The sequence below is a fragment of the Schistocerca gregaria genome, chromosome 3 (assembly GCF_023897955.1).
Source record: "Schistocerca gregaria isolate iqSchGreg1 chromosome 3, iqSchGreg1.2, whole genome shotgun sequence".
Classification (NCBI taxonomy): Eukaryota; Metazoa; Arthropoda; class Insecta; order Orthoptera; family Acrididae; genus Schistocerca; species Schistocerca gregaria.
In genome coordinates this window covers 809,496,991-810,073,706 of record NC_064922.1, presented here as the reverse complement: position 1 = coordinate 810,073,706, position 576,716 = coordinate 809,496,991, and the positions used below count along the sequence as shown (strand labels likewise).

The 576,716-nt window shown below is 42.7% G+C and overlaps 1 protein-coding gene across 1 annotated transcript; it reads left to right on the top strand.

Moving 5' to 3' along the window:
* Window positions 1-331,866: 331,866 nt before the first annotated feature.
* On the top strand, window positions 331,867-573,061 carry LOC126355816 (prolactin-releasing peptide receptor-like). Its single transcript, XM_050006259.1, has 2 exons — window positions 331,867-333,356; window positions 572,555-573,061. The coding sequence occupies exon 1, from the start codon at window positions 332,076-332,078 to the stop codon at window positions 333,354-333,356; it is 1,281 nt and encodes a 426-aa protein (XP_049862216.1). The 5' UTR covers window positions 331,867-332,075; the 3' UTR covers window positions 572,555-573,061.
* The last annotated feature ends 3,655 nt before the right edge of the window (window positions 573,062-576,716 follow it).

Genomic DNA, 576,716 nt, shown 5'->3' with positions numbered 1-576,716 from the left:
CACGCCAACATCCAGCTTCTGCAACAGCGACGGCCGACAATGAGTGACTGTCGCACACCTTCAAACCTTCAATCAACCAACAAGGAAGACTGGAAGCACGTAAAGTTTTACAACTGTGTGGCAGACCTCAGCTTTTCAAACTGTTCCATTTTCGTAACTATAATTACAGCAACTTAGCATGAACATTCGTTGCTCATTGTCCCAACTAAATTACAAAGCAGGGTCCCTTATTTTCCGGAATGAACCCGACTGTCGTTGAAATTCAAACGCCAGCATTAAAGTAATATCATTCGATTTCACTGATTTAATTTCAAAGTTCAGTTAAGGTCTTCATAGCTGGCTACAATATTTAGATTACACAAGCACAAATTAAGAGTGCGAGTTTTGTTACCATATTTTAGCTTACCTGTGACTGCAGCTCAGCTTGGTACGTACTAAATTTTACTATTGACAATTGTTCAGAATCATTTAATTCAAGTTTAAAGTTAAATCACTTATTCCCAAATTGCGTTGATTCAAGTAGCGTTTGAAATGATAGTTGAGGTGGCCCAAGACTAACCTTATTTTATTGAATTTCGTAGTGCTTCAGGAACAGAGTTCACTATTAATTTCAATCACTAAATTAACTTCCAATTTTCCGGTTTTATTAATTCTTTTGCTAAATTAAGTCAGAGTGTGGCGAAATTTATTACTTCTAAAAAACATTCAGTTTTCACACAACACGTGACCACCTTCAGTTGCCACGCTTTTAGTGCTAATTATATGTGTAATAACCTTTTTTTCACTTATTATAGTAACTGTCGATAGGACTTGCGACCGTGATTTCCACCAAATCTCAAATATCAAATTACCGCTGATTGATTGTTAACGTAAAGGCCGCACATTTACATTCTTTATTAACTTCACCCCTTTTCAAAATTAATTTCCCCCACTTTCATTTGCATTTTTCCTTTCATTTAGATGTAACCCTTTTCTCCGTCTTTACCGACAGATTAACTTCGGTGACGATTGCTTTTCCCAAACTTCCATTAGTTACACGCGGTTTAATTTTTCACAGTCATTAAGGTCGATAAGTAAGGGGGAGGCTACACAGTCACTATCTCGTGATTATAAAGATCGTCGGTTGTAGTTTCTTCCTAACGTGCGATTTTCTGTGGCCACTTTCCCACTGCTGTACAACTGCAGGTATCGATTGCTACTCCTCAGGCTCAGCCATAGATTCTGTGAATTTATCACGATTACTACTAAGTAACCTGTGAGTAGTTCGTTGCTGCAATTTTCATCGACGTTACCAAGTGTATCGTAGTCTCATTCGATTGTTTTCTGACTTCCTCCGTGATTATACTTTTTCCTTTCCCCACATCCGTCTCACTCCTCACCCATCGCATAATGTATCCCTCAAATTCTTCTTCATGCCGGCCTGGGTGGTCGCAGGTTCGTACCCTGCCTCGGGCATGGATGTGAGTGATGTCCTTAGATTAGTTAGGTTTAAGTAGTTCTAAGGTCTAGGGTACTGATGACCTCAGATGTTAAGTCCCGTAGTGCTCAGAGCCATTTCAAACATTTGTAACCATCATTCTTCACAGTCATATACATGAGTTGCCCATATCATTTCCCATCTGTTCCGTCTTTTCATGCTGTTTCCCCAATTATCCTGTTCTCCTCTTCTAAGCAATCGCAGTAGCAATAGAGTGTTTTTTAAACCTTGTCAAGGAAGGAGAGTGGGAGGATGTTTATAATGCCTAAAACATAGATGATAAATATAATGATTTCCTTAATATATTTTTCATCCTCTTGGAAAGTTGCTTTCTATTATAACGTTCTAAACTGGGAAATATCAGTAATACGAAGCGTGGGTGGCTGACTAGTGGCATAATGAGATAATGTAGAACAAAGTGGGAACTACATCAAAATGTTACAAGTAGCCCAAATCAAGCTGAAGTAACGCATTACAAACAGTAATGTAGGGTACTTAAAAATGTTATTAGGAAGGCAAAGAGTACGTAGTATGCCAATAGAATAGCTAATTTACAGGATAAAATGGAAACAATGTGATCAGTTGTGAAGAAAGTGTCTGGTGAGCAGCACATGGTTGACGATATAAAAACAGTTTGTATTAAAAATATTTCTGTTACTGATAAATCAGATATATGTACAGTATTTAACCATTCTTTTTCTGAGCATTGTGGTGAATTAAACAAAAATTTTGTTTCTCCAGGGAATCACTTAACTTTCTTGGCAAATGCCTTTCCGAGATTAGTACTTTATTTTACTTTCAGCCCATTGTCGGGCCAAGTCCAATGTTTCTATCTTCTCAAGCCCTAGTTCGTCAAGGGTACACCTTGTGGGGCAGATGGAACACTGTAGAAGGTGTTCCATATCCTGAACTTCACCACAGTCGCATTTGTTGTCTCCTTCGTCCTTGAAGCCCCAATTGACTAGGTTTGCTTTAAATGGTGCTACGCCTGTTCTGATGCGGTTCAGTGTTCTCCAAATCTTCCAGCTTGATGTACTGCCGCTGGGTATTTCTCGTGAGGCAGGGTGGTCCTTCGGAGGTTCGTTCAATTCTCTAGTGAGAAATCTCTTGCGGTGTTTAAGTCTGCTACGTCCACATGAAGAACCATGCAGCGGGTGGCGCTCCTCGAAAATCTGTTTAAGTTTTTCTGTATGTTCATGCGCAATTCTTCGGGATTCAGGAGATGAGAATCCAGCTGCTTTGTATATTTTCCCAAGTGGAGAGGGTTTCATGCATCCTGTTGTTAGCCTGCATGTTTCATTAATCTCTGTAGTGACTGTTTTGGCATGTGTAGATCGAGATCATACAGGGCATGCATATTCTGCCGTGGAGAAGCAAAGTGCTTGAGCAGTTGTTCGTAATACCGTCGGAGTAGCTTCCCATTTACTATTCGTCAATTTTCTTAAAATATTGTTCCTGTCTGCAACTTTTGGGAAAGATTTTTCACAGTGATATCTGTACGTCAGTGATCTATCCAGCTTGACACAAAGGTATTTTGGTTTGTCCGTATGGTCCAGTTTGTTGCCATTCCAGGTGACGTTCAGCTTCCTGTTTGCCTGTATTGTGCGGAGGCGGAAAGCGCTAACCTGTGTCTTAGATGGATTTGGCTTCAGGGAGTTCTCTTTATAGTATTCAGACATTACTTGTAGCTAGCTTTCTAATTTCCCTTCTACTTTCTCGCAGCTATTTCCTTGCGCTGTAATGGCCGGATCATCGGCATAAAAGAAATGGGTCGTACGTTCCGGTGTTGGTTGATCATTGGTGTATAGGTTTAATAGTAAGAGGCCAGCACACTACCCTGGGCGACACCGTTCTTTTGTCGACGCCATCGGCTTTGTTTCCGTCCAGCATTACATAGAACTGTCTGTTTGCAGCAGAGATTCAATGATTTTTGTGAACTGATGATCCTTAAACTTTCAGTACAGTTTTTCCACGAGCTTTCTGTGGCTGACGGTGTCGTATGAAGAACTTAAGTCCACCAATGCTACACCTGTTATTTGTTTGTTTTCAAACCCTTCCTCTATGTGTTGTCTGAGTGCTAGGATTTGACTAATGCATGATTTCCCGGGTCTGAATCCAGCCTGTTGAGGAATGAGCTTTTGGTCTGCGATATCTGCTTTGCGCTTTAGGATTATTCGTACCTAAAGTTTGTACAGATGGCACAGGAGAGCTATTGGGCGGTAGTTCTTCGGTTGACCTGCGTCTTTCCCAGGTTTTAGTAGCGCCACTACCTTTGATTTCCTCCATATCTTTGGGATCTTATACGTTTCTAAGCAATGATTAAAGAGCTACAGGATCCATTGCTTGGCACTAGGTCTGAGCTGTTTGATCTGTTCCACGCATATATCATCGACTCCCGCTGCTTTCCGGTGTTTCATTGAGCACATTCCATGATTAAGATCTTTCCTTGTAAATGGTATTTCGAACATGCTTGACTCTTGACTCTGAATTCTGCTAATTTTTATTTTCTGACATGTCTTGTTGGTTTTTCCATTTAGCAGGAGCTGATGGGCAATTTGATTGGGTGTTGCTGAAGAGCATTGTTTAGCTGTGCCGAAGTCACTATTAAGTTTTTTAATTAAGTTCCAAGCGAATATGCTACGGTGGGTCATATCCATTCCTTCCAGAGTTTCGACCCATTTCCTTTGTCTTGATTCACTAATCATTTCCATTCTTGTTTCTCCACATTGGACTACTTCTTCACTAAAGTGGTCCTGTTCGAAAGCATCTCGTACTCCCTCAGGATGTTCTTTGATTCGTCAGAGAGACCTGGGATGAAATGCTCTCTGCAGCCTCGGGGTATGTGTCTTCGAAAAATCTTTTGGAGGGTCTCTACGAAAGTTTGATAATTTTCTGGAATTGGGTGCAGATTTTTTATTTCTGCATCCAGTTCCACAGCATATTCTGTCCATTTAGCTTTTTTAAAGTTGAAGCGTCTGCGGAATGGTATTTTCGTTGTTCTCAAAGCAGCATATATTTGGATTCCGATAGGTCGATGTTGTGTTTTAGGAAGAGGTGAGCATGCAGTTTTTAAGCATGGGTCTTCAACGTTTGCGCTTACAAACAAATATCAAGGTTGTATTCGCGCTTCCAGATTTTGCTGCTGATCGAGCATGGTAGCTTGGGATCATGGATCAGGGATAAGTTATTTATTCCCGCCGACTGTTCTAATTTATGAACGTTGTCTGTATGTTTGTAGCCCCATGATGTGCTGTGGCAGTTGAAGTCTCCTAAGATGAACTGTGTTCTCTGATTGTTGAAGTTTGGCGGCAAAGTCAAGCCGAACTTCTCTCCGGGCGGCTTGTATACTTACGTTACGGTGAAAGTGCTACACTCGACAGTCAGTAATTCTATGTTATTGTACGTAGTTCCGTTAGTTGATATTATGGCCATCTCAGTTTTTGTGAAGACAGCGCTGCATTACTTAGGATGTGGATTTTCTATGGCTAATTTCATTCCTTCTATTTCTGGTCTTATTGCCCCTTCTTTCTTCTGTGTTTCTTGTATACACAGTATGTTCCATTTGTGCGTGCGGCAAAGATGTGATATGATTTGTTGTTTGTTTATGGTGTTACCCTTTAGGTTTAGGCTTGCAATCGTCGGAGTGGGCTCTGAGAAGGGCCCATTCTTTTTACTTTTCCGGTGTTGGAAGGATTGGCCGTTGTCTTTTATTGCAACGTTTCAGGGGGACGCTGGCATTATCTGAGAGATGATTCTCGGTGTCTTATCTCAGATAGTGCACGCGTGGAGGCTCCTTCCTTGTCCCCCCTCCGAGATTGGTGTCTGAAATACTCCTCTGTAATACAGACTAGGGGGAGACTCAGTCAATAATTAAGTCAGTGAAGACTAAGGACTCTCTTGGATTTGATGGAGTGCCAAGCAGAATATTAAAGTACTGTGCTGCACAGGTTGGCCCGTATTTAGCCATATTTGTAATTTATTCTTTAGGAATGGTCAGTTTCCGGAGCGATTAAAGTAGTCACTAGGAAAGCCGCTTTATAAAAACGGAGAAAGGGATAATGTAGACTATTTTAGACATATTTCTATGCCGTCAGTGTTTGCTAAAGTTATTGGAGTGTATGTAAGGATATTTGATCATTTTGTGTCGCACTATATGCTATCATATGTAGACCTTAGACGTCGTTTAACAACTGAAAAAGCTTTTCTCTTTTCTCTGTGAGGTACTGGATGGATTAAACAAAAGGTTTCAAACGGTGGGCATATTTTTTGATTTAACTAAGGCGTTCAATTGTGTTGTTCACAAAATATTGCAACAGAAGTTGGACTATTATGGAGTACGGCGAGTTGCTCACAATAGGTTCACCTCTTACTTTAGCAAGAGACAGCAAAAGATCATTATTCACGATGCTGAGGATGGCTGTGATGTGGCGTGTGAGTGGGCTACTGTCAAGTTGAATGGGAGGGGGGAGGTGCCTCAGGGATCAGTGTGGGGGCCACTCCTGTCCCATTCTTATATAAATGATATGCTCTCTATCATTACGGGTAACTCTAAAATATTTCTGTTTGCTGATCACACTACCTTAGTAGTAAAGGATGTTGTGTGCAACATTGGCCCGGTTTCAAATTGTGTAGTTCATGACCTAAGCTAATGGCTTGTAGAAAATAAACTAACGCTAAATCACAGTAAGATTCAGTTTTTACAGTTTATAACACAGAATTCAACAAAACCTGACGTTTTAATTTCACAGAATGAACATATGATTAGTGAAACCGAACACTTCAAATTTCTAGGCGTTCAGATAGATAGTTAACTGTCGTCGAAAGCCCACTTTCAGGATCTTGTTCACAGACTTAATGCTTCCATTTCTACTTCTCGAACGGTATCTGAACTGAGTGATCTTTGCTTATTTTCATTAGCTTATGTTGTATGCTATTATATTTAGGGGCAACTCTTCCCATTCTAAAAGGATATTTTTGGCTCAGAAACGGGCAGTTCGGGCAGTAAGTGGTGTAAGCTCCCGAACCTCTTGCCGACACCTGTTCACGAGTCTGCGTATTTTGACTTTGGTCACTCAATATATATTTTTTCCGTACTGTCATTTCTTGTTAACAAAATTACCTTATTCGCAAGAATATGCGGCATTAACTCAGATAATACTCGGCAGAAATCAAACATGCATTTGGATCGGTCTTCCGTAACTCTTGTGCGGAAAGGTGTGCAGTATATTGCTGCATCCATTTTCAGTAAGCTACCAATCGAATTCAAAAATCTTAGAAGTAATCCACGCGCTTTCAAATCGAAACTGGAGAGTTTCCTCGTGGGTCACTCCTTGAAGGAGTTCCTTGAAAAATTATGCTGATTCTTGTTGTATTGTTGACTGCGTTTAGTTAAACTGATGGATAGACTTTTTTCGGGTTCATAAACAAATTATTTTTACCTGTTATTACCTTTATGTTGTAATTTCATGTTGTTACATTTTCCACGACCTTGGAGATTTCCCCCTCAATTTGGTCCCACGGAACTTCACTTGTAAATAAAAATGAATAAACGTCTACTACCGAGTCTGACATCCTCACAGATGGGTTACCTATGTCCTTCTGCATATACATTTACATCTTCACTGGTGTCCAGAATAAAAGCAACAAACCGATTTTTCCCTGTCCTGCGTCTATTTCACGATATAATCATACAGTCTGTGTATGTCGGCACGATCGTATTGTGCACTGAAGATGGAATTCTGGTCAATGGACAAAGTCGCCACCGATGCCTTCAGGGCACCTATCAAAAGGGGCAGTGTTTGCCAGATAGTCCCACATCCACAATCGTTGTGTAGAGAGCCACAGGCGGTGCAGTATAGTATGGAGAAAACGCCTACCGGACACTCTGCAGCGGAAGGCAACAGAAAGATGGAAGCGGGACAGTCGCAACCTGATGTGGCCCGATGGCTTAATTTGAATCGTTCTGCTATTTATCGAATGTGGCGACAGGTTATAGTGATCGAAACTGTATAGGGCCGACCACATGTGAATTCAGCAAGAGAGGACCATTTGGCTGTAAGTGCACGACGGTACCGTCTTAAAACTGTACGACAACTAGCATCTGACCTCATTGCATCTATTACACGTACTGTATCGAGGCTACAGGTGTACAGAAGGCTACCGCAGAGTGGTCTTTATGGTATGTATGTGTACCACTGATGCGTTTTCACAGAAGTGAAAGTCGAGTGGAGTTATCAATATTCCACCTGAACGGTCGAACAGTGGGCCAATCGTCTTTTCACATACGACTCTCGATTTGATATGGAAAATGATCCTCAACGTTTTCGGAGCTGGAGGGAATGTGGAATACTATTTCTGGACCCAAACGTTGTGGAAAGAGAGCAATATCAAGGCGGATCCCTAACATTGTGAGCGGGTATTATGTTGGTCAAAAGAACGCCTCTTCATGACATTGTTTGGTTAAATGGTCAAGGTTAAACTGCTACCAGGTACTTCATGGGCGTTCCTGTAACGTGCTGTGGTCCCAGACTTCGTATTGATGGACGATAGTGCTCGATCTCATACAGCACGGGTGGTTGATGATGTCTTGCAAACGAAAGATATTGCACGCATGGCATGGCCTCCTCGCTATCCTGTTTTGAAATGCATACGTAATCTCTGGAATTCACTGGTGAGACGGATTGCATCGCATTAGCATCCATCAATCACTCTCCAGCTCTTGCGAGCAGCTCAGCATGCAGAATGGTAGTTATTGTTTCATCATGAGATTGATAACATCATTGAGGCCTGTACTGCTGCTAGCAATGCTTACGCTACATAGTGAACACATTAACAAACTCTCCGAAATGGTGTGCAGATCCGTTAATTTGGAAAAAACGAAGAGCAGTTTTGTCTACCTTTAAGCATGTTGCAGTTTTTTACGCCCTGTGTTTTTTACATTGTTTCTTCTTTACTATCACCAGTTTATAATTCTTTATGGTAAAATAAAATTTCCGTTTTTGCATTAACTTTGGACAGCAGTGTACATATACTACTCGAGTCTCCATTCGGTGCGTGGAGGAGGACGCCTTGTACCGCTGCCAGTCATTTACTTTCCCGTTCCACTTGTAAGTAGGCTGTTTAGGTTTTCGTATTGTTAGCGCCACGTAGCGCTCTGTATGAAAATCACTGGCTGTGCTGTGTGCAGTCTGTGGCTAGTTTGCATTGTTGTCTGCCATTGTAGTGCTGGGCAGCTGGATGTTAACAGCGCGTAGCGTTGCGCAGTTGGAGGTGAGCCGGCAGCAGTGGTGGATGTGGGGAAGTGAGATGGCGGATTTTTGAGAGCGGATGATCTGGACGTACATTTGTAATATTGGACATCATGGACTGGTATATATAATGTGACTTTTGAACAATATTAAGGTAAATACATTGTTTGTTCTCTATCAAAATCTTTCTTTTACTAACTGTGCCTATCAGTAGTTAGTGCCTTCAGAAGTTTGAATCTTTTATTTAGCTGGTAGTAGTGGCGCTCGCTGTATTGCAGTAGTTCGAGTAACGAAGATTTTTGTGAGATAAGTGATTTGTGAAACGTATAGGTTAATGTTAGTCAGGGCTATTCTTTTGTAGGGATGTTTGAAAGTCAGATTGCGTTGGGCTAAAAATCTTGTGTGTCAGTTTAAGCACAGTCATGTATAATAGTTCAAAAGGAACGTTTCACACTTACCAGTAGAGTGAAGGCGAAACGACTATCTACATGCCTCCTAATTAGAACTGAATTCTCGTATCTTGTCTTCGCCGTTCGTATGCCAAAAGCATGTTGATGGCAGCAGAATAGTTCTGCGGGCAGCATTTATTGCCATTTAATAAGACATTTACAACCAAAGCGGCACATAGCCGAACCTTTACTAAAAGCAACTCTTTCACGGCTGAAGGCCGCCAAACAAGATATCTTAACAAATCAACAAGATAACAAACCAATTAAAATAGCAATAAAATAATTTAAAAAATCTATCACAGCTAAGTGGAAAGCCTCAAGGCAAAGCAGATAGAACAATCATATGCAAGATGCAACACGAATTGGTGAAGGCCACAGTTACGTTTCAAATTTTTAAAATATATCACCATAATCTTTTAAAGGCAGAAGGCCGCTATGTTTAAGCTTGAAAGATGATTTTAAGAATACGGTTGCCAGACTGAAATCCCACAATTAATTTTGTAAAATTTTTAAGAAAAAAGAGAAAAAATAACCATAAACATTAAATTTTAAGTAGCTGAAAACAGATAATTAAACACCGGAGGGAAAGACAATAAAGACAACGGCACTCAGAAGCCCCCAGGGAGGTCGGTCTGTCCTCGTTCACTTAGGCAAGAAAGGTGGTTAGCCCAACTACACTTGATCCATCGGAACCCAACCAGGGGACAGTCACGGACCGCCCGACACAACTACTTGCTTCCCATCAATCAGTACATGAGAACTCAAACAGAAAAGGTTACAAACGTGATAATCCACAATGTAGTATGTATTAGCTGTCAACATTACACACCATGGACAGCGACAAAAGGTGAGGAAAGGACGGTGCCTCAAATTACATTAGTGGCCAGGGCAGGTAATTGGAACACTAGCGGCCACTAGGCAGAAAATTCCACAGGTGCACTCGAATTGTAGTCAACCAAAATAGTAACTGCACAGCATGGCGGATAATTTCAGTAGTAGAAACACTCGGTGTTGCTCACAGGAAAACCTCGACAACAGCAAACCACAGAAACGAAACACAACAACATGAATGGACGTGGCTTGGGTAGTTGAAGCCACTACACGAGTTTTACGTCCTGGGTCGGTGAACCACTGAAGCTCGTAACGATCCGACAGCTCCACGCACGCTCTGATACTGTGCAGGGACTGGCAGCGGACCCAGCCGACTACACCGCGCGGAGATAACTTCCCTCGTCAGCAATTACCGACCGACTCACTTCAAAATGCCGACATCTAAAATCGTCGTCAGTGGAGATAACGCCACTACTCACACAACCTGACAAACACTTGCACGAAGATCTGAACGATACACAAGAGTAACTAAGCAAACACGGAAACAAATCGGGAGTCGATGAACTCACACACACAGCCGACTCATGAACGATCGACGCGCCAAAACACATTGTGTGGTAGGACGACCGACCGACGGTTCACCAAGACCGTGGCCCGGCTCAAATGATGCATGGATGCAACTTTCGTGCAAGTCATGTCGGTGCAGACCTGACTGCTCCAACCAGAATGTTCTAGTGCCGCATGCACTCCACAACTGGCAGATACGGACTGCACTCCAGACACGTTCCAACTGACTGGCAGACCCGAACTAGCGACCCGGAATCGCTTACGACAGACATCCGCAGAGAAGTAATAGCAGTCGAGCAAAGATACTACGAGAGGGGATATATCGATAGGAGCTGCCAACGCTGCTCACAGCCAGGCAAAGCAGTAACTCAGTGACAGTAGTAATTAAAATTAACGTAGTGAGGTGGAAGTACGTTAAAACAGGGTGTAAAATACATGACGGTGGGAACGAGAGCCACGTGCGGCACACGCTGCCTACACGGAGCCATTCACAAGGCACAGTCATGGGCTCTAACCCACGGGCTTCAGTTTTCAGACGCGAAGTCGTGTGAGATGCATTACTGTCGGCGACGCACCGTTCATCCAGAACCAGAACTGTACGTTAATGACAAACCACTCACTGTAGTGGAGACATACCGATTCTTAGGACTGGTTTTCGACACCCGATTGACTGGGCTCCATCACCTTCGTCAGCTTACGCAGAAGGGCTGGTAGCACCTCAGCTCCCTCCGCTGCCAGGGCAACACCAACTGGGGTGCAGATCGCACTACACTGCTGCAGTTCTACGGAGCATTTGTTCAATCGCGCCTTGAATCTGAGAGTTTGGTTTACGGTTCGGTGACACTATCAGCGGTGTGTTTACTCGACCCAACACACTCCTGTGGCTCTCGACTAGTGACAAGAGCTTTGAGGACGAGTCCGTTGCCCAGCGTCCTGTTGTAGTCTCGGGTCCCTCCATTGAATGTTAGGTGTGGAGAACTGCTCGCCAATTACTTTGCACACTTCGTAGTTCTCCTACGCTTCCACATTATCGTCTCCTTTTCCCACCCACGGCGATTCATCTCCCGCAACAGCAGCTCAGGTCACGGCAGTTCGTGTCTGATCCCTTGTATCCAAACTTGAGACCGTACCTTTACCACCTATATTTGAGGTCCATTCACATACACCGCCATTGTGTACACGAAGGCCACGGGTTAGCCTGGACCTATCACTTGGCCCTAAGGATTCAATTAACCCCGTAGCTCTGTGCTGCCACTTCCTGTCGATTCTTGATATGTACCAAGGCTGTCAAGTGGTTTCCACTGACAGCTTGATGGCTAATGGTCATGTCGGCTTCACGTTCGTCCATGGAGGACATATTGAACAGCATTCCTTGACCAGTGGCTGCAGTGTTTTCACTGCAGTGTTGGCGGCCATATCTCGAGATCTTGAGCACATCCGTTCATGCCCTGACGAGTCATTTCTCATGTGTACTGACTCCTTGAGCAGCCTACAAGCTATCGACCAGTGCTACCCTAGACATCCTTTGGTAGCGTCCATTCAGAAATCCATCTGTGCCCTGTAACGGTCCCGTCTTATTGGTGTTAGTCTGGACCCCAGGACACGTCAGAATCCAAGGCAACGAACTTGCTTACAGGGTTTCGCGGCTTTAGGAGATGGAATGACACAACAGTACGCACAACAAACTGCATGTCGTTAACGAGACTAGGAATATGTGGAAGTCTTCTATGTGGTCCTCTTGCAGGGAATCAGTTGTCCTCTGCCGGCTCCACATTGGCCATACATGGATAAAACATGGTTACCTCCTGCGTCGCGAGGATCTACCTCGGTGTCGCTGTGGCTCACAAATGACGGTCGCCCACCTCTGGCGGGATTGCCCACTTTAAGCCGCTCTGTGATGGACTTTCCATACACCTTATCTTCGGTGTTGGGCGACAAGGCCTCGCCAACAGATTTAGTTTTATGTTTTATTTGTGAGGGTGGGTCTCATCATTTGATCTAAGTTTTAGACCATGTCCTTTGTCCCTCTGTGTCCTCCACGCTATTGCTTTTTGGGTGGAGGTTTTATTGTGTTGCAGATTGGCTGCCTTCTTCTTTTTTTATTCTCAAGGTCAGCCAGCCTTGGTAATCTACTCTCTTGTTTTGATCTCTTCTACATGTTTCTTGAGTCTCTCTGTGGTTTTCTTGTCCGATTTTGTCCATTTTAGTGTCTGTTGCTATTCTGTCATTCTTGTAGCTTTCCCCTTTGTTCCAGTTGTGTTTTGTATGTCTCGATTATTTTACTCGCACCCTTGTGGAATTATTTTAATCAAAAAGAAGGACCGATGACCTTGCAGTTTGGTCCTCTCTCCCCCCCCCCTACTCCCCTTTAAATTAACCAACCAACTAAGGAGAGGTATCGACGTCGGTCGGGGAGGCCTAAACGAAGTCGGCGGTTCCAAAACATTCCAAAGATGTTCTATAGGATTCAGGTCAGGACTTTCTGCAGGCCAGTCCATTGTTATTGTCGTGAAACCACTCCGCTACAAGCCGTGCTTTATGAACCAGTAGTCAATCGTGTAGAAAGATGCAATTGACATCCCCCAGTTCCTCTTGAACAGTGGGAAGCAAGAAGCTTAAAACATATTTGTAGGCCTGTGCCACGATATTGCCATACAAAACAACAAGGAGTGCTAGCCCCCTACAGGAAAAACACGACCACATCATAACGCTGCGCTCTCCGAATTTTACTGTTGCCACTACACACGCTGGCAGATGGCGATCACCGGGCATTCGCCATACCCACACCCTGCCATCGGATCGCTACGTTGCGTACAGGGATTCGTCACTCCACACAACGATTTTCCACTGTTCGAACGTCCAATGTTTATTCCCCTTACAGCAAGCGGGGCATTTGCTGGGGTGATGTGTGACTTATGAGCAGCCGCTCGGCCATGAAATCCAAGTATTCTCATCTCCTGCCCTACTGTCATAGTACTTGCAGTCGATCATGACGCAGTTTTGAATTCCTGTGTGATGGTCTGGATAGGTGTCTGCCTATTACACATTACGACCCTCTTGAACTGTCGACGGTATCTGTCAGTCAACAGACCATGTCGGCCTGTACGCTTTTGTGCTGTACGTTTGTGCTTCACGTTTCCACGTCACTATCACGTCAGAAACAATGGACCTAGGGATGTTAGGAGTGTGGAAATCTCGCGTACAGAGGTATGACACAAATGACACCCAGTCACTTGACCACATTGGAAGTCCGTGAGTTCCGCGGAGCTCCCGTTTCTGCTCCCTCACGATGTCTAATGACTACTGAGGTCGCTGATACCTGGCAGCACAATGCACCTATTATGAATAACGTATGTTTTTGTGGGTGTCCGGATACTTTTGATCATATAGTGTACTACAAAGGAAACAGAATAGAAAAAGTCGTATATTCTGTTGCTACATCCAAAAATATTTCAAGCCAGATGAATATAGAATGTTTAAAGTGGTGAACGTAAGCCGGACAGAAGAAATTTCCTTCATTTAAACGGCATGTGACCACCAGTGAAATGTGTGATATTCGTTGTCTGCCGTATATTAAACAGCATAAATGGGAAAACATGCAGGTTTTATTGTATAATGTACATTGCAACAGGATATCACTTTTTCTCAACTCACTGCTTATTTCAGAGGAACAGAGCGTTATGCTGAATTGTGCTTTTCGTATCTACATCATTACAGCTTTGGGTAGGGAGCAGATATGGAAGACATGAGTGAGCAGTTTTGCAGGCATTGAGTAACAAGGGAAGCTGCAGTCGAAGAGATCGAAGGAGAAGAAAACTGCTCGGGTGGAATAAGGGCCTTTCGCAGGAAGAGTTACGACGAGTTTCCGACAGCGCAGTCAGACAGTCAGGCAGAAAGTCGCAACTCCAGACTGGAAGATATATCACTTGGACATTGTAGCAGGTGCAAGACAATTTCTAATGTCTGACTGAATCTCAAACGAAATTTTTCTGTGGTCAGTTATGCTTTCTCGATGCAGGACGCTTTATATCATACGCTCTGGTTGTCTGCCGATATTGCGAATTTAAAGAGCTGTAGAAAGAGTCTACTAAATCAAGTTATTAATATCAAATAATGTAATAATAAAAGGTATACGTCATAAAATTATGTCTGACAACGCTGTTAAATTTCTCTTTATTTTTTTTTCAGTGGATTCTAATTTCTTTAGTTGTAACAATGAATCTTGAACGTAGCTATTAAAGTTTAACACTTTCAAGGCAGGAAACACAGATATTAAGAACACGTGGTCTCAGACTATGTTTCATGTCTGTACTAATCTTGAGGCGCCGGAATTGGATAGGAGCATACTTTGGATTGTATGTGTGTGAGAGTGGACTTTTATTCACACTTTGGTGTATTAAACAATGATTTGAAATATCAGAGCACACCTACAAATAAACACAGCAAACACTCGCGCTGAACGTCTTTTAGATAAGAAATGGAATAAGAAATCAAAACAATTTCTCACCTCACAATAATAAGGTAATACGATCTCCAGAAGAACATAGTAAACAGTTATCCAAAGATACATGTTAAGTAGTACATATGAAAATAATATTACTTCTGCAGACGAATGACTCTACAGTTGGGCACCAAAAGAAAATAGCAAAACCAGACTAGCTCGCTGGAATAATCTACAGCCAGCTAACACCAAAACCTTAACCATATTCTGGAGAGACATCAGATAGGACAACATAGTCTACACAGATATACTACTAGCTGCACAAACAAACAGTAAGGTTAAAAGAAAGAATAGAAACTTTTGAAATGTTATTTAGTTAGGATGTAGAACGAGCCATTTTACGTTCACATCGCAAACTAATTGGTACCTATTGTTAAATTTTGGACATTTCTAAGATTTTTCTTTTTTTACAAGGAGAAAAAAGATACAGATGTGAGTTAGTAAGTTTCACGCATTACAGTTACAGAAACTTTACAGACTATGAGCTGTTGCAAAGAGAAATTTTCTCTGTTTGTTATCAAAATTTACTTTGCGGTCTGTAAGACATTTCATATTACTGGGCAACTGATCAAGAATTATTGTTGCAACACTGTGCACCCATTTTTGTGATAAATACTACTTTAATGTGGAGTAATGTATGTAATTTTTCCTTTTTTTATTGATATTATGTACCTCATTGTTCCTTTTGGACTGTACTGGATTATTTACAACAAACTTGCTAAGGGAATAAATATACTGTGAAGCAGTAGTCAGAATGTCTAACTCCTTAAACACATATCTACAAGATTATCATGGATGACTACCACATTTTGTTTTTACAGCGCGTTTTTGTGAAATGAAGACTTGCTATCGTAAAGATGAGCTATTCCAGAACATTACTCCACAAAACATTATAGTATGGAAATGTGCAAAATATGTCAACTTACTAATTCGTCTCTCACCAAGATTTGCAACTATTCTAAGTGCGAACGTGGCTGAACTAAGTTGTTTTAGAAGTTCCAAAATGTGTTTTCTTTTTCATTTATATTCTCATTACTATATACCCCTAAAATCTCAAGTTTCCATCCTGTTTATTTCCTAGCCATGTGTAACACTTAGTATTAGTGTACTACGTATAGATATGCAGAACTCAATATGTTGTGTCTTTTTTTAAAAAAAGAGGGCCAGACCATTCGCAGAAAAACAGTAAATGATACTTTTCGGACCTTTGGTTATATTTCTTCTGTATCCGTCTAGATGGATACCCTGCAAATCACTCTTAAATACCTAGCAGAGTGTTCATCGAACTGATTCTCTATTAATCCACTCTCGAACAGCACGAGAAAAAAACGGACACCTACATCTTTCTGTGCGAGCTCTGACTTCCTTATTTTATTACGATGATCGTCTCCCTATGTAGCCAGACCATTCGCAGAAAAACAGTAAATGATACTTTTCGGACCTTTGGTTATATTTCTTCTGTATCCGTCTAGATGGATACTCTGCAAATCACTCTTAAATACCTAGCAGAGTGTTCATCGAACTGATTCTCTATTAATCCACTCTCGAACAGCACGAGAAAAAAACGGACACCTACATCTTTCTGTGCGAGCTCTGACTTCCTTATTTTATTACGATGATCGTCTCCCTATGTAGCTCGGCGTCAACAAAATACTTTCGCATTCGGTGGAGAAAAATATTAATTAAAATTTCGTGAAAAGATTCCACCACAGTGAAAAACACCTTTGTTTTACTTACGTCCACCCCAAATCCTGTAACAAGTCAGTGGCAATCTCTCCCCTAATTCTCGATAATACAAAACATGCTTCTTTTATTTGAACTTCCTCAATGTCCGCCATTAAACCTATCTGTTAAGCATCCCACACGGCGCAGCAGTACTCCAAAAGAGGACGACAGGCGTAGTGTAGGCAGTCTCTTTAGTAGATCTGTTACATTTTCTGGAAGTGTTATAGCAACAAAAGGCAGTCTTTGGTTCGCCTTCCAGCAACATGTTCAAAGTCCTCATTGCAATTCAAGTTGCTCTTATTTGTGATTCACAGGTATTTGGTTGAATATACGACCCTTAGATTTGATTTATTTATCGTGTAACCGAGGTTTAACAGATTCGTTTTGGCACACGTGCGGATGACCTCACACTTTCCATTACTGCCAGTTTTCGTATCTTACAGATATCTTCTCTAAACTGGTTTTGATCTTCTCATAAACGACAGTATCACCTGCCAACGACATAAGATGGCTGCTAATATTGTCTCCTAAATAGTTTACGTAGATAAGGAACAGCAGAGAGCGTATAACACTACTATGGGGAATGCCAGAAAAACACCTCTGCTTTTCTCGATGACTTTCCGTCTGTTACTAGTAATATCGACTATGGCCTATCTGAGAGAACATCGCGAATGCAGTCACATAACTGAGACGATTTCCCATAAGCACGCAATCTGACCACAAGCCGCTTCCGTGTTACAGTGTCAAAAGCTTTCTGGAAATCTAGAAATACGGAATCATTTTGAAATCCCTTGTCAATAGCACTCGACACTTCGTGTGTGTAAGGAGCAAGTTGTGCTTCACAAGAGCGAAGTTTTCTAAATCCGTGTTCACTGTGTGTCGATAGACCGTTCTCTTCGAGGTAATTCATAATATGCGAACACAATTTATGATCCAAAATCCCGCTGCATATCAACGTTATGGGCATGGGTCTATAATCTAGTGGATTCTTCCTACTACCTTTCTTGAATATTGATGTGACCCGTGCAATTTTCCAGTCTTTTGGTATGTCTCTTTCGTCGAACGAGCGATTGTATATGATTATCAAGTATGGAGGTATTGCATGAGCTTACTGTGAAAGGAATCTTACCGGTGTAAAACCCAGACCGGAAGACTTGCCTTTATTAAGTGATTTGGGTTGATGCACTACTCTGAGGATATCTACTTCTAAGCTACTCATGTTGCCAGCTCTTCTTAGTTCAACCTCTGGAATTTTTACTTCTTCTTCTTTGGTGACGGAATATTGGAAGCCTTGTTTAGTAACTCTGCCTTAGCAGTACTGTCATCTACAATAGTACTCTCGCGTAGAGAAGGCATTGATTGTATCTTGTCGTTAGCGTACTTCACATACGACCAGAATCTCGTTCAATTCACTTCCAGGTTTCGAGGTGAAGTATCACGGTGGACACTATTATAAGCACCTCGCATTGAAGTCCGCCCTAATTTTCGATCGCCAATTTGGGAGATTTTCCATTTGCTGAAATTCTCGTGCTTGTTTCGTTATTTCTGCAACAAAATTCTGGCTCGTTTTCGGTACCAAACGTACGTCGATTGGTGTTTTACTTAGTATAAATCTCTCTATTGCTGTCCATACTACGTCTTTGAATTCAGACCACAACTGGTCTACACTTACAGGTACATTGTTAATTTCGAAGGAGTAGAAATTGTCCCTCTGGAAAGCATGAAATAAAAAACAAGGTTCAAATGGCTCTTAGCACTATGGGAATCATCTGCGGAGGTCATAAGTCCCCTAGAACGTAGAACTACTTAAACCTAACTAACCTAAGGACATCACACACATCCATGCACGAGGCAGGATTCGAACCTGCGACCGTAGCAGTCGCGCGGCTCCGGACTAAGCGCCTAGAACCGCTAGACCACCGCGGCTGGCGTGAAATGAATTTTTATCCTCTTTTTTAAATAGGTATACTTTCAGTTTATTTTAGAGGAATTTGGGAATTACAGTATTCAGTTTCGCTATGACAATCATGTGTTCACTGACCCGTGTCTCCGTTATGATGCTTGTTATTAGCTCGGATTATATGTTGCCAAGAGCTGAAGTGCGTTTTGACCACAGGGCTCATGAACTAACTGCCCCTAATAATTTTCAGAGATGGCATTTAGCACAGTTTCGGACGATCTTTTGTGCGTATTACCTGATTAAACATGTGTTTTCGCCAAATACTCGTACCTATGATAAACTGAAGTCACCACCAACTATAAATGTATGTGTCAGGTACGTGTTTGAAATTAGAAATTTTTTAACCTTTTCGCTATTGTGTCATCTGAGTTGGGAGGGCGGTAAAAGGATCCAATTAGTATTTTATTTCGGTTACAAAGAATAACCTCTATCCATACTAATTCACAGGACTATCTAATTCGATTTCTCTATAAGATAAAGAACTTCTAACAGCAACAAATACCCCACCGACAACCGTTTCTGAACACCGTTAGGTCGTTCACAAAAACTTCGACTAAACTGGTCTCCGGATTTATCCGATTTTCAGTCCCTATAGCAATTTGATCATCAGTGCTTTCTATTAGCGCCTGGAGCTCTATTAGTTTCCCAACACAGCTACGACAATTTAAAACTATTATACCGATAGTTCCTGAATCTACGTTCTTCCTACGTTCCAACTTCGAGACTGAAGTCATTTTTGTGTTCCTCTAATATCCTCTAACCTAAAAAACCGCCCAGTCCACGCCACACAACCACTGTTACACGTGTAGACGCCTTCTGCGTGTATGCTCGAATTGATTGCAGTACTAGTGTCATCTGCAAAAGAAATTATATGTGCATGTAGTATACTAGATGGAAGAACGTTTACATATATCATTAACTGTAATGAACATAAGACAGAAATCTTGGTGAACCCCATATGTGATTTCTTCCCAGTCAGAACAATGTCCCTGTACTAAGTTCTCTTCGATAGATATAACATTATCGACTGGTTTACTGCGCCATCAATCGCATAAAAGTAAATTTATGTGGGAGAGTATTGTGAGTCATACAGTCAAATGCCTTAGAGAGGTTGCAGAAAATGCCAACAGCCGCTATTTTATGATATAATGCTTGTAAAATCTACTGAGTAAATATGTAAATGACTTTCTCAGCCGAGCAACCCTTCTAAAACCCAAACTGTGATTTTCTAACGATACTATTGTTGCTAATGTGAGATACTATTCTAGAATACATCACCTTCTCAAAAATTTTGGAAACTGATGTCAGCAACGAAACAGGTTGGTAACTATTTATATTCTCTTATTACGTTTCTTAAAGACGAGTTTAACAAGGACATATTTCAGTCTCTCTGAAAAAATACCTTGAGCTAGTAATGCATTACATATTTCAGCTAAGAGTGGGTTTATTACATGTAACATTTTTAGTACTGTATTGGAAACAACATCAATACCAGATCAGCTTTTGTTTTTGAGGCACTGTATAATTTTCTTAATTTCAGAGAGAAGTTGGTGATATTTATGACTGAATTTTGTGAAAGTTACATTTGCTACATTTTGCTGTGATTTCACTCTTGAACTGTTTGTTCCTATCCTATCTACTGAATTTATGAATCATTTATAGCCCTTCCATTCAGTTCAACACTGATGTTCTGTTGTTCTATGGCTGGTTGTCCTGTCTCTCATTTCACTACATTCCATATTGCCTTAAATCTGTTGTCGGAAGTATTCATTTCTATCATTATGTGCATGTTCCCTGATTTTTTTTATAATCTTTCCTAGTAATTTTAAGTAGTTTTTGTAGTGAGAAACTCCTGCAGGATCACTAATTGTTCTTGACAAAAGACACATTTCTCTTTGCTTCTCACAAGATACTTTAAACCTTCTTGTGACCCATAGCTTTTTATTGGCTGCTTGGAGTTCTTTCTGATTATCATGGAATAGATTAAATTCTATATTAGCATTTGGCTTTTCATAAATTGCATTCCATGTCATCCCCTGTAAACTATTCTGAAAAACAATTGTCCTGGAGTCATTAATTATTCTAAGATATTGCCACTGAGTACTGTACATTCTGTAAGGCGCTGTGTTATTTATCCTAACTAACTATGCATTATGATCAGAAAGAGCATTTGTTACTGGCTAAACAGCTGTTTTCTTGCTTTGAGTTTCGTCAAAGAAAACATTATGAGTTAGGGTCCGTATTCACCCAGGGTCCGTATCCACCAGTGCCGGAGACTTACTTACTGAGATCAAATTGTAGGATCCAAATAAGATTTACAGATCATTTTTCCTGCCAGAATCCCTTACGAAATCTACACGGAGGTCACTGCAGACTATTAATTGTTTGCTACCATCTGACAGATGACACAGTAAGGAACCCAGATTTCTCATAAATTCTTGAAAATTTCCCAGTTGGTATCTATCTAGTGTTACAATTAAATGTTCACTACTTTTCAGCATTACTTCAGAAACACACATTTCTGTGCACTAATCACCAAAACCTTTACTTGTCCCCATGTTTTGAACTTGCGTTCAGTCTTAATTTATGTAATAACTTCTAATTTCCCGTAATATTTATGCGCAAGTAAGCTGCAACAGTGTAATCTTTCATGTGTAACTTTTGTAACTTTATAGATATGTGGTGCTCAGACTGGTACAGAATGCCTGTCATTTCACAGCTCTCTACATTTTCCAAACAGTCAAGACACTCTTCTAGCTTACCACTCAGTCTTCTAATACTCTTATGAAATAAGTTAACCTCACATTTCTGTACATTATTAAGCATTTTGTGGGGATCATCTGCTATTTTCACTTCTTTCAAAACAGGGTACCTGAATCCTGATTCCAATCTAAAAAAGAGGCCCCTCAGACACCAGAAACCACATGGGTCTTGCTGTAATTGTGCCCTCCCCCCCCCCCCCCCCCCCCGAATATTACCTGTAAGAGATTTAGTCAACTTACCTTTCCCTCTCTTTTTCAGGTGTAGGCCATGCCTAGTATATTCCCATCTCCTAATTGTAGCAACTGACACTGCACTCACATGAGATTTAGTTGCAGTCGGCAGAAGCCTGCTCATCTCAGTGTCCACACGGTTCACAGCAGTGTTTACCCAGGGCTGGTCATGGCGGTACAGGACCTCAACAAAACTCAGATTTGTATGTGCAGATGCTTATTCAATCTCATCCAGGTCATCCCTAATGCTGTAATTAGTCTTCTTAGCCAGGCTATTCTCAGCTCCACTACCTATAAGTAACTGATCCATCATTCAAAAACCATTGCACGAATTACCTATGTTCTCTGTCACCTGGCTGAGGCTAGCACATGGCGTTATAACAGATGGGTCCGGGTACCTTGTCACTACGCTGTCGTGTACTAACTGGCCTACATACCTCCCATGACTACTTCCTAGCTCTAAGAGTCTTTGGTTCGTACTTTCTTTTGGTATCGCCCTACCCTGAGTTTCTTTGCTGGAATCGGCTGCACCCTATTGTGACCGACAGCTGGATCAGGCTCTTGCCCTCTTCCTTCAGGTAACAAGTAAAATTTATTGGATACCGTCAGATGAAATGAAGATGAAGTTGAAGCTCTGTTCTGCTTTTGGCCATTGCTTGTTACATTCACCCATTTCCCGAGATCGTTTTTCCCGTCTAACCTACCTATTTCAAATTTCGCGTCGTCTAATTCAGCATGAAGGGCACAAATCTTCTCGTGCTCAGCGAATCTTCTGTCTTTTTTGCAAAGCCTACAGTTCTGTGGGAGAGCTTCGCTGAGCTCCCCATTCAGCTCCCCACTAAAGTGACCCGAGTGAAATTTCAACACACAGTCTACGAGTACACATACTCTGTGACTATCCTATGGCAACATCCTAACTTACCATGCACTGCAACAAAGATTACGTTCTTACAAACAGAATGAAATCACTTAACACACTTTACACTACACTTGTTACTTAAGAGCAGCCACAAGTAGGCCTACAGGTTAGCACTTCAATGTATGACATAACATAAAAGTTATTTATTTCCACTTATAACAAGAACTTAGTGTTCGCTAACTTGCAGTATCCGTTACATTATATTAGACACCATAGAATCTAACTTTGTTGTACCCAAACTGCAAGTAAGCAACCGACTAGTGCGAGAGATTCTAAATCAAACAAATTAAGAATTACGCTATTTTACGGAAATATGACTCAACAGCGAATGGACTAGCTGATATTAAATTATTGGAAAAAAAAAACAGAACAATTAAGTGCGATTCTCTAACCTGATTGTGGCAAAAATTTACGATTGTAACCCGAGCTTAGGATCTTTTCGCGTTTTCTGGATTAATACGTAAACGAAATTTTTACTTTCAATAACGTCCTCAAAAAACGCACTGATTCAAATACTTAATGAGTAATTTGTATTAAAATAACTGTTATTACAATCTTAATAACGGATATTTGCTAGACAGCAAAATTTCGATATCTCGACTGTCGCTAGGCTAAGTGAATAAATATTGGACGAACTGCAAGATCCCAGAACTTGGTATGAAGCAAAAATGATCTCACTTTTCAGAAGAGGGAAACGTAATGACTGCAAAGGCTACTACAGAAGTGTTGACGATTACATTGGTAGATCACGTAACTAACTGAGAAGTACTGAATAGAAGTGTGGAAAATTGGAATCTGTGGTGCATCTTGAGCAAAAGAGGGTATTAGTTGATAAGACACGTTCTGAGACAACAAGGGATCTCCAGTTCAGTACTGGAGAGAATGTGGGTAGTAACAACTATAGAGGAAGATCTAGGAAAGAAAACAGAAAGCAGATTCAGAAGGATGTGGGTTGAACTTTAACAAAAAAGCAAGGGTAATGGGATGTAGTCACATTAAATAGGGTGATGTTAAGGGAATGAAAGATAATAACGAGCCTTATAGCTTGTAGGAAGTTGTAAAGACAGCAGAAATAATAACTGGGAAACGCAGAGGTGATAAAACTGTCACCTTCAGTACCAAATCATTCAAACCGGTTGAGCGGCTGCCATTTTGAACCAAAGTGACAAGTGGTAATGATATATCCTGACAGGTAAAATATTTCACTCACTGACTATATTTTTAGGGTGTCATCAGTGTTGTGGAATCCGGTACCTCTGCCTGGGCACCCATCGTCAAGCCTTTCATCTCCAAACTAGCTAAGTGCCGCTGCAGAGGCAGTGAGAGATAAATCGATACACGCCCTACATGGACTTTGCGGAGGTTCCAGTCCTGCCTAAGGCCTGGTTGTGTCTGTTTGTCCTTAGGATAATTTAGGCTAAGTAGTGGGCGAGATTAGGGACTGATGACCTTAGCAGATAACTCCCATAAGATTTCACACACACATGAACATTTGAATGCCCTTCATTCATATGAACTGAACAGCACACTTACGACTCTTGTACAGTTTGAGGTCACTGCAGCGGCGCTTACCATTTCACTCGCATACTACAACTCGAAATCACCCTAATGTCATTCGAATGCCAGAAGATCGCGGACAGTGTGAAGTATCTCACTTTTGGAGGATAGAATAAATTAACTATCTGTCTGTTCGCACAGTCCAATTCCGGAGTGCGGAAAAATTATTTAACTCTGACTCAGGTGAAACTTTCAGTAAATTAGACCTAATATTCAATTACAAGTTGTACAGAAACCAGACAGGATTTATAAGAATCGAGATGTATGAATGAGAGGCAGTGGTTGAAAATGTAGTGAGACAGTGTTGTAGCCTATCCCAGATGTTTTTCAATATGTACATTGAACGAGCAGTAAAGGAAATCCAAGAAAAATTTATAATAAAAATTAAAGTTCAGGGGAAAGAAATAAAAAAATTTGGGTTTGCCGATGACATAGTAGTTCCCTCAGAGACAGCAAAGCACCTGGAAGATCAGTTCACGGAATGGATAGTGTCTTGATAGGAGGATATAACATGAACATCAGCAAAAGCAAAACGAGGATAATGGAATGTAGTCGAATTAAATCGGGTAATGCTGAGGGAATTAGTTTAGGACATGAGATAGTTAAAGTAGTAGATGAATTTAGCTATTTGTGGAGCAAAATAACTGATGATACTCGAAGTGAAGAGGATATAAAATGTAGACTGGCAATGCCAAGGAAAGCGTTTCTGAGGAAGAGAAATTTGTTAACATCGAGTAAAGATTTGAGTATTACTGTCGTTTCTGAATGTATTTGTATGGAGTGTAGCCATGTATAAAAGTGAAAAATGAACGATAAACAGTTTAGATAAGAAGAGAGTAGAAGCTTTCGAAATGTGATGCTACAGAAGAACACTGAAGATTAGATGGGTAGATCACAAAAATAATAAAGAGGTACTGAATAGAATTGGGGAGAAGAGAAATTCGTGGCACAACTTGACTAGAAGAAGGGATCGGTTGGTAGGACATGTTCTGAGGCATCAAGGGATCGCCATTTTAGTATTGGAGAACAACGGGAGAGTAAAAATCTAAGGAGACCAAGAGATGAATACAATAAGCAGATTGAGAAGGATGTGGGTTGCAGTAGGTACTGGGAGATGAAGAAGCTTGCGCAGGATAGAGCAGCATGGAGAGCTGCATCAAACCAGTCTCTGGACTGAAGACCGCAACAACGACAACAACAACAAATGCGATGTCAGATTATTTACCTACGAATACGTGACATGTTAAATGATGACTTCTAGACAAATTACTACAGCTCAGCACAGAAGAACTTAACTGAACAATGATATTTTGTAACATATTCCAAAGATATGACTGAACAAATTCTCGTCTGTAATAGATCCTAAACCACAAACAGCTAAGACATAATAGTGATATCAACCATGTGAGTCAAGCCGCCGTGATTATGGAAAACAATTTTTCTTAACACAACGTGAGAAATTATAGCAACTCAAATTAAGGAAATGGGGTATGTGAGAACGAGGGGTAATTTACAACTTGTCCTAGATGGGATTATGAGGAGTACCTACAGTTAGAAGTGGTGAGTAAGGGAATCTTGTCATTCAGTTCTAAGCTTGGACTCGCGGCGTAACAGTCGAAAACCGATTCGTGTAATAAATAATAAATGTAGAAGAGTATTGCCCCAGCGTTGTGTGTGTTTCATTCTTACACTCATTTACTGCGAAAGCAGAGTCGGCGCATAGTAATTTTAAAGCTGATGTAAAACTGAATCTGCTAAACGTAGAGGAACATTGATATCGTAAAGCAGTCAAACTAGAGAGGTTGTAAAAACTGAAACTAGTTTACCGACAAAAATATTCAATAATCTAGACAACAGATGGTAATGGAGTGTCAGGTAAACTATAAGAATACAGAACTTGCCACTATTTTGCAGGAAGAGTCGTATAAGCCCCTGCAAAAACCATATATATCCTTTACTTATCCACTTAGATGACTGGAAATTGATTTTCACTCTAACGGGTTTTCTATACCGTATTAGGAGTGGTAATGTGTTGTGACATTGGTGTTTCCATAATTTTGTTCGCCCCCTGTACTTTGTATAGTAGAAGCCATTGGTTTCCGGACCAGAGCTTATCAGGATAATTTGCTACTTTTATTGTCTTGTATTCGCATGTCATAAACCCTGTATTTAGGAGGTAAGTGCTGGATAAATTCTGTAACGTAGGAGTTTGTTGCCAGTCAATACTTTTAACGCGTTAAAGCTGTAAATAGTGTTCGCATGCAGGCAAGACTTACGTGTTGTGGTCTGTGTAATTTCCTTCAAATTAATAAATTCTGCAAACAACAGCACTAATTTTACAGTAATAATATAAGTTTCCGATGAGGTGGAGAATGATTATGTTTGGTTAGCAATTTGTTGAATTTAGGCATCCCTTAAGGACAAATTCTATAGCACTAATTTTACAGTAATAATATAAATTTCCGATGAGGTGGAGAATGATTATGTTTGGTTAGCAATTTGTTGAATTTAGGCATCCCTTAAGGACAAATTCTATAGTTTTCGGGACATGTTTAATTTGAATTACTGGGTGGCAATATCACAGTACCGCCGCAGCAAACGTTTTAGTACTACAGACGCAGCGATACGACAAAGCGCAGTAATAAATAAATAAATATCAAGTATCAACGTCTGACCAGTGATTCGTATCTCAAAAATGCAAAATGTACTTGCATTTTTGTCTGAAGTGCTGTATGACAAGTCAGCTGCATTCGAGGTACCGGTATGGTAATTATTAGTATGCCCATGACATCTGCGTGCAAAATACATGTTACATTTCAGTGTTGTCTGTCTGTACTAGGGATACCGTTGCATTCAAAATCTACGGGGAGCCTTCGGGCAAACCTTGCCCCGCACCATAATCTCTTGACTCTTAGACACACACACACAAAAATACATATCTTCTCACTGAAACAGGTGAATGTGTATATTCGTTTCCAGCGGAAGTTCTTGAACGGAATTGTGTCACAGGAATAACAAAAAACAGTGAGACGGAGCGTGGGGAATATGGAACAGCACAATTCAATCAGTGATCTTCTGTTATCGTAGTATACACAGACGGAAAAACAAATCGGAATATCAGTAACTTATTAATGTAGAACAATGAAATTTCGAGAATACATTTGTCTATGTAACATGTGTAAGCGTATAACACTACAAGATAACAGGTTAAAGAAAACGCGAGAACAGATGAAACCTTCCCGTCTAATATTCGATGAACGTTTGCTTGCTGACTGAACGCTGCGTCTCTTACAATCTTTTAACTGCTGCTCTGTCAAGACTACCTGCTGATTATTACGACGAAACATAAAATGTGTTGTCGCCGTGGCCCTCAGTCGTTACCTGAAATTATTAAGACTGATTCTTACCTTTAATTATTTATACCGGATCGCCATCTGACTGCTACAGCAAACTGTGGAATGAATATACTTACTTCTCTTTAACGTAATTATAAGCTGCTGGTGGAGTTTCATAATACTTTGTGACTGGGATTCTTTAAGTTGAAGTTAATTTAGATTTGATAAAAGCTGAAGCTCAGTTTAGACTTTTCTTTTAAGATAACAATAAATTCCGTAAAGCATTTACGTGAATGATTTTGGGATAGAAAATTCTTAATGCATTTAATCTGGTAGAAGTTAACTATATTCTGAGAACGATCTTGACAAACAATTACAAGGGGTATAGTTCTTTACAAAAATTCTTAAAAAGTAGCGTTGCGCTACATACCTAATTTTCCATCAAAATTACATAACTATATTCTGAGAACGATCTTGACAAACAATTACAAGGGGCATAGTTCTTTACAAAAATTCTTAAAAACTAGCATTGCGCTACATATAGCGAGTGGCTGGCGAGCACACCGCTTCTTTCAAAGTGTTAATTCATACCTCGCTTACAGCGACCTCCTCTCATGTCTCGCTAGCTACGACTGCCTCGTCTCACATCTTACTCGCAACTGCTCGCTTCCAACGCTCAATGCTACAAAAGTGCGGTCTCGCCGCCAACAATGGTTTTTGGTGCAGACAATCCCTGCTACCATTACAGATGTATTACTGCGCGCTGTTTCCCGCTCTTTCTCAAAATGTATCTATGCGCGGTTTCCCGCTCTTTCTCAATAATACACAATGCAATTTAATTAACAAAACAATTTAAATAAGAAACAGTTCAGATAATTACATGCTAAAACAGTTTAAATACGCCTATTACATAATTACACAGAAACTGCAAATGTGAAATGCTGATACATTAATAACTGGCTTAACCGCAAGTGTGTTTGTTGCAAGCATGCAAACGTACAGCCGGCCAGCGTGGCCGAGCGATTCTCGGCGCTTCAGTCTGGAACCGCACGACCGCTACTGCCGCAGGTTCGATTCCTGCCTCGGGCAAGGATGTGTGTGCTGTCCTTACGTTAGCTAGGTTTGCTTCTAAGTTCTAGGGGACTGATGACCTCAGATGTTAAGCCCCACAGTGCTGAGAGCCACAGCCTTGAAAGCACTGTGGTGCACAGGTTCCGGATGTCAGTATGTTGGATGGACTTCCATGGGTGTTACACTACGTCGGTCAGTAGGGGGACGGTTAATACTGGGTGTGGATGACGTGGGAGTTGCCGTCCAATGATGTGGAGACAATTCTGGTGATCGAGCATACCAAGGCCGCATGTCGACATTCTGTAGAGCATGTTGGGCTACATCAGTGATTTGTGGCCGAGCTCCAACCTGTTGGAAAGTAGCCACGGAATGCTTCTCATGAATGGTAGCAGCGACGGATAACTACGAGAGTACTCCCGTCATTCAAAATCCTTCCGCAGATCATAACTCCAGGTGCAGGCCTTATATGTCTAGTATGCAGACGAGTTGATTGCAGTCCATCAACTGGCCCTCTTCTAACCAACACACGGCCATCACTGGCAGCGAGACAGAACCAACTTTCATCAGAAAACACAAACACGTACACGCTGCCGTCCAATGAGCTCCCGCTCATGGCGGTGGTCTGAGGTCAGTGGAACGCTCGCTGCCGGGCGCCTGGCTCAGAGTTACCCGTGAAGTAACCGATTTGTAATAGTTCGTTGTGTCAGTATTATATTAACTGCTGCTCAAATCGTTGTTGCAGATGCAGTATAATGCGCCAGAGTTATATACCAAACACGACGGTCTTCCCTCTCGGTCGAGCCGCTTGGCCATCCGGAGTCCGATCTTCTTGCCACTGTCCATTTCTGTGCCCACCGCTGCGTTCAATCATGTACAGCGACTACATTCCGGCCAAATCTTTCTGCAGCGACCCAGAAGGAACACTCAGCTCCTCGTAGCCCTATTGCACGACCTCGTTCAAACTCAGTGGCATCTTTGTCGCCTTAAAGGCATTCTTGACTAAAGTCGGGTCTCCACGCCCACTGTCGAAGCTAACAACGCACACGGCGGTTTGGGCGTGTACACTACTGGCCATTAAAATTGCTACACCACGAAGATGTGCTGCAGACGCGAAATTTAACCAACAGGAATAAGATGCTGTGATATGCAAATGATTAGCTTTTCAGAGCATTCACACAAGGTTGGTTCCGGCGGCGATCCCTAAAACGAGCTGACATGAGGAAAGTTTCCAACCGATTTCTCATACACAAACAGAAGTTGACCAGCGTTGCCTGGTGACACGTAGTTGTGATGCCTCGTGTAAGGAGGAGAAATGCGTACCATCACGTTTCCGACTTTGATAAAGTTCGGATTGTAGCCTATCGCGATTGCCGTTTATGGTATCGCGGCATTTCTGCTCGCCTTGGTCGAGATCCAATGACTGTTATTAGAATCGGTGGAATCAGTGGGTTCAGGATGGTAATACGGAACGCCGTGCCGGATCCCAAGGGCCTCGTATAACTAGCAGTCGAGATGACAGGCATCTTATCCGCATGACTGTAACGAATTGTGCAGCCGCGTCTCGATCCCTGAGTCAACAGATGGGGACGTTTACAAGACAACAACCATCTGCGCGAACAGTTCGACGACGTTTGCAGCAGCATAAACTATGGGGTCGGAGACCATGGCTGCGGTTACCATTGACGCTGCATCACAGACAGGAGCGCCTGCGATGGTGTACTCAACGACGAACCTGGGTGCACGAATGGCAAAACGTCATATTTTATGATGAATTCTTTGGTTCTGTTTACAGCATCATGATGGTCGCATCCGTGTTTGGCTACATCGCGGTTAACGCACATTGGAAGCGTGTATTCGTCATCGCCATACTGGTGTATCATCCGGCGTGATGGCATGGGGTGCCATTGGTTACACGTCTCGGTCACCTCTTGTTCGCATTGGCGGCACTTTGAACGGTGGACGTTACAGTTCAGATGTGGTTCTACCATTCATTCGAGCCATGTGAAACCGTACATTTCAGCAAGATAAAGCACGACCGCATGTTGCAGGTCCTGTACGGGCCTTTCTGGATACAGAAAATGTTCGACAGGTGCCCTAGCCAGCAAATTCTCCAGAACTCTCATCAATTGAAAATGTCAGGTCAACGGTGGCGAGGAAATGACTGGTCACAATACCCAAGTCACTACTGTTGATGAACTGTGGTATCGCGTTGAAGCTGCATGGCCAGCTGTACCTATACATGCCATCCAAGCTCTATTTTACTCAATGCCGAGGTGTATCAAGGCCGTTATTACGGCCAGAGGTGGTTGTTCTCTGCACTGATTTCTTAGGCTCTATGCACACAAATTGCGTGAAATTGTAATGACATGTCAGTTCCAGCATAATATATGTGTCCAATGGATACCCGTTTATCATTTAAAGCAAACTTGATTTGTATCCTTATAGGGGCGCTACTAGCGCCAATCTTATGTGACTGGGGCAAAATTTTAATAGACGTCATCATTCTGATGTTAAAACAGGCCTACCAACTTTTTATTTCACAACTTCTTGGCGCTGCGATTATCTTGTCCCTAAGTATAATTAAGTTTATATTTATCAGAGAAATCCTACTCCCTGATATGTGCTTCGTGAACTGCCTGAATGGGAATTTATTGAGGCGTAGTAATCAGCCTGAATTATTTAGGTTACATTTTAGATACAGGTATCGTCTTTGTTCCTGGAACTACAAGGGACAGAGAAAGGACGTCCGCGCAACCAGAGCCGAGCCGCCTTTGTTAGACGCTAACCTCTCGTGTCGACGGGCCGTACACACACCTTGTTTCGTAGATAGCCTTTCGGCCACCAGAGGCTCACACGATCCCTGTTCACCAGCCGAATCTCCCGGAGCAACACCACGGGCAAAATGAGAGCGCGTGCTTTGCTTTGAAGTAACCAAAGAGCGGAACAGTGAACTGAATACAATTTGCATTTATCAACCAGGATGCTTTCCGGAGCATTATCCACATCTTCAGGAGAATTGATTTTGCCACATCAGCAGGTATTCAGGAAAGTAATTCTGTTAAAAGCTCAAAAATAATTGAATTTCTCGTTGAATGATAAAGAATAGCTTGTAATATAACAGAAAAGCGCTTCGTTTGAAGAGCAGCTAAATCAATGAGTGGATTCTTCTCAGAGTTCAGCTGCGTGGGTTCTGCATCTCAGTCCTATACATCTGCATTGATAACAATTCATAAGGAATCGTTACTATATTTTTCATATAAATGTAAGGTGTTAGGGGCCTTTTTGGGGATTAGTAAGGTTTTGGGTTAACAAAACTATATTGATTTAAACATTAGTTAAATGTCGAAAAGCAATTGAACCCTTTAAAATTAGTAAAATGCACAATTTAATAGTGTGATCACTGATGAATATTAGTAGGGCAGTTAATACGCGAGGTCCACCACACCAGTAAATACAGTTCTTAAAATGCGTGGGTGCGAGGTGCTAATAATAATGAAAAAAATGTCCCCCGTCCGTTGGTAGAGACGAAATAAAATCTCGTTCTCTTCCTGATGAGAATAATTTAAAGTACGAAGTAGTTTCAGCCAGAATTATTAATTTGCCGTGCGTCGAGAACCTCTATTCAGCAAACAAATAACTGCACTTAGCAACTGCACAAACAATTAAGGGACAATTATAATTGTCTACCGCGACGAATCCCTTTCTAGTAATTGAATTTAACACAAGAATTTCATTAAAGAGCAAAATATATCGCCCCCAAAAATCAGTTTGAGGCAACACTGACCAATCTTACAGGGACTGGCTTGTGAAAACAAGTGCAACACATGAAAAAGTGAAAGTTTTCTAAATAGTGAATAAGATTTGTAACTCCATGTAATGCTTAACACCTGTTAACAGATCTTTTGAGAAAAATTTGATGTATTAACAGCAGCTTTTGGTTTCATTTTTTTCCTAAATTTTCTTTGCTATTGGAAGTGAAATAAAGCCTGATAATCATTTATTCTTCCCCATGCACCATGGACCTTGCTGTTGGTGGGCAAGCTTGCATGCCTCAGCGATAGGTGCAACCACAACGGAGGGGTATCTGTTCAGTGGCCAGGCAAACGTGCGGTTCCTGAAGAGTGGCAGCAGCCTTTTCAGTAGTTGCAGGGGCAACAGTCTGGATGATTGACTGATCTGGCTTTGTAACAATAACCAAAACGGCCTTGCTGTGGTGGTACTGCGAACGGCTGAAAACAAGGGGAAACTACGGCCGTAATTTTTCCCGAGGACATGCAGATTTACTGTATCGATAAATGACGGCGTCCTGTTGAGTAAAATATTCCGGAGGTAAACTAGTCCCCCATTCGGATCTCCGGGCGGGGACTACTCAAGAGGACGTCGTTATCAGGAAAATGAAAACTGGCGTTCTACGGATCGGAGCAAGGAATGTCAGATCCCGTAATCGGGCACGTAGATTAGAAAATTTGAAAAGGGAAATGGATAGGTTAAAGTTAGATATAGTGGGAATTAGTGAAGTTAGGTGGCAGGAGGAACAAGACTTCTGGTCAGGTGACTACAGGATTATAAACACAAATTCAAATAGGGGTAATAAAGAAGTAGGTTTAAAAATGAATAGGAAAATATTGCGGGTAAGCTACTACCAACAGCATAGTGAACGCATTATTGTAGCCAAGATAGACACGAAGCCCACGCCTACTACAGCAGTACAAGTTTATATGCCAACTAGCTTTGCAGATGGTGAAGAAATTGAAGAAATGTATAATCAGATAAAAGAAATTATTCAGGTAGTGAAGAGAGAAGAAAATTTAATAGTCATGGGTGACTGGAATACAGTAGTAGCAAAAGGGAGAGAAGAAAACATAGTAGGTGAATATCGGTTGGGGCTAAGAAATGAAAGAGGAAGCCGCATGGTAGAATTTTGCACAGAGCATAGCTTAATCATTGCTAACACGTGGTTCAAGAATACTAAAAGAAGGCTGTATATATGGCAGAATCCTGGAGGTACTAGAAGGTATCAGATAGATTATATAATGGTAAGACAGAGATTTAGGAACCAGGTTTTAAATTGTAAGACATTTCCAGGGTCACATGTAGACTCTGACCACAATCTATTGGTTATGAGCTGTAGATTAAAACTGAAGAAACTGCTAAAAGGTGGGAATTTAAGGAGATGGGACCTGGATAAACTGAAAGAACCAGAGGTTGTACAGAATATCAGGGAGAGCATCAGGGAACAATTGACAGAAATGGGGGATGGAAGTACAGTAGAAGAAGAATGGGTAGCTCTGAGGGATGAAGTAGTGAAGGCATCAGGTGATCAAGTAGGTAAAGAGACAAGGGCTAGTAGAACTCCTTGGGTAACAGAAGAAATATTGAACTTAATTGATGAAAGGAGAAAATATAAAAATGCAGTAAATAATGAAGGCAAACAGGAGTACAGACGTCTCAAAAATGAGATCGACAGAAAGTGCAAAATGGCTAAGCAGGGATGGCTAGAGGACAAATGTAAGGATGTAGAGGCTAATCTCACTAGGGGTTAGATAGATACAGCCTACAGGAAAATTAAAGATACCTTTGCAGAAAAGAGAACCACTTGTATGAATATCAAGAGCTCAGATGGAAACCAAGTTCTAAGGAAAGAATGGAAAGCAAAGAGGTGCAAGGAGTATATAGAGGGTTTATACAAGGGCGATGTACTTGAGGACAATATTACGGAAATGGAAGAGGCTGTAGATGAAGATGAAATGGGAGATACGATACTGTGTGAAGAGTTTGATACAGCACTGAACGACCTGAGTCGAAACAAGGCCCCTGGAGTAGACAACATTCCACTAGAACTACTGATGGCCTTGGGAGAGCCAGTCCTGACAAAACTCTACCATCTGGTGAGCAAGATGTATGAGACAGGCGAAATGCCCTCAGACTTCAAGAAGAATGTAATAATTCCAATCCCAAAGAAAGCAGGTGTTGACATATGTGAAAATTACCGAACCATCAGTTTAATTAGTCACAGCTGCACAATACTAACGCGAATTCTTTACAGACGAATGGATAAACTGGTAGAAGCTGACCTCGGGGAAGATCAGTCTGGATTCCGTAGAAATATTGGAACACGTGAGGCAATATTGACCTCACGACTTATCTTAGAAGTAAGTTTAAGGAAAGGCAAACCTACGTTTCTAGCATTTGTAGACATAGAGAAAACTTTTAACAATGTTGACTGGAATACTCTCTTTCAAATTCTAAAGGTGGCAGGTGCAAAATATAGGGAGCGGAAGGCTATTTACAATTAGTACAGAAACCAGATGCCAGTTGTAAGAGTAGAGGGGCATGAATGGGAAGCAGTGGTTGGGAAGGGAGTGAGACAGGTTTTTAGCCTCTCCCCGATGTTATTCAATCTGTATATTGAGCAAGCAGTGAAGGAAACAAAAGAAATATCCGGAGTAGGCATTAAAATCCATGGAGAAGAAATAAATACTTTGAGGTTCGCCGATGACATTGTAATTCTGCAGAGACAGCAAAGGACTTGGAAGGGCAGTTTAACGGCATGGACAGTGTCTTGAAGGGAGGATATAAGATGAACATGAACAAAAGCGTTTCTGAAGAAGAGAAATTTATTAACATCGAGTATAGATCTAAGTGTCAGGAAGTCGTTTCTGAAAGTATTTGTATGGAGTGTAGCCATGTATGGAAGTGAAACATGGACGATAAATAGTTGGGAAAAGAAGAGAATAGAAGCTTTCGAAAAGTGGTGCTACAGAAGAATGCTGAAGATTAGATGGGTAGATCACATAACTAATGATGAAGTATTGAATAGAATTGGGGTTAAAAGGAGTATGTGGCACATGTTGACAAAAAGAAGGGACCGGTTAGTAGGACATGTTCTGAGGCATCAAGGAATCACAAATTTAGCATTGGAGGGCAGCGTGGAGGGTAAAAATCGCAGAGGGAGACCAAGAGATGAATACACTAAGCACATTCAGAAGCATGTAGGTTGCAGTAAGTACTGGGAGATGAAGAAGCTTGCACAGGATAGAGTAGCATGGAGAGCTGCATCAACCAGTCTCAGGACTGAAGACCGCAACAACAACAATCAGCCCACTCTCTCTAATAATTTTTAACCAGTGAGTACCAGAACATGATAAATGTTAACTTCCAGGAAATTCAATTTATAGTTAAAATCCTTTTCCCTACCTTCCCAGCATAATACTAACATATCCCAGGTCTATACTCATCTTGTTTCTGGTGTAGTTCTCCCCACTGTTATCTTTCCTACTTCTTCTTCTTATAGTTGCTTCTTTGGTGGCTTCCAACACCGATTTCTCTGCTTCGAAGAGTGTCCTCCGGCCAATGGCAATTAAAGTTCTAAGCATATTTAGTCCACCAAGCACTCCCATCAGTTCCAAAACCTTAAACGTTGGCAGTGCACCATCACTGAAACATAGCAGAGCGTCTAGCACACATATTTTAAAAGTATTTAGTTCTTCCAGAAAAGCTTAGATTTCCATTCCCATATACAGTTAATAAAACTCTCACTTGGGTTTTGACTCCAACAATGTCGTTACGGCTCTAGCAGTCTTCTGTTACTAACACAATAGAATCCAAAAAGTCATAAAAATCTAACAAATTATAACAAAATGTGGTCACGTGTGAATACACTTTTAAATTACTCTAATTTTGGTGCTTTCTTTGGTACAATTTCCTCGAAGTAAATTTTTTCTTGTCTTTTGTGTATAAAAATTAAAAAATCGATTTTTGACCCTTTTTCATGTACTAGTCCCGTTGAATGAAGAAAATTTCGCTACTCTAACAAATGCTAGTAACAATTGTAATTGTTCGGGTCACGCCTTGCTGGCTTGGCGCTCGAAGTGTCTCGGGCAGTCCGGCTCTCCAGGTGTGACAATTCCAGTAGACAGACATGTTGCCTATTACAGCAGTATTAGTTTCATGCAATGTTATTTACTACAGGTCCGACCCGTACTAGGTACAGACATGTTGTCTGTAATAGTAGAATTTCATTCATGTAATTTTATTCTCCTGTTCTGACGGTTCCAGTAGACAGACATGTTGTCTGTGGTAGGATGTATTTCATGTTATTTTATCCAGATATAATGACTGTGGAAAGATATGTTCAATACGTTGTGATCAAGAATAGTTTGTCGTGTCTATATCAATAAAAACGCGAGTGGCATCGCATATGAGTTATAGTTTATTTGTAGCACCAGTACCTTGCGAAGTTAATTTCAGCCTCAAGGAAAAAACTCCATGACCTGCGTGCGGTTTTCTGCGCTGGGGACATCATCGTCATTAAGACAGCAGGTTAGTGAAGGGTAGAAGAACTTATGTATTCCACACAGGGCAGTGGAAACAACTACGCACCTCACGTGTACTGCATGCACAGTATAAATGTGCTCAGTGACACGTTATCTGCAGTAATGCATAGGAGGTAAAGAAGGATGAAAGTATTAACACCATCTCACTTTTATTCCTTTTCCTTGCCGTACAATTAAGACAGCGCTCATGAAAACAAGTTTTTCAGTAGACGAGGTGCTTTATGCATTACGCGAAATTTGGTTAGGAATACAAGATGCCCATTAGCAATTATTCTAACGACCTTTAGCTTACGACCAAACACACGTTCGTGCGCAGGTAGGCTATCAAACGTATAAACCTAATGACGCATTCAGCGCAGTGGCTAATCAAAAACACTAGGTATAAGGCTTGAAGTTCTAGAGATCTTCACGGCAAATTTCCTAGGATATACAGGGTGCTGAAAAAAGCCGAAACAAACTTAAGTTAAAAGCCGCCTTTAGATGGTATTAGTTAGATTTACTTCAGTGGGTTTAGAAGGAATGAGCTGTGTTAAATCGCGAGGGAAATTAATTACATCTATAAATGCCCACTCTCTGATATCATGTACAATTGAAATATATAACACCAAAGTAAGGCAAACTCTTAATCTATGGGGGTTTCAGGCAAGCAAACAGCGACAATAGTCGATAGAATACTCATAAGGAATTATTTAAGCATGGTGGACAGAAACGGCATACAAACAAATCACAGTGTAATCATTAAACAGGTGGATGCTTCGGAAAACCCCTAATAACATGTAATATGGAGTTACTAGAACCAGCTGGCTAGCTGCCATACAAAATGTATACGTTTTCCACAAATGTACTTGGAATTCAGATTACCGAATACCATCCAATTAAACTCATAAGACCAACTAAACCATATAGTATTCTATTTCCTTTTGAGTGGGCCCCACAGCCTCAAAAGAACCATAGAGTGAAACCCCTCTCAAGGGCCTCTCTTGAATTCAATAAACACGGTATTAAAAACACTAACTTGTGTAGACAATCAACCAAGCCACGCTACACAGTATCACAGCAAGTAGGAATCCAATTCGGAATTGTAATCAACTTCGCCAAAAACTCCCCATATATGTCCAAAAAATCGACTGAACGCAGACTAGGAGAAAAATACCAGCGAGTACCTTTGCTCACAGCAAAATTTGAGAAGAACGATAACAAATACCTTCTATATCCTAAAGTAACTAGGGTGCAGTCGATTAAACGTCTGTTAAGGGAAAGTTGCAGCCCATTGCAGAAAAGGGCCCAACATTAAGTCCACAGTACAATTACGCAACGGTTTCCCTAGCAGGGTCGCTTCCTCCAACGGTCGAGAACCTGTCAGCTAAACTCCAACCGGCATGATGGCAGCAAAGGCTACGCCACCACATTCCAGCCATATTCGGCCCAACGGAGCACTCACATGTCTTACATACGACTGGACCTCGAACGCTCCAGACTGATATCAGTAAGTCACCTCCTTTCTGCTTGCGGTTCACTCTCACATAATACCAACGGCCATTGCTCACGCTCCCTCTTGTGGACGGCGTCCTCCAGTTTCCCAGCAACGGGGCAGAGACATACACAGGGCAGATACTGTCGACAATTTAGCTTCAAGGATGTCATGCGCACACAGCACAATTCTCTTCCCCCCCCCCCCCCCCCTGTCACCCTCAACCTAAACCTTGAGGGAGAAGGGGGGAGTGGCAAGTATGAGAGGATTCTCCGACATCCTTGTTCTCTATATCGACCTTCGGCTGGCTAGTATGAACCCTGATTAATTTACTGATGCAAAGGTCCTGGATCAGGAAACCCACTGGGTAAGTTATATAGACCGCTTTTGGGGCAACATCTTCTAATCATCCTTCTGTCCACCTTGGCTTTGCGCCGAAATGTTCTTGAAGGAGACTCGTTTTCCCGGATGTAGTGGGGTAGGACACCTATAGGAGGTTCGTGCAGTAGAGTAATGAGTAATGAGAACAGATTTCACTTTATGATGTGACAGGGATTCTACATAGCATAATTAGTAATTTTCTAAGAATACACTATTTTCCACGCTGTAATTATACCCATTTCCACAAAGATTTTAAGTAAATTGTTAAAAACTATGCCAAAAAAGGCTCCTGTTTATTTATGTACAACATAAACTTATGTTATTTACATATTTCATATACTTAAAATGATGGAGGAGTAAATAAAACATTCTTCTGAAAACTTCTTTTATATCGTGACTTAGCAGGGAAATGGTTTAATGTGGCCATTAAACTGCATGGAACGTTTTATGATTGTAGAGTGCTGTGATACTACGTTAAAGAACTACCGAACTCGACATGATAGCTTGTGCAGTGCAGAAGCATTTCATGCAAACTAAACAAACTGCCTGTTGGCTTCTGTCTTGGGTTCTTCGGACAACGGTGGTCTGATGATTTTTCTGACGTTTCGCCAGCACGAGTGGCTGGCATTAACCAACTTTCACCCTCCATTACTGATGGTGCACGGGAGCCGAGCTCACGGCCGCAGACTACATGTACCTAGAGCGCCATCGTCCTGGGGTTTCTGCACACTCATTTGCGGTGCCGTTCGCCTCTTGCTACGTGCAGCGGTCGTTCGCTGCAGCACAGGAGGCTAGGGTCCGTTTACCTTGAGGACTTCCTCTTTCTTGTTGATGCTGTTCTCGTGCTTGTGTATTTCTACAGCTTCTCTGGAGAAGCATCTCTACAGCCAGAACTTCCGTGTCGGCGAATTTCACTTTAAAAAAATTATTGATATGGCTCTAAGCGCTTTGGGACTTATCGTCTGAGGTTATTAGTTCCCTACACTTAGGACTACTTAAACCTCACTAACCTAAGGACATCACACACATCAATGCCCGAGGCGGGATTCAAACCTGCGACTGTAGCAGCAACGCGATTCCGGACTGAAGCGCGTAGAACTGCTCGGCCACAGAGGCAGGCGCTAATTTTATTACGTGGTCGGTCTCACACAGCGCGTGCTCTGCCACATCCGATTTCTCCACCTGCCCCAACCTGCTCTCTACTTTATGATCTACAGTCCTGGTGTTGATTCATCGTCCAGTCATTCCAACATAAACTTTTCCGCAAGTGCATGGTATGCTCTACATTCCTGACATTAGAAGTGGGTCCCTTATCTCGTTTGCAGATCTGAGACGCTCTATGATTTTCTTGTCGTTTTGTAAATAGTCTTTACGCCGTTTTTGCGAAAGGGACGGCCCGTCACTCTGGGAATGTATGGCAGGAAGGCCGTACTCGACATTTCTGTTTCTGATTTCTCACTTCGCCGACTGTTTGGCTGTGTTATACTTTTGATATTACTTGTGGAGTACCCGTTGGTCCTCAGAACAGCCTCCAAATGTTGTATTTCGCGTCTGAGGTGCTGTGGCTCACTTATTCGTCTCGCCCGCGTTACGAACATCTTAATCATGCCACTTTTCTGGCTCGGGTGGTGATTTTATAGTTTGTGCACGTAACGGTCCGTGTGTGTCGGTTTTCGATACTCGCTGTGTCCCAGGTTTTCACCATCCCCTGCGACCAGCACATCCAGAAATGATAATTTTTTATCGTTCTCTATTTCCACAGTAAATTTTATGTGGACGTGGAGACTGTTCAAGTGCCTTAGGAAGTGACCGGGCTGTTCTTCGGCGTTGGTTCCACACAACGAACGTATCATCGACGTATCTGTACCAAACTTTAGGTATACAAGGTGCCAAGTCCAGTGCCTGTGCTTCGAAGTGTTCCATGAAGCAGTTGGCCGCCACTGGACTGGGAGGACTACTCGTAGCTACGCTTTCTAGCTGTTCTTAGGAGTTGCCATTCCATATGAAATAGGTCCTGGTGAGACATGCCTGATAGAGTTTTGTGATGTCTTGCAGAAAGATGGAACCAATGTGTAACAGAGAGTCCCTGATTGGCAGTTCTGTAAAAAAAGTGGAGACATCGGCTGTAACAGAGCACACGCTGAGTGTGACCGACCACGTATTAAAATTCGCCGATACGGAAGTTCTGGCTGTAGAGATGAATTGTCACGCCCGCTTCTTCAGCGAAGCTGTACATACTTAAAGATGAAGCACCATTATTATACACTGATGGAAATGGAAAAAAGAACACATTGACACCGGTGTGTCAGACCAACCATACTTGCTCCGGACACTGCGAGAGGCCTGTACAATCAATGATCACACGCACGGCACTGCGGACACACCAGGAACCGCGGTGTTGGCCGTCGAATGGCGCTAGCTGCGCAGCATTTGTGCACTGCCGCCGTCAGTGTCAGCCAGTTTGCCGTGGCATACGGAGTTCCATCGCAGTCTTTAACACTGGTAGCATGCCGCGACAGCGTGGACGTGAACCCTATGTGCAGTTGGCTTATAGTGGGCATGCGGGAGGCCGGGTGGACGTACAGCCGAATTGCTCAACACGTGGGGCGTGAGGTCCCCACAGTACATCGATATTGTCGCCAGTGGTCGGCGGAAGGTGCACGTGGCCGTCGACCTGGGACCGGACCGCAGCGACGCACGGATGCACGCCAAGACCGTAGGATCCTACGCAGTGCCGTAGGGGACCGCACCGCCATTTCCCATCAAATTAGGGACACTGTTGCTCCTGGGGTATCGGTGAGGACCATTCGCAACCGTTTCCATGAAGCTGAGCTACGGTCCCGCACACCGTTAGGCCGTGTTCCGCTCACGCCCCAACATCGTGCAGCCCGCCTCCAGTGGTGTCGCGACAGGCGTGAATGGAGGGACGAATGGAGACGTGTCGGCTTCAGCGATGAGAGGCGCTTCTGCCTTGGTGCCAATAATGGTCGTATGCGTGTTTGGCGCCGTGCAGGTGAGCGCCACAATCAGGACTGCATACGACCGAGACACACAGGGCCAACACCCGGCATCATGGTGTGGGGAGCGATCTCCTACACTGGCCGTACACTTCTGGTGATGGTCGAGGGGACACTGAATAGTGCACAGTACATCCAAACTATCATCGAACCCATCGTTCTACCGTTCCTAGACCGGCAAGGGAACTTGCTGTTCCAACAGGACAATGCACGTCCGCATGTCTCCCGTGCCACCCAACGTGCTCTAGAAGGTGTAAGTCAACTACCCTGGCCAGCAAGATCTCCGGATCTGTCCCCCACTGAGCATGTTTGGGACTGGATGAAGCGTCGTCTCACGCGGTCTGCACGTCCAGCACGAACGCTGGTCCAACTGAGGCGCCAGGTGGAAGAGGGATGGCAAGCCATTCCACAGGACTACATCCAGTATCTCTACGATCGTCTCCATGAGAGAATAGCAGCCTGCATTGCTGCGAAATGTGGATATACACTGTACTAGTGCCGACATTGTGCATGCTCTGTTGCCTGTGTCTATGTGCCTGTGGTTCTGTCAGTGTGATCATGTGATGTATCTGACCCCAGGAAAGTGTCAATAAAGTTTCCCCTTCCTGGGACAATGAATTCACGGTGTTCTTATTTCAATTTCCAGGAGTGTAGTTAAGCTTTAGTGAGAGTTTTGCCACTTAGTTATACACTTTTTATCATTTTCACGTCCATATTTCAGGGTTTTTTTAACAAATTTGTAATAGCTCACAAAATGTCATGTGTGTAACGTTATTGTACTTCCTAGATCTAAGTTCTTTGACAGCAGTGTGATTAAAAACAGCTCTGGCTGTCACTTTAATTTTTAGTAGCTTTTAGTAATTTCATATATATAACATCATTGTACTTCCTAGATCTAAGTTCTCCGACAAATATGTGAATCAAATAATTTCATAATGTGTATCAAAAAACTTCGCATTCTGTAATAGCTTTTTAAGTTTCTATATGTGAAACTCCCTTGCACTTAGTGCGACTAAGTTCTTTGGCCATAACCTATATGTTTCTGTATGAACAACATCTTTACATCTGCTACGTCTAAGTTTTTCAACCACATGTTTGTATGTAAACATAGTGTATTTCACGAGTGCACATCGTAACAGTGAAATATGCAGCTAAACCTGGTAAAATGAAATATGGACGTGAAAATGATAAAAAGTGTGGAACTAAGTGGCAGAGCTGTCACCACACCGTAACTGTAATAATGGTGCTTCATCTTTATGTAAGTGAAGTGTGGTAATGGTAATGACACACAAAAATCACGATAGTAATCTGTTGTAGTAGCTACATATTTTATTACAAACAAAAGGAATATAAAATCACAATCACAGTAATACAGGAGACTACCTTACAAGGCCAGGTCACTTAGACATATATCAAATAAATTTCTTTAACCGTAACAAGACCCATTAAACTTGAAATTTGAATATGACCAGGTAAATGTACTCACGTAAAGCTTTACTTAAATAGTACAAGTGTCCATACAATTCCGATCAGAACTCTCATTAATTCCAATCAGCTGAGGAGCTAATTAAGGGTTAGAACACAGATCTTTTAAGATTTGGCTAGCCAAGTTTCCTAAATAAAATTATATACAGATTACTAAAACATATAAGGAGTTGCTTTAAGTTTGACCAAGCCAAACTTCAAATTTATTTAGTTGCTTAATCAACAATATTCTTAGAATGATTGCAACTACAACATGACCATGTGACAATATCCCTAAAGTTAGGTCACTTCAATATTGCATGTGAATTAGCGATAGACGCGAGCAGACCAAGGCTTTAAATCAATGCGAGAGATCCACAAGACAGGAAATGACATAGAAATGTGCTCAACTTTTCACAGCAAATTAACTTCGGGTGCTATAATTCCCCACCGGAAAGATGGAATCACGCAACAGTGATAACACAACCCAAGATGTAAAGGAGAGGACTGGGCATTAAATATCTCTCTGTCCCCGTGGTGCTCTGCTCCCAGTATGCTCGCGTCGACCGCTGCCAGTTATCTGTAACACAACACACATCAACGTCAGACATTATTCTGAGATATAAACTACACAACATTATCTAGAGAACGGGTGATTAATACAACTAAATACAAACAAATTAGCCTCCGTGACCAGTGCAAGCCCTTAAACTTCGATTAATAATTTCGCCAAAAATCATGCTCTAAAGTTAAGATTACAAGCATTATTTCGGTGCACATTTACAAGCCAAACTACCAAATGAACTACAAGGTAGAACGGAGGACGTATCTCGACGTGTCTTGAAACGCCAGAGCCGGACTTACTCACTACTCGTTGCACTTGTAGCTACGTTTTCAATCTCACTTCATGTCGGTTTGTTGTGCGTAGCCACACTTCCTCAACTGCCGTCAACATAGTCACGACACCGAGGTATGTGATAAACAACTAAAATAATATCAAAGGATTTTTAGTACACTGGAACATTAAATTAAGCTGCACGCAACCCACTGAAGCAATTCGGCGACTCCAATTCAATCGGCCAGCGTAGATTATAACAGACTCAAAGGAGCTTGTCCTTTAGGAAAACCAGATCACCATGGGCGGTGGGTCTGCCCTCACGACTCAACACGCCGTACCCGCTGGCCCCGCTCCTCCGTTGTCCTACTCGTCCTCTTGCCGTCCTGCCTACGGACACAGTCCCACGTGACTCTCGCTCACCGCCGATCCCGACACACATCCCCAGCCGAGAGCACGCTCTGCCGTTAAATCCGCGCCGCCAAAGATGAGCAGAAGACAAATAAGCGTCGATGTCGACCCAAAGATCAAAATGACGATCGATGGAAACTAGATCCAGAAAACGCACCAGCTCAGTAAGTACAGATATATTTTCGTCAAATGCTGCCTTGCCACTTACAGTGGTCCCACTTGTATCGGTTTAGTTACCAACAAATAACTTTTTGTATTTATACAGTGATCTTCAACAGTATAAACATGTACATGAATGTATAAACACCTGAGGATGGGCGCAAGCCCGAAACCGTTCGTGTGACAAACAAATAACCTTTCTTTTGTGACTGGTAGCGGATATTTTTCTAGACCCTATTTATTACTTTTCCGTCTATTTACCACTGCCACTATCTTCTTCTTCCTCAGAATAAAAAGAGTGCAAATATTTTTGCATTCCAAAGTTTCTAGGAAAATTTTTAAACCTTGCTGAAGGATACAGAATGATGCAGTTCGTACAACACTTTTCAGTCAGAGTGCTCCAATGGAAGCATTTTTCCGTTGATTTCCTCCTGGGCGTGTCATTTATATGAAGAGAATATTATAGGTCAATAAAATCTTGATAGTTTACGTATGGGGAACTGAAATAGCGCAAAAATAGTTTTACACCTCAGGCCGAATATTATGTGCATAAAAATATTGCATGTGCCTCAATACCCTAACATGGTATTCCCAAAAACCTTCTGATCGTGACGGAGACACTTTACAGCATATTTTTCCGTGCTACGTCGCTTTATAAACTACGTTTTCTACATCTACATCCATACTCCGCAAGCCACCTGACAGTGTGTTTTCACCTCACACCGGATTTTACGTGCAATTACACGTCAGTTCGCAGTTCTGTCGTCTCAGGGCATAATTTTGATAATGATTTCTACCCGTAAAATTTTCGCAAATTCGTCATGCGCTTGTCTGTCAATTAAATTTTTTCAGCCTCGTGGCACAAATTTGATGAACGTATGCATAATATTTAGGCTAATATATCATTCATTCGTGCATTATTTATTTAATAAGTATATCTTTCACTTTATTTAAATCATGGGTATCATGGGTAGTATACCCTTCATCCTCAATCAGTTTATTTAACAAGTAGTGTAAATTTCAGACTACGTGTCTTAGATACGGATAAAGATATCAAGAAAATTTTCGAGGTAGTTCGAGAGCGGGACCTTAGGTGTACCCAAAAATTTCAGCCATTTGTCTAGCATAGCTGTCTTCGAAAGCGCGGCTGGGGTTTGATCCGCTGTTGACGGGGAAAACATGGTGGAAAACGCTTTGGGGGGTGTCCTCAGGAAAGGCCCAAGAATTTATGCAAATCCATCCTGGATTCATTCATTCACTGGCGTGCCAGCCGGTTTCATTAAAATATGGGATCTATCACGGGTGTACCCGTCATCAATTATTCTATTTAATTTTTACGTGCACAATTTACGTTTACGAGTAAGGTAAGTGAACCTCTGTATCTAGGAAAGCAATAAAAATATCAAAAGATATTTTCAAGATTGTCGAAGATAGGGATCTTAAGAATGTATTCCAAAATTTCAGCGAATTGCTGTGCATTGCTATCTTGGAATCCTCTGCTTGGTTTTATTTTATTATTAAATAACAGTTGTTAGTTCTAAGTTATCTGATGGAATGAAGAATCAAAGGCACTGTTCTGGAAGGGGTCTGGAGAACAGGTACAGATATACTTGCCCCTGACCAAATTCCATCCATAAGTAACTCAAACAAACAAGTAACAACTTCGATAAATTGAGAGACTGAAACGTGTCTTTATGGCATTGTATTATGCCCGTCTACAGACATGTGATACATCATAGAAAGGCTTCACGATGTTTGAGGATCAGATGTACGTAGTGCCATAAAGCAGTCGGATCAGAGAATTTCGTAGTTACAAAGACTGTGTCGAAGACCTAGCAACTTGCAGACATCACTAGAAAGAAGCTGCGCATTAGACAGAAAATGAAGCGAAAATTTCATTTTGGATGTCGCGACTTAATGTTAATCGGACTCCGCTCGAGAGCTGTGTTTGTAAATGGTTGTATCATCACACGTATGTTAGCTGGTTACGTTGTAAGAGATTAAGTTCAGGTATGAATGAAAAATTGCTCATGAAGGTTAAGATATAGTCTCACTAAGTATCTTTATAGATATTTAGGCAATTGTTTATTGATCATTACACAATTTTTTGTGACTATTTACTGATGGAAGTCGAAGTGAGCTCTCGTGAAGCCTATATGTTATAGGTATATGTTATAGAGAGTATATGTTGTAACAATAAATTCTTGATGTGGTTGGCCATATTGTCCGTAGTTACTTTAAAATTCCTAAGGGTATTTTCGTTCTGTCGTCGCAACGACAAATCGAAAAAACTCTCAAGAATATATTGTCTTAGTGTATTTTACGTGAATCACGTGATGAATAGCAGTTTCTACACAAGACAGAATCACGAGACTATCATTATTTAAAACAGTGCAGTCGGGGCTGCGTGCTTAATCTTAAAATCGATCCTGTGATTCTAAGACTGTTAAACTGTGTGCTGACATTCATACTGGGAATGTTCCTGTAGCAAAGACATATAAAGCTAACAGGTTTCTTGTGGTGACCATTTTCAGAAGCAGCAATGTATAAACTGTAGTAGCTTAAAAGAAAAATGCCTTTTGCATACTGCACATTAAGTTCTGTATTGAACCTCTACACCCAGTCGTACTTCGCCGTATTTACAAGGCAACCTCAGAAGATATCAGATCAGCGTCTAATTAATTATTGTAAGCCAAATAGCTCTATCTTTTGTGAAAAACCGGTTGAAAGCTTGCAGTTTTTATTGTGGATGTCTCTTTTGCGAGTATATGACGTCTCTATTACGCTGGTGTGCAGAACATAACGACAAAGTAATTTTTGCGGGATTTTCACTTCTAAGTTACGAAGCTCGATGAAACTTGTACCATTTGTATAAGGTACTGCTACAGTAGAGTACAGAATCTAACTGAAAGAAATACGCAATGAGATGAATAGTAATGGCACTTTCATTCAGAGACATTAATTTTTCTGATATCACCGTGATTCAAGATGGTCCATTGGACATTACAGACGGAAGGACTTCGTATATAATAATGTATGAGATCACCTCACTGAGCAGTGCATGTTCGGAAACGGGCTTCATTGCTGACCACAAGGTTCGTAAGGAGTGTTTGTGGTAGGCCGTCCCATTCATCCACCAGCGCCAACGAAAACTGCTACCTGATCATTGTTTTGCGTGCAAGGGAGAATCCTACACGTCGGGGGAACGAGCAGGTAATCCCATTCGCCAAATATCGTTTCGTTCCAAGTCCTCTTCCATCAGCGCTGTTCATTGCAGTTGTGCGTTGTCATCCATAAAACCTGTGCCAGGATAAATGCAGCACTTGTAACACCCACATGAGGATGGAGTACAGTGTCACAATAACGCTGATCTGTGGGGGTACCATGATAAGTTATTTGTAAGTTAGTCTCTCCATATTATAGCACCTGGACCATCGAAAATATCATGTTCGACAATTCTGGACTTAACCTCATATGGTGAGGGATGGGAACATCTAATATACGCAGAACTATTGCCGAACATGATATTTTGGTCGTCCAGATCTTAATATGTGGGAAGACACTGTTTTCCATATACCTGCTGACCTCCAGTCTTTGAACGTGATACACTCACTAGTCGACGTTAGTATGACCCTATGGTCTTTCCCATTGTGTGTCAGCGATGCATTGGGCGCTGACTTCATTCTTGTCAATGAGAATGCGCGACCGCATCGAATAACTTACGCGGAGGAGCTTTTGGCACGAGATAATAATCGGCGTATGGACTGGCCTTTCCCTTTCCACGACTTAAATCTCATCGAGTCAACATGGGATATATTGGGGAAACGTACTGCAGCACGTCCAAATCCTCCATCGACAATCCAGCAGTTGTTAGTAGCACTTGGTGGAGGAATGCAACGCCCTGCCTCAAGAATCCCTTAGCTACCTTTCGGCCAGCGTGGGAACACATTACAGAGCATGCAATGCGACTGTGGTATCACAACCCTATTACGAATCATTTTCTGGGGTTTATAATTTTCAGGAATCATCATAAATCGAGGTGACGATGGTGTAATTGTTGCCTTTGTGTAAAAGTGTCACATCTATTCGTCTTATTGCGTATTTCTTTCAATATCTTTTTGTACTAAACTATAGCAGTTCTTCCTATGTATGACCCAGATTTCACCGAGCTATGTTACTTGGCAATGACAGATCATGCCAAATTTTTTTGACCTTTAACACTGCACACGCCTCTAGTCAACCAACCTATATGGTATTACTTATAGCGTCTCTAGTGAGAGTGACTTCGTCAGTAAACGACATTAATGCCATTACTGGCCTATTTGCAATGAGGCAGCGACAAAATTGCTATCGCTTAACTTCGTCCCTTTCTCGCTGGTGCTGAGTTCGCTGTAAATGATGAGGACACAACCCGTACAGACATAAGTTCTTCGTATTCTTTTACGTTGAACGCCATTATGTATTGATATTCTCTAAGTGCTCCTTGAAGGACCACGTTCTACCTAACTGCATAAAAACTTCTATTTCGTCATTTGCATCTTCTTATGAAACAGAACTTCTGTGCACAGCGTCAGTCTCCAGTAGTTTAGTGAAACCACGAGTAAATACTACTGAAAGTGGTAGAGTGCGGTAGAGGTAGCGTTTATCATACTGTCTACAAGCAGCAACCGAGTTTCCATTCAACAACCCTTGCACGAACAGACTATCGGAATACTCTGCATTTGTAAACGCGGGATGCTTAAACGATACAGTAGGATTCGCCAACAACTCACAATAACTGTCACAGCAGAAAAATCCAATTACGTGAACTCGAGCACAACGTCACAATTTTAACTTCGGAAAAAAAACGACGACCGAGAAATAAAACGCCAACAATTGGAGTAATAGCAGATGAAATGAACAATTAAGTCCGTAACAAGTTGTAACTCTGTAACAAACACTGGACACACATTGTATGGAATGCTCGAGCTGGTCTTTTCTACTGCCCTTCAAATATTTACTGTTCCTCCTGCAATACTCTGTATAACTATATTGACAGTCTCCCATTCCATCTAAAAATACATATTTCCACAAACCTCTGGCATTATAGGATTCGAGTCCTCCATGAATATCAAATACAATCCACTTACATAAACTCCCTCTTCCTGTGTGCCATAGCCGTAACAAAATTTCATTTTTCTAAGTGCACTCATTGAGAGTAATGGGATTTCGAGAGTCGCACAGCCACAGCCGTCGGCTATGTGCAGCCTATGGCTCCTCCCGTTGTTAATGTTTGCGGCTGAGAGCTGCAGCGCTGGCGGCTCACTGTTGGCGACAGTTATCGCAGAGGCGACTGGCGGCTGGCCAATCTGGGAGGTCGCCGCCACCGCCAGCCGGCCTCTCTCTTTATGAGCTACTTTTATTTTACTGCCCCGACCGACCACCGTAAGGACCTCCCAGCTCAGATTCCGCTATGTTCACCCCTTACAGTCGCCTTCGGCTCGTCGTGCGCCTACCCTATTGTGGAGCCCCTTCCAACACCTTCATTGCGTTCTTCTTCCTTTATTGTGTTATTACATGCCATTACAAGCAACCATTGTGTAATAACGGGCGATGACCACAGCTATTTTTCTTTTCACGTTATAACTGCCGTACGTAGTTCCCTAGGATTCTGTTGACTCTTAAAAATTCACATTAGAAACAATATCGAATGAAGTCTACCAGGGGCATTCAGTTAACAATGCAATACTTTTTTCTCGGCCAGTTTCGGTTGAAATGCAGAATTTGTTCAGGGGCCTCGTTGAATATTCCCACTACAGACCCTACAGCCTCATTAAGTTTTGATAAGTGGTATCACTGCATACACTTCTGGAAATTGAAATAAGAACACCGTGAATTCATTGTCCCAGGAAGGGGAAACTTTATTGACACATTCCTGGGATCAGATACATCACATGATCACACTGACAGAACCACAGGCACATAGACACAGGCAACAGAGCATGCACAATGTCGGCACTAGTACAGTGTATATCCACCTTTCGCAGCAATGCAGGCTGCTATTCTCCCATGGAGACGATCGTAGAGATGCTGGATGTAGTCCTGTGGAACGGCTTGCCATGCCATTTCCACCTGGCGCCTCAGTTGGACCAGCGTTCGTGCTGGACGTGCAGACCGCGTGAGACGACGCTTCATCCAGTCCCAAACATGCTCAGTGGGGGACAGATCCGGAGATCTTGCTGGCCAGGGTAGTTGACTTACACCTTCTAGAGCACGTTGGGTGGCACGGGAGACATGCGGACGTGCATTGTCCTGTTGGAACAGCAAGTTCCCTTGCCGGTCTAGGAACGGTAGAACGATGGGTTCGATGACAGTTTGGATGTACTGTGCACTATTCAGTGTCCCCTCGACCATCACCAGAAGTGTACGGCCAGTGTAGGAGATCGCTCCCCACACCATGATGCCGGGTGTTGGCCCTGTGTGTCTCGGTCGTATGCAGTCCTGATTGTGGCGCTCACCTGCACGGCGCCAAACACGCATACGACCATTATTGGCACCAAGGCAGAAGCGCCTCTCATCGCTGAAGCCGACACGTCTCCATTCGTCCCTCCATTCACGCCTGTCGCGACACCACTGGAGGCGGGCTACACGTTGTTGGGGCGTGAGCGGAAGACGGCCTAATGGTGTTCGGGACCGTAGCCCAGCTTCATGGAGACGGTTGCGAATGGTCCTCGTCGATACCCCACGAGCAACAGTGTCCCTAATTTGCTGGGAAGTGGCGGTGCGGTCCCCTACGGCACTGCGTAGGATCCTACGGTCTTGGCGTGCATCCGTGCGTCGCTGCGGTCCGGTCCCAGGTCGACGGCCACGTGCACCTTCCGCCGACCACTGGCGACAATATCGATGTACTGTGGGGACCTCACGCCCCACGTGTTGAGCAATTCGGCTGTACGTCCACCCGGCCTCCCGCATGCCCACTATACGCCCGCGCTCAAAGTCAGTCAACTGCACATACGGTTCACGTCCACGCTGTCGCGGCATGCTACCAGTGTTAAAGACTGCGATGGAGCTCCGTATGCCTCGGCAAACTGGCTGACACTGACGGCGGCAGTGCACAAATGCTGCGCAGCTAGCGCCATTCGACGGCCAACACCGCGGTTCCTGGTGTGTCCGCTGTGCAGTGCGTGTGATCATTGCTTGTACAGCCCTCTCGCAGTGTCCGGAGCAAGTATGGTGGGTCTGACACACCGGTGTCAATGTGTTCTTTTTTCCATTTCCAGGAGTGTATAATCTTAAAAATGGCGTCTTTAACGGAGGAGAGTTCCAAGCAGACGGCTGTCATTGAGTTTTCTTCGGCGGAAAATTAGATCATCGCAGTTATTCTTAGCCGCTTGCAGAATCTGTATGGAGACCCGACAGTGAACAAAAGCGTGGTGAGTCGTTGGTCGAGGCGTCTGTCATCGTCGCGACAAGGTCGCCCAAACCTGTCCCATCTCCCGTGTGGCGAGTGGCCGCACTAAGCTGTGACTCTTACAATGCTGCAAAGTGCGGATACTCTCATTCGAGGTGATGGACGCATCGCAGACACCTCGATGCTCAACTGGACGTATCCCGTGGTAGTGCTGGCACTATCGTTCACCATTTAGGATACTGACAGGTCTGTCACCATTGGGTTCCTCGCCGCATAGCAGAAGACCACGAAGAGCAACAAAGGATCATTTTTGCGGAACTGCTTGCGCGTAACGAGGCCGATCGTGAAAATTTTGTGTCGAACATTTTCACACGTGATGAAACAGGGGTTCATCACTTCGAACCGGAAGCAACACTGCAATCCGTGTGAAACATGCACGTTTCAAATACTATTGTAATTACGTAACTGACATTAGCGTGAAACGCAACTTTTGGAACAGGAATGACATGTGCACTTGTATTTTAGCTCGTCGTTCATGCGCTATCCCTATACTCAACTTTTATGCTTGCGAGAATGTAAATTTAGGTTAACTGTGAGTATGTAAACTCTCAATAACTTTAAGCCAAACCAAACTGCATAAATTTACGGAACACAAAAACTGAATTTGATGCAGCACTATTGATTTGAAATTTGCCCTGGTAATAAAACAAAACTTGATCAATTTCAAAATAATGGTCCCTTTGCGTAATGAATACTATCCCTGAAATAGCATTTATATGCTCAATGCTAACGCTCTTTGCACTGCTCTCTGCCAGTACTTTGAATTGTATAGTTAGCAAACAGTTATTGTGCAAGGCTGTTGCTTAGCAAACATTTTTAACCAAATTGAATATGACTGAGACAATAGCTTCTTGAGTACAATAGTTAATCAAATAATGAAATGAATCTGTGAACTAATATTGACCCGCGTATGTAACAATATGGCACTAACTTTGGAACTTGTATATAGATTCTTTGAAAATTAATAATGCTCACAGTTAACACACCCAATAAACTCAAGACACATCAACAATTAGCTTTAGAAAATCACTGGATGTGAGTGCTATACGTTGTCTTAATCATGACTTATGAATAGGCGCATGCATTAGTATCAAAAAACTTTCTTTACCTTCATTATTGTCAGCTTCTGTTGAGATTCATTTTAGAGTTAGCAAACATAATAGTATTTTGAAAATAAAAGATCATTACTGGCTGTAGCGAGTAAGTATATATCCAGCACACATCAGACAAAAGATGTCTTTACAGCTGAGAGTCCTCCATACATCTCTCGATGTAAAGTTCATTTAACACATTACCCACAACACCTTGAATCAGTGATCGATGATGAGCAGCGTCGGTGCTACGCAATCGATACTACATTTGATCATCTCTGATTCAAAATAATATTTCCTTACAGTACTTGAAATGATTGAGCTTTTCATAAGACTGCTACCTCCTTCTGTAGAATCTGGCAGGTTGTTATTGAATTAATTTTGCCTTTCATAACACGCTGACTTCTTCTGAAGAATCTGGCAGGTTGTTATGACAATTGGCGATAATAACACAACAGATTATTAACATTAGATAAGTATAGGCCCATAAAAGCTCGAGAATGTAGCACAAAAGAGAAAATTAGTAAACAAATATAGATCTTCGCCTGCACCTGGCACTTTGAATAACATAAAAGTATTATGGTTAATTTGTGAAGCATTTTCTTTAATCATCTAACATCTGAGGTTAGGAGTGATAAATGTACAAATAGTCAGGTATGTTACTGGTCATGTGCACTGTGAAACTTTAAAATGTAGCTTAATGTCTAAGAAAAACACAGTAGTATGAACAACTCACTCTTAACAAAGTGCGTTGGACTTTAAACAACCTGAGTTATACAGAGTTATAGAAAAACATTACTAAGTATTTAGAAACATGTTAAGAAATATAGTGCTTACGTGCACTAGTAGGTGAGATGAAGTGTCCAGTTATATAGCTCATTCCCATAGTTATGACTAATCACAGGCATGGTTAGACAAAGCATAGTGTAGCTGTGTCATGAGTGTAAAGTTTAAAGTAAACAACTGTGTATTTCATGACCACCTCAGTGGATAAGGTAGGGAAGTACAATAGCATAAAGAGAAAATGGGACTACAAGATGCATTAAATGCTTTTAAGAGAGCGAGGTATGATATTAGTGGATATTAATTTAAAATCCTGAACTTGTGTCGGTACGAACTGCATTGTTTATCGCAGAAACATCAATAGAGAAGTGAGAAATCGTGTTCATAATTCATTATCTGACAATAAGGTCGATTAAATATGCTTTAGACTCGTAGTTGAGTTATTCTAGTAGTAAGCGAGTGATACATACATTTACTGATATTGACTGTCCACAAAACAGTCATGGTTACATATAGAAAACAGTGGTTGCACCATTAAGTACACCTGAATACATAATGTATACAGGCAATAATTCTAGAAAACAGTACATGAAGACTGACAGTAATAAATGACAAAACACATAGTTCATAATAAATCAGTCTATGTGTTGTCAGAGCTCATGAGAAAGGTCAGTTTATTAGAATATCTCTATAGTGCATGAGACTGGAAAATGGTATATGTAGCAAGCGCCAAAGGAACTGGCACAGGCATGCGTATCCAAATAAAGAAAAATGTGAACAGGCTGAATACGGCACTCAGTCGGAAACGTCTATATAAGACAACACTTGTCTGTCACAGTTGTTAGATCGGTTACTGCTGCTACAATGGAAGGTAATAAAGTATCAGTGTGGTGCTACAGTCGGGCATGAGCGTTGCGACACAGCATCTCCGAGGTAGCGATGAAATTGGGATCTTCCCATACGACCCTTTCACGAGTGCACCATGTATATCAGAAACATGAAATCTCCCACATCGCTGCGGCCGGAAAAAGATCCTGCCATAACGGGACCAACTACGACAGAAGAGAATCGTTGAACGTGACGGAAGTGCAACCCTACTGCAAACTGCTGCAGATTTCACTGCTGGACCATCCGAAAGCGTCAACGAAACATCATCGATATGGACTGTCGGAGCTGAGGGCCCGCTCGTGTACCCTTCATGTTTGGACGATACAAAGCTTACGCCTCGCATCGGATTGTTGATGACTCGAAACATATTGCCTGGTCGGACTAGTCTTGTTTCAAATTGTATTGAGATGATGGACGTTTACGGGTATGGAGAAAACCTCATGAATCCATGGACCCTACATGTCAGCATGGGTTTTTTTTATGCTGATGGAGGATCTGTAATGGTGTGGGGCGGGTGCAATTGAAGTAATATGTTACCTCTGCTACGTCTAGATACGATTCTGACAGGTGACACGTACATAAGCATCCTGTGTTTGATCACCTTCATTCATTCATGTCCATTGTGCATTCCGATAGACTTCGGCAATTCCAGCAGGACAATGCGACACAGCACACGTCCAGAATTTCTACAGAGTGTCTCCAGGAACGCCCGTCTGAGTTCAAACATTTCCGCTGGCCGCAAAACTCCCCAAACATGAACATTATTGAGCATGTCTGGGATGCCTAGCAACGTGCAGTTCAGAAGAGGTCTCCACCCCTCGTACTATTACGGATCTATGGACAGCCGTACAGGATTCCCGGATTCCCTCGAGCACTACTTCAGACATTAGTCAAGTCCATGCCACGTCGTGTTGCGGCACTTCTACATGTTCGAGAGAGTCTTACACGATATTAGGCAGGTGTACCAGTTTTCTGGGCCCTTCAGTGTTTAAGTAATAAATCTCGTAAAAAGAAGTGAAAATAAAATAATAGTAATGGCACATATAAGGAATGCACGTAAATACTGGGAAAAGAGGGACTAAGGCAAAAAAATGCACTTTTGCACCAAAAGAAAATCGTTATCGTCCATAGTCTTCATATCGGGCCTTCAAAATAAAGCAAGATAAAAATTTGTGGTCCCAAGACTATTCTAAGCAGAAAAATGAAACTGTTAAAGAACCTGAATGACTTAACAACTAGAAGCATATATTAAAAGCATATATTTCAAAGCATACAAAGGAAAAAATTGGCTGATGGGAAATGGCTCGTTGTACCTGTAAAGCACGAGGAAATTATTATGCTGAAAGTATTAATGGCATAGTTAATGCAAACAAAAGATCAGTAGGTGCTAAATAGTAGAGTACATACATGTAAAAGCAACATTAGTTCAGAAAAACACAGTGTATCAAGCAGAACATGCAGGACTACTCTACCATTCAAAAGTAAGTCCTCTCTTTGTAATACAAGGAGTAACATACGTGGGCACTAAGTAACGTCAAGTTCTTCTGCTACAGTTAAAAAAGTAGTATCTGTACATCCATTAATCCATTATTGTGTTTTCATTAACTTCAAATTATCATAAAACTTTTCTAATTACAACAATGTGCCCACTTTGTCATCACTTTTCTTTACCTTATCATTCACAAATAATCATTATTATCATTAGAAGAACATAATTGTGTCTTCATTATTTTCGCTTCATAAAATATTACCATAATCAAATTGAAACTTACATGTAGTATATATAGAAAAATCGTTAGTAAATAACATTCTTGGTATTACTATAATACTTATGTAACACACTAAAAAGAACTGATTAGTGACAGCACATAAATGAACTTGTAGTATATGGATGATATACTTCATTTTATACTTTGTTGTTTCTTGTAAAACCTGCAAAAAAGTAAAATAAAATTAGTTGGTAAATGACGAAGGATGACCTTTGCTGCACTTGTTTCTTTCATTTTCCATTAACGTATTGCGTATCCTAGAGGCTTCAAACTTTATATGTGTTTACTTCTTTTTATTTTACATTATATGGTAACAATTTTTTCCGAAACAGTGAATGAGCATGATGAGTGAATAGTAATGATAGTATACAGTAAACATGTGAAATCGAGTCTCTACTCAAAAGGTGGCTATCTGTAAAAACATAATATTTCCTAAAATGGTAACAAGACAAATAACAAAAACATAGTACACAGTGGAAATAAAAGTGCTAAAACTATAGAAAAATGCAAACGGAATTATTATCTCACGTTGTGACAGTGTAATATCAAATATTGTCTCAATCAGAAAAATGGTTTCATTCAATAAAATGTTTCACACTAATGATATGATGGTTTCCTCGTGACTTTTCCGTACGAAGTGTTTCCAAATGAACAACATTGGGATGCCGAATAAATTTGCTCTATACAGGCTGCTTCACAGCAACTTGAACTTGTTGCATAAATTTTTGGCTTTGTTAGAAAAATAAATACTGTTCCTGTTGTTTCTATCTTCGTTCAGCTGCAACCTTAATATTGTTGATTTTAATGTCGATTGTATCATTGTGACGCAGTCGTCGTGAAGTAGGAAATGCTACTAATTGCTTAATTTTGTTCAGTGGTTCAACATTCTTTAATACCATGTGTGGAGACAACAATGTAGAATCATTTGAAATGGAGTTAACAACTGTTTGAAATGTGTAAATGTATTTATCCTAACCAGTGTGTTTCTCATGATAGTGTAAACAACAAAACTTACCAATTTCTGTCATATGCGTTGAGATGGGTTTCATGAAGCATGGTAATTGGACGTGCATATACAGTATGTATAATCTTCCCATCCTTCAGAGTACGTGTCCATATAGCTGATCTGAATTGTGATCCATTAGCACAAATAACTTTTTGTACGTGACCAACAATAGGAAAGAAATGTTTTGTAGAAGGTGCCGAAACAGTTTTGCTGTAGCTTTACGTAACGGTGTTAATGTTACAAATTTAGAAGTTAATTCTACTGCTAGAGAAAATCTTCTTTTTATTCTGGGAATTGGTTCATAGATGTCCACAGCGCCTATGTGACGCAATATCATTGGTACAATGGGATGAAAAGTCGTCGAAGATTTCATTTGCTGACAAAGTTTGCATATTGCTAATGCACGTCATACACGTTTTTCCATATTTGCAAAACTAACAATTCTGTCTGAGAAGGAGGAAACACATAGCTTAAGTGCATTACCAAATTAATTTGTTGACCAAATCTTCGGCTGACCATAACACGCAGTTGTCGCTGTGCCGAAGTGTACGTCGAAAGAGAATGTTGTTACTTGGGAAGTAGTAATGTCCAATTGTTGAATTAGTCTTGTCATGTCAGAGTTACTTAATATTTTCCCAGATACTGTCCTTATCCTGTTCTTTGGAAAGATCTTTAATAGATGAAGAAATAAAGTTTTCAAACGCTACTTCCTGTATGCACAAAATACTGTAATTCCTCATGCAAATACGTGTGGCAATGTCTTGTTGCAAGGTAGTAAGACAATGAGATGAGGCATCAGCTACCACGTTTTAAGAACCCGGAATATTGACTACAGTAAAGTCAAGTTCTTGTAAAGATCACTTCTATTGTCCAAGACGGTCGCGAGAGAAATTTGCGGAAAGCAGAAATTGAAGTTTTGGAGATTTGTGGAACGTTCTATGGGACCAAAGCAGAAATTTTGTAGCACGGTGGTCAGTATAAACAGTGATGTATAGTATCGCTGAATTCAGGGGAAAAAAAAACGTTCAAATGACTCTGAGCACTATGGGACTTAACATCTGAGGTCATCAGTACACTACTCAGTAGAACTACTTAAACCTAACTAACCGAAGGACAGCACATGCATCCATGCCCGAGGCAGGATTCGAACCTGCGACCGTAGCGGTCACGCGGTTCCAGACTGTAGCGTCTAGAACCGCTCGGCTACTCCGGCCGGCCTGAATGCAAGAGTGCGTACGTAAGGAAAGAGCTTTTCCATCCACTGACCAGACAGTGTTTTTGTCTGTTCATTAACATAATCTTTGATTATTCAGTAAAGAATAATGAATGAGGCGACGAAAAAAGTTGATCAGTCCTAGGAAGCTACGAAGTGGCTGTTTTGAAGTAGGAATCATAATATCTCGAATCGCTTGTAGTTTTTCTGAATTGGGCGCCATGCCGTCGGCAGGAATGACATGACCTAGAAATTTTCCCAAAGTTGGATTAACTCAGGTTAGCTGCGAGGCCTTGCTGAAGAAGTGCCTTAAGTAAAGCTTGAAGAGTGTTGTTATGGTCAGACCACGAGGGTTCCGCATTAAAATGTCAGCAACAAACATGTTTATTCTGTCTTTCATTTCAGCCGGTATTACTGTGTTATTACCTCATATGAATAAAGCCGAAGATATTGTCACAACCAAAAGTAGTTTACAAAACTGGTAGCAATTGCCAAAACAGGGAAATACAGTGTATTTTCTACCATTGGGGTGAAGTTCAGTCTGCCCAAAAACTGATTTTAAGTGCAGTGTTGAGTAAACACATGTAGCATGACATTTCTGAACCGAGAACATGAAGTAATTAGCCATCCTTTTTAATAACAATATGTAGTGGACTTATATACTGACCAACAGCTGGTTCCATAATTCCTTGGTCGGGCATAGCATGAAGTCGATCTTTGACCAGTTCTCTATAAATAATCGGTATGGAATAAAGTTTCGATTTGAAAGAAATTCATCTTGTTGGTACTTCATATGCTGGTTAAGACTTCCCCGACGTAGTAACTGCTTCAATAGTTCACGGGCGTCGTGTCGGATAATGTTGTGGAAGCTGCACACCACTTCGACGGGACAGCTGCTCCTCATCTTCATGTGACTACTGACATGCTACTGCAGTGGTTCGCCAATATATAACGCTGACTCGATCTAAGAGCGCGGGCGCCGAGGGTTAAGGCTATAACGTCATCGTAGACGAATCATAGAGCACGGCGATATCGAATGCTCCCTGCCCTACAAACAGGCCACGGGCTTCTCATTCGCGACGCGGGTAGTGTTTTGGCTCTCAGCTTAATTGGCGGACTTTCATTCTCCGTCTGAGTTGATTCAGATTCGTTCGACTGATGCCGACTATGCCTTAGTGCCGGCATTGTTGGTTCCAATGCCTTGCTCTACATCTACATCTACATCTACATCTACATCTACATCCATACTCCGCAAGCCACCTGACAGTGTGTGGCGGAGGGTACCCTCAGTACGTCTATCGGTTCTCCCTTCTATTCCAGTCTCGTATTGTACGTAGAAAGAAGGATTGTCGGTATGCTTCTCTGTGGGCTCTAATCTCTCTGATTTTATCCTCATGGTCTCTTCGCGAGATATACGTAGGAAGGAGCAATATACTGCTTGAGTCTTCGGTGAGGGTATGTTCTTGGAGCTTTAACAAAAGCCCGTACCGAGCTACTGAGCGTCTCTCCTGCAGAGTCTTCCACTGGAGTTTATCTATCATCTCCGTAACGCTTCCGCGATTACTAAATGATCCTGTAACGAAGCGCGCTGCTCTCCGTTGGATCTTCTCTATCTCTTCTATGAACCCTATCTGGTGCGGATCCCACACTGCTGCGGAGTATTCAAGCAGCGGGCGAACAAGCGTAGTGTAACCTACTTCCTTTGTTGTCGGATTGCATTTCCTTAGGATTCTTCCAATGAATCTCAGTCTGGCATCTGCTTTACCGACGATCAACTTTATATGATCATTCCATTTTAAATCACTGCTAATGCGTACTCCCAGATAATTTATGGAATTAAATGCTACCAGTTGCTGACCTGCTATTTTGTAGCTAAATGATAAGGGACCTATCTTTCTCTGTATTCGCATCACATTACACTTGTCTACGTTAAGATTCAATTCCCATTCCGTGCACCATGCGTCAATTCGCTGCAGATCCTCCTGCATTTCAGTACAATTTTCCATTGTTGCAACCTCTCGATACACCACAGCATCATCTGCAAAAAGCCTCAGTGAACTTCCGATGTCATCCACCAGGTCATTTATGTATACTGTGAATAGCAACGGTCCTATGACACTCCCCTGCGGCACACCTGATATCACTCTTACTTCGGAAGACTTCTCTCCATTGAGAATAACATGCTGTGTTCTGTTATCTAGGAACTCCTCAATCCAATCACACAATTGATCTGATAGTCCGTATGCTCTTACTTTGTTCATTAAACGACTGTGGGGAACTGTGTCAAACGCCTTGCGGAAGTCAAGAAACACGGCATCTACCTTTTTCGAAACCCATGCTGATTCCTCAGTTGAAATCCCGTGTCTCTATCGATCAGGTCGTTATTTATACGAATTTTGGTTGCTTCTTTAATGATGGAGCCGCAGTACGTTGAAGCGGACGGAAGGATCTTTGTCTTTCGCCTTTGTTCAGCACACCTATTCTTAACAGTGCGACACGTCTGGCCAGTGTATGATTTCCCACAATGGCACAGGATTTTATGTATCCCTGGCCTCCTTAAGCCTTGGTCGTCTTTAACAGAACCTAGAATAGTCTGTACACGAGCTGCACTTCTGAAAACACATTTTATTTGATGTTTTTTGAACATCCTGCCAATCTTAAAGGACACGCCACCAACGTAAGGGTAGCAGAACCATCGTCTTGGAGTTCTTTGTTTCTTCTGGCTGTTGTTGAGCTTCAGTGCTTGCAGGTTTAAATGCACTACGAATATGTTTTCCCAAGGAAGCGTCCTGGGACCTCTACTGTTCCTGATCTATATAAATGACCTGGGTGACAATCTGAGCAGTTCTCTTACAGTGTTCGCAGATGATGCTGTAATTTACCGTCTAGTAAGGTCATCTGAAGACCAGTATCAGTTGCAAAGCGATTTAGAAAAGATTGCTGTATGGTGTGTCAGGTGGCAGTTGACGCTAAATAACGAAAAGTGTAAGATGATCCACATGAGTTCCAAAAGAAATCCGTTGGAATTCGATTACTCGATAAATAGTACAATTCTCAAGGCTGTCAATTCAACTAAGTACCTGGGTGTTAAAATTACGAACAACTTCAGTTGGAAGGACCACATAGATAATATTGTCGGGAAGGCGAGCCAAAGGTTGCGTTTCATTGGCAGGACACTTAGAAGATGCAACAAGTCCACTAAAGAGACAGCTTACACTACACTCGTTCGTCCTCTGTTAGAATATTGCTGCGCGGTGTGGGACCCTTACCAGGTGGCAGTGACGGAGGACATCGAAAGGGTGCAAAAAAGGGCAGCTCGTTTTGTATTATCACGTTATAGGGGAGAGAGTGTGGCAGATATGATACAAGAGTTGGGATGGAAGTCATTACAGCATAGACGTTTTTCGTCGCGGCGAGACCTTTTTACGAAATTTCAGTCACCAACTTTCTCTTCCGAATGCGAAAATATTTTGTTGAGCCCAACCTACATAGGTAGGAATGATCATCAAAATAAAATAAGAGAAATCAGAGCTCGAACAGAAAGGTTTAGGTGTTCGTTTTTCCCGCTCGCTGTTCGGGAGTGGAATAGTAGAGAGATAGTATGATTGTGGTTCGATGAACCCTCTGCCAAGCACTTAAATGTGAATTGCAGAGTAGTCATGTAGAAAAAAGAAAGTCCCCGTTTTGTTCAAGTACAGAGCGCAGATGGCTTAGCTCTGCTGATAAGCTCCTTGCAAGAGAGATAATTCTAGCACAATGAACGAGAGTGCGCAATACGCCACTGTGTCGAGATGGGTGATGACAGCCCGTAGCTCATAGGTATAGGAGAGTGTGAGTCGGTTTGTGGAATAGACTGTGACCCAGGGAATCATCTTCTTTTCTGCAGACCAAAAAAGTCAAGAAACGGGAGATCTCCATTTTTCTCTACTTCCATAGTGGAGGAAAGCCGAAGCAATAGCGAAAGTAGTCGTATTTACTGTTACTGTTACACTCGAACGCATATCCATTTGACAGTTCGATCATTTACAGTCTCACAGCTAAATGCAAGTTCGGAACTCCACAACGTTAACTATGCGAAAAGTTAGAGTTCACACAAGCCGCGCAGCTGCTCACCGCTCACACACTAAGCCCGCGATACCAAAAAAGGCGAAATTTTCTAAGTCGTTTCACTTCCTAGATGCCTAAAGACCGACTGTCCGCTTTCGCGTCTCAACTCGAACTGTACCCTTTGGAGTCTCCAGCCGAACTGTACTCTTTGGTGCCTGGAGCAGAACTGCCCCGTGCCCGTCTCCGACCACGTTTACGGCGCGCCGAACATCTTTGCTCAACTGACTAGCACAGTTTCCTTTCCTGAAGCCGTCCATTCTACATTACTTTACATTTAAACATATTTAAATAATGAAAGCTTGACCCCGTCCACGACTTTAAACAAAGTAACAATAACATCCATTACATAATAAACAAATTCTTTTACATAAAACCAATACAATTACCTTCTTAGCTTTGAATGCCACTGCCAGTAACCTTGCACCAATGTGCTTTCTGATAAATAAATAAATAAATAACAAAAGTAACTATTAAGCACTAAACTTTATAAGAAATATTCTATTAGATAATGATTTAACAAGGTGTCATGCTGACATCGTTCAATGTGTTTTGTGTGGAGGAAATGATGATCTGATGCTTAACTGAAAATACTGACAATTTAAATTTACTGTACCTTTTGAACAAATGAGGTTACAGAGTTTATATCTCCAAAATTTGTTATTCTAATTATGCGCTTCCATATGAAATGTCTATCGATAAGAACGACTAAAGCGTTCAGATATTAGCAGTCAGGTCTTTGTTACAAAATTTGTTAATTTCACTTTAACAGTAATCCCTAAATTATTATAGATATGATCAATATTCAAGTTTTATTGGGATCACCAAGAAGATTTATAGAGGACGGCAGATTAAAATTACTGTGGCTTGATTCCCTGCACTATTACACAATTAAATAGTTTTCATAAATATTTCCTTTTATGATTGATCTTAGGTCCACAATATTTAACACTGTTGGTCTCCTTGGCCACAAACGCCTTCTACAGGGTCTCCCTACTATGTAGGTTCTCGTCTGTCTCACTCGCACACTACAGCGCTTAGGCCTCAATAGACGCCTGTGTGTTTCCCCATCTCGTGGTGAATATGCACCTTTTGTGGCACCCGGTCCTGGACAAGAGGGCCCGATTCACAATTCCTGACGGTTGACTCTTTCGGCCATATACTTAAATGAGAGCGAAATGCTCGTTATGTCCCAATGACACCTATACTTTGGCCACACGACGCAGCAACGTTTCCGGCATTTCTGGAACACCTTAATTCCCTCAATCCTAGCACTTGCTTCACTATGGAAGTGGAGAAAAATTAAGATCTCCCGTTTCTTTATGCTTTGGTCTGCAGAAAAGAAGATAGTTCCCTGGGTCGCCGTGTATTCCGCAAACCGACTCACACTGACCTATATCTATGAGGTACGGGGTGTCATCACCTATCTGAACACAGTGGCGTGTTGCGTACTCTCGTTCATAGTGCTAGAATTATCTCTGTTGTATGGAGCTTATATCCCCCCCATGAACCATGGACCTTGCCGTTGGTGGGGAGGCTTGCGTGCCGCAGCGACACAGATGGCCGTACCGTAGGTGCAACCACAACGGAGGGGTATCTGTTGAGAGGCCAGACAAACGTGTGGTTCCTGAAGAGGGGCAGCAGCCTTTTCAGTAGTTGCAGGGCAACAGTCTGGATGATTGACTGATCTGGCCTTGCAACATTAACCAAAACGGCCTTGCTGTGCTGGTACTGCGAACGGCTGAAAGCAAGGGGAAACTACAGCCGTAATTTTTCCCGAGGTCATGCAGCTTTACTGTATGATTTGATGATGATGGCATCCTCTTGGGTAAAATATTCCGGAGGTAAAATAGTCCCCCATTCGGATCTCTGGGCGGGGACTACTCAGGAGGATGTCGTTATCAGGAGAAAGAAAACTGGCGTTCTACGGATCAGAGCGTGGAATGTCAGATCCCTTAATCGGGCAGGTAGGTTAGAAAATTTAAAAAGGGAAATGGATAGGGTAAAGTTAGATATAGTGGGAATTAGTGAAGTTCGGTGGCAGGAGGAACAAGACTTCTGGTCAGGTGACTACAGGGTTATAAACACAAAATCAAATAGGGGTAATGCAGGAGTAGGTTGAATAATGAATAGGAAAATAGGAATGCGGGTAAGCTACTACAAACAGCATAATGAACGCATTATTGTGGCCAAGATAGATACGAAGCCCACACCTACTACAGTAGTACAAGTTTATATGCCAACTAGCTCTGCAGATGATGAAGAAATTGAAGAAATGTACGATGAATTAAAAGAAATTATTCAGATAGTGAAGGGAGACGAAAATTTAATAGTAATGGGTGACTGGAATTCGAGTGTAGGAAAAGGGAGAGAAGGAAACATAATAGGTGAATATGGATTGGGGCTAAGAAATGAAAGAGGAAGCCGCCTAGTAGAATTTTGCACAGAGCACAACTTAATCATAGCTAACACTTGGTTTAAGAATCATGAAAGAAGGTTGTATACGTGGAAGAACCCTGGAGATACTAAAAGGTATCAGATAGATTATATAATGGTAAGACAGAGATTTAGGAACCAGGTTTTAAGTTGTAAGACATTTCCAGGGGCAGATGTGGACTCTGACCACAATCTATTGGTTATGACCTGTAGATTAAAACTGAAGAAACTGCAAAAATGTGGGAAATTAAGGAGATGGGACCTGGATAAACTGAAAGAACCAGAGGTTGTACAGAGTTTTAGGGAGAGCATAAGGGAACAATTGACAGGAATAGGGGAAAGAAATACAGTAGAAGAAGAATGGGTAGCTCTGAGGGATGTAGTAGTGAAGGCAACAGAGGATAAAGTAGGTACAAAGACGAGGGCTGCTAGAAATCCTTGGGTAACAGAAGAAATATTGAATTTAATTGATGAAAGGAGAAAATATAAAAATGCAGTAAATGAAGCAGGCAAAAAGGAATACAAACGTCTCAAAAATGAGATCGACAGGAAGTGCAAAATGGCTAAACAGGGATGGCTAGAGGATAAATGTAAGGATGTAGAAGCTTATCTCACTAGGGGTAACATAGATACTGCCTACAGGAAAATTAAAGAGACCTTTGGAGAAAGGAGAACCACGTGTATGAATATCAAGAGCTCAGATGGCAGCCCAGTTCTAAGCAAAGAAGGGAAGGCAGAAAGGTGGAAGGAGTATATAGAAGGTTTAAACAAGGGCGATGTACTTGAGGACAATATTATGGAAATGGAAGAGGATGTAGATGAAGACGAAGTGGGAGATACGATACTGCGTGAAGAGTTTGACAGAGCACTGAAAGACCTGAGTCGAAACAAGGCCCCCGGAGTAGACAACATTCCATTAGAACTACTGACGGCCTTGGGACAACCAGTCCTGACAAAACTCTACTAGCTGGTGAGCAAGATGTATGAGACAGGCGAAATACCCTCAGACTTCAAGAAGAATATAATAATTCCAATCCCAAAGAAAGCAGGTGCTGACAGATGTGAAAATTACCGAACTATCAGTTTAATAAGCCACGGCTGCAAAATACTAACGCGAATTCTTTACAGACGAATGGAAAAACTGGTAGATGCAGACCTCGGGGAGGATCAGTTTGGATTCCGTCGAAATGTTGGAACACGTGAGGCAATACTGACCTTACGACTTATCTTAGAAGAAAGATTAAGAAAAGGCAAACCTACGTTTCTAGCATTTGTAGACTTAGAGAAAGCTTTTGACAATGTTGACTGGAATACTCTTTTTCAAATTCTAAAGGTGGCAGGGGTAAAATACAGGGAGCGAAAGGCTATTTATAATTTGTACAGAAACCAGATGGCAGTCATAAGAGTCGAGGGACATGAAAGGGAAGCAGTGGTTGGGAAAGGAGTGAGACAGGGTTGTAGCCTCTCCCCGATGTTATTCAATCTGTATATTGAGCGAGCAGTAAAGGAAACAAAAGAAAAATTTGGAGTAGGTATTAAAATTCATGCAGACGAAGTAAAAACTTTGAGGTTCGCCGATGACATTGTAATTCTGTCAGAGACGGCAAAGGACTTGGAAGAGCAGTTGAACGGAATGGACAGTGTCTTGAAAGGAGGATATAAGATGAACATTAACAAAAGCAAAACGAGGATAATGGAATGTAGTCAAATTAAATCGGGTGATGCTGAGGGAATTAGACTAGGAAATGAGACACTTAAAGTAGTAAAGGAGTTTTGCTATTTAGGAAGTAAAATAACTGATGATGGTCGAAGTTGAGAGGATATAAAATGTAGACTGGCAATGGCAAGGAAAGCGTATCTGAAGAAGAGAAATTTGTTAACATCGAATATAGATTTATGTATCAGGAAGTCGTTTCTGAAAGTATTTGTTTGGAGTGTAGCCATGTATGGAAGTGAAACATGGACGATAACTAGTTTGGACAAGAAGAGAATAGAAGCTTTCGAAATGTGGAGCTACAGAAGAATACTGAACATAAGGTGGATAGAGCACGTAACTAATGAGGAGGTATTGAATAGGATTGGGGAGAAGAGAAGTTTGTGGCACAACTTGACTAGAAGAAGGGATCGGTTGGTAGGACATGTTTTGAGGCATCAAGGGATCACAAATTTAGCATTGTAGGGCAGCGTGGAGGGTAAAAATCGTAGAGGGAGACCGAGAGATGAGTACAGTAAGCAGATTCAGAAGGATGTAGGTTGCAGTAGGTACTGGGAGATGAAGCAGCTTGCACAGGATAGAGTAGCATGGAGAGCTGCATCAAACCAGTCTCAGGACTGAAGACAACAGCAACATGGAGCTTATCAGCATAGCTAATCCATCTGCGCTCTGTATTTGAACAAAACGGGTAGTTTGGCAAACATATTCGTACTGCATTTGAACCTGCACGCACTAGAGCTCAACAACAGCCAGATGAAACAGAGAACTCAAAGAGGATAGTTCTTCTACCCTATGTTGGTGGCGTGTACTTTAAGTTTGGCAGGCTGTTCAGAAAACATCAAATAAAATGTGTCTTCTGCCCTCCACCGCGGATGCAGACTATGCTAGGTTCTGTTAAAGACGACCAAGGCTTAAGGAGGTCAGGGATACGTAAAATCCCGTGCCAGTGTGGGAAATCATACATTGGCAAGACGTGTCCCACTGTTAAGAATAGATGTGCTGAACACAGATGTCACACTACACTGGACCAGCCAGAAAAGTCTGCTGTGGTGAACACTGTCTTGACTCTGGACACAGCATGAACTACGGAGAGACAAAGATCCTTCTGCCCGCTTCCACGTACTGGATCTCCATCATTAAAGAAGTAGTCGAAAACCGTGTAAGTAACGACTTGATCAACAGAGACACGGGATTTCAACTCAGCAAGGCATGGGAATCAACACTGGCGGCACTAAGGCATCTGAGTCAACACGGACGGAGAATCAAAGTCCGCAGATTTAAACTGGGCGCCAACACTGCCTGCATGCTCGCTGGACCACTGTTTGCGGCTGCTCTTTTCCCTCGTCGCGAATGAGCAGCTCGTGGCCCGTTTATACGGCAGGGGGCACTGGATGTTGCCGTGCTCTATGATTCGTCTACGATAACGTTATAGTCTTAACCCTTGGCGTCTGGGATCTTAGGTCGAGTCAGTATATTTATTGCCAAGCCACTGCAGCAACACATCAGTAATCTCGTCGAAATATATTGCAGCTTCCACGACATTATCTTAAACGTCTCCCGTGTACCGTTGAAGTTGTTTTTTCAACGTCGTATTCCATATCGTCTGGTTCATTACTGCAATGAAAACAAGAGTCATTGTAAAAAGGTGTATTCAAATGCGTATATTTGGTAACATAAATAAGTTAAATTCCATTGACGTTTTGTTCCTCAGATGATAAAGTTTGGTGAAATTCCAAAGTAACCTCGTTATCATTTTCATTTAATATGAGGCACCAGTTTTCGAAGTCCAGAATAGCTTAATGCTCGATCAGAAAGTCCATACCTAACATTACGTCGATGATGAGTAAGGGTACAATCCAAAAATTGGAATAAAATGTTTGACGATGTGCAGAGAAAGGTCAATGTGTTTCAAGTTTTATGTGGACACCTTTGCTAGAAACTGCGCCACGCACTTTTGTTTTGTTCAGTGGAAAAGTCGGACAGGAATTATCCTCCTTACACTTATTAAATGCAGCATCAGCATTAGCAAGGGCGAACCTGAATCTATTACAGCAGTAAATTTATGTGTGCCTATTTGCATTTCAATGATGACGTGTGAATCTGTCTTATTAGTACCGTTCTTTACTTGTTAAATCATTTCTCTAATGTCGGTTAAAGTAATTACATTTTCAGTTACTGTTTCGTGAGGTTCCAATTGCTGATCGTCTTTGCAGGCTAAAGCAACGGGGTTGTTCTCTAGTCATGTAGAATTCGGAATTTGATTACTTGTCTAAGTTTGTTGTGGCATCTCAATACTCTGTATATTTCTGCTATCATATTCATTAGGGCTTTGAGGTGGGTGTAAACGTTTGTCAGATTCATTCGCAATAAGTGGAGGTTGTTGTAGAAATTGCCCTTGATTCTAGAAAAAATGGTTATTGCCATAATTAAGGTGAAAATTCTGATTATGACCGCTTCGTTTGTTGCTGTAATTAGTCTGATACGGAACATTTCGCTTGAAATGTGATGTATGGTTCCTATTCATGAAATTATTTATTGCCTTGTGGTGTAGTATTATTACTATGCTGTTGCGTGTTCACGAAAGTTTGCGGCGAACCATTGAGGCTGGGTTGACTTTGCGGAGAATAGTGTTGTTCGGAATTTCCAAATTGCTGGTTTCGTTGGTGAAACTGTAGGTAGCTAATTGTTGGTACTGTTGTTGGTTTTGTGAATACTAATTATTAAAATGTTGACGTTTTCGGAAGTTATTCTGAAAGTTGTTGCCATTCCTAAACCTCTTATTACGTCCGTCACTAAAATTTCGCGATGAATTTTGATGTCCATACGTGCTGTTACTGTTGTTGTTTTGGAAGAAATTTTTATTAACAAAGCAATAATCAGATCGTTGTATTTCCAGAAGTTGTAAAAGATCGCGAAATGTAGGAAAGCTTTAGTTTTGTTGCCCCGTTAACATGGAGAATCGTAAATAACGCGGTAATATAGAGATACAAAGCTGTATTAATGCTGATTATGCCTCGGTAAGGTGCTGATTTTGTTGAACCATGTGTTCAAAGAATTGCGTAATGATTGGGAAGTTACAATTTTCAAAGGATTAACTGATCTCTACTTCCTCGTTATGTAATTTCCAACTATTAAGCTAAGAAAAAGGCATTTTGAAATTCTTCAGCAGTGTCCAGCAACGGGGACCATCCTGTTGGCGGGCTCGCCCTCCAGTAGACTGCAAATGAATTCCAATTAATGGGTAATCGGCCAATTAGGCGGTAAGGAGACCGAAAACTGTTTTACCCAGTGTAAGGGAGGGAGATCTATATTGTTATTGCGGAATACTTTGAACTTACGTAATGACGAGAAATGCTTGTAATCGAAATCATCGTGTCGGAAATTTTGTGTCGGTTTACAACTGTTAAAAAATGTGTTTCACGGACGTAGTTTCGTGTCTAATTCTCTCAGACGTCGTTATCTGCCAAGACTGTGCAGTACCGGTGTAGTGTCAAATTGATCTGCCTGATTATATTAGAGATTACTATGTACTTGATTGAATGATGTCTGAACTTTTAACGTGGCTATTTCATGGTGCAAACTCTTAACTTTATGGTTCAGTGCATTGCTATGTTAGTTCAGCTCATTAATGACACGGTTCATAGATCGAAATTGTTCTGACGGAATGAAAGAAGAAGGCAATGTGTCTTCAGGTTTACTATCGGTATTACTTTCTATCTAAAATTTCTACTCTGTTCGAAAAGTAATGAAGTTTTTCTGTAAGTGATGAAATTTTGAGCAGTATTGTTGGTGTCATGTCCGTCGATCTGTTCCAGCAGTTTCTTGGTACACTTGTGAAGTTTGTGTATTTCAGATTTGACTATCGCAGAATCAGTACGTGTGACATTTTGTATGTCTTCTTTGTGTTTCTCGTGTTGTTGATTGAAACGAGATTCTACTTCTTTTACGCTCTGTAAAACCGCTTTGAAGCTGTGTGTTCGTGTCTTTTACGGTTTTAAGATTACCGAAAACTTTACTGTAGCAGTTGTCTGTGCATTTTTGTACTTAACCTCCTATATGTTTGCTGGTTTCATGTTGATCGTGAACGAGAGTTTCGCATATCTGTTCGATCTTTTTCTTTTGTTGGTGAATAGTCTCATTTTGCCGATGGATTGCAAGTCTAACTTGCTCTTGAAATTGATTACATGCCTATACAGGGTGTTACAAAAAGGTACGGCCAAACTTTCAGGAAACATTCCTCACACACATAAAGAAAAGATGTTATGTGAACATGTGTCCGGAAACGCTTAATTTCCATGTTAGAGCTCATTTTAATTTCGTCAGCATGTACTGTACTTCCTCGATTCACCGCCATGTTATCATACAGGGTACTCTACCTGTGCTGCTAGAACATGTGCCTATACAAGTACGACACAACATGTGGTTCGTGCACGATGGAGCTCCTGCACATTTCAGTCGAAGTGTTCGTACGCTTCTCAACAACAGATTCGGTGACCGATGGATTGGTAGAGGCGGACCAATTCCATGGCCTGCACGCTCTCCTGACCTCAACCCTCTTGACTTTCATTTATGGGGACATTTGAAAGCTCTTGTCTACGCAACCCCGGTACCAAATGTAGAGACTCTCCGTGCTCCTATCGTGGACGGCTCTGATACCGTACGCCATTCTCCAGGGCTGCATCAGCGCATCAGGGATTCCATGCGACGGAGGGTGGATGCAATTATCTTCGCTAACGGAGGACATTTTGAATATTTCCTGTAACAAAGTGTTTGACGTCACGCTAATACGTTCTGTTGCTGTGTGTTTCCATTCCATGATGAATGGGATTTGAAGAGAAGAAATAAAATGAGCTCTAACATGGAAAGTAAGCGTTTCCGGACACATGCCCACATAACATATTTTCTTTCTTTGTGTGTGAGGAATGTTTCCTGAAAATTTGGCCGCACCTTTTTGTAACACCCTGTATGTGCTGATTTAGGTGGTTATTATTTCGAGTTTCTTGTTGTTCAAAACATTGGTTACATTATTGTTCTATACTGTGTCAGTTCCTCTAGTTTTTGTGAGACTTTATTAACTTCATCACTGATTTGAGTGAAACGTTCTTCTTGTTTGTGTTGTGACTTTTTGTTGCCATCTATGATTTGTTTTAACATCATAATAATGGTATTATTCTATAATTGACCATGAGTGTTTGAAGTATTTTGCGTAAACTGTTCTACAGTGCCAGCATTTCACACATCTGTTGAGGTTCAGATACCGTCATTTTGACTGTATTCTAAGGGTGAATAATATGAGTGCAGATTTTGTACATGGGAAGTAAGTGCATCAGCGACTTCTGCTTTTGCGAAATGTGCCGTCTGATAAATTGCGACACAGGTAGGTGAAGCTAGTTTCTCTGTTTGGCATTTATGATGCATTCCCATTGACTGTCGTGTGATGCACTGTTATCAATGCAGTATTCTCAAAATTGGTATTCATTGCAACAGAGTTATTTTGCAAATGGGTGTTTCCAGCATTGTTTATCACTGACGTCCGCATAGTACCATTAAACATTTTAAGCGGCATGATGCACAAATGAAATCAAAGAATAAGCAAACACACAAGAAATAGAAAGAAAATGGCCGTTAACCTGTTAGAATAATTAATGGGAAACTACACTTACTAAGTATCAAAGAGCGTCTCGTTGACAGCCGCCATGTGACCCTGGCGTATCATGTGTCATGTGTCATGAAAACCCAAGGTCAGGCCGGGGTCCCTAGGGTCACATGGCGGCTGTCAGTGTGACGCTGAGATAATGGTCCGGTTAGGGCCTTATCTGGGCAAGCAAGGTTGGCCGTGGCAGCACGTGTACGTATCTTTTGTAGCACCATATTTGCATAATCGGAAAGCAGTATATCCGGGACGGGTTTGAGAGTTGATGTACCATGTCGTCTACAAACATATCATCAACGTCGTCTGCATCACCTGTGCCAGAAACCACACCAGTAAGTACATAACCGAATAATGGTGTGTTCATTAGAAGATTTGTGTCGACATGTAGTTCTAGGGAACTTGCGTAATGCATTGGATGCATTGACTTTGCCTTTACCAGTAATATTGAAGACAGATATAATTATGAATTACCGACATAACAAATTTAATAATGTGTTAGGACAGTTTCGGTTGGATAGCTCATATGTATGTTCAATCGGGTAATGTGCCTAACATAGATGAAATTCTACGAACCGCGGCGGACTGTGGGAAAAAATTTCGTACAGAGACGTATAAACCATGGCATGAAATGCGTCTTTTAAGAATGTGCAAATTAAACAATAATATGTTTCCTCATAATGAGTTTAACATTATTTTTCGTTTCTTTGAATTATATATGATGTTCATACTACCTTTTGGTAACATTGCTTGTATGTTCAAAATGTGAGAAATATGTTTAGATAAATGTATTCATGTACAACATGATGAACGTTTTCCTAGAGATCTAAATATTACTGGTCACAAAGTGTTATTTGTATCAAGTATACGCCAATTAGGATACTTCGAACCCCCTTGTGGCCAGCATCTGACAAATTTGTGTAGATTTTTTGCCAACACACCGTTATTCCATAGCGTACTGTGTGGTGGGTGTAGCGACACTGCTAGTGACTTAGAAGATGATGATGACCTTGTTTTAAATTTGTTTGCAGATTGGTAACAATGGAAATAATGCTGGAAATAATGACCTTAATGTGCACACTGCTGGAGGCGCATACGAAGAGTCCATCTTTGAAGGCTGTCCTGTTTCTGATGATCAGTATACAATCCACGCTGGAGGATGTCGATGGAGTCTTATGGACATTATTATCGCAGGTCCTGAGTTGTTTAATTCAATACGAACACGTTTCGCCAACCTCTTTGTATGGTTTGAGTTTCATCTGCGAATATGTGAAATTACTCAAGGGTGGTACTTCACAGATATCATTGTCCCCCGATCACAGGAAGAAGTTGACACATTGTGCAGAAGACTTGATTTCGTTGCATAGAGACACCCTGGTGAAATTATCATGTATCGACAACATGGAGAGCACATCCACATCATCCAAAACTGCATATACTCATCCCGACGATGTCGATGCCGCCTCAGATTTGATCCAATGATTTTCGCCAGCCTCAAGAAATCACAGAGAGGAAGAAGGGCCATCGCAGTGTTGTCTGACATCGACTGGCTCAATGTTTTGTTTCACATTTTTGTGTCGAAAGGGTTAGTCCGCGGAAAAGTATAGCTTAGAGGAACCGATCGGCGACTTGCTGGTGTCTCTGAAATTATACAATGGCAAAACAGCGTTGCAGGATCCCTCGCAGTATTGGTAGGGGAAGGAGGTGGACATGCCTTTGAATGTGAACAAGAACACAAAGATAATACAGGTAGTAAACACCGTCATTCGCGAAGGCTACAGGGAAAGTGTGCAACCCTTCGATCGCAGCGAGAAAGATACTTTCCCTATTAATGTCATACAGCTGTATTCCTCCGGAAAACATAAGTATTGTTATTCCAACATCTCATCCATATTACATGAATCTAATTGACCATAAATTTTAATGCTATTTTGAAATGGGATTACATTTATATTAAAAAAACTGTAAATGATTTAGATCTGAAAGGGTTAGAAAAGATTTTATGTACCAGATCAGAGGGTAATGTCTTTTATGCCAACTGTGTTAACATATGGGACTATTATTAAACATTAGGTGATTGTGTAGCATGGCTCAATACGTTACTACTGTTTCAGTCAGGAGGTGATACGGACAAGGCTTCTGAGCTTCTTACGAATATTGTTTCTCGGTTTAACAGAAAGGGGCCATATAAATGGACTCAGACTGATAATAAAGATGTTTATATTCCAAGTAAAAAACTGAATACCTTATGTGTAGTGGGCCCTGCCGTTGTTGTTGTGGTCTTCAGTCCTGAGACTGGTTTGATGCAGCTCTCCATGCTACTCTATCCTCTGCAAGCTTCTTCATCTCCCAGTACCCACTAAAACCAACATCCTTCTGAATCTGCTTAGTGTATTCATCTCTTGGTCTCCCTCTACGATTTTTACCCTCCACGCTGCCGTCCATTACTAAGTTGGTGATCCCTTGATGCCTCAGAACATGTCCTACCAACCGATCCCTTCTTCTGCTGAAGTTGTGCCACAAACTTCTCTTCTCCCCAATCCTTTTTAATACCTCCTCATTAGTTATGTGATCTACCAATCTAATCTTCAGCATTCTTCTGTAGCACCACTTTTCGAAAGCTTCTATTCTCCTCTTGTCCAAACTATTTACCGTCCATGTTTCACTTCCATACATGGCTACAATCCATACAAATACTTTCAGAAATGACTTCCAGAAACATAAATCTATACTCGATGTTAACAAATTTCTCTTCTTCAGAAATGCTTTCCTTTCCATTGCCAGTCAACATTTTATATCCTCTCTACTTTGACCTTTATCAGTTATTTAGCCCCCCAAATAGAAAAACTTCTTTACTACTTTAATTGTCTTATTTGTAATATAATTCCCTCAGCATCACCCGACTTAATTCGACTACATTCCATAATCATCGTTTTGCTTTTGTTGATGTTCATCTTATTTCCTCCTTTCAAGGCACTATCCGTTCCGTTCGACTGCTCCTCCAAGTACTTTGCTGTCTCTGATAGAGTTACGATGTCATCGGCGAACCTCAAAGTTTTTGTTCCTTCTCCATGGATTTTAATACCTACTCCAAATTTTTCTTTTGTTTCCTTTACTGCTTGGTCAGTATACAGATTGAATGACATCGGGGAGAGACTATAACCCTGTCTCACTCCCTTCCCAACCACTGCTTTCCTTTCATGTCCCTCGACTCTTATAACTGCCATCTGGTTTCTGTACAAATTGTAAATATCCTTTCGCCCCCTGTATTTTACTCCTGCCACCTTCAGAATTCGAAAGAGAATATTCCAGTCAACATTGTCAAAAGCTTTCTCTAAGTCTACAAATGATAGAAACATAGGTTTGCCCTTCCTTAATCTAGGTTCTAAGATAAGTCGTAGGGTCAGTATTGCCTCACGTGTTCCAACATTTCAACGGAATCCAAACTGATTTTCCCCGAGGTGGGCTTCTATTAGTTTTTCCTAATTCAGGTAAAAATTGTTTCTTTGACTCTGTAGTATCATTAGCATTGAATGTAGGCCATATTGGCCGACGTAACAACAAAACTAATCAGTTCGTTATGTAATGTGCAGTAGATCGGAGAATCATTGTTGGTAAAGATTTCAAAAAGAATTTCTATCTGCACAAAGTTGTCGCCAAGTAAAACACGAACGTTTGACATAAGTGAAACATGTATGTTTGAACTATACGTGTAATTACGTAATTAACAGTAGTCTGAAACACAACTGTTAGAATGAGAATGGCATTTGAACGTGTGTTTTATCTCGTTGCTTATGCGCTTCCCCTGTACTGAACTTTTCTGACTGCGATAATGTAAATTTAATTTAGCTGCGAGAATGTAAACTGTCAATAACTCTAAACCAAACCAAAACTGCATACTTTTACGTAACACAACAACTGAATCTGATGCATCGCTATTGGCTTGAAGTTGGCCACGGAACTAAAACGAAATTGGATCAATTTGAAATTAATGGTCCCTGTGCTTAATGAATGCTATCTCTGAAATAAAAATTATTTAGTTGCACAATGATAACGCTCTTTGCACTGATCTCTGTTAGTCCTTTAAAGTGTATTGTTAGTAAACAGATATTGCGCTAGGCTCTTGCTTAGCATACATTTTAATTAAATGGAATATCACTGAGAAAATAACTATTATAGTTAATCAAAGAATGACATGGATATGGGAATTAGTATTGACTTGGGTAAATAACAATGTGGCACTAAGTATGAAATTTGTGCTTAGATTATTTGAAAGTTAATAATTCTCACAATTAACGCACTCAATATACTGATTATATTGTAACAATTTGCTTTACTAAATCATTTAATGTGTGTACTACCATTGTCTCAATCATTACTTATGAATATACGCATTGAATAAGTATCCAAACAACTTTCTTTACCTTACTTGTTTCCAAACTCCGCTTAGGTTCCTTTAGAGTTAGCATACATCATAGCATCTTGCAATCAAAAAAATCACTACTGCCCATTGCAAGTAAATATACATCCATCACACGTCAGATACAAAACTGCTTTACACTGGAGGGTACTCCATACATCTCTCGACCTATAATTACACAAACGAATTACCCACAACACCTTGAATCAGCGATGGCTGTTGAACAGTCACGCTACTGCAGTATCTATACTCCATTTGACCATCTCAGGATCGATACAATTTCTTACAACACTTGAATTAATTTAGTCTTAGTATATATCTCGCCATACCACCTTGAAATGCGTTCGTGATTAATTTGACAGACGTACATAAACATTTGTGGCCAATTCTGTACTTTCTGACTGCGAGTTTTAAAATAATTCCCAAAAATCTCCGAACGACAGTTATGCAGTTATAATGTTACAATTAGTCGTAGATCCCAGAGTTCATATATACATAGTAGTTACATGTCATTTATATTATCGTACAATAGAAAAATAGCATTCCTCGAAGATACACTTTCATACAAGGTAAACATTACAAGTAAATAGACAATATGAAGTTCATTTAATATACGTTCTGTGATAGATATTTAAGAAAAAATATATGTGAGTTTAGAGTGTACACGCAACTCCTTTTTATAAAATATAAGTGACTTGAGCTACAGTCAGCAAAAGTTATTAAAGAATGTTATTTCTTATGATTGTATGTTTGGTTTAGTTCTCATAACTTATCAATTATTCAGTATTTCCTTATTATTAAAAGATAATTATTTCATTTCTCAAGAATCCTACTAATGTTTACATTATTATAATCGAACAGAAAATAGCAGGTAACAACACAAGGTCAATTTTGATAGAAGTCAAATGTCAAATATTCTGTGTGTGGAATCACAATTGTATGGTCATATGTAGTTACAATTGCCAAATAAATATGACATTTTGAAGATGTATCTAGCAAAGCAACTAATAACGACATACTTTATAAAAAAAAAAAAAAAGGATTTTTCCTCGAACTGTTCAGTAGTAATGGTTTATTAACCGAAATGAAGCAATAACTTTTCATGAGCTTCAGTTTTGCTTAATTACAAGAGAAACAAATCATCATCTTACAATCATTAACATAACGTGATAGAATCGGCCTGCATCACTGTTGTAGCAGAATCATGAGAGAAAGTCTAAAATTATTTTTTTTAAATAGAAGGAGAATTGAAGAAACTTATTTTTGCAATAATTTACTATATCCATAAAATGTAGCTGATCATCTTGCATCACGGGTAAAAAATGCGGTATGCTGAAAAGAAAGACTCGTCGAAATGTATAACATACTTATACACCCGTCATGGGTCAATGTTTTTAGCACGGCTGGCACTTCTCCATAACAGACCACTGCAACATACGTATTGTTAGGATGTAACTAGCTCGTTACCTAAGTTATACTCCGATCTGAAAAATATTTAGTTCATACAAATGAATAGAGTTCTGTGTTCTTTTCCCTCTTATTACTTCTGCAAAAGAGAAAAATTGACACACACAAAAAGCGAAGTATTGTAAGTGTAAACAGTAATAAGCAGAAAAAAAATTTCTTGAGAAAATTTCATTCCACAACTTCACTAACCTAGAAAGTTCATTTCACTCAAACCTCACATAATTGAGCAGTAGGGAAAGAGATATTTGTAAAGTTATCAATGCTCATTACTCGACAGATACATTCACGTATGCACTTTTATCTCCAAATAGGGGAAAAGGAAAGTGTCATCGGCAAAGGCTTGTGTTTCATACAGGCTAAAGTTTAGCGTTTTCTAGAGTTTCGCTTGGTGTCCTCCCCCACCTTTCTACATTAGATCTAAGGAGGTGTTACCATCAGTTGGATGTACTGCCAGATGAACGATCAGAAACTGGATTTTCCGTCCCTCGTGGTCGTTACAAGTATCAGAGAATGTCGTTTAGTTTTAAAAACTGTACTTCATACGTTTCAGAGGTTGCTGGATAGTGCACTAAGGGGTTTAGAGACGCATCAATGCATGGTGTGCCGTGACGATACCATCATGTTTTGAAAGTGCTTGGATGAGCATGTGCTTTTGTTAAGGGAAGTGTTTAGAGACTGTGATTTATTGATGTACAGAATGGGACTTAATGTCTAACTGGATCTGGCTCTAGACCTGCTAAATCTTTGTTGTCTTTGACATGTGTGAGTGGTAAATGACGCATAGAACTCGAGATCTCAAACGTGTTTCCAGTTATCTGCTCCCTGCAATTTGTGATGTAACCTCCGCTCGGTTTTCAGCTGTGGTCATCCGTACATTCATGAGCTCCGGTTCAACAATCCTATAGATTTTCGTGGCTTAGCCCTTCTTGTAACGAGTTGCGCCTACACTTGTTGCCACACTCTTGCTCTTAGCTTATCTCATCACCATTCGTTGTGCAAACATTGTGCTGGAGGCAGTTGTATGCGCGACGTGTCTGTATGATGCTTAATGTCAATCATTCAAGAAGTTTGAAAGATAGCTACTAGTATGTCTACTTCCTCTCTTGGCGTATTACGCTGCAGTGTTTACCCAAGAAGTTCCAGCTACACATTCCCATTAGGTACCATATACAGCCTCCTTCCTCCGTCTGCATAAATTGTTCTTTCCTCTACCGATAACAGTCGGCCGTTGTGGCCGAGAGGTTCTAGGCGATTCAAATGGTTCAAATGGCTCTAAGCACTATGGGACTTAACTTCTGAGGTCATCAGTCCTCTAGAACTTTGAAGTACTTAAACCTAATTAACCTAAGGACATCACACACATCCACTCCCGAGGCAGGATTCGAACGTGCGACTGTAGCGGTCACGCGGTCGCAGACTGTAGCGCTTAGAACCGCTCGGCCACTCCGGCCGGCTACGCACTTCAGTTGAACATAGTGGCTACTACCGTAGCACGCCTTCGTAACAATCCAAATTCCCGTTTAAGCTTAAGACCGTTGGTATTCTCCTGCAGTCAAAAGTTATTGCAGAGTCTCTGCAAGTGTATTGGAATACCATCTCATCATAGATCGAAATGGTGGAACTGGCCTGAAACTCATGCATAGATGCTTTTAATCAAATGAAACTATACGGTTCCAGAGACCTATTTAAGTCTCAACATGTATCATGTATGAAAACAGACTGGAAGAATGAATGTCAGATGCGCTTGGGTAGTCCAGGCAGTTGTGCGAGAGTCGCCTAGTGGTTAGTTCATCTGCTTATTGAGCAGGCGGTCGTGTACGAATCCTGGCCTTCGTACAAGTTTTCATTCAGCGCTTCAGTCTGCATGTATGCATCACACATCTATGAGACTTCAGAAGACCTCTGGGACCGCATAGTTTCATTTTATTAAAAGCACCAAGCCTGGGTTTCAGACGGGATCGCCCTTTTCATTTTACGCTGATATGTTATTCTAATATAGATGGAGAGCTTCTATAATGCTGTTTGAGTTTAGGAGGAATAATAAGTGGGCTGTGGCGTGAATGGTAATTTGGGCTGAGGAGGTAGGCGTGCTAGCTACTGGGCTTCAGTGGCGTAGTGGTTAGTGCATCTGCCTACTGAGCGGGAGACACAGGTTCGAACGCAGGCCTTGGTATAAATTACTCATTCATCGCTTCATATGCATATATATACACCTAGTATAATGTTGAAATTTTAATCAACAAATATCAGTAGCATGGGAATACTTACGTGTTAGAGTGGTACCGATCAGTGAAGGCGTTCGTGTTATAACACCTTTCATTACCGGCACTGTTTAAAGTCCATTGTACAGTCAGAAGGACTGTAAAAACGAGATGAAAACTGAACAACAGGGAGTAAGCTTAACATTTGACTGGCTAGGGCTCCCAGCGCAGTCTCTTGTTACGGTGGCAGAGTGTTTATTCGGCGTAACCAGGAGGCACAATCTGTGAAGTATTACGCGACGGGGGTGGCTCTCCGCTCCTCTAAGCCAAGATCAGCCGGCGTGACGGCGACATTCGCCACGCAGGGAGCAAATCTCGCAGCGGCCGTAAAGCTACACTAGCGCGCCCTACTGCTGCGCCTTGCGAGTGAGGTCGCGGGGCAACTTGCGACGCGAAACAGTTTTTACGAGTTTCCCGTTAATTTTCATCTTGTGCGCCTCGCAGGCGAGGAACTATCCGCTCGTTCCCCCATTCCTCCACACTTTCCGCGTATTATGACAGACGTTATTGCTTTCATTTCTTTTCTCGTTAAAGAAGTAAATCAACAAACTCCTCTCCAACACCTACAGTGACATCATACTACTGTAAATATTGGTAATCATCGCTATTGTTTTCTTTTCGATGTACTTTATTTACTTTTAATTGCTATAATATATTTTCCCCAACAGATTCTGTTCCAATACGCAATAGATACGATAGAGACATAATTTTGATTAATCATCTGCAGCTTTTCAGTCAAACGCTACATACTTTTAAAAGACCTCTAGGATCTTATCTGTGCACGGAAGATCGAACAGGCATTGCCACAAGAAGTACCTACAGACTGTTCTACGAGCTTGTATCAACTCTCTGACTCGGTAGTTTTTAAATCAGTGGCTACGCAGTTGGTAGACATGTCTGTGAGGGGGAGACGGAATGTTTATTTTTCACTAAGTGCCTCAAAATTCTACAGATACAGTAACTAGTAACAACTACATTTCCCCATTGATGTGCATTAAAGCTATAAAGAAAACAGAACTTAGTAAATACTACTTTAAATCACTTTAAGTGCTATAGTGAGTACAGTTTTTAAATGATTTCTTTCGGAAAATTATTACGAGCTATTTTCAGACAGCAAATGTGCTGGGACCATAGTCCGCTGTGGTTTCTTCTTTTTTGAGCGTTGGCAGCACTGAGTGGCAGAGGGGGATCCACTGGCCAACGTGAGCATCGCAGGAATACGGTAGCCCGTAGACTCACGTTATAGCGTCCAGCAGCGTAAAAGACGTCGTTCAGAAATCCCAGCAAGTGCGAGCCGCTGTGATCTCATTCCTACTCGCGGATGTACTAACACCTACCGAAATTTTTTCACGGTTTACGGCTAAGGTGCTATCAACAGAACGAGTGTGTTTAAGTGGTGCAGATAGTTTAGCAGAGGCAGAACGATTGTCCGTGACGAGCAGTGGTTTGGAAGATCTTCCATTTTGACTCGTAAGCTGGTGAAAAATGGCTCTGAGCACTGTGGGACTTAACTGCTGTGGTCATCAGTCCCCTAGAACTTAGAACTACTTAAACCTAACTAACCTAAGGACATCACACACATCCATGCCCGAGGCAGGATTCGAACCTGGGACCGTAGCAGTCGCACGGCTCCGGACTGCGCGCCTAGAACCGCGAGACCACCGCGGCCGGCGCTGGTGAAAGAAATCAAGAATACTGTTCGTATAGACCATCAATTGAAACTTGATGAGATTTCTGCGATGTTTCCAGAATTCTAATACACGAGAAACTCGCAGAAATGTTGAGATACCGAAAACTGGTTGTAAGATCGGTCCCAAAACAGCTGACAGGGAAGCTAACAACAAATAACGGCCTTAACGCTGGTGAGTTTCTTGAGCGACTTGAACTGGAAGGTCAGGATTTTCTGAGCTCTGTTATGACTGGGGATGAAACCTGGGTGGCTTACTACACACCCAACACAAAAAAGCAATCGTCACAGTGGCGTCACACGTATTACCCATCTGCCAAAAACCAAACACAATTTCGACAAAAAAAAATTTTGGCTTCAAGGTATCTGGAGCAAAAGCGCATCATTTTGGTCGACGTTCTGCCCCAGAGAGAGACAATCAATACACAACGATATTGTCAGACTCCAAAAAAATTCAAAACAGCAGTCAAAACAAAAGGAAGGGTTCCACGACAACAATCGTCCTCAAACAGCCTGTGCGATCAGGACTCGTTTTGTTGGGCTATTATGAACCGTCCCCGTAATTCCCTGACTTGCGGCTTCAGATTATCGTATTTTAACTTCTCTTAAGGCACTCATGAGCCGAATTAAATTCTTCACCGAGTAGCAGGTGCTGAAAGAGGTTCTGAACTGGGGAAAGGAGCCTTCGAGGAAGGCGCAAAGAAGCTTGTGCCGCAGCACAACAGGTGCATTGAATGGGATGGCGATTACGTGGAAGAATAGTCAACAAGTGTACAAATAATATCGTGTTCCAAGTACACTTTTTCTGAGAAATATATAAAATATCTAGTACATTTTCTTTTTCAACATGCCCCCTCGTGTCACGTGGTAACATGTTTTGGTTATATGAAGGTTTAGCTTAAATTTATTTGCAACTACAAAGGAAAGATCAATAGTCTTCAACTGCTAGCGACCTATTTATCCCTGCACCGTCGTTGTGCTTTCAGTGCTAACGACGTACATATGCGACATGAGCTGGGCGAGTCAGAAGTGTTAACGTCGGATACATTGCGGAGTTCTACAGAAATAAGAAATATAGAAAACCGCGAGGAATTCATGCCTGAGCACCAATGGAGATGCTAGCCAAGCCTGGAGGTGGCGTTGTTGTGATTTGACAACGGAGGACGCCAGTGCAATGTCCTCAGCGCGCTGCAAGCATAGTCAGAAGTGTATTCTATCTATCTACCTATCTACATGATTACTCTGCAATTCACATTTAAGTGCTTGGCAGAGGGTTCATCGAACCAGAATCATACAGTCTCTCTACCATTCCACTCCCGAACAGCGAGCGGGAAAAACGTACACCTAAACCTTTCTGTTCGAGCTCTGATTTCTTTTATTTTATTTTGATGATTCTTCCTACCTACGTAGGATGGGCTCAACGAAATATTTTCGCATTCGGAAGAGAAAGCTGGTGACTGAAATTTCGTAAATAGATCTCGACGCGACGAAAACGTCTTTGCTTCAATGACTTCCATCCCACCTCGCGTATCATATCTGCCACACTCTCTCCCCTATTACGTGATAATACAAAACGAAGTGCCCTTTTTTGCACCCTTTCGATGTCCTCCGTCAATGCCACCTGGTAAGGATCCCACACCGAGCAGCAATATTCTAACAGAGGACGAACGAGTGTAGTGTAAGCTCTCTCTTTGGTGGACTTATTGCATCTTTTAAGTGTCCTGCCAATGAAACGCAACCTTTGGCTCGCCTTCCCCACAATATTATCTATGTGGTCTTTCCAACTGAAGTTGTTCGTAATTTTAATACCCAGGTACTTAGTAGAATTGACAGCCTTGAGAATTGTACTATTCATCGAGTAATCGAATACCAACGGAGTTCTTTTGGAACTCATGTGGATCACCTCACGCTTTTCGTTATTTAGCGTCACTTGCCACCTGCCACACCATACAGCAATCTTTTCTAAATCGCTTTGCAACTGATACTGGTCTTCGGATGAGCTTACTAGACGGTAAATTACAGCATCATCTGCGAACAAACTTAGAGAACTGCTCAGATTGTCACTCAGGTCATTTATATAGATCAGGAACAGTAGAGGTCCCAGGACGCTTCCCTGGGGAACACCTGATATCACTTCAGTTTTAATCGAAGATCTGCCGTCTATTACTACGAACTGCGACCTTCCTGACAGGAAATCACGAATCCAGTCTCACAACTGAGACGATACCCCATAGGCCCGCAGCTTCATTAGAAGTCGCTTGTGTATTTGTAGTGCATTCTGACAGAGTAAGTACATTTGAACATTGGAAAATTGTTCATAACCGTGTGGTGGCTGGTTTCTTGACCAAGGCAACTCAAGTATTTATTTCAAGAGGAGTAGTAACCGCATACAGGGATCACGGGTAAAACATCTTCCCCTTAGTCACAATGTGGATGAAAGGGTCTATTAAAGTAATTGTGACATACAATCACTGAAAAAGTTTGTTACGGAAAGTAAGAGGATATCAATTAAAAAAGTCACTGCAGAACTGAATGTTGCACTTCCGAAGCATGTCAGCAACAAAACAACACGAAGGGAGTTCCGTAAGGTGGGAATTGTGGGACGATCTGGAATTAAAAGACCACACATCAGTGATGAAAATGCCCGTAACATGGAAACGTGGTGCCGAAGATATAAAACCTCGACTATGGGCAGTAGAAGTAAGTGGTGTGGTCGGATGAGTCTTGCTTCACACTGTTTCCAACTTTCAGCAGAGTTTAAGTCCGGCATACGCCGAGCCAAACCTAGGATGCTGACTGCTTGCTGTCAAGAGTGAAACTGGCAGTAGTTCGACGATTATTTGGGCAGCAATGTCTGGGTATTCCGTGAACCCCATGGTTACTCGATCTCCCCTGTGGCTGATCAAGTTCATTCCATGGCACAATATTCATAGGCGCTTCCAGAATGTCTACGGAGACCTGGCAGTGAGCAAATGCACGGTGAGTCGTTAAGCGACGACTGTCTCATCATCGCAACAAAGTCGTGCAAACTGTCTTATTTTCGGCGTGCCGGCCGGCCGTACACAGCGATGACACCTGCATTGTTGGAATGTGTGGAAACTCTAATTCGAGTTGATCCACGGATCAACACCTCACTGCTCCACTGGAAATAGCTGTTGGTAGTGCTGACCCGCTCGTCCACCAGTTGGAGTACTCAAAGGTGTATGAATCCTCGCCACTCTACAGAAGACAATAAACATCAAACTAATTTCTCCTTCTCCATGCCAACACAAGGCCTCAAGTCTCTGAGCACGAGAGAATTTCACAAAACTTCATTGGGCTCTTCATCCTCATACCCCTATAGCCTGAATCTCGCACCTTCCGACGTCCGTGAATCTGGCCCAATGAAGTACACAATCCACGGGAAGCACTACGTGGATGATGGGGTTATTGATGCAGTAAGACGTTGGCTCCGATTCGCCAGAAGAGTGGAACCATGAGGGAATACAGGCCCTCCCAGAAACGCAGCGTAAGGCTGTTGCACTGAATGGAGATCACGTTTAAAAATTGACTTTTTAAGAGAAACAGTGGTTCATAATATGTTGTATTCGAATCCTGAATAAAACCAACCGGCTTCCGGGACCCAAATGTGTTGCAGTACGTCTTGAACGCCCTAGTACATTGCTTCAACCCTGTGACATGTGTCTTCAACTGTATGTGCAATCCAAAATAAAATTTGGCAATTTATTATTGTTCCTTTGTTCATATGAACAGCTGTAAGGCAAAAATTCATTTAACCACGTGTTTTTAGCATGTAATAACAACATTCAGAAGGAAAATAAATAAAAAATGCCTTGACGATAGCCCTTAAGGTACATAAATATTTTTTTGCAGAAGAAAACAAGTCAAACGATGTTTTGCTTCGGGCGGCATTTCTCTGCAATTTTTCTTCGAAAGCAGGGAAAAAATTAAAAATTAAGAGCTACAACACTCACAAGATAATTTTAATAGCTTGTACTACCCACACAATCAGAATTGTTAGACAGGAAGCAGATTCTGTGTGTTCCTCCAGGGCAAGTGTTACTTTCTTTCGGAAAAGCCGCCTCTATGCTCGCACTTCAGTTCACAGGCAGACTCTGGCACACATAACGAGAATCTTGTACTGTTATGTTCTGTGGTGTATACACAATATGTTAAAACATGAGCGAAAATCATAATGAAATTTCACTGACTCGACTGAGTTAGCACTACAATTTTTAGGCAACAGTGTCGTAGTGTTCAGAATAGAAAAGCACTATGTTTACTCAGTGGTGACGTAGTGAAAAGGGCCAGCGTTACTTTAATAGACATGCAAGTAAATTCGTGAAACATCATACTAGCTTATACTAACTGCAATGTTAGGACCAGTTTGCCCAAAATGCTAGTCTTAAGGCAGAAAACATGGTACTCGGACCAGAATTCGCTACACGTGTACTGAAACGCGAATTTAATAATTCACTGCGCTCGTCAGTACAGTTCCTTTATTCACTTTTGGTTTGGTAGTAGGTCTCAACTTACAAATACACTCCTGGAAATTGAAATAAGAACACCGTGAATTCATTGTCCCAGGAAGGGGAAACTTTATTGACACATTCCTGGGATCAGATACATCACATGATCACACTGACAGAACCACAGGCACATAGACACAGGCAACAGAGCATGCACAATGTCGGCACTAGTACAGTGTATATCCACCTTTCGCAGCAATGCAGGCTGCTATTCTCCCATGGAGACGATCGTAGAGATGCTGGATGTAGTCCTGTGGAACGGCTTGCCATGCCATTTCCACCTGGCGCCTCAGTTGGACCAGCGTTCGTGCTGGACGTGCAGACCGCGTGAGACCACGCTTCATCCAGTCCCAAACATGCTCAATGGGGGACAGATCCGGAGATCTGACTGGCCAGGGTAGTTGACTTACACCTTCTAGAGCACGTTGGGTGGCACGGGATACATGCGGACGTGCATTGTCCTGTTGGAACATCAAGTTCTCTTGCCGGTCTAGGAATGGTAGAACGATGGGTTCGATGACGGTTTGGATGTACCATGCACTATTCAGTGTCCCCTCGACGATCACCAGAGGTGTACGGCCAGTGTAGGAGATCGCTCCCCACACCATGATGCCGGGTGTTGGCCCTGTGTGCCTCGGTCGTATGCAGTCCTGATTGTGGCGCTCACCTGCACGGCGCCAAACAGGCATACGACCATCATTGGCACCAAGGCAGAAGCGACTCTCATCGCTGAAGACGACACGTCTCCATTCTTCCCTCCATTCACGCCTGTCACGACACCACTGGAGGCGGGCTGCACGATGTTGGGGCGTGAGCGGAAGACGGCCTAGCCGTGTGCGGGACCGTAGCCCAGCTTCATGGAGACGGTTGCGAATGGTCCCCGCCGATACCCCAGGAGCAACAGTGTCCCTAATTTGCTGGGAAGTGGCGGTGCGGTCCCCTACGGCACTGCGTAGGATCCTACGGTCTTGGCGTGCATCCGTGTGTCGCTGCGGTCCGGTCCCAGGTCGACGGGCACGTGCACCTTCCGCCGACCACTGGCGACAACATCGATGTACTGTGGAGGCCTCACGCCCCACGTGTTGAGCAATTCGGCGGTATGTCCACCCGGCCTCCCGCATGCCCACTATACGCCCTCGCTCAAAGTCCGTCAATTGCACATACGGTTCACTTCCACGCTGTCGCGGCATGCTACCAGTGTTAAAGACTGCGATGGAGCTCCGTATGACCCGGCAAACTGGCTGACACTGACGGCGGCGGTGCACAAATGCTGCGCAGCTAGAGCCATTCGACGGCCAACACCGCGGTTCCTGGTGCGTCCGCTGTGCCGTGCGTGTGATCATTGCTTGTACAGCCCTCTCGCAGTGTCCGGAGCTAGTATGGTGGGTCTGACACACCGGTGTCAATGTGTTCTTTTTTCGATTTCCAGGAGTCTATTTATTTTCTGACCAGGTACTCCACTACCAGACTAGAAGAGATTCGAACGAGTCTCTATGATGGTAAAGAGGTATTGTCACATAGAAGCTGTAGAGTACCAAGGCATGCCAGTTTACAACTATATAGCTCATACGGTGAACGGATATCTTTTCTGTTCGAAATATATTTCGCACCACTGTTTTAATATATTGGAGTTTTCTAGCCTTATGAATTCAAATACTTCGCAACGTTCTCGTTTTTAAGGAATTTAAATGTGTAGTTTTCTGTATAGTTTTCTTTTCGTTTCCATATTACCGTATTGTGCAACGCATATATGTAAAAAAGTTGGGGTTAGGTGCGGGTTGAAACAAAAACTTTGAGGAAAGTATTTATGACAGGAGGCTGCAGAATACTAAATTAGTGGAAGCCTAACACCTTGCATATGAATATTCAAATACGGTGTGAAATTATTGTTAATGAGCGCCATGCCACTGCAGTAATCAAACTTTCGTATCTGGAAAGATCTTGCAGTGGGAAACAGCTAGCGATTTCGTCTTACTTTTTGTCAAAATTTGATAAATGGAAAATATTCTCTAATAGTTCGTTAATTCCTACTACACACATCAATAATCGTTTTGCATCACCTCGGTTCCGAGAGTTCCGGAACAAGTACAAACAATTGGAAAAGAGATGAACGTAAACATCATTTCCGCCCTTTTTATTGCTCATGAACACCATGCAATGCATGTTTTACCACCATACAGCGACACTTTCACAGGTGGCGGTCCAGGTTGCTGTACACACCTGTACCTCTAACACCCAGTAGCACGTCCTCTTGCGTTGATAAGCACCTGTATTCGTCGTGGCATACTATCCAAAAGTTCATCAAGGCACTGTTGGTCCAGATTGTCCCACTCCTCAACGGCGACTCGGCGTAGATCCCTCAGGGTGGTTGTTGGGTCACGTCGTCCACAAACAGCCCTTTTCAATCTTTCCCAGGCATTTTCTATAGGGTTCATGACTGGAGAACATGCTGGCCACTCTTGTTGAGCATGTCGTTATGCTGAAAGAAGTCATTCACAATATGTGCACGATCGGGGCGCGAATTGTCGTCCATGAACCTTACGCTTCTCCTTGAATATTAATACAGCCTGCTGCACTTTGGACATGCCACATTTGCGTGAAATGAGATACGAACACGGCTGTCGGAAAACTTGATGATTCTTAACATTACAAAGTATACGTTCTACACTCCTGGAAATTGAAATAAGAACACCGTGAATTCATTGTCCCAGGAAGGGGAAACTTTATTGACACATTCCTGGGATCAGATACATCACATGATCACACTGACAGAACCACAGGCACATAGACACAGGCAACAGAGCATGCACAATGTCGGCACTAGTACAGTGTATATCCACCTTTCGCAGCAATGCAGGCTGCTATTCTCCCATGGAGACGATCGTAGAGATGCTGGATGTAGTCCTGTGGAACGGCTTGCCATGCCATTTCCACCTGGCGCCTCAGTTGGACCAGCGTTCGTGCTGGACGTACTGACCGCATGAGACCACGCTTCATCCAGTCCCTAACATGCTCAATGGGGGACAGATCAGGAGATCTTGCTGGCCAGGGTAGTTGACTTACACCTTCTAGAGCACGTTGGGTGGCACGGGATACATGCGGACGTGCATTGTCCTGTTGGAACAGCAAGTTCCATTGCCGGTCTAGGAATGGTAGAAGGATGGGTTCGATGACGGTTTGGATGTACCGTGCACTATTCAGTGTCCCCTCGACGATCACCAGAGGCGTACGGCCAGTGTAGGAGATCGCTCCCCACACCATGATGCCGGGTGTTGGCCCTGTGTGACTCGGTCGTATGCAGTCCTGATTGAGGCGCTCTTCTGCACGGCGCCAAATACGCATACGACCATCATTGGCAACAAGGCAGAAGCGACTCTCATCGCTGAAGACGACACGTCCCCATTCGTCCCTCCATTCACGCCTGTCGCGACACCACTGGAGGCGGGCTGCACGATGTTGGGGCGTGAGCGGAAGCCGGCCTAACGGTGTGCGGGACCGTAGCCCAGCTTCATGGAGACGGTTGCGAATGGTCCTCTCCGATACCCAGGAGCAACAGTGTCCCTAATTTGCTGGGAAGTGGCGGTGCGGTCCCCTGCGGCACTGCGTAGCATCCTACGGTCTTGGCATGCATCCGTGCGTCGCTGCGGTCCGGTCCCAGGTCGACGGGCACGTGCACCTTCCGCCGACCACTGGCGACAACATCGATGTACTGTGGAGACCTCATGCCCCACGTGTTGAGAAATTCGGCGGTATGTCCACCGGGCCTCCCGCATGCCCACTATACGCCCTCGCTCAAAGTCCGTCAACTGCACATACGGTTCACGTCCACGCTGTCGCGGCATGCTACCAGTGTTAAAGACTGCGATGGAGCTCCGTATGCCACGGCCAACTGGCTGACACTGACGGCGGCGGTGCACAAATGCTGCGCAGCTAGCGCCATTCGACGGCCAACACCACGGTTCCTAGTGTGTCCGCTGTGCCGTGCGTGTGATCATTGCTTGTAAAGCCCTCTGGCAGTGTCCGGAGCATGTATGGTGGGTCTGACACACCGGTGTCAATGTGTTCTTTTTTCCATTTCCAGGAGTGTATATTTGTTGACGGGAGGGAAATACAGTGTATGCCCTGCTTCCATAGGATTTTTTCGATATTTCCAAGAAGATGTAAGGGACATCAGCGACGCACCTGAGCAAAACAGCCAAACAAATCAATAGTCGCCAAGCACTCCTACAAGTATAATCGTGAAATAAAATATGACGAGACCTTACAGTGGTGGGAAAGCTTAGGTTCTCGGAAAACGTAATAAAGGAGTCTATCGACACTAAGATTCTCCAGTGCCTTACACACTGTGACCAAGTTTTCAATTCAAACAAGCCACTGTGTTCGGCAACTACCCCGTCAACCAGAGCCGGAAAACGCTAAGTAAATGTGTGTTTCGCGAAAAACCAGTGCTGCCTCTAGGGCAAAAATGAATATCTTAGGATGTAGCGTAGCGGGTGCCTGGAGTCGAATTCGGCTATGAATATCAGTGCGACACTAACAGTACCTCATAGTGTGGTCGGGGTTCAGCCAGCGAATATACAGAACAATACAACCTGCATCACCTGAAGGAGACCTGTGTGACCGTCATCAGAACATTGTGTATCACGTGTCCACAACGTACAAAAGTACCCTGTCAATCTATCTTGTCGAGGAAATCAGAGAGATAAAATCGCGAAGAATGGAGCTCCCGATCCGTCGTAACAGTGAAGCCGCTGATTGAGAGCTGGCGAGCGAGGATAAGGACAGCTGCTCACAAAGAACACCTTGAGTGCGAGGTTTTTAGTAAGGCTCATTTGCAAGTGTTTTGTCGACAGGAAAAATACTACCTGGTAAAGACTCACCATGTGGATCAGGAGGGAGACAGAAAATGAATGTCCTGGAGGTGTGGAGAACGACGTTCTGTGGTCTGTATGAACTGCGCTTCACTAAACGGAAATCGTAAACATTTAAGAAGTGTTCAGAACAAGCCATTAATTTGCACCATGAACATCGAATGAAAAATGGCGAACCACCGTGATCACGAAGTTTCACACCATCCTTGAGGGTCAAAAACAGTGCACGTGGTTCAGCCAGGTATCCACTCCTAAACAATGCACGCAGAATCATGCTGGTGTAACGGGGTGATGAGAATTGATGGAATGTGATAGAATGAAAACGAATGGGAAACAGTTTGTCGTGGAGATTATCGTGAAACTGGCTATCCTTTAAGGCGTAGCTGAAGATAGTGCGGTAAAATGTTTTACAGGCTCGAAACAAACAGACATCCAGAGGCTCACTTTGTCCAGTGGTTCCAGGTACTATGTGCTGCGACGTCGCACACTTCTCAGGAGGAATAGTTTGCTCTACAGAAGTATGGTATTTACATGCGGACCAGAAATCAAGCGAAAGCAAATTATTTTGTCCAGCTATTGACCAAAAGCAGCGTAGTTGTACTTCTCTTGCGCCCAGGTTCCCTCTCTTCCTTTCTGTGACTTAAGCATTCCCCACTGCCCTAGGAAGATCACGCACACGAGAAACAATAGTTAGGGAGAAAGCATCTCCATCTTCTCACAGCGCAATAATTAGCTTTACAGTTAATTTATCACCGAGATTTTCAATCGGCCTAATTTTACTCTTATATGAATCCGTTAAGGCAGTGATGTTAGTTAAACTTGATACATCTCTCTTGGTACCTCTAATTTCCAGGGTTCCTTCAGTATGCATTTCCTCTTCAAATCCCGATTGGTTGTCGTTGAAAACAAATTCCATACTGAACGATGAGATGAGTTATACAGGGTGAGTCACCTAACATTACCGCTGGATATATTTCGTAAACCACATCAAATACTGACGAATCGATTCCCCAGACCGAACGTGAGGAGATGGGCTAGTGTAAGTTGTTAATACAAACCATAAAAAATGCACAGAAGTCTGTTTTTTAACACAAACCTACGTTTTTTTTAAATGGCACCCCGTTCGTTTTGTTAGCACATCTGAACATATAAACAAATACGTAATCAGCGCCGTTTGTTGCATTGTAAAATGTTAATTACATTTGGAGATATTGTAACCTAAAGTTGACGCTTGAGTACCACTCCTCCGCTGTTCGATCGTGAGTATCGGAGAGCACCAAATTACATAGGGATCCAAAGGGAACGATGATGGACGTTAGGTATAGAAGAGACTGGAACAGCACATTACGTCCACATGCTAACACCTTTTCATTCAGTGGAAAAGACCAATAAAGAGGTGTTAACATGTGGACGTAATGTGCTGTTCCAGTCTCCTCTATACCTAAGGTCCATCACCGTTCCCTTTGGATCCCTACGTAATTCGGTGCTCTCCGATACACCCGATCGAACAGCGGAGGAGTGGTACTCAAGCGTCGACTTTAGGTTACAATATCTCCAGATGTAATTAACATTTTACAATGCAACAAACAGCACTGATTACGTATTTGTTTATATGTTCAGATGTGCTAACAAAACTAACGGTGTTCCATTTTAAAAAACGTAGGTTTGTGTTAAAAAACATTCTTCCGTGCATTTTTGTTTGGTTTGTATTAACCACTTACACTAGCCCCTCTCGTCACTTTCGGCCTGTGGAATCGATTCGTCAGTATATGATGTAGTTTACGAAATACATCCAGTGGTAACGTTAGCTCAATCACCCTGTATATATCAACCAATTTTCCATACGATTCCGTACTTTGTTGTGCACCGTCTAGTTGATGTTTAGTTTGAACATTAGTTATTTTACGTCTTCCAGTTCTGTAGCACTGTTTGGAGTTTGCGACCATCCATTGCTTCGCTTCGAATCACTGTAATGTATGACGCACGCAATCTGATGTTCATAATGTAGTACGTCTCCATCATGCACATCCTGCAAATTCTATCGAGTGTAGCAAATTTTGTCAGTGTTGCGGCAGCCGCCGAGCCGAGAGGACGCGCATAAGAGCAGCAGCAGCAGCACTTCTCTCATAAACTGTAAATTAATTTAGTCTTTGTTCCTTTATATGAAGCTGGTATCTGTAGGGATACCACTGATGATCTTGCAGTTCTGTAAGTATTAAATTGTAATGAAATACAGACATTTAGCCGCTCACAGGCGTTGATAAACATCAACGGGGACCGTTGAAAAATGTGTACCGATATCGGGACACGAACCTGGGAACTGCTGCTTACATCGCAGACGCTCTATCTTTTTATTATTCATTTTTTTGGTATTTCTCGTTGCATTTGGTCTGGGCGGACGTCACATGATACCCGTTCATGTTGATTGTTGATTCCTTTACTCGTTTTTTTTATTATTTTTTTTATTATAGAGTGGCAGCGCCTCTCTGGCCGAATACGCTGAGCTACCGTGCTGGCATCCGACTGAGCCACTGTGGACACAGCCGATAGTGCGACTACAGGGACTGATCTCTGGAAAGCTCTCCGTGAGACCCACAGTTCCAGCTTAACGTCCACACAGTGCATTTGTAGTGCCCCTGACCACTATACCTATTACTTTCAGCAGTCAATCTACCGATTCCCATAACAGTTTGAGCAGTGTAAGTGCTCGCCGCACTGAAGAAGATCATTGGACGTTAAGCCTCATCTCTAAGAAGATGATATCTGTTCTTTCGAACATGTCCGAAGAAACAGATTCTTCATATTCATACACTCATCTCAGGGTCCTCGTCATGAGATATCTGAAACTGAGAACCTTATTGACAAGCTTCCGAAATCATGACCTTGGGCGTAGGCACCACACTTTCAATACGAGAACTATGGAATTCAGTACTCATGAATGGACACTCAAAGTCGCAGATGCTTCTATTAATACGATAGTCAGATTGTAACAAAATAATGATGTTGCACAACAAAGGGTTTAAATAACAGTTTCATGGCCATGAACAACCAAAAAAAAAAAAATATTCTGTGTACCATGCTGTCGGATCAAGAATCGTAAGGCACTCCTGAATAGCGATCTGCTGTGACCGAGCGGTTCTAGGCGCTTCAGTCTGGTACCGCGCTGCTGCTGAGGTAGCAGACGCGATTCCTGCCTCTGGCATGATGTGTGTGATATCCTTTGATTAGTTAGGTTTAAGCAGTTCTTAGTGTAGGGAATGATGACCTCAGATGTTAAGTCCCATAGTGCTTAGAGCTAAGTTATAAAAAATAAAAAAAATAAAATAAATAAGCACCCCTGAATATGTCAAGCGTACACTACACACGACAAACAGATACGGAATACATGTGTTGTTTTATTGGTTATTTATATGTTTCTTAGGACATAGAAACCTCTCCTCCCTTCACTGCTCTTGCATTCACTGATGAGTTGCCTGTAGAAATCGAAGACTGATCAATCATCATATTCTCAGTGTATGTTCATCCTCGCACATCAGAAACAGGAACGTTTAATATATTTGTAAACTGCAGGAGCACCCATGATCAGGTCACAGAATTAGTATCGCTTATTAAAATGAATGGTGACGGGAATCGGTAGATTGACTGCCACAAGTAATGAGTATGGTGGACAGGGACACTACAAATGTAGTGAGTGAACAAAAAGTTGGAAAGTGTGGGTCTCAGGGGGAGCATGCCAGAGACAAGACCCTGCAGTCGCACTATCATCTGTGTCCTCGGTGGCTCAATCGGATAGAGCGTCTGCCATATAAGCTGGAGGTCCCGGATTCGACTCCCGGCTTGACACATGTTTTCCAAATGTCCCAGTTGGCATTTATCAACGCCTGTAAGCTGCTAAAGGTTTTGATTTCATTATAATTTAATTTCTTTTTGTTTTTTTGTTCACGTACATCTACAAAGAAGTGAACTGCACGTATGAATTTTACTGTGTAGACTATTGGTTAGAATATTAATCATAGTTTTTGTTCTTGCATAGCCGGCCGGTGTGGCAGAGCGGTTCTAGGCGCTTCAGTCTGGAACCGCGCGACCGCTACGTTCGCAGGTTCGAATCCTGCCTCGGGCATGGATGTGGTGATGTCCTTAGTTTAGTTAGATTTAAGTAGTTCTAAGTTCTAGGGGACTGAGGAGTTGAGATGTTAAGATACATAGTGCTCAGAGCCATTTTGTTCTTTGATAAGTCTCGTGAATATTCATGTGTAGGGCTGCTTCGTAGTGTAAATTCTCTCGTCACCAGACACTTCGTCACGCCACTAAGTTCTAATTTCGTGCTAGTAGACAGCATAAAGTTTATATTAGTGCATTCTAGTTTGTATATGTATATATATGCAGTAACTTTTCGGCAAACAGGGTTTCTACTAACAAGTATCTGTAAAAACATCAACTTCACTAGATAAATTTATTTTTGTTTAATAGCTAGCGGTCTCAGAGTGCAGCGAGCAATCTGCACAGGAACCTCTAGTGTTACTTTATTCTCCTTTGGTATATTTTCAAATTCATTAAAGCCATTTGAGATTTTATATCTATTTCATGCACATTATGAAATGACTAGGGACTGTGCTTGTTGTGAGCGGACACAAGGAGAGTTGGCTGATGTCCGCAAACAGCTGGAATCTGCGTTGGCTACCGTCGACAAGCTTCCAGCTAATGTTCAAAGTCGCGGTGACGTCCGGGTGCCAGTGACGAGACCTTGCGACACCTTTGGTGAAACTAGAATCCCCTTGTAACCCTGACGTCACTGAGGCTTCCGATACGCAACATCTGACAGGTCCGTCCTCACTTCAGCGTGGTTGGCAGTCACTAGTGGGTTCGCATCAGACTGGGAGGAAAGCGAAAGAGGGAACAGGCCGTGCAGGCTGGCTCCCTACGTCTTTGCAACAGGTAGGAGGTGCTACCCAGTGTTAATGATGACTCTGAGCCAGCATGGGATGCCTTTCCTGTTGGGCCAGTGGTCGATTTTCCTGCCCAGTTCGGACAAGTACAGAGGGAGGGTATGCTAGTCATTTGAAGCTTCAATGTTAGTCGGGTAATGGATTCACTCAGGCAAGGAGGGAAAGAATTCCAGTGTGCATTAGATCTGTTTGACGGAAGGTCTCATCCGTGATGTGGAGGACGCCCTGCCGGCGGCTATCGAGCGCACTGGATGCAACCGGTGCATGTAGTAGCACATGTCGGCACGAATGACACACAGCGCTTGGGTTATGAGGCCATCCTCGGCTTCTTTTGGCTGCTAGCTGATTTGGTGACGGCAACTAGCAACGCATGCGGGGTGCAGGATAAGCAGTCTACTTGTAGCAACGTACCCAGCGTTGATCGCAGTCCTTTGGTTTGGAGCAAAGTGGATGGTCTAAACCAAAGGCTCAGACGGCTCTGAGACGGTTTCGGATGCGAATTTCTCGACCTCCGCTATCGGTTGCAGAATTATAGGGTTCCCCTTAATAGGTCAGGCGTGCACTAAACGCAGGAACAGGCTACTAGGTTAGCGGAATACGCGTGGCGTGGACATGGGACTTGTTTATGTAGAGAACCCCTCCCTTGGGAGCAAAGACGATTTTCCTGTAAAATTAGACACAGCCACCTCAATAAAATTGGTCTTCGTGGATGAGAGACATAAAAGTTTAATATGATGTTTGTAAACTGCAGGAGCATCTAAGGAAAGGTCCCAGAATTAGTATCGCTTATACTGCACAGATAGTAATGCACATATAGTAATGCGCTTCTGCTGCACAGGTTATAATGCACAGACAGTAATGGGAACAGAAAGCTGATTGAAACTAGACCGTCAATGACAATGAAATCCTAAGTTAAGATTGGAATGTTTATGGTAAGGGTAGGTAAGATGCCAATGTTGTCAGCGTGTGCATAGCAGAACAAAATTCGATAAAATCTAGCCAGTTTGTCATGGATTCCGAATGTGAATTAATCTGAGTGAAAATGAGTGTCAAAGAACGGTCAAATATGGTGAGCGGATGATTTTATAGACCACCTGAGTCAGGATCTGTAGTTGTAGAGGGCTTCAGACAGGACTTGCAGAATATCATTAGTAATTTTCCTGATCATGCTGTTGTAATAGCAGGTGACGTCAAGTTGCCAGGTATACACAGAGAGTGCTATGTCATCATAACTGGTGCCAGAGACAGGAAATTGTGTGGCATTGTTCTGGATGTCTTTAGATAACTGTTCGCCGAGTAGAAAAACAACTACAATCTCTTAGAAGTGGAAATGCTTCAAGACCAAATGAGATACCTACAACATTCTATAAAGATTATGCGAAATAACTTGTTCCCTTCTACCAGTAATTTATCGTAGATAGCTTGAGCAACGAAAGGTACCTAATAATTGGAAAAAGCGCCGGACATTCCCGTTCTTAAGAAACGCCATAATACAGATCAACACAATTGTAGAGCTATATCTGAAGTTAATTGTAGGTGAATGCCATAAAAATTACGCTGTAGCCGCGCAATTGTATGCGGATCGTTTCGCAAACAGACGATATCCATGTGAAAACATTATTCGAAATTGAACTCAACGAGCTCGAAATGGATACATGCACCGTCCACCTCGTCATCGCGAATACAATGAAAATGATGCTCATACCCTTACCGTCCTCCCCTGTCTTCAACTGGATCCCGAAATTAGTAGTTGTGCGATTCATAGACAAACTGTAATACCGAAATCAACTGTTTTGATAATTTTGAAGGTACATTAATATCATGCGTATCATATCACACTGACACAGTCGTTAAGACCGAAAGATATGCAAATACTCGTGCATTTCTGCCAATGGGCCTTGGAAATTATGAAAGGTCACAATGATTTTTTTAGGTACGTTATGTTCAGCGATGATGACACATTCAAAAATAATGGCGAATTAAATCGTCATGATTGTCATTATTGGTGCCCTGTCAATCCATACTGGCACAGACCCGTTAACAGTAAAAAAAATGGTCGTTAATAGTCTGGTGTGGAATTTTAAACGGTTACTTGATAGGACCATTTTTCTTTGACCGAAATGGTACGGGGGAATCTTATTTACAACTTCTCCACGATGATTTGTTGGAGCTATAGGAAGATGTTGATTTAGAAAATAGGCAACGAATGTGGTTCCAACAGGACGGAGCAGCTCCCCATTATGCTAAACATGTGCGGAACGTTTTAAATGTAGGGTATCCCAATCGGTGGATAGCACGTGGCGGACCAATTCAGTGGCCTCCACGTTCACTAGACCTAACATCTCCTGATTTTTTCTTGTGGTGTTATTTAGAAAATATTTTTTATGAAAGACAGCCCACAACCCGAAACGATATAGGGCAACGCATTTGAAGAGCGTTGCAGCCATACCACGAGATGTGGTGCACAAAACTGTGGAAAATTTTCGCAGACTATTGACTTTATGCATTGAAGCAAATGGGGATAATTTTGAACAATTTCTTCGTGGCTAATTTCATTAATCAAGCACTCCAAATTTTGAGAGGCAAGGGGACTCACGCTAATGAAGTACCCCAACATGTGAGGTGCAAGGGATCTTACACTAATGAAGCACCCCATTGGAACATCATTCTACTACGTCCATGTCGTTATTCCTGGGTAACGTTTAAAGTAAGATACGGTACATTTTGTACAAAAATAGCTAAATTTGGCGTAACGAAAGAATTGGTGCACAGTTTGTATCGATTTGATGCGTCTTTCACGGATAATTCTCAATAAATCAGGCTTCTTCCCCAATTTTACATTTTCTCGATTTCAGCGCCATCTGTCAATAGCTTAAAAAATGTTTCAGACAATTCTTGATTACGTTTTCATTGTGAATCCGAATCTGCAATATATAATGGATGTTTCCATTTAAGATTGAAAAGTTGCCCCCGCACCACCCAAGGGGGCGGAGGCTGGAGGTCAGGTGTAGTATCATTTGATGTTCCCCTTTCAGCTTACGAACTTGTCTTGCCCACTATTTTTACCCTATGTACAATTTTCGAGATAATCTCATCCGAAACTACAGATGGACCGCACTGTATACACGTGACCTAGTGGAAAGTGCCGGATGCTCTTTAAGGCCATTGGCAGATGATGCAGTTGTCTATACCAATGTAGCAACACCAGAAGATACTACTAATTTTCAGAACGACCTACAGAGGATTGATGAATGGTGCAGACTCTGGAAGTTGACTGTGAACGTATATAAATGTAATGTGTTGCGCATACGTAGGAAAAGGAGTCCACTACTGTACAGCTACACCACTGATGACGAACAGCTGGAGACAGCGTCTGTTGTAAAATATGTGGACTTAACTATCCAAAGCGACCTTAACTGGAATCCCCATATAAAACAGATTGCTGGAAAAGCAGACATCAGATTCAGAATCATCGGAAGAATCTTAAGGAAATGTAACTCATCCACGAAAGAAGTGGCTAAGAAGGCGCTTCCTCGCCAGGTTCTTGAGTGTTGTTCATCTATCTCGGATCCCTGTCTGGTAGGACTAATAAAGGAGATAGAGAAGATCCAATGAAGAGCGGGGCGTTTCGTGACGGCATCGTTTAGCTGGCAAGGGAGCGTTACGGAGATTGTAAACAAACTCCACTGGCAACTTTACAAGAGAGGTGTTGTGCAGCACTGAGAAATTTACTATTGAAAGTCCGCGACATCACTTTTCGGAAGGAGTCAGACAACATATTACTTCCTCCCACATACAGTACATCTCGCCTATTGACCACGAGCAGAATATTCCAGAAATTAGAGCCAAGAGAGAGGCTTAACGATAATCATTTGTCCAACGTACTATTCGCGAGGGGAACAGTGTTGAAGGGATCAGATAGTTTTGCAGAAAGTACCCTCCGCTTGCGGAGCATGATGTAGATGTAGATCCTTGAAAGGCGCAAACACCAGTTTTGAAACAAATGCACCTCGTCCTCCCTTGAATATTCGAAGTTTCTCTTATGTAGTACACGGTCATATTGCTGCAGACTTATTAGAAATCTGTTCATTACTGTTCTTGCACTATGCTCGGATGACCTTCCATGTATGTAGTTATGTTTAGTACCCGCTCCTCGGACAACGATTGTTCGTTGCTACCTTTCACAGGAGACAGGATATGTGGCTCCCAATCCGACAAGGATATAAACTACACTTCCACTTGTGGAGCACGTATCCTCATCACTATACCCCTCATGTACGTTGTCCACACAGTCAAGCGTACACGACACCACACATTCCACTGACTCAACTTATAGAGATGCTAATGTTCCATCTGGCAATTCTGTCTCACTCTGCGAAGTTCTTAGGGTTACTTTCTATCGAAATGTCAACTTTGGTAACTATTATTGACGATATAATACAATGTTTGGTTAGTTTATCGTTGTACTTGGGCTGCTTTGTATCGACACCAGTAGCACTGCAACACTATTGCAAGTTGCTCGTCGGATAAACCGAGAGAGGTGGCGCAGTGGTTAGCACACTGGACTCACATTCCGGAGGACGACGGTTCAATCACGTCTCCTGCCATCCTGATTTAGGTTTTCCCTGATTTCCCTAAATTGTTTCAGGCAAATGCCGGGATGTTTCCTTTGAAAGGGCACGGCCGATTTCCTTCCCAATCCTTCTCTAACCTGAGCTTGCGCTCCGTCTCTAATGACCTCGTTGTCGACGGGACGTTAAACACTAACAACCACCACCATCGTCGGCTAAACAATTTAAGAACCCTCCGTAGCCTCATGCTGCGCTCACTATTGGATGCCTACAGTCCCCTCTCCTGATGCCCTTAGCAGCGAATATTGTGGTTGCATGGTAGATAATGTGTGGGGCGTCGAATGTCGTAAACATCATTGGCCTTTTGCGACCTTGAACTCAGGGGCTTCCTTTCAGTGTAACAGCCTGCTATACCTCTGAAGTAAATCACCAGCGTGCTACCGCTTTGTGACAGTGTGTCCTTGGCGACGCTGTGTGATCGTCACAATATTGCGACCAGGATCGTCTCATTGAAATGGTTCGAAATTCGCAGCGCTGAGTTGTCAGTCGTAGTGGAGATGGAGATGCAGCCAACAAAAGGAGTCAGGTACCAGAGTAGCCCGAGCTCTATTTATACCATAATTTTTCACTATCTCATTTGAGGATGATTGGTTTGGTGGTGGTTGCGAAATAACAGTTCCTCGGCAGTCGCAGAATCATCAACTCCTTAGTATCAACAACACAATTTATACAACCACCACAATCGGCTTCGGGGTGGCGTGCAGTGACGGTTACGGAGTGTGCCCCAGCAAACATGCCGTAGCCTGGGGCGACGGCCGTAATTGCTTCGCTAAGCTAAGCACACAGGTGCGGCGGCCTTGTGCTCTAACCAAGTCCCAGAGGCGCTGTGTCAGGTACCGATGCCGCATAGGTAACCCGGTTCTGGGTGCATTGGCCGGCAGTTACAGAAGCTGGCAGGCAAGATCCTTAGCGCCAGGCAGCAGCGTAGAAGCGAGGCACTCTCAGAGCCAAACCCAGGAGCTCGGCGAAGATTGCAGCATCATGTACTCAGCAGTAGGTCAGGTGCTGGAGGCATACAGGTGAGGACTGCGAACCAATGGCCCCTCGGCGACGCTCAGGAGTTAGATGATTGGAGCATGCAAGAGGCCCCATCTCGATGGCGCCATTACAAACGCCGGCAGCGTGATTTCTAGCTAGGTAAACATACGACTGGTTTGCAGAGACTGTGGCCAACTGGAGGTGAGACTGTGCGGCCCACATTGGTTCGAGAGCTGGCGTGGAGGCGTTCTCGGTGGAAGTAATATCGACGACAGACAATGTTAGGCAGGATTGGCAACCATTGTACTGCCTCGTCCCCCTCGTATTTTGACAAGGCGCCGCTTCCATTCACATAGAAGGGCACAGACAGAAAGGTTTGAGGTAACCCAGCAGTCCACTGCGCTGGGCTGTCACTTTAGCAGTTTTCTAGCGCACAGATAACAATTTTGTAGGTCGGCGCATCTGCCCATGGGCTCTGAAGTCCCCAATAAAGGTGACTGCCCAACAGAAGATTATTTGCATGTAGAGAATTTCTAAGATGCGCATGGTCGAATACATTTTAATATGAACGGTACCTTTAGTTTATCAATTCTAGCAGCCTGTTACAGAATTTTACATTGCCTTAGAGGTACTAACAGATGCTTGTTTGGGATGGCACATTCCTGGAATTATTTTGGGCGATTTTTTCTCTCTCTTTTCTGGGCTAAACCGTGCTATATCCCCTTATCAAGTGCGTGATCATGAGTGGCTTGCGTACGCATTTTTCAATTATAACAAGCAGGAATTTTACTAGAAATCTGTATTTTGAAACTGACAGACGATATTTTATTCAAATTAATCTCCATTGCTGTTTATACATATCTCCCACCTCTCCAGCAGGCTGTGAATACCACGCCAAAAATAAATAAATAAATAAAATAAAGCAGTTCTTCTTTTGAAGCGAACCAGTCAGCGAGCCGTTTTATACGATTTCATATGAATTGAAGCGTTGTTCAGCGAAAGCGTGTCCCAGTCATCTAAATTGATGGAAAATCGGACGGAGCCAAGTCTGGAGAATAAGCCGCACACCCTAGAATTTCCCAACTGAACGCCTCTATCGGTTCCCTGATCCGTTTTTCTGGGTGTCATCCGACGTTATCATGGAGAAAAAATGACTTTTCGATGTCGTTTTTCCTCACGTAATCCTCGATTTAAATCAAACATTTTCTTTTGGTATCCAGAAGTGGCAACGGCTTTGCCAGGTTTTAGCAGCTTACAATAGACGGAACCCTTCTGATCATTTTGATCACACCAAACACAGTGCATTGTCTTCTTTCCAAAGCTATTTGGTTTTGCAGTGGATACCTATGGTTTGCCTGGATTCAACCAATATTTACCACTCTTAGACGCCTCAAAATGTATCCATTTTTCGTCACAAGTCACTATTCGATGGAAGAACGACTTTCGTTCGTATCTGGAGACCAGCATTTCACAAGTGGTCTTTCGATTTGCTGACTGTCTTTCATCCAGTTCACGTGGAACCCAGTTTCCTACTTTGTGCACCTTTCCCATAGGTTTCAACCGAAGAGAAACGGTTTCTGCGTCAAATTCAGTTGTCCCGCGAGTTCCTCTTGAGTTTGAGTATCATCTTCATCCAGTAAGCCTTGCAATTCGTTTTCGATGATCTCCCGCGCTCGTTGCTTCTCACTTCAAAATCACCACTTTTGAATTTTTTAAGCCACTCGAAATACTGTTTTTTCTCAAGAGCATGGTTCAAATGACTCTGAGCACTATGGACTTAACATCTGACGTCATCAGTCGCCTAGAACCTAGAACTACTTAAACACAACTAACCTGAGGAATTCACACACACCCATGCCCGAGGCAGGATTCGAACCTGCTGTAGTAGTGATCGCGCGGTTCCAGTCTGTAGCGCCTAGAACCGCTCAGCCACACCGACCGACCCAAGAGCATGTTCGTCGAAAGCTTCGTCAAACATTCGATGCGATTATACAGCCGTTTTCTAAAAATGATAGTAGAAAATCCATGCTGGCCGCAAATCGTAGTTCTTAGGCACAAAATTCGACATGTTTACGTGTTGGAAACTGATACCGATATCGAAAACTGCAATTACTGTGTGTGGACATTTATCGTCAGCCGTTACAGGAAGCAGTTGGCGCTCCAGATGCGGTCTGACGGGCCCTATACTGGCGGCTAGCATCATCTATAGTGAAATTCAGGTTTCATACTTCTACACCTGGTGTCAGGTAAGGTAAATTTCGGTTTGGAGGAACTTTATTTGCCCGATTATCTGGGCACAGCAAGAGGGTCGTTAAGGGCTTTCCTTAATCGGCCCAATCGCTCCACAGCGCATATTGCTGTTATTTCCATGAAACCGTCCATGTTTACACTAGCGTTTGAAAGCTACAACACCCAACGCATTTTCGTTTCCGAGCACCAACTGTGCTGCATGCGATAAAAATTGCAGAGGTATGCTTGACTGAGCTCTCTCTAATATGTCAGAGATGACCGTTTTAAGCAAGACTCAGCGAGTTACTAGCAGCAGAACGAAGTGGAAACTTGAAATGGAATCCTGATATGGTCAGGCATAATAATCGATCTCTGAGAGATACATGTCTCCTGCAACGTTATTCCGATAATCGTTGGCACGACATCCATATGTACGCGGAATCTGTTGTTAGAGTAGCACCAACAATGAAAGTGTGCTAGGACATTAATTTATATAAAAGCACCGGATGACCACCATTTGTCCTTAATATACAGTGGCACACAAAAATCAAAAGGACAGAAGGTAGTAGATCAGGTGCTACTGCTTGATTCATGTGACAATGGGACGCGTAACTGGGTAAATAATATCACTTTACTTCTTGTAAGCTGCTCTGAATATTTACACGCTCCGTCTGAAACATTCTCTGAGAATGATAATTTTCGTATTATTTCCTAATGATAGTTTTTTCTTTTTATTATCAACGTGAGTGTGGAGGACTATTGCACAATTCGGGCCATTATGTAAGTTGGTTTTCATTACCCATATCCCATGTAGTAGGATGTGAGATGCAAAAATACTAAAACTGTGAATATTAGACAGGACTTTTCCAGTTTGGCAGTTGTAAAATATTAAAAAAACATCTACCAGAACTTTGCTTGGAAATGAGGTTTGAAGTAATTTTAATTTAGACTGCGCAAAATAGTGTCTCTATCCGAAATTATAAGCCTTGTGTATCTTAGAGCAGCCGGATTTTCAGTGAGTTTGGACTAATCATTGCGTCCGCTAATTTTAAAGCACAAGTAGCATACCAAAGGAAGGGATCTAATTAGTGTCTGGGATAGAGTGCTACAGTATAGTATAAAATTGGTAGTAGTCATCAAGAAATTTATTAAGTAATTAATCAACTCCGATGCTCCAATACTTTATCTCTGGTTAAAAAGTATCACCTGAAAAACTGCAAAATATATTATACACATTTACGGAAAAAATAGATTTCGTAATAAAATAATTTCATTCACTTTCACAATAGTTAGGAGAATTATGCACACAAATGATCATTGAAAGGAACTCTACGGTTAGATCTCTTTTGACCTTTTCCTTTTTTCATTTTCTGGTGTCAGTGAAGGTCTCTTACAGATTTTGCTATTATATTGATAACTAACAATGCAGTGCAATCACGTAATCATTTGACGACTTGTTACGAATTATGCACAAGATTGCAACTCTGCAACACTGCAACACGTAGAAAATCCGAGTCATGAAAATTGTTGGTAATTAATTTTCTTTTAGTCCGCTAGTGTCAAGGAATATTCTAGACGAGGCGCTTCTAGAGTACAATAACTATTAAATAAATTTCTGCTTCGAATCAACTTCGGCATTGTGCTTTACCAACGTCTTTAATGTTTTCTCCATTATTCAATATGTGGTGCTATACACAACACTGGTTCTCACTTGCTTGCGTTACGTATTTCCCCTTACAGTCATAAACGTCATTTGTACACACCGCGTAAGCAGTATCTGCCATCTCAGTGCTGTTAGCTCTATTATTTTCTGTTGTAGAACGTGGGCACGCTAGATATCCTGCTGTGTGTTTTTCTGTCTAACATTGGGACAGGCATTGCCGTCATAAAAGTCTCTTTCCCTCAGAACAGCGTCTCGTAGCTCGGATCCGAGAAATTACTTGCGCGCAGATACTGATGTGAGTGTCAGTGGTTTATATTCACGAAATGCTGGCTTGTTTATTCGCTTTGTCTACCAATAATTCGTACATCTTAACGTACTCGTGTCATACGAATTTAACCGGAATTATATCAGGAATTCAGTGGAAGGTGTATTTCTTCTTTGACACCTTACATACACTCCTGGAAATTGAAATAAGAACACCGTGAATTCATTGTCCCAGGAAGGGGAAACTTTACTGACACATTCCTGGGGTCAGATACATCACATGATCACACTGACAGAGCCACAGGCACATAGACACAGGCAACAGAGCATGCACAATGTCGGCACTAGTACAGTGTATATCCACCTTTCGCAGCTATGCAGGGTGCTATTCTCCCATGGAGACGATCGTAGAGATTTTGGATGAAGTCCTGTGGAACGGCTTGCCATGCCATTTCCACCTGGCGCCTCAGTTGGGCCAGCGTTCGTGCTGGACGTGCAGACCGCGTGAGACGACGCTTCATCCAGTCCCAAACATGCTCAATGGGGGACAGATCCGGAGATCTTGCTGGCAAGGGTAGTTGACTTACACCTTGTAGAGCACGTTGGGTGGCACGGGATACATGCGGACGTGCATTTGCCTGTTGGAACAGCAAGTTCCGTTGCCGGTCTAGGAATGGTAGAACGATAGGTTGGATGATGGTTTGGATGTACCGTGCACTATTCAGTGTCCCCTCGAAGATCACCAGAGGTGTACGGCCAGTGTAGGAGATCGCTCCCCACACCATGATGCCGGATGTTGGCCCTGTGTGCCTCGGTCGTATGCAGTCCTGATTGTGGCGCTCACCTGCAAGGTGCCAAACACGCATACGACCATCATTGGCACCAAGGCAGAAGCGACTCTCATCGCTGAAGACGACAGGTCTCCAATCGTCCCTCCATTCACGCCTGTCGCGACACCACTGGAGGCGGGCTACACGATGTTGGGGCGTGAGCGGAAGACGGTCTAACGGTGTACGGGACCGTAGCCCAGCTTGATGGAGACGGTTGCGTATGGTCCTCGCCGATACCCCAGGAGCAACAGTGACCGTAATTTGCTGGGAAGTGGCGGTGCGGTCCCCTAAGGCACTGTGTAGCATCCTACGGTCTTGGCGTGCATCCGTGCGACGCTGCGGTCCGGTCCCATGTCGACGGGCACGTGCACCTTCCGCCGAGCACTAGCGACAACATCGATGTACTGTGGAGACCTCACGCCCCACGTGTTGAGCAATTCGGCGGGACGTCCACCCGGCCTCCCGCATACCCACTATACGCCCTCGCTCAAAGTACGTCAACTGGACATACGGTTCACGTCCACGCTGTCGCGGCATGCTACCAGTGTTAAAGACTGCGATGGAGCTCCGTATGCGACGGCAAACTGGCTGACACTGACGGCGGCGGTGCACAAATGCTGCGCAGCTAGCGCCATTCGAGGCCAACACCGCGGTTCCTGGTGTGTCCGCTGTGCCGTGCGTGTGATCATTGCTTGTACAGCCATCTCGCAGTGTCCGGAGCAAGTATGGTGGGTCTGACACACCGGTGTCAATGTTTTCTTTTTTCCATTTCCAGGAGTGTAGTTAGTAGCTTTAGTATTTTATAATGGCGCGACCGAATGCCCAAAATATTTTATTCCGAAGGACGCTGGCCATGGAATATTATTGTTATATCAGATGGCCACTTGTTACGACTTCTGCAGTACTTGTTATGGCCGTTTGCTACTTGTTACGACTTCGCCAGTACTTGTTAGCAGCAGACACAGTGGCTGCGCCAAAGACTGAGACGGCGTGTAGTTTTACAATTATTTATTGAGCTTTATTTACAATTTCTCCCTCTTCATCGCTGCCCAGCCCTGCGGATCCTTCCGCCTGCCTGCTGCTGTGTAAATTGTCCGACAATGCGCCCAACGCAGGCCACCAGTGCTCCGCTGAAGTCAGGATGCTCCGTGGTTGAGGTGAACTCGTCGCCGCTCGGCTGCCCAGTATGGCAGCCCCACGGAGCCGCGTCGCCGTGAGGTCAGCTGCCGACACCTGCTGCACCGGCGGCTGGGAAGCCGTCAGTCGCGATGTCCGCGAGGTCCCGTCATGGACGGACGACGCGCTGTGGGGCCGGGTTGCCGTGGAGTCCGGGCGTCAGTCCCCGGCAGCGCCTGTGGCCAAGACCGCGCTGCGGCCGGTCCTGCAGGAGGTTCTCGCTGTACTTTAGTCAGCCATGGTGCCGACCGGACTCGGGCCGACCCCCAGAGCTGAAGTAGACATCTGGCGGCGAAAGGATGACTCCTGCGAGCTGGAACAGACTTCCGGAATCGTCATCTACGAAGTTTGAACATTCGGACACGGACCACGTCCGTCCTCAGATCCGAACTGCTTCCTAATGGCTTCTGTCTGTTACTGCCTGCGCTCCACTATTTATATCCGGCAGGAGGACGTTTTTTACCCTCGGTGACAGCTTCTAATTATTACTCCCGCAGTATATTGCAGCGTAACGTAGCTTGCTGGCCTCTCTTCCCTCACTCAGCACTCTCCAGACGTCGTTCGGCGCTCGGTCTGCGTGCGTCCTTGCGTCAGCCGGTTGGTAGACTGCAACTGTCAGCAAAGCTACCTGTGCCGGCCTACTTCGCAATGCCGCGATCGCCGGCTGCCTTTGTTTTAGCATTCACCACTGCGTGAAGCAACGCTTACTACATGTGGCCGCAACAATATGAACTTGTATCGGTTCCAGCTCCTTTGTTCCATCGTCAGTAGCTTATCTTTACCGATATCTCTTAAATGTGAAGGTGCTGTAAGTGATAATTGTTCTACCAAAAATATCCCTATAATAGTCATTGTTTCTTTTTCGCATTACCATAGTTTTTCACATGATACGGTTATGCATCAGCTTCTGCACATTATCGGATACTGCTATCTTGCTGTCTGCTACTAAATGATTTAATGTGAATTAGGATGGCGAGTTAACACATCACATTAAATCTAGACGTGATTCTGTTTCCAATGACTTAATTTTAGTTTTATAAAAACTTTTTCATCTCCATTCCCGTTAATTGTCTAGAAGCAAACACGAACACAACATATTTTATGGAACTTCGTTTTATAAATACCTTTACTAAAACAGATTGTTATCTTACTGTTTTGCGTCCAGTCCTAGTAGACACTCCCCAGAATGCTGTATGGTAAATGTAGGAGTACCTCAGTGAAACTTGAAACGAAATCCTCAATATGCGATTTAATAAAAGTTGTCTAGTTCATGATGTAATCCTTTACTATATAAAAATTATCACTGCTACATAAAAACTTGGACGGATTTTACATACATAAAGCTCAAGCAAAAAACTAAATTAAAATTTCAAAAATTGATTCATGAAGTCGTCACCATACTCACCGACGATGACCAGCCGGGGTAGAAGGCCCCTGCAACGAACGTGTGACATCACACTAGTAGACTTGCCCTCCACACTTCGTGAACTCCCAGCTCCACTCAGGGCCCACAGGAAACCAGAACTTAACCGAAAATGTATCCACTAAAGATCTTAATTTTGTCGTATGGTTTCGAGAACTTGCATGCATTTAATAACGCAGACAACAATTATTAAATTCGACTGAAACAGTTACTCGCTTCCCGCCGGAGACAGCTGCTGGCACTCGTAAGGCCTGCTGTGATGTATGTTCCAAGGCCGGTTTTTCTTATGGGCCTTGTGCAGAACAGTGGTTCTTCATTGAACAGTCACTCCGACCAGTGATGGGGAATGACACAGAATGTTACAGGCAGTCCGTTACTTGCTCTCGGATGGCAGGCGTAGATGTGAATAGGCTACTGTGTGCTAGGTGCACAACACGGCGATCCTCCTCTGTGGCGGTCACAAGTATTCGGCTGCAACCATGATGACGGTTATGCCTACGGTTACGCAGTCCAACATGGAGCCACTGTCATCCGAAAGCCTCACAAATCTGGATACTGCACGAATCGACCAGCTGGCCAAATGGAGACCCACAATGGTGCCCCTTTCCAACTCTACCACGTGCTGACAAAGCTGTCATTCGAGTACCAAGCATGTCCGTTCACATCACAGTGATCATTCAACATCTGACGCTGTCCACTCCACTTATTTACTCTATAACGGCTGGAAACAGAGCTAAACATGAACTCTAGGGATGGACTCTAGTGGCCATTCACAAGAAATTACTATTTTAATCATTTATAGAGTCGCCGATGGTATGTACTGTATATGTACATTGACATCCGGTCACGGCTCCTAGGCACTTCCGTTTCTTTGTCAGGCAGTGTATAAAGTGACAGTATCATCTTTCATTGCCAAGCTGCACATTCAGTTACTGGCACGAATCGGCGTTTGCGATAAGATCGCTGGAGCCAAAGATTCAAAAATGTATAACTACAACAATATCCTCAAGCACTTTGGCCAGCGTAACAACCCGGCAGTGCACTTAACTTAGACGGTCACGTTTCGGTAGTACCAGCAATCATTACATAACTCCTGTGCAGTATAGGTCCATCCTTCATACGGCTTGTTACAAGTAGATTATGGCTATAAAGTTGTGGCACAACATTAAAAATTTTATTACATTTGTATGTGTTGCCCCACGTTAAGTACTTTTAAGTGTCTAGAATAAGCATTCTACATATATAGATGTCAGTCCCCTAAAGCTACAACTTCTGCTTATAGTCTGCTTTATTTTCAAATTTTTAGGTAGAAATAAAATTCAGTGAATAATTTTATAGGTATCGATATGCTCCGGAGGCGCAAGGAGATTTATTTAAATATACATCTACACAGACCCTCCACAAGCCATTGCACAGAAGCTACCATGATATTTCCTTTCCTGTTCCACTCGCAAATAGAGCCATGGAAAAGTAACCGTCTATATGTTTCTGTATAAGCCTAATTTCTCTAATCTGATCTTCTCGGCCCTTACGCGCAATGTGTATTGGCGGCACTAGTATCGTTTGGAAGTCAGCTTCAAACGCCATTCCCTAAAGCTTCTCAATAGTGTTGCCAGAGAGGATCGTCGCCTTCCCTCTACAAATTCCCATTTGAATTCACGAAGCATTTCCGTGACCATGTCAGTTCCTGGCATCAATTGCTACCGGTGATAGGGGCTCTTTCCACATACAGATTCCTTTGAGCAGACCTCTTGATTGTGCTAGCAGTACGCGCACAATCGACGTCCACTTTGCAAGCCAGTCTTTTTCAAGCACTGAGAGATCTGAGTCGAAACAAGGCCCCGGCAGTAGACAACATTCGATTACAACTACTGACGGCCTTGCGAGAGCCAGTCGTGACAAAACTCTACCATCTGGTAGCACGATGTATGAGACAGGCGAAATTCCCTCAGACTTAAAGAAAAATATAATAATTCCAATCCCAAAGAAAGCAAGTGCTGACAGATGTGAAAATTACCGAACTATCCGTTTAATAAGTCACAGATGCAACACACTAACACGGATTCTTTACACACTCTTGGAAAAACTTGTAGAAGCCAACCACGGGGAAGATCAGTTTCGATTCCGTAGAAATATTGGAACACGTGAGGCAATACTGACCTTGCGACTCTCCTTAGAAGAAAGATTAAGGAAAGGCAAATCAAAACTCCTAGCATTTGTAGACTTAGAGGAAGCTTTTGACAATGTTGACTGGAATACCCTCTTTCAAATTCTGAAGGTGGCGAGAGTCAAATACAGGGAGCGAAAGACTATTTACAATTTGTACGGAAACCAGATGGCAGTTATAAGAGTCGAGGGGCCTGAAAGGGAAGCAGTGGTATAGAAAGGCAGTGATACAGGGTTGTAGCCTCCCGCTGATGTTATTCAGTCTGTATCTTGAGCAAGCAGTAAAGGAAACAAAAGGGAAATTCGGAGTAGATATTATAATCCATGGAGAAGAAACAAAAACTTTTAGGTTCACCGATGATATTCTAATTCTGCCAGGGACAGCAAAGGACGTGGAAGAGCAGTTGAACGGAATGCACAGTGTCTTGAAAGGAACATCAACAAAAGAAAAACGAGGATAGTGGTGTGTAGTCGAATTAAGTCGGGTGATGCTGAGGGAATTAGATTAGGAAATGAGACACATAAAGTAGAAAAGGAGTTTTGCTATTGGGGGAGCAAGATAACTGATGATGGTCGAAGTAGAGAAGATATAAAATGTGGACTGGCAATGGCTATGGAAGCATTTCTGAAGAAGAGAAACTTGTTAACATCGAGTATGCATTTAACTGTCAGGAAGTCGTTTCTGAAAGTATTTCTATGGAGTGTAGCCACGTATGGCTGTGAAATATGGACGATAAATAGTTTGGACAAGAGGATAATAGAAACTTTCGAAATGTGGTGCTACAGAAGAATGCTGAAGATTAGATGAGTAGATCACATAACCAACGAGAAGGTATTGAACAGAATTAGGGAGAAAATGAGTTTGTGGCACAACTTGACAAGAAGAAGGGACCGGTTGGTAGGACATGTTCTGAGGCATCAAGGGATCACTAATTTAGAGTTGGAGGGCAGCGTGGAGGGTAAAAATCGTAGAGGGATACCAAGAGATGAATGCACTAAACAGAGTCAAAAGCATGTAGTTTGCACTAAGTACTGGGAGATGAAGAAGCTTGCACAGGATAGTGTCGCGTGGAGAGCTGCATCAAACCAGTCTCAGGACTGAAGACCAAAACAACAGCAACTTTATCAAGAAGGTTCTTTTTGGTCAGAGGGTCTCGGGAAAATCAAGAAGGGCTTCAGTCACAAAGGGTGCAGGCCGAACACAGGGAGAACGTAGATACAGTAACCATTGGTATAATAGTTGTACATTGTTATAGCTGTGTTGGGAAAGTTCAAGAGCTCGAAGCACTAATACAAATCACTGATGCTCAATCGTTATCGGCACTAAAACCTGGCTAAAACCGGATATAAGCTCAGCCTAAATTTTTGCGAAGAACCTAATGGTGTTCCAAAAGGATAGGCTAAACACGGTTGGTGGTTGCCTGTTTGTTGCTGTTAGATGTAGTTTAACTCGTCGCGAAATTGAAGTACATACTTCCCGTGCGTTAGTACGGGCAGAGGTCATTGTTGGCAACAGGAATAAAGTAATAATTGCGTCCTTTTATCGATCTCCCAGTTCAGATATAGTGGCTGAAAGGTGCAAAGTAAAACCGAATTTGATTTCAAACACGTACCCGACTCTTGTGATTATAGATGGTGATGACTTTAATTTACCCTTGATATGTTGGCGAAAATACATGACTAATTCCGGAGGTACGCGTAAAATATCATTTGAAATGGTGCTAAAAGCATTCTCTGACAATTATTTCGAGCAGTTAGTTCATGAGCCCACAAGAATAGTAAACGGTTGTGAAAACACACTTGACCTATTAGAAACAAGTAATCCTAAGTTAATAACGAGCATCAAAACCGATTCAGGGATTAGTGCACACAGGATTGCTGTAGTGAGATTGAATATTGTAATCCCCAAATCCTCCAAAAATAAACAAATAATACACCTAATGAGAAAAGCAGATAAAAGTTCACTTTACGCTTTCCTGAGAAACAATCTTTAATCTTTCCATATTAATAATGTGAGTGTAGAACAGATGTGACTTGAATTCAGAGAAATAGTATCGGCATTAATTGAGAGATTTACACCAAATAAATTAACAAACGACGGAGCTGATCTTCCTTGGTACACAAAACGGGTTGGAACACTGTTGCAGAATCAACGAAATAAACATGCCAAATTTAAACAGACGCAAAATCCCCAAGACTGGTGATCTTTTACAGAAGGTCGAAATTCAGCGTGGACTTCAATGCGAGAAGCTTATAACAGTTTCCACCATGAAAACTGGCAGAACATCCAAAGAGATTCTCGTCCTATGTGAAGTATGTTAGCGGCAATAAACAGTCAATGCTTTCTCTGCGCGATGGCAACGGAGATACTATCGAAGACAGTGCTGCCAGATCAGAGTTACTAAACACAGCCTTTCGAAATGCCTCCACAAAAGAAGACGAACTAAATATTCCAGAATTCGAATCGAGAACAGCTGCAAACATGAGTAACGTAGAAGTAATTATCCTCGGAGTAGTGAAGCAACTTATATCACTTAATAATAACAAGTCTTGTGGTCCAGACTGTATACCAATTAGGTTCCTTTCGGAGTATTCTGATGTATTAGCTCCATACTTAGCAATCATATACAACCGTTCGCTCAACGATAGATCCGTACCCAAAGATTGGAAAGTTGCACAGGTCACACCGACATTCAAGAAACGTAGTAAGAGTCATACACTTAATTACATGCCCAAATCTTTAACGTCGATATGCAGCAGGATTTTGGAACATATTTTTTGTACGAACATTATGAATTACCTTGAAGAAAACTGTCTATTGACTCAAAGTCAACATGGGTTTAGAAAACATCGTTCTTGTGAAACACAAGTAGCTCTTTATTGACATGAAGTGTTGAGTGGTTTTGGCAAGGGATTTCAGATGGATTGCGTATTTCTGGATTTCCGGAAGGCTTTTGACACTGTACCACAGAAGCGGCTTGTAGTGAAATTGTGTGCTTATGGAATATGGTATCAGTTATGTGACTGGATTGGTGAGTTCCTATCGGAGAGGTCACAGTTCGTAGTAACTGACGGAAAGTCTTTGAGTAAAACGGACCTTATTTCCGGCGTTCCCCAAGGTGGAATTATAGACCCTTTGCTGTTCCTTAACGGACGTTACTTCTGGCGTTCCCCAAGGTGGAATTATAGGCCCTTTGCTGTTCCTTATCTTTATAAACGATTTGGAAGACAATCTGAGCAGCCGTCTTAGGTTGTTTGCGGATGACGATGTCGTTTATCGAGTACTAAAGTTATCAGAAGATCAAAACAAATTGCAAAACTATTTATAAAAGATATCCGAATGGTGCGAAAATTGGTAGTTGAACCTAAATAACTAAAAGTATGAGGTCATCTACATGAGTGGTTACACGATGAATCAGTCTAATCTAAAAGCCGTAAATTCAACTAAATACCTAGGTATTACAGTTACTAACAACTTAAACTGGGAGGAACAAACACAAAATGTAGTGGGGAAGGCTAACCAAATACTGCCTTATATTGCCAGGACACTTAGAAAATGTAAAATATCTACTAAGGAGACTGCCTACACTACGCTTGTCCGTCCTGTTTCGGATAATGCTGCACCGCGTGGGATCTTTACCAAATAGGACTAACAGAGTACATCGGAAAAGTTCAAAGAAAGGCGGCACGTTTTGTATTATCGTGAAATATGGGAGAGAGTGTCACGGAAATGATAATGGATTTGCTATACACATCATTAAAAGAAAGGCGTTATTCTTTCGACGGAATCTTGTCACGAACTTCCAATCACCAACTTTCTCCTCCGAATGGGAAAATATTTTGTTAGCACCGAACTACATAGGAAGAAACGATCACCACGATAATATAAGGGAGATCAGAGCCCGTACGGCAAGAGATAGGTGTTCATTCTTCCCGCGTGCTATACTAGATTGAAATAATAGAGAATTGTGAAGCTATTTCGGTGAACCCTCTGTCAGGCACTTAAATATTGATTTGCATAGTATCATTGTAGATGCAGATGTAGAGAGGTAGCGTCTGTGGTATGCGACAGAGTTTGATATGATCTGAAAATACCGCATAGGTTAAACGAGGTAGATCTCAAAACTCTTGCTCTTCCAAGAGGTTACATTTAATCGATATTTGTCACTGAAGTTCGCAAATGACTGTGAACGTCAGTCACCTCGGCCGTGATGATACACATCATTCTCAATGAATATCTGCTGACACTGAAAAGGATAACATAACCACCACCACCACCACCATCATCATCACCACCATCATCATCATCTATGTTCACCGATTAGGTTGGAGGACCCTGTTCCAGTTTCAGCTTCAGCAACAACCAATACCGCTTCATTCTGCAAAGGCAACGGTGTGGTGCAGGTTGATGGCATCGTTTACAGTACGGCACTATTTTTTTTTTTTTAGAAAATAGGTCCTCAGCATTTCTCTACAGCCACTGATAAACGCTATGAGACTCTTTACCGCCCCAACGCCATTCCAACTCTTGTAACAGTTAGATGTGTGGGTTTTACGCAACATGGCGACCCTCCACATATTCCACAGCTAGTGAAACAGTTGCTGGAGACTCATTTTCGAAACAGTAGAATTATCAACCATCGCTAATATTCTTGACTGGTCGTCCAGATCATCTGGTCTTAATGCGTGTGACTTATGGCTGCGAAGTTATCTGAAAGATGCTGTGTTCAATACTCCGATTGAAGGCACGCATTGCCCAAGGCCTTCTGAACGTGAGTACTGAGACATTCGAATCTGTTGTGGAACATACTGCTTCACGATTTCATCTTGAGGCAGAAAACGATGGACACCATGATGAACATGTCTTGCGCCAGTCTGACAGTTAGAAAGCAATTTCATTGTTCCGTTTTATGCGGTTTTTGGATTCAGACAAAAATACCATTTCATTGTTGCTGTTTATGCCGCTAGTAGCCTCAGGACAATTAAAAACCATTTTTCCCATCCTATGTGGTACGACCTTGCCGTGGTGATTGCCATAACTGCTTAATCTTAAACTTGTGTGGTGTAATGTGCAATTCAAACGATAGCCGTCGAATTGCGATTCAGCTGTCATTTTTACCCGAATTCGTTTACGTTTAGACTCTTACAGCGGCATGTACTGGTACGTTTCCACTTTTATTGATAATATTTCGTTCGAATTTGACCTTTTTTAGAGCGTTTTGCAAAGTGAACATATTTACAATCATCCTGTATATAGCGACAGGCACTTAATGGGATATTTATTCACAATGTCTCCTGGGATTCGTATCGTATCAGCTGTTGATGCATGGAAGTCTGTTTATCTCAGTAACTCAGTTACCTGTAACAAGAAAAGCTGCAATAAGGTACTTCCTTAGGTTAGGAACAGACATAAAGTAATTTAAGGGAGTTCTCTCTTTTCTGTTTCATTCACACGTGCAGAAATATGAATAGATAGGCTTAGAGGAGTATGTACGAACTGGCTGCACGTGGTTTCCGGAATGTAACCCGCAGCTTTACTCCCAGAATCTATAGCCAGCGACCTATTTTCTGTGTGGTTTTGTTTGAAATGCTGCTAGCTGCGAGACCATAGCTCCTCATTGCACTTCGGCCTCGAAATGGCTACAAGGAGCGTGACTGGAAGTCTGAGTTGCCTCTAGATCCTCTTTCGCATCTCCTGCCGTAAGTCAAAACAAACTTTCTGCGGTTATCTGGCAGCATATGAGTTACCTCCGTTCATTTTGGTTCGTGAGGTGGAGTCAGAATAGCTGACGGAGACGGAGGGGGTACTTAATGATTGGGAAATACAGTTCTCCAGTCATTATTGGTGTGTATCATACCCAAAGAAAATATTTTGTAGAAATACACACTAACAGACATCCACGTCATCGTGTGTGTCTTAAGATTGACACTGCTCCTCACTATTCATAATCTCCTACCTGTCTTGATAGTCCCTTTCGTGTCCTCTCGTCATGGAATCACGAACCTCATCATAGAAATTTCTAGGTACACGTTCTCTGTGAGAAGAGTTTGTCTCTTTTTGGCCACTTGCTTTCATTCCCCCTTCCCTGTCACAAAGAAGACGCTGGGTTTCGGTTATCTCTTATTTCGTCTTCCCCACTGTCTTATACGATTTGTTTCAAAACGTTTCCCCATATTTTGCAGAGTTATATCTTTCAATGTAATGAAGATAGCGACTTCAGGTCCATTAAAATTACACGACGAAGCAAAACTTTAAAAATTGAGGCCAGTTTTATGTTTCCGTTCCTTGTGGTAGCCGATAGCTGTCTTCATAGTGCAGCTACGTCATTCGCTCGTTCATTAGACAATCACGAAAATTCCATTTTTCAACAAAAGGGCCGGCGACATGGCACGTCCATGTAAGATAATTTATTAACAATGAATTGCCTCGAAGACATATTGGCCGTAAGAGAAGTACGAATCTAGCATTGCACTAAGATCCCTTGATCTCGCATTACGTGACTATTTTAACGGTGGGGGTGAATAACTGTCTATTTGCCTCCTCTTCCACCACCTTCATGAGTACTATGACGCACATGAGGTCATAATAACGAAAAAAGTGACCATAAATTCAAAAAGCATATTTGGCGTTGAGAAGTTTCGTTTAATAGGTTAGCTTGAGTAATCCTGGATCTATTGGGACTACTAAATCCCAGTCTTACGAGCGGGTAGCTGTGTCTTCCAAATGTTGAATTTCGATGGAATGAAATATATATGTTCAACAAAATCAGAGAGGTTTCTTTTTAGCTGAAGCTATTCCAGAAGGTATTTACTTAATTACGAACCCTTATTCTGTTAATTAATCATTAACTAACAGTTGGGTTTCATTAATTAACTTATTACTGGAATGCGATCAAAAAACACGAGCGAAAATAAGTTTTATATTTCACGACATTCCGAATTCTTCTTCATTCCTTCCTTAAGTGTGTAATATTATCTTTCACCAACGGTTTTAAAATCTAGCTACTAGCCGCATCTCCGACTTTGAACCCATCATTTGAGCTACAGTTGCAAAATACCGTTATTGACACTGAGAAAGCAAAATTGAAAATATTAGTAAAAGACGAATAAAACATATTTGCACTGATAATTATACAACTGTTATATCTATAACTTCTCTAATAAGTTGTTGGAAAATAAAAATGTAATTACTACATACATAAATTTTTTTAAAAGTATGTTACGAATATAATAATTGCTCTTAATGGAATCATTTTATTGTTTCATTTCCATAAGCTTTTTCATGATAAATTTAGTTTTGTAAAACTATATTTCATTACTACATGCTTCTGCTTTGCGAAAACCACCTCCGAGGAAAGAGGAAATTTTGTTGTCAGTTGCTGTTGCCGTCTTGTTACCTACTGCAGAGGACTACGAGGAATCGGGTACTGCGGATGATGAAGAGATTACAAATGTCAGTGAGGAAGAAGATGAAGGAGAAAATGAAGATGAAGAACAAGAATTACAATGGGAACAAATTTAAGCATACGTACGAAACCTTTCAGTTCTTATTACTAATATTTTCTGTACTACAGGCAGTAACAGAGGCAATTTTATAATTAAGTTTACCATTAAAATCATAAATGTTTACAGAAAACATTTTTGTCCACTTCATTAATTATTTCCATGTTGCTTCCACGATATTGCATACACCATATTTTTTTCTATTTTTTCAATCTCGATATAAATATCATTATCGGAAGCATCAGAAAAACCATTATACTCATTTCTTGTCATTCCAGAGCAGATTTGGCAATTTTGGCGAGGTTTTCAGGATACTGACCTAATGTATGACTTAGAATACCAATATCATTCGGTGCATTAACTCCAGACATGCGCACAAGAGATCAGGATGGCTTTGACTGTCGTGTGTGTATCTGACGTGTGCTCGATCGAAAGCCCATTAACATTCGTGAAAAGTAATGTTGTATGTAAAAGAGATCCACTGTAACATCGGATGGGGCTCTCGAAATTAAAAAAAATTATCAGTAGTAGGGAGTTCCCGTTTGTAGCACACTTTTGATATGAAATTCAGTAAATTAGATTGATATGCAAGTTAATTAAACTGGCTAATTAATCCCCCCCGAACCCCCACCCCCGACCATACCCACCACGGGAGGCTGATGACGTCCCATGTTTTTTCATCTGCAAGTGTGCCCTAGGCCCTCCTCACCCTATCCCCTCACCCCCAGTCACCAGCCTACCCTATTGGCGGGAATTTCGAATTTTGGTTGGAATTTCTTTATTCCAGACTTGTGCTAATATCCCACCCCACCCACCACCCGGGTATTGATGGGAGATTGAAAATGGCGTTGCCCTTTCCTTCACTCGAACCCTGGTCCTCCTGAGTGGAAATCCCAAGTGTACTCCCTAACAGAATTAAACAACCAGAGGCGCTTGGAATTGACGGGAAATTAAAAATGGCGGTGCTACTTCTAGGACTCGAACCCTGGTGCTCCTGGACAGAAAGCCGAAGAGAACTCCCAACACGTAGAAACTGTCCAGATGCGGGAGAGGAAGGTTAGTTTACTGTGCTTTACTTATTTTTGTCAGGAAACTGATGCAAAGATCGATCCTAATTACGTAATTAATGACAATAATCGGGCCTAACTACACAACCATATGCATAGTGCTACACAAGGATGGCATAAAATCGTAATAAAACTCAAGAACTGACGATACGATACAACTGATGTTATCCTGCTGGGGAAAAAAATCTCAGTACCACTCGAAACTAGCGACAGACACACTGTAACTCTACTATAGACCTATATGCTGTTGGGAAGAAGAATGGGGTGGAACGTACTATCTTTATTCATTTTGGCGTTCAACTGACGAGATGCTGGTGTTGGACAGAGAGGAGTTCAAAAAGTGTATTACCTGTAAGCATAAAGTATCTATTATTGTTCGATGTCAGAGTTCGCTAGAGATGTCTGCCTTAAAAGCACCCTGTAGCCAAGGTAATCGAAGCCAATACATGGTACCACACGTGATGAAAAAAATGTATTAATGTTCTAATTACACTTCGAAATTATCGTAAAAGGGGCGATAGAGTGAGATCGAGGTAGGATTTTATGGTAGACTGATGATGCAGTCTAGAGAGAGAGGGATATGGTGGTGCAGGTCATTTGATCTCTTTTTCCGTTGCTCTGTCGGGATGCATCAGTTGTACGACATGACCTGCATTCGACTTGCATACAACTGCGTGTTCTGTCTACTTGCGATCGTTAAGAGCAAACTTCTCAGTCATCAGAGGACTTCCATCCTGTTTCGACACATTCCTCTAGACGAACGAAGATTTATGCGATGTACTCCATTCCCCTGCCGCATCTTGATCATAAATTGCGATGTACTCGATTCCCCTGCCGCATCTTGATCATAAATTGAAGTCTCCAGTTTCATAACTATGGTGATTCTAAGATAGCGACTGGTCTCTGTGTGATACTACGATCTCCGTGTATACATCTACTTGACAGATTTCTGTTTACGGATTAGTGGTGGAATGAAGTGTAATTTCACATGTCAAACATCGCTGCTATGCGTTTGTAAGAGGCATTCCCCATTACTAACGATCATTTTATATAGGACTGATGTGAGCTTAGTAAAATTTCTGAACTATGATCAGATGTGATTAGGTGGGGCTATACACCTCAGGAAAGCTAAATTGTACGTGTATCACAAGGAATCGGTGTTTTCAGGAAGTAGTTTTTCATTTTACAGTTATTACCATACTTTACTGTAGAACAAACTGCAATATTTCATACATTGTGATAGTAACAGCGTTGCATTCCATACAAATAATAGGTTACAAACCGCAATGATCTAACCATATAGAGTATTTTACGTGCAGAACTGTGTAGCCTTAGGAGTGCATATTTTTAAGTTCTCTCTTACCAATACCTTCTTGGTAATGACCCCAGACACTAGAACAATACTTTAGAATTGCTATCACAGTTGATTTATGTGAATCGTAGCAAATTCTGTCTGTCTGGAGCTCCATCATGCACAAAATCCACCCATTTCTTTTTCTTAATCATCTTTTGTATCATAATAGCAGATTCATATTTACTTTACACCGGTAAGGGGTGTTAACCTCCTCGACATTTGCGCATCTGGAGAAACCTTGTGTCCTTTGATGGGTGGGGGGACAGTAGTTGCAGCCTCAGTTCACACTGTTCCTACATGAAATTTGGAATGTAACGGCCTACCTCTGGTCAGCTGCAGGGAGCGTTGTTCAAAGACAATGCCACTTCACCCTAAGAATGCAAGAATTCCCTGTGACTCGCATCCACACAAAGAAAGATTGCAAGTTACGCACTATGATCGAAGTGCTAGAGGAATGTAGGTCAATGTCTTGTATACTTTGGTGTATATGTTCGAGAATTAACAATGAATGAACATATTTCACAGTCATCTTCTTACATTCGTGATGGTACTCGCAAAGTAGTGGAGCGGCTGTTTAGCGATGATGGAGAAATTGGTGAGCATGCTGCCACTTCATTGGTCGGTATTGAAATTACGCTAAAATTGCTAAAACTGATCGGACCATCAACTATGATGCTTTTTATTGCCGTACTTCGACGGTGTCTTTTCCAATCCAACAGTTCATGTACTGTGTTGATTACCAGATAATGTGATTTACACTGTGCGATGCCTAGTTTTCTGGTGGAGTCAGTGGACCGGAAGTCTTAATGTCAGATTAGAATCTGACACAGACATCGAAGTCATGGGGGAAAAAATTGTATGGCAGTGTATAAAGCATGTTAAAGCCAAAAAAGCAGTGTATCAAACAACAAAACAGCGTCCCTCTCCTGTGACTGATAAAATGTGGGACAAGGTTCTTGTACAGTATAGGCGATGAAACTATACACCGGTCTGTGCAAGCACTGTCAATCCCTGGCCACCTCCTTCAATGGATAAGAACCTGTATATTTAACAGGATCGCCACATATGCTCGATACCGGCAAGTAGACGGTATTCGTTTTCGTAGAGAGAGATGCAGTAAAAATCTATCGGATTAAATTAACTGATCTTTTGTAGTTCGTAATTTTGTTGTTGTTGGATGGTACAGAATAACGACGAAAGAATGTTTGGGTGATAGACGTGAATGGGCCCTGAGGGACACGGATCTGCTTCGATGTTGAGTCTTCCTAATTTTCCCAGCAAGAAACACCACAACCACTGTTCGTATTGTCGTCTTCTTGCAGGATCAGGCTTCATTTGACATTGATCTTACACATCGTACATGCCAGAGCTACGACAAAATGTCCCCACTTCCACCAAATAGTCAAAACACGCTCCTATAGCATTAACTCAACTCACATTGTTTCTACACAGGTTGCAGAATGTGTTGGATATTGCTCTCTCTGACATCTGGGTAAAATTTGCTAAAATTGATCTCGCTATCAACTGTCGTGTGTATTACCGTACATCGCTCCATATCAATGGTGTCATTCCAATCCTGACCGTCCACTGGGTACGCTGTTGATTACCGCATAATGATTGACTAACACCACTCCATTGAGGTGGAGAGAACCTTGGTGGAACACTGGATATCTGCTTCTTGTTGCTGCTAGAGGTCAACAACTCAATACAGTTGTTTGTAGGTGTTCCTAAATCCAACCGACTCGTCCTATTTCCATATGCTGCGATACCCTACATATATTTTAATTTTTTTCACCAATAAGATAACAGTACCTTTTTTTTATTTGTGCTACCTCATACATGTTGTGGACAGCACCTTCTGGTGATGGTCAACACTGGATCAGTAATCATGTAATGACTGCAAAATGAACAATACTTTTCGAAATGGAGCACCGAGGCATCCATTACACTTTCGCTGAAAAGATCAGATTAAATGTACAGGTAATCGCCCTCGAGTAGGTGCTGGAAGCGCTCTACAATGCTGCACATGTATTCCGTAATTTCACTGCAAGCTTGAAGAATAAGTCTTCTGAGCTCCATTAAATCACGTGGATGTTTTGGGAAAAATTTTTCCTTTAGGTACCCCCAAAGAAAAAAGTCACATATTTCCATATGTTGAGATGTCTTCCACATTTTTGTCAGTGAGAAAAATGGCGTCTGTGTTTTATTTCTACACTGCCTGTGGTGTGGTAGCTGTATAGTTTATGCCATGACATGTTCAGTTTTCTGTGAGAGCCAGAGGACCGAAACGTGTTAATGATAGCAGCGGCTGATACGCGTCTCTAAGTCATGGTAGAAGAAACAAAGTGTATGGCTGTGTACTCTAATTGGGTCTGCTATAACTGAAAAAAAACAAGGTATTAAACCGCTTATGAAGGAGCAATACAGGAACCCTCTCATATGATTGATGGTCTGTTGGATATGGTCATCCCACATTACAAGTGATGAAACTTTACACCATTCTGTGGAAGTGACTTTGATCATAAACCACCTGCTCCAATTAACCAAAAACTGTATATTTAATAGGGCCGCCACATATTTTTGGGTGACAGATATGAATGCCCGCAGAGAGACACAGATCTCCTTTGGACTACCGGTATTTACTTTGGAGATGTGTCACAAAATATTTATGTAGCTTGGAGGTGTGTTGAAAAACCTTCATCCTTCCTCCATGCCATGTATGATGTCTAGTCTTCCTAATTTTCTCAAGAATAAACACCACTGTAACTGCTTGTACTACACTCCTGGAAATGGAAAAAAGAACACATTGACACTGGTGTGTCAGACCCACCATACTTGCTCCGGACACTGCGAGAGGGCTGTACAAGCAATGATCACACGCACGGCACAGCGGACACACCAGGAACCGCGGTGTTGGCCATCGAATGGCGCTAGCTGAGCAGCATTTGTGCACCGCAGCCGTCAGTGTCAGCCAGTTTGCCGTCGCATACGGAGCTCCATCGCAGTCTTTAACACTGGTAGCATGCCGCGACAGCGTGGACGTGAACCGTATGTGCAGTTGACGGACTTTGAGCGAGGGCGTATAGTGGGCATGCGGGAGGCCGGGTGGACGTTCCGCCGAATTGCTCGACACGTGGGGCGTGAGGTCTCCACAGTACATCGATGTTGTCGCCAGTGGTCGGCGGAAGGTGCACGTGCCCGTCGACCTGGGACCGGACCGCAGCGACGCACGGATGCACGCCAAGACCGTAGGATCCTACGCAGTGCCGTAGGGGACCGCACCGCCACTTACCAGCAAATTAGGGACACTGTTGCTCCTGGGGTATCGGCGAGGACCATTCGCAACCGTCTCCATGAAGCTGGGCTACGGTCCCACACGCCGTTAGGCCGTCTTCCGCTCACGCCCCAACATCGTGCAGCCCGCCTCCAGTGGCGTCGCGACAGGCGTGAATGGAGGGACGATTGGAGACGTGTCGTCTTCAGCGATGAGAGTCGCTTCTGCCTTGGTGCCAATGATGGTCGTATGCGTGTTTGGCGCCGTGCAGGTGAGCGCCACAATCAGGACTGCATACGACCGAGGCACACAGGGCCAACATCCGGCATCATTGTGTGGGGAGCGATCTCCTACACTGGCCGTACACCTGTGGTGATGGTCGAGGGGACACTGAATAGTGCACGGTACATCCAAACCGTCATCGAACCCATCGTTCTACCATTCCTAGACCGGCAAGGGAACTTGCTGTTCCAACAGGACAATGCACGTCCGCATGTATCCCGTGCCACCCAACGTGCTCTAGAAGGTGTAAGTCAACTACCCTGGCCAGCAAAATCTCCGGATCTGTCCCCCATTGAGCATGTTTGGGACTGGATGAAGCGTCGTCTCACGCGGTCTGCACGTTAAGCATGAACGCTGGTCCAACTGAGGCGCCAGGTGGAAATGGCGTGGCAAGCCGTTCCACAGAACTACATCCAGCATCTCTACGATCGTCTCCATGGGATAATAGCATCCTGCATTGCTGCGAAAGGTGGATATACACTGTACTAGTGCCGACATTGTGCATGCTCTGTTGCCTGTGTCTATGTACCTGTGGTTCTGTCAGTGTGATCATGTGATGTATCTGACCCCAGGAATGTGTCAATAAAGTTTCCCCTTCCTGGGACAATGAATTCACGGTGTCCTTATTTCAATTGCCAAGAGTGTATTTCTTCTACCACCTCGTGTTGCAGGGGAAAGATTCGTTTGACGCTGACCTTGCACACTGTATAGGGTGGGCTGAGCTATGACACCATGTTCCCATTTCTACCGAGTGATCAAAACACGATCCAGTCGCATTAACTCAGCTCGTCCTGTTTCCCCACAGGATGCAGAAGATCTTGGATATAGAGATCTCCGCTTCCGTACAGGTCAGACTTAAATTAGGACTAGGCTGCAGGGTGGGCCGGGATGAGACTTAGGAGCAGTTACAAGATGCAGATGGACTGTCTAAAAGCAGGGCAGGAGTTCTTGGTGTATGGGATCCTCAGCAGATAGGTTCCGAAAGAAAGTATGACGCGAATATAATTCAGCAGTTTCTGTAACCATTAATAGACATCTCTACAAGATACAACTTGCGAACGTGGTACAACGGATAGACATGACTCAAAATCGCAGACAGCATTTCTGCCTGAAAGCATGACACTATCAGCGACTAGTGTGTGTGCCTATAGGCTCAAGACCGCATTTTATGCAGGGTGACAGTAACACAGGCCTTGTGATCGTGTTTTAATAGCGCAGTTCTTATGCGAAATGTATGTTGTGGGCTGTAGAATCCCTCTGTGGTCAGAGTCAATCAAATATCATTTGCTAATAACGTTCCTTGAAAGGAACATCATGTTCCCTCGATGGATGATGGATTCCGCCTTGTTCTAGCTGGTGAGTAACTCTCATGATCAGTTTAATTAATTAGCCCATCAAACTGATATCAATGACGTGCTGCTTGGTGGGTGGAAGAGATGGATAGTGTACTGCACAATGATTATTGACAAGCATTTTTTTTAGTTTTGGCGATATCTTTTAACAAAATACACACGTGCAGCTGAAAAAACACGTGGCATTATGTGGGGGCGCGGATGGGCGTGGGCGGAGGCTGCGGTGGGCAGGAGCTAGGGGTATTAATTGATCAATTTAATCAATTTTGTATCAAAAGTGTGCTACAAATGCCAACTCTATTCTACTTTTATGAACAATATAAAATTCTATCAAATTATCTGTCTTCATTCACGTTGAAAATGTAGTCTTGTAAATTTGTGTTACGTTACGGTGTCGCTTCGCTCGTAATTCATCCTAGATTTTCTAATGCCTCTCTTCCGGATAGTTCCTACTGATGAGAATATTTCTTGACGAAATATCGGAAGAACTAGTAACACTATCCCGGATGCACGCACAAAAGCTGTTTTTCAGCCCATAAGTCTCTGCTCCGACTTGTAGATAATACATTTACTGTTCCTCATAACGTCTACGCAACACAACACAGAGTTCACAGAATGTATTCTATATTTATCAGATTGATCTTCTTGTTTACGTATCCCTAATCTTTAGTGTTTATTAACAACGTATGTACGAAACACGTAATGCTTCGTGGCCCTTAATCCTCTCTGATCATCCAAGTCTAGTTGTCGTACCTACCGTTTTATTTACATTCATAATTAATAACGTAAAATTACTGATTGCTGTTATCCCATAAGACATTATGTCCCTTTTTGCAAAATTCATAATTAAGCTTCTTTTATTATTCTCTACTTTTAGTTTTCAAGGTGTATAACTCCTCCATATCTCGGGCCTCAGACACCTACTACTAAGTGAAAAGCCATTCACCTCTTCTCCATTGTTGCCATATTTCCTTCTCCAGGGCCGGCCGGAGTGGCCAGGCGGTTCTAGGCGCTACAGTCTGGAGCCGCGCGACCGCTGCGGTAGCAAGTTCGAGTCCTGCCTCGGGTATGGATGTGTGTGATGTCCTTAGGTTAGTTAGGTTTAAGTAGTTCTAAGTTCTAAGGGACTGATGGCCTCAGCAGTTAAGACCCATAGTGCTCAGAATCATTTAACGCTTCTCCAGGTTTTAAGAAGATGATCCACGTTTACCATGAAGAGAGTTAGTGCTACTGTACAGACTTGTCACAGTCCGTTAAGTAACAAAACTTCTGGAGAGATATTGATCACTACGTTCTCATCGCAAGGCCTCCTGTATTAAACCTTACAAGAGCTGTTACATCACTTTTAAAAATGCATTATATTTCATATTTATTCATAGATTAGTGAACATGGGAATACCTCGTAATTGCTAAATATGTATGGGAAGTGGATATATATCCTACTCTCACTCCCCCACCTCTCTGACCATTTCCCTGCTCCCCCATATTATTGTCCATCTTTTCTTCTACCCCTCCCTATCTCTGTGCATCATCTCCTCCTCATACTCTTTGCATCTCCTCCTGCCGTCTCACAATGTCCATGTCCTTCCCTCTTTCTGCCCTCTGGTCCCTCTTTCTTACCTTTACTCTTGTTTATTGTTATTGCGAACGATACCTTCCTTGGGATATGATTGGGTAAATGGGTTGGAATTATTGGTGTACATTATAAGAATGAGAGAGAGAGAGACCACTCCAGGTGCTCGATCTGTAAGGACAGTGGCTTCTATTAAAGCATTTCGAATAGTTTTAATTTGCGAACGGGTAGTGTTGGATGTTTCAGATTCCGTCGCAGTGTTCTAATCATAAATCATAAATGTACCTTTCCGGTTTGAGTAAAATAGACATAAAGGTAGTAAACAATACAACCTATTATTGTGTATACGTTTTTGTTTGAAATTACATAGGGAGACTAAGAACGTGTTTTGGCACACGAATTGCCTCATATTTACATGCTTTGATATCGCAGCTGAAACTGACAGCAAGAAAAGAAAAAAAAACGAAACTTGTCATTTTTACAGAACAGCGTTTTCTTCCTCGTAGTCCGTTTTAACACAAAACCTGCACTTTGTTGTGCCAAAGAATGTTCAGCCTACGTCGGTTGGAATTTTTATTAATAAATCTTTATTAATAAATCATGCCGAAATCTAAAGTAAACTGCTTCAGAACTTTTCGAGACTTGTGGTAACAATGTTTCCATTTTGTGTATTACATATATATTTATATACAATGTATGTACTGAAAATATTTAGCCTCAGTCCAGTCGAATCTTCAGTAGGGTGTCGTGTAAAACTTTGAAATAAATCGGTCAACTTGTCGAGAGTTTTGGTAACATTTCCCGTTTATGTATTTACATATTATATACATCTAAAAATATTCAATATGTAGCCATCGTAATGTTCATTGTGTATCGTGTAATATCTGAGGTAAATCGGTAAGGAGCCCTTTGATATTTATGCCAACAACGCCTTGTCTTTATACAGGGTGTTTCATAATTTATGTTACATTCTTCTAGAGTTGGTACAGGGGACTTTCTAAGTTCAGGTTTTACATAGGAACCCATGCCCAGGGATGTCATCCAGCAGCGCTACAGAGCGTCAAAGCTATAGGCGCCGGGGGCTGTAAAGTTTTCGTTGTTGACACTATGAGACCAGAGATATTTAGGTACAAATGATGATACATAAACCAGAGTTAATGCTGTATGGATGCTATGTGAAGTCGCAAGAGCTCTATATAAACCTTCCTAGCAGATTAAAATTGCTCGACAGAAACTGCAATACGGAACAATTTACCGCCCCCTCCATCTTGCATTTTTAAATATTCCCCGCCATTGCTGTCTTAGATTTCGGCAATTGCAGCGCCAAAGTAGCTATGAATCTTTTAGTTTCCGACCACCACCACCTTGAAGTTTTGAATTCCTCACCACCGATACCATGGACTGATTTTTGCGATGACTACAGCTCCGATTAGCGGTAGCCACCTGAACTATATGCTGGATAATATATCAACATACTATTCAAATGGTTAAAATGGCTCTGAGCACCATGGAACCTAACTTCTGAGGTCATCAGTCCCCTATAACTTAGAGCTATTTAACCCTAAGTAACGTAAGGACATCACACACATCCATCCCCGAGGCAGGATTCGAACCTGGGACCGTAGCGGTCGCGCGGTTCCAGACTGTAGCGCCTAGAACCGCTTGGCCACTCCGGCCGGCAACGTACTATTCCCTTCAGTCTTTACACCATTCGTGAGCAGCACACAGCATGTTCCAGGACTTCCAGAACGTTTTTCTCTTCCTTCCAAGACTGCTGGGTATTAGGAAACGTGGACCTTAAGTGAAACGAAAGGGCTGATTCAGCAACTAAAGAGGACTTAGCGACAGTCAGAGTGCCGTCACCCTATATACTAGCACATCTCTGTTGAGGTAGACCGCCATGCATGACAGGGAAGAAGAGTGGCTATAGGTGAAAGAAAATACGCTGTGTCTAGAAAAGTCAACAGATCAGTACTGTTTGATTTCTTTCCATCCATATAGACGGGTGCTAACCTCTCAATCATCTTCCCACAGGACACATACCGAAGACCCATGGCGTCTTGCTCCAACGAGAGAACTCTATGAACGTAAACTGTAGATTATCGTAGTTTGTACCACAGTTGTCATTGTTTATGAACGTCCAGCTACACAGCTCAATAAGACCTCAGCCCCCGTTGTAGACACACTTGACAAGTAGCACGTTTCGTATATAGCTTTCTTTGTGTGCTGTCGTAGTTTATTCTTAAGTTAGTAATAGAGTAGAGAGTATGTGTGCATGCCATGTACTGACGCAGGAGTAACTGCCTGCAGTTCGCGAACAGCTGGAGGTGCTTTCGGCCGCCGTCACCCGTCTTCAGGTTGCGGCCTCGCGGTGTAGCGGTGGTAGAGAATTCGGTATATCGCATCTCTCACTGTGGCCGAGGCGGTAGATCTGCTCTCACTCTAGGGTGCGTGACCAGTGGCTACTCGCAAGTGTCTTTCGAGGAAGAGGGTCATCGTGAATGCTGGCCGTCTGCCCTCGCCCATTCATCCTGTGAGTGGGCAGGTGTCATCTCGTTCCGCAGGCACATGAGGGCAGGGGTTTAGTCGTTATTGTGAGCTCTATTTTAATGTGCGTTGCGGAATAAACCTTACAAGGCTGGAGGATATCTAGTGTGCCACAGTATGTCCGGGAAAGTGGGGAGGAGGCGTCATCCGATATTGGAATAAGACGTGCTTGCGGCTATCGAGCTTGCAGGAAGCACTCGCCAGCAAGTTGTGGCTCATTGTGGCACCAATGACGTCTGTTAGGTGGATTCTGAGGCCATACTCAGTTCATACAGGACTGTAATGGAAGTGGTGAAGACTGCTGGCCTTGTTCGCAGGATTCAAGCAGAGTCCGAAATTTGCAGCTTCATTCCCAGAGTTGACTATGTCCCTTTGGAGCCGAATGGAAGGCCTCAACCAAAGCCTCCGTCGATTCTGTGATGGTCTTGGCTGCAGGTATCTGGACCTGCTTCATGGTGTTGAAGCCAACGGCCTTGCCGCAGTGGTAACACCGGTTGCCGTTAGCTCATCGAAGTTGAGCGCTGTCGGGCTGGGCTAGCACTTGGATGGGTGACCATCCGGTCTTCCGAGCACTGTTGGCAAGCGGGGTGCACTCAGCCCTTGTGAGGCAAGACCGAGAAGCTTCTTGAATGAGAAGTAGCGGCTCCGCTCTCGGAAACTGAAATATGGCCGGTAGACCCGAGCTGTGACTACATGACCCTCCACAGCCGCATCCAGTGACGCCTATCAGCTGAGGATGACACGGCGGCCCCTCAGTATCGTTGGGTCTTCGTGGCCTTTTCAGTAATAGTTTCTTTCGTGGTGTGGAGAACTGCAAGTTTCCTCTTGGTAGATAAGGCGTGTTACAGAAGAATGTTGAAAATCAGGTGGACCTGAAAGGTAAAGAATAACAAGGTACTCCGCAGAATCGGAGAGGAAAAGAATATCTGGAAAACACTGACAAGAAAAAGGGAGAGGATGGTAGTACACGGAATAAATCCAATGGAACAAGAGACAGTTTCAGTGGTTGAAAACTGTAACGGAAGACAGAGTTTGGAACACGTCCAGCAAATAATTCAGGACATAGGTTGCGAAAGCTACTCTGAGACGAAAAAATTTGGTATTGGAGACGACTTCTTGGCGGACAACATCAAACAAGCCAGAAGACTGATTAGGCAAAAATAAAAGGTCAAGGCTGCACTACACAAAGAAATAGCTCCTCGGGTAACAGTGTGTACGTGGAGTTCAGGTAGAGGTTTTCTAGACTCGGTGTGATGCACGCTCACCAGTCGATAGCAGAGAGCGAAATCAGACATTATACAAATTAAAGTCACTACGGATGTCAAAATCCAACATTAAATAGTCGAACTATTCTTTGCAAAGTTCATTAAATTTGCTGCCCTCCACGAAAGTTGCCGCCCTCAAATTATGCTCCGAACCGAGAGGTGGCTGAAACCGATGTAGAAAGCTGTGAAATAGCGAGGCATAGAAAATATATCGTAAAGACAGTTTAGACGCCATAAGAGGGGAACATCTTTTCTACTAACAGCACATAAGCTGTTGTTAACATCTCACTTAGATACGGATGAGCACCATTTACTCACAATATGACAGACTTAGAGGAATTATTGGCAGTCTATTGTGGAAATAGAACATAAGAAAACGTATGTAGAAGTTTTAAATTTTGCGATGAAGAAATTACTGATTCTAGAGAATCGTATAAACATACCGTCGTTTTGCCGTCGCAGAGACTCCCCTGTGAAGGACATGGTAATAGGCATCTCTGGCGTAGAGAGGCAAGTGAAAAAGTAGAATATTTGTATTCAGGAATACCAGTTCAGTTTTTACAGAGAATACTCTACGGAATTAGCTGGCATTCATCACGAATCTCTAGCCGAGCGTAAAGTCCAAAGCGATGGGCAAAAGCGCACGTGACTCCTGTATATAAGAATGGTAAAATAACATAACCGCAGAAGTAGACACCGATATGTTTTGCGTCGATTTGTTGTATTTATACATATCCTGAGTTCGAATACAATAAATTTCCTTCAGATGGAAAAGCTTCAGCCTACAGGTCAGCACTGATTTAGAAGCTAACTCTTTTCTCGCTTCATACACTGTGAACCATGGATATGCAGATTGCGTAGTCCTAGGTTTCCAGAAAGAGTTTGACAAAGTGCTGCACTTCAGACCGTTAACGAAGCTCCGAGCATACAGATCAGGTTCCGAGATATGTGGGTGACTCGAAAACTTCTTAAGTAATACGAGGGCCATTCGGAAAGTAAGGAACGATCGGTCGCGAAATGGAAACCACATTGACAGTAAAAACTGTTTTCTTTGCACATTTAACTGCTCCTCAACAGATATTTCTCTACATAGTCGCGTCCCCGACTTTTTGCAGAGCTTTATACCAAATGTCCAACACCGTCATAGAAGGTGCTGTGCTTTCCAACAAATCTCTGCACTGGTCTACAGCTCGTACCCTGCACCCAAGTGTTGTCTTCGTATCCAACGCTTGATGTGAACAGAGATGATACTCAGGAAGGGTCAGTTAGGACTGTGTTGTGGGTGATCGAACACTACCCATCGAAAACTCTGCAGGAGCATCTTCACTGCCCCTGCAGAGCGAGGCTGAGAATTGCCACGAAGAAGGAAGTGCTTGGCAGTTGTGTTAGGTGGGCTGCATTCATTAAGGCGAAGCCTCTCAACGGGACTTCCTACTTAGTCGGGAGAAATAGTTTTTCTGCACACCTGTACTCGCTCACAGTGTGCTCACAACTGAAAAGAGCGTCTTGATGCGATCGACGGCCATACTAAAGATACAGCCCAAGACGTCTGTGACAAACCTCGTCCGAGTTACACAGTGGTTTCTATTTCGCGACCGATCGTTCCTCACTTTCCGAATAGCCCTCGTAGAACACAGTTCGTTCTCCTCTACGGCGAGTGTTCATCATATTCATGGTTACCTTCAGGACTGCCGCAGGCAAGTGCGCTAGGGTAGCTCTTATTCTCTATACACACAAATGATTCGACGGACAGGGTGGACAGCAATCTGCGATTATTTGGTGATAACGCTTTGGTGTACGTGAAGGTACCGTAGCTGAATGATTGCAGGAGGACAAAAAATGACTTAGAGACAAGATATAGATCGGTGCTATGTACGGCAGTTAGCTTCAAACGTAGAAATACGTAACTTAATGAAGATGAGTAGAAGAAACAACTCCATAGTGTTCCAACGGGGTATTGGTGGTGTCCTGCTTGGCACAGTCACATCGATAAAATGTCTACGTGTAATGTTACGAAAACGATATGAGATGGAACGAGTACTCAAGGGTGGTAGTACCGAAGGAGAATGGTCGACGTCGATTTCAGGAAAGTGTAGTGTAGTTCATCTGTAGTGATCACAAGGTCGTTGTAGCTAGGCTCAATACCATTGCTTCCAAATCCATCAGAAACAAACGCAAAAGAATTTTATTTAAAAATGCGGACAAAGTGTCACTAGAAGCCTTCTACATCTACATCTACATCTACATGACTACTCTGCAATTCACATTTAAGTGCTTGGCAGAGGGTTCATAGAACCACAACCATACTATCTCTCTACTATTCCACTCCCGAACAGCGAGCGGGAAAAACGAACACCTAAACCTTTCTGTTCGAGCTCTGATTTCTCTTATTTTATTTTGATGATCATTCCTACCTATGTAGGTTGGGCTCAACAAAATATTTTCGCATTCGGAAGAGAAAGTTGGTGACTGAAATTTCGTAAAAAGCTCTCGCCGCGACGAAAAACGTCTATGCTGTAATGACTTCCATCCCAACTCGTGTATCATATCTGCCACACTCTCTCCTCTATAACGCGATAATACAAAACGAGCTGCCCTTCTTTGCACCCTCTCGATATCCTCCGTCAATCCCACCTGGTAAGGATCCCACACTGCGCAGCAATATTCTAACAGAGGACGAACGACTGTAGTGTAAGCTGTCTCTTTTGTGGACTTGTTGCATCTTCTACGTGTCCTGCCAATGAAACGCAACCTTTGGCTCGCCTTCCCGACAATATTATCTATGTGGTCCTTCCACCTGAAGTTGTTCGTAATTTTAACACCCAGGTACTTAGTTGAATTGACAGCCTTGAGAATTGTACTATTTATCGAGTAATCGAATTCCAACGGATTTCTTTTGGAACTCATGTGGATCATCTCACACTTTTCGTTATTTAGCGTCAACTGCCACCTGCCACACCATACATCAATCTTTTCTAAATCGCTTTGCAGCTGATACTGGTCTTCGGATGACCTTACTAGACGGTAAATTACAGCATCATCTGCGAACAACCTAAGAGAACTGCTCAGATTGTCACCCAGGTCATCGATATAGATCAGGAACAGTAGAGGTCCCAGCACGCTTCCCTGGGGAACACCTGATATCACTTCAGTTTTACTCGATGATTTGCCGTCTATTACTACGAACTGCGACCTTCCTGACAGGAAATCACGAATCCAGTCGCACAACTGAGACGATACCCCATAGCTCCGCTGCTTGATTAGAAGTCGCTTGTGAGGAACGGTGTCAAAAGCTTTCCGGAAATCTAGAAATACGGAATCAACTTGAGATCCCCTGTCGATAGCGGCCATTACTTCGTGCGAATAAAGAGCTAGCTGCGTTGCACAAGAGCGATGTTTTCTGAAGCCATGCTGATTACGTGTCAATAGATCGTTCCCTTCGAGGTGATTCATAATGTTTGAATACAGTATATGCTCCAAAACCCTACTGCAAACCGACGTCAATGATATAGGTCTGTAGTTAAATGGATTACTCCTACTACCCTTCTTGAACACTGGTGCGACCTGCGCAATTTTCCAATCTGTAGGTACAGATCTATCGGTGAGCGAGCGGTTGTATACGAGTGCTAAGTAGGGAGCTATAGTATCAGCGTAATCTGAAAGGAACCTAATCGGTATACAATCTGGACCTGAAGACTTGCCCGTATCAAGCGATTTGAGTTGCTTCGCAACCCCTAAGGTATCTACTTCTAAGAAACTCATGCTAGCAGATGTTCGTGTTTGAAATTCTGGAATATTCCATTCGTCTTCCCTGATGAAGGAATTTCGGAAAACTGCGTTCAATAACTCCGCTTTAGCGGCACAGTCGTCGATAACAGTACCATCGGCACTGCGCAGCGAAGGTATTGACTGCGTCTTGCCGCTTGTGTACTTTACATACGACCAGAATTTCTTCGGATTTTCTACCAAATTTCGAGACAATGTTTCGTTGTGGAACCTATTAAAGGCATCTCGCATCGAAGTACGTGCCAAATTTCGCGCGTCTGTAAATTTTAGCCCATCTTCAGGATTTCGCGTTCTTCTGAACTTCACATGCTTTTTCCGTTGCCTCTGCAACAGCGTTCGGACCTTTTTTGTGTACCACGGGGGATCCGTTCCATCTCTTACCAATTTATGAGGTATGAATATCTCTATTGCTGTTGCTACTATATCTTTGAATTTGAGCCACATCTCGTCTACATTCGCATAGTCAGTTCGGAAGGAATGGAAATTGTCTTTTAGGAAGGCTTCTAGTGGCACTTTATCCGCTTTTTTAAATAAAATTATTTTGCGTTTGTTTCTGATGGATTTGGAAGAAATGGTATTGAGCCTAACTACAATGACCTTGTGATCACTAATCCCTGTATCAGTCATGATGCTCTCTATCAGCTCTGGATTGTTTGTGGCCAAGAGGTCAAGTGTGTTTTCGCAACCATTTACTATTCGCGTGGGTTCGTGGACTAACTGCTCTAAATAATTTTCGGAGAATGCATTTAGGACAATCTCGGAAGACGTTTTCTGCCTACCACCGGTTTTGAACAAGTATTTTTGCCAACATACCGAGGGTAGGTTGAAGTCCCCACCAACTATAACCGTATGAGTGGGGTATTTATTTGTTACGAGACTCAAACTTTCTCTGAACTGTTCCGCAACTGTATCATCGGAGTCTGGGGGTCGGTAGAAGGAGCCAATTGTTAACTTAATTCGGCTGTTAAGTATAACCTCCACCCACACCAATTCGCACGGAGTATCTACTTCGACTTCACTACAAGATAAACCACTACTGACAGACACCAACACTCCACCACCAATTCTGCCTAATCTATCTTTCCTGAACACCGTCTGAGACTTCGTAAAAATTTCTGCAGAACTTATTTCAGGCTTCAGCCAGCTTTCTGTACCTATAACGATATCAGCTTCTGTGCTTTCTATTAGCGATTGAAGCTCAGGGACTTTTCCAGCGCAACTACAACAGTTTACAACTATAATTCCGACTGTTCCTTGATCCAAGCACGTCCTGTAATTGCCAAGCACCCTTTGACATTGCAGCCCATCCCGCACTTTCCCGAGGCCTTCTAACCTAAAAAACCGCCCAGTCCATGCCACACAGCCTCCGCTACCCGTGTAGCCGCCATCTGAGTGTAGTGAACTCCTGACCTATTCAGCGGAACCCGAAACCCCACCACCCTATGGCGCAAGTCAAGGAATCTGCAGCCAATACGGTCGCAAAACCGTCTGAGCCTCTGATTCAGACCCTCCACCCGGCTCTGCACCAAAGGTCCACAGTTAGTTCTGTCAACGATGCTGCAGATGGTGAGCTCTGCCTTCATCTCGTAAGCAAGACCGGCAGCCTTCACCAAATCAGATAGCCGCTGGAATCCAGAGAGAATTTCCTCAGATCCAAAGCGACACACGTCATTAGTGCCGATATGTGCCACCACCTGCAGCTGGCTGCACCCTGTGCTGTTCATGGCATCCGGAAGGACCCTTTCCACATCAGGAATGACTCCTCCCGGAATGCACACGGAGTGCACACTGGATTTCTTCCCCTCCTTAGCCGCCATATCCCTAAGGGGCCCCATTACGCGCCTAACATTGGAGCTCCCAACTACCAGTAAGCCCACCCTCTGCGATTGCCCGGACCTTGAAGGCTGAGAATGATCCTCTGAAACAGGGCAGGCGGCTGCATCTGGCTCAGCCAGAGATAGTGCCTGAAACCGGTTTGTCAGACGCACCGGGGAGGCTTTCTGATCAGCCTCCGGGGACGCCTTTCGCTGCCTGCCACGCCTTGGAACGACCTCCCAATCAACCACAGGCGAGGGCTCAGCCCCACTGCGGGCAGCAACCGGGGCAACCACAGCGGCAGACCGATCTGGGGACAGACGGGATGAGGTTGACATCCCTGTGATACCCGAGTCCGGCTCCCCACAGTGGTGCCCATTGGCAACAGCCTCAAACTGCGCGACCGCAGTCAGCGCCGATTGCAGCTGTGAGCGAAGGGATGCCAAGTCAGCCCTCATCCAAACACAGCAATCGCAGTCCCTGTCCATTCTAATTGATGTTTAACAACAGTTACTGAAACACGAGTCCGTGCCTAGATAACGCAAGCGGAACACACAAAGAATGTATCAACTAACCTGTACAAATGCCTAACGACTGCGCTACAATCTGCTGAATTTACGATTACAGTAACTAAAACTCGAAATTGCACCTCCTATACGAAACTCACACGCAATTTAAATAAGAATCTACGAAGTAAACACTAAAGCGCGATGCTACAACTGTCAAATACTATAATACGCCCGAAATATATGAATTAAACAATGCAAGTACCCAAAAACACGCAAAGAAATTAATTAAACTATCTAACAAATAAGTAAGCTAGGGTTATACGACTTGCTGCAGCAGCTGCTTATCCAACGGCGGCAGGGAGCACACTGACGGACCAACCGACACTGGCCGTTCACAACAAAAACAGAAGACAGACGACTACGCGAATTTGCACTATTCAGGTACTAAGGCGCGATGCTACAACCCTCAAATACTATAATACGCCCGAAATATATGAATTAAACAATGCAAGTACCCAAAAACACGCAAAGAAATTAATTAAACTATCTAACAAATAAGTAAGCTAGGGTTATACGACTTGCTGCAGCAGCTGCTTATCCAACGGCGGCAGGGAGCACACTGACTTCCTAAAAGACAATTTCCGTTCCTTCCGAACTGACTATGCGAATGTAGACGAGATGTGGCTCAAATTCAAATATATAGTAGCAGCAGCAATTGAGATATTCATACCTCATAAATTGCTAAGAGATGGAACGGATCCCCCGTGGTACACAAAAAAGGTCCGAACGCTGTTGCAGAGGCAACGGAAAAAGCATGCGAAGTTCAGAAGAACGTGAAATCCCAAAGATGGGCTAAAATTTACAGACGCGCGAAATTTGGCACGTACTTCGATGCGAGATGCCTTTAATAGGTTCCACTACGAAACATTGTCTCGAAATTTGGTAGAAAATCCGAAGAAATTCTGGTCGTATCTAAAGTACACAAGCGGCAAGACGCAGTCAATACCTTCGCTCCGCAGTGCCGATGGTACTGTTATCGACGACTGTGCCGCTAAAGCGGAGTTATTGAACGCAGTTTTCCGAATTTCCTTCGACAGGGAAGACGAATGGAATATTCCAGAATTTGAAACACAAACATCTGCTAGCATGAGTCTCTTAGAAGTAGATACCTTAGGGGTTGCGAAGCAACTCAAATCGCTTGATACGGGCAAGTCTTCAGGTGCAGATTGTATACCGATTAGGTTCCTTTCAGATTACGCTGATACTATAGCTCCCTACTTAGCACTCATATACAACCGCTCGCTCACCGACAGATCTGTACCTACAGATTGGAAAATTGCGCAGGTCGCACCAGTGTTCAAGAAGGGTAGTAGGAGTAATCCATTTAACTGCAGACCTATATCATTGACGTCGGTTTGCAGTAGGGTTTTGGAGCATATACTGTATTCAAACATTATCAATCACATCGAAGGGAACGATCTATTGACACGTAATCAGCATGGCTTCAGAAAACATCGCTCTTGTGCAACGCAGCTAGCTCTTTATTCGCACGAAGTAATGGCCGCTATCGACAGGGGATCTCAAGTTGATTCCGTATTTATAGATTTCCGGAAAGATTTTGACACCGTTCCTCACAAGCGACTTCTAATCAAGCTGCGGACCTATCGGGTATCGTCTCAGTTGTGCGACTGGATTCGTGATTTCCTGTCAGGAAGGTCGCAGTTCGTAGTAATAGACGGCAAATCATCGAGTAAAACTGAAGTGATATCAGGTGTTCCCCAGGGAAGCGTCCTGGGACCTCTGCTGTTCCTGATCTATATAAATGACCTGGGTGACAATCTGAGCAGTTCTCTTAGATTGTTCGCAGATGATGCTGTAATTTACCGTCTAGTAAGGTCATCCGAAGACCAGTATCAGTTGCAAAGCGATTTAGAAAACATTGCTGTATGGTGTGGCAGGTGGCAGTTGACGCTAAATAACGAAAAGTGTGAGATGATCCACATGAGTTCCAAAAGAAATCCGTTGGAATTCGATTACTCGATAAATAGTACAATTCTCAAGGCTGTCAATTCAACTAAGTACCTGGGTGTTAAAATTACGAACAACTTCAGTTGGAAGGACCACATAGATAATATTGTCGGGAAGGCGAGCCAAAGGTTGCGTTTCATTGGCAGGACACTTAGAAGAAGCAACAAGTCCACCAAAGAGACAGCTTACACCACACTCGTTCGTCCTCTGTTAGAATATTGCTGCGCAGTGTGGGATCCTTACCAGGTGGGATTGACGGAGGACATCGAAAGGGTGCAAAAAAGGGCAGCTCGTTTTGTATTAACACGTTATAGGGGAGAGAGTGTGGCAGATATGATACAAGAGTTGGGATGGAAGTCATTACAGCATAGACGTTTTTCGTCGCGGCGAGACCTTTTTACGAAATTTCAGTCACCAACTTTCTCTTCCGAATGCGAAAATATTTTGTTGAGCCCAACCTACATAGGTAGGAATGATCATCAAAATAAAATAAGAGAAATCAGAGCTCGAACAGAAAGGTTTAGGTGTTCGTTTTTCCCGCTCGCTGTTCGGGAGTGGAATAGTAGAGAGATAGTACGATAGTGGTTCGATGAACCCTCTGCCAAGCACTTAAATGTGAATTGCAGAGTAGTCATGTAGATGTAGATGTAGAGGAGAGCGCGTACAGAACTTTAGTCCGATGTATTCTTGAGTACAGCACGAGTGTTTGGAATCTTCAACAGGACAGAATAAAGGCAGTCATCGAAGCGATTCAAAAGCGACACGCAAGATTTCTGACCGATAGGTTCGATAAATTTGCAAGTGTTAGGGTGAGGCCTCGTGAACTCGAATGGGAATTCGTTAATTTCGAGGAACGCTAATGTGAAATTTTAGAGAACCTTCATTTGAACATGACTGTATAACAATTCTAGTGTTGACAACGTACATCTAGTGTATGCACCACGAAGATAAGAGAAATAGGGGCAATACGGAGACTCATATACAGTCGCCTTTCCGTCACTCTATCTGGGAATTTAATTGGAAAGGAAATGATAAGTTCAAATGGTTCAATGGCTGTGAGCACTATGGGACTTAACTTCTGAGGTCATCAGTCCCCTAGAACTACTTAAACCTAATTAACCTAAGGACATCACACATATCCATGCCCGAGGCAGGATTCGAACCGTAGGAAATGATAAGTAGTGGTTGTAGCTACACTCTGCCATGCACCATCCAATGGCATGCAGAGTATGTAAGTAGGCAAAGATGTAGATGTACAGTGCATTATGCGTGTGGCGTCCAGGTCTCTGTGCACCACATGTTAGTAGATTGAGCTTTATGTTCAAACAATAGGGAAGCAGCTGATTCACCTACAGATTTGCCCCCTGCTTTAACTGACAATGACACGAACATGGTATACGATATTTAAGATTCTCTGGAAGTCCGACTTGTTTCATAAAATTTTAGAGGAAAAAGTTAAAAGCTTTGTCAGGGTGGCTGGCTCATCCATCAGTTTGTAAGTGATAGAGTGGGTGGTTGTTAATGAGACTGGAAGTGAGTTCCATTTCATGTAAGACTGGGTCTTACTTGTTTTATAATGTTTCCTACTTTGTAGCCACAATCGCTTCAACTAATTTTTGTAAGGAGCTGATACACTCATTACTGAATGCTCGTAAACCACAAATGCTCTCTCTCTCTCTCTCTCTCTCTCTCACACACACACACACACACCTGACATGTCGCAGTGAATTGATGTCATTCGCGAGGACAGACGCATCAGGACTCAGCAGTTGGCGCTGCATGTGTCAATCAGCATAGGTGGTTCACACAGTGAAGAACTCGCTCTGCCACCAGGACAAGGATTGGTACCGACAGGGCAAACTTGCACTTATTGCGAGTGCTGAAAGCACATAGAACAGGATGGAATTTACGTGGGAAAATAGGGTGTGTAGGTAAATCACCATTCCTTCGGTTGCGTAATTCTCATTATGTTCGATAAAGAAATGTTGAAGAAAAAAGTGCGGTGTATTACTTTCTGGGCAACTCTCATATCAATAATTCCGTAAGGGCAGATTCTTGTACTGATCGTCACCTTGTAGGCATTGACTCTGCAGCAATCATATCTCGATAAATTGACCTAGTTTTGATTATCCTTGTTAGGGTACTGTACATCAGTCGCTAAATACGGAACGCTGAATTACTTTAAAATTTATATCACAGACGAAGGTGTACGTCCGCCCCTTAGCATAAATAATTCAAGCTTCTAAGTCATTGCACTCAAAAGATACATCAGTTTATGTCAAATATTTTGATAATCAAAAAGGCACACATCAAAACTTCCAGGGTACTTCCAGTTGACCCAGATTAACGAAGTTTGGCAAGAAGTAAGGTATCGCAAAACACGAAAAGGAAATGATTCGAAAATAAGTTTATCCGTCTATCTGTCTGTCCGTCTCTTTAGACGGCTTTCTCTCAGAGACGGCTGGCGCACAAAGTTCAAATTTGTGTCAGATACACGTGCTTACGTCGTTCGTCCAAACCTCACACCTCATTAGTGTATTTACATTTCGCGGAGTGCAGTTGCAGCTGTAGCGGTTATAAAGCTAAGTACTGACAAAGTTATTTGTGCACTGTTGTAGAGTTATTATATTTAATAGTTTTCAGCTGTGTTTTGTGCCGTTTGTGGTGAAATTTCGATCTGATAAACTTTTGGAAACGTTCATTCGCTGTGTTTTTTAAAGTTTCCTGAGCGCTGAAGTCGTTTAGTAAACTTCGTGCTTTAGTTTTCAGCTGATATTTGTTGTTGTTTCTAGTGAAATATTTCAGTAAAATTTTCATTCAATATTTTAACTTCGTTGTGTGTTAAAGTGACCTCTTGAATTTTTGGTTTTAGCTAGTATTTTTTTGTGAATTGCCTATGGTGCAGTAATATTAATACAAGTAGTCGCTTTCTTAGTAGACAGAGAATTTACAGGCCGCTATTACTAGTTCTATAAATAGTTATACAGGTGTAACTGAACTTAGGCAATGTAGACCTAGTTTTTTCAGTAACTGTAAAGTTTTACTGTGAGTGAGAAGTGTAGGTTTGTGAATAGTGGGTTACTGTGTTGTAGCCAGATCCCCTCATGGGAATGCAGAATCTGTAGTAGAAATAAGTTGATAGAGGAGCAGGAGCGTAAGATCTGTGACCTTCAGGTGCAGTTACAAAGCGCAAAGGAGGAACTAGATAGGTTGAGGAGGGTGAATGGTGGTGGGGAATGGTAAATGGCAGTTGGCAGGAAGGCAGCTAGGAGGAGGACGTATTCGGACAGTTATATTTTACTTATATGTAACAGATTTGACCATCAGAGTTGAGTGGAGAGGAGCGTCTTGTAGCTGTAGATGTAGGGAACATGCAGCAGTCCTTAGCAGTTAGGAGGCCTATGTCAGTTGCAAAGTTTGACAGAAAGAAGAAGGTTCTGCTGCTATGTAGTTCGCACGTTAGAGGCGTGGGCCATCAGTTGTAGGAAGTGTTGGGGAGTGAGTACCAGGTCACCAGCACTGTGAAGCCTAGTGCAGGTTTGGCTCTGGTGACTAACAGCATAGGGGAGTTATGTAGGAATTATACGAAGGAGGATCAGGTAGCGATAGTGGGTGGAGCAGGGAACAGTCTTGATAGGGACGGAGAATGTTATGTAGGTGGTGATCTGGTAAAGATAGCTACTCAAACTGGTGGCACTAATGTGCATTTCGTGCAACTGTTTCAGCGTCATGATCGGCCTCATCTTAATGCGGCTGTTAGGCGCGTTAACATGGGGCTGGCGAGGGTGCGGATGGTAGAGGGCATGGGTCATATTTCAGTGGTAATAGTTGTGTCTATCAGTAGATCGTGTTTCAATACGCATGGCCTGCATCTCAATAAGTATGGGAAGCGGAGTTTGACAATGTTTATAGGTGACAGTGTAAAGGGTGGTGGTGGGATCACACATAGTAAAATTCTAGTAGTAGTTGGTGTTAGAGCCGCGCCTTTTTTAGATTGAAGTCAGCTGATAGGTATACCTGTTTAAAGGAAGTCCCTCTAAATAGGAGTTCACCTTCAGAAGACGTCATGTATCCAAGTAGAGAAGGAATTAGCATATTTCATCAAAATGTAAGAGGTATTAGGGATAAAGTTAGTGAACTGTATATAGATGTTGACTCTGAAATTATTGGCATGTCGGAGCGCCATTTAAATAATTTAGCAATCCAAAGGCTTCCTTTACCTGAATACGGATTAGCTGCCTGTTTTTCAAGGTGTTCCTTGCAGTGAGGGGGAGTGGCAACGTACGTAAGAAGCAGTATTCCATTTGAGTCCATAGACTTATCACCCCAAACACTGAAGATAACTGAATTTTGTGCAGGGCAGCTGACTTTAGTGAGACTAAGTAGTAATTTTTGTTGTTTATAGGTCCCCTAACGCTGACTTCAGAGCATTTCTCCTCAAGCTAGAGAGGGTTCTTGATTCACTTTGTAGGAAGTACTAAAAATTAGTTATATGTGGGGACTTCAAACATAAATTTTGTATGTGATGGTGCTAGAAAAAGGATGTTGATAGATGTTCTAAATTCATATTCTCTGATGCAGACTGTTTTTCCTCCAATTAGGGTGCTGGGGAACAGTAGCACAGCCATAGACAACAGCCAATATGCCCGCATCTCGTGGTCGTGCGGTAGCGTTCTCGCTTCTCACGCCCGGGTTCCCGGGTTCGATTCCCGGCGGGGTCAGGGATTTTCTCGGCCTCGTGATGGCTGGGTGTTATATGCTGTCCTTAGGTTAGTTAGGTTTAAGTAGTTCTAAGTTCTAGAGGACTGATGACCATAGATGTTAAGTCCCATAGTGCTCAGAGCCATTTGAAGAGCCAATATTTTTATTCATTCTCTTGGTAAAAGGGTGAATGACCTTGCAGACCACGACGTACCAAATTTTAACACTGAATGGCTTTTGTACTCAAACAAATGTCACATATAATTACAAACGACGTAGGGAAGTTAATCCAACAGCAATACAGAGGTTTTTAAACCTTGTCAAGGAACAAGAGTGGCAGGATAGTCGTGGTAGCATAGATGACATATATAATGCTTTCTTCAACACATTTCTCTTATTGTTTGAGAGTTTCTTTCCATTAGAACGTTCTAAACGGCTTACTAGCTGTAATAGTCAGCCCAGAAGGCGGACTAGTGGGATAAGGATATGATGTAGATCAAAGTGGGAATTGTGTCTAAATGTTAGAACCTGTCACAATCAAGCTACAGTAGCTCATTACAAACAGTATTGTAAGGTGCTTAAAAGTGTTATTAGGAAGGCGACGAGAATGTGGTATGCAAATAGAATCGCTAATTCAGAGGATAAAATTAAAACCATATGGTCAGTTGTGCAGCTATATGTACAGTATTAAACAATCATTTTTTGGACATTACTGGAGCATTAAATACAAATTTAGTTTCTACGGGGAATCATATAACTTTCTTGGTAAATGGCTTTCCGAGATTGCTCTCTGAAATACTCCTCTGTGATACAGACCAGGGGGAGATTGAGTCAATAACACAGGTCTGCAAAAAAATATTTTTTTGAATTTGTTTGAAGTTTGATGACTGACTTTTATGTACTTTTCAGGCCTGATTTCAAAAATGCAATCCACTTTATTCTATCACGTCAGGTTTTCTCACAAAAAGGGAGTATTTCTAGGTATAATAACAAAATTAAGCCATTTATCACATTATTTCCGACGTTATAAAATTTTATTTTATTTAATCATGTTCTAAACTACGTTTCCAGTACACTTCCATTTCTCTTTAAGCTCATAAGTCCTTATAATAACGCTTTCCTTTCTATCTAAGTTTCTTTTATCGCTTTTCCGGCTGTGGACTAGTTAAGGATCATCTCTTTTCATTATCCAGCAGTAGTCTGCTATCATGTTGACGTTCCATCTTCTTTGATATCTTCTTTCCATTTCTTTGATGTCTTGATGGAATCTTTTGCCCTGCTCTTCACTTACATCAATAAGGTTTGCAGGGAAGTAGTCAAGATGTGAGTGGAGAAAATGAACTTTAATGCTCATATTTCAGCCCAGCTTCTTAAAGTTGTCTGCGACGATTGTCTTTTAGTTTGGATCTCTTTTGTTTCCTAGGAAACGGGTAAAAACTGATTTAAAAGTTGTCCAATCTGCCTTTTCTTTTGTTTCCATTTTGTCCCCAAAGTTGCGATCTGTCATTAGTATTGTAATGTCTGGTCCAACGAAGTTACCTTCCTTTATCTTCACGACGGATAAACCAGGAAACTGTCCACAAAGACATCTGAAACACTCATCTTCTTTTGGCAATGCCTTAAGAAATTGTTTCATCAACCCCAACTTAATCTGAAGTTGTGGAAGTAACACCGTTTTGGGATTCACAAGGATTTTCCTCTCGGTATTTTTAAACCCTACCTGTACGGCTTTTCTCAAGAGCCATGCTTCTTTATGTAGTGCTCCAGGATATATTGTGTTCGAACATTATCAAAACAAACTGCAAAATGATTTAGAAAAGATAACTAAATGAAGCGAAAAGTGGCAGTTGACAATAAATAACTAAAAGTGTGAGGTCATCTACATGAGTACTAAAAGGAACTCGTTAAATTTTGGTTACACCATAAATTAGTCTAATATAAAAGCCGTAAATTCAACTAAATACATATGTATTACAATTACGAACAACATAAATTGGATGGAACATATAGATAATGTTGTGGGGAAGACTAACCAAAGACTGCCTTTTATTGGCAGCTCGCTTAGAAAACGTAACAGATATACTAAGAAGACTGTCTACACCACACTTGTCCGTCCTGTTTCGAATACTGCTGCGTGGTGTGGGATCCTTACCGGATACAACTGACGGAGTATATCAGAAAAGTTCAAGGTAAGGCAGCACATTTTGTGTTATTGCGAACTATGGGAGAGAGTGTCATAGAAATGATACAGGATTTCGGCTGGATATCATTAAAAGAAAGGCGTTTTTCGTTGCGACGAAATATTCTCACGAACTTCCAGTCACCAACTTTCTCCTCCAAATGCTAAAGTATTTTGTTGACACCGACCTACATAGGGAGGAACGATCACCACGTTAAAATAAGGGAAATCAGAGCTCGTACGGAAAGGTAGGTGTTCATTGTTTCCGCGCCCTATACGAGATTGGAATAATAGAGAATTATAAAGGTGGTTTAATGAACCCTCTGCCAGGCACTCAAATGTGATTTGCAGAGTATCCAAGTAGATGCAGATGGAGATGTAGGTGTAGTGTTGCTTTCTTTCTCTCCTGTCCCATTCGTAGAGAAAGCAAGGGAACTTTGTCGAGCCACTTTGTTGACCAAGCAGCACTGAAATCACTTTTAAATCAACACATAGTGTCCATTTTTGGTCTGAACAGCAGAGTTTGCTTAAAACCAGTTCAAGGTTTTCGTAACATTCTGTTAAGTGGACCGAGTGTGTAACTGGTATAGAACCATACTTATTGTGAAGAAGTATGGCTTATATTCTTCTTCTTGAAGAATCAATAAAAAGTATCCACTCATCATGAACATATTCTATTTTGAAACGTGCCATAAGCCTAGGAACTTCACAGCGGAAGACCAGGTCATCTACTTGAGAGAAGAAAGATACAAACTCCTTTTACCTCGATGGATACCAAGGAAAGGATGTACCCAGAGCCAATATATGTTTATCTTTCAATCTAGATCCTAAAACCTCTAGAAGTTCTTTTGAAGCGCCTAGGTCCTAACAATATCGTTCAGTTCGGATTGTGAGAAAGGAACGGGATCAGTTGTGCCAGGGTCGTAGCAATCCTTGTCTTCTTCACTAACATGTTGCTGAACCAATGGCTCGAGATCATCTATATCTTCCAAAGAATCTGGAGGAGAGGGTATTGGTAGTTCAGGTCCATCAGGAACAGGGCGAATGGCTGATTGAATGTTAGGGTAAGAAGTATCTTTGTTTATCAAATTGAAAGCTAGTACGTTGCAAGAATAAAATAGCAGTCATCACTATGATTTTTGGACTCCCTCCAAACCATTGGTCTCCAAAACGTAAGGACTGATTTTTACGTTGTAACTATTGACTTAGTTCTTCACTGAACTAACTTTGTGTGGGGCCCAAGGGTTATCTTGTTCGCCTAACTTCATACCAAAATAGGCGAAAAATACTTATTCAACGAAATTGGAAATCTTTCTTTGTTGCTTTTAACGGTATAGGTACCACAAATGTAGCACAAGCAATCTGATGAGTTTATACATCCTCTGGTAGCCACTGTCCATTGTCACAGCACAAGAAAACAGTCACTACTTTAGAGCACTAGTAACAAGAACAGGTGAACACCACAGAGCGAAGAGGTACTGTGAACTGAAGGACAATTGCAGAAGCTCACTGCTTGGTTATGGCGTGGGAAGGGGCAGCGCGACAGACAGACACTGACATGGAAACACTGCTGGTTTCTCCTAATTGCTCTTTAATGGAGATCCTAAAAACCCAAATTCTAACTCACTAGAGTGCTGAAATATCGAGAAAAGCTAAAACCAGACAAGCAGTTAGTGAAATAACAGCATATGATGGAATTTGTTCACTATTTTTCCCCAAATCAGCGTTGGAAACACTATATAAATCACTTAATAAATTTAAAACAATTTTTATGTCGCAGACCTGTGCAATTAAATCATTGAAGACTAAGGACTCTCAAGGATATGATCCAGTACCTAGCAGAACATTAATGTACTGTGTTGTGTATGTTCGCCTTGTATTTAGCCATACTTGTAATTTTTCCTCTAGGAATGGTCAGTTTCCTGAAAACTTAGAGTACTCAGTAGTGAAGCCGCTTTATAAAAAGGGAGAAAGGGATAGTTTTAGATGTATTTCTATACCATCATTGTTTGCTAAAGTTATTGGAAGGTTATGTGTGTAAGGATAATTGATCATTTTATATCACACGATTTTCTATCAAATGTAGAGTTCGGCTTTAGAAGTCGTTTAACAACTGAAAATGATATATTCTCTTTTCTTGTGACATACTGGATGGGTTAAACAAAAGTTTTCTAACAGTAGGTATATTTTTATATTTAACTACGGCGTTTGATTGTGTTGATCACAATATATTGCTCCAGAAGTTTGACCATGACGGAATATAGGGATATACTTGTTGTAGCTGGGACTCAGAGTCATACAAAACTTTTTGAAGGACATTATCTTTACGCCAGTGACTGTTATAGGTTTTTTATTACACTACTGCAATTTTGCCCTTAGTGCTGATATTATGGTTTAAGCCATGTCAACGTAATGTAAGCTGGCACATTTGTATGTCGTTGTCAATCCTGTTAAATACATTCGCGTCGTTGTCACATAGTGCGAGCACACGTATTCAAACATGATAAAAGAACATAATCTGAAACAGCATATGTTCGTTAATACATTAGTAGCGAAACATGCATTAGACAACAGCTGCAGAATACTGTTTGCAGGCTACTAATAATCTTTTTTTTTTTATATCAGCACTTGATAATGGCGTAAGGCCGAAATTGCAGTAGTCTAATGAAAAACCTATAACAGTCACTCGCGTAAAGATAAAGTCCTCCAAAAAGGAATGTAGGGAGTATCTCCCAATTGGTTCACCTCTTACTTTAACTACAGACGGGAAAAGGTCATTATTCACAATGTTGAGAATGGCTGTGATGTGGGGTCTGATTGGGGTTCAGCCAAGATCAGTGTGGGGCCACTCCAGTTCCTTTTTATATAAATGATATGCCCTCTAATATTAAGATTAAATCTAAAATATTTCTGTTTGCTGATGACACGAGTTTGGTAGTAAAGGATGTTGCGTGGAAGATTGGCTCGGTTTCAAATAGTGCAGATCATAACCTACGTTCATGACTTGTAGAAAATAAACTTACGCTGAATCACAGTAAGACTCAATTTCTGACACACAGTTCAACCAAACCTTACTTTTAATTTCAAGGAATGGGCATATGACTAGGCAGTCAGATAGACAGTAAACTGTAGTGGAACGCCCACGTTTAGGATCTTGTTCAAACTGCCATATCTACTACTCGAACTATATCTCAAGTGAATGATCGTTCGACACCCAAATTAGTGTACTTTGCTTATTTTCATTCACTTATGTAGTATGGTGTTATGTTTTGGGGTAACTCTTCCCATTCTAAAAGTATGTTTCTGGCTCCAAAACGGGCGGTTCGGGCAATAAGTGGTGTAAGTTCACGAACCTCATGTCGACCCCCGTTCAGGAGTCTGGGTATTTTGACATTGATCTCTAAATATATAAATTCCTCACTGTCATTTCTTGTTGAATATATTAGCTTATTTCCAAGAAGCAGCTTTCACTCAGTTAATGCTCAGCAGAAATCAAACCTGCGTTTGGATCGGACTTCCTTCACTCGTGTGCAGAAAGATGTGCAGTATACTGCTGCATTCATTTTCAATAGAATCCCGCTCGATTGAAAAATCTTACAAGTAATCCACGCGCTTTCAAATCGAAACTGACGAGTTTCTTCATAGGTCACTCCTTCTATTCTGTTGAGGAGTTCCTTCAAAAATTAAGAAGATTCTTGTCGTATTGTTGATTGCGTTTACTAAAACTTATTCATTATCCGCCATATGCGCAAGAGAAAATTTTTACTACATGCAAACAGAGCATTTAAGTTGTATTCATGTTTTTGTAAATAAATTAGAAATGTTTTAAGAAATTTTCTATCTGTACATACATAAATTGCGGTCCCCTAACTTTTTTTTTAATGTCCACGTTAGTACTAGGAATTGCTGTAGAAGATTTGATACGATCTTCAAATTCCTGCGACCTATATCTTGCCAGTATCACAACATGCGAAAATCGTCGAGATCCTTCATTCCCAGGATGCATGTACCGCCTGTGTACAAAATGAAGTTTGTGCAGAATCCTCAGTGATCGATTCCTACTAGTATTTGCAGTTTCTTTTGGATTATCAACATTGCTGCAGCGATATAGTTCACATCACCTGAGAAGGTAACTTGGCGTCAGACACATAGTGTCTGTAAGATGAGGCTTGAATAATGGTTTTCACGCAAGATATTCGCCTCTAGCTACTGTATTATCTAACTTACGGCTTTTTTTTGGTTATTGCTGTTTGTGTTATTTTTCTTTAACTAGTGAAGAACTGAGTACATAGACTTGGTACAATGCCAGCTGCTTTCTGATGGAGGCTAACAGTGGCATGTATATTCTGCGAGACAATCAGCCTCTAACTGCGGATGAGATTAGCTAGGCCCGCCTACCACACAAAGAGTCTAGACGACGAAAATCTCAGGAAGCTGTGAGAACGCACGCAAGCCCACGTCTCCCTGCAGCTAATTCAGCAATTTGTATGCAGGACTGGAAAGCCAAGGAAAACGAATCGGACCTGTTTGCTGAGATAACCCAGTTAAACGAGCAAAGAAGCGATCTCTCATCCCAAGCGCGGCATTGTCCCGACCTTCTGCGAGGCTTTCGAGCGTGACTCTGTGTGGGTGCTCGCCGTCCGTTGTGTGTGCCGTCTCACGGGTGCGTCCCAACAAGTTGGGAGACTAGGCAGCGCAGTACAGTCACATCCTAGCACCACGAATGGCCACTTTGCCCCTTCTTTTGATGTTGAGAACAACAAATTTTAATGCAGCAGCGTTTATTTTACAGATGGGCACCAACTACAATCGCAGAATGAATGTTGCACTCTGCAGCAAAATGTGCGCTCTTTCGATCCTTCTAGGCACACAAAAATAATGTAGGACCACATATAACCGTAGGCTTCCGCGGCCATTGTCACAGAAGGTCACTTGCAACAACATTTCAAATGGCTCTGAGCATTATGGGACTTAACTTATAAGGTCATCAGTCCCCTACAACTTAGAACTACTTAAACCTAACTAACCTATGGACATCACAAACATCCATGCCCGAGGAGGATTCGAACCTGCGACCGTAGCGGTGGCGCGGTTCCAGACTGTGGCGCCTAGAACCGCTCGGCCACCCCGGCCAGCCACTTGAAACAGTGGCCTAAACATGTTGACAATACGGTCACAAACCTGGGAAACTTTTATTGACAATGTGGGGCAAAGATTTTTATTTTTTATTTATTTATTTCATCGGTCCCTGTTTTTACACTTTACTTAATCTAACTTAAACATCTTACGCTAACAACACACACACCCATGGCCAAGAGACGACTCCACCCTCTCGACGGGGGGAGCCGCGCGAATCTTGCCAAGACGCCTGAGACCGAGCGGCTACCAATATTAGAAGCCGTAGTCTTGTCGTTTGAGGAGTATGCTCTGAGCTACTTAGCTGTCCAAGTACGGCTCACAGTCGATCCTACCGGATCAACAATATAGGGACACCTCTGCATACTCCGGAGTTGACCACTAGATGTCAGCCGGCCGGTGTGGCCGAGCGATTCTAGGCGCTTCAGTATGGAACCACGTGACCTCTCCGGTCGCAGGTTCGAATCCTGCCTCGGGCATGGATGTCTGTGGTGTCCTTAGGTTAGTTAGGTTTAAGTAGTTCTAAGTTCCCATAGTGCTCATAGCCATTGGAGCCAACTAGATGTCACGTGGAACGGAGTCACCAGTATATAAGATTGTGGTAAAGTTTTGTGTTGTCAGTAGATTAGTAGTAACACCAGGACTGGTCGCTTAATATACAATGTGTAAGCTCCCCACTATATGTTTCCCTATGAAATTTAGCCCTAATTTACCTCCCACTCCACGAAATGTTTACTCCTAAAAAAGCTAAATAGCGACAGACTGTTATCCATCTTAAACTTGTGAGCTAACTTTTGACAGAACAGGATCTAATCTGGACTGTAGTGTATCTGTTCTGAATACAGCTCGTCTTTACATTAAATGCGCAACTAAACTAAAACAGTTATCTGAATCTGATCAAAATTTCCACTTACCTGGTGTCTTGACAACTTTGCTACAGATTTCACCAAAGCACAGCACCAAACAGCAGCAGACAGCAGCTAAGCCAGATTTCTGTAAACATGTAAAAAATGTCTAAACAATATTCAAACTGTTGCATACCATATGGTACAATGTAGTAACGTGTAATGATTAAAAAAACAGAGGAATGGGGTGAGCAATCATTCCTATGAAATGTTATTCCAAGGCAACGATTTTAGAATTACGCGTATATCCCGAAAGACAGAGTATAATCTAGAATGATTCTCACACACAAAATTTGTCTGAACAATCGGATGGTTAATATAGTGAACAATGATTTGAAAATGGTACAATTTCATCAGAAAATTTCTACAAAAACCAAACAGCTTAATCATTTCATATCTTAATTCGTGACTCATGGACATGAGGTGGTCTTTCTCTCAGTTCACAGCAAGCTAACTAGATGAAAATAATCATTCCGAAAAACTAACTCCGCAGTGCTGTAGACTTATCTCAAACTCCTTCTCTTTCCAAATAATAACAAATTAAAAACTTACATTCTTTTCGCCTTGCAATTTATACATCGTATTCATCCTTGCTGTTTTTTTACAGTAAAGCCTTCTTCATCTAGCAGATGCAATCATAAGTCAACACAGCACTACTGAATACGTGCATAACCTACCATACTTCGACTGCGCAGGGGGAAAGACGTGCCACAACAAGACCAAAGATTGTTTAATAGTAACGTAACTTGCTCTCTCTCTCTCCAACGTGCACATCGATATCTTACAAAAATCAAAATAACATGCCCACCTTACAGATGTACCTATACTCAACGGTGTTTGTAAGGTTCTATGTGGAACATGTACTTAGCGAGGCATCGAATCCGAACATAAGTACTTACCGGTAGAATATAGATGCTCACAACTTGACCGCTATCGAACGAGTGATTGTTATTACGTACAAGAATGATCTAAATGTAAAACACGGTAATAAATTTAAGTTCACTATAGTTACCCTAACTTTGAATGTCAAAATTTGGTATGAATAAATTTAGATAGCAGTATGAGACGGTCGCCTGATCCAAACTAGCAAAAGTTATATTATCTAAATGATTGCAATGGCTTTGAAATTATGCAAATATTGTGTTGGAGACCAAAGAAATACGCACTAACTTACATGTAAAAGATACGGGTGACGTCAACTCAAAAGAAGTCAATTTCGAATGCGTTGAAGTTAGTTACCATGATGATCATCAGGGCTAATGTATGACTAGGAACATTTTATGGAAACAATGTTCTGTTACGTAACTCAAGATAATGCTGTCTGCTAGAAAATAAGCTTAATAGTGATGACAACTGTTGATTATTCTTTATTTATTTCTTTGCAGATGACTACGTCTCAGATTCATACCGTAATAATTTTCATTCACGACAACATCTGTTTTTCGGTTCTAGCTTACGCAGATGTAAGCACATAATATCTTTTACAAAATACAACACAAAATTTTAAAATTACTTTGTCTACAAGAAAACCAGGAGCCATTTGTTGTAGTAAATATATTTCAATTAAATTATTTTTAATTTGAGCGCATTTTCTCTACTTGTGATCCAATACGGTCTGAACTACTGTACTCGCTACTGCATTTGAAGACAATAAGTACTTGACTGAAAACCGACTTTAAATTTAACTAGATGTGGCTCCTTTTGATTATTTCTTTCGGTTGTCACTTTCACGGACTTTATAGTGAAAGAGTAGGACCCTGCTGAATGCTAACGACTCGATTCAACGAAGTTCCACTAGACAAGTTTTTTCTTTGACGAATCACACTACAATTTACAAAACGTTGCTAAGACGCTGGCATGTAATCGCGCATCTACAAGGACACTGGCTGTTTCGCTGTTTCTTAGTTCGTGATGCATCATCACCTGTGGTGCAGTGAAGTGCTCATTATGTAGCCCATTACTGGCAACAGCCCATTCTTCATTAGCGGGCAGTTTAGATAAATATGGGCAACACAGAATTCTTCATTAATTCCAAACTCATTTGCGACCATATACTGTGACCACATACTTCCTCATCCGCTTGTAATTAATGTTGCCACATATTACAATATTTTCGAGACAAACACGTCAACATTTGTGCATCAACACCTACCTGTACGTCTATAGCACACTAAAAATGCATCGCAACTACTTGTCTGCCTTCACCTCTACGACTCCGTGACTCGCGCCAACGATGTTATTTCTACACAAAATGTATTCTCTGTGCTGTGTCCCATAAAAACTTACTTGTTATGGTCAGTTTGTAAACCACAATAGTTTGACACAAATAATTCTTATTAATTCTGTCAACAAGTATGACGTTTGCGTAAACGCTAATTGCTGACAAAATTCATTAATACAAATATTTACGAAAAATTGTTATAAACTCGAGAAACCAACTAGCTGAAATACATGTGAGGCACTGCGTTGTAGTGTTACAAACAGAGATCAGTGACTTCAAACACAAATTTGCCCTGGGTGTTAACTGAGTGACATGTCATTGAGAGACATTTCAACTTCTCTAAAGCTGCCTGGGGTGTCAGGCGGTGGTGTGGTTCTGAAGTCGAAACGTGAGGTAACAACCACGGATAAACTAATGAAAGACCAGGCAGATATCATGTTTTGGCGGACAGACATCATACAGGCTGGCGAAGGATCCATGTAAGAAACTGAATTAAATCAGTAGGCGGAATCACTCGTGAGATCCAAAGTCCTACAGGCAGTCCAGTTAGCACAATCACTGTGCAAAGAGAGTTAAAAAGTATGGGCTCCAGTGGATGGAGAGTTGATCATAACCCACCCCTTTCTGTATTCAACGCTAACCGATATTTGAGGTGGAGTAAAGAGCAACGCCAATAGAGGATGGCTGAGTGGAAACTGGTGATTACATCCTGTGGCAATTGAGTGGAAAGATTAGAGTTTTGCTAATACTAGGAGGACTTACCTACCATCACGTGTAGTGCCAACAATGAAGTACGGAGAAGGTGGCAATACCACAGGGATGACCAAGAATTCTGCATGCTTGCAGATCCCCGTCACCACGGTGCACACTTCCCCATTCACCTGCTGCTCCAAGCTGTCTGGGTGCAAAGAGGAGAAGGAGGAAACTGGAACGCTCCTCATGCCAGTGTCATCGTGTAAGGAACTTGAACCGACTTTATGTGACGCATTTTCATATTTTGTGTTTCTCAACAACAGTGATCGCCAGATATACATAACTTCACTATTATTTAGCTACATTTGTAGCGCTAAAGACATAGGAAAACATTTATATCAGGTACCGTCTGTCAGGACATAGGAAATTTCTCGTATTTTCATCATTCAGGTTCCTACGTACTCCTGATTATTTAATTTCAAAATTTAAACTATCGTTCAGGCACATATTTCATAATACCTTACTTTCCGAGAACATCTGTCTTGGAGAAAAAAAAATTTCTTAAGAATGAACATCTACAGTCACAACCCCAGTACTGTTCATATTCATTCTTATAAAACGTTCCATCACGTATTCAACCTAATTACTGACTCTTGGAAAATCTCCCCATCGAGAAATACTTTGAACTCTTGGACAGTTTTTCCACAGAAGAATTTGTCTTTTAAATTGGAATTACAATGCCTATACGCCAGTTACATCTCCACATGCACAGGAACGCTTTCAGCTGAAATAGCAAACGATCTCGAAAACAGACCTATAATTAGGATTGTTGACTCAAATTGTTTAGACAACTATTCTAGCAATTCGTTCAACGCCAAAATGAATTCTTCGAAATTCATGTTGTCCTTAAAGCCAGTGAGCTTATGAAGTGGACTAGTTTTTGTCAAACGTTGTCCGTTCCGCAATGCGATTTTCTTTCTAATTGGAACCCCGTGAAATGAAAAACAATTTCTTTTTAAACTTACAATTGTAAGGTGTCTGGCAAATCCAACACCTTCCATGAAAACCCTGACATAATAAGCAAATCTAGTAGTATGTCACATAGCTCCGAATAAATCGTGACATTAAGTTAACCACAGTAATACGAGTAACGAGTGAGCAAATGGAATACCACAGACTAACCCAAGAATGTGTCTAAACACATGGGGTACCTTCCCACCATGAGACAGACGCAGTTCCAAGGGGAGAAACGAGAACAGAAGCCGAGAGCAAAACCGTGTTAAGCTAGAAGGCCCTACGATAAGGGACGGACTAGACACCCACACCGCCAGCCCACCTGTAAGACTACCACCCGTACGTTTTAGCGTGAGACTTTTTCGCGTCTCTTTTACGTCAAGGACCACCCCCCAGCCCCTGTTAAAAGCTAGAGCCCTCCAGAAAAACAGTATAGATCTTACGATAACACAAAAAGGCCCACTACCACCCGCAAGTTTTTGCGTGAGACTTTTTCGCGTGTCTGTTATATTAGGACCATCCTCCAGCCCATGTTAAAAGATAGAGCCCTCCAGAAGAACACTATAGAGCTTCCGATAACGCTAAAAGGACCACAACAGCTGCAGGTTTTAGTGTGAGACTTTTTAGCGTCTCTGTTACGTTGCAAACTTTAAAAAAAACATTGTCCCCACACGAAAAGTATAACGTTTCTCATTTGATAGAACTTTTGTAGGCGGAGCTTAAGGTTAACATTGGGACCCTGATTGGTCACATGACAACACAGCCAGATAGTTTTTTTAACCAACTTCGGTAAACTATAGTAAGTAGAAATTAGGAAGGAGTTGCTTCCAAGACAGCGAGGTGAGCGGAGCTGTGCTGCCCGCCGACCCCTGACGCTGCCAAATCACCCACAAGGTAATGAACGCACGCGATGCCGCATTTTTGAGCGCATAAGGCTTCACTCAGAACTGCAGAAGTCTCATCTGTTACACCCCCTTTTTGTGTAATACTAGTGTCGATCGTTAATTAAAACTCATGGTTTTCACATTTGCCACTTGAAGTAAAAATCTGAAACGCGATAAATTCTCTTTTATATAGTTATTGAGAAGCCACATCAGCCACTGTAATTACGACAAGTTAGATAAGTAATTAAAGATAATTGAGGGTCACTGTAGACCATTTTGATAGTTATCTCTTTTGTGAAACTTAATTTAACCTTGATTATAGATGTGATATGGCATAGGTCACCCTTAGATCCATTGTAGAACTTGGAAACCCATTCAGGGAATATTCGTTCACATTTTTGTTGAACACAGTTGGTTTTTCCCATCCTGTATTAAAACATTTCCTTTTATCAACAGTGCAATTTATAAACGATGTTTTGTGAGTAGAATAAAATTTCCAATGGTAAACGTAACTGCTTTTTCTAAATTATTTTACCAGCTAATTAAAAATAGGAAAGCCTTGAACCCCTTCCACTAAATTTAGTTAGTATTAAGATTCTTTTACAGGGAGTGCAGTGGAGCTGACGCTGAGATCATTTAGTATTTGGTTTCATCATCGCTTGTCTCACTGAACTCTTCTGAATTGTACATGTCATGTGTGGTCTGGCGTCTACCTTACCAGGAACAGGTCCCAGGCTCAAACAAGTCAAATCCCCAAAAAGCTCGCTCAGAGCGTCGTTGCGCGAAAGTGGTAGGGAGACACGATATAGAACAAACAGACACCTCCATGAATGTTTAGACAATATCTTACTGTGGGCAGCGTGCACAGAAGTCCACTTAAAAAGCGAGGTTTGAAATCATTTTAGACGTTCTGAATTTCGTTTCTACGTTAATTTTTCCCTCTAAAATTTAATAATTGCGACTCTTAATTCAAAACATTATTCCAGAAGTGCCTCTTAACCCAGGTACTCGTATTTAGTAGTAATCGGTAAAGGCTTCGATATAATAATAAGGGCAACTTATGAAAATTTACTATTCATACAACCGATCATATCACGTGCTCCCTGACTATAAATTAGGTACAAAGTGCATTTGCTGTACAGAAGAATGAATACTGTATTGGTACATATCGCCTGTCGATCGTTATATTTTTTTATTCTTTCATTGTAGACTAAATCTTTAACTTTTTCCCCATGTGATGTAATGTCGTTACATACAAATTTACGATACCAATCGATTATGCAAGGGGTACATGAACTTCCTTTATACTGCGATCAAATAATTAAGAATAATCTGTTCCGACAGAACGATTCTGCCGAACTGAAGAAGGTCGTGCCAACCGAAAAGTGCCGCACCAAACGGTAGAAGAAAAAAATGTTCAAATGTGTGGGAAGTATTATGCCACTTACCTGCTAAGGTCATCAGTCCCTAAGCTTTCACACTACTTAACCTAAATTATTGTAAGGACAAACACACACACCCATGTCCGGGGGAGGACTCGAACCTCCTCCGGGACCAGCCGCACAGTCCATGACGTAGCACCTGAGACCGCGCGGCTAATCCCGCGTGGCTTGCAGAAAAAATATCGGAGCATAGAAATGTTATGGTTTTAAGCATTAGCGGAATATACCTTCTGAGATATTGCAGAGGGACTTGGCAGTAACGTAGCGAATGTACATGATTGCTGGCAGCGGTGGTCACGAGAGTGTACGGTCGCGAGGAGACCACGTGGCACTATAGAAAGGGAAGACCACCGTGTTTCGACTACGCCTCTGGCGCATCATGATGCATATGCAGCAGCAATTTCAGCAGCAGTAGGAATCACTGTGACATAACGAACTATTACAAACACTTTACTTCACAGACAGCTCCGAGACAAACGCCCTGCAGCGTGCAAAGTAAGCGGTCTAAAGCGAGACCTCATTGGAGGACATGTTGGAGCTCATTTGTGTTTTTCAATGAACTAGTTTCTGCCATGGTGCCAATGATGGTCGTGTGTTGGTTAAAAGAAGGCCAGTTGAGAGCCTGCAACCACCCGGTCTGATATTAGATACACTGGACCTACTCATGGAGTTACCGTCTGGGGTACGATTTCGTACTACATGTTGTGTTCCCAACAGGATAATTCTCTCTTACACACCGCCGTTGCATCCCAGCAAGGTGTACAGTGTGTCGACAGGCACAGTCGTGTACTCTCGATGACTGTACGAATACGGGTACGGAGACAGCCTGATGAATCTATGGACCCTGTATGTCAGTAGGTGGCTGTTCAAGCTGGCGGAGGCTATTGATATGGGAACCCTGATACGTTCAGATACGACTCTGACACGGGACACGTACGTAAGCATCCTGTATGATCACTTGCATCCATTCATGTCCACTGTGCATTCCGACGGACTCGGGCAATTCCAGCAAGTCCATGCGACATCCCACACGTCCAAACTTTTTCCACAGTTGCTCCAGGAACACTCTTCTGAGTTTAAACTCTTCCTCTGGCCACCAAACTCCACAGACATGAACATTATTGAGCATATCTGAGGTGTCTTGCAACGTGCTCTTCAGAAGAAATATGCACCCCCTCGTACTCTTACGGATTTATGGACAGCCCTGCAGGATTCATGATGTCATTTCCTTTTGGCACTAATTCAGACATTAGTCGAGTCTGTACGACGTCGTGTTGGGGCACTTCTGCGTGCTCGCGACAGCCCTACACGATATTAGTTAGGTGTACCAGATTCTTTGCCTCGTCAGTGTCTGTGGCCATCGTAGACATCAAGCTTCTGCACAGGTGTGGCCTCGTGATAGTGCACGGATGCAACACGAAACGAGAGCTATGACGGAAAAACAGAAGCCATATGAAAATACTGCAGCAACGTTGCCCTGGTATCACGACTGCGCCAGCATGTGAACAACTGTCACGTTTTCACGCACTCTATTAAACACTTGTTTTCTTAACAACATACGACCCAAAAACAAAAACAAAAACAAAAAAAGAGACTGATACAGCCGGAAATAGAAGTCTAAAGGCGTAGTGTTGAGCCCACGCCTCCGCCGGTGCACTTTATGGTCTGCGCAGTTATCTAAATTAACTGATGTACCGTCCATCGGCGACATTATCGTCCGTCAATACATCTACAAGTGTTAGAGATGAAGAAGTTGGCGAAAGTATTGCGAGAGCGCTGCATGCAACGGGAATGGCGGTTTCACGGTCGCTATTAAAAACTGGCGAAATAGCTTTGAAAAGATAGGACGTAATTATGAGGAGGGGACGTTCTAGGCGATGAATACCGAAGTGTGCCGGCAGCTTTTTCCCGAAGATCCAGAAGTCACATTCGCTTACAACGGACGGCTGGACGGATGGTGTTGGCCACAGTGTAGTTAATTTTGTAATAACTGCTCGTCCTGGAAGGCAAAAGGAAACAGCCTCATTCTGTGCGTATATTACAACGGACGTTATGTATTTAGACAGGAAATAACAAGTTCGTTGTTGTTGTAACAGACAGGGCTCGAAAATACTTTGGCCACAGCCAACATCCTACATCTGTCATATCCGGATATCGCGGCTGCGCAGTGCACGGTCTCAACTTACTGATAAAAGGCGTTAGGGCTCTTGAGGTACTGGGTACTTATAATCAAATTGCAGCTGCTAAAAAAAATTGTTCAAATGGCTGTGAGCACTATGGGAATTAACTTCTGAGGTCATCAGTCCCATAGAACTTAGAACTACTTGAGCCTAACTAACCTAAGGACATCACACACATACATGCCTGAGGCAGGATTCGAACCTGCGACCGCAGCGGTCGCACGGTTCCAGACTGTAGCACCTACAACTGCTCGGCCACTTCGGCCGACTGCAGCTATTTACAGAGGTCCAGTTTGTGCTGTGATTATCGTATGGCAGCAAACCTTGCTACATACGTTATTGCGTTAAAACGGAACCAATTTCAGCTGGAGAAAAGTAAATCCAGCTATGGCCACCAGATGAAATTCTTGCGCCGTATACTGTTTGTACGACGGTACGATATCCACGATGTCATTTGACTAGCCATAACGTGAATGGACAGTACGGCTATGGAGAAGTAGATCGTGCGCTGTTGGTCAAATTATCATATATGAATGGCAGCTGAAAGTATCGGTGACTGAAATTACCGAGGAGAGGACCGGTGCCACTGTATGATTTAGAGGAGATGAAAATAAAATTCGAAAACATGCAGCACGTGTCCCGTGTGGTATTAGTCCTCGCGCAGTGTCACGACAATTGTCCGTCTCATGGCGAGTAGTAAGAAAAGTGTTGGAGTGTATTTCACACTGTTACCAATATCAGACCCAGACATTGCAGCAACTGAAAGCACATGATGCTCAGCAACGTTCTGAAATTGATCTTCGATTTCTGATACTGATCGCAGTTGACGACATGCAGCTGGGTAATAGTCTGTGGAGTAACGATGCACATTTTACGCTACAGAGTGTAATGAATTCACAAAACTGCTGAATTCGTGGTACTGTTAGACCGTGTGTTGTAAACGAAGAGCCATTGCATTCGCCGTATGTGACTGTGTGGTGTGGATTCACAAGCAGCTTTTCTTCCCTCGGTCTGCTCCCCCTAGAAGATAGCACACGCTGTGGGATGTGATCTGTCCCGTGACGTCTAGCATGTTATCGAGAACTCCTTGTAGCGTATGAAACTCCTGCTTTCGAAGAGCGCAACTGTGTGGGAACCGCTGCTTTCATGCAAGATGGGGCAACACGTCACGTCGCTCGCTCAGTGAAAGATCTGCTTACGGCAACCTTCCACGGATGTATTATCTCAAGGAGTTTGCCAGGTGCATTGCCTGCAACATCATCTGACCTACATCCATGAGACTTTTGGTTCTGGTAGTATCTACAGAAACTCGTTTGCTAGGGACACGTTCGGTCTATGCCTCAGCTGAAGGCCAGTATACAGGAACACGTTGCTGATATTCCACCGAAAAGTAAGTTGCGTCGCAGCAGCCGTATGTGGAGGTGCATTGTCCTGCTGAAAACCCCCATCACATTCCCGTCAAAAATATGGGGGTAGCACCATGAAGACTGGGATAGGTAGGACATGTGTGTTGTGGGCGAATGCACTCTGGAACAGGCAGCTCACCAGGTCTCTGCCATACACAGGTACGTCCATTATTCCGATACAGACAGAACCTGCTGTCATCACAGAATAGAATAGAGCGCCACTCCACTCTCCAATGAATTCTTTCACGACACCAACGTAACCATGCTTGATAGTGTAGGGGTGTCAGTGGTAACCTGATCAGATGCAAGCATGTCGTTAATCCTGATGCAAGCAGGTGGTTCCCAATTGTCCCCGATGTCATGGCAGGTGTAGAAGGTCCCCGGATTTCGTTCTTGGATCACGTTCGGTCAGCGCTGCTCTCTCACTGGGTCGATCTTGATGTGAATCAGTATACATGGTCGTGAGGAACCTGGACTGCTGGTGTGGAAATATTCAACAGACCACTGCTGAAAGCAGCGACACACAACGGATATATTGTGTCCAACATATGATGCAATACATCGATGTATCCATCCAGCCTCCGGAATACCCACAATGCGATCCTGATCAAACGGTTGAAATATTCAGCAGAGTACGTGCTCGCCGGTGGGGTCTGGTTGTGCCCTAGAATGACTGTTGCAAACATTGCCCACCTCTAAACTCGGTACGGTTACTGCCTGCACAGTCAAACAAAGGATGCACAGACATGACTCCTGACCGCCATCTGATTGCCGACGATCGTGACAAATGAATCACTGACCCTGCAACCCCTCGGTAACCACATATTATATCATGGTGTTAGTGAACACGGTAACTGAGAGTGTTGCATTTCTTCCACCAGTGTATTAGCGGACCTTACAGTAGGACTGGCATGAAGCGATCGAAATAGGGACGTTAATGAGCTACAATAGTAGCTGCTTTCGACGAGCCCAAATACAGCAGGAGCCGACGGAGGAATGTTAACGAGGCTAAGTGAATTATGCACGTATCAAGAAAATGTAACAGTTGTATTTTGACATTAACGGGCCTGCTGCTACAACTTTGCTACCACAACCACAGCCTAGCTACTGGCGACACGAGGCGCCATCATCTACCGCACGCACAGAAAACAAATCCTATTCTTCCGCATCGAGTCAGAGCACACTCTTCGAAAAGACTTTTAAGGTACTTCAAATCATTTCTAAAGTAATTTTAGTTTCATCTACTTCATCATACAATTGCTTTTCAATAAATGTATTTCCGTAGTAACTAAATTAAAGAAGCTATGTTCACATTCTAAGCCGTATTATTCCCCACCACTCCGCTTTGCCGAATTTTCCTTTCTTGTGACTTCTTTTGCCATTAGATGAGTATTTAATCATCATTTAGGAGACGTGCTCCAGTATATGTCTCTTCATTGACGCTGTTCAGAAATTTTTCGTGTTTATATGTTATAATTTTTGATGTGGGTGCCAACTCTGCCGTCTGCCTTTACAGTTCTGTCTCTGACCAATTGGAGTTAAGCAGGTTTATTTCGCATTGCTGAAACATCTAAATAAAGGGGGACTTTTTAAAACTTTAATTGTACCATGCTTATGTTCTCAAACTCGTGTTATTGCAACTTATTTATTCTTTCAGTTACTTTTTTGCTTCTTTCACAAAGATACTTAAGGATTATCCTAATTTATGGTTCACATGGTTCAAATGGCTAAGAGCACTGTGGGACTTAACATCTGAGGTCATCAGTGCCCTAGAACTTAGAACTACTTAAACCTAGCTAACATAAGGACATCACACACATCCATGCCCGAGGCAGGATTCAAATCTGCGACCGTAGCCGGCCCTAATTTATGGTTCAGGTGATTTATTTATTATTTGTGAATGTGGTGTTTATAGTAACAAGGTATCGAATCAGGTTTATATAGCTCTCAGGTGGTTAAATGTTACTTCAGTAAGATTCAGAATCAACTATTTAACGAAGTTTTAGTTGAATATTCGATAGTTTACTTAGTATAACACCTGCATTAGTATACTAATTTCGAAAAATATAATTCCGCCGAGAAGTTTGTTTTGTAATTCTTTGATAGTGTGCCATTTTCATAGGCTAACGTTACAATTCCTGTACCTAATATCATAAAATAATTAATATTATTGAGTCAGGAATGTATTTTCAACTAATATTCCCAATATGTTTCTAAATAACGATTTTGAAACCATCAATATACTACTCTCTTTGTGATGAAAGTACATTTCTAAGGGATGGACTACCAAAAACGACTTGCAGACTTACACGCGTGTGTGCACACATTAGAATGAACTCACATATAACAGAGAAAACCTGTTATGAAACGTAGCGTCGTTTCCGAAGGAATTCAACAGCAATTTAATAATTTATATAATTAATTATATAAATATAAATACAATTTCATAAAAATAATTGTGTTGTTTTTACATTTGTTTGATCAAGTTTCATATCAACAATCAAGTAAAATACGTCGCAATTGTGGATTAGGAATAAAGTAGCACCAACACCTTTTATGGCAAGATAATTAAAAGCTTTTGTGTCAGTTTTAATCTCATCGCTCAAAATGAAAGGATGAAGACACATAGTTGTTCTTGCTAAAAGTCCACCCTTGTATTTCACTTGAACTCTGTAGATATTACTCACAATCTAATTCGAACGAATTAGAAGTAATAGCTGTTGCTTGTTATTTCCTATCAATATATTCTGGAAAAGCTGAAATAATGCTGTTAAATCACGTCAGAGAACTGAGAATTTAGTCAAGCACCAAAATTACTTCGCATTCATGTCATAATTAATTGAAATGATATGTGGGATGGAAAGTTCCATTTAAAGAAACAATTGTGCTTCATAGTATTTTCTGAGTATCTCAATAGAATATTTGACTCTTTTCTGAAAATCTTTTTAAAATAGTAAATTATGCTATTCTATGCTCATAACGTGCTCCTACTCTCGTAAAGTTCATTCTCACTGAGATCTTGTTTCGGAATTAACGTTTCGGAAAATGAGTTACAAAAGGTGAGTAAATCCACATTGTACAATACATCTATAGAAACTACTGAGAATTTTTTTTTATAAATACATTCCTGGAAATGGAAAAAAGAACACATTGACACCGGTGTGTCAGACCCAACATACTTGCTCCGGACACTGCGAGAGGGCTGTACAAGCAATGATCACACGCACGGCACAGCGGACACACCAGGAACCGCGGTGTTGGCCGTCGAATGGCGCTAGCTGCGCAGCATTTGTGCACCGCCGCCGTCAGTGTCAGCCAATTTGCCGTGGCATACGGAGCTCCATCGCAGTCTTTAACACTGGTAGCATGCCGCGACAGCGTGGACGTGAACCGTATGTGCAGTTGACGGACTTTGAGCGAGGGCGTATAGTGGGCATGCGGGAGGCGGGGTGGACGTACCACCGAATTGCTCAACACGTGGGGCGTGAGGTCTCCACAGTACATCGATGTTGTCGCCAGTGGTCGGCGGAAGGTGCACGTGCCAATCCACCTGGGACCGGACCGCAGCGACGCACGGATGCACGCCAAGACCGTAGGATCCTACGCAGTGCCGTAGGGGACCGCACCGCCACTTCCCAGCAAATTAGGGACACTGTTGCTCCTGGGGTATCGGCGAGGACCATTCGCAACCGTCTCCATGAAGCTGGGCTACGGTCCCGCACACCGTTAGGCCGTCTTCCGCACACGCCCCAACATCGTGCAGCCCGCCCGAATAGTGCACGGTACATCCAAACCGTCATCGAACCCATCGTTCTACCATTCCTAGACCGGCAACGGAACTTGCTGTTCCAACTGGACAATGCACGTCCGCATGTATCCCGTGCCACCCAACGTGCTCTAGAAGGTGTAAGTCAACTACCATGGCCAGCAAGATCTCCGGGTCTGTCCCCTACTGAGCATATTTGGGACTGGATGAAGCGTCGTCTCACGCGGTCTGCACCTCCAGCACGAACGCTGGTCCAACTGAGGCGCCAGGTGGAAATGGCATGGCACGCCGTTCCACAGGACTACATCCAGCATCTCTACGATCGTCTCCATGGGAGAATAGCAGCCTGCATTGCTGCGAAAGGTGGATATACACTGTACTAGTGCCGACATTGCGTATGCTCTGTTGCCTGTGTCTATGTGCCTGTGGTTCTGTCTGTGTGATCATGTGATGTATCTGACCCCAGGAATGTGTCAATAAAGTTTCCCCTTCCTGGGACAATGAATTCACGGAGTTCTTATTTCAATTTCCAGGAGTGTATGTGTAAAAGAATAGCATGCTTAGAACACGCTCGACGAGCTCCAATTCCAATTAAGATAGTGGTCACAACATAAATTAATTTTTTGGAATGTTTGCTGTTGTGTTCTGCCCACTTGTCTAATACAGAGTGTCTGGGAAGCCTGCTTTCTAGGATCGCTAGACAACAATTCAAGCAAGTGGTATTAATAGATTTTTATTACAATATGGTAAATGGCAACACTTAACTTTACGCATCCACAAATGTGAGTCACAATGAAATGGCGACATTCAAATAATCAATGTCCTTCAGTATATACAATTCCTATTCAAGCAAAACAATACGGTTCATAAGACACTGCTGTAGCGTTGATAGGACAGCACGTGTTCAACGAGGACGGCGGCCAGGCGGAGCGGTGCTTATATTCTCTTTGTGTAGAAGCCGCTCATGTCTCGGTGTCGTCCTAGAGAGGGCTCTGTCAGCGTATTATTGGCTGACGTCATCTCATAGCCTCCTCTGCTCTTCCGTACTTGATCGTTGTGCAGGCGCTTGACGATACACCAGAACATTTGCAAATCTCCAAGAGCAATCCTCCTTTGAGGCAAGCTTTTTCCAATACTACTGTCTTATAGCCTCGGAGAAGATCACTTTGGATTCCGTAGAAATATTGGAACACGTGACGCAATACTGACCCTACTACTTTTATTAGAAAATAGATTAAGGAAAGACAAACCTACGTTTCTACCATTGGAAAATTTGTGAAAGCTTTTTATAATGTTGACTGGAATATTCTCTTTCAAATTCTGAAGGTGGCAGGGGTAAAATACAGAGAGCGACAGGCTATTTACAATTTGTACAGAAATCAGATGGCACCCTTAAGAGTCGAGGGACATGAAAGGGAAGCAGTGGATGGGAGGGGAGTGAGACAGGGTTGTAGCCTATCCCCGATGTTATTTGATCTGTATATTGAGCAAGCAGTAAAGGAAACCGAACAAAAATTCGGAGTAGGAATTAAAATCCATGGAGAAGTAATAAAAACTTTGAGGTTCGCCGATGACATTGTAATTCTGTCAGAGACAGCAAAGGACTTGGAAGAGCAGTTGAACGGAATAGATAGGGTCTTGAAAGGAGGATATAGGATGAACATCAACGAAGTCAAAGCGAGAATATTGGAATGTAGTCGAATTAAATCGGGTGATACTGCAGGAATTAGATTAGGAAATGAGACGCTTAAAATAGTAAATGAGTTTTGCTGTTTGGGGAGAAAAATAACTGATGATGGTCGAAGTAGAGAGGATATAACATGTAGACTGGAAATGACAAGGAAAGAGATTCTGAAGAAGACCAGGGCATGAAATGTAGAAGCGTTTCTGAAGAAAAGAAATTTGTTAACATCGAGTATACATCTAAGTGTCAGGAAGCCGTTTCTGAAAGTATTTGTATGGAGTGTTACCATGTATGGAAGTGAAACATGGACGATAAATAGCTTAGACAAGAAGGGAATAGAAGCTTTAGAAATTTGGCGCTACAGAAGAATGCTGAAAATTAGATGGGTAGATCACGTAACTAATGAGGAGGTATTGAATAGAACTGGAGAGAGGAGCAATTTGTGGCACAATTTGACTAGAAAAAGCGATCGGTTGTTAGGGTGTATTCTGAGGCATCAAGGGATCAGCAATTTAGTATTGGTGGGAAGCGTGGAGGGTAAAAATCGTAGAGGGAGACAGTGAGATGAAAACACTAAACAGATTCAGAAGGGTGAAGGTTGCAGTAAGTACTGGGAAATGAAAAAGCTTGCACAGGATAGAGTAGCATGGAGAGCTGCATCAAACCAGTCTCTGGACTGAAGACCGCTACAACAACAACTGTCTTATAAGTTTACTCTATTCTTCCACACGACACTACATTTTAGCTTGTATTTTCATTTACTGCCGTCATTTCACACCTGACTAGCTTGACATTAATGAGATGTATGGAACTGAGGAATTGTATTTCTTGCTCACTCTAGCCCTCATTCTGAAGAATCTGAGAACTCATTTAACAATTTCCAGCCACACTATTCTTCTCAAATAATCTTCTGAAGACAATAATTTTCCACTGCCAAATGTCTCCATTGAACCTGTTGCAAGGCTATACGATTTTGGTAAAGAGAAAATTTGATCACTGCTAGGAACCTACGAGAAAACATAACAAGACCAGGGCATTAAAATAAAACGCTAGTTGTTTCTCTTGAGCTATTTTAAATCATAGTGTTTCAGCAGAAGTTAATCCTGCAGTAGAACAAGACATACTTTAAGATCCTATCGCTTCAACCGCATATTTTACAGACACGATTTTTCCGGTGGATTATATTAATAACCTTAAAGAAAAGAAAAACTCCAATGTGTAAAGCAGTTGAAAGCAAACACGACGACGATCTGCAGTTTCCCACAAGAGTTAGTACAGTGTCTGAAAATCTGAAAATTTAGAAAAGAGATACCTGGAAAATAGTAGTAGTTGAAACTGGTAACATCCGCAGCAATCAACAATCGTAATTATGTTCTATGTGAAAAAGTTACCACTCTGCCTTATTGTGCGGCCTTTCACAAGATGTCCTGAAAAGACCTTGCTGCATGACCCAAATAAGTAATACAGTTCCAGATTCCCTTAGTTTTATAACAACTCTGTGACCTACATTACTTTCGCCCAGTCGCCACGTAATGCAGTTTTGACATTTCTTATTTCCGGAATATAAGAATCTGGGTCCTCTTATAACAACGAAGAGATCATAAACACACGAACTTTCGAATGATATCCACTATCAGCCTTCAAAAAATTCCTTTCCATAGTTACTTCAAAGTTGTAAATGCGTTTTCCATCGGTAAATAAGTAAACTGTTTATTGTAAGTACGGGAAAGCAAGAGAACTACGGCTAATGCTCCAATAACAAACGTATAACTTCGTCTTATTCCTAGCCTGTTGTTTCACTAGAGCGTCAGCAGAAAGCAGAGCGTTCCGATCACGTGACTAAAATTCATTACATAGAAATAATAGATATTTTATGAAAACATTGGCCGAAAATATTATTTGAATATTATATTTTTAACATAGGCAGATAACCTGTTACATTTGGTACTCTCCCAATACATACATACAGGGAATAGGCAAATTAATATCAGCACCTGTACTTGCTTGGGAATGGTTTATTAATAAGAGGTTGGAGCCCATTTGCCCGTAATATAGCTGCGATTCTTCATGGAATTTTGGCATATAATGATGGTACAGTCTCCAGTGGAATGTTATGCGACTTTTCGATCAGAACCTCTTCTAACTCCAGCAGTGACGAGGGAGGCGGAAATCTGCTCCGGTGTTTGCGCTTCAATACCACCCACAGTGGTTCAATAATGTTTAAGTCCGGGGACTGTGCTGGCTAGGGATAAACTGCAGTTCAGTTGCATACTCATCATACGACGGTTGTACTGTCCTGGCTGTGAGAAGGGGTGCATTATCGTCCTAAAATATGACATTATTTTTCGGGAACAACATTTGATTCATGGGATGCAGCTGGTTACCTAAAATGTTCACATAACAGTTGGCTGTAACACGGCGTTTGAGAGCTGTGATGAGATAATATGGTGTGGCTGCCCACACCACTACATTCCCACCCTCATGCTTAACCGTTGGAATCATGCAATCACGATTGTACGCTTCTTTTGACGTTCTCCAGACGTACACCCGGAAATAACGAAAATGTTGACTCGTCGATCCATATGACGAGCTTTCACTGATCAGTCATCCACGATTTATGCTCCCGACACCATGTTTACTCATCTTTGCATTGATTGTCATCACAAATATATTCGCTTCATGCAGTTCTCGGCAGACAGTGTCGATAGATACTGAGTCTCGAAGATGTCTATTGAGCTCTGCAGTCACATCAGCCACCCTAATTTTGTGTTTCTTGACACAATTCGTGTCACCTTAAGACGTTTTCTGTCATTCAGGTTTAATTTCCGCCAACAATTACGTTTTTGCGGTGATGACTTCTCATGTTTTATGCAGGCTGTCATGATTGTTGAAACTGTTGCTCTTGAAATATTCAGTAAGTTGGCTGTCTTGGTTACTGATGTTCCAGCTAATCAGGCCCCCAAAATTTGTTCTCTTTGGAATTCAGTTACGTCTTTCATTGAACGTCGACCTCGGCCTCTGAATGCAAATACGAAGTGTGCACTACTCGTAAACAACCTGCTCTGATGCTTAGTCTGTACTGAACTTGCAGAATCCAGCACGACGCATGCCTTACGTGCTTTGTTGACCGTTATACACTGGTCCCAGCGGAGGTTCGAGTCCTCCCTCGGGCATGGGTGTTATGTTTGTCCTTAGGATAATTTAGGTTAAGTAGTGTGTAAGCTTAGGGACTGATGACCTTAGCAGTTAAGTCCCAATCGATGTCACACACATTTGGACATTTGGACCGTTAGACACAACCATCCCATTCTTATCAGTGTTCGATTGGTTTCGCCTATCCCCTGTAGACACATACATACATATCGGCGATCAACGATCCTGAATATCATGTGCCGAGCTTGCAATGTTCCCCTATAGATGCATTCTTGTACACTTTGAATCCAGTGCTCATGAACACAGTCCATCCTCCCATGGATTTCTCGGTCTTCGAATTGGAAACGTTCTATCAGGTTTCCCCATAAGCACAGACTTATCCAAGCACGTTTCTGGCCTCCCGGCAATATGTATTCCGAGTCTTATTTTCCGTCCTTTCATTTCTGCACGATGTTTCAAAAAATCAAATGGCTCTGAGCACTATGGGACTCAACTGCTGTGGTCATTAGTCCCCTAGAACTTAGAACTACTTAAACCTAACTAACCTAAGGACATCACACACATCCATGCCCGAGGCAGGATTCGAACCTGCGACCGTAGCAGTCGCACGGTTCCGGACTGCGCGCCTAGAACCGCGAGACCACCGCGGCCGGCGCACGATGTTTCTTTAGGTAGTACAGTTCCTGGTTCTTTCTACACTGAATTTCCAAAGAAACTAGTATAGGCATGCCTACTCAAGTACAAGAGATACATAAACAGCCAGAAGGTGGCGCTGCTTTCGGCGACGCCTGTATATGACAACAAGTGTCTCACGCACTTGTTAGATCAGTTACTGCTACTGCAATAGCAGAGTATCAATATTTACAGATTCTGAACATGATGTTATAGTCAGCGCACGAGCGAAGGGACACAGCATCTACGAGGTAGTGGTGATTTTCCCATACGATTGTTTCATGTCATTGAATGTCAGGAATCCCCTAAAACCTAAAATCTCCAACGTCGTTGCGGCCGGGGAAATATCCTGCAAGAACGGGACCAATGACAACTGAAGAGAATAATTCAAAGTGACAGAAGTGCAATCATTCCGCAAATTGCTGCATATTTCAATGGCGAGACATCAAAGATTGTCAGCGTGCGAACCACTCAACGAAGCATCATCGACATGTAAACAATGGTACTATCCAATTGTTAAGAAAATCAAAGTTACAATCTCACCCCAGTTATTTAAAGAAAATAGGAAGCCCAGGGTCACTGTTGATGGACAAGCTTGTGATTGTTTACAATTTTAATTTGACTCAAAACAGACTCTATTATAAACTTCAATTCCGACATTTGGCCTCCTACTGATGCAATATACAAATCTTTACTTTGATTGAATTACATAAACACGAATAAGAATCATATTATTTTGCGTCCGTAACCAAAATCATTGATAGTTGGCACGGTGAATTATCAGTCACTAAGAATCGTCCTTGCTTAACCATGTCTCAATAGAGTAATAACACTATACACTTCAAACCAAAGTAACACAGCCACATAGTACCACAACTGCATAAAGAAAAAAGACACCCTAAAGCTTAATAAAACTTAATTGCCGACATGAAGGTCCACAGTGTAACATGCTTGTACTGAAAATACAAAGTGGGCCAACCAAGGTCGCAAAACTTGCAGACAGGAATAGTAACAAGTAGCACGTTCATTTAAGATACACAGATGATCAATATAAGTGTTAAATAAGAAGGGCTAGTAATAACTTACAGAAACGCCGATATTAACAAGGTGGCCTCAGTTAACTAACGGACATAATAACACAGAACGACTCCCAAGTTGCACTTAACATTAAAGAACAGCGTTAAGGCCCATAACAGTGTTTGGAAGCAATAACGCTACGGCCGACAGCCAATACGAGTGTTCACTCACCACGGCTTGTGCACAGGGTCACATAGCAGGTGGTATATGTTTATGTATAATCCGACCAGCCCCACAATGAGCGGTCCTGACAAGAATCCACAACCGCCCCTACGCCAGGGAACGAGTAGTCTTAACAAATGGCCTGCAGCACAAATAGAATGCAATGAAAGCAAGGTCAAATCACAGCCACACTGGAATACATAATACGCACACCCCAAAATTTTTAAGGAGCAATACTCTAACGTTACCCGTCTCCCCGTACATTTCACTTCCAGTAGCCATAAGGGACAATCAACATTAAATAAACATACCAAATGCTGCGGTAACAAAAGATTAGACCATTAACTTTATGGCTACCAGTCGCAAAGCGGACAATATATCCTAAAACAAGTTAAAATTTGCATGAAAACCACTTCAAACACACACTCCACGGATAGTGAAAAACGGAATGAGGGACATCAGTCTCCTTAAAATAGCCACTGTGGAGCCAAGTTCAGAATTATCTCCGGCAGCTACCCATGCCACAAGAAGTTTCCACAATCTTCTTAGTTAAACACAGAATAACTTGGAGCTTGCAAACTACGAGTTGGGAAGCTGTTCAGCGTGAGACGACGAATCCACCTCAATTTTGCACGTCAAGGCGCCCAGTGATCGGCACGGTACATCCGGCGCGCGCCAAATAACATAAGCGGCGAGCACGGTGAGGCCCATGCACCACGGTTAGGGACGCGGGCTTGTTTTCAACACAAGTTGGCTCGTTGAACGTCGATCGGAGACTCACTCGTCACACATTCACCCCGGAAAACCCGCCGGCGGAGAATTCTAAGATAGCGGGACAGCGTAATGTCGATATCAGCGATGCAAGTCTAACATCTTAGTGCCTGCCGCCACGGCTCAACATGAGCTTTCTGAGCCAAAGGCCCACTCGTGTACCCTTGATGACTGCATGACACAAAGCTTTAAGCCTCGCCTGGGCCTGTCAACACCGACATTGGACTGTTTATGACTGGAAACATTTGCCTGGTCGGACGAAGCTTGTTTCAAGTTATATTAAGTGGATGTACTTGTACCGGAACAGAGACAACATCGGAATCCATGGACCCTGCGTGTTCAAGCTGGTGGACGCTGTGTAGTGGTGTGGAGCGTGAGCAGTTGGAGTGATATGGGACCACTAATAAGTCTGTATACGACTCTGACATGCGAAACGTACGTAAGCATCCTGTCTGATCACCTTCATCCATTCATGTCCATTGTGTATTCCGACGCACTTCGGCAGTTCCAGCAGGACAATGCGACATGTACAGATTTGTTACCGAGTGGCTCCAGGAACACTCATATCAGTTTAAACACTTCCGCTGGCCACCGAACACCAGAGAAACGAACGTTTGGAGCATATGTGGGATGCCTTGCAACGTACTCTTCAGAAGTGATCTAAACCCCCTCGTACTCTTACAGATTTATGGACAGACCTGCAGGATTCATGGTGTCACATTGCTCCAGCACTACTTCAGGCTTAATTCGAATTCATGACACGTCTTGTTATGGCACTACCGCGTGTTCGCCGGTGCCATAAACAATATTAGACAGGTGTACCAGTTTTTGGCCCTTCATTGTAAGTCTCCCATGTGTTCTCTTCGCGGATTGGTCCAAAAATCTTTCCCGTGATTTTCCGTTCGAAGATCAGCAGCTTCACTGTATAAAAAATAAACTTCTTAAAGTCAAGAGCACAAGTACTTTCATTTCACGTAACTATTCACTAACGATTCGTGTCGAAGAGTCACTTCATATTATCGTAGATTCGCGTAATCACTATCACGAAAATTAGGTTGTTGTTGTTGTTGTTGTTGTGGTCTTCAGTCCAGAGACTGGTTTGATGCAGCTGTCCATGCTACTCTATCCTGTGCAAGCGGCTCCATCTCCCAGTGCGGATTGCAGCCTATATCCTTCTGAATCTTCTCTCTACTTCAACCACCATCAGTTGTTTGGCTCCCCAAATAGCAAAACTCATTGACTACTTTAAGTGTCTCATTCCCTAATCTAATTTCCTCAGCATCACCCGAGTTAACGCGACTACATTCCATTATCCTCGTTCTGCTTTTGCTGATGTTCATCTCATATCATCCGTTCAACTGCTCTTTCAAGTCCTTTGCTGTCTCTGATAGAATTACGATGGCACCGGCAAACATTACAGATTTTATTTCTTCACCATGAATTTTAATACCTACTCCGAATATTTCTTTGGTTTCCTTTCTTGCTTGCTCAATATACAGATTGAGTAACATTGGGCAGAGGCTACAACCATGTCTCACTCCCTTCCCAACCACTGCTTCCCTTTCATGTCGTTCAACTCTTATAACTTCCATCTGCTTTCTGTACAAATTGTAGATAGCCTTTCGCTCTCTGTATTTTACCCCTGCCACCATCAGAATTTGAATGAGAGTATTCCAGTCAACATTGTAAAAACCTTTCGCTAAGTCTACAAATGCTAGAAACGTAGGATTGCCTTTTCTTAATCTAGCTTCTAAGATAAGTCTTAGGTTCAGTATTTCCTTACATGTTCCAATATTTCTACGGAATCCAAACCGATCTTCCCCGAGGACGGCTTCTACCCGCTTTTCCATTTGTCTGTATAGAGTTCGCGTTAGTATATTGCAGCCGTGACTTATTAAACGGATAGTTCGGTACTTTTCAAATCTGTCAACACCTGCTCTCTTTGGGATTGGAATTATTACATTCTTCTTGAAGTCTGAGGGTATTTCGCCTGTCTCATACATTCACCAGATGTTAGAGTTTTGTCAGTCTGGCTCCCCCATGTCTGTCAGTAGTTCTAACGGACTGTTGTATACTCCCGGGGCCTTGTTTCGGCTTAGGTGTTTCAGTGCTCTGTCAATCTCTTCACGCAGTATTATACCTCCAATTCATCTTGATCTACATCCCCTTCCATTTCCATAATATTGCCCTCAAGTACCTCGCCCTTGTATAGACACTCTACATACTCCTTCCACCTTTATGCTTTCCCTTCTTTGCTTAGAACTGGGTTCCCTTCTGAGCTCTTGATACTCATACAAGTGGTTCTAATTTCTCTAAAGGTCTCTTTAATTTTCCTGTAGGTTGTATCTGTCCTACCCCTAGTGAGATGAGCCTCTACATCCTTACATTTATCCTGTAGCCATGCCTGCTTAGCCATTTTGCACTTCCTGTCGATCGCATTTTTGAGACGTTTGTGTCCCTTTTTTCCTGCCTCGCTTACTGTATTTATTTTCTCCTTTCATCAATTAAATTCAATATTTCTTCTATCACCCAAGGATTTCTATTAGCCCTCGTCTTTTTACCTACTTGATCCTCTGCTACCTTCACTATTTCATCCCTCAAAGCTACCCCTTCTTCATCCACTGTATTTCTTTCCCCCTTTCTTGTCAATCGTTCCCTTATGCTCTCCCTGAAACTCTGTACAACCTCTGGTCATTTCAGTTTATCCATGTCCCATCTCCTTAGAATTCCCACCTTGTTGCAGATTCTTCAATTTTAATCTGCAGTTCATAACCAATAGATTGTGGTCAGAGTCCACATCTGCCCCTGGAAATGTCTTACAATTTAAAACCTGGTTCCTAGATCTCTGTGTTAGCATTATTTAATCTATCTGATACCTGTCAGTATTTCCAGGTTTCGCCCATGTATACAACCTTCTTTTATGATTCTTGAACCAAGTGTTACCTATGATTAAGTTGTGCTCTGTGCAAAATTCTACCCGGCGGCGTCCTCTTTCATTTCTTTGCCCCAATCCATATTCACCTACTACGATTCCTTCTCTCCGTTTTCCTACTACCGAATTCCAGTCACCCATAGCTATTAAATTTTCGTCACCCTTCACTATCTGAATAATTTCTTTTATTTGATCATACATTTCTTCAATTTCTTCTTCATCTGCAGAGCTAGTTGACATATAAACTTGTACTACTGTAGTAGGTGTGGGCTTCATGGCCACAGTAATGCGTTCACTGTGCTGTTTGTACTAGCTTACCCGCACTCCTATTTCGCTATTCATTATGAAACCTACTCCTGCATTACCCCTACTTCATTTTGTATTTATAACCCTGTATTCACCTGACCAAAAGTCTTGTTCATTCGCTAATTCCCACTGTATCTAATTTTAACCTATCCATTTCCCTTTTAAAATTTTCTAACCTACCTGCCCGATTAAGGTATCTAACATTCCACGCTCCGATCCGTAGAACGCCAGTTCTCTTTCTCCTGATAACGACATCCCCTTGAGTAATCCCCGCCTGGAGATCTGAATGGGGGAATATTTTACCTCCGGATATTTTACCCAAGGGGACACCATCATCATTTAATCATAAAGTAAAGCTGTATGCCCTCGGGAAAAATATGTCTGTAGTTTCCCCTAGCTTTCAGCTGTTCGCAGTACCAGCACAGCAAGGCCGTTTTTGTTAGTGTTAGAAGGCCAGATCAGTAAATCATCCAGACTGTGGCCCCTGCAATTACTGAAGCGGCTGCTGCCCCTCTTCAGAAACCACACGTTTGCCTGGCCTCTCAACAGATACCCCTGCGTTGTCGTTGCACCTACGGTACGGCTATCTGCATAGCTGAGGCACGCAAGCCTCCCCACCAGCAGCATGGTCTGTGGTTCATGGAAGGGGGGGGGGGGGAGAGAGAAGAAAATTATATATTGTTAATGCTGACCCAGTTACCGATTCCTCAAATGAACCATTAGTACTACCACTGTTCTAATCAAGCTTGTAAATTCACCGGTATGTGGCGGGTTTTAAACTCGCTGGTATTGTCGTACTCCACTTGAAAACATTTTTACTCTAATGTTTCTTGCTGTTTCGAGTTCATACACGTTTTATGTAGATCATAAACACAGTATCAGTCACGGAGTCCAGAAGCACTTTCTGAAAAAATGGTCTCACTGATTCTCGATTGGGTTCCAATTGAAGGAGTTTCGGGGCCGGCAGAGTACACTAGATTCTTCCCGGTGCTCTTCGAACCACGCACTTACACTCCGAGCGGTGAGAAACTTTGCATTGTCCTGCTGGAAGGTGCCATCATTTGAAAAGGCCACCTGCCGCCACCCAGAGAACTTCGAGCTGAGGTATTGGTGTGCTAACTCCGGCGTTCGTCGACGTTGAACAGCGGTCAGAATGGGTGCAGTAACGAGGCACCTGCAGCAGAGGCCCATATGCAGCAACATTCGCTAATCGATTATTGAGGAGACAGTGTTGGTGTCCACTTGGTTCATCTGGTCAGTCAGTTGCTCAACAGTTGCAAGTCTGTTCACACTTACACATGGCTGCAGCCGTCGCTCACCTCTGTCGCCTGTAGCACAGATGCCTCGTCGCCCGTCTTGGAGCCGGCCGCTGTGGTCGAGCAGTTCTGGGCGCTTAACTCCGGAACCGCGCTACCACTACTGTCGCAGGTTCGAATCCTGCCTCGAGACTGGATGTGTGTGAAGTTTTGACATTCTGCGTGGTGTCTGTTCCACATCGTGTCTTGCTACCACTTTCGCGCAACGACGCTCTGAGCGTGTTTTTTAGGGATTTGACATGTTTCAACCTGGGACCTGTTGCTGGTAAGGAGACGCCAGACCACACACGACATGTAGAATTCAGAAGAGTTCAGTGAGACTTGCGATGATATAACCAAATATTTAATGACTTCAGCGTCAGCTCCACTGCACTCCCTCTAAAGGAATCTTAATACAAACTAAATTTAGTGGAAGGGGTTCAAGGCTTTCCTATTTTTAGTTAGCTGGTAAAATAACGTCGAAAAAGCAGTTAAGTTTACCAATGGATATTATATTCTACTCACAAGACATTGTTTATAAATTGCACTATCGATAAAAGGAAATGTTTTAATACAGGATGGTAGAAAGCAACTGCGTTCAACAAAAATGTGAACGAATATTCCCTGTGTGGGTTTCTAAGTTCTACAATGGATCGAAGGATGACATATGCCATATCACATCTATAACCTAGGTTTAAATTAAGTTTCACAAAAGAGAAAACTATAGAAATGGTCTACAGTGACCCTCAATTGTCTTTAACTACTTATCTAACTTGTTCTAAATTACAGTGGCTCATGTGACTTCTCAATAACTATATAACAGAAAAATCATCGCTTTTCAGATTTGCACTTAAAGTGGCAAATGTGAACACCATGAGCTTTAATTGACGTTCGACACTAGTATTACGCAAAACAGGGGTGTAACAGATGACACTTCTGCAGTTTTGAGTGAAGCCTTATGCGCTCAAAATGCGGCATCGCGTGCGTTCATTACCTTGTCGATGTTGGTGAGGAGGCGGCGGGCAACACAGCTCCGCTCACCTCGCTGTCTCGGAAGCAACTCCTTCCTAACTTCTTCTTACTACAATTTACCGAAGTTGGGTAAAAAAAATCTATCTGGCTGTGTTTTCATCTGACCAATAAGGGTCTCAATGTTAACCTTAAGCTCCGCCTACAAAAATTCTGTCTATCCAATGAGAAACTTTATACTTTTCGTGGTGGGGCAATGTTTTTAAAGTTTGCAACGTAATAGAGACGCGAAAAAGTTTCACGCTAAAACTTGCAGCTGGTGTTGTCCTTTCAGCGTTATCGGAAGCTCTATAGTGTTCTTCTGGAGGGCTCTATCTTTTAACATGGGCTGGGGGGTGGTCCTGACGTAACAAAGACGCAAAAAAGTCTCATGCAAATAATTGCGTGTGGTGTGGCCCTTTTTGTGTTATGGTAAGATCTATACCGTTTTTTAACATGGGCTGGGGGGTGGACCTAGGGGTTAGCTGGAACATGGGTGTCTGTCCCTTATCGTAGGGCCTTCTAACTTAACACGGTTCTGCTCTCGGCTTCTGTTCTCGTTTGTCCCCTCGGAACTGCGTCTGTCTCACGGTGGGATGGGATGACATGCATTTAGTGATTCTTGTTTTAGTCTGTGGTATTCCAGTTGCTCTCTCGTTACTCGTATTACTTTGGTTAATTTAATGTCACGATTTATTCGGAGCTATGTGACATACTACTGGATTTGCTTATCATGTCAGGGTTTTCATGGAAGGTGTAGGATTGGCGTGACACCTTACAATGTCCTTAGGTTAGTTAGGTTTAAGTAGGTCTAACTCTAGGGAACTGATGACCTCAGATGTTAAGTCCCATAGTGCTCAGAGGCATTTGAACCATTTTGAACCCGTGTTGAATAGGGCCATTTTGCCATGCACGGTATATTTTAACGAAAGCGTCACGCTAACTGCTTACAAAATTAGCCGTTTCGTGTCTCCGTCATTGGCTGAGAACCAATGCTTGTTCCCTTTTGAACATCAGCTTAATCTCTCTGTTCCCACATTACTACGGCAACTACACTGTCTTCAGTGGCACCAACACACGAGTAATGTATCCTCAGGTGCTAGTGCTGGCACCTGCCGACTGTGTGTGGTCACCGCTCGTTGACGTCACACACAGAGGATGATCACATTAACGTCACTGGATTTTGTATAAAAACAAGTACAGAAACCTATTAATATTATGATAAAAGTTATTCTGGCAGCCAACAGATGGCAGGTAAGTGCTCGTACGATGTTTGGGGTACTCAGCTTGCTCTGGTGACCGGCGTACAGCGTACGAATGCACTTTTGCTCTCACAGCTAGATGCCAATTACACTCAACTTTATAACTTTGGAAAATGTGAAAAAGAACAGTAAAAAGAAAAACAATATGGGTGAGGCTCTACTGTGCGCTATGGTTCAAATGGCTCTGAGCACTGTGGGACTTAACTTCTGAGGTCATCAGTCCCCTAGATCTAAGAACTACTTAAACCTAACTAACCTAAGGACATCACACACATCCATGCCCGAGGCAGGATTCGAACCTGTGACCGTAGCGATCGTGCGGTTCCAGACTGTAGCGCCTAGAACCGCTCGGCCACCTGGCCGGCTGTGCGTTATGCTTTGTTGTTAAATTAGCATACAGTTTTCTAGTGACAGAATCGTACCATGAGAGCTATTTTCCTTACAAATGATACATATAATTATAAAACACCTTGTGTTTGTTGCTACCCGGCTACTTCATACGAACTATGATGAGGAAATAAATAACACGAGATGAGTTGAATTTTACAGAGGATATCTACACATGTTCATAATGTGGGTGTTTCTTGTGGTTACTTTCCTAGCAGCAGTAATGTACTGATCGTAGAGCCCTTAGGCAGTAGCGTTGTACCTTGTGAAAGAACCGTCCACTTACAAAAACGGATCCTGTTTTTAAGGTCTTTGGAGTCTACCCTTTGCTTAGTAGTTGGAATATAGGAAAGAATGGCACACCTTTACTAACCGTAGCACATAAGGAAACTTACTTGTGTCAGGCTGTGATGATATCTGCACCAGCACGCAAAATACCTATTTTTCATGTGAAATACCTACAGGCGAGAAAACAAGACAGAGTTTATCATTTGTATGAGAAGCTACGTCAAGTTCTAAATGAAGTATAGTTTATTACATCTTTCGAACCTGTGGATTAATTTTGTCACATAATTTTGAATTTCTTTTGAAGCTTATCTGGACCTCATTCTCTACCAACGGTTGGTTGCTGCTTAAGACGCTTCGATCCATTAGGAGCAGTTTTTACCGTAGTGTATGCCAACCGCATTCTGTCCATATTGGCACGTGCAGGCCACTGTACGTATCTACAAGAACGGCGTTAAGTCAGTTGGTTCAAGTAATGTCCGATGTTTGTCGGCAGCGCACACAGTTCAGTGATGAATACTGTAAGAGAATAGGCGGAGTGGTACAGTGCAGGATTGTAACGCTTTCATCAGTAATTTCATTAGCGGGAACATGTTTCACTTCTCAGCCTCGTTGTTGCGGGAGGCAGTATTCCCCATCAGCGGGCAGCCCATAAATTGCCGTTCAGTGGTACGGCTTATCGGAATACCTCTTGAGCCGCCTCGACTCTTCATTAGCCCTCGAACTTCCATCTCAGTTAGCCAAACATGGGTGAGAGAATCGATGTGCCTCTCGCTGTCTGCAAATTCGCAAGCAATTTTTTATTCTCAGAAAGTAAACACAGAAATAAAACTGGGCCATTCTAAATATGGATCTCTCCGAGAAGAAATAACAGCCAAACGAACGAAAGAGTAGATTTTCCTAAGTATGGCCAGTGAATGTGCACCTGAGTTCTTCGTTTTTGCACAGTACGTATCATTGTGTTTCTTTCTTTCACGATCTCGATTGCCGTTGACAGTGTATAGTTTGGAGCACGTAGAATAGTATTACAGACACACGAATGAATTATGTCTACCTAAAGTGGTTACTTTTCCGCTCCATGACTGATTTAAACAGTGTATCTCAAAGTTAAACATAGCACCCTAAAATAAATGAATTTTGTCCGGTATTTTGCTAAAATTACGCAATGTCTACATCAGGGAAATGTAAAATTTAAGTTAAAATGCATGCAGAGAAAAGGTTTGTGAGTGCCCTGGTTAAAGACAGAATAATTGTTCATTCGTCTAAGAGTGTGTCTGGTAGCAGTGAATCCTTTCTTCCTCATAGCTATAATTTAACAAACATCGACTCTTTATGCTGTCACGATTTGTAGTTAGTCTCGCCGTCAAAAGCATAACTTTTTAGCCGAAACCAAATAACTATAGTCCATGTATTCGTCGTCAGAGAATTTACGAAGTACGATGATATTTAAAACTCTTCTGATGTGTAGTCCCGATAGTGACTCCACCGGTTGTTGATACAACTACACAGATTTCAAGATGATTCAGGGAGATGGAAACAAGTCATGCTTTAAACAACGCAACGGTACATACTTTTTTTTTAATCGACCAAAATACGTTATACACAAGAAACGTAAGTATGGTGCATACAGTGTACCTCCATGCGGGATTCGAGGGTAATGGAATGCTTTTTCACCAGCGACTGAACGTCGGACCTCGTGTTTAACTGCAGTACCTATATCACGACTACAACAAGGCGGCCTAACTCTGCGTCGAGAGAGTATAAATCAGTCGATTGTTTTATCCTTTCAGAATAGTGGAAAATAGAATCCTTTTCAGTCGTATTGTGTATTTACTTATCGATCAAGCTGCAGTCGATTAGCTGAAGAGATGTGAACAGATTTAAAGAAATTAAAAGCCGAGACCCACAACCTATTGCCATTGCGAAGACTGTAACATGTACCATTCAAAAATTGAGATAGCAACGAACATCCTAATAGTTGCAGATAGTGAACTTTGGAAACTACTACTGATTCTATTCGAACAACTACCAATTCGCCGAGAAATAAATGATCAAATGAAGATTCAAAGGAATACCATTGGCTGCGAGTGGGCATTGATAGAAACCAATGGCGAGAACTGATGTTTAGTGACGGATCGGGGTATGAACCCAGGTCTCCCGTTTAGTGGGCAGAGGCTGTAACCACTGAGCCAGCCAGTCACAGTACTCATTCTAACTGCACCAACCGCCCTAGCACGCCTGCTATCAGTTCCAAATACACAAGTTATCCACACACTACTAATCTAGTGTCCCTTGCCCACTATCCTCAGTTCCCGCATTGGCTATCTTGCCTTAATTATATACGTTGTGTGTGTTCTTTCAGATACGTCCGAAAGAAAATACACTATAGAGCGAAAGAAAGTGGCGCACCTACCTAATATCGTGCAGGACCCCACGAGCAGGCAGAACCGCCGCAACACGACGTGGCATGGACTCGACAAATATCTGAAGCACTCGCGAACGGAGTTGACACCATGAATCCTCCAGGGCTGATCATAGCTCCGTATTACTGCGAGCGGGTGGAAATCTCTCCTGAACGGCACGTCGCAGGACAACCCAGATATGCTCAATAATGTTCATGTCTGGGATGTTGGTGTTCAGCGGAAGTGTTTAAATTCGGAAGAGTGTTGCTGGAACCAGTCTGTACCAACTCGGTGCGTGTGGAGTGTCGCATTGTCGTGCTGGAATTGCCCAAGTCCGTTGAAGTGCACAGTGGACATTAATGGATGCAGGTGACCAGGCAGGGTGCTTACATACGTGGCAGCTGTCAGAGTCGTATCTAGACATATCAGGGGTCCCATGTCACTCTAACTGCACCCGCCACACACCAATACAGAGCCTCCACCAGCTTGAACAATCCCCTACTGACATGCAGGGTCAATGGATTCATTAGGTTGGCTCCATGCCCGTACACGTCTATCCGCTCGATACAATTTGAAAAGGGGCTCGTACGACCAGGCAAAATTTTCCAGTCATCAACAGTCCAATGTCGGTGTCGACGCGCGCAGTCGAGGCATAAATATTTGTGTCGTGCAGTCATCAACGGTACACGAGTGGGCCTTCGCTCCGAAAGCCCATATTGATGATAAAACTTCCTGGCAGAATAAAACTGTGTGCCGGACCGAGACTCGAACTCGGGACCTTTGCCTTTCGCGGGCAAGTGCTCTACCATCTGAGGTACCCAAGCACGACTCACGCCCCGTCCTCACAGCTTTACTTCTGCCAATATCTAGTCTCCTACCTTCCTAACTCCTACCTTCCAAACTCTCATTCTGTATATCGATTATGTTTCTTTGAATGTTCCCTCGCTGATACTTATTGATGGCCCAGCATTCAAATCTGCAGCATTTGCGGAATGGTTGCACTTCTGCCACGTTGATCGATTCTCTTCTGTCGTCATTGATACCGTTCTTGCAGGATCTTTTCCCTGCCGCAGAGATGTCGGATATTTGATGTTTTATCGAATTCCTGATACTCATGATACACATTTGAAACAGTTTTACGGGAAAATCCACATTTTATCGCTACCTGGTAGATGTTGTGTCACATCGCTCGTGCGCCGACTATAACAGCATGTTCAACAGCACTTAACTTTTGATAATGTGCTAATGTAGCAGAAGTAACCCAACAACTGCGTCAGACACTTGATGACTTATATAGGCGTTAAAGACCGCAGCGCCGTATTCTGCCCGTTTACGTATCTGTGAATTGAAATACGCATTTCTATAACAGTCCCTTTGGCGCTTAAGGCATAATTTAGGCGAGACGGCGTATGATCTTCAGTGCAGATGCAACATCATTGCGTCTGAGGGAGACGTAGTAGGGCAGTCCGTGCAGTTACAATGACCACTGTGATCGTATAGCTCAATTGACAGGGAATCTGCCTAGTATGATGGAGACCCGGGTACGGCAATACATTCCAACTTGCTCCATTGATTTCAGTCAATGCCCTCTCGAAGACAATGTCTGTAATTTCTTTGTGTTTTGATTCATAATAGGTATTGGCTCAAAATGGCGTGTGTTCTTTCGAACGTGTCCGAAAGAACAGATATCACATATATAAAATAAATGTTGGGCTGAAAAAAGCACAACTTAGAGGAATTTCGAAAAAAAATCATTTGTGGGAGTTATAATTCGACGACTTTCCTGGACATTTTGCTTTGAATGTAGACAGGTAAGGAAAAGAATTACGCTTTCCTGGCGACTGTCAGCAGAGACTACTGATGCAGAGCAGACCAGTGCTAGACAGAACACAGACTAAATAGAGACAGCCTTGGCAGACACTGCCACCGCCAAGTAAATAACATTTCAAAACCCTCATCTTTCATATGATTGTTTACACGAAAAAAGTTGAAAATGTAGTGTCAGATTCTGTATATGTAGAATTTATACACAAAAGATTTTACTTAAAAATTATACAACTACATTTCGTATACAATTACTATAGAAAAAAGTTAATTTACATACTAATTAGGCACTGTTTTTCTTTGCTCAAAATTGTCTCTCATTCTCTGACAGAATAGTTTCCAGTTTATACCGTCCAACGTTTCGTAGAAACTCTGTATTGTTTAAGCTAATTTTGTGTAGTCACAATGCATTCTACAACTTCCAAAATTAGTTTTTGTATAAAATGACGGTTTTGACTTCTGATGGCATAGTGTTTGGTATAATTACATTTTCATCTTGGTAAGGCAGGCAAATTATGAATCTCAGAAAGAGAACGGCATCTGCAAATATCGACATTCCCGTGACATATATATCAGTTGTGTGTTAAAGTTAAGGGATCAGATCGTTACTAGTCTGTACCATTGACCACTTCCTTTACAAGACATTGTAGTAATAGACGGAAAATCATCGAGTAAAACTGAAGTGATATCAGGTGTTCCCCAGGGAAGCGTCCTGGGACCTCTACTGTTCCTGATCTATATAAATGACCTGGGTGACAATCTGAGCAGTTCTCTTAGACTGTTCGCAGATGATGCTGTAATTTACCGTCTAGTAAGGTCATCCGAAGACCAGTATCAGCTGCAAAGCGATTTAGAAAAGATTGCTGTATGGTGTGTCAGGTGGCAGTTGACGCTAAATAACGAAAAGTGTGAGATGATCCACATGAGTTCCAAAAGAAATCCATTGGAATTCGATTACTCGATATATAGTACAATTCTCAAGGCTGTCAATTCAACTAAGTACCTGGGTGCTAAAATTACGAACAACTTCAGTTGGAAGGACCACATAGATAATATTGTCGGGAAGACGAGCCAAAGGTTGCGTTTCATTGGCAGGACACTTAGAAGATGCAACAAGTTCACTGAAGAGACAGCTTACACTACACTCGTTCGTCCTCTGTTAGAATATTGCTGCGCGGTGTGGGATCCTTACCAGGTGGGATTGACGGAGGACATCGAAAGGGTGCAAAAATGGGCAGCTCGTTTTGTATTATCACGTTATAGGGGAGAGAGTGTGGCAGATATGATACACGAGTTGGGATGGAAGTCATTACAGCATAGACGTTTTTCGTCGCAGCGAGACCTATTTACGAAATTTCAGTCACCAACTTTCTCTTCCGAATGCGAAAATATTTTGTTGAGCCCAACCTACATAGGTAGGAATGATCATCAAAATAAAATAAGAGAAATCAGAGCTCCAACAGAAAAGTTTAGGTGTTCGTTTTTCCCGCTCGCTGTTCGGGAGTCGAATAGTAGAGAGATAGTACGATTGTGGTTCGATGAACCCTCTGCCAAGCACTTAAATGTGAATTGCAGAGTAGTCATGTAGATGTAGATGTAGATGCAGAGCCTCTAACGTTGCCTCCTACAACACAATTCGACATCATTTAATAGTGCACGAGAAGATTCGCTTTGAATGTTTTTTTTTTTTAATTTTCCAGCAACCGTGTACTTAGCTACATAGCTACATAGCAATAACACGAGCGACCGCCATCAAAACGGCACGTCAGAAGCTGGGTGCCACCTCCTCTCCGAGCACCAGCCACCAGATGGCACCTGACGACCGTGATCATCATCTGCTTCCGCAACGCATACATCAGAGTGTCATATCAAACCGCTGATGCATATACCAGTTGCCACAGATAGTGCTGCAAACCACGAACTACTTTGCTTCGGCAAAATATGATTGCAGATGGAGATAATTTGCCGACCGCTGTGCCCGAGCGGTTCTATGCGCTTCAGTCCGGAACCGCGGGATTCCTAAGGTCGCAGGTTCGAATTGTGCCCCGGGCATGGGTGTGTGTGATTTCCTTAGGTTAGTTAGATTTAAGTGGTTCTAAGTTCTAGGGGACTGATGACCTCAGATGTTAAGCCCCATAGTGCTCAGGGCCAGTTGAACCATATTGAGATGTTTGTGGTTGTTGTCCTCTTCAGTCCTTAGACTGCTTTCATGCAGCTCTCCATGCTACTCTATCCTGTGCTAGCTTCTTCATCTCCCAGTACCTACTGCAACCTACATCATTCTGAAGCTGCTTAGTGTATTCATCTCTTGGTCTCCCTCTACGATTTTTACCCTCCACGCTACCCTCCAATGCTAAGTTTGTGATGCCTCAGAACATGTCCTACCAACCGGTCCCTTCTTCTAGTCAAGTTGTGCCACAAACTACTCTTCTCTCCAATTCTATTCAATACCTCCTCATTAGTTATGTGATCTGCCCATCTAATCTTCAGCACTCTTCTTCAGCACCACATTTTCTCCAATGGACATTCATCTCAGACAATAATGAAAAATGTTGTTTGGGTTGGTGACATACTTTTGAATAACTATTGTAAAATAAATTAATGAGAACAGAATTTAAAAGAACACCCAAAGAAAACTGTGAATGCTTTGTAATTAATTTTTCGAATTAACATAAATAGAACTTTATATGTTAAACTGTTCTTTTGTTTAGCTTTAGTGGTATACACGTAGCGATGAAACACTATTTCAGACATGTATTGTTATGTCATTGGTGTAGATTGATAAATAAAGAACTTCGAATTGTAATGTCTTCTGTCTTTAACTTTGCATTGGTCCATACAGTACAAGATGATGATTAAGAATTAAAATTCTTAGCTAACATATTTACACTTCTTTATCTATGTTTTACTGGAATATTACATATTTGATTATGTGTTCAATAACAGATGCACCTCTGTAAAAGATCTGTCAGATAGGTCTCTGAAAACTGGCTTTATAATGTCCATACCAGCTTACAACCAATAATGCAATTTGTGAACTGCCTTGAAATTGATTCAATTTTTGCACAGGCTGCTCTGTTATTTTGATGGTACATTTGTCTTAACAAATCTGCAGGAAAAATTCCGTGCCTGTATGCCTATCCATTTCCAAAAGAAACTTCTTAAGCTTATCCATTATCATATATTTCAACAGACTACACTCTTTCAGGCATGAACACTGCCAGCAATCACAATTTGCATTTGATTTTAAAAATAAAATTGCATTTAAATGCTCTCACGCTTCTCTCCAGTTGCACATGTTGTATTTTTGGTCAGTGCAGTTGAAATGAAGGGCTGAATGGGGGTAAGTATTCCTTTTTTTCCATCATTATTTCATTAACCCTTTGTTTCTGTAATGAGATTGCACACACCCTAATTGAAGCATTTTGCAGAAATGCCATGGGATGGCACATAATTTGTTCTTGAACATTTGAGCAGCTTAATTTTGTAAGCTGTTGAAAGTACTATAGTAGTAAATATTAGGCACCTTTGTGGAGGAAGACAGAGGTGCTTTTGGTTTGTCCATTATGTAAAAAATCTTTCCTGGAACTGCTTTTTTTGTGGAATGAGCATAAAGTGTGTTTAATTACAGTGGCAACGTAAATACTAGGTTATTCCATAACTTAATCTGTAACCACAACCTTTATTGGGCTTGCATGTTGGTTGACTTCGACAGCTCTCCGTTGAATTCTCTCTCTGCATAAACTAAACGTTGGACTACACTACATAACTTCGATTTGGGTAAGAGAGAACGGGGTGTGTTAAAATCTACCACACATCATTCACTACCCAAACATGTCAGTGCTGCTGCCAGGTAAAACATCAACTATGATAGAAAACTAACTTCTGCTTTCATTTTTCAACCATAGGAAGTTCATGCATTCATAGCACGAGATGAAGTTCTTAGTTCAAACTATGAACGTTAGTCAAGAGACGACACAAGACAATGAACAATATAACGCTTAAATGCAACTTTTAGTTGTTACTTGTGATCCATCTTGACTGAAATCACAGTGAGATGCTATAAACTTGTGATTGAGAAAACTGTGATTTCTCACACATTGTTATTTCTAAAGGATACGTGATTTCTTGCCCATCTCTAGTGGGAAAGGTGATCCAATAATGAAGAAGACAATTTATGAACACTGTTTGCAGCAAATAGTACATGTAAGCTAACTGTACCACTACAATGAGAAAAATATAATTTTATTCATTATAGCTCTTTTGTCAATGCGAGAACCCAGGAAATGAAACCATTCTCTCTTCACAACAATTAAGACTAGGAGAGTGAAATTTTTATTGAATATCGGTGATTTGACGCTATCTTCAACGTAATTTGAAAATTTGTACTGAAATACAGCTAGCCTACGGAAAAAAGCGAATTCGCTAAAATTTATGAAGTCGGCCTGTAATAACTTTCTGGTACGAATAAACATACTCGTCTTGAACAAGTGGGACATTTCAATGGAGACGGCTTTTGTAGTGGTGGATATACGAACTGTAAAGAACAATAACTTCAACATATGCAGTTCTTCTTCTTTTTGCTGCCTTAAGATTACCGGGATTTAATAGAAGTTTCTCTGTAAATTTGTTTTGCTTGGATTTAAAAAGCATCGTTCGTGTTCACTGCTGTTTCCTCTTGTTTACATGTTTCAAAGTCCACTGCTTTTTCCTACGTTGTTAGCGGAAGATAGAAAAAAATCGTGGTTGCACATTTATCTTTAGCGATTTCTCGGCTTTCACGAACTTGCTTTTTGTTTAGTGGTGATTTTTTGCATTTTCGTAAATCCCACAAAAGAAATACATTTGTAAATTCACTTGTTCCACGCTCAGTGCTTGTGCAACTACAGTTTTTAACAAATTACAACTTCCACTACGAACGAATGAAAGAACAGTGCATTTAAAAACATGTAGGCCAGAGGACGAGGCACTAACGACTACAAGAAAATGCTTTATTGATATATGCCAAACTCTAATGCCAAAACACTTCTTTTGAACTACAGTAAACTTATGATGGGGAACTGTGCAAATAAAAGCAAAACGAGTGTGATGAAAACCTTCACTTAAATCGCAATAAGTTTAAGACAAGGAAAAATTAGTAATTTGTACATAATGTCTGCTGCAGAAGTTCCCATGCAAAGAAACATACTACACCTTTTGAATCCATGCAGATGAACTGAGTAATCAGTCACATTCGCTAGCCGGCCACGGAGCTCGGACTACGTGGGTAACGCCAAGGATGGGTGCACATGGTTTCTTCCTTCAGGAGGTCTGGTTCATGCCTTGTCGTGTTCTGCTACTTCGGCCTGCTCGCGCAGCCCTATACGATATTAGGCAGGTGTACCAGTTTCCTTGGCTCTTCAGTGTTTGCTTTATCTTAATGCAGTCAACACTGCAACATAATAACGCAGAAGTTTCCTCGTAAGCAACCAAAAACAAATCCATTTTTACCTTAGAGTCTTGCTCATGTTTTCATTTTCAGTTAGTACACTGTTTCTCACATCGCTTTTAGGTGTAGGGCATGATCCTCCAAGTAACTTCAGGAGAGTACGTATGTCGGAATTGGTCGAAAAGTGATATTTTCAGATTATTATCTCTTATTAATATTTGATCTCTCCTGAATAATTTGATGCATTATTTGTCGCAAAATTCCAATTGGAAGTGTAGTTTTTATCATTTCAAAGTTAATTGTACGCGTGTAAAATTATCCGGTCGTTCTGCACCGACTTGCCTAAGTATCTCTATCTCTTGAACTATTCAACCAAGAACGCTGTGTTTTTCAGCTACTTATTCCTCGAAATCATGTTAATGTGCGTGTTAAGAGGTTGGATGCAGTGTGTAAACAGAAATGGCGGTATACCACTTGCATTTTGTTTATTTACTTTATGGTAATCGTTTTCATAAGTTTTGATCTGAAAACATAGTGGTTTGGTGTGTTATAATACGCTCTTATACCTCTCTTCAACATGACGAAAAGAAAGGGTTGTTTTAAGAAGCGACGTTTCCATGGATATCGGAATATCACAAAATCTGAATCCCGTGTTGATCCTGTAATTGGTTTTTCATAGACCCGTGATAAGGACACGCCTACTAGTACTTCGAAAAGGAAACTTGGAGACCACGAGGATTTTATTTATTCCCAAAGATCCAAATAGTTTAGGTTATGTTCTTTTAGATTTGACTGTCTTAGGACAAGTTTTCCAAGATGCTCTGTCATGTAAGGTTTGTGGTGGGCAGATCAGCATCTCTGAGGACTCATCTGCAAGGACTGGAGTGGCTAACAAACTTGATAGTCAGTGTGAAGTTTGCCAGGATCTCATCGACATCATTTTGGACATCTGAAAAGTGCAACAATGACTTATTTGAGAGCAATGTTAGATTCCTGTATGGAATGAGGTGCATTGGGAAAGGATTGACTGCAGCTGAAGTATGATGTGCAACGCTGATCTTGCCGAAACCACCAACCAGATCAAGTAAGTACACAGAAGTAATTGGTGAATGTGTCAAATCTGTTGCTGTTGCTTCTAAATTAGATTAGATTAGTGTTTCGTTCCATAGATCCGTGTTGAGGAGATCCTCGTGGATGTGGAACAAGTCACCTTTTTTTAAGCTGAAATAACAATACTAATAGTATAAATATATACAACACATCATTTGTTTCTATTAAGAAATTCGTTAATGGAGTAGGAGTTGGCCACTAGTAAGTCTTTCAGGCTCCTTTTAAACTGATCTCTATTTGTAACTAAATTTTTTATGTTTGCTGGCAAATTATTGATGATGAGTGTTCCTGAGTAGTGGACCCCTCTTTGAACTAAAGCTTCTGCTAAAGAAGCAGTAGAATTAAATAACACAACAAACTTATCTGTGGCAGTTCATGGCACATGGCAGAAGAGAGGTCACACATAAAAAAGTGCAGTTGCAACTGCTACTAGTGTTGACACAGGTAAAATTTTAGACATTGAAGTGCTAACAAAATTCTGTCATCAGTGTAAATCAGTCGACGAAACAAGTGATAGCCATAAAACAAATTGCGCTAAGAATTATGAGGGAACTAGTGGGGATATGGAGGCAACTGCTGTTGTTTCTATGTTCAGACGTTCACAACAGGAAAGAGAGGTGTGTGTTACACTGAGTACTTGGGGGATGGTGATTCTTAAAGCTTACAAATCAGTATTGGAAAGCCAACCTTACGGTAATAAGCAGATAGTTAATATTGAATGTGTATGCCACATTCAAAAACTGATGGGAACACGTGTCCGAAAATTAAAGCAGACAAAAGGAAAAGAGAAGTTATGAGATGAAAATGCTCTAAATGGTAAAGAAAGACTTGCAGACTGAAACACTGATGAACTGCAGCATTATTATGGAATGGCAGTAAGAAATACACTCCTGGAAATTGAAATAAGAACACCGTGAATTCATTGTCCCAGGAAGGGGAAACTTTATTGACACGTTCCTGGGGTCAGATACATCACATGATCACACAGACAGAACCACAGGCACATAGACACAGGCAACAGAGCATGCACAATGTCGGCACTAGTACAGTGTATATCCACCTTTCGCAGCAATGCAGGCTGCTATTCTCCCATGGAGACGATCGTAGAGATGCTGGATGTAGTCCTGTGGAACGGCTTGCCATGCCATTTCCACCTGGCGCCTCAGTTGGACCAGCGTTCGTGCTGGACGTGCAGACCGCGTGAGACGACGCTTCATCCAGTCCCAAACATGCTCAATGGGGGACAGATCCGGAGATCTTGCTGGCCAGGGTAGTTGACTTACACCTTCTAGAGCACGTTGGGTGGCACGGGATACATGCGGACGTGCATTGTCCGGTTGGAACAGCAAGTTCCCTTGCCGGTCTAGGAATGGTAGAACGATGGGTTCGATGACGGTGTGAATGTACTGTGCACTATTCAGTGTCCCCTCGACGATCACCAGAGGTATACGGCCAGTGTAGGAGATCGCTCCCCACACCATGATGCCGGGTGTTGGCAATGTGTGCCTCAGTCGTATGCAGTCCTGATTGTGGCGCTCACCTGCACGGCGCCAAACACGCATACGACCATCATTGGCACCAAGGCAGAAGCGACTCTCATCGCTGAAGACGACACGTCTCCATTCGCCCCTCCATTCACGACTGTCGCGACACCACTGAAGGCGGGCTGCACGATGTTGGGGCTTGAGCGGAAGACGGCCTAACGGTGTGCGGGACCGTAGCCCAGCTTCATGGAGACGGTTGCGAATGGTCCTCGCCGATACCCCAGGAGCAACAGTGTCCCTAATTTGCTGGGAAGTGGCGGTGCGGTCCCTTACGGCACTGCGTAGAATCCTACGGTCTTGGCGTGCATCCGTGCGTCGCTGCAGTCCAGTCCCAGGTCGACGGGCACGTGCACCTTCCGCCGACCACTGGCGACAACATCGATGTACTGTGGAGACCTCACGCCCCACGTGTTGAGCAATTCGGCGGTACGTCCACCCGGCCTCCCGCATGCCCACTATATGCCCTCGCTCAAAGTCCATCAACTGCACATACGGTTCACGTCCACGCTGTCGCGGCATGCTACCAGTGTTAAAGACTGCGATGGAGCTCCGTATGCCACGGCAAACTGGCTGACACTGACGGCGGCGGTGCACAAATGCTGCGCAGCTAGCGCCATTCGACGGCCAACACCGCGGTTCCTGGTGTGTCCGCTGTGCCGTGCGTGTGATCATTGCTTGTACAGCCCTCTCACAGTGTCCAGAGCAAGTATGGTGGGTCTGACACACCGGTATCAATGTGTACTTTTTTCCATTTCCAGGAGTGTAACACACAAGACCTACAAGGGATGAAACGAGCAGTGTTCCACAAATCTTCCACTGATGACAAACCTATACATGGTCTTTGTCCACCTGGTGCTCATTCAAGGTCAAGTACCGCAAAACTCAGGCAGCGGGTAGCGAGCAACAATTTAGGCTCAAAAATAGCATACCGTCTGCATTGATGGAAGCTATTAAACCAATATATAGAGAATTAGCTCATCCTGACCTTCTTTCAAATGTCTCCATGGTTGAACACAAAATCCGGATGATTGTTTTAGTAATGTAAGTGGGACCCGCTTACCAAAAACTGTCTTTCTAGGGAGGAGAACTCTATGCCTGGGTGTTTGTGATGCTGTGATAAGGTTTAAAGGTGGTATAAAGGGAAGAACTGAGGTACTAGAGGAACTTGTTATCACTCCAGGTGCCAACACACTGCAAGCCTTTCAGCGAATGGTTCGACTTAGGATCATAAAAGCCCAGCGTGCAGCAGAGGAAATGACTAAAGAAGAAAGAGTCAGGAAAAGAAGGAAGCTTCTAGGTTTGCAGGATAGCCAGGAACAGGATCCAGATAATATTGATTATCGGCCTGGTTGTGTCTAGAAGCTGGCATGCCTCCTCGTCTAAGTTAATATCAAGAAAAATGTCTGAACTTGATTTGGCGGAAATGACATTTTTAAAATTATTTGACCCATTATCTCAGGAACTATTACAGATATATATATCTAATTTTACACTATGTTAGCACTTGGTATACTGCAGCTACTGAACCTCCCAAAACATCTCTACCTCTAACGGTTTTTTACTTACGCAAGAAAAAGTGGACTTTTAAAAGAAAATATTGAACAACAGTTTTAAAAAATCATAACTAGCTAATTATTTCTCTGTACATTTTGATTATGGTTCAGTAATCAGAAAATGAGTGATACTAGATATCCCAAAAATTTCTGATGTCTATCTGTCACAGGTTCTGAGATAATGGGTCGTCAATATTGCAAACTTAACACTGTGGGTATAGGATGTACGTACTCCCCTTCATACACAAGAGGGGAAAAGCAGCAGACAACTAACGTAAACAACAACAAATTTAATCTAAGCGTCAAAAACCGTTTTATGTTGAATATGTCGGTTCGAAACCGGTAACGTAAATAAACAGCGGTGACTGATAGCTCTTTTCTTATTTACAGAAATCAACTTGTTTTAAGCCCCTTATTTTGGCATGTGGCGGAGAAACGAGATGTTATTCGTCATTGTCAATGCGAGGCAATGCATGCAAACGAAGTTTTAATGAGTACAGAATGTGGCGTACGCTAAGCGACGCGCATTTCGTTTGAGTCACCCGAAGAACAGTTTACGTTTGTATTCATGCTTTGTCTACAATGAAGCAGCATGTTGCTACTGCATGGTTTTACGCTGGCCAACTTGCGTTGCAACGTTCTGCCATTGACAGCCCAACGTGGAAAGCTAGTCATTTGCCTACTGTGTGGGTACCAACAGGATTATCGGAAGAATTACGGCACGTCTGTTACGCAGAATTAATCAGTGAACAGCAGTATCCAAGTACTCCGCAGGGCCGTAACAAACAATGCGAGTAACTGGAAGAGCTATTTCAATATCCCATTTGCACCAAATATCCAGATTGCTCTTCAATGTTAACATCTACATCTATACCCTGTAATCCAATGTGAAGTTCATGGAAAAGGGTACATACCATTGCACCAGCTATTAGGACATTGTCCCGTTCCATTCACATACGGTCCGCAAGAATAATGAGCGCATAAACAATTCTGTCCTTGATATAATGTGTGTAGCTTCATCTTCGCGATTCCTATGGGAACGATACGTAGCAGTAGTAATATACACTCCTGGAAATTGAAATAAGAACACCGTGAATTCATTGTCCCAGGAAGGGGAAACTTTATTGACACATTCCTGGGGTCAGAGACATCACATGATCACACTGACAGAACCACAGGCACATAGACACAGGCAACAGAGCATGCACAATGTCGGCACTAGTACAGTGTATATCCACCTTTCGCAGCAATGCAGGCTGCTATTCTCCCATGGAGACGATCGTAGAGATGCTGGATGTAGTCCTGTGGAACGGCTTGCCATGCCATTTCCACCTGGCGCCTCAGTTGGACCAGCGTTCGTGCTGGATGTGCAGACCGCGTGAGACGACGCTTCATCCAGTCCCAAACATGCTCAATGGGGGACAGATCCGGAGATCTTGCTGGCCAAGGTAGTTGACTTACACCATCTAGAGGACGTTAGGTGGCACGGGATATATGCGGACGTGCATGGTCCTGTTGGAACAGCAAGCTCCCTTGCCGGTCTATGAATGGTAGAACGATGGGTTAGATGACGGTTTGGATGTACCGTGCACTATTCCGTGTCCCCTCGACGATCACCAGAGGTGCACGGCCAGTGTAGGAGATCGCTCCCCGCACCATGATGTCAGGTGTTGGCCGTGTGGCCTCGGTCGTATGCAAACCTCATTGTGGCGCTCACCTGCACGGCGCCAAACACGCATATGCCCATCATTGGCACCAAGGCAGAAGCGACTCTCATCGCTGAAGACGACACGTCTCCATTCGTCCCTCTATTCACGCCTGTCGCGACACCACTGGAGGCGGGCTGCGCGATGTTGGGGTGTGAGCGGAAGACGGCCTAACGGTGTGCCGGACCGTAGCCCAGCTTCATGGAGACGGTTGCGAATGGTCCTCGCCGATACCCCAGGAGCAACAGTGTCCCTAATTTGCTGGGAAGTGGCGGTGCGGTCCCCTACGGCACTGCGTAGGATCCTACGGTCTTGGCGTGCATCCGTGCGTTGCTGCGGTCCGGTCCCAGGTCGACGGGCACGTGCACCTTCCGCCGACCACTGGCGACAACATCGATGTACTGTGGAGACCTCACGCCCCACGTGTTGAAGAATTCGGCGGTACGTCCACCCGGCCTCCCGCATGCCCACTATATGCCCTCGCTCAAAGTCCGTCAACTGCACATACGGTTCACGTCCACGCTGTCGCGGCATACTACCAGTGTTAAAGACTGCGATGGAGCTCCGTATGCCACGGCAAACTGGCTGACACTGACGGCGGCGGTGCACAAATGCTGCGCAGCTAGGGCCATTCGACGGCCAACACCGCGGTTCCTGGTGTGTCCGCTGTGCCATGCGTGTGATAATTGCTTGTATAGCCCTCTCGCAGTGTCCGGAGCGAGTATGGTGGGTCTGACACACCGTTGTCAATGTGTTCTTTTTTCCATTTCCAGGAGTGTATATATGAAGACACGTGGGCTTAACTCATCGCCAGGTTCGGCGGTTCTTGGAGGAATTAGGAGCGGAGTACGGCGACATACCTTACTATACCAAAGTACGCTGGCTCAGTCGAGGTAAAACGCTGAAATATTATTTTAATTTACGTTTGGTCATAGTAAAATTCTTACATGAGAAGGGTAAAAGTGAACCTATGTTGGAAACCCTTGTTGGATATCAGACCTTGCTTTTGTCGTGGACATTACGTCTCACATGAACAGCCTGAACGTCAGATTGCAAGGTGAAAATAATTTCATTTCTGACATGTTGGAGAAAGTAAATGCCATGAAAGGAAGCTTGCGCTTTGGGAGATCCAGATATTAACAGAAAACACTGCACATTTCCCGACTCTTGGAGTGGTGCATGAAAGTGCTAGATTTCAAGAATACGTGTCAATAATTGTAAAAATTAAGGAACAATTTCGAGCACGATTTTCAGATGTTACGAGTTTGTCTCATGGCATTCGCCTCTTGGCTCGAACGTTCTCGTCATCAGTTGAAGATGCTGCGAATGATCTACAGATGGAACTAATCGACCTACAGTACCTTACGAGACTGAAGGACAAATTCTTTGCAGTGAGAAGTACAAAAGAATTCTACGAAAATTTTTCAAAACAAGAATATCCATGCCTGCACCGAGAAGCCGCGAGAGTTATGTCCATGTTCGGTTCGACGTATGTTTGTGAAAGATTTTTCTCGGTGATGAAAATGAATAAATCAAGGTTTCGATCAAGCATAAGTGATGAAAATCTTCGCAACTGTTTCCTTTTGTCAATGAGCCGTGCCTTTGTGGCCGGTATGAACAATATATTATTTCTCATGACCGGTAATAAACGTGTTTTGATTTATTTCTTTCACAATTAAAAATTATTGTTTACTAACTGTGTATTATTGCCTCATTCTGCTCCATGTTAAATTATTATCACGAAAATTGTTCATTAAACCGATTGTTCCAATGTGTACTTTCATTTAGTTTCTTTTTTCATTTTAATTTGAGAAGAGCTACGCTCAGCTGTAGTCGATAAAACATAACATTAATCTAATTGTTGGTTATTATGCAGAGTTCAGACGGAACCGATGAAAGATATAGCAATAATGGAGTTGAAATAACAGGTGATCATCGAGAGGTCTGTGGTTATCATACTGTTCAGAGGTCAGTGAGACAGAAATTATGTGGGTGTAACTGATGGCACCGAGAACTAGTTATAGGAAACCTTGCATTAGTTTAATGTTATTTGAAATCATGAATAAGGTACATTGGAAGTCACTTAGTGCTCTCTTTCTGAAATCCTAGATCAAAAACATTAGGCGTATTTACGTGCCGTCAGTCAAGCTGCCTTTATAAAAACCCAAGGTTGTTAACTATATTACTTGTCTTACTGGGTTAAACTGTTAACATAAAAGTAGACATCTCAATGAGTAGACTATGACAGTATTTTAAATGTTTAATACGTGAAATACCTTCCCATGGTTGGCTTGCAAGCTGTGGAAACAGCACTAGAATGCGCCGGTACAGAGTATCCCAGCGTAGAAACATGCACTACATGAACGCTGGCGGCTGCGGCGTGCACGATGTGACCTGGAACTTGCACATGTGCAGGAGCACCGCACGCGTGCAGAATTTCTGGCCGGGCCTGCTCTACAATTTTATATAAACTGGAAATTTTTTGTTTATATCCCTGCAGTAAAGTTAGACTAGCATTTCAAAAAGCTGTCGTCCACCGATGAACAATGAGGTACACGGAAATTAGTAAAAGGTGAACCAGCCCTGACGACTGACTTAAAATATACTTCTTAGCAAGTTTGTAGAACGTACTTAATTCTGAAAGGAAATTAGTTCAAAAGTTTTCCTACAAAATGTAAGAAATGGGTGAGGGGCGGTGGGTTTACAATAATAAGTCATACGTAAATGGGAATTTTACAATATTTTTCGCCATCTTTTACGAGAGCCTGGTAACTATTTTTGTGGTCAGCCAGAAAGCGATGGAGAAAGTTCTGACCATAGCTTCCAGTCCACTGAAAGATTACTTCCATTCTCTATTTACTCAGCGAGATCCGGACTCTGATTATAATTGAAGATTTCGTGTTCTAATGGTTACATATATTTGGTAAATTTTCAATTGAAGATTTCGTGTTCTAATGGGTACATATATTTGGTATATTTTCACACACACAACATTATTCATTATGTTAATACCAATAATAAATCACCATGAACAGTTCAGAAGTGGCTTCTACGGTAAGTTGCCATTAAATTCTCTTTGGCCCTGACTTCTGATAATCAAAATATTTGCTCACCGCAGAAGTGGATAATAATTTCACCACTTTCCACGCAGAGTTGTTAACATTACTGGCGGCACACTAACAGTTACCTCCGCGAAATCTAAACGATCCAGGACAGTGTATAGTTCTCGCGATTTCCCTTCCTATTTGTACCGAAAACATGACTTAAGTCGCGGTATAGCTGTGACGTCATGCGAGAGTGAAGTCTCACCTCTCAAGCCGTATTTACACAGGGTGGTCTATTGATCGTGACCAGCAAATAAATCACGAAATAAGCGGCAAACCAAAAAGCTGCAAAGAACGAAACTTGTCTAGCTTGAAAAGGGAAACCAGATGGCGCTATGGTTGGCCCGCTAGATGGCGCTGCAAAAGGTCAAACGGATATCAACTGCGTTTTTTAAATAGGAAGCCCAGTTTTTTATTACATATTCGCGAGGTGCGTAATGTACCACTTTGTTCGCTTTGTGAAAGATAGCGGTGTAATAGTCACAAATATATCGCTCAAAACTTTAGACGAACAGCTGGTAACAAGTAGGAATTTTAAATTAAAATACAGAACGTAGATACGCTTGAACATTTTATTTCGGTTCTTCCAATTTGACACATGTACCTTTGTGAACTTACAATTTCTGAGAACGCATGCTGTTACAGCGTGATTACCTGTAAATACCACATTAATGCAATAAATGCTCAAAATTAACCTCTCAACAGCGAGTAGTTCGCCTTCCGTAATATTCGCACATGCATTGACAATGTGCTGATGCATGTTGACAGGCGTTGTCGGTGGATCACGATAGCAAATGTCCTTCAACTTTTCACACAGAAAGAAATCCGGGGATGTCAGATCCGGTGAACATTTGTGGGCCATGGTATGGTGCTTCGACGACCAATCCACCTGTCATGAAATATGCTATTCAATACCGCTTCAACAGAACGCGAGCTAGGTGCCAGACATCCATAATGTTGGAAGTACATTCAGTCATGCAGTTAAACATATTGTAGTAACATCGGTAGAACATTACGTAGGAAATCATCATACATTGCACCATTTAGATTGCCATCGATAAAATAGGGGCCAATTACCCTTCCTCCCATAATGCCGCATCATTCATTAACCCGCCAGGGTCGCTGATGTTCCACTTGTCGCCTTCAACCTGGATTATCCGTTGCCTCATAGTTCATATTATGTCGGTTTACGTTACCACTGTTGGCAAATGACGCTTCGTCGCTAAATAAGACGCGTGCGAAGACTCTGTCCTCGTCCCATAAATTCTATTGTGCCCAGTGGCAGAACTGTACACGACGTTCAGAGTCGTCGCCATGCAATTCCCGATGCAAAGAAATATGGTATGGGTGCAATCGATGTTGATGTAGCATTCTTAACACTGACGTTTTTGAGATTCCCGATTCTTGCGCAGTTTGTCTGCTACTGATGTGCGGATTAGCCGCGACAGCAGCTAAAACACCTACTTGGACATCATCATTTGTCGCAGGTCATGGTTGACGTTTTACATGTGGCTGAACACTTCCTGTTTCGTTAAATAACGTAACTATCCGGCAAACGGTTGGTCCAGGATACCGAGCAGCATACATTGCACACACCCATAGGGTATTTTGATCACAATAGCCATACATGAACACGAATTCGACTTTTTCCGCAATTGGTAAACGGTCCATTTTAACACTGGTAATGTATCACGAAGCAAATACCGCCCGCACTGCAGGAATGTTACGTGATACCACGTACTTCTACGTTTGTCACTATTACAGCACCCTCTATCACAAAGCGAAAAAAGTGGTCCAACTATAACATTCATATTTCTTTACGTACTACACGAATATGTAATAAAAATGGGGATTCCTATATTGTAAAAAAATGCAGTTGGTATCCGTTTGACCTATATTGTAAAAAAATGCAGTTGGTATCCGTTTGACCTATGGCCGCGCCATCTAGCGGGCCAACCATAGTGCCATCTGGTTTCCCACTTCAAGCAAGACGAGTTTCGTTCTTTGTAGTTTTTTCGTTTGATGCTTATTTCGTGAGATATTTGGCCCGGTCACTATCACTGGACCACCCTGTATACGTTAGCAGCCGAAGGCCGAGGGAACACCGACTGATATCCGCTCCATTCCCCTGGTAGTAGCCTCTAAACGTCGCTTGTTCGGACGCACAATATTTTATAACAATGTCATGATTCAATTTAAAATCTTAGTAATTTTTTGTGAATGCAAATTAAGATGGCTAAAATCACAGAAAAGATCTTAGCTCTCCTGCATTTAAACTGTCCCGTCTAAAATTTTTAAAATGGAACTGCCAGTAGAACATGACCTCAGAACAACAATTTAAATAGACATTTTATTGGTTTTTATTAACGTCAATGTCTTGAAACTTGTTATAGCTCTAGTATTTAATAGGTTTCATCATGTGCTGTGGTCACATCTTTCTAGCATTAATATAATCTACTGCAAGTAAGGACCTTTTTGTTCCTAATTTAGTTTTCGGTATATTACTCGAAAACTACTAGTCTTTTATGTTGAAATGAAGTTTCACACAAATTTTCATACTTCCAAGTCTAATTTCTAGTGCCTTCAATCTTTCTTAAAAACCTAAATTTCGTGTAAAATATGACTTCAATCAAGTTGAAACTTGTACCACTTAATTTCGCATACATCTGTACATTTTGATTACTTTTTTGATTCCTAGCTTTATCATTTAGCGCCATATTTTTTTTTCTTAAAAAAGATTTAGGGAAAGATGTTCACGTGATCACATTGAGATTAGACAGTTTAAACATAAATACACTGAAGCACATGTTGACAAAGTTTGGAAAACCAACCTTAATTTTTACTTTTATTCCTAAATTGTGGTGCAATACTTCCGAACTACGCACAGACACGCGGTTTTGACGTGGCGCTACTAGCAGTGAGCTGGGGTAAGCCCCTGCACACTCGCCATCTTCTGTATATCAAATGATACAGCGCTTGTTTCGCCACATGGGAAATAAACGGATTTAAATGCGACTACATGTACTTATGGTTGAAAATTTGTTGAGACTGTGAGTTAAATATTTCTGTTAACGATAAGCGAAATAGATATTACAGTCACTGGGATTAAGAGATAGGTGAATTCCTTAAAATTGAACAAAGCACTTGGGACCGATTGACTCCCTATCAGATTCTATACTGTTTTTTCTTCTCAGTTAGACCCTCTTTTAACTATAATTTATCGTAAACATCTTGAACAAAAAAGCCGTACCCAGTAGTCGGAAGTAAGCACACGTCTACAAGAAAGGTAACCGTAGTGATCGACGAAATAACCGTCCGGTATCCTTGACAGCTATTTGTTGTACAACCTTAGAATGTATTTTGAGATCAAACGCAATGAGGTAGGCCTATAGTATCTCGAAAAGATTGCCATGCCAACCCGCATGGGTTCTGAAAACATACATCATGTGGACGCCACTTCGTACTTTCTTCAAGTGACGTACTGAATCCAGGCATCAAAGCAGTCAGGTAGACACTGTATTCCTCAATTTCCAAAAAGCACTTGACTCAGTACTACATCTAGACCTTTTATCCAAATCACATTTTTTTTTTGTTTTCTCGCAAGGAATTTGTGACGGAACTGGATTATTTATTTATTTATTATTTATTTTTTTAAGGGAGGGCGCAGCAAGTAACTAGGATGGAGTGTCATTGACGGTTGAAGAAGGAACTGTTGTGTTCCTCAGGCAACCGTGTTGGAACCCTCGCTATTCGTATTGTACATTAGTAATCTTGCAGACAACGTTAACAGTAACCTCCATCATTTCTTGGATACTGCATTTACATATACTGAAGAAATGTCCCATAGAGCACGTGTAAATAGTAAGTCAGATCTACTAGGTAGATATATAAATTATTTGGTATTGTCCGCTCCCAGTAGCTGAGCCGTCAGCACGCAGAATGTCAGTCCTACGGACCCTGGTTCGATTCCCGGCTGGGTCGGAGATTTTCGCCGCTGAGGGACTGGGTGTAGTGTCGTCCTAACCACCATCACTTCACCCTCCTCGACGCGCAAGTCACCGAATTGGCGTCAAATCGAAATACTTGCTCCTGGCGAACGGTCTACCTGACGGGAGGCCCTAGTCACACAACATCTACGTTTTGTTGGTATTCCTATTTTCGAAACCGGTTATATGCATGAGGTCCAATCTCCCATGATACATCATGCATACAGAGCTGCTGTTGCGAAAGTCATGTTTACCTTCACTGGCAGTCCAGGATCTTGACGGTAGATGTATTCTTCAGTCTTTAATATAAGCCATCATTGTCTTCCAATTTTGGTGTTGACATACGTCGCACTCAATATGAGATGCCGTTCTACCTTCTCCAATGCAAACAGTCATTCAGTGCGCATTGCGCTTCCTGCCTTTCACCAAATATTTCAAGTTCTGTAACTATCCTTGCTTTTTTGAGTTATACTAGATAACTGATACGTAAAATGTTAATTTTATCAGATGAAATAGTGTAGTGCATGACAGACTTTTAATTTTGTCCAAAAAGAAAAAGACAAGATATGAATAGTGAGGCTGACTACAACAGTGACAGTATCTTTGATGGTGCAGTAACAACGAAAGACTAGTTGTTGCATGTGTCTGCTTTTACAACGTGCCACCATGCTGAGTCAACAAGTTTAAATCACTTCTAAGAAGCAAACCATGCTGTTTGCTGGTATTAAAGTCCTAAGTCGATTACACAAGTATCATATTTCATTTTCGATATTTCAAGGAACATTATCTCGACGCTATGCGTGCTTCAAAATACGCACAATAAAGGACACGCAGTACCAATATACTGTGTTGTATCTGCACACTGCAAGCAATAGGAAACATATATGCTTATTTAAAGAACTCAAATCTAGGTGTTGTTTCTCTAAACCTCTCTGCTGCATAGAATATAATGCCTGGCAGTGATAAATATTTTATGGTAAACAAATAAATACCACTGTTCATCTTGTGTGTGATAAACCAAAGCCATGACTTAACACATCAAAAGATTTGCCAGCAGTTGCTGCTCAAGCTACTCCGGGAGAGTGGATTATGACAGACGCTTGGCTGAGTGGTGCATTACATAGACACTATGTTAAATATCAAGTGGGTTTGCCATACTGGCTCCTTAATTTGTCCTTTTTCGTTTTTATTCAGTTCTCCTCTAAAGTCCAACACAATCAGGTGCCATCAGTTCCTAAAATCCCATGGACGCTGTGTTATATATGAAATCCTACACAATAATTATGTGAACAGCTTCCAAACCATAAAAGTGCTCTTTCTGTGCATGCTTTTATACTGATTCAAGCTTCTCATTTGCAACTGTCCAACCTGTGGCTGAGTGTTTCACTTTCTTAACACGCAGTTCATTCTTTCAGTTTCTTAGCATGTGAATTCCTGCTTACCACTTTCAACTGTCTCATGTAACAAGATAACTATAAGAAACTGCCCCTCAGAAAACTGTAACATCAGACATTTATGTAAGGTTTCCTCACCATTCACTTTTATGGTAGCTCAAAAACTGCTGGAGCTGCTTTGAATGAGATAGCTGAATGCGTGTGGAGGACTCACAGCGCACTGTTCGTCAGAACATGGAACTAGAGAAGTGTGAGATGTTGGACAATGCGATCTAGAAGGAAGTCTGAGGTCTAGCTAATTCCAGTGATGTTACATTGGTTCAGGTCGGGACTCTGCATGGCCACTCCATTTCAGGAATGATTTTGTACACAAAGCATTGTCTTACAGATGCTACTTGATGATAGGCTGCATTTTTATACCGCTACGAACAGTCTTAGACTCCGAACAGTTTCTCCACTGTACACAGTACACAGGGCATCCCCAAAAAGTGCCTCAAACTGTTGCAGCGCTGCCTCCTATGCACTTCACTATGGCAGATAACATTCCCCACCGGATTTTCATAGGCTATAGCGATTGAAAAGTTCAAATGCCCCTACTGTATACCTCTGAGACTGGATTCCATATGGAAATTTGTGCACCATGACCAGACAAGTATTGCAAACATTCAGCATCTCTTAATGCTGGCTGGCGCACTTTGGAATTTCATTCATACAAACGGTTTAAAAAAATGAAATGTCAAAAAAAGTTCCCCACGCCACAAAACAATAATTTGTACAACACATGTCAACTACACATGTATCAAGGTTTCTCAGGAAGACAGTTTTACATTGTTAGTGACACATTCTTGCTTCACTAATGTTGTAGTAAAGGATTTAAATTTTCGTAACACATGTCGGCTCTGTTCTTTATATGAAGTAGGCTTTCTGTCTGTGTTCTGAAATCTTTGGACATCATCTTCTGTTTTTACAACATGTCTTCTAATTACATTGTGTAGCACACCTAAAGGATAACTTTTGCGAAACCTCGTAATTCCCACCCAACGCAACGCTTATGTCTGAAATTAGACTGAAAGGTGTGTACAACCTTCCTCTGAAAAGGCCCAAAAGCGTGTGTCCCTGCGACGTTTCCCTTGGGCTCGACGACGTGTGAAGCTGCGAAGTGTCGACACATGCGAAAAAAAGGCCATAGCTCAGAACTCTGTCTTGCGTGTGTAGTGGGTTATTGATTTAATGATCATATTGGCACCAAATTTCACCACAATTACTCCCAGCAACGTCGTCACACGATCTGAAGGTCTTCAGACCCCCTGTTGTGTACATAGTTCCACATAGGCAGTGCGTACACAACGTTCCCACTACAGCGCGCCGCGCTAAGCACAACAACGCAGGCGCAGCAAACGTCCATCTCTGCACTATGAGATGGCGCTGCCTTAGAGACGGACCAAATTCTGCTTCCACCAATCCGCATATTAGTATGTAACACAGCCAATGCTGCTAACGTAGAACCTTTTCTTCTCGCAGATCACACCCTCACAGTCATACATGAACGCACAAGTTATTATAATGCGTGTACAGATCTCTGATTAGTCAGTCTGCATTTGTCTACACCAGTCTGTACCAGTCTGTACGAGTTCTACATTTGTCTGTACCTGTCTATAGTCAAGTCTCAGTCTGCACCTAACATGATTGCCATATTAATGTACATAGCCATGAAGATAAACGTATAGACACTTTTGTCAAGTATCAGAAATATATGTGAGAATAAGATTAATAGACCAATACCAAAGGAACTTCAGATTGTCAATTGTAAATCGCATCCAGAATGCAGAATTCCTCAGTGACGTAGTCGAAAAATGAGTTTCGAGCTTTCATCTGCAATAGATTATTTGATACAGACATAAGGGACAGTAAGGCACACTAATTTGTCCTTGCCCATTCCTAATGAAGGTCTTTAATAATTTCAGTGCGGGAACTGATCATTCCACTGTTGGCCGTATAACTGGTACGGTTCAAATCTGTTCAGAGTTAATAAAGTTCTGGACGACCAGTGTGAAGTTCATTTTGATACAGGGAACTCTGTTTTTTTGAGAGGCTTGGCTTCAAGACGATGTTATGTAAACATACCAATAACCTTTAGACTTTATGAACAACTTTCCACGTACAGTCATTAATTTTGCAAAGGCCGGAAACATTTCTGCAGAGCTTGAAAACTCCCTGGAGTGATATATTTCAATGAACTTTAAGTCAGGTAAAGAGTCAAATGTGAAGTTTAACTATGTTATTGTTAGACCCAATACCTCAAGGACATCCTCGTGTAGTCATCCTTTACAGATGTTACTATGCATGTTTCCTGTCTTTCTTTTATAGAGCTTCACATATCCCTTCAACGTTCTCTCAAAACCGTTGTATCACTTAGTTCGCAGCTTCTCTTTCTTCGACTCCCTTGTTGCAAAATGCACTGTCTAAGGATTTTGACTGCACAATGTTAATTTAACGTCTGTCAGTGAAAACAGTTCTTCAAACAGACAAAAAGGGAATTTAAAACTCAAATCTCATAACACTATGAGAAATTCAAGTGCTTCATTAATAAAAGTTACGTTCTAGTTTTTTGGGTTTTCCACATTGTATTCGTATAAAGTATTCTATTCGTATAAGTTCGAACTTACGAACTGCCACAGCTTGTACCAAGCATCTTGATAATTCCTTGTTACTTACGCAAATTGTCGAAAATTTCTTGATCACTGTTAGATGTTTATCAGATTGTTGTTTTCGAGGAATGTACAAAAAATTGGCAAAAGTCACTCTATATGCACTCCTATACGCATTCGTAACCCATACTGTCTTTGACAAAACCAAATTGAGCTTGTGGGCGTAACTATGCTCACATATTGCACGTGTAATTACGTCTTTAACTTCTGTTAGTATACCGTTTCATTGTCCCGCCATGACGGCCACCCATAATAGGCCTGAGTGACCAACTTATTCTTCTATTCAAATTCTTCATGGCGTTCTATTGCAACCATCGCTAGGCCTCTGCCGATCTATCGCAGCTAACACTAGTAAAGCTATAAATCTTTGACAAATCTGTTCCTTGTATATACATCTCAGTACAATTGATAATTCCGAAAGACTTGTTATATCTGATGTTTCGTCCACTGAAATTCCAACAACTGTCGCCCCTTGTGTCAGAGTTTTTATCTGAAAGAGCATAACACGTCGCACACTTTGAATTAAATCCTCTTAATGAGATAATATAATCTGGTGAACACAGAGTCTGCAGTACGAGGGTTCTCAGTTTGTCGACAAATCGTGCCAAGAAAGTAATTCACTCCGCATAATGGGAGTTGCAGCTTTCCCTGTGTCCTCTAAATGAACATTCTAGTTGTCCCAAAAAGCAGGTGGCTGCTGTTGATATTGCAAGTACTTCCAAGTTCTGTTGCACTGCTTCATTGTGTTATGGGGTACTTACACGTTTCCGTTCATATAACTGCAAATCAATCATACTTTTTTAAAATGTCCCAAGGGTTAGCCATGCATGGATATGAGATTCTCATTTGCCTTGAAATTACAGTGGGCTGAGTATTAAAGCTCGAGTAAGCGTGGTATTTATTATTTCATGGATGTTCGTCCTTTCTGAACAACAAATGTGGCTAACAGAAGAGTTTACAAATTGTTTCACTGTCGCATAAGCATATTGTTTTGTTGTAAATATCAGGATTAAATAGTAACATTAAATTTCTGGATTTGTTCTCTGTCTTTAAATTACTAAGGCAGGGGATAGGTAGACGACTTTTAACAAGCCCTAAATTACCATTGGATGGCTCAGAGCGGAAACCTTCATTTAAAACATATACCATAACTTAACTCTTACAATCACTCATTTTGCAGAACTGTTCACTAAAATCATTCGTTTTTACTGGAAGATCTCTTATGCTCAATAGAAAATGATAGAAGTCAAGTATGAAAGAGCTTGAAAAGTGCGGAATGGACCAAGAGTAAAGTATTTGGAGACTGTAGAGATCTGTACTACTGATGTGTTCGAAAAATCTGGTGGTCTGTATCTAAAAATAATTATATGAACTGAACCCTGCATATGATTTTACTTCACTGAGCTTGGAATGGGACTCTCTGTTCAAAACTAAATTGCTAATTTTTCCAATTTAGAACTACTCCAGAATGTTGAAAAATGGATTAGAGGCAATGTTATCCATTGTTGCCGCAAATATGCTGTTGCCAACAAAAGATTTACCACCAATTATGATGACAAAATTGACGAATCACAAATTTTGTATCTTTGATATGAATAGCCTTTACAGCTGGCAATGTTGCTGTACCTTCCGCTGTCCAGTTTCGTCTGGCTGCCTACAGAGACTGTTGACAGTTTTTACATGGAAAAAGTATCAGATGATTCCAGTATAGGTTACAGTTTAGTAGTGACTCCTCAATAACCCTGAGATTATTCACGGTTTTCACTTTGAGCTACACTTATGCCCAGACCAAAGTCACACCAACATGACAGTGAAAAACCAAAGATTTCAATTGAGACATTTTATGATAAGATGATGACCCTCCAGGTTAGCTGAGAGCGCTTACGCGCTGCTTTGTGGACTCGGGTAGGCGCGCCGGCCCCGGATCGAATCCGCCCGGCGGATTAACGACGGAGGCCGGTGTGCCGGCCAGCCTGAATGTGGTTTTTAGGCGGGTTTCCACATCCCATTAGGTGAATACCAGGCTGGTCCCCACGTCCCGCCTCATTTACACGGCTAGCAGGCATCTGAACACATTCGCACTATTCCATAGATTACACTAGTCACGGACAGTTGGGGCACACTGATTCTGTCCCAGGCTATATGGGATGGCGGCAGGAAGAGCATCCGCCCAGACTTTAAATTAAACTTGTCAAATCCAATTAACCATGCCGACCCTGCGTCATTGTGGAAAAAAGCACAAGCAAAAGATGAAAAAAGAAAAAGATAAGAAGTTCTATGTTACTCGCTACTGATATCTGAGAGAATGTTTGCAATATGCACTGAGTTAAAAAAAAAAAAAAAAGATTCGAAGCATCTTATCGTTTACACAAGCCCCAAGGATGAATACATACATTGAGAATAATGCACAAAAGCGCATTAGAATATGCAATTACTTCCAGAAAACGATTTCACAATGGTGAGGAATTGTGTGTGTCGGAAAAGTATTCGTAATGCACGAAAATGCGATAAAAATGTGGGACATAACGACACCGAGGTTCTTTTAATACAGTTATGAAATCCCCCATACCAGTTTTTAGTTTTCTGAATTCCCTCATATCAACTTTTCATTCAGATCTGAATTCCACCGTTTGGCTAATTAACGATCTAAACGTAGCTACTACCCTAGCTTTTGCTTCTTATCCCTTTCCGTATGGGCTCAGAGGCTCGCTCCCACTCCCTCTAGACGCAAAACCACTTGGTGGCTTCTTTATCACCATCTCGCTAAATTCGTATTCCATAGCTAAACTGGCTGTAATATAGAGAACTGAGGAATGAAAGCACCCCCTGCCAACACTTACCTTTGTTGCGATCGCTGCTGCGTGACGACTGCTGACTGATGCTGTAGGCTGCCGTGCGCTGAGGTGCAGTGGTGCGGTGTGGCGTGGAACGGCTTGCAAATTGGCAGCGGAAGCGGCACCAGGTCAGGAGTACGGCGGCAAAGTCGGCGCGTCGGTGTTTGGCGGCCAGTGACGCTTCAACTCCCGCTTTGGTGGTCGACGTCGGACTCAGCGTACTGCTCGAAGATCGGCAATTCGTTTCTCCCAATCTGCTTCACTTTCAAACTCAATACTGCACTGCCTACCGAGCCTGTTCAGTTACGACTATCCCGGACAAACCCATACATTACGAAGGTACTGGGCACTGTGCACTGTAGATTGAATAGTTTTGCTCGAGTCTCCACGTGCTATGGTACGAAAATGTACACTATTGGCCATTAACATTGCTACACCACGAAGATGAATACTACAGACGCAAAATTTAAACGATAGGAAGAAGATTCTGTGATATGCAAATGATCAGCTTTCAGGGCATTCACACAAGATTGACGCCGGTGGCGACACCTATAACGTGCTGTCATGAGGCAAGTTTCTAACCGATTTCTCTCACACAAACAGCAGTTGACCGGCGTTGCCTGGTGAAACGTTGTTGTGATGCCTCCTGTAAGGAGGAGAAATACGTACCGTCACGTTGTCGGTTTTGATAAAGGTCGGATTGTAGCCTATCACGATTGCGGTTTATCGAATCGCGACATTGCTGCTCTCGTTGGTCGAGATCCAATGCTTGTTAGCAGAGTAGGGAGTCGGTGGGTTCAGGAGGGTAATACAAACGCCGTGCTGGATCCCAACGGCCTCGTATCACTAGCATCGAAATGACAGGCATCTTATCCGCATGACTGTGACGGGTCGCGCAGCCACGTGTCGATCTATGAGTCAACAGATGGGGACTTTTGCAAGACAACAACCATCTGCACGAACAGTTCGACGACGTTTGCAGCAGCATGGACTGTCAGCCCGGAGACCAAGGCTGTGGTTACCCTTGACGGTGCATCACAGACAGGAGCGCCTGAGATGGAGTACTCAACATTTTTTCGGATGAATCTAGGTTCTGTTTACAGCATCATGATGGTCTCATCCGTGTTTGGCAACATCGCGGTGAACGTAGATTGGAAGCGTGTATTCGTCAACGCCATACTGAGTTATCACCCGGCGTGATGGTATGGGGTGCCATTGGTTACACGTCTCGGTCACCTCTTGTTCGCATTGACGGTACTTTGAACAGTAGAGGTTACATTTCAGATGTGTTACGACCCGTGGCTCTACCCTTCTTTCGATTCCTGAAAAACCCTATGTTTCGGCAAGATAATGCACGACCGCATGTTGCAGGTCCTGTACCGGCTTTTCTGGATACAGGAAATATTCTACTGCTGCCCTGGCCAGCACATTCTCCAGATCTCTTACCACCTGAAAAAGTCTGGCCAATGGTGGCCGAGCAGCTGGCTCGTCACAGTACGCCAGTCACCACGCTTGGTGAAATGTAGTAAGCGTTGAGGCTACATGGACAGCTTTACCTCTGCGCGCCATCCAAGCTCTGTCTGACTCAATGCCCAGGCGTATCAAGGCTGTTATTAAGGCCAGAGGTGGTTGTTCTGGGTACTGATTTCTCGGGATCTATGCACCCAAATTGCGTGAAAATGTGACCACATGTCAGTTCTAGTATAATATATTTGTCCAATGAATACCCGTTTATCATCTGCATTTCTTTTTGGTGTAGCAATTTTAATGGCCAGTAGTGAATGTACATTTGTTACACTCAACACTCAGCTTAATTAGCGGTCCACAGATTTGGCTGGTGTCGTTTCTTGGTTACGCTTTTCTAGACAGGGTGCCAGCTCACACCTGTCGTAAACATAAATTTCAAGCGGAAATAAAACATAAAAACCAATGCAGGCAGCTTTTGAAATTTAAAACTATTCAATCACTCACTTTATTATTTGAACAGGTAGTTTATTTCTATTGTTTCACGAATAGTCTTCAATGTATTGACTGAAGTGCGTCCACGGTAGTAGAGTGGTCTGCGTGACGGAATGTCATACCTAACGGCCCGGGTTCGATTCCCAGCTGGGTCTGGGATTTTCTCTGCTCAGAGACTGGGTGCTGTGTTGACCTTGTCCTCATCATGTCATCCCTATCGAAAAGCAAGAAGCCAAAGTGGCATCAACTCTGAAGACTTGCACCAGGCGAACGGTTTACCCGACGGGAGGCCCTAACCACACGGAATTATTCTATGTATTGATTAAACACTTAAAATGCAGTATGAGGGGCTTATACGTAAGGACGGCCGTTAGTAACTATCCTCTATCCTCAGCGATGGCCGCCCTATGCACCCTCGAAACCACTGCCTAACTCAAAACAATGTTTGACAAAAGAATTATGACTATTCTTAAACTAAGCACAAAACCAAATATGATACATTTCAAGATATGGAAATTTTCCGAGCAATAACAATTTGAAAACCAATTTTTCGAATCTGCCACCGTTTTTTCTCAAATAATGTTCTTGTGGCATGATTTAGCATTTGCCGGATTTTTGATACTAAACACAAATAAACAAATAAAAATACGTACTTAACTACTCACCTACGGCTTTGAACTTTAGAATGCTGCATCTAGTTTCGTGTCTTTAAATTTATTTATAACCAGAAACATAGTTCTCTCAGTCAAATCCCATATTCCGACATCTCTTTCAAAAATACTAAATCGGCTATGACTGCTCGATGCAGCTCTACTAGCCACATCCGTAGACACTTGGTTCATATTTATCGGCCAAAGCATTGCCGCGATATTAGCCTTTGAACTTTCATAAATTTACAATGTTTAAGACAACAGTGACTTCTAATCTATTATATATTTTTGTGGCACGTTTAAATAATTTAGCTTTACACGTTTTTCTGTCCATTAGTGCCAACTCGCACCTCCTTGTCACTCTTAGTTTTGTTTTTATCACTTTTTTTCTCTCGCATAGAAATTCCTCCAAGCACGAAAACACGGCCCCTGCCAAGCTCCCGCTTGGGTTTTTGCAAGGCCGCGTAAACGCTAGTAGCTCGTCACGGCCCCGTGGCAACAGTCAGCCACGTGCTCTGCGGCGGGAAACTGCTGCTCCAATACCCTGCCACAGCTTGTGCGCTCGCACCGCTTATGGTCGTCTTGCCATTCGGCTATCCGTGCACTAGGCACAGCCAGGCCGGAACTTCGATGTGTCCTGAAGCAAGCGTGTACAGCCTGTATTCGTACATCCATTATGTACTTTCCTGTACAGGTGTGACATTTTACTTGGAAGTCGCTTCCACGGTGTCGGCAGATAACTACGGTATAACAGAGCTTGTGCTATTCTCAAATACGATGCTAAGTTCCCTTGTACATGCACGTACGAAACTTTCAAGAAAACTGTCTTACCCTTACTAGAACATACATAATGCCTTATACTGTGCGAACTCAAGCAATACCAGGTCCTACTCGAAGATTCTCTTCAGGAGATATTATTTCATTATCATTTGACTAATATTATGCAGTTAATAATATCAATTTTACTTTCTACAGTAGAATATGATGCATTGTCATCGTTCCCAAGAAATTATTCTTCTTGAGGCGAAAAATCACTGAAAAACGTGCAAAAATGCTCTATGAACCACTATCTCCAATCATATATTTAAGTGTGGAGATACCTTTGTAACAGCTGAGAAGGATCATAGAACAGACTTGGAAATATTTATTTTGAATGTCCATTGCATCTTACAGCTAGCGTAGAACGAAAAAATTGTGTCAATTGCATACTTCCACTACTTATGTTGGCCAGCTTACTGAGCTATTTCAGCCAACATGTATTGTCTGCAGATATAAACTTGCTCATGTTAATTTTACAACAACATTACAATTAAGCTAAAAATGGTAGTTTCCAGATTGTTTATCATGTTATTTTTTATCTACGCGTTCTTAGGCATAAAAATAGCAACAGGGCACTTAAAAAGTTAAAAAATCATGTTTTCGCTACCGTCTTGATGGGTGAGTATGTGAAAAATAGCATTCTGACAATTGACGGAATCAGTGTGTTTTGTATTGTTGACATTGGAGATTTGTATGTTGTATTAAAAATTGTAACCAATGGCAAGAATTATTGTGCCTTACAGTTCGTATGATACAGAAATCGAACTTTGCATAACCGCTAACGCTGTTTATCCCGTACGCTCATGGTGTAATCGTATAATGTGTTGTGCCTGTGGGTGCTTGCATGCGCCAGCATTTGTGTGTGTGTGTGTGTGTGTGTGTGTGTGTGTGTGTGTGTGTGTGTGTGTGTGCGTGTGTGTCTGTGTGTGTGTGTGTGTGTGTTCACAAGGCAAAACAAATGAAATAAAGCTATCCACTAACAATTATTGGAGAGAGACAACATGTGCAGTAAGTACACAATGTTTCGTATGATGTACAGACAGAGGTGTTGAAGCGAAACTAGCGCTGCGTCATTGTAAGAGACACAGAGGTGAGCGAGTATGCCGGGGCTTACCCCAGTTCACTACTACCAGCGCCACGTCACATAACGTGCCTGCGCTTAACATGAAAAAGATTGTACCATGATGTAAGGGTTAAACTAAAATAACTTTTCCAATATTCGTCATTGTATGCTTCAGTATAATAATAGTAACACTGTAAAGTCTCAGAATGATCAACTCAACATGTTAGACAAAATACACAACATTAAGAAAAAATAGCTGAGGCTGAATAATTAAACAGGAAGTCTCAGACTGATCAGAGCAATATATTCCTTAAAATCGGCATTTAGCAAGAAAAAAGTGAAACAGCTGCACATTAGACTTAGAAAGCTAAAAATTCACTTGTAGCCTCAGTTTCAAGTATAAAAATTAATTATTTGACATTTACAAGCTACATCCTCTTGGTTTTCAAGTTATTTGTTACAAACCATATTTGGAATGAAATATCCATATTCACAGTAAATTAAGTATCATTTGTATTTGTAATGGAAAGTTCTAATTACATCATTCGATTACATTCAGGCAGTAATACAGCTATATCAAGTTTCAAGAGTGGATTGTAAACGACAATGGTTATAAGGAATCTTAAAGAGGTAGTTCAGAGGTTATATTTTACTGTCAGATCCATTCTAAAAAATTTTGCTTTCGATGTCTAAGCACAGTCGAGGTGAAACTTCCAGAACCAAAATTAACTTTAACTTCATGACATAAAAAATCAAGAAAATTGTAAATTGTTAAATGAAAGACATGTTAATTATACATGTCTGAAAGGGGACATTTCGATACTGTTACCTATGTCTTGAGCGGTTGATACAAGACGTTCCGTTTGGTTTGTGCTGCACTCCTACATAAATCTAACCAGAGAGGTAGTAGAAAGAGACATTCCACACCTAGACATTAAAACTAGCAGCATCAGTCAAACGTCTACGTGTGATGTGTCTCGGATGACATGAGAGCTGGGCGGACTTCAATGTGTTTTCGGTGAAAGTAGGAAGTCAGCGCGCGAGTTCTCTGCACCGTCCTGGATCGCTTGGATTTCACGCAAGCGGGTGTTAGTGTGCCGACCGTAGCGCTGACAAAACCGCGTGGCAAGTGGCGAGATTATTTCCCATTTATGAGGCGCGCAGTTAACGTTTGGTGATTAGAAGTCTCGGCTGACGGAACATTTTACTGACAACTTCCCTTAGCGGTCGCCTCCACATTGTTAATAGTGCTGTTTCCCTCTGAGACATCATTTTTATCATTAGTAACATCATTATATTTTGTGCATGTAAACTTTTACAGAATATATCAATCAGTTAAAACTGAAAACTTATATATGTAGTCATAGTTCCTGATCCCACTGAGTAGATAGAAAGTAGGAACATTTTATTTCATTGAGCACAAAGAGGAATGTGGACTTGCAGACTGAAAATTATGTTCAGTATTTTCCCCGTCGCGTTCTGGATACAGCACAAATAGTTTTCAGGTGCTTGTAAATGGTGAAGTTGGGTGTAAGGCACGCTCAGACAAATTAAGTTTCTTTTGATAACGGCATAATGAAGTATCAACCACCTGATTATTACGCGCCGCCCCACATTGTGTGTGTGTGTGTGTGTGTGTGTGTGTGTGTGTGTGTATGTGTGTGTACCCAAATCAGAGATTAATATGTTACGTAAATATCTTTGACTTTGGGGCCAGTAAAGGTCAAGTAATATTTTCTTGCACAACTTTGCACCTGATAATATCGTTTTCACACTACACTGTGACTGGCTGGAGAGGAGGCGAATAGGACTTGGTTTACAAAGCGGAACCAGACTATTTGGATTTTTAATTTTATTCATCTACTGGACCTAATTTATGAGCTTGTACGTATTGTATTGAATGTTAACCGGTGGCGTAGAATCGACGGAGAGGCTCCGTCCCCGCCGCAGCCGCAGTGGTCCACAACCCCACGACGACTACCGCAGTCCACCCCTCCGCCACCCCACACTGAACCACTCTTTCAGGGTTACTGGGCGGTTCGGTCGCCGATTTGTTGTGAAACAAATGTCGTCAAAACCTTGTATTCAAAACGTCAAGAAAACAAGGAGAGAAAAATTTAAGAGATAAGGTAATGCGAAGAAAAATGTTTACGACCAAATTTTTAATAATCTGATAATTCCAAAGAAGCAATGAAAAAAGAACCGGCACAAAGTGGTCTGCAGAAAGGATAAAAAGTATAGTGAAACAATGGTCAATTTTTTGAATAAAAGGAAGATGAATAACTGAAATAGGGACGTTATCGGCAGAAGGACCTATCGTACGAAGTAGAAGAACAAGAACTGTCTCGTAGAGGTCACCCGCTCCCAAAAAGGCATCTGTTGACCGTCGCCTACAAATTGTGCCTTAAAGGTACCCCGAGGAGAATCTACAAAAACTGTCCGCTGTCTGTCAGGAGGCAATTCGGAAATCTGATTCCACCGAGAAAGTGAGCATATGTCTCCACACAATCAATTTGGCCTCCATCCCGAACATATCGCACCTCTAGCACCGAAATGGTTGAAAAATGTTTGCAAAAGAACACTTGGAATGGACTTGTGCCAACTGTATTGGGTCCTGTTCATCGATGAGTACAGGATTTCACTGACCATCTACGTAAATGAATGTGAAGATTTCCAGGAATCAGAGCACGTCCCTAGATTTAGTCGCAAGGGCACAGGAATCTCGAGGTTCGTCAGTAATATTTTGGGCCGGTAAACTAGATGGCAGTTATAACGGTTGAATGGCATCAAAGGGAAACAGAAGTTGAGAAAAGAGTGAGACAGAATTGTTGTCTATATACGGTTTTTTTCCAACTTGTACAGTGGAAAAGCAGTAATGGAAACCAAAGGAAAATTGGGAGAAGGAATCAAAGTTGAAGGAGAAGAAATACGAAGTTTTCCGATGGCATTGTAATTCCGTCAGAGACGACGAGGGAGATGGACGAACAGTTACGCAAACTGTAAATTTCCTTTAACGGAGAATATAATATGACAGTTAGCAAAAGGAAAACAAGAGTAATGGAATGTAGTCGACCAAAATCAGAAAATGACGAACGAACTTCATTTGGAAATCAGGCAGTAGAATGAGAGTATAAGTCTTGCTGTTTAGGTAGCAAAATTACTGAGGGTGTTCAAAGTACAGAAGATATAAAATGTAGACTGGAATAGCCAAAAGAGCATTTATCAAGAAGAGAAATATGTTAACGACAAATACAATAAATGTTAGCACGCCTTTCCGGAAAGTATTTGTGTATAGTATAGACATTTACGGAAATAAAACGAAGACGATAAGCAGTTTTGACAAGAAGAGAGTAGAAGCTTCAGAAATGTTGTGACAGGAAATAATGCCAAAGATGTGATGAGTAGGTCACGCAACTATTGAGGAACGGGGAATAAATTATTTGTCCCAAACTGGCTAAAAGACTACATCGTTTGATATGAGACATTCTGAGACGTTAAGGAATCATAAATTTAGAATTGGAACTAAGCATGGTGGGTGAAAATTGTAGAGGATGTAAAAAAATGAATACAATAAGCAAGTTCAGATGGACATAGGTGGTACTAGCCGTTTGGCATATAATGAAATTTTAACAGGATAAAGTAGTGTGGAGAACTGCATCTCCTCACTATTGGGACTGAAGATGACGAAGACGATAGCAACCACAAAAACAACAACAACAACATAAATGTCCAATTATGTATGTAGACCGCTTATACTTATTTTTAAAGAACCGTTTTTGGGGCAGCTACCCATATTTAGGTCATTTGTCACATTTACAATGTAACCAGTCGATACAGAACTGTCATAACACTGTTAAGACAGCGAACTTGCAGTTCGGCGTCGGCAGGTTGCTTTTTAACTGCAACAAAAGAGCTGAAAGTGGGTAGCTGGCCGTAAACTGGTTATTATTCCATTTGCGGAATGAAATGGGAGATTTGATGAAAATAGGGATCGCAGATACTTCCTAACGACGACATGTCTAGTTCCGATAAACAACATCACCTACTGTCGCCTCTCCTCGGTGTCAAATTAAACTTACTGAGAAAAACCTGCCATAGAAGTCTTATAATAACTCAGTTGTCGAGGGTTTTCTACATTTGATGGTAAATCAGTCTTTCTCTTGCTTACTATATGGATTCGACGACATGTTGATTACGTCTATAGCTTTGCAGTATGGAGACGCGTGCCAGCTTCCTTCAAATCTTCACTCTCAGTCTCATCCATTCCGCTTTGCTGTACATTGTTTGTAGTCATTTGAGTTCTCGCAGCTATCTCACAGACTTTAACATATGTTGTTTTGTTTCTGACTATATAGAAACACAATACATATACTTGCCATGTATCTACACTCCTGGAAATGGAAAAAAGAACACATTGACACCGGTGTGTCAGACCCACCATACTTGCTCCGGACACTGCGAGAGGGCTGTACAAGCAATGATCACACGCACGGCACAGCGGACACACCAGGAACCGCGGTGTTGGCCGTCGATTGCCGCTAGCTGCGCAGCATTTCTGCACCGCCGCCGTCAGTGTCAGCCAGTTTGCCGTGGCATACGGAGCTCCATCGCAGTCTTTAACACTGGTAGCATGCCGCGACAGCGTGGACGTGAACCGTATGTGCAGTTGACGGACTTTGAGCGAGGGCGTATAGTGGGCATGCGGGAGGCCGGGTGGACGTACCGCCGAATTCCTCAACACGTGGGCGTGAGGTCTCCACAGTACATCGATGTTGTCGCCAGTGGTCGGCGGAAGGTGCACGTGCCTGTAGACCTGGGACCGGACTGCAGCGACGCACGGATGCACGCCAAGACCGTAGGATCCTACGCAGTGCCGTAGGGGACCGCACCGCCACTTCCCAGCAAATTAGGGACACTGTTGCTCCTGGGGTATCGGCGAGGACCATTCGCAAACGTCTCCATGAAGCTGGGCTACGGTCCCGCACACCGTTAGGCCGTCTTCCGCTCACGCCCCAACATCGTGCAGCCCGCCTCCAGTGGTGTCGCGACAGGCGTGAATGGAGAGACGTGTCGTCTTCAGCGATGAGAATCGCTTCTGCCTTGGTGCCAGTGATGGTCGTATGCGTGTTTGGCGCCGTGCAGGTGAGCGCCACAATCAGGACTGCATACGACCGAGGCACACAGGGCCAACACCCGGCATCATGGTGTGGGGAGCGATCTCCTACACTGGCCGTACACCTCTGGTGATCGTCGAGGGGACACTGAATAGTGCACGGTACATCCAAACCGTCATCGAACCCATCGTTCTACCATTCCTAACCGGCAAGGGAACTTGCTGTTCCAACAGGACAATGCACGTCCGCATGTATCCCGTGCCACCCAACGTGCTCTAGAAGGTGTAAGTCAACTACTCTGACCAGCAAGATCTCCGGATCTGTCCCCCATTGAGCATGTTTGGGACTGGATGAAGCGTCGTCTCACGCGGTCTGCACGTCCAGCACGAACGCTGGTCCAACTTAGGCGCCAGTTGGAAATGGCATGGCAAGCCGTCCCACAGGACTACATCCAGCATCTCTACGATCGTCTCCATGGGAGAATAGCAGCCTGCATTGCTGCGAAAGGTGGATATACACTGTACTAGTGCCAACATTGTGCATGCTCTGTTGCCTATGTCTATGCGCCTGTGGTTCTGTCAGTGTGATCATGTGATGTATCTGACCCCAGGAATATGTCAATTAAGTTTCCCCTTCCTGGGACAATGAATTCACGGTGTTCTTATTTCAATTTCCAGGAGTCTAGTTTGCACTACATACTCGGCAGTAAGATGTGCTGTATCGTAATTAATTTTTAAAGACGAAACTTTCGACGCATCATTGTTTTCGTTTGGGTGCTATTATTCCTTCCGGGGTAACGTGTGCAAATAGCTGTGTCCATCACAGCGGTCGGAACATCAGCGGTTGTACTTAATATTAATGGAGAACGGATCCAAGTATTACTATGGGTGTGTAAGAACGATTATTAGAGCAATTTTAATTCCTCAGGACGAGCATCAGAGCTGCTTTGTTATAACCACGTAGTACCCATCACCGACTCCAGTCGATACAGTTGTAATAATTTAGATCAATACTTCAAGCAACTTGAAATTTCTATTTATCTTTAGAGCTAGCGTAGCTTGAAAACTCTCTGATCCCAGTATCTTGCACAGAGTATGCTCTTCCACGTGCCACAATTAGATTGTACGAAGTTAGAAAGTTTTTGGGCGCATGCAATCTTAGATGAAACGTTCTTGTATACTATTCAATATATATAAACAATGAGAAGGATTTTGATCTCTTTCCCTACAATTGTTGTTGTTGTTGTTGTTGTCTTCAGTCCTGAGACTGGTTTGATGCAGCTCTCCATGCTACTCTATCCTGTGCAAGCTGCTTCATCTCCCAGTACCTACTGCAACCTACATCCTTCTGAATCTGCTTGGTGTACTCATCTCTCGGTCTCCCTCTACGATTTTTACCCTCCACGCACCCTCCAATGCTAAATTTGTGATCCCTTGATGCCTCAAAACATGTCCTACCAACCGATCCCTTCTTCTAGTCAAGTTGTGCCACAAACTTCTCTTCTCCCCAATCCTATTCAATACCTCCTCATTAGTTACGTGATCTATCCACCTTATCTTCAGTATTCTTCTGTAGCACCACATTTCGAAAGCTTCTATTCTCTTCTTGTCCAAACTAGTTATCGTCCATGTTTCACTTCCATACATGGCTACACTCCAAACAAATACTTTCAGAAAGGACTTCCTGATACATAAATCTATATTCGATGTTAACAAATTTCTCTTCTTCAGAAACGCTTTCCTTGCCATTGCCAGTCTACATTTTATATCCTCTCAACTTCGACCATCATCAGTTATTTTACTTCCTAAATAGCAAAACTCCTTTACTACTTTAAGTGTCTCATTTCCTAATCTAATTCCCTCAGCATCACCCGATTTAATTTGACTACATTCCATTATCCTCGTTTTGCTTTTGTTAATGTTCATCTTATATCCTCCTTTCAAGACACTGTCCATTCCGTTCAACTGCTCTTCCAAGTCCTTTGCCGTCTCTGACAGAATTACAATGTCATCGGCGAACCTCAAAGTTTTTACTTCGTCTCCATGAATTTTAATACCTACTCCAAATTTTTCTTTTGTTTCCTTTACTGCTTGCTCAATATACAGATTGAATAACATCGGGGAGAGGCTACAACCCTGTCTCACTCCTTTCCCAACCACTGCTTCCCTTTCATGCCCCTCGACTCTTATTACTGCCATCTGGTTTCTGTACAAATTATAAATAGCCTTTCGCTCCCTGTATTTTACCCCTGCCACCTTTAGAATTTGAAAAAGAGTATTCCAGTCAACATTGTCAAAAGCTTTCTCTAAGTCTACAAATGCTAGAAACGTAGGTTTGCCTTTTCTTAATCTTTCTTCTAAGATAAGTCGTAAGGTCAGTATTGCCTCACGTGTTCCAACATTTCGACGGAATCCAAACTGATCTTCCCCGAGGTCTGCATCTATCAGTTTTTCCATTCGTCTGTAAAGAATTCGCGTTAGTATTTTGCAGCCGTGGCTTATTAAACTGATAGTTCGGTAATTTTCACATCTGTCAGCACCTGCTTTCTTTGGGATTGGAATTATTATATTCTTCTTGAAGTCTGAGGGTATTTCGCCTGTCTCATACATCTTGCTCACCAGCTGGTAGAGTTTTGTCATTACTGGCTCTCCCAAGGCCGTCAGTAGTTCTAATGGAATGTTGTCTACTCCGGGGGCCTTGTTTCGACTCAGGTCTTTCAGTGCTCTGTCAAACTCTTCACGCAGTATCGTATCTCCCATTTCGTCTTCATCTACATCCTCTTCTATTTCCATAATATTGTCCTCAAGTACATCGCTCTTGTATAAACCTTCTATATACTCCTTCCACCTTTCTGCCTTCCCTTCTTTGCTTAGAACTGGGCTGCCATCTGAGCTCTTGATATTCATACACGTGGTTCTCTTCTCTCCAAAGGTCTCTTTAATTTTCCTGTAGGCAATATCTATCTTACCCCTAGTGAGATAAGCTTCTACATCCTTACATTTGTCCTCTAGCCATCCCTGTTTAGCCATTTTGCACTTCCTGTCGATCTCATTTTTGAGACGTTTGTATTCCTTTTTGCCTGCTTCATTTACTGCATTTTTATATTTTCTCCTTTCATCAATTAAATTCAATATTTCTTCTGTTACCCAAGGATTTCTAGCAGCCCTCGTCTTTGTACCTACTTTATCCTCTGCTGCCTTCACTACTACATCCCTCAGAGCTACCCATTCTTCTTCTACTGTACTTCTCTCCCCTATTCCTGTCAATTGTTCCCTTATGCTCTCTCTGAAACTCTGTACAACCTCTGGTTCTTTCAGTTTATCCAGGTCCCATCTCCTTAATTTCCCACATTTTTGCAGTTTCTTCAGTTTTAATCTACAGGTCATAACCAATAGATTGTGGTCAGAGTCCACATCTGCCCCTGGAAATGTCTTACAACTTAAAACCTGGTTCCTAAATCTCTGTCTTACCATTATATAATCTATCTGATACCTTTTAGTATCTCCAGGGTTCTTCCACGTATACAACCTTCTTTCGTGATTCTTAAACCAAGTGTTAGCTATGATTAAGTTGTGCTCTGTGCAAAATTCTACTAGGCGGCTTCCTCTTTCATTTCTTAGCCCCAATCCATATTCACCTACTATGTTTCCTTCTCTCCCTTTTCCTACACTCGAATTCCAGTCACCCATTACTATTAAATTTTCGTCTCCCTTCACTATCTGAATAATTTCTTTTATTTCATCGTACATTTCTTCAATTTCTTCATCATCTGCAGAGCTAGTTGGCATATAAACTTGTACTACTGTAGTAGGTGTGGGCTTCGTATCTATCTTGGCCACAATAATGCGTTCACTATGCTGTTTGTAGTAGCTTACCCGCATTCCTATTTTCCTATTCATTATTAAACCTACTCCTGCATTACCCCTATTTGATTTTGTGTTTATAACCCTGTAGTCACCTGACCAGAAGTCTTGTTCCTCCTGCCACCGAACTTCACTAATTCCCACTATATCTAACTTTAACCTATCCATTTCCCTTTTTAAATTTTCTAACCTACCTGCCCGATTAAGGGATCTGACATTCCACGCTCCGATCCGTAGAACGCCAGTTTTCTTTCTCCTGATAACGACATCCTCCTGAGTAGTCCCCGCCCGGAGATCCGAATGGGGGACTATTTTACCTCCGGAATATTTTACCCAAGAGGATGCCATCATCATTTAATCATACAGTAAAGCTGCATGTCCTCGGGAAAAATTACGGCTGTAGTTTCCCCTTGCTTTCAGCCGTTCGCAGTACCAGCACAGCAAAGCCGTTTTGGTTAATGTTGCAAGGCCAGATCAGTCAATCATTCAGACTGTTGCCCCTGCAACTACTGAAAAGGCTGCTGCCCCTCTTCAGGAACCACACGTTTGTCTGGCCTCTCAACAGATACCCCTCCGTTGTGGTTGCACCTACGGTACGGCCATCTGTATCGCTGAGGCACGCAAGCCTCCCCACCAACGGCAAGGTCCATGGTTCATGGGGGGAGGTTCCCTACAATCCGCTTCCAAATTTCGTAATAGTCGAAAATCGTCTGATCTAAGCCACTAGACTAATGATTTGTGTTAGAAAGCAAATGTTCGTAGTAATTCCTGGGAAGCAATGCTACGAAACCAAAGTCTGTCTCGTGTTTCCAAAAGTAGCACAATATGTCGTCTGTTATACTCTGAAGAGCCAAAGCAACTGGTGCAGGCGTGCTTATTCAAATACAGAGATATGTAGACAGGCACAAGAGGGCGCTGCTGTCAGCAACATCTCTATAAGACACAAGTGTCTGCCGCAGTTGTTAGATCGGTTACTGCTCTGCTGCAGGTTATCAAGATTTAAGTGAGTTTCAACGTAGTGTTATAGTCTGCACACGAGTGATGGATTGACACACACACACACACACACACACACACACACACACACACACACACACACATGCCCTAGGGTGGACTAGAACCTCCGACAGGGGGAACCGCGCGAACAGTGGCGAGGCGCGTCGATCGCGCGGCTATCCCGCCCAGAGAATATCAGAAATATGGTAAAACATCAAACCTCCGACATCGCTGAGGCCGGAAAAATGATCCTACAAGAACGGGACCAACGACGACTGAAGAGACTTGACAGAATCCTTCAGCAGATTGCTGCAGATTTCAATGGTGGGCCATCGACAAGTGTCAGCGTGTGAACTATTCAAGGAAACATCATCGATATGTGCTTTCGGAGCGGAGTTCCAACTCCTGTACCCTCGATGAATGCACTACACAAAGCTTTACTCCTCGCCTGGGCCCGTCAACACCGACATTGGACTGATGATGATGGAAATACAGGTATGTTGCCTGGGCCGACGAGTCTCGTTTAGAATTGCAGCGAACGGATGGACGTGTAAGGGTATGGAGACAACCTGATGAATCCACAGAGCCTGCATGTCAGCAGGGGACTGTTCAAGCTTGCGGAGGCTCTGTAATGGTGTGGGGAGTGTTCAGTTGGAGTTATGTGGGATCCCCAATCGCCGGCCACGGTAGCCGAGCAGTTCTGGGCGCTTCAGTCCGGAACCGCGCTACTGCTACGGTCGCTGAATCGAATCCTGCCTCGGGCATGGATGTGTGTCATGTCCTTAGGTTAGTTAGGTTTAAGTAGTTCTCCGTTCTAGTGGTCTGATGACCTCAGATGTTAAGTCCCATAGTGCTCTGAGTCATTTGGATCCCCAATAGGTCTGACAGGTGTCATGTACGTAAGCATCCTGTGTTTGATCACTTGCATCCATTAATGTCCATTACTCATTCTAGGACTCGACCAATTCCAGCAGGACAATGAGACGCCCTACACATCCATAATTGCTACAGAGTGTCTCCAGGAACATTCTTCTGGGAGTAAACACTTCCTCTTACTACCAAACTCTGCCGACATGAACATTTTTGAGTATATCTGGCAGCCTTGCAACGTGCTGTTCGCAGGAGTTGTCCGCCCGCTCATATTCTTACGGATTTATGGAAAGCGCTGAAGGATTCATGTTGTCAGTTCCCTCCAGCTTTACTTCAGACATTAGTCAAGTCAATGCCATGTTGTGTTGCCTAACTTCTACGTGTTCGCGTTGGCCCTATACGATATTAGGCACGTGTAACAGTTTCTTTGTGTACCTATCCATATTATAAGATATAGTACTCTGCTGTGGTTTCTCTCTATATGTGACGGTTGAAATTAGAAATTACTGTAGGGATTTAGATGCGGCTTACACTAATTGATAGACTGATCCTGGGGTAAGTTTTGTGTTTATCATTATACATTATGAACAAATTGTTCCGCTGTAGGTATTTAGTATTATCTGTGCACAGCCATGGCGCATCGCTGGTTAATCTTTATAGGAGGTAACCTCAGCATTGCTGATAGAGTGTTTACAAATGATACTACCCTTTACCGTATAGTTAAGTCATCAGAAAAACAAAACGAAGCACACATGATCTAGATAAACTATCTGCATGGAGCAAAAGATGGAAATTTTCACTAAACAATGTAACTGACAGATGACCCACAGGCGAACTAAAACAATTCCTTTACATTTAGTTAAACAACTTATAACACATATTTAATGGTCGCCAATCCAAGTTACAATGTTGTAATTACAGTTAAGAATAACTTAATTTGGAAATAGAAAATGTTGTGGGAAGGGAGAACAAAATCACCATTTTGTTCTCCGAATGCAGAAACATTCCGTACACCCCAACTTACAAAAAAGAGAAATGACCATAGTGATAAAACAGATCAGATCTCGCGAAGTAAGATTTAGGTGTTCATTTATTCCATGTGCTATTCGACCATTGAACAGAAGAGAGTCCGAAAGTGGTTCTTTGTACACCCTAATAAAAATCTGACTGTGGATTACAGAATAATTCTGTCGAAAGTAAAAGTGATTTCATACGTACACGTTTGTTCATTAATTTGTGTATCACCTGCAAATTTGCATTTTTCCGCTAAAATGACCTATGTATTCTCTAAGCACTAGCGCTTATATAAGACTCACACATTATTTTATTGCATTGTTTTGTACTGTGACTACCTCATTATCCTAACATTGATTTAGTCCATTCCTCAGTGACTCCGCTGACGCTTACGAAGTCCCACAAATTGTTGAATTACACAGCTTGTAGCTATCAGTGACTTCAATGAGTCTTACAAAACACTCAAATCAATACATTACACATTCTCATAGATTTGGTATACCTGTCAGTGAGTTCGCTGACTGTTACGAAATCCTCACATCATCAACTTACACTGCCCCGTATGTAGCTACTGTATGTGTACACTGATTTAGGAAGCAGATCAGTGGCTTCGCTGAGTCATACGAAACCCTTGCATCATTACGGCACACTTAATTATAGCCCGTTATGTAAAAACTGAATTATGCCACCCTCAACAGTAAGTCTTACAAAACCCACGCATCGTTACATCACGCTATCTCATATCTAGTTAACATTCTTTTAGGCTCTCACTTACTCTTAACAAATACTCTCACTATTACGTTAAACTTTCTCATTGATTTACGCTACACGTCGGTGACTTCACTAACTGTTCAAAAATATGTATCATTGCATTTAACTTGTTACTTTGAGACTGATTTAGGCCACCTGTCAGCGACCATCCACTCATGATTACATAGCTGTATTTCACAAGAGTTATGATCAAAAAGTAACGGGAGTTTTTATTTCTCTTAAAGAGTCTTTCATTATTCATCAGTTTCCACTTCCTCCTCTTCAAAGTAATCACCCTCATATATTATACAACTAATCCAACGCTTTTCCCAATATTGGAAGCACTTCTGGAACTTACTTTTAGTTATGGTGATCAGCTCCTCCAGCTTCATATGTCATGGAAGTTGTCCCAATTTTTTCCAGTCTTGGCTCTTCATGACTTCCTTTCGTGATTGTCTTCAGCCTCGGGAATAGAAATAAGTCGCAAGAGGCCTGTCCGGCGACAGCATAACGAACCTGTTTCGTGCCAAAAAATCACGAGCAACTATTGAGGTGTGAGCGAGTGCATTCTAGTCATGAAATTTATTAGAGTGGTTTTGTAGTAATTCTGGTCGTTTCCTTCAACTTGCTTCACGTAAATGGTGCATAAATTCAAGGTAGTATTCCCTTTTTAATGTAAGACCACATGGCAGGAACTCATGATGCACTCTCTCATTGAAATGGAAGAAAACAGTGAGAATAACCTTCACATGTGATGGATGTATTATCAATTTTTTTCAGTCTTGGACGCAGTTTACATTGGCACGGATGGGCGCTGGTTTCGACATCATACCCATATACCTATATTTAGTTATAAATGTCTTTAGACGTTGTGGATCGTTCTCAACTACATGCAGCAATTGCTGAGCGATGTCTACGCGATGTCGTTTGTGGTCGAAATTCGACCAGATCGGAACAAACCTTGTTGCTACACATTTCCTTGACAAAAAATCGGAAGACATTGCTTGGCATGAAGCAAAGAGTATTCCGATATTATCACCAATCTCTCGATTGGTAATTCGGCGATTGTCTTCAAACATTTTCTTTATTTCTTTCACGTTGCCGTCTGTAATTTACGTTCTAGGGCATACAGGACGGTCGTCGTCTTCAGTGTCTTCTCGACTCTGTTTGAAACGCTCGAAGCACTCTTCAATTTTTGCCTTACGCAACGGAGAATACCCAAAAGAGACAGTCTAGATTTCGAATGCTTTACGGAACTTTATTCCATTTCTCAAGCAAGATTTAATGCATTTTCGTAGATCCATCGTTTCGGAACCAAAGATTAGACTAGCACTCAGAAATACGAATAAGCACAGCCTAAGGTACCAGTCGGGAAATTCCGTCTCGTTGTTGTTACCCACAACGCCAGCAGCTCCCAAAGCAAGCCAGCAAGCGACACTTCTTAACACAATATCGGACGATTGCGAATACTGCCGTTTTTATTGATTCGTAACATAATTTTTACAATAGGTAGTATAAAAATATACAATAACTAAAAATGATATCACATTTGTTATTATTTAGTTTCCTAAGGACGCTGGGCGTTAACTTCAGGACAGTTTATTTAAGATTCTCTTGTAACACACGGACATTTACTCAATAATGTTTCTTTCGTTAATAACAAAAAACTGCTGGTAAGCGGCCTTCTGCAGAAAGGCGTCACATATCTACCCAGCAAAGCAGAGTTTTTTTCGAACACTTTCAGCCAAATCAGTGAATGTGGAACGCAATAAACGTATATGGAATGTAATACCTACATCATTTAAAGTACCAAACAGATCACCTCAACTTGAGCTTAAGAAAACCTCACAGATGTTACAGTAAATCGCCTAAAAACAATAAAACTGTTTCCCAAATCAGAAAAAACTAATTCCCAAATGGTTGCTCAATTTCAGCAACAAACGGCAATAATGACCACTTCTGAAGCAAAAGTAATTGCATTTACAAAAATATTCGTGTATTAGAAACTGAAGCGAGGTGTAAGATTGTGGGAATTTTTAAGTGTCAAGTAATGTGTCTATGATAATAACAACAGACAATAACAGGAATGTATACTTCTCATGCATAAAAGATGTGTTTATATTCTCTTTCTTTCAGCGGAATAAGCTGCCAATATACACAAATTCGAAAGTATGTCTTCAGTAATAATTTGTGATTCTGTCATTTAATCTGTGTGATGCGGCAGTTTTTATATGTATTTGTGATGAATCAATTCTCTTTGTTATTCATAACGCCTGGAACACCAAAATATAACAACTATTTCGTTAATTAAGTGGAAAATAATCCAAAAAGAATATTATCCTTACAACGTGGGTGACTGACAGCTTTCAGACCGCTTGGAGCGCTATTGTCGCTCCAACTGAAAGTGTCGTGACTGTATTTTCTATACAATGCCTGTAACCTTTTCGACTGTCAACAATAAAATTAATATTCAAAACAGCAGAAAATTTAACATGACAAAAAAGATTGAAAATCAGATTTATAATGCTGTCATAATTAAAAATTCCCGTAACTTTTTGATCCCGCCTCGTGTAGTATATTTACGTCAACACTGATGAAGGCGGCCTGTTAAGTGACACATAGTAGCCGTATAGATCGCTCTAACGGCCAGCCTTTTGTAAAAGGGGGCTTCACGCAGCACAGCACAGCATGGCGGCCGGCTGGGTTGCGGCGATTGCAGGCGCCGCTGCGTTGTGTCCCGTTGCGGCGGGGGCGGCTGTGGTCGGCCATTAATGGCGCCGACGGATAAGAATACAAAGCCGGCCGATACGATGGGAGAGTAGCGCTGACTAGCACACCAGTCCAGTCCAGCAATGAGCGGCCGCTTGTCAGCGCATGCTGCTTCCTAGCAGGTAGCCAACACCTCGAAATGTACGCGACGCTATGGTACTCTGGTACCTGTTACTACAGATAAGGGTTACTCCTTACTAAGGTCACCAGACAGTCTCCCCGTTGGTCTGTCTTTGTTGTGTAAAGAATCGGGGAAGAAAGGAGGTCATTAGAGACGGCGAACAGTGTAAGCTCCGCGTAGTTGCTTTGTGCGATTTGTTTTACTAATTTTTATGGCTCTCAGACGAATGTAAATGGGGCTTTTTATATCACTTATGCAGGTGCTTATTGTTTGAACCGTGTGCCTCGACCAGCTTGCACATTGCCTCTTCTGTACAAGGTATAACAGAAATGTACAGACACGTTTCTCGCACGGAGATTGAGCGATTATACGAGGGTCACTCCAAAAGGAATACACACTATTTAAAAAAAAAAAAAATACAGTCTCCATTTTGCATGAGTGAAAGTTTTACAGTGTGTAGACACATCCTTCCCGCTTGTTTTCAAACTTATTTCGACCTGTTCCCGTGAGCGGCGCGGTCACAGCATGTCGTCAAGATGGCTGCTACACCTGACGTTGGTCAGAAGCAACGTGCTGTCATAGAATTCCTGTGCTGTGAAAACGAAACAGTGGGAAACATCCACAAGAGGTTGAAAAAGGTGTATGGAATGCGGCTGTCGATCGCAGTACAGTTAGTCGGTGGGCAAGCAGGTTACGTGATGAAAGCGGGCACGGCAATGTTGAGGATTGTCCTCGTAGCGGCAGGCAGACTCCAGACAATGTGCGGAGAGTTAACGAATTGGTGACTGCTGACAGATGCATCACAGTGAACGAATTGTCACGGTACGTTGGGATATGGGAAGAAAGTGTTTGCAGAATAGTGAAAGTGTTAGCGTTAAAAAAGGTTTGTGCCAGGTGGGTTCCCAGGATGTTGACAGTGGATCACAAAGAAACAAGAAGAACGGTACACAGCGAACGTTTGGTAAAGAAAGAGAATGTTGGTGATGAATTTCTTGTGACAGGTGATGAAACATGGCTCCATCATTTTTCACCAGAGACGAAGAGGCAGTCAATGGAGTGGCATCATGCAAATTCACCCAAGCTAAAAAAAAATCTCAAAACCACACCTTCTGCTGGAAAAGTTATGGCTACAGTGTTTTTAGATTCCGAAGGACTCTTTCTTGTGGACATCATGCCAGGCGGAACCACCATAAATTCTGATGTCTATGTGACGATACTGAAGAAACGTCAAGCTCGGCTGAGTCGTGTTCGACCACATCGGTAAAAGCAGGAAGTTTTGCTGTTGCAAGACAATTCACGGCCACATGTCAGTCAAAAAACCACGGAAGCGATCACAAAACACTGATGGACAACACTGAAACACACGCCTTAGAGTCCTGACCTGGCTCCTTGTGACTATCATCTCTTTGTGAAACTGAAAGATTTTCTTCGTGGAACAAGGTTTGAAGATGATGACTCCCTTGTGCACATGCCAAACAGTGGCAGCAACAAGTTGGTCCAGAATTTTACAGTGCGGGTGTACAGACGCTGGTTCCAAGATGTCGTAATGTAGTTGAGAGGGATGGAAATTATGTGGAGAAATGAAAATATTGTTCCTAAAGGATGTATCTACACGCTGTAAAACATTCAAACATATAGAATAAATGATGAATTTGAAAAAGAATAGTGTGCATTTCTTTTGGAGTGACCCTCGTAGTATATGAACATCGGTATGGAAACGCTTTGTTTCCGTGTTACAACAAATTTTCTCCACCTCATTACTCGTAGAAAACACAGACGAACAAAATTCTTCAGCATACCACACACAAATCTCACTCACAGGAGATGTTCTATATGCCCTCCGTGGGCCCTGATACATGCATCAACCCGCCCTCGCAGTGAATCTCGAATGCGCTGACGTATCCTTACAGTATGGTGTATGGTTTCGCAGGCATCCATAATATTGGCACTGAGATTCTGAATATCTCTTACTGGGGTTCTGTACACAAGAGCTTTAAAATGCCCCACATGTAAGAGTCCAGTGCGTTTGTCTCCAGGCAGCGTTGAGGCCAGGCAATTAGTCCATCTCTACCTATCCATCTGTCACCGAATCTGTTATTTAGAAGCCAACGGACAGTAAAAATAAATGAGGAGATGCTTCATCGTGCATTTTTTGTTGCACAGTTAAAGGCATATCTGCTTACAGATGAGGTAAATATTCTCTACGGAATTATGATCATTCTGTCCGTTGAGCCTCTGTGGAAGAATGAGCAGCTCTACCAAGTATTCATCGACAATAGCTGCTACCAAGTATTCATCGACAATAGCTGCGCATCCATTGGCAGAAATTTTTTCCTGATGATTTACTTCAACAGTTACATGAGGGATGACGCCTGTTCACGCAAGCCGATTGTGAAAATTTACACTCTTACCTCACCAGTTGCACTAAAATTAGGGTTGACACTTTGCTGAAAAACCATTCGCAGAGTAGTACCTGTGAAGGAAAATCTGTTGCTGATAATGCATGGACACGATGTAAATGGTACGAACGCAGCTGGTCCTCGTGTAACACTCTCCAGATAGATATGTGGTAACACTCACAAGGGAACCTCCCCATCACACCCCCCTCAGATTTAGTTACAAGTTGGCACAGTGGATAGGCCTTGAAAAACTGAATACAGATCAATCGAGAAAACAGGAAGAAGTTGTGTGGAACTATGAAGAAAATAAGCAAAACATAGTAACCGAGTAGTCCATGTGCAAGATATGCAACATCAAGGACAGTGTAAGCTCAGCAGCGCCGTGCTCCCGTGGTTGGCGTGAGCAGCTGCTGAACGAAAGGTCCTGCGTTCAAGTTTTCCCTCCAGTGAAAAGTTTACTTCCTTTATTTTCGCAAAGTTATAATGTGTCCGTTCGTTCATTGACGTCTCTGTTCACTGTAATAAGTTTAGTGTCTGTGTTTTGCGACAGCACCGCAAAACCGTGCGATTAGTAGACGAAAGGACGTGCCTCTCCAATGGGAACCGAAAACATTTGATCGCAAGGTCATAGGTCAACCGATTCCTCCACATGACACTGGTGACAGCATATGCGTCACATGACAGGAATATGTTGTCAACCCATCTAACTTGTACACTTGGCGAATTGGTAAAAAAATGATTCTACCTTGACCGATTTAGGTTTTCTTGTGGACGTGAAAGTCACTCCCAAAAAAAGTGATGAAAACATAAGAGTTTGTCACATAAGGTACAACAAATGAATGTAACAGTTTCACAGTCGCACAGTTTTCCCTGTGCTCTGTTTTTAACTTTTTCAAATTTTTCAGTGTGTATATCGTCAAATAGTGCATATGTCCAAGCAAATCTGAACATGTCCTGGAATTTTGGAGAGCGAAGTTGATTATGCGTGAGTGCCTGAACTTTGATAATTGTCTGAAAATCACAAAAAATAAACTTTTCACTTGAGGGAAGAATTGACCCAAGGGCCCCTCGATCCGCAGCTGCTGACGCTAACCACGGGACCACGACGCCCCTGAGCTCACTCTTCCCTTGATGCTGCCTATCTTTCGCATGAACTACTGAGTTTGTATATTTTGCTTATTTTTTTCATAGTTCCACACAACTTCTTCCCGTTTTTTCAATTGATCTGTGCTCAGTGTTTCAAGGCCTATCCACTGTGCCAACTTATTTCTAAACCTGAGGGGGGTGCGATGGGGAGGTTCCCTTGTCAGTGTTGTAGATGCATGTCTTTTACTGATTCTTTACTGACGTTAGGGCCGCAGTCAATTGAATGAAGAACTGCCACTTCCCGTAGCGGTCCTACTGAGCCTCTCCCCGCCGCGAGTATCGGTCTTAAAAGTCCCGTGTTCCATAAGACGACGATCAATGTCTTACAACACTTCTTTTTCAGGGCACCTTCGTCCTGGAAATCTCGCTCCGTACAAAAAATGAGCTCGAGCGCCATTGCCCTAAGCTAATCCATCCCTCTCTGCATTTGTATATAACGCCGTTGCACGAGGCAAGTCCGTGATAAATTCTACATAGTAACTCACGCGCTTACAGCGGTCGCGATGATATCTGGAACCGTTGTTGTTACCTGCAAACAAGCAATTATGCACGTCGCATGGCAACAGGGTCATGCAAAACAAATCACTGGCCGTGCACAACGTAACCAAAGGTCACCAATAGCGCATTTTCCTCATGATTCTAACGTTCTGTTTTTATGTGTTTCCTAATATTAATTTGTTGGAGAAAATGATCTGTAACACGGAAACAAAGCGTTTCCAGACCCATGTCCATATATCATAATTTCTCCATCTAAGTGCGAGGAATGTGTATAGCAATTTGTGCCGTACATTTTTGTTACACCTTCTACAGAAGAAGCAATGTCCAAGCTGATCCTCCGGCCGCTGTGACCGAGCGATTCTAGGCGCTTCAGTTCGGAACCGCGCTGCTGTTACGGTAGGAAATTCTAGGAAGTTCTGGTCTTACGTTAAATCAGGAAGTGGCTCGAAACAGCATATCCAGACACTCAGGGATGATAATGGCATTGAAACAGAGGATGACACGCGTAAAGCTGAAATACTTAACACCTTTTTTCCAAAGCTGTTTCACAGAAAAAGACGGCACTGCAGTTCCTTCTCTAAATCCTCGCACAAACGGAAAAATGTCTGACATCGAAATAAGTGTCCAAGGATAGAAAAGCAACTGGAATCACTCAACACAGGAAAGCCCTCTGGACCTGACGGGATACCAATTCGATTCTACACAGAGTACGCGAAAGAACTTGCCCCCCTTCTAACAGCCGTGTGCCGCAAGTCTCTAGAGGAACGGAAGGTTCCAAATAATTGGAAAAGAGCACAGGTAGTCCTAGTCTTCAAGGAGGGTCGTCGAGCAGATGCGCAAAACTATAGACCTATATCTCTGACGTTGATCTGATGTAGAATTTTAGAACACGTTTTTTGCTCGAGTATCATTGGAAACCTAGAATCTACTCTGTAGGAATCCACATGGATTCCGGAAACAGCGATCGTGTGAGACCCAAATCGCTTTATTTGTTCATGAGACCCAGAAAATATTAGATACAGGCTCCCACGTAGATGCAATTTTTCTTGACTTCCGGAAGGCGTTCGATACAGTTCCGCACTGTCGCCTGATAAAGTAAGAGCCTACGGAATAACAGACCAGCTGTGTGGCTGGATTGAAGAGTTTTTAGTAAACAGAACAGAGCATGTTGTTATCAATGGAGGGACGTCTACAGACGTCAAAGTAACGTCTGTCGTGCCACCGGGGAGTGTTATGGGACCATTGCTTTTCACAATATTTATAAATGACCTAGTAGATAGTGTCCGAAGTTACATGCGGCTTTTCGCGGATGATGCTGCAGTATACAGAGAAGTTGCAGCATTAGGAAATTGTAGCGAAATGCACGAAGATCTGCAGCAGATAGGCAATTGGTGCAGGGAGTAGCAACTGACCCTTAATATAGACAAATGTAATGTATTGCAAATACATAGAAAGAAGGATCCTTTATTGTATGATTATATGATAGCGGAACAAACACTGATAGCAGTTACTTCTGTAAAATATCTGGGAGTATGCGTGCGGAACGATTTGAAGTGGAATGATCATATAAAATTAATTGTTAGTAAAGAGGGTACCAGGTTGAGATTCTTTTGAAGAGTCCTTAGAAAATGTAGTCCATCAACAAAGGAGGTGTCTTACAAAACACTCGTTCGACCTATACTTGAGTATTGCTCATCAGTGTGGGATCCGTACCAGATCGGGTTGACGGAGGGGATGGAGAAGATCCAAAGAAGAGCGGCGCGTTTGGTCACAGGGTTATCTGGTAACCGTGATAGCGTTACGGAGATGTTTAAGAAACTCAAGTGGCAGACTCTGCAAGAGAGGCGCTCTGCATCGCGGTGTGGCTTGCTCGACAGGTTTCGAGAGGGTGCGTTTCTGGATGAGGTATCGAACATATTGCTTCCCCCTACTTATACCTCCCGAGGAGATCACGAATGTAAAATTAGAGAGATTAGGGCGCGCAAGGAGGCTTTCAGACAGTCGTTCTTCCCGCAAGCCCTACGCGACTATAACAGAAAAGGGAGGTAATGACAGTGGCACGTAAAGTGCCCTCCGCCACACACCGTTGGGTGGTTTGCGGAGTATAGATGTAGATGTAGATGTAGATGTAGTAGGTTCGAATCCTGAATCGGGCATGGATGTGTGTGATGTCCTTAGGTTGGTTAGGTTTAAGTAGTTCTAAGTTTGGGAGACTAATGACCTGAGATGTTAAGTTCCATAGTGCTTGGAGCCATTTGAATTTAGGAAGCTGGTCCAGGCACACGGTTCAAACATTAACTCCTTCGTCCACATGTGAAGAATTTGTCCCGCAGTTTGTGCCATTCATCTTTGTTACCCCCTGTTAGTAGGGAACTTGCGGAGTATCTGGCTATTACCGGGTATGTATGCATCCTATTCTCTAGTCTTCTATTAGTCCATCTCGTCTTTTCCCATCTCTCTGTCCATCTTCTCCTACCATTTCTCTCTGACCTCTTTCCCTTTCTCCTCCTCTCTTTCTCTGACCATTTGCTCTTCCCCCTATCTCTGTCGTCTCACATTCCCAACTCTATCTATCCATCTCCTCCTCTGACCTCTAAGTGTCAACCTCCTCCACCTCCCTACGCTCTGTCTATACCTGCCATTCTCCATGTCCTTGTTCTCCTCCCTCTCACTCTTTCCACCTGCTTCCCTCATCTGTATATCTCCCCCTCGCTTTTTCTCGGCCAGTCTTCTTCCTCCTCCTCTTTATGTCCAATTTCTTCCCCTCTCTGTCTGCAAATATCTTCCTGCCCACCTCCTCTACCCCAATATGAGGTTGGGAGTTCTTACCCCCACATTATCTGTCAAATCTGGTTGAAATCGATCCGGCAGTTTTGGAGGATCTTCCTGGACGCGGCTTGAGCCATATACGCACATGTCACATACATTTTACATAACGTATTTACGCGAATAAAGTGAGCACTCTTTTTTACCATAGGAAGAGCTCGAAAGTGGGTTGCTCATAAGATTCGATGGCGCGTTAGATTCGTGTACAAACTTGAATCGTCCACCGGTATTTCTTACCCTGTGTGATCTGAAGTAGCAAAACATTTATTTAACTCTAGCAAGAAAATACAGGGACAGTATCTGTTAATTTAAGAAAGGAAGACGTAAATCGGGTAAAAGGTTATGGAGTTAAAGGAAGCTGGTATACATTTCGAGTCCTGAATTCTGTTCGCAGCCGTCAGAACATAATTCATTACTGTCACGAGAGGGAATATTCTTTAGTCGTCGCTTGAAATAGAACATTTTTTTTATTTTTTTATTTTATTTTTTTTTCTGTTGAGATTTAGGTACTGTCCTGTAAATTATAACGCATTGTTGTACTTCTCAACTTCGTTTTGTTATTGCTGGCTTATTACAGTACTTCGCATTGTGTTTGCCTTAGGTACTCACGGAATGGAAGGCAGCCACAGAAGAATATCATATGAAGCTGCTTTCAAGGGTAACGTAATTATTTATGATGAAAAATATGGTAACAGAAGGGCTAGAAGAGAGTTCAGTGTAGCTGAGAGTAACGTTCGCTTATGGAGGAAACAGAAACTGGGATTCATTGCATCTACCGTTGCTAGAAAGAAATTCACTGGACCTCGTAAAGACATCCTAAAGTTGAATTAAATATTTTCGAATTGTCTGAAAAAGGAAGAAGAATGGGCAACCTGTGGCCAGTGACGCTATAATAAAAGAAAAGCAAACTAGGTGGCCGCAGCTCTTAATATACCGAAACAAGAGTTGAAGGCTAGCGGGAAATGGGTTGATCGCTTTATGGAACGAGTAGGCTTATTTCTGCGATGCCGTACAATAATATGCCAAAAGCTTTTACAAGACTTTCAGAAGATACTTCAAGAGTTTCAGCAGTATGTCATCACACTTCGGAAAGAGCAGAATTTCTCGAAGGACCAAATAAGCGACGTGATGAGACTCCAGTTTGGTTTGATACGCTACGTAATTACACGATTGACGAGAAGGGTGCAAAAGAAGTTACCATCAAAACACCTGTGTGTGAAAAACAGCGCGTAACAGTAATGCTGCCAATAATGATGATGGGAACAAACTTCCCCCTTTTCTAATCTTCAAGAGAAAAATAATCCACAATACTCAAAAAAAGAAAAAGTTATTCCCTGATGACGTCATTGTTCGCAATCAAGAGAAGGGATGAATGAATTTGATGATTGACTGGCTCCGAAACGGGTGGGAACTCCGTCCTGGTGCACCTCCCAAGCAACCATAAATGATTTGCCTTGATGAATTTGGTGGTCATCTCACTGATGTAAAATAGAAGATCCACAGCCTACCCAGTGACCTAGTTATTATTCCTCGGGGAATGACTTCTGTTTTACAAGCATTGGACGTTAGTATAAATAAATCACCCAAAGGTGACGTTCTGGAACAGTATGAATATAGATCTGCGAAGCAAACCGTGAAATGATTCAGACAGGAAAAATTAAACGTGCTGCACCCTACATAATTGGGGACTGGGTTTAGGCTGCCTGGAAACGGATCGAAGCAAAACCGATCGTAAAATCATTCAAAGAAATCCTGTATTTCAAATATGAAATACTTTGGATGGCAGTGAAGAGCGACACCGAGGCGACGAAAGAATGAATCTATTTCTGATGAAGAATCTTCCCAGGATTTCAGTAATGATTACATTAGTGAAAAACGATGAGAAACGCCTGTAATTTTCAGTACGTTTCTTTGTATATCATGTTAGACGCTCTTTTCTAATAATGAAAATGTCATTTATTACCGTAATGAGTAACTTAAAAATGTTGTTTTTTATGGTTCATGACTAAATTCTCTATTGTTTGAAATTAATTCAGCATTGTAAAATAAATTTGAACAATACAAAAACACACTACTAGCGATGTGTAAAAATTCCTTTTTTATTAATTTAATTTTTAAAATTGTTGTGCGCATTACATTCGATGGCGCAGTAGCCTCGTGTAAATACGGTATGCTTAAAATATTTCACACATATTTGTGTACATATTTTGATTGTATCTCTAGCGGATTCCTCCCTGTACTCGCGCAGCTCAATATTGATGACGTTGTATATCCTGAATTAAGGGCCGTACAGTGATGTAATATTGTAGCTCTATTCAGTGGTATGTGTGAACACCGCCTGCAAGGTGTGTCGTGAATAGACGTATTAGCAAATTTGTGTAAATCTAGTTGCAAGTGACTAAGCATTCTTATTCCCAAATACTGGATGAGTAAACTCCTAGCATTTCCGCATCATTGCCTACACTTCCCTTCCACTTACACCCCCTTAATAGGTAGATACATGGTTGTTGCTGCCACAGAGCTTCTTTCCAGGAAGTAAGTGAAATATGTAACAATTCTGTTGAAATTGATTTGATAGTCTGGGAGGAGATAGCAAACATAAATGCATACACATATACATTGTTGTTGTGGTCTTCAGTTCAGAAACACATTTGATGCATTTCTCCATGCTACTGTATCCTGTGAACGCTTCTTCATCTCCCAGTACCTACTGCAACCTACCTCCTTCTAAATCGGTTTAGTGTACTCATCTCTTGGTCTCCCTCTACGATTTTTACCGTCCACGCTGCCCTCCAATACTAAGTGGGTGGTCTCTTGATGCCTCAGAATATGTCCTACCAAGCGATTCCTTCTTCTAGTCAAGTTGTGCCACAAATATCTCTTCTCAATTCTATTCAATACTTCCTCATTAGTTATGTGATCTACCCATCTAATCTTCAGCATTTAACTGTAGCACCACATTTCGAAAGCTTCTGTTCTCTTCTTGTCTAATCTACAGATCCTCCACTTTCACTTCCATACATGGCTACACTCCATACAAACACTCTCAGACACGACTTCGGGACACTTAAATCTATACTCGATGTTAGAAAATTTCGCTTCTTCAGAAACGCTTTCCTTGCCATTGCCAGTCTACATTTTATATCATCCTTACTTCGACCATCATGAGTTATTTTGTTCCCCAAATAGCAAAACTCATTTGCTACTTTAAGCATCTCATTTCGTAATCTAATTCCCTCAACATCACCCGATTTGATTTGACTACATTCCATTATCCCCGTTTTGCTTTCGTTGCATTCATCTTGTATCCTCCTTTCAAGACACTGTCCATTCCGTTCAACTGCTCTCCCAGGTCCTATTCGGTCTCTGACAGAATTAGCCGGCCGGTGTGGTCGAGCGGTTCCAGGTGCTTCAGTCTGGAACCGCGCAACCGCTTCGGTAGCAGGTTCGAATCCTGCTTCGGGCATGGATGTTTGTGATGTTTTTAGGTTAGTTAGGTTTAAATATTTGTAAGTTCTAGAGGACTGATGACCTCAGATGTTAAGTCCCATAGTACTCACAGCCATTTGAATCCCTTTTTGACAGAATTACAATGCCATCGGCGAACGTCAAAGTGTTTACATCTTCTCCATGTATTTTAATTTCTACTCCGAATTTTTTTATTGTTTCCTTCACTGCTTCTTGAATATAGAAGTTGTATAAAATCGGGGGAAGGCTACAACCATGTCTCACTCCATTGCGAACCACTGCTTCCCTTACGTGCCCCTCGACTCTTATAACTGCCATCTGGTTTCTGTACAAATTATAAATAGCCTTTCGCTCCCTGTATTTTACCCCAGCCACCTTCAGAATTCTAAAGAGAGTATTCCAGTCAAAATTGTCAATAGCTATCTCTAAGTCTACAAATACTCGAAACGTAGGTTTGCCTTTCCTTAATCTATTTTCTAAGATACGTCGTAGGCTCAGTATTGCCTCCAGTGTTGCAACATTTCTACAGAATCCAAACCGAACTTCTCCAAGGTCGGCTTCTATCAGTTTTTCCATTCGTCTGTAAAGAATTCGTGTTAGTAATTTGCAGCCCTGGCTTATTAAATTCATTGTTCGGTAATTTTCATATCTGTTAACACCTACTTTCTTTGGGGTTGGAATTAATATATTCTGTTTGAAGTCTGAGGGTATTTCTCCCGTCTCATACATGTTGCTCGCGAGATGTTTGAGTTTTGTCAGATCTGGCTCGCCCAAGGCTACCAGTAGTTCTAATGGAATGTTGTCTACTCCCGGAGCCTTGTTTCCACGTAGGTCTATCAGTGCTCTGTCAAACTCTTCACGCAGTATCATGTCTCCCAGTTCTTCTTCATCTGCATCCTCTTCCATTTTCATAACAGTGTCCGCAAGAACATCGCCCTTGTATAGACCCTCTATATACTCCTTCCACCTTTCTGCTTTCCGTTGTTTGCTTAGAACTGGGTTTCCATCTAAGATCTTGATGTTCATACAAGTGGTTCTGTTATCTCCAAAGGTCTCTTTAATTTTCCTTTAGGCAGTAGCTATCTTACCCCTAGTGATATATGCCTCTACATCCTTACATTTGTCCTCTAGCCATCCCTGCTTAGCCATTATTCACTTCCTGTCGATCTCCTTTTTGAGACGTTTGCATTCCTTTTTGCCCGCTTCATTCACTGAATTTTTGTATTTTCTCCTTTCATCAATTAAATTCAATATATCTTCTGTTAACCAAGAATTTCTGTTAGCCCTCGTCATTTTACCTACTTGATCCGCTGCTGCCTTCACCATTTCATCTCTCAAAGCTACCCATTCTTCTTCTACTGTATTTCTTTCCCCCATTCTAGTCAATCGTTCCCTAATGCTCTTTCCAAAACTCTCTACAGCCTCTGGTTCTGTCAGTTTATCCAGGTCCCATCTCCTCAAATTCCCACCTTTTTGCAGTTTCTTCAGGTTTAATCTACAGTTCGTAACCAACAGATCATGGTCAGCATCCACATCTGCCCTCGAAATGTCATACAGTCTAGAACCTAGTTCCTAAATCGCTGTCTTACCATTATGTATTATATCTGAAACCTTCCAGTTTCTCCAGGCTTCTTCCACGTATACAACCTTCTTTCATGATTTTTTAACCAAGTGTCAGCTATGATTAAGTTATGCTCTGTGCAACATTCTACCAGGCGGCTTCCTCTTTCATTCCTTATTTCGATTAGCACACTGGACTCGCATTCGTGAGGACGACGGTTCAATCCCGTCTCCAGCCATCCCGATTTAGGTTTTCCGTGATTTTCCTAAATAGTTTCAGGCAAATGCCGGGACGGTTCCTTTGAAAGGGCACGGCCCATTTCCTTCTCCATCCTTCCCTAACCCGAGTTTGCGCTCCGTCTCTAATGACCACGTTGTCGACGGGACGTTAAACAACACTAACCTAAGCTAACTTAACCTTACTTCGATTCCCTATTCACCTGCTACATTTCCTTCTCTTCTTTTTCCTTCTATTGATTTCTTTTCTGAATAATTTCTTTAATTTCATCATACATTTGATCAATCTCTTCGTCATCTGAGGAGCTAGTTGGCGTATAATATTGTACTACTGTGGTAGGCCTGGGGATTCGTGTCTATCTTGGCCATTATAATGCGTTCACTATGCTGTTTGTAGTGGCTTACCCGCACTTCTATTTTTTGTTCATTATTAAACCTACTCTTGCATTACCCCTATTTCATTTTGTATTTATAACCCTGTTTTCACCTGACCAGAAGTCTTGCTCCTCCTGCCACCGAACGTCACTAATTCCCACTATCTCTAACTTTAACCTATCCATTTCCCTTTTTAAATTTTCTAACTTACCTACCCGATTAAGGGATCTGACGGTCCAAGCTCCGACTCGTTGAATGCCAGTTTTCTTTCTCCTGATAACGACGTTCTCCTGAGTAGTCCCCGCCCGTAGAGCAGAATGGGGGACTATTTTACCTCCGGAATATTTTACCCAATAGTACGCCATCATCATTTAACCATACAGTAAAGCTGCATGCCGTTAGGAAGAATTACGGCTTGCTTTCAGCCATTCGCAGTACCAACACAGCAAAGCCGTTTTGGTTAGTGTTACAAGGCCAGATCAGTCAGTCATGCAGACTGTTGCCCCAGAAACTACTGAAAAGGTTGCTGCCCCTCTTCAGGAACCACACGTTTGACTCGCCTCTCAGCAGATACTCCTCCGTTGTGGTTGCACCTATATATATATATATATATATATATATATATATATATATATATATATATATATATTGACTGATAGACTCTGTACACCAGTACTCTTACAGTTAAAGCTTTATTCGCGCCTATGAACGCTTTGGACACTATCCACTCACTCACTATCCCAGTGCAGTAGTCCGCGCAGTTTCCCAGGGTTTTCAACTGCCATTGGTATGCTCTAGTTACCACCTCATCGTCTGGACACCAACAATGTTTCAGGAAATTAGCTGCAAACAACAAAATTTTCTTAGAGTATTGATAAAGGCACTCTTACAACAAGCTCAGACTGCGGAAAGATGGAACAGGAACTACGCCGTTTTCTTCTCAAGCAAATTATCCTCATATTTGACGTAAGTGGTTTCGGGCAACCACAGAAAACCTAAATCGGGTTGTGTGCATCAGAACTGGAACTATCGATTGAAAACCCAAGTTCTGTTCTAAATCAATGTACCACTTTCCTCGCTTGTAAGGTATGAAAAAAGGTATAGGGAAAGAACAGAGGGCGGCATGGGGGAGGATATGGAGAGAGGAGAGGGAGCTAATAAAATGCGTAATGTTGATGCGTATTTTATTATCTGGGAGAGAGAGAGAGAGAGAGAGAGAGAGAGAGAGAGAGAGAGAGAGAGAGTGGGAGTCAGTTTAAGTTGCACCCGGAAATGGTACAGTTTTACAGTTATTACGATGAGGCAATGTGGTCATGACAATATACGACCTTTATAAATAAATGGGAAAAAATAGGTTGATGAACTCTAGTGTCCTGATTAGTACGCTTCCTGATAAAGATTCGTCAAACACCCAGAAGACATGGAGAGATGTCAGTGTGACTTCGCTCAGAGCTCTGTGAGTGAATATTTAGAATATAAAAATCATAACTTTGGAAAGATATTAATTTTTAAAGTTAATTTTTAAAAAAATCTGATATGTAATAACATAAATATTATTTGTGTAATTCAGGCAGCGTTTTCATTCACACAGTCTTATGTTCCTGTTTTTAAAGTTTTTATTGGTTTCTCTGTGACTTTCCTGGATCAAATTTCTTTAAATTATGCCCATTAGTGGTCAGTATGAACATTCAGTTCCGCCGTGGCAGATAGTCCTTCCACGCTCCTTGTCAAAGCCTAAGCACACCGTGTTTTTCCAGTTTTTGAGCCAAGGATGATTTGCCTGCTGCTCTTCTGCAACTGTGGGATTACTCATATTCTGAGTGTCCGTCAGTCACCGAGTCTGAAAATTGTAACAACCTGCTGGGCCGCCTGCCGAACGCTAAAACCTTGTCACGGCTTACCACTGACATAAAGCTAGTGCAGCCGAAACGCTCCCTCGGCTTTAAAATGCACGTGCTCGCAGCCGCGCCTTCCTCTCCTGTCACAATAAAAGAGGCGCGCTCAGCCGCCTCAGCTTTACAAAGTTTTGGCGTTCACCCTCACATACTTAACATATCACACACACATTGGAGAGAAATACTACTGTGCAATTACAGAATTGACGATAAATTGCAGGAAACACTAACTACAGTAAAACATCTAGGAATTACTATGTGGAGCGACAGTAAGTGGGATGAAAAATAAACATATATCAGGAGACGCATATGCAAGGGTGAGATTTTTGATTTCTTGGAGGAATCGTAAGGAAATATAACTCATCCACTAAATGAAGTCGATTCCAAAACTCTTGTTCAACCGAATCGTAAATGTTGCTTATCGTTCTGGGACCCTTTTCACGTAGGATTAACAGAAGACATAGACAAAATCCTGTCGCTTCTTCCAATCAACGTTTTCTATGTGTTCCTCTCCTCACCGATTCTGCGAGAACTACTGATTATCAGTTATGTTCATTAGACTAAATGCACCACGATCACCTAGGGATTTCCTTAAGAAAGGAGAAACCTGCAATTGCGAAGAGTCCTACTCGTACACGTTGCTTTATGCCCACACTCATGTGACGACCGCAACATGCTGTATGCAAAATACACTGATGAGCCAAAACATAATGAGAACGTGCTTCACAGCTTGTCTGACTGTTTTCGACAGAAATACATCACAAATTCTGAATATCACGGATTCGGCAGTTTGATAGTGGGTTTATGGAGGTATGTGGCATTAGATGTCTACCTTTATTTACGTACCGAGCGAGGTGGCTCAATGGTTAGCACACTGGACTCGCATTCGGAGGGACGACGGTTCAATCCCGCGTCCGGCCATACTGATTTAGGTTTTCCGATATTTTGTGGAGTTGGCCTTTGGCTGTGCTGCGGTGAGGACGCGCTGTTTGTGTTCCTGCCGAGGAGCAAGCGCTCGTGTTTGTTTACATCGTACTCGGCCGTTTCACGCGTGCCGTACTCAGCATATAGATCACTATGGCGCACCAATACAGAAAATCGACTCTGAAATATACGTTGCGCAACGAATTTGCACTGCCCAAAGCACTCGAAGTCGAACGATTTCTACGAGAAGAAGTTAAAATCCCGGCTACCGACATTCTAGGCATTTACTTGTCCATTGTGACCAGTATCGTATATGTCAAAATCATCAACGATGCAACATGTGAACGGATCGTTCGGGACACGAAACAAGGCCTCCGTTTCTGCCATGCTGATGGCAATGTGGGGACTGTGCAGGTCGATTATTCTGGCATGGGACTTCGCACGATCAGAATTTTCGAACTTCCTTTCGAACTACCGGCGGAGGACGTCGTGAAAGAGCTGCGCCTCTACGGCACGGTCCATGATCATGTTGCGGAAAAATGGACGCAATTCCAAACATATCCTGTGCTGAACGGAGTCCGCCAGGTCCGAATAGAACTTAAAAGACATGTACCTTCATATCTGAATATCGGTGGCTGTCGTGCCATCGTCATCTACGATGGGCAACCGAGGACCTGCTCTGGTTGTGGGAAGGAGGGACACCTCAGATCAGAATGTATCCAACGCCGAATCACTCAACTGCCACCGGCTGACGCGGACCCGCCATCGCAGCCGACGCTGCTTCCCGTGACCTATGCAGCAGCCCTCACGACAGCTACCACTTCACCACGACAGCCGACATCCACTGTTGGGTCGCGGCTCCATGCTCCAGTACAGGGCGATGATGACACACCCGTTCCACAAGCTACGGATTCAACTCCAATGCCGTCTCCCCCGTCGACGGATAACAACATACATGACGATAGCATGTCCGTCGACTCGCTTCTTGTGCCTACGGCAGCCTTTGTGCCCGAACGTCGTGAATCTTTGCCATCGTCTGACACAGAAGGACACACCAGGAAGCAACGCTCTCCGAAGCGACGGAAGCGGAGGCGTAGAGCAACTACCGAACGGGATGCGACACAGCCTCCAGAGGACGACGACTCCACCTTCAATGACGACGCTACCACAGAGGCAGCCGCCATTTGCTGCAGTGTGACACCACCGAACGGAACTGAGGACAAACCACATGTATCTACAGTGGCAAAATCGGATGCCGATATTTAGGACAGGTGCTGCCCACCACCTTCTGGAGTGCAAGCACCCATGCCGTGTCCTGAGGAAGCTAGGGAGGCCGATCTTGCTTTGAGTTCCCCGACGTGGGCGGATGACCACGACAACGACGGCACCATGAAAGTCACGCCATCGGGGTCCACGCCATTGGCGCCGGCTCTCTAGAAACGACTGCAGGTGAGGTTTGAGGGGATGTGTCATAGCTAATTCCAGTCTTAATGGATAACTTAACACCTGCGGTTCGGCCACAAACTTGTCGTATCGCCACGCTTAACCTCAACACGATACGAACGGCAGTGAAGATCCAGTTGCTGCGTGAGATGCTTCGTTCTTCGGATGTTGACATTGCCCTGTTGCAAGAAGTGTATATAGCGGCCCTCCCCGTTTCCTACGGTTATGTGACATATGTGTCACCGGCGGATCGGAATGGCAGAGTCACGGCAATACTAGTTCGCGACGGAATTGCCATCGAAGAAGTGACTTACCTTCCGTCAGGAAGGGGGCTGACGATCACAGCACTGGGCACGCGCATCATTAACATTTACGCGCCATCAGGAACTGACCAACGCCGCGAACGATCGCGGTTCTACTCGGAGGATATCGCTCCCCTTTTTATCAGCCGCTTCGATCAATATATCTTCGGCGGCGACTTTAACTGTGTGCTCCACCCCAAAGACCAAGTCCCACATTTCTCGACTTGTCAAGAACTTCGGCTCCTGGTTCGAGATCTGCTTCTCACCGACACGTGGGAGACAGTGCACGGTGACCGTCGCGGGCCGACATACCTTACTAGTCACTCAGCCAGTCGCCTAGACCGCATTTATGTCTCACGAGCTCTAGCGCCGGGAGTACTGGACGCCGAACGTTGGCCGCTTGCCTTCTCCGATCATAGCGCTTTCATATGCACACTCACTCTACAACAGCAGTGGATATGACGCATCCGAGGACCCTGGAAGATGAATGAGGCACATCTTCAAGCCCCGGAATGCCGTCAGATTATCGCCAACACATGGCTGGATTGCGAACGTCGTCTTCCCCGATACCCATCGACTCTACCATGGTGGGTGGACTGTGCAAAACCAGCGTTTCGGCGTGTGCTAACACAATTCGGAAAACATACCGCAACTTGATATCGTCACACATTGGACTTTTATTACACGATGCTTCGCGGACTCGACAGCTAACCACCATCTCCAAACCGACAAATGGAAAGCCGCCCAATCAAAGATAAAATATTGTCTCTTACGAGGAAACGTTTGGAGGGGGTCGTAGTGCGAACGCTACGTCAAGACTGAGCGGAAGGAGAAAACCCGTCTATGCATCACATCGTGCTCGAAAGCCGCCGAAGCTGACAGCAGCTGATCACAGACCTCGTATTGCCAGGCGGTAGGGTTGTAATGACTCAGGCGGCGGTTACAGAAGCCTTCGCAGATCACTATCGCCGGTTTTACGACGAGGTCAAAACAGAGGACGAGGAAGCGGTCGATCACGACATACTGCCGCACGTGTCGCACACCCTCGACAATGCAGCAGCGGCGACGCTGTTAGGTGGAATTACACGGGACGACATCGAGGACGCGCTTAACAAGGGAGCACTCAACAAATCTCCTGGGCCAGACGGATTGCACCTCGAGTTTTATCGGACTTTCCGCGATTTAATGATGCCCCGATGGATCATCATGTACCAAGAACTGATGACCCCTGGGTCCCATGTGCCACCTGCATTCGTGGAAGGTCTCCTTATACCGATACACAAGCCTTCCAGAGGTCGGACGGTCGAGGACTACAGGCCCATTACAATGCTCAACTCGGACTATAAAATCTTCTCCGCATAAAGAAGGTTCTGCACCTACTCCTCTCAATGGAGCAAACGACACAGGGCGGAGTGACCAACATGCAAACGGCAACCAGTGAATGCAGGGATTTAATAGCCATCGCCACATTCTGTCGTCTTCGAGCTGCTCTGATCTCCATTGATTTAGACCACTCCTTCAACAGAGTTCACCACTAGTTCCTTCTGTCCGTTATGGCACGTACGGGCTTCCCGCCTGACTTTCTCGTCATCTTTCAGCGTCTTTTCCGTGGAGCTGCGTCCCGTGTACTGGTAAATGGACGGATTGCGGGTCCCTTTCCGATCCGACGGTCAGTTCGCCAAGGATGCCCACTCTCCATGATCCTTTACGCGATCGCACTCGAACCACTTGTCGGAGGGTTGAAAAACCGGCTCTCGGACATGTCATTGAGGGAGCACACCTGTCACTGCAGGATCTATGCTGATGACCTATTACTTGTCCAATCTGGTGACGAGGTACGCTCGGTGATACAATGGATCAATCGCTATGGATTGGCAGCGGGCAGCCTCATGAATGTGACTAAGTAGGCAGCGATGCCCATTGGGAGAGGTCTACAGGAGGACGCTTTAGCCCCACTCCCACTAGTTAACAAGATCCGGTTCTTGGGCATAACATCTACACAGGATGTTCGCCACACGGCTGCCATGAACTATGCACGATTACTACAGGCAATACGCACAGAAGTTCGCCGGAACTTGCTTCGACAGATGGACCTCCTACAGCGTGTGGAATACCGCAACCTTCACGTGGCGACTAAGATGATCCACATGGCTCAGGTCCTACCGATATCGACAGCGATGGCACACAGATTGGAAGCAGCGTTTGGATATTACCTTACCGCCGGACACCTATTCAAAGTCCGCTACGAAACACTCACCCTCCCTCCGCTTGATGGCGGACTGGGACTTACAAATGTTCGAGCGAGGGCTAAAGCATTATACTTGTGCACAATGGTGAAATTGTGGACCCACACAGATGCTTCCCTTACGGGATGTCTGTTAGAGGAATTGCTGCCGGCGTCTCTTCTGCCACCTGTCACGGTTGCGCACACTACACCCTCACTCTCGCACCACTCGGCATTTATTCTTGGGTACAGTTACGTGCACCCAGACCTTCCCAACACTCGCACTCCCAAGGCGAGAGATGTTTACAGACTGCTGCTAAGGTCCATCCCTCGCAACGTGATTGAGAGGAGGAGCCCTAAGATCCTATGGCCTGCAGTGTGGAGAGCGGTCCAGAAGCCGTTACTCCCCACGCGGGTACGAGCTGCGTGGTATCAGGTGGTGAACGGGAAGGTTGTAACACGACAATGGCTGCACGCTATTGGGATGACGAATTCCCCCCTTTGCCCACGTTGCCACCTCGTGGATACTGACGAACACCGTTTAACATGTGGATCGGCGTTAGAGGTATGGCTGATAGTGCAGAAGATCATCGCCTGCTACCTACGTGTCGCGCCTCGCACAATTGAGCCACGGCTCCTCCTTTGTCCAGAGGATACTTATTTCCCACCTGCGAAGACTCACGCTCTGACATGGTTTAAAGGCATGTCCATATACTTCCTCTTTCCAGATGACGAGAAGATGGTGCTTGATTACAGGCAATTTCTCCAGAACAGTCATAGCACACTTGAGTGTACACCCCGATACCGACAACTATTTGTGAACTAGTTGCGCAGTGTCTTCGATGACCCCCCTCACAGTTGGGGAGTACCGGGCAGAGGATGACCGCCTTCATGGGGCTCCACACGCTGCGATATGTTGTACCAATTTGGAACATGGTTCTGCACGCCGAAGGGCCATGCACATGGAATGGCGTGCGGGATTTGGTTACATTTTTCTTTCTTTACTATCTATCATCACACTATTAAAAAAAATTGTTAGCACACTGGACTCGCATTCGGAAGGACGACGGTTCAGTCCTGCGGCCGGCCATACCAATTTAGGTTTTCCGATATTTTCCCTAAATCGCTCCCGGAAAATGCTGGGATGATTCCTCCAAAGGGCACGGCCGACTTCCTTCCCTATCCTTCCCTAATCCGATGAGACTGATGACCTCGCTGTTTGCTATCTTCCCCCAAATAACCCAACAACTAACCCTCTACCTTTATGTTATGTAATTCAAGTAAATAACAGGCTGAATATATGCTGACGCGATGATTGCGCCCAATAGGGACCCAGACTGATTCCATAGGATTTACATCAGGTGAATTTGGTCGTCGAGACATCAACGTGAGTTAACTATATTGATCCTCAAACCACTCTAGTACTGTTCTAACACCGAGACACGGATAATTATATTGCTGAAAGACGACATCGCCGTCGGGGGAGGCATCTAGCAAGAAACGACGCGCGTGGTCCGCATCTGTGAACGTGTCTTCGATTACTACCACAGCAAGCGCAAGAGAATGTCTTCCACAGCATAATACTGCTACCACCATTCTGCGTCCTTGGCGCGCTGCACGTTTCGAGCTGCCGTTCACCTCAGTGTTTGTGTAGACGACTATGGACCAAGTGAAGACATGAGTGATTCGCCCGAAGAGCCTACACGTTTTGATTGATCGACTGTCGAATCCCGATGGCTCCGTGCCCACTACAATCTTAACTGACGATGTCGTTGGGTCAACATGTGAACACGTAGTGGTGGTATGCTGCAGAGCTCCATCTTCGACAATGTACGATGAACGATGTGTTCCCAAACACTTGTGGTTGCACTAGCATTGTGCTCTTTCGGTCCCGATGGCACAGATCACCATCTGTCCTATTTTGCAGACCAGGCAAGCTGACGAACCCCACGTGCTGTTAAGAGTCATGGATGTCCAACCATTTAGCCGCTAGTGGTAGTTTCACTGTCCTTTTACCTCTTTTTGTGGATGTTCACGACAGCAGCACGTGAACATTCGAACAGCTTCGCCGTTTTCGAGATACTCTTTCACTGACTCTGCCTAATAACAATCTTCTCCTTGTCAAAGTCACTTACTTCACTGGATTTTCCCATTTCTAGCCCATATATTCGGTATGGTGATCCTCCGTCTGTGTCTGCTCTGCTTACGTACTTGTATTACGGTGTTACGTACGAGCAACACCACCAAGCAGCATGCAACATCGCGGTGGGCGGTAGTTATAGTTCTGGCTTAACAGAGTAATTTTTACTGTGGTGTATCTTGATAATGCCCATGGAGAAGAAACTGACTAATTGTTAGAGTGAAGTAAAGCACTTGTTTCAAAATAAAGAAACAGACCATATAAGAAAATTACTTCCTTCAAACATTTTGCAGTAACTGTGGACTTGGCATAGGTAAGACTATGGAGGATACCTACTGAAGTCCTACTGTAGTTATTCGCCCACAAAAGGAGTTGAGCACAAAATCATCATTCCAGCAGTTATTGATAACTGTTGATGGCTCTTTGTTCGTCTCCTCTTTCCTTACTTCTTAACCGGCATTTGTTAATTATATGTTTCAGAATTTTCTTCTTGAGAGAGAGACTGGCTGACCTTCATTAAACTCCAGTAGGATACGAAACCTGAAGACAGTGGGCATCATGGAGTACTTTGCCCACAAAATTTACAGTGTCCGTATACCAAATCAGCTCTTACTTTCTTGTACAGACACCTCGCGCAATGATCAGGACGGTAGAGTTACGGAAATATTTGCATGTTTAAGTATCGCCACTCACCAAGATTGTTCAAAATGCTTATTTGTACACAGAAGTTTAAAAGTGTCCTTAGGAGACACTAAATATTAAGACTCTTTGCATAAGTTCCTCAGCCAGCTGCTTCGTGTAAACAGAATGAAGAACGTTTTCAAGAAAATTTAGTTACATCTAAAAGTTAAAGTAACCAGTGTAACCAATTATTAATGATAATTTCAGACATCGGCTACTGATATATTTCCGAAATGTTGCAGGAGAAAGAACCTTTAAACTTTTCCATGCCATAGAAGAAGGAATTTATCTCTACAGTTCACCAAAATTCATAAAATATCACACTCACCTCTTTGCAAACAAAAAGTCTCTAAATGTTTTACTAAGAAAGACAGTTGCCATAGTGTCACTGTAAGGTGACCATATCAGCAGAAACCTACGATTTCACCTTCCATTTCATTCACTGACTGACAAATAACAGGTGTTTATGTAAAGTATTACATAAACGAATTCTGAACGCAAAACGCAGGAGTATGTCATTGCGTGATTAGAAGAATGTCCAACCCAGAAACTGGAATTAATTGAAATAATATTGCATTCATAATGAAGTCGTGTGAACTTATATGTTGTAAAAGGTGGAAATCATCGCACATGGCCTAGGGACGCTAACCACTTTCATCAGCGGAGAAGATACCCCTAGAGAGTGACGCCAAGGAGATTGTTGAGGTTTGTGCACGAACAGAGTTGGGAAAAGCTGGGGACAAGAGGAAGTTTTAATTGAACGAAAGTGAATGATGATGAATTAGTTCGAATTTATGTGCAGAAATTTAGACAATTAACAATTTTGAGACAGAACACTTAGAGCGGAAAATAATACTTAATATTAAATATAAACTACAAACGAACAAGTTTATTTTTGACAAAGTGTAACGTAGAGGAAACATGTAGTCATATAGATAATAACTGTGCATGGTAACAGTCCGTGTAACTTAACAGTGGAAATACAAAGTAATAATGCAAAATTGAAGAAATGTACGATGAAATAAAAGAAATTATTCAGATAGTGAAGGGAGACGAAAATTTAATAGTAATGGGTGACTGGAATTCGAGTGTAGGAAAAGGAAGAGAAGGAAACATAGTTGGTGAATATGGATTGGGGCTAAGAAATGAAAGAGGAAGCCGCCTAGTAGAATTTTGCACAGAGCACAACTTAATCATAGCTAACACTTGGTTTAAGAATCATGAAAGAAGGTTGTATACGTGGAAGAATCCTGGAGATACTAAAAGGTATCAGATAGATTATATAATGGTAAGACAGAGATTTAGGAACCAGGTTTTAAGTTGTAAGACATTTCCAGGGGCAGATGTGGACTCTGACCACAATCTATTGGTTATGACCTGTAGATTAAAACTGAAGAAAATGCAAAAATGTGGGAAATTAAGGAGATGGGACCTGGATAAACTGAAAGAACCAGAGGTTGTACAGAGTTTCAGGGAGAGCATAAGGGAACAATTGACAGGAATAAGGGAAAGAAATACAGTAGAAGAAGAATGGGTAGCTCTGAGGGATGTAGTAGTGAAGGCAGCAGAGGATAAAGTAGGTACAAAGACAAGGGCTGCTAGAAATCCTTGGGTAACAGAAGAAATATTGAATTTAATTGATGAAAGGAGAAAATATAAAAATGCAGTAAATGAAGCAGGTAAAAAGGAATACAAACGTCTCAAAAATGAGATCGACAGGAAGTGCAAAATGGCTAAACAGGGATGGCTAGAGGACAAATGTAAGGATGTAGAAGCTTATCTCACTAGGGGTAAGATAGATACTGCCTACAGGAAAATTAAAGAGACCTTTGGAGAGAAGAGAACCAAGTGTATGAATATCAAGAGCTCAGATGGCAGCCCAGTTCTAAGCAAAGAAGGGAAGGCAGAAAGGTGGAAGGAGTATATAGAAGGTTTATACAAGGGCAATCTACTTGACGACAATATTATGGAAATGGAAGAGGATGTAGATGAAGACGAAATGGGAGATACGATACTGCGTAAAGAGTTTGACAGAGCACTGAAAGACCTGAGTCGAAACAAGGCCCCCGGAGTAGACAACATTCCATTAGAACTACGGCCTTGGGACAACCAGTCCTGAGAAAACTCTACCAGCTGGTGAGCAAGATGTATGAGACAGGCGAAATACCCTCAGACTTCAAGAAGAATATAATAATTCCAATCCCAAAGAAAGCAGGTGCTGACAGATGTGAAAATTACCGAACTATCAGTTTAATAAGCAACGGCTGCAAAATACTAACGCGAATTCTTTACAGACGAATGGAAAAACTGGTAGATGCAGACCTCGGGGAGGATCAGTTTGGATTCCGTCGAAATGTTGGAACACGTGAGGCAATACTGACCTTACGACTTATCTTAGAAGAAAGATTAAGAAAAGGCAAACCTACGTTTCTAGCATTTGTAGACTTAGAGAAAGCTTTTGACAATGTTGACTGGAATACTCTTTTTCAAATTCTAAAGGTGGCAGGGGTAAAATACAGGGAGCGAAAGGCTATTTATAATTTGTACAGAAACCAGATGGCAGTCATAAGAGTCGAGGGGCATGAAAGGGAAGCAGTGGTTGGGAAAGGAGTGAGACAGGGTTGTAGCCTCTCCCCGATGTTATTCAATCTGTATATTGAGCAAGCAGTAAAGGAAACAAAACAAAAATTTGGAGTTGGTATTAAAATTCATGGAGACGAAGTAAAAACTTTGAGGTTCGCCGATGACATTGTAATTCTGTCAGAGACGGCAAAGGACTTGGAAGAGCAGTTGAACGGAATGGACAGTGTCTTGAAAGGAGGATATAAGATGAACATTAACAAAAGCAAAACGAGGATAATGGAATGTAGTCAAATTAAATCGGGTGATGCTGAGGGAATTAGATTAGGAAATGAGACACTTAAAGTAGTAAAGGAGTTTTGCTATTTAGGAAGTAAAATAACTGATGATGGTCGAAGTAGAGAGGATATAAAATGTAGACTGGCAATGGCAAGGAAAGCGTTTCTGAAGAAGAGAAATTTGTTAACATCGAATATAGATTTATGTATCAGGAAGTCGTTTCTGAAAGTATTTGTTTGGAGTGTAGCGATGTATGGAAGTGAAACATGGACGATAACTAGTTTGGACAAGAAGAGAATAGAAGCTTTCGAAATGTGGTGCTACAGAAGAATACTGAAGATAAGGTGGATAGATCACGTAACTAATGAGGAGGTATTGAATAGGATTGGGGAGAAGAGAAGTTTGTGGCACAACTTGACTAGAAGAAGGGATCGGTTGGTAGGACATGTTTTGAGGCATCAAGGGATCACAAATTTAGCATTGGAGGGCAGCGTCGAGGGTAAAAATCGTAGAGGGAGACCGAGAGATGAGTACACTAAGCAGATTCAGAAGGATGTAGGTTGCAGTAGGTACTGGGAGATGAAGCAGCTTGCACAGGATAGAGTAGCATGGAGAGCTGCATCAAACCAGTCTCAGGACTGAAGACAACAACAACAACAACAACAATGCAAAAGGATTGAGTGGAAGTATATCTTATTCCAGCATATCATAAGCTCAGAAATTTACACTAAGAAATGATCGACCCACTCCATTGAAGTTCTGACTCATATTAAGATAACAAATAGCTGATTTTTATTGCACGATCTGTAGCATAGTTCGCCAAACGAAGAAGATTCGGGGATGGCATGTAATTTGCTCGTCGCAGAACGTCTAAAAATCTTTCTTTACAGTGAGATTCCGATCACAATCGAAGTCAGACATCTACACCCTATTTTTTAAAAAAAAATTAAGAACGACGTACTACGAAGGAATTATCCGAACCGTACGTAAATCGGTAGATGTGGTGTACATGTACAGACAAACAAATGGGTGTAATTTCAGAAAAAAACTGCATAATTTATGCAAGAAAAAGAGCATTACATTTTGAGCAAGTCAATAATGCATTGGTGTACCTCTGGCCCTTATGAAAGCAGTTATTTGGCTTGGCACCAATTGACAGAGTGGTTGGATATCCTGCTGATGGAAATTGTGCTGATTAGGGGGCCCCTGCCCCTAATGCCCCAAAGGACCTCATTTGGGGAGAGGTCCGACGACATTGTTGCCCGATTTATAGTGTATGACAGGCACGAAGTCAAGTAGATGAAACTCTCGCGGTGTGCGGACCAGCACTATCTTGCTGAAATTTAAGTCCTTCGCCCTTGCTCCTGAGCAACAAAAGGAGACGTAGAATATTGTCGATATAGTACTGTGCTGTAAGGGTGCCGCAGATGACAACGAAATGGATCCTGCTGCTTGTTGGGCCGCACGTCGAGCGAAAGTCAGATTTTTATCCCCCAGGTATCTCAGCAGTCTCCCGACACATCTTCGGCATGCAGTCTCATCAACTAGAGTAGAACTGAGTTCAGTGATGAGTCTGTTTCCATCTGAGCCCCGATGACCGGCGAAGACCTACGAGACACGGTGAGAGTTTCTACTGTTTGCCTTCATGCTTGCAAAACCCTACCTTGGCCATCAAGTTCGCCGGATGTCTGCCCTACTGAGAATGTTTGGGACACTATTGGCAGGGCCCTCCAAGAGTCACGGGATCGTGACGATCTAACGAGCCAATTGGGCAGAATTTGGCACGATATTCCTCAGAACGACATCAGTGCGTAGCCAAATACCTGCTTGCGTAAGGGCCAGAGATGTACCAGTGCACTACTGACTTGCTGAATTTGTCATTTCTCTTGAATGAATCGTGCAATTTTTTTCTGAAATTGCAATCAGTGGTTTGTCTGTTCCTGTACTTCATATCTACCAATTCCTGTGCCATCCGGATAACCCTCGTGGTGTGTCGTTGTTTACGTCTTGTAAATTTCTTTGCGAATAAACATTATCGCTTAACAGCTACATGATATTAGGCATATTATATCCTTACTAAACGAGTGTCACACTTCATCATGAAGCAATGGGTAGCCTCTTCTAGAAGAATGAAGTTATAATGAAATCTAGACTTTTCGCTGCTTACCGGCGTTGATAAGTATCTACGAGGACAGTTGAAAAATGTGTGCACCGACCGAGACTCGAACCCGGGATCTCCTACTTACACGGAAGGCGCTGTAACCGACTTTCTTTTTAAATTTTGTTCGGTTTCGTTCGTTGCATCTGTTCGGGGCGGACGTCGTAAGACATCCGTTTAAGTTCGGTATTGATCGATTAACTCAGTTTTTTTTTTTTTTTTTTTATTACAGAGGGTAGCTAATCCTCTGACCGAACACGCTGAGCTACCGTGCCGGTGACTGAGCCAACAACGACACAGACGATATTGCGACTGCAGGGACTCACCTCTGCACGCTTTCCGTGAGACCCACACTTTCCAACTTTCTGTCCACTCCCCACATTTGTAGTGCCCCTGCCGACCATACTTATTACTCGCGCCATTCAATCTACCAATTCCGGTTAGAGTTCTGGCAATTTGAGTGCATCCGCACCGAAGAAGATCATTCACCGGTAAGCCTGATCTATATGAAGCCGGTACATGTTCAGATATTGTTGGTGATATTGAAGCTGGCTCTGAGCACTATGGGACTCAACTGCTGTGGTCGTCAGTCCCCTAGGACTTAGAACTACTTAAACCTAACCAACCTAAGGACATCACTCACATCCATGCCCGAGGCAGGATTGGAACCTGCGACCGTAGCAGTCGCACGGTTCCGGACTGCGTGCCTAGAACCGCGAGACCACCGCGGCCGGCTGATATTGAAGCTCTCGAAGTATGAAGTTATAATGAATTCTAGACCTTTCGCTGCTTACAGGAAATTGTCAACGGCGACAGGTGAAAAATGAGCGCTACGACACAAGGGTGAGGTGGTGGAGCTACTGTGAGAGCAAATTTTCCCTAACACACCCCAGGGGGACGCTGAGCCACTATCCCTGTGAAGAGGAACAGGAAGGAAGGGTAAACATATCACCAAATTTTAATCAAACAAATTTACTGCATCTTTGACGAACCCGAACTTGCAGCGTGGGCATAGAGCGGAAAGTATCGACGCGCTCGGCGGTACCGAACGAGGAGGGCGGAATTCCCCCTCTCTCCACCCTCTCCCCCTACCCGTCCGTAGCCCCACAACACTCTCTAGGGACTGAGCTGTCTGCAGACGGCAAAGCCGGCTCGTAGCGAACGCCGGAGGAAAAGCTGTGTGGCAAACCGGAAAACCTATACTTCGCTCCAGAATTGAGATCCTGTCGCAGAATGGGAGACGCGGCGCAGCGATGCCTCGAGCTGTCCGGAATCTGATACCGGTTATACACTGGCGACGGCGGAGAAGTAGCGATATTCCGGAATAATTACGCATTTTTAAACTGGAATAAAACAGTTAAGAAGTAAAGCAAACCGTCTAGGGCGCGGTAATACAGTTAGCCTTCCTCCAACAGAAATACTCTCTCTGCAAGATTTTCAACAATTTGGGGGACTTTAAATGCAAATACCAGAATAGATTATCGTTAACCTCGTGAGAAGGAAAACAGATCAAAATTAAAAGGACAGCAAGATGAAGAAGAATTTGATATTTCCTGACAGATTAAAACTGTGTGCCGGACCAAGACTCGAACTTGGGACCCTTATCTTTCGTCGGCGAGTAAAGGTTTGAGGAAGAGTCGTGAGTCATGGTAGGGTAGCTCAGTCGGTAGATCAGGAACTATAGCGCACACTCAGTTCCAGAGTGAAAATTTCCTTCTACATGAATAACTTATTTACGGGGTACTTACACGTATACCCACGCCAAGACCACTGCGCAAGATGAGTGATGCATTGTCAGAAGTGGGTACACGTTCTGGGTCTCCCGCAGACACAGTTCTACTTCGTTCTCGATGACGGGGCATGACGTGTGGGAATCAGACGGTGCGGCAACTGAAAATGTACTCCACAGTTGAAGTAGACGGTATAGTACGAGTTTTCAGGGAAAAATACGTAAATCACATACAGAATTGCTGTGAAATTCGGGTGGTACAAACAGTATGCGATCAAAAGTATCCGAACACACCCAGAAATATACGTTTTTCCTATTAGGTCCATTCGGCTGTCACCTACTGCCAGGTACTCCATGCCAGCGTCCACAGTAGTCATTAGACATCGTGAGATAGCAGATTGGGGTGTTCTGCGGAACGCACGGACTACGAACGTGGTTAGGTGACTGGGTGTCACTTGTGTCATATGTCTGCACGCGAGATTTCCACACTCCTAAACATCCCTAGGTCCACTGTTTCCGATGTGAAAGTGAAGTGGGACACGCACACCACAAAAGCATACAGACCGACCTCGTCTGTTGACTGAAAGAGACCGCCGACAGTTGAAGAGTGTCGCATGTGTAATAGGCAGACATCTATCCAGACCATCACACAAGAATTCCAAGCTGCATCAGGGTACACTGCAAGTGCTATGACAATTAGGCTGGAAGTGATAAAACTTGGATTTCGTGGTCAAGCGGCTGATCATAAGCTACACATCACGCCGGTAAATGCCAAACGTCGCCTGACTTGGTGTACAAAGCGTAAACATTGGAACAGTGGAAAAACGTTGTGTTGAGTGACGAATCACGGTACACATTGTGGCGATCCGAAGGCAGAGTGTGGGGATGGCGAATGGCCGGTGAACATCTTCTGCCAGCGTGTGTAGTGGCAACAGTAAAATTCGGAGGCGTTGGTGTTATGGTGTTGTGTTTTCACGGAGGGAGCTTGTACCCCTTGTTTTCCGTGGCACTATCACAACACAGGCCTACATTGATGTTTTAAGCACCTTTTTGCTTCCCACTGTTGAAGATCAATTCCGGGATGGCGTTTGGGGCTTTCAACACGACCGATCACCTGTTCATAATGCAAGGCCTGTGGCTGAGTGGTTACACAAAAATAACATTCCTGTAATGGACTGGCCTGCACAGAGTCCTGACCTGAATCCTATAGAACACTTTTTTGATGTTTTGGAACGCCGACTTCGTGCCAGGCCTCACCGAAAGAAATTGATGCTTCTCCTCAGTGAAGCACCCCGTGAAGAGTGGGCTGCCAATCCCCAAGAATACTTCCAGCACCTGATTGAACGTATGCGTGCGAGAGTGGAGGCTGTCATGAAGGCTACGGGTGTTCCATCACCACATTGAATTCCAGCATTACCGATCAAATCTGGCACTAACTTGTAAGTCATTTACAACCAGGTGTCCAGATACTTTTGATCACATAGCGTATGTTAAATGCAATGTCACGAGTAGCCGTAGTGAAATGATGATGGGCGGGAACGAATGTCAGCGACCGCAAAAGACAATGTCTATGCAACGAACTGATTCCCAGCAGTCTCAGATTATATAATGCTGAGGAAGTATGCCTACATACTGCCATTCTCGAATGGCTCCGTGACCAGGGTATGCATTTCTAATGTCCAGGAGCTGAACGATTTGTCCCGATCATTGTTTACAAAGGCTTGGTTAATATTCTGATAAGTAATTTCACATATCTGTAATACTGGGTGGTTATATTTAAACTTTGCCAGTTCATCACGTTAGAATACGGAAACTAATAACCGTACGAGTACCAAACTTGGTAGCATGAATGTCGCGAGTAAGGGGTGCATGATTTCCATGCGTCACAGCACCACCGTCTAGTTCCAACTGTGGCCAGCAGATGCCATGATCAGTCATCATGTTTGACACTCTCACAAGCCTGACCAGTCCCTATGCACTTGTTGACGTGTCAGCATGAGCCTGGACTAAAGGAACAGAGCATTATTGGCGAAGCAATATTATCAAAACAACAGTAATTCTGCAGCTGTACGTCGAGAATATCGCAGGCTGAAAGCATTACGGAAGGGTCCGCTTTCTCCATCTGCTGCGCGGAGCATGATGAAGAGGTTCGGAGCAACTGGAGGACTGGGCGTCGCTCCGGGAAGAGGCCGACTACCGGTTGCACCACAGGTGGCTGATGAAATCGCTGTTGCTGTGGCAGACAACTCTGCGCGCAATTCCCGGTCGTCAGGCAGGCCGAGTGCTGTGTCACGACAGTTAAACATCCCGTGGTCCACTGTACAAGAAGGTGCTTCGAAACATTCTCGAATGGCATCCGTACAAGATTCCTATCGTACAGCAGCTTGTACCACAAGATGCACAACCGCGAGTTGACTTCTCTCAAGGTTTTACGTATACGAAGACTGGCCCAGGACCATCCTATGGACATACGGATCTCGTTTTTCTCTGACGGGTGAGGTGAACACACAGAATTGCCGAGTGTGGGTATCTTCACCTCCAATCACTGTCCATGAAGTTCCTCTGTATGGTGAACGTGTCACCGTATAGTGTGGCTTCGCGGCTACGTTCGTCATTGGCCCATTCTTTTCTGAAGAGGTTAGCGCTCAAGGACCACAGACGTGAGTGTGACAAGAGAGTTTCAGCGATACGCTTCCATAGCATGTCATAGCCACCCTACAGGAGAGAGATGCATTGAACACAATTGTTCTCATGGAAGATGGGGCCCCACAGTACATCGCTCGTGTACTTCACCTCCTTTTCCGAAACAACGATCATCTGGTCTCACTTCCCGTGATTTCTGGTTATGGGCATATCAAGAGAGGTAGCCAGCATATCTACGTATATCCTACGTTCTGCTGCACTGGTTGCAATCCTGCGCTTTCAGACTCTTCTGGACACTGACGGGCGCCATACTGTGTCCGTTTAGTAGCAGCAATGGTGCCGGTATGTAATGGTATGACGTACCGTAGCAGCACATTACCATTGTTTCAATCGAATTAATTTTGCATTCATTCTATTCCCATGTCCTTCACATTAACGCTACCGCATTTGGTCCTCCTAGTTTCTGTGTTGGACTTAGGTGGTAAATAGGGAAAGATTAGTTATAACTGCCGAATACTTTGTTGTTAGTGAACTATCGAATAAAAGTTATTTGGCCTGCCTCATTAACATTAACCTTACGTTTCGAAGTCCTCTTGTAATTGTGAATCTCATATTCCTTTTAGTCTCTTTTCACTTCGACACTTTGCAGATTCAGCTACAGGTTGTTTGTAAATTACAAATACAAATGTGAACATTCATAACTTACAGAAATGTTTAGTACAGCAGTGAATGGAGTATAGTTTCAGGTTTTATTCCCGCCTAACACTCTTAGTTCCTGGCCCACCGCTAGGCGGCATGGGAGAATGAGTTGTTCCAACACTCATTAAGGAGTGATATAACGGTGAACATCGTGCGCAGTGAACCGATTATACCAGTTGATTACAGTCTGTCTATCCGGTGGTAGCTTCCTATACTCCTGAACTGTCACTGGACTTTACTAGATGATTTGGATTCATGAAACCGTAAACAACACACTTTGCACTATTATACAACTCCATGACGACTCTTTTATTAATGAATAAACATTCCTGAACTTTAAAGGAACTGGTTCACCCTGTTATTGTATCCTAATCATACAACTATATAGGGTTCCTTCCTGGTGTTTGATTAATCTGAGTATCCTGCTTTACAGGATTACGATGTGGCAAGTAAATACACTCATGCTAATAAATTAAGGATAATTGCAGAATGTGGTGCCACACAACGTGGGACTACACAAAACTGGCACTAATATCATAGGCACACAAGGAACACCCACGACACAGATCTGTAAGTCCATAGTATTGGTGACAAGTTGAGAAAACCGTCCTGAAACACATGTGACAAAAAACGTCACTGTGTCCTGCCCATGTACCCCGACATCAATATGGGATATGATCACCTTGCACACGTACGCAGGCCGCCCAACGGGTTGGCATACTCTGGATCAGGTGGTCCAGCAGCTGCTGGGATATAGCCTCCGATTCCTGCACCAGTGCCTGTCGGAGTTCCTGAAGTGTCGTAGGGGTTTTTAGACGTGCAGCGGTACATCGACTGAGAGCATTCCGGACTTGCTCCATGGGGATTAGGTCTGGAGGACAGGCAGGCCACTCCATTCGCATGATATCTTCTGTTTTAAGGTACTCCTCCACGATGGCAGCTCGGTGGGGCCGTGCATTGTCATCCATCAGGAGGAAGGTGGGACTCACTGCACCCCTTAAAAGGCAGACATACTGGTGCAAAACGACGTCCCGATACACCTGACCTGTTACAGTACCCGTGTAAAAGACATGCAGGGGTGTACGTGCACCAATCATAATCCCACCCCACATCATCAAACCAAGACCTCCATACAGGTTCCTTTCAGGGACATTAAGAGGTTTTTATTTGGTTCTTGGTTTACATCAGATAAAAACCCGGTGAGATTCCCTTTGACTATACCTGGACTTGTACGTGAACATAACCTGGGACTACTGTTCCAATGACCATGTACAGTGTTCTTGACACCAGGCTTATGTGTGTTCAATCGCCTGTAGACTGTGTGTCTGGAGACAACTGTTCCAGTGGCTCCGGTAGGGTCCCGAGCATGGCTACCTGCGCCGGCCGAGCGGCTCTAGGCGCTACAGTCTGGGACCATGCGACCGCTACAGTCACAGGTTCGAATCCTGCGTCGGGCATGGATGTGTGTGATCTCCTTAGGTTAGTTAGGTTTAAGTAGTTCTAAGTTCTAGTGGACTGATGACCTCAGACGTTAAGTCCCATAGTGCTTAGACCCATTTGAACCATTTTTTAAGGCCGTCTGCGGACCGTCTGCGAGCACTGATGGTGAGATATTGGTCTTCTTTTGGTGTTTTACCCTCTGGACCTCCTGTACTGAAGCGCTTTGACACGTTTCCTGTCTTCTGGAATCGTTGCCATAGTCTTGAGCTCACACTTTGTGGTACATGAAGGGCCCGTGCTACGACTTGCTGTGTTTGACCAGCCATCATTCGCCCTAGTATTATACCCCCTCATGACGTAATCAATATGTGTTCTTTGAGCCATTTTCAACACACAGTCACCATTAGCACGTCTGAAAACGTCTGCACACTTATTCGCCGCACCGTACTCTGACATGCACCAACACACCTCTGCGTATGTGGACCGCTGCCAGCGCCACCGTGCGACGACCACAGGTCACCGCATGGTCATACCCTGAGGTGATTTAAACCCTCAAACCGCCCACCAGAGCAGTGTTTAATTATTATTTTATGAGCATGAGTGTATAAAGAGGCATAATTTAAACTGTTTTTGTGTGAATAATGAGAGTAATAGCTTTTGAAAGTAAATTACAGTAAGAAGGAGGTTTTTTTGAAGTGAAACTTTCAGTATGAAATGTGTGTGCTTTGGTATCTAAACATTTTAGTGTTTAGGTTTACTTGTTATGGAAAGTGTTTTTCTGAAGGTCCCCACTGGCCAAATTTTTTTAGCTTCCTTGGAGTTACCTAATGTGTTTTTTTTCTTTTAAAGACGTAATGTATTAGGGTGTAGTAGTCAAATAATTCCACTGTCTGCACCAACATAGTTTACGTGGAGCAATATTAATTTGAAACAAGAAAGTAGGCAAAATTCATACATCTGCTTTTCCAATACTTCACTGTTTCATTGCCTGGATAAGCTGGCGACCGTAAATACATATTTCAAACCACTAAATAACATTACAACTGAGTTGTCCTAGCTTCAATATAATACTATTCATACTGCTTTTATTTCTAATCGCTTGGTAAGATCTTAGGAAAAAAATTCAATACTCTGATTTAATTGTGTATTAGACACAACACACAGTCAAATCCTGTAAAAAGGATGACTCTCTTCATTATCGTTTACTATTAAGAAGACTATCCTGTCATAGTGTAATTTATTTGGAAATTAAACTTCATTTTGTAAAAGGGTTATACTTGTCTACATAGAGACTGGATTTTCTGTTATTTAGGTAAAAGGAAACTAAATTACACTGGAAGTGGTAGGGCTATACATGGGCCCTCAATATGGGTAGGTATAGTGAAACGCTTCAGTCTCTTCCAACTCTGTATTTAGGATCAGTCCTTCTGCATTCCTGGTCATGGTCGGCGAAGGATCGACCCTAAGCCCTGACATCCACAATATTAAAACCTTTCATTTAACATTGACGAACATAGGGTGAATGTACTCCACCCTGACCAAACTGTTTGTCTGTGGAGTATAAGTTCCCATGAAGCCTAAATCTTCCACCTACCCTGACGCCTACTGCTTAGCTTGGCTTGTAACATAGGAACTAAGTTACGTAGTTATGTATAAATGTATCGTCCTCTTTTTACTTACATTTGATAACAACAGAACCAAAAACTTTACCGAAATTTACAGAAAAGTACTGCATCCCACACATTAGACCATTTATTTTTATTCTCATCTATATAATAGATGACAATATCTAATGGGTCATATATCTCTGTTTCACTTTATTTATTTTGAAAAGCAGTTACTACTACTGTGACTCACGAGCATGGGAAAGTAGGTTCAGTGGAGGGGCCACTAGCAAAGAGGTTGGCGCGTTTGAAAGCGTAAGTCGTTAGCGATCTGAGAGGCGCGTGACGTGGACAAAGTGTCGGCAAAAATGATCATTTCTGATGCAATGCAGTACTTTCGGAATACTATCGGTTTTCGGAAATTGCTTCGAGTGGCCTAAATTGCATCTGAGTAGTGACAGAATATTCCGCAAATACAGTAACGTGTCCGAGTCGGAGTGACATAGAAAATGTCTACAAGTAGCTGTGACGATTATTTGAGTGACTTTGGGACCGCGGTCAGAAGTCAGTATGCTGACTCAACATGATGGGTAAGTGATTTCGGTGCACGACATAGCGCTAGCAAGATGTCTGATGCCTGTGCCTTCAGACATTAACCGTACAGATAGCCGTTAATGTAAAACGGGCTTGAAATAGGTTTCTGGAGTCCTAGAAATGGCTATCGTGAGTGAAGTTCACTTTGGAAGGATTTTTTCTTTAAAAACGTAAGAATCAGTCCCTCACTGTTATTACTGCTGTTTATCAGGGGTCAGTAAATGTCTCTATTAAATCTCAAGCCTTATTGCATTTCCATTTTATTTATTCGTGACTAACAAATCCTCCTTCACAGGCCACCAAAACTTACAGCGTGTACCTGCGAGAAAGGATTAGTAGGGTTTTCCTTGAGCGACTTTTTCCATGAGATAGTGAAATATCAGAGTTCGTGGCACTCGCGGCATTTCACAAAAGTAAGATGGCCGCCTCCCCCGCCCTCTTGTATTAAATATATAAATAAATAATTAGTTAATTATGTACATACTACATGGGTGCTTCTACACAGATTTTGCAGTTTAAAATCTTATTTCTCAATCTCATTCTGACAGTTATAAAACTTATAATGAACCTTCCAATCTCCTGCATTCATACGGCTTTCTTCTGGGTTAGTAATGATTAAGTGGTCCTCGGTGCAAACTTCCTTGCTTTCCACTTTCCTTGCTTTGCCCCAGCTCACGTCGTCCTAAGTTTCCTTCTCTTCCTTTCCCTTCTACAAAATGCAAGTCCCTCATCTGAATTAAATTTTCGGCTATCTTAACGTACTGAATAATAGAGCGATTGGACGAAAGTATGGTAACGCCGAAAAACACCACACCTTACGATGTATAACACGGTTTAGAAAATTCGTTGGCATTCAAAACAGCTTCCATTCGTCTCGGAATAGGTAAATCCACTCCTGTATGGTTTTCAAGGGAATTTTATATCATCCTTCCTGCAAAGTAGTGGCAAGTTGACGTGACGATGATGGAAGTGGACAGGAATCACTCTTCCACAATGTGGGCTACGATGGCTCGATAACACCGAGATCTCGTGACTGGAGACAGGGGAGATGCACATAGCCAGTCCTAAGTAATGTGAATTTCGTTGAACAGGGGCTCTGTCGTTTTAGAACGCAGGGAACCATTGAGGAAATATCACTGAACCATAGGGTGGAGCTGATCAGCTAAAACGGTCACATAATCATGTGGAGTGAAGCGACCTTGCAGTGTAGCAAAGGATCCCATGGAATATCATGATCCTGCTGCCCAGTCAACGTCGAACCCCCATCATATTTCAGACTTACGATATAATTTCGACCAGAAGTTGGAAACAGCATAAAACAAGACTCATCCAGCCAAAATAATTTTTTTTCCTTTGCTCCGCAGTCTATTTATTCATGGTTTCGGCACCACGCTTACCTGTTGCTGGCATCACTTTTGGAATTCCAGATCGTCCTGGAATTTCCTGCTTCTGGCGTTCCCTTCATGTTGTTTTGGTGCTCGCAGGATCACGAGCGCAACATGCAGTTCTGCAGTGACTTCTGTCGCATTTGGCCTCTTAGTTTATGTGAAAGACCTCTTCAGTCACCGGCAGTCATGATCGCTCATCACACAACCTTACCTCTGCGTTGTGACTTAATGGATCACGTTTTACATCTTGCATTGTATGCGGTATGGATCTTCGATGCAGTGTCTCTTCAAACAACAGACACTTCAGCTACCTTGATTGCGGAAGCACCCACCACACGAGCACCAACAAGTTGCTACTCTCTAATTCACATAGAGCCGATATGACGCACTCAATACTACACAGGACACGGTTCTCACCGCAACTGACACTTGCAACGTACTGAAGGCACTGCACAGGGTTGACTTGTATCTGCGTTGGTGTTCAAGTATGAATTTCTCGCCATATTCCCATATTTTCGTCCAACTACTGTGCCTTTGATGTCATCATATCTGCTCTCAATCTCAGATTCACTCCTTATCTTCCCTCAATGCCTAGATGTGGGACCGAGTGAGGTGGCGCAGTGACTAGCACACTGGACTCGCATTTGGGAGGACGACTGTTCAATCACGTGTCCGGCCATCCTGATTTAAGTTTTCCGTGATTTCCCTAAATCGCTCCAGGCAAATGGCCGGATGGTTCCTTTGAAATAGCACGGCCAACTTCCTTCCCCGTCCTTCCATAATTCGATGAGACTAATGACCTCGATGTCTGGTCTCCTCCCCCAAACAACTAAACCCAACCCTAAAAGTGGAATAATACTTCCCCATAAACACGCCGAAATAGCTAATACTCTTGCACGAAATCTGTACGAACAAGTTGATACACAATTGAGACATCGCTATTCCTAAGGCACATCCTTTAACTTGCCTCACCTGTCGACTCCTTGCGTAAGAATGTGATAAAAAATGTACGTAAACATGTTTTAAATTGGCTATCTTTTTACAAAGATTCATTAGGAAACATCTCTGATGACCGCATGACTGCTCCATTCACTAGAAGGCATGAGGTTCTTTCACATCATCTGTGGTTTCAAATGGCTCTACATTTTTGTCCACTTACCTTTTTTCTTTGCTGTTGTCTTTGTGAATTGCCTACTGTGTCACAATAACATCTTTGTGACGGTCATTTCTTGCAGCAGCAGGCCCGACCGCAGTGGACGAGCGGTTACAGGCGCTTCAGTCTGGAACCGGGCGACCCCTACGATCGCAGGTTCGAATTCTGCCTAGGGCATGGATGTGGGTTATGTCCTTAGGTTAGTCAGGTTGAAGTAGTTCTGAATTCTAGGGGACTGTTAAGTCCCATAATGCTCAGAGCCATTAGAACCATTTGCAGCAGCAGACCTTATTATGCTTGACACATTTTATTCAAGTTTTAGCGCGAAATATATTACATTATTTATCATATGGTACCACATAACTACAGAAATTGTATTTCATGTATCTCGTAACAACACCACCTAGATGGAATGCCGAACAACTGCGTGAATTCGACGGTGTGACGTTAGCGAGAATCGTCGAAAGTCAACATCCTTCTTGTGTCATATCAACAATGTGTTGGACACAAAAACTCGTTCCGCTGTGTTATTGTTAACTGACTATTATTTAAGTACACAGAAATCATACTTGATGTGCATCTTCATGTTTTCGCGGGTCTAAGACTGTTTCATAAAATTTCGGGCTTGCAGCTGCATAAATTCAGCTTCTTCTTCTTCTTATATTTCGGCTTTATACTGTCCAGCCACCTTCAGAGTGAGCCGAGGTGACTAACGCTCCAGCACTTGCTCTGTCCTTTTAAACCTGAAAACCGAACTGCTGCGGCCAGTAGTATAGTGAGTACATTTTAGAAAGAATTGTATACAACAGCATCCGGGAACTGAAAGATGAACTTAATATCTGTATAGAAAAACTGGGGTGGGGGGATGTTGAAAGAAGAGTATATTGTTTCTATGTGTATCGATCTATCTATTCTGTCCAATTACTGAGTCTAAATTATGACTGGTAATCAGCTGAAATTGGAGGTTTATTCAAAAGGAGAATAATTAAATAAACTTCTAGTTACTTAACTTGTCCTTAAAGTTTTACTGGTAGCGGAAAACTGTGTGTATACAACCGTACAACCGGCTATGATGTTCATGCTCCAGTGTAGTTATTCGAAATTATTAGGAAACGTGTGAATGTTTTAGTAAACAATTTCTGTAGGCTACATTCAAAAATTTACAGATATTCCTAACAGTTAGTTTTTCAAAGATGTCAGCAGCTTTGATTACAAACGTGCTAGTCATGTTGTAAATAATAAGCACGATATTAATCGCTGTTACGCGTTCTTATTGGTTTTGTTCCTATTTCCACGTATTTTCTCTGTTACCTAAGATTATTCAAGTATCAACTCAAAAATCGCTAATTTTACGAGGCACAGATTCTTTTGGTGTTGGCTGCTTTATACTACGATCGCCACTTGGCAATGACGTCACTATACGGTCGCTTGGTCTCGTCTCTAGGTGGTGCTGTAACTGATGCCAACTGGGTTAATGTGTTACATCGTCTAAGACATGCCGCGGTGTCGAATGTCTGGTCATAAGACGTTCATTCACAGCAACGATCATTTACTATCCATGTTTTTTGAATGAGAATTTTTATCATAACTTTTGTTGACTTCATGTTAATTGAATCGAATTCAGTTATGAGAGTGATGTTGTTGTGACTTGATATAGCGGAAGAGACTGTCTATGTTATGACTAGTTACGAATACAAACTGTAAATATATGCTCACAATTCATTACGAAGTGTTTAGTTTGTTCACTCAGTGAGCCGTTGAGATTGGGGAGGGTATGGCTGTACGTGTACTGGTCTCGCTGTGTATTGATTAGCCCGCCACAGCAAGTGTTGCGTTTTTCCTTGTTCATCGACGTGTATACTGAGGGGTTGTCGTCTTGAGCATGTGTCGTCGGTGGCCACAAAACTGTCTTCCGTCGTCAGGATAGCGAAGTTGGTAAGGTCCACTGTATGGCCTGTGGCGATTGATGGTATAAATTCTGACTGCTGCATCTGGGTCGGGAGTGGTGGTGGAGGGGGAATCCCTGAAAAGAATATAGGGTCTTAGTAACGTTTAAGGTGAGTGTATTTGGTTTAAATATTTGGAGGTCATTACGTCCATGCAGCATTGTGACTGCTTGCACTAAACATGTGGACCAACTAAAGGATCATTTTCAACAACGTTCCTGAGTGCATTACATGTTATCACCTCTCACCATATGAGGGTACGTCCAGAAGCACTACTGCGTTCTCACCCGAGAAGAGCATGGAGCCCCAGTTCTCGTTGGTCCATTCCCTGTTCTCTTGGCACCATCGCCAAAGTGGCCGCTGAGCAAAAAAGAATCATATTATAATAACTGTAATAAATGTCGAACACTGTAGTAGGTTAATTTACTGTCTGTCCATGTTTCTTGCCCCAACTGTAAAGAAAATGTCGCTGTGTTTGGAATTATCTTTGACAAAAACTCTTTCTTCATGTCTACGATCATCAGTGGCAGCTTTCATCCTCCCGTGTCTTCCACAGTTATCTCATACAGTAAGAGCTTACTGCATTAATCTGTATCTTCATCACTTCTCCAGCATTTCGTAAATAACATTTTTCGGAAAAGAAATACTACTAGGTCATAACTTATAGCAAATTACTTGTCAAGGGTCCATAATTATAGAATTAACACTGCAAACATGTCGCAAGAGTCGTTTATGTAATATTTTCGAAAATCACTATGCTCGAAGCGAGTACAAAGATGCCCTGGACAATTTCGTAACCTACTTTTCTTTCAATTCCCTTCGTCATCATTGTTGGGAAACGGTAAATGAAAAGTGCTATGTAAGACACTGGTTCTCCCGCTGTTTCTGCAGACATAATACATGAGCATAAAAATGTTTGTGATACTGGTGAGTGATCCCGTGGCTGTGTATTAAATTATTAAAGAAAATAGAACAACCAGCTGGTTGCTATATTTCTACAATTGCTTCTTACCTCATAAAAACCTGTGATAATAATCACTATGCCCTGTATAACTACGAATGAGACGGTGGAAGAGGAAATACTGCCGCAAGAATTTACTGCTGGCAGTAATTAAGACTTTGGACTAGTACTCAGAAGTATAGAGTTTGAATCCCCATCTCCCTAGCTTTAGATTGCCTATGATTGTTCTGTCTCAATTAAGGTGAATGTAGAACTAGTTTGTTGATCACAGTCAATTCTCTTATTCATCTTATGTCTTGGTGGAGATGAACTTTGCTTTTGACATCTGGGTTTTAATTCCGGAAAGTAAGAAGTATCGCACTGTAAATAATAGGAAAATTTCTGGACCTATTTTATTTCATCTATCCTAGCAAGAATAGTACAGATTGTATAAAAACATTGTTGAGATGAGAAAGAATTACGTTCCAGCTATGACATTGAAGGGTCACTCAGAGCAGACTCTCGGATACGAGCAGCACTCACTGAGATGTGCTCCCTGCGTTTTCAGCCGGCTAGGTTTGAAATGTCCTGCCTAGTTTATTGAAGGACTCACAGTCCATTCAGCAGAGCTCCTGTCGTTAAATCTCCTAAATGCTCTAAGAATACCGGTACCTCCTACGGAGCATGAAGTTAATGAACGCCCAGGGAGCACCGAGCGTAAAAACATTATCGATCCCGCGACCCCCGTTCCGTGAAGGGGCAGCCCGTTGCTGAGGAATGTCGAACCACTGCGGTACCACGGGGACTGATTCCTATCAGTGCTGATGATCAGCCCACACAGTTTTCGATGGTACGAAAAGTACAATTCCACAGAATCGATTCGATACCTTCTGTTGAAAAGACTTCAAAGGGTTGTCATCAAACTCCACATTTTTCGGGATAGCGAATCACTCATTGATTTAGATTAACGACCTTCAGTATCGTAAAATAAAACAATGTCCGTTGTAGTCTCGTTTAATGAATTCCGCTACTGGCCAGTTTAGACTAAGACGTCGTTATGAAGTACCTATATAAAAACATGAAATACAGAAAACTGATATACATAATTCGTATCACGGTGTAAAGATCTTAAATTCCGAATAAATGATAATGTCGTAAATTCAGCATAAGGCACCGAACAATACTTAAACATGTAGCAACATTACGGATCATTTTGCATGAGAAGTGACACGTAAATAAATGAGCTAGTTCGTATGTGGAGCACTCATTACTATCAACATATTCTGTATCGAAAATGATCAAAAAACAGCAAAATAAATGGAATACCTAGGGAAAAGCCAATATCTGTTCCCTACAGAACCACATTAAATCATGTACGAACTCCAAATAACACTTTGGCTATATCTACACACAGACTGAAGACATGAAGCCATAGTTAGCTATTTTCACTTACGTCAAACATATACTCAAAGATAAAATATCGTATATATGGAAATTATAAAGATAAGTGATCTCATACACTATGTGATCAGAAGTATCCGGACACACTCAAAAACATACGTTTTCGATATTAGGTGCATTGCGCTGCCGCCTACTGCCAGGCACTCCACATCAGCGACCTCAGTAGTCATCAGACTTCGTGAGAGAGCAGAATGGGGCGCTCTACGGAACTCAGGCACTTCCAACGTGGTCAGGTGAATGGGTGCCACTTGTGCCACATGTCTGTAGGCGAGATTTCCACTCTCCTAAGCATCCCTAAGTCCACTGTTTCCGATTTGAAAGTGATGTGGGTCACGTACAGTACAAAAGTGTACAGGCCCATCTCGTCTGTTGACTGACAGAGACCGCCTACAGTTGAAGAGGGCCGTAATGTGTAATAGTCATACATCTATCCAGACCATCACATAGGAATTTCAAACTGCGTCAGGGTCCAGTGCAAGTACTATGACAGTTAGGAGGGAGGTGAGAAAACTTGGATTTCAGGGTCTAGCGACTGCTTAGAAACCACACAACACGCCGGTAAATGCAAACGACGCCTCGCGTGTTGTTGTTGTTATCTTCAGTCCTGAGACTGGTTTGATGCAGCTCTCCATGCTACTCTATCCTGTGCAAGCTTCTTCGTCTCCCAGTACCTACTGCAACCTACATCCTTCTGAATCTGCTTAGTGTAGTCATCTCTTGGTCTCCCTCTAAGATTTTTACCCTCAAAGCTGCTCTCCAATACTAAATTGGTGATCCCTTGAAGCCTCAGAACATGTCCTACCAACCGATCCCTTCTTCTGGTCAAGTTGTGCCACAAACCTCTCATCTCCCCAATCCTATTCAATACTTCCTCATTAGTTATGTTATCTACCCATCTAATCTTCAGCATTCTTCTGTAGCACTACATTTCGAAAGCTTGTATTCTCTTCTTGTCCAAACTATTTGTCGTCCATGTTTCACTTCCATACATGGCTACACTTCATACAAATACTTTCAGAAATGACTTCCTGACACGTAAATCTATACTCGATGTCGCTTTGTGTAAGGAGCGTAAACTATGGACGATTGAAAAGTGGAAAAACGTTGTGTGGAGCGGAGATACGATGGTAGGGTGTGGGTATGGGTATGGCGAATGCCCGGTAGACGTCATCTGCCAGCGTGTGCCGTGCCAGCAGTAACATTCGGAGGCGGTGGTGTTATGGTGTGGTAGTATTTTTCATGCAGGGAACTTGCACCCTCTGTTGTTTTGCGTGGCACTATCACAGCACAGGCCTACATTGGTGTTTTGAACACCTTCTTGCTTCCCACTGTTGAAGAACAATTAGGGGATAGCGATTGCATCTTTAAACATGATCTAACACCAGTTCATAATGCATGGCCTGTGGCAGAGTTGTTTCACGACAACATCTCTGTAATGGACTGGTCTGCACACAGTCCTGACCTGAATGCTACAGAACACCACTAGGATGTTTTGGAACACCGACTTCATGCCAGGCTTCACCGACTGACATCGATACCCTTCCTCATTGCAGTACTCCGTGAAGAATGGGCTGTCATTCCCCAAGAAATCTACCAGCACCTGACTGAACGTATGCCTGGGAGGATGATTAAGCTGTCATCACGTCTAGGGGTGGGCCAACACCGTACTTAATTTCAGCATTACAGATGAAAGGCCCCACGAACTTATAAGTCATTTTCAGCCGGTTGTCTGGATACTTCTGATCACATAGTGTATGTTACAATGTGATTGTGTAGCGAAGGGATGTTACTTTCGTCTTCAAGTTAACTGTACGTGGGTGTACCACACATTTTACTGTTTTTTTCTCAATTGGATTCGATACAGAGCATTCTAATATTAATGTGAGGTTCGACTTACGAACTGAGAAATTGATTTGCACGTTACGTTTCATGCAAGTGGTTCACTTCATACACCGATTAGCCAAAGCATTATGACCGCACACCTAATAGACGGTACGCCGACCTGTGGCACGGATACCAGCGGCGATGTTTTGTGGTATGGAAGCAATGAGGCTATGGTAAGTCGCCGGCGGGAGTTGGTACCACATCTGCAAACGCAAATCAATTAATTCCCGTTAATTCCAAGAAGGGGGGGGGGCATGAGGTCTGACTCCTCATTCAATAACAGCCCAATCTGTTCGATTGGGTTCAGATCCGGTGAGTTGAGGGCTATTCCATCAATTGAACTCGCCACTGTGTTCCTCGAGCCACTGCATCTCACTGCTGGCCTTGTGAGATGGAGCAATATCTATTTGAAAAAATCCCACTTCCGTCGGAAAACATGGTCGTCATGAAAGGGTGTACGTGATCTGAAACCAGTGTACAACACTCTTCGGCCGTCATGGTTCCTTGCACTCATTCCGTGAATGTCCACATGAACAATCCGCAGGGCGTAATGGAGCCGTTGCCAGCTTTTCACTATCCACATTGTTAAGAAATTGTTCCTCAGAATTTCGATAGGTTCGCGCCTTCCCATCGGCATGCTGAAGAAGGTATCGGTATTCATCAGGCCATGAAATGCTCTGCCACCGTCCCGACGTCCAGTGCCGATGTTCACGTGCTCATTTCAGTCGTAGGGTCGATGTCGTGATGTTCACATTGGCACATGCATGGATCGTCGGCTGAGGCTCATCGTTAGGAGCGTTCGGTGTGTAAGTAGGCTGTTTAGGTTTTTTTATTGGTAACGCCGCCTCCACGTAGCGCTCTGTATAAAAATCACTGGCTGTGCCGTGTGCAGTCTGTGGCTGGTTTGCATTGTTGTCTGCCATTGTAGTTTTGGGCAGCGGCAGCTGGATGCTTACAGCGCGTAGCGTTGCGCAGTTGGAGGTGAGCCGCCAGCAGTAGTGGACGTGGGGAGAGAGATGGCGGAGTTTTGAAACTTGTAAGAATTGGTGTCATGAACTGCTATATATATTATGACTAGTGAGGTAAATACATTGTTTGTTCTCTATTAAAATCTTTCATTTGCTAACTATGCCTATCAGTAGTTAGTGCCTTCAGTAGTTTGAATCTTTTATTTAGCTGGCAGTAGTGGCGCTCGCTGTATTGCAGTAGCTTGAGCAACGAAGATTTTTGTGAGGTAAGTGATTTGTGAAACGTATAGGTTAATGATAGTCAGGGCCATTCTTTCGTAGGGATTTTTGGAAGTCAGATTGCGTTGCGCTAAAGATATTGTGTGTCAGTTTAAGCACATTCGTGTATAATTGTTCAAAGAGGACGTTTCACATAGACTAGTCGTGTACAATTTTTCAAAGGGGACGTTTCAGGTGCTTTGTGTATTTGTGCACGCTTGTACTCTGTCCAGCATTAATGCCTGATGTTAGTTCCGCCACAGTTCGCCGCCTGTGCTGGTTTAGCAGTCCGCCCAGTCTACTATATCCGACATCCATAATGAGGGGTGGCCGCCCAATCCCACGACGCCTAGACGTGGTTTCACCTTGGTTTCGTCACGTGATGAAGGCACCCACCATGTTACTCCTCGAAGAACTGATAAGTCGTGCAGTTTCCCAAATGCTCGTTCCGACTCTCTGCGGCATCACAATATGCCCTCAGTCAAATTCAGATAGATCGCACGCCTTCCTCATTCTACATACGGACAGCAGTTTCACTAATATCACATGCACTGTGCGTGAGTCTGTTTGGCAGTCATTCCTAGCCAGACGACGCTGCTATCGCCTTGACGATTTTATATCGATAGTAGATCGCTGGTCATAACGTTCTGGCTGATCAGTATATGAACGTCATGGATGGTTGGGGGGGGGGGGGGGGGGGAGGGAGTGGCGTAATTGCGAACACTTAAGGGAGCACTGAAGAAAAGAAAACTACAGAAAGTTACGAATACTGCTTACTATCGAAATTATACTTAAACGAATCAATGCTGATTTCACATAATCAAAGCAGATAAATTTTGAATACAAAATCAAATATTAACAAACAAACAAAAAACATGGTGTCCGAGATTACCCCACAGAGTGTGGGGTAATTCCGTGTTCTGTGTGGGATAATCACGGACATAGTCTAATCATCAATGTCACGGATAAATCTTCTTGAAGTACTTTCACCAGTCATGTGAGCACAAAAATTACATTTGTAGCATTTTATACAGTCTTCAGGTAGATCTTCATTCATTTATTCACAAATAATACTAATTCTACTTCAGTGACCTTTTCCTTCTTGTGTAGCACGTTCGTTTCTTCAGTCTTCATCTTCATGTTATCATCTGCAAATGCTTGAATATTCTCAAACCTTTCCTTCCTTTATTGGAACGTGCAGTCTTTTCACATTCTTTCATCTGCTCTTTATTGATTTTTCGCCCTTCTTTTTTTCTAAATTATCTTCAATAGGTGAGCTGGTTGTTATAGCTCAATGTCGTTTTCTGATATTTTCTTTACGCTTAGGACGAGACAATTTTGAATCGTTAGGCCCAACAATATCTTAAAGTGGAATTTGTTTGTCCAAAACCGGTACAGGGCTTACTGGCCTGTGCTGGACATTTAATGTCGATACCAGGGCGACACGCGAATCAAGTGTTACTGTTTTTAGTACGAAAGATGTAAATAATACTTGTGCGTCATATGGCACTGATGTCTCATCTACGAAATTTTCATCAAATTTAGTTGTATCTTCCTGCCAAATATCAGCTGCCCAGAAACAGTTTGCTACTTCCCCTATACTGATGATGTGATTAAAGGCTTTTGTGAAACGTGCGACAACTTCGCACTGTGTAATTCGTCAGCCTGCATTTGAATCTACGTACAAGTCGCTTTATCTGTTACCTGCAACTTTGAGAGGACCAAAATGTGTCAGGTCCAGAAGTTGCATACGTTGTGATGTTTGCGGTGGAGGGGATAAGAATATTATTCCCTTCTGGCTACAAAGTAGGTAACAGGCAGGACTAACGTGGCGTTAATGATTGTCTGAAGCAAACAGAATTTGTTCTCCAACATTTGGTTCAGCATAGAAGAAGTGGTGAAGCCAGTATAAGAATACGTTCTCGTTGATCCAACCCAAATCGCTAACTGTTGCTGTGATATCATCATTGCCCCGTACAATAACTGAACATTCATTCGCGTCCTCTTAAATACAACAAAAAGGAGGAACATCCGCAAACAAACGTTGTTGTAGTGCCTATTTCAACACTTGTAGTCATGGCCATTTGTTCCTGGCTCTTTGATGCTAACATCCTTGAATTTCATTGGGCACTATAGAGGCCCGTCTCAACAACATCGTAAATACGATAAAAGTCAAAGTGGTATTTTGTTTGCAAAACTTGCAAGGTGTTGAACATATTCACTTACGTTTCGTTTAAAGCTGTTGTTAGAAGTGAACTCAGGTTCCCGTAGCGAAATATTACGATGCCTTTCTTAAAATCCGTAGAATCAGTCTATTCTTACCATTTGGGATGTTGGGTCAAAAAAGTGCTTCGGATCATTTACTTCAGCAAATTTAAAAGCTATTTTCCGTATGATCTCTATGGTTAACCCGTAAATCACTTTACTGTATTTTAAGATACTTTCTTCTAATTCCCTTTCTTGTTTTTCGGTTAATGTACCCTTACGTCCGAGTTTTGGTTGCTGTGTAACTTCTTTCTTGAGATGGCCATCGTGTATAGTACTTTCTGGATTGGGGTAAGTAGCAGTTGCTTCTCCTAGTAAACGTGTTTTTTCTTTACGACCTTAATGGTTTTCCAAAAATCGTTTAATTTGTATTTGGTCTCCACCTTCGTGTGGTAATTTCTCGGCATCTGAAACATATCATTTTGTAACAGTAGAACAGATGGTCGAGATTACTCCCCTTAACACTTACAGTGACACAAAACAATGGTTTTGTTCGAGGTTAGAATCGAATGGTGCACACGGCGAATACGTAAAAACGTTGTTTAATTAGACGCTAATTCACAAAAGCAATACCGCGTTTCTATGCTATGTCTAAAGTATTACGCACTTATCCAAGTTTACCCCTACGTAACATGAAATTGCGGAATAAATATGAAAGAAACATACCTCGTACACCGAGCATGGCGTCAGTTCACAACAGTTTCTTCGGCATTGCGGTCAGGCTCAACTCACGATAGCGATATCTTCCATCCTTCTCCAACCAAGCCAGACATTCGCGTCCGCCATTACCACGTTCGTGACTCCGCCACTTTCCTCTACGTTAGGCCTAATTTACGAGTTTGTTGTTAATTATGTTTTCAAGATCTCTAGACTGCTATATTCAGTTTCATTCTTTTGTAGTTGATACTTCTTTATAGATGCTTGATAGTGACCCTCAGTCGCAATTGGGTAATGACACAACACGTAAACGATAAATTTACAGTCTACAACTGACAATGTTTTGTTTTATTAAATATATGGAGGCTGTGGACTCACATAGAGACAAACTGTCAAGTCCTATAGTTTTCCTTACGTCGCTTGAAGCCTATCAGTTTATCTGTCACAGTATAATACGGTCTATATTCTTTGCTGCTCAATGTACGTAAAACTAACACGGATTGCGCCTAAATTTGATCGTATATTTTCTGCACGTGGTTGGTCACAGCCTGTAAATATTTATACCGGGTGGTTACAATTAAACTTTCCCTATTTAACACGTCATAACATGGAAACTAATTAACGTAGCAGTACCAAACGTGGTAGCATTAATGACCAGAGTATGAAGTGCATGATTTTCATGCGTCACAGAGCCACTATCCAGTTCCAATGATGACCAGCATGTACCGCGATCAGTCATAGTGATTTATAGTCTCACACACCTGACCAATTGCAGTGCACTGGTCGATGTGTCAACATGAGCTTGGACAAAAGGAACAGGGCATTATTGGTGAAGTAGTATTATCAAATCGGCAGTAATGCTGCAGCTGCACTTCAAAAATAATGCAGGCTGAAAGCATTACGGAAGGGTCCTCTTTCTTCACCTGCTGTGTGGAGCAGAGTGATGAAGTTCGAATCAACTGGAGGACTGGGTATCGTTCTGGGAAGAGGCCGACAACCGGTTGCACCACGGTTGGCTGATGAAATCGCTGTCGCTATGGCAGACAACGCTCAGCACAATTTCCGTTGTTCAGGCAGTGCGGGTGTTGTGTCACGACATTTCAACACCCTGTGGTCCACTATACGGAACGTGCTTCGAACCATTCTCAAACAGTATCCGTACAAGATCCGTATCTTACGGCAGCTTTCACCACAGGACGCACAACGATGTGTGTACTTCGCTCTCCACTTTCTCGCAGGGACTGAAGTTTACGAGGGCGGGTCCTGAATCAATTTACTCTGACGTATGAGGTGAACATACAGAATTTCTCAATGTGGGGATCTTCACCTCCAGTCACTGTGCATGAAGTTCCTCTGTATGGTCAACGTGTCACCGTATCGTGTGGCATCGCGGCTACGTTCGTCATTGGCCCATTCTTTTCCGAACAGGTTGGCGCTCAAGGACTAAAGACGAGAGTGACCAGCCAGAGCTACTATGATACGCTTCGCCAGTATGTCATTCCCGCCCTACAGGAGGGAGAAGCATTTAACACACCGGTTTTCATGCAACCTGGGGCACCATCGCACACGGCTCGTGAAGTTCACCTGTTTCTCCGAAACGACGATCATCTTATCTCACTCCCTGCGATTTCTGTTTGTGGCTCTACCTGAAGGACAGGGTTTACCTGAGGAACGGTCACACATAGGCTGAACTGAAGGACAGCATATCAAGAGAGGTAGCTAACATACCTAAGGACATGCTTCGTTCTGCAGTGAAGAATGCAGTTCTGTGCTTTCAGACTCTTCTGGACACTGATGGGCGCCATACTGAGTCCCTTTTGTAGCAGTAATGGTTCCTGTATGTAATAGTATGACGTACCGTAGCAGCACATTAAAATTTTTTCCGTTGAATTAATCCCGAATTATATTATTTCTCTTCCCCAAGTCTTTGACGTTAATGCTGCCATGTTTGATCCTTGTACGGTAATTAGTTTCTGTGTTATAACATGTTAAATGGGGAAACTTAAATTATAACCACCGCGTAGATATTTATTTTTGTTGTGCCCGTAAATGGTGAACAAAAATTAATAGCACCAGTGAGTAGACAAGTTTATTCTACAACATGGTAAAGCCAAAAGCAGAAAAATACGGCACTACAATGGCTGGTCTACAGCAACAAAATGGCGAATAGCGGAATCAATGGATCAAACCGCTGCTGGCCGGCCGTAAAGCAGAATCCCTGTATCGTATAGTCCCAGAGAAGGGTTGAAATCCTCAAGATAGAAATGGAAATGCGTGTGGCTAGGGCCTCCCAGTGATCGAGAGGGTCTAGGCGCTACAGTCTGGAACCGCGAGACCGCTACGGTCGCAGGTTCGAATCCTGCCTCGGGCATGGTTGTGTGTGATGTCCTTAGGTTACTTACGTTTAAGCAGTTCTAAGTTCTAGGGGACTGATGACCTCAGTAGTTAAGTGCCATAGTGCTCAGAGACATTTGAAACATTTTTAGGGCCTGCCGTCGGGTAGACCGTTCGTCTGGTGCAAGTCTTTCACGTTCACGCCACTTCGGCGACTTGTGTGTCGATGGAGATGAAATGATGATAAGGACAACACAATAGCCAGCCCCTGACAGTAGAAAATCTCCGTCCTAACCGGGAATCGAACCCTACCGTTAGGTATGACATTTCGTCACACTGACCACTCAGCTGCCAAGGGCGGACATCCTCATGATGAGGAACTGAAAAGGGTCGCGTCATGTTATCAGTGGTAGTGAAGTCGAACATGGGGATGCTCCGCATGTGCTTATAAAGAACTGGGCGTTGTAAAAATATGCTTGTTGTCGATGAATCTACTCCAGCCTGACGCATCGTTATTGGTGCAGTAATCTCGTGCAACTGTTTGACATGAGTATGCCATTTCGACATTGATATGATACCTAAAGGCAGCTATATGCGTAGGTCGCAGCTGCACTATTCATCTGCCTCTCGATGAGAGTGTTATAAGAATGGCAGGTCGTGGCCTGTATGACATTCACCCTCCAGCCATATGGTGGCCAGCACCAGAGTGTAGGCACTAATGATTCCACACTACTCTTGACTAAAATACCGCACCATGATACGACGATGGGGATGTCTGGGCCAGAGGCAGGGAGATTAGTTTGGGCCAGGAACTGGTTCTGGATATGGGCGACCTGCATTCCAGCATCTGTTGCATGGGCCTCCAGAAAACTGGAGATAGAATGCACCTCTTTCTGTCTGGGTGTGAACACTCTCATATGACATAGGCATGTCCAGGTTCATGGGCCTCTCAGCAGACGGTTCCAAAGAGGAAGGCGGCAGCAGCTGGGACAGTAGGAGACACGGAACCTGTTACCGTGACCGCAGCGACAGGGGGTGCAGAATGGGCACAGATTGTGACAACAGTTGTTGCAACACCAGATTCTGCGACGCCTGGGGCTGTGGCGGCAAAGGGAGTAGTGCCCACGTCTGAGGTGACCGAGGCTCCAAAGGCTGCAGCCGTGGCAGCAGCTACTGTGTCACGAATGGAAATCCTGCAGGTGGAGCTGGGCAGCTGGTACAAAATACGCCAAGGATAAGTGTTGTGGGAGACACGATCTACTGGAGTGTTCTGGAACAGAAACATCTACAGCTGGAATTAGCGAAGAGTGCAGCTGTCACTGGTGTCTGTGATGATGTCTGACCCATCACAAATAACATAGGCTACTATGTCTGCAGGTGGGAATACAGTCACAGGTTCCCATGAATGACCGCTGTTAAAATCTATTAAGTACACCTGGTTAGTGGCTTGGAATGACGGAATAGCATGTATGGAATGTAGAGGCTAGAGGAGATGCAGCGTAGTCCAGCAAGACCTGCCTTGCCGCAGCTCAGACAGTTTAAATAACAGATCTATGGGACTCCACATCTGAGGTCATCAGTTCCCTAACTAACCTGAGGACATCACACACATCCATGCCCGAGACAGGATTCGAACCTGCGATCGTAGCGATCGCGCGGTTCCAGACTGAAGCGCTCGGCCACACTGACCGGTCTCAGCCAGTTACTTACCTCCCTGAGGTGTCATTTGGTACGTCGATAAGGAGTATAGGATTCTCCTTGGAGTGGGTCTGCCTTAATTTCGACATTTGCATCTTGAAGGTATGCAAGATTCACTCGGCTTCACATTAGATTGTGGGGAGAAAGGTTCGATGTGGACGTGAATGATTCCATTGGCCTTACAGAAAGTTGCAAATTCTGTTGGAGTCAATTGTGGGGCATTATCAGATACAATAGTAGTTGGCAATCCATCTTGGCCGGACGTATTTTCTAAAGTTCTAATTATGTTTGTCAACGTCTTGGAATTCAGAGGAGCCACAAAAGTAAATTTGGAGCAAGCGTCTCCTACATTAAGTCACTGGCACCCCAAAACGGCCTTGAAAAGCAGATGTGAATTCGTTGCCACGGGCGTCTGCTCGAGCAGTGAAAAAATTGTTGGTGAGGAGCAGGCAGGTTCTCAGCGCATTTCTTGCAATGCGAGGTCATCTGTTCAATGCTCTTGTCCATCCCCCGAAATGTGCAGTGCTGCCTAGCTAGTTACTTCGTATGGACAATGCCTCATTATCTTTTACGAAGTAAATCCAACAGCTGCTGCTGTAAAGATGCCGAGATCAGCACCCACGTGTGTTTGTTTGATGTGTGTAAAAACACAAATCCATTTCAGACCTAGACTACGTTCCACTGTGAAACTCAACGCCGCAGAGACTCACTGTGAAGTGACTTACTATCTGAGGGCCAGCAGGATTGATTAAACTGGCGGAGGAACCGAAAGGTACCATCTCGCCCGGTGGCTATGGCGGCTTGAAGGTGGTCAGTCGGAAACATGACCAATGTGGCTTTCTCGATCTGCACAACGCCAGAGCAAGCTTTCTCGGAAGAATGAAATTCAGCATCCTATCCGACAGGTAGATAAGATAATGTACTTCTGTTGATGTGACATGGCATGATGTAATAGGAATCTCGCGATTGTAACTGGTCAGGGTAAGCGCCCATCACTAGATTTTTTGTGCTCTCCAGACTGGCACTGGTTTGGCTGGAAGGAATAATATGGTGAGCGGCTTCTTGTCCTTGAGCAGAAAAATATTTACACCTCTGAAGATATTGATGAAACTTGGGAAAGCTGTATCTGGTTACCAATCCTTCCTTCTCCACTTGCCTGTAATTCACTTGAGCCTTGCAAAGCAGTGTTGATGCGAAACTGGTCGGGTGGTCCAAGACACCAATCCTGTGGATAGCTCCACTCCATTACTGTACGAGGAGGCATCCATTGCGAGGACCACAGGTTTCGCAGCATAAAAGTAGTCCAGACATCTGTCACTAGCCTTTCTTCTTTTAAGTGGAAAACTGTTTGTTGGTCATGCGACCAGGTGAAAGAAAAATTATTCCATCACAGACACTGTAAGGGAGCCACAATCAGAACTGCGATAACTGAAGTGGAGATATTTTATCAAAACAGCCTGAATTTCTATGAGATTTTTCGGAGAAGTAAGCTTCTCAATAGTCTCCTAATGCATGGCAGAGGGGCGAACACAGTGGGAGTCGATGAGGAGACCGAGGTATTCGTTTTGGGTACAGGAATATTTGCATATTTCCCGATTGCTTCTGCGTCCCGCGTCAACTGGAAGAGGTGTTCCAGGTTCTAGAGGTACTCCTGTCGCCGATGACGATATCGTGCAGACAACTGGAGCAAAACGGCATCTTCGACGTCAACTGCTTCAAAAACGTTTTCTTAAGATGACCGGGACAGAAGCTCTGTCACAGTGAGACACTGATATTCGAACAGTCCAATGAGAGTGTTCATGAGAAGACTCTGCAAAAATGAACCATAAGGAAACTTCAGATACAAGTTCTTCCAAAGTTCGTCACAAATTGTACTGTTATATTGGGTGTTTAAGAACAGACCATTAGGAAACTACGAATAGCTCCTTAAGTTAATCCAACGGGAGCTGCAAATACGTATCCCAGAAATCGATTATACAGAATATATAACAATCGGTAACCAACTAAAAATTGTCCGTTTTTTCATGATGCAGTAAAGCTAACAAAACGAAGCAGAACCTCAGCATCGGAAACATTACGTAAAAATTCCATAGTACGAAGAGAAAAAACGCTTAAAATGGAAAGCACTTCCTGAAATGCGTCGTGAAAAACACCATTAAAAGAAAATCCCAATTGTCCACAGAAAATATATTTATAAAGAAACTCATATATACAGCTGTATCTAGAATTTTGTACGACGTGACACATATTGATTACACTGTTATATCGGATGTTGCAGAACACACCACCAGGAAAATTCGAATGGCTCCTTAAGTCAATACAAGTACCTACGTTCAAATACTCGTGTTTGGAAATGGTTCATTTACCAGATATACGCCTATTTGGCTTTGGAACGTCCATAGTTATCAAAATGAAACTGGTGTAAGTTTATTTCATAGTAATTGATACTACGTCAAATATTAAATAGAATAAACGTACACGATGCTAGAGATATTAGTCTCACAAACAGTCTGTCTTTCAAACTAATGGGTTAACGCAAAGTAGCACATAGGCGAGCAACTTTGGGTTCAATTATAAAAAGTATTTCATTCTTCTACATCATTGTCAATTTCGTAAAATGTCGAGAGTGTTGTGTGTTTTCTATCGAAAGCTATACAATGAAATTCTTGCCCAACACGAACGAGGTCGCTTACGTTTCTTCTTTGCCGTTAAAAGTTTTAAAAGTGCTCCTGCAGCTCAGCGAATTCCCGTCGCAACCTCTTCCTTCGCGCACAAAACTGCGACAGAAAAATCTCGCAGACACACTCACGTTGCAGTGTGTAAACGCTTCCGACATCCGCTCTCGCAAGGCTCCCAGACATTTAGAGAAAAGTACTCGGAAGGAACTATCAGACGGCAACTACCAGCACAAGTTCAGCCCTAGTGGAAACAGTTCTTTGAGTACTATCTGAGAGTAGTAAACTGTCATGTGTATTCCAACCCCAGCATCGGAAGAGCTTGGAGGTTATGTAGGACAATAACAGTGACTGTAGCATTCATTTAAAGTCGTTAAAACAAATTAAATATGATAAAAATCCTGTTGAAGATCATAAATAGATGAAAGCAGATTTCTAGATTCCGCTTTCTTGCCGACGGATTGCTACACAGCTGCTAAACTTTACTTCAGTTGTATAATGAGTGACCCTATACAGCACAAATCAGCAAATAAAAAATAAAGTTAGACAATCTTCAACATAGTTGGCGTTAAGAAGCCTTATTTAAGTTTTAATGAAGGACAAAAACAGGGCACTGGTTGCACAAAATATATAGCACTGATCTGATTTCGATACCGAGTAAGTGTATCTTCATGACAATAAGTTGTTGTTACTTATAAACGTTTTTAATAAACGCAGAATAACAGATGTTTCAAAAACCTTCAGTAGTATAAACCTTATTAAAAAGGTACTACTAACAGAGATTAACATTGCATTGAGAGATAATAAAACCATGTGAACTGAAGTGCTCAAATCAAGTAAGTAAAAGATATCTCGTAAAGTCAACATTATAACCACAAGCATAGCCAGCTGCTATGGCTGTTATTAAACTGAAATATTTGTGAACTGATTACGCCGCTAAGTGCAAACATCGCAATGTGTACGTCCTATTCTGATAGCCTCAGTCGTTATCGAAACCAGGTCAGTGCAATAAAATTTGTGCTATTTGTATATTTAGTAAAAAAATGAAGAAAATTATGATAAAGAACAAAATACACAAAGAACGTTTCTTTCAACTCCTAATTATGGACATTTCTTTTACTTCTTAGGAATTAATTTATGTATTATTAAAATACAAGAAGCAAAAACATCTGACCTTTATTTGACATAATTCTATAATCTATGTACTGTATTTGCCGTAAATAATAAGACGTAGATTTCATTTTACTTTCCATTTTTTAGAAAAGTTTATACCATTCTTTTTATAATGTCAATAGGGCATTGTCATTTATTGAATACTTTCCACCAATATAGTTGATGTAAATAATATTTTTCAGTCATCCTAAATATTTATTAAGCTTTGTTACATAAGTCCCTACATCTGTGCAGAGAAAAAGTGAAGGAAGGTAGTTTTACTGAGCAGATAGACAGATGCAGTTTCGGAAGATCTTCCTGGGGCTTAGGATCACCTCGGTATAGTTCCAATTCTTAATGTTGTGTCTTTACGCGATATCTGCCCAAATTATGTTTGTGATCAGAAATTTATTTCATCATTAATCGATTTTTATCTGTTGATGAAATGTTCAATAGACACTCATCATTTCCTGTTTTGTGCTTGTACTATTTTACTTACAATACTTTACTATAGTATTTACTTAGCAGCTGAGTGGTCAACGATGACCCAGGTTCGATTCCAGATAATTCCAGGGATTGTTCCTTGTTTAAAAGACTGGAACGGTGTGTACTCATCGCCATGATGCCAATTTAGAAGCTACCTGAAAAAATAATTTCCGTTCCATGCCACGTAAACTGATAATGTGAGAGAGAGCGTTATGATGACAGGACAACCCTCCGTAACGCATTCAATGGCCCCAACTGGAGAGGGATGACATGGCAGTCTGTAGGTACCGCATGGGCCTGTCATTGTTTCTGGAGGAAGTCTGCGTTTTACTGTATTTACTTAGCATCCTGGTGTATTGTTTGCTGTATGGACGCTGACGCGCCCCAGTTCTGCACTCCATTGTCAATGACAACAGAAGGGGAAGGCAAGAGCCCTCCGCCACACACCGTTGGGTGGCTTGCGGAGTATGAATATAGATGTAGATGTATAGCTGTATATGATGTCACATTTGCGTAATATAATAAAGAGAGAAGGGAGAGAGTGAAAACTAGTGCCGACTCATAGCACACTTCTCTCGAATAGCATGAAGGAGGCCGCCGAGTCTAACGTTCCCATCTGACCTACGAATCGCAGTCAGTAGTTTCACATGTTCTCACTCGATGAGACGTTGCGAAGAGGCTTCGAATATAAACCGATTCACGAAGTCTGTTAAAAAAATTCTGGAACTTTGTCCAGAAATTTTTTCTAAACTTACCTTATACTTATTGTACATGGTTTCCTTCGAAATGCTCTCCTCCGTAATCGATACACCGCTCTCAACGCCGTTTTCACTTCCGGATGTAGTCTTGGTACGCCTTTTGCTAGATCGCGCGAAGCGCCATCTCCATATTTTCTGTCACGTCGCCTATCGTTGCTAATCTTCTAATCTTCTTCCTTTCAACAGGATTTTCAACACTGGAAACAGAAAAAAAGTTCGCAGGGGCCTGCTCGTTCTCATTTGCGCTATTCCAATGCTCTTCACATATTGGGAGGCGAAGGCATTTCTGCTCTTGATTCATGAGCCGCGGGGCGGCAACACGATGCATTCTAAGATCCTGTGTCAGTATTTCGTGACATTATCCAATTGAAATCTTATAATCTTCTACAATCTCTAGTACTCCCCGTCTTCGATTGGCAGGCACAATTTCGTTGATTATTCCAGAGATGAGTGTCGTCGGCAGACGTCGAAAATCGTCCTGAACGAGTGTCATCTTTCACTTTCGCCCGGCCATCTTTAAACTATGTGAAGCATTTGTAATACCGAGTACAGATTAAGCTCTCATCACCGTACTCTTCCTGCATCATTCGGTTTGTTTCTAAGCGTTTTCTTGAGTTAAACGCAAAATTTAACACAGATGCATTGCTCCTATAATTCGGCCATCTCGAAATTTGCAAACAGTGCAACAGAACTCTCTACTCAATATAGCACTGAACAATAACTGACGTACAACAATGGAATTTCCGGTAGTTACGTATTAACCACAAGAGTATGCAAGGATGCCAACCTTGTTTCGCTCCAACAGACCACTGGTGCGCAATTACGAATGTTCCGCAATATTTTGAACAGACCTCGTATTACAGCTAAGCCTGTTGAGCAGGGGCTTTCTCTCTTCTCCCTGCCAGCCGAGTATTGACGCCGTGGATGTCGCAATAGTCAGATTTTTATGATTCAGGGAATATAGAGTAAATGTGGCCTACGAGTTGTCGAGGATTTAAAAAAGTGTTTTAACATCAATGATGAGTTGGAATAAAACATGTGTTCTGGATCAGTGGTTTGAATTGTCTGAGACCTGGGGACAAAGAGCAAACAATAACACCAACGGGACACCGGCTATGAAACAGAGGGACAGAAACCGATAAAAATTTTTTTTAACTGGTGCTGTAATTTTCAGTTCTTTTATTATTGTAAGTCGCTTTATACTAAAATTAGAGACCGTCTTTGTTTCAAAGTACAGGTTTCGGAGTTTTGTAATGTATTATCTGGTTGAGGTAGTGTAAATTAGTGTTTTGTGGACATGGCTGGGAGATTATTAATGTGAAATCAGTGGCTTCAGTGACGGCATGTTTGGGCTGCAGATTTTTGTGTTCTAAGATAGGTAGGTACGTACGTCGATGCTGTATCTTTAATCAATACTTTGATAGTGATTGTGACTATGCTGCAGAAATGGTTGATTGTGGACCTTGCTGTGGCTATATTTTAGGCGGCATTGATGGACCTGATGGCTGTGCCCACGCAAAGAGTAATGTATAACGGAATTCCGAGAAAAATATGAACAGCATTATGGGAAGCAGAGCATGTGTGTGAACTGGACAAGGAATATATCAACACACCGTTCACTGGCATCATAATGTAATTTTCCTGCGGGTCCATACGATTGAATACTTTCAGCAGGATTGGGTAGGAATGAAATTCGTTTAGCTACAAAGCGATATGTGAGTAGTACAGGGAAGCACGTGGCAATAGAATTCATGTGATGTTTTGGAATCAAATCACTGCGACTCGTTGGAGGATGTAGGGGTCACGCAAATTAGTGGATAAGAGTAGGTTGCCACAAGACAGATTATGTACCTTAAGCAGTTGGAACATGAAATTTCAATGCATATATGTGCAGTTGTCTGCAGTAACGTATCTGTGGGGACAGTTTAAACAGGCTTTTGTGCATTACAGATTTCCCTTACATTTATAGGGATAGATGCGATAGGATAGGTTACAGGTGTTACGTAGGAGCGAGCATTATACGTTAGCCCACAGTTTCAGCTTTACCATAGGCCAAGTTGGAGAATAATTGCTATACTGATGAGATGGTCGTCGTTGGTTAGATGTTTCAGAGAGCAGTTTGATTGGGCTTAGAATTGGCAGGAATTATGGACATGCCCCAACTAGAAATGTTCCGAAATGAAATAAAACTACATAATAAAAATTCTAAGCGAAAACAGAAAGATACATTCCTACTCGTTATATGGTTAAATTACAGTTACCAATTAGTTTGAATCATAGTGCATACTATTTGAGGTGTATTCGGTAACGTTCATGCGAGAACTGGCATCCTTCAAAGATTTCGGACAGCTAATGTTTTTGGAAAACGTTAACATACTGACAGAGCAAAGTGAATCCTTGTCAGCCAGAGTTCATACAGTATGACGTTAGCAGTGTATAGCTTATATGTTATTTTTCTTTATTTTGAAAAATAAATTAGTTTGTTATTTAAAGGCACACGGTATTATTTACTGTTTATTGTGGCTAAGCCAATACGCTTAGCTTATAATCACCGTGATAATATTGCAGTACAACATAGATCCAATATTTCGTATTGGTTCAAATGGCTCGGAGCACTATGGGACTAAACTTCTGAGGTCATCAGTCCCCTTGAACTTAGAACTACTTAAACCTAACTAACCTAAGGACATCACACACACCCACGCCCGAGGCAGTATTTGAACCTGCGACCGTAACGGTCGCGTGGTTCCAGACGTCAGCGCCTAGAAGTGCTCGTCCACCCCGGCCGGCAATAATTCGTATTATCATGTATCGTAGGCAACTATATAACAAGTTGAATGACACAGTGAAGTCAACTGGTTGCGTATAACAGGTGTAGATGAAACTAAGTTAATTGTTGGATGTATTTACCGACCACCCGATTCAACTGTGACAGTTCTAAGGTCATTGAGAGGAAGCCTACGGTCAATAGCACGTAAATATCCAGATCATTAAATGCTAGTTGGAGGCGTCTTTAACCTGCCGAGTAGAGACTGGATTGTCCATGAATTCATTGCGCGGGCTACAAACAGACATGCGAAATACAGGCAGTATCAAAAAGAATCATCCGATTTGGCACCTCAAAATATCTGAAACTAGTAGACATATACAATGAATTTAGTTTTTTGATGAACGGGAAACTCTAAAAGTTGTTTTGCGTACCTTCTCATAGGTGTTCAATATGCTCCCCCTTGAGATGAACGGCATTTGGAAATGCCGTATTGGAAATCTGTGGTAAGTTCTTATTGGACCGAACTACTGAAGTCCATCGGTCCCTAGGCTTACACACTACCTAATCTAACAAACTATTTTACGCCGAAAACAACACACACAGCCATGCCCTAGCGACGACTCGAACCTCCGACGGGGAGGGAAGCCTCGCGAACCGTGGCAAAGTACCTACACCACACGGTTACCCCACGTGACTATGAGGTATTCAAATTGTTTCTACACCACAGCTTCCATAACTGCACTTATGCAACGTCTCAGTCCATTCATTGTTGTTGGTAACCTAGGAACATAAACAGTGTTTTATTAACCACCACAAAAATAATCACAAGCAGTCAGGTTCGGTGACCTCGGAGTCCGGTATTGTAAGGCTGAGTCATTTGATCCAGTGTGACCGAGAGATGTTTCAATACTCCTCTGATTCAAATTTTCATGCCCTTCCAGATGCCAGTGTGAAGGTGCCCCATCCTGTTGGTAAATGAAATCGTTTAAATCTGTCTCCAACTGTGGAAAAAGAACAAATTTGTGCGGACTCCTTGTGAAACTATGGCGGATGCGTTCAATGTCTGTGTCAGGTACTGGGGGACGACCCGGCGATTTGCCTTTACGCAAACAACTTGTTCCTCGGAATTGATCGTGTCATCGTCTAATGCTCTGTGGTGTAGCAGGATCCACACCACACCTAGTACGAAAGTCACTGAACAATTATTACTGACTCGCACTGCGCAAAACGAAGAACACAGAACTCTTTCAGTTGTCTTGCACCAGTTCTACTAGAACTGAAGTGGGCACACAGTGCAGTTACTCAGCGGGGGTCATGTAAAACTGGACAGTTTCCAACAGTACGTTGTTTACTCATATATCTCAAATAACACTGTAGTTACGACTTTTTAAACATCTGATGATTCTTTTTGATGCACCTTGTACTTTTGAAGACGTTTTCTGAAAACTGTCCTGAGAGCTACCTCGGCAGCCCGAACGCAATAGTAATACCTTATTTTTAATGGCTAGTAGTGTATGTAGATGTCTTGCATTGCATGTGAACGAGTGTTGTTATTTTGCCAAACTGTACAAAGAGCAAAGAGGTTGCTTCGAGAGAGATTGAACATAATAAGGCGTGCAAATAAAACATCTAAGAACACACATTTCTCCGAATTATTGAATGATGAAACGTGAGTTCGTCTTTGATAGATCACAGCATAACACCACGACACTCAGATCTGAAAGTCACTTCACTGTTTATTTTTGCCACTTTTATTATTGTAGTAACGATCAACGTAAGTCAATCGTTTGAGATTTTCGAACAAATGGTTTTATTTTCTGAATAGTGATGGGTGTGCTAAAAATACTCCATTCCAATAAAATGGTGGGCGCTAAGTAAACACCAAGAGTAAAAAGAGTGCAAAGATGAGATATTCTTGTTGGGTAGCGGGATATTAACAGTAAAACGGAAAGAGTGAGTATGGTATCAAACCAGAAATAAATATCTTTAATTAATCGATGAATGATTGAGTATATTAGTTAGTAGAAAATGAGGATAGAACCTGAATACTAAAGTTATTTCTGAAGTACAAGGCAGCCAAGGAGAAAGATGCACAAGGCTGTCTTAGGGAAAGACGACTCATCCAAAAGTTTTAGACCAGGATACATCTGAAGAAGTTTAATTCTTGTCATTTATTATGAATGTCAGCTATGAATTTACACAGCTGATGTTATTTGTTAAATACTTATGTTTGTAGTAGTAGAAGAAACAGACAGTCCCCACCATGACACGAATTTCATCCTGTTCCGTAGCTATCTATTTTATTCTATAAAAAAATTTATTTATGTCTCATGTCTGAAGAGAAATGAGTTTCTATCGTTGGTTTAAAATCCTCACCCATCAACGTCAGATCGACACAAGTTTTTGTCACTTTCTTGATGAATCTCTCTCTGCAGGATATTTCATATCGTTCTTTTCCTTTGTACCAAGGCCGGGCTTCGAGCTGCCGTCTCCTGTAGACTAGACAGATGCGCTAACCACAACAGCACCATTCCACAGTGGCTTTATACAACTGCACGGACTGCCCCAGCACGCCTCACTCCTCAGTCCAAATTCCTATTCACACTTCAGCCCCATTGGTAATCTCCCTAAACTCGAATAGTATTGCAGAGACTTCTCTTTTCAGTTAGGTGGCTACAAGAAACTTCAGGACCTCCCGGCCAACGATGCCTTAAAATTCTTTTTCTTTCCTTTCTAAGTTGTTCTTCCCTGTTGGTCATTTGATGGTTCAGTATCGTGTGACTCTGAGGATAAATGGAGTATCGTTATAATCAATCGCCAAACTTTGTTTTCTACATCAGTGTCCAGCCACGGTGAACTTCACCTTCTATTTCTCTTTAATTAAGAAATAATGATGTCTAGTAATTATGTGCCTCCTTTCTTTGTTTCAGATGAAGACATTCTTAAAAAGGTGATCAATTCTGTGCAACTTATTTCCGTGCTGTGCATTGGTTACATGGTAGCAGTAGCTAACTATTTTCAGAGGTTTATGACAGATAAGTAAAATATTTCATCACCACCCACACCGATAGGCTGATGTTACGCGACTGAAGCACTCTCACTTTATATTGTGGACCCCCCGTTCTAGCATCGTGATGCTGTTCCTGGCGCGCTGCTGTAGGTTCGTGGTTCAAAACCCGGCATCACTCACATCTCACTGACAGCCCTAGTGTCTTCCTTCGCCTCTCTCCTCACTCCCACATGCCCCTCGTCCCTACCCACCAAATATTACATTCGTCTCCGATCTCAGCTATTGCCGTGTGATCTTAGAATCATGCTTTCAGTCTTAGTTCTTGTTTAAGCAGATACAGAGTGGGACTCCTGACCTTGCTGATGCAGCATCTTATGAATGTTTTACAGATTACAAGAGTTTATGATCTATGCAGAATCTCTGACGATCGCCTCCTAGATGTAGGAGTCTTCAACAACACCCTCATCTGTTCTAGATCGATGGAATATTGAGTCAGTTGGCAGTGGTCGTCGACCGTGAACTTCCTGGGTTATCTCTAACGTAAGTGTGTTCAGTAAAATTCTTCTACAGGTCTGCTTGTTTGCACTGTGATTCCAGTGCCAATTTTTTAATTTCTTACTCCTCAAAAAGCTTTATTCTAAATGCTTTGGTAAATTCCATACCGTACTTATCTACGAATATTTTCTGTAGCTCTTAGTGATGAGTTCTCATGTTTTGTTCTAGTCTCAGGCAAACGTTGCGACATCATTAGTAAATAATACAAAACAGTAATTTCTTGTCTGTACTTCACGTTAACAAACATATAAAAAAATAAATATCAACAAAGATCATTTCACTAATGTAAAATTAGTGATAGGATCGTTACTAAGTACGACTGAGAAATGGTTTTTAAGTCATCCGTTTGCACATTATAATCACGAGGCATGATCTTAGGAATGGCATAACCGAATCAGCAATCAGAATGGCACGACCCGCCAAACGTAAAGACCAGACATGGTGGAATGATCAACATGACAAGACTACACAAGAAAAACAGAAATCATAAGGAAAATGGAATACTTAGGAAATCTCCTCCAAAGAGATAAAAAACCACTAGAATTTTTGAAGGAAAAGGAAGCTGTTCATCATGACTGGGCATAATCAAATCAATGGAGATGTCAAAAGGCATAAGAGGAGAAATTATTATCAACTGTTTAAGAAACAACTAACCAAGTTTATACCCCCAGCATCACAACAAGTGAGCCAAAACTAATGAAATGGCTCATTCTAAGCAGAATAACTGTGACATAATGGCAAAATATTTTTTAGGTTCACACAGCAGTCATAAACCTGAAACCAACTTCACTTTTAGTGAAAATTATACTCAAAATAACAATTCAACAGCCCTGGACCTAACACGACTTTAAGAAATCGTATGCGCCTAAAAAATCTGTAAGGCAGCCGGTGATGATGGGTTAAGGCGGAGCTATGACATCACTCTTAAACTTGAAAACATAATATGTAAAACCTGGGAGAAAGAATAAATTCCTGAATACTGGAAAAACAACATCATACACCATCTGCACACAGTAGGCCCTAAAACAGATACGAATAACTGTAGTGTGATATCACTTCTGCCAGTAACATATAAAATACCATCTCAAGCACTACTCACTCGGACGGAACATTAACTAGATCCCAAATAGCGGACTACCAAGGTGGATTTCAGGACCACAGATCATACATTGAAAGACTCTAGAATCTAAAACCATCCTTGAAATTAAAAATACTGGGAAACAAAGACACAACTATTACCATTGTAGATTTCATTTATAGAGTGTCCCTTGTCAGTATTACAAAAGAATTAGGCCTAGATCCAAAAATTACAACCATTACCTAAGACACATAGACAAACATATCATCTAAAGTCAGGTTACGACGAATTCTCTAAAAGTTTTTTAAATAAATACAGGAGTCGGGCATGGAGACGGATTGTCGCCTATACTTTTCAATTGTCCCCAGGAAAAAGTGGTTAGAGGGTGGAGAAAATCCGATACGAAAGGTATCAGATTAGGAAACCGAAAGGATAACATATGTAGATTGCTTGGAATCTGTGGATTACATTGCCCTGATCTGAGACACATCGGAGAATGCGGAAAACGAAACAGAAAAGAAAACTGAGCAAGAAAGAAAAGTCAGGCTACAAATTTCCTTCACAAAGACAGAGTTTGCTGGAAATGTAACAAATAGCCCTGAGAACCTACTCATAAATCAAAACCGAATCAAGAAAGTTAATTCATTCAAATATTTAGGTGAGTGGCTAACCATAAACAATAATGACAAAGAATGTCTCCTAACAAGAGCACAAGATATGAACTTCGCATACCAGACCACCAGAAACATATACAAGAAGAAGGATTTATCTTGAGTCACCAAAATTAAACACTACAGTACAATCGGGAGAACAAAGCCTCTGTATGGTGGCGAAACACTTAATCTGGTACAAATAAGTGGGATAAATAAGGTAATGAAAATAGAGAGGACACTGGTTAGAAGCATACTCGCCCAAGGACAACAGGAACAGAACACAATAGCCCACGATCCAACAAAGAAGTCCACGAGAATGCAGAGAATATAAAAATACCATGCGCAAAAGGTGAATGTCATTCCTTGGACTTTTGGCGAGAATGGAAAAGACAGGTCCACAAGGAAATCTTTAATAAAATAACAGAGCTTAACCAGCGTGGATTACACAGACTTTAAATTACCTCAAAGAAGCCAACAATGAGATAATGGACACACACAACAGAAACATACGCACAAATTCAGAAGGTGATCTTCAGAGAAGAACGAGAGAGAAAAAGAAAGCAGCCTTATAACATTGAGGAGCTTCGAAGGCAGAGATCATAACGCATGAAATTAATGTTGGCAGAAAGGAAGAAGAAGGAAGAAAGCAAGAATCGATGTACTGATTTAATTTGCTCTGTAAACGTGCTATTCGAATAAATAACAATCGCATCCCGTGTTTCATTATTGCTTCTTATTCTGAATTTAATTTTTCTTTCTTCTAATGATGCCTAAATAGAGAGCAATAACTAGAGACCCTCCCCAGTTTCGCTCTGTAGCGCTACAACATGTCTAGGACAACGGAAATTTTGTTTACGAACCACTGTGTACAGTTATGAGTAAAATTCAGAAAACAACGTTACGCAACTGAACATTAACTCCGTATTCCAATATAAGTCACACAGGTTAAGCAGCGGACGCCCAGAGAATTGTCAGGGGACAGAACTTAATCAACAATCATGATCATTATTCAACCAGTTTCCATGAAATATTTGTAAATTATTCACACAAACATTCCTCGTGAATTATTCTATTTATTACCGATAACTGTTTCAAAATCCCGACAGTAGTTAATGAGGTTGATGGGTGTTTATTTTTTATAAGAACTCGTCCCATCAATGTCGGAGAGCTTGTTCTCTGATCGTTGATTTAGTCAGATATGTAAAACTTTTATGGATTACGAAAGTAAGATGTTTGTAGTATAAGTCACCCTTTAGATCAGTTTTCTATCATGGAGGACCGTTTGATGACAGGTAGACGGATTATCGGCAATGTTAAAGGAGATAAAACCAGCTCGTTGTGCCAATAGGGACGCGTTTTGGTGGCCCTCCTTGATTTCGTATGTATCGTGACTGGTCCTACATTTATATTTGCCATGACTATGCACCTGCACTGATTGATATTACTATTCTACTATCCCTTCCAGTTGCTTAAACGTTGTCCTCAAAAGTTTACTACCTATTCATGACTACAGTCGGCTATAGCATTAGCTACTAAACTAGACAGAAACTACATTCTCTACAGTAAGTTCACCATTATCTGATCTGTTGGAACTCAGTGGCGCCATGTTTTTCGGACCCACAACAAGACAAATACGTAAAGAGAATACGATAGTATAACGTGATCAATAAAGTAACAATGCAGCCTGCCTGCATGTCTGGTTGACCTGTGCAGATTCAACTTCCTGACAGACGTCTGTAGAAAAAAGCTGATTCCAGAGCGGAAAGAATCAGAGGCGGAAATCGCCTACGAACGGCGACGTCTCTCCACTGGTGGGGCAGGAGGATGAGTAGTGACTGAGGAGGGGAGCGCAGATAGCTTGAGGGAGGGGCAGGGAGGGGAAAGGAGGAAGGGAGGTCATCTTCAGTGTACTGGGTGAAGTAGTCTTCCGGCAACCCCTTATCTCCGTCAAAGTGCACCGTGATACTGCGGAGAGCCGAGACTGACGTAGCACCCGGGTAAAGCAAGCGACCAAAGAGGATGGCACAGCTCCTTGCGGTGTTTGGCGGAGAGTACTTTGTCTGACGCCGTCACTTCCTCCTTTCCTGTTCAAGTTGCGAACGCTTTGCGGGAGAACCCATTGACGGTAGGCCTTTATGTGGTCACCAGCCGTTTGTGAGAGATTCCTACGAGGAAGCAACATATTTATTGCATCTTCTAGGAACGTACGCTCTCGGATATTAAACAACGAATCACATACCTTTCTTGCAGTGTCTACCACTGGAGTTGATTGATCATCTTAGTATCGCTTTGGAGCTTACTGAATAAACATATAACGTAACGCGCTGCTCTTCTTTAGTTCTCCATTTCCTGTACGAATCTTTTCTTATACAGCCGGCCGCGGTGGTCTCGCGGTTCTAGGCGCGCAGTCCGGAACCGTGCGACTGCTACGGTCGCAGGTTCGAATCCTGCCTCGGGCATGGATGTGTGTGATGTCCTTAGGTTAGTTAGGTTTAAGTAGTTCTAAGTTCTAGGGGACTAATGACCACAGCAGTTGAGTCCCATAGTGCTCAGAGCCATTTGAACCATTTTTTTTTTCTTATACAGGTCCTACGCTGACTAGCAATATTAAGTTAATGATCGAACATTGATCTTGAAGGCTACCTCCTTTGTTGAATGACTACAGTTCCTGAACATTGTTCCAGTGAATCCCGATCTGGTATCTGGCTCTTCTTCTCCGTTTGGTTTTATGTGGTCGTTCCCCTTTAAATCACTCCGTACACATACTCTTCGATATTTTACGTAATTAACAACTTCCAGTGTTGTTCTGCAGTCGTGCAATCATGTAACTATGGGTCTTTCGAACTGCGTACACGCAATACGTTACATGTTTATGTTGGAGTCACTTGCCACTCCCTGCATCATGTATCAAACCTCTGCATGTCTTTCTGTATTTCGCTGCCACTTTCTAACATTTTGGCTTCTCTGTATACAACAGCATTACCTGCGGAAATTCCGACGTTATCTACTAGGTCATTTACACATATTGTGAAACGCATATGTATGACTCTTCTCTGGAGTGCGCCCGAAGTCTTTTACGGCTGAAAACTTCTCTCCGTCGAGAATTTCATTCTGTGTTCTGTTATCTAGAAACTCTTCAGTCCAGTCCCACAATTGGTCTGATATTCCATACGCTCGTGTTTTGTACATTAGGTGGCAGTGAAGAACTGTATCGAACCCCTTACGGAAGCCAAGGAACACTGCACCTACCCGGACGCCTGTATCCAATGGTTCCTGGGTCTCGTGGACGAAAAGAACGAGTTGGGTTTCACAATATCGTTGTTTCCTAAACCCACGTTAATTCCTTCAGAAGAGATTTTCGGTCTCCAGAAATGTCATAATAAGCGACCACAGAACACCATTGTACAACAGAGTGCTATCAGTGATATAGGACTATTGCTTTGTATGTCTATTCCACGACCTTCTTGGGAACAGCAATGACCTGCGATTTTTCAGTTCAGGAATATTTTTATAGGGAGGTGCCCGAGGTCTCAGATAGTTCAGTACACATTTATTTCATTTCATTTGATTTGTTATTTCTTGTTATTTATGTGTGCGTATTGCACAGAAAATATCTGCACAGCAGTGGGAATGTCGACTCTGGAGGAAATCAAAAGGGAGTGCAATATGATAGAACGAAGAGAGGAAGTAGGTGAAGATGATATAATTCTGCGTGAACATTTGGCAAAGTGTTGAAAGAATTAAGTCAGAAAAAAGCTTCTGGAGTAGATGACATTCCGCCAGAACTATTGACACATTTGGGAGATCCAGAAGAGAGTAAATTATTGTGTCGGGTGTGCAAGATAGCCGCAATACCCTCAGTCTTCCTGATTAATGTAATAATTCCAATCCCAAAAAGGCAGATGCTGTTAGGTGTGATTGCTGCCAAACAATCAGTGCAATAAGTCCTGTTTGCAAAATATTGACACTAAATATTTACGGAAGAACAGAAAAACTGGTAGATATAGACCTTGATCTAGGCTGGGTTCCGGAGGAATAAACGAGAGCGCGAGGCAATACTGAAACTATAGGTTATTCCAGGAAATAAGTTGAAGAAAGGCAAACTTATGTTTATTGCAGTTTTAGATTTCGGAACAGCTTTGGAAAATGTTGAATGAAATAGAGGCTCTGAAATTTTTGTGGTTGCAGCGGTGAAATACAGGGAACACGAGTTTACCTGTGACTTGCACAGAAACCAATCTGCGGCTATAACAGTCAAACATGGAAAGGAAGCTATAATTAAGAAGCGACTGAGACAGGGATGTTGCGTATCTCAGACGATATTCAGTCTGAATTCAACAAGCAGTAAAGGAAACCAAGAAGAAATTTAGGGACGAAATTATATTCAAGGGAGAACAACTGAAAGTTTAAGGTTTCCCCATTCTTTTACAGACGGAAAAGTACTTAGAATAGTGGCTGAACTGAATGCACAAACTCCTAACAAGAGGCTATAAGACAAACCTCAACAAAAGCAAAACAAGGAAAACGGGATGAATTCAGATTAAATCTGGCGACGCTGATGAATTATATTAGGAATGAGTCATTAACAGTAGTCGATGTGTTTTGCTGTTTAGGCAGCAACGTAACTGACAATTGCCATTGTAGAGATAATTCAAAATGCAGACTGCCACTAGCAAGAAAAGCATTTCTGAAATAGTGATGTATGTTAACATCAAATACAAAGTTAAGCATTAGGAACATTTTTGTGAGGGTGCTTGGGTAGAGTGTAGCTTTGTACGGAAGCAAAACGTTGATGATAGTGGGGCCAACCAGAAAACAGCTACTTTTAATGTGTTGTTCCATAGAAGACTGTTGAAGATTAGACGGAGACGTCGAACAACAAATCAGGAGGTACTGGTTCGAATTGGGAAGAATAAAGATTTATGGCGCATTAGAAAATTGTAGCGAAATGGAGGAAGATCTGCAGCGGATAGTCACTTGGTGCACGGAGTGGCAATTGACCCTTAACAAAGACAAATGTAATCTATTGCGAATACATACAAAGAAGGATCCTTTATTGTATGATTATATGATAGCGGAAAAGAAACTGGTAGCAGTTATTTCTGTAAAATATCTGGGAGTATGCGTGCGGTACGATTTGAAGTGGAATGATCATATAAAATTAACTGTTGGTAAGGCGCGTACCAGGTTGAGATTCATTGGGAGAGTCCTTAAAAAATTTAGTCCATCAACAAAGGATGTGGCTTACAAAACACTCGTTCGACCTATACTTGAGTATTGCTCATCAGTGTGGGATCCGTAACAGATCGGTTTGACGGAAGAGATAGAGAAGATCCAAAGAAGAGCGGTGCGTTTGGTCACAGGGTTATTCGGTAACCGTGATAGCGTTACGGAGATGTTTAGCGAACTCAAGTGGCAGACTCTGCAAGAGAGGCGCACTTCATCGCGGTGTAGCTTGCTGTCCAGGTTTCGAGAGGATGCATTTCTGGATGATGTATAGATTATATTGCTTGCACTACTTATACTTCCCGAGGAGATCACGAACGTGAAATTAAAGAGATTCGAGCGCGCATGGAGGCTTTCCGGCAGTCGTTCTTCCGGCGAACCATACGCGACTGGAACAGAAAAGGGAGATAATGACAGTGGAACGTAACGTGCCCTCCGCCACACACCGTTGGGTGGCTTGCGGGATATAAATGTAAATGTAGATGGAGATGTGTAGTCTTACACTATGGGTTCAATTGATAGGGCACACACTCAGGCAACGAGGGGTTCATGATTTGGTTATGGAAGCGAGTGTGAGGAGTTAAAGTTGGAAAGGGAGGCGAAGGGTTGAACTTGGTACGCAAAAGGACTTAGGTTCCAGTCGTGACTCCGGGATGAAGAGGCTCTCAAAGGATCGGATAGCGTGGACAGGTGCATCGATCACCACACTGGTTGCTGATAATATTAATATCCTCTATACTCTTCGTCTCCTAGCTTATATTCAGTAACGCTCAGCTCTGTCTCGGGATTGTTTTATGGCAGTTATGGCAGTGTGAGCCGCACATTACTAGTGATACACAGCAGTAACAACTAATCCTTTTTGAATTAAAAAAATCTAGCGATGGCAAATCGTAGCCAGGGCAGTTGCGAACAAGACGGCCCACTACGCATCACATATCTTTTCGTACTTGGACACCGAGACCTCTGGCAGAGAAGTACTGAAGGCTGCATCCCACTGGTAGTGGACCTGCTTTTTCATTCTTTATGTGCCTATCCTGTGGGAGAGCGACTTTAATGAACTCGTATAAATCATGAATACAATCGTAATCCATCCCCTGTTTTGTGTATCAATAGTGGCGCGCAAGTATTAAAGAATGTACTGTCGTATTATCATATGGCATGTAGATGAAATTGCACAGTATACAAAAATGTCAAACAAAGAACCTAATTTAACAAGAATACAGCTTCAATAATTGCACAGCATAAAATACTTCGGCGCCGTGCGCTGCACTGTTTCATAATTTCATATTTTCCGCGCAAATATTCCAACGCGAGTCTTTTGTTTGCAACGCAAATGAGTTCACCCCTCCAGCGATAGGTATCTTCCAGCCGCTTCCCGTGTCCTATCTCAGTCAGTTGTCAGTTATGGAACCTTTCCAGCACGATCCAGTGAGATCAAAGGCCGCAAAAAATTACTTGCTTCTATATCCTGCTTAGGTGTGGTCTGATCGATCTGGAGGAAGGTGGTGGCATTTCGGTGCTTCAGCATGATCTTCGATTCTGACAGGTGGGATGATTGCCTACTGCAGGCTCTACCCGTGCGATTCGTTCTCATTTCGTTCGCCCTTCTTGTTTTTCACATAAGGTGTACTCAGAATTGCTTCTCGTGGAAAGTTTTTTGTCGATTTGCCACTGACTTCAATATCTCTTTGTTACTCTCTAGAATCCACGTTCACATGTACGTATTTAAAATTGAATATATGCAGATTGATGCGATGAATAAAGTTTTGTACTAAGGCTGGGATTCGAAATCGTGTCTTCTACTTACTAGACAGAGGCGCTAACCACTACGCCACCCTGGCACAATGGCTTTATATAACTGCAAGGACTACCCTAGGACACCTCCCTCCTCAATCCAAATTCCCATTGACGCCTCAGCCCGCTTGGTATTTCCTCTGAACTTCAACATCATTGCAGAGGCTCTCCAGCTGTATTGGACATCGAATGCAACAGTGGATCTTGCCTGAAACACAGGCATAGCTGCTATAGCCAGATGAAACTATATGGTTTAGGTGCTTAGGGAGAATACCTAGTGCGCTGAAGTGTGAACGTGAATTTAGGTTGAGGAGGGATGCATGCTAGGGTAGTCTACGCAGTTATATGAAGTCACTGTGCGATAACGGTTTAGCGGTTAGTGCATCTTCCTACTGAACTGGAGACTCCGATTCGAATATAAATATGGGTATAAACTTTCAATCGTCGGTATAAAATGGTTCAAATGGCTCTGCGCACTTTGGGACTTAACTGCTGAGGTCATCAGTCCCCTACAACATATAACTACCTAAACTTAACTAACCTAAGGACATCACAGACATCCATGCCCGAGGCAGGATTCGAACCTGCGACTATAGTGGTCTCTCGGTTCCAAACTGTAGCGCCTAGAACCGCTCGGTAACACTGGCCGGCCCGTGACTCGGTACACACATCGCAGATGTTAGAGAAATGAAAAAGCCTCTGGAAACATACAGTTTCAGTTGTATTATTGTTACAACTGTGAGTATAAATGGCTTGCAGTATCTCTTTCTCCCTTTTATTAAGGGTAGGAAACCGATTAGCTTTCATTTCGCATACCGTCGACTGATTGATTTGCGAATTTCTGTCTGTTTTATTGATGATTTATAGCGTCAATGTAGGACTACCACTCCTGTACTTGTTTCAAACGTCAAACATTCCTTTTCCACGTTTTTGTACAGAATTTTCTTCCGCGAGAGAATTTTCATTGTCCCCATAAAAGGCATGCGTCCTTGTACATTCGTACTGGTATGAGTTGGCACCATTTCCATGAGTGGTTTTTTTTTGAAAGCCAAGCATCTGTTCACTCTGCAGTGTCAACGACAGATATCTTTTGTAATGTTTTGCAGCAAACAAGTGAGGGCGTTGTGGCACAGTTTCTGATATGCAGCTTGAAATACTACACTCCTGGAAATGGAAAAAAGAACACATTGACACCGGGGTGTCAGACCCACCATACTTGCTCCGGACACTGCGAGAGGGCTGTACAAGCAATGATCACACGCACGGCACAGCGGACACACCAGGAACCGCGGTGTTGGCCGTCGAATGGCGCTAGCTGCGCAGCATTTGTGCACCGCCGCCGTCAGTGTCAGCCAGTTTGCCGTGGCATACGGAGCTCCATCGCAGTCTTTAACACTGGTAGCATGCCGCGACAGCGTGGACGTGAACCGTATGTGCAGTTGACGGACTTTGAGCGAGGGCGTATAGTGGGCATGCGGGAGGCCGGGTGGACGTACCGCCGAATTGCTCAACACGTGGGGCGTGAGGTCTCCACAGTACATCGATGTTGTCGCCAGTGGTCGGCGGAAGGTGTACGTGCCCGTCGACCTGGGACCGGACCGCAGCGACGCACGGATGCACGCCAAGACCGTAGGATCCTACGCAATGCCGTAGGGGACCGCACCGCCACTTCCCAGCAAATTAGGGACACTGTTGCTCCTGGGGTATCGGCGAGGACCATTCGCAACCGTCTGCATGAAGCTGGGCTACGGTCCCGCACACCGTTAGGCCGTCTTCCGCTCACGCCCCAACATCGTGCAGCCCGCCTCCAGTGGTGTCGCGACAGGCGTGAATGGAGGGACGAATGGAGTGGTTTCGTCTTCAACGATGAGAGTCTCTTCTGCCTTGGTGCCAATGATGGTCGTATGCGTGTTTGGCGCCGTGCAGGTAAGCGCCACAATCAGGACTGCATACGACCGAGGCACACAGGGCCTACACCCGGCATCATGGTGTGGGGAGCGATCTTCTACACTGGCCGTACACCTCTGGTGATCGTCGAGGGGACACTGAATAGTGCACGGTGCATCCAAACCGTCATCGAACCCATCGTTCTACCATTCCTAGACCGGCAAGGGAACTTGCTGTTCCAACAGGACAATGCACGTCCGCATGTATCCCGTGCCACCCAACGTGCTCTAGAAGGTGTAAGTCAACTACCCTGGCCAGCAAGATCTCTGGATCTGTCCCCTATTGAGCATGTTTGGGACTGGATGAAGCGTCGTCTCACGCGGTCTGCACGTCCAGCACGAACGCTGGTCCAACTGAGGCGCCAGGTGGAAATGGCATGGCAAGCCGTTCCACAGGACTACATCCAGCATCTCTACGATCATCTCCATGGGGGAATAGCAGCCTGCATTGCTGCGAAAGGTGGATATACACTGTACTAGTGCCGACATTGTGCATGCTCTGTTGCCTGTGTCTATGTGCCTGTGGTTCTGTCAGTGTGATCATGTGATGTATCTGACCCCAGGAATGTGTCAATAAAGTTTCCCCTTCCTGGGACAATGAATTCACGGTGTTCTTATTTCAATTTCCAGGAGTGTATTTCGATAGTTTTCACATCCACCACCACTCACAGTTTAGTAATTTTTCATGGTAGAACCATAACACGTGCCAAGCACCGTTGCTCCACACGAACTAAGCCTATAACACAAAGTTCACTATACGTTTGATATTTTTGTTAGGCAACGTGTATGTGTACACGTGATACTTTTTTTTTGTTTGTTTGTTTTTTTTTTAGACTTTCGATCGGTCGCGATAGTTAAACCCACTGTGAAAATGCGATGAAGCTTTGCACCGATGGGCCCCGCAGTATCCCTAGTATGCAAGTCGATAGCGTCACGTAGCATTTGTCAGTTCTGAGTACGCAGGAAGAACTTAAAGATGCAGGGACAACAGTGTCTCCTACCAAGGACAGTGTGTATGCTGTCGTTCGATTTCTTCATCCTGAGGGGTTGCCACTGATCTCGTGTTGGCCACAAAACGTAACTCATGAGCGACAGTAAAGTGTGCAGTGGTGCAGGATCTTTGAAGCAGGGTGTAAAGACGTTCATCATGCCACTGGTTAGGGAAGGAAGCGAGTGTCGACCGATAATCTTGTCGAGAAAATCGCCTATGAATGGCAATTCAGAGAAGATGACGAGGAATGGTGTCACCCGGCACGTCCTCCTTCATGGCAATGCTCGACCACACTCTGCAGTTGCAACAAAGACTGCTTCTTCAGAATTCAGACATGTCCGAAAGAACAGATACCATCTTCATGTAGATAAGGCCTACCGGCCAATGATCTTCTTCAGAGGGAATACACTCACATTGCCCGAACTCTTACGGGAATCGGTAGATTGACTGTCGCGAGTAATTAGTATATTGGGCAGGGGCACTACAGATATAGTGTGTGGACAGTAAGTTGTAAGTGACGGTCTCACGGGGAGCGTGCCAGAGATAAGTCCCTGCAGTCACTCGGTGTCCTCGGTAGCTCAGTCGGATTTCCGGCGCTGCAGCTCAGCGTGTTCGGTCAGTGGTTTAGCCTCCGTCTGTAATAAAAAACTGAGGGAATGGAACAACGAGCAACTCAAACAAGTGTCATGGGACGTACGCTCCTAACAAATAGAACTAACAATCACGAGCAAAATGAGATTAAAAAAAGTCGATTTCATTGTAATTTCACATAGAGAAGTAGCTGAAAGGTGTAGCTAAATGTTGCAAAATAAAACATTGTTGATTTTCACTGTGGGTTGCATTTTTAGACCAAACGGACTTTAGGGGAAAAATAGCACTCATAACATCAATATCCGATAGTTGTAAATGCTCTGCAAAGAAACCCTGATGAGTTTGCTAATGTTCTGCCATGTCTGTAACTAATTCTCCGACATTGACTGTGTTATCCAGGGTTCCAAATTTGAAAATTAGGTTTAGAAAGGCTTAGAAAATAAAGAAATTTTACTTCGTTTGCGTATGTAGTGTAGTAGGAAGAGCACACTACTTAATTTTTAGATGTCAATGAGGTACACAAGGAGAAAAGTTATTACACAGGAACAACACATTTTGTAGGAACAACAGTTTTACCTGGTCTGCGCATCGAGTTGATGTGAACCTGGATGATTTATGGTGCCAGAGCTAAACAATACCATAGTCCGATCCACGAAGGATGGCGGTTCCAGCATGTAGACACACGGACAAGGATTGTATTGTTGACGATTCCAAGAGACAGTCGCCGTAGCGCTTGCGCTTGCTTTCCACTTGAAGAAAGCGTGTATCCTGAAATTTATGTCTCTCGCTTACGTACGATGCATTTATCACTTACTACCACAATCAGCGATGACAACTCGCAGCAAATGGAAACGAAATTCACTAAACAGCTCGCTACGATCATGTTTAATGATAGCATTAGCTACGGCATTGACAGTACAGCGCTCAGTACACCCTGAACGCTCATTGGCTGTAGGAATATAGGTGACTTAGGTGTGCAGAACAAGCCTAAACTCGACTGCCATCGTTTGCGATTACAACTATAGTGAGTGCCGATTGATGTCGTGCCTATACCTGCGAGACCCCCCCCCCCTCCCCCCCACCCCCCTCAGTGTGATTCTGCCTTTACACCTGTAAGAACATAAGGTGACAAGAACTGCCACGGGTCTGTTGAAACATAGCGAGAATGGTCTATTGACCAAAGTGGATTGCTGCCATTGGATAACATAGTTTTCACTTTTTGTTCTATGTAAAGTAAATTAATTTCGATCCTGTAATTTTTCCTCCTATCTTATCACAGAAGATGGCTATTTATAGCCGAAATCTAGATCTGCACGAATAATAAAAGATAATTGGATTGAGACTGACTGCTGTGTGCCTCGCCTTCCTAAAAACCTAGGAGGCCCATCATCAGATTTTTTCAGTGAGTGAGAGATACAGAGAAGTCCCAAAGCAACACCGTCAGTATTCGGGTAGGTGAACATGGCAAGGGCCATATGCAGTCTTGCGTTTTCTCGTTAAAGAATACTGTAACCGAGATCTCGAAAATGAAGCGCAGCCACCGGCCTCGAATCGTTAGAAAAATAACGGCCGTAGTACGAATTATTACCTCCATATACGGTTACGGGCAGTTTCATGCTTTTGGCAGAACCTGGTCTCGTCTGAAAAAACCGTGGACTGCAGTTCTGAGTCCGGTGTTGTCCTCGGTCGCACCATTGTCGGAGTGGATCCTTTGCTGTCACCTCATGAAAGGCCGCAACAGTGATCCGTTGCGCTCCAGATGTCGTGCATTGTACTCGAGGACACTTACCTTACTGGTAATATTCCTATGTCCACACGAAAGGTACGTGACGTGGCTGTGCGGTCATCTTTGGTGCCAGCCACGTGTGGTCTCGTGAACCTGAATGGCACTGAGCATGAGCCTGTTGAATCCATCGATCGCATAGTCCCCTAGGTATTCTGTGCAATCTGTCAACGAAAGCAAACGCTATTGTGGAGCAATGAACTGTAGTTCCGATAGGTTACAATCCTGCCATTTCTAATTCCGGCATATACACTGGCGGAAAAAATATTAGTACACCCTTTTAGAGGCTTCCAGTTGACTCAAGATTTATTTTTACAATAATGCATATGAAGTACTTGAAATGATTACATTTACAGATCAATCGCAGAAGTGGTTCTGAAGTACCAGGTATGAACGTGTACTGAAACAAGGGCGACGATGCAGGCGCTGACTGCCATTCAGTCGATCGTACAGAAGGCGAAAACTGTTCTGGGATAACTTACGTCACCTTTTTCGACCTATTCACGTAGCTCTGGAAGAGATGTTGGATGACGAATCGCACAACTCACTTCTCCTTCCATCACATTCCAGATATGCTCGATTGGAGACAAGTCTGGATGACATGGTGGGTAGGGAAGTTGCTGCAATTCTTGCAGACGCTCTCTATATGGGCGAGAATTAGCCTTTTGGAACAACCCATCACCTTTATGTTACTAGAATGGCAAAATAGTGAGTTTAACAACACTCCTTCCTTACCGAACGCTGGTTAGGATTGCACGAGTTGTAGCTTATCGCACCCCGGACCACAAAGCCTACCGGCCGGGGTGGCCGAGCGGTTCGAGGCGCTACAGTCTGGAACGGGACCACCACTACGGTCGCAGGTTCGAATCCTGCCACAGGCATGGATGAATGTGATGTCCTTAGGTTAGTTAGGTTTAAGTAGTTCTGAGTTCTAGGGTACTTATGACCTCAGCAGTTAAGTCCCGTAGTGCTCAGAGCCATTTGAACCATTTTTGAACCACAAAGCCTGAGTTGTGAACGAGTGCACTCTACGAGACGGCGCTCAAAAGGTCTACGACGTACGTACGAGCGTCCATCAATTGCGTGCAGTCAGAATTTACTTTCGTCGCTGAAGAGCACGGCGCGACATTCAATCTTCCAAATGATTCTCTGATATCTCCAGTCGAGCCGTGCTGTGGCGTGACCGGAAGACGTGCTAGAGGTAAGAAATACGAATGCGTCTGAGTGATATGACCGCCTGCTTGCTTCACACGTCCCTACTACACTGAGCCTTCTGGCTGCGATTATTTCCTATGAAACGGTAGACACAGATGGCTCTCGGCTACTCACGCCACAACGCCATCTGTTGGTGGACGATGTTGAATCCATTATCAGTACTTCTACCAATGCCCCACAATCGCTTGAGTGGCCTGCTGAAAAAATGAAATGTCGTGTGACGAGGGCCTCCCGTTGGGTGGACCCTTCGCCTGGTGCAAGTCTTTCAATTTGACGCCACTTCGGCGACTTGCGCGTCGAAGTGGCCTGCTGGGAACAGCGGACAAATTGAATAGCGTCTCGGCGGCCATACTAGTGGTAAACTTTGGCGCGAACTTTTAATGTATTTATGTCGCCTGTGATTATTATTCGTTTTACTTTGATTTAGATTGCGACATAATGCCTCAATTAAGTACATAACTACAGAATAACATTTTAACATTTGAAATAACACATGGAGACCACGTTTACCAATTTATTTCACGTACTAAAAGGAATTTTCCATAGGTACAAACTATGCAGTGACCTCTTACACTTTTCGCAGTATATGTATGATGTATTTACATAATATGCAACAAAATACTCGGAGAATTTAATGAAGCTTCACCTCAGTCAGTGGCGTAATCAGATTTTACTAAGCAAATCCAGATTTCGACTGTTAAATATTTGTCCTCAGTTTGTTACCAGAGGAACAAGCTGTGGTCCATATGTCAAGCAGTATCACAAAACTAGTTTCTGTAGCAACATGACATACAAAAGACTTGGAGAATTGTGCATTTTGTAATATGCATTTTCTGTAATTTTTTTATGACGGAAATTGCATTAAATATGGCAAAGTGACTAAATTATCACTTCACCCTAACCTAGGCCTCAGACTGGTATTTAGCATGGCTAGTCACCATAAACGAGATTTCTATCAGGCACAACATCAATTTTCGAATATTTACACTTCAATTTATACCTGACTGTGGTATTTTCACCAATATCTGAGCTATTTTGCAGTACCAAATGGTTCAAATGGCTCTGAGCACTATGGGACTTAACATCTGAGGTCATCAGTCCCATACACTTAGATCTACTTAAACCTAAAGATATCACACACAGCCATGCGCGAGGCATGATTCGAACCTGCGACCGTAGCGGTCTCGCGATTCCAGACTAAGCGCCTAGAGCCGCTCGTTTACAGTACCACAAAATTAAACATTTTTATTATGATGCCCACAGCACCATGCAAAAACTGCTACTGGTAAATGGATGCATGTTTTCTGTAATCACAAATGATATGTCCAACTCCCTAACAAGAAGATACTTCTAGAGTGTTCAGTACTTTATTCTTTCTATTATCCATGAATCACAGTATCTACTTCTATGAATGCTAGACTTACAACTCAAAGCAGTCTTTACTTTCTATTATCCCTGAACTACAGAATGTCCCCTCCCTATGAAGAATATTGAACTTTACCTGCCGCGCGGGTTTAGCCGAGCGGTCTCAGGTGCTGCAGTCATGGACTGTGCGGCTGATCCCGGCGGAGGTTCGAGTCCTCCCTCGGGCATGTGTGTGTGTGTGTGTGTGTGTGTTTTTGTCCTTAGGATAATTTAAGTTAAGTAATTTGTAAGCTTGCAGACTGATGACCTTAGCAGTTAAGTCCCATAAGATTTCACAAGCATTTGAACTTTTTTTTTAACTTTACCTTGTGAAACTATTTTTATTTTTAACTGCACGGTTATATCATACTTAAGTAGGTGAAAGGAAGGTCATCCACAGTGAATGAAATAGAGCTTGACGGTACAACAGGAAACAATGACTGCTTTTCATAATGAATCAAAGTACCCATAGCATCAAAATTAACTCTGCTGTTATTGTCAGTTTTAACCAAACAGTTTCATTGGAGTCTGCAGTCAGAAATTGGTAACAAATTCAAAGGAAATGCAGCACGATGTTTGGTAATATATAAGAATAATTTTTGTATTTACAAATAAAATTTGCTAAGCTCAAATCTCCTGGTGCCTGCATATCAGTCTCTTCAAAAGTTCTACAGTTAAAATATGGTTCACAAAAAGAGCTTACCTTCTGCTGTATACGGTTCGGGAAACGAAAGAGAGATGGATCAGGGTCATCTTTCAGCTTTCGGCAATTTACGTAGTTTGCAATGAAACAACTTTCTTCTAAATGTTCAGAACATAAGAAATGATGTTCTATTGGTTGGAAACCTTCCCTCGTGACAGCGTTTAACCAATTTTGTAATTGTCGTGGTTTTGAAACAGGAAACCAACCAATAAATGCACGACCATTGTGTAGATATCAAGCTATAAACAAAATTGTCAGGTATGTGCATTAACATATAAAATTTCTAAATGTAGCCACTTAGATGTGAAGGTAATATTAGGTCCTTCCTGGAATTCATTTGTACAATTCAATGCTGTGCAGCTGTTCACAGTTTTTCTTCTGTAAACTGAAGTATATAAACTGTACAATTACGCGTAAAAAATACTGTGTGCATACGCCAATGAATGTAGAATGTCCAACCTCTGTCTTTACAAACAGAGACACAATTCAGTTCGCTCACTATTACCACAACAATGGCGTCCAGCCGCAGGTTCAAAATATCCCGCGACTGCAGCGCCCTCGGGAAGTCTAGTTATTTTATAAGGTCTTTGAATTCTACTATCCCGCAGGTGGCACATGTCAGCATCGTATCAAAATCGACGTCTTCCTTCCACAAGTACTAATTTTTTCCGGCAGTGTATTATCCATGTCCCAATAACTGACCCCCGAATTTAATCTTATTTTCTGGTTACATCTTTTAACGAACACTTGTGTGTTGTCTCTTTCCAGAATTATGGAAATGTCTAATTTTATTTGGCGTATGAATATTACGCTTTGGTTCAAAAGTGGGCGACATAAGAGGTAATATTTAAGAGCAAGTGTGCTCTTTCGTCACTTTTTGGTGAATGGCAACTTTTAGCAGTGATAGAAACCAGACCAAAATTAAGAAAAGAATTTCCTTTACATAGATTAAAGATACAAGCATTTCCTATTTTCAGGCCGATTTTGTGCCTCGTTGTTTCGTATGTATAATAAACGCAAGACGTTTGAATTGCGCATACCGTTGCAGCTCTTGCGGCGTAGAAGCCACAGGTGAGAGCCCTGAATTTTTGTGGGTTGTGTTATAGGTTATTACCAATGAATACCCTCCGTTTATGTCATTTAAGAGTTGGAAAGGAACTGTGTTAGTATCTGTAATGTGTGCGAGGCTGTGTTGGAGCATATTTGTCATACTACCGCGTTGCTATTGTTGTAATGCGCGACAGGCGCCCATTCACAAGAGAAGAATGGCAACTTCTTACTGACATTCCGATAAGACATTGCCGCGTTCAGTTGTTGCTGCGAGTAGGGGTCAATAAAATGGGAAATTCGAAGAGAACGATGGATATACAACCAACTGTCAATAGAAGACCAATGATATGCACTGTACATTTATATAGTAATTGAAAAATCGAGTAGCTCCAATAAACGTGGCAGAAAAAGTAATGAATGAAGTAAAAAGTACCTCAGCCGCATTTACGACTGATTGAGGCCTCGCCGCTGCTATTGTAGTCGTCAGCTTGGAACAGGAACATAATGATAATCTACTCCTGGCAATTATCTATTCTAAAATAAACCAGAATGCGAAATAACCTTCTGAAATATAAGTCTAATGCCAATTTTTTACCATAATTAACGTATTATTTTACGACGGCGCTTCTTGGTATAACATTTCAGCGGCAAAAATATCATTCTCAGTTGTGGGAATGAATCGCTATTTGTAGGAAGACTACCTGCACAAGGACAAAGACATTGTTGTAGTAGAAACTACATTGTTATCCTACTCGAATCGAGTCTTCTAGGTTCCACATGTTAGTAACATCAGTTTTATCGTTATACTCAAAGTCCATCCCACGTTCGGCAAGTAGATCTTCCCCGCACGCAACAACTCATTCCTTTTTTCTGCTACACGGTTATTTTCCGTCAGGTGAGTATTTCCTTTCTTTTCAACTTTCCAGTACGACTGCTATTGTTGAAAACTACTTTTCCATGTTGAAGTCGTGGATTTTCTTCTTATGACCTACGTGTAAATTCGTCGAATCGAACCATATTCGCCTACCAGTGCTCTTATTTTATGATACAAGATATGAAGTTCCTCTAAATTCTCTCAAAGTTATCTTCACTGTACTTTCATAAATACCTCCTCAGATGCATTCGGTAGTAACTCACGTTTCCACTATCACCGCATTCACGTCGGAAAGACACGAATGTCCCGCTGAATCTTTGAATACAGTTCTGTACTTATATAATCGCATCGGAGTTGCGCCAGTTGCACATGCGCTGCAGAAACGCTCTCAAACAAACTTTTTAAGCGCTCTGTGAATACAATTACATCAGAAAAAATAATTAAGAGCTGTTATGAAACTTCGTTTAAATGTAATTTGTGTCAATCTTTGCCAATCAGCCTGCAATAGCAACCGTAACATTTGTATTTTTATTATATCGTGCTGTTAAAGAGCCAGAAGAATTTTATTTACACAGACTCGTATAGCGGAAATCTATGGTCTTGTAATCTACCGTACTTTAAATATCTCTAGTTTTCACAGGCAATAGTTTTGGAAAGCCTCTAAACTCAGAACCTACATACAAGTTCTGAAGTCCTTGCTTTTGCATTTTCCATGACTTCATCTGGCCTTTCTGCGTTATTTTGCCTCCACACTTTTTATAGGAATTGTATGTAATGAAATTTGTTTGAACAGGCAGAAGCATTATTACTGATGACCAACAGCTTGTATCTGGAGTACCACAAAGTGTAAAGGGCATTTGTTATATCCAGTGCCTTTCATTCGCGTAATCAATCCTATATGCAGCAGAAAGTCTACATTGTGCTCCATTGAGAGATATTTTCGTTTTTGTTTCTTGCAAACACCTACGGCACCATATTAGTGAGAACCAGACTGCTTACCTTAGTATCAATATTGTCATCAGCAATATAACAAACAACGTAAATCACTGAAGAAAGACAAGCCTTTTTGGCCAAATTGTATTCCAGTCACGTTTCTCCATAGTTTTAGTAACCAAACAGTTACATAGCTGCTCGCTCGACGAAATACCCGTATCTAAGGCTGGAACGTATCACAGCTCACATAACGCTCATGATAGGAATTAACAATAACACATCGAACTAAGCAGCAGTATCAGCGACGCCAATCTGCAGTAAGATTTTGGAACGTATGATGAGTTCAAGCACTATTAATTACTTCGAAGAAAACAACGCACGGCTTCAGAAATTATAGTTCTTGTGAAACATAATCACCTCTTTATCCACATGATGTGATGAGAGCAATCGGCAGTGGATCTCAAATTAACTCCATATTTGTATATATCTAGAGAGCTTATGAGAACTTTCCTCACAAGCGGTTTCTAATAAAACTGCATGCCTATGCCTTATCGGAGCGATTGTGGGACTGATTCGTGATTTTCTGTTAGAAAGGTCACAACTCAAAAGTAACTGACCAGAAGTCGTTGAGTAAACGAGGAGTGACATTTGTCGTTCCCAAAGAATTTTTATTCGTCGTTTGCTGTTCGTAATCCATGTAAACTATTTTAGGAGGTAAACTGAGCAGTGATCAGAAAATCAAACCCCATTGCATAATAATTTAGACAAAGCTAAAGTGCCCTCTGCTAGCATTATTTTCTGGTATAAATACCACGTACTCACATGTTTACCTTGACGATAATTTACACCAGGGTATTTTAATCGTATGTGTGGCTGCCTTTATACTTTTATATTTTATATACCACTAGGCATTGTTAGATTTAGCGTTAGCTAATTGAACCTGTCGCTTACAAAACATTTTTGCAAAAGATCTGAAGATGGCAGCAGCCGAAACCTTTAATGAAGTGTAAAAAATCTGTGGGATCAAGACGGACTTGTAAAAAATACAGTTCCAAAAAAATTATTGCGGACTCATTTACAGACGTTATGTCTTCAATGAATAAAGTTAGACAAGATTTCTCTATGGTGCGAAAAGTGCTAATTGACGCGAAATAATGGAAACTGTTAGGTCATCCATCGTTAAATTACGGTTACGCAATAAACCAAACAAATCTAAAGGCTGCCAGTTCAATTAAATATCGAGGTATTACAATTACGGACAACTTAAATTGGAACGATGGCTTAGAAAATCTTGTAGTAAAGCCTTACAAGTGTGTGTTTCTTGGTAGATCACTCAGAAGATGCAGGGGATCTACTAAAGAGGCTGCCCACGTTGCCCTTGTCCGTCCTCTTCTGACGTATTGCTGGCAGATACGGGAGCCTCATGGGATAAGACTGAAGGAAGACTTTGGGAAAGTTCAAAGAAGGGCCGTTCGTTTTGTTTCATTGCGAAATAGGGGCGAGAGTTCACGGGTAAGATTTCCACTAAATTACAACCACCTACTTTCTCCTTATAATGTGACATTTTCCCCCCGCCCACTTACATAGGAAGATATGATAATCGTAATAAAGTAAGAGAAATCATTTCTCGCACCGAAAGATTCTTTATTTTCTTTCTGCGCCCTGTTCGATTGTGGAACGCCAGAGATAAAATCTAAAGGTGGTTAGATGAACCCTCTGCCAGGCATCTGGTTGTGAACTGCAGAACAGACATGCAGATATAGCTGCATGTGAAGAGAAGTGACAGAGTTGTTGATGCGGCCACCACAGTGAACTGATAGTGTAATTGAACAACTTCGCTCCAGTTACTTTGTCAGGCTACCCATAGCTTTCTGAACCAAAGCGTTTGATCACAGTTTTCCATTTGATTACTTTAATCAGTATCAGAATAGAATGCGTAAGTAACTACATTTTCGTCTTTTATTAATTTTTACAACCGTGCACAGAAAATTTAATGTAAAAATTCTATAGTGCACTTTCTCACAGTATATGCGATATATGTATAACATGCGATTATAGGACTGCAGTCAAGAATGCAGAGCACACTTGTTGCTTTAAGAGTGTCACAGCTTCCGAGTGGGATCGGTGGCCCTGCTTGCATAATCTAATTTGAAATTTGTGGTCAGGTCTTATGGAACCAAACTGCTAAGGTCATCGGTCCCTAAGCTTACGCACAACTTTAATTTACGCCAAAAATAAAACACACACTCACACACACACACACACACACACACACACACACACACACACACACACACACACACACGAGGGAGGATTGGAACCGCCGACGGGGGGAGCCGCTTGCATAACCTAACGAATCTGTATTTGACAGGCCGGCCGTTTTGTTGTTACCGGAGGAATGAAACGTTTCACCCACAGTTACAGCGTATCTAGGTGGAGCTAACAGTGAGTTACGGCTGCCGTTTTAAGTGCAAACAGAAAAGTATCGTAATAGACACTGAATGGTTTTGCTCACAGTAACAGTGTTCTTATAATAACTACGTTAAGTGTTGACAATGCCTGCCTACAATTGAAGGCAAGGTAAAGAGAAACTAATATTATACCTCAAAACGTACTTCCATTATGCAAAATAGGTACATGTGCTATTTCAACTGTAAAAACAGCTGTCTGGACACGCCTACACTTACGTAATACAATTGAAAGGTGTTTTTTTTTTTAATTTAATTGTATGGCTAGAGCCCCCCCTCCATCCCCCTCCACCCCTCCCCCCGTCTGGCACACCGTTCGCCAGGTGCCGGTCTTTCAAGTTGACGCCACTGCGGCGACCTGCAGTCGATGAGGGTGATAGGATGATTATGAGGACAGCACAACACCTAGACCCTGGGAAGGGAAAGTTTCTCGACCCAGCCGAGAATCGAACCCGGGCACAGAGGATTAACAATCCGTCACGCTGACCATTAAGTGACAGGTGGCGGACAATTGAAAGGCGAAAAACATTGACATTGGGTCACTACGGAAATAGTCACTGACATGGCATTCCGTAACTTCAGCAAACACAGACGAGACATAACTGACTGAACAGGAATGTGGCTTAGGAAAGACGTAAATTCAGTACTTTACTAGCGCAGAAATATCATTTTCGCCGCTGTCTATGCAGAACATCACATTATTGGCCATAGTAGGTTATCATAACCTTTGTACAGCTCTAAAGTCTCGTAACACGATATAATTATATGAAAGGAAAAGTGGTGTTCTTTGTAAGGGTAATAAGGGCATGAAACTAACATTACTTGAATGTTTTGGCTATCAAGGAACACCAACGCCAGTCGTAGAATTCTGCCACAATCCATGACGACCAAATATAGTTCCAATGTTCACCCTTGCTTAAGCAAGAGTAGCCAGTTAACATTTTTCTCACCGTAAGACAAGGTATTTGTTGTATATAGTACAGCTGTTCCCCATCCACATACCATTGACTCTTCCCCCCCCCCCCCCCCCCATTTTTCCACTGCTCCCGCTTCTCTGTATTCTTTTTTCATCTAAATCACCAGTTAATTCGTCTATTTCACATAGTAGCCTGTACTATTACTGACTTGTGTGCTTTTTGCCTTGCACTTTCTCATAGTTTTAATATTCGAGTGTAATTAAATATATTAATAAATTTTTCTTGGATTCGTTATGCTTGTGCTGTTTTGTATAGATGTCAAGTCATAAAAAGTCATAAATCCTCGTAAAAACAGTCTTCCTACAACTACAGTTGAACTGCCTTATAACGACATCGGTTACAACGACAAGTGGTCTATAACGTCTGATTTCTGTGGTATGGCCATATTACTCGTAAAAAAAAAAAAAAATGTTCAAATGGCTCTGAGCACTATGGGACTTAACTTCTAAGGTCATCAGTCCCCTAGAACGTAGAACTACTTAAACCTAACTAACCTAAGGACATCACACACATCCATTCCGGAGGCAGGATTCGAACCTGCGACCGTAGCGATAGCGCGGCTCATGACTGTAGCACCTAGAACCGCTCGGCCACCACGGCCGGCCTTCCTCGTCAAGGAACATATTTCCCTTCCACTTAATACGTCAAACGTATATGCGTTTACCTCGTATACAACTCCATTTTCAGCCTTAGTTAGCAGCAACATTTTCCAAGAACCTGTGTACTGTATAAGGAAATCTGTTGCTGTAGTATGGTAACCTGGCATACTCTTCTGTGCTTGCGTCAACAATACGTGTAGTAAAGGCTCCACACTTCAGTCTTACCCTAGCGCATTCATACTACATTAGTGATGACAATCATAGAACATGACAATAGCACCAGTTACGTCAGTTCCCATAACAGTCTGTTACGAAGGGCATGCGTTTTAGAACAGCATATCAGTAAAAGAAAGTAGAAGAAAAAGTGGAAGTGATTCATGAAGTCAAGAATGGAGCCAAAAAGACTGAGCTACGTCGTCAGTCAGGCTTGGTAAATTCCACAGTGCAAACACTTTGGAAGAACAAGGATAAAATTATTACTGCTTTTGAACAAAGTTTTAAAATTAAGCGGTTACGGAAAGCTGAACTGAGCGACGTGGATAAAGCTCTGCTTAAGTGGTTTAAGCAACAGAGATGCATCAGTGTACCCATTACTGCACCTCTCCAATTTGCCAAGAAAGTAAAAGGTGAGTAATTTGTGTGGAGCATTGGTTGGACTGACACATCGAAGCAGCGTCGCGGCAGTACATTCGGCATTGTGAAGCTAATAGTATGAATACTGAAACAATCCAGCTTGGGCGCATTACCGTGTGGCCTATAATTCGTGAACGATATGCAGATTACGACATCTTAAATGCAGATGAGACTGGCATTTTCTTCAAAATGACAGCCGGCCGTTGTGGCCGTGCGGTGCTAGGCACTTCAGTCCGGAACCGCGCTGCTGCTACGGTCGCAGGTTCGAATCCGGCCTCAGGCATGGGTGTGTGATGTCTTTAGGTTAGTTAGGTTTAAGTAGTTGTAAGTTCTAGATGTTAAGTCCCATAGCGCTCAGAGCAATTTGAACCGTAATTTCAAATGGACACCTGAAAAAACTCTGAAATTCATGTGCGAAAAGGTGTTGGTGGCAAGTTATGTAAAGAACGAATAACAGCTGTGGTTTGTGCTGCCACACATGGAACTGACAAGAAGAAATTGCTCATGACAGGTAAATCAGAAAATCCTAGATGTAATAAGCATGTAAAAAATATGCCAGTGCACTGCAATGCTAATAAAAAGTCCAGGATGACCACTGAACTCTCTGAAGCTGAATTACGGCGTTGGGATCCGGAGCTTAGAAGTCAGGAAAGGAAGATATTGGTTTCCGTTGACAACTGTCCACACATCCTGCACTCTTTGGTTTGGAGAATATTGAGCTTGTTTTTCTCCTTCCAAATAGGACAAGCCAATTGTAGCCCATGGACCAAAGTGTAATTAGGAGTCTGAAATGTAACTATCGTAATCTCATATGATACCAAAGCTTGGAGCCGGTTCACAGCCAAAATCATCAGAAACTGTTTCCGTCCTTCGGAAATAAAAAAATGAAGGAATAAATGCCACCGAAACTGAAAAAACGTTCAATGACACTGATGACTTTCCACTATCTCCATTGTTGAAAGAAATCAGTTGTGATATTCTCAATCAATAGGACTTTAAGAAATATGTAATAATAGATAATGACGTTGTTACAACCGAAGCGTAAACTGAAGAAGACATTGCAAATGAAGTGAAGAATCAGAGCCGCAGTGACATGAAATTAGCAATGTATATAATGCAGAAGAGGAAGAATAAAGGAATATATATTGCCTATCCCTAATGTGAGTGACCCTTTAGAAGCCATTAGAATTGTGAACATGTTCTATGAAGCCGTGCGAGGGAGCAGTGAAATTTTAAATTTTATAATTAACACACAGCGTACTTTGGATTTTGAGCATTGCCCAAATAGACAGCTGAGTAATATGACTGACTGCTTCAGACCTAATTAAAGAGGTTTGGTGAGTACACGACGTGCTACTTTATAAGCTGTGTACATGTAAGCTTAAGAGTGAATGCTGTATGTAAAATAAAACGAGGCTAAATAAGTTTGTTCTTTTCCATTTTCCACTACAATAGGCTGAAAATACGAAACCTGTTGAAGACACTGGTTCATAACAACTCAATTTTCAATGTCCTTTTAATGTTGTTATACCCAGGTTTCACTGTATACATTTCCGCTTATGTTTGTGAAGATATTTCTAATTATGCGAGATAATTTTTTCTGTTTCTTCCTTCTTCTCTTGTGCTTCCTTTTACTTTTTTAGTAAATATGTGGCGGTCTGGAATACTTTTTTTCTTAGTTCTTTAATATTATACGTTACTTTAGCTGTATTGCTACATGAATGTCTTTTAATGCGCGTTTCATTTTCTTTGTAATGCTTATGTGCAATGAGCTGTGTGAAACTAAGTGTAAAATATAGTACTTTTCATTTAGAAATTGATATCCGAGACCGATATCGATAGTCGCCGTCAGACAGTGAGTGACAGAGGGTGTGCACTGTCGTGAGTTACGTTGTGTCATCGTACTATACAGAATCACACCGAAACTCATGGGGTTCTTATTTTTCGCCAACAGCTTAAACAGAACTTCAGCGTGGAAATTATGGAACGAAATGTTAGAAAATGGTTCAAATGGCTCTAAGCACTATGGGACTTAACATCTGAGGTCATCAGTCCCCTAAAATTAGAACTACTTAAACCTATCTAACCTAAGGACAATACACACATCCATGCCCGAGGCAGGATTCGAACCTTCTAGCGTAGCAGCTGAGTGGTTCCGGACTGAAGCGCCTAGAAACCCTCTGCCACAGTGGGCGGCGAAATGTTACACTGTGTGGGTATGGTGAGTTTTGTGGAGCACTAAAAACAGTGTTGATTGGACTGTGATCGTGTTTGTGAGAACTGAACTGTTTGCAGCCAGATGGGCTGTGGAAACCAAAATACTTTCGAGATACTGTCCCGTTTGCTACTCAAGGAACTACCACGCACCATAATGTTAAGTGTTCCTGCGGAGACATGCAAACTGATTGTAAAGTGTGACACTGTTTCTGCCAGGACTCTGAAGTGGCATCTTCTGCCACCGAATGTATCAGGATGACCATATGTAGCGGGAAGCGGTAGGAGACACCTTATTAAATATCGTCCAAGCTTTCTAATATATCTGCCGTCCGTGGAAAGGAAAATCTGAATTTGAGTTATAGCTTTTTTATTTAAACTAAAGTCTTTCTTCAAAATTTACAAAACAATATTCGTGAGGTAGGACTGATCCTCGAAGCCTACCAATAACTAAATCAGAGATTCTTCCAAACATTAACCGTCTGTAGTAACCATACGACTTCACCAAACCAAGCACCGGGCATCTCGTCAAGAGCGGCGCGGATTATACGTTGCCATCACCTAGTCTGAGGACGAGTAGAGGCCATGCGAGGATGGCTCCGGTACGCTGGTGGCGGCTACTATGACACCAGTGGGCTCGCTCGACGTGAACTGCCTCTCCAGGCTCCTGCTTGGCGCATGGATATGGCTGGCTCTATTTGCAGTCACGTGTCGAGCGGAAGGAAAGAGGTCCGCGACTGTAGCGACTTCTTGCGGCGCCGTGGACGCTTCCTGGTGGTCTCTGGGAAGCGTCTGTGTTTCCGGGACGACCGGCCAGGCTCACCCCTAGTCGGTACGGGGCCCGCTGCACCGGTCTGCTTCGCGGGAAGCGAGAGTTGCAGGCGCTTTGTCTGGACATAGTACTTTCCAAGTGATTTATTGTTACCTACTACAGTGTCGTCGTGTTCGCCTCGGTGTGCGTCACCAAGTCCCGCAATGCTGAGGACTCCACTTCGCTGTCTGCAAAGAGATCGTGGCGACAACAAGCGCCCGCGATCCGGAGTCCGAATCTGCAGCCTTCGCCTCGTGATGCATTCAGCGTGTGTGGGAAGCCAGGGCGACTGACCGCGGTAGCGAACCGTGGAGTGGCCCGCCGCTGGCTGGCTGCAGACCCAGTGTCGGCCTCAGACGGTCGAACCAGCGACCTGCCGTGGAGTGGAACGCTGGCGCCCCATCTGCTGCTGTGTGTAGCTGGTGGTGTGACAAGCCCCACCATACAGGAGAGCTGCCACACTTGAAACAATCTCATTAGAAACCTGCACCTTTTTATATGCGGCTGTGCGCCCCTTTTTTTTTTTTTTGCCATACACACCGCTTCGCATCACGTACTCATAACACACTAGGTTGGCCAGCGGCAGCCTTCTGCCTGTGATTTGCGACGTGCAAAACCGGTACGTCAACTATGTCAGCAATTTGACTGCCCTGTGGCTTCTATACCACTTCACAATTGTTGGTATGCATAACTCACTGCAATCCGGCCTGCACCTGGCTGTTAGCTTGTACTCAGAATATTGCACAAAACTAACTTTCCCTATCCTAAACGATGGTGCCGCTACAACTTTAAATTCGCAGTAGTGATTGTTAAAAGAGTACTAACTGTAGTGTTGGGATCAGCTGGTGGAATTGATTATTATACTTATTTAACACTTTGTATGGGACGTTAGAAACAGAAACGTGTGTGTATGAAACATTGCAATCGCGCACATGCAAAGCTGGATCTACAGAACAGCAATTCCGTCCTACCAGCCTGTTACCACACAAACGCAAAGGAGAATAATATTATTGCGTGGTGGAGCATATAGCAACCAAGAGGATGTATCCATAACAGTTTCATGACTAATGGAGCCATAAATGCTATACCATCCGTACCAACGAGCTGCCACTGACGTCACAACGCCTCGTCTACAAAAGGAAGAAACTGCAATCCAAGCGCTACGTTGCTTTAAGGAGTCAAGGAATTTCATGTAGTTTTGAGTATAATTGTTCTGTGACAAAATTTTCCTTACACTAGCTTTCTTTAAAAATAAACTTACTTTCAGTGATGTGCATTACAGTCTGTGTTGACATTGTTAATGTATCATAAATGGCCATTGTGGCCATTTTCTACCCCTTTCCTTCTCTTTTATTTTATCTCAGCTGTTACTGCATGTGTTCTTACGCATTCTTTTTTTTTTTTTGGGGGGGGGGGGGGGGGACTTTCATACACGTGTGTAGTGCTTTTAGTCGCATTTAGGTGTTTGTTGTATGTTTTGTCCCGCGTAAGCGGTGGCGTACGCCATTAGATTCCTGGCGCAGACCAATCTTTGCAAAGCTAGTCGTTCGCTAGCTATTGGCTCAAGGCGCGTTATCGGTGAATTGTTTGATTTTGACAGCTGTCACTGAGTTTACGTTCCATGAAACGTCACATTACAGAATTTTCATTACTGGTGAGAGTTATTCAATTACATCTGAGCAAAATTATAATCGTTTCCTCAGTTCTTCACGAATTGATTTGCTGGATTTTGAGTGTTGTACGTTCTTTTGGTGCTTGTTCTCAAACTCTGACTTGGATACTTCCGCTGAGTTTGAAAATAAAATGGGTCATTTTGGATTTAAGTAATGGAAATTCACTGTCAAAATTACTCAAATTAAGTCTCTGAGAACCGTTTTCTTCACATATTTGTGGGTGTCTGTTTAGTATTGACCTAGAAACCGGTTCGTAACGAATTATCTGTATTAACTGTGGAACATTCAAATCGTGTATTTCAATTTTCAATGTGTCTATCTTCATCCAAGTACGAACGTCCTTCTCTGTACGTCGCCTATGGACAGATCTCACACGCGTGGCGTGCCACCCAAGACATAGTCTCGAATGCCACAAATTTGTATGACTGTATCAAACGTAACGATGTTGCCGGACCAGCTATTAACGAACACATTACAATCGTACCTCACTTTGTTTTTGTTGGACTTAAATATTTCTTATATGAGGGGCGTTCAATATCTTACACAACATTTTTTTTAATACAGATTAGTTTTATTCAGGATTCCAATAGATCATAATATTTCTTACTCCTCTTGCTACAAAACCCTCTTTTTCAGCATAATATCCGTTCAATGCGACGGCCTTACACCACTTTACTGCTAGGGCCTGCATGTGCGCATGGTACCAGTCTAATGGTCGACGTCTTGCTGCATCAGTAATCTCCCCATCATCTGCGTACTGCTTCACATTGGGTGCATCCTTCACTGGGCCAGATAGATGGAAGTCGAGATATGCGAGATCAGGGCTTCAGGGTGGACGAGGAAGAATAGTTGAATCAAGTTTTGTGAGCTCTTCTAGGGCGTGCAGACTTGTGTCAGGCCTTGCGTTGTCATGGAGAAGGAGAAATTCGTTTGCATATTTTGCGGCGGCCAGCACGGTCAGGTGGTTATTCAATTTGCTGAGTGTACACAATATACTTCAGAGTTGATCGTTGCCCCATGAGGTGGGACACCAAGCAGAATAACCCCTTCAGAATCCCAGGAGGCTGTCGCCATGACTTACCGGTTGAAAGCGCTGCTTTGAACTTTTTCTGCGGAGAAGAAGTGGTGTGGCGCCAATCCATGGATTACTGTTTTTCTCCGGTTCTAAGTAATCTACGTGTGTTTCATCGTCTGTGACGAGGTTCGACAAAAAATTTTCAGGATTAGCCTCCTAACGAGCAAGAAACTCCGCACAGAAGGACATCCGTTGTTCTTATGGTGTTCTGTAAGGGGACGAGGAACCTAGTTGACACACACCTTTGACTGCCTCAGACGGTGGTGGAATTTGTCAGCACTACCAAGAGACTCCTCCAGTTCAGCCGACGTGTTTGATCGTGGACAGTCGACCATTTCGAATGAGAGTGTCCACACGTTCCAATTTGTATGAGTCACAACAACATCACTGGCCTTTAAAATTGCTACACCACGAAGATGACTTGCTACAGACGCGACATTTAAACGGCGGGAAGAAGATCCTGTGATATGCAAATGATTAGCTTTTCAGAGCATTCACACAAAGTTGGCACCGGTGGTTTACAACCGATTTCTCATACACAAACAGCAGTTGACCAGCGTTGCCTGGTGAAATGTTGTTGTGATGCCTCCTGTAAGGAGAAGAAATGCGTACCATCACGTTTCCGACTTTGATGAAGTTCGGATTTTAGCCTATCGCGATTGCGAATATGGAATCGTTGAGTTCAGCAAGGTAATACGGAACGCCGTGCTGGATCACAACGGCCTCGTATCACTACCAGTCGAGGTGACAGGCATGTTAGCCGCATGGCTGTAACGGATCGTGCAGCTACGTCTCGATCCCTGAGTCAAAAGATGGGGAAATTTGCAAGACAACAACCATCTACACGAACTGTTCGACGACGTTTGCAGCAGCATGGACTATCCGCTCGGAGTCCATCTCTGCGGTTACCCCTGACGCTGCATCGCAGACAGGAGCGCTTTCGATGGTGTACTCAACGACGAATGTGGGTGCACGAATGGCAAAACGTCATTTTTTCAGATGAATTCAGGTTCTGTTTATAGCATCATGATGGTCGCATCCGCGTTTGGTGACATCGCGGTGAACGGACATTGGAAGCGTGTATTCGTCATCGCCATACTGGCGTATCACACGGCGTGATGGTGTTGGGTGCCATTGGTTACTCGTCCCGGTCACCTCTTATTCGCATTGACGGCACCTTGAACAGTGGACGTTACATTTCAGATGTGTTACGTCCCGTGGCTGAACCCTTCATTCGATCCCTGCGAAACCCTACATATCAGCAAGATAATGCACGACCGCATGTCGCAGGTCCTGCACGGGCCTTTCTGGATACAGAAAATGTTCGACTGCTGCCCTGGCTAGCACATACTTCAGATCTCTCACCAATTGGAAACCTCTGGCCAAGCAACTGGCTCGTCACAATACGCCAGTCACTACTCTTGATGAACTGTGGTATCGTGTTGAAGCTGCATGAGAAGCTGTATCTGTGCACGCCATCCAAGCTCTGTTTGACTCAATGCCCAGGCGTATAAAGTCTGTTATTACGGCCAGATGTGATTGTTCTGGGTACTGATTTCTCAGGATCTATGCACCTAAATTGTGTGAAAATGTAATTACATGTGAGTTCTAGTATAATATATTTATCCAATGAATACCCGTTTATCATCTGCATTTCTTCTTGGTGTAGCAGTTTTAATAGCCAGTAGTGTATGTGCGGCCAGCGGGTACGCGGGAGATCAGGCAGGTTTGCAGGGATCTTGGTGCGACGATGGCAGACGCGTCGGTCAACGACTCGTCATGCTTTTGTCCACAGTCAGGTCTCCATAGACCTTCTCCAAATGCCTACAAATATCCGTGATGATCTAGCTTTCCGCCAAAAGAAAACTATGAGAGCTCTCGACTGTGAACGTGCCTCCAGTACAGTAGAAAATTTTGTAGGCTACTTGTAGTGCCGCCACGGTTCGGAATTTGATGAAAGTATGAGGCTGAAGCTGGAATATTCAACGATATCCCCCAACAAATTTCGAACTTTCTGAATCGCAACTGGCCGAGAAAATAATGTGTTGCGTTACTTACTGAAAGCCCCTCGTATGCCTGGTGCACTAGAAAACACAGTCGTTTACTGTTGCTGAGGTGTTGTGGGTTTTGGTCACGTTGTGTATTTCAACGCGTTTCACAACCTCTGAATTACAAATACGAGGAGGGCACGTGCCGGATCAGCGCGGCGCTGCGAGGAAGACTCCTTCGCCTGGCCGCTGCCGTGGCGACGCCGCAAGTGGCGCACGCGCTGTCGGCGCGCCGGTCCAGCGACGCCCGACACCGGCCGCCGCGGCGCCGACGCCTCAGCAGTCCGCCGCCCGCAGCCGACGCCGACGCCGACGCCGGCCACCGAGTCCGCCAGGCGCCCGCGCGCCGCCGCTCGCCGCACGCGTCGCCGGCCGCCGGCCTCTACTGTGCTCTCCTAGTGACCACTGTGACGTCACCACACAGGTGGTCGAACGGGCAGTTTTGCCAGTAGTGTTACACGAATGATGGGAAGTCCCCATCTAAAATATCGCACTTTGTAGAGACTTAAGTGGTAATCCGTTATAGCTGTTGCTGACGAATACCATCGTGTCTAGTTTTCTCTCACTCGTGTGTATATTTCTTCACAACTGATTCGGAAGACATGTCAGTCGAGTCAGTTACCTAAGCGAGCGAATTCTGACTCGGATTCCGAAGAAGTGCTACTTAAAGTGCTAACCTTAGGACAATGAAAGATAGTAGTCCGCCTAAAATATTATATAGTTTCTGAATGTCGAGCGACAAGATGTAAGAAATGCTTCCTTCTTTGCAAGTGAGTAGTTGCGTATTGTGCAACAATAGTATTACTGGACAAAATAGTTGACACAGTGCGTTATTCGTGTTTCCGGACTGCGAAGACTAAAGATAATTAGTTCTTCATTTACATTAACCATTTCACGCAAATTTTGTTACATAACTTATGCGGAATATAATTCTCGGAACTTTCTCTTAACGCTCGCTCAGTTAAGTTTCAAGTATTACTTGGTCACGTGAACTTTTATTTTTCTACAAAGACTTTGCAAACTCCGCGAATTGCGCTGAATGTATCAGTACAGAACTGATACCAACTAACAGACCATAACTTTTTACAATATTCTCCAGTAATTTTGACGTCTGAGGAATGTACCAATGAGTACAGTTTATTCTAGATGTATTGTTGTGCAAGATGAAGACAGTCTTCCGTGAGTTGTTTTCTCAGTGGCCATTCGTAATATAAAAAGTGAAACAACGATTAAAAGATGCGACCTTTCTTAAAGTTTCAGAATAGCGTCGTATTCCTCTAATGAGTCACGAGCTTCCAAACATTGAACTCAATCGTTATCTAATAAAATTTATAGCTTTGAGTGTAATAATTGTAGTTAAAACGTCTTATACGTCAATACGATTGCTATCTAATAGATACCTGCATATGAAAGCGACGTGTGAACGTATAGCAGCAGTTATTACGTTGTTTTGAAATGTTCAGTCAGCTATGCTGGTTTCAGCACAGTCGAAATAAGAGGCCGCATGCGGAAGAGAGAGAACAGCGGTAGGTAGCAGCTGGCGGCTGCTTGCGATAGCTACAGAAGAATAGCCCGCTCTAAATAAAGGAATTCGTTCTTGAGGCTGAAAGCGGCCGCGGAATCCGCTGCCAAAGGAAGACGACCACAACAGTGGAGTCCTCAACTGCCACCGCTGTCCCTGACAGCTTCCAGAAGCTGTTACCGCAGATAGCTGTGGATGGCGGCGGCCGCAGTAAAGGAATGTCTCCGGTTGCTGTGAAAGCTACTTCCGCCGCAAAACAGAGTCAGTGTCTGTCAGTGAACGTGACGGAGGTAGTCCGCTATGACGGTTTACAGTAACCGCGGTGCGGCTGTCTGTGGAGAAAAGTATGTACTCGTACATTTTTTCACATATCTCGAATGGTATTCCCAGTAGAAAAATTTATTCTCAGAGTGTTTCGAGAAAATTATTACACTGTACCTACAAGTGTCACATGAAATATTTTCGAAACAGGTGAAGAAACTTGTGTTTTACTCTTCTTTACGCAATTTAAGCTAGTTTGCAAGTGCGTCGCAGCTACAAGAAACTGTTGAACACGTCCGTAATTTCTGCTACAGCTACAGAAACTTAATGCTCCCCAGACACATAATAGTTGATATTAATAATTATTACTGAACGTTTGTTAAGTTACTCATCCAATAACTTTGGCATGTTAAACACACATGGTGGAAACAGAAGCATTTTGGAGTAAAGGCATGAAAAATTAGTTACAAACAACTCTGGTGCATATATTCTTCAGAAAAATTTGTTAGTCATTTCAGTCATTGCAGTTATGAAATGAAATGATTTATCTTCACTGTTTCAAATATTTAAGTTGATTTAGTGACACGTGTTGAACTTTTGCTATTAACTAATTTCCTAAGTGAAGTGTTGTTGTCTCAAATATTGTTTCATTTCGCTTCAACAGGGTAATAGAGAACCTACCAAACTGGAAACTAAAAAAGTTTCGTATTCGCTATTAATTTATGTTTCTAAAAGAATTAAAAGTGTGCTCTCTATTTGGATCTGTTGTATGAGCTGACAGACAGTGGGATTAGTTATAGTGAATTTCCGATCGCAAAGAGTTTTATAGTGATTTTGATCTTCAAAGCGTAAAGGTGATTGTTATTTCTGAGAAAAACTTGTAATGAAGAGTAAAATCTAGCCACAATATATTCAGAAGCTAACATTAGTGAAAGTCAAGAAATCATTAGATATGTTTTGCTGCGTAAAGCTTATGGACCATGCATTACATTTTACTATGGAACTGGAAATGCTAATCTCGTGTGTACGACGATGATGATTATGATGATGATGATGATTATGACAAATGCCACTGTGTGCATGATACAGCTCTAGTGCTCTTAACAAAGATATTCGAGGCGAGATCAAGTGTATCATCGCTTGGAAATGGACTGCTAGAAATATTTGTTTAAATATCGAAGGAAGACCTGAATAAAATAAAAGTGCTCTAGTCGTTACACCCTGACATGATTGTACATATCAGTTATTCCAAGGAATTACCTAGCAACAAACACCCGTATGGTGCTAGATAATTTGTCTCGTAATGCTCTGAGAATGTGCAAAACGCAACTGACGAGGTTTACACACTTGGATAGTTATGGAATTTTATGGGTGTCAGCTTTTTGAGGTATTCCATTGCCTCATGACGGGTAACGAAATGAAATACTGGCCTGTTAAGCAGATATAGGACTTGTAGTTAGTCAAGGATTACCTTCAGTTCTAGGGAGTATTCTGAAGAAAATATATTTCTGGCTGCCATTTTAGTTCTCCTCTGCTCGAGACAATGTCTGGTGAAGTTGGAGGACAATCTGATAGTATGGACATGGAGGGGAACTATTCTTTGCACAGGGTGTCCAACCAGAGTTCGGACTTCGGTGAGTACGACATGGCGGGCGACATCATCTACAACGCATTCGTGCAGGCGCTGTTCTGCGTGGTGTACACGACCATCTTCGTGCTGGGCCTGGTGGGCAACGCGCTGGTCGTGGTGGTCGTGGCGCGCAACCGCGCCATGCACACCGTGACGAACGTGTTCATCGGCAACCTGGCGCTGTCGGACGTGCTGCTGTGCGCGCTGTGCGTGCCCTTCACGCCGCTCTACACCTTCCTGGGCAGCTGGGTGTTCGGCGGCGCGCTCTGCCGCGCCGTCGTGCTCGCGCAGGGCACCAGCGTCTATACGTCGACGCTGACGCTGACGAGCATCGCCGTCGACCGCTTCTTCGTGATCGTGCACCCGTTCCGGCCGCGCATGCGCCTCTCCACGTGCGCCTGGTCGCTGGCCGGCATCTGGCTGTTCTCCGCGCTGGCCACGCTGCCCTACGGCCTGTACACGGTGCTGCGCTCAGAGGACGGCTACTACTACTGCGAGGAGAGCTGGCCGTCGGAGCGGGCGCGCCTCGCCTACGGCGCCGTCACCGCCGCCGCGCAGTTCGCGCTGCCCTTCGCCGTCTCCGCCTTCTGCTACGTGCGCGTCTCGCTGCGGCTTGGCCGGCGCGCGCGCCACAAACCCGGCTGCCGCTCGGCGCGCCGCGACGACGCCGACCGCGAGCGCAAGCGCCGCACCAACCGCATGCTCGTCGCCATGGTGGCCATCTTCGGCCTCTCCTGGATGCCGCTCACGCTGCTCAACCTCGCCAACGACGTCTTCACCTCGTTCGGCACCTGGCGCTACTTCAACCTCTGCTTCTTCCTGGTGCACGCGCTCGCCATGAGCTCCACCTGCTACAACCCGTTCCTGTACGCCTGGATGAACGAGAACTTCCGCAAGGAGTTCCGCCGCGTCCTGCCCTGCTTCAGACCGGAGGGAACAGCCGACCACGCCGCTATGGCACCACGGCCGTCGTGTGCAGCTACGGGTAAAACGCAGGAATCGCTGCTGCCCGTAGCGACGACGACGGCACAGCAGCACCGCGACGCTCCTGTAGATGTTAAAGATGGCGCTCTTCCCGTGGCCTCTAGCGAATCCGCCACATACTCTGTCCATACGAGCGAGGTTCGTCTACAGATCCAGCAAGGAGAGCAGATGGTCCAGGACAACGATCATCTTCTTGATTCTCGTATCTAGGTGAGTAACCACCTCACAGTCTCATTCAATATTTATAAGTTCCAACATCGCCTTCTGATAAAGACCCAGCCTTGCCTGTTTGTGTATTTATTCCAGTCTTCTGCTGATCCATCTTCTCCTTCCCACCTCTAAGTTCGTCTCCTCTTCCTCCCTCAAACTTCATGATTCAAATGGATCTGAGCACTATGGGACTTAACATATTTGGTCATCAGTCCCCTAGAACTTAGAACTACTTAAACCTAACTAACCTAAAGACATCGCACACATCCATGCCAGAGGCAGGATTCGAACCTGCGACCGTAGCGGTCACGCGGTTCCAGACTGAAGTGCCTAGAACTGCATGGCCACACCGGCCGGCTCAAACTTCATCTCCTCTGCCCCATGTAACTTCATCTGCTTCACCCCATAAATCAACCTACTCCAGCCCGCTCACTCTGTCCACCCCCTCCCTCACGCTGTCAGTCTGCTCTTCCCCCTGTATTGTACGACTTCATACACAATAGGAAGGAGACGTAGGCTGCATAACGGTGAGGTAAATGTCGCTGTAAGAAAGCTGGACAGGAGCAAAAATGATTAGCTAACAATTTAACACAACAAAGAGAACATTTACTTAACATGTATTTCTTGGAGTGTACGAAGACTCATTACAAATAACACAGCAAGGAACACAGTCCAGCTGTCAATGTCACAGGGAAGACGCTCCAAGCACAAGAGGGCTGCGTCACTACTACTGACAGAGGGTTCTCGTAGCACGGAGCCACTGGAGCTGTGGCTCAAAGGGTGCGCACTGTTTGGACAGCCAGATCCCACTTGAGAGCTGTTGACTTCAGATGGTAACTTGTGGGCTAGTATCGATACATGATATCACACTCTCGATCTCTCTATTTATTTCCTTCTCCTGCTCTCTTTTGTTCGTCTCATCTTCTTCCCTTTCTCTGTTCATTTCCTCCTCCCCCTCTCCCTCTCTGTCCACCTTCTCCACTCCCCAACCCTATATGTGTCCACTTCCTCCTCTCCACTCTCTGTCCATCTCCTCCTTCCAACGCCCTCCAGGAATTACTCCCCGTCCCTACTGAAATAGCTCGTTGATGGTTTCACCCCAACAGTATGCCTTTCCAGGTACTACATAATATGTGTACCAAGTTTCGTTGAATTCGATACAGAGGTTTAAGAGGTTTTGTACCTGCCACTTTGTCAGAGTAAGCACATGTCACACATATTTCACATACATGTAAAACATGTCATTCATATTGCTACACATATTTTAAGAGTACCTGTAGCCAATATCGCACAGCACTTTCGTTTTCACGCAGCTCAATGTTTATAATGTTATATCTCCTGAACAGTGTATAGTACAGTGATGTAATTTTTCAGGTACGTTCAGTGTTTATGATATTATGTCTCTTGAAATATGTGTAGCACAAAGATATACACACATCAAAAATTGTTTGGCATCAACTCGGTTCCCAGAGTTCCGGAACCTGTACAGAAAATTGAAATAGAGATCAATATCAACATCATTTCCATCCCTTTTTATTGCTCATCAAAACCACATAATACATTTGGTGCCACCATACAACGAGACCTTCAGTGATGGTGATCCAGACTGCTGTACACACCGATTCCTCTAATACCCAGTGGCACGTCCTTTTGCATTGATGCATGCCTGTATTTGTCGTGGTGTACTATCCACAAGTTCATCAAGGCACTGTTGGTCCAGATTGTCCCAGTCCTCAACGGAGATTCACCTACATCCCTCAGTGTGGTTGGTGGTTCAAAAATGACTCTAAGCACTCTGGGACTTAACATCTGAGGTCATCAGTCCCTTATGCTCAGGACAACTTAGACCTAACTAACCTAAGGACATAACACACATCCATGCCCGAGGCAGGATTCGAACTTGCGACCGTAGCAGCAGAGCGGTTCCGGACTAAAGAGCCTAGAACCGCTAGGCCACAGCAGCCGGCTTGGTTGGTGAGTCGCTTTGTCCATGAACAGCCCTTTTCAATCCGTCCCAGACGTGTTCGATGGGGTTCATGTCTGGAGAACATGCTGATCACTCTAGTCGCGTGATGTCGTTATCATGAAGGAAGTCGTTCACAAGATATGCACCAAGAGGTGCGAATTTTCGTCCATGAAGACAAATGCCTCGCCAATATGCTGCCGATATGGTCGCACTATTGGTCGGAGGATGGCATTCACGTATCGTACAGCTGTTACGGCGCCTTGCATGGTCAATAGCGGCATACGTCGGCCACACATAATGCCACCCCAATACAGCAGGTAACCTCGACCTTGCTGCACTCGCTGGGCAGTGTGTCTATGGCTTTCATCCTGACCGGGATGCCTCCAAACACGTTGAAGGCGTATCCGGCACTCATCGGTGAAGAGAACGTGATGCCAATCCTGAGCGGTCCATTCGGCATGTTCTTGGGCCCATTGGTACCGTTCTGCATGGTGCCCTGGTTGCAAAGGTAGGCCTTGCCATGGATGCCGGGAGTGAAGTTGCGCATCATGCAGCCTATTGTGCACCGTTTCAGTCGTTAGCATGACGTGCGGTGGCTGCATGAAAAGCATTATTCAACATTGTAGATTTGCCATCAGGATTCCTCCGAGGCATAATCCGTACGTAACGGTCATCCAGTGCACTAGTAGCACTTGGACGCCCTGAGCGGGCCGGCCGCTACTGCTATGGTCGCAGGTTCGAATCCTGCCTCGGGCATTGATGTGTGTGAAGTTCTTATGTTAGTTATGTTTAAGTAGTTCTAAGTCCTAGGGGACTGATGACCACAGCAGTTGAGTCCCATAGTGCTCAGAGCCATTTGAACCATTTTTTTTCGCCCTGAGCGGGGCATGTAATCGACAGTTTCTGTCTCCCTGTATCTCCTCCATGTCCGAACAACATCGATTGGGTTCACTCCGAGACGCCTGGACACTTCCCTTGTTGAGAGGCCTTCCTTGCACAAGTAACAATGCGGACGCGATCAAACTGTGATATTAAGCGTCTAGGCATGGTTGAACTAGAGACAACACGAGCCGTGTACCTCCTTGCTGGTGGAATGACTGGAACTGATCGGCTGTCGGGCTCCCACAGTCTAATAGGCGCTGCTCGTGTATGGTTGTTTACATCTTTGGTCTGGTTTAGTGACATCTCTGAATAGTCAAACGGACTGCGTCTGTGATACAATATCCACAGTCAACGTCTATCTTCATTAGTTCTTAGATCTGGGGTGATGCAAAACGTTTTTATGATATGTGTAATACCGTCAGTACATTCAACGGCAGTTGTAGATACTGTCTACGAAATATGTTGAAAGGAGAGTTAGCAGTAAAAATAAAATAAACTTAAAACTGCTTGCATTATGTGGTAGTTTTTCATGCTTCTCAGTGTTTATGACGTTATATCTTCTGAATTATGTGTCGCACGATGATATACACATTTGTAGGTACATTCAGTGGCAGTGCTGGATACTGTTTAAGAAATTTTTTGTAAATACAGTTAGTAATAAAAACAAATTAAATTAAAAACGTTATGCATGATGCCGCAGTACTACTGCATGGAGCAGCAAAAAATGTGGTAACAGATAATTTGTTTATCTTTTCATCGTTTTGTGGGTGTTATCAGCGAGAAAAAATTTCGTAAAACTTTGAAAATGTGTGTCAGTTTTGTTGCAACTCACTAAGTGTACTCATTCTCAAATAGTCGATGAATAAAGTCCAAGAATTCGAGCATCATGACATACTCTTGTTTTCCGCCCCCAACTGGGCCCCTTGGTACCTGCTTCTTACCCCACGGCGATTCTTTCCAGACAATAAATACACTACTCCCCATTAAAATTGCTACGCCAAGAAGAAATGTAGATGATAAACGGGTATACGTTGGACAAATATATTATACTAGAACTGACATGTGACTACATTTTCACGCAAAGATCCTGAGAAATCAGTAATCAGAACAACCACCTCTGGCCGTAATAACGGCCTTGATACGCCTGGGCATTGAGACTAAAAGAGCTTGGATGGGGTGTACAGGTACAGCTGCCCATGCTGCTTCAACGCGATACCACAATTTATCATGAGTAGTGACTGGCGTATTGTGAGGAACCAGTTGCTCTGCCACCATTTGCAATTGGTGACAGATCTGGAGAATGTGCTGCACAGGGCAGCAGTCGAACATTTTCTGTGTCCAGTAAGGCCCATACAGAACCTTAAATATGCGGTCGTGCATTATCCTGCTGAAATGCAGAGATCGAATGAAGGGTAGAGCCACGGGTCGAAACAAATCTGAAATGTAACGTCCACTGTTCAAAGTGCCGTCAATGCCAACAAGATGTGACAGAGATGTGTAACCAATAGCTCCCCATACCATCACTCCGGGTGATACGCCAGTATGGCGATGACGAATACACCCTTCCAATGTGCGTTCACTGCGGTGCTGCCAAACACGGATGCGACCATCATGGTGCAGTAAACAGAACCTGGATCCATCCGAAAAAATGACGTTTTGCCATTCGTGCACCCAGGTTCGTCGTTGAGTACACCATCGCAGGTGCTCTTGTCTGTGATGCAGTGTCAATGGTAACCGCAGCTGATAGTCCACCGAGCTGATAGTCCATGCAGCTGCAAACGTCGTCGAACTGTTCGTACAGATGGTTGATGTCTTGCAAATGTCCCCATCTGTTGACTCAGGGACCGGGAAGTGGCTGCACGATCCGTTACAGCCATGCGGGTAAGATGCCTGTCATCTCGACTGCTAGTGATACGAGGCCGTTCCGTATTACCCTCCTGAACACACCGATTACATATTCTGCTAACAGTCATTTTATCTCGACCAAAGCGAGCAGCCACGTCGCGATACGATAAACCGCAATCGCCATAGGTTACAATCCGACCTATATCAAAGTTGGAAACGTGATGCTACGCATTTCTCCTCCTCACACGAGGCATCACAGCAACGTTTCACCAGGCAACGCCTATCAACTGCTGTTTGTGCATGAGAAATGGGTTTGAAACTTTCCTCATGTCAACACGTTTTAGGTGTCGCCACCTGCACTAACCTTGTGTGAATGCTCTGAAAGGCTAATCATTTGCATATCACAGCATCGTTTTCATGTCGGTTAAATTTCGCGTCTGTAGCACGACATCTTCGTGGTGTAAGAATTTCAATGGCCAGTAGTGTAACATGTTTATCACGTTTGTTTGAAATCTGTGCCGATGTTTAGAAGGTGATGTGGAAGATACATACATATGCGCATCCATTTTTGTAATATGTATGGATTATATATATTTATATATATTATATATATTTTAACGGGCATGATCGCAGTAAAGTAGGGCTATGGATGTCTAGTGGATAGAGCACTACACCCCGTGCCTGCAGATCCTGGACTTACTCCTGTATATGGGTGGAGACTTTACCTCGTCCCAGTCCCTGCAGACCAGCCCCAGATCCACTCAGTCAGCTGTCAAAATGAGCACGGAGCCTCTTTCCTGGGGATAAAGTACAGCTGAGTCACTTACTTGTCGATCCTCTCTCCTAGCGCCGTGGCGCTCTACTTGCATTCAGGACTATATTCCAGCCAGGGGGTTACGCCACAGTCTTTACCTTTAACTGACCTCAATAAAATTTAATTTTAACTTGATATTTATCGGTTCCAGCTGACTTAAAATCACCCTGCTTGCTTTTATTTATTGCTATAAATCAGGCGCCATCGTCTTTTGGTACTGTAGCATGTCGTTACAGTCTACTGATTTCATATTTACTTAAATTTCACTTTGTATATGTAATGTTAGAATCTACAGCGAAATTCAACTGCTAAATCAACAGAAAAGAGTCGAAACAAAAGTATGCAAGACGACCGAAGTGAAAGTAAAAGAAAATCTCACCACCACGGGAACTCTGTCCTTACTCCGTTAAAGCGATAATCGGCAATTCTTGCACCAGAATTTGTAACTAAGAACAGTGTTGACTACAGAAGCATCGGTACGTACTGTAACTTGACAATATTAAACGGCTGGTAAACCCATGTCTCAGCCGTCTGGGGCGGCCGTGCTGTTCTAGGCGCTATAGTCTGGAACCGGGCGACCGCTACAGTCGCGGGTTGGAATCCTGCCTCGGCCATGGATGTGTGTGATGTGTTCAGGTTAGTTAGGTTTAATTAGTTCTAAGTTCTAGGCGACTGATGACCTCAGAAGTTAGGTCGCATAGTGCTCAAGCCATTTGAACCAATGTCTCTTAGTGAACCAGCAGTACACTTATCGGTGACCGTCCTTTGAACGCCGACCAGTACCACTTACTGTAGTAACGATGTTGTCGTGATAAAGAGTCTACATTGATACCAGTTCTAGTGTAATTATGATCTGAGGAGCGGTAGTCATCAAGCTGTAGTTATATTTTATTGCGATCGAGTCTATTAAAATGTATAATAACTCATCCAATGTTAAAAAAATTAACAGAAGTATTTGTTTTTTGTGCATAAGTTATCAGTCAACACCAACGTAAGCCTCTTTATACTGTCTCCAGTTGATATTGCACACTTATTGCAACGCTGACTTTTGGGACTCGATCTGTAGGGTAGCTTTTAGTTGTCTCCGTGATGCTTTTTTAATCTTATCTATACTGGGACACGACAATACTTTCTGAATGCTCCTTTTTTTAGTAGCACAAAAGAGTGTGACAGGCAGCCTTGTTTTGGAGAACACAGAGTCTCTAGCATTATTGGTTTTGTCAAAAAATTAACGAAAAAACAGCTAAATACGAGCACGTGCATTATCGTGGAGTATAAGCTATGAATTGTTCCGCTACAAACCCCGATCTTGACGCAGACGTCGTTTATCTTACAATCAGTACTCCTTATTGACCGTTGGACTCTGTACCGGTCATGCTGCTCTGTGCTATCAAAAACTAAGACGTCAGCGAGGATTAACTGCACATATGCCCTCATTTATTGAGCTATTTCCGGTCTTAGCGATCACAAATGTTTCCAAACCCTGTTTCATCATCTGTTATAACCAGTTTCAGTAGTTCTGCGTCGTTGATGACTTCATCTAGTGATTTCTGATCAATTAGCAGTTTGAAATTAAACACTTTTAGAAGACGTTCTGCTATCACAGGTCTCCACCTATTATGTTACCTACAACAGCAGAAAAAAAATAATGGGAAGAGCCCATTGACAGGCCAACATCATGAGCAACATCTCAGGTAGAAATCTGCCGACCGGCCATAGCTACACTACGCAACACAATTTACGGATCACTTTTTGGAAACTCTGTGATTGTCTCCCACTGCGAAGTGTAAGTTTGAAATTTGGCTCAAAAGTCTTAACAACCTCCCTCTGTAATGATGCAAAAGATTGGCGTCCTGCGACGTCACCCATGGATTCGGCGACGTTTCAAACAGAAAGGATTCAGTACAGGCGAAAAAGGCCACAGCTCAGCATTTCATGTATGGTGCAAGGTGGATTAATAATGTCACATTCGCAACAAATTTCATCACAATTCTGCCCAACGCCCTCGTGGCCGTAGATGTCCGGGGAAAGCATTTCAGACACACCGCCGCTTAATTATACACGAGAAGGTCGCAGGAGGTTCCATAAAGGGTTTCAATCAAACCACACCTTCTCTGTCGTTCATTAACCCACAACTCGCAGTCGAGAGCAACTGTTCGCAGTGTTTCGATCAACAGGACAACCATTCAAAATGATCCGGCGAAATTTGAATACGATCCAAGGCAGCTAAGTGTGTTTATGTTTCTTCAGCTGTCATTATTCGCACTTCCTGTGTCGTGCTCACTGGGGGAGGGTGGGGTGGGGGAGGGAAGGTCTAAAATTAACACACGTGTGAATAAAACAGGAAGGGATCTCACTAATACCCCCGGTTCGGAAACACTCTCGGTATCACTCGCATACCTTTATTGCACCTTTAAAAACGTGCCTGTGCAGAGACGTTAACATCCATTCACCAGAATCGCTTTCCGCTGCTGCTATAGTGCCTGAAGGCATGCATGCAGAGAGTTAGGGGTGTCGAAGGGGTGTATTTCGTATTCACGCCCTTCTTCGAAGCGGTTATAACACTCGTAAAGGAACTGTTTTATTCAAAGTAGTATTTAACGTTCCTCATATTTAGCTGCACTTTATCCCGTTTGTATGGCAGTATTAGCCTTTTCACCCGTGACTTCGTCGGGTTATGCTCATGTACATCTACTGAACAGGTGAGTTCCCTGCCGTATTACATCTTATGACTGCACAGTGGATGTTAAATTTATCCGTTGTGTTCAGCTGTTTCGCATTATATTTGGTCCCGAAACACACAGACAAAATCACTTCCTCGCTGGAGTGCTCATTCTAGAAACTTGGTTGACGCAATGAACATTGCAAATAAGAGGCAAAATCCTCTTCATGTTTATAAATCATCGAGAGTTAAATAAATGAGGGAAAGAAATACCAGCAGGTTGCTTTAGAAACTTTTTACTATTGCCCCCATGCTACCCCGTCGCTATTGTATTACTCCCACCGTAGTTCTGTATAAATAATGAGCCATGCATATACCTGATTTGCTCGAAACTGCTCCAGGCATCCCCTCGTTGTGCTTTTATGTCATCCCTTTTCACTTACGCCGTCAGATGTACGGTTCCTAGGAGAGTCTGACTCTCACTGTTATTTGTACAACTGTTTTTTCCACGTCTAGTGGAAACTGCTTCAGACATTACAGATGTGCACTGATACGTCACTGTCTTTATACCCCCCACCCCTACGCGCAGACAGGCGCCCACACACACACACACACACACACACACACACACACACACACACACACACACACACACACACACACACACTTCTAGGGACGGAACTTCATTAGGTCACGAAACACTCGAATGACTATAATTCGACTATGGATTCTACACTGATGGCGTTTGACAGCGAATTTTTACATACGGCTTTCATCTCTACCCCTACATCTAGGGATTGTAGGTATTTGCATAATACCCACACACGATTTTTATACATGGGCCTATAACACCAATAATGAGCCATGTGTTTACAACATTTGCTAGAAATTCCTCCAGAGATTCCTGAGTTACGCTTTCTGCAGCAGGTAATTTACGCCTGAATACGTTGTGACTCAATCTGTCAAGTAGGCCTACAGCCGTCGTATTGGTGCTCCAAGCGGCCAGGCGCTGATCTGCTTTAATGTTTGTCCGTCACCTCATTTTCACCCCCACCCACAATCCTGAAGGTAGGTGTTTCTAACATCTACATACATAATCTGGAAGCCACCGTATGATCTATGGTAGAAACCATATTATAGTACCAAAACTTCCTTTCTCTTCTCTTCCACTCTGAAATGCAGCTGGGGAAAAACTAGTGCCCATTCGAATATGCCTCCTTACGAAATCGAATTTCTGCTGTTTTGTACTCGTGATCCTTTCTCTAAATGTGCATTGATAGCAGGTGAATCATACTGCAGTCAGCTGCAAATGTGTGTTCCTCATTCTGAATAGTGCTTCGTAAATACAGTATCATCTTTCTTCCAGGGATTCCCATTTGAGTCAACGAAGTACCATTGAAAACACTCGCGTGTCGATCGAATGTAGCGGTAGAGCAGCGCTGCTCTAAATTGCTTCAATGTCTTCCTTTAGTCAGACCTGGTGAGGATCCCACAATCTCGAGCAGTACTCAAGAATGGGTCGCACAAGGGTTCTACATGTGCTCTCCTTTATAGACGAGGTACACTTTCCTACAATTCTCGCAATAAACTAAAGTCGACTCTTCACTTCCGTACTACCGTCTGTGTGTGCTCGTTTCATTTCATGAAGCTTTACAAATCAACGCCTTTGTCAAGAGCTACTACATAGTACACTCGAACATTTCAGGATTGTTTATCCCACTCATCTTCATTAACCCACGTCTCTCTACATTTAGAACAAGCTCCCATTCGTCTCACCAAATAGAAAGTCAAAGTCATCTTCCTACACTAGACCAAGGGCGATACTTCGCCATATACTGCGGCGTTATCAGCCAACAGCAGCAAACGAAGTAAATGTAAAGCTTCGTATTTTAACGGTTGATACTGATGATGCAACTGTGGTTGTACAGTAGAAGCAACAGGGCTAGAGACTGAAATTTCTGGCAGATAAGCTACTTGTATGATACCGCAGTTTTCTGTTGCCTATGGAGTTAATTGTGATGAGCCTCCAAACAATCGGAATGCTAGATTTACGTGGCCGACTTCCAACCGCCGCCATCAGTGGTGACTGGAATTCTGTGTGTTTTTCCGTCCATTCACCACAGCTCTCGCACGCGGCTATCTGCGGAATACAAACTAAAACCACTATAATAACGTAAAATGCTCATGAAGTAATAGTGATAGGCACACCTACCATGAATACGCACCGCAATGGTGAGCGGCAAGGGGACTTACTGAAATCAAGCATCCTGATGGGAACAGAAGACTGTTAACCGACGTCATTGTTCCTGGATCTCGCTAAACGTAGTGTCTAACCAAACACTGAAAACGCTACCATATTGTACTAGAACACAAAGGTTTACATTTACATCATAAATAGAATGTAGAATTAAAAGCGGCTCTTTATAACTGAAAAAAAAAAAACAGGTACACTTGATATTTGTCGATTATAGCGCCATCTACCACGAATGGGAAACAATGGTTTGAGGAAACAGTACGTACTTTTGGGCGCAGAATTCGAATATGCAATAAAAATTGGTGGTTCTCACTTGGAAATACCCACGTAGGAGGGGTGATTGGGAGGCAGCCAGTCGTAGCACGAATAGATGTCCTCTTCATTGATAGTAACTTTTCATGTAGAAGAGTTGATCTGTTTCGTACTATACGTCGATTTCGAGGTTATCAGTTGTCTCACGTGAAAACTAACACCATGCATAGAAGGAGGATGGGGAGGAGATAAGTGTTTAACGTCCCGACGACAACGACGTCATTAGAGCCGGAGCAAGCTCTGATTAGGGAAGGAACCATCCCGACATTTGCCACAAGCGATTTAGGGAAACCACAGAAAATCTAAATCAGGATGGCCTGACGTGGGTTCGAACCGCCGTCCTCCCGAATGCAAGTAGAGTTTGCGACCCACTGCGCCTCGTTCGGTAAACACGAAGACCTCCATCCAGTTTTATACAAAAAAATAATCGCCAATAGTAGCAACACACATGTAACTTATCTAACAGATGACAGCCACCTACATATCCGGTGCGGCAAAAAGTGTACAGATATTTTTCAGACACGTTTACCAACACAACACTTATCGGACTAATAGAACATGTGAAATTACAGAATTCCCGTTCCTTTTTGAGCACACCTCGCACACCTTAATTACGTTACATATCAGTTACGGGGATAGCCCACACGGCTTGCCCTTATTATTTATTTAGATGTTGAGTTAATACTGCTGTCTTCGTTCAATCGCTAGAGAATTTATCAGGACATAATTTAGTCGTCTTTAAATAATTAAATGATTCACGTATTGTTAAACAATCTTTTCCGTTTCCGTCCCATTAGTGGTAGCTATTAGATTCATTATTTAAAATTCACTTCCCCCCACTCAGCTTAATTAAAGGTGACGTGTTTCGAAAAACTATTCTTCCTTCATTATTCGTCTGTTTAGCATATTTTAGGTACACGGTGTCTTATGTACAAATCTTTATTTGTGACAATTCAAATGGCTCTAAGCACTATGGGACTTAACATCGGAGGTCGTAAGTCCCCTGTAACTTAGAACTACTTAAACCTAACTAACATAACGGCATCACACACATCCATGCTCGAGGCAGGATTCGAACCTGCGACCGTAGCATCAGCGCGGTTCCGAACTGAAGCGCCAAGAACCGGTCGGTCACAACAGCCGGCTTGTGACAATTACTTTTGTCTATGCTAATCTCAACTTCAGTTGCGGTTCAGTTTTAATATTAATGTGCTGTTCGATCTTCCATCTTTATTTCACACTAAATGTTAATTCTGCTTGGTACTTTCGACACGTGAAGGTGATGCTGTGTAATAAGTCGTTACATTCTGAGTTGTGAGGTTTATCTACTTTGAGAGATTAACAGATGAAGTTACTATTTTAACGGGTATCATGATCCATACAACTGAAGACTATGAGCTACAGTTTGATAAAACCTGTCCCATGGCTACGGCATTCATTTCAGTTTTAATTAATTTTAGTTGCTTTACCTGCTGTATGATGTCTTGCCAGAACTTGTGCCTCGTCGTGAGAAAGTCATACGTTGGAATAACAGCACATGTATCATTCACAAGCACTTACAAACAGAATGTAGATACACTTTTGATATTAGCGTCATAATAGAAAACGTGATGCCAAATCGAGAAAAATAACTGTCAGATTATCATAGTTATGAAACACAGCGTTGGCGAGCTAAGGCTACTTTTCTTTGTGTAAGGTGAAGTTACCTTTTTTAGCACATTTACAACAATTTCAAACTTAAGTTACTGTTTTAAGCCGTCGCCGGCCACCCCACGTCTACTAGACCGATGAGTTTAAAAGTTAAAAGAGAAGTTACGCATAGTACCTCAAAATTAAAATACAGTGACGTCATACAATAAGGCAGAAGCCGTGGTCCCTTCCACCACTGCGGAAAATACATTGTCAATGAATATACATGAGAAAGGCGCTGCTTGTTGAAGTCAGTCCCCAGATGAGCTTATAACTAAGTATTGAAGTGCGACTGGCATCTTCAAAAAAATTAAAAAAAAACTTTAGTTGGTAAAATGATTAAAAGAGTATCACTAAGTCTGAAACTAACGTATTTCGTAGCATAGACGTTACGCATCTCTAGGAAGTAGGTACATTACATACGAGATACGAGCACAGCAGTATAACAGCACGCTATAAACCATTCAAATTTTACTAAGGAACAGAGACTGTCCACGATCTTGCTGCTAAAAGAAATTTGTGAAATTTATTAGAGATTCCGGAATATTTATGACATGAAATGCATTAGGTGTGAAGATATTACCTCCTGGTGACACACGAAAATTTGTGCGGACTGAGAGTCGAACCCGTATTTTCCGCTTGTCGTGTCGGTCGCGTTGACGACTTAGGTTATCCGAACACACTTCCAAGACCTACACAGACTTTCACGTCGTACTGTCTACGATCCCAACGATCGAAACTTTACTTGGATTTCCGCCACAGAGTTGCAAGGAGACCGACGCAGTCAACGTCAGTATTACGATCATTTACAACCTTTTGTCGTCGATGGCTGACAGGACATTAACTTTTGTGCCCCTAGGTAGCCTTACAGTATGACCATAATTTATTAGGGTGCTATGAGAGGTCTCATGACACGATTCTTCTACGGTAATTGTTGGAGGTTTCACGCTTTCGTCTTTTGGCAGCCAAACCTGTTTTCTTTGGTAACACTTTATCTATAGCCCTATTCTCTGCCTTACATCTACTACTCAATGGATACTGTTTAATTGGAAGTTTATCTACGTAGACCGTATACCATGGAGGATCTCTTCCATTGCCAGCTGTTCTCCTAGTTACGCGTCTATCCAGTGCTTGACCAGTAATTTTTCTAAACCTGAGCTTCAATTCTTCTTCACACTCCCGCCGAGATTGGAACGTCTTCAATTCCTTCATGACATATGAACATACCTTCTCTTCGTCTGGTTTAGTGAGCATGAAAATATTTTACTTTGTTTTAATGTCATTATAACTTTGGTAAGTATTGTTACTACAGACATCTCATGATCACTGATACCATTTTAAACGCAGACATTTTCAAAGAGTTATAGTCTATTTCTTGCCTTTAGGTCTGATATATATTTTTTTATGAATAGGGTTTTTAACTATCTGGTCTAGGTGGTTTTCAGCTGAGGCAATTTTTATTGTTTCCTTAGATACCTTGCCACACAAACCACATATTTCTTTCGATATGTCCGCTGGTTTGAAGCGCCCTGTCATGTATTCCCCTAGTGCCAATCTCTTCTTCTCAGAGTAGCGTTTGCACAAACGTCCTCAACTATTTGTTGTGTATATTCAAATTTGTGTATTTTCGTATAGCTTTCGCGCTCTACAGTTCCCTCGTATACTATGGATATTACTCCCTGGTGTCATAACACATGTCCTATCATTCCTCCCCTACTTTTTCAAATATTTTCCTCATGCTGCTCTCCTCCCCAATTCTACAAAGAACCTTCTCGTTTCTTACCTTTAAATAGTAAAATAATGCCAGATGGTATTTTCAGCGACCTCTCTAAGGCATTTGGCTCTATGACTCATAGTATCCTTCCAGATAAATACAAGTTCTAGGGTCTGATGGTATAGCCAACCAATGGATAATGTCATACCTAACCAGAAGAATGCTGAAAGTTGCACTTTAAATGTAAGCAATATGGTCTAGGGACATAATTCTGCTTGGGGAGGAATCAAGTATGGGATTCCCAAGGGTTCAATCTTAATTCCACTACTGTTGCTAATACATGTAAATGATCTTCCGTCTAGTATGCAACAAGCAGACATTTTTTTTTATTTTTTGCATATGGCACAAATATTGTAATCAGTCCAAGCATTACTACAGGACAGAAGAAATGGTAAACATAATTATTAAAAGTATCATTGACTGGTTTTCTGCGAATGGTCTCACCCTAAATTTTAGAAAAGATACAAGTATTCAGTTCTGCACATCTAGAGGTACTACACCAACAGTAAGTGTAACACATGGTGTGGAAATAATAAACAGGCTGGAAATTTCCAAATTCTTGGCAGTCCATATTGATTAGTATTTAAATTGAAAAAAAAGGGAAACGCATTTCGGAACTCCTAAACCAAGTTAGTTCACATTTTCGCTTAGAATCATTGCAAATTTTGGGAAGAGGCAAATCAGTAAACTGACTTATCTTGCACATTATCATTCAGTACCGTCATAAGGAATAACGTTCGGGGTAACTAATCCTTAAGAAACAAGGTCTTCATTGCACAAAAACATGCTGCAAGATTAATATGTGGTGCTCACCCAAGACCATCCTGTAGACATATGTTTAAGGTATTTGGCATTCTGACTACTGTTTCACAGGATGATTACTCCTTCATGAAGTGTGTTGCAAATAATCAACTATATTTCAAAAGGGACAATGAAGTACAAAATTACAATACTAGAAGGAAAAATGACTTTCTTTACTCCACATTAAAGTTGTCTTTAGCACCAAAGAAATGGGAGGGGGGGGGGGGGTGAAGGGGCACAGTTCTACAAGATTAATTTTTTACCACTTACCAAGTGATATAAAATATCTTACACATAGCAAAGTAAAATTTGAAAACAAATTTAGAAGATTTCTCCTCGACGACTCCTTCTCTTCCGTAGAAGAATTTCGATTACTGTAATGTGTAAAAGGTTGTGGGTAGGAACTACTAACTCACATCTGTATGTTTTTTTTCTTTTTTAAAAAACAACTTAGAAATGTTCAGAACGTAGTCCTCTGTAGAGATTAATTAGGGATGTGAATGTAAAATGACTTTTTCCACATCATTACCAGCAGTCGTGTAAAGTAATCCATGGAACATGTACCTAACTAACTAACTAATAAGTTCACCTAATTTGAAGCACCCTTCTGCAGTATCACATCTGATACTCTGTGAACGTCTTTTTACATACATACACATTGAGAAATTTCTTGCTCATATTGGAGACGATATTTAATACTAATACACTTTTGGCCAGGAATGCCCCCTTTGCCTGTGTTGGTCTGTTTTTCATGTTCTCCTGGTTTCGACCGTCATGCGTTATTTTGTTTCACTTCATCTTATTCGTAGTCACCAATTTCATCGTTAAATTTATTTCTTATATTTCTCATTATTTTCGTCTTTCTGGTGTTTTCTCTCAACCCGTAGGCTGTGCTCAATAGACTGTTCGTTGCATTCCTCCAACCCTTCTTCACTAATATTGAAGATAATACCATCAGCGAATCTTGTCATCAATATCCTTTCCACCTGAATTTTAACTCCTCACCTGATCCTTCTTTTTTTTTTTTTTTTTTTTTACTTCTGTTATTGCTTCTCTGATGTTTAGATTGAATATTAGGGGAGAAATGTCACACCTCTGTCTTTACCTCTTACACCCTTTCTAATCTGAATACTTTTGGTTGTGTCCATAGTTAACTTTTCTTTCTTGGTACTTGTACACAATGAATGTTGCCCTTTTTTCCTTGTGAATTTCGAACATCTTGCACCATTTTACGTTATCGGACACTTTTCATATTTGACAAAGCCAATGAATGACTCTTGACTTTTTGTTCATTATCTATCTGATCCTCTTCGTACTTTTCCAGTTTTCTATATATTATTCGTTGAACTGATTGTACGATAGTTCTACCCTTGCTGACTTCGGAATTGAGGGGATGATATTTTGCTGTAATTTTTCACAGCACGTCGTTGTACCTGTGTGTTGGAGCAGTCCTACCGACGACCCTTTCATTTATATTTCTTCACCTTTTTCCTACAGCCAAACTGTCTTGGCCTTTCTCCCTGACTCACGCTACTGTATTTCTGTCTTCACCTAATTTCTGTTTCACTATTTTTTTCTTCAATCAGTTGAATGACTGCTTGTGTTATCCTAGTTATTTTGTCAACTAGCTTCCTTGTACCTACTTTTCTCTGTCCAGCTTCTGGTAGTGTTCTTTTCAGAGAGGATTACTCCCCTTCAAAGTGAACTTACTGTTATGCTATTCATCATCGGGGTATCTATAGCTTTAGAGAAAAACGCACGTCGCCCTTCCTTAGTACTTTGGTGTCTCACTTCTTTCTATGTTGACACTTCTGGGGCGATTCTTATTATCTTCAGCGTACTATTCATCAATCATAAATTATGAATTGAGTGTATATCTGCTTCAAGGTACGTCTTACAATCCGATATCTTATATGTAATCTCTGTCTGACGATAACGTAATCCAACTGGTTTCGTCCCATATTTAAGGGCTTCCTCTTGAGATTTTTGAAAAGTGTATTCGCAGTTACCCCATGTAACTCATTGCAGGACTCAATCTATCTCTTTATCATTTCTCTTACCGATCTAACACTCCCTTATAACTTTTTCTTTTACTCCCCACGATTCTTCACCTCCATTTACGCGTTCAACATCCACCTTGTGATAGTTACGTCGACAAGTGTGCCTCAGCAATTTTTGTTGGCACTGGTTTGCTGTCGATTCTGTGGATTACACAATTTTCTGCTGCTTATATGCGTCTGATCATAAATCCTTAATTTCTTCCCAATTCACATTACATTGTGGCTGGTACTTCCCAATAAATTAGCTCCTCAAATAACCTCACAATGGTTGACCGCACCCCGCTTGCCAACAGCGCTCTGCAGACCGGACGGTCACCCATCCAAGTTCTATCCAAGCCTGACAGTGCCTATCTTCGGTGACCTAACGGAAAGCGGTGTTACCACTGCGGATAGGCCGTTGGCGTCACATCATTGACGCCCAATATAAATAGACTGAGCTTTGGCATTTGCTTTTTCAGGTTTCCTAGCTTCCCTACCACCTCCTTATTTCACGCACTCAACGCTCCGTTTGATAGAATGTTACCCTTTCGCAAGTTACTCTCCTACTCCTCGGCAGTACCCTCCCAGAGTCCTGAATGGGGGACCAATCTTAAATTTTTTCCAGTGGAGGGATCATCACGACAGTCTTTCAGTTGCGGGTCATGTTATAGTTCTTTAATAGATTGATTACCTTTGCCTTCTTCACCTTCATGCCATTGATAATGCTGATTCTATCAGCCTTTCCACTAGTCTCTTTGACAAGGCAGCTTGCAGAGAGTTGGCACATCCTGATTCCAGAACTCTTTAGACACGATTTGTGATTTTCTTTTCTCCAATATTTAACTAGTTGCTGGGTTCAAACCCGAGAATGAGGAAGTTTCAGTTACTAGTCAGAGACGCTTCCGCAAGATCGCGGCGACCTCTTACAATACTGTATTTATCCGACTCCCTTGTTACGTCGTTTAAGTGTCCGCCATTTATGACAGTATGATAAGGTTCAAAAATGCACTATGGGACTTAACAGTTGAGGTCATCAGTCCCCTAGAACTTAGAACTACTTAAACCTAACTAACCTAAGGACATCATACACACCCACGCCCGAGGCAGGATTTGAACCAGCGACCGTAGCGGTCGCGCGGTTCCAGACTGGAGCGCCTACAACCGCTCGGCCACACCGGCCGGCAGTAAGATAAGGGAAAGTAGTAACAACGGCCTGAGGTTTTCTCAAAAGGTTTTCAATCACTAAGAATTTTATCGTCCTTTGGGAGCCATTTGTTTTGATCTTACACTAATTAGTTGGTGTCTACTACAGCTGTCATTATATGTACATTATACGGACAAGTACAAACATTACCCTCTACGTGTACTCTCCACATACAGAATTCCATGAGTAGCAGCCACTGATGAGTTCAGAGTACATTTTCAAATACGAAGAATGTCTTGCATGAAGCTAGGAACAATTCTCAAATAAATGAAAATCATAACCGATGCTGATATGTCGCTAACAACAGTCAAAAGACCTTAGTTGAACTTCTTTATTGCATTACGTGTTTCATGTGTAGCCCCTCACCAGATTATCTATAAGAAAATCTTTCGTAAAAAGTGGTAAGCATTTGGTAGTAAAGATCATTACATGCGAAACAAATATACGTCAGACATTAAAACGTAGGTAGTACAAAGCATCCATACCATGTAACAAAGGTGATGGAAGAATTTCAAACGCAGTTAGAGTGGCCACTACAACATCAAAATTGTAGTCACTACTGTTAAGCATACAAGAACAACGTCAGTACATATTTGAAGGAAATGCTGCCCCTAAAAATTAAAATTAACTACCGCAGGCGCCAGACGGTGTGCCGACCTGTGACACTGCAGAAGACCACGGAAGAAATTTGTATTTTTATTTAGATTTATTTGCTACATTTCATTGCGCAATTTCAAGATTAATTAAAATGAAACCATGGAAACAACCATCAAGTGTGGTTTGCAACCAACAAATGCATGATAAAAAGTAAGTAAAATGGCAAGAACAGTGTTATATAAACCAACACCAATTGTGTTAGAAATAAATGATTGAATTTAGACTTAAAGATATTTATGTAAAAAATATACTACTAAGAGACTCAAAGTAATAAAGCCGATAATACAATACGAATCTGCTACAACATACATCAACACAGTTGTGTATTACTTCCGCATATGCATGGAGATGCACTAAAGCTATACATCTGACGCGCCACGTCCATTCAAAATTCAAGGAACTATGGCAGTTGATGCAAATACATATAAAAAATACTAATAATAATCAATTCAATAAATTACCAAACTAGATAGAAAAATTGGGTACAAACATTTATTAAAATTAATACAATAGTAGTAAAGAGTGTTGTTTCATATGCAACAGAAAGCAAAGACGAAGAACAATAACATAAAATGATTGCTGATAAATGTAAAATAAGTAAGGGTGAAAGGAAACTGATTAGTGAACCATCAAATCATTAAAAGTATTAAAAAACCTCTCCCTGCTACTTTCCACTCGTTCACTGATAACAGCCTCTGGGTCGGGTCGGCGATGCTCATAATTTTCCAAATAATCGAGCATGTCGAGGACCATACACTTAAATTTAACATGCAAAATGTGGCAAGTAATATCACTGATAATAACTGAAATTTTTTCGAGCTAAAACACTTATTTTTCTTAGTTTTTGTGTCGTTTTTACTGTGAAACTAGGTCTTTAAGCTTTCTTCCTCTTGATGATGGTGCGAAGTGTTTATCATTTCCGATGCATCAAATTGTGTCCTGGCTCCAAACAAGAAGGGTGAGTCCGATATTTGAGAACTTTGCTCGGCCAACTAAATCAGCCGAGTACGTTTCACAGATCAGCTCAAACTTCAAGTCATTTGTTCCTCTCTGTCTTCTATTAGCTTCAATGTTTCACTACCACATACAACATAAGACTAACATCTGCGAAAGAACGCATGAAGTGGACATCTTTCCCTAAGTTATCATGTTGCCACTAGGGAATATCCTACTCAGAAGTTAGTGGGGAACGGAGAGAAGCCGTATCAAAGTTTGAGTCATTTTGTGAGAAGTCTTCGGATGGCTGAATGTAATTTTCTTTACTTGCAAAATGTTCCTGAACAGTTTCGATAAGTTTTGCCTTGTTACAGAATAGTAATCAACTCCTTCTTTTTACTTCATTATGAGATTACTCTCTCGGACTACTCTATACTACTTCTGGAATGTGTTTATGGGTTTTCGATCAACATGACTTTTCATCACACCCACGCTGTAATAGATTGTGAGCAAAGGGCAGCAAGATATTAGAATTTGTGTTCCTGAATGACGATTTCAGTCCTGTTTTTCGTACAGCTTGATATCGTCAGGGTGTCGTCTTGTTTTTGTAACGGCCTTTTGTTAGTGAAATATGAAACTTGATACTCGTAAATTGCTTACGTTTTTATCTAAGGAACCAAATTTTTAGTGTGTCTTTCCTTGGCATGTGAGAAATATAGATAAGGGAGGAATCGAAGAAGGGCTAAGTATCACAGAAGTGAATCTGTCTAAAGCAATCGTCGCTGAACTGTCAAACCTACTGACAGATTGAAAGCCGGCAGGAGTGACCGAGTGGTTCTAGGCGCGTCAGTCGCGAACCGTGCGTCCTCTACGGTCGGAGGTTCTAATCCTGCCTCGGGCAAGGATATGTGATCTCCTTAGGTTAGTTAGGTTTAAGTAGTTAGCAGTTCTAAGTTCTAGGGCACTGATGACCTCAGATGATTAGTCCCATAGTGCTCAGAGCCATTTGAACCATTTGAAAAGATTGAAATAGTACAGTGGCGGGATACTTATTTTCAGTTTTTAGCACTGAAGTGGCGAGGAACAAATTTTCAAGTTGGTACTGACATTAATTACGTTAGAAACGCAAGGGTCCAAGTTCGAGTCCCAGTCGTTATGATTTCCCCGTGCGTTTCAATTTCTTTTATTTTAATTAGAATGTAATAATGGCTTTAGTAACCGTGTGTGGCAATCGGACTCGTGAATGACGGGAGACAGTCGCGTTCAGTACATACTTGGTGATGTGATGACTGAACACTCTCTTTTACCTGTGAGAGTTCGCAGTCTACCACACGAATTAGTTCAAATGATAGTAAAGAGCTGTTAACAGCAAGTGATAGTAGAAGAAACCTAATAATTTTAATGTTAAATGCTTTTGAGGTAACGATCCTAAAGGATGCAACGTGGAGCACTTAAATTCGCAGCAATGACTAATATTAATATGCCTATATTTATACATATGTAATCACTTTTAATAACACTGTCCTTTTCATAAAAATTAACGTAATAAACTTTTAAAGAGGACGTGATAAGCATTGAAGTTACTTATCTATTGTGGTCGTAGAATATTTTACGTTGACATCATACAAATGTTTCAGACAAGGTCTGAAAAAGTTTAAGTCACTTAGCAATATGTAATCAGAAATTACGTAATGAGTGTCATTTACTACCTACACTGACTTTAATTAACACTAGCTCAAATTTAGTCACACGACACTGCTTTCGATGTCGAAGATGCACAAACCACCACAGTTTTCTGAACAATAGAAGTAGAAGTTTCACTTTTACTTGTGACGTCTTCTTAACAGTAACTGCACACACAGCATCCATCTCAAAATTTGGCTGGTTTATAATTTATGTATGATGTCTCAATGTAACTCGGCGAAAGATTTTGCATTCAAATAAATGCTAGCTTTTATCACTATAAAAATCTTTGGTTTAAAAAATTGAAAGAATAACGATGTTGATTTTTAGACACATAATGAATACAAGAGGTAAGTATTTGCTTTCTAAATAAACATTATATTGTCTCTCAACTTGCAGCTCCAATTATTTCATAGTTTGTACAGGTTATGCTAATAATATGTCTTCCCTCTCGAAGTCCACCTAATGTTGTACCACTGACTAAATAAAACTGTTACATATTGCAGGACAGACTAAATAAAACTGTTGCACTTTTTGTGATGACGAGCTATATTTAACTCACCTTTTTAAAATAGTACTATCATTCAGCAGTCATTCGAGGCTAATTTTACCAGTGATCGATTTTTTCACAACGAAAACACCATACACGTACACTGTGCTCTTCCTACTGCTGACTACTTTTTTTGAGAGCTAACTTTTCTCAAACAGGGCGGACACTGCCGCTCAGATTAATATTTGGAAATTCCGTTAATACACTACAGGCCATTAAAATTGCTACACCACAAAGATGACGTGCTATAGACGCGAAATTTAACCGACAGGAAGAAGATGCTGTAATGTGCAAATGATTAGCTTTTCAGAGCATTCATACAAGGTTGGCGCCGGTGGCGACACCTACAACGTGCTGACATGAGGAAAGTTTCCAACTAATTTCTCATACACAAACAACAGTTGACCGGCGTTGCCTGGTGAAACGTTGTTGTGATGCCTCGTGTAAGGAGCAGAAATACGTACCATCTCGTTTCCGTCTTTGATAAAGGTCGGATTGTAGCCTATCGCGGTTGCGGTTTATCGTATCGCGACATTGCTGTCCTTGGTAGAGCTCCAATTACTGTAGGCCAAATATGAAATCGGTAGGTTCAGGAGGGTAATACGGAAAGCCGTGCTGGATCCCAACGGCCTCGTATCACTAACAGTCGAGATGACAGCCAACTTATCCGCATGGCTGTAACGGATCGTGCAGCCACGTCTCGATCCCTGAGTCAACAAATGGGAACTTTTGCAAGACAACAACTGTCTGCATGAATAGTTCGACGACGTTTGCAGAAGCATGGACTATCAGCTAGGAGACCATGACTGCAGTTACCCTAGACGCTGCATCACAGGCAGGAGCGCCTGCGATGGTGTACTCAACGACGAACCTGGGTGCACCAATGGCAAAACGTCATTTTTTCGGATGAATCCAGGTTCTGTTTACAGCATGTTTGGCGACATCGCGGTGAACACACATTGGAAGCGTGTATCCGTCATCGCCATACTGGCGTATCACCCAGTGTGATGGTACGGGGTGCATTGGTTACACATCTCGGTCAGCTGTTGTTCGCATTGACGGCACCTTGAACAGTTGACGTTACATTTCATATGTGTTACGACCTGTGGTTCTACCCTTCATTAGATCTCTACATTTCAGCAGGATAATGCACGATCACATGTTGCAGGTCCTGTGCGGGCCTTTCTGGATACAGAAAATGTTCGACTGTTGCCCTGGACAGCACATTCTCCAGATCTCTCACCAATTGAAAACGTCTGGTCAATGGTGGCAGAGCAACTGGTTCGTCACAATACGCTAGTCACTACTCTTGATCTCTTGATCAACTGTGGTATCGTGTTGAAGCTGCATGGGCAGTTGTACGTGTACACGCCATCCAAGCTTAGTTTGACTCAATGTCCAGGCGTATCAAGGACGTGATTACTACCAGAGATGGTTGCTCATTGTACTGAGTTCTCAGGATCTATACACCCAAATTCCGTGAAAATCTAATCACATGTCAGTTCTAGTATAATATACCTGTCCAATCAATACCTCTTATGCCGCATTTCTTCTTAGTGTAGCAATTTTAATGGCGAGTAGTGTAATTATTACCGTATCTTAGGGATTTTAAGACGCTTTGGACTACAAATCACACCTTAATTTTTTAAAACTGTTTAAAAAGAATAAAATTTTTACCAATTTTATTATCAGATTGCAAAGCCAGACTAAAAAAATCTGAGTTTGTAAAACCGAACTGGCCTTTAAAATCCCGGAAAATCGTCAGCTGAAGTTTCTTGTTCTCTTTCTTCTTCTTCTTCTTATTCTTCATCGTCATTGTTGTCCTCTTCGTATGTAAGATGCTATTCACTTCCATCGAGGGCCTTACTTATGCCGCACCTCTTGATTGATTTAACAATAATGTCTTCTCTCACTCTGGACCACTAATGTTTACCCACTGACAGGTCCTTTTAAAGCCCCCATAGCCGTGAATTATTCTTGGGGTTCATCCATCATCCGTTTTGTCCATTCTTCTCTCGTATTAACTTTAAGTGGCTTATTTATCGATACATCAAGAGGTCGCAGTTGTGAAGTAAGCCCTGACGGAATAACAGTAAACTGTGTGTTTCCCGGTTTCACTTTATCTTTCACAGAATTTTTCTAATGATTTCTAGCACAGGAAGAAAACTCTCCTTAAATAAAGCACCATTCCTTCTGTCCCACACTCTGTTAATCCATAAATTTATACCAGCCCCGTCCATCAAACCCTTGTCATGTACGTGAAAAAAAAACCACCTGACGTTATTTCAGAAGGTTTTGGCACTGTTTGTCTTGAAAATGATCAATGGATTGGCGCACAACATGGAAGGAAAACAGTGCAGTGCATTATTTCGTACCCATTTGTTTTTATAGTCGCAGTTTTAGGATGGCAAAAGTTCTATTACTTAGCACATCCAATGTCAAAGAAGTGTCGTCCGTATGCGCTATCTGGTTTCCTTCCACACTGGTTTTCTTTCGATGTTGAATGCTAAAGCGATGAAAAGATGATATTTTATCCTCATAGCGTTTTGGCATTTTCTGAGATATGTTGGTTTTACTCCGCATGCTAAGTCCATGACGCTTCGTAAACCTGTAGCACCAGCCAACTTCACGTTCGAAGTTTGTTAAGTTCGCAGCTCTAGCTTGCGAGCGTGTATATGAATCATTTTTGTATTAATTCCAATGCCAATTTGACGGTGTCCTTGTATCCATTTCAGCACATAATCTTCTAGTTTTGGCCAATTTGCATTGAGTCTTGTATTTGCACATTTAGTCTTCCTAGTTTTTCTCAGTTCTCCTGCACTTCGCGAATGGCTTTTCCTGTTGGAGGAGGGCCGAAATGCCGCTCAGCTGCTCTGTTTCCATGTTCTTCTGCATATGCTACTACTTTCCATTTCTTACCTGCATCACAACAACACCTTTTCTTTTTTTTCTATTACGAAACTAGACACTAACAAAAATATTGTGCTTTTACCGATAACACAAAGCGCTTTCAATTCAAATTCACTGACACCGTAGGCTAGAATGACGCATCATGGGCTGGACAGTGTTCTGTATTTGTGATGTTGGGGTTGGAGGGAGACAATGTTATCAAGCTTGTGAATCCTCGTAAATCATCCTCATCGCATCGATGCACTGCTACTGCTAGTTGAATCCATTGTTGCCAGTTAGAGATAGGTTTCCCGCGGCATCGAAATAATGGCCATTTTAAAGGTAGGCAGGACATTTTAAAATTAATTTCGCGTATAAGACGCACTTGAATTTTGGAGGCAATTTTTCGAAGAAAAAAGTGCGTCTTATAGTCCGTAAAATACGATGCTTACTTCTAAAGCCATGACTGTTTATAACACACAATACATAACTTTACAGTCGGTTTAACGCTCTAAGTTTTTTAACAAAGTAAAGAGAAAATAATATATTTTATTATTTCTTAATATAGTTCAATAAATGTGTAGCATAGGTCGTTTGCCACTTCCGCCACAATGTGTCAGCACATTTGGTGATTCGTAACCCCCCCCCCCCCCCCCCGTTTTACAACAGATTGCGTCACTGCAACTGCTAGATGGCATGAGCGTCTACATTAGGCATGTCTCATACAGCGCCTCTTTCAGTACTAGCAGACAACAGCTTTAGAGGTGCCAACTCATAGTTTTCAGAGCTGCGATGTGTAAAGACGATCAAAGAATATTGTTTAGTGCTATAATGATACCTGTATCGTTACGTACACCACACACATTTCATCTGTCAGGAAGAGTCATAACCATTCGTTATCCATTGCAAAGTGAAGGACCAGTTCCGAATCGTGCTTTTTGTCTAAATAGCTACCACAGATAGTGAAAGCTCAGAAAGGAAGATCTAAAAGATATGAACGACCAGTACCCACTTAAGTTTCCAAATGTTTGGAAATATTAATATTTTTCTGCATACAGGGACGAATGGAAACCCAGAAACAAATCAGTTGCGTCCCTGATAAACATAGTTCATAACAGAATCACAGACATCACTCCACGGCAATATTCTAACGACCTGATCAAGATGCAAGGCTATGTCACAGATCGATGCGATGATGCTGGATATTCAAGCGTCTGGAGACTATTCATAGAGCTTCCGATTGAGCAATGTGGTCCACATTTTCAATACGCACCTTAATACTTTCGAAATTTATTTATAGCTCTCTTAACTGGCTCTGAAGTTAAATTCACCCATTGTTTTGTTTTGGCAAAAGTAGCTGATATAGGGTGAACGCAAGTAGAGGCATTCTGACATGCCGAGTACACTAGAGTCTTTAGTGGTCAGTGATACAATTTAATTACGTTGTGAGATTCTTGGTATTAAATTTGGGTGGTTTCAGGATATACTTAAATTTCATTGTGGGCGGACAAGCGAACAGAATGTCATACCGTCCTTTCACATTCGGCGACACTGAATCCACTTTCAAGCTACGCTACTTTTAGCCGAATTGTGCTTTCTGTCTTACTCTGAATTCCAGTTTTATCGTTCATTTATCTACAAATGTAATTTTTCGTTAATATTTTTGTAAGAGGGACCTGGGAATATTTTTATTAATTTTTACTTATGTTACCCGAAAATTATCTCTGCTGCTCCCCGTAAGAAACAAAATCATATGACAAATTATTCTCCATTATGGTCCAAAGACATAAAATCTCCTAATTTGTAATATTCACTGCACTGACTGCAAGGGTATCGCACAACACTAACATACGTACTGTAACTTTTCTTAAACCGGGATATGCTGTTCCAAATAGTAATCTTCCATCGTTTATGATGAGGTACATCTACATCCACATCCATACTCCGCAAGCCAAGTGACGGTGTGTGGCGGAGGGTAAACTGGGAAACTGTCAAGCTGAAATGCTAGCATAGAGGCATGAACATTTTAGCGTCTCCACTTTCAAACTTTTTATAAAATAGTCACGTACTTGAGTACTTCAGAGGACAGAACAAATAAAGAAAAGAGTTTAGTAAATGAAATGTGCAAATCGTTTAAACGGATCTGCTCTCTCATCTCCTTCAGTCCGAACAGTCATATTTTCTTGTCGAAGTTTCCTGTCAGCGATATTCTGGACATGGAAGCGCGACGAACTATTGAAATAGAGTATGAATATCGTACATATACACGATCTTCATAATTTATTTGTATGTATCGTGATCGTATATATATACGATCGTCAAACTCTGTTTCGACAGGAAACATCTACAGCTATACTTTATTTTCGGACTGATAGAGATGAGAAGGCAGCGTGGGTTTCCCTCGCTGTTCTTTTCTATTTCTGTGCCTGGGAAAGACACGGAATGCCGCAGCCTCTTGCTGTTCGGGGGAAAGACAATCACAGCGCCGCGGAGTGACGTCAGCAGCTCGACACTGGACACCGGTTTTTTTGTGGTCTCGTCCGGTTGGCGCATCTGAGGGGATGCCACGACGAAGTCTCATTCAGACCTTCCAGAAAATTTTTTGCATTGTTTCTGGAAACTATTCTGCGAGAGGAATGTTTCCCAACGTACTTCCGTTATTACCGCTTCTTTTCTGTCGGTGTTTGTTTAACATGTGCAAAGAGTCCACTAACGATCGTCAGTCACTCGTCACCGATTTGGCAACTGCTTACATTTAGAATTTTCCTGTGGAATGCCCGACCAGTGCCAAGAACATCAGTTATCGAGGAAAAAAAGTGAGACAAGTAAACATTATATGGAATGTATTGGTATTTATAAACTAATCCTTTAATGAGATAACGGCCCTGAATTCACCTAAACAAATGTGATAAAGTTCTCAAATGCCACTCTCAAACTTGGCATTTAATACACCAAAGGTCTTAATCAGCGCGTTCGTTCTAGCCAGTACCGGCTCACATCTCTTGAATCTTAAAACCAGCGCAGTGAATGAAAACCACCGCCAGCTTATTAGCCTGTCTGGAATTTCATTACTATTGCACAAGACACGCTTCTGCAGAGCTCATATGTTTCTCTAATAAACGCTGCACCGTTGTCACCAACAGTTTCAGAGCTTTCTGCCACGAGAGTACGTGTGCACAGATATTCGGCAATGAGCGATCTTCTTATGTCAACAAAAGCTATCATCCTTCTGGGGCTGAAACATTGGTAGCTCTCTTTGAATGTAAGCAAATGTATGAACACATTCACAACAAAGAGAAACAATCCGATAGTATCTGATTACAGGATTAATGGTGAATATCCTGAGCATATCGTAGATGTATTGGCTTATTCACAATGATATAGACGCTCTCAAATGATTGTAGGAGCATACTGTATTAGGATTTGTACAATATGATTATACGCATGGAAACAGAAACTTTGTTGTGTCATGTTTACAAATATTCAGTGTGTGAAGTCAAAAGACACACGTCCATCCTATTGTCCAGTACAGCCCACACTCGCTCCAAAGCGCTCACATCGATCCCGTTCACAGCCACTCTGTTACGTTCTGGTAATTCAGTGATGCCCTTGGGAATGTAGATGTGGAAGCAGAGTCTGTTCTAACACCACAGTTAAAAGTCACACAGTATCAGATGCGCAGAATGTGGGGGCCATGACAGCATCTGCTGTTTGCTAGCTGATGCACGACCGATCCGTCTTCGCAGCAGCTCAGTATTCAAGAACTCACGAACTTCGTTGTGGAAGTGCAGTGAAGCACTACAGTGATGGAACCGAAATTATTACCGTCCTCTTACAATTGCGACGTGGACTAACAGAATGCGTTCTTCATTAGTCTGGAAGCCATTTTACTGGATATACCTTCGTGAGTTGCTGTTTCCGCACATATAATCATATAGTTCCTCCCTGAGTACAAACATTTTTGACAATGACTTGAAAGTATCTAGATCATTTTCAACAACCCTATATTTAGAAGTAATAGTAACCGGTATGAAATCGGACGATCATGTAAAATGCAGGTTATTGGAGGAGACTGGAAGAAATAGACTAATTGGAAGGGTTCAGGGAAAACACAGTCCATCAGCAAAGGAAATCCCGCACAAGAAGCTAGTGAGACTACGCTGCTACGATCAAAGCACTTCAGCACATCCCATACGAAGCTGTATCAGAAATGCTTGAGGAGCCATAGGGGGGACAACTGGAAGAAAGAGGACGTCATTCTTTCAAATTTCTCTTGCGTAAATTTAAAGAGCACGAATGGAAGAAGACCTTGTGATCTTCACTCCGAAGACTGGTTTGATGCACCTCTCCGCGACACACTATCATCTTCATGTCCGAATAGCTACTGTAGCCCACATCCGTATCAACCCGCTTACTAATCTCTTGGTCTCGCTCTGCAATTCATGCCCAACACCACTTCCATCCAAGACTAAATTGATTATTCCTTGACAAATCAGGACGCATCCTACCAACCGAACGCTTGTTTTACTCTAATTATGTGAGAAATTTGTTTTCCCCCCAGTTCTGTTCAGGACCTCCTCGTTGGTTAAGCTATCTATCCACCCAATCTTCAGCATTCTTCTGTAGCAACACTTATGGGAGGCTTCTCTTCTTGTCTGGACTACTTATTGTCAACGCATCAATTCCGTTCAAGCCTACACTCTAGGCTAATGCCTTCCGAGTGGTTCACACTGGTGGAAGGAGATGGTAAGCGATACGACACCTTTTAATAAAGGCCAAAGGACGCTATGCTTCCAAAGCGACGCCATTTTTCCCACTAGTATGATAACAGACTCCATGTGAGGTCGCCGTACGACAAGCAACAAGACAGCACAAATCACGTTTCTCTTTCAGTTTCAGTTGAAGACATGAGCTCTTATGAAGAGAACATGTTGTGGATTATCATTAGTTAAAGTTAAAAGAGAGAGAGAGAGAGAGGGAGAGAGAACGAGGAAATGGGTGCATCCATACGGTACTAAGAATATCAAATATAGTTCGGCTGTAGTTTCCGGTGAAGTTTCCAACATCAAGAATTCTACGAATTCTACAGACCGGGTCCGCACGGCTTCATTGGTTCACGGACGTCGCGGCGAATAATGTTGTGTCATCTGCACAATATTTCAACGAGACACATGCTCGTCGTCTTCAGGTGGTTGCTGACGTGTCTGATTCTCCCTCTGTGTTGACTCGGATTCGTATGTCTGCCGTCGACGATGCCTTAGCACCGCCAATGCGGTTCCCATGCCTTTCTGAGTTGAAATCCCGTGTCCCTATTGATCAGATCGCTACTTATACGGATTTCGATTGCATCTTTAATGGTAGAGTTCCGGTACGTGGAGGCGGACGAAAGGCTATTTGTCTCTCCGTTGAACAGACTTTCTGGCTGGCCCATTCCTGCCTGAAAGATGTGTTCAGCATACCTATCCTTGACTGTGCAACGCGTCTGGCCAATATGATTCCCCACACTGGCACGGTATTTCATATATCCCTGATCTCCTTAGACCTAGGTTGTCTTTAACGGAATCGGGCATAGTTTGCACTTGCGCTGGAGGGCGGAAGACAATTTTTTTATGTTTATTGAACAGCCTGAAAATTTTAAAGCACACGCCACCAACTTACGTTAGAGAAACCGTCCTCGTGGGGTTTTCCGTTTCTTCTGGCTGTTCTTGAGCTGTAGTGTGTACAGGTTTAAATGCATTACGTATCTGTTTTCCATCTTACCCGATTTGTACAAACACAGAGCGAAGATGGCTAAGCTCTGCTGACAAGCTCCCTGCATCTGAGATAGCTCTAGCCCTATGAACGAAAGCCCATAACACAGCGTTGAGGTGGTTGATCGAAGCTCGTAGCCCGTAGATATCAGTGAGCGTGAGACGGTTTACGAAGCACCCAAGATACCATCTTCTTTTCTGCGGAATAAAACACCTAGCAATGGGAGGTCTCCATTTTTCTCCACTTCCATGGTGAAACAAATGCTGGGATGGTGGGAGCACTAGTGTTCCTGAAATGCAGGAAGCGTTGCTGCTCCACGTGGCCATACTTCATATCTCCAGAAACATTTAGGTTTCAACTCCGCTCACTAAAGAGGTTATCCTCGAAGTCTTCCATAACTGGTTAGCTAATATGGGAAACAAAGGGCTTAATGAACAATATTTTGAGCAGACTGACGGTGTTGCTAAGGCAGCCCTTTGTTCCATAGTAGCCACACTTTTTGTCGAAGACTTCGAGGAGAAACCACTTCAGTCAGCGGTTGAAACCTTAATGTTTCTGGGGATATGTTGACGACACTATTATAGTTTCACCTCGTGGAGCAGCAAAGCTCTCTGCATTTCTGGAGCACCTTGGTGGCTAGAAACAGCCCGGTAACAGCAACTTAACAGATTTGTAGAGTTCTCTCTGAACTCACTTGTAAAATATGTGACCTGCTTTTTTGCCTGAGAACGTCTGTTTAGGGTATCATTTAAAACAAGTGCCAACCTCGATACCACGATGTTTCCTTTCTGGTAATGAGCGGTTAAATAGGATCCGGCAGAGTGGCTGAGCGTAACTTTTTTCAGCTGTCTGAGACAGTCTAGAAGTTGGCGAGAATCTTGTACCTAAAGCGCTCGAGCTCAGAGGAGCAGCAGCCGTTAAAGTTGATCATAACCGTTACCTGCAGCTAGGCGTAAGTTCTTTCCATAACATACTCGGTCAGCAGATGAGCTTCTGGCCCACAGAATGCAATTACACATGTAGACGCCACCACCTACAAGTTAGGGAACATCTCTGGAGTTTCTCATTGTTCACGTTGTTTTCCCTCGTTCGTTTCAGCCCCATAGTACCTTTCTCAATACAATGGTCGCGAAATAAAACTGCCTAGGAAAATATTTCATGCACCTTAAGATGTTGTTGTTGTTGTGATGTTCAGTCCTGAGACTGGTTTGATGCAGCTCTCCATGCTACTCTATCCTGTGCACGTTTCTTCATCTCCAAGTTCCTACTCCAGCCTACATCCTTCTGAATCTGCTTAGTGTATTTAAATGTATACTAGATGTTAACAAATTTCTCTTCTTCAGAAACGCATTCCTTGCTATTGCCAGTCTACATTTTATATCGTCTCTACTTCGACCATCATCAGTTATTTTGCTCCCCAAATAGCAAAACCCCTTTACTACTTTAAGTGTCTCATTTCCTAATCTAATTCCCTGAGCATCACCCGACTTCATTCAACTACAGTCCATTATCCTCGTTTTACTTTTGTTGATCTTCATCTTATACCCTCCTTTCAAGACACTGTCCATTCCGTTCAACTGCTCTTTCAAGTCCTTTGCTGTCTCTGAGAGAATTACAATGTCATCGGCGAACCTCAGAGTTTTTATTTCTTCTCCATGGATTTTAATACCTACTCCGAACTTTTCTTTTGTTTACTTTATTGCTTGCACAATATAAAGATTGAATAACATGGGGGACAGGCTACACACCTGACTCACTCACTTCCCAACCACTGCTTCCCTTTCATGCCCCTCGACTCTTATAACTGCCATCTGGTTTCTGTACAAATTGTAAATAGCCTTTCGCTCCCTGTATTTTAACCCTGCCACCGTCAGAGCTTTCTCCAAGTCTACAAATGCTAGAAACGTAGGTTTGCCTTTCCTTAATCTAGAATCTAAGATAAGTCGTAGGGTCAGTATTGCCTCACGTGTTCCTACATTTCTACGGAATCCAAACTGATCTTCCCCGAGGTCGGCTTCTATCAGTTTTTCAGTTCGTCTGTAAGGAATTCGCGTTAGTAGTTTCCAGCTGTGACTTATTAAACTGATAGTTTGGTAATTTTCACATCTGGAAACACCTGCTTTCTTTGGGATTGGAATTATTATATTCTTCTTGAAGACTGACGGTATTTCGCCTGTCTCATAAATCTTGCTCACCAGATGGTATAGTTCTGCCAGGATTGGCTCTCCCAAGGCTGTCAGTACTTCTAATGGAATGCTGTCTACTCCAGGGGCCTTGTTTCGACTCAGGTCCTTCAGTGCTATGTCAAACTCTTCACGCAGTATCATATCTCCCATTTCATCTTCATCTAAATCCTCTTTTGTTTCCATAATATTGTCGTCAAGTACATCGTCCTTGTACATACCCTCTATATACTCCTTCCACCACTCTGCTTTTCCTTCTGGGTTTCCATCAAAGCTCTTGATATTCATGCAAGTGATTCTCCTTTCTCCAAAGGTCTCTTTAATTTTCCTGTAGGCGCATCTATCTTACCCCTAGTGCGATAAGCCTCTACATCCTTACGTTTGTCCTCTATCCATGCCTGCTTAGCCATTTTGCACTTCCTGTCGATCTCATTTTTGAGACGTTTGTATTCCTTTTTGCCTGCTTCATTTACTGCATTTTTATATTTTCTCCTTTCATCAGTTCAATTCAATATTTCTTCTGTTACACAAGGGTTTCTACTAGCCCTCGTCTTTTTACCTATTTGATCCTCTGCTGCCTTCACTGTTTCATCCCTCAAAGCTACCCATTCTTGTTCTACTGTATTGCTGTCCCCCATTCCTGTCAATTATTCCCTTATGCTCCCCCTGAAACTCTGTACAACCTCTGGTTCTTTCAGTTTATTCAGGACACATCTCCTTAATTTCCCATCTTTTTGCTGTTTCTTCAATTTTAATCTACAGTTCATAACCAATAGATTGTGGTCAGAGTACACATCTGCCCCTGGAACTGTCTTACAATTTAAAACCTGGTTCCTAAATCTCTGTCTTACCATTATATAGTCTATCTGATACCTTATGCTCTGTGCAAAATTCAACCAGGGGGCTTCCTCTTTCATTTCTTAGCCCCAATCCATATTCATCTATTATGTTTCCTTCTCTCCCTTTTCCTACTCTCGCATTCCAGTCACCCATGACAATTAAATTTTTCGTCTCTCTTCACTACCTGAGTAATTTCTTTTATCTCATCATACATTTCTTCAACTTCTTCGTCATCTGCAGAGCTAGTTGGCATATAAACTTGTACTACTGTAGTAGGCGTGGGCTTCGTGTCTATCTTGGCCACAATAATGCGTTCACTATGCTGTTAGTAGTAGCTTACCCGTACTCCTATTTTTATTATTCATTATTAAACTTACTCCTGCATTACCCCTATTTGATTCTTGTATTTATAACCCTGTATTTACCTGACCAAAAGTCTTGTTCCTCCTGCCACAGAACTTCACTAATTCCCACTATATCTAACTTTAACCTATCCATTTCCCTTTTTAAATTTTCTAACCTACCTGCCCGATTAAGGGATCTGACATTGCACGCTCCGATCCGTAGAACACCAGTTTTCTTTCTCCTGAGAACGGCGTCCTCTTGAATAGCTATTTTACCTCCAGAATATTTTACCCAAGATGATGCCATCATCATACAGTAAAGCTGCATGCCCTCGGGAAAAATTACGGCTGTAGTTTCCCTTTGCTTTCAGCCGTTCGCAGTACGAGCACAGCAAGGCCGCTTTGGTTAATGTTGCAAGGCCAGGCCAGTCAATCATCCAGACTGTTGCCCCTGCAACTACTGAAAAGGCTGCTGCCCCTCTTCAGGAACCACACGTTTCTCTGGCCTCTCTACAGATACCCCTCCGTTGTGGTTGCACCTACAGTATGGCTATCCGTATCATTGAGGCACACAAGCCTCCCCACCAACGGCAAGGTCCATGGTTCATGGGGGGGGGGGGGGGGGGGGATCTTAAGATAGGCAACTCAATTTACCTAATCCGACTTGAGTGTGGACGATGTCGCCATTCAACTTCGCCATGGGCATTTTTCATAATTTTTTGGCTGGTCAGTGTATTTTATTCGCTGAAACAAACGTAGTACTTGGCGTACATTTTAGTCCAGTTATTACTATTATTGTAATAGTGCTTCTCATGTTAAGATGGTGGTACGAGCCTACCTATTCTCTTTTATGTTTTTACCTTGACTAATTAAAGCATTTATTGACTGAAGGATTCATGCCAACAATCAGTATCACGTACGATTCTTCCGAGTCTACACCAAACAGAATCTCACTCCTCGCTTAGATAAGTGGTGAACAGGCAATGTGTAATGCACAAATGGGTGTGAAGAAGTTAGAGAAATAATTCCATTACGACTCCATAAGATACACAGATCAGTGTCATTTAGGGGCTCGCAGGAGCATATCTACACTAATAATAGAACTGTAAAACTATCGTGTCTGTCTGTTTGAGCGTGGACAACTTTTCATGAGGTTTCAACAGGTAACTTCAGCGAAACTTGAGGCCGTATAGGTTTTATTTCCTCAAGATTAGATAACGCAATAAAAGATACCGCTATTTAAGTTGGTATCTAAAATCGTGGTGTATGTCTCTCCTTTTGTTTGAACACACTAATCTACAAAATTACAACACGAATTTTGATGTAAAATTTCACAGATAGCTTCAGCGTAGCATGGGACAAGGTACAGGAATAATTTCATCAAAATCAGATAGCGAAAAATAAAGATACCGTAATTTAAAGCATTATTTAAAAGTGTCGTGACTATCTGTTTGCTGGAACACGCTGATCTCCACAACTACAAGACGAATTTTCAGGGAGGTCTCACAGGTACCTTGAGGTAATGTATATGCTTTTCCGATCACGGAAAAATATTGTCGGACATTGATGTTTTAAGTGTCTAGTTACGATGTTTGTCTAACCGACAGCGTAGTGAACCAAAGAACCAAGAAATGGCGCTGTTAGTTCTTTTACCTCAATGACAGAAATATTTTCGGAAGTTTGCGTCGCAATGTTATCTTTACCAGTTCAGGCTAACATTGAAGTTACTTGGCTGGGATATGTATATTTACCTATTTCTCTTCATGCATTAAAAACTTAATGTAATTGCTTTGGTTATTTCGATAGGTTTTATTTACCTTTGATTTTTTGGCTAGGAAACGTAATTCATTACCAAAGTGATCCTATAAGGATTCTGTTTTTATCGATTTAGTTGGAATCCATTATTATCCTGCGCATCCGTCACCACCTTCACTGAAACCACCTCCTCCCCAAAACCCAATGTGGCTTTCGGCCTTCCTTCTCTGCCAATGACCAACTCCTACGTCTCACTTATCTCCTCTCCCTCCAGCTTATCTCCCGTCGCTCCGCCATTTTTGTCTCACTTGAACTCGAAAAGGCCTACAAACGTGTCTGGAATCCCGGTCTCCTGTTTAAACTCGAAACCTACGCCCTTCCTGTAAACTACATCCGTTTGATGACCTCCTTCCTCTCCCACCGCCCTCCTACGTCACCATCCATAATGCCAATTCCCACACATTCTACCCCTCTGCAAGTATGCCCCAGGGCTCACTCCTCTCCCCTCTCTACCTCCTGTACAAGGCAGATATGCCCAAACCCCCACCCTCCAGTACACCATTTGCAGTATGGAAGTGACGCCGCATTCCTAGCCCACGCTCCTACCCTCCAACGATCCAAACGCCTTCTCCAGACTCACCTTGACCTTTCTGCCACATGGTGTAACCAGTGGCTCCTGAAAATCAATCCTTCCAAGACCTAGGCAATCATTGTAGTTCGTACAACTCACTCCATCTGGCTCCTGGATTGCTTCCTTACCATTTGCGTCCATCTTGTCCGTATCTCTCACACCCTTACCTACCTTGGTCTCACCATTCACCGTCACCTCATCCCCGCACCATCCAATCAAAAGCCCACAACCGCCTCTGACTCCTAATACTCCTCTATGGCCAGACATGGGGGTTGCACCCCTCTAACATCCTCCACACCTACAAAACCTTAATCTGTCCCTTCCTCTGTTATGCCAGTCCAACTTGGATTTTTCTTTTTTTTTTTTTTTTTTGGTTATCAGTCTACTAACTGGTTTGATGCGGCCCTTCACGAATTCCTTTCCTGTGCTAACCTCTTCATCTCAGAGTAGCACTTGCAACCTACGTCCTCAATTATTTGCTTGACGTATTCCAATCTCTGTCTTCCTGTACAGTTTTTGTCCTCTACAGCTCCCTCTAGTACCATGTAAGTCATTCCCTCATGTCTTAGCAGATGTCCTGTCATCCTGTCCCTTCTCCTTATCAGTGTTTTCCACATATTCCTTTCCTCTCCGATTCTGCGTAGAACCTCCTCATTCCTTACCTTATCAGTCCACTTAATTTTCAACGTTCGTCTATAGCACCACATCTCAAATGCTTCGATTCTCTTCAGTTCCGGTATTCCCACGGTCCATGTTTCACTACCATACAATGCTGTACTCCAGACGTACATCCTCAGAAATTTCTTCCTCAAATTAAGGCCGGTATTTGATATTAGTAGACTTCTCTTGGCCAGAAATGCCTTTTTTGCCATAGCGAGTCTGCTTTTGATGTCCTCCTTGTTCCGTCCATCATTGGTTATTTTAATGCCTAGGTAGCAGAATTCCTTAACTTAGTTGACTTCGTGACCATCAATCCTGATGTTAAGTTTCTCACTGTTCCCATTTCTTCTACTACCTTTCATTACCTTCGTCTTTTTCCGGTTTACTCTCAAACCATACTGTGTACTCATTAGACTGTTCATTCCGTTCAGCAGATCATTTAATTCTTCTTCACTTTCACTCAGGATAGCAATATCATCAGCGAATCGTATCATTGATATCCTTTCACCTTGTATTTTAATTCCATTCCTGAACCTTTCTTTGATTTCCATCATTGCTTCCTCGATGTACAGATTGGAGAGTAGGGGCGAAAGGCTACAGCCTTGTCTTACTCCCTTCTTAACACGAGCACTTCGTTCTTGATCGTCCATTCTTATTATTCCCTCTTGGTTGTTGTACATATTGTATGTGACCCGTCTCTCCCTATAGCTTACCCCTACTTTTTTCAGAATCTTGAACAGCTTGCACCATTTTATATTGTTGAACGCTTTTTCCAGGTCGACAAATCCTATGAACGTGTCTTGATTTTTCTTTAGCCTTGCTTCCATTATTAGCCGTAACGTCAGAATTGCCTCTCTCGTACCTTTACTTTTCCTAAAGACAAACTGATCGTCACCTAGCGCATTCTCAATTTTCTTTTCCATTCTTCTGTATATTATTCTTTTAAGCAGCTTCGATGCAGCAGCTGTTAAGCTGATTGTGCGATAATTCTCGCACTTGTCAGCTCTTGCCGTCTTCGGAATTGTGTGGATGATGCTTTTCCGAAAGTCAGATGGTGTGTCGCCAGACTCACATATTCTACACACCAACGTAAATAGTCGTTTTGTTGCCACTTTCCCTAATGATTTTAGAAATTCTGATGGAATGTTATCTATCCCTTCTGCCTTATTTGACCGTAAGTCCTCCAAAGCTCTTTTAAATTCCGATTCTAATACTGGATCCCCTATCTCTTCCAAATGGACTCCTGTTTCTTCTTCTATCACATCAGGCAAATCTTCATTCTCATAGAGGCTTTCAATGTATTCTTTCCACCTATCTGCTCTCTCCTCTGCATTTAACAGTGGAATTCCCGTTGCACTCTTAATGTTACCATCGTTGCTTTTAATGTCACCAAAGGTTGTTTTGACTTTCCTGTATGCTCAGTCTGTCCTTCCCACAATCATTTCTTTTTCGATGTCTTCACATTTTTCTTGCAGCCATTTCGTCTTAGCTTCCCTGAACTTCCTATTTATTTCATTCCTCAGCGACTTGTATTTCTGTATTCCTGATTTTCCCGCAACATGTTTGTACTTCCTCCTTTCATCAATCAACTGAAGTATTTCTTCTGTTACCCATGGTTTCTTCGCAGCTACCTTCTTTGTACCTATGTTTTCCTTCCCAACTTCTGTGATGGCCCTTTTTAGAGACGTCCATTCCTCTTCAACTGTGTTGCCTACTGCGCTATTCCTTATTGCTGTACCTATAGCGTTAGAGAACTTCAAACGTATCTCGTCATTCCTTAGAACTTCCGTATCCCACTTCTTAGCGTATTGATTCTTCCTGACTAATGTCTTGAACTTCAGCCTACTCTTCATCAGTACTAGATTGTAATCTGAGTCTATATCTGCTCCTGGGTACGCCTTACAATCCAGTATCTGATTTCGGAATCTCTGTCTGACCATGATGTAATGTAATTGAAATCTTCCCGTATCTCCCGGCCTTTTCCAAGTATAACTCCCCCTCTTGTGATTCTTGAACAGGGTATTCGCTATTACTAGCTGAAACTTTTTTACAGAACTCAATTAGTCTTTCTCCTCTTTCATTCCTTGTCCCAAGCTTATATTCTCCTGTAACTTTTTCTTCTACTCCTTCCCCTACAACTGCATTCCAGTCGCCCATGACTATTAGATTTTCGTCCCTCTTTACATATTGCATTACCCTTTCAAAATCCTCATAGACTTTCTCTATCTGTTCATCTTCAGCTTGCGACGTCGGCATATATACTTGGATATCCGCCCCTATAAGTTCCTCCAGGTCCTCAAGCCCCATGCACTCCGCCTCGCCTTCCGTATATGCCTCCCGTCCCCCATGCGTGTCCTCTATGACCTCATTCCTTTCCCCCATCTGCTCCTATTCCTTGAACATATCCACATACTCTACACCTCCTGCCGCCTTGATCCCCCTCACCCCCTGGTTACTCCTCTCCCATCTCCACCCTCTGCCATGCCTTCACTGTTGTGTCACCCCTACCCTCCATCTCTACACCCTTCATCTCCTTTCCCTAGGTGGCTTCCATCAACTCCCCCTCTCTCCCTCCATTTATCCCTCCTATCAACTCTGAACCTCACTGCCTCTCCTGGGCTCCCTCTTACCCCCCCCCCCCCACTCTTCCATCCTGTTTTCTCCCTGCCTAACCTCTCCCTACCTCCCTTCTCCCCTCCCCCCCCCCCCCCCCGAGTCCTTTTGTATTACCTCCTCTGCCTTTCCACACTCGCTGTCACTTCTGCCCAGCACCCCATTCCTCTTATTGGTCCTTGTCCTGCAACGGCTCTTTTCCCTCCTCCCCCTTCGTTTATCCTCCCCCTCCCCCCTTTTTCTTTCCCATCATCTGTCCAGGTTCCCCCCGTCTGCCCTTAGCTGTGGTATGGCGTATTTACCAACTGTTTAGCGCAGTGTTCATGTAAATATTCAGTGTTGTTTGTCTTTCCAAAGAGTTTTGCCAACAGATATCATGCTGTCGCAGGGTGCGAATTTTATGACTCTTATGAACAGAAACCACACTTTCGCCGGGATTTTTAATTTTCTGTTTATTATTTTACCTGTCTGCTTCATTTTTATTTTATTAGCATCATCATCCCTTCGTTCTATGTTTTAAGTTCAACGATTTTCCGCCATGTTACCCTTTAGGTCTCCGATTTTATCGCCTGTTTTTATTATTTATTAGCTTCATCTTTTTAAAACAAATTCTGTAGGCTGGAGAGCGGCATACTAAGCTCCTGCCAGCCAGCCCATTTCAAAGAAAAAAATATCGATTGAGGTACTCAACGCTAAAAAGCGATGGTGTGCAAAGGCCCTTCTTTAACTTTCGTTGCGAATCATGAGCGTACAGCTACTTTTACTTTCATAAAAAGAGGCCTGTATACGTTAAACGTAGTTTTGCGTAGAAAATCAATGCTCTGTTGTTTAAAGAAGAGGAAGCAATATATTTCATAGGACATACCAAGAGGACAGGGATAAACTGAAGTGCAAAATCATATGCATTTGACGCTGGAACAGCAAACGAATATGAGACTATCTAAAGTGGAAAATTGTACATATATCATTTCATGCAAAAAGAGCTTGAATGCCAAACTACGCCACATACGAAAAAGAGAAGGGTCGTGACACGTTTGCTATGATCGCAAGGACGTTTCGTATTTCACCGCCACAGAACATAGCACACAGACTCTGTATTCTTTGAATGGGAGAATGGGAGGAGATCGGATTGGCAGTGGACTAGTTACAAGAATGCTGTGGGAGTGAACTACAAATTAAGGAAACTGTTTTTTAACAGGGGCGCGAGTTACCCTATATGTGAAAAAATAACAGGGGTAATTTAAGATAAAATAACAGATACTCGTCGAGTCTGTGTGATACCTTCAGTGCCACTAGACAAAGGAGAGAGAATCACCCGAGAGATGCTGCTTACGTATGCAAGAGGAACTCCAGACTAGAGCCACTGGCAGACGAAAGAGAGCCGTGCCGTAAGACAGCGGTAACAACTAGAGCAGGAACCAGGCCACGGGCGGCAGGGATTCGCCACCGCAGAGATGCAGCTACAAACCGAATCGGTAGACATAGCTATCACGTAGAAGATCTCTTCCTTTAATGCTAATTCTCTCTCCATATTTTGTACATAGATGTTTATCAGTTGCTCTCCTACTGCATTCTAATTACCCGGTAATGCATATAGTAGTTTTAATCATTTATTTTCTATACTAAGTTGTTTTCAATTTAAATACTCATACATATGTGTTCAAAAAGCATGAATGGTGTCAAACTATGCTCTCATGGTAATAGCATAAAAAATGTACACTCGTGCTCATTAAAACTGCAAAATGGAAAAAGGAAAAAATTACCAAATTTTACTTTCTGTTCATATGGACTGAAGTGTGAAAAACAAGTTTTTAAATTTGATCGTACTTTGGAGGTATGTTGAGTTTGAAATTTAGTACGCGTTGATGCAACTTCTGGTAGCTAAAGATCAATACGACCCTTCTTTTACATCCCATATTACCTTCTGGCGTATCGAATCGACACTGACAACTGTTATGTCGTGATTGCCAGGTCCGAAGGTTCCGGTTGCCCTAACGTGTTGCATCTCATCTGCCACTATCCGACGTATGAGAGAGCAAAGGTTTTGGTGGTCTTCCACAACTAGAATAGAGACCACATTCGGGAGCCCGTCATACATCCTTCGATCTATTCCTTTCTCTCTTGTTTCCGCGACGCGCTGACCGCAATCGAAGAGATCCTCAGTTGTTGTGGGATCTTCTACCAGAACAGCTTGGTACCTCTGCATCTCAGCTAGCGAAGTGTGAGATTTTGTCAGGTTCAGCCAGATTTGTACTCACAATGTGTCTCAGGACTGGAACATTCTGCGTGAAGGACTATGTGTGATTTTCGAATAACGTAGTGCTCTGTTCTCCAACAGCTCTTCCGCTAAGCGTCGAATGTTTTCTTCAGTTCAATCTGGAATTTGTCCAAGCTACTGAGCTTCTCTTCGTTATTCGCTACCCACTGCTGGGCAGCACCATCCAAGTAAAAGTATACATTTGCCAAACTCTTCATATCACTGGCGACGCGGTCGAACCCTTTCGGCTACTTGTTGGTCTATGAATAGCATCTACAGAGAACACTGACGAATGTTTAATGTGCAGCTTACTTCCTAATGGTGCGGAATCCTCTGGTTCCTGAACATATGGACGAGGGTACCAGTATCCCGGTTCCTGTCCGTGTAGACGATGGCTTTTATGTTGTATATTAGAGCCACAGTGTTGTAGTTGTTTTGAACTACCTAGTGTCACCTCCAAAGGGTCTCATGTTACCCACAGTCAAGACCAAACTCGAAGGCGCGTCAAGTTAACATACAACCAGCACAGGACTGAAGTCATGAATGAAGAGTGCTGCTGTACACGCAGATATCGAATATTCCAGAATATACAAACATTTAGTATAGAAGATTTTTCGAAAACCATGCAGAAATGATGGATACTAAAGAAAGAGTAAATGCTGGCGCTAGGGTTTGAACTGCGGACCGACAGTGCGCCTGCCAGCGGTGCTAACAACTGTGTCACGCTGCACACACCACAACAACAATGGATTTAACCCGGTTCGTCACAGTTCGTACCTAAACGTCAGTGAAGTTTTTCCGTTCAACGTTTCAAGCTGCTTTCGAACAGTGGCAAAGTTCTTGAATCACACAAGCTGGCAAGAGGTGGTTTACTTTTCTCTAGTCAACTCGTAACCTGATGTCAGAAGATGACGTATCTGAAGAACCTATTGGCCAGGGCAACAGTCGATCGCCCTCTGTATCGAGGACGGCCATACTGTATGGGCAAAAGGAGGTAGTGGGTTATTTAATTGAAGATAATGTCAAGAAGACCAAGACGATAGCGACCTTACATGAATGTAACGCCTTAGATTCAAAAAACGTCTGCGCGAGAGTGTTGTGTATGCAGTAGTAACGCATACCATCACGACAGGTGCTGGGCACATATGCTATTGCAGTCTCAAAACACCCGTACTCCTCGAGACCTTGTACACATTTCCCTGCGTATCGACTGTTAGGAATGGTCGCAATCCATGGCTAGCAAGGTCTCGGAGGCTGCTGAAATGCGAAGTCTAAAAAGAAAATGTAAACAGTCTATGAATAGGGCTGCCCTCATAAAAGAACACCAAGATGGTCCACAACAGCTACACCTTATATTTTCAAGAGCATTAGGAGGCGCATTCTAGTCGGTAGTAAAATTTATGAAATTCAACTCTCATCTTAATTTGCCTTTGCTTAACACATTTTGTGACTATTCGAACTATTGGAACAGCTCTATCTGTGTAACCAATAAAAGACTTTATCCATGTTATATGGAACGTTTTATATGAATTGGTCTTTATTACCTTCTCTTCAAGTATTTAATACACCTCCCCGAAAACAATGTATAGACCTTATTTGAAGAACTGCTTCCTCATTTAAAGTCGAGTGGATGTGGTTTAGTCAAAATCTTGGCTGCGTTGATTTCTTCGGGGACGTTACTTTCCCACCTTCAAGTGAGAGCACCACTGTGGATGGGCGGAAAAGAAAGTAGACTGTAATAACTTTGAAGTGCTGAGTCATACTGCTGTTTGTTATCACTTGCGAGTTCACATGTCTGGATTGAAATATCGATACGACACGTAATTTAAAGTTCTAACTAATGATTAACTTTGCGTTGACCCTGACAAGACAGTCCGCAGCTAGTGGTCTAGTGCCTAGCGTTGCTGTCTCTCGATTACGGGTTTCCGGGTTCGAATCCCGGCTAGGTATCTGTGTTGTTCTTATCACCTCATCATCATTCAGGTAAATGGCGGGTCTAGATAGTGAAAAGGGTGGGAAATTGTATTGGCGCTGATAACAGCGTCGTTGAGGCCCCACACACCAAAGTCATCATCATCCGACAAGGTAAAAGTATTTATGCATTGTTTCTTTAAGGAGCCAGGTAACAGATTAAGTTGACAGGTCCCATATTCCTGGATAATTCTTCAAAATGTTTGAATTTATGACCACATTTCTCAACTGACAATTCACATCTTCCCGCCCTTATTTACACTTGATTGTCCATCAAGAATATTGGACATTTCCCCGAAGTAGGACTACTACCTGTTGGAAACCACGGATGGAGGTGTCCAGAGATTAAAATATTGGACTCGTTTTCGGGATGGCGAGAGTTGACAACCCCGTCCGAAAACTCTGTTGTAGGTTTCCTGAGGTTTCCTAAATTGTTTATTGCCGTGTCGGTTCCTTTATAACGATAGCACCGATACTCTCCAGCCATCCTTGTTCTATCACAGTGAGCAGAATCAGTCAGGTCTGAGAGGGCGACATCACACTCCTGTGACCAGTGTTGTTGGGTGATTACAGGGAAGCCGAGACCAGGATCGTCGTGCTGAGAGTCTGTGGAGCTCCATTCGTCGTGCGCTCTCTGTCTTGCTGCACACAAGCACATTTCTTGGCTTGTGACGTTGGTCGAGTTTCCTGGACTTGCGAACGAATACTTAACGTTGAGTGTGTCTCTTCCGAACCCATTGAAGCCCATATTAATAAGACTGTGGTGAAATCTCAAGGGCAATAAAGAGTGGTCCACAAAATGTAGACCATCTTTGATAGTTACAATATTTAGAACAAAATGACATATCAGTGCAATTTTCACGGTAGCGTAGTCCATTGTTTCCTCAACAGATCTCGGTGCACTTTTCCCAGCAGTTGGCAGTGTAGCAATGGATGAAGTAAGATTGTCGTTTCAGCAACGGAAGGCCGTATTGAAATGGTACTGGAAGTACGAGAACATGATGGAGGTACAACGGCAGTGGCATAATATGTACTGAATGCACCCAACACGTACAACAGTTCATCGTATTCGCAATACATTTGAACCGGATGGTAGAGTTCGTGATTTGCATAAGAAAACGTCTGGCTGGCTGGAGTACTGTGGGGATCCTCACAGGGATGGACGGTTTGGAAGGATGGTTATCTGGTCTGACGAGGCATAGTTAAACCATCACAGCTGCGTTTATTGGTCTCCTAAGTATCATCACGTTCACATGGATAAACGTGCTAATATATAGCGTGTTGCAGTGTGGTGTGGTCAGTCATCGCGCGGTTTGACTGGCCCATTCTCCCTTGAAGGTATCGTAACTTGTTAGGTGTATTTTCATATGCTGTAAGCATCGATTTTACCTACCATCCGAAAGGTTTTTGGAAATGGGGTATTTTACCTATACCAAATGGCGCTCCACCTCACTACCACAGAGACGCCATGGCCTACTTGGATGAAAATCTACCTGGACGATGTATAGGTTGGAGCTGCTTAGTGCCCACCACGGTCTCCAGACCTTACACCTATTGATTTCTACCTATGGAGGACCTTGAAAAATTAAATTTATCAACGGAAGCCAGATACAGTGGACGAGCTACGGTAAACCATCGAGGCGTCCTGTGCGGCTATCTCACCAGAAACACAGACAGCCGTACTTCGGTTAAGAGTTCAATGGCGTCAACGTTGTTTGGCTGCTGATGCGGCGCAGTTTGATCATTCAAAATAACCTTTCTCCCGTGCAAGAATTATAAGGGTATGTCATTTTGTGCTAATAATATTGCTGTCAAACGGTGTCTACATTTCTTGGATCCTATTGTACAGGACTATAACTATGGAAACAAACCACTGGAACCTAGTTGAATACAACTAACGAGGTAAAAATTGTGCCGGTTGGTAGACAAATTTATTTTGTTTATATTTGCATCAGATTTCCTCCTTGCCACTTCTCTCTCTCTCTCTCTCTCCTTCTCTTCCAGGCATACATGCACACGCAAATCCACTTACTCTGTGGAAACAAAATCTGGCATGCAACATGAATGAAATGCAATAAGAATAAAAGTTTCGTTTCGGTAACTGGTTATGCATAAAATAAAAAATTATTTCAAAGTATCTGCCATGGTGCTACAATATGGTGTTAAATACTGACTATCTGTGTTAGTCGTGTCATGAACGACGAAGACACTACATGTTAATAGCATTTTAGCGCTCAGGGCTTGATTCCTGGATCACTCCAGCTTTGACGTATAATGAACGAAGCTATCGCGATGGAATATTGGTGCCAGCAACCTGAATGAATTTAATTCAGTTGTGGAACATACGCTCGCTCATTAGAAGAAGGCAAGGGCGTCGTTTTAAAGTATAGCATTTTACAGGTTGGGCGAAACGAAACTGACGTGGAAAATATTGCCTACACATAAAGATAGGGACGCAGGGCGGATCATGTTAGCTGTGTTGACTAAGGTTGGATTAAATTATTTATGAGCCAATATTATCTTGCCCAAATTGTACATCATTTTACGTATTTACAGGGAGGGGAAATCGTGGAAGCCGGCCAGTGTGGCTGAGCGGTTCTAGCCGCTTCAATCTGGAACCGCGCGACCGCTCCGGTCGCAGGTTGGAATCCTGCACGGGCATGGATGTGTGTGATGTCCTTAGGTTAGTTAGGTTTAAGTAGTTCTAAGTTCTAGGGGACTGATGACCACAGATGTTAAGTCCCATAGTGCTCAGAGCCATTTGAACCATTTTTGAATCGTGGAAGGGTGCACTGCAACAGCTCCACAGGTTTAGAAGAAACAATGAATACAATATTGTTGCCCTTATTGGCAAACAGCACATTGGTGTTGCCCACATACGTGCCTACATGTGTGCGATCAGACTGGAATGCTGTCCAGGAGCAGTGATTAGCGTTCTCAGACGCAGAGGTTTGTTGTGACCTGAGTGCTGAAGCTGTTGACCACTGTTGTTTAAGATGACAATTTCAGGAACTTTACGGGTGTCATACATGTATGATTTTATGTGTATAGAGTGAAGCGCACCATGAAAATTTGTACCAAGACCGGGAATCGAATCCTTGTCATCTGCGTATTAAGTTGGTGCGCTAGCCACTAGGCCACCTTGATACAGCGATTCACACTGCCGCACCGATTACCATGGCACCCCTCCCTCCACGATCCAAGTTTTCACTCCCACCCTGGTCTACTTCGAATTCTCTCTTGCACACGAACAGAATGGGTGAGGCTCTCCATGTTCTGGAATAGCATCTCAGTATTTGTATGGGTACTTGCTGCTGGATGTCAAGCTGGATACCCAATTCACTTTCGGCGCTGAGGTGCTGTTCCAGAACATGCAGAGCCTCGACAATATTTTTCTCGTGTAGGCGGGAATTTGGAGTAGACGGGATTGGGGGGGGGGGGAGGGACCGTGAGAATTTGGATGGGGAGTTGTGTGAACCGGTTTAATAAGGTGGCTTAGTGGTTGACGCACCTGCCTAGTGATCAGGAGACCTGGGTTCGATTACCAGCCTTGGTACAATATGTCACTCCCCACTTCAGCCTATACACATGAACACTATTCTTTGATGTGAATTCTAGAATAGCACCACACTGCATCTGCGGAAGTTTCGCCTATGACTTCAAACATCTGTTGCTTGAAGGCCTGCGTCACCATCTGACTGAAATGGGAAATGTGCCACGGTAAAGTGTGTAGAATGCTGGGGGAGATCCTACAGAAAGTGAGAGCTCTTCCGCATTACTATTCCACATGAAACTTCAATAGCTTAACCTCCTTTTTGCATCGCAGTCAGTTCATCAGTACATCCACCACCAACCTGAACATTGACAGATGGAAATGGCCTAATATATACGATGTTCGCACTATCTTAACTCTTTCGTGGCACAAAGCACGGGGATAAAGTCAATGATATCACTGCCTATTTTATGCACATTTCCCATGGTCAAGGGACCATATTTTCAATTTGGGCCAGTAAATTCGTATCTGGACGTAAATATTCATGTGAGTCGTTTTCGGGTGGCTTCTTCTCTAAATGACTATGTGCTATGCAAGGGCGATGACGCAAAAGAATGAATGCTTGCAAGGATACTGACATGTCCTGAGCTATACGATTTGGCAATCCATGTTTCAGGAGCCACATCTCCTTTTTTTTCAAAGAACTTTATGGTGTCTTGCTTGTGCAAATTTTTCTTGGAGGTGGGGAAACATCTTAGTGTGTCCTGCAGCGTGGTGTTGATTTTAAACGTATCAACTCGCATGCTTCATTTTAGGTTCTAATTGCTTGTGAGAAATTGAGCGTTTTATTACAACCACTACACTGTCTATTCGTGTTCATTATATTGTGTCCCGAAAGTGATGAAGTTTGCTTATCGTTCGTTACATTGTGAAACTCTATTCCGTTAAAACAAAGATGAAACTCAATGATTTCACATCTTGATGTGAGAGGATTCGAGTGTGACATGACGTCTCCAAGTACGGTAAGGTCAAGTAACTAAGCTTTTTCTGTTAGAAATTCAGTATCTTTAGACAACGGTTATTTTGATTTGTATCATGTGAAAGAGAGATGTCCTACAAAGCATGTGTGTCATACATATTAGAAATATCGACTTGTTATTCCTTGCAATTAACTTACAAATTTTGGTAGTGGAACTAGATAACGCCGTGAAGGTCAAGTAATTCCGTGATAGTGTTCAAGTTACTCTGTGATAGTAAGTTATTTATCAATAAGAGCACCTTTTAAGCTTTGGGAACTAGTTTTTAATGTAATATGAATGTTCAAATCATATGTAGAAGTATATGTTACCTTTCATTGGCAATTTTGAAATATTCTACTGTACAAAATAGTAATAAGAACAAAAAATATTGGCCAGAAAATATGCACAAGCTAAATTTCAGCTCTTGTTTTATGTCTGCTGAGCTGTTATTAGTCACTATCTGATTGCTCACACCCATCACACATAAAATAGACACTATCTGAAACTTTCTGGCACTTCACATGGTACCATACATTACAAAACTGGCACTCGATCCTTTCGGCTCCATTTTTCTTCTGAGCATCATCTGCATATGAACCACCACATGCACCACATCCATCATCATTTTTCTGTGGTCTGGATAGAGACCTAGGAGTAGCCTTGTTTATTGTTTTCTTCGATATGCCTGATCCTGATGTCGATGGCTTGTCGTTGCTAGGTGAAATTATTTTTGCAGAGGATCACGTTTCACTTCTTTACACTCTTTCTGGCAGACTAGACGTTTAAAATGTCTTCCACAGTAACTGTCTTGTTTTAGCAGATTTGTTTCTGTCCCTGTGTAACAGAGGAAGGAGCAAGAGCATCATCAGAAAAAGCATCTCCGTTGTAGGGGAATATTCCAGTCTTTGCAAAGATGTTGCAGATAGTGGTGGTCTGGGAGGCGTCTTGGTAAGCTGCAGCAAGGAGTCTATTAAAATCATACCGAAGTGGTTTTTCTCCAAGACGGTCAGTCAAAAATCTAGCCAATTGTTCCCACCATGATTCTTTCAGTGGTTTATAAACTCCAACGTGAAGAGGCTGTAGAAGGTGAGTTGTGTGTGCTGGATATGTGACAATGTGGACATCATTATCACTTGCCAAAGACAGCGTCTCTGTGGTCATATGATTTGCATGAGAGTCTATGAACAATATTATTTGTCGATGGGTTGGGTGCACTCTAGGAAAAGTTGAAACCATTCCAGAAATAGATCTGCATTTATCCAACCTTTCAGAGAGAGGCGGATTAATGAAGGCATGGGTGACTCAGCCAATTTGTCACTCATTCTTACCCCTTTAAAAATTATCATTGGTGGAATGCTCATTCCTGAAGCACTAACGGAGCAAAGGACAGTCGTTGTGGTTCCCCTTTCTCCAAAACTTTGCTTGTAAATATATTTCTTGCCCACTTGACTGACGACCTTGCCAGATTTCAGAGCGTAAGATAGCCCTGTTTCATCACAGTTCCATAGTCATGCCAGTTTGTCCCCTAAATTCAATTTGTTCATTAACTGTTTTATCTTGCCATAAAAGTCATTAAGATGGTGTCGATTTGCCATTGCAGCACAGTCAAGAGACAGGTTTTCTGGTGTTCTGAGAGTTAAATTATATCGCTGCTTTAACCCATTCCACCAAAACCAGCCAGGCATCTGCTATATCTTTTGAGAAAGGATGTTTGACTGCTGCAGCTTCAGCAACCCTATACCCAATGCGTCTGACTTGGTTCACTGTAAGTCCAAAGCCCAAAGACTGCACTGTTGTTACATAATTAACTATTTTTAGTACAAGTTCAGGTGGCATAACGAATGGCTTTCCAATTTTCGAACGATTTGCACTTCCTGGATCAGATGAAAATTTTATGTGCTAATCCTTAAGTGTGCTCAACGGGATCCCAAAACGTTTGCTACCCTTGTACAGTGACCAACCTTCATTCTCCACCATCCGCAAAGCTTCTTTAAGCGTTTCAGCTGTGTAGGGATGCGCCGCTTTGTTTCTCTTTGGCACCATTTCAGCGTCCAACATAAGAAAAACCAACCCATTGCTAAGGTCATACACCGTCAACGTGTGGCCCAACTTACAAGTAAATTTTATAAGCAAATGATACATATCTTACCTTTTACTGGTGTTAAAATGGATCTTATACACTATAACACTTGCGTGTACGAAACTGATATGTTCACTAGCGACTTCACTGCGTGTGCGTGACCCACTCACAGGAAAACACCGAGGAAACACATGTCTACAACTTCCTTGAACGCCCGAGACATAGCGCGTGAGGGCTTCCTAGAGTCCTGCATGCTTCTGCCATCTGCTGGCAAAATCGGGGAACCTTTGGAGTTGAGGCTACGTCGTGACACAAGAAATACAGTTTATCACGGAGTTACTTGATATCACGGAGTACCTTGACTTTACCCTACACACTGGGATGCATCGAACACCAAACAGAAAGGCTTTGTCAGTGATATAATTAGATACGGAATACCCAGCACATGGCTACTGATTTAATTTAGCACAAACTTCAATACAGGTGACCATTTAAAGGCAGTACTTTTATCCGCAGTTGATTTTTAGGGACAACGGTTATCATAGAGAGAAGAATGAACTGATTGTAATAATTTATTTTCGCTTTACTTTCCCTAAAAAAAGTTCTTCGAAAGTCTGTGAAATTGATTAGCTGTGAATGAGCAGTGAAAACTCCTCGACATGCCATACATCCACTTTGTGTGGATATGCGTCATACACCTGGTAACTGTGTGGTAAATCTGTGCGTATAAGGTTTTAAGAAATACCTAATTGGGTGCAGCCTTCAGATTGTACCTACGTACCCCGTTGTCCTTCTTCATCGGCATTACGTGAAACGTAACTTCTTGAGCCAAGACATAACGGCGTTTGCCCACCGCTGTATTGAAAGCACGATGCGGGAAGGAAAGTGTATTTTTAGCGCAGCAGAGTGGAAAGCGGTGGCTGGGGGGGGGGGGGGGGGGGGTGGTTCTAACGATGATGAGTACCGAAAATCGGAAAGGGCACTGACGTAAATGACAGAAGACAGACGGCAATGGATCGGCACCTGTGAACGAGCATCACGGGAAAGGCAAAACTGGCCAGCTGTTAAAGAAAGAAAGAAGCAAAGTTACAGTTTAACGTGTTCCGTGGACAGAGCGGACACCAGAAGCTCGGATTACGAAAGGAGAGCAAGGAAAGTCAGAATTACCCTTTTCAGGGAAACCATTCCGAAACACTTTAGGGAATGACGAAAAACCTATGTCTGAATGGGCAGAGGGGAATTTGAACTGTTTTGCTTCACGAACGAGTGCACCGAGGACGGTTGGTCGTCTGTTCGTCTGCAATTGCCGTGAAAGAAGAAAACGAGGAAGATGAAACTACGGGTAGGAGAGAAGGTGTTGGGACCTACACGTCTCATCACAGAACGCAGACCTTGCCCGCTCTATGAAGCAAGATAGCCGGTGATATGTGGCACAGCTGTCGGGAGAGTACGAAGCCGATTGAGGCACATGTGTTTCGTAGGACACCGTTCAGCGTACGCTGTTGAACTTGGGGCTCCACAGCAGACGACTGTTACCTGTTCCTGTGTTGACCCAACTACAGTGCCAATTAAACTTTCAGTCTAGACGTGACCTCTGGGAGTCACGCGGTGGTGAACGGAAACGTCTCGGCGGGATGAACGTTGTCTCTTGTTTCACTAGGTGACGGTCGTGTCTGGATACCCGATCATCCAGGGAAACGGCAGCCAGTAACACACATCGTGCACGCACATATTATGGGAGACATTCACCTGTGCTTACTTGGGGCCTGCAGTAGAACGTACACATAAACACATTTTTAATTTTTTTAAATTTTATTTTATTGGCCTCTGTGGAAGATGAACATTAACGTTGGCCACGTGCATCCTTTGATGCTTTATGTCTTCACCGGAGACTATGACATACTCCAGCAGTGTAAGATCTAAATCATCCTATAGTGGCTTGAGTAGCATCGTGGCGAACTCAAATTAATGGATTGGCCACAAAATTCGCGTGTTCTAATCGTGATAGAATATAACCGCGGCTTTATTATGCGGGAGCCAAGGATCCGCAAATCACTGACCGTTATTTACGATAATCGTGTGACCTGAGCCTAGACATCTCGCGCCACCTCCGGACACCGACCAAGGTCTTGTTCAATGCACGGCACGCAGTATTTCTTCGCTGCTCTATTTTGTTCCGAAGGAGGACCCACAGGCTGTTCTTGACATGAATAGGGGCGCGTAGTGGATGCTGTTCAAAACACTGAAAATAGGCAGGTTACTTTCAGCACTAAGCGTAAACAACAGTACCGTCGTCAATATACAGTGTACACGTCACACAGAAAGATGAATACCGATTATGAAAGTGTACGAATATTTTACGGTTGACTACATGAAGGTATTTTGCTGCTGACGGCAGTGGCATATGGTAGTTTTTATTTGACTTCACTACATGTAAGAATGTCGTGATAGAGCCTATTATATATAATTTTAAGATACCTTGTAGCAGGCATTCTATCGAATCCAGAGATAAGGCATAAGATCACTATCAAGCGCTGCAGGGCAACATGGACTTCGGAGCAGCATCTACCGCTAGTGGTTATGGAACTAATATCATGGTGCGTGGAACGGGATAAATATCCGTGAAGGCTTTAAACGTAGTGGTAACTTTGATACTGAACTTTGACAACAAATTAAGTGTCCCCTCGCCTATATCCGACCGCTTCAAGGACTGTCTCACGTAACAAAAATGGTTCAAATGGCTCTGAGCACTATGGGACTCAACTGCTGAGGTCATCAGTCCCCTAGAACTTAAAACTACTTAAACCTAACTGACCTAAGGACATCACACACATCCATGCCCGAGGCAGGATTCGAACCTGCGACCGTAGTAGTCACACGGTTCCGGACTGCGCGCCTAGAACCGCGAGACCACCGCGGCCGGCGTCTCATGTAACCATTGTAGTTCTGATTTGATGTCCTTGACCAGAAATAGGACACGTAAAGCGAGGAAAAATGTAGGTTGAGCTGAGCACATAGGTGCTATTTACAGTATACAATTCGTTGCACAACTCAGACAGATTGAAAAAAGGGGAATCTACTGGGATTACTAGGTAAGAAAGTTTTGAGTGCAACATCCCACGAAATACTTGCTCTATTAATCTTTGTAAGTTCATGAACCGAGGAGGAATCTATGATGAAGATAATATCAACAAAGACATGAGAACGATAATGATCAGCCGTCTGGACACGTTTCTGTGGAGATTATGTCAAAGTGGAACTACCGTCTACTTCTGCAACCAGTCTGCGTAGGCGATAAAGGGCGCTTACTGGACAAATTCAGCAACCAGTACTGCCAATACGTCATAAAATCATTGAATAAACGTCGACTGAAGATATAAAGACGAAAACATACATGCAATACGTAAACAAATGGTTACGAAAGTCTAAGTAATTTCGTACTTTCCATAACTGTCTGACCAGTTCTGAACTTTCATTTCGTGGTCATTCAGCCTTCAGATTCCACAAGCATACGTTACCACTCCTAAACCACACAGGCAATATACTATTTTATTCCTATTTGCAGGCATATAGGATCTGGAGACCGGTGAGCGTCTCTCAAACCTTAACACTAGTACTTGGATGAAACGGAAGATTTCGCGAGTAACGTCACTCTCCGTATTTACAAGCTGTCAATTTTCAGAGACGTATTTTAGATACAAACATTCTGTTCTGCGAACCGTTTGTTGAGCATAATGTTGGTTTACGAAATATTCAAGCTTAGGCCAATTAATGTACACTTGGAGCGCCGCTTCAGAAACAGACAACTTAAATTTCCATTGCACTATACACCGAGGTGACAAAAGCCAAGGGATAGCGACTTGCACATATGCACAGGAGCGTAGTATCCCATACAAAAGGTGTAAAAGAGGAGTGTAACGCTGGAGCTGTCATATGCACTCAGTTGATTCATGTGAAAAGGTCTCCGGCGTGATTATGGTTGCACGGCGAGAATTAATAGTCTTTGAACGCCGAATAGTAGTTGAAGCTAGGTGCATGGCACATTCCTCTTCGGGGATCGTTAGCCAAATCAGTATTCTGAAATCCACACTGCCAAAGTGTGTCAAGAATAGCCAATTTTCGGCATACTACGCAGTGGCCGGCGGCCTTCATTTAACGACCGAGAGGAGCGACATTTCCGTAGAATTGGCATTGCTAATACACAAGCATCACTGAATGAAAAACCACAGAAAGCAATGTGGGACACACGAATAACGTACCCATTAGGACAGTGTGCCGAAATCTGATGTTAATGAACTATGGCGACAGCCGACAGGCGCGAGTGTCTTTGCGAACAGCACATCTCCTACGGCGCCTCCCGTGAGCTCGTGACCATATTGGCTATTAGTTGGACCCTAGACGATTGGAAAACAGTGGTCTAGTCAGATGAGTCCCGATTTCAGCTGGTAAGAGCTGATGGTAGGGCTCGTGTGTGGCACAGACGCAACGAAGCCATGGACCCAAATTGTCAACAGGGCACAGTGCAAGTTCTTGGTGTTGTGGTTGGCAGGAGAGCCAACACCGTGTTACTACAGGAGGCCGAAAGACATGCGTTTTAGCTCGCGCAGGCTGGCGTGAGGTCAGGAACACGACAAGGAAATTAGACTTTAGAAAAACGGACGTAACTGGTGGAATACTTAACTTTAATCCATTAATGATTAACGTCTGGACGGTACATGATTCTCAATATCAATAGTAACTGATAATGGCGCCTTGCTAGGTCGTAGCAAATAACGTTGCTGAAGGCTATGCTAACTATCGTCTCGGCAAATGAGAGCGTAGAAGTCAGTGAAACATCGCTAGCAAAGTTGGCTGTACAACCGGTGTCTGGCGGTGACACCACACTTGTTGACTCCATAATAGTGTGGGCTGTGTATATATGGAATGAACTGAGTCCTCTGGTCCAACCGAAACGATTATTGACTGGAAATAGTAATGTTCTACTGGGAGACCAGTTGAAACCGTTCAAAAACGGAATTTGTATAGATGATAATTCGACATGTCACCGGTCCACAATTTTTCGCGATTGGTGTGAAGAACATTCTAGAGAACTCGAGCTAGTGATTTTGCCGACCGGATCTCCTGACACGAATCCTCATTTTTCTTTTTTATGCTCCACGCCACGAATTCATCTCCTATGAACTGTGCGAACCTCTTCATCTCAGACCAGCACTTGCAACCTACGTCCTCAGTTATCTGCTGGATGTATTACAATCTCTGTCTTTGCAGTTTTTCCTCTCTACAGCTCCCTCTAGTATCATGGAAGTCATTCCCTGATGTCTTAACAGATTTCCTGTCATCCTGTCCCTTGTCATTGTCAGTGTTGTCCACATAGTTCTTTCCCCACCGATTCTGCGCAGTACCCCCCTCATACCTTACCTTGTCAGTCCACCAAATTTTCATCATTCGTCTGCAACACCACATCTCAAATGCTTCGATTCTCTTCTGTTCATAGTTTTCCTACATTCCAGGTTTCAGTATCACACAATGCTGTGCTCCAAACGTGCAATCTCAGAAACTTCCTCCTAAAATTAAGGCCTATGTTTGATACTAGTAGACTCCTCTTTGGCAAGAATGCTCTTTTTGCCAGTTCTAGTCTACTTTTGATGTCCTCCTTGCTCCGTCCGTCATTGGCTATTTTGCTGACTAGGTAGTAGAATTCCTTAAATTCATCTACTTCGTGGTCATCAGTCCTGATTTTAAGTATCTCGCTGTTCTTATTTCTGCTACTTCTCAATACTTTCGTCTTTCTTCGTATTACTTTTAGTCCATATTTTGTACTTGTTAGATTGTTCGTTTCATTCAGCAAATCATGTAATCCTTTTTCACTTTCACTCAGGATAGAAATTTATTAGCGAATCGTATCATTGATATCTTTTCATTTTGAATTTTAATGCCCCCTTTCGTTTATTTACATAATTGCTTTTTCGGTGAACGGACTGAACCGTATTTTCGAAACACTATAACCCTTTCTTACACTCTTTTTAATCCTGGCACTTCATCCTTGATCGTTCACACTTATTATACCCTGGCTCTTGTACATATTCTACATTAGCCGTCTCTCTCTATAGCTTACCCCTGTTTTGTCAGGATTTCGAACATTGTGCACCATTTTAAGTTGTCGAATCCGACATACCATCTGACTTTCGGAAAAATATCATTAAAAAATTTCCAAAGACTGCAAGAGTTGGCAAGTGCGAGAATTATCGCACAGTAAGCTTAACAGCTCATGCATCCAAGCTGCTGACAAGAATAATATGCATAGAAATGAAAAATAAAATTGAGGATGTATTACAACACGATTAATTCGGCTTTAGGGAAGGTAAAGGCAGCAGAGAGGCAGTTCTGCCGGCCAGAGTGGCCGTGCGCTTCTAGGCGCTTCAGTCCGGAGCCGAGCGACCGCTCCGGTCGCAGGTTCAAATCCTGCCTCGCATGGATGTGTGTGGTGTCCTTAGGTTGGTTAGGTTTAATTAGTTCTAAGTTCTAGGCGATTGATGACCTCAGAAGTCGCATAGTGCTCAGAGCCAAGAGGCAGTTCTGACGTAGCGGTTGATAATGGAAGCAAGGCTACAGAAAAAAAGACACGTTCACAGGATTTGTCGACGTGGAAAAGGCATTCGACAACTGCCTTCGATGCACTCTCTCCACGCACTCGCTCTCTCCTCTGAATTTAACAGTGGAATACCCGTTGGAATCTTAATGTCACCACCATTGCTTTTAATTCCACAGTAGGTGGTTTTGACTTTCCTATATGCTGAGCCAGTTTTTCCGATAATCATTTCTTTTTCGATTTCTTCACACTTTTCATTCAGTCATTTCGTCTTAGCTTCCCTGCACTTCCCATTCACTTCATTTCTAAGTAATTCGTGTTTCTGTATTCCAGAATTTCTCTGAACATCTTTGTATTTTCTTCTGTCATTGATCAAGTGAAGTATTTCTTCTGTTACGCATTCTTCTGTTACCCGCGGTTTCTTTGCAGTTACCTTCCTTTTTAGAGATATTTATTCCTCTTCAGCTGTACAACTCAGCTACTTCTTATTCCTGTATCTAGAGCCTAAGAGAATTTGAAGTGTATCTCATTATTTCTTAGTATTTCTGGATCCTACTTCTTTGTGTAATGATTCTTCCTGACTAATCTCTTAAACTTCAGCATACTCTTCACTACTACTACATTGTGATCTGAGGCAATATCTGCTCTTGGGTTCGCCTTACAATCCAGTATCTGATTTCGGAAACTCTGTCTGATCAGGATGTAAACTAACTGAAATCTTCCCGTATCACCCTGCCTTTTTCAAGTACACCTCCTGCGCTTGTGACTCGTGATCATAGTATTCGCTATTACTAGCTGTATTTTATTACAGAACTCTGTTAGTCTTTCTCCACTCTCATTCTTTGTCTTAAGCAAATATTTCCTGTAACCTTTTCTTCCCTTTCCCTGTAACTTCATTCCAGTAGTCAGTGACTGCTGGATTTTCATCTCCCTTTACGTACTGTATTATCCTTTCAATATCGTCGTATACTTTCTCTATATCTCCATCTCCAGTATGCGGCGTCGGGGTTGGTTTGCTGTCAATTGTCGGACGCTGTGGCCGAGCGTTTCTAGGCGCTTCAGTCCGGAAGCGCACTGCTGCTACGATCGCAGGTTCTAATCCTGCCTATGGGATGGATGCGTGAGATGCCTTTAGGTTAGACAGATTGAAGCAGTTCTAAATCTGATGACCGCAGATGTTAAGTCCCATAGTGCTTAGAGCCATTTTTTGCTGTCGATTCCGATAAGAACAACCAAATCACTGAGCAGTTCACGGTGACACACTTTCCGCTCTACCATCGTATTGATAAAGAATTCTACTTCGGTTGTATCATTTTTTACTGCTGTTCATATTATCCAATACTCATCTGACCAGAAATCCTTGTCTCCTTTCCATTTAACTTCAGTGACCTCCCTTATATCTAGACCGAGCCTTTGCATTTCCCCTTTCAGATGTTCTAGCATCGCTATCAAGTTCAGGCTTCTGACATGCTACGCCCCGACTCGTAGAACGTTATCTTTTCGTTGGCTGTTCAATCTTTTTCCGATGGTTACTTCCCCATTGGCAGTCCCCTCGCGGAGATTGGAATGGGAGCCGGGCGGTGTGGGCGTGTGGCGATAATGACTTAACCAAAAGATAAGTCGGAGTCAGTTTGATAAAATTCTTCTCTGCGTCACACTAATGTGCTGTCAAATGCATCAGCGTTATAACGAAGAAAACCATGTATTGACAAACAGCCAGCACGGATTCAGAAAATACCGTTCTTGTGAAACTTAACTAGCTCCTTATTCTCACGAAGTAATGTAAATGTCGTGTGACGCAGACCGGTGTGGCCTAGAGGTTCTAGGCGCTACGGTCTTTAACCACGTGACCGCTACGGTTGCAGGTTCGAATCCTGTCTCGGTCATGGATGTGTGTGATGTCCTTAGGTTACTTAGGTTTAAGTAGTTCTAAGTTCTAGAGGACTGATGACCTTAGAAGTTAAGTCCCATAGTCCTCAGAGCCATTTGAACCATTTTTGATTGGAATGGGGGAATCTTATCGATCATTTATAGGACATAATCGAGATTTCTATTCATGCACAAAATTATGCACTGGCAAAATTTGATCAATCTTCGACGGCTATAGAGACAACATGGCACAATATTTCTGTAGGAGACTTCCAAAGACTTGTTGAGTCCCTCACGTTGACTTGCTGTATTACGCCGGGAAGAAATAGGTCCGAAGCTCTATTACGATGTGTCCCATGAGTTTTGCCACCACATTGTATTATCCAATTTAAAGGCAGCTGATAATATGTTTTTGACAGTTTAAATTTAGCCATCATCAATTCCACACTGGCTAATTGATCAGTACCCCCTTTTTCGGACGTGTTAAGACTTCGTTATAAATGAGTGATCGCTACTCTTTTAAAGATGTGGGTGTATGAGGCCCAAATGTTTCGTCTATATGCGGCGTATGGAGAGACATGTGGTACCACATCTGAGCAGTCTCTACGAAACTGGTGTGTAATGAACCCAGCTGCACGCTACGACTTAATGGAATTTGAAAATGAGGTGGTAACCAGTGCAAGGGGCGTAGGTCGTACCGTATCCGAGGTTACTTAGTTATTCGAGTTCCCGAGTTCAATAGTGTCTAGGCGGCAGCTTTAACGCCCCAGAGGTACGACTAAATACCCGCTCAGGACGCCCACAAAGTGTTACACGAGAGGCCGTCATGGCTCTTCAGCTGAGTCGTAAGATTCGATCGACTGTGTACGGTCCGATCGACAGTACATGGTCGCAACAGCAAATTCATATCTCGGGTGTGAATGCAACATTTAGAGTTATTACCTGGCGTTGACGGTGGAGAACCAGGTCCGGCTCATAGCGTATGTCACAACCTGTATCTGGGGTACGCAAGGAGTGCTATGTTGCTGAAGGCAGAGAGCCACTCGTAACACAGTGCCACATCGAACGGAGCGGAAATGGAGAAGCACAGACGACGTAAAATGACAGCATCTAGTGCATCATTTTGTTAGGTTAGTACTTCGGAGGCATAACAACTAACCTCCGTACTGTGCTGCTGCAAGGTGTGTTAGTACGGTTGACTCCTCCTGTAACCACTCTCTAATCTCCACCAGAGTTAGGGAAATATTTCAATAATTCTTTCCTTCAGAATAGTTTTTAATTTGCTTTATTTGAAATATTTGAGTAAAATTTGTAATTAAAGGAAATGAAATGACTGAGATCGTAAAGCTTAAAGTGAACAAAGAGGCGTAATACCGTAGTTTGTTTGTGCCTACATATGCATGTAACCATCATTGTTAGCTTATTACTATTCCGATTCCTGTAGTGTGCCTGGTGTTATTACTGTTGTGGCGATTGCTAATGTTGCGTGTTGCGTATACTGAAGTACTGAAATTTACCAAGTTATTTTAAAAAGTGTACCGATCCTCTTACGAAAGTATCACCCGCGCCAAGGTAGCGTAATTTTCATAATCCAAAGCCATGATTTCAGAGACTACAATTTATTTATAGAGGGAGATTACTGATTAGAAATGAAGCTTGAATTTATTTGGTGAGAGAGAGAGATTACTGATTAGAACTGAAGATTTCTGATATTTTGCGTTAAATGGAATTATCAGGTGTAAAGTAAAAGGTGAAGATAACTGCATTTTAGTGTGAATATTTGCAAAAGTTAATAGTACCGATATCGACATTCAAGTGTTGGTATGAAATTTCAAGGCTGCAGTACTGTAAACTTAGAGCTTGTTGGGACATTTTCATAACTCATTAACGAATATTTATTTGCCAATGTAAAGAACAAAAGAATAGGAAAGACTGCAAACTTTGCATACCTGTAATTAAAATCAGACTCAGTAGTGCAGGCCAGATAATTACGTTGACGCAGCCTATCCTGTAGAGTGTGTAATAAACAGTCCGTTGCTATCGCACGCAGAGACTATAAACCATTTGAATTTAATTTCAAATAGCTGTGTCTTCTTGAAGCGATGTGTTGGTTCTTAATCTGTGTTCTTATAAGTGACCAGAGTATAATAACTGAACTGAAGCACTGTGTCCGTGCTATTCAAATAAAACAATAACAGCTAGCATACTTCGGCGACACTACTACGAGATGAGCACACACGATAACACCACAGCCCGAGAGAATCATATATTAAAATATACACAGTCAAGAGAAGACCGCGACAGCACAACACCAAATTCACTCCAAATAATGAGAGAAAATGACCGCATCGTTGGCCGCGATGTCGTTATGTCCAGCTTTAAATATGACCGTTTCTGAAGCCTTGGGCTCCATGGTTGGTCATCCATCTGTATCTCTCATTCCGATGGAATGACGTTCTCGCTAGTTACAGAGTACATGGCGAATCGTGATTTGTTGCCTGCTGCCGAAAGAAGGCTACGCTTCCCAGACCACAGTTAGCCCGCTGTATGTAGTAGGACTTAAGCCGTCGGCCACCAACCGTGCTTTTGAACGTCAACGTTGAGCGTGGCGAGTTCAGCGAGCTGCTGAACGCTTAGAAACGGTGTGACTTGTACATACGGCACGTGTTCTCAGTATGGTATACGCAATAGCAGACCGCATCAGTGGCAGCTATTGGCTGTATCTGCCTCGCAAGTCACATTGACAATGGAATCGACGTCCGTAAACATCTTACGTTAACTCTGTTAACACGCTTATTGGCTTCTTGTCCATCTGCTTGTCATGTTGTTTTGTGCGTAGTATACACAAATAAAAATTTCAATATCCAGAACATGCTATAAGGCAAAACGGAATGTGTCACATTCGATCAATAACGACATTACAAATTGTGCGATGCAAATTTACCATAGTTTTCCACATAATATAACAGTTATTTCATCATTCTTACTTTTCAATAAATTCCTATGGATATTCTTACCTTACACTGTTCTTGTTCAGCGGCAGAAAAACAAGAAAGTGCAAAATATCTTATTCGAAGTAGTGCAAGCTGTCTTGTAGATTGCAGGCCATTGTGACCGAGCGGTTTTAGGAGCTTCATCCGGACCCGCGCTGCTGCTACGGTCGCAGGTTCAAATCCTGCCTCGGGCATGGATGTGTGTTATGTCCTTAGGTTAGTTAGGTTTAAGTAGTTCTAAGTCTAGGGGACTGCTGACCTCAGATGTTAAGTCCCATAGTGCTTAGAGCCATTTGAAGCATTTTTTTTTTCTAGGCGCTCAGTCCGGAACCGCGCGACTGCTGCGGTCGCAGCTTTGAATCCTGCTTCGGGCATGGATGTGTGTGATGTCCTTAGGTTAGTTAGGTTTAAGTAGTTCTAAGTTCTAGGGGACTGATGACCACAGATGTTAAGTCCCATAGTGCTCAGAGCCATTTGAACCATTTGAACCATTTTTTGTCTTGTAGATTAAGCCTGTCTAACAAACTTATTCGTCAGAAGGAGCTCACTTATACTTACATAAGGCTGAATACTTCTATTAAAATGATAAGAAACTATGTAAAAGTACTAGAAACCTTGAAGGCAAGCAAAAGCAGTTTCGGACCCAGCGAGACGCGAACCAGCTACCCATCATCCAATACCTTACACTCCTAAAACTTTACTCATTGCGCAGTTCCGAGCATGGGCGTTATATCATCATATTTAGGACTTTAGTGGCTTCTGAAAATTGTAAGTGTAGATAAGTTATTAATTACCTTTAATTATAACAAACTGTGCCAACAATATTGCAGTTCTTATGGACCCACATTACCGTTGCCTTGAAATATGGCGCATAGCGACTGTGAAGATAGAAGCCGTGCACCCCACGTAGCTGGCGTTCTTCCACGTCATTGGTTAACGTACAATCGCACGTTCAGTATATTCTTTACGCAAAATTTTGCTTTGCACGTTCTAAAAACTCCCCAGCTCTGCACTCTCAACGCTCGACGGTGTACTGAACGGTCTGTGTGCCGACGCCTTTAGCCGCTGAAAGCTGCCACGGCTGCTGGGCTGCCTCTAGAAGATGTGTGCGAGCCTTCGCCTTTGCGTTGTGAAATGCCATACAGAGTGACTGTGAACTGCCGCCTACATCCTGGAGCACCACCCCCTCGCTGTACATTGGTGCAGCAGCCTTCCTGCCTTCAGGCTGTGTCGCCGATCCGTGTCCTGGTATTACGTCTTCACGACACCCGCCGGCTATGACATGGGTGTCACCATCGGTCTATGCGCACGTCCCTTTTCGAGGGTGCTACGGTGGAAATGAAACTAGTAGCAGAGTGCACCTCCCTTATTCAGAGAGCAAGGTAATCTAGATCCCGTGATCACTGTTAAAAGAAAACCAATCGTACTCTCTGGTCAGCCAAGTGTGCATCTGACCGCGATGCAGTGGAAGGCGCCCTGGAGGTACAAAGATGTTGACGTAGTTATGAATTAGCACACGGCTTCCTACATGAATAAGTTTCCTAGAGAATCGCTGGCGAGACCGACGAGAAAGATAGGCCGCGGCGCGTACATCAGACCACGTGACACTCCAGATCTTACGAGCGCCAGAACTGTCTCCTGTGGGGAGAGATTACCTATTTCAGAGTAATTTAATAAATCTTGACTGTCTGTTCAAATGTATAAGAGTTCTCTATAGCACACGACAAAATTAAGACCTTTAGTGGGTAGCTTTTCAATGAAATATTGATTTCCTGTGGGTCCTGCCTGCAGCCGAGCGTTCGCAAAGTGCGACAGACAAGCCGACTAGTGTGACGTCACAAGTTTGTTGCAGGGTCCGTATATCACTTCGAGCACGATCGTTGGCGAGTGCCGTCATTGTCACACGCTCTCACTTAGGTCAACAAGCAGAAGAATGTTTATAACACACTACTTGCGTCAAATGTCTCTGAGCGCCATCAGGTCATCAGACCCATGTAACTTAGATCTATTTACACGTAACTAACGTAAGGAAATCACACACATCCATGCCCGAGGCTGTAATCGAACCTGCAACCGTAGAGGTCGCACGGCTCCAGACTGAAGCGCCTAGAGGCGCTCGGCCACACCGGCCGGCAACGCACTACTAGTTCGGTTGTTAATGTTTGGCGAAATGGAAAATAAAAGAAGAATACCAAATATTTCAAAATACAAAGTAGATACACTTCTCGAATTGGGCAGTTGGCCAGTGAGAATGCATCACTTCTTGGTCATTATTACCATTATTCCGTTCAGTTTGATACGTACGTTATTTAAATATATATGCTCATTAACGCATCTGGTTATCATTCTTTAGTATTTATCTTTGATGAATGAATATTGTATGATAAATAGCTATAAATGTCATTCTCTCTTTTTGTATTTTACACTTCATGAAATTTCTCATAGAACATGCATCTCTGCGTAAAAATTTGAATCCACCTTGAAACCAACCCTCTCCAGGCATGTAGTGAGCAGGCACTCTACCACATAGCCGCATTGTTTTTGAAATAATTGAAGTTCATTTTAGCATATTAAACACTTACAAATCGATTTCCTTGAGATTTTTTTGAGAGTTGCATAGAACTGCTTTGGGAGCGATATACACACATCAGAACAAATTTTCAATTACCTCGGTTCCGTGAGCTCCGGAACGTGCACAGAAAATTGGAAAAGAGATCAACAAAAACATCATTTTTGCCATTTTTATGGCTCATGAATGCCACAAATTGCATGTTGTACCACCATACAGCGAGACCTTAGGACGTGGTGGCCCAGATTGCTGTACACACCGGTACATGTAATACCCAGTAGCACGTCCTCTTGCATTGATGCATGCCTGTGTTTGTCGTGGCACACTATCCACAAGTTCATCAAGGCATTGTTGTTCCAGATTGTCCCACTCCTCAACGTCGATTCGGCGTAGATCCCTCATAGCGGTTGATGGGTCATGTCGTCCATCAAGAGCTCTTTTCAAACTTTCCCAGGCATGTTCGATGCCAATATGGTTGCACTATCGGTCGGAGGAAGACATTCATGTATCTTACAGCCGTCACTTAGCCTTCCATCGCCGCCAGCGGCGAGCGTCGGCCCCACGTAATGCCACCTCACAACAGAATGGAATCTCCACCTTGGTGCACTCGCTGGACAGTGTTCAGTCCGACCGGGTTGGCTTCAAACACGTCTCCGACGATTGTCTGATTGAAGGTATATGTCACACATATCGATGAAGAGAACGTGATGACAATCCTGAGCGGTCCATTCGGCGTGTTGCCGGACCCATGTTTACTGCGCTGCAAGGTGTCGTGACTGCAAAGATGGACCTCGCCATGGACGTTGGGAATTAAGTTGCGCATCATGCAGCCTATTGCGCACAGTTTGAGTTGTAACACGACGTCCTGTTCCAGCACTAAAAGCATTATTCAACAAGCTGGAGTTGCTGTCAGGGTTCGTCCGAGCCATAATTCGTAGGTATCGGTCATCCACTGCACTAGTAGCCCTTGGGTAGCTTGAGAGAATCACGTCATCGACAGTTCCTGTCTCTCTGTATCTGCTCCATGTCGCAACAACATCGCTTTGGTTCACTTAGAGACGCCTGGACATTTCCCTTGTTGAGAGCCCTTCCTGGCACAAAGTAACTATGCGGACGCGATCAAAGCGCGGAGTTGGCCACCGAGGCATGGTTGAACTACAGACAACATGAGCCGTGTACCTCATTCCTGGTGGAATGACTGGAAATGTTCGGCTGTCGATCCATCTGCGTCTAATAGGTGCTGCTCATGCATTGTTGTTTACATCTTTGGGCAGGTTTAGTGGCATCTCTGAACAGTTCAAATAGTTCAAATGGCTCTGAGCACTATGGGACTTAATATCTGAGGTCATCAGTCCCTTAGAACTTAGAACTACTTAAACCTAACTAACCTAAGGACATCACAAACATCCATGCCCGAGGCAAGATTCGAACCTGCGACCGTAACAGTCGCACGGTTCCGGACTGAAGCGCCTCGAAGTGCGTGGCCACAGCGGTCGGCTCATCTCTGAACAGTCAAAGGGACTGTGCCTGTGATAGAATATCCACAGTCAATGTCTGTCTTCAGGATTTTTGGGAACTGGGGTGACGAAAACTTTTTTTTTATGTGTGTATCTGGTTTTGTCCATAAATATAATGTACTACATAAATCCAAGTGTCATGTAGTTTCCTTCTTACAGAAAAATAGCCAGTACAATTGAATTCTATTCCTAGTAAGTTTTATTTGTAAATTAATAACGTTTCTGGGATCATCTCAACTATAGGGTGCTGTATATGGCATTTTGAGTCTGTCTCAGCACATCGGAACCCCCCCACCATCCTCGTGTCTTACGCTTATAAAACCCTGGTCATCTCGCGAAACCTGGGCATGAGTCACAATCAAATTTAATCTTTGCCTACTCCCACATTTACCTTTCATCAAGATTAACGCACCAGGATTTTGCGTTGAACAGTTAACTAATAATGGAGGCTGGTGCACTTGGCCGTAGATAATCACGGAAAGTGTAGCTTGGTAGCACCTCCCTTGCCCAACACCGCCTGCAGTACAGCACGTGACTGTGGCTCTGGCCCGTAGCAGTGACGTCACGAATGGCTCACAACTTATCAGCTCTTCTTTGCACCGCGTGCGCTTCCGAGCGTGGCCTCCAACTACACCTCTGAAGACACTTATAACTCAGTACACTTCGCGCAGGAAACAAATGTTATTTCAGGTACTGCTTTTTCAGTGACGTCTTAGGGAGTATAACAGCCACGCACAGCAGATCCTAAACATCGTCCCCTACACCAGTAGCAGCAGCAACGAACCTGCACATCTTCCACGGTCAGTGAAAATCCTGGTCTTAGAGGTGACCGCTACAGTACTGTGAATCATATCGAGGTCGATTTTAATGTTGGGCGCCAGTATAACACTTCTAGCAAGTCAGTACGGAGACAAAAGCACAGACTAAGCTTCAGCATCCGGCAACTCTCTCGTGTCACCGAGCCGTCCAATGCGGTTTGGCTGCTCACATTGTTCCTTTGTCACAATCTATTTTGTTCTACCTTAAGTGAGGTTCCACTGTGAATGCGATTGTTAATGTTTGTTTACTCTGGGTGCACAAAAATATGGAAAAATTCCAAAAACACATATCTTTACAATGGCTAAGACAGTGTAGGAAAATCCGTTGCCTTTCAAAACGCCTTCCAGTCGGCTCGGAATTTATGCAAAATAGTGGCAAGTGAAGGTAACGATGATGGAGGTGGATAACGATAACACACTCTTGTCTCAAAAGTATCCCACAAAGGGTTATTGATATTGATATATGGTGACTATGGTAGTCAGGGGAGATACGGAGCTTCATCTTTGCGCTCGTAAAAATAGTCCTGGACAGTGCAAACTGTGGAGTGCAGTATCTCTGTTGGGAACAAACACTGTGTCATGTTATGGATCTGGGCACCCAATATGGTCACATAATACAGAACAGGAATGATATCATTCACATTTTTCCGAAGATAGCTACAACTGACATCTGCGAGAATTATCGCACAATCAGGCATCCAAGTTGCTCAGAAGAATAATATACAGAAGAATGGAAAAGAAATTTGAGGACCTGTTAGATAATAATTATAATGAGCTTACGGCATTGGTGGCTGGGAGACCCCTCGCTGGGCGGCTCGGCCGCCGCTCCTCAACTTTTAAGGCCACTATGTCGACTTGCAAGTGAATGATGATGAAATGATGATGAAAGACAAACAACACCCAGTCATCTAGACGCAGAGAAAGTCCCTGACCTCCACCGAGAACCGACCCGGGACCCTGTGCGCGGGAAGCAACAACGCTACCGCAAGACTACGAGCTGTGGACACTTATTAGATGAAGATCAATTAGACTGCAGGTAAACTAAGGCACCAGAGAGACAGGCCTGACGTTGCAGTTGGAATGGAAGCAAGATTGAACAAAAATCAAGACACATTCACAGGACTTCTCGACCAGGAAACAACATTTTACAATGTCAAATGGTGCATGATGGACGAAATTCTTAGAACAATGGGGGTTAGCTATAGGGCAGAACAGGTGGTATACAATATGTAAAAGAACCAACAGGGAAAAATAAGACTGGAAGAACAAATTACTTTGGCTAATTTAATCTCAGGATTTATTCGGAGCTATGTGACATACTGCCGGATTTATTATCATGGCAGGGTTTTCATGGAAGGTGTTGGATTTGCCTGACACCTTACTTATCACCACCCTTAGAACTTAATTTTTGGCTGAGGTTAGGCAATGATTGAATCGTTGTCTAAATCAGTCAAAAATGATTCCGTTTTCTAAATTTTGTTGCCTACTGTTCAGCCACATTATTCTAGTTCTATGCTAGTTTGTATTACTAATTTATTCTCCCACATAATTCCCAAAATTATGTTTCTATTGGCAAGAGAAGAATATTTTTATGCTATTATCATTATTAATGTTTAATTATTTTCTTTCTTTCTTTATGTGTGAAGTTTGTTTTTAAGAAGTTTGTTATCAAAAGTGAGGAGTCTTTCACATCGATTTTCTTAGAAGTATATTCTTAACACATTTTCTAAATATCATGTACAAGTAAATACTGGGATTTTGTTTATCATTAAAAATGTTTTTTTTCTAGACATTCATTTCAACATTGTTACACTAACAAATAAGAATTATTTCCAAGAATTGCTTTGACAAAGAAATATACATACATAAGTATTGAGATTATCCTAACAAATGGTACAAATGTTAAAAAAGGGAAAACATCCAACAAGATAATTTTTTATTCTCTGTTATTATAAGCAGAAAGTAAGTAAAATATAGTTATTCTTTTATTTTTATGAGTAGAAAATAAGGAGCATATAGTTTTAGTGTTTATTATGCATTACTTTTGTTCTTTATACACTGTCCATTTCAAAACTAATTACATATTATTATCGATATACTATTTTTACTTCAGTCCATTGTCAATGACTGTTATTTGGTAGTTCATTAGCTGTCTGGTGTGCTTTACGTATTTAGTTTTTCACACATGTCTATTGCACAATTCCTACATCACATTATTTCACACATTTTCATGATCCTATGAATGTTTATGCATCAGGTTGACAAATGTTTTTGCATGAAGTTGATGGACTTGAGCGAGATGGATGTGGGCAAATATTTGATGTACAGCTTTGTTCGTCATTTCTTGTTGGCTTTGCAATGGTGTATTGCTGTTGTGGGGGTCCCATAATGGAATGGAGCTGTGAGTGCGTAGCCTCGTGGTTTACTAGCTTTGTATGTGTGAAAGTCATCGTTATATGTCGTTCAAAGCGGTTGTTTTACGTTGTAATACTCTCCAGACGACTAGTTTACAATAGGATAGGGATTTGGGAAGGGGTGTCGTCTATTCTTCACCCACCTTCTTTCTTGGTCTCATTCTTGCGAATATTCAACTTCTGTTCTTCCTGCTTTTTCTCTGCTTCTTACTTGATTCTTGATCCTTCTCTGGGCAGGATATTGGAATATTTATTGATAACTAGTCACTTTGAAGTTCTCCTCTAAGTAACAGTTTGATAATTGTTTCGACGTGTCATTTCTACTTTATGGAAGTTTTTTCAGTTTAATAGCAATAGTGTTACTTTTACACATATTTTTTTGCCAGTGGTGGCTTGCCCAAGCCCTCTTCTCGTCAGGCCATGTTTTGCTCTCTCCGCTGAGTCAGGGCTTCCCGGTGTTTACGAGTGGCGAAAGTTTGGTGTTTGCTTGTCTGTCCCTGCAGGGTTCGCCTTAGCAGTAGATTTACTGCTGACTTCGGATACAAGTGTCTATTGTTGGTCTCACTGTCCTTTCCCTTCTCTCGATGCTTCTGCCTTGTAGGAAACGTGTCTTGCTAATTACGTAGTTTTCTTTCTTGGTACTTCTCTCGTTGCAACTTGTGGGTCGTTGCATCTGGTTCTTGCTGGAGTTTCTTACAATGGTTCTTACAGAAAGTTTTACTTATAATCATCTAACATATGTCTAGTACCTACATTGTTTTACGCCTTTTTAAAAAGCTTTACAAATTTCGGTGACCTTTCCATGTTACAATTTTAAGACATTTTGAGTCTTAAATTCTACAAGAATCCTCAAATTCGTTTCTTATTTTTGTGTAGTGTCATGGCGTATAGCATTTTAGTATTTCATGCTGTTAGACTATCTATGCTTCATCCCTTCACCTTAATCTGTGCTACTATTGGTGTTATTTTTGTTTGTTTGTATAGAAACTAACTTTTTTCCCACCTTCCTCTCTTTTCATTCCTCTTTCTCCTGACAATCTTATGTGCAACATAGACTTCAATTATTGTGCTAATTATTTACCAGTAATAAAATTAATCTCCTCCCTCCATGAACCATGGACCTTGCCGTTGGTGGGGAGGCTTGCGTGCCTCAGCGATACAGATGGCCGTACCGTAGGTGCAACCACAACGGAGGGGTATCTGTTGAGAGGCCAGACAAACGTGTGGTTCCTGAAGAGGGGCAGCAGCCTTTTCAGTAGTTGCAGGGGCAACAGTCTGGATGATTGACTGATCTGGCCTTGCAACATTAACCAAAACGGCCTTGCTGTGCTGGTACTGCGAACGGCTGAAAGCAAGGGGAAACTACAGCCGTAATTTTTCCCGAGGACATGCAGCTTTACTGTATGATTAAATGATGATGGCATCCTCTTGGGTAAAATATTCCGGAGGTAAAATAGTCCCCCATTCGGATCTCCGGGTGGGGACTACTCAGGAGGATGTCGTTATCAGGAGAAAGAAAACTGGCGTTCTACGGATCGGAGCGTGGAATGTCAGATCCCTTAATCGGGCAGGTAGGTTAGAAAATTGAAAAAGGGAAATGGATAGGTTAAAGTTAGATATAGTGGGAATTAGTGAAGTTCGGTGGCAGGAGGAACAAGACTCTTGGTCAGGTGACTACAGGGTTATAAACACAAAATCAAATAGGGGTAATGCAGGAGTAGGTTTAATAATCAATAGGAAAATAGGAATGCGGGTAAGCTACTACAAACAGCATAGTGAACGCATTATTGTGGCCAAGATAGATACGAAGCCCACACCTACTACAGTAGTACAAGTTTATATGCCAACTAGCTCTGCAGATGATGAAGAAATTGAAGAAATGTACCATGAAATAAAAGAAATTATTCAGATAGTGAAGGGAGACGAAAATTTAATAGTAATGGGTGACTGGAATTCGAGTGTAGGAAAAGGGAGAGAAGGAAACATAGTAGGTGAATATGGATTGGGGCTAAGAAATGAAAGAGGAAGCCGCCTAGTAGAATTTTGCACAGAGCACAACTTAATCATAGCTAACACTTGGTTTAAGAATCATGAAAGAAGGTTGTATACGTGGAAGAACCCTGGAGATACTAAAAGGTATCAGATAGATTATATAATGGTAAGACAGAGATTTAGGAACCAGGTTTTAAGTTGTAAGACATTTCCAGGGGCAGATGTGGACTCTGACCACAATCTATTGGTTATGACCTGTAGATTAAAACTGAAGAAATTGCAAAAATGTGGGAAATTAAGGAGATGGGACCTGGATAAACTGAAAGAACCAGAGGTTGTACAGAGTTTCAGAGAGAGCATAAGGGAACAATTGACAGCAATAGGGGAAAGAAATACAGTAGAAGAAGAATGGGTAGCTCTGAGGGATGTAGTAGTGAAGGCAGCAGAGGATAAAGTAGGTACAAAGACGAGGGCTGCTAGAAATCCTTGGGTAACAGAAGAAATATTGAATTTAATTGATGAAAGGAGAAAATATAAAAATGCAGTAAATGAAGCAGGCAAAAAGGAATACAAACGTCTCAAAAATGAGAGCGACAGGAAGTGCAAAATGGCTAAACAGGGATGGCTAGAGGACAAATGTAAGGATGTAGAAGCTTATCTCACTAGGGGTAAGATAGATTCTGCCTACAGGAAAATTAAAGAGACCTTTGGAGAGAAGAGAACCACGTGTATGAATATCAAGAGCTCAGACGGCAGCCCAGTTCTAAGCAAAGAAGGGAAGGCAGAAAGGTGGAAGGAGTATATAGAAGGTTTATACAAGGGCGATGTACTTGAGGACAATATTATGGAAATGGAAGAGGATGTAGATGAAGACGAAATGGGAGATATGATACTGCGTGAAGAGTTTGACATAGCACTGAAAGACCTGAGTCGAAACAAGGCCCCCGGAGTAGACAACATTCCATTAGAACTACTGACGGCCTTGGGACAACCAGTCCTGACAAAACTCTACCAGCTGGTGAGCAAGATGTATGAGACAGGCGAAAAACCCTCAGACTTCAAGAAGAATATAATAATTCCAATCCCAAAGAAAGTAGGTGCTGACAGATGTGAAAATTACCGAACTACCAGTTTAATAAGCCACGGCTGCAAAATACTAACGCGAATTCTTTACAGACGAATGGAGAAACTGGTAGATGCAGACCTCGGGGAGGATCAGTTTGGATTCCGTCGAAATGTTGGAACACGTGAGGCAATACTGACCTTACGACTTATCTTAGAAGAAAGATTAAGAAAAGGCAAACCTACGTTTCCAGCATTTGTAGACTTAGAGAATGCTTTTGACAATGTTGACTGGAATACTCTTTTTCAAATTCTAAAGGTGGCAGGGGTAAAATACAGGGAGCGAAGGGCTATTTATAATTTGTACAGAAACCAGATGGCAGTCATAAGAGTCGAGAGGCATGAAAGGGAAGCAGTGGTTGGGAAAGGAGTGAGACAGGGTTGTAGCCTCTCCCCGATGTTATTCAATCTGTATATTGAGCAAGCAGTAAAGGAAACAAAAGAAAAATTTGGAGTAGGTATTAAAATTCATGGAGACGAAGTAAAAACTTTGAGGTTCGCCGATGACATTGTAATTCTGTCAGAGACAGCAAAGGACTTGGAAGAGCAGTTGAACGGAATGGACAGTGTCTTGAAAGGAGGATATAAGATGAACATTAACAGAAGCAAAACGAGGATAATGGAATGTAGTCAAATTAAATCGGGTGATGCTGAGGGAATAAGATTAGGAAATGAGACACTTAAAGTAGTAAAGGAGTTTTGCTATTTAGGAAGTAAAATAACTGATGATGGTCGAAGTAGAGAGGATATAAAATGTAGACTGGCAAATGCAAGGAAAGCGTTTCTGAAGAAGAGAAATTTGTTAACATCGAATATAGATTTATGTATCAGGAAGTCGTTTCTGAAAGTATTTGTTTGGAGTGTAGCCATGTATGGAAGTGAAACATGGACGATAACTAGTTTGGACAAGAAGAGAATAGAAGCTTTCGAAATGTGGTGCTACAGAAGAATACTGAAGATAAGGTGGATAGATCACGTAACTAATGAGGAGGTATTGAATAGGATTGGGGAGAAGAGAAGTTTGTGGCACAACTTGACTAGAAGAAGGGATCGGTTGGTAGGACATGTTTTGAGGCATCAAGGGATCACAAATTTAGCATTGGAGGGCAGCGTGGAGGGTAAAAATAGTAGAGGGAGACCGAGAGATGAGTACACTAAGCAGATTCAGAAGGATGTAGGCTGCAGTAGGTACTGGGAGATGAAGCAGCTTGCACAGGATAGAGTAGCATGGAGAGCTTCATCAAACCAGTCTCAGGACTGAAGACAACAACAACAAAATTAATCTTCATACTTTTTGATATGGCTCACATGGTGGAGTCCTAAGGTTCTGCCTGTTTTTGGGTTCTTTAGTTCTACAGCATTATCTTGAGGAATTCGGCTAATTATGACAGATCCTTTGTATGCAGCATAAAACGTATGTATTTTGTGTTTCTGTTTGCTGGAGAGATGGTCTGTTATTACAAATACTTTTTGGCCTACTGAGAATGTTCTTTTAATTGCTGTTCTATTTCCTCTTTCTTTTCTTTTATTGGGTACCTTTCTCGTCTTGGAGAGTGCTATTACTATGACTTATTTATGCTGTCTACGTGGTACAATAGGATATCTAAGATTTTCTCTGGTTATGTTTGTGGGTTCAATATTTTTAAGTACAGTAACTAGATGTAGTGGTGTAGTGCTATGTGGCATTTTATTTATTACTTATTGAAAATCTATAAGGTGTGTATCCCAAGTGTTATGTCTTTTGCCTGTACATAATCGGCATAAAGTGCCTATGTCCTTCATAGATCGTCCTGCTGGATTTACGCTAGGTTTGTACTTAGATATGTAGATGGGTTTTATTTTGTGTTGTTTTAGCGTGTTCTGCCATTGCATTGATTTGTATTGTGGGCCATTATCCGATATCATTAATTCCACACGACCTAACTGTCTGAGAAAATCTTGTCTACATGCTTTACTTATAGTAAGACCTGTTGTCTGTTTTATTGGTATCAAGGTAACATATTTAGAATTATGTTCCCAAACGACAAATATGAAAATATATCCATTTTTCATGCATGGCAGGGGCTCCATCAAATCTGTTGCAGCTATTTCTTTTAATTTTTTAGGGATTATTGGAAACATAGGTGGTTTGGTTTGGAAAGTGACGTGTTTAGCCCTCATACATTTTTTGCATTTGACTAATACTGTTCTAATTCGTCTATTAGGAAAATAGCTTGTTTGTTTTATTTTTAAAAAGCATTTATTTGGTCCAAACTGGCCATTACTTAAATGTGTGTACCATATGTACTTATTAATTAGTGCATCTGGGATATAAATTAACCATTCATTCGTTGCAATATTTTGTCTGAAAAATTAAACATTATTTTTTAGGAGATAGTGCTGTCGAATGTCTGGAAAATCCTTTCTTATCCAATTGTGTTTGATTCCTAGTATTTTGGGATCCTTGTCCTGTTCTTTGCCTAAGTTTTTCAATGCTATCGTAAATTAGTTTTCGAAAGGTACGTGTTTCATATAGTACATTGTAAATTTGTCTTCTGCTGCTTCCAAACCTATGTTATTGGATGCACACTGTGGTCATCGTGCTAAAGCATCTGCTAATACATTCGCTGGTCCTGATATGTGTGAGATAGTCAAGTCAAATTCTTGTAGTATTAACATCCATCTGTATAACCTCCTATGGCGGATAACAGAAATTCTAATGCTTTGAGGTCAGTGTATACATTTGTTTTTCTTCCGAATAGGAAGTATCGAAAACGTTGGAAGCCCCATAGAATGGCCAATGCTTCCAGCTCCGTGACTGAATAGTTTTTCTCGCTTTTTGTGAGTACACGACTGACAAATGCAATTGCTCTGTGTCAACTTGGCCCCGCATATTCGTATTCTTGGAATAAAACAACTCCTAAATCACTTTTCGCTCTATCAGTAACCATACAGAAATTTTGTGTTAGATCAGGATGTGCTAAAATTGATGCTGTTGTTAGTGCGTTTTTCACTTGTAAAAATTCTTCATTGGCTTGCTGATGCTATACCCACGGCGTGTTTTTTTCCAGTCAATGCACATAGGCGTTGTGTTGCGAGAGAATCGATCCAAATAAAATTTTTATAGAATCCGGTGAGACCTAGAAATCCTCTTAGAGTTTTCTTATTATATGGAGTGCAGAATTCATTGATTGCCGTTAGTTTTTCTGCGTCGGGCATTACCCCATTCCTAGAAATTTGACCTCTCGCCTTCCAAATTTGGATTTTGTTATATTTACTGTGACCCCATGCTCTTTCATGATCTGTAAAAACTGATTTCATATTTCGTTGTGATGTTCCCAAGAGGGTTCTGCTATAATTACATCAGCAACATAACATGTAATTTTTTGTAAAATTTCAGGACTGAGTATAATATTAAATCCCCTGATAAACGCTGCTGATTATATGTTTAAACCAAATGGCAATCGTTTAAATTGGTAACATCTACTGAATACGATAAATGCTGTATATTTTCTACATTCTAGGGCCAATTCTATTTGCCAGAATCTGTAAATCAATTGATGAAAACAACTTAGCACTGTGGAAGTTATGTATCAATTCCTCTAATTTTTCTGGGCGATCTGTCTCAGTGATTATGATTGTGTTGATCTGTCAGGAATCAAGCAGTAACCTTATGCTCCCTTCTCGTTTTTGCACAATATGGAGCACACTGTTATGTGTGGTAGCTGGTTCAACAATATCATCATCTAACATTTTAGATACCTCCTGGAATCCTTTATTCCTATAGCTTAATGGGATTGTATAGGGCGGCACTCGAAATGGTGTATGCTGTTTCACTTCAAACTTGTACTGAAAGTGTTTGTAACTGGTATTTCTTCTAATTTTAGCTTTTGCTCTAAGAGAAGTGTGACATTCCCGAATGTTACGCTACCTTTCCACATATTTATTATCGATCAACTCTCATTTAAAAAATCTGCACCTATATTCAAATCTACAGTTAGGTTAGGCATAATCACGAAGTTGGCTTCGATCTTTTGACCTTGGCACGAAAGAGTTAACCTTGTTTGTCTCGTAACTTCGGCAGGATTGTTTCTAATAGGACCTCTTACTTTAATCTTATGTGTTTTCAGAACTGGCAATTTCTCATTGGCATTACACTGCATGAATAAATATTCTGAGATCGCGCTCAGTTCACTTCCGCTATCAATTACAGTATTGGCTGGGATATGTTTTACCATAGCCTTCACAATTGGTTGAATTTAAAAGGTTGGTTCTGTTCTTCTTCTTCTTGCATCAACGAATCCTCCAGTGAATCATACATGAGTCTTTTCAGGACTTTCCCCTGTGAATTCGAAATTTCTGTAGGATAAGCTTCGACTGCTACCTCTCTCTGTTATATTTCCTCTTCTCTATTTCTTCCTTCATTTACGCTTTCTACAACATCCTCTACTTTTTCCTCATCATCGTCTATGTTCTCCTTCTTAGTCGCTACTTCCACATAATCGCATCTAAATGCTCTAATTATCGCTTAATAACTTCCTTCATTATATACGTTGGGTTGTGTGCCCACTAGTAACAAATTTCGAATTTCTGTCGACTGCGAATTATCCTAATTGACTTCGCGTTCCCTGGTTTCCATCTCAAATAGCTCTGCAATACTGATTACTTCATCCTTTCCTCATACATTCGTTGTGCATGCCTCTGGTAATTCATCTTTCTTGTCAGTATTCTCCCAATTAATTTCGTCCCAGCACGATATTGTTATTTTCCTGTCTTCGTTTTCATCATGTCCCTGCGGTTTTGTTTCTTCCTTCTTCTCTTCTCATGGTAAGGTATTTATTTCTCTGTTGAAGGTGATGCAATTATCCTGAGTTGGTGCGTCATTCTCTTTGGCTTGGGCACTTAGCTCTCAATTTGAATGTTTTTTTGGGTTTGGTGGTCTTACCTCCACCTCTTCTATCTGTATTATCTTTTCTTGTTCAGCTTGTTGATATTGATTTCTTTGTTGATAATTTGTCGGTCTATTGGTTCTGCAATACCCGTTCCTGTTATCATTATTCCCTCTGTAATAGTTGTTGCCATTCCTGGGTGAATTTTAGTTATTGCAATATTCTCTTCTAAATCCATAACCGTTTCTTTGTTGAAAACTGTTGTCGTTTCGTGGTGCGAAGTTATCACGTGGTTTGTAGTTACTGTTTCTTCGTACTGTGTCTTGTGGTTTCCACTGCTTTTCGGTTTCGCCTTCACGTGGAATTCGTCTTTTTCTTGCGTCATCTTCCGAAAATATAAACTGTAGTTCCCTTAGAATTCCTTTAAATGCTTCAACGTCATTGCCTCCGCGACCTACTAATGGCTACTGGTATTTCAATGGCAACTTCATCGTGCATAATTTAATCAACGCTCCGTCACTGTATGGTACATCTAAGAATTGATTTTTCTTTGCTATTACTTCGAAAAATTTCACGGGACTCTTCTCTCCTGAATTTTCAAAATATGGGTTCTGTAATAATTCGTACTTCACTCTGTTCCGTGCTTCACTGGACCAATATTGTGAGAGAAACTTCTCTGAAATCTTCGTACGATCGGCATGTCGCTGCCACATTCTGCATGGTTTCTGCGGCTGTTCCTGACATGTGTGCATATATAATGTCTAATTTGTGTGCTAGCCTCCAGTGTTCTGGCAATCATACTCGGAATTGACCAATAAAATTTCGTGGAGGTAGTGTTTCCTTCCAGAAAGTGCTGAAATTTTCTGACAGTGAGGAAATGATCGTTCGTCATGGTTCCATATGAAATTCGCGATTCTTCGCCACTTTTGTTTCTGATCATTTCTCCCGTCGTTCTTTCCGGTTGTGGTAGATCCATTGGATATTGTCCACTGTAACTTTCCCCTATCCTTGCATGGTATCGTCGGAGTGTTATGCAATATTTTTCTTCCATCGGTTGTGAACGTGGAGCTGAACGCATTGCACTGTACTCTTAGCGACTTGGCTTTCCATTGTCACGTATTGGTTCGGTATCTCGTCTGGATAACCTTACCGCTTCATTGCACGATCCTAACTGTCTTGAAACATACATTTGTGGATCCGCAGGGTGTAAGACACAGATGTGGTCTTCCATCTCTACTGTTCAATTTATGCATCGAAGAAGCAATGACGGAAATGAAAGAAACGTACAAGAGTGGTAAAAGTCTCTAGGTGAAAGGAGATCAGTGAAAAGATTCGTTGCTGAAATTGCTGTACTCAATTAAAGTAAAGATGTAGTACAGTCCAACATTCTGCATGGTGTCTCTTTGTTCTAAGTCGTGTCTCCCTACCCCTTTCGCGCAACGACGCTCTGGGCGTGTTTTTTAGGGAGTTGACTAGTTTGAACCTGGGACCTGTTGCTGGTAAGGAGACGCCAGACCACACATGACATGTAGAGTTCAGAAGAGTTCAGTGAGACTAGCGATGATATAATCAAATACTTAATGGTTTCAGCGTCATATCCACTACACTCCCTCTAAAGGAATCTTAATACCAACTAAATTTATTGCAAGGGGTTCAAGACCTTCCTATTTTTAGTTAGCTGTTAAAATAATGTCGAAAAAGCAGTTAAGAATTTTATTCTACTCACAAAACATTGTTTAATAAATTGCACTGTAAATAAAAGGAAATATTTTCATACAGGATGATAAAAACCAACTGCGTTCAACAAAAATGTGAACAAATATGCCCTGAATGGGTTTCCAAGTTCTACAATGGATCGAAGGATAATCTAGGTTTAAGTTAAGTTTCATAAGAGAGAAAACTATCAAAATGGTCAACAGTGACCCTCAATTATCTTTAATTACTTATTTAACTTGTAAGTTACAGTGTCTGATGTGGCTTCTCAATAATTATTTAACAGAAAAACCATCGCGTTTCCGATTTTAACTTCTAGTAGCAAATGTGAACACCGCGAAGTTTAATTGACGGTCGAAACTAGTATTACGTAAAAAGGGGGTGTAACAGATGAGACTTCTGCATTTCTGAGTGAAGCCTTATGCGCTCAAAAGTGCAGCATCGCGTGTGTTCATTTCCTTGTCGTTGGTTGTCAGGGAGTGGCGGACGACGGAGCTCCACACACCTCGCCATCTGGGAAGCAACTCTCTCTAACTTCTCTTTGCTACAATGTACTGAAGTGGATTCAAGGAAAAGGTATCTGGCTGTGTTTTCAACTGACCAATTAGGGTCTCAATGTTAACCTTAAGCTCCGCTTACAAAAATGTCTATCGAATGAGAAACGTTATACTTTTTGTGGTGGGGCAATGTTTTTAATGTTTGCTGCGTAACAGAGACGTGTGTAGTCTCACGCTCAAACTTGCAGCTGGTGTGGCCGTTTTAATGTTATCGTAAGATCTATACTGTTCTTCTGGAGGGCTCTGTGTTTTAACATGGGCTGGGGGTGGTCTTGGTGGTCGGGGGGATGTCCGTCCGTTATCTTAGGGCCTTCTAGCTTACACGACTTCTCTCTCGGCTTTTGTTCTCGTTTCTCCCCTCAGAACTGCGTCTGTTTCACGGTGGTAAGGTATGACATGCATTTAGGCGTTCTTCAGTTAGTGTGTGGTATTCCATTTGCTCACTCGTTGATTGTATTACTATGGTTAATTTACTGTCATGATTTATTCGGAGCTATGTGACATACTGCCGGATTTGCTATCATGTAAGGGTATTCATGGAAGGTGTTGGATTTGCCTGACACCTTACAACAGTACGCGTCATCAACAATTTAAAGTGTGTCACATTGTATGAATGCAGAGGTTACAAAGATAATAATTTATTACTACGTGGAGTACTATATTATATGGCTCTAGGGATAATACTCATTTAAAACACGTAAATACTGGAATAGCACATATTTTATTAATTTCAGTTCTGTTTGATTAGAGCTGACAGGAGTTGCACTTGTGTATGAGCAAAATATCTCACCTGAGAGCGTGACTGCATTACCGAATTGTATGAATGAAAACTGTCATCATGTTCGTAGCTGACTGAATCGAGAGTCTCTGGGATAAAATGAAGATCTAAATCGATATGAAGGATTTTGAGGGACGTCTTGCAACACGCACTAATACACTTAAGACCAACATGTGCATAGCCAGGCGGTTAATAATGTTTCTACACCACTCAGTAACTTTTGGAATGCGACGTCAGCAATGATCTTCTTTATTTGTGGACCTACGAACACACCTTCATTCACTTGGGCACACTTCAGTTCCGGACTTCTTACACTTGATCCTTAGTGCCGAAAACCGCATGAGACTTTGTTTAATGTTTGTACGAAATATTTCATGATCTTCAGCTTCGCATCAAACGGGGGCAGATCACTTTGTCACACTAGACCCACGGGACACGAAGCAGCATTTTACTGTCTACCATTCTCCATTTCATCTGCATGTAGTGGGTCTTTCTACGAGTATCTGTGCCGCCTCATTCATAAACGAGTTAGCAGTACTAAATGCACATAATGCGCATTGCTATTGGATCAGTGAATATTTTCAAATATTTTCAAATATCCACAGACATCGGCATGCCAATTCCATTTGCGGCAGCGTATGTATTAATGAAATATGTCTGTCTCTTGTGAAGATAATATCCAGTCGGGACTCACACAAATCTGTCTTCATTGTATAGCTCCAAACTTTTCTTCGACGAATAGGACAGTCTCCGTATTTTAACAATGTGGCTTGTGGAAGGACGATATTAAACTTGAAAACATTAGTAATGCTGGGATAGTTTACAACGTTACAGGATGTAGAACCAAACACGATAAAAATGTTGGCAGAATGGCGTTTCACGAAAAATAACATCTTTCCAGTCGGATGTGACACAGATAACTGGGTTTCAGTTCCGAAATTAGCACGAAAACCGGAATTATAGCCACCAAGAATCGTGTCAATTTGCCATAGCTTGTTTATCGGTGTCACTAGAAGCCACCTTCAAGTAAAAAACAGTGAGGAGGTATTGTGTAAGATCTCGCACGTTTAGTTCTTTCTTTTCGGTTCTAAAGGGTTTATCAATTTATAAGACTTTAAAGAAGGTTCTGCAGAGTTCTGTTCACCTAAAGAGAACTTAAATATCGACATCATTGCTGCCGCCAATCTATTTACTGACAACTAAAATTATGGATTCTACACTAAAGTCGCGATTTATTTATATTTATCCTTACACATCATCCCTACCCAGCCCCAGGCCAAACCTCATTATTCCAAGTTCCCGTTACCATAGTATGTATTTTTTATACGATAGATCATGTGTGAAGCAACTTTAGCTGAGATTTCTCCACGTGTTCCAGAGTTCCTACTCCAGCCACGTGAGATACCGTTCCCAATCTTAGACACATACACGCACTTCTTATTGCTAGACTGCAATGCGGTGCACATTTACTTCTCTCTCTTTCAGCAGAGGGGCTAAAACATTATCACCACCCGCTTAACAGCTTCTTGGTCCATCTTTGGAGAGCAATACAGCACTGAGCCTGAATACTATCGACTGTACGATTTGCTGGTAGGTCTTTGGTGGTATGTGGTATCAGACGTCTACAAAAAGGCCGTGTAACTCCTGTAAATAACGGCCGCTGATTTGCGTGCGTGGTGATAGCGGTCAGTAGCGACCCAGAAAATTTCCATCGGATTCACATCAAGGCGAATTTGGTGGTCAAGACATCAAAGTGTTTTTACTATCGTACTCTTCAGACCATTGTAGAACTATTCTGGCTTCGAGCACGGACAATTTTACTGCTGAAATATGACACTGCCGCCAGGGAAGACATGAAGCATGAAGGGATGTAGGTGGTCCGTAGCTGGAATGACGTCTTCCATTATTATCACAGGTCTCGCGCAAGCGGAAGAGAACGTTTTCATACCACTATACTGCTCCTGCCAGCCTGCGCCCGTGGTGCGGTGCATGTTTGAAGCCGCCATTCGCCTCGGTGACGGTGTTATGGAGACGTGGTGTAGCGAGAAACACAATTCATCCGAAGAGCCGTCACGTTTCCGTTGATCGACTGTCGAATCGCGATGGTCCCGTGCCCACTGCAGACGTAGTTGACGATGTCTTTGAGCCAACATTTGAACACGTAAGGGTGGTCTGCGACGGAGCTCCATGTCCAACATTGCACGATGAACGCTGTGTTCCGAAACACTTGTGCTTGCACCAGCGTTGTGCTCTTTCGCCAGAGATGCCACAGATCTCCATCTATCCCACTTTCAACAGCAGACAAGCCTCCGAACACTACATCTGAATACTTGGCGCCTAGTGGTAGTTCCACCATTCTTACACCTCTTTCCATAGATACTCACGACAGTACTACATGAGCATTCGACCACCTTCGCCGTTTTCGAGATACTCGTTCACAGGCTATGCTTAATAATAAACTGCCCTTTGTCAAAGTCGTTTATCTCGAAGGATTTGCCCATTTGCAGCTCATAACTTCATTAGTGTGATCCCACATTCGTCTCTACTCCGCTTAATTTCTCTTCTTACCCGGTCACGTGCCCGCAACGTCACCAGGAGGCATCCAACATCGCGGTGCGCAGTGGTTATAATGTTTTGGCTGTCCAGTGTACGTGATCTGTAATTTTTCTTAATGACTACGGGAAACTGCCAGATCGGTTCGGCGTATACTAATCGCCTTCCAACCCTGTAATCCTAATCCATCCGAGCTAATGATCTGCCTTTAAAGACCACCCTTAGAATAGGGTGGCACTAAACTTAACAACCCTTGTTCCTCTGTTTCGCGAGTGCTGTAGTGAGAGGCGCCGTTCTACGTAATCGTACACTGGAGTGCCAGATCAACGGCAAGCGGTAATCGATCACACAGTAATGGGAGAATAGGTGTGGTCCAGCTCTCACGCGGCCGTATGTCCATACATGCACGCGTTCACATACACATCATGTGTGTGTGTGTGTGTGTGTGTGTGTGTGTGTGCGCGTGTGTGTGTGTGTGTGTGCGTGTGTGTGTGTGTGCGTGTGTGTGTGTGTCAGCTGCTTCAACAGTTTAGCCGCGCCGGACTAAGTGATTGATGAGTCCGCTGGTGCAGGTCGGTGACCGTCCAACAGCGTTCGCGAGGGCTGCAAACATTTTTGGTTAATCGCGCTCCCACATTTCAGTAATGGACATAGCTGTGATTACAATTTTCGTGACATAAAGCACTCTGGGACAATCCTCAGGTACATATTGTAAAAACAAGTAGCCTCTTAGTTTTCAATAACCGCCATTTCATCAATATTATTTTTATTTATCATCAGTACTTTATGCGCGGAGATTAATAGTAATAATAACAGTAAAAAAACGTGGAGATAATGACTTAACCAAAAGATAAGTTTATTATACTTCCAAAGAAAATAGCACATTCTTCCATAATCGGAGTCAGTTTGATAAAACTCTTCCCTGTGCGTCACAGTAATGTGCTGTCAAATGCATCAGCGTTACATCGAAGAAAACGTTATATTGACAAACAGCCAACACGGATTCAGAAAATACCGTTCTTGTGTAACTTAACTAGCTCTTTATTCTCACGAAGTAATGTAAATGTCGTGTGACGCCGGCCGGTGTGGCCGAGCGGTTCTAGGCGATTCAGTCTGGAAACGCGGGACCGCTACGGTCGCAGGTTCGAATCCTGCCTCAGACATGGATGTGTGTGATGTCTTTAGGTTAGTTAGGTTTACTTAGCTCTAAGTCCTAGGGGACTGATGACCACAAATGTTAAGTCCCATAGTGCTCAGAGCGATTTCAACTATTTTTTTTTTTTTTTTTTTTTTTTTTTTTTTTTTTTTTTTTTTTTTTTTTTTTGCTAGGGCCTCCCGAGTACCATCGGCAGGAGATATCAGATTCATAACACATTTGTGAATTTCCGTAACGCTTTTGACATTGTTTCTCACAGGCGACATCTAATCAAATTGTGTGCCTATGGAATATCGTCGCGGTTGTGCGTTTCGATTAATGATTTACTCTCAGTGAGGTCACAGTTCGTAGCAGCTGACGGAAAGTCATCGCGTAAAACAGGAACGATATTTGGAGTTTCCCCAAGGAAGTGTTACAGGCCTTCTACTGTTCCTAATCTACGGTAAAGATCTGACTGTTTGAAGACGATGCTGTCATTTATCGACATGTAAAATAATCAGATAATCAAAACAAATTGCAAAATGTTTTAGACAAGATATATGTCTGGTGCGAAAAGCGGCAATTGACTCAAAATATACTAAATTTCGGTTCCAGGATAAAACACTCGAATGTAAGGGCTGTGTGTTCAACTAAATACTTAAGGATTACAACTACAAATAACTTAAAATTGGAACGATCACACTGATAAAATTGTGGGGAAAGCAAACAAAAGATTGCAAGCTATTTACAGAATACATTTTCAACGTGTCTACTAAAGATACCGCTTACACTACGCTTCTCAGGCCTCTTCTGGAGTTTTCCTGTTTGCTGTGCATTCCGCATCAGATAGCACTGACGCAGGACAGCGGCAATTTTAAAGAAGGGCATCATGTTTTCTGCTATCGCAAAGCAGGGGAGAGAGTGCTGAGGATATGGTACGTGAATTGGAGTCGCAATCATTAAGGCAAAGACGAATTTCGTCGCGGCAGGATCTTCTCGTGAAATTTCAGTCATCAGCGTTGTCCTCAGAGTGTGAAGATATTTTTTTGGCACCCACCTACCTATGGAGGGACGATCATCGTAATAAACTGGGAGAAATCAGTGTCAACAAGAAAAAGATTTAAGTGCTCAATTTTCCTCCGCGCTGTTCGAGAGTGGGAACCCTCTGCCTGGCACTTGATTGTGCATTGCAGAGAAATCATGTTGATGTAGACACACTCAGTGGCCTGGACGTAGGCAACTTGTCAGAGGGAACGAAACGACTTAGTGTATCTAGTAAATGAGCAATCATGCGGCTTACATAATGCTTTGAGAATCTTTGGATTTAAGGTATGAAAAGTTGTTTATGTACAAAAATCTCACTTTTGTTTCCTTATTTTACTCACACTCAGATCCATCCAGTATCCAACATTCACATTGTTTTGTAACTACATGTATAAATTCAGTATCCAGTCTGCTGTTGGTTGATCATACATACGCCGTTATGCTAACACATCATCCACACACAACCTTAACAATGTACCTGTTTACGTTGATTACTAATAACAATGTTGACTGAAATATAATCTTTAAATTTAGGAAGGTATCAGAGGTAAAATACGTAGAGTGAAAAGTTATTTGAAATATGTAGAGAAACCAGATGGCAGTTATAAGAGTCGAAGGGCATGAAAGGGAAGCAGTGGTTGAGAGTGGAGTGAGAGAGTGTTTTAGCATATGCTGCAGTCTTAACCTTGACCAAGTTATGAACGAAAGCAATGTGAAAGGGAAAGAATTAAAACCTCTGAGCTTTACAGTTTCAATTTAATTCCGTCAGAGACAGCAAGGAATTCCAAGTGCAGTTGGAAGGACTGCGTAGAGTCCTGAGAGCAGAATATGAGGCATCAACAAAAGCAATACAAGGGTGAGGCTTTATAGATGAATTAAATAAAATGATACTGAGGGAATTAGATTAGAAAAGAGACACTCAAAACAGTAGTTTTGCTACTTAGATAATGAAATAACTTATGACGGCCGAAGCAGAGAGCTTATAATATGCGTACTGCCAATGGCAAGAAAAGCGTTTCTGAAGAAAATAAATTAGTTGATATCGTATATCATTCAGTGTTCGGATGTATTTTCTGAAGTCATTTGTCTGGATTGTAGCCTGATATAGAAGTGAAACGTGGGCGATGTGGAGTTCAGACAAGTAGAGAATAGAAACTTTTGAATTGAAGTGCAGTAGGAGAATGCTGAACATTAGATCAGTACTTCAGTTAACTAATGCGAAAGGTACTGAATAGAATATGGGAAAAAAGAAATTTGCTGTATAACATGAATAAAAGAAGAGATTCGTTGACAGGACACATTCTGAGACATCAAGGAGAGGAATGTGCGTGTGTGTGTGGGGGGGGGGGGGGGGGGGAGGGGTCGGGGGAGAGGTTAAAAAACTATCTGTCCTTAGCTTAGTTAGGTTTAAGTAGTTCTAAGTCTAGGGGACTGACGACCTCAGATGTTAAGTCCCATAGTACTAAGAGCCAATTGAACGACTTTTTTTTAAACTATCAGGAGGTAAGTACAGTATACAGCTCGAAATGGGTGTGGGCTGCAATAATAATTCGGAGACGAAGAGGTTTGCACAGTTAAAAGCAGCTTGGAGAGCTGCGTCAAACCAGTTTTCGGCCTGAAAACCACCACAACAGCAACAAAAGTTACGTTAAAAATGAAACTTCCAGTCCGGTGGACGATCCAGTTTTGTGCGTAATATTCACTGGTTGTCTCCATACACTACTGACTGCGAATGTCTTCAAATTGCAGCCTACACGAAAATGAGCATTCTATCAAATAAACTGCAAGAACAAGTGAATTACATTATTCTTAATACTCCTGTCTTACAATTATAAATTTAAATGATGCATAGTTGATAGCGCTCGGCGAGACGTCGTCATTCACAAAACCATAAAAACCTACGATTTCCTCCTGACATAAATGAGAGAAGTTTCGCTGTAATAACTTAGGTGCTTCAGCTGCGTAAATCAGCACGAACTGTTTTACGTAGGCCAATGCGTAACCGCTGCAATCCCTGAGGCAATAGTAAAATGCCTATAGCTTTCTGTGCGTCGTATAATGCCGAAAATCGTTTGCGTTCCAGAAATAGTTATTCTCTATCTAATTCCAAGAAAGGAAAGAAAGCTGTGTAACTAAAGTCCTTAATAATTACAAGTACTAAAATATGTTCACAATACGGAGTGAAACGAAATTCTAGATATTCTGTATCCCGTAGCAGCTCCGCTTTGCTCAGTAACCAAAAGTGTTTTTACATAGGACAGTGCAACCACAGTAAGTACGATAGCTTGTAGAACTTAAATTGATTACAAGTAGGTTTATATTATGTTACTGCGTATCTGCAATTTATTGAATGTGTATTCTGTGTTGTTTAAACTGCTTTATCTATGGCAAGAAAATCACAGTTGTGTAATGTATATACGAAAAAAAGCTAAATAATATGTTTAAATGGTAAACTATTATGGTGTAGATATATTTATAAAAAGAAAATGTTTGTTTAAAGCTGGTTCACGCTTAGGGCCATGGTATTTGTGACATGTAATAGCTGTAGGGAAATCCGTCCGTAACTGAAGTGGCATGGCACGATGTAAACGGTGGGTTTGGCGGTCGAACTGAGCAGCTCTTTTGTGTGAACGACACGCAGTATTTGGCTAGCCTTAGCATAGTACACATCCACGGCGTTAAGAGAAGCAATTGGAAACTGCATTATAAAGGATTTGCCTTGGATGTGGATGTGTCTTTTATTTGATATTCACAGAATGATAGAATGGTTCTGATATGTTGAAAATCCAACGCCATTTATAGAGCATTCGTACATCAAGAGCCGTGAGTATAGTTAGCCGCTATGTCGCCTGCCACCATTCTTCGCCACTGCTCCACAAACTTCATACATTCAGTTAGATAATGTGTATGGACATGGACCAGTTAACTTGTGTGTTGTTTCAACAGTAATCATATAAAACCTGAATTCGTGTCCGGAACCATATTTTTAATCCTGAACACGAATCTACGCAGGGTCCTCACCTAAGTGCTACTAAAAGCAAGTATCCTGATTTAAATGAACAATCCTTGCATTTAAGTGTTTGAACGTGATTTTTTTATATAAAGTAAAAGGAGTAGTAAAAGTTAAAGCGACAACCACAAAAGTGAAGCTGGATAGGCTTTTGCTAAAGTATCCTTAGTTTATTATAAACAATGGTTTTATTAGATTACTGTGCGATATTGTGTAAATATTATTGTCTAGAATACCTGCTTCACAGGTGATTAAAAGGCAAATACATACAAATCTTTAATGAACAGATTTACGATAGCAATGTTATAAGTGAAGTTATGGTTATTTTCAAAAATAGTGTGTTTTAGGTTTCTATTGTGAATGGTTCCTTTTTTTGAAGTCATTTAAGCCCAGTGTTGTATTTTATTGTCTTGCAAAGCAATTTATGAATTACTATGATTAGGTTTTTCAATTGGTCTTTACTACTGTAATAATCAAAGAACAATGACTAGTGAAAGTGTACTAGTTTATGGGTCCCCATCATATTCCCCACATATTAGGAAAAAATTGAACTATTACTGGTGCTGAGGGAAACTGATATTTGTAGAGGAGCTTAAACAGCGTCAGACCTGCCAGTATGAACATTTCATGTCAATTGATGTGAGATACCTTACACCGTAAAATCTCTGAATTTGGTGCTCTAAATTCTCTGGCCTCGTCTGTATGGGTACGATAATTTTATTTATATTCCTTGCCTCTAGCACAAGACGTACACTTCCTCCTGGCTTAGCCACTGCAGGTAGTGGTCTACTGCATGGTGTCATGGATGGTTCTATAATACCCCATTCTAACATACGACGGATTTCATTTGATACAGCTTATCTGTTGGCCCACGGGGTAGAATAGGTAGAATGGAAAAATGTTTAGTGGGCCTTTTCTTGCACTGCATATACATATCTTTTAATTATACCGGGCTTTTCATCAAAAACAGATGTCTGTTTGTTTAAAAGGTCAATCAGTTCGTTTTGTTGTACAGTGTTTAAATAAACTGATTCATAAACTTTGCTTTGAATTTCTTGTCTGCAAGACTGTACATCAGATTGCTATTGATTGGGATGTATTGGATCTGGCAACATAGGAAATTGATTGTCACATAAAATTACCTGTAGTTTTATGTATTTAATTCGGACTCCTTGACATAACTAACTGTGAACCTGCTTGCTTTTAATTAGTGGTAGAGCTATCCTCATCCCATTCACTTTCAATACATATTTGTCACGAGAAAGGTCAATTACTGCATCTCTTTCTTGTAAGAAATCTGCTCCCCATATACAGCTCACTTATAAACCTTCACAAACCAGGAATGTTCTCTCAATACCTCAATTACCTGCCTCAACTAATACATGAGTCTGCATACGTACTCCCTTTGACTTATTTCCAAACGCACCCATGATCCTACAATTGTGTAGCGACAAAGTATGTGGTGTCTGAAATTCACGAATCTTATAGAATTCTAAAGCCATACAATTTGTAGCCCCACCCGTGTCAACTGTAACTGTGGTTGGTATTCCACTCATTACTGCTTGAAATGAAGCTTGGGTTGTTTCCTTTTCTGTTAGTTTACACTAATGATTTTGTTCGCAAAGTTCATCACTCAGATTTTTTACACTGATTATGTCTTATTGGAATAGACGCACTCACGACATTTCCCCCTGCTTCTTCCACAGCCGCCATTTGAGGCTGCATCAGGTCGCATTTACTTTTACGCCTCTGAAGTGCCGTGCGTAGTGTTACCCACTACTTCTATAATTGTTACTGGTGGCTGTTGCGTCCAGTTTTGTCCAGAACTGTTGTGTTCAACGGCAGAGTTCTGTGGTGCAGAAGCGCCAGCTGATTAAGTATTGGTTCCTGTATTAGGATGCCAGTTACTGTTCGACTGCTGTGGTAGTGCTTGCCAGCGGTTTGTCTGATTATTGTTATTACTATTGTAATTACTATACCCTGGGTGATATCTGTTGTCTTGCCTAAGCATCTTATTAAAAGGACGAGACTTTCTTCCATCCCTTTCTCCTAGGTTATTATTACCCTTGTAATATTGAGGCAATCTATTCCCATTGCTGTTTTTGTTGTGATATTGGTAATAGTTATTACTGCTGTTTGATACTTGAGCACTACTACCTCCGTTGAATTTCGCTTCTACATGCAACAACAGGTCAATAGAATCAAGCGTTGACATGAAAAACTCTGCGTCTGAATCTGGTACATGAAGTAGTTTTTGTTTTATTGAGACTGGCAATTTTGATTTTAAAAGCCGTATGACTTCTTGTTTGGGCATTGGTTCATCCCAATACTTCGTCTTATTTATATATTGCTCCAAATATTTACGCTATGTACCTGCATTACTGTTGAACATCTCGGGGTTATACACCTCACGCCTTCAACTCTCTTGTGTTTTTGCTGACCAATACTTATTTAGAAAAGCTTTCTCGAATTCATCATCAGTATGGCAACTTCGCTTGCTTATAAGGCTCCATCACCTTTAATATGAGAGGTGGCAAACTGTGATTTTATCATTCTACGATATTGGTAGTGTACCACGGAATCTTTTGATAAAAATAGCAGGGCGTAGTATTTTGCGTTCCGTTGTAAAACTTTGGAACTGTCTGTATTTTAGTAAACTGTCTTCCACAAGTATGTAGAAAGACAACTGGCCGCTCCCTGTTCACAAGCTACGTGAAGGGTTTGCGGACTGGGAATTGTTGTCGAACAGCTGATTGGTGTTGCTGGTCGCGATGTCACAGTCTGCATCTCTGACAACTTATTGACCCGTATATCAGACTCGCCTTCTACGTTTTTTTTATCGCTGTCAGCTCCCTTTTTAACGAGTATACTTCTTGTGTGTCTGTTTCCATTCAGAAACCTGTTCGGTGTTTTCACCTAACATGTTTGCTGCAGACAAAACTTTGTTTGTCGCTTTCCTTACCTCCTTCTTTACTGCGCTTCAGCATCGTCTTGAGTCGTGGTTTTTTTTCTTTTAAGGATCGTGCTCTACATCTCCTAATACCCAGCTTGTTGAAATTGTCTCGTACCTCGTTACAGTGGTTTTTCATGTAACAGAAATAAAGAATTTCTTTTAGATACCAAAATTACAGTAATAGATACACATGCATAAGAAAGGCCTATTTCAGTAGTGTTACAAGTCTGTTACCTCCACTTTTCTGCCTATAATGCTTTTGAAATTAATGATCCAAACAAACAGAAGCAAGAAGCCATATGAAACTTCCTGGCAGATTAAAACTGTGTGCCCGACCGAGACTCGAACTCGGGACATTTGCCTTTCGCGGGCAAGTGCTCTACCAACTGAGCTACCGAAGCACGACTCACGGCCCGTACTCACAGCTTTACTTCTGCCAGTACCTCGTCTCCCACATTCCAAACTTTACAGAAGCTCTCCTGCGAGACATGCAGAACTAGCACTCCTGAAAGAAAGGATATTGCGGAGACATAGCTTAGCCACAGCTTGGGGGATGTTTCCAGAATGAGATTTTCACTCTGCAGGATATCCCCCAGGCGGTGGCTAAGCTATGTCTCCGCAATATCCTTTCTTTCAGGAGTGCTAGTTCTGCATGTCTCGCAGGAGAGCTTCTGTAAAGTTTGGAAGGTGGGAGACGAGGTACTGGCAGAAGTAAAGCTGTGAGTACCGGGCGTGAGTCGTGCTTCGGTAGCTCAGTTGGTAGAGCACTTGCCCGCGAAAGGCAAAGGTCCTGAGTTCGAGTCTCGGTCGGGCACACAGTTTTAATCTGCCAGGAAGTTTCATATCAGCGCACACTCCGCTGCAGAGTGAAAATCTCATTCTGGAAACATCCCCCGGGCTGTGGCTAAGCTATGTCTCCGCAATATCCTTTCTTTCAGGAGTGCTAGTTCTGCATGTCTTGCAGGAGAGCTTCTGTAAAGTTTGGAAGGTGGGAGACGAGGTACTGGCAGAAATAAAGCTGTGAGTACCGCGCGTGAGTCGTGCTTCGGTAGCTCAGTTGGTAGAGCACTTGCTCGCGAAATGCAAAGGTCCCGAGTTCGAGTCTCGGTCGGGCACACGGTTTTAATCTGCCAGGAAGTTTCATATCAGCGCACACTCCGCTGCAGAGTGAAAATCTCATTCTAAGAAGCCATATGCTTGAATATTTCTGGTATCTCAACTGCAGATTTTTCACTGTTCGTTTAACTGTAGGACTCTGTAAGTCAAGATGAACAAAAATGGACTTGTACCACTATTGAAATAAGCACTTCATATGTACATACCGAAATAGCTCCTGTACCAAGGGAGCCACTTTTAATGGTGGTTTTTAATTATTATTTATATTATTTTTGATTATTTGTTTTTGAAGTTATTGGTTAATTTTATTTTAGTCTGGCCTTGGCTAATTGAATCTTCAATTAAATCAAGAAATATTACGTACTTCAAAAATCGTGTAAAAATATTTTTTCAATATTGAAATTGGAATTTAACTACCAGCATCATGGTCCATACATATAATACAGAGAGCACTGTGTCAGTTTGTATCCTGTTTGCTATTCGAAAGGAAAATCTCAACAAAAATAACTTCATCAACCAATATTCAGTTTTCTGATACCTGTATTTCCAAATTAATGTGCATAATTTTGCTGGTGATCAATCTTTTTTTTCATTCGTTTATGATTTTACCACTTTAATTAACTCCCAAGGTTAAAGTCCGTTTGGTCGATATTTTTTAGCTAGTCTCCTCTACCGGAATTGTCTGTTGGCGAATATAATTTTGGGACGTGATTTACGCCTAAAAGCTATCGGACTTCGCTTTGTGAAAAGTGAAACTTTAGATGCAGTTTCTGTTCTGAAAGAAAACCAAAGGTATTGCACTGATTGGTGCCGTTAATACGTGATGACTCACTAACAGACATCCCCACACAAAGTAAGCCACATTCCATTATCAGATTTATGAAGAAAGCAGTGAAATTAAATAGTTATTATTATTCAAAATGAGAACAAATAACAAAATCTCTACATAATGCTGGGCAGGCAATAATTGTTTTTGATTGTACCAGATAATGGCTGACCAAGAAGAGCTAGAACAAAAGTTTGCGAGTCCTCCTTCGCTTCAATTACATAGATAATATAAATACAGAACTATTGATTTCGTAATCATAGTGTCTTTTTCTCAGCGATAAAATCGTCACAGTGCCACTGCGTGAAAACATAGTCACGAAATCCGCCAAAACGTGGGAGAGCATTATATGACTATATCATATTCCTAGCCCCTGGCAGAACTCAAATTTTACTCAGTAATTTTTTGCATTTAGTTAAGTAAACAGATATTTTGCAGTGAAATCGAATTAGAGAGTACACCGCTATCAATCGTCAGGTTCACTGGTTAACAAACAAGTCAAACTAACAACACGCTCCAGCTTAGCACGGTTATCGCTAAATACGTACAAACTGGGTTGTCTGGCGTGACTGTCATTAAATATGTTGTTATCAGCTTAATATCTGACACATCCTGCACCGGCGGTTGTTTAGGCAGACAGTATTGTGGCCTCTCAGTAAACGGTAGCTCCTGCTGGCCTGACGCTGCTGTGTAGACACATCAAGTTACTTTTTACAGTCTTGCAGGTAATTAATATGCTCTCCTGTGCTATAATACGATTGTGGTGAGTAAGCTACGTATCTTGCAATTTGTACAAACTTTTCCCTTTGAGTCTATTTCTTCGTTTACACAGGATGTTGGCATTCGATGTACCAATTTTTGGTTGCACGTACGTTTGTGAACAACTGTTTTCGGCGCTGAAGAACAATAAGACTGCGCTTTTGACCACCTCATAGTCTACAGGCGCGGGAATAATGCCATCGAATATAGACGCTCTTAGAAAAGGGAAAGAGAACATGAAGGCCGAGTGCGAGAATATGTTAAATATCATTACATGTGTAAGTAAACTGAGAAATATATAAATACTTAATTATTAAACTTAATTATAAAAATGTTTGGTAGGGTTAGACTTTTAGTATATGTGATTAATCTATAACATGGACATGACAGTTACATTGACTTACATTTGCCTGGTTGCAAAATTAATTATCCTGAGAAATACGCAGTGTCCCCTTTCAAGTCTGTACGGCTCACCACTCCTTAAAGCTGTACTGTGATGATGTAAGTGGTGGAAGGTGGGCGGGGGGGGGGGGGGGGGGGGCATACAGCACTCGATGATCGGAAGCATGCCTTCACTGTCTGTTTGCGGAGCACGTTGGCCCTGAAGCTATGGGTTGGTGCATAAGTAACGACTCTAATGTTGTCACACAGACTTCGCGAATCAGTGTGCCGCTGTAGTATGAAGCGTGTGTCATATTCCTTACCTGGTCAAACATTATCTGGGGTGCGTTCGTGAGAAGTGCTCAGGTATCATGCAATGTTCAAAATTTCTATACTCGACGTCATGTGAGGTATTCAGCGCAATATAAAGAAAAGTCCCGCTATGGATCTGAAGAAAAAAAAATTTGATGAGTGTATTCCCACTTGCGTTCGCCCCATCTATGTACCTTTCTTCCAGCTTCTTTAACATACCTAAAACAATATGCGGCTGAGCTGGAAACCCCTTATCCGTAGCTTTATTGCATTCCTCAATGTTTAGAAATCGTCTCCTCTTGAGATGTTTCTTCAGATTTTCAAACGGATGGTAGTGTAAGGGCGGGACGTGAGGTGAATGAGGTGGATAATGGTGTATTTCAGTGTGAAGATCTCAAACAAAATATCTGCGTGATGTCCATCTTATGAGGATGGCCAGTGTCAGGCAGAAAAACTTCCTTTTCTCAGATTTCCTTGACGTTTCCTTTGTTGCTTAATTTTATGGAGAAGTTCAGCACAGTACTTGGCTGAAGGCACAGATGTTGGCAACTCCTATGCGTGTTTGATTAAGAGCAAATGTATTATTACTTTCTACAATAAAAACTGATCACTTATCTTCATCCATCCGCCTCCCTCGCCCTATGTTTTAATTTGTTTTAAATGAATGAAACACTGAAACACAATTCAGCTGTTCCGACATTTTAGATTTCCCCGACAGCCCTTTGTACAGTTTTACCCAGTACTTTACAGTGATGGTCTTACCATGTGGTAGGTAGTCAGTACGAGGGATCCCATCTTTATCCTCATAGATAGATGCGAGCAATTTGTCTACTTATGTTTGTGTTTTTGATTTCTTTTGAAGGCGAAAACCACAGTGTCTCCATTCTTCCACTGTTCTTTGGTCTCTGGATCATAAGAGTTTATCCATATTTGACAAACTGCCTGTTGGCTTCTTTCTCGGGTTCTTCGGCCGACGTTCATCTGGTGATTTTTCTGACGTTTCGCCAGCACGAGTGGCTGGCATTGTCAAAATTTCACCCACCGTTGATGGTGGTGGACTGCAGGCGACCTTCCGGCCGCATACTATATGTACCTGGCGCTCCAACGTCCAAGGGCTTCTCCGCGGTCATTTCCGTTGCGGTTCTCCCCTTACTATCTGGCTTCCCGTGCTGCAGCGAACGACCGTTGCAGGTAGGAAGAGGAGAACCGCACCGGAAATGACCGCGGAGAAGCCCTTGGACGTTGACCCGCCAGGTACATACAGTCTGCGGCCGCGAGCTCGCCTGCAGTCCACCACCAGCAATGGTGGGTGAAATTTTGACAATGCCAGCCACTCGTGCTGGCGAAACGTCAGAAAAATCACCAGATGAACGTCGCTCACAGAAACTGAGACAGAATCCTACAGGTAGTGTCTCAACAAGTGGCCACCAAAGCCTTAACAATCTTGTATATCCACGTTTCTTCCTTGGTAGCGGAAAGATCCAAAATTTCCACTGGATAACAGGGAAACTGGAGCTGAACCAACTGTGAATCCATCTTTTGCTCATGTTTATGGTCTGCATTCAGACACGTGGCAGCCCATACTCTTGAGAGCTTTCTCGTGTCCATATATTATTAATAATATAACCCACACGTTACCAGGATATACTCAGGTTCTCTAGTGTCTTTTTATAAGTAGTAGCATTAGTATTAGTAGTAGCTTTATTTATCCGTAGATCTCTTTATAAAAGGATATATGACATGTCAAAGTATTCACAAATTTAGGTCAATTGAAAATAAGCTAATTCGTAGACATATATATTTACAGACTCGTAGTTGGAGACAATCATTAGATTTACTCCTAGTATACGATACTTATTTTACAAATAACTTAGTAAATAATGTAATGCCACATTCTTCACTCATATCTCAACTATCAGTCACTGCACACGCTATACACATATTGTTTCATAACACTTAACTCACTACACACACACACACACACACACACACACACACACACACACACAAACATGCCCGCGTGCGCGCTCACGCACACCCACCGGTGATCTCTGGGCCATTTTGTGTACTGCAACGTCCCATTTCCTGTCCTGAAAAATTGAGTCAGCATCCCTCCATAATGAGTGAGAAGTTGAGCGCAGAAAGAGGAAGACGTGTCAGTATTGTCCTATACATAGCTTCGTGGTAAGTATTTCTAGAAAGGGAAAAAGAAGGAAAAAACATAATGTGAAGGTGTTATGTGGAATGTTGGATACTTAATAATCATTATTACTGTTATTTATTTGTATAACATTTTTTTATCAAACCCCTACTCTGTTTTAGCTAAGTAATCCTTCAATGTATAGCATAACAGATATTTTTAGCTGCCTTTTTAAATAAGCTTTTTTGTCAATTTCTTTAATCTCTTTTGGTAATTTAAGTTTCTAACAACGCTACCACAACAAAGGTTAAAAATTAATTATGATTTTAGTGTTGCTCACGTTGTTAAATATTGCATTTTCGGGCAACAGCAAAGTTATAATATGTGGCAGGTGTCATTAGAGTACAGTTAATAAAGTCATTACTTGAAATAATGGATAAACTAGGCACTCATCTTTTCGTGTTTCCCACGCTGGTCTCGTTGTAAACTCATGGCTCTATCGTCGAAAATCTAGGTAGTGATGATTCCAAACTCGGATGCAAAGAGGCCTAGGTGTTATTCTGCGATATTCAAAAGATTTATAGATGTGTTTCATAAACCATTCTTTAAGATTAAACTTTTGCAAGTTAGGACATTGGTGATGTAAAAAAGTAATCAGCACTCCGAATTTAAGTTACATTTCTTTTTTATTACTTTTGTTGCAATATCACGTAACTCGTTCCCAAACATCACTTCACAATATAAAACATACTTGAAAATATCTTCCTCACTGTTAAAGTTCACATTTCATAAACTGACTACAATTTGCGTCTTTTTAACATGACGACCAAAGCTTGACTCTCCAATAACCGCTTCCGCGTCCAAAAATCAGAGTTACAAGTTCGTCAAAGATCATTGTGACAAAAGAAAGAATACACATAAGAACAATATCGTTGCAATAAATAGGTATCGATGTAATGAAGTACCTCTACATTAATGAAATCAAATGTGAATGTTGTCACAGAAGTATGTTAACTATTTTACAGAAACACAGTAGAATATTGCCCGTATCGAGAGGTTGAGCTCAGGTGCCGTAATGGTTACGTAATTCAAGTACCATTACAAGTTGTCCTCCGATCATCCAGGATCATAGAATGAACAGCAACCACGGTTTCCCTTGGCCTTCCAGGACGCTCTTCGTCTTCAGTGCTGAATTGTGCTGTTTTGAAAGCAGAAATGTAATTCTTGATAGTGAAGTAGGAAGAGCAGTTACTTCCCAATGTTCGAGACACATCATCATAAATTTTCCGAATCTGTGGTGTCTGTTCTTTCGGACATGTCCAGAAGAACAGACACGAAGCATTCGTATAGTTGATTCGACTCAAGGGGCAATGAATCCACCAACTTCATTGCGGATGCACAATTACTTTGTACATCGTGTGGGACTCTCGAAGTAGTGAACATGGAGGACATCGACGGGGACTGCGGATAGGTCACGCTTGGTGGGAGTGTGGGTCGGCCGGGAAACGTGCCGATATTCGGGATTCGAATCCCAGTCCGGCACACATTTTCACTCGTTGCCGCAGCTCCCGCATAAAGTCCCGATGCAGCTGACATCAACTGTCACTTACCTTTCCTTTCTATCATTCCTCCTTCAATTTACTTAACACAAGTTTGTCTGGAAGTGTTCCATTAACAAAATAAAAATAAAAAAAAGATACGTAATCACAGTCTGAACGTCTTTCACTGTTGTTTCTCCATTTTGTTGAACCAAGTTCACTTCGAATCGTCACGAAAAAATAAAAACCAATGTTAGTGCTACGCAATTACCATCACATTTATAGAAGGCTAAATGCCAAATCATCAGAATTAATCTACATTCACTTCAAATAGGAACAACTAAGGGCTTATCAGAGCCTTCTCATGGTTCACATATATTACTGCATGTATCTGCAACGGGCCGAAGTGGCCGAGCGGTTCTAGGCGCTACAGTGCGGAACCGCGCGACCGCTACGGTCGCAGGTTCGAATTCTGCCTCGGGCATGGATGTGTGTGATGTCCTTAGGTTAGTTAGGGTTAAGTAGTTCTACGTTCTAGGGGACTGATGACCACAGCAGTTAAGTCCCATAGTGCTCAGAGTGATTTGAACCATTTGAACGATGCATCTGCTGCCACATTCACAAAGAATATTGATACGTGGTACTTGCTGGAATTAGGGAAAACGTGGAAGGAAGGAGCCATCAATATAACTTTCTTTTCACACACCCTGTTTATTTAAGAATAATCGAAGGATTTAACCATGAAATTTTCTTTAACCAAACGAACAAATTTGCCAAATTCTGTTGACCATAAACTTTAAGTTTAATAAGCTTTTAATCTTTGCAAACGAAAACTTAAGTGCTGTGTAGCAAAACAGCAAACAATATGACAATGGTTACAATACGGCCGGACCTGCTGCCCTCCCGATATCGGGTGAAACAGCGGTGTTTACTACGGCGCTGGACACAGTCTGTCTTATTAAATGCCCTTCTCCAACAGATGAAATCTATATAAGCGCCATTGATGACAAGAATGATTCAATTACTCAAAACAAATGATTTAACTTTTAATTTGAAAGCTGCATGTCGGAAGGTTCGGGGTTAAGATGCGCGCCTGTACATAAAGGCTAAACAGATTAGCAAACAATATGACAATGATAAGACTTACTTCAGAGCAACAAAATTCTTAATTTCAATTGGCAACCAATGTGCGACTCGATTCTAACCCGACCCTTCTGACAATTTTATTTTGACTAAAGCCCTGGTGACAGTTGGCTGTTAATATACTCAATGTTAAACTGATTGTCAGTTATTAAGATCGCTCTGAAGTAACGTTTTAAGACATCACTTGTGAACACGTATTACAAGAGAACTCACTCGGCGGAACCACAGGATCCAGCTAAAATACACCAATAATGACGCGGTTTTTCAAAGACAGAAACGAAGAGCATAGTACAACAGGTTGTTCAGATTGTAACTAATGACTCAGGAATGAAATTACAATCAAACAATTCAACCGGTTAACAGCTAAAACTAACCAAAATGTCCTTCTTTCGTGTTACGGCAACCTGTGCCTTAGTACAATTGCTCCTGCTGTATTTACGGCAAATAGCTGATTAATTATAACATTAATGATCAGGTTCAAACAAGAAAGGGAAGGCAATATAATAGAGGGACAAATTTTCAAACGACAACTGGTGTCTTAGTACAATACTGCTGGCCATATTAACGACCAAAGAGCAGATCGAGTAAAACTCTGAGGGTACAAACCAGAAAATAATAAGAAGGGCAGGTATACAGTAAAACAAATCACCACGAGGATAACAGAATGTTACTCCCCTTTATCAGCAAGCAGTTCCATGGATCTGCGGTGCATCGCAGCTGTTACTGATTGGTGCCGATGAAAGCCAGGTAGAAGAGGGCAGCCAGACCACGAGCGGTCGTCCGACATGATTGTTGCCAACCAGCCGCCGGGACGTCGGCCTGCTGCTTGTAGTCGATGCTGACCCCGGTTAAGCACTACCGTATCTCCGCTTTGCGCAGGCCCTCCTTGCGCAGCTCGTGGCTTCGGTCGCTCGACCTCGTGACCATCTCCTGTCGCGACGCTACCACCAATCCCTACACTTCGTCCTTCTCTCTCGGGCCAGCGAACCCCCTATATATATGTTGTTGTGGTCTTCTTCAGTCCTGAGACTGGTTTGATGCAACCCTCCATGCTACTCTATCGTGTGCAAAGTTCTTCATCTCCCAGTACCTACTGCAATCTACATCTTTCTGAATCTGCTTAGTGTATTCATCTCTTGGCCTCCCTCTACGATTTTTACCCTCCACGCTGACTTACAATGCTAAACTTGTGATACCTTGATGCCTCAGAACATGTCCTACCAACCGGTCCCTTCTTCTTGTCAAGTTATGCCACAAACTCCTCTTCTCCCCAATTCTATTCAATACCTCCTCATTAGTTATCTTCAGCATTCTTCTGTAGCACCAGATTTCGAAAGCTTCTATTCCCTTCTTGTCCAAACAATTTATCGTCCATGTTTCACTTCCATACATGGCTACACTCCATACAAATACTTTCAGAAACGCCTTCCTGACACTTAAATCTATACTTGATGTTAACAAATTTCTCTTCTTCAGAAGAGGCAGGCAAAGATCTTCTAAGGACAGAACCCACAGATACTACCTTTCCTCACAGATATTGGCAATGGGGCCACAAGAGGTATAGTCGAAACTACACTTGAGCCCATGGCCCCACACAGAAATATGGCGTCACGGTTCAAATATAATTTCCTGTCACTCTCAGGCCAGTACTATTTTCTTTACGGTTGCATCATTTCTTTAATTTTTCGGTGCTGCAGAAATTCATCTCTAAGGCTCTACCTTTTCTACTCGCTGTTGCTTCGCAGATACCATTCACTGGATGTAGACGTGGAAATATTAACTCTTACACGACTGTCAGATTTCGCCCTCACTGACACCGATGGAATATACCGTGGAAGGCTCAGATTTTACTTAGATTAGACTCTGCAAATATCGCAAAAAAATTTATTCGGTTACCTCTCGTAATCGTGTGTTTTCTTGCCGAGAATTAGACCATTCTTTGATTTAGATTAGCTGCTGATCGATTGCATACTGCCTACTAACTCCCCGACAGATCACTTAGCCGCGACGTCACCTGCCGGTTAGTCCCTCCAACGATCGCCGTTGCGCCAACTTTTGAGCCCCTCCCCTGTCGAGGGCAGACTCTTGGGGCGCGCTGAAGCGCTACAGCGCCGGTCTGACGTCAGCAGCAAGAGAGCCGTCAACGGCAGCTGACTCTGTCCAGACAACGCCTCCGCCTCCGTCTCGCCGCCTGTTCCCACGGCGGGCGCCACAGGCGGACGCAACCGATGCGGTGGCGCAGAGGGCAGTGCGGGGCGTTCATGGCAGATCCTGGCGACCTGCTTTGGGGAGGTGGCTGGTTACCAGCAGTACAGTAATCTGTTACAGATGCGACCAAACGACTGACATAAAAACAGTGCTCATGAAGCAGTCAGGTGTTGAAATAGGAGCTGTTGCACTTCGCAGTACCACACGAGACATACTCCATACATTTTTATTTATTACGGTATTTCAAAGTAGGATTGGAATTCAGGGTGATGTGTTATCAACGACAAAATTTCCTTGTTACATTGCTACCTCTCTGAAAGTTAAGAAAAACTATACACCCTGCTGAATGAAGTTAAAACTTCATATAGCATAGAGTAAGTACTCACAGTCGAACTCATATGTATAAAACAGCTTCAGACACTAGATGGAAATAAATTGGATGATTTGCTCTCTGTTTTAAGAAATGCTAGTTTTTTACGCATCCTAATCTTTATGACTTCGTATCTCCTTAACTGTGAGTCATAAAAGGATATAACTTTTCAGCTACATTCAGCGGTATACTGTCAGCAAAACGTGTTGCGAATAGAGTAAGCAGTGTAGTAGTAACAAATTAAAACGTCATGTTGGTGCTGACGTTTCACTGCGTAAACAGAGAAAATATAACAAACGATAAACTTTATTGTTTCATTGTTCTGTTCTGAGTGTCACCGTGATAAACATTCGGAGAGGTTCTAAACTATGTGTCAAATTTACTGAACATCGCAAACTTCTCTCAGGGTCAAATAATATAGTCTGGATAATTTAAACGCAGCGAGTTAAGGCTCTGTCAACACTTTCTAACAATAGTACTGGACTTACTGTGCTACATGTTTAACGTAAGATTATGCCTCTTAAATAATAGATTGTAGCAGCATCATAATTTTTTTAATTCGGTCAATCTACACTACTATATATACACTACTGTCCATTAAAATTGCTACACCAAGAAGAAACGCAGACGTTAAACAGGTATTCATTGGAAAAATATACTATACTAGAACTGACATTCGATTACATTTTCACACACTTCAAGTGCATAGATCCTGAGAAATCAGTACCCAGAACAACCACCTGTGGCCATACTAACGGGCTTGATATGCCAGGCATTGAGTCTAACAGAGCTTGGATGGCGTGTACAGGTACAGCTGCCCACGCAGCTTCAACACGATACCACAGTTCATCAAGAGTAGTGACTGGCGTATTGTGACGAGCCAGTTGCTCAGCCACCATTGACCAGACGTTTTCAATTGGTGAGATATCTGGAGAATGTGCTGGCCAGGGCAGCAGTCGAACATTTTCTCTATCCAGAGAGACCAGTACAGGACCTGCAACATGCGGTCGTGCATTATCCTGCTGAAATGTAGGGTTTCGCAGGGAAGAGCCACGGGGTCGTAACACATCTAAATGTAACTTCCACTGTTCAAAGTGCCGTCAATGCGAACAAGACTTGACCGAGACGTGTAACCAATGGCAAGCCATACCACCACGCCGGGTGATACGCCAGTATCACTTCCAATGTGCATTAACTTCGATGTCGCCAAACAGGGATGCGACCATCATGATGCTGTAAACAGAACCTGGATTCATAAAAAAATGAGGTTTTGCCATTCGTGCACCAAGGTTCGTCGTTGAGTACACCATCGCAGGCGCTCTTGTCTGTGATGCAGCGTCAAGGGTAACTGCAGCCATGGTCTACGAGCTGATAGTCCATGCTGCTGCAAACGTCGTCGAACTGTTCGTGCAGATGGTTGTTGTCTTCAATCGTCCCCACCTGTTAACTCAGGGATCGAGACGTGGCTGCACGATCCGTTACAGCCATGCGGATAAAATGCATGTCATCTCGACTGCTAGTGATACGAGGCCGTTGGGATCCAGCACGACGTTCCGTATTACCCTCCTGAACCCACCGATTCCATATTCTGCTAACAGTCATTGGATCTCGATCAACGTGAGCAACAATGTCGCGATACGATAAACTGCAGTTGCGATAGGCTACAATCCGACTTTTATCAAAGTCGGAAATGTGATGGTACGCGTTTCTCCTCCTTACACGAGGCATCACAACAACGTTTCACCAGGCAACGCCGGTCAACTTCTGTTTTTGTATGAGAAATCGAGTGGAAACTTTCTTCATGTCAGCACGTTGTAGGTGTCGCCACCGGTGCCAACCTTGTGTGAATGCTCTGAAAAGCTAATCATTTGCATATCACAGGATCTTCTTCCTGTCGGTTAAATTTCGCGCCTGTAGCACGTCATCTTCGTGGTGTAGCAATTTTAATGACCAGTAGTGTATATAGACAAGTCTTGTTTCACTTTTTTAACAAAATATCTCTAAATGTGATTAAATGATTTTCTTCACATTTTTACACAATACTCAATGAGAAATCAGACATACATTGTCTACACTTGCACAATTTTTAACTTATGTGTTATATAAATATACATGTAACATGAAGGATAATTAAGCTACAGCTACCGGTGTCGTTTTATCCAATTCGGAATTCTATATTTGGCCTTCAAAAACGACCCGCGATATTTTTATATTCTCTCACTCGCTACACACAAACTATTAGTTGTACAGAAAAAGATGAACAGCGCCTGTCTGTAGAAAACTTCAATGTACTTAAATTTTGCGCCGCGATACGTTTTAGCTGGAGACCATGGCTTTCGAGTTGTTCAATAAAAACTTACAACATCGAAACTTCCTGGCTGATTAAAATTGTATGCCTGACCGAGACTCGAACTCGGGACCTTTGCCTTTCGAGGGCAAGAGCTTTACCACCTGAGCTACCGAAACACGACTCACGCCCGCTACTCACACTTTACTTCTGGCAGAATCTCGTCTCCTACCTTCCAAACTTTACAGAAGCTCTCCTGCGAACCTTGCAGAACTAGCGCTCCTGAAAGAAAGGATACTGTGGAGACATGACTTAGCCACAACCTGGGGGATGTTTCCAGAATGAGATTTTCACTCTGCAGCGGAGTGTGCGCTGATATTTCACATCTCAGAGTGAAAATCTCACTCTGGAAACATCTCCCAGGATGTGGCTAAGCCATGTCTCCGCAGTATCCTATCTTTCAGGAGTGCTAGTTCTTCAAGGTTCGCAGGAGAGCTTCTGTAAAGTTTGGAAGGTAGGAGACGAGATACTGGCAGAAGTAAAGCTGTGTGTACCGGGCGTGAGTCGTGCTTCTATAGCTCAGACGGTAGAGCACTTCCCCGCGGAAGGCAAAGGTCCTGAGTTCGAGTCTCAGTCGGGCCCACAGTTTTAACCAGCCAGGAAGTTTCATATCAGCGCACTCTCCACTGTAGACTGAAAATCTCATTCTGGCAATTACAAAGATGTAATCGTTGCTTGGTGCTGTTATAATTCACAAAACTGTTACGGAGAATTTACACAGACATCAGTTTTACAATTTTTAAGCACTCACCTAAGCTGATAGTGCATCAAGGCCGGCCAACGAAAAACAAAAAAGGTCGAATGTGGGAAATAATTCTTTCAGTAGCTATTTTTTGTACTGTTGTAGGAGGGAGTGCCACGAACACCATACTAGAAATCGTTACCGGTAGAGGCAGAATGTATGAGTGAGGGTCCGTCTGGAATTTACTTTCGTACTTTTATCTAGAATAACTCGAAAACTATGGCGTCTGGCGAAAACATATTCCAGCACAAAATTTAACTACATTATATTTCCTACCAAAAGGGTCGGTTATTTTTTATGTAGCAGAATAGTTTGCTCGTTGTAGGGAGAGAATATGAAAACCTTTTTCGTGGATTTTCATGTCCAGATATTGCGATATGCACTAAATGACACCGTTAAGGCCAGCAACAATCACCCTGTATAAAGCGGAAACACTGTTTCAATAAAAAATCGAAAAGTTCTTGATTGATTTACTTCACTTATTTTCACAATACTGTAATGAACATTCGGACGGACACTATTGCGAAAAATCTTGAAACGTGCATGATCGATTTACTCCAAATTTTTACACGATATGTATATATTCTAAAAGTTCTTGGACCGAATTATTTCAAATTTTTACACGTCACTCTAATAAACGTCCGTATGAAAGAGGCTAAATATTTTTTACACAACAATGTTTTACTGCTAAAGCCGACTGTGAGAAATATGATGCTGTCTTGCTCTGCTGTAAAAAATGTTCAGCTTCAACAAAACTAGCAGAACACTTGAAGCATTCTAGAAATCTGTTCTCTCATACATATTATTTTTCAAGTTGTACATATTTTAAACAAAAACTGTACACACATCATGAGCCGTTTTGTTTCCTTCCTCGTAGTCTCCTTTCACAGAAAACAAGGAAATGGTATTAGAGCTTACCGGCTTATGATTATAATACAGCTATGGATTCTGAATTTGCAATATCAATAAACAAGTTTCAAGGTCAGAGATTGGAGGGAAAAGGAGGTGTTGGGAGAGGAAGGTGAGGAAATGGAGTGCGGCAAAGGTGATAAGCAGAGAGGGGACAAGAGGAGATGGCGAGAGAGAGAGAGAGAGAGGGGGGGGGGAGGAAGTGTTCAAAACCGGTGGTAGGCAGAAAACGTCTTCCGAGATTGTCCTAAATGCATTCTCCGAAAATTATTTCGAGCAGTTAGTCCACGAACCCACGCGAATTGTAAATGGTTGCGAAAACACACTTGACCTCTTGGCCACAAACAATCCAGAGCTGATAGAGAGCATCATGACTGATACAGGAATTAGTGATCACAAGGTCATTGTAGCTAGGCTCAATACCATTTCTTCCAAATCCATCAGAAACAAACGCAAAATAATTTTATTTAAAAAAGCGGATAAAGTGCCACTAGAAGCCTTCCTAAAAGACAACTTCCATTCCTTCTTCCGAACTGACTATGCGAATGTAGACGAGATGTGGCTCAAATTCAAAGATATAGTAGCAACAGCAATTGAGATATTCATACCTCATAAATTGGTAAGAGGTGGAACGGATCCCCCGTGGTACACAAAAAAAGGTCCGAACGCTGTTGCAGAGGCTACGGAAAAAGCATGCGAAGTTCAGAAGAACGCGAAATCCTGAAGATGGGCTAAAATTTACAGACGCGCGAAATTTGGCACGTACTTCGATGCGAGATGCCTTTAATAGGTTCCACAACGAAACATTGTCTCGAAATTTGGTAGAAAATCCGAAGAAATTCTGGTCGTATGTAAAGTACACAAGCGGCAAGACGCAGTCAATACCTTCGCTGCGCAGTGCCGATGGTACTGTTATCGACGACTGTGCCGCTAAAGCGGAGTTATTGAACGCAGTTTTCCGAAATTCCTTCACCAGGGAAGACGAATGGAATATTCCAGAATTTTAAACACGAACATCTGCTAGCATGAGTTTCTTAGAAGTAGATACCTTAGGGGTTGCGAAGCAACTCAAATCGCTTGATACGGACAAGTCTTCAGGTCCAGATTGTATACCGATTAGGTTCCTTTCAGATTACGCTGATACTATAGCTCCCTACTTAGCACTCATATACAACCGCTCGCTCACCGATAGATCTGTACCTACAGATTGGAAAATTGCGCAGGTCGCACCAGTGTTCAAGAAGGGTAGTAGGAGTAATCCATTTAACTACAGACCTATATCATTGACGTCGGTTTGCAGTAGGGTTTTGGAGCATATACTGTATTCAAACATTATGAATCACCTCGAAGGGAACGATCTATTGACACGTAATCAGCATGGCTTCAGAAAACATCGCTCTTGTGCAACGCAGCTAGCTCTTGATTCGCACGAAGTAATGTCCGCTATCGACAGGGGATCTCAAGTTGATTCCGTATTTCTAGATTTCCGGAAAGCTTTTGACACCGTTCCTCACAAGCGACTTCTAATCAAACTGCGGAGCTATGGGGTATCGTCTCAGTTGTGCGACTGGATTCGTGATTTCCTGTCAGGAAGGTCGCAGTTCGTAGTAATAGACGGAAAATCATCGAGTAAAACTGAAGTGATATCAGGTGTTCCCCAGGGAAGCATCCTGGGACCTCTACTGTCCCTGATCTATATAAATGACCTGGGTGACAATCTGAGCAGTTCTCTTAGACTGCTGTAATTTACCGTCTAGTAAGGTCATCCGATGACCAGTATCAGCTGCAAAACGATTTAGAAAAGATTGCTGTATGGTGTGTCAGGTGGCAGTTGACGCTAAATAACGAAAAGTGTGAGGTGATCCACATGAGTTCCAAAAGAAATCCACTGGAATTCGATTACTCGATAAATAGTACAATTCTCAAGTCTGTCAATTCAACTAAGTGCCTGGGTCTTAAAATTAGGAACAACTTCAGTTGGAAGGACCTCATAGATTATATTGTCGGGAAATGGAGCCAAAGGTTGCGTTTCATTGGCAGGACAGTTAGAAGATGCAACAAGTCCACTAAAGAGACAGCTTACACTACACTCGTTCGTCCTCTGTTAGAATATTGCTGCGCGGTGTGGGATCCTTACCAGTTGGGATTGACGGAGGAAATCGAGAGGGTGCAAAGAAGGGCAGCTCGTTTTGTATTATCGCGTTATAGGGGAGAGAGTGTGGCAGATATGATACACGAGTTGGGATGGAAGTCATTACAGCATAGACGTTTTTCGTCGCGGCGAGACCTTTTTACGAAATTTCAGTCACCAACTTTCTCTTCCGAATGCGAAAATATTTTGTTGAGCCCAACCTACATAGGTAGGAATGATCATCAAAATAAAATAAGAGAAATCAGAGCTCGAACAGAAAGGTTTAGGTGTTCGTTTTTCCCGCTCGCTGTTCGGGAGTGGAATAGTAGAGAGATAGTATGATTGTGGTTCGATGAACCCTCTGCCAAGCACTTAAATGTGAATTGCAGAGTAGTCATGTAGATGTAGAGAGGGGGGAAGGAGGAGATGGCCAACACTCAGAGAGGAGGAGAAGATGGACGAAGAGCGCGGGAGAAGGAGATGAACAGGGAAAAGGGGTGAAGGAAATTAGGACATACATTCAATTCCGATACATATTTATCAATTTCAAAGCAAAAAAGTCTAAAGGTGATTGACTGATCAACTTGAAATTCTTACATGATACTCTAACAGACATTCAGACGGGCTTAGGCTACAGCGTTTCACAATATTTATATATATTAGGTATGACACGATATTAGTAGGTATCCCATGATTTCTGTCAGCTCAGTATATGTATCCCAGTATCGCGTCGAACCTTCTTTTGCCCGGCGTAGTGCAGTTAGGACTCAACAAGTCGTTGGAAGTCCCAGCAGAGTATGTGCCCCTATAACCGTCCATTATTCTGAAAGTGTTGCCTGTGCAACATTTTCTGCACAAACTGACCCCTCGAGTAGGTCCTGTAAATGTTCGATGAGATTCCTGTTGCGCGCTCTGGGTGGCCAAATCATTTGCTCAAATTGTCCAGAATATTCTAGACCCCAATCACGAAGAACTGTAGCCCTGTAACAAATCCATCATTGTTCAGGAACATGAAGTCCAGAAACGGCTGCATGTTGTCTCCAAGTAAACGAACATAACCGTTTACAGGCAATGATTGGTTCAGTTGGATCTGGGGAACCAGTCTGTTCCACGTAAACAAAACCCACACCGTTATGGAGCCACTACCAACTTGTATAGTGCCTTTTTACATCTTGGGTCCATTTCTTCGTGGGATCTCTAACACACCCGAATCGTACCATCAGCTCTTACGAGCTGAAATTGGGACTCTTCTGACCGGGCCACGGGTTTCTAGTAGTCTAATGTCCAACAGATGTGGTCACTAACCGAGAAGATGAGCTGCAGGCAATGTCGTTCCGTTACCAAAGGCACTCGCGTCGGTTGTCTGCTGCCATAGCCCACTAGCGCCAAATGTCATAGCATTGTTCTAAATGGTACGTTCGACGTACTGCGGCGGCGCGGTTACGTTCGCCTATTACCTGCATCTACCTGTGAACTCATTGCAGCAGTTCGCCAGTAGGAAAGCCAAGCAGATAACCTACAGTATTGCAACTCGCACCAGGCTGCATAAAACTTAACCATTGTAAGAAACGGGGAAAGGTCTTAATTTAGAATAAAAGGTGGAAATACTGGAAACAATTCAGTATGTTCTGAATCTTCAGATGTACACCTTAACTGCCAAACCCGTGCTAAACTTAACGCAGTCATGCATAAACCCTGTCATTCACGTTAGCCAGTTCGCATTTCCCGAAATCTGAACTGCTACTAAACATGGATTGTTCTTAATTGAAAATGCTCACCATACTATTAAGTTCATCGATGACTTATGCACTCACGTTTTTAGTCACCGATCGGCTCAATATGCCAGGCAGAATTACTGTATTTTCTCATACACAAAATTACTTAAAAAATCCGGACTTTCCAAAATCACACCGGAATAAATACGCCTTCACTTTCAAACGTCTTTGAAACATGTAGTACAACTAAAATCGGCAAATTATAACTTCTTACAGGGCTCATACTACACACGACCGTACCATTGAAAAGATGGACTCCAACTACTTATACTGCTGAAAGCATTCTCTGTCTCTAAGAGAAAAGACGCGGGAAGAATACTCGTTCTGATTGGTCAGTTTTCTAAAGCCAATAAAAAAAAAAAAACTTTATCCTCCCGCGTTATACCGCGCTTTTCATGACTAACCAATCAACAAATAACACACTTTGGAACTGTAGTTTTTCACGAAATAAATATTTGACATTCTTATGTTTTGTTTATACTTTACGTTATTAACTGTTTTCATTTGCCCTCAAATTAGCTTTCCTTTTACCATAAACTTACTTAATATGTTATGATACAAAATTCCCCATCGTCTGCATTCACGTCTTAAAATTTTGTCACAGTAGTTGGTACAGCGTCATCACTAGAACAGTGATCCACATATTTACTTTAGGCCACATTCACGCATCATTCACACTAATAAAGGCATACACAAAACTATACAAACATAAATGAACGAAAATGCCTTCAAGGAAGAAAAAAAAAAACAGAACAATTAGCAAAAACATTATTTCGACCTGATTTTAGAATGTCTCTGTGCACTACTGGACTCTTGTGGTCAAAATTCATAATTATAGTTCTTTCTTCTTAGTTCTGTCCGCTATTGTCCTTTAGCGGTTGAAAATTGGAACTACGTACTCGTCTGAACCCGCTTCAGACCATCTGTCACTGTGCACGCGTGAGTCATTCTTTCGATACACAGGCTCTAGACATGAGCGATATAAGGCGCTATGCCTCAGTAGGTTCCACATTGATTTCTGCCTTATTTCACGCAGTGTTGCTTGTCTATTAGGACTGACACCCAAACGCAAACAACGTTGCTCTCGGTCATTAAGTGCGGGCCGTTAGCCACTACTTCATCTGTGGTGAGAATTAACGCCCGAAATGTGTATCTCGGCACACTCTCGAAACTTTGGATCTTGGAATATCTAACGATTTACGAAATGGAACGTTTCATGCGTCTAGCTTCAACTACCATTCCGTGTTCAAAGTCGTTAAATCCCGTCGTGCGGTCTAAACCACGTGGGAAACCGTCTAACGTGCATACCTATGTACAAATGACATTTCCGCCAATGCACTGCCTTTTATACATTGTGTACGCGATACTGCCGCCATCTGTATATGTGCGTATTGCTATCCCATAACTTTCGTCACCTCAATATATGCACATAAGACAATGAAAACGACAACAACGGAGGAATTATTCGAATGTGATGGAAATCAGTCGAAGTGATGTATATGTGCAGACAAACTAATGATTAGAATTTCAGAAAAATTGTATTATTTATTCAAGAAAAGAGCTACAAAAATGAGTAAGTCAATAACGTATTGATCAAGCAATGGCCTTTATGCAAGCAATTATTAGGCGTGGCTCCGATTCATAGAGCTGTTGGTAGTCCTTCCAAGCGATGTTGTGACGAATTCTGTCCAATTGACATGTCAGACCGCTTGCTGGAGGGCCCTGCTCAAAATGCTACGGACATTCTTAGTTGGGACAGATTCGGTGACCTTTCTGGCCAAGGTAGAGTTTGTCAGACACGAATCGAAGCAGTAGAAACTCTCCCAGCGTGCGGGAAGGGGCGGGGGTTATCTTGCGGGAATGTAAGCCCAGCATGGCCTCTCGTCAGGGCAAAAAAATGGAGAGACAACCAGAAGCGATGGTCTAGCGTGCGTTTTTCGTGTATCAGAACCTCCTAGGTTCCTAGAATGCAATTTTCACTCTACAGCGAAGTGTGCGCTGATATGAAACTTCCTGACAGATTAAAACTGTGTGCCGGACCTAGACTCGCACTCGGGACCTATGCCTTTCGCGAGCAAGCGCTCTACAAAATGAGCTACGCAAGCACGACTCAAGCCCCGTGTAGAGTGAAAATTTCATTCTAGAAAAATCCGCCCAGGCTGTGGCTAAACCATGTCTCCGCAATATCCTTTCTTCCATGAGTGCTACTTCTGCAAGGTTCGCAGGAGAGTTTCTGTGAAGTCTGGAAGGTAGGAGACGAGGTACTGGCGGAATTAAAGCTGTGAGGAAGGGGCGTCAGTCGTGCTTGGGTAGCTCAGTTCATGCCGGCACGGTAGCTCAGCGTGCTCGGTCAGAGGGTTGTCTGCCCTCTGTAATAAAAACACTGAGTTAATCGATCAACAACTAACTTAAACGGATGTATTACGACGTCCGCCCCGAGCAGATTCAACGAACAAAAGCGAACAAAATAAGTTCGCCTGCACGGTAGCTCAGCATATTCGGTCAGAGGGTTACGTGCTCTCTGTAATCAAAAAAATGAGTCAATCGATCAACAACGAACATAAATGGATGTCTTACGACGTCCGCCCCGAGCAGGTGCAACGAACAAAAGCGAACAAAAAAAAGAGATAAATTTAAAAAAAACGACGTCTCACAACAAATAATAAAAGAAAAAATAATAATAAAAGAAAGTTTGTAGAGCTCTTGCCTGCGAAAGGCAAAGGTCCCGAGTTCGAGTCTCGGTCTGGCACACAATTTTAAATAAATTATGAATAATCCGCCTCGATTGCGAAAATTCCCGGTGTTTACCCAGGTTTCAACGTGGATAACCACGCCTTCTTCAGAACAAAATAAATAACAGCTTGCGTAACTGGGCATAGTCAATTTCTAAAATGAACACCCACAACGGCAAGTCCCCATAAAATTTATTAACATTACACGGTACATCCGTACCAAGTCAATATCACTACTGCAGTGGAGAGCCTGTGACCCATCGCACGTTGGCTGGGGCGAGGCAGCACACACAGTTAAGTAGTGATATTGACTTGGTACGGATGTACCATGTAATGTTAATAAATTTTATGGGGACTTGCCGTTGTGGGTGTTCATTTTAGAAATTGACTATGCCCAGTTAGGCAAGCTGTTTTTTATTTTGTTCTGAAGAAGGCGTGGTTATCCACGTTGAAACCTGGGTAAACACCGGGAATTTTCGCAATCGAGGCGGATTATTCATAATTTATTTAGATAATTACGATTGCTGACGCGCTGCAATGCTGAAAGATCTTATACACAATTTTAATCTGCCAGGTAGTTTCATATCAGCGCGAACTCCGCTGTAGAGTGAAAATTTCAATCTAGAAACATCCTCCAGACTGTGACTAAGCCATGTCTCCGCAATATCCTTTCTTCCAGGAGTGCTAGTTGTGCAAGGTTCGCAGGAGAGCTTCTGTGAAGTTTGGAAGGTAGGAGTTGAGGTACTGGCGGAATTAAAGCTGTGAGGACGGGGCGTGAGTCGTGCTTGGGTAGCTCAGTTGGTAAGGCACATGCCCGCGATAGGCAAAGGTCTCGAGTTCGACTCTCGGTCCGGCACACAGTTTTAATCTGCCAGGAATTTTCCTCCTAGGTAGGCATCTGCAGCACCCTCACAACGCAGCCCGTATGTCGAGTATATTCTACCCCCAGTTTGCTTCCCCTGCACGGGAAGCCATCCTGATCTTACATTTCAGCAAGATAATGTCCGCCCACAAACGGCGACAGTTTGTGCTGCTAGTCTTCCTGCCTGCAAACCCTACCTCAGCCAGCAAGATCAAGGGATCTCTCCGTAATTGAGCTTGTTTGGAGCGTTAAGGGCAGGCCCTCCAACCAGCTTGGAATTTTCACGATCTGACGAGCCTGTTAGACAGAATTTGACACGTTATTCCTCAGGAGGACATCCAACAACTTTATCAAACAATGCCAAGCTGATTAACCGCTTGCAGAAGGGCCAGATGTGGGTCAACGAGTTGACTTCCTCAGTATGTGACGCTCTTTCTCTTCAATACATGATCTAATTTTATAAAAATTTTAATCGTTTGTTTGTCTGTACACGTAAATCACATTACCTGTTTCCGTGCCATTGGGATAATTTCTTTTGTGGTGTGTTGTGTCGTTTTTTGTCTTGGGGTATATATAACATATGAAGGGGAAAAAACGTCGAAACGTTCTAGACCAATTTTCTCAGTAATCGTATGTATATTTTATCGTCCATAGGCTGTATGTTTTTAGTCTGATGGTGCTGAACAACAGTCTCGTATGTGAAAACATTCCGCTTTACAGGCGAGCTATAAAAATTATTGCTGTCTCTATATCCAAACAATGTAAAATTATCATTATTGAAACGCCTGGTTAAATTCGCAGGACAGAACAGTTAGTTGGAATTGTGGAATGGGGCCAAAAATGAGCGGCTGTTAGTTGCACTCGAACACATATAACTTTATCTACTTGGGCAAATATTACAGCGCAAATTTCCGAGCTTAGCTGTCGACTGAATATGTCACACAATCTTCTGGCTTAAGGGCACAACATCTTTAATTTTTAAAACGACTGTAGGCCCATGATTTAAAACACAACTACAATAATTTTGAAAAGGGAGAAAGGGCAATGTTGTATCGTTAAAAAAGTTTAAAATGTGGTTGATTCCCAAACAACGCAAGACTTAACAAGTAAGGAACTTTCAATTTTAAAACGGCTGGAGTCCCATTATTTAAAACCCAACTAAAAGCATAGAAATCAAACTATCGGCTATGAGCCATTAAAATACACAATCAAACACCAATAAGAAAAGGCAGTACATCTAGCGGCTCTCAGAAGTTTCCGGGGGTCGGTCTGCACATGAAGTATTAACGTTCACTTAGGGGAGACAGGTAGTCGGCCCGACTACCTCTGACAACTCAACCAAGGGACAGTCAACGGACCCACAGTCAAGACGACTTGCTTCCACCCGACCACTACACAAGGATATCCAAAGCCAAAACGTAAAATGCGTAGCCGCCCACAAGCAAGTATGCATAAGCTGTCAAATCTCTCATGTTGGACGGAGACATCCAGAAAACTAACGGCCACAAGGCAGCAAATTCCGCTGGTGCACATGGACTTCAAACAACCAAAATACAGTTAAACTCCACCGGATGGATGCCAAATTTTCACCAACTCCAACACTCGCTGTTGCTCACAGGAATACCCCCAACAGCCAACCATGTAAACCAATGGCACAATGTGAACAGACTGGCTTTGGTAATTAAATCACCACTCAACTGTGATGTCGTGGGTCGGTGGGCCATGAAGCTTGTAGCAATCGGAACAGCTCCCACACACTCCGACACTGCGTAGAGACCACCAGCGGGCCCGACCCACTGCGCCACGCGGAGATCTCCTGGCTGATCCACACCAACCGAACGGCTCCTCAGAGCTAGTACGCCGACAACATTTAAAATAACTTGCCAATCAAAATGACACAGACTACACACAGTTTCATGAACACTTGCAGGAAGAACCACACTGTGCTTACGGCAGTGACTGTACAATAACAGGGACGAATCACGAGTCGGCACACGCAGCTAACCCATAAGCGATCGCTGGCCAAATACATGTCGTCCGGCAAAATGACCGACCGGCGACCAACCAAGGTCGTCGCCACTCCAAGCATGTGCGTCGGCAACCATCGGGCGAGTCTTGGCGGTCCGGGTCTCACTGCTGCCGCAGCCAGACCGAACTTGTGCCGCGTGCCAACTCAAACACTGCCAGGACCGAACTCACTGATGGCACGTTCCAGCTTAACTCGCGGACACACGACGACCGGGAAGTAATAACAGTCCAGCAAAGATAATACGGGAGGCCCTGTATCTATAAGAGCCGCTGCTGCCGCTCACGGGCAGGCAAGGCAGCAACTCAGTTGCACTAGTAATTGAAAATTAACATAACGAGGTGGCAGTGTGGTAAAAACAAGGTGTGAAATAAGTGATGGCACGGATACGAGCCACGCACGGCTCAATCATTATCGTACATTTCATTATAAAATATTAAATAAAAATTTGGAAAATGAATTTTAAGCCATACAGTAACTAAAAACTGACATACGATACTGCTGTGTGAACAAACGGACATACGATACTGTTGTGTGAACAAACTGACACACGAGGTTGCAGGTCAAGTTTATCGATGTACAGTGAAGAAATTTATATACAATATGTTACAGGAAAACATTGTTAACAAAGATCTGAAACAGTTACTGACAGACTTCGTTCTAATCTATATACGATACTCTAACAAACGTTGACAAGGCTATAACTGGATAACTCGGTGACCGGAAGACAGTTTCAGTCGTTTAGTAATATGAGATGTGGGTCGAAGGAAGACCAAAGAAAGAAGAAAGTAATCTTAATTTATGTAAGTGGGAGTATCAAAAATTTTCAAATAGAAATTGTAAAGAGAAATGACTTAAGACAAAGGATGCAAGAAGTACTAAAGAATCTGGCTAGCACCGCAAAGATGACATTCCGCACCAAAATAGCTCTAGCGGTATCAATCATTGGTCCAAACTAGTGAAAGAAAGTTCTGAGAATATACGTGTGAGTCACAACACCGTACAGAGGAGAACTGCGGATTGTAGGAAACCAGAAAAAGAAGAGATTGAAACGCTAGACATGTTGCATACACGATTAAGTGGAAAAATAGATAAGAGGAGGAGGACATTAGCGTTTAACGTCCCGTCGACAACAATTTCATTAGAGACAGAGCACAACCTCTGATTAGAGAAGGGCGGGGAAGGAAATCGGCCGGGATCTTTCAAAGGAACCATACTAGCTTTTGCCTGAAGTGATCTAGGGAAATCAAGGAAAACCTAAATCAGGATGGCCGGGTGCGGGATTGAACCGTCATCCTCCCGAATGCGAGTCCAGTGTGCTAACCACTGTGCCACCACGCTCGGTGATAGACAAGAGTTGAGGAAGTTCTTTGCAGATTCCGAATGGGATGATGTGGGAAGGAGCTAGGAGAAGGGACAGGTTGACAGAACATGTGTTAAGATATCAGGGAATAGCTTCCATGGTACTAGATAATAATGTGGATGCAGTTAAGCCAAGTGGTGCAGTGGTAAGACGCCGGACGCGTATTCGAGAGGACGGCGGTTGAAATACGAGACCAGCCAGCAAAATTTAGGCTTTCAGTGATTTCCCTAGATCTCTCAATTCGAATGCTGGGACGATATTCCTTTGTAAGGCACGGACGATTGCGTTCTATAATTCGAACTCACGCTCTGTCTGTATCGACGACGTCGTCTGCGTGCTATTATGTCCTAATATTCCATCTTTCCCTAAAATTCTACCAATTTCCTAGGTCCGTTTCTGGGAAACACATTTAAAAATATTATTTACGCGTTTTATTTTTCTTGTTGTTATTTTAATGTAACTGTTTCTAAAGACTTTCCTTTCTGGAAATGTTTTCCTCATTACGCAGAAGTGCTTACTGATGGTTCCATGAGTACTATTTTTCGTTTTCACTTGAATGCGGAAAGCAGGCGGAATGGCCCTTATGGCTATAGAAACTCTTAAACTGCACGTGACAATATACATAACCTCCCTGACTATTGGCGACTCATCCTGTGATATACGGTGTGATAGTGCCAAAGCAGATGAAGAGTATGAGTCGGGAATTGTCAGCTGCGTTTCCGCATTAAGTCATTTGTGGGCTTACGCCTGAACGAATCCACAAGTTTCTTGGGTGGTTGGTTGATTTAGGGGTGGGAACCAAATATTAAAGAAGGAAGTCGGCGTGGCTTTGAAAAGAACCACCCCGGCATTTTCTTGAAGCGATCTAGGGAAATCACGGGAAACCTAACTCATGATGGCCGGAGTCAGGTTTTAACCGTCGTCCTCCCGAATGCGAGTACAGTATGATAACCACTGAGCCACCTCGCTCGATAACTGACAAGTCTAACTCCGGTAGTTATGGCAGAATAAATGTAAAACCGTTATCATGTTTTTATTGTTTCATTAAATTTTTTCTTGTTAGTGGCTTCCCAAACATCACAATGGTTAAGTTCGTTTTCACTAATTTATAGGAAGAAACTTTTCTGCTGTTCACCTTTGCTTTAGTATTATCACATTGGTGTATGCTCGCACTGTCTCATCTTAAATGTGTTGGTCTGACACTGTGAAGTTACAATAAAAAAAAGGACCACCATATCAATGTCACTGTGACACAATTTTACGGTAGAGAGTAGCGCATCTTATTATGTAACGATGCGGTTATAGTGCAAGCTCATCGACAAAATACGAAATATGTCATTAAAAGTATTCGGACACCGCTCTGCAATGCACAGTTTGCCTCTAGATGTCACGACAAGCGGATCCGGCAATATAAAGGGAAGCTGGGAAGTATCGCGTTGCAGTGAAGAAGCAGTGACAGCGGAATGATTTGGTTTGGAGATTTCTGTAACTTCGAATGTGAACTGTTCATTTGATGTTACCTGTGTAACAAATACACCAGACAAATTTCAGTCACTCTATAGCTGCCTATGCCAACTCCCGCTGATGTGATTGCGCAGTGGAAAGTAAAGGGAACAAGCACAACTAAATCAAGACCACATCTGCTGATGGTGAGAGAAAGTCGAGGGAGGTTGTAAAAAAGAGGTGAAATGTGACTCAGGATTCTCTCGTGCGTTTTAAAGCGGCACAGGATTTCTGATAACACAGTTACTGTTCTTAAGGAGGTGGAAGGGATAGCTTACAATGGTCGATCTGTTCCTCATAAGCGACATATTTCTGTAGTCTGTTTCAAGCGACGCTTGGATGATTGGACCGTGGATGACTTGCAAAAAGTTGTCTCGAGTTAACGAGTCACGCTACAGCCTGTGGCAACTTAATGGCACGATTTGGGTTTCACGAACGTCTGAAGAACGTTAGCTGTCGTCACGTCCAGTGCCAACATATATGTACGGAAGAGGTCTTGTTACAGTATGGTTGCGTCTTTCGTGCATAGCTTGTGATCACCTTATCGCGCTTCAGAAAAGGGTAAATGCGTGGGGGACAGTTCGCTGACGGTGACTGTGTGAGCATGACAATTCATCCTGTCATAAATAGCTCTGAGCACTATGGGACTAAACTTCAGAGGTCATCAGTCCCCTAGAACTTAGAACTACTTAAATCTAACCAACCTAAGGACATCTCACACAACCATGCCCGACGCAGGATTCGAACCTGCGACCGCAGCGGTCGCGCAGTTCCAAACTGTAGCACCTAGAACCGCTCGGCCACCCCGGCCGGCCTTGTCATTAAGCAATGTCTATTAGTCAATGCTCTGCGGACATCCGGTCCTGAAATGGACTGGTCAGCCCAGTGTTCCGACTTGAACGCAATGGAACACCTTTGGGATGACTTCGCTTCAGACCCCAGCATTAAGAATCTCTACCTTCTCCCACTTAGGTTACTCCGGAAATGGGAGCCGACGTTTCTCCATAGATATTCAGACATGTTATTGAAAGTGTCCCCAGCAGCGTCAAGCCGCCATAAAAGCTAGGGTGGACACACCTGGAATTAATGTACATTAATAATAATCGGATGGTTTACGTCATACTTTGGGACTGTGTCTCTAGACATACTGATACTGTCAATGTCTTGCGTCATGTTGACCGTTTTTGGTAGATTCTCGAGCTGCTTTGCACTGTAAAATAGAAATCTACATCTACATCATACTCCGGAAGCTACCTAATGGTGAGTGGCGGAGAGTACTTTTGATACCACTATATGAACCCTCCAACCCCGTTCCACTGGAGCATAGTGAATGGGAAGAATGATTATCGGTAAGCCTCTGTATTGGCTCTATTTTCTCGAATTTTCTCCTAGTGGTCAATACGCGAGATATATTTGGGGGCAGGGGGGGAAGCAATATGCTGTCCGACTCCTCCTAAAAAGTGCTGTCCCGAGATTTCAATAATAAGTCTCTCCTTGATGCACGACGTCTCTCTTGTAACGTCTGCCAGTGGAGTTTGTTTTAACATCTCCGTAACGCTCTCTCGCCAGATAAACGATCACGTGACGAAACGCGACGCTCTTCGTTGGATCTTCTCTATCTCCTCTATGAGTCCTACCTGATAGGGATCCCAGATAGAGAAACAATAGTCAAGAATCGAGCGAACAAGCGCCTTATAAGCCACTTCTTTCGTGGATGAGTTGCATTTCCTGAAGATTCTTCCGATGGATCTAACAATGAGTCTGGTGTCTCACTTTCACCACGATTTGTTTTTTTCACCAAGATTTGTTTTATGTAGTAATTCGACTTAAGGTCGCTCCGGATAGTTAAGACTAGATGTTTTACTGCAGACGCTGTCTCCAGCTGTTTGTCATCAATAGTGTAGCTGTACAGTAGTGGGTTTCTTTTCCTGTGTAGCGCAATATATCACATTTATTTACTTTCAGGGCAACTGCCAGAGCCTGCACTATTCATCAATATTCTGCATTTCGTTATGCAAATTCTTCCTATCTTCTGGCGTTACTACTTTAGCACAGACAATTGCATAATCTGCGAATAGCCTTAAGAAGCATCCGACGCTTTCTACTGTATTGTTTATACGAGGGTCACTCGAAAAGAAATGTACACTATTTTTTTTTAAATTATTTTTCATGCTGTATGTGTGAACGTTTTACAGCGTGTAGATACATCCTTCCCTCTTGTATACAAACTTAATTCAACCTGTTCCCGTGAGTGGCGCCGTCACAGCATGCCTTCCAGATGGATGCTACACTTGACGTTCGTCAGAACCAACGTGCTGTCACAGAATACCTGTGCTGTGATAACGATACAGTGGGAAACATCCACAAGTGGTTGAAAAAGGTGTATGTGAGATGCTGCTGTCGATCACAGTACAGTTAGTCGATGGGCAAGCAGGTTAGGTGATGAAAGCGGGCACGGCTATATTGAGGATTGTCCTCGCAGCGGCAGCCCTCGTACTGCACACACTCCAGACAATGTGCAGAGAGCTGACGAATAGGTGACTGCTGACAGACGCATCACAGTGAACGAATTGCCACGCCACAGTGGGATAGGGGAAGAAATTGTTTGCAAAATACTGAAAGTGTTGGCATTAAAAAAGGTTTGTGACAGGTGGGTTGCCAGGATCTTGACAGTGGCTCACAAAGAAACAAGAAAACCGGTATGCAGCGAACTATTGGAACAGTGCGAGAATGGTGGAGATGTGTTTCTTGGAGGAATTATGACAGGTGATGAAACATGTCTCCTTCACAACGACGAATAGGCAATCAGTGGAGTGGCATCATGCAAATTCACACAAGAAAAAAAAAATCAAACCCACACCTTCTGCTGGAAAAGTTATGGCTGCGGTGTTTTTCGATTCCGAAGGACTCTTGCTTGTGGACATCATGCCAAGTGGAACCACCATAAATTCTGATGCATATGTGACGACGCTGAACAAACTTCAAGTTCGACTGAGTCGTGTTCGACCACATCGGCAAAAGCAGGATGTTTTGCTGTTGCACGACAATGCACGGCCACATGTCAGTCAAAAAACCATGGAAACGATCACAAAACTCGGGTGGACAACACTGAAACACCCGCCTTACAGTCCTGACCTGGCTCCATGTGACTATCATCTCTTTGGGGAACTGAAAGCCTCTCTTCGTGGAACAAGGTTTGAAGATGATGACTGCCTTGTGCATGCTGCAAAACAGTGGCTCCAACAGGTTAGTCCAGAATTTTACCAAGCAGGTGTACAGGTGCTGGTTCCAAAATGGCGTAAGCCAGTTTAGAGGGATGGGAATTATGTGGAGAAATGAAAATATTGTTCCTAAAGGATGTATCTACACCCTGTAAAACTTTCAAACATGTAGAATAAAAGATGTATTTTTTAAAAAAAATAGCGTGCATTTCTCTTGGAGTGACCCTCGTATATATTGTAAACAGCATTGGTCCTATGACACTTCCCTGAGGTACACCGTATATTACCTTTACATCTGTCCATTTTGTTCCGTTAAGAGTGACGTGTTGAGTTCTATCAGCCAGAAAGACTTGAATCAAATGTCAAGTCTGCTCCAATCCTCCATAAGCTCGTGTATTTTTTTAATTAATCGGCAATGCGGAACGGTGTCAAACGCATTACTGAAATCAAGATATACGGCATCAACTTGAGCGCCTTTGTCCAATGCGCTGTGAAATTCAAGGAGGACATTGCGAGCTGTACTTCGCAGTATCTTTGTTTGCTGAATCCATGTTGATTTTTATAGAGGAGATGTTTGTTTTACCAAAACGTCATAATTCTTGCGGATGAAACATGTTCCGTACTTCTACAACAGATATAGGTCTATAATCGTGTGGATCTGTCTTACGCCATTTCTTAAAAACAGGAATGACCTACTCGTTTTCCCAGTTGTTAGATACCTATCGTTGCTCAAGACATCTACAATAAATGAGAGCAAAGGGAGCAAGTCATTTCGCGTAATCTTTATAGAATCTTATTGGTATCTGATCTGGTCCTGAGGTCTTTCCACTACCAAGCGATTGTAGCTGTTTTCCAGATCCGCGATCGGTTATCTCAGTATCTGCCATTTCGACGTTCGTACGACGATTTAAAGGAGGGACAGTGCTACGATCTTCCACGGTGCAACAACTTCGAAGACCGAATTCAGTATTTCATCATTCTGTTATCTTCCGTTTCGGTGCTGGTGTGGTCGCTGAGAGAATGAAAAGATGATTTTGACCCAGTTAGTGATGTTACGTACGACCAAAATCTCGTAGGGTTTTCACTCAGTTCGGTTGACAACGTCCGACCTCATGCCAAATCAACATGAGGAGACCAGTGTTCTGTGCCGTGTTCTATGAGTTTCATGTTTACAAGCGTGTGACATTAACCTACCTTTATTATCCAAATTCTTGACGAGTACAGAATGTTGTTATCCTTTACGTTTAACAGACCAGTGATTACACAAAATGTTCCGTTTATTTTGATCAACGCTAATAACTTTCCGTCTACATCTAACAAATCTGAATGATTACTCTGCCATTTGCATTTAAGTGCCTGGTAGAGTGTTCATCGGACCATCTTTTAAGCTACTTCCCTACCTTTCCACTCCCTAACAGCGCATGGGAAAAACGGAGACATAAATTTTTCAGTGCGAGCTTTGATTCTTCTTATTTTATTCTGATAATCATTTCTTCCTATGTATAAGGTTACCAACAAAATATGTTCACAGTCTGAGGAGTAAGTTGGTGATTTAAATTTCCTGCCGCAGCGAAAAATGCCTTCGTTCTAATAACAGCCACCCCAATCCGTGTATCATATCCGTGGCACTCTCTTCTTATTCTGCAGTAATATCAAAAGAGCTGCGCCGCGCGGGATTAGCCGATCGGTCTTTGGCGCTGCAGTAATGGACTGTGCGGCTGACCCCGGCGGAGGCTCGAATCCTCCCTCGGGCATGAGTGTGTGTGTCTGTGTTTGACCTTAGGATAATTTAGGTTAAGTAATGTGTAAGCTTAGGGACTGATGACTTTAGCAGTTAAGTCTCATAAGATTTCACAGACATCTGAACATTTTTAAAAAGTGCTGCCCTTCTTTGCACTCTTTCGATATCCTCCATAAGTCCTGCCTGATACGGATCCCTCGCCGCACAGCAACACTGTAGAAGAGGGCGGACAAGCGTAGTGTAAGCAGTCTCTAGTAGAGCTATTACATTTTCCAAGAGTTCCGTCAGTGGATCGTAGTCTTTGGTTTGCTTTTCCCACAACATTATCTATGCTATCGCTCCAATTTATGTTACTCTTAACTGTAATTCCTAATTACAAGATGTTTCAAAAAGAATATACTTATTTCTAATACATATATTTATCAAACTTCAAGACAATCGAATATGAAACTTTAAACAAATGTTTACGAACCACTAAAGTTCAGATTACAGATGTTCAATTTGTCCTCCACCAGCGACACGAACAATATCACATCGATACTCAAATTCCTCCCATACTAGGGCAAGCATGTCCTTCGTCACTGATGTTTTGGCGGTACGAATCCGGTTCTTCAACTCTTCCAGGTTCTGTGTGAGTGGTGGTACATAAAAGTTGTCTTTAACGAAACCCATCAGGAAGAAGTCAGAGCGTGTCAAATCCGGTGAGTTGATTTTGAAGGACTACGTTGGAAAGCAATTTGAATTGGCGCAACATTTTCTACAGGAACACAAGGGCAGCCAGAACGCTTTCCTTTACATACACATCTCGTATCTAGAAACTGTCGTTACCATCTGTGAATGTTCCACCAATTTGGTGGATCAGTTCGGTAACTCAACCTGAAACGTCTTTGGGTATTGCATTTCACAAACTCGAGAACACAAAATGATTTCTGCTGGGGAGTAGCCTTTCTAAACCTATGAAGATTACCAAGCAAAACAGAAGCCAACTGACCTATTAATATAAACTAGACTATATAGCGTATTTGTTCCTCCAATAGCCGAGCCGAGGCGCAGCGATCGACAGTTTGGCCAAATTATACTTTGTAATACGTATATTATTTTTGAAATACCATCTGTTTCCTTGAGTTCACAGCCTTTAGATTTGTGTGATTTATCATGTAACTGAAATTTAGTGGATTCCTGTTAGTGCTCAAGTGAATGGTTTCAGATTTTTCGTGATTTATAGACAGTTGACACTTTTTGCACCATACAAATATCTTGTCTCAATCATTTAGCAATTCCTTTTCATGTCCGATGACATTACATGACAGTAAGTGACAGCATGCACACAACCTGAGAGTGCTGCTGAGATTGTCTCCTAAATCGTTTGTTTAGACCAGGAACAACAGAGGGCCGATAACACTTCCTTGGCGAACGCCGGATATTACATTTGTTTTACTCAATGGCTTCCCGTCACTTATTACGAACGATGACCTCTCTGACAAGAAATTATGAGTTCAGGCCCCCTGTTGAGTCTATACTCCTTAGGTGTCCTATCTAGTTAGAAGCAATTTGAGATCCCTTGTCGATACCACTTATTACTTCGTGCAAATGAAGAGCTAGTTGTGTTTTACAAGAACCATATTTTCTCAATAAATTTTCTTAATCCATGTTGACTGTGTGTCAAGAGACTGTTACCTTTGAAGAAGTTCATACTGTTCGAAAATAGTATTTGTTCCAGAAATCTACAAAACAACATTAATGAAATGGATCTGTAATTCAGCGGACTACTCCTATTTCGTTTCTTCGGTATTGGCATGAGTTCTGCAACTTTCCAGTCTTTTGGTAATCTTCCATCGAGCGTGCCGTTGTATACGGTTGCCAAGTATGGGGCTACTGTATCAGCATACTCTGAAAGGAGCCTAACTGGTATAGAGTTTGAACCAGAAGACTGGCCTTCATTAAGTGATTTGAGTTCTTCACTACACCGAGAATATCTACTTCCAAGTTACTTACGTTGGCAGTTGTTTTCGCTTCGAATTCTGGAATATTTACTTCGTCTTCTTTTGTGAAGGAATTTCTGATAACCATTGGTATTGCGCAGTGAGAGTACTGTTTTGTCTTGCCGCAGATGTACGTTACATATGACCAGAATCTCTTTGGATTTCCTGTCTGATTTCGAAACATAATTTCATTCTGGAAGCTAAGACAACCATCTCGAATTCAAGTCCGCACTAAGTTTCGACATTCAGTGAAACGTTTCCAATATTTTGTGTCCTTTTAAGTTTGACATATACGTAACCTCCCCGTGTTCCGACAATCCGTCCAGAGATATCCAGCATGATAATGACACTGTAGATGAAAAGCGCCACGTGGTAATTTTCAGTTGGTTTTTTTTCGTGTGAAGTCAGTTCTGGGCTTAAACCTGTATAGGTTGACAAATCTAAGTTAGATAGTTGTTGCAGAACTAATGTTAAACTGTTATGATCTCTTTATTGTTCCATTAATTTTTTATTGTTATTGCCATCCCAAACATCATAGTAGATTAGGTTTTTCTTGGTCAATGCCACAGCCACAAGTTTACTAAAAGACAGTTCTGTTTTCTACGTTGGCTATAATACGATCATAGTCATGTACTGTCACGCTGCCTCGCCCTCCTCGTGTTGATTTGACACTCTCCACTTTGCAATAAAGAAAGAAGCACGTGACCCATATACCCGTAGTGCAATTTCAAAGTAGAGCGTAGCGGATATTGTTATACATGGTCATTCCGTGATGATGTTCCAAACGTTCAAGGATGTTGGAGAAGGATTAATGTATCAATCTGAGGTGAGGGTCTCTGGTCCGGAAACGACCGAGTAGAGCATTACTAGCGAAAATCGTTTTGACAGCTCTAACTGTGGAGCACATGCACTGGCAATGTTGTTGCTAAGAGTGAAGGGTAAGCAGCTTTCACAGGTAGCAGTAGGGATCAAGACAGGGAGAGAAAAAATGGCCAGTAAATAAGGCCTCTAAAGCGCTCACCTTAAGGGCTACGAGCACTTGTTCAGCTTCGCTACTATGAAGTACATCTCTTCTATAGAACAAGTGGCCATACCTCTTAAGGTATACATTTTAAAGGCTATGTTTACACGGCTTTTATGTTTTGGTCCATAATACTACCTCTAGTAGTTGTCTACGCTACAGCACCGGTACATGTATTCCACTTTCAGAGTTACCAAAACGATTTTCGCTTATAATTTTCGACTCTGACGTTTCCGGACCAGGATCCCTTGCCACAGATTGGTGCATTTATCCTTCTCCACCTTCCCTGTAACTTTGCAACATGACCACTGAATCACACTGTATAGCAAGCAAGATGCACTATACGATGGCAAGTATCAGGAAGTACCTCTGCAACGCCTAATTTACCACTAGATATCGCAGAGGCGGATCCGCCAGCATAAATGGATGTGAGAAGTATGGCTTGTTGTGTTGATAGAAGAGTAACGATAACAGCAGAATGGGTCTATGAGGACAGATCAGTGACTTCGAACGTGGACTAGTTAGTGGATTTCATAAGAACAACAAATCCATTACGGAATTTTAGTCCTTCTAAAGGTGCACTGGTCGACTGTTGTTTGGCTGGTTGACTGATTTGGGGGAGGGGATCAACAGCGAGGTCATCGGTCCCATGGGATTAGGGAACTTTCGGGGCATTTGCCTGAAGGGATTTAGGGAAATAGTGGAAGACTTGGATCTGTATGGTCGGGCGCGGGTTTGAACCGTCGTCTTCCCGAAACGAGTAATCTCGAGGGATGAATCAAGCTATACCATATGGAAAACAAATAGTAGGGTGTGGGTTTGGCGGATGCCATCACGTGTAGTCAAGTATGGAGGAAGTGGTATTACAGTATGGAGATGTTTTTCGTGGTTACGGTGTAGTCACGTCAGCATGCTTAAGAAAACGGCAAATGCGGGACAACACATTTTATTGCACTGTGTGCTGCGTACAGTAGAGGAACAGTTTCCAGACGATGACTGTTCGAATCAGCGTGACAACCCACGCTGTCATTAAGCAGCAACTGTTTGTGGACGAAAACATTTCTAAGATGGACTACCCCGTCTTGAACCCAGTGGAACGCATTTCGGGTGAGTTGTTACAACCCCGACTTCACTCCAGACTCCAGCGTCTAAGATAACTACCTTCTCCAGGTTCCCTGGTTTGTGTTATTGAGGAAAAATGAGCTGTCATATCTCCACAGACATTCAAATATATCATAGAAAGTGTCAGCAACGGACTTCAAGCCATCACAAAAGTGAAGCGTGGACGCACCCGGCAATAATGTACACTAACATAGATACTTTTGACCAGATAGTTGTGTCGTAAGTTGGCACCATGTCCCTGGCACACACTGATGGTTTCAATCCGCTGTGTAGTGCTGACCGTGTTCGCCAGACCATTAAAATGCTGTGTATAGTATAACGGGCAGTGTCAAATTAGCTTGAGGAGGCCAGTGCTCTGTTCGGTCTGTCATGAGTTTTATATTGACTTCCGTGTGGAATTACAGTACTAGTGTGATTAAAATGGTCGGCGAGTTCAGAATGCTGTTCCCATCTATTTCAGTATCCGAGGGAGCGGCATTTATTTTGAACACTTGTAAGGACTCACGCAGATTGCAGTAGGTACTATCGATAGTCGAGCGTCCCGTGCGCCAAAGAGTAGTCAGTGTTGAGACTCCGAGGAAGTAAGCTGTTGGCTGCTAAGCGAGCAGTGCGGATTTAGGCAGAATGGCTGGCCACGGTTACAGTTGTTTAACGGATGTGTGTGTCACGCAAAGCCGTCGGCCTGACCTTCAGCAAACAGCAAATACGTAAATGGCGTTAATTGAATGATTTGTTTGATGTATTTAAGTGTTCATTTGTGCACCGTGATTACGCTACAACCGCACCGGACACACACGATTTGGATTGCAATGAGGATTGTGGATTCATTGCCACATGAAGAGTATTGGCTCGTGGCGACATTAATAGGTGACCTGTGTTGAGTTGACCGGACAAAAGATATAGAACATTAAGAACAGAGTATGTACCGATTATTGCTACCTGAGATCCTAATTAGTTTTGTTGGATTTGATACGAAAATCTCCTGTGCAAATACTAACCGACCAGCCTTTATTAGTTGCACAGGGTCAAACTATTTAAACTGTTAGGCTATAATACATTAGTCAGTAACGGTGGGTTTAATAGGAAGTGTTTCACACTAGCAGTAATTTTTTGCCGGAGTGAGAATAAAACATGTATCACGCAAATGTTGCTTAGCCACCAGAGGGACGTTAACCAGGGTAGTAGCCTTTCTTGTACCTTCGTTCGTTATGATGATATGACAAGCAGTGTAGCTTTTTAAAGTAACATAATAAACTTTTTTTATTCGATAAACCATTTCGTCCACCCAAGACCTGTTCAAAACTGTATCACGGGGTATGCTTCACCTAAACGTGTGGAATCTCCCACAATACTGTATCTGCCCACTCGTCAAATGCAGAGTGCCTAAGAAGCTGCTTTCTCGGATCGCTAGCAACAATTCAATCACTTCGTGTTAATGGAGTTTATTACAGTAAGTTAAATTGGTAAAGGTGTGTCACAAGCAAATGGCGACATGCAAATAATCAATGTCCTTCGGTATATACAATTTCATAGCAAACAAAACAGTACAGTTCATAAGACACTGCTGTAGCGTATGTATGACGGCTCGTCTTCCACGCCCCGCGACTAGGTGGCGGGGCGCTTATATTCTTTTCGTGTAGAGGTCGCACCTGTATTTGTGTCGTCCTAGAGAAAGGTTCGTCAGCGTACGATTGGTTGACGTTGTCTCACAGCCCTCTCTGCTCATCCGTTCTTGATGTTCATTCCGGCGCTTGTCGTTACGCCATAATACACATTTTCTAAAGGATTACTTAGTTTATAACCTCGTAAATATGGTAGCTTGTTCTCAGTAATTAGATAAAAAAATATTTATACTAGTTTATTAATATCAGTTTCGCAACATTTTATGTACTTGATGTGTATAATACATAGTAATTTTCCTTTCACATATTTAAACGAAGTTGCCAGTAATCCAATTTGAAAAATTTTGTTCCACCGGAAGCTGCGCTGTAGTATTTACAAAGCCTGTACCAAATTTCACTTTTTAACTCCAATACTTCAACAGAAATAGTTTCTTTTACAATGAAAAATAAAAGTTGCGGAAAATGGACAAAAAAGATTTTATTAGCGTTTATACAAGAAACACGTATCTTAACGCTGGCTATAACGAACATTTGGTCTTTTTGGTATTTTTGGTATTCAAGTAGCTGTTTTCTTCTACTCTGATAATTCTGGTGTGCCCTTTCGACAATACCCTTCACTGACAATTCAGTACTAGCAATATCAACATCATAAATTTTCTTCATCAGGTTTTCAGTGAAGCAACGTGCATGAAATCCTGATCTCATAAGGGTCCAGGTTTTACACAACTTCGTGCGTTCTCAACAATACCGAGTTTGATAGTTAACGTCTCTTTGTGTGTAAATAACAACAATAGTATGTGTAGGGTTCGACTCCCAATCAGAACGGAGCTTCTCCTCACATTAATTCCAGTGCAGACATATGCACATCTCGCTACTGGTGAAATAAACCGATATTTAACGTCTATTTGGCACTAGAAAACCACGAGAATAAGTGCTGGGTTCGAATGACGACGATATTTTCGTATCGTCATTTCAATTTCAGTCATCTTGCTACTGCTGAAAAATTTCGATACCTAAAATTTTATTGCTCGTCGTTTGCTATGCGAGTAGGTGCTGGTTCGAATCCACGTACATTACGAAACTTTATCCCACGAGATTTCAAGATTACGCATGCGCACACTTTGCTCCTTTTTACTGAAACTATATTTAAGCTCTTTCGTCGTTCGTTGACAGGGAAAATATTTGCTAGAAAGGGATTCCACATCCCAGTGAAGAACAAAAATTTTTGTCATGAAATGTCAGGTGGTAACTTGCTCCCTCAAACGCAGTTTATTGAGTTCAGAATTGTTGAACATATGTCATCTCAATTACGTATTGTATGATACCTACATTGTCTTGATAATAATGTGCATTTAGATTGATAGCCACACAGTGTAGTTTTCTCTAGTGGTAAAATACAGTACCACAAAGGGAGCAGAGGACTTGCAACACATTTAGGTTAGGTGAGTTGCACGCAATTCAGGCGGAAAGTAATTGAGGTAGTTCCGATACTTTTGAGCAGGACCGTGGTTTCCTCTAATAAAGAAAATACGAGACCAGCTTTGTGATTAGACTGATGACTTCCAACAACATAGAAACCAACACATCAGTCTTAACAAAGAGAAATCTCAATGTGAAAATTAACTTTGGGTGTATTAGTGTTGAAGAACCAATAGTGTTCACAATATATATACAAATGGCCTAATGGCATCACATCCATTCAATATCCAGCAGTATGCGTAAGGAGCAATTCAAAGCATAATGTCCACGTAGAAGTAACTGTAGGAAATGCTTTTGCCATACTGAGATTAGCTGGATGAATCACAAGAAAGTAAAGCCCGCTTAAGAAGGTAGGTAGCAAACAAAATCCGCTTTCGACCAATACTCGAGTATCGCTCATCGGCCTCGGACCTGTACTGAACAGACTCATAGGGGAATTAGAGGACATTCATAGAGGAGAAGTCCGTTTCGCCACAGGCTTGTCAGTATGTACGAAAGCCTCACGGTGATACCCAAATCACTCAGTTTCAGATGGTGCAAAAGAAGAGTTCGGCATCGTGGCACAATGTAGGGGAGTGTGTTCTACCTTTAGGGTAGTATATCTAGGAGCACATGACGAGTTTTGGACGATACTTCAGGATTTTAGGATCATATGAAGGAAGCGCACTACAGACCACCGTAAGCAGTTTCCCACATTGTTAAAAGTTTTTGTTCTTGTCAAACAGGAGACTGTGTTTTGTTTAGCATTAGTAAATATTTCGACTTTTACACAAGTAAGTGCCGTGTAAAACACTGTCGAGCCACATTAATTGGACCAACGCCTATATTCAACGTCAACGGGCAATAATAACGGCAGGTTGCAGCAGCAGAACTGGCAGGAGGGGAGGGTGCGGGAGGAGAGTAAATCAAACGTGTCGGTAGGACAAAAGAAACAGTGCACTCGTGGTTGTAACGCAGAAACAGAGCGGTTTATCTGACGACCAAAAAAATGGCCATTGGGTTTTACGTCAAGACTGGAAGCGAAACGGTTTAGTTTGCAAATTGTTGGCGTGCAGCCGTAGTTAAAGAATATCATGCAAGGCAAAATGGCGCTATCTAAGACCGGCACTGAGGTAACTGTGGTACGCCACGGACTACAGATGACAGGGCTGAACCACGGCTGCGGACGTGCAGCTGTTGAGCAACTGAGCGTCCAGATGAACCACGGGGCTACCAATAGCGTCACCTCAACGACTGTTCAGCAAACGTTGCTGCGCATGGGTGTCCGGAGCACGCGTCAGGCTCGTGCATCCATTCTGACTGCTGTTCATCAGCGGTGAAGACTGCACTCCAGTTCTGCAACTACAAGTCCACTGAGTGGCTACAGGTTACCTTTTCAGAACAGTCACTTTTTATATTCCATCAGAAAAATGGCTATAGGCGTGTACGGGGTGAAACGTCTGAAAGCAAATAGACAGCAACAATCGCAGGAGTGTTATGGTCTGGGGACTGTTTTCGTGTCATTCCCTTGGTGACCTCGTCACGCTGGAAAGCACAGTGAATCAGTACTGGTATGGATCTATCTTTGGGGGACCACGTCCGCCCATAGATGCAGTTTCTTTCTACTTGGCACGATAGCATCTACCAGCAGGATATGGCTCTGAGCACTATGGGACTTAACATCTAATGTCATCAGTCCCCACCAGCTGGATACTGCACCGGGTTACACAGCTCGCAGTGCTAAGTGCGTGGTTCGACGGCCACCTGGATGCGTTTACCGTACTCCACTAGTTACCAAACCCTCCGGGTTATACCAATTCGCGAATCTGTGGGACCTCTCCGATAGAGCTGTTCGCTCCGTGTATACTCAGCCGAGAAACCTGTCGCAGCTGGGCACAGCGTTGGTGTCGGCAAGGCTCCACGTCTCTCTCGCTACCTTCCAGAACCTCACTGACTCTCTTCCAGCAAGTCTCATAGCGATCCCCGCTGCAAAAAGTGGTTGCTCAGGCTTTTCACAATTGGTCACATTAACATGACTGGACAGTGTACATTAAAGCTATGTGGAATATATTGTTAAGTCTTCGATTACACTAAAACTCTACATAATTTTAGAAATAGGCTTGGAAAATATGGAACGTTAATCCGTACCTCGTCCATACTTATTCCTGGATACAGAAGATCTTTCGCCATGGAACATGTGATTTTTCAAATTTACTGAGTTCTGTTAGTATCTTATCAATTCTATCTGCTTCGAAATAGAAATTAGTGTCAATTTCCATTAGCTTCTCTTTCAAAACCTATTGAACTCGTAGATATTTTTTGATAATACTTCTACAATATTCGCTTTCACTTTTTGTTTATTCGTGTGTAGTAAAATAATAATATAATAGACGGGCAACTAAATATGGTACACACAAGATTTTCTCGGCTACAATGATTTCAAATTTCAATAGAATATTTGGTCCTAGATTAATAACCAAGATGTAGACATTTGGAAGACCATAATTCTCCGGAGTAATTTCTGTAAATCCAGAAAAAGTCTTGATAGCAAGTGAATGTCATTTAAAAACGGAATATGAAAAAATATTTAAATTCTATTAGACGCGAAAGACTGGGAAGTTTTCCAAAGAACACTCTCCCCCAGAGTTAAAATTCAAAGAGTGTACTTTCCTGAAATATTCAGCATATACATTGTGTCTTACTACGAGGCAATGAAGGTAAAGTTATCAACAATGGCTCTTGTGTAGCACCATTCGCGGCGGGAGCGCGGAAGAGGGTGGCAGGGGGGGGGGAGGCAGGGAGGGGGAAGTGGTTCACGAATTAGCTATTTTCCGCCACACGCTATGGGGTGGCTTGCGGAGAGTAGATGTAAGTGTGTATGGAAAAGGGGGAAAAGCAACAGAGCGCAAATCAGAAGAGAACCGCGACACTGAGCGTTGAAATCATCAGGTTTTCTTACGAGTGGCAGAGAACAACATTTCACGCACACCAACGCTCAGGATCGAGACGAAAAGGCCTCACTAGGTGACATAAAGGGCATCGTGAAAGTACCCCTTCCCTTAAGGCGTAGTTTCCCATACATTTCGCTGTCGAAAACGACAAATCTAAGTGCGATAAGCAATAGTACGACATTCTTGACTACGATCGACACTCCTGCTACCACTTGGGCGTTTGCACCCTACTCTACGGACAATGTGAGGCAGAAATCCCATTGAAAGTCATCTGGCTTTGGAGTGTAGCGCGACTGCAATATTTGCACTGGTATACGGCGTGGCCTCACCCCATGAACCATGGACCTTGCCGTTGGTGGGGAGGCTTGCGTGCCTCAGCGATACAGATGGCCGTACCGTAGGTGCCACCACAACGGAGGGGTATCTGTTGAGAGGCCAGACAAACGTGTGGTTCCTGAAGAGGGGCAGCAGCCTTTTCAGTAGTTACAGGGGCAACAGTCTGGATGATTGACTGATCTGGCCTTGCAACATTAACCAAAACGGCCTTGCTGTGCTGGTACTGCGAACGGCTGAAAGCAAGGGGAAACTACAGCCGTAATTTTTCCCGAGGACATGCAGCTTTACTTATGATTAAATGATGATGGCATCCTCTTGGGTAAAATATTCCGGAGGTAAAATAGTCCCCCATTCGGATCTCCGGGCGGGGACTACTCAGGAGGATGCCGTTATCAGGAGAAAGAAAACTGGCGTTCTACGGATCGGAGCGTGGAATGTCAGATCCCTTAATCGGGCAGGTAGGTTAGAAAATTTAAAAAGGGAAATGGATAGGTTAAAGTTAGATATAGTGGGAATTAGTGAAGTTCGGTGGCAGGAGGAACAAGACTTCTGGTCAGGTGACTACAGGGTTATAAACACAAAATCAAATAGGGGTAATGCAGGAGTAGGTTTAATAATGAATAGGAAAATAGGAATGCGGGTAAGCTACTACAAACAGCATAGTGAACGCATTATTGTGGCCAAGATAGATACGAAGCCCACACCTACTACAGTAGTACAAGTTTATATGCCAACTAGCTCTGCAGATGATGAAGAAATTGAAGAAATGTACGATGAAATAAAAGAAATTATTCAGATAGTGAAGGGAGACGAAAATTTAATAGTAATGGGTGACTGGAATTCGAGTGTAGGAAAAGGGAGAGAAGGAAACATAGTAGGTGAATATGGATTGGGGCTAAGAAATGAAAGAGGAAGCCGCCTAGTAGAATTTTGCACAGAGCACAACTTAATCATAGCTAACACTTGGTTTAAGAATCATGAAAGAAGGTTGTATACGTGGAAAAACCCTGGAGATACTAAAAGGTATCAGATAGATTATATAATGGTAAGACAGAGATTTAGGAACCAGGTTTTAAGTTGTAAGACATTTCCAGGGGCAGATGTGGACTCTGACCACAATCTATTGGTTATGACCTGTAGATTAAAACTGAAGAAACTGCAAAAATGTGGGAAATTAAGGAGATGGGACCTGGATAAACTGAAAGAACTAGAGGTTGTACAGAGTTTCAGGGAGAGGATAAGGGAACAATTGACAGGAATAGGGGAAAGAAATACAGTAGAAGAAGAATGGGTAGCTCTGAGGGATGAAGTAGTGAAGGCAGCAGAGGATAAAGTAGGTACAAAGACGAGGGCTGCTAGAAATCCTTGGGTAACAGAAGAAATATTGAATTTAATTGATGAAAGGAGAAAATATAGAAATGCAGTAAATGAAGCAGGCAAAAAGGAATACAAACGTCTCAAAAATGAGATCGACAGGAAGTGCAAAATGGCTAAACAGGGATGGCTAGAGGACAAATGTAAGGATGTAGAAGCTTATCTCACTAGGGGTAAGATAGATACTGCCTACAGGAAAATTAAAGAGACCTTTGGAGAGAAGAGAACCATGTGTATGAATATCAAGAGCTCAGATGGCAACCCAGTTCTAAGCAAAGAAGGGAAGGCAGAAAGGTGGAAGGAGTATATAGAAGGTTTATACAAGGGCGATGTACTTGAGGACAATATTATGGAAATGGAAGAGGATGTAGATGAAGACGAAATGGGAGATACGATACTGCGTGAAGAGTTTGACAGAGCACTGAAAGACCTGAGTCGAAACAAGGCCCCCGGAGTAGACAACATTCCATTAGAACTACTGACGGCCTTGGGAGAACCAGTCCTGACAAAACTCTACGAGCTGGTGAGCAAGATGTATGAGACAGGCAAAATACCCTCAGACTTCAAGAAGAATATAATAATTCCAATCCCAAAGAAAGCAGGTGCTGACAGATGTGAAAATTACCGAACTATCAGTTTAATAAGCCACGGCTGCAAAATACTAAAGCGAATTCTTTACAGACGAATGGAAAAACTGGTAGATGCAGACCTCGGGGAGGATCAGTTTGGATTCTGTCGAAATGTTGGAACACGTGAGGCAATACTGACCTTACGACTTACCTTAGAAGAAAGATTAAGAAAAGGCAAACCTACGTTTCTAGCATTTGTAGACTTAGAGAAAGCTTTTGACAATGTTGACTGGAATATTCTTTTTCAAATTCTAAAGGTGGCAGGGGTAAAATACAGGGAGCGAAAGGCTATTTACAATTTGTACAGAAACCAGATGGCAGTAATAAGAGTCGAGGGGCATGAAAGGGAAGCAGTGGTTGGGAAAGGAGTGAGACAGGGTTGTAGCCTCTCCCCGATGTTATTCAATCTGTATATTGAGCAAGCAGTAAAGGAAACAAAAGAAAAATTTGGAGTAGGTATTAAAATTCATGGAGACGAAGTAAAAACTTTGAGGTTCGCCGATGACATTGTAATTCTGTCAGAGACGGCAAAGGACTTGGAAGAGCAGTTGAACGGAATGGACAGTGTCTTGAAATGAGGATATAAGATGAACATTAACAAAAGCAAAACGAGGATCATGGAATGTAGTCAAATTAAATCGGGGGATGCTGAGGGAATTAGATTAGGAAATGAGACACTTAAAGTAGTAAAGGAGTTTTGCTATTTAGGAAGTAAAATAACTGATGATGGTCGAAGTAGAGAGGATATAAAATGTAGACTGGCCATGGCAAGGAAAGCGTTTCTGAAGAAGAGAAATTTGTTAACATCGAATATAGATTTATGTATCAGGAAGTCATTTCTGAAAGTATTTGTATGGAGTGTAGCCATGTATGGAAGTGAAACATGGACGATAACTAGTTTGGACAAGAAGAGAATAGAAGCTTTCGAAATGTGGTGCTACAGAAGAATACTGAAGATAAGGTGGATAGATCACGTAACTAATGAGGAGGTATTGAATAGGATTGGGGAGAAGAGAAGTTTATGGCACAACTTGACTAGAAGAAGGGATCGGTTGGTAGGACATGTTTTGAGGCATCAAGGGATCACAAATTTAGCATTGGAGGGCAGTGTGGAGGGTAAAAATCGTAGAGGGAGACCGAGAGATCAGTACACTAAGCAGATTCAGAAGGATGTAGGTTGCAGTAGGTACTGGGAGATGAAGCAGCTTGCACAGGATAGAGTAGCATGGAGAGCTGCATCAAACCAGTCTCAGGACTGAAGACAACAACAACAACATACGGCGTGGCACCAATAGAGACAGTTGGAAGCTATTCGACGGAATTCCTATCGTGATCCGAAGCCGAAATATGCTTTTACACTGTCTCATCCTTCTATCTTCGCGCCATCCTGTGGCGTGACCACGTGGGGTTGCAACATTATGATGTGCGTCTCCCAGTTAGGAGGCATCACCCTCTGTGCCACCCACGTTCCATAGTTGAGCACGTAACGTGTCTACCTTTCAGATCCTTTAGTACACATTCCGCCTTGCAGACGCTCTAACGCCTCAAGACAGGCAAACACCATCTTAGTGGTGACGAATTTTTTTCATGCAAAAGAGCAGTCGCGAGGCTGGGTGTCCGTCAAAGTTTCTGACAGGTACATTCCTAATATGTTCAATTAAGGTGTGTTGTTTAGCAACGACGTAGTTGGCGAACTGGAGAGTTTTCGAGGGACCTTCTGCCACTTTCTTCACGCACATCTTAATGCGGCACTTACATTCCTCTCGCTCCCTCCCTCCCCCTCCCGCCAGTGACCACACCACAGGAGTGTCCGAAAAAGAGGGCTGAAAAATCATAGTCTCACTTGGCTGCCTGAGATCACGATCAGATTTCGTCGAATGGTTTTTAACGGACTGTAGTGGTTTCAATCTGTAAAGCAAAGCAAAAACTGCAGTCGCAAAATGTGTGGGATTCAACGTCCTAAGGGAAGGGTTGGTTTCACTTACGCCCTTTATGACGCCTCTTGAGACTTTTCGTGTCGATTTTGAGCGCCGGTGGGTCTGAAATGCATTCATCGTCCACCCATTAGAAGCCCACGTTACTACAACGCTGGGAGTCGCGATCCTGACTTCCATCAGTGAAGCCTCAAAAGAAGAGGTGAAACGTGGATAAGAAGGGTGTAATGACCTTCTCATCGTGTGACACATTCATGGTAGCGTTGGGCAGAATTGTGGCGAAATTTGGGACCAATATGACATCTTTAACCCACGTTACAGCCCACATGAGCTTCAGAGCTGTGACTATTCTTTCTGCATGTGTCGACATCCTGCTGTTAGAACTATGGTTGAGGCCGAAGCGGACGTCGTAGAGTGCCATGGTTTTTCACCACTGCAGAGGAAGACTGTAAGCATGTTTGAGCCAAATTGTAAACTCATCTGTTGGAATGGGAGGTAATTACGGGGTTTTCATTGCCCAGTGTAGTGTAAAAATAGGGATGTACTGGACGAAAAATTGTTTCAATGTTTTAAGGACGAAAACAATAGGCCTTAGACCAAATTATCACCCAAAGCCCACTGCAGGAATAAGAAATGATTGAAACCTACATTTTAGTCTCACAGAAATTTTAAATTTTTGAGGCGAAGTTTGCAAAGTCTCTTTCAGGCCGTGCTAGCGAGACGTTATAATTATAGTACCAGTTTTGCGACTTCCACAGCTGCACTGAAGCTGGCACGCAGTAAGTAACTCTTTTGGGAGACTGCGAGTAATGAAAGTCTAGCACCTTGTCACATCAGGTCTTTGGCGAAAAGCAGTCTTATACGCGGCGCATGAACCAGCAGCGCGCTGCAGCTGTCTGCACACTTTCCCGATGCCAGATTGCAATGCATATGCTATGAGGAGCAGGTGCAGCGCGTCACGCTGCTGGCAGTTTTCCGCTGAGAAAGTCGACTCAGCCAAGAAGTTTTCGACGTGGCAGTTGCGCCGGCTTGCGTAGCGCAGTGGGAGCTAGCTCTAGGCCGTGCGTCCAAGTGAAGCGTCATCTGTCACCTCTTCGCTGCAGTCTGTCGCCAAATCGTCACTTGCACTCCAGATTTTCTGCGTTTATTTTCAGCAGCGTAGTTTCGACACGGCTCTTCAAAAGTGACCAGCCGCTGATCATCCATTATACGAGATATAACGGGTATAAGTACAGATATTTCTGTTGGTGCCTGTGGACGGTGCACTGGACAACATAACACCAGCATACAAATCATCAGCAGGCCAATAATTACAGCTATTACAAGTGGTGTGTTTTAGGCTGTGTAGTTGTTGTTGTTGTTGTCTTCAGTCCTGAGACTGGTTTGATGCAGCTCTCCATGCTACTCTATCCTGTGCAAGCTGCTTCATCTCCCAGTACCTACTGCAACCTACATCCTTCTGAATCTGCTTAGTGTACTCATCTCTCGGTCTCCCTCTACGATTTTTACCCTCCACGCTGCCCTCCAATGCTAAATTTGTGATCCCTTGATGCCTCAAAACATGTCCTACCAACCGATCCCTTCTTCTAGTCAAGTTGTGCCACAAACTTCTCTTCTCCCCAATCCTATTCAATACCTCCTCATTAGTTACGTGATCTATCCACCTTATCTTCAGTATTCTTCTGTAGCACCACATTTCGAAAGCTTCTATTCTCTTCTTGTCCAAACTAGTTATCGTCCATGTTTCACTTCCATACATGGCTACACTCCAAACAAATACTTTCAGAAACGACTTCCTGATACATAAATCTATATTCGATGTTAACAAATTTCTCTTCTTCAGAAATGCTTTCCTTGCCATTGTCAGTCTACATTTTATATCCTCTCTACTTCGACCATCATCAGTTATTTTACTTCCTAAATAGCAAAACTCCTTTACTACTTTAAGTGTCTCATTTCCTAATCTAATTCCCTCAGCATCACCCGATTTAATTTGACTACATTCCATTATCCTCGTTTTGCTTTTGTTAATGTTCATCTTATATCCTCCTTTCAAGACACTGTCCATTCCGTTCAACTGCTCTTCCAAGTCCTTTGCCGTCTCTGACAGAATTACAATGTCATCGGCGAACCTCAATGTTTTTACTTCGTCTCCATGAATTTTAATACCTACTCCAAATTTTTCTTTTGTTTCCTTTACTGCTTGCTCAATATACAGATTGAATAACATCGGGGAGAGGCTACAACCCTGTCTCACTCCTTTCCCAACCACTGCTTCCCTTTCATGCCCCTCGACTCTTATTACTGCCATCTGGTTTCTGTACAAATTGTAAATAGCCTTTCGCTCCCTGTATTTTACCCCTGCCACCTTTAGAATTTGGAAAAGAGTATTCCAGTCAACATTGTCAAAAGCTTTCTCTAAGTCTACAAATGCTAGAAACGTAGGTTTGCCTTTTCTTAATCTTTCTTCTAAGATAAGTCGTAAGGTCAGTATTGCCTCACGTGTTCCAACATTTCGACGGAATCCAAACTGATCTTCCCCGAGGTCTGCATCTACCAGTTTTTCCATTCGTCTGTAAAGAATTCGCGTTAGTATTTTGCAGCCGTGGCTTATTAAACTGATAGTTCGGTAATTTTCACATCTGTCAGCACCTGCTTTCTTTGGGATTGGAATTATTATATTCTTCTTGAAGTCTGAGGGTACTTCGCCTGTCTCATACATCTTGCTCACCAGCTGGTAGAGTTTTGTCATTACTGGCTCTCCCAAGGCCGTCAGTAGTTCTAATGGAATGTTGTCTACTCCGGGGGCCCTGTTTCGACTGAGGTCTTTCAGTGCTCTGTCAAACTCTTCACGCAGTATCGTATCTCCCATTTCGTCTTCATCTACATCCTCTTCTATTTCCATAATATTGTCCTCAAGTACATCGCCCTTGTATAAACCTTCTATATACTCCTTCCACCTTTCTGCCTTCCCTTCTTTGCTTAGAACTGGGCTGCCATCTGAGCTCTTGATATTCATACACGTGGTTCTCTTCTCTCCAAAGGTCTCTTTAATTTTCCTGTAGGCAGTATCTATCTTACCCCTAGTGAGATAAGCTTCTACATCCTTACATTTGTCCTCTAGCCATCCCTGTTTAGCCATTTTGCACTTCCTGTCGATCTCATTTTTGAGACGTTTGTATTCCTTTTTGCCTGCTTCATTTACTGCATTTTTATATTTTCTCCTTTCATCAATTAAATTCAATATTTCTTCTGTTACCCAAGGATTTCTAGCAGCCCTCGTCTTTGTACCTACTTTATCCTCTGCTGCCTTCACTACTACATCCCTCAGAGCTACCCATTCTTCTTCTACTGTATTTCTTTCCCCTATTCCTGTCAATTGTTCCCTTATGCTATCTCTGAAACTCTGTACAACCTCTGGTTCTTTCAGTTTATCCAGGTCCCATCTCCTTAATTTCCCACATTTTTGCAGTTTCTTCAGTTTTAATCTACAGGTCATAACCAATAGATTGTGGTCAGAGTCCACATCTGCCCCTGGAAATGTCTTACAACTTAAAACCTGGTTCCTAAATCTCTGTCTTACCATTATATAATCTATCTGATACCTTTTAGTATCTCCAGGGTTCTTCCACGTATACAACCTTCTTTCGTGATTCTTAAACCAAGTGTTAGCTATGATTAAGTTGTGCTCTGTGCAAAATTCTACTAGGCGGCTTCCTCTTTCATTTCTTAGCCCCAATCCATATTCACCTACTATGTTTCCTTCTCTCCCTTTTCCTACACTCGAATTCCAGTCACCCATTACTATTAAATTTTCGTCTCCCTTCACTATCTGAATAATTTCTTTTATTTCATCGTACATTTCTTCAATTTCTTCATCATCTGCAGAGCTAGTTGGCATATAAACTTGTACTACTGTAGTAGGTGTGGGCTTCGTATCTATCTTGGCCACAATAATGCGTTCACTATGCTGTTTGTAGTAGCTTACCCGCATTCCTATTTTCCTATTCATTATTAAACCTACTCCTGCATTACCCCTATTTGATTTTGTGTTTATAACCCTGTAGTCACCTGACCAGAAGTCTTGTTCCTCCTGCCACCGAACTTCACTAATTCCCACTATATCTAACTTTAACCTATCCATTTCCCTTTTTAAATTTTCTAACCTACCTGCCCGATTAAGGGATCTGACATTCCACGCTCCGATCCGTAGAACGCCAGTTTTCTTTCTCCTGATAACGGCATCCTCCTGAGTAGTCCCCGCCCGGAGATCCGAATGGGGGACTATTTTACCTCCGGAATATTTTACCCAAGAGGATGCCATCATCATTTAATCATACAGTAAAGCTGCATGTCCTCGGGAAAAATTACGGCTGTAGTTTCCCCTTGCTTTCAGCCGTTCGCAGTACCAGCACAGCAAAGCCGTTTTGGTTAATGTTGCAAGGCCAGATCAGTCAATCATCCAGACTGTTGCCCCTGCAACTACTGAAAAGGCTGCTGCCCCTCTTCAGGAACCACACGTTTGTCTGGCCTCTCAACAGATACCCCTCCGTTGTGGTTGCACCTACGGTACGGCCATCTGTATCGCTGAGGCACGCAAGCCTCCCCACCAACGGCAAGGTCCATGGTTCATGGGGGGAGGGCTGTGTAGTATCACAGTAAATTATGGGAAGTACTCAAAAATAACGAAGTACCAGATCACTTCATTTATCTCATACGAAGTTCATACTCTCAGCAAGAATCCATGTGAGAACTATGTGCAGAACAACTAAATGGATTAAGATTCAGAAAAGGATACGACAAGACTGCATATTACCGCCTTAGTTATTCAGTCTCAATTCAGAGCACGTTATGAGGAATGTCGGCCTAGATAAAGAAGAAACCGGAAGTTCAAATGGTTCAAATGGCTCTGAGCACTATGGGACTCAACTGCTGCGGTCATCAGTCCCCTAGAACTTAGAACTACTTAAACCTAACTTACCTAAGGACATCACACACATCCATGCCCGAGGCAGGATTCGAACCTGCGACCGTAGCAGTCGCACGGTTCCGGACTGCGCACCTAGAACCGCGAGACCACCGCGGCCGGCTAAACCGGAAGTAAAGTAGCTGGAATGCATATAAACAACCTTAGATATGCAGATGATACTATACTGTTGGTAAGAAGTTGGGAAGAGTTAAGGACTCTGTTGCGAAAAATATATGTTTGTAAGCAATTTGTATGTATCAAAACATGTGGTGCGTGATAGAAATCTTTTCTGTGACCAACCTAAAGTGTTCAGTGAGAAAAATTTAAGTGTGAAACGAAAAGAATGCAGTGGGAACGTATTCACATTTGTTGGACGAATGTTATGAAAACAAACACTCCAAACCGACATTTCACGACAATTAATCAGTTAAAAAAAACGCACCACATGCTGTAAGAAAAGCATGTAAACCGCCTGAAGATGAATGATAACGATCCGGTAACGCTACCCTTTCAATAGGGAACTGAAAGTAAATTTGTGGCTGGTTGCTGTCCCAACACTATCAAAATTTGTCTTTACAATTTTCTGCTTACACAGACGTACTTCGCAATTTCCTGAATGAAATTTTCATTCCGCAGTGGGTGTGGCTGATATGAAACTTCCTGGCAGATTAAAACTGTATGGCGTACTGATCTCGAACTCGCGACCTTAGCCTCTCGCAGACACTTGCCTGTGAAAGGCAGAGGTGCCGAGTTAGCGATCAGTACGGCATACAGTTTTACTCAGCCAGGAAGTTCCACACAGTTCGATTGATTGTGCGTTATATTGAGTAATATATTAACTGGCTTTCTTTTTGGGTCTACTCTCGGTGCCAGCCTTATATGCTTTCGTGATTATCCCGAAATACCTCTTCTGTAACATACAGAACATCACGTACACACAGACCATTTCTGCGTCTAAAGTGTGTGATGGCTCCTAATGCTTAATGTTTTGGGCACACTTGTATTCCGGATGCTGTTTGTTTTATTAATTTATAAATATGTCGTAAGGGTAACCTGCAAGATGATTGCATATGTCTTAGCACAGTGCATATTATTATAGTGGTTTTCATTAGTTTATGAATATAACAGATAAAAGGAAGAGAGAAATTAATCATCAACAATAAATTCACGCACTTTAACAGAAACTGTTTTGATGGTTGTTCGATAAGTGGTGAGTAAGGTACACTTGAAGGTGCTGGATCAGAAGAACAAGTACGGTTGTGGTTGCTTTCCAGACACTTTTCTGGATACGTTCCACTGTGAAATCAGTAGAGAGTAGACGGGCGTCGTCCTACACTAGCAACGATTGTTCTCGTTTCCTTTGTGGCTTTTATTATGTTGAGACCGCAAGATGTCAGTTATTGGTGACAAATGCCAATTGACACACCCCTCGCAAACAGTTTTTGTCACAAAACTGATTGTTTGTGTTACCAATTAATGCGCAATGGTTTAGATCGCCGTCTGACTGTGCTGATTTAGGTCTCCATGAAAGGAGCGTGCCTGTGTTTGAATCCTGATCTGCTACAAAAATTGTCATACTGCCATTTCTTGCTGTGGCGTTTGCACACCAAACTAGTGTGACAAATAATTGTCATTTCAACTCCTCTCTGTGTGTTATCAACCACAACGATTGGTGCCGTTTTCAATTCCCAGTCAGACACAGACCTTTTCGACAAATCATTTCAACTTCAACCATGCCATTTCCAGTTAGTGGTGAAGAAGAAATCTGGAGTCAAAGCCTCTTCGTGTGTAGACAACCACAATGATGTGTGCAGGGTTCGACTTCCCTTCATCAAAGGATTTTTAGTCACATAAATTCCATTTCAGGCGTGTACATATCACATCATTGATGAAACAAACCAATATTTAAAATACACTGAACATCCAAAACACTGGTACAACTGCGTAATATCGTGTAGAGTCCCCCACGAGCACGCAGAAGTGTCGCAACACGGTTTGGCATGGACTCGACTAATGTCTTAAGTAGTGCTTGAGGGAACTAATTCCATGAATCCAGCATGGCTCTCCATAAGTCATTAAGAGTACGAGAGAGTGGAGATCTCTTTCGAACAGCACGTTGCAAGGCATCCCATATATGCTAAATAATGTGCGCGTCTGGGGAGTTTGGTGGCCTGAGGAAGTGTTTAAACTCAGAAGAGTATTCCTGGAGCTACTCTGCCGCAATTCTAGACGTGTGGGCTGTCGCATTGTCCTGCTGGAATTGAGCAAGTTGCTTTTTGAAATGTCACTTATTGCCATAAAAGTGTGTTTAGAAACATTAAACGCTCTGGCATCTCTAATAAAGTGTTTTCTGATATTTGAGTTATCGTGATGCTGTTTTACATTTGTATTGATAGCCGTATAGAACAATTTTCTATAGTGGCATACTGTTGTAACCATTTTGTGTAGTCAAATGACTGTACCGAAAGGATAACAGAGAACGTGTAAGAAAGTTACATAAAGTGGGTTGCATACAGATGATTTTGAGCATGACTGAGCAAAGATACATTGAACACTTCCTGATATCAAGGAACTCGGTACCAACGTGCTTGCCAGTATTTACTGCGCTGTTGATCTCGTGGACGAACAGAGCGAGGTGGTTTTGACATGAACGCTCTTTGCGGAATATGTGTTGATTTCTAGAGAGGAGACTTTAAGTATTCAGAAAGGTCATAATACTCGTGGATGTCCCTTGTTACAGAATTCTACAAGAGGCTGACGTCAGCTACGTATACCTATAGTTACGTGTGTCAGTTCAACGGCTCTAATTGAAAACGGGGAATAACAGCGCATTTTCTACAACCGCTTAGAACGCTTCGTTGTTACAGCGTTGTGCGATTGCCTGCTGTTAGGTGGTGAGCATGTTCTTACTCATACACTACGTAGAATCGTATAGGCATGCCTTCCAGTATTTGTGATTTAGATGAGGAGGAAACGCTCGGCTGACTTCACCAGTGAAACAGGTTTTTGAAAACGAATTTATTATTTCCGCATTGTCTCGCAATCTACCGTTTCGATGCCAGTATGAACGCTGATAGTCTGGACGGATGGCTTCCATTCGTTTGCTGATGTAACACAGGACCATAACCTTTTCACGGTACAAACCCCATTTACTATATGAATATTTCAAGTATGCAAGGATTGCTTTGTGGAGAGCGAGCGCAACGGGGTGCGCGATTCGCGGAAGCGCGTGGCTCACCCACGTGAGAATTGCAATGGTCTCCGGCCCGGGCCGCCACGTGGCCCGTAGCTTGGGGCATTGTTTGGTTTTTCGCGCATTACGCGAAAACTATGAAACTTACGGTGGAGAGCGATGTGGCAGTGGATTGTCGTCAGCAATATGCACCTTCTGAAACATCGATCTTTATTTCAAATCACGTGACACAAAAGTTATAGTAACCTCAAAATCGGTTAATATCATGAATACTGAAAGATTAATAAAAATAGTAAATAACAATTTACAGGGATGAGCGGGCAGTCATTAAAATCGTTTAGTCATAGCGGATCGAGTGCCGTAGTCGTATGTTAAGATTCATAAATAATTAAGCCCGTAAAGGGTAATAAACACAGTTTGAGGGGAAATTCTTTATAAAATCAATAGAAAATTCATGACGTAAAGAACCGCACTATATAATATTTTGGGTGGCATCACACTTATTTTAAACTAGTAAAGCTATACTATACACTTAAATTGCAATAGTTTTCATTGTTTGGAAATTATTATTAACATTTATCGCCCGTAATTAATTAATTATTATAGATATGAATATTTTGAGCAGCGCAATGTGTAGATCGCAGTAGATTACGTGTAAAAACGGTGCCATATGCAGTTTTATGTAAAAACTTTGCAGCACAGATGTCAACAAATTTGCGCTAAGTGGCGAAACTTCGCAAATACTAAAACTTGATGTACGGGCGATACGATAATCCTAGAAATTAATGTAACATAGTTAATAAGATGTACGTTTTAGCGTGGTTCCGATGGCGTACTTATTTCTGTCGGATGTTGTGTGTATAAAAATTTCTGACCTTAACTGGTGAGACTGGTACATAAATAACGAGGGGGTTGGTCATGGGTGGCCCATGTGGTCATTTGAGAATTCTTTTTCGGGTCGATTTATTACCTCAAAGAGTATTGTTTAATAGTGCAAGTGTGCAAGCATATATTTGGTGAACTGGAAGTGCTACGATTATTTGTGTATGCGCGATTTACGAGGTAAACATCGTCGTTAGTCAACATGTGGCGATCTGTGATTTCGCTCCAAAGCTGTTAAAACAAAGAGGACAGTGGGACTTGTGGTTCTGTTCGAATTGATTGAATAACTTTCGATTATAGTAGCCTACGTTACAGGTATTGGCGGCTCGGAGTCAAATTATTATTAAAGTAAAACTGTAAGCCGTCTCACCAGTGATAATTCCATTGTGTGAAAGAAAAGGACAACGCCAATAAATGAGGCGAGCGCACGAATAACGCTGTATGGCACATTTTGCAGTTGTTGGGAAATTGAGAAAATCTGTTAGTTCCAGAGAATTAATACGATATAATAATGTAATTGCAGATATGTATTGCTTGTGCATACAGACTGTGGAAAATACTAATTTCTGGTTTTTATAATTGCGCTAAGCACAGATTTTTCGAAAATAAGTAAGTTTTAAAATGGAATAACGCTGTATGGCAATGGATATACAGCGTTATTCCAGATCATCCAGTGCTCGGCTTTAATTATAGGGTGTCTAGAATCCAAAAATAGTAAGTAAGAGATTTAAAACAAGATACTAAATAATATTTATTGTAAATTGAATTGCTTCTACTTAAAAAAATACAACATTAGTTTATCAAGTTTAGGCTCAAATGTAGTACATTATACTCAGTTGTCACACTGCAGGTTTTCATAAAACTGCCTGTCTTTTGGTTCCACTTATTTCGTCATGTCCTATAGATCCCTTTTCTTCTCCTTATGAACTTCCAGTATCCCGTTATAGAGCAACCGGAATTCAGAAGGCAATGGACAATTTTTTTCGTGATGTTCACAATCATGCTTTACAATACAGTGTCTTTCCCATGGGCGAAGCATATTGTGAGTACGGCACACGCTTAAACCTAGAGGATTGTAACTACACAGCTTCAACCAAAGTACATCGGTAATTTTCAAAGCAGGCGGCTTCTTCAAAACAACTCGATGGATCCTATGTCCTTGAGTCTTCCATCACCATCTCGTGACTGGTCAGTTTTGAAGGATCGACAAAGGCCTCAGCAATAGAGTGCTTCCATTCTGAAGGAAACATAACTTTCGACACTTCCTTTCTTTTATCGATGACTGCAAAATCCCTATCACAGCCGGCCGCGGTGGTCTCGCGGTTCTAGGCGCGCAGTCCAGAACCGTGCGACTGCTACGGTCGCAGTTTCGAATCCTGCCTCGGGCATGGATGTGTGTGATGTCCTTAGGTTAGTTAGGTTTAAGTAGTTCTAAGTTCTAGGGGACTGATGACCACAGCAGTTGAGTCCCATAGTGCTCAGAGCCATTTGAACAATTTTGAACCCTATCACAAGGTAGGAAACTGTGACCCGAGCATAAAAACTTCTGATGTATTTCTGTACAGTACTGGCACCTGATCAGATAGAAATTAAGCGCTAAAACTCTCCAGTTGTTGTTATTCCTGACACAGCGGTCAGACCAAACAATCACTTTTCGTTCCATACCTTCTTCAAGCGTATCATAATTGTGCGTCACAAATTTCAGCAGACAGGAAACTATTTCGGTTGAACCTATCCTAGTGGTGGATTCATCCCACAAATTTACAGCGATGTTTCCAGTACCGACGTCATGAATCATGAAATTATACGACGACAGCTGTCTCTGGTAGAATACCGTGGAATAAGTCAATGTAGGACAAAGTAAAACCTGTTGTAGGTCAACACATATAACATGTATATTGATATTCCTCGTAGCCTTTTCCGTATCGTTTTTAGGGCTTTGTATGCTTGGTCTGCTCTTGAATGATGCAACTGACTCGCAATTTCGATCTTGTGCAGTTCTATTTCATCTGAAGCTGCAATCATTTTGTTAAACAACAAATCGCACAGTCTGCAAGTATCTGATCTAGGAGTTCCGAAACGCAGATTAAAATCTGCTTGAAACACAATTTGATAGTATGACCTGCTTATTGACTTATCAGGAAACTTTTCAGTAAACAACCGATACATTCTACACAGATTGAGATCGGGGTGCAGACATTCTTTTGAGGATTTATTCCTGCTGTAATGCCTCATCTGCTTTGGGAAACTCGATATGTGTTGCCGAATAAGAGCCCTGTCGTTGTTTAATATGGCATGTGGCCTATTGCAATGTTTTCCTCTGCCGTCTTTAGGAGTGGTTATTCCACATTTTACTTTACGTTGCAGAGTCTGCATTCGTCGCTGGGTGATGGAGAATATGTCAGGAAATATTTTTTGACACACTTCTTTTCAGTAAACTCTGTATTTCAAAGTAGCATGTTTCCGTGAAGTATCGTCTGTCTTACCTCTCTTGCGCCTGGCTGGCACGCCTATTTCCATGGATTTTATTACGTATATGGACTGCTCATCCTATGTTAAGGCATGATATTCTTCGTATGTATGATGAGATAAAAGTAATTATTCAGGTAGTGAAGGGAGACGAAAATTTAATAGTCATGGGTGACTGGAATTCGGTAGTAGGAAAAGGGAGAGAAGGAAACATATTAGGTGATTATGGATTGGGGCTAAGAAATGAAAGAGGAAGCCGTCTGGTAGAATTTTGCACAGAGCATAACTTAATCATAGCTAACACTTGGTTCAAGAAGCATAAAAGAAGGTTGTATACATGGAAGAATCCTGGAGATACTAAAAGGTATCAGATAGATTATATAATGGTAAGACAGAGATTTTGGAATCAGGTTTTAAATTGTAGGACATTTCCAGGGGCAGATGTGGACTCTGACCACAATCTATTCGTTATGAACTATAGGTTAAAACTGAAGAAACTGCCAAAAGGTGGGAATTTAAGGACATGAGATCTTGATAAGCTGAAAGAACAAGAGGTTGTACAGAGTTTCAAGGAGAGCATAAGCGAACAATTGGCAGGAATGGGGGAAAGAAACACAGTAGAAAAAGAATGGGTGGATCTGAGGGATGAAGTAGTGAAGGCAGCAGAGGATAAAGTAGGTAAAAAGACGAGGGCTGCTAGAAATCCTTGGGTAACAAAAGAAATATTGAATTTAATTGATGAAAGGAGAAAATATAGAAATGCAGTAAATGAAGCAGGCAAAAAGGAATAAAAACGTCTCAAAAATGAGATCGATGGGAAGTGCAAAACGGCTAAGCAGCCATGGCTGGAGGACAAATGTAAGGATGTAGAAGCTTATCTCACTAGGGGTAAGATAGATACAGCCTAGAGGAAAATTAAAGAGACCTTTGGAGAGAAGACAACCACGTACATGAATATCAAGAGCTCAGATGGCAACCCAGTTCCAAGCAAAGAAGGGAAGGCAGAAAGGTGGAAGGAGTATATAGAAGGTTTACGCAAGGGCTATGTACTTGAGGACAATATTATGGAAATAGAGAGGATGTAGATGAAGACGAAATGGGAGATAAGATACTGCGTGAAGTGCTTGACAGAGCACTGAAAGACCTGAGTCGAAACAAGGCCCCCGGAGTAGAGAACATTCCATTAGAGCTACTGACGACCTTGGGAGAGCCAGTCCTGACAAAACTCTACCATCTGGTGAGCAAGATGTATGAGACAGGCGAAATACCGTCAGACTTCAAGAAGAATATAATATTTCCAATCCCAACGAAAGCAGGTGCTGACAGATGTGAAAATTACCGAACTATCAGTTTAATAAGTCACAGCTGCAAAATATTAACGCGAATTCTTTACAGACGAAGGGAAAAACTGGTAGATGAGGACCTCGGGGAGGATCAGTTTGGATTCCGTAGAAATGTTGGATCACGTGAGGCAATACCGACCTTACCACTTATCTTAGACGAAAGATTAAGAAAAGGCAAACCTACGTTTCTAGCATTTGTAGACTTAGAGAAAGCTTTTGATAATGTTGACTGGAATACTCTCTTTCAAATACAGAAGGTGGCAGGGGTAAAATACAGGGAGCGAAAGGCTATTTACAATTTGTACAGAAACCAGATGGCAGTCATAAAAGTCGAGGGGCATGAAAGGGAAGCAGTGGTTGGGAAAGGAGTGAGACAGGGTTGTAGCCTCTCCCCAATGTTATTCAATCTATATATTTAGGAAGCAGTGAAGGAAACAAAAGAGAAATATGGAGTAGGTGTTAAAATTCATGGAGAAGAAGGAAAAACTTTGAGGTTCGCCGATGACATTGTAATTGTGTCAGAGGCGGCAAAGGATTGGAAGAGCAGTTGAACGGAATGGACAGTGTCTTTAAAGGAGGATATAAGATGAACATCAACAAAAGCAAAACGAGGATAATGGAATGTAGTCAAATTAAATCGGGTGGTGCTGAGGGAATTAGATTAGGAAATGAGACACTTAAAGTAGTAAAGGAGTATTGCTATTAGGGGAGCAAAATAACTGATGATGGTCGAAGTAGAGAGGATATAAAATGTAGACTGGCAATGACAAGAAAAGCGTTTATGAAGAAGAGAAATTTGTTAACATCGAATATAGATTTATGTATCAGGAAGTCGTTTCTGAAAGTATTTGTATGGAGTTTAGCCATGTATGGAAGTGAAACATGGAAGATAAATAGTTTGGACAAGAAGAGAATAGAAGCTTTCGAAATGTGGTCCCACAGAAGAATGCTGAAGATTAGATGGGTAGATCACATAACTAACGAGGAGGTATTGAATAGGATTGGGGAGAAGAGAAGTTTGTGGCACAACTTGACTAGAAGAAGGGATCGGTTGGTAGGACATGTTCTGAGGCATCAAGGGATCACAAATTTAGCATTGGAGGGCAGCGTGGAGGGTAAAAATCGTAGAGGGAGACCAAGAGCTGAATACACTAAGCACATTCAGAAGGATGCAGGTTGCAGTAGGTACTGGGAGATGAAGAGGCTTGCACAGGATAGAGTGGCATGGAGAGCTGCATCAAACCAATCTCAGGACTGAAGACAACAACAAAATTCTTCGTACAGCTTCGTACAACTTCATTTCCAGGTTTATGTCCTTGCATCCTTCTTTTCAGCACACTTCTGCATTGCATATACGATCACTATTACTACCTAATATTCAACTAGATTATCAAATTTCACATTATCTTTTAATAATATAGCATTACTCACACTCAGAATTCTATTTTTTCGCCAATGATAACTACAGAACTGTAGTTAATTTCATTCACGTTACATACGTTTGCTGTAATGTTTTCAGAAGATACACATAACATGTCATTAGAGCCACGTACTCTACAGGGCACGTCACCCCTTTACAGGACACATATGCTTCTCTAAAGACATACACCTTTTTACAAAACCCATACAGCATTATTTCAATCACCTGTGTTGGAGGCTGTTTCGCAGGGACTACCTTTCCTTTTCGTGATTTATGTTCCAGTCCAGCATCACGAAGCCTTTTCCTCTTAATATCCAGCCAACTGCCAATGTTAATTTTCCTTTCCCGTGCATTATTTGCACGTTTCAAACCACTTGCGGTAAGCGCCACCTTGCTGCACTCCGCCATTCTTGTAAGATACAGCATTGTTCGCGCAGAGTCGCGCTAACTGTGCGCGTCTCGTCGCTGTTTAGTGCTGCCCTCGGACGGTGAACATGTCAATTATAACAGCAGGCGATGCAGACTGCCGTATACAGCATTATTCCATGCGCTTGTACGAAATGTCAAAATGTGTCATACAGCGGTATTCGTGCGCACGCTTCAAATAGGATTGAACTGTGTCGTGAAAAACTGACTTTAATATAATACTCGCCGAATTCTTGTTCCCTAGCATAAACTGTACTTATGTCTGAGTGAATAATTGATTCAAAACTATAGCAAATGCGCGGGTGTGGAAGTGTACTAATGCACCAAGTGCGGAAATCATCCCCTGAGACTCCCGTGAGAGCCAAAATTTGCAATAACATTTTAACCAACATTTGTATATGCATATTCGTGTGAACTCTGCAACCCCACTTCTTCCTTCTTTATTTACCGTCCCGTCGCAACCTCCTAAAGTTTTCTTTGGGATCGGTAGTTATAGTTTTCTATGGGGTTAGTTGAGCGCTTCACGCATGGTTCTCCCGAAATTAGTTTTGACTTCGTACCTTTTTTACACGTGGCTTTGTTTACTTATAAATTTAGGTGAAGCTCTCTTTGCTTTCAGAGCGGCTTTACACGGTTTTCGAACAACGGCAAGGTATTTCCAATCCCAGAACGTTTCTCGTCGGACAACTGTTTACAATACTCGGTTCATTAGTATTCTCCCAGTTTTCACTTGCCTTTCCAACTGGAGATGGTTTTTTTTCAATCTAAACCACTTAATGCCGTCAGTGTGGGCTCAGCGATTATGCCCTCCCGCGTTTTATCAAAGCAAAATCTTCCCTACTGTAGCTCGTCTCTACTGATATGTGAACATGGGAGTCATCCCTACGAAACGGTCATTACTGTTGCAATATGTCGCTTATATGAAAACACCCTAAAGTTTATTTTATTTTATTTTTATTGCGATGCCACTAGCAACTTTACTGTACACTATTAACCAATCATAAGGATTGTAGTCATATGCTAGTCAATATACAGGGTGGTCCACCGATCGTGACCTGGTCAATATCTCACGGAATAAGCGTCAAACGAAAAAACTACAAAGAACGAAACTTGTCTAGCTTGAAGGGGGAAACCAGATGGCGCTATGGTTGGCCTCCTATATGGCGCTGCCATGGGTCAAACGGATATGAAGTGCGTTTTAAAAAAATAGGAAACCCCATTTTTTATTACATTTTCGTGTAGTTTGCAAAGAAATATGAACGTTTAAGTTGGTCCACTTTCTTCGCTTTGCGATGGATTTCGCTGTAATAGTCACAAACATATGGCTCAGAATTTTAGATGGACAGTTGGTAACAGGTAGGTTTTTTAAATTAAAATACAGAACGTACGTACGTTTGAACGTTTTACATCGGTTGATCCAGTGTGATACATGTACCTTTGTGAACTTACCATTTCTGCGAACGCATGCTGTTACAGCGTGATTACCTGCGAATACCACATTAATGCAATAAATATTAAAATGATGTCTGTCAAGCTCAATACATTTGGCAAAACGTGTAACGACATTCCGATCAACAGCGAGTAGTTCGTCTTCCGTAATGTTCGCACATACATTGAAAATGGGCTGACGCATGTTGTCAGGCGTACTCGTTGGATCACCATAGCAAATATCCTTCAACTTTCCCCAAAGAAAGAAATCCGGAGACGTCAGTTCCGGTGAAAGTGCGGGCCACGGCATGGTGTTTCGACGACCAATCCACTTGTCATGAAATATGCTATTCAATACCGCTTCAACCGCACGCGAGCTATATTCCGGACATCCATCATGTTGGAAGTACATAGCCATTGTGTCATGCAGTGAAACATCTCGTAGTAACATCGGTAGAACTTTACGTATGAAATCAGCATACATTGCCCCATTTAGATTGTCATTGATAAAAATAAGGGCCAATTATCCTTCCTCCCATAATGCCACATCATACATTAACCCGCGAAGGTCGCTGATGCTCCGCTTGTCGCAGCCATCGTGGATTTTCCGTTGCCCGTAATGCATATTATGCCGGTTTACGTTACCGCTGTTGGTGAATGACGCTTCGTCGCTAAATAGAACGCGTGGAAAAAATCTGTCATCGTCCCGTAATTTCTCTTGTGCCCCGTAACAGAACTGTACACGACGTTCAAAGTGGTCGCCATGCAATTCCTGGTGCGCTGAAATATGGTACGGGTGCAATCGATGTCGATGTAGCACTCTCAACACCGACGTTTTTGAGATTCCAGATTCTAGCGCAATTTGTCTGCTACTGATGTGCGGATTAGCCGCGACAGCAACTAAAGCACCTACTTTTGCAGCATTTGTTGCAGATCGTGGTTGACGTTTCACAGGTGGCTGAACACTTCCTGTTTCCTTAAATAACGTAACTATCCGGCGAACGGTCCGGACACTTGGATGATGTCGTCCAGGATACGAAGCAGCATATATAGCACACACCCGTTGGGCATTTCGATCACAATAGTCATACATCAACACGATATCGACCTTTTCAGCAATTGGTTAACGGTCCATTTTAACACGGGGAATGTATCATGAAGCAAATACCGTCCGCACTGGCGGAATGTTACGTGATACCACGTACTTATACGTTTGTGACTATCAAAGCGCCATTTATCACAAAGCGAAGAAAGTGTTCCAACTAAAACTTTCATATTTCTTTACGTACTACACGAATATGTAACAAAAAAATCGGGGTTCCAATTTAAAGAAACGTAGTTGATATACGTTTGACTTATGGCAGCACCATCTCGCGAGCTAACCATAGCACCATCTGGTTTCCCCCTTCAAGCTATACTAGTTTCGTTCATTGTAGATTTTTAGTTTGATGCTTATTTCGTGAGATATTTGGCCCGGTCACTATCAAATGGTTCAAATGGCTCTGAGCACTATGGGACTTCACTTCTGAGGTCATCAGTCCCCTAGACCGTAGAACTACTTAAACCAAACCAACCTAAGAACATCACACACATCCATGCCCGATGCAGGATTCGAACCTTCCACAGTAGCGGTCGTGCAGCTGCAGACTGTAGCGCCTTGAACCGCTCGGCCACTCAGGCCGGCACTATCAATGGGCCACCCCGTATAAACTGTTAAAACTGTACTTTACGTGTGTCAGTAACCCAGTTATCTTCTATGCCTGTTACGGAACAACGAACCATCGAATGACCATTTACAAATGGGATATTTAGTTCGAGTTTGTTTATTCAGTATACGAGTGGAATGACATGAGGTAGGTTAAAAATTCTTGTTTTGTGGAGTTTCGTAACGTTAATAAATGTTTGCTGACGGCAGGATGCGTTTCTGGTTTTTACCCTTCCCCTATACATCCATATCTTCATCATTATTACGTCTTTTTCGACTAAATTTTAAACGCCGCAGCTGCTTGTAATTCTGCAACATGTGCAACATTTCCCGCATTTATATAGGTGTCACAAAAAACTTTTAGATTTATAACTACAGCGCCGCACTCTGCATGTGGTAAACGTCGCTTTGTTCACAGTTTTTGAGAATTTAATTAAAGATAAACGTAGGAACAATTTTCATATAAAAATTATTTCGATGTCTTGCAGGCATGGAAAAGTAAGTGAATCTGTAATTTAACCTATTTTTCTCTTACAGGATTAAACACGTTTAACAACTAAAGCGTTAAAGTTATTCTCATCATTTAACAGCTATAAGGAAAGACCTAGATTGCCTAAAGATCAGCCTCTAACAGTGGTTTTAATAAAATTACTAGAAACAGATCATTGTGTTAGTCCTGAAGTGGTGGGACATCAGAATTTTGGATGGGAATTATGACGACGGGTTGATAGAAAATACAGTTTTGATTGTCACACCCAATCACAAAACTAGATCACCGCGACTGTTGTGAAGTTGTAGGGGTTCTGCGTGGAATCACACTTCGGAGCTCGATGTCTTTCAGCTGGTCTGCTTATGTAAACTCGGCCGCGGTGGGTCGAAGGTCCTAGAACTCTGGGAAAAAGGGCCACAGCAGGATTCTGTTACTCTAAAGGCAAGTGCTGGCCTGTCCTGCGTCGCAGCTTCGCTTTCCATTGGCTTCTCGCAGTTTCCGTATCACGAACTGGCTACACACACTACAGCACGTTAACTGATTCTAATTTGGTAGCCTACGCAGAAGTCCTTGGACAGCGCCGGCAAAGGGTCTGCCCTCCTTGAATGTTATTGACATGCTTTCTAAACTGTAAAATCTCAGATAATAATTAATATAAGTTTATCGTAGTTGCAGTTGAGAAAATTAAAGTAAAACATATTTTACAGAAATGAGCAAAAACAGCTCCGAAGTAACACGGACGGGTATGATGTAAGCGGAATTGAAATTTAGCCACTTTCTAAGCAAAATTATGGTAGGATTACTAATGCTTCAGCAAGCGGCTGTCATTTTTAGTACTGCACAGTGGGCTGTGGACGTCAGTAACATGGATGGAGAAGTAACTGATTTACTATGAACTCCTTAATTTTGCACCTGGCCTTTTTTTCCCTTTGAATAGCTATCGCGGCTCAAGCTTTAGTTTTCGTAAGCACATATATAAATATTAACGTAGGTCATCATTCAAAGGAACGTTTACCATTCCACAAAACACACTAAACTCAGACAACGTCTTGTGTGTTTCATTGTGGAGAGGTAATCGTCCTACTATGGCTGTTCACCTGTTAATGCTGTCCCGTAGGAAACGCTAAGTGTTTTGCTACACCGAGAGTCTTCCATTTAATTTTGCAATGATCGACAATGGACAGCAGTGTTTATCGTTATTTTTAAATGATAGTATTCCGCTTTATGCTGTCAAAATACTATTTATTAGTATTTTGTTTGCATAAAGCGGATGTTTTCGATTAAAAATTTCACAAAGGCATTGGAGCCTGTCATTATTGAGCTTATCATTATGTTGATGACGCTGCAATTGACTCTGGCGACGTCACTTCCATCCGGAACGAGATACTAGCGGCACGTCTTTAATGCAGTTGTACGGGAAAGACTTAATTACTGATGTATACAACAGATAGTGTATTCAATTCGTCGGGAACCCACGTTCTGGCCGCCATCAGATATTCTTGTACAACGCGTGTCAAACACACAAAAATCCCCACCCCCCTCTTACACACACAGATTTGTGTGTGTGTGTTTATTTCAGCGTAGCTCTGCAACACACGGAGAAAATTCAAACAAACTTGGTGCCCATATCACTTAGTAGCTGGACACAATTACCGTCGTCATAATAATCCCCTTTAATACTTAACATTAGGACTGGGTATGGAAAAGTGGCAATGTCTAAGGATAAATCAGAAATGCCTTCAGCAGTTTCAGACAAATCTATTATACGTTTGAAACTAATATGCTTTTACTTTGAGTAATCGAAGACTGTGTGTGTACCAAAATCTCTCCCTAGCAACATGAGAGCAATTGCTTTTTAATTCCGATTACATTGTCTGATCCAGAATCGCCTTTCCTATCCTATTTCTAAACCAGAACATAATTGTGCTAAATACTTTTGATGTATATGATACATTTAATACAAACTGCACCTGACTATCTCTTTATCTGTAAATGAAATTGAAAACAAAGCTTGGTTATGAAAAATATGCAGAATGACTCTCCCATGAAAGAGTTACATGTAACATCTAACTGTTCCATAACGAAAACTGTGCCGTATTAGAAAAGGCGTCTGTCGATTTTATGTGAAATTTGGTAAATAAAATCTGACCTTAATTACCTTTCAAGAAGTTCGTTCAGATCCTGCAAGTATGTCTTGCTTGCTCTGCTCTGTCTACATTGCAAGAATGATGAGCTGAAATAATTGACAGCGCTGCAGTTCCCCTTTTTATCTTATTTTTCAGGCTGTTTTTTGCTAATTAAACTTTCGTTCCTCTTCTGCAAATATGATTCATATCCACACAATAGTGAAAGACGTGTCAGTGGAGGCTTTGCCATATCTACCTTTTCATCGAACAATGGGGATACAGTTCATGACAATTTATAAATGAACAGGAAAGTACTCTGCAGATATGTTGAACCCTTGTAGTGGCATTAAAAAAATCAAAAATAACGATACTCTTTTTATAGGATTGTCATTTACCATAAATTTTATTTTTTCACATACTGTTTTGATTGCGTAAATTTCAATTTTTGCTTTCCTAATGAAATAACTAACATGTCTGATGATTCATTCTGAATACCAACTCGTATATGCAGTTAGATACAATGAAATCTTTACAATATAGTACATAGGGAACTAGCGTTTGCACCAAAATAAACCCAATGCAGTTACCTTTCCCCAAACGACAGTCTCTCCATACAGTCATATTAAATGACCTTCTATCCTCAATTACGCATCGTGGAATACCTCAAATAAAAATGACTTTGCGGCACATCCGTCATCCAGGCTTCTCACACTGCTATGACACATCACTCCCTCTCACTCTCTGGCCAACGAATGCTTCCGACTCCTTCCCTCGCCCGAGCTCTAGTCAACAATACTACAGTCTCTGGTAACCAAAGAATACGCCACTCATATGTTTAGGAGTGCAGAAATGCTCCTAGTAGCAAACGTTCCGAACAACTGTGTTATCTCTTGATATTCACATTCAAAGATACGCCAAGTGGCAAACATACCACACAAACTGTGATTTCTCATGATATTTCATTTTGTACAACCATTTCTCCTAATGTAGATACCGTTCAGTACGCTTCATTACGTGAAAAAATATGTACAAGGGGCAATTCACCCCCCAGCATGCTTACCGATCTGGAAGGGGTGTGAAAGGGACGAGATGTAATACACAGTGTCACATACATAGTATCAATGTTGTTGGGGTGATTTGTCCGCGTCGAATATATTTAACCGCTATGATTGGGATGTAGGGAGAAGGTGTGGTGTGTAAGGTATAGCTAAGGACGCTTGGAGCAACATCAACCATATGCGATACACATATAGTATATTAAATTCGTCGGAAACTCACGTTCTGGCCGCCATCAGATGTTTAAGTAAAACGTGTGTAAAACACACCAACCCACCCGCCCACCCACCCACCCACCCACACACACACACACACACACATATATATATATATATATATATATATATATATATATATATATATATATATATATACACCTCACACACATAGAGATTTGTGTGCATGAAACAAAAATACTATAGGTCTATAACACCTGCAGTAGTCTAGAGATGGCGGTTGGAGCTAGGAGAGTGAAGGGTATCACGTTGAAGCATATCTTTCAAACGTCTGGGAATATTTCAGCTAAGCTTCGTACGTATGTTACGAACTGTGTGGAGGAAATTGAGGTGAGACATCCAAAGAACTCCTAAGTTTTGAAGTCTGCTGAGATTTGAGGACACGATTCTGGAAGAGATGATATGCCCTTGCCTTTTCCCATAGCTTACCTTTACAGTCTTTTGTTGGAGGTGCTACAGCTGTGTACTTTTCACATTAGCAAATCGTTGTCAGGGGTGAAAAAAGCAATAATTCAATGTTTAAAGTCTTTTAGATGCAGCAATATGCAAATTAGTTAATGATATCTAGCTGCTAGTCGGCATTAATTTACTCGCGCAATCAATGTGTCGCCGGCCGCGGTGGTCTCGCGGTTCTAGGCGCGCAGTCCGGAACCGTGCGACTGCTACGGTCGCAGGTTCGAATCCTGCCTCGGGCATGGATGTGTGTGATGTCCTTAGGTTAGTTAGGCTTAAGTAGTTCTAAGTTCTAGGGGACTAATGACCACAGCAGTTGAGTCCCATAGTGCTCAGAGCCATTTGAACCATCAATGTGTCAAGTTGAAACTTTGTGCCGGAGTGGGGTTAGAACCCATATGTCTTGAGAGAAGAGCTGGGTTCGAATCCCGGACCGTTACAAATTTTCAACTTTACCCATTGATGTACGAGTAAATCAATTATCAGGCCCCACATAAACTGATAAGCCAAAACATTATGACCACTGCCCACTGCGACGTATTATGACGCAGGATGGCGTTGTGGGAGCGTGACGCGATAACAGAAGTACGAGTATGTAAGCGGAGCAGACACGGACCGGGGATCACCCTCACGAAGATATGGGATACAAATGGGGAAGTCTTTTGAGATAAGCGACTTTGACAAAGGGCAGATTATTGTTACGCAGAGCTCGTGAACGAGTAGCTCTAAAACGGTGAAGCTGGTCAAATGTTCAAGTGTTACTGTCTTGACATCTACGGAAAGAGATAGATGGACAGTGAAACTACCGCTAGGAGCTAAATGACTGGATGTCCCCTACTGTTCACAGAACGTCGGATTCGGAGGCTTGTCTGCTCTGTAAAGTAGGATAAATGGTGATCCGTGGCATCTCCGCCGAAAGAGCAGAAACACGGTGTACGTTCACACCGTTAATCGTACATTGTTGAACATGCAGCTCCGCTGCCGACCAGCTCTTCCTGTTCATATATTGACCCAGCGACATGGCAGTGGGCACAGGACCAAATGGATTCGACCGTCTATCAATGGAAACGGCTCTTCGAGTGAATCACAGTTTGGCTCCACTAGGTCGATCACCGTGTCCTCAGAAGCAGTCACCGTGGTGAGCAGTAGTTCGAAACGTGCAGCCCGTCACGGACGCAGGCTGTTGGGAGCATTATTATGGGAGTCGCTCTCCTGCGCTTGCGCGGGACCAGTGGTAGTAATCGAAGACATGCTGTCAGCTGTGAACTACGTGCATCCCTTCGAGTTTGATGTTTTCCCCGACGGCGATGTCATCTTTCAGCAGTGTAATTGTCCGTGTCTCGGAACCAGGAACGCGCCACGGTGGTTTGAGGAGCATGATACTGAACTCACGTTGATGTCTAGGCCACCAAATTTGCCCGATGTAAATCCTGTGGATCCCATCTGGGTCGCTATCGGGCGCCATCGTCGCGTAGGCAAATTAGCTGCTCGCTATTTGCGTGAATTACATGGCCTGTGAGTACACATCTAATGTCAGAGACCTCCACTAACCTACCAACAAACTGTCGGATCCCTGACACGCAAAAACAGAGTATTAAGCAGGTGATCATATTTTGGCTCCTCAGTGTATATCCTTAAGATGCGTAGGCTGGCCTACACAGTGCGATTCTATTATGATATTACAAACTATCAGGGATGACTATGTTTCTGGTGTAGGCAACTTTCAAGAGTGGTAGTATTGACCAAAACAGGTAAAAATTGTTCAGTGACAGTGGTGTGTTTTGCAGTAGCGAAGATGAACAACTGGCCGTAGCTCTTAAGGTATGTACTTCAAACAGCACATTTACGAGGTATTATCTCCCTGTTTTGGTTCAGTTCGTACTAACTCCTCCACAGCTACGAAAACTAAAGACGTGCAGTAAAGGAGGTGTGCTTCACAGTATCGAAGATGAACAAGTACTCATAGCGCTTAAGGTATGCATTTTAGAGTCCATGTTTACTGGATTTTTTTTCTTGTGTTGATCCATGCTACCACCTGTCGAAGTTTCGTACCCTACTATCTTAGCAACAACAGTAGTGGTACATGCATTCCCCTGTCAGATGTACCGTAACGATTTTCTCTTATAACCTTCGAGTCGGTCGTCTCCGGACCAGCGTCCCTTACCTCAAGTTCTTCATCATCCTGAAACTTTGTAACATCACGGTATCACTCTCTATACAGTGGTCAGTGGTAGCAATGTAAAATGCGTTTTTATTCCAGAAGAACACCGTAACGCCCGGTAAAGTATCAACCAAAGCTGATACGCTTATGACTTAGTCCCAGGAAACAATTACCATGGCTGCAGGACACCCCTTGCGTCACTTTCTTATGAACTAGGAGCGGGAAAGTGTATATCTACATCACATAATGTTTTCAAATGATTAAACTCTCGTTCCATTAGCAAATCCACGATTATTATCAGTATGACGTGTGACAACAATGCCCACGAATTCTGTCGTGTATTAAATACGTCATTAAGCAAACGGCTTGCGAATGTCATCTTGAGGAATTTCTTGGCTTATCTGAACACAGTAACTGAATATTTCTTGCTGGATTCTGATATAAAGACGTATCTATTCCCAGGCATGCTGTAAGGGTGAAAAGTCGGGGGACTCGGCAAAAAAGTAGAATTCCACATATTCCTCACGACGTTTTTACTGGGAACTGCAGTGTGGAGTCTTGCATAACAACGTTGTAATATGTCATGAGGAAACTTTTCAGTTTCGATTTCAAAGCGTTTGGAATACTGCCAAGATTTTTGAATTCTTGTCGTAGCCTATTGAAAATAGATGCAGCAGTATACTTCACACCTTTCTGCACCAGAGTGAAGGAAATCAGATCCAAATTCAGGTTGGATTTCTGCCGAGTATTAGCTGAGTGCAAGCTGTTAATTTTTGGTACTAAGCTGATATTGTTAACAAGAAATGATAGTAAAGAACATATGTGTTGAGAGGCCGATGTCAACATACCAAGACTGGTGAACAGGGTCTGAAGAAAGGTTCGCCAACTTACACTACTTGTTGTCTGAACCGCCCGTTTCTGAGAAAAAATATCTTTTTAGAATGGGAAGAGTTTTCGCAAAATGTAATACCATACGACAAAAACTAATAAAAATAAGCTAGTAGACTAATTTTCGTGTCGAACGATCACTTACTTCAGATACCATTCGAATAGCAATTATGTCAGCATTAGGTCTTTCAACAAGGTCCTGAACGTGGGATTTCCACGAAAGCGTACAATCTATCTGAACACCTAGAAATTAGAACTGTTCAAATTCGCTAACCATATGCTCATTCTGTGAAATTAAAACGTCAGGTTTTGTTGAATTATGTGTTGTTGTTTTCGTTTGTTGTTGTTGTGGTCTCCAGTCCAGAGACTGGTGTAAAGCAGCTCTCCATGCTACTCTATCCTGTGCAAGCACCTTCATGTCTCAGCACCTACTGCAACACACATGCTTCTGAATCTGCTTAGTGTATTCATCTCTTGGTTCCCCTCTACGATTTTTACCCTCCACGCTGCCCTCTAATACTAAATAGGTGATCCCTTGATGCCCCAGAACATGTCTTACCAACAGATCCCTTCTTCCAGTCAAGGAAAAATTATAAATATTGCCAACGTGTGAATCACAGTACGTTGATATTCCTCTAGGCATTCCATCATGTCCATGAGAGTCTTTAGTCTTCAGAGATTTAATTATTGATAGGCCCAATTTTTATTAATTTCACCAGCAGTGCTTAGAAAATGATTGTTAAATACTGTGCATATACCTAATTTATGAGTAACAGAAATATTTTTTCTACGAACTGACTTTATATCGTAGACCTAGCGCTACTGACCAGATGCTTCTTTCACAACTGAGCGTATGGTTTTAATATTATCTCGTGATTTAGCTATTCTATTTGCGTACCACATACTCTTTGACTTCCCAATGACTTTTTAAGTAGCTTACAGTTCTGTCTGTGATGGGCTACTGTAGCTTTATTGTGAGTACCTCTTTCATTTTGATATAATTCCCACTTTGTTCTGCATGATATTCTTATCCCATTACTGAGCCATCCAGGCAGCCTTTTACTGCTACTACGCCGTTTAGAACGCTCTAATGGAAAGCAACTCACAAAGAAAATGAGAGATGTGCTAAGGAAAGCATTATCTTTGTCATCTATGTTCTTGGCGCTATAAACATCCTGCGACTCTTGTTCCTTGTCGAGGTTTAAAAAACTCTCTATTGGTGTTAGATTAACTTTCTTATGTAGTTTGTAATTATATGTGATATTTGATTGAGTACAAAAGCCTTCTAGTGTTAAAATTGGCGCATCATAGTCTGAAAGGCCACTAGAAAATGGTTCAAATGGCTCTGAGCACTATAGGACTTAACATCTATGGTCATCAGTCGCCTAGAACTTAGAACTACTTAAACCTAACTAACCTAAGGACATCACACAACACCCAGCCATCACGAGGCTGAGAAAATTACTTACCCCTCAAGGAATCGAACCCAGGAACCCGGGCTTGGAAAGCGAGAACGCTACCGCACGACCACGAGATGCGGGCGAAAGGCAATTCCCCCTTTTATTCACAGATTGCTCAACTAGTAATAAAGAATGAATAAACATATTTTCTATGGCTATCTGCATCAAATAATGTTGTTGTTGCTGTGGTCTTCAGTCCTGAGACTGGTTTGATGCAGCTCTCCAAGCTAACTTCCTGTGCAAGCTACTTCATCTCCCATTACCTACTGCAACCTACATCCTTCTGAATCTGGTTAGTGTATTCATCTCTTGGTCTCCCTCTACAATTTTTACCCTCCACGCTGCCCTCCAATACTAAATTGGTTATCCCTTGATGCCTCAGAACATGTCCTACCAACCGATCCCTTCTTCTGGTCAAGTTGTGCCACAAACTTCTCTTCTCCCCAATCCTATTCAATACTTCCTCATTAGTTATATGATCTACCCATGTAATATTCAGCATTTTTCTGTAGCACCAGATTTCCTAATCTTCTATTCTCTTCTTGTCCAAACTATTTATCGCCCTTGTTTCACTTCCATACATGGCTACATTCCATACTTTCAGAAATGACTTCCTCACACTTAAATCAATACTCGATTTTAACAAATTTCTCTTCTTCAGAAACGCATTCTTTCCCATTGCCAGTCTACATTTTATATCCTCTCTACTTCGACCATAATCAGTTATTTTGCTCCCCAAATAGCAAAACTCCTTTACTTCTTTAAGTGTCTCATTTCCTAATCTAATTCCCTTACCATCACCCGACTTAATTCGACTACATTCCATTATCCTCGTTTTGTTTTTGTTGATGTTCGTCTTATACCCTCCTTTCAAGACACTGTCCATTCCATTCAACTGAGCTTTCAAGTCCTTCGCTATCTCTGACAGAATTACAATGTCATCGGCGAACCTCAAAGTTCTAATCTTTCTTCTAAGATAAATCGTAAGGTCAGTATTGCCTCACGTGTTCCAACATTTCTACGGATTCCAAACTGATCTTCCCCGAGGTTGGCTTCTACTAGTTTTTCCATTCGTCTGTAAAGAACTCGTGTTAGTATTTTGCAGCTGTGGCTTATTAAACTGATTCTTCCGTAATTTTCACATCTGTCAACGCCTGCTTTCTTTGGGATTGAAATTATTATATTCTTCTTGAAGTCTGAGGGTATTTCACCTGTTTCATACATCTTGCTCACCAGATAGTAGAGTTTTGTCAGGACTGGCTCTCCCAAGGCCGTCAGTAGTTCCAATCGAAAGTTGTCTACTCTGGGGGCCTTGTTTCGACTCAGGTCTTTCAGTGCCCTGTCAAATTCGTCACGCAGTATCGTACCTCCCATTTCATCTTCATCTACATCCTCTTCCATTTCCATAATATTGTTCTCAAGTACATCGCCCTTGTATAGACCCTCTATATACTCCGTCCACCTTTCTGCTTTCCCTTCTTTGCTTAGAACTGGGTTTCCATCTGAGCTCTTGATGTTCATACAAGTGGTTCTCTTTTCTCCAAAGGACTCTTTAATTTTCCTGTAGGGAGTATCTATCTTACCCCTAGTGAGATAAGCCTCTACATCCTTACATTTGTCCTCTAGTCATCCCTGCTTAGCCATTTTACATTTCCTGTCGATCTCATTTTTGATACGTTTGTATTCCTTTTTGCCTGCTTAATTTACTGTATTTTTATATTTTCTCCTTTCATCAATTAAATTCAATATTTCTTCTGTTACTCCAGGATTTCTACTAGCCCTCGTCTTTTTACCTACTTGATCCTCTGCCGCCCTCACTACTTCATCCCTCAAAGCTACCCATTCTTCTTCTACTGTATTTCTTTCCCCCATTCCTGTCAATTTTTCCCTTATGCTCTCCCTGAATATCTGTACAACCTCTGGTTCTTTCAGTTTATCCAGGTCCCATCTCCTTAAATTTCTACCTTTCTGCAGTTTCTTCAGTTTTAATCTACAGGTCATTACCAATAGATTGTGGTCAGAGTCCACATGTGCCCCTGGAAATGTCCTACAATTTAAAACCTGGTTCCGAAATTTCTGTGTTACCATTATATAATCTATCTGATACCTTTTAGTATCTCCAGTGTTCTTCCATATATACAACCTTCTCTCGTGATTCTTAAACCAAGTATTAGCTATGATTAAGTTGTGCTCTGTGCAAAATTCTACCAGGCGGCTTCCTCTTTCATTTCTTAGCCCCAATCCATATTCACCTACTACGTTTCCTTCTCTCCCTTTTCGTACACTCGAATTCCAGTCACCCATGACTATTAAATTTTGGTGTGCCTTAACTATATGATTAATTTCTTTTATTTCTTCAAATATTTCTACAATTTCTGCGTCATCTGCAGAGCTAGTTGGCATATAAACTTGTACTACTGTAGTAGGAGTGGGCTTCGTATCTATCTTGGCCACAATAATGCGTTCACTATGCTGCATGGAGTAGCTTACCCGCATTCCTATTTTCCTATACATTATTAAACCTACTTCCGCATTACCCGTGTTTGATTTTGTATTTATAACCCTGTATTCGCCTGACCGAAATTCTTGTTCATCCTGCAACCGATTTTCACTAATTCCCACTATATCTAACTTTGACCTATCCATTTCCCTTTTTAAATTTTCTAACCTACCTGCCCGATTTAGGGATCTGACATTCCACGCTCCGATCCGTAGAACGCCAGTTTTCTTGTTCTAGATAACGACATCCTCTTGTGTAGTCTCCGCCCGGAGATCCGAATGGGAGACTATTTTACCTCCGTAATATTTTACCCAAGAGGACGCCATCATCATTTAATCATACAGTAAAGCTGCATGCCCTCGGGAAAAATGTCGGCCATAGTTTCCCCTTGCTTTCAGCCGTTCGCAGTGCCAGCACAGCAAGGCCGTTTTGGTTATTGTTACAAGGCCAGATAAGTCAATCATCCAGACTGTTGCCCTTGCAACTACTGAAAAGGCTGCTGCCTCTCTTGAGGAACCACACGTTTGTCTGTCTTCTCACAGATACCCCTCTGTTGTGGTTGCACCTACGGTATGGCTGTCTGTATCGCTGAGGCACGCAAGCCTCCGCACCAGCGGCAAGATCCATGGTTCAAGGGGGGTATGAGATAATATGAATTTATAAGGTCTACCCGCATCCTTTTTCTTACACTATCATACACACAATTAACACTGAAGTCACCACATATAACTAATTCTGGTACTTCCTATAAAGTGAATCGACAACCATCTCTAGCAAGAGCAGAAATGCTCTGAAGTCAGAGTTACAGGACCTATAAAGAACAAAAATTAGAAGTTTAGTTTCACTAAATTCAACTGCCCCTGCACAACATTCAAATACGTGTTCAGTGCAGTGTCGTGATACACCTCTGGACTGAAATGGATTGCTGTTTTTTTTTTTTAAGTACATGGCCTCCCCTCCACTCCGCAAGGAACGTCTTGAAAAACAGGCAGGTAATCTGTATCCATGGTAAAGGAAGCATCTGAATTGTCAAATTATTTAAGTGGTACACCGAAATACCGATAATTTGAGAGTCAACATGTATAAGCACTTTACTAACTTTATCTCTAATACCTCTTATATTTTGATGAAATATGCTAATTCCTTCTCTACTTGGAAACATGACGTCCTCTGAAAGTGAGCCCTTAGTCAGAGGGACTTCTTTTGAGCATATATACCTGTCAGCTGACTTCAGTCTAAAATAGATGCAGCTCCAATACCAACTACTATGGGAATTTTTCCATGAGTGATCCAACCACCACTCACTACACTGTCACTTATAACCTTTGCCATCCTCCCCTTCCCATGGCTATTGAGCTATACCTGTTGTAGTAGAGCTGTGTTTACTGGGCAGGGTAGCTACACCCTTGCAAGCTATTGCAAGCACATTATAACAAAACGGAATATGGCAGAGGAGAGCTATATTTCAAAGGTATTTGGTGGTATAAACGCTGCAAAAGAAATAACTTAACCAAGATGAAACGACACGGTTAACCGGTGAGCTTCGTCTCTCCATCACTCGATAATCACTGATTCAGTGACCTGGCTACGTGACAAAATATTGACGAAAAGGAGCAGCCCGTGTCTCGTTGTGAAAGAAAACATCTGGCGAACACGTAAAGTCACGGTAAACAACAGTAAAGGGGGCACCAAAATTCAGTGCCCGTTGGCGTGACTTTTATCAATAATACCTGGAATAAATTCTATGAAATCAGCAACAAAGCTAAAACGAGAACGGGTTACTTAACTATAGTTTATACCTGGATTGGATGTGAGGGTCAGACATATCCCGAATGACACAAAACTGAAATGTTATTACAAACCTTTGTATCAGACGTTACAGTGAACTGCACACAATACCCGATGATGTCTTTTAGGTTTGATGGCACAATTTTACATCATATTGACATCAGGTGAAAATCCGTTTTTCATCTAAGACACTGGACGGCAATCTCATAGCTGACAGAAAACTTGCCAGTCGTACGTCACAGAAGACGCCCACTAATGGACTGTTAAACTACACGTCGCAATTAGGAACACAATAATGACGCAAAGAGTTTTCTTTTATCAGCAGCTATATTAAAATCCTTGCAAGAAAATACTATTCAATATACTAGAAAAATCCGTCATTACTAATAGTATTATAGCTAAACACATCGCTGAATGTATTACTAATTTATCAGTCTCAAAATCTAACAGACGAAGCACCTAATGTACCAGTCATTTCTCTCCCCCAACAATACAGCTCCATACAACGTCTTCGTATCCAGACGAAACTTCTTCATCAGAAGCAGAAGCGAAGGCTGAGGTGCGATATGCTCAAACTTTTACACTTTCTTTAGTCACAGAATGGCATCATAGAGTAAATATCTCTGGAGCGAGCATTGCGTTCTGCCCATGTTGGCAACATTAAACCAGGATTGTCATGTGTTTTCGGGACTTCGCTGTGCGTGAGTGCTTTATGCAGAGTTTGAAGTTTATAATATCAAGAGCTTTTTTTGTGTTTTCATCGTTTGTTGATAGTGTAATAACGATCGTGAATTACTGTTGTTGCTACGGATGCAAAGAAAAATATGTGAAAGGAGGAATAGTAACTTTTCATAGGTACTATGTTTAAAAATTTCGAGACGCTTTATAATTAAGGCTTCCTTCTGTAGACCTATTTTTCTACGATTTTATGACTATATAATAGATATTACAGCTCGTACAAAAGCTTACAAAGAAGCGCTTCCTCTCGTAAATTTACTAGTGGAACAGGAAATGGAATGGTTAGTTGTTTCATCAAATACTATGCTCCATGCATTTATCAATGACTTGTCGATTATGTATATAGATTTGAAAGACGGGAGACAGATAAATTCAATATAGTAGGAGTCTGTAATTGTCTTCATATAATATGTGCGTCCAAAGCTTCTTGTTTACTATAAAGTTACAGTAACAGTCTATGTTAAGTGTGTCTAGGACATGGAGGATTATTTGTGTGTCATTTATGTTTTAGTTTCCCGAAGGATGAACAACGAGTAAAGATGTGGCTCCAGAAAATAAGGAGGAGTAATTTTGTCCCCACAAAATAGTCCAAAGTATTGAAACGTATAGGTTAATGTTAGTCAGGGCCATTCTTTGTAGCGATTACTGAAAGTCAGATTGCGTTGCGCTAAAATATTGTGTGTCAGTTTAAGTACAGTCATGTATAATTTTTCTAAGGGGACGTTTCAGTATGTTCTAAACACTTTCAATGAGGAATGTTTAGACAGAGAAAAATTTGGACGTGTCTGGCTGAAGATAGATTCCATACCAACAATTTCTATTTTTCCACAGCACTTAATACCAATTTCTACATTCAGCTAAAATACAGTTTCTGCACAAATCAAATAAAAAACACAATAATGTAGCTAATCAAAGTACACATTCATCTTCTTTGGTGTATTTTGCCTTCAAATTATTTTCTTCGCCATTTTATTAAGAAGCGTAAAATATTAGTAAACATGTCCCGAAACTCTTTCATTTGTGTCACTTTCCTCTTCCCTTAATGGTATTATATGGGTTGACTGTTACATGACCAACTAGATTTGCTTTACAGTACATTTATTCACCGATCGCCTTTTTGCCCCCTTCTTACTCAGTCTACTATTTATTTAATAAACTGGGAGCAAGTACGTAAACTGCCTTAAATAAACACTTCAAAGTGTCACCAGTAAGAAAAATTGTGCTTTAAGTCGAAAAAACGAGAAAATAAATACACACGAACGGCAGAAAAAGGACGAATTAGCAGGGATATAATCGCTAACATGTAGCAAATTCGGTGTTTTTCGGACACTTGCAAAAGTACTAGTGCACTGTCAAGTCGTTTTGCAAGACTATCACTGCAGACTCTGTAATACTGTAATGTGCCGTATCATACCGAAAACTACCAAACATCGAGTAAATCTGAATTGTGACACCTATCGCATAGAAGCAGAATGCAATATCACTTGCCCTTAAAAGTTACGTAGCTGGTTTATTCCCGGTATCAAATGAATACTCTTAAAATGTCAGTGCAACATATACAAGTAATCCACGACACGTACAAAAAGAATCCGTCTGTACTAGGGATGTAGTGACATTTGAAATATACAGGGCCCTATACGGTCACACACGCCGTCCCGAGAACACTTGACCCGGCCGGTAGTGTATGTTGACAACACAAAACCTGTTCTGCGCATGTGAATGCACTCTCCAGAGATATTTACTCTATGAATGGCACGAGAGATATTTTAAGAATTAGTAATCATTCCGGGTAACGATTTTTGTCATTCAAGTACTCTAGGAAGATTTTTTGCACATGGGGGACGAACAGCTGACTCTTTTATTTTAAATATTTGCATTTCAATAAAATTTCGGCATCGAGTTCATCTATCAAGGTTATAACGGAACAATACTTAACATCTCTCTCCAGGGAACAGGATTCGTCCAGATGTAATGGCCAGTGGTATTTGGTGAAGTTAACGTCATTCAGGTTGTCGGAAAGTAGTTGGATCATGTACACTCTGGACGGCCTTGGCAAGGGCATAGTCTAAGTGTGGTACAGTCTTGTGCAGCAAAGTCTCTAAGACCTCGTGGACAGCATGTGAAAAAGACAGCAGAACATTATAATGCGGAGACTGTAGCAACACCTGTACTGAATGTACAACATGCTGTAAAAAGACCCGCTTTATTGCATTCTTTCCTATCCACTCGCCCATCCTATGTCACTGTTAACACCCACTCCACTGCAGGAGTGCCCCAAGAGTCCATTCTCTCTGCTCTCCTTCACACTGCTGATATATACCCAAATGACGTCCTCCCTCCCATCTCCTTCAGAATTCTGATTATTCAGCTTTCCTCGCCCTCTATCCTATGCTCCACCTCAATCAGTTTGCCTCCTGATGTCACCAGTGGCTCCTTAAGATTAATCACTCCAAAACCCAGGCAGCAGTTACAGGATGCACCACCCGAAACTTCCGTCTCCACGACAGCTATCTCACCATTTACCAACGTCCTATTCAGCTAAGTAACATATCAAAACACATTGGAGTAACCTTGACAGACAATCGACTTGGAAACCTTACCTACTAAACGTCCAGCAGAAATCCCACAATAGACTAAAACTACTAAAATTACTATCTGGCCGAACATGAAGACTACACTTCTTCACCGTCCTTTACGCATACAAATCCCTGATCAGCCCCATCCTTTGCGATTCAGATGTTGGCTGGGTATCTGCCCCACTCAAACCCCTCCAGATTCTCGAACGCCACACTTTACGCCTCGCTTTCCTCACAAGAACCCTTTACCAGCACATTAAATTCCAATCTTTCTTTTCACTCACACGGAACACTCTCCAATAACCCACACCATCCGCAAACTCGGCTCAACAAACCTACTTTGACCTCTCTGCTTTCCAATCCTAGGGCTTACCTCACCTCTATCTACATATACAACTGCCAAGATGAGAAACATAGAAGTAGATATTCTCGGTGTAACAATGCAGCTTAAATCGCTTAATAAAGGCAAGGCCTTCGGTCCTGATTGTTTACCAGTCAGGTTCCTCTCAGAGTATGCTGATAAAATAGCTCCATATTTACCAATTATATACAACCACTCGCTGAAAGAAAGATCCGTTCCTAAAGACCAAACCAATACCCAAAAAGGGAAGAAGGAGTAATCCACTGAATTACAGGCCTATATCACCAACGTCAATTTGCAGTAGTGTTTTAGAACATATATTGTATTCGAACATTATGAAGTACCTCGAAAAAAAAAAACGATTTATTGACATATAGTCAGCACGAATTCAGAAAATGTCATTCTTGTGAAACACAACTGGCTTTTTGTACTCATGAAGTAATGAGTGCTATCGACAGCGGATGTCAAATTGATTCCACGTTTTTAGATTTCCAGAAAGCTTTCGACACGGTTCCTCACAAGCGTCTTCTAACCAAACTGCGTGCCTACGGAGTATCGCTCAGCTGTGCGACTGGATTCGTGATTTCCTGTCAGAAAGGTCACCGTTCGTAGTAATAGATGGATGTCATCGAGTAATACAGAAGTAATAATCGGTGCTCCCCAGGAAAGTGTTATAGGCCCTCTATTGTTCCTGATCTATACTAACGGAGACAATCTGAGTGGCCGACTTAGATTGTTTGCAGATGATTCTGTCATTTACCACCTTTTAAAGTCATCAGATGATCAAAACGACTAGCAAAATGATTTAGATAAGATATCTATTTGTGGCGAAAAGTGGCAATTGACCCTGAATAAAGTAAAATGTGAAGTTATTTACATGAGTACTAAAAGAAATCAGCTACAATTTGATTACGCGACAGTCACACAAATCTGAGGGCTGTAAATTCAACTAAATAATTAGGGATTACAATTACAAATAACCTAAGTTGGAACGATCACGTAGACAATATTGTGAGTAGAGCAAACCAAAGACTGCGATTCTGGCAGAACACTTAGAAGGTGCAACAGGTCTACCAAAGAGACTGCTTACACTACGATTGCCCGCCCTATTCTGGAGTATTGCTGTGCGGTGTGGGATCCGCATCACTTGGGACTGACGAATAACATCGGAAAACTACCCTATGCTAGGCACTTTATTGTGAATAGCAGAGTAATCTCGTAGATGTAGATATACCACCTCACTCTCACTGACCTCTCCCAGAGAACTTTCAACTGGCTTCCTCTCCTGTAGCACAAACACCGACAAAACAAACACCCATCATACCAACTCCGAATCCACACCACCCTATCCTCCCCCCCCCCCCCCAACCCAAGGGCTCCCTCCTCAGACTCACCCCATTCCACACCTCATCCTTTTACCTTCGCCTGTCGCTCTCCAGCCCATTTCCTTTCAGATTTATGGATCCCAGTACCAGCTACCCCTTCCTCCTCGTTTTCCAGAGCAAGAAGTCTCATCGCCACCTTTCATGAGTCCTCAGTCCTCCGTACCACCACTCTGCTATCTCCCTCCATAGCCTATTTTCCTTTAATCAACAATCTACTATCTCAGGGCAGGACCCATTCCAATTTAGTGGAAGTGTACAGTGCTCCATTTTGGTGGTACGTAACTGTTCTTGTCGTGTTCTGTGGTCTCCAAATGTTAGCTATTATCTCATTATACTTTCGTTTCTTTCGCAGTTAATCATGTAGTATGGCGAGTCTGTATTTTAATTCCAAGAACTCAGGGTTTCCCACATTCATTATATAGTGCACAAATTGACCGCATAAGCAAATAACCATATTCTGTTATTGCTCAGGAAGTGACTTTACATCTGGCCATTGTTCCTGTTCGGTAAGAACGTGTTCTATCGCCGCTCGTATTGTTAGTACGACAGCAAGTCCTCCTCGAAGCCAATACCACACTTCGTCGTCTGTGCTACATGTAAATACCGTACACTGATCAACCAGAACATTATCACTACCAATACAATAGCCGGTATGTCCATCTTTGGCATGGATTACAGCGGCGACGCATCATGACATGGAAGCAATGAGGTCTTGATAGATCGCTTGAGGGACTTGGCACCACATCTACACATACAAGTTACCTATTTCCCGTAAATACCGGGGAGATGGGTGATGAGCTCAGACGCCCCGTTCCATCACATCCTAAATGTTCGATCGGGTTCAGATCTGGTGAATTTGGGGCCCAGCGCATCAATTGGAACTCGCCACTGTGATCCTTGAACCACTCCATCACACTCCCGCCCTTGTACATGGCGCATTACCTTGATGAAAAATGCTACTGCCGTCGGGAAGCATGATAGTCAAGAAGGGGTGTAAATGGTCAGCAACCAGTGTACGCTACACTTTGGCCGTCATGGTGCCTTGCAGAAGCTTCTCTGGAGCCATGGGTGCCCATGTGAATGCTCCACAGAGCACAATAGAGCCACCGCCAGCTTGTCTCCGTCCTGCAATACAGGTGCCAACGAACTATTCCCCTGGAAGACGGCGGATCCATGCCCTCCCATCGGCATGTTCAAGAAGATATCGAGATTCATCAGAACATGAAGTGTTCCGCCACTAGGCCAATGGCCAGAGCTGATGGTCACGTGTCCATTTCAATCATAGTTAACAATGTCGTGGTGTTAATATTGACATGGGCCGTCAGCTGTGGAGGCCTACCTTTTGTACTCTGCCCAACGTTAAAGTCTGACGCTAATTCGGCAACAGTTCATCAACTGTCGCATTTAATCAGTCTGCCAGCCTACGACGTCCGACGTCTGTAACACTGGACAGCCGCCCAACCCCATGACGTCCAGACGTCATTTCAACTCGATTTCGCCGCTTGTTCAAGACGTTCACCACAGCACTACTCGAACTCTCGACAAGTCGTGCAGTTCCCGAAACGCTCAAGCCGAACCTTCCCGCCATCACACACTTCTCTCGGTCAGACTCAGACAGATCGCGCGCCTTCCCCATTGTATACACGGAGAGCAAGGCGTTCCATACAGTTCCCCACAGTCGTTTAATGAACAAAGTAAGAGCATATGGACTATCAGATCAATTGTGTGATTGGATTGAGGAGTTCCTAGATAACAGAACGCAGCATGTCATTCTCAATGGAGAGAAGTCTTCCGAAGTAAGAGTGATTTCAGGTGTGCCGCCGGGGAGTGTCATAGGACCGTTGCTATTCACAATATACATAAGCCACCTGGTGGATGACATCGGAAGTTCACTGAAGCTTTTTGCAGATGATGCTGTGGTGTATCGAGAGGTTGCAACAATGGAAAATTGTACTGAAATGCAGGAGGATCTGCAGCGAATTGACGCATGGTTCAGGGAATGGCAATTGACTCTCAATGTAGACAAGTGTAATGTGCTGCGAATACATAGAAAAATAGATCCCTTATCATTTAGCTACAAAATAGCAGGTCAGCAACTGGAAGCAGTTAATTCCATAAATTATCTGGGAGTACGCATTAGGAGTGATTTAAAATGGAATGATCATATAAAGTTGATCGTCGGTAAAGCAGATGCCAGACTGAGATTCATTGGGAGAATCCTAAGGAAATGCAATCCGAAAACGAAGGAAGTAGGTTACAATACGCTTGTTAGCCCACTGCTTGAATACTGCTCAGCAGTGTGGATTCCATACCAGATAGGGTTCATAGAAGAGATAGAGAAGATCCAACGGAGAGCAGCGTGCTTCGTTACAGGATCATTTAGTAATCGCGAAAGCATTACACGGATGACAGATAAACTGCAATGGAAGACTGCAGGAGAGACTCTCAGTATCTCGGTACGGGCTTTTGTTAAAGTTTCGAGAACATACCTTCACCGAAGAGTCAAGCGGTATATTGGTCCCTCCTACGTATATCTCGCGAAGAGACCATGAGGATAAAATCAGAGAGATTAGAGCCCACACAGAAGCATACCGACAATCCTTCTTTCCACGAACAATACGAGACTGGAATAGAAGGGAGAACCGATAGAGGTACGCAGGGTACGCTCCGCCACACACCGTCAGGTGGCTTGCGGAGTATGGATGTAGATGTAGATGTAGATATAGCACACTCACTGTTACTACATAGCAGTTATTCCATACCACGTGACACTGCTACAGACTGGACGGATTTATATCGATAGTAGGTCGCTGGTCATAACGTTCTGGTTTGATCAGTGTATGCGTGTTGCTGCGTCTTCTTCGTTACAGTTTACACAGTTGTGTAAGTGGATTAAGTGAATATGTTGTAAGGTACTACGTACTAGAATGGTTCCACTGAATGTCGTATACCACGATGACCTGATATCTGTTGTTACTTGATGGTTACTAATATTTTTAACATCTCATCCCAGTTTAAAAGAGGGTACTTGTTCTGAATTTCGTTCGTGAGTTGTAGTGTCTGTAAAGTAACCGTACAATTTTATGGCACGGCACAGTTTGTCTTTCCAATTTACGTATCCACTCTCAATTATTTCCGTTTCTAAGAAGCTGAATTTTGGATATATTTTTCAACGTTAAAAGATGCTTTAATATGTTTCAGGAGTAACACAGTATGTAAGGATATCCGTCAGATTTGGAGAGTTTATTAGTTTCATTTTAATAACATTGTGTACCAGAAAGGACTTGCTCTTCATCTTTGTATCAGTCGTGACGATTTCACCTTTCTCGCCAGGTGTTGTTAAAGTGTGGTATTTCACCCTGAATATATTTCCTTGGCAGACCAGGTACCCCTGACATAATCTCTTGACTATTGTTGACAGGACAGGTAGTATGGATGCGACATATGAAACCTTGGATAAGGTGCAGCCGATTACCGATTTTGCATTTTGATGTATGTTGGGACCACTCACTGAGTGCGCTTGGGCAATGGCTTTAACGTTGTGCAACATTAAATACTAGTTGCAAGCTGCCTTCTTTATTGAGTCAAAATCGAGTTCGATCCCTAGGTTTCGGTTCTTCGTCGCTGTAGAGATCAACTGTTATTTGTGTAATCGCAGACTATTGCCAAGGTTCATTATTCGAGATTCGTTATACACTCCTGGAAATGGAAAAAAGAACACATTGACACCGGTGTGTCAGACCCACCATACTTACTCCGGACACTGCGAGAGGGCTGTACAAGCAATGATCACACGCACGGCACAGCGGACACACCAGGAACCGCGGTGTTGGCCGTCGAATGGCGCTAGCTGCGCAGCATTTGTCCACCGCCGCCGTCAGTGTCAGCCAGTTTGCCGTGGCATACGGAGCTCCATCGCAGTCTTTAACACTGGTAGCATGCCGCGACAGCGTGGACGTGAACCGTATGTGCAGTTGACGGACTTTGAGCGAGGGCGTATAGTGGGCATGCGGGAGGCCCGGTGGACGTACCGCCGAATTGCTCAACACGTGGGGCATGAGGTCTCCACAGTACATTGATGTTGTCGCCAGTGGTCGGCAAAGGTGCACGTGTCCGTCGACCTGGGACCGGACCGCAGCGACGCACGGATGCACTCCAAGACCGTAGGATCCTACGCAGTGCCGTAGGGGACCGCACCGCCACTTCCCAGCAAATTAGGGACACTGTTGCTCCTGGGGTATCGGCGAGGACCATTCGCAACCGTCTCCATGAAGCTGGGCTACGGTCCTGCACACCGTTAGGCCGTCTTCCGCTCAAGCCCCAACATCGTGCAGTGTCGCGACAGGCATGAATGGAGGGACGAATGGAGACGTGTCGTCTTCAGCGATGAGAGTCGCTTCTGCCTTGGTGCCAATGATGGTCGTATGCGTGTTTGGCGCCGTGCAGGTGAGCGCCACAATCAGGACTGCATACGACCGAGGCACACAAGGCCAACACCCGGCATCATGGTGTGGGGACCGATCTCCTACACTGGCCGTACACCTCTGGTGATTATCGAGGGGACACTGAATAGTGCACGGTACATCCAAACCGTCATCGAACCCATCGTTCTACCATTCCTAGACCGGCAAGGTATCTTGCTGTTCCAACAGGACAATGCACGTCCGCATGTATGCCGTGCCACCCAACGTGCTCTAGAAGGTGTAAGTCAACTACCCTGGCCAGCAAGATCTCCGGATCTGCCCCCCATTGAGCATGTTTGGGACTGGATGAAGCGTCGTCTCACGCGGTCTGCACGTCCAGCACGAACGCTGGTCCAACTGAGGCGCCAGGTGAAAATGGCATGGCAAGCCGTTCCACAGGACTACATCCAGCATCTCTACAATCGTCTCCATGGGAGAATAGCAGCCTGCATTGCTGCGGAAGGTGGGTATACACTGTGCTAGTGCCGACATTGTGCATGCTCTGTTGCCTGTGTCTATGTGTCTGTGGTTCTGTCAGTGTGATCATGTTATGTATCTGACCCCAGGAATGTGTCAATAAAGTTTCCCCTTCCTGGGGCAATGAATTCACGGTGTTCTTATTTCAATTTCCAGGAGTGTAGTTGATAATGAAATAACTGTGAAGTGTGCTGTTGACAGATGCTATCTAAACTTGTCCCGAAACAAACACACCCAGGCCGTCGATCAATGGCCGGTACAGAACTTATTCCCCTAAAACTTGAAACCTGGGATGGCACTTCCAATCTTCTCAACTATGGCTCCTCTGCTATTGCGTAATGAGACACTAACAGTGGACAATCCTGTCGAACATTTAATCTCAACGGTTCCTGTTATATGCCCGTTAATTATTATTTCGATTTTTCGCCGTTTCATGCACTGTCCATTTTTATTACTAATTCCTAATTCTTGCTCTGTTTTCAATAGGAGCCTATGGGAGACCCAGCAGAATGCTTTAGAAAAGTCAACAAAAATTATGGAAGATTTTAATTTACAGATGTCCGTTATTGCTATTATTTTAGTGTGTTTATCATGCTGCGTCCGATTACTGAGCACGTCTGGTGGTCTATTATCAAGTTTTTCATTATTTGCCCAAGATTAGAATTTGGTAATCTACGTTTATCGAAGTTATTGGCCTCAAAGTTTCTATGGTTGTTGGTGGATATTTCTTCGGTACTAAAACTAAAACTGGAAATTTGCAGGGTGTTGTCAGAAGTTTCAAGCATCGTTGAATATAGGGTGATAAAAAAGTCAGTATAAATTTGAAAACTGAATAAATCACTCAATAATGTAGATAGAGAGGTACAAATTGACACACATGCTTGGAATGACATGGAGTTTTATTAGAATCAAGAAAATAAAAAAGTTCAAAATATTTCCGCAAGATCGCGCTTCACCTGATCGGAATAGCAATAATTAGCATAACAAAGTAAAACAAAGCAAAGATGATGTTCTTTGCAGGCGATGCTCAATACTTCCACCATCATTCCTGGACAATAGGTGTAGTCGAGCAATAATGTTGTGAACAGCACTGTATAGCATATCCGGAGTTATGGTGAGGCATTGGCGTCGGATGTTGTCTTTCAGCATCCCTAGAGATGTCGATCGATCACGATACACTTGCGACTTCACGTAACCTCAAAGCCAATAATCGCACGCACTGAAGTCTGGAACCTGCGAGGCCAAGCATGATGAAAGTGGCGGCTGAGCACACGATCATCACCAAACGACGCGCGCACGAGATATTGCACGCGTCTAGCAATATGGGGGTAGAGCGCCATCCTGCATAAACGTTCCAGCAGGAGTTTATCAGCCAGCCTGGGGATGATGCCAATCTGTAACATATCGACGTACCTCTCACCCGTCACGGTAGCGGTCACTGACGTTTTGCTGTAAAGCACCATCTGTCGGACATTTTGTGACTTTTTTTTTTGTTTTTGTTCTAATAAAGCCCCATGTCATTCCAAGGATGTGTGCAATTTTTACCTCTCTATCTACATTATTCCGTGGTTTATTATGTTTCCAAATTTATATTGACTTTTTAATCACCGGATACGTCAACAACCTCATGTTTTAATAATTAAAAACTGCTAACCCAACTAAACCTGGTGACTTTCCCCACGGAATTCTGAACAGGGCTTCAAATACTTTGTCTTCTGTGAAGACGGCAGCTGTTTCCTGCGTCACTTACGGCAGCACCGATATTCCGCAGAAAACAAGCTTCATATTTTTAGTCTGCTTCCGCTTCCTCATATAATTAACAGAAATGTTGCGTTATTCAGTATTTTATGATCTGCCGCTGGGTTATTGTCTCCTCTCCTATTTTAAGTTCCTCATCTGTTTTGTAGGAGCCGGTTCTGTTGTTCGGACTAGGTGGTAAAGAGTGGCAGCTTTCTCTTGTATGATGTTGTCATGTCTTCATCTCACACTCAGAGTTTCAACCTCCTCTGAAATTACACTCCTGACCATTAAAATTGCTACACTACGAAGATGAGGTGCTACAGACGCGAAATTTAACCGACAGGAAGATGATGCTGTGATATGCAAATGAATAGCTTTTCAAAGCATATACACAAAGTTGGAGTCGGTGGCGGCACATACTACATGCTGACGTGAGGGAAGTTTCCTACCGATTTCTCATACACACACAGCAGTTTACCGGCGTTGCCTGGTGAAACTTTGTTGTGATGCCTCAGGTAAGGAGGAGAAAAGCGTACCATCACGTTTCAGACTTTGATAAAGGTCGGATTGTGGCCTATCGCGATTGATCGCGTTGGTCGAGATCCAATGACTGTTAGCAGAACATGGAATTGGTGAATTCAGAAGGTTAACACGAAACGCCATGCTGGATTCCAACGGCCTCGGATCAGTAGTAGTCGAGATGACAGGCATCGTATCCGCATGGTTGTAACGGATCGCGCAGCCACGTCTCGATCCCTGAGGCAACATATGGGGACGTTTGCAAGACAACAACCATCTGCACGAACAGTTCGACGACGTTTGCAGCAGCATGGACTATCAGCTCGTAGCTCATGGCTGCGGTTACCCTTGACGCTGCACCACAGACAGGAGTGGCTGCCATATTGTACTCAACGACGAACCGGGGTGCAATAATGGCAAAACGTCATTTATTTCGGATGAATCCAGGTCCTGTTTATAGCATCATGATAGTAACATCAGTGAGGGCAACATTGTGGTGATTGCACATTGGAAGCGTGTATTCGTCATCGCCATACTGGCGTATCACCCGGCGTGATGGTATGGGGTGCCATTGGTTACACCTGTTGTTCCCATTGATGGCACTTTGAACAGTGGATGTTACATTTCAGATGTCTTACGACCCGTGGCCCTACCCTTCATTCGATCCCTGCTAAACCCTACATTTCAGCAGTATAATGCACGACCGCTTGTTGCAGGTCCTGTATGGGCCTTTCTGGATACAGACAATGTTCGACTGCTGCCCTGGCCAGCATATTCTCCAGATCTCTCACCAATTGAATACGTCTGGTCAATGATGGCAGAGCAACTGGTTCGTCACAATACGCTAGTCACTACTCTTTATGAACTGTGGTATCGCGCTGAAGCTGCATGGGCAGCTGTAACTGTACACACCATCCAAGCTCTGTTCTGGGTACTGATTTCTCAGGATCTATGCACCCAAATTGCGTGAAAATGTAATCACATGTCAGTTCTAGAATAATATATTTGTCAAATGAATATCCGTTTATCATGTGCATTTTGTAGCAATTTTAATGGCCAGTAGAGTATGTGATTTATGCTTTGATATCTTTCTTTCGTATACTACTGTTGGTTGTTTCGTCTGTATGTTGGAAGAGTTCTAGAAGGTACAGGAAAAGGAATTCTTCAATGCGCTTCTCCCATTAATGCTTTTTACAACTGTACCGTTTGAGCGGAATCCCTGTCGGGGAAGATATCAAGCATGAATGAATGCAGGGGGTTCACAGCTGTCTGCTTGTCTTCGACTACTGCCACAGGTCCCATGTAAGCGCAGGAGAATGTCTCCCATAGCACAATACTGCTCCCACCAGCATGAGTCCGTGACGTGCTACGCTTTTCGAGTCACCGTTCACCTCAATGGTGGTGTTTGTGGAGGCAACCGTCGACCTAGTGTAGTAAAAATATGATACACACGAAGAGCGGATTCGTTTCCAATGATCCACAGTCCTATTGTCTCGTGCCCATTTAATCGTAACTGACGACTTCGTAAAGTCAACGTGTGTATACGTAGCGGTGGTCTGCTACGGAGCTTCATGTTTAACAGTGTCTGATGAATGATGTGCTCCGAAACACTTTTGCGTACACCAGCATTCTGCTATTAAGGTAGAGATGCCCAAGATTACCATCTGTCTTACTTTACAGAGCAGACGAGCCTGCAAATCTGACTTTCTGTGAAGAGTCGTAGACTTCCTACCGTTTAGAGCCTAGTAATAGTTTCACAGTCCTTCTATCTCTTTATGTAGGTGCTCACGACAGTACACGTGAACATTCGATCAGCTTCGCTGTTTTCGAGATACCCGTACACAGGCTCTGCCTAATAATAATGTGCCCTATGTCAAAGTCCATTATCTCGATGGATTTCCCCATCTGCAGCCGATAAATCTGCGAGGGTGATCCACCGTCCGTATCTGCTCCGCTTACGGGCATTTGTTACCGCGTCACGTGACCGCAACGCCACCAGACAGCACGCACGTCGCGGTGGGCAGTGGTCATGATAATTTGGCTTATCAGTGTAGATCCTATCAATTCTACTTGCCGAAGCACTGGTGATGTGAGTGTAGGGTATGTGTAACCGCTTGTAATCCCCCACTGGCCGGAGTACTTAGCTTTGTGATCAAATGCTTTAACTCTACGCGCCCTTTACAATTTGGCTTTTGATCTCTCCGGTTAATAACAGCGTTGAAATCTCCCCCAGTAACAAAATTGTTCTGCTTCATCTGTAAAATGGTCGTAACTTCGTGTTTAAAAGAATTCTGCCGTTGGGTTTAATAGCTGCTTCTAGACGGAGCGTGTACGTTAATAGAATGTGTACCCTCTACAGCATTTGTTTACGTCCTTCCGTTTAATAACCTTCCCGTTTCTACAGCTAGTATACTATATACTATCTTTCGTTAAAATAGCTTTGCCGGCATTTTTGGTTCTATTCAACAGTATATTGTAACCTGAAACTGGGTTGAGATTATCTGTAGCAGCTTCCTGTAGTAATGCTATGTCCATTTCAGATGCATATAAAATTTATCGTTACACCAATTTTATCGCAAAGATTTCATACTTTTCCAACGCCATTGTCACTCCACAACTGTGTCGATTCCTTGGTAATCGGTTTCGATTTTGAGTCTCATTTTTTTATCAGATTTGCTTTAGCTTCTCTTTTCTGTATTTACGCTTATTACTAGTAACCACAACAATTCTCTGCTTCGACGTTTTCTTTCAGCCTTCCCTGTTCTTCACAGGTACGCTGTACCCGGTGTCGGGCAATGTTGCAGAGTCTGACATCACTTTATTTTTCGCACCGCTTTCACGAAGGTCAGTGTTTGACTCTGTTGAGAATTCTTGTTCTTTTTCTTCCTGCGTTTCTTCAGTGCTATTCCCTGATATCTTCCAGTCAGGTTGTTCGTTCTGTGCTCAATATGTAGCCCTACACCGTGAGTCTGAGATGTTTCCATTTGCAGTTCTTCTGCTACCTGAACTTATTGTCCGTGACTGTTTGACTGTTTCTGTGGAATGAATATTCCTCAGCATTTCAGAGATTGCTACCAATTCCACATAAAATGCGACATTTGAATTTTTCTTCATCTGCAAAGTGGTGAGATTGGGTTATGAACTTTGTCAACCCACGTCCGCTCTAGTCTCTGGAACGTCGTAAGGCTCATGATTTCTTGTTTTAACACGGTTTGTTTTAGTGGCACTCTTAATCTCAACTTTGTGAACAGACTTATTGTAAGCAATTGCTGTCAGAGCTGTTTTTCTGTCGTCAATGTCAGATCGACTCCCTACAGTCAATGTTGCTGGGTGTTTTTTCCATACATTGCTCCCGTCACTGTGCAGTGCGATACTAATGACTGCTTCATCGGGATAACGAACTACGTCCGCATTGTTCGTTGCTGAAATGGAAGTGTTAACATATGGTGGTGGTGGTGGTTAGTGTTTAACGTCCCGTCGACTACGAGGTCATTAGAGACGGAGCGCAAGCTCGGGTTAGGGAGGGATTGGGAAGGAAATCGGCCGTGCCCTTTCAAAGGAACCATCCCGGCATTTGCCTGAAGCGATTTAGGGAAATCACGGAAAACCTAAATCGGGATGGCCGGAGACGGGATTGAACCGTCGTCTTCCCGGTTAACATATGAATCTCGTGTATGCCCTCACCGGCCGCGGTGACCGAGCGGTTCTAGGCGCTTCAGTCCGGAACCGTGCGACTGCTACGGTCGCACGTTCGAATCCTGCCTCTGGTATGGATATGTGATATCCTGAGGTTAGTTAGGTTTAAGTATTTCTAAGGTCTAGGTTACTGATGACCTCAACTGTTAATTCCCATAGTACTCAGAGCCATTTTTTTTGTGTATGCCCGCAACCACATCGGTCTGACGTTTTTAACATTTATTTCTGTATTAAACATTCGCCTCGGGCAGTCTTGCTTAAGTTCGTCGGTTTAGTTGCATATGAAACTCGCTGGGAGCTGCCCCAGATACGTTACATATCCCTGCTAGCCCCCTTTGTTTATCACTGATGGAACTGACTTTTTGACGTCCATTTACACTGATCTCATTAGGAATGGGAAATGGGTACCAGTCGGACCATATCCCGTTTCAAATACAAGACATGTCCTCATTAGGTTTCACGTTCCATCTTATAGCTTTGCTCGGCACTTCCATAGGTATATTAAACTCTCTCACATTTGTCAAGTTTTTATTATACTGAAAACCACTTGCCTACATGATCGGAAATTAGCACTATTTCATAGTTTCCTGAACACTCCAGAACAACACGTTCGTAAATTAGGTGGGAACAAATATTGAAATGAACTGTAGACTGTGCACTTCTTTTATAGTGAGTCTGAGACTGGTAGTTGCATTTCTAAGGCTGTAGGCCGATCGTTGTGTTGTGGTTGGCACGAGAGCCAACCGTGTAGTAAAGGAGGCCGAAATGCACGCGTTTCAGCTCACGCAGGCTGGCGTGAGGTCTGGAACATGACAAGGGAATTAGAAGTGAGAAAAACGGACGTAGCTGGTGGAATACTTAACTTTAATCCATTAATGACGAACGTCGCTCTTTATGGTACATGATTCACAATATCAATAGTACGGATACTGGTGCCTTGCTAGGTCGTAGCAAATAACGTAGCTGACGGCTATGCTAACTATCGTCGCGGCAAATGAGAGCGTAGAAGTCAGTGAACCATCGCTAGCAAAGTTGGCTGTACAACTGGGCGAGTGCTCGGAAGTCTTTCTAGACCTGCCGTGTGGCGGCGCTCGGTCTGCAGTCACTGATAGTGGCGACAAGCTGGTACGACGTATACTACCGGACCGCGGCCGATTTAAAGGCTACCACCTAGCATGAGTGTTGTCTGGCGGTGACAACACATTCCTCCCCCGCAAATCGGCGTACGGTTGTGCAATAACGCTTCCGCCCGCCGTGGGGAGGACCCCATGTTGACCTATGCGACGAAGTGGGGAGCCTAACAACAGGCGAGGCCGTGCCAGCCGCACCCTGCCATTCGGACCGCGGGGAGCTGGGAAACGCCTGAAAACCTGCTCCAGGGTGCACGCCAACATGCGGTGTATGCGCCCGTAGAGGGACAGGAGGGGCCGAAGGGTCGACCTCCATCGGGCCGGAGTACCCGACGTGTGAAGACGACATATGGTCCGGAGCGGGCGAGAGTTCCATGTCGGAGGACAACCGGTCACCGGACTCGATCGGCGGCACGGGACCCAGAGAGGCGCCGGGCGGTTGCAGCGACGCGTCCACTGCGGGCGTCGCCCGCGGGAGAACAGGCGGCGGCGGCGGCGGCGGCGGCGGCGGCGGTGGCGGCGGCTCGTCGCCATGGGGCAAAATGGAAGGCATCGTCGGTAACACCTGGGGCTGTGGCGAGCCAGTAGATGGGTCCCCGGGGTGCTGACCGGACGGCACCGTCGCTGAAAGCAGACGGCTAGCGACAGATCCCGTGCGACGACAGAGGCGCAGCTGATTGACATGCCGACGCACCTCACCAGAGGCCCCCAAAACCAGATACATAGCGCGGCCGAGGCAGCGAAGTATGCGCCCTTCGAGCCAACGCCGTGAACCTCGATAGTGGCGATAGCAGACAACGTCGCCTGTAGCAAAAGCAGGTGTCTGCCACTGCACAGGAACCTGATGCGGCGGATGCAGCAAAGACATCAAGGTTCGATGAGGGCGACCGTGGAGCAACTCAGCCGGCGAGCGACCATCTCGGGGCTGAGAGCGATACGAGGTCAAAAAGAGCAATAACGTGTCCTCCCGAGAATGCGACTCTTTCAACTTCAACATCTGTGACTTGAAAGTCCTGACCAATCGTTCAGCGGCACCGTTTGACTGTGGCGAAAATGGCGCGGACGTCAGATGTTGAATACCATTGGCCTTGCAGAATGACTGAAATTCTGCGGACACGAATTGTGGGCCATTGTCTTAAACAATAGTCTGTGGAAGATCTTCAATGCAAAAGATAGCGGATAACAATTGGATGGTGGCAGATGACGTCGTGGAAGACATCCGGACAACAAAAGGAAAATTACTGAATGAATCTACCACAAGCAACCATCGAGCATTCCAGAATGGACCAGCAAAATCGATGTGTAAGCGTTGCCAAGGGGAAGTGGCGTTTGGCCATGCAAAGAATTTCCGCGGTGGTGCTAATTGTTGTTCGGCACACACCATGCAAGAAGAGCACATATTCGTAATCGCGGCATCGATTCCGAACCAAGTACACTGCTGACGAGCAAGTTGTTTCGTTCTCACTATACCCCAATGTCCTTGGTGGAGAAGCTGTAAGACAGAGGACTGTAACGAACGTGGAACCACTACCCGGGACTGATCATTATCAGAACGCAACAGCAAAACACCACGTCGTACAAAAAGTCTCTCCTTGTGAGCAAAAAATCGGCGAACCAACGGGTCCCCGATCCGTGACTTTGATAAGGGCCATTGCGCAGCAACAAAACGCAGAACGGGAGCAAGGACAGGGTCGGCAACTGCGGCTGTAGCTACACGACGAAAATCAGTCGGAAGTGATTCGACCACGTCATCGGTTTCCGCGTCTATGTACATGCAAGCAAGTTCGGAGGAATCGAATGCCCTATCCTCAGCAACAGGCAAGCGGGACAACGCATCGGCGTTTCCGTGCTTAGCTGTGGACCGATAAAAGATATCGTAGCGGTACTGCGAGAGGAAAATAGACCAGCGAATGAATTTCTGCGCTGTACGTGGAGGTACAGGCGTTGTCGGATGAAACAGCGATGTCAAAGGTTTGTGGTCTGTGATTATGGTAAAGTGACGACCATACAAGAAATCATGAAACTTCGTAATACCAAATACGAGAGCCAACGCTTCTTTCTCGATCTGTGAATAATTTCTTTGAGCAGACGAGAGCAATTTGGACGCAAAGGCAATAGGGCGATCGTGCGATCCATCTTTGTGCGCAAGCACAGCACCGATCCCGAAACCCGATGCATCCACCATCAACAAGAGGGGCTTCTGGGGATCGAATGGCGTAAGGCAAGTATTGGAAAGCAACGCCGATTTCAAATCGCCGATTTCAAAGGCGCGTTCGCATTCCGTCGTCCAGACGAACGGAACACCCTTACGGCGTAAGCGATGAAGCGGAGCTGAAATGGAAGAGGCCTGTGGCACATAGCGATGGTAGTAATTTATTTTTCCCAGCACACTCGGTAGCTGCTTCAAATTCTGCGGCGAAGGCAAGTCTTGAATGGCACGACGGAGCGTGGGACTGGGATGTATGCCTTGGGAATTGATTACATGTCCCAGGTATGGTAAGTCCCGAGCAAAAAACACACATTTGTCCTTCCGTAAGCGAAGACCATTTTGTCGCAAGACCTGAAATAATGTTCTGAGATTGTCCAAAAGTTCTTCGTCCGTCTTTCCGGAGATCACAATATCGTCTAGATAATTTGCTGCAGTTGGGACCGACGCACAAACAGTTTGTAGATATTGCTGAAACAATGCAGGGGGGCGGATGCAAACCCGAATGGCAGTCGTTTGAATCGATACAAACCAAGATGCGTGTTAACCACCAAAACGCGCTGGGATTCTTCGTCCACCGGTATTTGCAAGTACGCATTTGCGAGATCCAACTTCGAAAAATATTTACCCGGGCACAGTTTGACAAAAAGGTCTTCCGGGCGGGGTAAAGGAAAAGTTGCAATCACTAGTTGCGGATTCACTGTTGCCTTAAAGTACGCACAAAGTCTCAACTTTCCGGAAGGTTTTGGCAAAATTACTAAGGGTGATGCCCAGAGAGAAGCCTGCACACGTTCAATCACACCTTGTGATTCCAAATCGTGTAATGTTTTTGCGACCTCATCACGCAATGCGTGGGGAACATTGCGCGCTCTGAAAAATTTCGGTTGCGCGTTTACTTTCAGTTCCAAATGTGCTTTATAGTTCTTAGCGCAACCGAGGCCCGGTGCAAAAATGTCTGCAAATTCTTCACATAGGCAAGAAACACTGTCTGAAGGCACCGACTAGTTCACTGATAGGACCTGATTTACTATAGACAAGTTAAACAACTGAAATAAATCGAAACCAAACAAGTTCACTGCAGAAGAATAATGAAGGACGTAAAATGACAGAAGTTTTGTTGGTCCTTTGTATGTTGCAAGAAGGCTGCACTGTCCTAACACAGGGATACGTCGACCGGAGTAGCTATGTAACGTAACATTAGCGGCAGGCAACGGAAGTGTGCCCAGCAGTTTGTAAGTGTCTTGATTGATCAGTGAAACCGCAGCTGCGGTATCGAGCTGGAATGGTATCACTTTGCTGTTAATGTCCAAGTCTACAAAAAGTTTATTGTCCTGCTGACGACAAGAGCGACTGTCTCGTGCAACGTGAACTGACACTGGTACATAATCACTTGCGACTTGATGGGAGTTCCGGCGATGTCGACGCACACTATTTCTGGGACGAACACAGTGACTGTTAGAGAGAGTGGCACTGGGCGGAGTGGAATGAACTACATGAATTTCCATGGGCGAAGTTTCGCGAGCCTGAGTATCCTTGGTTCGATTGCGATTCCGGCTCGAAGCAAAGGGCCTGGAACGGGTTTGAGCTTCCGATCGAAGCTTTTTCTGGCAAACGCTCTGAACATGTCCTTTTTTATTACAATAAAAGCAAATAGCTTGGCGTGACGGGCAATTCTCACGCGAATGTTTAGTAGCGCATCGCGGGCATGATTTGATCACTGCATTTGCTTGCCTGCGCGGCACACGTGGCTGAGAGCCTGGCGGCAGTGGCGCGGCCGGGCGCGAGGACTGTTTACTGTTCCGTGCAGCTCGCCCGGCTGGCCGGTTAACGTGACACAGTGCTGGCGAAGTTTCAAATGATTCCTGAGCAAAGTCAAGTGTGTCCTGCCGATTCAATATGTCCATCACTTGTTGAAGGGAGGGATTGACTAGTTTCAAAATCTGTTCCCTTATACGAACATCAGAAACGTTCTGTGTAATTGCATCACGTACCATAGTATCTGAATAAGGGAGTCCATATTGACACTCAAAAGCACAATTATTAGTAAGGCCTTGCAAAGTTGGAACCCTCTCCCGATTAGTCTGTCCTGCCGTACGTTTTGTACGAAAGAAGGTATACCGTTTGGCCACTACATTGACTGATTCTTTGAAATATGCATCTAATGCAGACAAAATTTCTAAGGTAGGACAGAGTTGCTATGTCACGTCGGGGAAATAATTTGACTATCACACGGTACGTGGTCACACCTACGGAAGAAAGGAGAAAAGGCTGCCGCTCGTTACCTTGAATTCTGTAGGCGGCGAGATGGAATCCAAATTGGCGTGACCACTCCGTCCAGCTTTCCAGTGCAGCATCAAAAGGTCGAAAAGTGGGTGCAACAGCGTATTGTGGCTGCGTTAGCGGTGAAGCGGCTGCTGCCGCATCGTTTTGCACCGCTCATTGACCCTGGATGTGCTGTCCAAGGGCATCCAGTAAGGCCTACGTCTGCTGATTCTGTAAGCGATAAAATTCGGACAGTACATCTGGAGATTGTGGAGAAGCCATTACACAAGTAAATCAGGACAATATCGATACGAACGCTGTTTTGCCTCGTCGCCAAATGTTGTGGTTGGCAGGAGAGCCAACCGAGTAGTAAAGGAGGCCGAAATGCACGCGTTTCAGCTCACGCAGGCTGGCGTGAGGTCTGGAACATGACAAGGGAATTAGAAGTGAGATAAACGGACGTAGACTGGTGGAATACTTAACTTTAATCCATTAATGACGAACGTCGCTCTTTATGGTACATGTTTCACAATATCAATAGTACGGATACTGGCGCCTTGCTAGGTCGTAGCAAATAACGTAGCTGAAGGCTATGCTAACTGTCGTCTCGGCAAATGAGAGCGTAGGAGTCAGTGAACCATTGCTAGCAAAGTTGGCTGTACAACTGGGCGAGTGCTCGGAAGTCTTTCTAAACCTGCCGTGTGGCGGTGCTCGGTCTGCAATCACTGATAGTGGAGACAAGCGGGTCCGACGTATACTATCGGACCGCGATTTAAAGGCTACCACGCAGCAAGTGTGGTGTCTGGTGGTGACACCACACGTTGTCCTTTTATTTCCATTGCAGTTGTACTTTCTTTTCCTCTACCCTTTTGAAGTAATGAAGATACACATAAACCACACATCACACCAACGGTCACGGAGCGAAGACATTTGAGAACCGTGCAACATCATCTTGTAAACAGCAGTTACGCTCTCACATGACCATCCACTACTATTACAGTGACTCTACGTCTCCAGAGTTATGCTTTATGCACAATAGATAGTGACTGTGTTATTAAATTCAAGGCTGTGAGCACTATGGGACTTAACATCTGAGGTCATCAGTCCCCTAGAACTTAGAACTACTTAAACCTAACTAACCGAGGGACATCACACACATCCATGCACGAGGCAGGATCTGAACCTGCGACTATAGCGGTCGCGCGGTTCCATAATGAAGCGCCTAGAACCGCTCGGCCACACCGGCCGGCCTTCATTAAATTAAAGGCTTTCCAAGTGAACCTTGACTTGTATATTTATGGTACTCATTTTGGATACTTAATTATTATTTTTCTTTCTTGTTGGGACTCAGTGTACCAACCAAATATTCAGTTGGAGACAACTTAATCCGAGAAGTTTTGTTTATGTACTTTATTAATAAATTTGCGATACATTGCGTAAATAACGATCTTGTTTGCGTTGTCATCCTCTACAGTAACCACAGAAATATTTGTTTCGTGATAAAAACCTCGTCTTCTTTCTGCACTGTATTTCATTCCTCCCAGACGCTTTTTGCCTTTTTCATTCTAAGGTATCATTAATGGGATATAGAATGATACAGTTTTGTTGTGATATGTGTTATTTGTAGAGTGTAAAACAGTTCGTATTCCGTTTTTTATGTAAATAAGTGATTACTTACAGCTCTTCGCGTTTTCAGTTGGCTTCTACGTTGCCTCTCATCTGGTCACATGTTGGAGGTCTCAATACGACTCTGTTTATGAACCATGCATATTTTCATGCTACGAACTTTTTTCAGGCTTTTCATCTTGTTCACCCTGATTGTTGTGATGCACAATCAATCTCCTGTCACTAATTATAGATAATTGATCGAAAACTGTGATTTCAAGACGTAACTACTGTGAGTTCTCTATGTATCTCATCTTATTTGATTTGTTTGCGTACATTTTCCCTATCTAACGAAATATATGCTGAAAACTAACTTCTACTCATTTTTGCTGTGTGTGTGTGTGTGTGTGTGTGTGTGTGGGAGGGTGGGTGCGTGTGACAGAGAGAGAGAGAGAGAGAGAGAGAGAGAGTATATATGCACAGAATTTTTTTTTACGTTTTGTAAATAGAGCTCTAGTGCAACCTCCAGCATGTGGTAAGATGAGACGAAAGGCAAATGCCAACCAACAACACGAAGAAGTGTAAGCAATCACTTATTTACAGAAAAGTGAGTCTTCAACTCTTTTATAATCGACAAATAATACATATGAAAATAAAGCTGTATCATTCTAGATCCGAACTCATGATGTCTTAAAGTGAAAGGGACGAAACGTGTATGAAAGAAATAAAATACAGTGCCACAAGAAAAGGCAGTTCTTATTTACAAAGCAAATATTGTTCTACATTGTTTACATGGGGAGTGCTCTCATTGTGCCCCACCAGAACAAAATACATCACAATAGATGTTCTGAACGTTACCTAGCACCAGATTTTCATTTCGTAGGTGTACAACGATGTACTCTTTCGAAAAGAACGCCTTTAGTTTGATTACTGTTGTATTGTAATTTTACAGTAAAGTTCCTTTTTGTTTTGATAAACTTTACTCTTTCGTTACTTACTGCTGATGTATCTACGACCACAAAAAAAATATTCAAATGTGTGTGAAATCTTATGGGAATTAACTGCTAAGGTCATCAGTCCCTAAGCTTACACACTACTTGACCTAAATTATCCTAAGGACAGACACACACACCCATGCCCGAAGGAGGACTCGAACCTCCGCCGGGACCAGCCGCATCGTCCATGACTGCAGCGCCTCAGACCGCTCGGCTAATCCCGCCCGGCTAGGACCACATTTGCTTGACATTGTGAACAACTGCTGTTAAGGAAAGGATATAAAGCACGCAAAATCAAAGCAGTTTTAAGATCTCGCCAGACGAAACTAAAATTTATGTAGGCTGTAATTGCTGGACGAAGCCTTGACAGCAAAATATTTTGTCGAACTGAGTATCGGTATAAGAGCAGAATAAATGACAAGTCATGGAATCGACTGAAAATCTACCCGCCTCAATACTATTGACAAACTGACTTCCCGCTGGAGACCTCGAAAGCGGCCTCGGGTGGCAAATACACGGGAGACCCATCGAATCTTTCACCTTACCGGGCTAAGAGTGTGGAAATGACAGCCAACGACGTCTGCGTGTTAGCGTCACATCTTCTTAATGAAGAGGACTTAGGTTACTTCCCTTAACGAGTGTCTGCTCTTCTCTCGAAATGAAGGGTGGCAGACCTAACAGAACCACCGTCACGAACGAACTACTGTACTGAGTCGCTGAAATTAAAGAGTTTGCCACTTTCTTAACTTCTGTTCGACAAGTAGACTTCCTCTCATCTTCAGGTGATTAATGTTGAATCAATTGTCTGTTGTTATCGTGTCAGGTCAGGACTCATTCTGTGTCTTAACCGAGGTATGTATACATGATGTCCCGTAGGGAATGGTCAATATTTAGGAATGTGACAGAATGATCATTCGAAGCAAGAAATCAAAATTCTAAGCAATTTTTTTTCTTGTTTTCGTCCACCCTGCATCCTCCCAAAATATGAATAGCAAGCAGCTTGCAGTAGAAGAGATTTTTGTCATAATCTCAAAGACGACGGAGTGTTCAAATGTATAAATTTTATAACCAATGTTTACTAGACGATTTTGCTTCGAATCATCGTTCCTGTCGTATCCCTAAGGACTTACCACTCCTCGTGAGTTCCCTATATAATTTTGGTTACCTAGAACTTAGACAGCGAATATATATGAGACGGAATGTGCATTTGAAGTACTGTTTAGACACAGCCGAAAAACGGTTACGGAGTCACAAAGGTAACTACTATCTAGCGTAATCTCTAATTATACAGACACAATTTTAGAGATTCTTCAGGATATTTTCTCAACAGTTTGGTATAAGGGACCAATGGTCTGTGATAGCTCGTTACAGAGAAATTGCATTTCGTTTGATTTCTCACCCCCATTAATCTTATCACCGAAAACATTATGAGCACTGCCCACCTCGAAAACGAGACCCACCTGGTGGTATTTGTAGTCACGTGACACTGTAAGCAAAGTACTCGTGTACAAGAGAAGCAAAAACATATTTCGAACAGTTCTGGCGACGATAGAGAAGCAAAAGGGAAACCCGCTGACGTAAGCGACGATGAGAAATGACAATTTTGCCGTGACCGGCTCCTGGAGACGATCATCTCGGAATGACGAAGTTAATCGGCTGTTGACGAGCTACTGTCGTGAATACTTATGGAAGATGCCTGAAGGGCGGCCAAACTACGAGTACGTGACCAAGTGTTGGGCGTCCACGCCTCATTACAGATTGTGGAAGAAAGATAGGCAGCGCACAGTGGCAGATCTAACTATGGAGGGCAATGCACAGGTACGCACCAGTGTTTTCGAGCACACTGTTCAGGTCACATTGTTAAGCACGTGACTCCACAGCAAGTGGCCCCTACGTGTTTTTCCCTTTTGATCCAACGACACCTTGAATCACAATTACAGTGGGCACAGGATTATCTAGTTTGGGCTATAGATCAATAAAAATCTGTCGCCAGATAACATGAATCATATGTCTTGTTACACAAGGTCGATGGTCGTGTCCGGACACGTACAACTAAGTGAAAGACTCCTCGAAACATGCACAGCGACACGAACGCTGGAATTTGGGGTTAGCGTTATGCTACGGGGAGACATTCACTTGAGCTTGATATGTATCTGCAGTAGTAATCGAAGTCACCATAATGGCTGTGTTTCACGTAACCATTCTTTTGGACCAACTTGATGCCTCATGCTTGATGCCTTCCCCGACGGGAGTAGCATCGTCCAGCAGGATAACGTTCCGTAACAAAGTCCAGAATCGTGCCGGTTTGGGTACAAAAAATTCGCCTGATCTGAAAGCGATGGAACAAACCTGGGACGTCAGGGGGCGCCAGATGCCAGAGATTTTTGGGAACTGCGTCACGCGCCCATATATATTTGCTGCCATGTTCCTCCGGAAACCAAATAACGACACGTCGAATAAATTCCACGCTGAATACCTGTTGCATTGCGTTCCAGAGGTGGACCAATACGCTATTAAGCAACTAGTTACTATGTTTTGTCTTTGCTGTGTCACTGCATCTGCATTGCACTGAAGATATCTGCATAACATGGCGTGTTTCAATGATATGTGCCGGAGTCGATTTGCAGCACTAACGCCTACTTTATGCTTCGCCCTCAAGCCAGCATTTACTATTGGTTGGATCTGTCTCTGGTTTGTTTTTCCAGCAGTGCTGGTTGTAGATTAGCAGTCGTGAGCACTTTGTTCTGAGCATGATAGTCAACGTTTTGACAATACATTTAAGGGAAACGTGCAACTTTTATTACTATTGTACAACATACCAAAAGATTGGACATAACACACTGTGATAAAACTTTCTGTGTTTCGACTGATTTATACAGCTATGTGTTTTGTGACGTTCGTGTTGGCAGCTGCGTATTACAGGCCTTTTCTCTCTTCTGAAGATATTTTCACATGAGGAGCAGCTGGGGTAAGAATCCGAGTAAATCGAAATTACATTATTATTCTGTAACGAACCACAGAAAACCACAGTCGATTAAACCAGAATATTCAACAAATACCATTTTTGAGGCCAGTGTTGCCGCTGGGTACACCATCGTCAGAGTGCCTCTCTTTGTTGCCACGACTAGGAAAGGTGTAAAATGTTCGCCGTGGCGATATTCCATAGTTCTCCAGACGTCGAACCAGTGTCCGTGTGGATACTTGTCTCGTTGCAAAAGCTCACTTCCGGTCTTAATGCACGTGATCCGGATGGGCACATCTATGCGGCAGAGCGAACAGTATATTATGTTAGACCTCTCGGGCGCTTTCCAATCTCATAAAGTTGAGTAGCAGTTTCCTAAACCTACCGAATCCTCATTTGCTTGGAAGGGGATGGCTCCTGACCTACACGTGCAGCAACATCACGGAACCAAAAAGCCTCAGTCTCAATACAATAGGCCACAGTAATGTTGCTGCCCAGCTCCGACCCGAACTGGTACAAATCATTGCCTTTTACCTGAGGCGTAGCCCTACGTTCTCACAAGCAACCAACACTCAAATGCGATTTTCCCAATGACAGGTAACACGTTGCACAATCTTCCGTATAAACACACTGCAGATAATGTTATTTCCACGTATGTTGTGTGGAAGCATTTACTATATTACATGACACTCTCACGTTAGTTCCATGCGGCTTTTACGATGCTGGCATATTAACGGCCAGCGGTGTCAAATCTGGTTGATTTTGTCACCGGGCTTTACTCTAAGAATAGGCAACAAATGTATTAGGAATAATGGAGTTAATTCGTCCCCTACAGAGCCTATTTGGGATCTTATGTTAGGCTGATGCTACTAGATGTCCTATGCGTCAGTAGTTCTAAATGGAATTTCATAGAAAACAGCTTAATGAGCTCTACAAAATACTAAGATTGTGACCACAATTCATCCACACTAGAGCTTGCTATACACGTATTAGGGAGACCAAAAGCGCTTGATCAGAACTAGACACAGTTCGGAAGTTACTGTGGATCCAGCTTCCCTTCACAGAACATGACGTTATAACATGAACAGCTAGACAATTGAGGAAAGGAAGCTTCATTCAAAGGTGTGCGTTGACATGTTAGGCATAAAGAGCTCCATTTCGCGTAAGGACGTATCACGCTAAGACGTGCCCCATCATGTACGACACACAAAATACCCAGCAAAGCCTGGCAGTTCGAGCGAAGAAGGTGTCATGCTTCTGTGTACTTCGAGGTATTCGACTGAAGGAAAATGATCTATAACACTCAATATGAAATAGTAAATAAGGACTGAAAATTTCACGCAACTGATGCTCACTTAACAGTCAATGGCCGGTGATTGTCGAATCCATTGCTTACCTAGGGAGCAAAATTATATCAGATGGAAGGTCAAGGGAGAATATGTAAAACTGAATCCAATAAGCAAAAGTAGCTTTTGATAAGAAAAAAAACCTTTCCACATCCAACAGTGCAGATAAACATTTCAGGAAATATTTGATAAAGAAATTTGTTTGGGCTGTGCTGGTGCACGGAAGGGACGCATGGACACTCGGAGGAGCAGAAAAATACAAAATAACAGCCTTGAAGATGCTATGCTACCTCTGAATGCTAAAGACGTCCTGAGTAGAGAAGATATGAAACGAAGAGGAGCTCCACAGACTGGAGGAAGAGAAGTCTTGTCTCAGAAATGATACATGTATCGGCTATCTGCTGAGACATGATACTATCATTAGAAGTATCGTTGAATGGACAGTAGAAGGAAAGTATAAAAAGGCAGACCAAGATTGGAATACATCGACAAGGTCATGGAGAATACCATTTGCACCATTTATACCGCTGTCAATCGGAAGGTGATGGTGGTTAGTGTTTAGCGTCCCGTCGACAACGAGGTCATTAGAGACGGAGCGCAAACTCGGATTAGGGAAGGATTGGGAAGGAAATCGGCCGTGCCTTTTCAAAGGAACCATCCCGGCATTTGCCTGAAACGATTTAGGGAAATCACGGAAAGCCTAAATCACGATGGCCGGAGACGGGATTGAACCGTCGTCCTCCCGAATGCGAGTCCAGTGTGATAACCACTGCGCCACCTCGCTCGGTCTCAATCGGAAGGCCCAAGACAGAAATGATTGGCGAACTGCTGCTAACCAACATGATGGTTGAAGATCCAAGAAGAAGAAGTGGATGTAAGGCAAAGCAGGTACAACACTTTTGATGTTGGTTACGGTTTCTACTGTGAAATTAGAACATTACTATTCCATTTGACGGGAGAAGTAGTAACTTATTCTGAAATAGGTGTTTCACTGTTTGTTAAGTATTAGCTTTAAAATATGTGTTCGCAAAGACTGGTTGAAAATTTTTAGTTATCTTCTATTAAGGTGAGGTCCTCTCTGTTCCAGGTGAAAGACTCAGTTTCAGCCCTTTTATTTTCTCTAATTCAGAATGTTGAAGATTAGTTGGGTAGATTATGTAACTAATGACGAAGTATTTAATAGAATTGGGGGGAAGAGGAGTATGTGGCACAACTCGACAAAAAAAGGGACCGGTTAGTAGGACATGTTCTGAGGCATCAAGGTATCAGAAATTTAGCACTGTAGGGCAGCGTGGACGGTAAAAATCGCAGAGGCAGACCAAGAGATGAATACACTAAGCATATTCAAAAGGATGTGGGTTGCAGTAAGTACTGGTAGATGAAGAAGCTTGCACAGCACAGGGTAGCATGGAGAGTTGCATCAAACCAGTCTCAGGACTGAAGACCACAACAACAACAATTCAGAATATGAAACGTTATTGTTTCCTTTTCAGCGCTAAAGTCCGACGAGACTCCTGAAAGTGCAGCACTTCTTTCCGAGACCTATTCGTGCCCACGGATGTATTAACTTATCGTTTTCCTACCTTGTGAGGTTTACGATTGTTTGGCAGTTTCATTGTCACGGCTCGTTAGTCAGTCGTTATCACGTCAGGTAATGACTTTTGGTCTTATTCGCAGAACGTTTAGTCACAATCTTTCCGAGTTTCTAGGAAACATGCTTGTTTGTCCTCACAGATTAAAAGACGACGTTATTTCAGTGCAGTGGATGATGGCGCTGAAGTCTTTCCGTATCAGAATTTGCCACCACGAGGAGTGTGTTAAAATTCAGTATTAACACTTTGCTGAAAGTTTATGTCGACTTTGGATGATTATAGAGTTCTGGTGTGAGAAATTAAAATGCAAAGGAAAGGACCTGGTCTTTTCTCTCGAGAAAACTACTGTGCAGGATGTATCAACACTGCACTGCAACGAAATTCTCTCAGTAAACGCTACAGAATCGCCTGCTGCTGCAGTGAGATTGCGTGTTAACAGGGCTCCCACCTGTAGTAGCAGATCCATCACGCTTGTCACAGAGTGATTAATAGTACACGTTGTGGAACTGACAGTGGTTTCCCGTGATTCACTGCACAAGTGCACCATAAATTATTAAAGAGAAGGTCCTTTAGGGGCACATTGGGGAATGAGAGTACAACTTGTCTTGCCGTAACATTTGCTTGTCCAGTAAGAAATTGAAAAGGTTTAGAAGAATTTTTTCTGATTCTTTTTCTTCTGAAACAGTGAATACTGAATCAAACTTGTCGTTCACAAGCAACCAGATAAAAAGTTACTTGACGAATGTTTATTCGCGGTCAGTTAATGCAGGCGATTCAAGTCGATAACTACTGTGTTGTACGTCATTTCACATATGCAGAGCAAGGACTCAAAGTGTGCTTAGACGCACCTGAGATTGTTGCGTTAAATTTAATTACATGGCACATGTTCTAGTATATTTTGTGAATATAATGTGGATAATTGCTTATGCTTTCAAAAATCTATATAAAATATAGTCGTGGGAAGGTTTCGTGTCACGTGGATATAATTTTAAGCCGAAAACCCTTACACATCAAACCAGTTAATTACTTTTCCCGTTGAGTTCCTATTACTTAGTAGAAATTTCGAATTAAGCTAAGCGATAATGAGGTGTTCATTAAACAAACAATCTTCCGTGGCATTTTGTCCAATTATGTTTCGTTTTACAACGCTTAATAATAAAAGATATTGTGATATTCAAGTCGCTAAATTTTAACCAGTATAATTTTCAATAATGGGTTAAATGAGCGTACATGTAAACAGATTTTTTGCTTCTCTAGTGTATTGGTTCAACCGGCCGGTGTGGCCGTGCGGTTCTAGGCGCTTCAGTCTGGAACCGCTTGACCGCTACGGTCGCAGGTTCGAATCCTGCCTCGGCCATGGATGTGTGTGCTGTCCTTAGGTTAATTAGGTTTAAGTAGTTCTAAGTTCTAGGGGACTGATGACCACAGATGTTAAGTCCCATAGTGCTCAGAGCCATTAGAACCATTTGTATTGGTTCATGCTGTGAAATGTTTTACCAGTTCACTGTACAACATTCTGCTATTCCTTTTTCTAACTCTTTTAACATGTGCTAGTTACAGATTAGAATAATCTGTCCCGTTGTTTCGTTTTCGGCGCAACTGAAGATTTGATGGTGCTCAAAAGCGAGATTACTTGTATCAGGCTTACGTTCTGGTGCCATATTATACCGGGAGAGGCAGCTAAAAAGGGCCCTTCGAAATGTATATAGCAGCAGTAAACAAAGGTTTAAATGGTTCAAATGGCTCTGAGCACTATGTGACTTAAAATCTGAGGTCATCAGTCCCCTAGGACTTAAAACTACTTAAACGTAACTAAAACTAAGGACATCACACACATCCATGCCCGAGTCAGGATTCGAACGTGCAAGCGTAGCGGTCGCGCTGGTTGAGACTGAAACGCCTACAACCGCTCGGCCACACCAGCCGACCGTAAACAAAGGGAGAAATGTTGTTCGCTGAGCTATAACGGACGGCGTAGCAGATTATGACTGTCAGCCTTTTTTGTTTTTTGTTTTTGGAACTATACACTTTTTTTCTTTTTTCTGTAGGTACAGAGAGAACTTGGACGAATGCTGAAGGTGTGTAATTTTTTTTAATGCAGGCGTTTCGTGAGTTGGCCACAAGATCTAGCGCCAGTCTCTACTGCTGCATGATCGAGTTCGGTGACAGAGGGAGAGTGCTCTAAGTAAATTAAATTATTTTCCCGTTTAATCTTGGCAGGCTGTTACAGCAACGGGTTGAAAGGTGTTTCAGAAGAAAAATAGTTCCCGTTGCGAAATTACTTAGTGTCGATGACGCTTTTCGCACTTTTGGAGCGTCGTCAGATTGTGTAAAATTAGCTGTACATGTGGCCCATCAGTCATAAACCAGATATAATATAAAATAGACACCACGATAACCGAATGTATAATCCATCCGTCATGAAATATCTAAGCCGCGAAGTTTACCTTTAGCAAATCAAACGGCTCCGCTGTGGCAGTACAAGACAGGGTCACGCTCACATCACAACAGCATTCAGAACTCTCATCATATAATCTAAGACAACTTTAGGCAAAATTTCACACCACAAAAGTAAACATGAAACGCTAAAACATTAAGTCTATCTTTTCCTTTATAAAGCTATCTAATTTCACTACCATATTTCAGAGATACTTGCTAGGATACTGACTTGTACGTGTTCTAAAGTGTTTATGAACAACCACTGGGGTACGCTTCTCGCTGAGACACTGCCTATTAAACCTTGCGTTCACAGAAGCCTTCATATATTTTAATTTAGTTTTTTGAAAGGAGGCGGCAGCCATCTTCGTAGTCAGACAAGGCATAGTCATGTAAAACTTTTCCCATTCTATCATGGCAGGCTGTTACAGCAACCGGTTTAGAAGTCTTTCAGAACAAAAACAGTCTTGGTTGCGAAATTATTTAATGTCAATGTCCCTTTCATCCGTTTTGGTAAGCGTGGCCGTATCTTGTACTGCCTCGGCAAAGCCGGCTGGTATGCTACATGTCCACTTCATGGTTTAGATGTTTCATGACGGATGGATTGTATACCCGCTCATTATCTGGATGGGTCACGTATACAGCTACTTTTACACACTGTGATGATTCCTCAGAAGGGTAAAATGTATCGTTGGCATTAAATAATAACGCAGTCGAAACTGTTCTCGTTCTGAAATAAATTAAATCAACACGTTTACCATCAGATTCGAGTTATTTAGGAAATTAGCCCTTTCGTGTTACGTTACCTCACAATTTGAGATCACTGTTTGGCTTGCGTGACCAATTTACTATGGGCTTATGGAGGCGAATGCATTTTCTGGGTACTAATTTGATTAATTCTACGATATTGCAAGTTGGCGACTACTGACAGGGACTAGCCGGGCGTTAGTATCAAATTCAGGACACGGCTACTTGCTTCGTTTTCGCATGAGTTGACGTCTCTTCAGCACTACCCAAACCCTGACCCGTGATTTCTGACCGCTGCCCATGGGAGCTAATGGTAACAGCAGCGCTGGTAATGTTCGCTACAGCGCCCTCTTCTCGTCGACGGAAGCATACTGTGTCGAGGCCTCCTCGATCACTATAGTTTCGAGAGGCGCCGCGATAGCCGGTGGTGACTAGTCGTTCGGGTTGAACAGCACTGTGCTCCACGATCGTGAGTTCGCAACCAGCCGCAGTCGTAGAATGAAAGTTTCCACAGCTGGCCGCCATGGACCCTTCCGCTCGCGAGGTTGTTGGTAGTTAAATTCGTCCCCGAGTTCACACTTCCCATCGCATCCCCCCCCCCCCCCACCCCCCAACCGCCAAGGATTTAGTTATAAGTTGGCACAGTGGATAGGTCTCTGAAAAAATGAACACAGATCAATCGAGAAAACAGGAAGAAGTTATGTGTAGCTACGAAAAAAATATGCGACATATACAAAGTGAGTAGTCCATGCGCAAGAAAGGCAACATCAAGGACAGGCGAACTCGGGAGCGCCGTGGTCCCGTGGTTAGTGTCAGGATCTGCGGAACGAGAGGTTCTAAACATTCATGGTGGTGCCTGTTTGTTCTACACTCCTGGAAATTGAGAAAAGAACACATTGACACCGGTGTGTCAGACCCACCATACTTGCTCCGGACGCTACGAGAGGGCTGTACAAGCAATGATCACACGCACGGCACAGCGGACACACCAGGAACCGCGGTGTTGGCCGTCGAATGGCGCTAGCTGCGCAGCATTTGTGCACCGCCGCCGTCAGTGTCAGCCAGTTTGCCGTGGCATACGGAGCTCCATCGCAGTCTTTAACACTGGTAGCATGCCGCGACAGCGTGGACGTGAACCGTATGTGCAGTTGACGGACTTTGAGCGAGGGCGTATAGTGGGCATGCGGGAGGCCGGGTGGACGTAACGCCGAATTGCTCAACACGTGGGGCGTGAGGTCTCCACAGTACATCGATGTTGTCGCCAGTGGTCGGCGGAAGGTGCACGTGCCCGTCGACCTGGGACCGGACCTCAGCGACGCACGGATGCACGACAAGACCGTAGGATCCTACGCAGTGCCGTAGGGGACCGCACCGTCACTTCCCAGCAAATTAGGGACACTGTTGCTCCTGGGGTATCGGCGAGGACCATTCGCAACCGTCTCCATGAAGCTGGGCTACGGTCCCGCACACCGTTAGGCCGTCTTCCGCTCACGCCCCAACATCGTGCAGCCCGCCTCCATTGGTGTCGCGACAGGCATGAATGGAGGGACGAATGGAGACGTGTCGTCTTCAGCGACGAGAGTCGCTTCTGCCTTGGTGCCAATGATGGTCGTATGCGTGTTTGGCGCCGTGCAGGTGAGCGCCACAATCAGGACTGCATACGACCGAGGCACACAGGGCCAACACCCGGCATCATGGTGTGGGGAGCGATCTCCTACACTGGCCGTACAGCTCTGGTGATCGTCGAGGGGACACTGAATAGTGCATGCTACATCCAAACCGTCATCGAACCCATCATTCTACCATTCCTAAACCGGCAATGGAACTTGCTGTTCCAACAGGACAAAGCACGTCCGCATGTATCCCGTGCCACAAAACGTGCTCTAGAAGGTGTAAGCCAAGTACCCTGGCCAGCAAGATCTCCGGATCTGTCCTCCATTGAGCATGTTTGGGACTGGATGAAGCGTCGTCTCACGCGGTCTGCACGTCCAGCACGAACGCTGGTCCAACTGAGGTGCCAGGTGGAAATGGCATGGCAAGCCGTTCCACAGGACTACATCCAGCATCTCTACGATCATCTCCATGGGAGAATAGCAGCCTGCATTGCTGCGAAAGGTGGATATACACTGTACTAGTGCCGACATTGTGCATGCTCTGTTGCCTGTGTCTATGTGCCTGTGGTTCTGTTAGTGTGATCATGTGATGTATCTAACCCCAGGAATGTGTCAATAAAGTTTCCCCTTCCTGGGACAATGAATTCACGGTGTTCTTATTTCAATTTCCAGGAGTGTATATCGAGTGTCATTACCACTTTCGCGCAACGACGGTCTGAGCGTTTTTTTAAGGGAATTGACTAGTTTGAACCTGGGACCTGTTGCTGGTAAGGAGACGCCAGACCACACATGACATGTAGGATTCAGCAAAGTTCAGTGAGACTAGCGATGATATAACCAAATACTAAATGATCTCAGCGTCAGCTCCACTGCACTCCCTGTAAAAGAATCTTAATACTAACTAAATTTAGTGGAAGGGGATCAAGGCTTTCCTATTTTTAGTTAGCTTGTAAAATAACGTTGAAAAAGCAGTTAAGTTTACCATTAGAAATTTTATTCTACTCACAAAACATTGTTTATAAATTGCACTATTGATAAAAAGAGATGTTTTAATACAGGATGGTAAAAATCAACTGCGTTCAACAAAAATGTGAATGAATATTCCCTGAATGGGTTTCCAAGTTCTACAATCGATCAAAGGATGACCTATGCCATATCACATCTATAATCTAGGTTTAATTTAAGTTTCACGAAAGAGAAAACTAACAAAATGGTCTACTGTGACCCTCAATTATCTTGAATTACTTATCTAACTTGTCGTAAATTACAGTGGCTGATGTGGCTTCTCAATAACTATATAACAGAAAAATCATCGCGTTTCAGATTTTTACTTCAAGTGGCAAATGTGAACACCATGAGCTTTAATTTACGATCGACACTAGTATTACGCAAAAAGTGGGTGTAACAGATGAGAATTCTGCAGTTCTGAGTGAAGCCTTATGCGCTCAAAAATGCGGCATCGCGTGCGTTCATTACCTTGTTGGTGTTTAGGCAGCGTCAGGGCAGCGGCGGGCAGCACAGCTCCGCTCACCTCGCCATCTCGGAACTATCTCTCTCCTAACTTCTCCTTACTACAATTTACCGAAGTTGGTTTAAAAAAAATATCTGGCTGTGTTTTCATATGACGAATCAGGGTCTCAACATTAACCTTAAGCTCCGCCTACAAAAATTCTGTCTATCCAATGAGAAACGTTATACTTTTCGTGGTGGGGCAATGTTTTCAAAGTTTGCAACGTAACAGAGACGCGAAAAAGTCTCACGCTAAAACCTGCAGCTGGTGTGGTCCTTTTAGATTTATCGTAAGATCTATACTATTTTTCTGGAGGGCTCTAGCTTTTAACATGCTCTGGTGGGTGGTCCTTGACGTAAAAGAGACGCGAAAGAGTCCCACGCTAAAACGTGTGGGTGGTAGTTTTATAGGTAGGCTGGCGACGTGGGTGTCCAGTCTGTCCCTTATCGTAGGGCCTTCTAGCTTAACATGGTTGTGCTCTCGGCTTCTGTTCTCGTTTCTCCACTCGGAACTGCGTCGGTCTCATGGTGGGAAGGTACAACATTCATTTAGGCATTCTTGTGTTAGTTTGTGGTATTCCATTTGCTCACTCGTTACTCGTATTACTTTGGTTAATTTAATGTCACGATTTATTCGGAGCTACGTGACATACTAGTGGATTTGCTTATCATGTCAGGGTTTTCATGGGAGGTGCTGGATTTTTCTGACACCTTACAAGGTCCTTGGTTCAAGTCTTCACTCCAATGAAAAGCTTACTTTCTTTATTTTCGCAAAGTTATGATCTGTCCGTCCGTTCATTGACGTCTCTGCTCACTGTAATAAGTTTAGTGTCTGTGTTTTGCGACCGCACCGCAAAACCGTGCGATTAGTAGACGAAAGGACGTGCCTCTCCAATGGGAACCGAAAACATTTGATCGCAAGGTTATAGGTCAACCGATTCCTCCACAGGAAAACAGGACTGATATATTCTATACGTTCTACCCCTTAAGGAACTTTCCGATTGCTTACAGTTCGGAAAATATTCATTGACCTTGTTACTGAAGTCGCGAGCTATATTTGCTGGATTCGTATTGCCCACGGAATACATCTCACGTATTTAATGCACTCTCGTCCAAAGTAGCGAACAGTCTACTGCCAGCCAGGGAGCCTCGTTAGCAGGAATACTCTCTCTTCCGTCCGCTGTAGTCGACTGGCGTCGTATGTTTCGATGTTTGTTTAGGTGTACCGTCCCCATACTACGGCGCAGTTACCTCGAATCGGACGGACGGGCGGACAGATAATAATTGTCTGAAAATAAAAAATTAAACTTTTCACTCGTGTGAAGACTTGAACCGATGTCCTCTCCTTCCGCAGTTGCTCACGCTAACCAAGGGACCACGGAGCTCCGGAGTTCAGCTCTCCTTGATGTTGCCTATCTTTCGCATGGACTACTCAGTTTGTATATTTTGCTTATTGTTTTTCATAGTTCTATACAACTTCTTCCTGTTTCTCGATTTAGTAATTTCCACAACGAAATTCTGTCTCGAAATCTGGGAGAAAACCCAAAGAGATTCTGGTCATACATAAAGCACACCAGTAGGAAGACAATTCAGTACCTTCACTGCGCGATAACAACGGTGAAGTTACTAATGACAATGCCACTAAAGCAGAGTTATTAAACACGGTTTTCCGAAACTCCTTCACCAAAGAAGACGAAGTAAATATTCCTGAATTCATATCAAGAACAACTTCCCAGATGAGAAAAATAGAAGTAGATATCCTCGGTATAACAATGCAGCTTAAATCACTTAATAAAGGCAAGGCCTCCAGTCCGGATTGTATACCATTCAGGTCCCTCTCAGAGAATGCTGATAAAAAGCTCCATATTTAGCAATTGTATACAACCACTCGCTCACAGAAATATATGGACCTAAAGACTGGAAAATGGCTCAAGTCACACAAATAAAGGGAAGTAGGAGTAATCCGCCGAATTCAGTTCTACGCCACTAACATCGATTTTCACTAGAGTTTTAGAACATATACTATATTAGAACATTATGAAATACCTCGAAGAAAACGATTTATTGACATATAGTCACCACGTATTCAGAAAATGTCGTTCTTGTGAAACACAACTAGCTTTTTATACTCATGAAGTAATAAGTGCTATCGACCGGGGACGTCAAATTCATTCCATATTTTTAGATTTCCAGAATGCTTTCGACATTATTCCTCACAAGCGTCTTCTAATCAAACTGCGTGCCGAGGGAGTAACGCTTTAGTTGTGCGACTGGATTCGTAATTTCCTGTCAGAAAGATCACAGTTCATGATAATAGACGCATAGTCATCGAGTAAAGTAGAGTAATATCCGGCGTTCCCTAAGGAACTGTTATAGACCCTCTACATCTACATCTACATCTACATCCGTACTCCGCAAGCCACCTGACGGTGTGTGGCGGAGGGTACCCTGAGTACCTCTATCGGTTCTCCCTTCTATTCCAGTCTCGTATTGTACGTGGAAAGAAGGATTGTCGGTATGCTTCTGTGTGGGCTCTAATCTCTCTGATTTTATCCTCATGGTCTCTTCGCGAGATATACGTAGGAGGGAGCAATATACCGCTTGACTCTTCGGTGAAGGTATGTTCTCGAAACTTTAACAAAAGCCCGTACCGAGATACTGAGAGTCTCTCCTGCAGTCTTCCATTGCAGTTTATCTGTCATCCGTGTAATGCTTTCGCGATTGCTAAATGATCCTGTAACGAAGCACGCTGCTCTCCGTTGGATCTTCTCTATCTCTTCTATGAACCCTATCTGGTATGGAATCCACACTGCTGAGCAGTATTCAAGCATTGGGCGAACAAGCGTACTGTAACCTACTTCCTTTGTTGTCGGATTGCATTTCCTTAGGATTCTCCCAATGAATCTCAGTCTGGCATCTGCTTTACCGACGATCAACTTTATATGATCATTCCATTTTAAATCACTCCTAATGCGTACTCCCAGATAATTTATGGAATTAACTGCTTCCAGTTGCTGACCTGCTATTTTGTAGCTAAATGATAAGGGACCTATCTTTCTATGTATTCACATCACATTACACTTCGCTACATTGAGATTCAATTGCCATTCCGTGCACCATGCGTCAATTCGCTGCAGATCCTCCTGCATTTCAGTACAATTTTCCATTGTTGCAACCTCTCGATACACCACAGCATCATCTGCAAAAAGCCTCAGTGAACTTCCGATGTCATCCACCAGGTCATTTATGTATATTGTGAATAGCAACGGTCCTATGACACTCCCCTGCGGCACACCTGAAATCACTCTTACTTCGGAAGACTTCTCTCCATTGAGAATGACGTGCTGCGTTCTGTTATCTAGGAACTCCTCAATCCAATCACACAATTGATCTGATAGTCCGTATGCTCTTACTTTGTTCATTAAACGACTATGGGGAACTGTGTCAAACGCCTTGCGGAAGTCAAGAAACACGGCATCTACCTGTGAACCCGTGTCTAAGGCCCTCTGAGTCTCGTGGACGAATAGCGCGAGCTGGGTTTCACACGATCGTCTTTTTCGAAACCCATGCTGATTCCTACAGAGTAGATTTCTAGTCTCCAGAAAAGACATTATACTCGAACATAATACGTGTTCCAAAATTCTACAACTGATCGACGTTAGAGATATAGGTCTATAGTTCTGCACATCTCTTCGACGTCCCTTCTTGAGAACGGGGATGACCTGTGCCCTTTTCCAATCCTTTGGAACGCTTCGCTCTTCTAGAGACCTACGGTACACCGCTGCAAGAAGGGGGGCAAGTTCCTTCGCGTACTCTGTGTAAAATCGAACTGGTATCCCATCAGGACCAGCGGCCTTTCCTCTTTTGAGCGATTTTAATTGTTTCTCTATCCCTCTGTCGTCTACTTCGATATCTACCATTTTGTCAACTGTGCGACAATCTAGAGAAGGAAGCACAGTGCAGTCTTCCTCTGTGAAACAGCTTTGGAAGAAGACATTTAGTAATTCGGCCTTTACTCTGTCATCCTCTGTTTCAGTACCATTTTGGTCACAGAGTGTCTGGACATTTTGTTTTGATCCACCTACCGCTTTGACATAGGACCAAAATTTCTTAGGATTTTCTGCCAAGTCAGTACACAGAACGTTACTTTCGAATTCATTGAAAGCCTCTCGCATAGCCCTCCTCACACTACATTTCGCTTCGCGTAATTTTTGTTTGACTGCAAGGCTTTGGCTATGTTTATGTTTGCTGTGAAGTTCCCTTTGCTTCCGCAGCAGTTTTCTAACTCGGTTGTTGTACCACGGTGGCTCTTTTCCATCTCTTACGATCTTGCTTGGCACATACTCATCTAACGCATATTGTACCATGGTTTTGAACTTTGTCCACCGATCCTCAACACTATCTGCACTTGAGACAAAACTTTTGTGTTGAGCCGTCAGGTACTCTGTAATCTGCTTTTTGTCACTTTTGCTAAACAGAAAAATCTTCCTACCTTTTTTAATATTTCTATTTACGGCTGAAATCATCGACGCAGTAACCGCTTTATGATCGCTGATTCCCTGTTCTGCATTAACTGATTCAAATAGTTCGGGTCTGTTTGTCACCAGAAGGTCTAATATATTATCGCCACGAGTCGGTTTTCTGTTTAACTGCTCAAGGTAGTTTTCAGATAAAGCACTTAAAAATATTTCACTGGATTCTTTGTCCCTGCCACCCGTTATGAACGTTTGAGTCTCCCAGTCTATATCCGGCAAATTAAAATCTCCACCCAGAACTATAACATGGTGGGGAAATCTACTCGAAATATTTTCCAAATTATTCTTCAGGTGCTGAGCCACAACAGCTGCTGAGCCCGGGGGCCTATAGAGACATCCAATTACCATGTCTGAGCCTGCTTTAACCGTGACCTTCACCCAAATCATTTCACAATTCGAATCTCCGTCAATTTCCTTCGATACTATTGCACTTCTTATCGCTATAAACACGCCTCCCCCTTCACTGTCCAGCCTATCTCTGCGGTATAAATTCCAATCAGAGTTTAGGATTTCATTACTGTTTACGTCTGGTTTCAGCCAACTTTCTGTTCCTAGTACTATATGGGCGTTGTGACCGTTTATTAATGAGAGCAGTTCTGGGACCTTTCTATAGACGCTTCTGCAGTTTACTATTAGCACATTAATATTGTTATTCCTTGTTGCGTTTTGCCTACTCCTGCCTTGCCGCGTCTCAGGAGGCGTCTTGTCGGGCCTAGGGAGGGAATTCTCTAACCTAAAAAAACCCCATGTGCACTCCACACGTACTCCGCTACCCTCGTAGCCGCTTCCGGCGTGTAGTGCACGCCTGACCTATTCAGGGGGACCCTACATTTCTCCACCCGATAGCGGAGGTCGAGAAATTTGCACCCCAGCTCTCCGCAGAATCGTCTGAGCCTCTGGTTTAAGCCTTCCACTCGGCTCCAAACCAGAGGACCGCGATCGGTTCTCGGAACGATACTACAAATAGTTAGCTCTGATTCCACCCAGCGAGCGAGGCTTTCCACCTTCACCAACTCCGCCAACCGCCTGTACGAACTGAGGATGACCTCTGAACCCAGACGGCCAGAGTCATTGGTGCCGACATGAGCAACAATTTGCAGTCGGGTGCACCCAGTGCTCTCTATCGCCGCCGGTAGGGCCTCCTCCACATCTCGGATGAGACCCCCCGGCAAGCAGACAGAGTGAACACTGGCCTTCTTCCCCGACCTTTCCGCTATTTCCCTAAGGGGCTCCATCACCCGCCTAACGTTGGAGCTCCCAATAACTAATAAACCCCTCCCCCCGTGTACCTGCTCGGACCTTGCTGAAGGAGCAGCCACATGTCCACTCACAGGCAGAGCGGGCGATGCCACACGGCCAGCCTCCACATTGACCCTCCGCCTCGTGCGCCGCGAACGCCGCTGAACCCGCCACTCCCCTTGGGGAGAGGGTGGCCCAACCGCGCCCGGTACCCGCGAAGATGTCTCGACAGCAGGGACAGTGGGTGAAGCATCTAACACCTGGGGTGCACCATGCGACGCACCAGACTCCCCACTGCCGCTACACTCCGAGGCAGCAGCCTGAAGACGGCTGACCGCGGCCATCAACACGCTCAGCTGTTCGCGAAGAGTGGCCAGCTCCTCCTGCGTCCGTACACAGCAGCCACACATCCTAGCCATCCTAAGAAATCAATTTACTATAGAGTGTTAATCAGCTTTTAACTAGACTGCTAATTCACTAAAGGCGGTTGATTATTGACTAAACTGTGATTGCTAACCACTTCTTGTAGAAACAAGGAAAATAGCACTACCTGTCTCTGGACGGTATTGAAAACAAACACTAGCACTACGAGCACTATGGCTGACTAAAGGGACTCTCAGACTGTATTCGAAACACACACGAGATCTATGGAACACTTAATAGCACTCTACTATTAAAGCTTCCTAAAAGCAAAAACACGCAGAAGAAGAAGTGACAAGTAAGAAAAATACAGATAATACTTAAATTAAGGTAGCTCGCTGCACAGCAGACGTGAAGCAGACATAGGAGACAATCTGAGTAGCCGTCTTAGATTGTTTGCAGGTGATGCTGTCATTTACCGTCTTGTAAAGTCATCACATGGTCAAAACGACTTGCAAAATGATTTAGATAAAATATCTGTATGGTGCGAAAAGTGGCAATTGAACCTGAATAAGGAAAAGTGCGAAGTTTTCACATGAGTTCTATAAGAAATCAGCTAAATTTCGATTACGCGGCAATTCACACATATCTGAGGGCTGTAAATTCAACTGAATACTTAGGGATTACAATTACAAATAACCTAAATGGGAACGATTACGTAGATAATATTGTGAGTAGCGCAAACCAAAGACTGAGATTCTTTGGCAAAACATTTAGAAGGTGCAACAGGTCTACCAAAGAGACTAATTACAACACGCTTGTCCGCCCTATTGTGGAGCACTGCTGTGCGGTGTGGAATACGCATCAGGTGGGACTGGCGGATGACATCGAAAAAGTATAAAGAAGGGCAGCTCGTTTTGTATTATCGCGAAATAGGGGAGATAGTGTCACAGACATGATATGTGAACTGGAGTGGCAAACGTTAAAACAAAGGCGTTTTTCGTTGCGACGGGATATTCTCATGAAATTTCAATAACCAGTTTCCTCCTCTGATTGCGGAAACATTCTGCTGACACCCTACTACATAGGGAGAAATGATCATCATCACTATAAAATAAGAGAAATCAGTCGTCGCACGGAAAAATTTAAGTGCTCGTTTTACCCGCGTGCCTTTCGAGAGTGGAATGGTAGAGAGACAGCTTGAAGGTGGTTCGTTGAACCTTCTGCCAGGCACTTTATTGTGAATAGCAGAGTAATCAGGTAGGTGTAGATGTCGCGGGGAAAAACAAATTGTTAGCATGGGTTTGTAACTGAAGCATGGGAGGGAAATGTAGTCCCACATGCGATACTACTGCTGTGAGTATCACTGAAACTCATGAAACTCTGGATGAAGTCGCATTCCCCTTAGTAGATCCAACACTGTTTCACTCAGCATGAATGTCAGCTGCACTTGACACTTCTAAGTTCACGGTTCATGAAAAATTTCAACACAGTTCTGTAAGAGCGTTGAAAATACCAGGCACACAGGGTCACCGTACAATGTATTTGTCATGCTCTTAAAAAAGCACATTCTTCCCTCATCGTCACGGTAGATGTTATCAAGGCGGTACAGTCTCCTCCACCTCTGACACGTGACTAAAGTCCTGGGATACCTCGTAATATCATGCCAGATGTTCTTTTGTCCGGCGTAGTGCAGCATTTTGACGTGGCATGGATTCAACAAGTCGTTGGACAACCTCTGCAGAAATACTGAACGTTACTGTCTCTATAGCCGTCCATAACTCCGAAAGTGCCGTGGTGCAGGATTTTGTGCACAAACTGATCTCTCGATTATGTTCCACAAATGTTCGATGAGTTGTATGTCGGGCAATCTGGGTGCGAGATCATTCGCTCGAATTGTCGAGAGGTACTTCAAAAGAAACGCGGACAATTGTAGCCCAGAGATGTGGACCATTATCATTCATTAGAATTCCATAGTTGTTTGGAAATATAAAGTCCATGAATGGCTGCAGTGGACCCCAGATATGCGAACATAACTATTTCCAATCAATGATCGGTTCCTTTGGATCAAAGGACCTAGTCCACTCCATTTCAACACAGACTATGCCACTAAGGAGCCATCACTAGCTTGCACAGTGCCTTGTTGACAACTTGGCTCCGAGGCTACGTGGGATCTGCGCCACACTCGACCCCTACCATCAGCTCCTACCAACAGAAATCCGGACTCATCATCCCAAGCCAACGTTTTCCATTCATCTAGAGTCAAACCGATATGATCACGAGCCCAGGAGAGGCGCTGCAGGCGATGTCGTGCAGTTAGCAGGGCACTCGGTGTCGGTCGTCTGCTGCCATAGCTCGTTAACGCCAGATCTCGGCGCACTGTCCTAAGCCGACGGCTATTGCGTTCTCTGTGGTAAAAGGTAATGCCTGAAATGTGGTCTTCATGGACACTTTTGACACTATGGATCTAGAAATATTGAATTCCTTATCGATTTACGAAATGGAATGTCCCTTGAGTCTGCTGTCGCGGGACCAAACGGATGATATTAGCCTGGGCCAGCGACTATGGTCTAACCTGCAGTAGCTGACAAGTTGCTGGACGGCGCAGAGGTCTTGATAGTGCGCTGATGACACATGTTTGTGTCGGGCGTGGTCGGCCAACGAGTCGCCACGGGATTCAAGAAATGGGAGAGGACATTGTCTTGGGCCACAAACGGTGGCGGCGGACGCGTTGTATAGCAGTGTAGGGCCCGGTGGCTCTTAGTCAGCCGGAAGCTGGCAAAGGCATTGGCCACAGATACCCGTCGAAGGTGCTGCAGGAACGGCACCAGTGAGCGAAAAGTTCACTGATTGCCACTAAGAAAGCAGGAGAAAGAGGAATGTTGAGGGCTGTCTAGCCGGGCAGCATGTTTGCAGAAACGCAACGGTCTACATATGGTGTGACCAGGCCGAGCCTGGACATAGTCTGCTTGTGGAGGCGGGCAGTGCCCATTCCCGCTGTGCAGAGTAAGACGGAAGCCCACAGCCAGAGGTAAGAGAAGGCGGAGATTTCAGTTACTTCATTATTAACCAAAGCATCAATTGTACTTTTGTGGCCAACCTCTATTAATGGAGAGATAATACGTTTCGGCACAGAAAATTATAGTGTGGCAGGTTCCAGACGTGGTGAAATTTTCCGGTGCCTTTTGTGGTATTCTGGAGGAATACATTATTTTGTGATCTGAAACTCTGTAACTACGCGACTGTGTACTCTTGGAGGCAATGTGATTTAGTCATTATCTATATATCCATAAGTTTGTTCTGTGTTGTGGTGCTTTCCTTGTCTGTAGTTGCGTCGTCCGTTAGCACATCTTGAGTAATAGCTGGAGTTTGCTTCTAGTAGAGTGTCTTAGTTATACACCGTGATTCTTGCAGTAATGTACCTATGCTCCAACTCCTTTAATTGTTAACGATATCAAACAGTTGGAACTACACGATAGGCGTTATGGTAGCAGATAAATGGATTGAAATTATTCATCAAACAAATAATTAGTTGTTACCTGATCGTCGAGAAGCGAATTCATGAGTCAAATATGCTACTTTTTCACTCTTTCCTGAGCTGGACCAAGTTATCATATACTTTTCTACCAATTTTAAACACAAAAAAATTTGTACAAATAATCCATGCAGAGAAAGTCTGCGTTTCTTCCGGCATCTAGTGTTCAAATTACTTAGGGAAAAGCAACCAGGTAATGTCTTAGGAAGCGGCTGCTATTTCTACAGGTGCGTGCCCTGCCGTTTTCAAGACTCAAGTGCAGCAAGATCACGCTCTGCGAGGGAAATTAAAACCTTGGCTCGCAGAGCAATACGGGAAATTTTACAAACACACACACTGCAAACAATAGCGCCACCAGACAACCAAGAATGACCGACGTCAAACGTTATCGGCTGTAAATATTAATAACCAATCGCTGGGGTTCAATTAACCCTATTACTCAGTTTTTGACAAGGGAGAGAGCATGATTCCACGTAGAACTTAAGCAAGAATCTCTATCTCTATTATGAAGGAACTTGCTACTCTAATTACAACAGCTTCCTTAATAACACTGTTCCTAAAGCTGGAAGTGCATGAGACATTCTCCGTGGGTTCTTTACCTTTCTGTTCTTTTTTTTTTTTTTTTTTGTCTTTTGATCGGTTTGATACAGACCGCCACGAAGCGGTCTCCTGTGCCAACGTCTTCATCTGAGGGTAGCACTAGCAACCTACGCCCTCAGTTGTTTGCTGGAAGTATTCCAATCTCTGTCTTATTCTACAATTTTTGCCATCTACGGCTCCCTCTGGAAGTCATTTACCGATGTCTTAACGGATGTCTATCAACTTGTCCCTTCTCCTTGTCAGTGTTTTCCACATATTCCTTTCGCCTCGGATTCTGCGCAGAACCTCCTCATTCCTTACTCTATCAGTCCATCTAATTTTCTACATGCATCTGCAGCATCACACCTCAAATGCTTCGATTCTCTTCTTTTCTAGTTTTCCCAAAGTCCATCTTTCACTACTACTGAGTGCTCTGCTCCAAAGGTACATTGTCAGAAATTTTGTCCGCAAATCATACCCTGTTTTTTATACTAGCAGACTTCTCTTGACGAGGAATGCCCTTTTTGTCAGTCTGCTGTTGATATCCTCCTTGCTCCGTCCGTCATTTGTTGTTTTTCTGCCTAGGCAGGAGTACCCCTTAACTTCATCTACTTCGTGGCCATCAATCCTAATGCCAAGCTTCTCGCTGTTCTCATTTCTGCTACATCACATTACTTTCTTCGATTTTCTCTCAGTCCATATTCTGTACTCATTAGACTGTTCATTCCGTTCAGCAGGTCATGTAATTCTTCTTCACTTTCATTCAGGATAGCAATGTCTTCAGCGAATCGTATCATTAATATCATTTCACCTTGAGTTGTAATTCCACTCCTGAACCTTTCTTTTATTTCCGTAATTGCTTCTTCGACGTACAGATTAAACAGCTAGGGTGAAAGACTACATCCTTGTGTTACACTCTTTTTAATCTGAGCACTTCGTACTTGGTCGCCCACTCTTATTATTCTTTCTTGGTTCTTGTACATATTGTATATTACCCGTCTCTCCCTATTGCTTAGCCCTATTTTCCTCAGAATTACGAACATCTTACACTCTTTTACTTTGTAAAACGCTTTTTCCAGGTCGACAAATCCCATGACGGTGTCTTGAACGAACTGTGACAGAAGCTCGGACAACAGGGGACTGATATACTATAACTTCCATTGACACTATGAAATAACGCATTCATAATGGATAGGTACCAGCCGAAATCTAGATTTGCCTAGTAAAACCTCAAAGAAAAGGACGATAAATTGCTGTGGTCTATCATTTGGAAGTCATATCATTATCTTTGAGCGCTCCCACATTCCTAATGGAAGGTAAGTTACAGTCTTGATGTTTCTTTACTCTTGCTTCCATTAACAACCGCAACATGAGAATTGCCTTTCTGGTCCAGTTACCTTTCCTAAAGCCAAACTGATCGTCATTTAACACATTCTCAATTTTCTCTTCCATTCTTCTGTAAATTATTCTTGTCAGCAACTTGGATGCATGAACCATTAAGCTGACTGTGCGATAATCCTCGCTTCTGTCAGCTCTTGCAGTCTTCCTTATTGTATGGATGATAATTTCCCGAAAGTCAGGTGGTATGTCGCCAGACTCAAACATTTTACACACCAACGTCATTAGCCATTTTGTTGCCACTTCCCCAAATGATTTTAGAAATTCTGATGGAATGTTATCTATCCAGTCTACTTTATTTGATCTTAAGTCTTCCAAAGCTCTTTTAAATTCTTATTCCAATACTGGATTTTCCATCCCTTCTTAACTGACTCATGTTTCTTGTTCTGTCACATCAGACAAATCTTCCCCCTCATAAAGGCCTTCGGTGTACTCTTTCCACCTATGTGCTCTCTCTTGTGCATATAACAGTGAAACTCCCATTGCATTCTTAATGTTACCAACGTTGCTTTTAATTTCACCGAAGGTTGTTTTCACTTTCCTATATGCTGAGCCAGTCCTTGCGACAATCATTACTTTTTCAATTTCTTCACATTTTTATGCAGCCATTTCGTCTTAGTTTCCCTGCATTTTCTATTTATTTCATTCCTCAACAACTTTTATTTCTGTATTCCAATATTTTCTTGGACATTTTGGTACTTCTTTCATTGATCAATTGAAGTATTCCTTCTGTTACCAATGTTTTTATTTGCAGCTATCTTCTTTGTATCTATGTTTCTATTTTCAACTTCTGTGGTTGCCATTTTTAGAGATTTCCATTCCCCTTCAACTGTACTGCCTTTTGAGCTATTCCTTGTAGCTGTATCTATGGTCTTAGAGAACTTCATGTGTATCTCGTCTTTCCTTAGTACTTTCGTATCCCACTTCTTTGCGCATTGATCCGTCCTTACTAAACTCTCAAACTTCAGTCTACTCTTCATCACAACTAGATTACGATCCGAGTCTACATCTGCTCCTGGCCGCGCCTAACAATCTAATATCTAATTTCGGAATCTCAGTTTGATCATGATGTAATCTAATTGAAATCTTCCAGTATCATACGGCATTTTCCAAGTAAGCCTCCACCTCTTGTGATTCTTGAACAGAGTATGAGCTATTAATAGTTGAAACTTATTGCAGAACTCAGTTAGTCTTTCTCGTCTCTCATTCCTTTTCCCAAGCCCATATTCTTCTGTAACTTTTTCTTCTACTCCTTTCCATACAGTTGCATCCCAGTCTCCCATGACTTTTAGATTTTCATCTCCCCTTACTTACTGTAGGACCCTTTAGTATCGTCTTATACTTTCTTATCTCTTCATATTCAGCTTGAGACGTAGGCATGTATATCTGAACTATCGTTGTCGATGTTGATTTGCTATCGAGTGTGATAAGAACAACCCTATCACTGAACTGTTCTCAGTAACACACTCGGTGCGCTACCTTCCTATTCATAACGAAACCTACATCCGTTATGCCATTTTTTGCTGCTGTTAATATTACCCTATTCTCACCTGACCAGAAATTCCTGCCTTCTGCCCATTTCGTCTCACAGACCACTACCATGTCTACGTTGAGCCTTTGCATCCTTTTTCAGATTTTCTACCTTCCCTACCACTTTCAAGCTACTGACATTCCATGCCCAGATTCGTAGAATGTTAACCTTTCTCTCATGTTCACCTCCCCTGGTCAGTCCCCTCTCGGAGATCCGAATGGGAGGGGGGGGAGGGCTATTCCGGAACTTTTTACCAGTGGAGAGATCATCAGGACACTTTTCCAGCTACAGGCAACATGTCTTCAGGATACATATATGTGTTTCCCATCCCAAGGGCTAGACAGTGCGCTGAACTTCTGTCCTCTCCTCCGCCCTCTTTGACAAGACCATTGGCAAGATGAGGGTGACCCCTTATGCCGGAAGTCTTCGGTTGCCAATGCTGATTACTAATCACAAGCCGGCCGCTGTGGCCGAGCGGTTCTAGGAGCTTCAGTCTGGAACCGCGCGACCGCTACGGTCGCAGGTTCGAATCCTGCCTCGGGCATGGATGTGTGTGATGTCCTTAGGTTAATTACGTTTAAGTAGCTCTAAGTTCTATGGGAGATGACCTCTCAGATGTTATGTCCCATAGCGCTCAGCGCCATTTTAACCATTAATCAAAATTTAAGCTGTGGCGTGTTGTTGTATCCCATGGGGAGACCGATGACATGATTATATTCTATAATAGCCGATTTTCTCCGCTGTTGTAAGCGAGTGTGCCGCTTGTGCTCGCAAGGGATACTCCCCATCGCACCCTTCTCAGATTTAGTGGTAAGATGGGCCAATGGATAGCCCGTCAAACTCGAAAGACGAAGCATGAAAACTGGAAGAATCTGTACTAAATTCTAAAGAAGAAAATGTCGAAAGTTAATGATCCAAGCTCAAGATGTACAACAATGAGCGAGTATGAATAGCGACGGCGTGATGGTTATGTGGTCACGCTGCTGGACTGCGAAGGGAAAGATCGGTGTTCGAATCTTTCTCGTGCGCAATTTTCTTTTCAACGAAATTATGAATTGTCCGTCATGTCTTTACGTGTTTGTTCGTTATATTCAAACTGTTCGCTGTATTCAGATTTATGTTTATGTCGTAGTTCAAAAATGGTTCAAATGGCTCTGAGCACTATGGGACTTCTATGGTCATCAGTCCCCTAGAACGTAGAACTACTTACACCTAACTAACCTAAGGACATCACACAACACCCAGTCTATGTCAGTTCAAATGTTCAAATGTGTGTGAGATCTTATGGCACTTCACTGCTAAGGTAGTCAGCCCATAAGCATACACACTACATCTACATGACTACTCTGCAATTCACATTTAAGTGCTTGGCAGAGGGTTCATCGAACCACAATCATACTATCTCTCTACTATTCCACTCCCGAACAGCGAGCGGGAAAAGCGAACACCTAAACCTTTCTCTTAGAGCTCTGATTTCTCTTATTTTATTTTGATGATCTTTCCTACCTATGTAGGTTGGGCTCAACAAAATATTTTCGCATTCGGAAGAGAAAGTTGGTGACTGAAATTTCGTAAAAAGGTCTCGCCGTGACGAAAAACGTCTATGCTGTAATGACTTCCATCCCAACTCGTGTATCATATCTGCCACACTCTCTCCCCTATAACACGATAATACAAAACAAGCTGCCCTTCTTTGCACCCTCTCGATGTCCTCCGTCAATCCCACCTGGTAAGGATCCCACACCGCGCAGCAATATTCTAACAGAGGACGAACGAGTGTAGTGTAAGATGTCTCTTTAGTGGACTTGTTGCATCTTCTAAGTGTCCTGCCAATGAAACGCAACCTTTGGCTCGCCTTCCCGATAATATTATCTATGTGGTCCTTCTAACTGAAGTTGTTCGTAATTTTAACACCCAGGTACTTAGTTCAATTGACAGCCTTGAGAATTGTACTATTTATCGAGTAATCGAATTCCAACGGATTTCTTTTGGAACTCATGTGGATCATCTCACACTTTTCGTTATTTAGCGTCAACTGCCACCTGACACACCATACAGCAATCTTTTCTAAATCGCTTTGCAACTGATACTGGTCCTCGGATGACCTTACTAGACGGTAAATTACAGCATAATCTGCGAACAGTCTAAGAGAACTGCTCAGATTGTCACCCAGGTCATTGATATAGATCAGGAACAGTAGAGGTCCCAGGACGCTTCCCTGGGGAACACCTGATATCACTTCAGTTTTACTCGATGATTTGCCGTCTATTACTACGAACTGCGACCTTCCTGACAGGAAATCACAAATCCAGTCGCACAACTGAGACGATTCCCCAAAGCTTCGCAGCTTGATTAGAAGTCGCTTGTGAGGAACGGTGTCAAAAGCTTTCCGGAAATCTAGAAATACGGAATCAACTTGAGATCCCCTGTCGATAGCGGCCATTACTTCGTGCGAATAAAGAGCTACCTGCGTTGCACAAGAGCGATGTTTTCTGAAGCCATGCTGATTACGTGTCAATAGATCGTTCCCTTCGAGGTGATTCATAATGTTTGAATACAGTATATGCTCCAAAACCCTGCTGCAAACCGACGTCAATGATATAGGTCTGTAGTTAAATGGATTACTCCTACTACCCTTCTTGAACACTGGAGCGACCTGCGCAATTTTCCAATCTGTAGGTACAGATCTATCGGTGAGCGAGCGGTTGTATATGAGTGCTAAGTAGGGAGCTATAGTATCAGCGTAATCTGAAAGGGACCTAAGCGGTATACAATCTGGATCTGAAGACTTGCCCGTATCAAGCGATTTGAGTTGCTTCGCAACCCCTAAGGTATCTACTTGTAAGACACTCATGCTAGCAGATGTTCGTGTTTCAAATTCTGGAATATTCTATTCGTCTTCCCTGGTGAAGGAATTTCGGAAAACTGCGTTCAATAACTCCGCTTTAGCGGCACAGTTGTCGATAACAGTACCATCGGCACTGCGCAGCGAAGGTATTGACTGCGTCTTGCCGCTTGTGAACTTTACATACGACCAGAATTTCTTCGGATTTTCTACCAAATTTCGAGACAATGTTTCGTTGTGGAACCCATTAAAAGCATCTCGCATCGAAGAACGTGCCAAATTTCGCGCGTCTGTAAATTTTAGCCCATCTTCGGGATTTCGCGTTCTTCCGAACTTCGCATGCTTTTTCCGTTGCCTCTGCAACAGCGTTCGGACCTTTTTTGTGTACCACGGGGGATCCGTTCCATCTCTTACCAATTTATGAGGTATGAATATCTCAATTGCTGTTGCTACTATATCTTTGAATTTGAGCCACATCTCGTCTACATTCGCATAGTCAGTTCGGAAGGAATGGAAATTGTCTTTTAGGAAGGCTTCTAGTGGCACTTTATCCGCTTTTTTAAATAAAATTATTTTGCGTTTGTTTCTGATGGATTTGGAAGAAATGGTATTGAGCCTAGCTGCAATGACCTTGTGATCACTAATCCCTGTATCAGTCATGATGCTCTCTATCAGCTCTGGATTGTTTGTGGCTAAGAGGTCAAGTGTGTTTTCGCAAACATTTACAATTCGCGTGGGTTCGTGGACTAACTGCTCGAAATAATTTTCGGAGAAAGCATTTAGGACAATCTCGGAAGACGTTTTCTGCCTACCACCGGTTTTGAACAAGTATTTTTGCCAACATACCGAGGGTAGGTTGAAGTCCCCACCAACTATAACCGTATGAGTGGGTATTTATTTGTTACAAGACTCAAACTTTCTCTGAACTGTTCGGCAACTGTATCATCGGAGTCTGGGGGTCGGTAGAAGGAGCCAAATATTAACTTAATTCGGCTGTTAAGTATAACCTCCACCGACACCAATTCGCACGGAGTATCTACTTCGACTTCACTACAAGATAAACAACTACTGACAGACACAAACACTCCACCACCAATTCTGCCTAATCTATCTTTCCTGAACACCGTCTGAGACTTCGTAAAAATTTCTGCAGAACTTATTTCAGGCTTTAGCCAGCTTTCTGTACCTATAACGATATCAGCTTCTGTGCTTTCTATTAGCGCTTGAAGCTCAGGGACTTTTCCAGCGCAACTACAACAATTTACAACTATAATTCCGACTGTTCCTTGATCCAAGCACGTCCTGTAATTGCCAAGCACCCTTTGGCATTGCAGTCCATCCCGCACTTTCCCGAGGCCTTCTAACCTAAAAAAAAAAAATACCGCCCAGTCCACGCCACACAGCCCCCGCTACCCGTGTAGCCGCCAGCTGAGTGTAGTGAACTCCTGACCTATTCAGCGGAACCCGAAACCCCACCACCCTATGGCGCAAGTCAAGGAATCTACAGCCAATACGGTCGCAAAACCGTCTGAGCCTCTGATTCAGACCCTCCACCCGGCTCTGCACCAAAGGTACGCAGTCGGTTCTGTCAACGATGCTGCAGATGGTGAGCTCTGCCTTCATCTCGTAAGCAAGACCGGCAGCCTTCACCAAATCAGCTAGCCGCTGGAATCCACAGAGAATTTCCTCATATCCAAAGCGACACACGTCATTAGTGCCGACATGTGCCACCACCTGCAGCTGGCTGCACCCTGTGCTCTTCATGGCATCCGGAAGGACACTTTCCACATCAGGAATTACTCCTCCCGGAATGCACACGGAGTGCACACTGGATTTCTTCCCCTCCTTAGCCGCCGTATCCCTAAGGGGCCCCACTACGCGCCTAACATTGGAGCTCCCAACTACCAGTAAGCCCACCCTCTGCGATTGCCCGGACCTTGAAGGCTGAGAATGATCCTCTGAAACAGGGCAGGCAGCTGCATCTGGCTCAGCCAGAGACAGTGCCTGAAACCGGTTTGTCAGACGCACCAGGGAGGCTTTCTGATCAACCTCCGAGGACGCCTTTCGCTGCCTGCCACGCCTTGGAACGACCTCCCAATCAACCACAGCGGCAGACCGATCTGGGGACAGACGGGACGAGGTTGACATCCCCGTGATACCCAAGTCCGGCTCCCCACAGTGGGGCCCATTCGCAACAGCCTCAAGCTGCGCGACCGAAGTCAGCGCCGATTGCAGCTGTGAGCGAAGGGATGCCAAGTCAGCCCTCATCCGAACACAGCAATCGCAGTCCCTGTCCATTCTAATCGATGTTGAAACACGAGTCCGTGCCTAGATAACGCAAGCGAAACACGCAAAGAATGTATCAACTAACCTGTACAAATGCCTAACGACTGCGCTACAATCTGCTGAATTTACGATTACAGTAACTAAAACTCCAAATTGCACCTCCTATACGAAACTCACACGCAATTTAAATAAGAATCTACGAAGTAAACACTAAAGCGCGATTCTACAACTGTCAAATACTATAATACGCCCGAAATATATGAATTAAACAATTCAAGTACCCAAAAACACGCAAAGAAATTAATTAAACTATCTAACAAATAAGTAAGCTAGGGTTATACGACTTGCTGCTGCTGCTGCTTATCCAACGGCGGCAGGCAGCACTACTTAACCTAAATTATCCTAAAGACAAACACAAACACCTATGCCCAAGGGAGGACTCGAACCTCCGCCGGGACCAGCCTCACAGTCCATGACTGCAGCGCCCGAGACCGCGCGGCTATGTCGTAGTGTTACATCTGCTTGCACCAGCGAGGTGCAAGGATGGCACCTGCAGACTCACGTTCCTCCTATTTGTTGCACTCAAGTGCAACATGTTATGTCTCATGCGTTCCGTTTTGAAATTGTTGGCTCTTGCATTCCTTTGTTGTAATACAGTTCATACCCGTTTACCTATCGTTTTTATTTCTGTCAGAGTCGTATGCGGCATTTCGGCTGCACTCACTGTGAATCACATTTAGTTTCGACGGTAATATATCCTTACCGCACCACCAGTGTGCAGTATGACAATTGCCAAGACTGCAGAAGGACAACAGACACGTCAATGACCAGATGAAAAGGTCATAATTATGTGAAAAAAATGAGATTGATTCTTTCAATGTTTCTATTTTGCTTCTTTTTTCACAGTTCAGTACACTTTCTTACTGTTTTCATGCTTGGCCGATATTCAGGTTTTGACAGGCTACCCACTGGGCTATTTACCACCAAATCTGAAGGGGGTGTGATGGGAGTTTCCCTTGTAAGTACACCAGTCCTCCACGGTCCTGATAATCTGACCAACATATGACATGCCACAACTGCAAGGAATTCGGTAAACACTGTCCTGATTTACGTACCACAAAAGCATCTCTAATAGTGGATGGTGGTCCGAAAACGCATTAACATCATATATCCACTAAATATTACCAGTCCAGTGGGAAACGCTCCCTGCGTAAGGCAAATAGGCCACAATCTTTAGTGTCACCTCGGTATTATCATTACTTACCAGGTGCACGGTTGGTCGACAGCGTAAAGTACGTTTGATTTGTCTTGTGCTATAACCATTATGACGAAAGGCGACTTCAAGGTAGGTATATCTGACAACAGACCATAAGTGTTTGAGATGATGTGGGCTCTATGTCCCGAGATACGAAGTACCTTCCACCCTGAGCCGTGTGGTGACAACTATTAGCCTATAGAAGCAAGACAATGTGAGCAGGGTTGCTGTAAATGGTATGTTCCAGCGTATCTTCATCCTTCTCCCTGACCAACACATCTTAGAGAGGAAGATAGCTACCATTTACCGCCTCCTTCATGAAACCATTATTCTGCTGTGTTGAATTCAGATGTTCTAAAATGTCATTCAGTCTCACTGCCTTGAGGGCAAACAACAAAATTTGTCATGGTGGTGGTCTTCAGTCCTGAAACTGGTTTGATGTAGCTCCCCATGCTGCTTTGTCCTCTGTGAGCCTCTCCCAATAACTAACATACATCCTCCTGAATATCTTAACGGTATTCATCTCTTGGTCTCCTCCAATGATTTTTACCCCACACACTTCCTTCCAATACTAAATTGCTGATACCTTTACGACTCAGAATTGGTCCTATCAACCGATCCCTTCTTTGGGTCAAACTGTGCCACAATTCACAATTCTATTGAGCGCCTCCTCATTATTTCTGTAGCACCACATTTCCAAATCTTCTATTCCCCTATAGCCTAAGCTGCTTAGCGTCGAAGTTTAAGTTTTCATGCATGGCTACACTCAAGAAAAATACCTTCAGAAAAGACTTCCTAACACTTAAATCTATCTTTCATGTTAACGAAATGCTTTTCTTACCATTAACATTCTACATTTTATATCCTGTCTACTTCGGCCAACATTGGTTGGAAAAATAGCACGTCTCATCTGCTATCACCTGATTTAATTCGACTACATTCCTTCATTCTTGTCTTACTTTTATTGATTTTCATCTTATATTCTCCTTTCAAGACACTGTGCATTCCGTGTAACTGCTCTTCCAAGCCCTTTGCTGTCTCCAACAGGATTGCAATGTCATCGGCAAACCGTAAACTTTCATTTGTTGTACCTGAACTTCAATTCCTACACCAAATTTTTCTTTGGTTCCTTAATTATTTGTTCCATGTCTTCTACATACCTGCAAAAACACGCCAGTTGTAATGCTGCCGAGTCCAAATGAGGTCTCAGCAGCATTAAAAACTTCCTATCCGTCCAGCATTGACCTGCGCTCCTAGCACCGACGTAATCACCATCATACACCTTGTGGATCGTCGATTTGGTGACCTAAATACAAGCCCAAAAGTCTTACGGAAGCTGCAGTATATCTGGATCTTCTTACATACACCTCATGCCACTGGAGGGAGGGGGTGGTACTTCGTATCATTATTAGTGAGACAGTGAAAATCTGCCTATATGCCTCGGTACACGTTCTGATCTCTCTCATGTTATAGGTCACACAGGAGCAGAATTGCAGCACATGTTTCCTAATAGAGTCTTGAATTCTCGAGATCGCATTTGTACCAAGTATTCCAACTAACATTCCATGAGCATCTCCGTTACACTTCCGTGTTGTCGATACCAGCATGTTATGATCTCAGCATTACGCCTTTGAATACAATCGTTGTCTGCTACCATGGCACTCTCATGAGGACTAAAAACGCTGGAGCGACCTATACCAATAAATGGCTACCTCTGGGCAATGTCCTAGTTTCAGGATGCCTATTTAACAGCTTCCAGGAAGAAAAACATCTGCTTAACTATATTTCAGGCAGTTAATGCCCGAATTTAAAAATTTAAAATTTTGTCATAATGTACTCAACATACATGTGAGCTACACTGATAAGCCAAAAGATTATGACCATCGCCCACCGCAACGTTGGATGCTACTGGTGGCGCTCCAGACACGTGACTCAGTAACGAAGGTAGGGAAGCGGAGCAATATGGAGAGGGCACCCTAGCGAAGATATGGGCAGATCATTATTATTAGGCATAGCCTGTGAACGAGAATCTCGAAAACGGCAAATCTGGTCGAATGTTCACTTGCTGCTGTCGTGAGCACCTACGGGAAGATGTACAAGGACAGTGAAATTTCCACCAGGCGTTACGTTGTCGGACGTCTATGACTCTTCACAGAACGTCGGGTTCGGAGACTTGTCTGCTCTATAAAGTATCACAGATAGAGTGATCTGTGGCACCTCTGGCGAAAGAGCACAGTGCTGGTACACACACAAGTGTTTCGGAGTACGTCGCTCATCGTTTATTATTGAACATGGAGCTCAGCAACAGACCTCCCCTAGGTGTTCACATGTTGATCCAAAGATATCGCAAATTACGATTGCAGTTGGCACCGAACTATTGGGATCAATGTGAACACGTCGGCTCATCGGGCGAATCACATGTTTGCTACGCTAGGTCCATTGTCGTCTCCTTAAACGCCGTCATCGAAGTGAACGGCGGCTCGGTACGTGCAACGCGCCGTGGACGCAGGACGGTGGGAGCAGCATTATGCTATGGGAGACGTTCTCCTGCGCTTGTATGGGACCTGTGGTAGTAATTGAACGCACGCTGACAGCTGCGAACCACCTGTATCCATTCCTGCTTGATGTCTTTCCCGACGACGATATCATCTTACAGCAATATAAATGTCCGTGTCTCGGAACCAGAACCGTGCTACAGTGGTTTGAGGAACATTATAAAGAATTCAAGTTGAATCTCGGCGACCAAATTCGCCTAATGTAAGTCATACGGGGCTCATCTGTGTCGAATCGGGCACCATCACCACGTTACAAAAAAACCCATTATTTAGGCGAGTTGCATGAACTGTGCCTAGACATCAGTGCTACCTAGTCAAACCGGACAACTAACAGTCGGATCCCTGATGCACAGAATCAGTAATGTATTTCGCTACAAAGACGGACAAACAAGCTATTAAGCGGCTGGTCATAATGTTTTGATTCATCTGTGTATAATTTTACGTTAAAGATTTCACACTAGTATCGACATCAGTGTATATCTCTCTTGAGGCAGTGTAACTCATAGCGTGCAAATTTTCCACACTATATTCATTCATTATTTGAGAATGAGAGGGCTTAGCGACATTCAACAAACTTTACACATAATTTGAAATGTTTTCGAAACTTTCACACATCCTCCAACAAATGTGAAAGCCAAAAAAATTATCACTTACTAAATTTTCTCTCCTCATGCAGTAAAACTGGAGCAACACGTATGGCGTTTTAATTTAGTACTTCTTTACTACAGATTGTATTCGCAAAACATTTTTCAGACAATATCCGCATTTACCATTGAATATACCTGCAAACTTATGTCAATGAAAGACATTTAGTTATGGAGATGCATACGAGTTTGATTCTTTAAAGAATTGGGATGGGGATTTACTGGTACACTTAAATTGGTCACAGTAGTGTTTTGTATGTGATTTCCTTCATAAATGTAGTGCACCTTCCTAGCAATCTTCGACAAATCTAAAGCAGCCCTATTACGTATCTCTTAGACTATTTATATGTCCTATTTCATGTCGCTTCTTAAAGTTACTATTTAGTGCCCAACTCTGTAATGTTCTCAGGATGTCCACCACTAATCTTGTGATCGGATGTTACGAGACACTTCCTCTTCGGTACAGGTATTGTGCAGCTCTTATACTCATTTAAAAATAGTTACCATTCATAAGAATGAAATAGAATACATTGGTGCAATACTCAGCTACTAACGTATACATAATTTCTAGCGAAGAAAAGTTACCAATTTTTATATACACTCCTGGAAATTGAAATAAGAACACCGTGAATTCATTGTCCCAGGAAGGGGAAACTTTATTGACACATTCCTGGGGTCAGATATATCACATGATCACACTGACAGAACCACAGGCACATAGACACAGGCAACAGAGCATGCACAATGTCGGCACTAGTACAGTGTAGATCCACTTTTCGCAGCAATGCAGGCTGCTATTCTCCCATGCAGACGATCGTAGAGATGCTGGATGTAGTCCTGTGGAACGGCTTGCCATGCCATTTCCACCTGACGCCTCAGTTGGACCAGCGTTCGTGCTGGACGTGCAGACCGCGTGAGACGACGCTTCATCCAGTCCCAAACATGCTCAATGGGGGACAGATCCGGAGATCTTGCTGGCCAGGGTAGTTGACTTACACCTTCTAGAGCACGTTGGGTGGCACGGGATACATGTGCACGTGCATTGTCCTGTTGGAACAGCAAGTTTCCTTGTCGGTCTAGGAATGGTAGAACGATGGGTTCGACGACGGTTGGGATGTACCGTGCACTATTCAGTGTCCCCTCGACGATCACCAGAGGTGTACGGCCAGTGTAGGAGATCGCTTCCCACACCATGATGCCGGGTGTTGGCCCTGTGTGCCTCGGTCGTATGCAGTCCTGATTGTGGCGCTCACCTGCACGGCGCCAAACACGCATACGACCAGCATTGGCACCAAGGCAGAAGCGACTCTCATCGCTGAAGACGACACGTCTCCATTCGTCCCTCCATTCACGCCTGTCGCGACACCAATGGAGGTGGGCTGCACGATGTTGGGGCGTGAGCGGAAGACGGCCTAACGGTGTGCGGGACCGTAGCCCAGCTTCATGGAGACGGTTGCGAATGGTCCTCGCCGATACCCCAAGAGCAACAGTGTCCCTAATTTGCTGGGATGTGGCGGTGCGGTCCCCTGCGGCACTGCGTAGGATCCTACGGTCTTGGCGTGCATCCGTGCGTCGTTGCGGTCCGGTCCCAGGTCGACGGGCACGTGCACCTTCCGCCGACCACTGGCGACAACATCGATGTACTGTGGAGACCTCACGCCCCACGTGTTGAGCAATTCGGCGGTACGTCCACCCGGCCTCCCGCATGCCCACTATACGCCCTCGCTCAAAGTCCGTCAACTGCACATACGGTTCACGTCCACGCTGTCGCGGACGTCCACGCTGTCGCGGCATGCTACCAGTGTTAAAGACTGCGATGGAGCTCCGTATGCCACGGCAAACTGACTGACACTGACGGCGGGGGTGCACAAATGCTGCGCAGCTAGCGCCATTCGACGGCCAACACCGCGGTTCCTGGCGTGTCCGCTGTGCCGTGCGTGTGATGATTGCTTGTACAGCCCTCTCGCAGTGTCCGGAGCAAGTATGGTGGGTCTGACACACCGGTGTCAATGTGTTCTTTTTTCCATTTCCAGGAGTGTATATTTTTAAGTATCAGTGGTTTCTTCCACCAACCTTCAATTAGGGTACGAGCACCCCATATTAGCTAATAATCAAACAAAAATTTATTGGGATATCTATTAAATTAGAAAGAAGAAATGAACTTCTGTTCTCTTGCACCAAACAATTTCGTTTTACAAATATGCTGTCAAATGAATAAACAACTAACAAAATACACGACAAAGTTATCACTTTACGTATTACTGAATATTTTGAGTGATCTCAAACCATCTTATCATAAAATGTCATGTCTGAGGCTGGCACCAGGTACTTGACCAGCTACATGACATATTTATATAACTGGCAGAGGCACTTTAATTTTTCGTCAGGATACGTCAATGTAGTTGTGACTTTCTAAATGACTAAGTTATCATAGGTAAGTTGTTATAATGGAGCGCTGAAGCGAATTACGTGTTCAGTGGAGTATTCAAATAATCTGCACTCTGAAGTTGTGAACTTCTCTGGTTACCAGTGCTCCTAATGTTTCATGTGCTTCAAGAAGTTTAAAAATTGACGAGAAGCTAATTTCAGGACCCGTCTATTTCTTGCACCAAAAAGCCTCCGTCAACAAGTCCATTCTTTAAGTTATACAGAATTGGTTCCATGGATAAGTCTCATTCTTGTATCATACAGGCGACCAATTTCAAAACTATGCAGTGGCAGTAAAATATCGGTTCCGACCAAAAGTAGGCGTATCTGCTTACGCACCTATGCCTGCAACTTTCATTTAGTGTAAATATTTCCTTACCATATGTATCGAAGATACGTTTCACTAAATAACATCATCTTAAGCGAATAATCTCGTAGTGTCACTGACACTAGATGACAAATCGCTACAGAGAACTCGACGTTACTTGCGTTTCTGCTGAACATTCACCATACTTACGTAAGAACTGGAAGAATTTCTAATTACTTGTACTTGTAACTGAATGCTTTCCTCGCAGATGAAATTCTCTAAGCCATACTATTGTTGTACATTGTCAGTCATAAGTGAAGGGTCTAGACAGTTTGAGGAATAGAGTACATTTTTTTAATGATCGGTAGTATCTACCACCGGAACCAGCCCCGATTGTTCGGCTCATTGCGTTGTCGTAAGTAGCTCTCTCCTACACAGGCAGTGCCACTCTGCAACGGCGAAGCACGTTGCTACGTTAGCGTAAACAAGGCCCTGGCTCGGGTAAACAAGAGCGGCGAACGCTCTGTGCCTTGTGACAACAGCAAAACCTCTACTCTGACCAGCACTGCCACAACAGAACAACATTTGCCTGCGTACATTACGTGGTTACGTATGTCACATCTAAGACAAACTCCGTCCATAGTGGTCTCAAAGTAATCTATGCATATTGTAAAATCAGATGTATGTATGTATATATGATCCTCATATCCCCTAAACTGCTGAAACGATTTCAGTCAAACCTGATACACGTAGAACATACTGTCCGGAGAGGATCACTGTGGGTGTAAGAACCACCTACGACGACGCCCGAAACCCAGGGTTGATTCATCCCGTATCTGAGAAGGTGAGCACTTAGCGACTTGCAACAAACTTAACATACAATATCAAATCTTTATGAAACTCTAGCTTGTTAAAAGAAAAAAAAACGTACTGCTTACTATATTTTTGGTATGTATACCGTACAAATATCCCATCAGACATAATATTTTAAATTATTATTTTTTTACTACTAAATGTATTCGCGACTTACTTTCAAGATGGCTCAAAGCACTGTGAGACTTTAACATCTGTGGTCATCAGTCCCCTAGAACTTAGAACTACTTAAACCTAACTAACCTAAAGACAACACACACATCCATGCCCTAGGCATGATTCGAACCTGCGACCGTAGCAGTCGCGCGGTTCCGGACTGAGCGCCTAGAACCGCTAGACCACCGCGGCCGGCACTTACTTTCAGATAGTATTCACACTTGCTACTAAATATGCGAGCAAAGTGATGTCACTGCACGATACATAGTTCAGGAGAAGTGACATTATAAACGCTGAGGTGAGTGAAAGCGAAACTTTTGGGTGAAATTCGCTAGAGATACAGATGAAATATGTGTATAAATACGTGCGGAAAGTGTGAAATGTATGTGACGTGTATATGCTGACAACATTGATGACAAAAAACGGGTCCTAAACCAATGGACAGCTTTCAAACAAATTTGTACACATATTACTCACTACAGGGAAAGAAACTCTACGGAAGTAAGAACCAATAACTTTCTGTTGGGGTGGGGGTGATAATGTAAAGAGGGAACAGGGAGAGGAGGAGATGGACACAGATGTGGTGGATGAGGTGATGGACAGAGAGAATGGGAGAAGGAAACGGTCAGAGAGAGTGAGAGAGAGAGTGACAGACAGAGGAGTGGAGGAGGAGGTGATTTGAGAGAGAGGGGAGGAGAAGGTGATGGACAGACAGGGGATGAGACGAAATGGACAGGTACTAGTGGGAGGAGGGTTGGACTGACAGAAATAGAACAAATATTTACCAGGGAAGTGCTAGGTAGTGACCTAGTTAAAAATAATATTTGCCGATTCCCTCGTGCTGTAATATATATTGTCACGATGTCAAGGGAGCATTTGTTATTTTGTGGTTACCTTTCACCAATTCGAAACTGGACAAGAAAAAATAACCAAGTGTGAGCGACAACGTTTAACTCTCGAAACCGCGCTGGACTGAAAATTCTTCTTAGATGGGGTATAACGCCATTACTTGGCTCTTCGTTTTTTGGCACGCACAAGAATGAAAAACATGTGGCCAGGGGATATTCTTCAGATGGGCGAGGCACATTATAACTGTGTAGTGTCGTAAATGCACGGAACTGTAGCATACGGGATTCTACTATCCCACTTATTGTGGAGGAACACCCACTGTACTCAGATTATGTGACTGTGTTATGCGGTTCCACAATTTCTTCATTCTCGGTCCTTTTTTCCCCACGAGGAGATGACACCTCGCTGACGTGTTAGGTGTACAGTGACATCTGTACTGTGTAAGGTCCTCCTTGCGCAACAGGTGATTCCATATTTGCAGGAACACGACTACGTCCACGACACTATCTTTATACAAGTTGAGGTGACACCACATGTCACTTAGCAGGTGAAAGACTTGCTTAGAGAAACATTCGAAACGAGCGCATCCCTTCTACGCAATTTCAAGATTTGCGGCCTTCCAAATCCCCCAATTAAAATCCGTATTAGTTCAGGTTGTGAGGATATTCGGTAGGTCGTGTCTATCAGGTATGTATCCAGACTCTTCCTGATCTGAGGATAGCATTCGATGATACATCGTTCTGATTACGCCTGATATGCCGCGAGCAGTAATGGACTGTGCTGTGTTACGGATGCAGCATGTTATTGAGTCGGGATACCATGTTAAACACATGTTGTAACTTGGGACAATAAACGGGGGCAGAACCGCCGTTATCGTGTCTTTGCTCGCTCCTCCCCTGCTGCTGCACCCATACAATAATCTGGCTGCTTGAAACGCCATATTTTCACGAGGTGACAGAAAATGGAACTGTGATTTTTTCAGCGTAGTCTGCGAGTGCCCTAACTAATGGACGTATGTACGATGTTTCAGCAGGCTAAGATGTGTACAGCCCGCACTCTAGCACCTGGAACACAGTAAGTTTAATTATAGCCACTCTGTAAAACATGGTCTGAACGCCACACTGCTAATTTCCACTGTCCATTATTTACCAAAGAGTACTGCTAATGTTTCACGAAACAACAAAATGTTTTTTTCTCGTAGATGCATTACTGTCCTGCACTAAAACTGTGAATCTTACAATAACGACTGTGTAATGAAATTTATTGATGATCTTCTGTAAATAAACAACTTAAACACAGCCTACAACGCAGGTGGTATTCTAACAGTAGCAGAAAACAGAACACGACAAAATGTTAAAGTGCCTTGACTTCAGAATATACAGACACAAAACCAACACCAATTCTCTATATTCGGGAAAGTGACCACCACAAGCACGATCATCCACAAAGATTCTAGTCATTCAATTACACACATACTAGCCGGCTTCCAATATATGCTACACAGACTGACCAAAATCCCACTCACTCTAAACAACTACAAGAATGAATTACAGACAAACAGAAAAGTAGCTGTAGAGAATGGATATTACACACACACTATAGATACACTGATCCAAAAAATTAAAGACACCCAACACATAAAAGCAAAAGCCTCCTCGTCAACTTAACTACACTACTTGCCATTAACATTGCTACACCATGAAGATGATGTGCTACAGACGTGAAATTTAACCAACAGGAAGAAGATGTTGTGATATGCAACTGAACAGCTTTTCAAAGCATTCACAAAAGGTTGGAGCCGTTGGCGACACCTACAACTTGCTGACATGAGGAAAGTTCCAACCGATTTCTCGTACACCAACAGAAGTTGACCGGCGTTGCCTGGTGAAACGTTGTTGCGATGCCTTGTGTAAGGAGGAGAAATGCGTACCATCACCTTCCCGGCTTTGATAAAGATCGGATTGTAGCCTATCGCGATTGAGGTTTATCGTATCGCCACATTGCTGCTCGCGTTACTCGAGATCCAATGACTGTTTGGAGAATAAGAAATCGGTGGATTCAGGAGGGCAATACAGAACGCCCTGCTGGATCCCAATGGCCTCGGATCACTAGCAGTCAGGTGACAAGCATCTTATTCGTATGGCTGTAACAGATCGTGCAGCCACGTCTCGATCCCTGAGTCAACACATGGGGACGTTTGCAATACAACAACCTTCTGCACGAACAGTTCGACCACCTTCGCAGCAGCATGGACTATCAGCTCGGAGACCATGGCTGCGGTTACCCTTGAGTGTGCATCACACACAGGAGCGCCTGCAATGAAGTACTCAACGACGAACCTGGATGCACGAATGGCAAAACTTCATTTTTTCGGATGAATCCAGGTTCTGTTTACAGCATCATGATGGTCGCATCCGGGTTTGGCGACATCGCGGTGAACGCACATTGAAAGCGTGTATTCGTCACCTCCATACTGGAGTATCGCCCGACTTGATGGTATGGGTGCCACCTCTTGTTCGCACTGACGGCAGTTTGAACAGTGGACGTTACATTTCAGATGTGTTAAAACCCGTGGCTCTACCCGTCTTTCGATCCTTGTGGAACCCTATATTTCAGCAGGATAATGCACGACCGCATGTTCCAGATCCTGTACGGGCCTTTGTGGATACAGAAAATGTTCGACCCCATGCCCTGGCCAGCACATTCTCCAGATCTCTCCCCAACTGAAAACGTCTGGTCAATGGTGGCCGAATAACTGGCTCGGCACAATATGCCAGTCACTACTCTTGATGAGCTGTGGTATCGTGCTGAAGCTGCATGGGCAGCTGTACCTGTACACGCCATCCAAGCTCTGTTTGACTCTATGCCCAGGCGTATCAAGACCGTTATTACGGCCAGAGGTGGTTGTTCTGGGTACTGATGTCTCAGGATCTATGCACCCAAATTGCGTGAAAATGTAATCACATGTCAGTTCTAGTATAATATATTTGTCCAATGAATACCCTTTTATCGTCTGCATTTCTTCTTGGTGTAGCAATTTTAATGGCCAGTAGTGTAGTACACAGAACGTACACGAATAAGAAACACCCACAACGACAAACAAGTGGTTCACTCTCACCTACAACAACCAAGCAGTCCACAAAACAGACAACATACTCATAAATCAAGGGCTAAAAGTAGCCTACATTACAGACAACTCAACACAGAGAAAACTGAGGACAACCAACACAAGCACAGACAGACACAACACATCGTGTATTTACCAACTAATTTCAGGACTGTAAATCTGTTTATATAGGATACACAAGCAGAATCCTTAATACCAGATACAAAGAACACAGAAGAGTATTAAAAAGTAACAGCTGTCATTCTACATTTGCTGAACATCTTATGGACAGGAAACACAACCCAACCAACATCAATACTGATTTGAAAATTCTCAAATGCAGCAACAGGCTCCCACAAAAACTAATAACTGAAGATAATTATCAGATACAAAAAGCCATAGTGGAAGGAAAACAAGTGATAAATGATTACAAAGTTCTCTGCAATGGATCTCTGTTATCTGCTCTCAAAGAATTATTAGACAAGACCAACCTAAACAGCTACAGTTCATCCCCCCCTCCCTCACCCACCCACCCACACACACACACACACAAACAAAAAGTAAAATCCTCAAACCTACTGTCACTCTCTCTCTCCCTCTCTCTCTCTCTCTCATACACACACACGTACACACAACACACACACACACACGCACACACACACACACACACTGGATAAATTAATTCCAGGCATAGCCATAACAAATTTCAAATCGTAATTTTGGCCTAAAGAATTTGTCTACTTCAAGGTGTAAGTGGTTGCAGTTGACAAACTATAAAACAAAAGAGTCACTGTAGAAACATAATACACCAGGAAAACCACACCAAGTGATAAAAAGGTATGAATTCATAATTTTTTCCAAATTCCTTTAATTACGATTTAAAAACTAATACTTACATGTATACAAACAGTAAAGAACATTCTTTATCTTTAACAGACATAACATATAAGTCCACTGAAGATCCTGTAACTGCAGTGAAACATGTTAGGGTTAAAAAACAAAATCGTGTTTTACTAAATGCAGACCCTATCCAAAAACATATGTATTGAAAGTTTCTTGATGTCAAAATACAATTTCTTAGCAGTGTGCGTCTTTAAACCAATTTAGGTAGGTTTTATTTAGGGTGCAGTGAGTTATTACGTAGAACACACATAGTTGTTATTTGGCAACAACGTACACTCTCGCAGTTATTCATTTTCGTTGACGGGGCAACAGTTTACTACAAGTTTTCACTCTCAGAGTAAGTGGTATGGCTTTACAACCAGAAGGTTTGCCGTTATTACTTTGGAAATTGCGATAGTATTCATGAACCTCGATTCATTTCCTGTAAAACACCCTTTAAGCGCTACACGCCTTTGTTTATGCCTAAAACAAAAGATTTCATGACTGCACTTGGTTTGAAGCCCTGTATTTGCTCTGTCCGCCCACATATTATCAGTAACAGTCTAAATTGTCACTAATTTTTTTCAGGATATCGTAACCGCAGTCTATCATTAAATTCTTTTGTGATAATTTTTTTTCCTCTGTTCTGTCTACTCTACTTCTTCTGAGACGACTTTAGTTTAATCTTCTGTCTGCCACCTTCTTCGCATTCTGGTGCCGATCCGTCTTTTCAAGTTCCGAATCTTTTATAAACGTAAGACTCATACAAAATTTTCACCTACCAGTCCAGTAACTACCCTATGGATAGCCATTCTTCGTGACGCTGTTAAAAAATCCCGAAACACATCAGTACTTAACTTTTCCGTAACAACCCTTCCTTGCACTTTATCAACCATCCATTCCCACAAATTACGCATTGCTTCCACAAAATACGAGTACAATCGGTTCCTCCGTTATTATACTTCCATATCACAATCCCTCCATCCGACTTCGAATGCCTTCGTGTTATCTTTAATTAAACATATTTACGTTTTCTGCTAACTGGATATACTACTCTCTTTACTAGAGCACAATATTTACATTGCTGTTGAATAAAAATAGGATAACAAAACATACATTTGCAGATAAAGAATTGATTCATTCAAAAAGCAAGTTCCAATCTAGGACTTCTATAAGAAAAGTCAGTTAAAAGATTACACTACAACCTTCTACAATGAATGAAAAAGATACCACTAGAATCGATCATAGAGACAAGAAAATCTCAGTCATAGAACACCCCGAACTAATTTATGAATACGAGTCAAGGGACATCTTTGAACACCATTAGCTGCACTGGAAATGATTATTTGTCAAATCAGTGTTCGGGTGTACAACCCATTATAAGGGAACAAACAACTGTATCTACATCAGTTTTTACAACATGACAACATACACAGAGGAACACTCCACTGTGTTGGATGCCACTGACGATAGGCTATTCCGCCGAATACTGGTTTGCAAAGATCGGGTATAGCTCATGTTAGAAGATGTCCTTAGATGTTTATTTTAAAGTTTGGAGCACCAAGCATTAAAGATGTTTAAGAATATAATATTTAATATTTTCTTTACCAACAGTAAAATTAAATTCTGTGTCTAACAATTAGCTTTTAGACAGTTCTTTAAATAAAGAGTTAATATTTACGATGCAGGTTGTTTCCCCAATGTGTGAGGATAGCCCGATAAAAAGCGTGAACCCGAGCTCAAACTATAAAATTTTGGAGCTTGCTCAGGAATATTTTTTGAGTGTTTTAGTCTGACGGATCAGTAATCTGCAAGTGTAGTTACTAAGTTATGATATACTTAGGAATTATTTAGTTTCTTACCTCAATAATCATTGTTTCTTTAAAAACACCACCAGAACAGCGAAAACGTCAGTAATGTGCAGTCACCCAAACATAGAGAGTGAACAACAAAGTAATGTAGCCACTCTCAAATGCAAACATACCGTACTGTGATGCGGTTGCTATCCATGAGAGAGCAGTTCAATAGTGTGTCATTTGTGATCTTTCACTGCATTCAGCGAATGAATACCCCTGGTGTATTCCGGCCAGCTCTTCATTAGTAAATTTTGTCTATACCGCCATGTACCACTGCTAACGCACAATTTGCATTGCGACACAACCGAGCAATACTGAACGCTACCCTGAGGGCGAAGAGAGAAGTGGGTTTAGTGTTGTCCAAAGTGTGTCGTTGGAGACAAGACACACGGCGCATATCATCGATATTCGCACTGCTGTGCAGGTATTTTCACTGACATACAACCACAAAGGTAAGAGGGGTTAAGGAATCAAACGAAATGCAATTAATTCGTAACGAGACACCAGAGAACATGGACAGCTTACAAATAAAATACTCAAAAAATATCGCTGAACAACCTCTAAAAATAGCGCTGTTATCGGCTCTATAATCAAAATAAAAAGGAAAACTACTTTGAAAATCTCCTTTTTAAATGCAATCTTGTGCTTTACGAAGGGAAAATAAAATCTGTATTGACCATTCTTTTCAAAGAAGGCACAAAAACGGAATTTTAAGCATCTCTCCACATACAAACATTAAAGAAACTGCCATATCAGTTGTGCCTACACAATCCTGGAATCGTCCACAGCGCATTCTGTGTTCGTGTATTGAGTAGAGCATTACTGAGTGTCACTCTTGTAGAGCATGTACTAATTCATTGTTTGCAACAATATAAAGCAAATTAATGAAGTGCTTACACTTTTGAGACGTATTAGTTTAAAGCGTATTTGTAAACATCTCATGGATCTCTTTTACTATTCTTTTATGATGACGTGTGAAGTAACAATATTTTTCTTTCTGTTCACAGAGATGACCAGCACAGTGTCGGCAAAGCTTCTTCACAGATGGCAGCATCGGAAACCTTGATGCCTTTCCGCACGTGTGGAGAAGACAGCCCCTACCGACTCCTGTTTACGTCGATCACAAGACTCGACAGAAAAAGCATGAATTTATTTTGCCGAAAATGTCAAAATCAAACGAAGACCTTTATATGAATTTTGTCAAGAGTTTCTTCGCTCTAAATACTATCCGAAATTCACGGTCAACTGCACTATGAGCTTACATCACCGTACAAGCATATTGACCACACGTGAGTGAAAATTACTACGTCTGAGGGTTAAGAAGTTATTATGTATATATATTAATATACGTCCAGTGAACCTTTCTTTCCTTTGTCGTTTGAATGAAATGTAATATGTCGATATTACTCCAATTTGTTAACCATATGTTCCTGTCAGGAATAACACTTATTCTGTAATTGACGTGTAATGGAAGTATTATATGTTGTTTTAAAATAAAAGAGCGTATTTGAATGTTGAAGCTAAATCAGAGTACTTGTTTCCTGAAGCAAAGAATGCCCACGATGGAAAACAGCGATTTTCCCGACGGCTATGCCCTGAACGGCGCAAAACGGAAATCCAAAGCAGACTCAAGAAGGGAGGAAAAATTTCTACTAGTTCTGAAACTCATTTTTGTTCGATGTGTTATTCGCATTGCGCTATCGGGGTATGGAAAAACGCAGATGATGAAGTACATTTGACAACAAATATTACTTCAGCTCTTTTAAAATAAATGCAGGCATTAACTTAATGTATATTTGTAAATTAGTAAACAGCTTAAGCACGTAAATATAATCCATGCTAACAACACACAGTAACCGAACGTACTATGAACAAATGGAATCGGTAATCACATGTTAACACTGTAGCACAATATTTAAGCAAAAACTAAAATTCCATGTAATTGGAGCTTTATTAGGTGTCCGTAGCAACATCTGTAAACGCAACAGGAAGCACTGCACATAATTCGATAGACATCAGCCAACTGCCATCCAGCAAGCAAGCAACATAGCAATGCTTTTCTGTTTATAAATAAAAATGGAAGTCAGCACAGTGGTAATCAAAATACGAGAAAAAACAGTTAGCTTATAAACAGCTTATATAGCTGTGTCCAAATGTAAAGGTATTTATTAGTTGAGCTATACACGATTATTCAGTTTTCACAACAAAATCACTTCTTATTGCAGAAGGAAAGATTCTGGAGCTTTACTTGTCGTATAAACGAACTCAGAGTTCTATACATTCATTAACAGAGGATTCGAAGGATTTCCGCAATCAGCACGGAAGCTGGGAAGCATATTCGTTTTACTTAATTACCTAATTTTGAGTTAGGTCCAGATGCGTCATTCTAAACATCTTTGCTTAAAAATTTCATACAAAACTCATTATTTAACTGTATCTCCAACGAAAAATATGGCAGTCACACTCTGTCTCGATATTCTAGATGAAAATATTTTGTGAGATTGAAACGACGTTTTTCTCAACACTTTTTGCTACCCAGGGAACATTGTTGAGCTAAACAATTAACTGCTGTCTCTGCCGCAGCAAGTCTGCTTACCACAACCAGCAGACATGTGAACTTATTCCTCGCGAGATAAAATCCAATGCAGTCTTCTGACTTAACTGATTTTTGCCTGTCTGTTATCCACCTTCTGCGATCACCACAAGGTAAATGCTAAATTATTGTACTAGGGAAGAAGTGGCACATGCATTCGTTGGATGACAGAACTTTGCCACCACGACAGCAATAGCCAAAGCAGTAATTTCCGCGCAAACCTCCTTCAAGGTGACAAACTACCCTTCCAACGTCAGTCAGATGGATCCTTGTAGCCATATTCATACAAGATTACTCACTGTATAACTCAGTATTGTCTCATAAATGATTACTTTCAAGTATACTGACTTAAGAATTTTTCCTGGGTGCCTCTTGACACACACGTGCGTATATTACTTGAATACTTATTTTACCCTTTCCCTCTCATCGGTTATTTAGTGCGGACACAATATTGCCATTCTGACGCTGACGTGTAAATATCCTTGTTCTCTTGCCTTTAGAATTACTGTGCGAAACTAATAGGAACATTAATTACTATTTGAAGCGAGCAGACTGGCTCGGGATCTTTGAGCGTGTACTACACTTCGTCCCCTTCTGTGTGCAACGCAGAGTGACTAGACCAAAATTACTCTAATTGCTACCAAAGTAGTGGTTACATAGTAGATCTCAGAGGGATTTCCGTTGCCAATTACTCCCATCCGAACACTTCGCTCACAAATACATTAGTGTGTTGGAACAAGATAATAGCTTCGCAAACAGTACTTGACATTTCATGTTCCTATACAAACTGTAATGAGACGACTTTGCGCTAACAACGTAATGTTACGCTTAAATAAACTGCATGTTGAGAGTACAAATTTAAAATTTACGTAAGAGATATTATATGACGATCAGAGACGTAAAATACCTGAGGAACCAAAATCCGAATTGAAATTAGAGTTCTCCAACAATATTTTAAGCCAGCAAATCACTTTCACTATATGTGACTACAGTCCCACAGGTTCTAGTTTAGATAGTTCACCTGACCTTTGACTCAGCTAAGAAATGTATAATTGTTTTGTATGGACAAATATAAGCAGTGCTTGAGCAGTGAAATTCTCTATTTAGTGGTGATGCTGCCGGTTTCCTATGACAGGAAGAGAGAGAGAGAGAGAGAGAGAGAGAGAGAGTACAACAAATCGACAGCACTAATGGCACCGGAAACCTCTCTGAAATTAACGTCCTCATCACGTAGCTGCCTTCCACTTCCAGAATTTGGAGTTGCTACTTCCAGACAGAAAAGAAGACTACAATGGCGCGTGTATAGTGAAACATACTGTTGAAAGGCGAAGGTTTGGTTTATCCCTGTGTCACACGGAAGTAAGAAAATTGGTCTTTGCAATTCCAGCAAATAGAGACAGTCTCTGTTACAACTCACTGATATTCTTTGGGGAAAGCCAACAAACAATAAGCCTTATTCCAAAATCAAATGGTTCAAATGGCTCTGAGGAATATGGGACTTAAAATCTGAGGTCATCAGTCGACTAGAACTTAGAACTACTTAAACCTACCTAACCTAAGGATATCACTCACATCCATGCCCGAGGCAGGATTCCAACCTGCGACCGTAGCGGTCGCTTGGTTCCAGACTGAAGTGAATAGAACCGCTCGGCCACACAGGCCAGCCCGCTTTACTCCACTTTCATCGCATAGTCAAAGAGAAAATTTTGCCCACTGCAAGTGCGAGGTTCGTACCGAGTGATAATTAAATAAGAAAATTGAAGTCCTAATTTCTTTGATTTACAAGGTAATGAAAAAACGCCTCGGAAAACGCATGTGATCCGACAACGAATAAATGTATTGACACTCACTGAACATATCTATAATAATCAGAACAATGAGAGTATCTATATAGGAGAGGGGATGTATTCTAGGTAGACAATAAATACCACAGTGAATTTGTTATCTATTATATGAAATCATCACCACTAAACCAATAAAACAAAAGGGAACTGCCTTGACAATAATCGAAAGCATATGTGGTCCTTCACAGACACACATAAAAAACTGGGATATAAATTGGTATGAGAATCAGAAAGAATGCCTATTATGCAAATCACGGTTTACTCTCATAGGTTGGGAGATAGGATAAGATGTAAAAACGCAAGGGCCGAGAGGAGGGTAGAAAACTTCGATTACATTAGTACAGTAAGGTTCGAAAATGTAGCGTTAGGGGTACAGGTATTGGTTATGGTCGCAGGCTCGAGTTCCTTTATTAAAAAGGACTTCGGTGATGGAAGGACACAGACCTGTTTCCACATGGTGTCCAGTCCCACACAGAGGATGCACAAGAATTTAACAAATAATTTACTCTAAGGAAAGAAGAATTCATCACGGAATTTGAATCCCAAGACCTTACGCGTTGCAAGGCGATGGAAAGAATCATTAATGAGCTAGATCAATAATCACTAAAAGAAACAGGTAGGTGACGTCATTCATAAAGGACGACAAGGCCGCTTTATTATTGAATTTCGTTATTATTAGGGCTTTCTCCAAATTAGTACTTCAGTCACCAAATGATATTTTATAGGTAACGG

Coding starts and splice junctions, on each gene's coding strand:
- LOC126355816 (XM_050006259.1), top strand. CDS start 332,076: ATGTCTGGTGAAGTTGGAGGACAATCTGATAGTATGGACATGGAGGGG.